The 576,716-nt window shown below is 36.7% G+C and overlaps 4 protein-coding genes across 9 annotated transcripts; all 4 read left to right on the top strand.

Moving 5' to 3' along the window:
- The first annotated feature begins 299,812 nt into the window (after window positions 1-299,812).
- CENPE (centromere protein E) lies at window positions 299,813-384,743 on the top strand. Of its 2 annotated transcripts, XM_063108307.1 has the most exons (49): window positions 299,813-299,868; window positions 301,331-301,422; window positions 303,530-303,619; window positions 303,740-303,858; window positions 304,552-304,671; window positions 305,133-305,214; window positions 305,387-305,454; window positions 305,544-305,609; window positions 308,739-308,790; window positions 311,041-311,128; window positions 311,470-311,599; window positions 313,192-313,311; window positions 314,175-314,333; window positions 316,708-316,855; window positions 317,548-317,636; window positions 318,820-318,987; window positions 324,870-324,944; window positions 325,160-325,279; window positions 326,705-326,827; window positions 326,911-327,076; window positions 327,365-327,519; window positions 328,953-329,267; window positions 329,475-329,747; window positions 329,958-330,116; window positions 334,722-334,925; window positions 337,392-337,550; window positions 339,057-339,347; window positions 339,460-339,618; window positions 340,537-340,827; window positions 342,076-342,360; window positions 342,511-342,669; window positions 342,862-343,149; window positions 343,588-343,875; window positions 344,400-344,558; window positions 345,674-345,832; window positions 346,495-346,785; window positions 347,404-347,562; window positions 347,747-348,037; window positions 351,970-352,056; window positions 354,516-354,734; window positions 356,790-356,987; window positions 357,659-357,862; window positions 365,622-365,840; window positions 367,816-368,001; window positions 376,980-377,092; window positions 378,536-378,633; window positions 380,180-380,363; window positions 381,997-382,283; window positions 384,649-384,743. In XM_063108307.1, the coding sequence occupies exons 1-49, from the start codon at window positions 299,813-299,815 to the stop codon at window positions 384,741-384,743; spliced, it is 8,106 nt and encodes a 2,701-aa protein (XP_062964377.1). The 2 variants fall into 2 exon arrangements, with proteins under 2 accessions (XP_062964377.1, XP_062964378.1); XM_063108308.1 differs by lacking the exons at window positions 324,870-324,944; window positions 347,747-348,037 and having other exon boundaries at window positions 351,967-352,056.
- A 4,603-nt stretch (window positions 384,744-389,346) lies between these two features.
- Window positions 389,347-416,744, top strand: BDH2 (3-hydroxybutyrate dehydrogenase 2). Of its 3 annotated transcripts, XM_063108314.1 has the most exons (11): window positions 389,352-389,389; window positions 391,560-391,901; window positions 399,073-399,152; window positions 399,993-400,071; window positions 402,926-403,022; window positions 404,121-404,229; window positions 409,139-409,199; window positions 410,209-410,322; window positions 413,368-413,426; window positions 413,988-414,080; window positions 416,465-416,744. In XM_063108314.1, exons 3-11 carry the CDS (start codon window positions 399,081-399,083, stop codon window positions 416,516-416,518), a joined length of 738 nt encoding a protein of 245 aa, XP_062964384.1. In that variant the 5' UTR covers window positions 389,352-389,389; window positions 391,560-391,901; window positions 399,073-399,080; the 3' UTR covers window positions 416,519-416,744. The 3 variants fall into 3 exon arrangements, with proteins under 3 accessions (XP_062964383.1, XP_062964384.1, XP_062964385.1); XM_063108313.1 differs by lacking the exon at window positions 391,560-391,901 and having other exon boundaries at window positions 389,347-389,391; window positions 399,063-399,152; XM_063108315.1 differs by lacking the exon at window positions 391,560-391,901 and having other exon boundaries at window positions 389,371-389,389.
- A 2,425-nt stretch (window positions 416,745-419,169) lies between these two features.
- SLC9B2 (solute carrier family 9 member B2) lies at window positions 419,170-476,250 on the top strand. 3 transcript variants are annotated; one of them, XM_063108214.1, is made up of 13 exons: window positions 419,170-419,631; window positions 425,472-425,603; window positions 426,282-426,462; window positions 432,918-433,088; window positions 447,219-447,361; window positions 449,146-449,273; window positions 450,475-450,650; window positions 453,089-453,195; window positions 455,198-455,347; window positions 464,238-464,346; window positions 468,638-468,774; window positions 471,631-471,854; window positions 476,165-476,250. In XM_063108214.1, the coding sequence occupies exons 2-12, from the start codon at window positions 425,514-425,516 to the stop codon at window positions 471,850-471,852; spliced, it is 1,614 nt and encodes a 537-aa protein (XP_062964284.1). In that variant the 5' UTR covers window positions 419,170-419,631; window positions 425,472-425,513; the 3' UTR covers window positions 471,853-471,854; window positions 476,165-476,250. The 3 variants fall into 3 exon arrangements, with proteins under 3 accessions (XP_062964284.1, XP_062964285.1, XP_062964286.1); XM_063108215.1 differs by lacking the exon at window positions 476,165-476,250 and adding an exon at window positions 473,937-474,097; XM_063108216.1 differs by lacking the exons at window positions 464,238-464,346; window positions 468,638-468,774; window positions 471,631-471,854; window positions 476,165-476,250 and adding an exon at window positions 460,369-460,452.
- Window positions 476,251-476,909: 659 nt separating this feature from the next.
- On the top strand, window positions 476,910-575,223 carry SLC9B1 (solute carrier family 9 member B1). The gene is made up of 12 exons (XM_063108107.1): window positions 476,910-476,990; window positions 501,266-501,335; window positions 503,086-503,227; window positions 528,023-528,193; window positions 529,388-529,530; window positions 530,643-530,770; window positions 545,844-546,019; window positions 567,206-567,312; window positions 568,199-568,348; window positions 571,105-571,213; window positions 571,786-571,922; window positions 575,008-575,223. Exons 2-12 carry the CDS (start codon window positions 501,267-501,269, stop codon window positions 575,221-575,223), a joined length of 1,548 nt encoding a protein of 515 aa, XP_062964177.1. The 5' UTR covers window positions 476,910-476,990; window position 501,266.
- Window positions 575,224-576,716: the final 1,493 nt, after the last annotated feature.

Here is a 576,716-nt window from a genome sequence, read left to right as displayed (position 1 = left end):
CCTGGATTTGGTTGTTGTAATTTTCTGTTGACTTAATCACAGGGCATGGGAGTACTAAAAGACGTCCTAAGGGATCTCCTGTATTCCACATATAATCTTCCTTATCTCCATTGTGAAGGAGTGTTCCAACTTCTCCTTGGTAGTCCGGGTCAATCAGAGATTAGTAGGAAAGAAGGGATTACTATAATAGAGTATTGAATAATGGCATTTCTGAAAATGAGACAGTTGAGAATACCCTGCCCAAGTTCAGGCAGGAAGTAAATGAAAGCATCAAATTAGAATCCAAGTTGGTTTGACCATAATGCTTATGTTTGTCCTCACTGCTCCAGGTTACCTACCAGAGTTCATTCTCTAAAGAGAAAATTTTAAAGTCTACCTTTAAATTGTTACATTATATTCTATTTATACCTAAAACACATTGGCATTTTAATAAAAAGTATATTTTTTTCTACAAAATAAAAAATAAAGAGTATACAAATTCCTTTTATGTCCTTGTATTTGCTGCCTAATCAGTGACCTGTCAAGAAAATGGCACCATCTAGCGGCAGGATGGTACCTCGTAAATATTTACAGGTCATTTCCTAGTTCAAGTCAACAAACAGATTCATAAAATGAAAACACTAATGACCACAGCAATATCACTTTAATAATTGTTCTAGAAAAAGTTACCAAGTTAACCAAACACAAAATGACTGAATTTATGTGTATGGTCAAAAATGACCAAACACAAAATGACTGAATTTACGTTGTATAGAGAATATTTGGAAATAAGATGCATTTCATAAAATGGATGCTTTCATTATTAATGGAGATTATCATGGCATCATATGGTAAAATTTAAAAGTAATAGTGAATAATTTCTTGATATTTCAGACTTTAAGTCAAATGAATTATTCAGCATTTGAGGAAATTATATTTGAATAAAAGATTAAAATAAAACGATACTTAAAACAGCTTATAATCAAAAATTTGTGCCATTAGACCTTCAGGAGCTATATTTTATTAGTCATCCTGGCATGATATTTCTACTCTGTTATCCAGATCTGTTCTTTCCATCTAAATGCCAAAGTCCACTTGACAAAACTCTATTAGCATGATGTTACTGTTCCTGAAGGTGAGAACTTCAGTACATCTTCCCAATCTTCCCCAAATTAGCAGGTATTCTTTTTCAAAAAAAATCTTAAAATTAATTAGGAGAAAAGGCAAACTAATTTAGTAATTTTCTTTAATCATTTAAACAAATGTAATAAACAAATACAGTGTCCTGAGCAGGGTAATTGAGAGGAAAATAACTTAAATAAGTAAAGATTAAGGACACAGTTCTGATAAGAGAGTTGAAGAGAACTGTGGTTATTAGCACGAAGAATAAAAAGATCATATTGGGAAAGAACCACTGAGGGAAAAACAGAAATCATGTAATTAAACTTTTTTTCCAAGTATTCACAAGAAAATCACAAGCAATATAATTTTAATAAAAGGTTTTTTTAAAAAAAGTAAATTTGATATAAAAATACAGAACTGACTTACAAAATAAAGTTTCTGAAATAAGCATTTTCAGAAATTCAAACATATTTATACATTCTATCTATCTATCCATCTATCTATTCTGGAATGTCTATAAAACAAGAAAGGGGAGGCAGAACACTCATCCTCAAATAGTTTGGAGTTAAAAACCAGACAGTATAAGCAATGACTTTTTAAAGATAAAATTTAATTCACTTTTTTAGTATTTTCTGGAGGTATTTTAACCCTACTTTGTGTTAGCAATTAAAATACATTAACCCAAAAACCCAATTTCACAAAAATTAAAATGGAAAGATCCAATTCTTCACAATCCTAAAAAAGGAACAAAGCAGTTCATCCAAAACAAGTTTATAGAGTTGTTTACTTATAATCCAGTGTTGCTAATGAGAGTAGATTGAAATTCTTCCAGACACAGAGTGAGTTTTAAAAGAATTTTAAAAAGCAACTACCTCTGGAAATTTTGTCAAAGATTTCTGCTTAGGTTCCTAACATAGAAACATGTTCATAGCAAGTTCCTGGTAAAAAATATTTTTCTTCTTTCTAAGGCCACTTCTGTTGAGTTCATCTTTGCCAATATTTCATTGAATAACAAAAGAAAGGAATTCAAAAAGAGTCAATAAAAGAAAAAAACAAACTATTAAACCACATTGATTCGAGTTAATTATATTTTATTCACATGCATCTACTTTCTGTCCAACTATTCCAAAGTTTTGAGAATATCAAAATGAATTGGTTTAAAAAGCAAGCTTTCAAACTATTCAAAAATGTTTTATCAAACATAAAATACTAACAGCTATATGGCTTTGTAAAAGAATTCTTTATAAAGATGGACACTATCAAGCCCTTATTTTTATTTTATGTTAAATGTGTTCTATGTAAAACACAGTACTTTATGTTCAGATTTTAACAATCTCAGAGTTGGACTATCCCAAGCGACACAGGTATTTGCTCAATGGCATTCAAGAAAACTCCTACTGACTCTCAAATCAGCCCCAACTTTTTTCCATAGGATCATGAAGGATCTTCCCAATTCCTGCATGTTTTTACTGATTAGCTTGACCCTTCTGGTTTTGGCACAGGAAGCCAGAAAGATATATTATAACTCTCTGTTAAAAACAAGGGAACCGCACATATATCCCTTCAAGCTTATTTGGGGACATACAAGTTAAAGAACTACTCGCCCCATCGTCCAGCTAAAGTCGTAAGGATGAGCATTGCTAGTGTACCCCATCAACACACCTCTGTGAATCAAAGAAAAAGAAAATAGACCCACTTTAGTGTTTTTATGTATATCTTCCCAAAGTTAAATTTTTAATTTTTCCCATGAGAATAACAGCACACAATAAATAGATTATGATATGTTTCAGAGAAGAGCAAAGTTCTGAATGACAAACGGCTCTGGGCTTTGTTGGTGATAATTAAGCTTTATCTTCTGTTCCTTAGTTTTCTCATCTGCAAATGGCGATAATTATACCTGCATTAAGTATTTTCCAAAAAATTAAGCACAATGTACATAAAGCACTTAATACAATATGAAGTAACAGCTCACTTGTAGACATAGTGATGGAAAATATCATTAAAATTTCAGAGTATTGCAAACAGCTTATTATGCTAGAGCCACTGAAAAAGAATCAAGGTGAAATCCTGAAAGAGTGTGTAAATATTTTAGCTTTATTTTTCCTGAAGAAAATGGGGGTAAAGATTTAAATATGAAAGTAAAATAATTATATATATGCTTTAGAAGTATCACTTTAGAGGTTTTATGAATTAGGGAGGGGAGTGAGAAGGTAGGAATGATACTTGCGATTGGAAGACTGGCAGAGGCATTACCCATCACTCCAGGAGGGATGAGTGAAGCTGAAAAAAAGATATAGCAGTAGAGGAAGAAGGATAAGAGGAGCAAAATGTTAAGAATTTTTTTAAATAATATTTTATATTATCCCTGTAACACATCTTTATAAAGCAAGTGGTCTCTAGAACAATATTCATGAAGCAAAATAACTGCTTGTAGTCCGTTAGTTACAAAATCTATCATTACATCATTATACTTATGTCATATTCCCCTACCTTTACAGGGCAATATAAGTCTCACAGGTTAGTTTTGTTTACTTTTGCAGGTGTGTATTTTACTGTTTGAAGCTGTTTTGAGACCCCAGCAAACATTAAATCTAGATAAAGAGAGGGGGCACAGAATGTGAATAGCAAATTATAATCAGATATTCACTCCAGCTTACTTAAGTGAAGTCAATCTTATTAACTAATATGATGATTATTAGTTAATACGATTTCATTTCAAGGAAAATGAAAAATACTGGGGAATAAAAAAGAAGCTGAGGGGCAAATGGAGAAAGGATTGCCACTAATTTATTTTGCAATAAATACTTTTATCTGACAGAAAAACTAAACAGTGAAAAGGTTTTGTGATCTCCATGTAAAAACGGTGTGGGGGGAGAGGAAGAGAAGAGGAAAAGAGATGAATAGACAAATGATGGCAAATTAATAAAAATTGATCTACAGCCAACATCAAAACTCTGTGTAAGCCTTTTTCTATGGTTGTGTATTAAAAGATTTGGGAGAGGATGTGGTAGTAGATTGTGACGATTTAGTGATATAGTATTATAATCATGCCTAAATGATTAGAAAAAGAAAACACATTGAGTAAAAGAATACATCATAAATATATGTTTTGCGTGCAATTGGATATGATGCAGAAGAAATGTTATAGGAAACAAATGATTAGATGTGAATCTGACCTCTCAATTTCCCTGATGCCATATTGGGTCCCATCTGTCTGGTTTATGCAGCCTCCTGTGGGAAAAGAAGTGATCACAATAAAACAGATAATCTTCCAAACTCCGTCTAGGTGATGGTGCTCTATCTAATCTTCCACTTGTAAGCCTATATTCCCACATTTCTAAAGTTGAAAGAATTGTGTTCAGACATTTCAATTAACCTTCCATAACTACAGCTAATGTAAATTTTTATTTCAAGGGTGAAATACTAGACATCCCAACTGTATGCGTTTTCTAAAGAAACCAATATACTTTTAAATTGTAAAATGCTTAAGGCTCTTTCCAAATATAACTTTGCAAGACAATATTGGATATGTCGACCTGGAAAAAGAGCCTGAGGCACTGATAAAGTACCAGAGAGTTTATTTGAGCCAATATGTGTAGCTAGATAAAATCTATTTGCCATACCTCAAAATGTCCTGGGGGCAAAGGAAAATGTCCAGGTGGAGCACATCTTTGTTTCCCAGGTTGTGTTTAAGACAAACCTTCCTGGCTACTGTAGGGTAAGGCTTCCAGCAATACTGTTTACCCCAAGCAATCACTTTCTTTGGCCCCCAATGTGTTAACTCATGGATATATTGTAAAAATGGAAACTGAAGCCCTGTTGGCAGAATAGGCTTATCATTGCGTCCATACCATAACTGGGTTTCAGGAGAAAATATTCACCCTTTTGTTTTTCATACGGCTTGTTCACTTTGAGGTGCTCTCCTTTGAACTTCATTTAATAGGGAAGGAGTTAGCTTGAAAACTTGTAAAGAAAGCTCTTGCTTAATCATTGATTTCTTTAGGGCAGCCACAACATCTGCAAGATAATTGCCCTATTTTCTGGAATGTCTAATTTAGAATGCCCAGGAATTTTTATAATAGCTAGTGGTTTAGGCTTCTGAATGGCCTCTCTCTCAGAGGTCTGAAACTTGTCCATTTTTAATAGATTGTCCAGAGGAGGTAAGAAATCCTCTCTGTTTCCAAAGGCATATCTGTTGTCATTATAGATGTTGGTGCTTTTGTTTTCAGACAGTTGACAAGCTATGGTCAAGGCAATCAATTCTACTCTTGGGGCAGAAGTCATGCTTAGCAACAAATTATCTTCAATGACTTCAGTTGAAGACATTATTTCTTATCCAGCACAATATTTTCCAGACTCATTTTTTCAAAGGAATTTATTTATTTCTCAGTTGAAACATATTGATTGTGCATATTTATGGGGTGCAGAGTTATATTTCAATACGTGTATATAATGTGTAATGATCAAATCAGGGTAATTAGCATATTCGTTATCACAAAACTTTATCATTTCTTTGTAATGAGAACATTCGATCTCTTCTAGCCATCTGAAAGCATACAATAAATTACTGTTAATTATAGGTGCCTAGCACTACTGTACATAACTAGAACTTATTTTTTCCTATCTAACTGTAATTTTGTGTCCATTAACCAACCTCTCCCTATATCCCCTCTCCCTCCCATTCCCAGCCTCTAGTAACCACAATTCTACTCTCTACTTCTAAAAGTTCAAAATTTTTTTTCAGCTCCCACATATGAATGCAAAAGTGTGGTATTTATCTTTCTGTGCCTGACTTATTTCACTTGATGTAACGTTTTCCAGGCTCATCCATGTAGCTGCTGATGACAGGATTTCATTATTTACATGGCTGAATAGTATTCCATTGTTTATATATACCACATTTTCTTTCTCCATTCATCTGTCAATTGACACATGGGTTGATTCAAATTCTTGCCTATTGTAAATAGTGCTTCAGTAAACATGGGAGCACAGATATCTCTTCAGTATGCAAATTTCCTTTCCTCTGAATAAATACCCAGCAGTGGGATTGCTGGATATATGATAGTTCTATTTTTAGTTTTTTGAGGAATCTCTGTACTGTTTTCCATAATGGCTGTACTAATTGATAGTCCCACCAACAGCATATCAGGGTTCCCTTTTCACTTCATTCTTTCCAGTATCTGCTATTTTTTTGTCTTTTTAGTAATAGCCATTCTAACTGGGATGAGATGATATCTCATTGTGGTTTTGATTTTCATTTCTCTGATGATTAGTGACATTGAGTATTTTTTTATATACCTGTTGACCTTTATATGTCTTCTTTTGAGAAATGTCCATTCAGGACATTTACCCATTTTTTAATTGGGTTATTTGTTCTTTTGCTGTCCAGTTAAGTTCCTTGTATATTTTGGATATTAACCCCTTATCAGATATACAGCTTGCAAATATTTTCTCTCATTCTGTTGGTTGCCTCTTTACTCTGTTGCTTGTTTCCTTTGCTGCACAGAAGCTTTTTAGAACGACGTAATCTCATTTGTCTATTTTGTTTTGGTTGCCTGTGCTTTAGAAGATTTCTCCATAAAATTTTTACCCAGGCCAATACCTTGGAGTATTTCCCCTGTGTTTTCTTACAGTAATTTTATAGTTTCAGATCTTATTCTTAAGTCTTTAATCCATTTTGAGTTGATTTTGGTATATGGTGAGAGCTAGGGGTCTAGTTTTTTCTTCTGTATGTAGATATCCAGTTTTCCCAGCACCATTTGTTGAAGATGCTGCCCTTTTCCTAATGTGTGTTCTTGGAGTCTTTGTCTAAATCAGTTGGCTGTACTTATTTCTGGGTTCTCTACAGTGTTCCTGTTTTGTCTTTTTCTGACTGAAATTGGGTAATTTGTCAAGAAACAATATTAATTACTTACAGTTCCAGAGGTTGGGAAGTCCAAAGTCCAGGGAACACATCTGGTGAGGACCTTCTTTGGTGGTGACTTCAGTGATACAGGATATCACACTGAGAGAAAGGCAGAAGCAAGAGAAAGAGAGCTTCTCACATGCTCTCCTTTTAAAGCCATCAGAACCATGTCCATAACCACCATTAAACCATCAAATGGATTAAACCATTCTCTAGGGCATGGTCCTCTTCAAGCTAATCACCTCTTCAAGTCCCCACCTCTCAATTACAAGAATAGGGTTTCCCACTACCAAAGAAGACTCTCACCAGATGTGTTCTCTGGACTTTTGACTTCCCAGCCTCTGGAACTGTAAGCAATAAATATTATTTCTTTACAAATTACTTTTGTTACAAGCAACAGAAATGGACTAATACAGAAAATTGGTACTAGAGAAGTGGAGTGTTGCTTGTAAAGAATATTTGAAAATATGGAAGTGGATTTGGAACTGGGTATTGGACAGAGGTTGCAAGAATTTGGAGGAACATGCTAGGAAAGCCTAGATTCTGGTGAAAGTTTAGAAGACAAGAAAACCAGGGATAGTTTTGGAACATCTTAGAGATTGGATAAATGGTGATAGAATGTACTATAAAGACCAACCATAGAAGGAGCTTTTTGCAATCTGGGGCAAAGATCACTCTTGGTATGATCATGCAAGGAACTTGACTGCATTCTATGCATACACAAAAGCCTTATAGAATGTTGAACTTAAAGGTGCTGACCCATGATATTTGGCAGAAGAAATTTCTAAGCAGCAAAGTATTCAGGAAGCTGCTTGGATACTTGTAACAGCCCACAGTCAGTTAAGGCAGAAAAGGTATCAGTTAGGGAAGGTTTTATCACTAAAAAGGAAACAGAATGTAAAGATTCAGAAAATTCACAGCAGCCTGGCCCTGTGGTAGTGAATGAGAGAGCATTTTCAAAAGAAAACTTCAAGGGTGTAGTGGAAGGACTGGTTGCTAAAGACATTAACATAGCTATGAGACAGCCATGTGATAATAGCCAGGACAAGGATAGAAAGACTCTGAAGGCATTTCAGAAGTCTTCCAGTCTGGCCTTCACATCTTGGACATGAGTGGTAACAAACAGCTCTGTATCTCATGAATATTGATGACCAACTTAAAAAAAAGGAAGTCTTCCAGGCCAACCCTCCCATCACAGGCCCAGAGGCCTAGTGAGAGAAAATGGTTTCGGGGAGCAGGCCTGACTACTCATCATGGATGGGTTCACTGCCCAAGGCCTCAGGATGCTGCTTTCTGCACCACAGCTGCTCTAGCCACAGCTAAATTGGTCCCAGGTATATCTGGACCTGCAACTTTGGAATATACAAGCCAGAGCCTTGGCAGTGTCCATGTGATGTTAAGTTTCTAGGTTCCCAAAGTGCCAGAGCTGTGGAGGCTTGGGAGCCTCCACTTTGATTTCAAAGGATGTATGGAAAAGCCTGGGGACCCAAGAGGAGATCTTTCTCAGGGGCAGAGTCACCACATAGAGCCTTCACTAAAGCAATGCTGAGCATAAATGTGGGGTTGGAGTTGCAGCAGAATATCCCACCAGGGCCATGCCTAGTGGAGTCATGAGAGTGGGACTACCATGAAGATTCCAGATTGACAGAGATATCAGCATGCAATGCCAACCTGGGAGAGTTAAAGCATAGCCAGAGACCAGAAAAGCAATAGGAGTAGGGCTTTTCTCATGCTATTTTTATAATTTTCTCCTTGTCTTTGACTTTTGACAATCTGACTACAATGTGTCTCAGAGAGGACCTTTTTGGGTTAAATTCATTTGGTGATCTTTGAGCTCGTTAAGTCTGGAAGTCCATATCTTTCCCAATACTTTGAAAGTTTTCAGCTAATATTTTGTTAAATAAGCTTTCAATGACTATTCCTTTCTTTTCCCTTTCTGGATGTCTGAATGCTTAAAGTTGTCCCACAGATCTTATAGGCTTTCTTCATTATTTTTTATTCTCTCTCTCTCTCTCTCTCTCCCCCCCCAACTCTGTGTTACTTCTAAAGACCTGCCTTCAAGTTTTAAAATTAAGTCTTCTGCTTAATCTAGCCTATTAATTAAGCTCTCAGTTTTATTTTTATTTCATTTAATGAATTCTTAATTTCATTTAATGAATTCTTAATCATTAAATTCTTAATGATTTCTATCTCTTTGTTGAATTTCTTCTTTAAATTATAAATCATTTTTTGACTTTGTTGTGTTGTCCGTCTGTATTCTCTTGCATCTCATTGCATTTCATTAAGATTATTGTTTGGAATTCCTTTTCAGGCATTTTTTAGATTTCCTTTTCTTTGAGGTCTAGTACTGGAGAATTATTGTATTCCTTTGTGGTGTCATGTTTCCTCATTTTTCATTGTTGTTTTGGTTTGGTTTTGTTTTTGGTTTTTTAAGTTATTGTATCCCTACATTGATGTCTGGGCACCTTGTGAACAGTCATTTTTTCTAATTATCTGGAATAGCTTTTGTTGAGAGATACTCTTTCCTGTAGATGTGTTTTATACTGTCAGTTGGGCAGGGTATTTTAGGTCAGGTTTTGAGTAAGCAAGCACAGTAGCGTAGTCTTTGGGTGATTTCTTTGACTGTTTTTAATGTCAGCATTTTCTGTAAGTGCCACCATGGCCTAGGCACTAGAGTGCTCAACAGCTCTTTTCTGTAGTGAGTGACACTGGACGGGGTTTCTGGGGTTACAGGCAGGACCTTGAGCTCTGGTCTACTGGTGTACTCAATGCTTCCTCAGCTGAAGTGGGAAACCCTAGACAGGGTCACTGGGGTTACCATTAGGACTTTGGGGTTCCAGGAGAGGTGCTGTGGCAATGAGTTATCCCTCTGCTAAAGTGGGGAATTGCTGGGGTAATGGCTGGGACTGTGGACCCCTGGCAGAAGCACTGGGGAATTCTGCAGCTTCTCAGAGGGAGTGGCCAACCCCAGGGGAAGGTTGCTGGCTGTGGCTAGGACCTCTAACTCCCAGGAGAGGTGCTGCGGTGTTCTGAGGCTCTACATCCAGAATAGGCAAGACTGAATGGAGTCACTAGGGTTGTGGAATAGATCTTGAGTTCCTGAGAAAAGAGATGGGTGCTCTGTAGCTCCTCAGCTAAACTAGGTGACCCTGGGTGGAGTCACTGGTGTCATGGCCAGGATCCTGGTCCCTGAGAGAGGCACTGAGGGGCTCTTCAGCTTCTCAATTTAAATGGATGACTCTGGGTGGATTTACTGGGGCTGTAGCCAGAACCCTAGACTTTGAGAGAGACACTGAGGCACTCAGCAGCTTATCTGCTGAAATGGGCAACTCTGGATGGGATCACCGGTGCTTTGGGTGAGACCCTGTACCCCCAGGAGAGGTGCTGAGCAACTCTGGAGTTCCTCAGCTCGAGCCGGCAACCCAAAGTGGGGTTGCTGAGACCAAAACCAGGACTTTGGATTTCCAAGAGAGATGTTGGGGCTCTTTGCAGCTTCTTATCTGAAGTGGGCAGCACTGGGCAAGATCACTGAAGCCTTGGATGGGATTCTGAACCCCCAGGAGAGATGCTGGGGCACTCTGAAACACCTCAGCTAGAATAGGTGACTTTGGGCAAAGACTCAGGGGCCACGGGTAAAACCCTGAACCTACAGAAGAAATATTGGGTGCTTGGCGGATCCTCAGTTGGAGTGGATCACTCTGTATGAGGCCACTAGGCAGACTCATCCTTTAAATATGAACCAACCGTCAGTGAACCAAATTAAATGAGCATTACTCATCAATGTTTCTTATAGATCTTATCTAGAAAGAAGAAGTTGATTAGTCAGGTTAATGCAGTCATGAGGCATCTTATCTGAAAGAAGAGCCAGAAGAGTAGCTGGGTTGAGGTTGTTGCAACGAGAGATAGTAACATTAGAAGACAATAGCAGAGGAACTTCAAAACAGGCAGGTCAACTTACAGAATAATGTTGAGTATGATGAGAGCTCAGAAGAACCTCTACAGAGTGTGGCATATATATAGTAGGTGGAAAACTCATCACAATTTTCTCAAAAAGCAGCATAGTCTTAAAAAGCAGTACAGCTGCCAAGATCACTCTCATACAAGGCAACAAGCCTTTAGCTACTGTGTCTAGCTGTTGGCTGTACATTCCAGGGTCAATTTTGGTCTGTGTGTTGAGGTAGGACCCCCAAGGCATTTCCCTAACTTCATGTACAAAGAGCCAAAAAAGCAAGTTATAATTGGGATGTCCTAACACTGCTGCAGAAACAAGATATTCTTTTATTGCCTGTAAAGCTGATAATTCTTCTGCAGTCCAAACAAAGGGATCTGGTTTTTCTACTTAAAGAAGAGTGTACAAGTGTTGTCTATTTATGAAAAATTGAGTATCCAATTTCAACAACATCCAATCAGCCCAGAAACAACATCCAGATGTTTCTTAGTAGAGGGTTTTGCAAAAGCTAGGATGCCCTTAATTCCATCAGGGTCTATTAACAGTCACTCTTTTGAAATTAAATGTCCCAAATATTTTACTTGAGTGTGGAAAAATTGAAGATTTTCTTTGGAAACATTATATCCTCTTAGAGAACATTTTCTCAGGAGATAAATGCTATTACATTTAGAGGCTTGTAGATTTGGGAAATAAAGGAGAAGGCCACCCACATAATTAGTTCAGAGTATGAGATAAGATGTTTAGAGATGTTAAAGAATCTAGCTGATTTTTAAAAGTCAGATGAAAAATGCTAAAACAGTTTCATATATGATTAAGTTACCATAAAAGGATAAATTAGGCCATACTGATACCAATAACATAATATTGTTATCATTTGTGACATCCCAGGGAACACCTAACAAAGGTTTTGTATGTATGGCAAAGGTGAAATTTTGGTGTTAATAGACATTATATTTTTTAGTAGAATTAATGAGTGTTTCATTATAGAATGATATTGGTAATAGTTTATTGGTTGTGATGGAAGTGTCGTGAGTGCTGATGTCTATGCTTCTGTCTGCAGTGTTTCCTTCCTCATAATAATCATCATAATTTATATCTATATAGTCTTTTTTTACTAAGGGCCAATTGTGAAGCCATTGCCACATTGCTAAGTGGCACATGTCTTTAGAGGAGAGTTCAAGGTACCATTGACATGATCTATGGAGTATCAGGTTCGGGTTCAATGGAAGTAAGAGGCATTACCATTTTATTTCTGACTAGTAAGCAGGAGGTAGTTAAAGAACATCTTTTAATAGTGAAGCATTGTTGCATAACATCGAAATAATCTGCTGGGTCAGTTAGGAGTGAACATGTAATCTCTTATTTTTATATACTTAAAATATCTGGTGTGATCCCACCACTGAGGTATATGGAAGATTCTTCTAGCCATATATTTCATTCTTTCGTAACAGGGGAGGTTAAAGTGATGATCATATAGATCTTTGCATACCAACATAAAAGCTGCTTCAATTATAGCAGGGTTTAAAATATCTATATGGAATCTCACTAATATTGTCTAACCATTCCTGGTCAATAGCCAAAGCTAAATCTTTTTCTTTATATTTCAGCAATCAAGCAAAGGGGTTAGGAGTAAAAGGGATAGTAGGGGAAGCAGTTTTGCTTTCATTTGTACCAGTATTACTGTGACTGCTAGTACCATAATCCATTTTCAACAGAAGTATAAAGAGCAAGAGCTTTGTATGTCATTACTGTAGATGGGTATTTATGGCAATGTTTAGGAATTCCTAAAGGATGCAATCTAATCCCTAGGCATCCAACTGAGCAAATGCAACAAGCGGTTACGTGATGTAAATAGCGGCAGGAGTTGGTATGACATTTGGTTGAGGAAACCCTAGAGCTCATTCTGCATAAAATGAGGCAGCTGTTTTACAATAGTGCAATACAACACAACAATTCAGGGATAAAATCAGTGTGAAATTCACATAAGCCTTGAATGGTATCCAAAGCTGCATTTATTCCACAAAGCTAAGTTTTAGGAAAGATAGGTTAGGCAGTACCTGGTGCTGGTGCAACATCAGGTGGATTATACCAGGAAACGGCTGAGAGGTCTAATGTAGGCTAGATCTAGCACCATCTCCTTCCAGATGGCCATGTTCTATTCTTTCTGAGATAGACACTATTTGAGTGGCCCACTCAGCTTCTTGTAGAGCTCTGTCTCTCCATTGGTGAAAAGTTTCCCACCTCGGTAATGGAGGGGCAGAAAGCTAGTATGAGTAGCTGGTTTATGCGGTCAAAATATGAAGTCAACTACTCTTCCAATGGTAGTGCTGTATTCTCTACAGAGTTGCATTTCAGTTTGGAAAAAAGTATTTAAAATGTTATAAAAATTCTCAGTGTTGGTACTTGTCTAATGTTAAGCATGCATCTAAAATTCTGAATATCTCTATCAGTATTGGTTTCTTTAAAAGGTAAAAGGCATCATTGCTTTTAAGGGCATTTTATGGTAATTTTCAAGATGAGTGTGGCTTTCATCTTGTGTCTTTAACTTGATGTAAGATACCTTTACTTGTAGTCACCCAATAAGTTTTATTAGTAGCAGAGGCAATAATATCACCTGTAGAAAAAGTATTGTCATGTTTTCTAATTAAGGTTTTTCCCTTTAGGTGCTTATGATTATCAGCTGTAATCTTATGAATAGTAATATTCGTTGGTGCTGGTAGTATTTCCAAGGGAGTGTAGCCATTAGATTTATGTCTACTGTTTAACGATTTAGTAGCCTGCCATAGAACTTTGGTCCCTGCCTTCATTCCAGGGTTGTTAGTAAGCAATCTAAGCTTTTGTTTAAGCAAGCTACAGAAAGCATTCACAAGAGCAGGATGGTAAAGAATGTGAACCTTTCTTGAAATACCTTGTTCATTAGCCCATGATAGTGTAAGTTTTCCTGTGAAGTGAATGCCTTGATCAAACTCAATTGCTACTGGGTCTTCATAACAGGCAGACAATAATTCTAATGTCTTAATGGTAGGTTGTTGATCATTTTTGTTACAAGGATAAGGCAATCCTAATCCTGACCAAGTATCAACTATAGTGCACATGTAAGTCTTGTTCTTGGATAGAGGGAGAGGTACTATATAATCTGTCTGTATAATTTCAAATGGTCTGTCTGCCTCAACTTATTAGGTATAGTAAGTACAGTTTTCCATGCTTTAAATCCTCTGTGGTTTTTTCATCTTTTCATTTGCTGTTTTACACATCTAAGTAGAATAAAGAAGTTCTTTTTTATTAAACATAACCTTATGTCATAAATTCCTGCATGACCAGTATGTTTGCATGACCACATTATGATTTTCTCAGCTGGCATTTTTAAAGGGTCCTGATTGGTGATGTGCCATATGTGACAGTGTTTTTCTAATATGATTTTTGGTATTGGGTTTTGTCTGATCCAAGAATTGTGTTTTCTAATGCTCATTTTTGGAAGCCTCACTGGATTTTCTGGCAAGTTTGTCTACCATGTTATTATATTTAGTTGTAGAGGGGGAGTCTGTTTAATGAGCTGAGACATGAGTAATAAAAATTTCAATGTCTGAGCTTATAATTTCCTAACAAATTTCTTTTCCCCAGATATCTCTTTTTCTAGTTTTCCAATCATTCTTTCTCCATGTTCCAGACAAAATGGTGCTTGTTTACAAATGTAGCTGGAACCATAGATGTTAAACCTTCTGTCAATAGTTTGGCACTTGTCTATGGGTTTACATCATTCTCTCATTATCAATTAGCTGCCTTCATTGCTTGGTCTATGTGACTTTCAGTTACTCTTGGGCTTTATGTCATAAAATTGAAGCTTGTAGAGAAAGCCTGTCCCCTTCATCCCATCTCAGACTTCTAGGAAGTGCCATGTTGGTCCACTCCTGGACAGTTAACTCTAGGCAGCTGCTGGAAGAATAGGGGCCAGAGTGTCATATCGCCAAAGGACAGGCCCTAAGTCAGGTGGTATGTCTCCCCTTCTACAGTGATTGAGGAGGTGGTCTCTGGGACTTTGGATTTCCTGGGACTGGTTTGCCTTGAGATTGCTGAGTTCATGTCATGACTGGGTTGGGGTTGACCACAGAGACATAGAAGCAGAGCTGAGAAACATCATAGATAACCAGGCCCTGCAGCTAGACAGTGTAACTGTGATCATTGGGGAGGAGGATGCACTGGACGGTGCAGGTGTGGGCATTGGGAATGAGAACATAGCTGGAGAGTGCAGGCATGGGCGTTAGGATGAGGACACAGCTGGACAATGCAGGTGTAGGCATTGGGGATGAGGACACAGCTGGACAGTGCAGGTGTGGGCATTGGATGAGGACACAGCTGGAGAGTGCAGGCATGGGCATTAGGATGAGGACACAGCTGGACAGTGCTGGTGTGGGCATTGGGGATGAGGACACAGCTGGATAGTGCAGGTGTGGGCATTGGGGACAAGGACACAGCTGAACAGTGTAGGTGTGAGCACTGGGGACAAAGATGCAGGTGGATAGTGCAGGTGTGGGCATTGGATGAGGACACAGCTGGAGAATGCAGGCATGGGCATTAGGATGAGGACACAGCTGGACAGTGCAGGTGTGGGCATTGGGGATGAAGATACAGCTGAATAGTGCAGGTGTGGTCACTGGAGATAAACATACATCTGCATAGTGCAGGCATGGGCATTAGGATGAGGACTCACCAATGAGCGATAAATAGATGCTGTTCTTGGCTGTCTTCTACAAGCTCTGCTCCAGCCATCCCCACCAAGGGAAAATCATTTTCCTACCAAAGGTGAGAATGCCACTGCCTCCCACCTCTGACCCCTGACCCTGTGTTTTATACAGCATCTCTTCATTCATTAATTGTAGTGGTGAAGATGGATAATAAACAAGGAAGTCTGTAGCAAAATAACTTCAGAGAGTTACCCTTCTATGAAAAAGAGTTACCGCCTTTTATAAAACGGGGGTTGCCATAGGGAAGAGCTGGGAGTACTGGTGATCTGCAGTGCATCTGGAGGCTGGCATGACCTTGACACTGAGAAAATATCCTCCAAGGGCAACCGTTTGTCCAGTGTGAGGGTGAGTTTCTCCCACCTACTTCATTGGATCATGACAGTGATGACACAAGAGAGGTACAAAGTCAAGAAGTGGGTATGCCGTGTACTGTGCTAAGAGCTTCACCTCTACTTCATATAGTGCTCACCGAGACTGACTGCCCAGAGACTGTAGCTTCCCAATGTGGAGCTGAGGAAGAGGGGGATGAGGAACATTATACTCTCACAGCTGTAATTACTGACTCTGGGACTCAGGCTTGGACCAGACCTGGCCAAGGTCTTAACCTCCAGGCCACTTGGCTTTGACCGCTTGGCTTTGACTACAAGGTCTGAACTTCATGATCTTACCCACTTGGATATACCCACACAGCCTTGTCCACCCACCTTACCATACGGCCTTGCCCTTCCTTTCCTTCCTTGTCTTAACCTCCTAATCTTGTATACCTCATCTTACCCACGTGGTCTTACCACCTGGCTTTAATAAACTGGCCTTACCCACATGACAATAATCACTGGCCTTACCCACTGGCCTTACCCACCTGGCTTAACTTACTGACCTTAACTAACCTGGCTTACCCACCTCACCTTACCCACCTGCCTTTAGCCACCTGGCCTTAGCCATCTGGTCTTAATCTCCCAGCCTTAACCTCCTGGCCTTAACCACATGCCCTTACCAATGAGGTTACCCATCCGGTTTTATCCACCTGTCCTAAAACTCCTTGCCTTAAAGTCTTCACTTTCACCTTTTGGCCTTACTTACCTGATTACTCACCAGGCCTTACCTACCAGGGCTAAACCTTCTGGTGTTACCCCCCTGGGCCCACCTGTTACCCACCCACCTCTTGACATTACACAACTGACCTTAACCTATTGGCCTTACCCACTTGGTGTTCACCACCTGGCTTTATTCAGCTGGCATTAATCTCCTGGCCTTAACCTCCTTGTCTTAACTACCTGGACTTACCCATTTGGCCTCATTCTCCTAGCTATACTTGCTAGCCTTAACCTCCTGGCCCTACACACCTGGCTTTTTCCATCAGCCACCCATCTGGCATTACTTACCTTGCCTTACCCACTGAGCATTGATGACCTGGCTTTAACATCTTGGCTTTATTCAATAGCCTTGCCCTTCCTGGCCTTATTTACTTGGACTTATCTACCCAGCCTTACCCCACCTGGCCTTACCCCATTTAGTATTACCTACCTAGCCTTACCCACCTGGCCTTAACCTCCTGGTCTTATCCACCTGACTCTACCAAACTTGCATTACCCACTGCTATAGTTTGAATGTGCCCCCAAAACCCATATTAAAGCTTGATCCCCATTGTAATTGTGTTAAGAGGGTGGGAAATTTGACTACGGTATTTGAAAGGTGCAGCCTTTGGGAGGTGATTGGATCATGAGTGGATAATCCTCATGAATGGATAATCCATTCATTTATTAATGGGTAATGGATAAGTGGGTTATCACAGGAGTAGACTGGTGGCTTCGTAAGAAGAGGAAGAAAGCACATTAATATGCTCTCACTCCCTCGCCATGCAGTGCATGCCCTGTGCTGCCTCAGGACACTGCAGAGTTCCTATCAAGAACGCTCTAACCAGATGTGCCCCTTGACCTTAGACTTCCTAGCCTCCAAAGCTATAAGAAATAGATGTCTTTTCTTTGTAAATCACGTGGTTTCAGATATTCTGCTATAAGCAATAGAAAACAAAGACACTCACCTTATGTTAAAACTAAGACACTTACCTTATGTTAATCTCCCAGCCTTGTGCACCCAGCCTTGTCTACTGACCTTAATGTCCTGGCCTTACACATCCAGCATTAAACACATGGACTTACCCACTGGGTCTTAACTCCGGGCCTTACTGATTTGTCCTTAACTTCCTAGCAATTTTCATCTGGTCTTAGCTACCAACACTCATTAACCTCCTGTTCTTATCTATTTGGCCTTGACCAATTGGCCTTAACCTACTGGCCTTACTCACTGGCCTTAACACCTTGGCTTTATTCTTCTAGTATTTTCTACCAGGCCTCACAAACCTCCTGGCATTACCTACCTGGTGTTTACCATTTGACCTTATCCTACTGGCCTCATCCTGCTTGTATTAATTTCCTTATCTTATTCACCTGGCTTGACCCACCTGCCTGACTCTACTGGCCACAAACCCCTGGCCTTACCTACCTGGTATAACCATCTGGCATTAAATTAACTCAGCCAGCCATGAGCCCCTGGTCTTGCCACCTGCCTTAATCTCTTGGCCTTAATATCCTGGGTTTACCTACCTGGCCATAACCTCCTAGATTTACCAACCCAGTTTTAACCACCTGGCCTTAGCCTCCTGGACTTACCTGCTTGGGTTTGCAAAACCGGTCTTACCTGCTTTGTGTTAATTTCCTGGCCTTACCTACCCGGCCTTATAAACTTCCTGACCTTGCTCATCTGGTCTTAACATGACGGCCTTACCCACTGACTTGCCCACCTGGCCTTGCCTACCTGGCCTTAACCACCAGGTCATACTAACTGGGCCTCTTGGCCTTACTCAATGTCCTTACTTACCTAGCCATAACTTTCTGGCCTTTATATCCTGGCTTTACTCATCTGACCTAACTTCTTGTAGTTAACTTCCTTGCCTTCACCTTGTGGTCCTATCTGCCTGGCCTTATCACCCAGCATTGCCATTACTGCTACACCCACCTAGCCATACCCACCTGGCTTTACACACCTGCCTTAACCTGACTTTACACATCTGGCCTTGCTCACCTGGCCTTACCGTGTTGAATTAAACTCCTGGCTTTACCTTCCTGGTCTTAACCTCTAGCCTTACTACCTGGCCTTATCTATCTGCCTTTACTCACCTGGTCTTGAACACATTGCCTCACCCTCCTGGCCTTATCCATCTGGTTTTACCCACCTTGCTCAGATCTCACGTGCTCTCCTGATGACCAGTAAATCTTGGATACCTGGAACACATTAAAGGATCCCATCACACAGTCCTGCATGTTGGCCTCTGGGGCTCCCACAGTTGGCGACTGGTTGCATAGGTCCTCACCATGGTATCTTTGCACCAAAGTGCCCTTTTACCAGCTCTCTCTACGTGCTAGTGGTATGCCAGATGACCAGTAATTCTTGGTTCTTATCATACCCAAAACACATAATATTATAAGGCACCTTCCAGGTATGACCTAGGTCTTCTCTCTCCAGTTATCCTTGAAGTTGCATCACAGGCTCCTGGCATTGCAGAGCAATAACATAGCTGAGGCCAGTGTGATGGAGACTTTTTAGCAGGCACCTGGACCTGGTCTCTCAAAGCCCAGAGGTGGAAGCTGCAGGGCCCTCGTGGGAGCCCTGCATTCCTCCCTTGCTCGGCATGCTGGCTCGCCTTTGAGCTGCATGGCCTAAAGGGTCAGAATGATGTTGACCTTCACCCACTTCCTGTCAGGTCTCATAGGCGGGGCTGGGGTGGTTCCTGTAGCACAGTGGGGCTCAGAAAAGGGAGGTTTGAACTGATTTAAATGTGTTAGATCCCTCATTGATGGTCTTTCTAGCCAAACCTGGATATAATCCTGCGATTGTTCAAGAGCTCACGGGCAGCTCTCGCTTTCCTCATGTTCTATAGGAAAGTGAGTTTTGATGAAGTCCAGGAAATTGCCCCAGTGCCCTTGCCAAGCTTGGAGTCTTGGCCATCTGACTTTTAGCCAGTGTCCCTCACCCCTCATGACCTCTAACTTCCATCTGGGGTCATCCACCATGGGGTCAGAATTTGTTGCCATGACTTCTTTTATGGAAGGGTACATTTGAGTGTAATTTTTTACTTTTATACAAAATGAAATGAATAAACCCCAGTCCTCCTGCTGGAATTAGTGGCCTTACACAGTTGACCTTGTATATTTAAGTGTACTGTACATGCCTGAACTCTATGGGCTTCAAGCTGTCATGCATGTGCTATAAACACACACAACCAGAGGCTCTGCCTCTGAGTCTTCCTCCTGGGTTGGGGTTCTGGCTGCAGAGCCCTGCCCCTAGGAACTGACATTTTCCTGAGAATAGGAAGAGAATAAAAAGTTTTTACTGGCTTTCCTGGAGAAGCAGTATGAGGTTGACAATTCTGGTAAGATTCCTTCTTAACATGTTTGCCTAGGTGTTTATACTCTCTGTGTCAAATACATGCAACCTTTTATTTAACACTCTAACATGAGCATTTTCCTTTGTCATGAAAATCTTCTTAATTTTGAATGATCTTCAGATTCTGTAAGTCATAACCATGTCCCAGTAGACTGTGCCATTTGGGTCACTGGCAGTAACCACAGCACTGGCATTGTTCCTAAGACCTGGGTGCTCTCTTGGTTGTTGCTAGAGTTGTTTGCATAACTGTGACTTTGCTGTCTTTTTATCATGTTATTTTACAGAATCTTTTGGTAAGGATGGTTGGTTAACAACTTCGGCTTTGTAGCTCTTTTAGATATTATATTTATTAGTAGTATTGTTATTTTCTGTGAGCCAGTCATTAATTGAAGCTGACAGAGAACTAAAAATCTTTCTGGACCAGAACCTTAATCCTGAAAAAGGTAAAGGAGACTGTTTTGGAAATATGAGTCTATTGATAAATGTATTAAGCTTGATGTATTTATGAATTTGTTGATATGAGAGCCTCTTGTTAACTCTGGAAAGTCCTACTGTAGAAACTTTCTTCATAGGTGGACTTGGAGCCTCATAAGATTTAGAACACACCTGCACATACTCCAGTAGCTTTGTTTATTTTGATTTCTGTTATATACACTATTTGCAAAAGTTTGGAAAATGTAGAAAATATAAAAATCACTTGTATTCCTTCACCCAAAGATAATGTACACCTCACCAATGGTGTGGGGTATTCTGGGTGTTTCCTCTGTAGCCAGCCACACAAATGCTGTTTAAGAGGAAAGAAGGGTCTGCAACAGGACCATGGTGCACACCTCACAGGAAGTAGGCATCTTCCCATGTCGATAAGTTTTATGCATATATTTTAACAGCTCTTGAGGAATCTCTACTTTTCTCTTCCTTGAGGAATCCAGGAGAAGAAGTAAGGTGGAAAGGTCAAAACCACTTCTCTTCCATGATCCCACAATCTGCAGAGTTTCAGTTTTAGTCCTTAAAGTGACGTAGTGATGAGCATCTGTGTACGTGTGTATTTGTGCTCACCTGGTTACCTTCTCAGATTAACTCCTAGGAAGAATTGCTGGATCAAAAGGATACAAAACTTTTAAGTATTGATGTGGAGTTTTGATAGTTTGTGGTAGGCAATTTTACGGCAGTTTGTTATAATATTGCTCAAAGACAAATTTGTGGAAAAGCCCACTTTGTCTTTGAAAGTATTTGCTTGCAGATGGCCAGGTGTGGTCATTGTGGGTGCTCTGACCAATTCCCCATTTATTCTTCTACTGCATCTCTGCCCATGCTGGCCCATTTGTTTTTGGCTTTTCTGGCCAGCACTAGTCCCTTTGTTATCTTCCTTGGTGCAGGACCGAGGGGACCAGAGGACTTGACTTCATGACCTGAGCAAGCCCACGTTCTCCCTCAAGCCTCCTAGGTCCCTGTTGGGCTTCAGGCCCTCTGTCCTCAGTGCTTACATGGCCCCAGCCCCTGCCCCTCTCACAGCACTGGTCTTGCTGGACATCGCCTCCTTCTGAACCTAGAGACACAGGCTGTCATGGCCCTCCCTATGTGCTCCTTGCAGGAGGGAGGTGGGGCAGGTGTGCTGGACCCTCTGCTGAGGCTGGTTCTTCCCTGCTTTTCTCCCAAGGATGGAGATCTCACTTACACAGCCCTCTCAGGATTAAGTATTGAGAGTTTTTATCTTGGTGATTTGTAGCATTCACGGATTGCTTGAGAGAAATATTGTCTCAGTGCTACTAACTGAAGATTTAAATTTTTCAGAAATTTCAGGGAGGATATTTTCTATTCAAGTAATGAAGCAGAAATAATATGAAAAAGTTTGCAACTTAGTTTCCTTGGAAATGATGAAATCTCTCATTATGGTGTTTATTTTGAATTCCTCTGCTGTTTGGATACACCCAAATAAGCTTTATTATTATCACTGGTTGTCTCCTTTTCCATTCCTGCTAACAAATCTATGCTTAAATCTATGCTGAGTTTAATTGTGAGCAAAGAGTTAATTGGAGGGATCAGGAAATAGAATATTCTGGCATTGATTCCGTTTTGGACCTGGTCTGGCTGGTCCTCCACGTTTCCCCTTTGGCTTATCCTGGGTGTTTCCCCAGCCTGAGTTGGTGGCAGTGGCCATGTGCTCCTGTGTGAGCCTTGGGACAGGTCAGTTCTGCTCCCAGGGTCAGTGGGCAGCAGGTTGCACCACCTCTGAGAATTCACCTCACAGTGCCCTCCTGCCTCCTTCCAGGGACCAGCACCCTCTGCCCGGACACTTGGTGAGGCTTCTGCCTCACAAGTAGTTATTTTAAACTTACTTTGGAATGGGCGACATATTCATGTTTTAAAATGTTGGCATTTGAAAAGGTGCTCAGTGAAGTCTCCCCTCAGCTCTGTTCCATTCTCCTCCCCTGCCCAAGCAGGTGAGCACCATTGTTAGTTTCTCATAGTCATTCCAGAGAATTCTTTTGAACTAATAGAACTGTTTGTCCATTTGTTAAGGGTACAGTCCTCGCTTCCCTGACAAACTCTGTTCTGGGCAGTGGAGACTTGGGTGTCAGAGGGAGCATCTCAACCCCTAGGAGCCACGATGCGTGGACACAATCTTGTCGTGAAGACGCTGCACACACAGCACTGAGTGGCTGTTCTCAGCAGAGCCACTAGCAGCCATGAGACTCAGAAACCAACGTGTTTCCTGATCAGAAATTAGAGCCTCCCCACATTTTTTTGGCCCATATGCCACCCACCCTGTGTGCTCTTCTGCCCATCTCCCTTGTCCTCAGGTACCATTTGCATGGGCTCATTTGCCACTCCTGTGCACTAGCAGATTCCTTTTTCAGGAATCAAGAGTTTTGAGGATGATTTTAGGCAGTGTCTTAGCTCATCTGAGCTGCTCACTTTGGGTTATTTGTTAGTATTTCATTAGATGGAAAAGCCCAGTGAACTCCCACTGGTTGTCAACACTGGAATGTCTTTTGATTAAACCATTGCTCACAGGTCTTTCCTGAGCAGTGCTCGGCAATGCTTGGGGTGCACAGGGAGCAGGACCTGAGCACTCCTCAGCATGTGCTCTGGGAGCCCAGGAGTGGTCAGCAACATTTCAAAGGCTGGAGAGACATCTCTCAAGTCAGAGCTTTCTAAGTTTAATGCCCAGATCTCTCAGAAAAGAAAAACAGAAATGGTTGTGAATCAGTTATGATGCATTCATCTTTGAGTAACAGAGAACCTGATTAGTAGCGTCTGAAAGCATAAAGACCATTTTGAGTCTCTTTACTCAGAAGCCCACGTATAGGTGATCTGAAAGTTGGTTAAAAGGTACAACATTGTCATCAAGGATCCAGTTTCTTTTCTCTCTTTATGGTTCTATCCCCAGCTGTTAGTTTTAATCCTTAGGCTTGTCACCTTTGGTTGATAGGTGGTGGAGTCAGCTTGGGTTCTGTTTCTCCTCTTTTATAATGAAGGGGGAAAAAATCTTGACCAGATGCTCTATAGCAGACTTTTCCTTATGTATCTTGGCCGAAACTGGTCATGCAACCACTGGTACTTGCAAAAGAGGATGCAACAGAAAGTATATGACTTTTTCAATATTTTGATGGAAATGAGCAGTTACAACAGGGTTGGGAATGGTTGTAGGGTAGCAAGTCAAAACCGTGGCCATACTAGTGAAAAGACAGATATAATAATATGGAGGAAATAGTATCAGACAAGATGACATTAGCATGGTGGAAGACTATAAAGCAGTTTAGTAAATAAAGAGGAAAGTACTTATTTTTACATCACATTTCTGTTACAGGAAGAAAAGGAATGTGTTTCATAAGGTGTTATTCTATCTAATTATCAGGTAGTTAATGCACATATAAATTATACTTTCAGTATAGTTTTTATCAACTTGCACTTGTAATTTCCTTTCAAATGACTTCATTCCAGAGCTTATAACAAGAAATATAGCAAACTATGGTGAATTTATAACACAAGCAGGAAAAAACAATATTTGATGATGTTGATAACATACTACCTGTACATCAAGTACCTCGATCAATTATTTTCTTTTCCATAACAGCATCATACATTATAGGTGTGGCTTCTAAAATTACTTAGCTCTCTTGATAATTTTGTCATACTTTTTCCTTTCTGTGCAAGTATGTACCATGACAAATTACTTTTTTAAAAAACTGGTTATTAAAGCCAGCTTCTTCTTAAGTTGTTTAAGCAGAGTAATGAAGAAATATATGACTAATAAAATGAACAGATCATCATCCCAGGTTTGTATCTGAAATATGTATTAGTCTTAGTCTAGGTTCTCTAGAGACAGAACCAGCAGGGTATTTATTATAAGGAATTATGGAGGATGAGATGTCCCAGAATCTGACCCACAAAAAGAAAATAAGACTTTTCTGTTGTTTCCCTAAATATCAGCTTTTCAAAAGCAGCCTATTTCCTAGCCAATGACAGGGTAAAAGTGACAGGTATTTGAAAAATGACTTCAAATAGCCTAGGACATTTGATCATTCAGAGAAAAGTTTCCAAGCCTGCTAAAATTTCTGGAAGCTGTTTTCACAGAAAAAGGAGATAAGTATGTACACAAGGATTTTTACTTTCCTGGGCTTATAAGGATGCTACAGAATATTTACAAAGTCAAAAGCAGCAGAAGTTTGCCTTTGAACTACCAGTACTGGCCTCTCACCTTTCAATGCGTCACGCCATGATTAAACCTTCCACCAAGTGGGGCCCTAAGAACTTACGTTGTGTCTGCCAGAGGGCACCACTCAGGATGCATTATTTCCTCTGAAAGTCACCCACACTTTTATGCTTTTCCATAAATGACAAATCAGGCTTTTAGCCAATGCTCGACCATGACAGTCTTTATCCTATTTACAAAGTGTGCTCACTGGAGACTGAAGATGGTCATTAAGAAGCTTCTGATTGGACACGTTGATTCAGAACACATGCTTGAAATGTTGATTTAGGTATTTTATAGACCATAACTGCTGAGACAATCTTTAAAACAGACATTAATTTTTTTCCCAAATGTTTGCTTCTGTGCTAGTCCATTTAATGTTACTGTAATAGAGTACCTGAAGCTGGCTAATTCATAAAGAAAAATGATTAATTTGGCTCACAATTCTGGTGGTGGAAAAGTCCAAGAACACAGTGTTGGCACCTGTTTAGCTTCTGGTGAGACCCTGTGCTGCATCAGATCGTGGTGGAGAAGCAGGAATGCGAGCAGGCATGTGCAAAGAGGGCAACCATGTGAGGCGGCCTCACGTTGTAACAACTAGATCTCATGGTAACTAATTTAATCCTGCAAGAGCAAGAACTCACTCCCTTGAGACAGCATTAATCTATTTATGAGGGATCCACCCCACGATCCAAACATCTCCCGTGAGGTCCCATCACCCAACACTTCTACAATGGCAATCAAATTTCAACATGAATTTCATAAGAGACAAACCATACTGAAACCATAGCAACTTCCATTGAAATAATGCAAGATATTAGTTTGAAAAAATAATTTAATCATCAAATATTTGTGAACATGTGAGTAGATACTATTGTACTGATATGAACCCTGTTCTTAAAGAAATAATAATAGTAACAATAATAATATTACTCGTAGAAGAGTAACTGTGATAACTACATGTTGTGTTGTGCTAAGTGTTTTACATATATTATTTAATTTGCACAACATCCATATACTTAATTATATATACAGTATATAATGTTATGTATTGTATTCATATTTTGTAAATGAGTAAGCTGAAGTTTAAAGAGGTCATATAACCCACCTAAGTTAGGTAAATAGTAAGGGAAAGATGAAAACTCAGGTGTTGATAGAGTTTGTGTGTGTTGTCCCCCCAAAACTTATGCAGAAATCTGATCCCCAATGTGGCAGTGTTGGAAGCTATTTGAGTCATGGGGGTGGATCCCTCATGAATGGATTAATGGTCTCCCTAGGTAGGGGGATTAATGAATGAGTTCTCAGTCTATTAGTTCCCACAAGAGTTGATTGTTTAAAAGACCCTGGCACCTCCCTTCTCTCTCTTGCTTCCTCTCACCATGTGATCTGCTTGTACCTGCCATTTTCCAACACGAGTAGAAGCAGCCTGAGGCCTGTGCCAGATTCAGCTGTCCCCGAATTGTGAGCCAAATAAACCTCTGTTCTTTATAAATTACCCAGTCTCAGGTATTCTGTTACAGCAACACAAAATGGACTAATACAGGTGTGTTTGAAGAAAAAGCTTGAGTTCTAATTCGCTACATAATGCTGCCTCCCTGGGGTTTCTATTTGTGGCACAGTGAAAGGATAGAGGTAAATAAGTAATTATTATGCTATTTTAGAAGTATGTGTTTTTGATTTCTCAAAGGACGCCAACTTTGGGCTCATCACCCAGACACCACACCACCATCAGCCAGCATCAAGTGGGAGCCCTGGAGTTCAGGGTGAAAAGTTGATCTTTAGGAAAGTGACAGAAAAGACTTATTATAAGCTACTGTCAAAACACAAGTTGCACCAAACAAGCTAAACAGTCTAATGCAATAGGGGAGAGAGGCCAAAAATCAGTCTGTGCTCAAGACCACTGAAACAAAGGGTGGGAGGACTTTTAATCACTGGAATGAGAGAAAGAACACAGGTGATGGGTGTTTGTTAATTGGTCTCACACAAAGAAAAAGCAAATTTTCTCTTATTTTCTTGACAGAAGCTAGTTTTACAACTTGGAGAAAGGTGCCCGCTAAAGTTAGGATCCTAGCTTCTCACAGAGACTGGGAGATAGGGGCACTCTCTTTTATGAGGATTATATTTCAAAGGGATGGCTCCTACACCCTTGAGAAAGACAGTCCTGGATTGTAAGGCTGGCAAGAGATGCTTAAAAAGATCTGCATCTCAAAGGGCAGAGGAAGAGTTTATAATTACAAGTTTTCTAAAGTAAATGCTCTAAGAAAAGGGAGAGTTGGAAGGACATGAAAATCAACTACATTGTATATTGATTAAATAAATAAATAAATTAATTAAATAAAGAAAGAAAGAAAGAAAGAAAAGGGAAAGGAGGGACCTCTGTGGTTAGGCCATCTGGATTCTGTAGGGGCAGGAGGTAAGAGGGAGGCCAGGGGCCTAAAGGCAAGTAGAAGCCTGTCTAAAGGTTGGTCAAGCTGAGGAGAAACTTAAGGTTGTCTTGGTCACTACCAAGTCAATGAGTAACACAGAAGGTATGTTTATAAAATAAAGAGGTTGTACTATTTTTCTCACTGTTTTCCTCAAAATTCCCATGCCCTTTTAAAATTTATTGCAGTTAGATAAATTTCAATTTGTATTTTTTCTCACTCTCATAGCCCTAAATATTATTTTGCAATTCATTCCTGTTCTTCAGCTTCCCCAGAATGCTTGGATCTGAGTTTCAGCAGCAACAAAACAACTTGCCCACAAAGCCCCAGCTGGAACCCTGAGGCTACTTAGTTCCTGTCACGTACTTCCCCTCTTCCTCTGTATTCCTTGCCTCTCTAGTGCCCTTGATCTGTACTCCACATTGCAAACCCTTCTACCTAATTTATATCTCCTCCTTCCCAGAGCTATTATTCTCTTGCTGATTCTACTTCTACCTCTTTTTACTATAACTGCATTGAATCGCATCCTATTTCAAAAAACTTGTCTACAATACTCAACAGCTTGGATTATTCGCCCATCTCTTGGCCCTACCTATAACCTTGTTCTTCTCTAATGATACCATTTTGCTCAAAAAGCCCTCAAAAGAAGCCATTAATTCTCTCTGTATTCTATAGTGAGGAGGTATGTTCATCTTCCGCTTGTTTACCCACTGCAGTTTCGTTCTCATTATATGTGATACTCATCCAAAAATTCCTCATTTAAGCCCCTAAAAATTGAACTTTACTACACGCTTCTCAATCTTCATTACTGTCATCAACTAACCCCTACTTCTTTATACCACATTTAAGGAGGACATTGGTATCTATATTGTAATCTTTCTTTCCACCAATTCTTGTCATTATTCTGAAAAACAATGTCCATGTGTCCAGCCATCTAACAACTTTCTCCCATTCCCCTCTAATAAAACCCACTTAAGATCTATATTCCTGGCCTTGTCATCACCCAAAATTCATTTTCTGATCTGAGATCTGAAAAATATAATTTTCACATCACAATCTCCTATCTTTACACTTTTACCACTATCTCTTCCTAAGCTTCTATGCAACCTTATACGTTCTTTACACAAACTGACCCTAGGAACCCGAACTTCAAGGACATTATCACAGCACTGTTAATTTCCTGTCACACTGACACCTCTGCAAAGCTTGCTTTGCCAATCTCTATATTTTGAAGTTTGACAAACTTGGATACAAATCAGAGCTTCTCTAATTGCTAATTGTGCATCCTTATGCCATTTGCTTACACTTTCTTACCTTTAGTTTTTTCATCTATAAAATAAGAAAGGGGTTAAAAATATCCCATGAAAAACTGCATGTCAAATGCTAAGCTCATACCAGAATCAATAGCCATTGTTAACCATTATCTCCAAAATACATTTTCCCTGAAATTAAATGATACTAGAGAAAATCATAATGGTTAGTTACCACTACAAAGCTATGGTTTTCAACCACAATTAAATATTCAACATTGTTGGACAATGATTTTTCATTTTCTCTTCCCTTTCTCTTCATCATTTTTCTTTGTATCTATGCAAAATTATATCAATCTTCTCAAGTTATTTTTTTCTACAACCACCTACCCTATTTTTGCTGGTGTCCTTCATGGAGAAAACCTGACAAAGGTTCTATTCTTGACCAAACTTTAGTCAGGCTCCTGAACCTTCTCCTAGGTCCATCTGTGCTCTTCCTTGCAAAGTCCAGTTTTAGCAAGATCCCTGCTAGATCAGAGTGGCAACAACCCCCTGCCCTCAATATATGATTACCTTCAATATCTGATCAGGTTCTTCTTCTTCTACCAACCCCCAGGTAATGTCTGATCACCCTGGCTGGTCTTCAGCTAGAATTCTTCTAAGTCAATTTAGCCAGAATCCCCTTTAGCCCTGATGTTTCCTCTTAGTAATTTTCTACCCACTGACCCCTACCCTGCTTCTTGGCCAGAAATACCTACTTGCCCGTGCTGTGTTCTGAGTTGAGTACAACCTCTCTCCCACACTGCAAAATTCCATTGCAGCGGTCCTGATACTTGTGGCAATGGTTTAAAATAAAGTCTTCCTTATCGTGCTTTAACAAGAGTCACTGAATAATTTTTTCTTTAACAAACTAAAGGCTTCAGACTGGGGTTATATAAGCTTATTTCCCATTCATCTCTATATTTACCTATATTTGCACTGATCTAGCCATCCATTCATCCATCTACATATGCATTCGAGAAATATTTACTAAGCATCTGCTATGTGTCAGATACTGGGTATACCGTGGAGAATAAGACAGAGTTTCTCTACTACTGAATCTTACAGTCTAGCATGACAATCATTGAACAAATTATTACAAGTTTTCCAAGTGTTACAAAAGATACAACTTTCACAGAAACATAAAACATTCTTAGTTCTGCATTATAATTGTCAGCTGGGGATGGAGGGCACATAAGCAGAGAGAATGGCAAGTACAAAGTCCCAGGGAAGGAAAGAGCACTCAACGACTAAAGCCGAGTGAGTCTGGAAACAAAGACTAAGAAGGAAAGAACAACAAATGGTGCTCAGACTGCCATTGATTCAACAGTTATTGTCCCCATCTTCCATAGTTACTGAAAATATGGGTGCCCAACTGCATTACATTTCCCAGAATTTTCTGCAATGAAATGTAGCATGTAACTAACTAAAGTCTTTCATTTCCTTGCCTTACACATAAAACACCCCATGCATGCTTCTTTATGCTCTTTATTCCCCTTTCAGGATGACTGCCCTGCAATGCTCAGAACAATCTTGGAAGCTAAGTACCAGAGATTGCAGAGCTCATCAGCCTTGGTCCCAATGTGCAGCTGGGCACTTGCTCACCTGAAACATCTACCCTGGACTTTTATAAGATTGAGAAATAAATTTATACTGTTTAAACCCCTGCTTTTTGGGGGGGAGGTCTGTTTGTTATAGTGGCTTAATCTAACTGGAAAAGTGAGAAAGGGATATTCTATGCAGAGCCTTGTAAGTCATAATAAGAATTGGAAGCAATTGATGGATGTAATGAAAAGGGAAAAGTCAGTGATATCTCACATGTTTCCAGTTGGAGCAACTGAATGGAAATAGTCATGTAATTTGCTAAGAGGTAACACCGGAGGAGCAAGTCTAAAGAGCAAGATCATCAGTTCAGTTTTACACAGATTGAATTTAAGATGCCTGTGAATAGTTTAGGTAGAGATGTCTAGTAGATGCACAGTTATGCAGACATAGAGCTCAGAAAAGAGAATTCAGCTGGAAAGAAAAACTTGAGTGTAGTAGATATAAAAGAAAATTGAAATCATAGGATGTAGGAGATCAGATCTTACAGTAAAATATTTCTTTTGCTGGGTGTTAAATAGACATTTCTATTTCCATGCACAGGCTATTTCTATTAATGGATATCTCTGAAGCAACGTAAGTTATAGTTGAAGTAACTTTTTGTCCCAATTACCTCCTCAAAAATAGATGCTGTGACAAATCAAGTCATTTGTATAACTATACAAATATCTACTACAAATTTATTAATTAAAGCATAGTATCCTTCCACTTTAATACATAAATAACAACATAAAGTACTTTACTTCCAACTCCTAATTGATGATTGTACCAAACTATTCTCATATATTCAGTTGCTGCCTCAAACCCATCAATAAGAGATCTCTTTCATTTTATCTTTGAAGCCAAGCTTTTAGCGTCTCTGATATTTTTCATCATATTCATAATATTGATCTAAAATACATTGTGCTGCTCTTTTCCACATGCACAACTGGTCTTCAGATCTTGAGGGCACACTGTTGCATCTGTGGAGAAGGAGAAAGAAACACCATTTAGTGAGTGTCTGCTATGTGCCAAGCATAGCACTAAGTGCTTTCCAGTTACTTTCTCTTTATTTGTCAGAGCATATCTCACTGGGGTTGAAAGAATTTTAATCCAAAGGCACCTGGCCTGTTTGACTGGGCGTCTTTCCACTTTTGTCCCTTCACCAGCAGATGAAGCTGCAAAACTTCAAAGATTTATGGTTCTGGGTTAAACACGTTACAGTATCTGGAGGCTTTGCTCTTATTCCATGCTTTGAATAGGTCAACTTTTATCAACCAGCCAGTGATTCTCCATCACAGACTAAGCACCAAAGTAGGACTCAGATGTGATGGACTCTAACCTACACATACTTTGAAGACTCTCATAAGTAACAAGCAACTCCTGAAATATAAAAGGCAGTTAGAACTTTGTCTTGATATATATTGTGGGGGAAGAGGAGGGAGGTGAAGAAGGATGAAATTCAAGGTGCTAGTGAAATTATAAACCAGACTGCTGAGCTTCCTGATGCTACTGGTATATGGAAATCTGAGAATTAGACCCTTCTCTGTCAAACTATCTACTTAACATAACCTCATGTTTGTCAAATAGGGTCCTTAAATATAGCATGTCCACATGTAAACTCTTGTTTCCTACCTCCAACACCAAAACTGTTTTTCTCTCAGTCGTCCCCATCTTAGTAGATGTTATCATTATGTACCTAGTTGCTCAAGTCAAAAGTTTACAAGTCTATGCCTTACACAAAAATTAACTCAAAATGGATCACACATTTAAACATTAAGTGTAAAACTATAAAACTTCCAGAAAACGGAGTAGAAAATCTACATGACCTTGGGCTTGATGGTAAGTTTTTACAGACACCCAAAAAATGATCCACGAGAAAAAAAAATTGTAAGTTGGACTTTATTAAATTTAATGTCTTCTCTGCAAAATACACTGTTAAGAGAATAAGAAAACTCATCACAGACTGGGAAAATACGAGTATTTGCAAAATACATATCGGATAAAGGACTTACATCCAAAATATTCAAAAAACTCTTGTATTAAAAATATACAAAAGAAAACCCTCTTAAAACTCAACAATAAAGAAACAACTGAATTTTAAAATGGGCAAAAGATCTGAGCATACACATGTGACAAATAAGCCTATGAAAAACTGCTATCATTTGTCATCAAGACGTGCAATCTAAAACAGTAATGAGATGCTGCTATGCACCTGACCATGCACCATGACTATGATCCAAAAAACTGATAATATCAATTGCTGATGAAGAGGTGGAGCGACAGAACTCTCACTCATTGTTGGTGGGAATGCTTACATTTTAAAAGAAAAACCTAATTCATTTCTCATATCACAGACTGTTTTTAAGACTCTGTCTTAAATATCACTATAACAACTAATACATTGAAGTCAGATTTTAAATTACTATGTACTCTAATATCTGGGTCAGAACAATACTACAAAATAAAATTGAACTCCAGGAGCAGATATTTCAAAACATTTATTTTTCTGGATATTTCTATAAGAAATTGTGACCTATACTGAAACAGTTTTTCCTTTCTTATATTTACACTCTTATAGTTCATGACAAACAAACAGTAGCCAAAATTTGTTAAGAAATAAATTTAAATTTAGTTGTCTTTCTGCCTTCCCCTTTATACAGGTGAATTTAATAGAGGTAATTATTTTTTCTCTAAGAAGTTCAGTTTTTCTTATTCATCCCCGAGGTATTTTTTCCTTGTTTTATAGTAAAAGCAAAAACAAACAAAAAGTAAAAAAGTTAAAATTTTTTTAAAAGTAAAAACATTACCCCTACCTTAATACTTTCTTTTTTTCCTATGATATGATCTTGCCCTTGTCCATATGCATTCATATTTTAAATAGCTGGAAACATAAAACCCATCTGACAAATTTCCATCTCTATTCATATTTGCAATTTGTTTCAGCCAGTATCTGGATATACTTTTCAGTTCAATACAAAACTCACATCCCAGCACTTTTCTGATTTTGGGAAGGAATATGGAGACTGCTAGGTTAAGCAGTCCCTGAAGTTCTACTTAAGAGATGAGAAAATTCAAATGGCTGGGAGAGGAAGGTACTATCTCCCAGGCTGTGAGAGAGAAGGCAATGTGGTGAATACTTCTCAGCCCTCTTTTCTATATCATCTCCCCTTCAAAGGTCCTTCTCCTGTAAATTCATGGTACTCCTCAGCTATTCTTAGTCCCCATGAAAGAAGTCAGCGATGCTAAAATTCCAGTGAAGATGTTGGTGACTTAATATGTTTATTTAAAAGAGACCTACTCCTGCCTCCTGGACAGAGCAAGTCTTCATTCCAAGTGGAGCAACTACCCATCAGTGAAATTCTAGGTATTGTACTAGCTGGGTGGTGGAGATATTTTGCAGTGGAGTTTCTGGCACCGTCCAATTGCTTTCCCCCAAAAAAATGCAAAGCCAGCTGCAAGTGCATATTCCCAAAGATATAACATAGAATTAACCCTGTGATGTAATTGTAGAAACATGTAGTTGAGTTAATGCTCTCTTTCTATCATTAATTGCTCCTAAGTGGATGATAAATTGGGACTGCCACTTATCTGCATATTTGTTTGTTTGATAATTTATACATGTGACCCATTAAGCATTCTTACAGATCAAAATGTTTCTTCTATTGTTCACCAGAGTCTCTCTTTCTTCTTAAGTTTTGCAAGTTACATTGGCAGAAAATATTTTTCTACTTTGCCTTTCATATCCTCTGCTCTGCAATTTAGTACATATTGGAACTTAGTTTTAATAAGAATTCCAAACTCCCACACCTGTTCCTAAATTGCAATCTCTTCTCCTGTATATGTGAAATAAAGAGGATGTTTTTCCTTGATAGCAGGCTTCATCTGAGGTTACTTGCCGTTTTTAATGGACCCTTTAAGTGGGCTGATTGTACATCTCACAGAGAGAAAATGTTCCTGGAATCCTAAAAAAAAGAGGCACAACTATTACCTATAATAGATATAATAATTTTAATATATTGCAATTTTCAAGGTCTGGGGCCTAATATGAGTAATGCCCTCTCCAATAAGTATTCATTTATATAAATGGATAAAATGAAATGAGGAGTTCAAAGATAGTAAAATTAACACATTCCAGAATGGTGTTCATTGGACTATGAATTAGTAACCTTTGTAATAGAATATTTCAACTGGACATTTCCCATAATCTAGAATTTCCTCTGTGGTAGGCAGAATAATGCCCCCCCCCCCCCCACCAAGATGTCCACTCCCTAATCATCGAAACCTGTGAAAGAGATGTGACTATATTATGGACTAACTTGTGTCCCACTAAAATTCTTACTTTGAAGACCTAACCATCAATGGGACCATATCTGGTCGCATTTAAGGAGGTAATTAAGGTTAAATGAGGTCTTAAGGGTGGGACCCTAATCTGACAGGACTAATATCCTTATTTTTTTTAAAAAAAGAAGAGATAGCAGAGAACTCTCTCTCCCCCCACACCCTCCTTTCTGTGTGCACAAAGAAGTGGCCTTTAGAGGACGTAGCATAGAAGGTGGCTGTCTACAAGCCAGGAAGAGAGGCCCCACCAGAAACCAACCTTGATGGCAATTTGATCTTGAATTTCTAGCCTCCAGAAGTATAAGAAAATAAATTTATATTATTTAAGCCATCCAGTCTGTGATAACTGTCATGACAGCCCAAGCAGACTAATATGCAGTGGACAAATGGTCAGAGAGAAGCAGCAGTTTTGTCTTTGAAGATGGAGGAAGGGGGCCCAAAGAATGAGCCAAAAAATGTGGGCAGCAAAGAGACAAGGAAATGTATTCTCCCTTAGAACCTCTGGAAAAGAACTCAATCCCACAGGATCTTAGCCTTGATCTTAGCCCAGTGAGTTACACATCAGATTTCTGACTTATAGAACTGTAAGATAAGAAATGCATGCTGTTTTAAACCACCAAGTTCATGGTAATTTGTTACAGGCACAACAGAAAATTAACATATTTTCTAAGACTGAAAAAGAAACTAGTTATGCGGGAGTTGCTAAAAAGAAAGCTCTGGGAAGTTTCTGGCCTTACCTCCTCATCACCTCTGCCAGCTTCTGTTTATATGTGACAACTGCAATGTGGAGGTATTTTCGGAAAAGAGTTGTAGACCTAGTAGAAATAAAGTAGTATCCCTTTCCATCCTGTCCTCAAGGGAAGGAAGAGGTGCCTTCCACGCCAGGAAAGGGGAATAAGAGAACTCCTAGATACAGTGAGATGCTTGCCACTGGAGAGACTGGCTTCTCATCCCCAAACCGGATGTTTGCTGAGTGCAAAAGGTAGCGGATGTGGGTTCTGCTGCTACTGAGGGGATAATATGAAAGAGTCCTTAAAGAAAATTTAGGAATGAGGTACAAAGACTAGAGCTTGACTTTTGCCTGGAAGACTTGAAAAGCAAGAAGTTGGCAAGAATTGCTCCTGATTGCTGAACAAGAAAGAGATAGGCTGCAGAAGGTGGGGCTTGAACTATGAAAATGCATAGTTCCCATAAACCCAAGTGGGCACTCTGAGAAGTAAGCTAAACGTGATCTGTTTTTAAAGGACTCCTTCCTGAATACTAATGTGCTGTGGTAAGGAGACCGAAGCAGACAGAAGCAGCACAGCATATGCCACTAGAACATCTGTTGAACAAGAGCCATGGGAAGCTAGTGGAAGTTGACGTGTCAGGAAATGGAGTATGAAAGGTCCCAGCTGGGGTGGATGGCGCTCTCCAAAACCCACAAAAGGATCCCATAAATAAAAGCTAGTATTTATGCATCTGCCAGAGGGCCCAAAGCCAAAGATCAACAGTACCTTTTCCTCTTACGCCTCCTTCCAGCCCTGACACTGGAAAAGCAGTGCAGTGAGGTGGAGAGGGTGTGGAAGAACAAGAGGAAAAGGGGATAGGACAAACCACACCCTCTTTCTCCTTTTCCATTGTACTTCCAGGTCTGGCTGAGCTGGGATGGGGTCACAGTGGAGACTTGAAATTAAAGAGAGATTCAAGTTTTGATTTAGATAGGACTTGTCTTTTAAAAACCTAAAAATGCGGACTATTGGTTAATACTTGAAGAGCGATTTGCAAACAACCTGCCCTACTCTTTTTTTTTTTTTTTTTTTTTGTCTTTTTTCGTGACCGGTAAGGGGATCGCAACCCTTGGCTTGGTGTCGCCCACACCACGCTCAGCCAGTGAGCGCACCGGCCATCCCTATATAGGATCCGAACCCACGGCGGGAGCCCCGCTGCGCCCCCAAGCACCGCACTCTCCTGAGTGCACCACCGGCCGGCCCACTACTCAAAAGTCTAATCTCTACATATTTACCCAAGGCAATGTTACAGACTTACTAATAGTATATCACTTTCTAAGAATCCAACAATAAATCAAACTTTTGAATTTCTATATTCCTTCTTGTGTTCTTTAATTTACTCTTCTATATTTATAGCACCTGTGTGGTTTCTTTCCTATTTACTTTTCATCTTTCTGTCTTTGAACAGGGCCTGCTCTATTAGCTATTTCCACAAAGATGGACCTAGCCCAGGTAGAGTGACCTGGCTGGAAAGGTTCACAACTACAAAGCCAGTTTTATAGGCAGGAATGTCCTACCACCAAACCTCTTACATCTTCTACCTAGGGGCATGGCTTACTTTGCTTTTCAGTATTTAGGAGGTCAAATTCAGAGAAGGTCCTTCAATCACACCCTCTTCATGTTAAATCTAGTGATGCCCTTTTCCTCTCTTTCAGCAGAAGGCAGTGTTATAGATGACAGCAACAGCGTGTCAGTACCATGGTCCTACCCTCTCACCTCCCCAATCATGCAGTGGTTTCTGTGGTGTAGAAATGAATCTCTTTAGAAACATCACCATGGCCCAGAGCCCTTTCATGCCTCAGACCTTGTTGCTTTAAAATAAGCAAAAGAGTATTAAAGATTGCAGAGGGTTAGAAATGTTGGTTCTCATTTGATTTTTAGAATAAGGTTTTTAGGTAAATACATATATGGAGCAAAGCCCTTGTGTAGGGGGCCACAGCCCACAGATAGCCAGGCAACAGCCCATCTAATCAACTCTAATCACTGTTCAGGTATGGGATTGTATACTTTAATGATTTTAGAACTAACAGGTGGCTGTCATACTGACCCTGTTAAGAGATTTTAAGAATTGCTGAAGGCAAAGATGTGAAAAAAATGTTTGCTAGGGGCAAGCTGTCTGTTGGGGAAAACTTTAGAGATAATCATACTTAGATTTGATCATAAGAATGTAACTTTTGCTTAAGTAAAGGTTATTCTTTAGATAATGAGCCAGTCTGACCAACTCAGCTTTCCACGAATGGTACTTTGGAACGTCACATTGTTAATTTTACTGATTTTACTAGTTTCCATTGTTTAAGCTATACTTAGCCATAGATAACTTTTGTAACACTGCCCATGTCCTTGTGTCCCTTTCTAATGACTGAATCAACTGAATTTTCTTATGAAACTTCCTTGTCTTTACAATAAAAAACAGAAGCTAACTTTGAATCAGGGCTGTACCCAGTTTTCTCCTTCTACCAGGGGAGTTACTGGGGTACAGACCCTTTGGGTTTCTCATCACATTCATGGTGCTCTGAGTAATCCTTTTTGTCTCCATTACACAAAAGGTATCTTTCAGAAGCATGGCATTTATTTTTAAAGATGTCACCATATTGAAGCTCTAAAAAAGTATGAATCATCTCTTAGCATCTTCTCTCATATAGGTCCACATTTCACTAATACTAAAAATATTAGTGCATATTTAGTAAACATTGGCTTACTCTATCTGTAACATTTTAATTATTTTCACAATGTTTGGCTGATGGCCAATGGTTTGGAACTGAGACTGTCTTTGTTGTTGTTATTGTTAATTTTTTTGAATATTAAGGATTATTACTATTTTATTAAATAATAAAGATTATTTTTCTTTTTTTGTCCTTTTATGGGGAAGAATAAAAGAATATACAGCCTTGTGCTCTAACACTAAATTGTATGAACATTTTGCTCTCATCATACATAGTATTTTCAATTATTTGAACTGGGCATACATAGTTCATGATCCAGGCCTTGGACTGTGCTTCTCCTTCTACCTCCTAAACCTCGACTTCTTCATGACATTTCAAGAGTTTCCTCTTTGTGATGGCTTCTCTGATTTCCCTGGCATTAATCAGCCAAATCATCCTCTATGTTCCCACAACACTTTCTTCATGCCTTTGTTCTAATATCTGAAATTTAAAAGTGAAGCTGCTCTTTCCCACACCTGTGGATCCCAAGTTTTTGAATCCCATGTATCTAAACAGCACCTTGCACACAACAGGCGCTTGATTGTACTGAATAAAATTTATAATGATAAATATCAAATAATCAAGAAAATGGCTAGCATAACGTAATATATTCAATAACATTTTTACACGGTATGGCCAAATAGACAAAGTTATGTAAAATCCTCACAAAATGCTAAATATATATAAAAAAATTAGTACTTAAAGGGAATATAATTCATTTTTCTGGAAAATTTAATAAAGTGGAATATGGATTTTGGAAAAATTAGCATCATTAAAACATACTCAGTCATTTATTTTGTTTTCATAGTTTTAATAGTATTCCAAAAGCATCTTCAGACACAGTTCTACAAAAACTTTGGTCATGAATTTAAATTCAGATCAGTAAGAATAATGTTTTTATTTTTCTCCAAGTTTCAGCTGAAGTAGTTCAGGCTTGGAGTAGGGAAAGACTTGGATTTAACTAGGATGTGATTTTTGCAAACAATTATTAAGTAACAAAAAAGGGGCATGGCAGCTGAAGGTGCATGTGTCTGTGTGATCCTGCCCTACAAGCCTTTTGACAGTTGACCCCTTGCTGCCCCTCTGACCTCCTTTCCTGTCACTTTCTGCCCACCCATTCCTTTCCTGCCGTCTTGTCCACCATGCACATTTCAATCCCTGAGTCTTTGGAACTTCTGTGCCTTCTTCTCTGAACACTCTTACCCCAAATATTCATATGACTGGCTCCTTTACTTCGCCTATACCTCTACTCAAAAGGCACATTTCGGAAAGCACTTCCCTCATTAATTTATCTGAAATAGCACATCTCATCACTCCAACCTGATGGTACTCTCCAGTATCACTCCAAAGCCTGTCAGTCAATATATTTCATATTAGTCCCCCCAGTTATATTATCTTAGAGAAAATTGCCTGGGTATTCCAGAAGTCTGGCAAATCACACATTAACAAGGTAAGGTTAGAAGAGAGTCTGGACACTTCAGTGTTAGACAAATTGGGAAGTTTCTGCAGAGCTTGTTTTTCTCACATATAAAATGGGTCTCCATTTTATGACAATACAGTAATGCCTGCTTTATAAAGTTTTGAGATTTTAACAATTTTTTACACAGACCAGATGTTGAATACATGTTGAATAATTGACTAAGATATTATTATTTAAAACATTTTGCATAAACCCTGGGCCATAGCAAGCTCTCAAAACACAGTAGAAGTAGTAATAGTGCTGAGGCTGAGAGGCTGTTACCCCAAAATATGGTGCTTTGACATGCTGTAATAAAGAAGCAGCCTGAAGTTCTCTCTGACAGCCCCTCTCCCACCCCCGGTCACTCTCCAAAGTACAGAATGAAGCTATTCCCTTACCTGCCTAAAGTCTAGCCTGACAAAGAAGAAGACAATTAGCTGTGGTCCTTTCCCTGATTTTTCATTAACTCAACTCATATCATGCATGGCAAGAAAAACTAAAGTCTGTCAACACAGCTGGACAAACTTTTGTCACATACCATCATCTTCTATTTTGGTTCCATTAGTATTTCAAAGAGAATTATTTACCAGTCCTTGCCTGCTCTGCAGGCCAAATGGACTTTGCCCCAGGCCATTGCATTGTATGTGCTCTAGGCCCCCTGAGTCTCCCTAAAAATCATTTACTCCTACACCCCCCCCACCTTCCCTTTCCCTGTGAAGAGGTGTATATAAGTTTTGTATCCCATGGAAATTGGGGAATTACTCTCTTGTCACTCCCCCATGCATAGCCCCATCCTAGAACATTGAAATAATACAATTTGTTATGCCCTTTTTACATATTAATCTGTTTATCAGTTAATTTTTCAGAGAACCTTCAGGGTGTTGAAGGGGAAGTCTTCCCTTGTCCCCTATAAGAGCAATTATAGTGATATAAGTACTTATTATAGTTGTAATATAATATTAATATTGATTAATTCATTGCATTGCTAGATCGTTTGTCCAAATGCTGTAAGTAACAATAATGATGGTCCAATAAGTCAAGTTTCTACACTCGATATGGTCTATGCTTTCCCTGTTCAGTTCTTTATCCATCTTTTCTGTGTACAGATTTATAAAACAAACTTTACATGTATTCCTCTTCTAATTTCCCTGTCTCTTCACTGCTACCCTAAGCATCCTAACATCCTGAACAGTGTCAGCTTTATGATATTTAACAAGTAACTACATCATGGTGGTACTTGAGTAATATCGAAAAGTCTATATGCCTTAAATACCTATCTCAACAAGAAAACAGGATAGAATTTTTAAAATTAATTAGCTATGGGATCAGATAAGCCAAGATTTAAATCCTGACTCTACAATGCATAGAATCCTCAGAAAATTATTTATTCTCTCTGAATCCCAATTTCCTCTTTTATAAAGTGTTGATAACAACCTACATTGTTAGCTTATAATGAAGATCAAACAAGATAAAATGTGGATAAATATCACTGTTGTGCTGGTAATTATTCAATAAAAAGCTTTATGGAAATAAAAAGCATGATGTGTAGCATTTGCCAGTTTTTATGTTGTAAACACTCCCACCATGGCTGATCTTATGTCACCAATATAATGTCACTGAGCACAGAGTGGCAAAGAGATGCACAAAATCAGTTCCATTACAAGTTGGTTCCAGCAAAACACTAACTGATAAAACTTTGTCCAATAACTACAAACAATTTCTGTTTCTCCTTGGCAGCATAAACCTAGTTAGTAAATCAGAGTACAATGGGGCAAAACTCTTGCAACTGAACCAAATGTTTCATAACTAAAACCCTGCTTTCGTGAAAGACTAATCCATAGCCAATTAAAAATTATAAATGGGTCTCTTTCAGAACATAATACCAACATTTTCTCCTAAGCCTTTGAGCACTAACTGCAGAGACCTCTCTTGTCACCTGTATTAATTGTAAATTAATTTAGTGTTACTAAATATATTAATGTTTTATTAAACTTTATTAAGGTTTCAGGCATTTTTGAAAACTAAAAACGTGATCTAATAAAGGTTCTTGGATCTTATAAAAAAGAAATGATCATTTTAATTTATTTTATTTTATCTTTCAATTGCTATGTGGAATATTATAAATTAGAAGCAGTTTAGATTCTAAAGCAATATATATTCCAGCATATTTGTTTATGATTAACCAAGTGATCATCTAACACAACACTTTCTTGCCAACTATACCATTGTCTCACTAAAATATTGTTTGTTATTTAGGGTGAAATTTGATAGCACATTGAATTATGTCAAAAATTGGATGCTTTAATTTCTTTAGAAGAAATATTTTATTATTAAAATTTTAATATAAGAAAGCCAAGTATTCAATATCACTTATTGTGTTCATAAACATCTATTTAATCACCAGACCCTTAGAGTACAATTTCTGTTTTTTTCTCCTTTAATAAAAAAAATCTAAAATGATTTGTAGTGTAAGGTACCAGAAAGTAATAGGAAGAGCTAATAATAAGTAACACTAAAAATGCATAGACTTTATTTTTTATTTTTTTATTAATTTATTTGGTGGCTGTCTGGTATGGGGACTGAAATTCTTGATCTTGGTGTTATCAGCACCATGCTCTAACCAGGTGAACTAACCCAGCCAGCCCTAAAAAGCAGAGACTTTAGAAAAAAATTTATATTAGGTTTTTCATTAAAAGCCAACTGGAATCAAATAATCAGAGTATGGAATTCTTGTGAAACATAGGACCAAAGCCAGAATAGACAAAAAGAAAGGCATTTTCCCAATCAACAGATCTTGATCTCATGCATTCTGGAGCACTTGGGGAATGGCTGAAGTCACCCAGAAACATTAGTTCCAATCCCTAAGAACTATTTAGGCCTAGGTGAAGAAAATGCAGGGTGATTATAACTGTGATTTTAGTGTAGAAAGCTTAAAGTGGCATTTGAGCAATCTAGTGTGAAGTGGTTACCTGGAAATGCAATGCTAGGAGTCAATCATGATGTAAAGTGATATTACTATCTTTTAAGATCTCTGTGCCAACTTCATGCAGAAACACAACAATCTAGAACTTTAATATTAGGTTGAATATAGACTTCTAAAAAAAAATCCAACTCTCCCTCAAGTGTGCTGTTGAAATTGATTGCAAATAAAAATAAATTAACAATAGCACCAATACATAGCACATAGATTAAAGAGCCATTCTAACCTCTTGGAGTACCCTTTAACAAATGTTGATTTCAACAAAAAAATAATATGAAAGGAATGGAAGAAGTATGTGGAAAGAAAATTATTTTTAAAAATTCTGAAACCTCCAAGTTCCTCTAACAACGTCCATACTAAAAAAATTTTTTTTAATTATGCTTAAGTTAATTTCCAATTTCATTTTTAAGACTTTAACTAGAGTCATTAAAACACCTTGTATAAGAATTTTTAAATGTCATTGACATTTATTTTAATAACATTTTAGCTTAATAAAATACTTCAGAAGTTTCAGCAAACTGCTTTTTAAATTTTGATTAATGTATTAATTTCCAATGGATTTGGCAAAAAAGAAAAATAACTTTTACTGACTTTTAACTAAGTCATAAAAAATCAAACTATAAAATTTAACAGTAAAAACAAAAAATATAAATGTGAAAATTATATTTAATGTGCAGTATCTTAGGGAAGAAAAGTATAAAACTTTATTGAGAAACATTAAGGAAGTTCTAAATAAATAAAAAGAAATAATAAATTTATTGTTGGGAAAACAAAAAAATTGGGAAATATCAATTTTTCTTAAAATGGTTAATAGAATTAACATAATTCCAATTAAAATGCCTATTATTTTACTTATCTTGACAAACAGATTCTACATTTTATACCAAAGAGGAAGGGGCCAAAAATAGAATGCATTTTCTTCCTAGATATCAAGACTTATAATAAAACTATGGTAATTAAGACATCCCTGTATTGGTGCAGAAAAAAAGAACAGAGAGCCTATAGACATACTAAAATCTTTGTAGAAAACTGATATTTGAAAGAATTGGCACTGCGAATCAGAGGATAAGGGATAGTCCATTAAATATATGATGCTGGGAATAGCTGTTATTTTAAAGAAAAAAATATATGTATATTTTCTCTCTTCCTCAAACTATATGCATAAATCAATTCAAGGTGGATTAAGAACTTAAATATGAAGGCTAAACTTCTAGAAGTTTAAAAGAAAATGCAGGACTATTACTTTAATTCTTAGGGGTCAAGAAAGATTTCTTATGTAAGACACAGGAATAGGTAGATTGATTCAATTTCATTAGACTTACAACTTCTTTACTTCCAAAAGTTACATGATGAAAGTCGGAGGGGAAAAAAAAGCCATAAACTGAGAGAAGACTATATACATAATAAACAAAAGAGTAGTTTCTAGAATACATAAAGAATTTTTGTATTGTGTTCATGAACACTATAGAAAATTATTAGGGTAACAACTCTATTGAAATGAAAATAGACTCAACTCCAGCTCAATAGCAAGAAAACTAATACCTGATTAAAAAATGGGCAAAGCACCTAAACAGACACTTCTCAAAAGAAAACATATAAATGGCCAATAGGTACATGAGATAATGCTCAGCATCACTAACCATTAGGAAAATGAAAATTGAAATCACAATGACTTATCACCTTCCACCTATTAGAATGGCTTTTATGAAAAAGATAAAAGATAAGTGGAGAGGATGCAGAGAAAAAGGAACTGTTACATATTGTTGGTGGTAATGTAAATTAGTACAGCCATTATGGAAAATGGTCTGGATGTTCCTCATAAAACTAAAAACACAACTACCTATGATCTAGTAATCCCATTTCTGAGTATATATCCAAAGGAACCGAAATCAATATGTCAGAATGATATCTGTGCTCCCCTGTTCATTGCTCATTATTTGCAATAGTCAAGATATGGAGTCAACCTAAGTGTTCATCAACAGATGAATGGATAAAGAAAATATATGAATATACAAGTATTTACAAAATGGAACACTATTCAGCCTTAAAAATGGTGTAAATCCTGTCATTTGCAATAACATGCATGAATCAAGTAGACCATATGCTAAGTAAAATAAGCCAGGCACCAGAAAAACAAATACTTCATGATCTCACTTATGTGTAGAATCTAGTAAAGTTGAACTCAGAAATAGAGAGCAGAATGATGGTTACCACAGGATGAGGATGAGGGTGAAGTGGGGGCGGAGAGGGAGGAAAGTTGTTGTTCAAAGGGTCAGATGGGAAGTTGTGGATCAAAGGGTTCAAAGTTTCAGATAAATTGGAGGAATGGGGTTTGAGATCTATTGCACAGCAGGGTACCATATTCAATAATAATGTATTGTATATTTCAAAATAATTAAGAGAGTAAATTTCATATGTCTCACCATAAAAAATGATAAATAAACAAGGTGATGGATATATTAGGTAGCTTGATGTAATAATTTCACATTGCATGCATGTATCAAAACATCTTATTGGACCCCATAAATGTATAAAATTATGGTTTGTCAATCAAAGCCAATGTTAATAATAATTTTTTTAAAAAATAAATCAAATGACAAAAGTAAAAAATGGGAATAGACTTGAGCAGACACTTTAAAATAAGGATAACTACAGGTCAATATGCATATGAAATGATGCCCAACATCATTAGTCATAAGGAAAACACTTGTTAAAACCACCATGACATACTTCTGTACTACATAGTCATCAGAATGGCTACAATTAAGATGACTGAAATTCTTGGTGTTGGCAAGTGTGCAACAGAAACTCTCATATACACTGATAATGGTGTAAATTGTACACTCTTTGGAAACTATGACAGTTTCTTGTGTAATATACTAAAAAGCATATGTACTTCATAGGGCCTGATTTTCCAAAGCCTTGCAGTTTCAAATATTGACCTTGCGGAGGACTGGAAATTTTCCTCAGGCTATAAGTCTTTGTTGCAAGATAAGAATTGTGGCACAGCAAGGTTGCTGGCTCAAAGACAGATTAGTTACTGATTGATATCTAAGTTGCTGGAAAACTGCTAGAGGGAGAAGGAATGTTTGCTAAGATCAAGCTTTTGTTAATTGCCTTACTGGAATGTCATCTGGCTTGTTTCACTGAAAGTTACCAGCCTATATTGTTAAACTATAACCCCACCTATGTTCTCTTCCTGTAACATCCTGGTCTGGAAAATAAATGCGGGAAGAGAACCCCAATTCGGTGTTAATTTCCTGAGGAAGGAATCCCTCTTGCTGGAGGGTCCCAGGGAAGTTAACCACTTCGGGGCCTCTCACTGCTCAGAAGAGATGGGCTTTGAGTAATCCTTTGCATCTCCATCACCCAGGGGAAGTGGGGTGACAAATCCATGGGGGACAAAGCAACACAAAGCAAGAGTTTCTATTAAAGCTAAATAAGTTATTGTAACTACCAAAAAAAAAATACTGAACATGTGCCTAAACATCCATAAGTAAAGCTATTATAAACATTCTTGTACAGGTCTTTTGGTGGACATTATCATGCATTAGTCATGGGTATACACCTGTATGTACCTGTGCATCCTTATGAATATCCACACCTGAGTACACATGCTATGCTCACCTAGATACTTGTGTAAGAATGTTTATGGCAGCTTTATTCATAATAGCATGAAACTGGAATCAATCCAAATGCTAAGCTAGTAGAATGGCTAAATAGATATAGTATATTCATACATGCATGGCAACAAAAATTATCACTGTATTACTCTATGTAACCACCTAAATAAATCACATTTACTGAAAGAAGTCAGACACAAATGAGTTTATACTGTATAAAATAACTTATTTGAAGTTCAAGGCCACAATGATAAAAGTCAGAAAAGTGGTTTTCTTGTGCTGGTAATCTTATTGATTTGAAGGTGTCATGAGGAAGTCTCTGAGGTGCCAGAAACCTTTCATATCTTGACCTGGTTAGTGATTATATTAAATACATATTTCTTAAATTCATTGGCCTATACACAATATATATTCAATTTACATCTTTTTAAAAAATCCCCTGAGCTATGCACCAAGGTATGTGCACTTTATATGTGCTATATCTCAGTAAAAAAAATCTTTAGTCCTCTAAATTGCCAGTTCATTATCAGTTTAGTACTGGTTCTGAGTAATTTTGCAACTAGTACTGACAAATGTGCACTGATTCAACCTTTTATTCAAAGATAAAATAAAATTAGAAAATAGGTACAGGACACGTAAAAAGTAAAAATTAACTATGTTTAATTAGCAGATTTAATTAATAATGAATATTTATGCTTAGCTCATAAGATTGTGGATGTGGCTACTCTTTCAGGGAAATGTAGCAACTTACCTAACCTACCATATCTTCTGATAGAAGCCTTCAGGCTTTCTGGTTTTCTTTCTACGTAATTAGCATAAAAACAATATTTTTGTTAAAGTAATTAATGTGTTATCTTGAAAAGCAGTTCAGGAAAGTCATAAGTTTTTTGCTCTAAGCAAATACTGTTTCAATTATCACCTAGAAGACCTTTGCTTCGGGTTCATTTTCTACCTTGTCATTCCAGACATTGTCTGAAAATGGGGATGACTGAAATGTGTAATAATTTTAATAGAGATGCACTGTGTTTGATTAAGCAGCTATTTAGGGTGAAAAGTTAACAACGGCAGTTCACAACTACACCTACAGTCATCCCCTTAAGTCATACACCTTATCAGCCATGTGCATAACATGAAAGCAAATAGTGGACTCCACTGCCAAGAGTAGAAACAAAAGAACATCTGAAGAGTTAACAGGCAAAAGGAACTGAGATTCCATCCAGGGGTTAAAGATTAATGATGAGAAGGTCCTAACAAGAAACTGGAAGATTCTGAATCAAGTGAAAAACATTCATATACATTCATATACATAACATTAGCAATCTCCTTGTGATAACAGTAATGACAGCCCCAATGGTGTGCCTAGCCCACACAGAGGAATGAGTTCTTCAAGGGACCATGGAAAGTCTCTATGAGCAAATCCAAGAGCAGAGTCAAACACTGAGGTGGGAAAATAGACCAGTTTGGGAAAAGCCTTTTTGTCTTTCAGAAAAAAAAAAGGTTTGAAACTAAACTGGTAAAATTCTTAGAAAAGTTGTCAGGGAGTAATTATACATCATGCTTACTTAAATGAAGCTTTATTATCAAATTCTGTGAATGTACAATCTGTAAGAATGTCATTTTCTATCTCCTAAAAAAGAAAAACCTACATAGAGTTGTCTTCTCCAAGAGGCAAACTCAGGAAAATTGTGAAAATTCCACTGAGAAAAATAGCTGGAAGATAGAAAACACATTTTACTGAAAAAATGTGAACTCCATAAGTCATTTCAAAAAGAGGAAGAAGGGAGTTGTATATTCTCTTATAGAAATAATTCATTCAAATCTTCTAAAGACTTTGAGGGGTGAATTATAATGCATTACCTAAGACTTAATCCTGTCTGTGAACTGTTTACTTCTTAAATTTGGTATTTTACCTAGGGAAAGAGTCTGGTTTTTTGGCTTTTTTAAAATACTATTTTCTTTCTTTATTGAAAAGTCTTCCTGACTCAAAACAGGGGCAGTGGACTGAAAAGAGGAGCAGAACTAGGGCAAAATAAGTATGATGAAGACATTATCTGAAAATTTAATCAGTCATTGTCCCAGCAGAAAGCAGCTCACAGCAGCTGAGTAATAAAGGACTGCTTTCAATGGTGTACAGTGTAGAGAAATAGTGCAGTGTAGAGAAATCAGACGAGATGATGCTGTACCTCCAGGGGTGCTAACAGCAGAGAGCCATTACCACCCTTAGCCCTAAGGGGCAAGAGGGAGAGCAGAGAAGAGGAGAGTGTAGGCATCTGTCTGCCTGACAGGAGCCTATGGTGGAGGGAGGCAGCCAACCCACTACGGCCCAGCAAGGAGTGTCCCGAACCAACATCTCACCCGCCCTCCAACTCCCTTTCTAATCTTGTACTCAAGGCCTCTATTGGAGGCCAGAGAGCAAGAGAATCCATAGAAGCAGTTTATACAAGTCAGCTGCCTGGGACACAAAGCAGGGTGGAGAAGGGAGGAGAGTGGATCTGGAGAAGAGAAATGAAGAAAACGAGCCCAGGGTGTATTAAACAACACTATGGGGTGTGGCAGTATATAAGCACCTATTGAAATAAAGCGCACTGCTGGAGTTGCACAGAAAGGAAGAAATCTCTTCTGATTGGGATAATCATGGAACTTGCCAAAGAGGAGGCAGTGCTGTAGAGACAGAAAATAGAATGGTGGTTGTCAGGGGCTGGGAGAAGATGAGAACGGGAAGCTGTTGTTTAAGGGGTATAGCGTTTAAATTTTGCAAGATGAAAAGAGTTCCAGTGATTATACAACACTGTAAATGTACTTAAAGTATGAATTGTATACTTTAAAATGGCTAAGATGGCAAATTGTAAGTTATGTATATTTTATCTCAGCTAAAACTTCTTTTAAAAGGAGGCAGTACATTTGAGTTAGATTTTGGTAATACAACAAAAGCTTTGATAAGTAGAAATGGAGGTATGAGGGGGGTGATGGAATACAGAGCAATCAAAACGGAAGACTTTAAGTTCAAAACTGAAAGAAAAAGTATAAGAATGCCAGACTCAATTTCAAAGGAATTGAGAAGAAAGTAAAATGCCTTCTTTAATAATTTTTTTAAAAGAATGGGACAGATAGTGCAGATTTCTGTAATACAAGCAGCATTTAAGATTAATGCAGACAGCAGAAATACTGGGCTTACGTACCCCAAAAATATGGATTTTATCAGGATTTCAGGTATAAATAATTTATGTTGTTTAGTCAAGAATTAAACCAAGTGTCTTAAGTAAGTGTATTCATTTCCTATTGCTGTTGTAATAAATTACCACAAATTTAATGGCTTAAAACAACACAAATTTATGATCTTAAAGTTCTAGATGTCAAAAATAAAAAATTGAACTCATGGGCTAAAATCAGGGTGTTGGCAGGGCTGCATTTCTTCTGCAGGCTCTAGAGGAGAATTTGTTTCCTTGCCTTTTCCAACTTCTATGGATTGCCTGCGTTTCTTGGTTTATGAAGCCTGCCCTTCTTCAAACCCAGAAATGATAGGGTGTCTTCTCATAGTACATAACTCTGACTCTTCTGCCTCCCTCTTTCTCACATCATATAACTCTGACTCTTCTGCCTTCCTCTTCCACACTTAAAGGACCATTGTGATTACATTGGGCCTGGCTGGATAATCCAGGATAATCTCTTTATTTTAAGGTCAGTTGATTAGGAACCATAATTCCACCTACAACCTTAATTCCCTTTTGCCACGTAATGTAACATCCATAGGTTCCAGAGATTAGTATATGAACACGGGGGGGGGGGGGGCACTGCAGGGTGGCATTACTCTGCCTACCACAAGCATAGATAAAAAAGGACAGATAAGAAAGTTTTGTTAGTTTTATTAGTGAGGTGTTTATCTAATACATTTACAATTTCAGTATCTACTTGAATTGTTCTGTTGTGACAATTTAATTGAAATTATTTAATTTAGTTGAAAATTATTTAATTTAGTTGAAATTTAATCAGAAATCAAGCTCCATCAGTTTTTTAATTTTAAGAAAACTCTTAAAATTGTTTTGTTTGGTTTTTTTTCATATATCAACATGAGCAAAAAGAAAAGAAAATAGCATATTTCATTGTGGTTGTTAGACAATTAAATCTCTGAAAGTTAGAAAAATATGACTGTACTTACCTACCAGATGGGCCCCTGTGTCATTCCACCACTGTCTTATAATTAGAGTTTGCAGATAACATCAGCTTTTGTGTGCATTTTTTCAATTAATTCTACAAATCAGGTAACTTGGCAACACTAAGAAGAATTTTTAAAAAACAGGAGAAAAGTTTGCCTCCTTATATATTTTTCCCTTTGAAATTATTGTCATGTTATTACTAAAATAAGGATTTAAGATTTAATCATTTGGAATAAAATAGGAAAAAGTGTATTCATCAGAATTCTCAGAAAGAATATGTTTTGGGTTAGAAGGAGTCCTTTAACAAGTCCTTTGGGATGGGTTGGTGACACCCCCAAGTTTCATGACTGGGTAACAATACCAGGGGAAATTTCTAATCTCATAAATTCTATACAGCTCACTACTGCTTTTTGAACAAATGGATTATCTGACTGAAACCAAAATAGGTGAAGATGAGAGCAGTGTCATCACAAGATGGAGGGATAGGAAGCCCTGGAAACTCCCCCAGGGACCAATGCTGATTCAACAACAATGCAAGGACAAATTTCATTTATGAAAAATCCCGAATTTAGTTGAGAGACTCCTGCACCCTGGGTAGGCAAAAAACCAATCACATCAAAGCCAGTAGAATAATTTGAGACACGCTTTTGCTCTAATACCTGACAAACTGACATATAATCAGGAAGAAATCCCCAGATGCCAGCTTTTCCCTGGGAAGAGAAAGAGTTAGACTACCGATCCAACATTCCTACTGTTACACAAGCTGCCTAAGAGACTGGCTGTCTCAAACCACTAACAGGAACTGGCATGTTCTAGAAATCTAGTATCTAGGGCCACTGAGAACATGTGCTGTAGTTTGAACTAGCACTCAAGCACGCACCATAGCCCCTACTCCAGCCCAGTGCAGAACAAGTGGGCAAAAAATATCCAGATCTCAGCTTCTCCTAGGATGGAAAAAAGTTTGGCCATGTATCTAACATTCCAACTTTTCCAGGGACTGCCAGAGGTACTGGTTTCTGTCTCACCTGTCTCACATTGCTGATGGGACCTGGCATATACTAAATGACTCTGGGCCACTGATTTGAAAAAAAGAAAGCAATAGTTTAAATTAGTACAAAGTTTTGAGAAAATTCCAGGATTTCTGGCCAGGCTAATTGCTGAGGGTCTTCTCCGGCTTGATGCCAGTCCATGAAGACTCAGAGATGTGTTTGTTTTTACTAAAGCTCAGATATCAATACAAAGAGTCAAGGAAAATGAGGAAATTGATAAATACTAGGGATCTTCAGAGAGTTCATGAAAAATGCATATTATGAGAAAACTATGCATGGATTGCAAAAAATTCTTTTGCACTTAAATAAACTCATAGTAACTTGTTATGACATGTCTGAACAGGATCCAGTTTGAGGTACTAAGAAGGATAAGTGTATTAGTTTGTTTTTGTTGCTTATACCAAAATACAAAGAACTGGGTAATTTGTAAGAAAATGAAATTTATTGCTTACAGTTTTGGAGACTAGGAAGTCCAAAGTCCAGGGAACACATCTGGTGAGGGTTTTGGTGGTGGTGACAGTGACCCAGGGGTCTCACATGGCAGAAAATGTAAGAGTAGAGAGAAAGATAGACTCTTTATGCTCCCCTTTTAGAGCCCACAGAACCATACCTGATGACCATTACTAATCCATTCACTATGACTTGGTCCTAGAATCTAATCATCTCTTCAATTTCCCACCTTCCAATTACCATAATAGGATTTCCCACCCTCAACAGTTAACAGTAGGGATTAAGCCTTAATGAGGTTGGGGGAGTGTCCGATCTACAGAAATAAGATATTCATTTGAAAAGAGCCCCTATCAGAGCAACATGAATTCTGCTAAAGTTGAAGCAAGAACAAACATCAAATTTATGGTGAAGCTTGGGTGGAAGAATGGTGAAATAATTGATACTTTATGAGAATATTATGGGTACAATGTCCCAATGAAATCAGCAGTTTACACATGGTTGACTTATTTTAAGAAGGAACAACATGATGTTGAAGATGGAGCTCATAGCAACAGACCATCCACATTAATTTGTGAGGAAAAAATTAATCTTTTTTGTGCCCTAATTGAAGAGGACTGATGGTTAACAGCAAAAATAATAGCCAACACCATAGACATCTCAATTGATTCAGCTTAAACCATTCTGACCAAAATTAAATGTGAGAAAACTTCCTACTCAATGGGTGCCAAAACTGTTGAGCCCAGATCAGCTGCAGACAACAGCAGAGTTTTCAATGAAAATTTTAAGTAAGTGGGGTCAAGAACATGAAGCATTTCTTTGAAGAATTGTAACAGGAGATGAAACATGGTTTTACCAGTACAAAACAAAGCACAATCAAAGCAACTGCTACCAAGAGGTGGAAGTGTTCCAGTCAAAGTAAAAGCAGATCAGACAAAGTTAATGGTAACAGTTTTTTGGAGATGCTCAAGGCATTTTACTTCTTGACTTTCTGGAGTGCCAAAGAACAATAACATCTGTTTATTATGAGAGTGTTTTCAGAAAGCTAGCCAAAGATTTACTAGAAAAATGTCTGGGAAAGCTTCCCCAGAGAGTTCTTCTCCACCATGACAATGCTCCTGCTCATGCCTCTCATCCAACAAGGACAATTTGGTGGGAGTTTTGATGGGAAATTATTAGGCATCCACCTCACAATCTTAATTTGGCTTTTTCTGACTTCTTTTTGTTTCCTAAGCTTGAAAAATAGTTAAATGGCATCCATTTTTCTACAGTTAAAGTTAAAAAAAAAAAAGACTGCATTGACATGATTAAATTTCCAGAACCTTCAGTTCTTTAAGGATGAACTAAATGGCTGATATCATTGCTTACAAAAGTGTCTTGAACTTAATGGAGCATATTTTGAGAAATAAAGTTTATATTTTTATGTTTATCTTTTAAATTAATTATTCCATGAACTTTTTGAAGTCTCCTTATATGTCCCAAACAGAAGAAAAACATAAATCTCCAGAAAAAAATGAGATAAAATGATAAAATGGAGATATGATTTACCTAACAGAGAATTCATTATAACTATCATAAAGATGCTGAATAAAATCAGGAAAACAATGCATGCACAAAATGAAAATAACAACAAAGACAATAAGTATTTTAAAAGTACTAAAAAGAAATCCTGGAGCTGAATACAACTAAACAGACAAATTTACTAAAGGGGCTTAACAGTAGACTAAATCAAGCAGAAGAATTGGTGAATTCAAAGACAGATCATTGGAAATTATCTTGTCATAGGAGCAAAAAGAAAAAAATAATTATAAAGAAAGCTTAAGGGGCTAATGAGACACCATCAAGCAGATCTATATACACCTTATGGGAGCCCTAATGAAAGAGAGAGGAGGGGGACAGAAAGCTATTCAAAAAAATAATGGCTGAAAACTTCCCAAATCTAGGTAAGAAAATGGACATCCATATCCAGGAAGTCAAACAGGTCCCAAATAAGATTAACTCAATGAAATTCACACCAACACATGTTATAATCAAATTGTCAACAGGAATACAAACAGAAAATTTTGAGAGCATCAAGAGAAAAGAAACTTGTCAAATACAAGGAAATATCTATAAGACTATGAGTGGATTTCTCAGCAGAAACCTTATAGGCCAGAAAGGATTGAATAGGTATATTCAACATGCTTAAAGGGAAAAAAAAAAAAAAAACTGACAAACAAGAATACCTGAAAAAAAAAACCCTTCAAGAAAAGAAGGAAAGATAAAGACTTTGCCTAGCAAACAAAAGCTAAGGGAGTTTATCACCCTTAGACCCACCTTACAAGACATGCTAAAGGGAGTTCTTTACAGTGAAATGAAAGGATGCTAAACAGCAATACAAAAGCATATGAAAGTATAAAACTCACTGGTAAAGGTAAAAATATAGACAAATATAGAATATTGGAATACTGTAAGGGTGGTATATAAATCACTTTTAATTTTACTATTAAATTTTTAAAAACAAGAGATTTTTAAATAACTATAAAAATATGTTAATGGATACACAATATAAAAAGATGTAAATTGTCATATCAAAAACATAAAATGGGATGGGGGTAAAATGTAGAATTTCTGAAGGCCAAGTGAGGTTGTTTTCATCTTTAAATAGACTGTTATAACTGCAAGATGTATTATATAAACCCTATAATCACCACAAAGAAAATACTTAAAATGATACACAAAAGAAAAAAAGAAATCAACACACATCAACACAAAAACCTCAGTGAAACACAAAGGAAGACAGAAAGAAAGGGGAAAAGGGACAAAGGAAATATAAGATAGACAGAAAATAATTATCAAATAGCAATAGGAAGTTATTTCTTACCAATAATTTCTTTAAATGTAAATTAATTAACTCTACAATTAAAAAAAGAGTGGCTAAATGGATTTTTTAAAAAGAATACTTAACTATATGCTATCTGTAAAAGACTCACTTTATGTTTAAGCACACAAATAGGCTGAAAGTAGAGATGGAAAAAGATATTTTAAGCAAATGCTAACCAAAAGAGAGTAGGGTAGCTACATTTATATCACAAAATATAAATTTTGCATCAAGAATTGTAACAAGAGACAAAGGATGGTATATAATGATAAAAGTGTCAATTTACCAGGTAGATATAACTATTATAAATATATATAAATCCAATATCATAGCACTAAATATACACACACATTGACAGAATTGAAGAGAGAAATAGACAGCAATACAATTATAGTAGGAGATTTCAGTACCCCACTTTCAATAATGGATAGAACATCGAGACAGAAAATGAATAGGAAACAGCAGAACTGAAAACACTGCAGAGTGAGTGGACCTAACAGACATATGCAGGACAGTCCACCCTACAGGAGGAGAACACACATTCTCTTCAAGGACATGCAAAACATTCTACAGGATAGATCATGTGTTAGATCACAAAACAAGTCTTAACAAATTAAAACAAGTTATCACCTCATACCTGTCAGGATGTTACTATTAAAAAGATGAAATTCGACAAATGTTGGCAAAGATGTCAAGAAAAGAGAATCCTTGCATATTTTTGGTGGAAATGTACATTAGTACAGCCATTATGTAAAACATTATGGTGGTTCCTTAAAAAGTTAAAAATAGAACTGCCATATGATTCAGCAATACCACTACTAGGTATATATCCAAAGGATATTAAATCAATATGTCAGAGATATCTGCATTCCCATGTTTATTGCAATATTACTAACAATAACCAAGATATAGAGTCAGCATAAGTGTCTATCAATGGATAAATTGATATAGAAAATGTGATATATTTACACAATGGAATACTATTCAGCCTTAAAAAAGAGGAAAGTCTTATCATTTGCAATATGGATGAACCCAGACATTATGTTAAGTAAAACAAACCAGGCACAGAAAGACAAATACCACTGATCTAACATGTATGTGGAGTCTAAAAAAGTCAAACTCATAGAAACAGAAAGTATAATTATGGATACCAGAGGTTGGAGAGTGGGGGAAATGGGAAAATGGTCCTCAGAGGACACAAAAGTGCAGTTAGGAAAAATAAGTTCAGAAGATCTATATACTAAAGCAGTCTTCAAAAAGTTAATGGAAAGATTTTTGTTAATTTTTTTAATTGAAACATAATTGATTGCACATATCCATAAGGTATAGCATTGAATATCAATATCTGTGTGCGATATGTGATGATCAAATCAGGATAATTAGTATATTCAACATTACACAATGTAATCATTTTTTGTGGCCCTCTAGTAATTTCTCACTAGCCCTCTCTGCCTCCCCCTTTCCTACTTCCAGTGCCCTCAGTTTTGTTCTCTCCTTTTGAAAGAACAATGAGTTATTTTGATTGTTGTGTCTGTCTTTCCTTTTTCATGTATTTGTTTATTTTTTTAGCTCCCGTTTATGAGTGAGGACATGTAATATTTCTCTTTCTGTGCCTGGCTTATTTCACTTACCATAATTTCCTCTAAGTTCACACATGTTGCTGTGAATGGCAGAATTTCACTCTTTTTTATAGCTGACTAGTATTCCGTTGTGTATATATACCACATTTTCCTTATCCAGTCATCCATCAATGGACATTTAAGTTGGTTCCATATCATGGCTATTGTAAATAGAGTTATGATAAACATGAGAGTGCAGGTTTCCCTTCATCATGATTATTTCCATTCCTTTGGGTGTAAAACCAGTAGTGGGATTGCTGGGTCATATGGTAGTTCTATCTGTAGTTGTTTAAGGAACTTCTATACTGTTTTCCATAATGGCTGCACTAATTTCCAATCTCACCAACAGTGCAGGAAGTTTCTGCTTTCTTCCCTCCTCATCAGCATGTGTTATTCTCTGTCTTTTTGATAATGGCCAGTCTAACTGGCATGAGATGATATCTCAATGCAGTTTTGATTTGCATTTTCCTCACGCTTAGTGATGTTGAGCGCTTTTCCATGTGTCTATTGGCCATTTGTATATCTTCCTTTGAGATATACCTATTTAGCTCCCTTGCCCATTTTTTAATCAGATTACTTGCTTTTTTACTGTCTAATTGTTTAAATTCCTAGTATATTCTGGATATTAATCCCTTGTCACATGCATAGTTTGAAAATATTTTCTCCCATTCTGTAGGTTTTCTTTTCACTCTGTTAATTGTTTCTTTTGCTGTATAGAAGTATTTTAGTTTGATAAAATCCCATTTATTTTTTCTTTTGTTGCTTGTGCTTTCAGGGTCTTATTCACGAAGCCTTTGCCCAGTCTTACTTACTGAAGTGTTTCCCCTATGTTTTCATTTAGGAGATTTAGAGTTTCAGGTCTTATATTTAAGTATTTTATCAATTTTGAGTTGATTTTGGCATATGGTGAGAGGTACAGGTCTAGTTTTGTGCTTCTGTATATGGATGTCCAGGTTTCCCAGCACCATTTATTGAAGACGCTGTCCATTTCCCAGTTTATGTTCTTGGAGCATTTGTCAAAGATGAATTGGCTGTAAGTATGTGTGTTGGTTGCTGGGTTCTCCATTATGTTCCATTGGTCCGTATGTCTGTTTTTATGCTGGTACCATGCTGTTTTGGTTCGTATGGCTTTGTAGTATAATTTGAGGTCAGCTAGCATTATGTTTCTGGCTTTATTTATTTATTAATTTCATTTTTACTCAGGATTGCTTTGGCTTTGGGGGGTCTTTTGTTGTTCCATATAAATTTTAGGATTTTTTTCTTTTTATATTCATTGATTATGCATATTCATGCAGTACAAAGCTGACCATCACCACTTATGTCTAAGATGTGAATGATCAGATCAATACTATCAGTATGCCCATTACCATAAATTGCAGTTATTCCCCATGTCCTCCACCCAACTTCTCTATTTCTGTGAAGAATGACATTGGTATTTTGATGGGAATTGCATTGAATTTGTAAATTGCTTTGGGTAGTATGGACATTTTCACATTGTTAATTCTTCCAATCCAAGAGCATGGAATGTCTTTACATCTTTTTGTGTCCTCTTTCATTTCTTTCAGTGGTGATTTATAGTTCTCATTGTAGAGATCTTTCACTTCCTTGGTTAAATTGAGTCGTAGGTATTTTTGGGGGGGGGTGACTATTGTAAATGGGCTTACATTCTTGATTTCTTTTTCTCCTAGTTTGCTGTTGGAGTATAAAAACACTACTGAATTTTGCATGTTGATTTGTATCCTGCAATATTACTGAAGTAGTTTATCAGCTCTAAGAGTTTTTTTGTAGAGTCTTTAGAGTTGTTTTAAAGACATTCTTCTTTATCCTGTCATTTGCAAACATGGGCAGTTTGACTTCATCTTTTCCAATCTAAATGCCCTTTATTTCTTTATCTTGCCTCACTGCTCTGGCTAGTATCTTTCAATTCTATTTTTCCACACACTTGAAGTACCCTCATACGTCATGGTGAGTACAGTTAATAACAATATATTATATATTTGAAAATTGTTTAAGAGAGTGGATGTATGTAATGCATATGTTAAATAACCTGACAGCCATTCTACAATGTGTGTATATATATACACATATACATATATCTCAAAACATCATGTCATACACCATAAATATATACAATTTTTACTTATCAATTAAGAAAGTACAATTAGATGTCACTTCATGCCTATTAAGATGAACCCAATCAAAAAAAAAAAAAACAGAAATTAACAAGTTTTGGTGAGAATGTGGAGAAACTGAAACCTTTCTACACTGTTACATTGTTGGTGGGAATGTAAAATGGTACAGCCACTATGGAAACCAGTATGAAGGATACTCAAAAAAATAAAAGTACAGCTTCCATATGATCCAGGAATCCCACTTTGGAGTATTTATCCAAAAAAATTGAAATTAGGATTTCAAGACTTATTTGCACTTTCATGTTCTTTGCAGCATCATTCACAATATCCAAGATGTAGAAACCATCTAAATGTGCATCAACAGATAAATGGATAAAGAAAATGCAATATATGCATGAGATGAAATAGTAGTAAGCCTTTTAAAAAGAGGAAATCCTAACATATATGACAACATATATAAACCTTGAGGACATTATGCTACGTGGTATAAGCCCGTCATGAAAAAACAAATTCTTCTCAATTCGACTTACATGAAGGATCTAAAATAGTCCAACTCATAGAAGCAGAGTATAGAATAGTGGTTGCCAGGGGCTGGGGAGAGTAGGAAATGGGGAGTTGCTATTCAACAAGTATAAAGTTTCAATATACAAAATGAATAAGTTGTAGACCTCTGCTATACAACATTGTGCCTATAATTAACAGTATTGTACTGTACACTTAAAATTTTAACAAGGCAGATCTCATGTTAACTGTTCTTATCACAGTAAAAAATAGATACTTAAATATTTATTGATTTAGGTGCAGATGCTTCGGTTTAAGTTTTATTTAGAATAAAAAACAAATACTAGATTTAGGGACAAAAGAAGAGGACACTAATTGTATTAGTACATTTTGTGTTGCTATAACAGAAGAACTGAAACTGGGTAATATATAAAGAAAAGAGGTTTGTTTGGCTCACAATTCCAGGACAGCTGCTTCTGGCATGGGCCTCAGGCTGCTTCTACTCACTGTGGAATATGACAGGCAGCTGATGGGTACAAGAAGATCACATGGTGAAAGGAAGCAAGAGAGAGAGAGGGGAGGTGCCAGGGTCTTTTTAAACAACCAACTCTGGAGGGAACTTACTCACAACCCCCACCCCCACCCCCGGGGAGAGCATTAAACCATTCATGAGGGATGAATCCACCCCCATGATTCAAACAGCTCCCTACACTGCCACATTTGGATCAGGTTGCCACATGAGTTTTGGGGGGACAATACATCCAAACTCTTTAATCTTTAGTAGTTTAATAGTCAGGGGACTACTTTTGGATGACAGTTCCAAGAACCAGCCAACTAATCTAAGAAAAAAAATGTTAAACACCTTTCTTAGAAAAAAAAAATGTTAAACACCCTACAGAATCATTATTCTTATCTTTCCTTTACTTTTATTCTCTTTAAATACTTTGACCTTATGATATATACTATATAAGAAAATGCTACACACACACTTGACTGCCGTGAGCTGGTATTCTTATTCTTTTTTTTTAAACTGAATTTTTCAATGATTTTCTTTTCTTTTTTAAATTTATTTATTTATTTATATTTTGTCTGTTTCGTGACCGGCACTCAGCCAGTGAGTGCACCAGCCATTCCCATATAGGATCCGAACCCGCAGCGGGAGCGTCGCAGCACTCCCAGCGCCGCACTCTCCCGAGTGCGCCACGGGCTCGGCCCTGGTATTCTTATTCTTAATCCTTCCTTCTTCCCTTCCTTGCTATTGTATGTCTTTCCGTTTCCACTCTCAATGGTTCCTACATTTCTGGGTCCAGCTATGCCTTCACCTATTATCCTGTCTTCCCAGGTCATTATTTGTGATTAGCTCAATCCAGAAGGTAAAAGGGTATCACTCAGTTCTTGTTACAGCTTTTTCTCAAAACTCACTTATCTCTCAAAACTGCTCCACACTCTCGCATTCCTCTTCTCACTGAATAATTTCTTCTAAAACATTGTGGTATTTCTCCTGTGAGAGAAATAATATCAGTTCATCATTATGAAGCAGTATTATTTCATTTACTGAGTTTGCTCTTCTAGAGTCATAAAATTAATCAACAAGGACAGGATTAAAATAAAGCTCCAGTTATAAACACCCTGATACTTTCATCATTGCCTGTATGAGTCCCTTGTTTTGTAACACGTAACTATGCCAACCATCTCCAGCACTTGATTATGGCCTGAACGCATTCCTATAAGTCTCATAGACAAAATCCCTTTAATCCATTTTATTTAAGCCATCTCTGCAGGCTTAAATACACTTGGCAGTGCAGAAAGAAACAGCATGGTATGTTCAAAGCAAAGAAAGATTTGAGTGTAGAAACAGGGTAGAGGGTAGGGAGGCAGGAGAAGCAGCCTGAAAGAGAGGTTTATTCATTCATTCATCAAAAATTCATTGAGTTCCTTATATACACTAGGCACTAGGTGCTAGAGATCCATCAGCAATGAAAGTTGGAGACATTTATTAAAAGCTTTAGACTTTTTCTTCTAGCTACTAAAAACCCATTTAATGTTATTCAAGGAAGAATTGACATGATGCCATCTTTTTAAATGACTATATTGTGGAGCAAGGAATGGAGCAGGAAAGACTGTAGGAAGAGAAAGCAGTAAAGTTACAATTCAAATGGTCATGGTAAAAGACAAATGAGAATACCAAACAATGATGGTGGCAGTGGGATTAGAGTTATGAAATGTCAAAAAAAAACATAATAAACAAAACTGTATGATTAAATGATAGGGTTTAAGAATATTGGTACATTTTTTCAATTCCCAACATGAAACTAATAACATGACTTTTTAATCCCATGAAATTAAGACATGTTTTTATTAAATATTTTATAATCATATGCCAGTAACATAATTTTTAAAATATTTTAAATTAAAACAAAATGAAAATCATATTAATAGAGTCAGTGGGAGTTTTAGTTTTATCTACTTTACCTATGCAATTCATGATCTATGGAAATAGTGCGTAAATAAAACGAGTGGAATAAAGGTGCTATTAGAAAGAGACAGTTACTGGGGGAGAACTGATAATATAATCACTAATGCTAATATGATATCCTCATTTTAATTATTCCATATCATCAGCAAGTCTTACATTTTATTTTACTTTTTAAATAATTTATTAGAAACCATTTCTAAATGTCTTTAATAAATTTAACATTAAGTAAATAACTTTGTCCATATTAGTTTAAGAAACACCTAAAATATAATTACTCTGTTTTAGCTAATTTAAGTAACTTTGTTTTAAAGTTTCAATTATACATAATAATTCACACTTGGGACCCTTTGTTTTATCAAACATAAGTATGTTTTCACCCTTTCATCTTTAAATATCAAATAATCAATAATAAGGCAGCTATGAACATAGATGTTCTATGGACTTAGAGAATTACTGTAACCTAACATTGGCTTTCTGATTCTACACTGATTTGATGCTTTTTGCCAGATACATTCACACGTTTGTTTAATCTTCACAACTATCTCAAGGAGGATTTTACAAATGAAAAAACTAAACTTTCTATAAATAAGCTATTTCCAAGATTACATGACTCATATATGATAGAAATAATTTCAAAGTCAGTGCTATTCTATATTGCTATCATTGCAAGTATGCACATTATCATGTACAACGATATGTTAGCAGCAAAAATTCAATACAAAAAGGAGTTCCAGATGAAAAATGTAACAAATTATATGGAAGGCAAAATGGTCTCCCTTTTAGAGAGTGAAAAATATTCCACTTTCCTAATATCTAACATGCAGTTAATATGAGGGCCTAAACTGGGTTATTTTTATTGCAAGTTTTACGGTCATCTGACTTATTACTATGGCCCTCCAGAACCACTTAGAGCAGGAGTTTCCAGACTATCATTCAGCAAGATAATAGAAATATTCTCAGGAAAACATTTCTTTCTATGCTGTAGAGATGTCTCTGAGCATGTAGCTACTCTATGGCTCAGCTCCAGATTCTGCTTTGCAGTTTAAACTACTCTTTATAGAATTAATCATCAATATTATTAAAACTGCAGATGGGACCCTGTGGAGGAAGCTAAGTAGAGCAGAAAAGTTAATAAGCTAGAAAAATATGTGCTAATATTAGTGTCCTGGAATACTTGCAAGGCAAGGTTTCGTTGAGTAATATGATATGGGGGCAACTGAACTATCAAATCCTCCTGAAGGTTATATATTTCACAAATAAAATATCAAAAAATATAAGAAAGAGATTAAATACCTTCTCTTTTCATGATAAAAACAAGGCTGGACAAGGAAAAATGAAAAGAATCTCCATCCAGCACCTGTATTAAGAGTAAAAAATCTTTTATTATTCTATTTCACCAAAGACAATTCCTCCCAAATGACTAATGTAAAGAAACAAAAAACACATGGTAAGTGTACTTCCATAATAATAACTTACAGAATATTTTTTTAAATATGGTTTCTTTTAACAATGTTATACATTTTGATATTATCAACCAACAGGGAAACAATTATAAAGAGAGTGAAACGGAGCTGAAAGTCCCCATGACTAAATATAGAGAAAATAAAAGAGACTTCCCTTTACTCCATGGATTCTTCCCTGCCATTGTATACAATTCCAAGTCAACTTGTTGAGCTAAATGGAATTTAATGGTCAGCGACAAATCCTCTGCATCAGAAAAAAAACTTTGGACAGAAATCACCATAAAACATGTTAAAAAAGACATTTTGGCCATTCCCATTCTATTAGCTGATTTATTAATTACATTAAGTAAACATGCATTAACTCTGCATTCTTCAACAAATGTTAGCTATTATTATCATTAACATAGACATACCAAAGGCAGGGCAGTAGAATAAGAAAGTGCTGTGCCTGTGGAAAACTTAAAAGCAGTGATTAAATTGACTTAAAATTAATCTGCTTTTTATTATTAAAGTATTCCAGCAATTCTAAACAATAACAGTGATAAATACTCCTCTCCCCAAAAAACTTCTAAGTTCTAAATAATTGCACAGATTACTGTTGAATCTTAATAATGTATATGCAAGTTACAAATTAGCACATTTTTATTACTTATTCTTTAATAAAAGTTGTATTCTATATAAAATTTAATTCAAAGAATTCTCAGTGATCCAGTCAGCTATACATGTTCATTTTGGAAGTAATTTCATAATGACTTTGAATCATTCAAGCTCTCTGTAGGTGCTGTTTCCAGCTCCTGTAGAGCTACATATTCCTGAGTTAAACATTAGATACAAAATACATGATGACAGCCCAGTGATGGAAAGGATAAAAAACAGCACTTGAGTTACTTCAATTCTGTCATTAATCTATAGGATTACTTGAAGTTTTCATTTCTGTTTAAAATTTCGAGCTTATACAGTACAATAGGATTTTTACTATTGTTCCTATCATTATAACCCTCATAATCAACTTTGTAAGACACAAGTTGTATCTTAAAATTCTAAGAAAGATTTGTCACTTAGGAAAAAATAGATAGTTTCTCTGAAACTCAGGTTTCTACTTCATAAAATGATGCATGTGCCTTATGGGGGAGAGAGAGAACAGAAAGTAGGAAATCATAATTTCCTAAAGTGTATTCCTTGGAAGATTAGTTTTATAATAATATATATGGTCTTCCTTACACTGTATAATTTATTTTACATTATGTTTATTGCTTATTGTTTCTCTCACTCACTAGGAATATAAACTTTAGAAGTTAGAGAATTATACTTGTTTTACTCTTTGATGTATCTCAAGCATCTAGATTAATTCTTGGCACATAACAGGTGCTCAATAAATGTTAGTTAAATGAATGAGTGTATAAATTAATGAAGCTATAATGTGCTACTGTGCATATGAATTCCCCCCCCCCACCAAAAAAAGTAATATATACAAAAATATCTTAAATGTATTCGGCCTTAGAAAATTTTTGTTTTCAGAACTTCCTGCAATACTAATGTGCTATTCTGAGTAAAGAGTAAAGAAGCCTTCACTGAGGAAGTGATAGATTCAAAGGAGATAAGATTCAAAGGAAAATAAGCCATCATGCAAAAACCGAGAGAAAGCGTATTCCAAATGTTGGGAATATCATATGAAAAAGTTGTGAAGTGGAAAAGAGTTTGGCTTATTCAGGCAACAGGAAGGAAAACCTCATGGCTAGAATGGAATAAACTAGGGGAGAACAATGGGAGATGATCTTAAAGTGATATCCAGGGGCCACATCATGCAGAACCTTGGTAGAAAAGATCCTGGACTTTATTCTAAATAAAATGGGAAACCATCTAAGGGTTTTAAACAAGGGAGTGACATGATCTTATGTATGTTTTAGAAAAGATTACTCTGGCTACTATGTGGGCAGGAATAAGAAAGGAAGAAAAGATAGCAATTAAGAAACTACCACAATTCTCCTGGCAAGGTATAATTGTGCCTTAGACCAAAGTAGTAGCAGTGAAGATGGGAAGAAGTAGAGAGATTCAAAATATATTTTGAACACACAGATGGATTATGTATGGCAGGGGGAAAGAGGGAGAATGATAAAAATGGAGAAATAATATATGACTTCTAGGTTTGGGGTTTGCATAATACTCCCAAGTGGTAGAGTAAGATGCTTACAGACAGGGTTTATTAAATTTGGCAATGTGCTTGTTATTGGTATCCTTAGCAAAATAAATACATAAAGGAAGGAAGCGAGGAGGTAAAGAGGAGAGAAGGAAAGTGGGGGAGGTTTCCACAAAGTGGCAGAGATGGAAGCAAGATTGCAGTGAGTTGATGAGTAAGTGGTGCGTGAAGAATGGAGAGAGCGAGTTAAGACAACAATTTGATGAAAAACGGGCTGGAGGGTTAGCTCAGTTGGTTTAGAGCATGGTGCTGGTCAAAACCAAGGTCACAGGTTTGGACCTCCATACCAGCCAGCTGCCAAAAACAAAATGAAGCAAAAGAAAAAGCTCATGGAAAGATTTGTAAGGGCTGGCCAGTTAGCTGAGTTGGTGAGAGCCTGGCGCTGACAAGATCCAGGGCTCTATCCCTGTGGCAGGCAGCAAAGAAGAAGGAGAAAGAAAGAAAAATGGAGTAATATGTAGAATCAAGGAATCAATTTTTAAAATGAATGACATAAGAGCATAATAATCCCCCAGAAAGAAAGAAACATGACACAATTACTGCAAAAGCAAGAGTCTTGAAAAATTGAGAGAAGCTAGGACCTGAAGCATGAGCGGAAGTACTGGCCATTGGTAGCCTTTCAAAGAAGATAAAGAATATGATACATATTCTTTTATCGAGATAAGTCGTGTGGTTGTTTCTATTTATAGAAATTAGAAGATGAAAACATCCCTGTGTGCTGTGTGGTTGCTTCTATTTTCTCTGTGAACTATGAGCAGTTCTTTGGCTAAAAACCAGAATGGAAGCTGAGGAGATATTACTCAGGTTATAAGGAAGTAAACAGGGTTGGAGAACAGACAGTAGCCAGAATGTGAGTAAAATCATAAGGCAGGCGATGGGGTTATAAAAGGGTTATAATCAGAGGAATGCAATGATTAATTCTGTGTTTTAGAAGGATAACTGTGGCAATATAGATGATGGAGTTGAGACCAGTTAAGATACAATAATCCATGGTTGAAAATAGGCCACCACAGGGAACTGGTAGGAAAGATTTTATTGAAGGGTTAAAGGAGAGTAGATTGGGAGAGCTTCGAAATAGAGCAGTTAGGAAGTGAGTGTGTGTGTGTGTGCGCGAGCGTGCGTGCGTGCATGCGTGCGTGTGTGTGTTTGCGTATTTATCTGACTTCTCCACTAAAATGTAAGTTCCATACAGGCAGGAACATTATATATTTTGCTTATTATTTAGTACCAGGAGATTATCAAAACATATTTGTGGAACAAATAAGCACATAAATAGTAGGCTTCTGATAAATGTTTATTTAATTCAATTTCCCTAGGCTCAAAGTATTTTTCCTATGAATAACAAAATTGTATTTTTGTTTTTACTGGTCCTTTCCAGTGCACTGTAATGTTTTCTACTGACAGCACTGATTTTTAATACCCTTTCAGTTCCTATTCCAGATTTTCCACTCTTACCTCTAAACAATTATTCATGATGGTAATGATCTGAGATAAATCATAATGGCATCCTTAACAAAACACAATAGTAAAATAAAAATCATAATATCCCACTAGAGTAAATTGTGTATTTCTTTGTGAGTTTGTCTCTTCCCACTAAAAGTACCCTGAAGACAGATATTCTTTTTGTTGCTTTTGTTGATTTCTTTGCACTGATGTGTTCCTACTTCCCAGAACAGTGTCTGACACTTAGTAGGCTAAATTAATGAATTAAGGCAGAGAGTGAGTAAAAGAGTGAAGTTGGATAGAATACAGAGATTTATGACCTTGAAAAGTGGATGAATAGTAATAATATTAAATCAGTAACAAAGGGACAATTTTGGGGGAGAAAATAATGAATAGGTTTTGGGATATATGTTTGAGATAAATGTGTGTAACATTAGCACATGCTTTATAAGATAAAAAGTACCTGTAGAAACGACTTCAAAACTAGATTGTCTAACTCTCCCTAGCCCTAGCCCACCAGCATGGCCCAACCCAGTTTATACCCTTCAAGCTGAGTACATTGCTTACAGTGCATTTTAAAAAGAAAAAGAAGTGGGGTAAATTACCCCTCTATTCTTTCATCTTTGACCCCAAGAGAAGACATGATCACAACCCTCTGAGCATTCTTCCTTGGGATGGAAATGACTACACATGTTTATAATGTTAATGCCATCTTTGGACCATGAGTGACTCTTGTTGGGCTTCCATCTGATTCTCATAGAAGCCATCAACATCAAGCTAGGTCTCAAAGCACAAAGATGCTGTGTACTGCAGAAGACCCAGCGCTGACCAGAGCTCAGCTTATATTGCGCCCCCACACTCCCGACCCATGTCCATCAGGAGCAGGCCCTTTCTGACTAGTCCACCAGTCTTGCTCGGCTGCAACAAACATAGGAACTCTTACTGGCTACTTTTTATCTAAGACCTAGTTATGAGAGTAGCAGAGAATTAGAACAGTCCCAACTACTTCACCTCATTTAAGAAGCAGAGTTCAATATAACAGTTATTACTTAGATATTAAAGCATTCTTCTAACCATCTTACGCTGAGCAATACAAGGTTTTCTCTGATTTATTGTACATTAATGTTAAATATAATCATAGGCAGTGAGAATCTTTGTATCTTTTTTTCAAGGGGACATTATGTAATACTACTCTGTAGAAAATCCCCTTTGCAGTTATACAGTCCATATTCTTTTTTCTAATGTTTCTCAAATTATCAAAAAACAATAACAAAACAAATAATTCTATAGTATTTACTGGGTTCCAGGCACTGTTCTGGAACTATTTAATATATGACATCACCTTAAATATATTAAATCATATAATCCTCATAACAAAATTGTGAGGTAGGTAATATTATTAACCTCACTTTACAACATGAAACAGGTTCAGGAGAGGTTAAGCAACATTCCCAAGACATATCACACCAGTAAGGGAGCTCAGATTCTAAGCTAGGCATTGTGGATCCAAATATAGCACTATGTAAATATAAGCTAATATTATGAATTTTAAAATTAGAAATATTTTGAATAAAATATTTCTCAATAAAAATTTATGTATAGACACCAAAGAATAAGGTAATTTTTTAAATAGCTAACATACAGATTTGGGAATATTTATCATTGTTTAAATATTATACATCAATATTGTAGTCATAACTTGAAAGTGCTAGGTATGCCCTTAAGGATAGCACTTCCTAGGGAAGTTAAAATCTGTAGACCAAAATATTCACATTTACTTATATTTTGATTTTTCTGAACAACATACATAACTTGTGTTAAAGAATTGCACACAGCATAAGAATGGGAAATTTTTTAAAAAACTAAAATTTTATATTCTTTTGGGTACTTTTGTTAAGCTTTCAGAAGATAATAAAAAATACAGTAACATGTACATAGAAATATAAATCACACCATTGAACTATATCAGCTAGCTTAATCCAATAAATTTATTTCAGACATGATTCCCTATAAAATTCAGGCTTGAAAACCACAGTGATCTAATACACATACACAATAGGAAAACCAAAATAGAAATTCTACATTCCAAAGAAAAACATAGATTTTGCACAAAATTAAATAATTTTAAAATTTTACCCACAGCAAATTAGACCTCAAAATATATTAATACTAAAGATTAGCAAGGTAGATGTTATAAAGAACTACAAAATTAAATCCAAAATGTCCAATGCTTGATATTACAGTTTTAGGTTCTCCTGTGACATTTTAAAATATTAAACATTTTTTTATTTACTATAAAAACGTCTATTTTAATTTTTTATTTAATATCAAACAATGTGTATAATATTTGCCAGCTTATAATGTAATTTAAACACTTTTGAATAGTCAAACCACCTAAGAAAGCAATTCTGTACCTTGATGATATCATCATTGGTAATTCAGAAACAACAGAATCTCAAATGCACTCATAATAACTAAAAAAAAATGGAATTTACATATTATTTCTGCATCGACACTCTACTAAAACTGTTTAATTAGTATTACCTAATTTAGACTATTTACCATTACTATTTTATATAGAACATAAAGTTTACTAGTTGCTCAGTACAAAAACCCTAAGAAATAAAGCACTGTGAATCCATCTGAGTGAAATGTTTGCTCTTTACTTAAATTTAGGTTAAAAATAACCCTTAGGAGCAGATTTATCATCCAGATCAGCTTCAAGTACAACTAAAGAAGTTTGCTGGAAATGAGGTCCCAGCAGTGCTGGTGACACTGATTGAAACAACAGCATGGAAAGAGGATACTCAGCGCCATGTGGAGGCAGAGCAGAGATTGTGAATTACCCCCAAGTCAAGAAGAGGCAAGTATGTGCCCCTGGAAATCATCTCTTAGCTTCCCACAGGCAAACGTAGCCTTTAAAACAATGTATAATTATTGTAGGTTCATTGGTAATCTAATCTTGTCAATTTTCCCATTTATCTTCTTCATCCTAACTACTTCTGCCCAGGGCGTGTTTTATTGAAACTATCACAGTAGCCTTCTAAAATCTTCTTGCCATCTCTAATCCATCCTCTACGCTGCTGCCAGAAGGTGAATCTGAACCTGTCACTCCCCTACTGAAAACACTGTGATCATCACGGTAATGTGCAAAATCTTCAGTGAAGCCATTTTTTTCTAACCATGCCACTAAATACCACCATGTCATTTCATGCTGCTGTCCTTTTGTTACCCTTTTTCTCTTTCTCCACTCCACTATCCACTCTACCCAACCACCTGGAGAACACATAACTGAGGCTTAAACATTTTTCTTTTATGGAGCCTTTCAATGACTCAGTTAGAATTAGCCTTCCAATGTCTCCCTTTTCATAACATATTTAGATAAATAGGGTTAAGGACAGAATATTTGTGTTCCCCCATAATTCATATGTTGAAACCCTAAACCTCAATGTATTAGGAGGTGAGGACTTTAAGAGGTAATTAGATTCAGATGAGTTCATGAGGATGGAGCCTCCAAAATGGGATTAGTCCCTTATAATAAGAGGAAAAGACACCAGAGCTTCCTCTCTCTACCATATGTAAGAAGGTAGATATGTGTAAGACGGCAGCTGTCTGCAAGACAGGAAGAGAGCCCTCACCAAGAACCTAACCATGCTGGTACACTGATCTTGGACTTCCAGCCTCCAGAACTATGAGAAATAAATTTTTGTTATTTAAGCCATTAATCAGTGGTATTTTGTTATAGCATCCTGAGCTGACTAGATAGATAGATAAATGGATAGATAGACAGACAGACAGATAGTGTTCACAGTGCCTAGGATAGTCTGAAACATAGTTGTTAAGTAGTAAGTGCTGGTAGAAAGGAACAGAAAATGGAAGTAGTGAAGGAGGAAAGGAGGGAAGTAAAAGAGAGAAACTGAGGGAAGTAGAGAGGGAGGAGAGATGGGAAAAGAAAGGAAGAAGAGAATAAAGAATGTTAGCTAAGGCTTTGCTATGGTTTGAATGCGTCCACCCAAAAGCACGTGTTGTAAACTTAATCCTCAATGCCAGTGCTGGGAGGTGGAGCCCAATGAAAGATGATTGGGCCATGAAGTCTCCACCCTCATGAATGGATTAATGTGATTATTGCAGAAGTGAGTTCATCATAAAAGGGTGAGTTTGGTCTCCTTCTCTCTCTCTCTCTCTCTCTCTCTCTCTCTCTCTCTCTCTCTCTCTCTCTCTCTCTCTCTCTCTCTCTCTCTCTCTCTCTCTCTCTCTCTCTCTCTCTCGCCCTCTCTTTGCCCTTCCTCTGCGGGATGGTGCTGGAAGAAGGCCCCCATCCGATACCAGCCCCTCAATCTTAAACTTCTCAGCCTCCAGAACTGTGAAGAAATAAATTTCTGTTCTTTATAAATTACCCAGTCTCAGGTATTTTGTTACAGCCGCACAAAATGGACTAAGACAGGCTTGCTCACTACATGATCTTGGAAACCCTAATGAAAAAATACATTCATTTGACAGCATTATATGCAAAGATGCATCCAATGAATATATGAGTATGTGAGTTCACCAGAAAAAAATTTGTAAATCTCATAGAACATCATAATCCTCTGATTCATAACTTCTATAACAATAAAAACAATATTATCCTTATTATGTGCCAGGTACTGTCTTATGTATTTTATAAAGTACCTCTTTAATCTTCACAACAAACCTAGGCACTGCTATTCCTACCAAGTTGATTAAGAAATCAAAACAAGAGAAGTTTTCACATAGCCAGTGCATTGTTAGCAAGTGATAAAAGAGAGTACAAACTCAGGTATTCTGATTCCAAAGCTTATGTTCTTAAATTACACTCTAAATCCATCCACTTGATAACTTTGATATATAATCTTCCCTAGACTTTGCTGCTAACAGTGGTCTACTTTCTTTTTTTTTTTTATCTTCAGTAAGCCAGGCTGCTGTTTGTCCAGCTTTCTCTGCTACCAAGTGACAAATTACTGACAGTACTTCAAGTTGTGCTTTGCAGCACTTATTCACTTTGAGCATGCTCTTCTATTCAAATATGCCAGATTTGGGAGCATCTAGCTAATACACATTTTTCACAAAAGCTTAGGCCAGAAAAGTCACATTTTTTCAAGCACCTTAATAAACTAAAGAATTAGAGCATGTGTCCATTTAACAGAAAAAACTATAGCAATCCTATACACTAACAATATGATTATTAAAAATCTTTTACATATTCAATGGGAATAAACGGAGTTGGAGAGAGAAGTGAAGAACTTGTTTGAAGAATGGCATACATTCATTCATTGATTCATTGATTCAACAAACATTATTTGAGAATCTTTGATAGCTAGTGCCAGGTGTTATGGATCATTAATGGGAAGAGGGAAAAATAAAAGTACAAGAAAACCACACTAGAAAGGAAGAAACTGAGATATCTAACCTATTCTCCCACTCTTCCAGGTTTCCCAGTATTTTACACAGAAAGTTCATGCTTGAGGCTACTGATGAATTGTTTGCCGCACAATATTTATGTGGTGATAAAAGCCACTTCTGAACTGAGTGTGTCTGTACTCTGAATGACCTGGTATGTTTTACTACACTGCTCAGTCTAGTTTTCTGAAAATCCTTGTATGTTTGGCTGAAAACATCTTCAGTATTCCAGAGTATTAGAAAAGGTTTATACAAGCTAATACCATGTTTTTTTCTAGCTATGTATAATATTTTCTTTTTTAAAATTTTTATTATTCATTATTAGCTATTCATTATTACGAATCATGACTTTTCTTTATGCCCTTTACCCGAACCTATAACTCCCCAAATCCTGTCCCTCCCTCTCCTCCATCTCTAGTATCCTTAGGTTTGTTCTTCTTCTGAATGTTCTATGTATTGTTCTGGTCTTTTCTGTTCTTTCTTCCTTTCTTTCTTTCTTCAAACACTTTATGAGAATATGGACTGATGGTTACTTAGAATCTCTTAGCAAGATGGTATAATACAACCACTAAAAAGTCATAATAATTCACAAAATAATTACAAATCAAAACTCAAACTCAGAGATAGTTAAAACAATCATTATAAACAATATAATAGAATATACAAGGGTGGGCAATAACTGCTTTATATTAAAATATGATAAACTTCATACAAAAGAATAAGAAAAATTGTAGCCTTGAAGCTAAAAGACTTGTAAAGAAAGTTGGTAGGTAAACTATGAAAATAATTACAGTTTTGAAAATCCTATATCTGGGGAAAGATTATGTGAGGTGAAATTTTTAAACCTAAAGAAAAAAAGGTTGAAAAATAATTAAAGCTTTAAAGTATGTCAATTCTGTATTCTGTTCCATCAGTCTATGGGCCTGTTTTTATGCTCGTACCATGCTGTTTTGGTTACTACAGCTTTGTAGTAGAATTTGAGGTCAGGTAGTCTAATGTCTCCAGTTTTATCAGATTTATTTATTTATTTGTTTGTTTGTTTATTTATTTATTTATTCTGCTCAGGATTGCTTTGGCTAGATATCAAACCACATACTTACAGCCATCTAATCTTAGACAAAGGCACCAAGAACATACATTTGGGAAAGGACATCCTTTTTAACAAGTGGTGTGAGAAAACTGGATATCCATGTGTAGAATAATGAAACTAGACATGTACATATCACCATACGAAAATCAACTAAAAATGGATTAAAGATGCAAAGATAAAACCTAAAACTATAAAACTCCTAGAAGAAAACATAGGAGAAACACTACAGGAACTACAAGGAACTAAACAACTTAACAGTAAAAAACAAGTAACCTGATTAAGAAATGGGCAAAGGAGCTGAATAGACATTTCTCAAAGGAAAACATATGAATGGCCAATGGATTCATGAAAAAATGCTCAACATCACTAAGTATCAGAGAAATGCAAATCAAAACCACACTGAGATACCATCTCACCCCAGTTAGACCAGCTATTATCAAAAAGACAGAAAATAACAAATGCTGGTGAGGATGCAGAGAAAGGGGACCCCTTCTACACTGTTGGTGGGACTGTAAATTAGTGCATCCATTATGGAAAATGGTATGGAGGTTTCTCAAACAACCACAGATAGAGCTACCATATGATCCAGTAATCCCACTACTAGGTAAGTACCCAAAGGAATGGAAATCATCATGTCAGAGGGATACCTGCCCTCCTATGCTTATCACAGTTATATTTACAATAGCCAAGATATGGAATCAACCTAAATGCCTATCTGTGAATGACTGGATAAGGAAAATGTGGTATACATACACAATGGAATACTATTATGCCATAAAAAAAGAATGAAATTCTACCATTTGCAACAGTGTGGATGAGCTTGGAGAAAATTATGTTAAGTGAAACAAGCCAGGCACAGAAAGAGAAATACTGCATGTCCTCACACATAAGTAGAAGCAAATAGGAAGGAAGGAAGAAAGAAAAGAAGGAAGGAAGGAAGGAAGGAAGGAAAGAAGGAAGAAGGAAGGAAGGAAGGAAGGAAAGGCATACACAATAGTAAGTTGAACTTTCAGAAGAAGAGAACAGAACTGTAGTTATTAGATGGGGGAGAGAGGTTAGAGAGAAATTGGTTAATGGTCACCAAGAATGAATACCTTCTGTAACGACAAATATGCCAACTATCCTGATTTGATTATCACATATTGTACACAAATATTCATAGTCAACTCTGTATGCCACAAATATGTATAATCAGTTATGTTTCAATAAAAATAAAATAAAGTATGTACAGTCTTTAAACAAAGGATGGCAGCAACCATTTTCTAATATCCTAAAGGACAGAGTCAGCAGATGCATAAGTACATCAGCAGCATTGGCATCTTTCTCTTTTTATCATCATAGAATATACTGAGTACTTGGTATATGCCAGCACTAGGGTGAATGCTTTACATATCTTACCTCATTTGAGTTCGGAACAACCCTAGGTTCTAATAACTTCCTTTGAGAAATTAAGAAACTAAGACTCATAGATATTTTATGACTTGCCCTGGGTCACACAGCTGGTTAGGGGAGGAGCTAGGATGGAATATTTCACTCCAAAGACAGTGATGTGAACCATTACAATAAGATTATTCTGTGAGTGAACAAATTGAAATATTTTAATGTTTAACCCCAATTCTGTCCCTCACCATCCACAGGACCTTGACAAGTCACTTAAATGAGAATTTAATTTCCTCATTTATATAGTGATCAATTAAACTAATAGTCTCTAAGATTTCTTTTCACCCTATAATTCAGAGACTTTAAGTCTTAAAGAGACTACTTGGCCTTTTTCTGGACACTGAGAATGTGTAAAAAGACTGTGAGATATTCCACAAAATTCAAAATTGTTTATGTTGTCTCTGTCTTCTAGAAATTTATATTGTGGTTAGAATAATGGCAACTATGTGAAAAGTTGACACAGAAGTTACATAACTGTTCAGGATGGTAAACATACCATTGGGAACATCAGTTCTACAGGAGTTCATGGGAAAGAGGAAGGAGTGGCTTGACAGAGAAAATCTTAAATTAGGTAAGATTTGAGCAATTTACTTAAAAAATGAGAGCTTGGATTTATGCGGGCAGGCAGCATATTTCATTACATACATATTATATGTCAAGCACTATGTTAGGTATTTCATTACAGTATTTGGCTGAGACTTCAAAATACCAATTCTATTGTACAGGTTAGGAGTCTGAGATACAGAGGGGCAAAGTACATAGCTACAAATGCACAACTAGTATGTGACTGAGTGTGGGGAAAACAGGAAAATTTAGTCAGGCTCCCTGGACACTTCTTTGTAAACAAGTTGTGTGAGTGGAGTTAGTACGCACATGCAGTGTGAGTGGAGTTAGTGCACACGTTCACCAATGTATCTTTCTAGTTAGTTGCTGTTGTGTGTTCTTGACTTTGTGAAGCAGAGCTGGCTGGCAGAGCTCACGTCTAAAAATAGAGCATGTTTACTCTGCTGGCAACTGCTCAGTTTCAGTTTTTCTTTGGACTTTGCTGGTAGCAGTTGAGTTTCTGAGTTTCTCTGTGGACTGCTTGGCTCATAGTGTTGTGTGTGCTGAATAAAGACTATTCCTACTTCAGCCAAGGCTCCAAGGACCTTTTTGCCAGTTACCTAGGTCATAGACCTGCATGTGAAGGGTTTGTGAATGGGCTCGAGGGGTCTGTGAGCACCAGAGACGCAGCCCTAACTCTACACTGAGCTAGGATGAAAACACAGACTTGTGCTAATACAAACCCAACCTGCACTATATGATGAATTCATAGACACTTCATGAGCATAACAGTGGAGGCAAAATAATGCTGAAGCTGTTCAGTGGACTGCAAGAAGCTGCTCTGTCCAGAGTAGCAGAATTGAAGCTGAAATGGCAGAGGGAGGCCAGGTCATAGAGGGCTTTTCAGAGGTGAGACGCCCAGATGTGAGCAACAAATATGGTTGTGTAAATAAGAGAATCCAGGGGTTGAAAGAGGACCATGTACTGAACCATTTCTTTCCACAGTTGTAGCTATAAAAAACCACCATTTTATGGTGGTTGCAAAGTGGCATCACCAGCTGACTCTGGACTTGCAATGGGTTAAATTTAACTGATAAGGTACTTTTTGAAATTTACATAGTTACCAAAATCTAGAAATCAGAAACAAAGAAATTAGAAATAAATGTCTGTCTTTTCTTTCAAAAATTAGACCACTTGATAAAATGGGCCATCCACTTGTTGCCATCCCCAGAAGACAGCAAGCATCTGTCTTTTATAAATTGGGCATGAACTAAATCTAGGCAGAGTCCCCACTCTGACAGGGTGGCTCTCTAATCTCTCCTGCCTGGCACTGGAGGGCATTTGAGTTTGTAACCTATGTTTAAACTCTATCATATTAGCTTTAGGTATTAGAAAGAACAGTTCTAAAACTGGTATTTTAAAATCATTTGTTGGATGGGCAGAGGGAGATTATTATTGACATGATCAAATGAAAACCTGATAGGGCTGAGAAGAACATGCAGTGCAGGTATCCCTTCAACGTGATGATTTCCATTCATGTATGGATCCATATATGGATCTCTATTTACAATAGCCAAGATATGGAACCAACATAAATATCTATCAACAGATGACTGGACAAGGAAAATGTGGTATATTTACACAATGGAATACTACTCAGCCATAAAAAAGAATGAAATTTTGCCATTCACAGCAACATGGACGAGCTTGGAGAAATTTGTAAAATGAAATAAGCCAGGCATAGAAAGAGAAATACCACATGTGCTCACTTATAAGTGGGAGGTAAGAAACAAGGAAAGAAAGACCATAATAAAAAGTTGAAGTTTTAGGGGGAGAGAACATACCTCTAGTTACTAGAGGTGGGAAAGGGGGATGGAATGGGATAGGGAGTAACTGGGTAAAGGGCACAAAAAGTAATTATGATTTGTAATGATGAACATGTTAATAATATTGATTTCATCATCACATACTCTACATAAATACTGACAGTCAACTCTATACCCCATAAATATGTATAAATAAAAAATATATAAATAAATAAAGATTCATTTAGCCAAAAAAACCTGATAGGACTATGGATGACTTTGCTGTTTTTCCTTTCCTCAATAAGAAAAAGAGAATGTTTAAAAAAAAACACTTTGAATAATGGTCATCTGTGGAGAGAAGGGAAGGGGAAAAGGATAAAGGTTAAAGTTTAAGCTGTATTCTACTATATGAATTATTTTTTAAAAAGTCAAGCACATGTGAGAGAATTTTTTATCTAAGTAATTTGCTGATCTGGTACACAAACATATTATTACATTTCTGATTTTTAAAAATACTGAAAATTGTTATAGAGAGAGAGATAAGAATAGATAGAATTCTGAAACAATACATTGCTTGATAGTGGGGACAACAACTCAGCTGGAATTAGTGAAGTCATCATGTACTTTATCTTCAATTAAACATTGAAAGTATTTAGAAAGGTTGTCACTTGATTTTTTACAATTTAAAAATGGGAGTATCATCTTAAATTTGTAGAAAGTTACCAGATTTATTTTTCTACAATTAATTAAAATAAAAAGTAACGCAGCATTATGTTTTAATATATTTTTATTAAATACTTGGTTCCAGTCAAGATAGCAAAGTAGTCAGTTCCTGGTGTCGCTTTCTCCCACAGAATGAACAATTTGCAACTGCTAAGGAGCAACAAGAGAAGACCCAAGATCTGCGCTGTAGCAGACAGGAACCACGTGCCGTGGGACCCTAGTTCAGGTTACTCCCCTCTGTGTAGAGAGACTTTAGAGTGTCTAGTCCCACATGCCCTGAGCCTGCCAGGCCAGAGAAGGCAGGCAGGGCAGGACTTCCATCCCAGGCCAGTTCTCACCACCAGGAGAGACTTAAGAGGCTCGGGGCCCCCACAGCCCAAGCCAGCCTTGCCAGAGAAGACAGACAGGGCTGGACCTCTGGACCAGGCTGACCCCCACCACTGGGAGAGTCTTAAAAGCCTGAGGGCTCCCACACCCCAAGCCAGCCGTCCTGGAGAAGGCAGGCAGAGTGAGATTTCTGGCCCAGGCCAGTCCCTGTCACTGGGAGAAAATTAAGAGGCTTAGGGCCGACACACCCTGAGCCAGCCATGCTGGAGAAGGCAATCAAGGCAGGACCTCTGGCCCAGGCCAATCCCTACCCCCAGGGAAGACTTAAGTGCCTCAGGGCCCCCACACCACAAGTCAGCTGTCCCTGAACAGGCAGGTGTAGTGGGAAGCCCAGCCCAGGCTAGTTCCTGCTGATCAGAAGTGGCAGTCCCTTAAGGATATAAGCCAGACATCAGGGTGAAACAAGTGGACTGTGATACCCCCAGACACAACGACAAAACATCAAAGGAAAGACACCAGAAATATGAAAAATCAAGAAAGTATAAGGCCACCAAAGGAAAATAATAACTCTCAAGCACTAGATCCTATAGAACAGGAAGTCTTTGAAATGACAGACAAGGAATTTAGAGTAACAATTCTAAGGAAACTAAATGAGATACAAGAAAACTCAGTTAGACAACACAATGAAATGAGAAAAAATATAATGGATCTGAAAGAAGAAATGTACAAAGAAGTCAATGCCTAGAAAAAGGATGTATCTGAGCTTGTGGAGCTGAAGGATTTATTCAACAAAATAAAAAATAAAACAGAGAGTCTAACCAGCAGAATCTTAAAAGCTGTAAGAGAGAAGCAGCAAGTCACCTATAAGGAAGCCCCAATCAGGATAACATCAGACTTTTCATCAGACACCCTAAAAGACAGAAAAGAATAGGATGATATATTCAAAACAATAAGGGACAAAAATTGCCAGCCAAGAATACTTTACCCAGCAAGGCTATCCTTCCAAAATGAAGGACAAATAGTATATTTCTCAGACAAACAAAAACCACGGGAGTTCACTACCACACAATCAACACTACAAGAAATTCTAAAGGAAGCGCTGGGTTTGATACCACAAAAACAACCATCACTGTCATGAATACTCAAGAAAGAACAATACCTACCAGCAAAATAAAAATGCTAACAAAAAAGAAAGAAATAGTTTATCACCCCAAGAAACCAACAAATACAGAAGACAAACAGAAAATTAGAAAGAAAAGAACAAAAGATACTTAAGACATCTAAACAAAAATCAGTATAATGCTAGGTGTAAGTCAACAACTTTCAATAATAACTCTAAATGTAAAGGGATTAAATTCCCCATTCAAAAAACACAGATTGAGTGACTGGATTAAAAAGATGGACCCAACAATAAGCTGTCTTCAAGAGACTCACTTGACCTGTAAAGACACACAAAGACTAAGAATGAAAGGATGGAAAAGGATATATCATGCAAATAGAAATGAAAAATGAGCTGGAGTAGCTATTCTTATATCAGATGAGATGGACTTTAAAGCTAAAACCATAAAAAAGAGATAAAGAAGGCCACTATATAATGATAAAAGTATCTACCCATCAAGAAGACATAACAATCATAAATATATATGCACCCAATGTTAGAGCAGCCATATTTACACAGTGAATACTCTTAGATCTAAAGAAAGAGATAGACATTGACACCATAATAGCGGGGGACCTGAGCACCGCACTCTCATCATTGGACATATCATCTAAGCAAAAAATCCATAGAGAAGCACAAGATCTAAACAACACTTTAGATAAGTTAGACTTGGCAGATATCTACAGAACATTCCATCCAACAACCTCAGAATATTCATTCTTCTCATCAGCACATGGAACATTCTCCAGGATAGACCAAATGTTAGGTCACAAAGCAAGTTGTAACAAATTCAAAAAAATTAGAATTTTTCCATGTATTTTTTCTGATCACAATGGATCAAAATAAGAAATCAATAACAAATGAAACTCTAGAAACTATACAAACACATGGAAATTAAACAACATTCTACTTAATGACATAGGTTCCAAGAAGAAATTAAACAGGAAATCAAAAAATTTCTTGAAACTAATGAAAATAATGACACATCATACCAGAACCTGTGGGATACTACAAAAGCAGTAGTACTAAGGGGGAAATTTATCACATTAAATGCTTACTTCAGAAGAGTAGAAAGATGCCAAGTAAACAACCTAACACTACACCTCAAAGATCTAGAAACACAAGAAGAATCCAAGCCTAAATTAGTAGATGGAAAGAAATAATTAAGATCAAAGCAGAATTAAATGAGATAGAAACCCAAAAAATAATACCAAGATTAATGAAAAAAAAGTTGGCTTTTTGAAAAGACAAATAAAATTGACAAACCTTTAGGAAGATTAACTAAGAAAAGAAGGAAGAAGACCCAAATAACAAAAATTAGAAATGAAAAATGTGATATCACAACTGAATACCTCAGAAATATAAAGAATTATTAGAGCTACTATGAACAACCGCATGCTAACGAATTTGAAAATCTGGAGGAAACTGATAAATGTTTGGATGCATACAAACTACCAAAACTGAGCCAAGAAGATATAGAAAATCTGGACAGACCAATAACAATAAAAGAGGTTGAAGCTGTTATCAGAAGGCTACCAACAAATAAAAGCCCAGGACCAGATGGGTTCACTGCAGAGTTCTACCAGAACTTCAAAGAGGAACTGATACCAATTCTCTACAAACTAAAATACAAAAGATTGAAACAGAGGCCATTCTCCCAAACTCATTCTATGAGGCAAACATCACCCTGATACCAAAGCCAGATAAAGATGCATCAAAAATAGAAAACTACAGGCCAATATCCTTGATGAATATAGATGCAAAAACCCTCCATGAAACACTAGCTAACAGAATATAGCAACACATACAAAAAATTATACACCACGATTAAGTGGGATTCACCGCAGGGATGCAAGGTTGTTTCAACATACAAAAATCAATAAATGTGACACACCACATCAATAAAAGCAAAGACGAAAACCATATGATCATCTCTATAGACGATGAAAAAGCATTTGGCACAGGTCAACATTCTTTCATGATAAAGACACTCTGTAAGTTAGGCATAGATGGAAAGTATCTCAACTTAATTAAAGCCCTATATGATAAGTCCACTGCCAATATCATCCTGAACAGGGAAAAGCTGAAAGCTTTCCCTTCAAAACAGGAACTAGACAAGGATGCCTACTCTCACCACTGCTATTCAACATAGTGTTGGAAGTAGTAGCCAGAGCAATTAGAGAAGAGAAGGAAATAAAGGGCATCCAGATTGGAAAGGATGAAGTCAAGCTGTCCTTGTTTGCAGATGATATGATCTTATATATTGAACAGCTTAAAGCCTCTATAAAAAAACTCCTAGAGTTGATAAATGATTTCAGAAAGTTGCAGGATACAATATCAACACACAAAAATCAGTAGCATTTCTCTATTCCAACAGTGAACATGCAGAAAAAGAAATCAAGAAAGTTGGACCATTTACAATAGCCACCAAAAAAGTAAAATATCTAGGAATAAAGCTGACCAAGCATGTGAAAAATCTCTATGAAGAGAACTACAAACCACTGTTGAGAGAAATTAAAGAGGACACAAGAAGATGGAAATATATCCCTTGCTCTTGGATTGGAAGAATTAACATTATGAAAATGTCTGTATTACCCAAAGTGATCTACAGATTCAATGCAATCCCCATCAAAATTCCAATGACATTTTTCTCTGAGATGGAAAAAATTCCAGACATTTATATGGAATAACAAAAGACCATGCATAGCCAAAGTAATCCTGAGCAAAAAACAAATAAAGCTGGAGTTATAACACTGCCTGACCTTAAACTATATTACAAAGATATAATAACCAAAACAGCATGGTACTGGCATAAAAATAGACACACGGATCCATGGAATAGAATAGAGAACCCAGTAATCAATCCATATGCCTACAGCCATCTGATCTTTGACAAAGGCAGCAAATCTACATACTGGGGAAGAGACTGCCTTTTCAACAAGTGGTGCTGGGAAAATTGGATACCTATATGTAGGAGAATGAAACTAGACCCGTACCTTTCACCATAGACCAAAATCAACTGAAAATGGATTAAAGAATTAAATATACATACATCCTGAAGCAATAAAAATCCTTAAAGAAAACATAGGGGAAACACTCCATGAAGTAGGAGTGGGTACAGACTTCATGAATAGGACCCAAAAGGCACAGGCATCTACAGGAAAAAAAACAAATGGGATTATAACAAACTAAAAAGCTTCTGCACAGCAAAAGAAACAATTAACAGAGTTAAAAGACAACCAACAGAGTGGGAGAAAATATTTGCAAAATATACATCTGACAAAGAATTAATATCCAGAATATATAAGGAACTCAAACAACTTTACAGAAAATAAAAATAACCCAATTAAAAAATGGGCAAAGGAGCTCAATAGGCACTTCTCAAAGGAAGATATACAAATGGCCAAAAGACACATGAAAAAATGCTCAACAGCACTCAGCATCCAGGAAATGCAAATCAAGACCACTTTGAGATACCATCTCACTCCAGTTAAGATGGCCAACATGAAAAAAGACTGAGAATGATAAGTGCTGGAGAGGTTGCAGTAAAAAAGGAACTCTCTTACATTGTTGGTGGTACTCTAAAATGGTGCAGCCTTTATGGAAAATGGTATGGAGGTTCCCCATATAATTACAGATAGATCTACCATATGACCCAGCTATTCCACTGCTGGGAATATATCCAGAAGAATGGAAATCATCATACTGAAGGGATACCTATACTCCAATGTTTATTGCAGCTCTATTTACAATAGCCAAGAGTTGGAACCAGGCCAAATGTCCGTCGTCAGATGGCTGGATAAAGAAACTGTGGTATATTTACACAATGGAATACTGTTCTGCTATAAAAAAAAGAACAAAATACTACCATTTGCAACAACGAGGATGGACTTAGAGAAAATTATATTAAGTGAAACAAGTCAGACACAGAAAGAGAAATACCACACGTTCTCACTTATTTGTGGGAGCTAAAAATAAATAAATAAATAAACACACAAACAAATCAAGGGTGCGGGGGAGAAGACATAATAACCAGAAAAATTCCTAGAACTGTTTAAGTCAAATGAACAGATATGATGTGGGAGGAGGGGAAGAGGTGGAGAGGAATGGGTAAAGGAGCATGAAAATCAACTACAATGTATACTGAAAAGTAAAATAAAATATTGTATAAAAAATACTAAGTAGCTAAAAATCATTTATATAAAATATGAATACTGTCTTTAAAAAGAAGATACAGTGAGTACCAGTAAATTCACAACTCAATATCAAGAAGAAAACATTACTGTCATCTTTGAAGATCTCACTACCCCTTCTTCATCAATTTTCCCCGACTTCCCAATCTTGAAAATGTGTATTTTCCATTCCCCTTTATTTCCCCATGGCTTTGTCACATATTTTTGCATCCCTACTATACAATAATTCCATATATGTATAATTCCATATATAGCATGTATATATATGTGGAATTATAGCATGTATAATTTTCTGCAATCTGTTTTTTTACTCCCCACTATATTTGTGAGATTTGTCTGTGTTATTGTACATAACTATAATACATTAATGGGCTCTTTGTATCTCATCATACAAATAAATGTACCACAAAGTATTATCCTATTGTATTCTAGTGGACATTTGAGTTGTGTACACTTTTTTTGTTTTGTCTGTTTGCTTTTTAATTTAGTAATGAAATTGAACACTGGTACAAATGAGAAAGAATCTCTTTAGGATATACACATAAAAGATGAAATTTCTGGGTTATAGTACATATGCATCTTCAATCTTACTAGAAAATGCTAAATTATTTTCCAAAGTAGTTCTATCAATTTACCTTACCACTAGCAATGCATAAGTGTTCTCTTTGTACCATACACTTACCAACATTTGGAACAGGCAGGTTTTAATTGTTGTCAGTATGATGAGTATGAAATAGTACCTCATGGTGGTTTTTGCATTCATGATTATTAATGAAGTTAAGTACCTGCATATACATTTATTAGCTCAGTTTTCCTCTTTTCTGAATGGCCTCTTAAAACGTTTTTTTTTTTCCTAATTAGCTTTTTGTACTTTAAAAAATTGCATTTAGAAGTTCTTTATATATTCTAGAATACTGATATTTTGTAAGTTGTTAATTATAAATTTTATTTCCAATTTATGACCTGTTCTGTTACTTTCTTTACAGTATATTTTTATGAACAAAAGTTCTTAATTATTATATTGTAGTCAAACATACCAACTTTTTCTTTATGATTTTCACACTTTGTGTCGTGTTATGAAATTCCTACATCAAGGTAATTAGAATGTTTTCCTACACTGTCTTCCAAAGTTTTGCCCTTTACATTAAAATATGTTTATTGTTCATGGTTCTATAGGTCTGGGCTTGTAGCAGGGCTCAGAAGTGATGGTTTGTCTTTGCTCCACAAGATGTTACCTGACTCACTCAGGAAGCTGCACACACTGGCTGGTGGCTGGACAGGTTGGAAGGTCCATGGTGGCCTCAATCAAGCAATAGGACATTGGTACTGGCTGTTGACTGTGGTGCCTTAGGTGGTTTTCATTTATTTCTTTCTCTCTCCCTCCAGATGGCATCTTCCCCTTACCTCTTACTTTTAAACCACGAATTCACATATCAGGGGATTATCTATTTTTAAATTCTCTTCCATTTAAAGTATATGCTGTGTTTTTGTTTGTTTGCTTTTGTTTTGTTCTCTTTTTCTTAAAAAGCTGAATCGTTTTGTTACATCAAATTAACTCATAGCAGTATGTCATAGACATCTTTTATATATAGGTTCATCCCGTATTATGTTGGTTTCAGTTTTGTTTCTCTCTATCAATACACACAGGTAATATATACTTAAATCTGGAGTCAGAAAATATATTTGTTTATGAGATAACTGATAATATTACCCTAACTACCTGATTCTTATAATTATGCCAGCTTAATGACTTAATTCACCTTAAGTCAGTGATATAAAACCAACCACTCCTTCTTTTCTGACCCTCCCATTCCATACTAAGTGTCCTGTATTCTCAGTAAGAAACAGAGATAGAGAACCAGCTGACTTAAAACAGGAATTCAGTCTTGACATAATTTCACTTGACTGACCCTGGTAATTTTTCAAAAATCATATCTTGACTGTTTTGCATAAGGTACTATGTTAAGGTATTTCATATGTCATTTCATTATATCCTCATTCATTAGTTCCTTATTATACACTTATTTCAAAGACAAGGAAATTAAGACTCAAAGTTTAAATTATTTGTACATTATCAAGCAGCTAAGTGGCAGAGAAGAAATTCATAATATGATCAGAGTCCAAAGCCCACACATCTTCCATAATGCAAAAATATATCCATTTTAAAGTAAATAACTACAGTGATGATATGATGATGGGCTTAGCAAAAAATAGCCCATGAAAGGAAAAACACTAAGGATAGAGAAACTGCATTGCTAGGGCAATTGTTGGAATCCTACCAATGTAGCCAATTGTATTATTGGGCTTAGGGCTCAGAGACACTTCAAACCTGTTGTACAGACTGGGTCACAGACCATTCACATGCCAGGCTGGGTCACCAGACCCCTCCTCTGTCCAGCTGGGTCACCAGACCCCTCACAAGCAGGTCCACGAGTGCAGTAATTGGAAAAGATCCCAGGAGCCACTGGCAGATGACACAAGCTCAGTCCTTAGCTTCCTCCACAGCAGCAGCAGCAGTAGCAGCAGTGGCAGTAGTTGTGGCTTCCAGAGGGTCCCGGGGGTCCTGGCAGCAACAACCTGCAGCGATAGCAGCAGCAATGGCAGCCTCCCCATAGCCCCCCAGGGGAGTCCCAGGGACAGGGGGCCCTGTGGATCAGAGCCATTCATCCTTTATACTTAAGGCTGATAACGCAGGAACACCTGGGTGCACATCACAATTATATTCGACAATAACCAAGGATCACCTGGGTGCACATGTAGATTTACATCAAATGCTTGGCAAGATTCTAAACATCTGAGGGGCCCTGACCATTTTCCTATATTTTCCCTGCAGAAACCCATCAGGAGGCATTTAAAAGAGTCAAGGAAAGCAAAACTAAGGACATGAACTAAGGCAAAGGTATAGGGAATAGTAAGAAAGCAATTAACAATTTTAAAGGAAAAAGTCAAACAGTTGAATGATGGGGTTAAATGCTACACACTTAATGAGGGGAAAAGATCATGTCCATTACAGTAGATTATTACAGTAATGGCCTTCAATGAATCACACCTCCTGTATCCATGTTCTTGTGTAGTCCTGTCCCACATTAACTCTGAATTTGGCTATTGGCAAAGTGACATTCTTTGGCTGATAAAACATTAGCAAGTACAATACAAGCAGGGGCTTTTAAAAGAGCTTTTCCATTCTCTAGCTTGGCTGTCTTGCTGCTCACCAGCAATTTTTCTGCCACCATGTGAAAAAGCCAGACTAGCCTCTTTGACCATATGATCATGTGGAGAAGAGACAAGCTATCACAGCTGAGCCCAACCAGTTCCCAGCTGACCACCTGCTGACTGCAGCTACATGAATAACCCCAGGTGAAACCAACAAAACAACCACTCAGTTGAGCCCAGCTCCCCAGCCCAAACTGCTGACCTGCAGAATCATCAGCGAATAAAGTGGCTGTTAAGCCACTGAGTTTTAGGACGGTTTGTTACTGAGCAATAGATAAATAATACATCCATTCTGTTCTTCATTGTATCTTCAACAATTAACACAGTGCTAATAAATAGATGTCATTCAATAAATATTTTTAAATGAAAAATTGAATTAATAAATTGCTGATAAAGAGGTTTCTAGTGGGGTCTCCTTGAAGAATGATAATGTTATTAAAACCTAGATGTCAAATGAGATTGACCATCCTTATAAGATCTATAAGATCTATAATAAACTTTATATACTAGAAACCATACATCCTATGGAGGTCCAAATCTTACCAAGAATGTATGTAGATTCCTGGGGTGCAAGTTCTCATGGTTATGCTTTTGCTGTCTTTGGTCTTTGTATTAGTCCATTTCTGTTGCTTATAACAAAATACATGGAACTGGGTAATTTATAAAGAAAATGAAATTTATTTCTTATAGTTTCTGAGGCTAAGAAGTCCAAAGTCCAGAGAACACATCTGGTGAGAGCCTTGGTGGTGATGACAGTGATGGCAGGATATCACATTGTGAAATGGCAGAGCAGAGAGAGCAGGGAGAGAGAAAGACAGACTCTCCTCTTCTTTTAAAGCCCTCAGAACCAGGCCCATGACCACCATTGTTAATCCATTCATTACAGCATGGTCCTCACAATCTAACCTTTTCAAGGACCCACCTTTCAATTACCATAGTAGGATTTTTCACCCTCAGTAGTTATAGTGGGAATGAGTTGGGGGGGGGCATTCAAGCTACAGCATTTATATTATTTTCATGTTACTATTATGTCTTTTACTACTAACATTGAATAATTAACAGATATTATCAGCACTGGTTTCTCAGTGCTGAATTACAAGCATTTCAAAATCTAAAAAGGCACCCAAGCCAAGTTCTTGGTTTCTAAATACCATTCTCTAGTAAAAAGAACCAGTACTTCTTGGAGAAATGGCTGATTCTAGAGTTAGGGCAAGGAATACATAAAATAAGTCCTGAGCATCTTGTGCCAGAAAGCAAAGAAGTCTTTAAAAAACAAAAGGATGGGGCAGGTCAAAAAGGCACAGAAGTAGCTTCTGGTCAAGATGGCAGAACAGAAGGTCCCCAGCATCACTCTGTCCCACAAATCAACCAATTTACAACTATTAAAAAGCAAAGACATCGAAGCTGGGGCCACTAGAGCTCAGGGGAAGAGGAGGAGAGACCTACAGAGTGCATGAAAGGGAGAGAAGTCACAATGAGAGAAAGAAAGAACTGCCCCAACCATTTTGCACCCCACCTCTTCAGTGCTGGAGCCGGAGTGAGGAGCCACAACAACAGGGGGAAAAAGGAGTCTCTCAGAGGTAGTGAGTCACTGCAAGGGACTGATACATGGCCCACCCCATGGGAAGTGTTATAGAGGGTGGACAGTGGGGGACATGAGCCCACTGGGGAACACTGGGACACAGCATGGACAGCTGATCTGCCCCCCAATCAGTGCAGAACCACTCAGTGAAGGCTGGTCAGGAATATAGAACTGCAGAGGGTGCAGTTTGCTGAGAAGACTCAGGCCCAGATAAGAGTTTCCACACAACCTGGGTGCGCCAGGTCTCATGAGACCTGGAAGTACCTATAAAGTCAACCATTAAAACCTGAGCTGCACAAAAAACCTTCCCCAGGGAATCAGCAGCAAAGCAGCAATTTAGCTCAACCACAGAGCTCACGTACTGGTCCCCACAGGAAGTTCCCCATTTTAGAAGTAAACAAAGGACAACAAATTAGTTCCAGTGCAGAGTTAAAGTGGTAGGAACAGCAAATAATGCAACACAGAACTGGAAGAAAAAACAAAATACCCACAGACCACAGACAAAGTTTAATATTAACTAGTAAAGGTCTCACATCACCAAAGAACACCTATAAAACCTAGAAGGACCAGAATTCCCCTGGGCTCCCAAGCCAGGGAGGAGGGAGGGCTGGGTGCCTAAGCCATGCCCTGCAACACCCACAACCAGCCCAGTGATGACCACTGAGTCACCAAAGATAGCACCATGGGCTCTCCTTGGCTGGGGTGGTGAGGGGCTGTGAGGAAAATAGAGTAGTTTAGTCAGGCCCCCTTGCTTCAGGTCTGGCTGGGTGTGGTGCAGCGCATCCTTTGTAAACAAGTTGTGTAGGGGTAGAGTTAGTGTGCATGTGTGCCTGTGTATCCTTTGACTTATTGCTATTTTTGTGTGTTCTTCAGTGTGTGAGGCAGTGGCTCCGAACTGCTGGTTGGCAGAGCTCACATCTAAAATAAAGCCTATTATTTTTTCACCCATGGCTCCAAGGATCTTTTCCTGTTACCTAGCTCATAGGCCTGTGAGGGGTTTATGACTCAGTCTGGACAATGGGCTTGAGGGATCTATGAGCTCCAGCCCTAGTGTTACAATTGGTGTACTCTGCAGCAGGATTCTGAGCAGGTAAGGGAGCCAAAAGCACTTGGGAGAAGGAGGAAATGTGGCTACTTTTGAATATGTTGTGTCCTATGGCCACTTTCCTGTTGACCGGGATCTGGTTGCTGCTCACTATACTGCAAGTCAGCATAGACCAGGCACTACAGTGGAGAACCCCTTGGGAGGGGGAGGAAAATGAGGCTATCCTTGAGCGTGTGGTGCCCAGTGGCCACTTTTCAGCTGACCAGAGCCTGGCTACTGCTCACTATACTGCAAGCTGATCGAGATTTGAAGTGGAAAGCAGAGTTGTTGGAGGTGCAGATAAATGCCCTAGAGGATGATGTGCAGTGACTGGCCAGCCCTGCTTCTCACACCAGGGAGGATGACAAACCCAGTAGTGAGTTGGTGGAGACCATGTTTCTCCAGGCATGACCTGTTGTGCATCAGAAAATGAAGCATGAGCAGCCTATGGGACCAGGGAGACAAATGGTGAGCGATCCACAAGAGACCCAGTTGATCACCTATTGCTGGAGACCAGCTCCAGTCGACTTGGGGGTTCTTGAAAAAGGGATGGGGAGCCAGCAAAAATAACAAACACAGGCAGAGACCTCGGTTCCTTTGAAGCACGTTCTCACCCTGCGGGCTGTCAGTGCTGTCGCAGCCAGAGCAGCTAAAGCAGCTGAAGCAGCCTTCAGACTGAAAACAGCATTTTTATTTGTTACACAACACGGGGGGGGGGTTAATGTGGGCATTTTAACTACATAAACCTTTAAAATTATTAAACCAATAGTTAAATGGAAACTTTTCTTAAAATTACATCAATTCTCATAAAATTAATAATCCACAAAGTTAAATAAAACTCGGTGGTCAGCCAATTCTTTCTGGTGATTATATCTGTTGTGGTTAATTAGTCCATGACTCGCTGTTCTTGACGTTTTTCACCATTGTGTTTCTTTTTTTTTCTTGCCCTCGTATTAACCTTAAACTTATTACTACCAGCAAGCATAAATTATATGTCTGACTCAAAACTGAGACGGCAGCGATTGTGGTTTCAAAGTGTTAAGCAAACCTTATATATATTTTAAACTTTGATTTAATGATTCTCATATTTCTATAGGCATGAACTTATTGTTTATTTGGAAAAGGAATAAAGGATATTTGAACAGCTTTATCATACATGTACTTAATATAGCGGCTGTGTGGCCCAATGTAAAGTGTCAAAGGGCACAGCACCATCCCTGACAAAACCAGGTGCATTCTAAATTCCATCTATAATCTTTATTTTTAGGAGGGAAAGTTGTGCATCATATGTTTTTGTCCCAATATCTTACTAAGATGTTTTTATTTAACTTAGGACACCAATGAGTAACAGGGTTTCTATGCATTCTTTCTCATAAACTTAATTCTTTCTATAATATCTTTTCCCACTAATTCCAACCATTCTCTTACCGTCAATATAATCCCCTGTAAATGACGTTTGCCAACTTAAGTCATATTTAGGACGTCCCCTAGGAGGGTACCAAATTTTTTCCTTTTCCCGTTTTACAATCCATGTAACCATTTACACAGATGGTGGGAAGAGGATGGGGATTTCTATCGTTTACTAATTTCTTTGCTAAAAACAATTGCTCATGGCTACTCATAAGGTGTTTTTAAAACATCCATTGGTGTAATAAATTGACTCAAAAGGGACAATTTGGAATTGTTCAGTCTTCCCGGATCTTTTGTGGGATAATCTAATTTTATGACAACAACTGTTTGCGTGTCATTTTTTGCATCTTTTGGAAACTCAGGAAACTGCCACGCTGACCAAAATATCAAAAGAGAAAGCAAAAGCAGCACCACTATGCCAAGGCAGAGATCTTTACAGTGAAAGCAAGTGCTGGTAGCTGGGGCCCTGCCAGCAGCTCTCCCTCTGGGGCCTTGCCAACTCGGAAAGGGCAGCCCAAGCTATTCTTTTCAAGACCCCACCATGGCGTGGACCACACCAACCTATGGCCCACATACACAGCTTGAATTGGTTGACTTGGGGAGACAGTTCCAGCAGAAATAGGGGGAGCCCCTGGCTGCTTGGCTGCTGCAGTTATGGGACCTAGGGTTGGATAGTGTGGTATGCTCTGTTGAGGAGATGGAAAAACTGGCCTCCATTACCATATACCCATCCCTGAGGCAACCACTGCAGAATAGCCAGAGATATGCACAAGGGCCATGTAAACACTCCTTAATGGAATGGGTGAATGCAGCTGCCTGAACCGTGTGGGTGAATGCTGAAGAACTGCCCAAGATTGTTAGTAAATGGCAAACATATGCTGAATGGGTTCAAATAATTCAGGAGCTGGGGATGTGACAATCCATGTTTAATGTGAATACCCATGGCCCAGATGATGAAAATTTTACAAGCAGCATGAAAGACATAGTGCTGCAAAGTGCCCTGTCAATGTTCTTTGGGTCACTGATGGCCATACTGGCCCCATACACTGGTCATCCTATACATGAGGTAATGACCATGATAGCCAGCTTTGGTGAAGTAGGGGATAGGAGACAAGCAAAAGGGTTCCAAAAGGTGGCTAAGACCAAACTCTGAAGAAATACTCGGGATTTTATCCCCAAAGGGACCAAGCAAGACATAAGCAGATGTGGCTTGACTTGCTTGCAGTAGGGGTTGATAGCAAGAAAATTGACCGACAGCCAAATGCAGTCCTGCTTGCCTTGTGGCAGCAATTGCGCCCTGAACAGCATTTCACTAAATGTCTGGAAACAGGTAGCAAGGTATGCTCAGTAGATTTAAAGGATTTTTTTAGTTGCTCCCGAGGAGGTGGATGAAATGTTCAATTTCAATTAGGGAGCAGGCCAAGGTGTTCATCTTTTGGGGTCAGGTGAAGACTGGAGGCCTCATACTGAATTGGCAATATATTGGTCAAGGACAAATGTGCAACATGTTTTGGCATTGGTGGATACAGGTGCAGAATGTATGTATGGCAATCCAGATAAGTTTCCAGGGGCCACAGTTCATACAGATGGCTATAGAGGACATACAATTGAAGTCAAAGCTGTGTCATTGCCATTGGGCATAAAATGATTGCCCCCTCATGTATATACTGTATATATATTCCCAGTAGCTGAATACGTCTTGGGTATGGATGTACTTTGTGGTTTGCACCTGCAAACAACAGTTGGAGAGTTTCAACTGTGAATATGGACAGTAAAGCCTGTGTTATGACCCACAGGTGTTACCTAAGGCAAGACGTGTCATTAATGTAAAGCAGTATCGCCTACAGGGAGGACACACAGAGATATGTGCCACTATATTGGAGTTAGAGAAAGTTGGCATTATTCATCCAGCTCCCAGCTCATTTAATGCTCTGGTATGGCCAGTGAAAAAGCTTGATGGTACCTGGAGAATGACTGTAGACTACTGAGAACTAAACAAAGTAGTACCTCCTTTGCATGCAGCTGTGCCTTCAGTTCATGACTTGATGGAAATGCTTTTTTCTCTATTCTAATCTTGGCTAACAGCCAAGATCAGTTTGCCTTCACCTGGGAAGGGAGGCAGTGGACCTTTTAAGTATTGCCCCAAGGTTATCTGCATAGCCCAACCATCTGTCATGGGTTAGTGGCTGGGGACCTAGCCAAGTGGACTAGGACCAGCACAGTTACAATGTTTCACTACATTGATGACATGTTACTATCCTCTGATTCTCTTGCAGATTTAACCCAGGCAGCTCCAATGCTGCAGAGTCATTTTGAATAATGTGGATGGGCCATGAACACATCCAAAGTGCAAGGACCTGGGCTGCCAGTGAAATTCTTCGGAGTGGTCTGATTGGGTAAGATGAGAGTCATCCCAGAAGCTAATATAGACAAGATACAGGCATACGCTCAACCTACAACTGTAGCTCAGCTATAGAGATATTTTGGACTTCTGGGATATTGGAGAGTTTTGTACCCCATATGGCCCAAGTGGCATGCCCACTGTATGCATTATCAAAGAAAGGAGCCCTCTGGGGTTGGACTGAGGAAGTAGAGCAGGCTTACCAAGCTACAAAAAGGTCAATACAGCAAGTATGCACTTTACAAGTGGCTGATCCCACTAAGCCTTTTGAATTAGATATACATATAACCCAAGAAGGGTTAGGATGGTGTTAGTGGCAGACAAGACCAATTCCGAACCCCTGTACAATTCTGGTCTCAGTTCTGGAAGGGTGCTGAAGTGTGCTATTCTCTAATAGAAAAACAGCAGCTGTGTATTCTGCCTTGATGGCCACTGAAGCTATCACAGGAACTGCCAAAGTCCTAGTAAGGATGATGTACCCCATACTAGGTTGGCTGCACACATGGGCAACCAACCCTAAAATGGGCATAGTTCAGACTCCCACTCTGTCTAAACAGGAGCATATATAGAACAAAGGAGCACTGTGTCAATGAGTCTTCTGTTCAAAGAGTTGCAGAATGTGCTAGGCCCAGCAGAGATTGTAGAGGAAACTTTGACACGACCCTTACCCATGGAGGTGGAGGCTACACCACCTCCTATCAGAGAGAAAGCTTGGTATACAGATGGCTCTAGCATGGGACCCTCAGCATCATGGACAGCTGTTGCTGTCCAGCCCTTAACAGATACCATGTGGTATGAAAATGGCACAAGGCAAAGCAGTCAATAGGCCGAATTGAGAGCAGTATGGATGGTGATAAAAAAAAAAAAAAGGAGCCTGCAACATTAACCATCTGTACTGACATCTGGGCTGTGTACAAAGGTTTAACACTTTGGATCTCTACCTGGAAGTATCAGTGGTGGATGGTAGGCCACCAACCCCTGTGGGGACAAGCCATGTGGCAAGAGTTATGAGAATTGGGACATGAAAAAGAAGTAACTCTTTTCCACATCACAGGATACTTCCCCTTAGCCAGCCCTAGAAATGATGAAGCTGATGCCTTGGCTAAGGTAAGATGGCTGGAGAGAGCCCCAGGTGCTGATGTAGCCCAATGGTTACATTGACGAATGCAGCAAGCTGGCAGCAAAAACATGTGAATGGTGGCTCAAAGATGGCCCTTGCCTATAAAATGGGAAGATGTAGTGAATGCCTGTCATCTGTGTCCGGTATGTGATCAAGAGAGTCCACCCTCCTGGCAGGTGCCCCATACAGATGGGCAAATAACTTGAGGAAGGGTGCCCCTGACTTGATGGCAAGTGGACTTTGTTGGACCACAGCCAAGGTCAGAGAATTTCAGAGACATCTTCACTGCTGTTGATACAGCTACTGGTCTTTTTGTATGGCCTTGTAGGGCCCCAGACCAGGTAAACACTGTGAAGGCATTGAATAGCCTTACAGCCACGTATGGCCAGCCTGTAGTCATAGACATTGATAATGGTACCCCCTTTACTAGACATGGGGTTCAGAGGTGGGCCTCTGAGGTGTCTATTCAGTGGAAGTTACATGTGCTATATCATCCCCAGGCAGCCGGAATTACTGAATGGTACAATGGTCTTTTAAAAAAGGGACTAAGGCTAGCTGCCCAGCCCCCATCTCCGAAGGGGTGGGCATGGCTGTTATGGCCGACAGTCAGGATTCAAAATGAGAGACAATGCAAGGGTGGACCCTCTCCACTGGAAGCTCTGTTGCATAGGGCTGCAGCACGTATACAGCTGCAAGTCACTACTAAAGATAGCTTTTGAAGCCAGGGTATGGCAAGAATGGAAATATTCTCTTACTGGCTCCAACTTGTTTGCAACAGGGACAGACAGTACAATGGGAACGGCTTTGGAGAATAAAAGCCCTCCACATATGCTGGGTAGGCTTAATAGGACCTTGGGGGAAAGGATTAGAAGAAAACTTGCAAGTTTCACCTTGGGTGACAGGTACCTGGCCTCCTCAAGTAAAGGTAACATGGCCTGGAACAGATAAGCACTCTATTCCAAAGGGCACATTTGTTTTATCATTATGGGAATTATGAGTTCCCCTCTACTGTTACATGTAGAACCTACAGATCCAACAGTGTTAGCAGATAAAGTATAGTATCATAAACCAGGTAAGATACCTATTCCTGCAACCATCCTTTCTCAGGATGGCAAACAGGCATGTATTTTACCAGATGGATGAGAACTTCCCCTATTGGTACCAATAACCCTTCAGTCTTTTCACCCAGTGTTCTGGCTGCAGGAACCACACCAGTGTTGCACGATTGATGTGTCGGCCTACTGAATATGCATTGAACTTCCCATCAGTATGACTATAGGATTCCCATGGAAAATCACACCAATGATGACTACTAACCAGACATGAGTGGCTGATAGCTGGAAGGACAGAACTACAGGACAAGCCTTAAGGCATATTGAACAGATAATAGGTTATATGAATGTAAGCGTCATTGATCCTCGCTAAGGGAACATCACAGAAGATTCTGAACTCGTAGATTGTACAGTGAGGGACCCTGAAGGGGTGGATTGTGAGGAAAATAGAGTAGTTTAGTCAGGCCCCCTCACCTCGGGTCCAGCTGGGTGTGATGCAGTACATCCTTTGTAAACAAGTTGTGTGGGAGTAGAGTTAGTGTGAATGCATGCCTGTTTATCCTTTGGCTTGTTGCTATTTTTGTATGTTCTTTGGTGTGTGAGGCAGTGGCTCTGAACTGCTGGTTGGCAGAGCTTGCATCTAAAATAAAGCATATTGTTTCTTCACCCATGTCTCCAAGGATCTTTTCCTGTTACCTAGTTCATAGGCCTGCATGTGAAGGGTTTGTGACCCAATCTGGACAATGGGCTCGAGAGGTCTGTGAGCTCCAGCCCTAGCTTTACAGGGGCCAAGGGACTTGGCCACCTGCAACCAGTGCAGGAAGCTCCCCGGGCTCTCCTGAGCTGGGGAGGGGGGTGATGAGGGCTTCAGCCTCACCCCCCTGACATCTGCACCCAGCCCAGCAATGACCAAGATGCCACTGGAAGCCTCCTAGTCTCCCCTGCAGGAATGAGGGGGCTGCCACAGTCCTCAACCCTGCCCCTCCTCCTTCTTCCTTCTCCCACCCTATTTCCTTTACCCTTCCCCTCTACCCCTCCCCCACAACTGCTCCACAACATTGTAAAAAAATAATATAAATAAATAAACTTAAAAATAATAAAAAGGCATAGAAGCCCATCTGAGAGAACTTCCAATGGCTAAAGCTGAAACAAGTGTATCAATAAATAACATAATACTGAATTATAACCCAAAGTATAACATACTTTATCCATTGGTGTATTTTGGCCAAAAACAGATCCCTGGGTGCCCCCCAAGGATTTGTATTGGATCTGTGGCACAAAAGCCTACTGGCTATTACCCACAAACTGGACAGGAATTCAATACGCTGGCAAACTAATGCCCATTTTCAAGATTGTCTCTCACATCACCTAGGGACCATTTTGACCCAACTATTTGTCCTCTAGGAAAAAGAAATCAGTATGTAACTCAACTCAAGGAGGAGAAATGCCAGCCCTGATTCAAGAATTAAAATGATAACTATGCTAGGGGACCTCTAGATTTCTTCTCTTCTTAGCCCTCTTCATGTTGTTTTACAAGAGACTTGGAAAATAGGATGAGTCCTACTTTCCATGGTTGAAAGACTAGTAGGTGATTTAGACAATGCTTCTAAGGACAGAGAATTCCTCAACCAAGAAGCTTGTGGCACTGGACATTGGTGGCTCAAAATAAAGTTGCATAGATGTAATATTGGCCTCTTGAGAAGCATCATGTGCAATTTTGGGGAAAGAAGTTTGTACTGACCTTCCTCAGACCTCTCTGAAATATTTAATATTAATAGGAAGATCTGGGAATTAAATAAAGAACAATAACTCTCTGTTTATAAGTGTGCAGGAAAACAGGACTTCTCACCTTTAGTGGACTGCCTTGAATATACCTAATACTTCATTTGACAATTCCGAACTGCTAAGTTGGTGCTCCCTAGTGCTTAGTAACTACTACAAATAAAATTGATAAAAGAATCAGTATGTAAAAAGATTGCATATTCTGCTATTACTTACTGTCAGCCTGGTTTATTATATTAATTTCTCCCAGGATATTAACAACACTGAAGAGAATTTTCAGCCCCAAATACGTATTGTTTAAAACCTGAGTGCAACTTTACAATTAAATTCTAAAGCTGGACTTATAAAGCTTGAGCCCACCAAGTGTGGGAAACTTTGGTTGACTCTCTGTTGAAGTAGCTAAGGAAATTATCTTAGTGAACTATCTCAGCTAAGGAAATTGCCCACTCGGCTTTATAATTGTTTGACTTGTCTGATAAAAATGGAATTTTCGAAATATGTCTGGGTCAGGAGTCACATTTCAGTTTTCTATTCACCAATATTAAAGGGTTAATTATAGAATGTGACTGTACACCATGTGTCTGATGTCACAAAATCAATAATATGGTTGCTGCTGTGAACAATGATGCAGCGGCAATAAAATCTCAAATCATCCAGATGATTTACTAGTTGGACTGAAAAATTTTAATATTAGCCTAATGTGTTAACCATTCTGTGCATCAGTTACTAATTATAAAGAAGTAAATTGTGTCAGAGAGTTAAGAAAAGCCACTGTAATTAACAAATGTATAATTTCTATAAAGAAAAAATTAAAAGACATATTCTAGAATTTCTTTTGCAATTTACCCGGTCATAAGAATCACCTGGGACCTTCACTAAAAATGGAGATTCACCTAGAAAATCTGCTCTGACTGGTTGGGTTGGGCTCAGGATTCTATATTTTTAACAAGTGTCTCAGTAGATCATATGGTCAAGGAAGTTTGGAAAATACTTCCTAGAGTATGTTGTATATTTTCCTATGAAAATCTCCAACTGCTAATTTTCCATTTCTCTGCCTCCTCATGTTGCTCACACTACCCTGGTCTGCTAGGCTGAACACCAGGACCTCCACTGTAGCTTGTGCCCACAGCTCTTGAAATTTTGAAAGGCTAAAATCTCCAAACTAATAATCCTCTCTCTATGCTCTCATGAAGATGCCAGACTAATCTTCCAAAAACACTCCCGTAATTATGTTAATCCCCTGATAAAGAAAATATTTGAGAGCACAGTCAGTAAGAGTGCAGGCTCTGGTGTAGACTTCCTGGGTTTGAATCTTAGTTTCACCATCGACTTCCTAGCTCTATAAGCTTAGCAAGATATTTAACTTCTCAGAATTCTACTAACTTTACCTGTAAAATGCAAACAGTACATATTCCTTAAAACTGTATTGATGATTAAATGAGCAATCCGTGACTACTGTCGCAGGTTTTGGCACAAAGTGGTCAATAAATATAAATTATTATTATTACACTGTGAGATAATAGTGTGAAATATTTCTCTTTTTATTTCCTTACATGTGATTCCCCAGTCAATCAGAGGTATCTACTTTGCCTTAATGAGATTAGAATTGCGAAGCAGGAATACAAATTAAAAGAAACTGTCCAATTTTCGTTCTCATTGCTGTTTATTTAACTTAAAATAGTCTTTTGAACCCATATCAAGAACAATATTTTAATTTGCAGGAACCATGATTGTTGAGGAAAGAAAAGACTCTTGAGAACCAGAAAGAAGCAGAGCATAGAGTTCATGCCATAAAAATAGATTCAAAAAATACTAGCGGGAAACCCTGACTATCCTACTCAGGCAAGGATGAGAATCAACTGGAGTGGGGAGAAAGGAGAATTCAGTGGGATAGGAATTTGAAGGGTATCTGTGGAGCCTGGAATGAGATGCTGAATACTAGACCTGGGGACTCCAGGGAGAAGAGTAGAATTGCATCTAGACCCTGCCTAGCATTGTCCAGACCAGCAAAAGGGTCAGGTGAGAAGGGACCAAGGCAAGTCCACTGTCCCTCCCTGTGATGAGGAGCCCTGTCAAGTGTGTCTTTGTAGCTGCCTGGTGGGGGCCTTCCATCAACAGCAGTTCACATGTCTCCCATGGAACTATCAGCAGAAGCAACATCTCCCCATAGCTAGGAATTTGCTGAGCATCATCCAGACTCTCCCATGTGGACTAACCTTCTTCAACAATCTAGAATATTCATAACCTTCCCAAAACAAAAGGTTGAATTATCAGAGAAGCGGTGAAATAGAAGAGAAACCCTCAACAATTGTGCTTGGGCTGACAATAGTAAAACCTATGTTAATTACATCTTATTATTACAATAATTTCTTACTGCCTTTTATGCCATGTCTAAACCCAGAGCTTCCCTCTGTGCTTTGCTTATTTCATTCAACATAATTTTCTCCAAGCTGATCCATATTGTTGCAAATGGGAGAATTCCACTCTCTTTTATGGCAAAGTAGTATTCATTGTGTATATATACCACAGTTTCCTTATCCAGTCCATCGATGAACAATTAGGCTGGTTCCATATCTTGGCTCTCATAAACAGAGCTGTGAAGAACATGGGAGTGCAGGTATACCACATGTACTCACTCATAAGTGGGAGCTAAGAGAGGAAGAAGGAAGGAAAGAAAGACCACAGCGGTGTGTTGGACTTGTGGAGGGAGAGAGCATATCCAGGGATATAAAGTGGAGTGGGGGAAAGGGGAGTGGGGAGGGAGGTTGGGGATAATTGGGTGGGGGGCACAGGATTTAATCGCAATTTTTGGTAATGGGCATGCTGCCAGTAGGGATCTGGCCATCACATCTTGGGCAAAAATAATGACAATCAGCTTTGTATCTCATGAATATCTAAAACTAATAAAAAAAATTTTAAATAATAGTATTAATAATAATAATAATATAGACTGGAAAAAACTTTTTTAATTAATAAATAAATAAATAAACTTAGAGCTTCCATAATTTGGATTCAACAGTCAAATTACTTCATATTACTTCTTCTCCTCTCCCAGCATAAGTCAACCAACCAGATCAGATCAGTCTCTTAATGTCTGTATACCACAATGATGCCAATTGATGTCTCTAATTATGCTTATGCAATTTCTGCTATTTCTCCTTTGTCTATTCATAACCCACACATTTTTCAATATCTGGCTTAAATCCAACCTTCTTGACAAGTTTAAACAACCCCTACCAACTCTGTTACATTTCTCACTGTGTAATGGAGATGAAAAAAAGATTACTCAAAGCAACATGAATGCAATGAGAAGCCCAAAGGGACTGCACCTCAGCAACTCCTCTGTTAGAAGGAGAAACTGGGTACAGCCCCAATTCAAAGTTAGCTTCTGTTTTTTATTGTAAAGACAAGGAAGTTTCACAAGAAAAATCAGTTGATTCAATAATTTGAAAAGGACACAAAGACATGGGCAATGTGACAAAAGTTATCTATCTATATGAAGAGGAAAACGAGTATTGGGGCTACAGATTACTCTGTGGCCTGGCATTTGATTCCAGGATGCCCCTTCCCTGCCCTCTCCAGGTCATCCCCATCTACCTAGTCCTGACTGTAAGAACTGTTGCCATTGGCCAGGAGTATGGGACATCTCAGTAGTGTAAATCTCTTTAATTGGCCCAAATCAAGCGAATTAATTGTAATTTTTCCAAGGAAAATGAGGGATGCTTATATAATTTGTTTATATGTGCTGTAATGTCAGAATATATTGCAGACTCTAAATGATAGAGGACTTTCTTGTTTCAACTCTAATTTGAGCATAGTAGTGTATACACACACACACACACACACACACACACACACGCTGTGGCAGCCATGGAGATGTGCGACTCAGATCTACCCTCAAGAAAGAACTTGCCACTGAGCTTCAAGAAGCACAGTTACCTACAGTGCCCACTATTAGTGCCTTCAGTATCTACCTCAGCTTTTGAGCAGAGGCAATGTGCTTCCCTGACAGCCCCCAGACAACAATTGGGTGTGTTGGTGGTACTAGGACCTGGTCATTTCTGCCTAACACCATACTCCTCTATTAGGTATCTTTGATCTAGAACTCTCTGTTCGATTTTCCATGACTTAGTCACATCTGCATCACAGTCTGAAGCTCTCTCTGCCCCAACCTGCTCCCCCATCCCCACTTTTCTTTTGTAGGTGTCAAATCTGCTTCCTCTTCCCTTTATCTTTTGCAAGCATTACCTGCAAATAAACTTCTTGGACTGTTAATTTCTTCTCAGCATCTTCTCCTTAGAGTCTCCCCAACTGATATTCACACCAATATTTTATATTTTACCTTGTAATATTTGAGCTATAATAATGTGTGTGCAATACCTATGTATACACACAGACATAAATACATTTATACATAATTATCTCATGCACAGCATGAAGCAGAATGGGTGCTTTTCAATTTTTAGGACCACCTAGCTCATCTCAGTCTTTACATAAGTCACTCCTAAATTTATTACTCCTTTTTGTTAGAAGAGAAATTATGTCACTTTGACAAAAACTAGATCATAGTGTTCAGGTGTAGATAAAGAGAGCACAATAAGAAAATTCCTTGCATTACACAGAAGAAAGTCTGCAGAGTATTATTTCTTGTAATCACTAGCTATTTGTAAAAGGTTTTGTTGTTTTTTTCATGTGAGTGGGAATAAACGCAGTGCAGTAGATTTTCATTAGTCTCCTAGTAAAAGAACCCAACATTTTTCCCATAGGTCCCTATTGGGAAAAGTGCACATTTTGTTCTGAGCCATACTCACCATTCTTATGAGAAAACTAAATTACGTAATATTAAGGCAGGTCTGTTCTCCATAAATAGCAATTACTAAAAATGGCACAGGGGGAGGTATGTGCTGAACAAAGATCAACAAAGATCTTGATTTAAAATAGCTATTGTAAATAGAGTGATCAAAGTAGGTATTTTAAATAGGATGATCAGGGTAGGTGATCAGGAGAAACAGAGCCAAAGGAATGTTGTTCTTCAGTGAAGTCATTTGGAGAAAGTACAATTTCTTCCAGCGAAGCTATTTTTCATCAGACAGTTTTGTACTTCACTTTGGGAATTATCTTAACTTTCAGCTTATAAAACATAAGTCACTTTACTATATATTCACACATTTTTTAATCTTCACATATCTAGCTTATTCATAGCACTTCTGAGTACATTCTAAGTATTTACAAAAATGAAATATATCCTCAAAGAATAAAGATATGCCACATTCAAAAATATGCTTAAAATAAATATTTTCTAAAACTATTCTTAGAAAAAGAAATTCAGAAGTTTCAAACGACAGCAGAATTACTTGAATGAGCTAATAGCTCATGACTATCAAATTTGAAAGGACAACATATATGTTTTTTTCTCTGTTCGTTAAAATTTAGTTTTTTTAATCTCTTACTAACATGCCATTTATCGTTAGACTCGGCTTAAAATATTTAGAGCCCAGTTTTCCCAAAATAATGTTACTCAGAAGATGTTTGAACCCCTGGATTTACAAACAACAGTCTATAAACCTGTGATAAATTTGGTCTTTCTTTGAAGTAATATTTTTTGAAGATTCCCTCACTATCATTGAGCTAACACAGGATTAGCTTGTCAAACAAGAGTAACATGAATCAGAGCTTTTAACCAGTATCATACTCTGATAAATAACTTCAATTAAAAGGATCAGACAAACAGAGAAAGGACTGGGATGTCAAAGGTAACTGAAGTCTGTCCTTGCTGGGTCAGGCATACCTTTCTGGCCAAGAATGGATGAGGTCTCTGAGGGAGATTCTGAAATTCCATGGCTTAGGAAACATTCTCCAAGGATCCAATCTCATAATCTTAGTTTTGTTTTCTATGTAATGTTTAGTCTGACATAATGCTGAGGGTATTTTAGAAATAAGGCTTTTCCTCCTACTAAGTGTCTAGTTCTTTTGCCCTAGGGTTTCTTTACACGAAGATTAAAGCTGCCTTACATGCTTACCCGTAATCATCTAGCACAATTTTAAGGGCAGGATGAAAGAAAATAGAAAAAATACAACTCTTGAAATCCAATCTTCTCATGGTGTTACCAGATCTTGAGGTATATGGTGGCTAAAAAACAAACAAACAAAAGTTGATTCACAACAATTAGCCAAAGATGGTAGGGAGAAACTCTGTGAATCACCCTCTAAGTAGGTAAAGCAATAAGCTTCTAATAGGGGACTCTGTGACAGACTATTTATTGTTCATCAACAAAAATGTCAACATAACATGTCTGGATGTGTACATCTGTCAATAAAGAATTTTTATAGAGAAGTCTGTACTTATAGCTACACTGGATGTTAAGAAGGAATATGAAGTTATTTAAAAGTCTTATTGCAATCTTGTCAATTTCTTGCAGCTGTTTTCAAGTTCCTGTCAGGCTTGAAAACAACACCCTGAACTGTTCTCTCTAACATTATCTCACTTATTCTGCTCTGTCTTCATGGACCTCAGGGCCCTTGCACTGCCTACTTCCCTCCACATAAGATGCTATTCCTCTGGACATGTGCCTCAAGCTTTTCTCGGATGGACTGTTCTCAGTGGACTTATTCTTACTGCTACTGAACTCAGGTCCGGCTGCCCACCCCCTTGAGAAGGAAAGAAAAAGAAGCCTCAGAAGTCGAATGGTTGGTGCTAGAAAAGCAGATGTTTTCAGGTGAAGGAGATGGTAGGCTATCCCATTGTAAAGCTACACCACTACGCCAGTTGTCGGGTTAGGCAAATCATATCTAAGGCCAAAATGTTTCATTATTTTAGTTATACTAAGTTCACTAAGTTTCCATTTGTATTGTCAGGGCTAGGGCTCAAACCCTTCAAACCCATTGTACAGACTGGGTCTCCAGACCCCTCACACACAGGTCCACAAGCTAAGTAATTGGGAAAGGTCCTGCAAGCCACTGGCAGATGACACGAGCTCAGTCTTCAGCGATGGCGGCAGCAGCTTACAGGTCCAGCGGTGGCCTCTTGGAGGGTCCTGGGGGCCCCGGCAGCAACAACCTCCAGCAGCAGTAGTGGCCTCCCCATGGCCCCCTCTGGGGGTGGGGGGCACCCGTGGATCAGAACCACTCATCCTATATACTTAAGTCCATAACCCAGGACAAGTGGGTGCACATGCGCAATTACATTAGACAATAACCAAGGAACACCTGGGTGCACATGCAGGGAAGATTCTGAACATCTGAGGGGCCCTGACCATTTTCCTATATTTTCCCAACACCTGTCTCAAAGACTGATTTACTGAGGAGTTTTTAAAGGAGGGGTTGAAGGAATGGAACATGGGAGATGAAAAGTAGGAGAGAAGGAGATGTGAGTTACAAGGGGTCCATGTCTACGGGTCAGGTACAAAGTCTCACCAAGGCCTTATCTGGTTTCTGTTCTCATCTATGCTGTTATCTCAGGACTCTGCAAGATTTTGATTTGTTCTGGAGTAGAATCGACTCTTCTGCAAAGTCTTCTGCGTAGTTTCGCTTTGCAGAGCTCTGGTTGACTTCGCTGGTGCCCAAGGTCAGCTTCCAGTCATTTGGCTTTGATCATTTCTCAAAACTCTACAAGTGTCAAAGAAAGAACTGTTAGCTTTGAAAAGTACTGCTTAACTTCTCAGCCTTGTTTTCCTATTTAGCAAGCAGGATAAGAAAGTCTGGTGATGAGAAGAAAGAGTGCAGAGAAAAATCCCCTCCCCCACCCCCACCCCCTGCAACCCAAGTGGTTTTAGATCCCAACAAGACTTCAGTCCTGCTCACTCCAACATTACCACATTACCATATTTCTTAAAATAGCAAACCATTACCATTCCCAATTCCACTTAACTCTGCCTTACATTTTTGTGCATTGCAATTAATACCTTTTACTATATCTTACAATTTACACACTCATTTTGTTTGTTTTTTGTCTCCAGCAGTAGAAGGTAAGTTCTAAAGGGATAAGGATTATTGTCATTTTTATTTGTTGATTTATATTCCAGACACTTGATACAGTTCCTAGCATATAATGGGAAGTCAATAAATACTTACTGAATGAATGGATATGTCTACAGTAAAAATGAAAGAAACATAGACATGGAAAAATCAAGAAGAAAACACTAAAGAATTTTGAATCTAGCTGAGAAATACAAGCATATGAAAACTTCAGTAATTAACCAAATCTAAATAGTGCTTTAAAATCACATAGAAGAGAGTTTAGAAGTCAAGGATCCAATGCATTGATCTCAATCTATTTGTGATAAGATAAAACAGCTTAGAATAAAAGATAATTTGTAAGCCATGTGGGTCTTTTAATCTGGTCTGAATCCAAGCTCTGTCACTTAACATCTAGATTAACTTCAATTTCTCTTACCTTGGCTAATATACCTATGAAATAGGATAATAATGCCTATTTTGTAGGTTTCTTGGGTATGTTCAGATTAGAGAGTTTATATGAAGTATTAATCTCAGGGGATGATTTGATAAGATTAAGACATTATTAAGATTTGGGGGGAGAAATACAGAGGTAAAGGACTTCTGCCCTCTATCATCAAATACATAGTGATTTATATGCAGCAAGGAAAGACACATAATTCATAGTACAACTTATATTTGTTGAGATATGACTCCTTTATTTTGTATATAACTAAACTGTCCACAAAATAGCAACTTAACTACATTAGTATGTAGTTTGAATTTAGTCCTACACTATAACTTAAAAGACCACAAAATATCTATCAATATTTTTATTAATAAAAAATCTTTAATCTTCCATATAGCCACCCCATCCCCTGTTTCTCTCTCTAAATTGACATCCTGGAACATAAGGGGAGGAATGTATGGCTCACATGTTCTTGAGGCACAAAAAGCAAAGACACCCCTCATTTCATGCAGACACTGTCTCTTGGGGCAATGCCCTTTGTGTTCTGATTACCACATCTCTAATGGCCTCTGATAATCCAGGCTCCATCTGGAAACCGCATGGTTGGCACTTTGGCTTGTGCTCTCTTTATAGGCCACTGACCCTTACGTGTTAACCATTTACTCCATCCAGACTGCTGGTGTAGAATATTCTACCTGTCTCTGCTCTGGGGACCACCTAGTTTCACTGAAAGCTTCCTGACACCAGGCCAGCTGGCATGACACACTAGAAGGACAACTGGACACTCTATCAGACTATACACCACTATCCTCTGCAGTGGATTGGTTATACCTTCTTGCTACAGACTAGGTTAACCATATATATTAGTTAGCCAAAAATATCCTGGTTTTTGCCAATTGGCACAGTGTGATTTCTTTCACTTTTAGAAAAGTTGCACTCTGGACAATGAATTGGATTGTCACCTGAAAAAGAAGGGAGCAGATTAAGAGGACTTGCTCTTGCCATCCCTCTTATTTATCCAAGATGTCTGTGCCCTGTCCCACCCCTTGGAAACCAAAAGACCAGAGAAAAAGTCAGGGTGCAAAAGCCCAACAGCTTTAACGTCCTCCTGGAGTCTCTCCTTTCCTTTCTCCTTTCTCCATTCCTTCTTTCAGACTCAAATCTTTGGCTGAGCTTTTATGACAAACAAAAGTATCTCTTCTACATATGGGGAGACATCTATGAGCTGAGTCCTCCAGGCTGGATTGCTGATATAATAATGAGGTAGATAAACAGATTCTGCTTAATTCCTTCTTAAAGTCTAAGCCTATACTATTGCAAAGTCTATACTGTTGCATAATACTGTTTTTTGCATGTGAGAAGCTAAACATTTGGCTTGTATGCCCAGCTTTGCCAGAGTTTACTCTGCCTATTGGGTCATATTGCAAGAGCTAAGATTATAATACCTGTATTACCCACCCTGAAGAGTTTTCTTTTATTAATTTTCTCTTAATGACTTTTTCAATCTTACACCAATCCAACTGAGATCTCCTTCAAAGAGATTAACTTCAATTACCTGAATACCAATGGCAAGAAAGAGTGCTTCTTACCTTATAAAGTGAGTATGTCTTAATCGAAAGATGAAACCAGAGATAACGGGAATAAAATTGTAAAGAAAATAACAGTTTGCCTCCATTGCTTCCACACTTCTAGTCTGCATCTTCCTCCCCACTAAAGCACTTTCATTTCAAGTATCTTTCCTGCCATTCCTCGACCAGATTATTCTTCTCCCCAAACCAGAAATTTTGTTCTTGAAAAAATATTCTTAGTGTATCATTTTATCTTTTATCAATATCTGCTCCCAAAAAGATAAACACCTGGGAAAATCTAACAAAACAATGAAGACTATGCATATTAAATGTCAGAAGAAATATATAATTTTCATGAAAGACAACACAGATATTTTAGAAATTTGTTTTAACAAATTTGTATGCTTTAGAAAATTGTTTTTACAAATATAATCCATTTGAATATTTTTTCTCAAAGAAGCAGGAATCCTGGGGCCTAGAACATTTCCCTGAAAAGATTCTAGCTGCACCTCACCTTCACAAATCACATGAAGATAACACACACACACACACACACACACCACTACATGTATCATTTATGCACAAAGAGCTGGAAAAGAATTCTTAGCTGAGCTCCTTCTGTATGCCAAGCACTGTGATTACATACATTGGTAAGATCTACGAATACTCAAAAAAATAACAAATTAGTAATAATAACAATTAGCATTTTTCAAGCACTTTTGCTTAGCATGAACTAAGTGCTTTTATGGAATTATGTCATTTAATTTTTACAGCAACTCTACGGAATAGGTACCACTATTGTTCACACTTGACCACTGAGGATATAAAGCCTCACAGAAGTTATATAACTAGCTCAAGATCACCCAGCTAGTAAGTAGGCCAGATGGGATTTAACCCAAGCTCTCTGCTTCCAGAGCCTATGGTCCTCACCTCTAAAGCACACTGCTTCCCAGAAAGGGAAAAGGAATTGAAGCAGTCAATAGGAAACAAATATCACATGCAGGGCAAGAATGAGTAGCAAGTAATACAGAAGAAAGATTCTGAAGGAACTCCCAGGTAGGAAGCCCAACATGCAAGTTAAGCTGCCTTTTCTGTAGTTAAGCTTCCAGCTCTCTTGTTCTTAAAGAGTCCAAACCCCAGGGTCACTAGAAATGAAAGAAGGTTGTGGCAGATACTGTTCTTTGGCCAACTCAAAAGTCATTTCCCAACTGTCCTTTTTATTGCTGCTGACTATAGAATCCAGAAAGCTAGATACTCATTTGCCTAGACTCACAGTAACAGGTAGGCATGTGACAGTTCTGGTCAAAGAGCCATTAGTTAAAAAGTGAACACTACTAGAGAGTTTCTGGGAAAGATTTTATTTACTGACATTAAAAATAAAATAAAAGGCAATAGGAAATGCTGCCTCCCCCCGCCCCCACCTCAAACATGCATAAAGCCAGGAATTGCAGCAGCTACCTTGAGCCTATGAGATGATATATGTGAAATCAAAAAACAGGCTGAAGATGGTGAAACAGACATATAGAGAGGATGTGGACTCTGGAAGACACCAGAGAGAAGCTGATTCAACACCAGCCTTCACCTACCTAGAGACTTGTCATGTGAGCAGAATTTTGTTTAAGCCTCTGTTTGCAGATGAATGTACTCATATTCCTAACAGGCATAAGGCCTTAACAAACTGGATCAATCTGTATTTCATTTGTCAGAGTAGGATCAGTGGAGTTTCAACTAAATGATTAATGAATTATTTATTACATCTGCTGTCCTCCCTTTTCCAGTGGGTAGAGAATTCTGTGAGATTAAAGGTATGTCAGTGAGACATACCTTTAGACAGAATTTTTGGTAGATTACGGATTCTCTTCATGTTTTACAAGTCAGTCTTAAACGTGTTTTAGGACCTACTTGTATTTCTCCTCCCACAAGGCCTTTCGATGTTTTATTTTTCATTGTTTTAAAATTGTGAAAAACAAACTGGTGTATGCTATATTTCCAAAAATAAGAAGTAAAGAGTGGCTTCTTTTTTGAAACAAAAAATAATTAAAGATATTGCTTTAAAAATTCCAAATACTTAGTTCGCCATGGTGACTCAATATTCTAGTACATAAAATATCTAATTAATTGCTCACAAATATTAAGCAGCTACTACAGGTTCATCCATAGGAAAAGCTATGAATGTACTAAAAAGATTTACAATCTTAAAAATGGTTTCATTAATTTTATTAGCTTTTTTGGCTTGTTTATGTATGTTAAGTCATTGCTCATGTTAGATAGCGTAGATTTCTAGAGCAAACGTTCTCAAACATAAGGGAAGGTAAGAATTGTCTAAAGTCATTTATTAAAGATGTGGATTTCTAGTCTCAAGTTCCAAATTCTGTTTCAGTGGTTCTGTGGTAGAATACAGTAATCTGCTTATTTAATAAGCATCCTAAAAAATTGCTATGAAATCAGAATCAATGAAACTGCATTTGAATAACTGTTCTGAAGGGCAGGAACAATTGTTCTAGTTTTCTTTGTCCAGGAAGTTTTGATTACTTGATTTACAAGTTGCTGATGAAAGGTGCTATAGGATTTATACATATAATTTTGAATAAATGAAAGTATAATATATATAAGTAAAAAGTGTAAAGAGTTTTTGTTTGTTTTTGCTGTAAGGATATTTATTGACATTTATGGTCCTCACTGATATTTGTGTGTAATGCTAGTTATATTAAATTGACTTTATTATAAGCAAAATCTCAGTTTTAATCCTTCCCATTTAATTAAAGTTCTAATTTTATTTATGTCTCTCCAGCATTAATTTACATAAGATTATTGTACAAAAAAAAAGTTTGTAATTTAAAATTCACAGCTAGAATTACCATGACAGCAGTGGATTACAGACTTCTTCAACCCTCTTTGATCTTCTTCCAAGAGGTAACATTTTTAAGAATAGATCGTTTTGCTTTTCTTCTTTTATTCAGTTACTCTTGTTCCTTTCCATTTCTTTTATGTAGTCTAATGTGCTCTATCACTGAGTCTAAAATATTTATTTATGATTGGAATGTATTGCACATCATAAAAAATAATGGGGTAAATTTTTTTTTTCATGTGATGAAGAATGAATGTTCCAACATGCAGTGTTACTAAATGTTAAAAACACGACGAACAAAAAAGAGGGATTGGAAAAAAAATTACTGGCATTCAGTGAAATATATGCTAATGGATACATCAGAAACATGCCTTATTGGCCTATGAAACTAAATATTTCTACTTAACTCTTTATCTTCTCCTTTAGATAAACACACCTTCCCAATTTTCCTCACCTATCTCACCCGTGGCTCTTCGGACCTCGCAATTGCATTTACTTTTCTTCCCACTTTGTCTCCTACGTTCAATTGCCCCCTCCCTGTCTGCCTCGGGTGGCCTCTCCCTCTCCTCTTTCTCAGTCGCTGCCTCCAGCCAAGTGTCCTTCACCTTACAAGCCTCTGGCTGTCATGGCTTCTTCCAGGTGGCTGCTCTCTCTGCCTGAATTGTTTTCCCACTTCCCACTCACAGTTGATCATGTTCCAAAGTGCTGATATAAACTTCCTTAAAACTAATTTTTGCAATATCACTTTCCTGCTTAAGAATCTGTAGTCTAATCTCTATTGCTCAGTTTCGACATCTTTCTTGGCCTCCTACATGCATTTGTTTGTATCAGCCATGGTACCCAAAGAGAGGTGTGTGGGGGTCATCTTAGCCAAGAGAGGCAGAGAATAGGAGATAGAGATCAGAAGACACAGGAACAGGGGGCAGTGACAAATCTCTATAAATCACATGAGTTCCAACTGTGTCACAAAACTGCATTTGGCATGCTTATTTGTTAAAATTCCACAGAGGATTTTTAGGGCAGCAACTCTATTCTGAATGATACTGTAATGGTTAGTACATGACATGCATTAGGCAAAAACCATAATATAAAATTGTACAATACAAAGAGGGAAAACTAATATAAAATTCATACTCTAAATCAGTCTGTTTCAATAAGCAATCCTAATTTGCTAGAAAGTAATAGTTTCATTTTAAGGTTAATGACAGGTAGTTAGGGAAAATTTGGTCAGAGTTTGAGACTCTAAAAGTGAATTCAGTCCAAGGAGATTAGTCATCTAAACAAGAAATCTTGATGATAAAATAGCTAATTAGGCATAGGAGAAAAGCAAAAACAATGTAGCAGCATATAAAACATTCCAATATATTCAGATTTGAAGTCTTTTATATCAAAGATATAAAAATAAACAGTATACATATCAAAGGATAAATGTTAAAGTCTGATATCATACTGTAAAAATGGTGACAGAGAAAAAGCCATTATGAGCTGATTAGAAAGACAGCTCAAAGACACAAAAACAAAGCTTTTTAACATGCTCAGAAACAGCTAAAGAACAAGAGAAGAATAGGTCTGCTTTGAGGACAGATAATGTCCTGCTGATGGGTGGCAGTGGGAAAGCAAAACGTCTTAGCTTTATCCTTCTTTCTCTGTCAATAAGATCACAAAACAGAGGTTATAAAATCTACTAGGATGCAGACATCAAAGCCAAGAATAAAAATGCAAGAGAGCATTTAGCTCCCTAAAATCAGTGCTCCTGATCAGGCAAATTTCATTTTAGGACAGAAATTGATATCATATCTTTCTATCTTAGCTATTTGGTCACGTACCTTCTATACAACTTAGGAGAAACAGATTGTTCACAGATTTATTGGGATTGCCAAGACAAAAGAAAGCACTGAATGAAATTTAGAATATAATGGTAAATCAAGTATAGTTGTCAGATAAAATATATCTGCCAGTTTTTCTCATTACTCCTCTGGGGGAGATAGTGATAAAACGTGTTTCTGAAAAGAGAAAAGGTGGAGTAGAGCTACAGCATCCATCCTAAACTCGATCAGAACTCATATGGATGGAAACCATGCCATGACTAGTGACCATTAATGAGAAAAGGCACATCGCCCCCTTGTCAACTTCTGCTGTGAGGCAGGCCTGCAGAGAGATGCTCAGATAAGGAAGGATGCGTTGTCCCCCATAAAACAAAGCAAGAAGGGGCTTAAGCAACCAGTATACTGATTCTTAACTCTTTGAAATATAAAAATAAAAATACTTTTTTCCAGTTTCTGATAAAACATTCTTTGACAAGTCTCTCTTCTCTATTTTTAACTACATTTTAAATATTTCACACTTGTCCAGAAACTTTTGGTTATCCAGACTTAGTTCAATCCATTTTAAAACTAATAATTCATACATGAATATAAGCTCTTCCTTTTCCTTTGTAAGGATAAATCTTGTGGTCATAGGAACTATATAGAAAGAAGGGCGAAGTCTATTCTTTTTATTTATTTTTTTTTAATTTTAACATTGTACATATTTGTGGGGCTCAGTGTGTTGTTTCAATATATGCATATACTGCACAATGATTCACTTAGGGTAGATGGCAAAGTTTAGTTCCCATTAGTCCACCACTTTTCTCCCTATCCCCTCCCTCCCCTCTCAGCCTCTAGTAACCATTATTCTACTCTCTAGTTCTATGAGAACCACTTTTTTAAAAAATTATTCTTAATATATCTCACCCTCACATTCATTTCTAGGTTCTAATGCACTCATTATTGGGGCAGGTAAAAAAAATCCTGGGAAATTTCAAGCATCCTGTACTTATCTGGATGAGGTCATATAACAACACTGCTTGTAAGTTAACAGTGCTCTGGGCTGAAACTGACAGCTGTTGTTATTCCTCCCTGTATGACAGGCGTCCACACCCTGACTCTCACAGGGGCTGCATGTGAGCCTACTTCAGAGTTCCCTGAAGTGAGAGATCTGGTTCTGGAGCAACTTTGTCCAACATCTCTCAGTCCAGCACCCAGCCATCCACCTACAGCCTGGAATTCTGCCCTCTTTGGTGTACTTCCGGTAAGTGATCTTAAACCCAATTATCATCTGCACTGTTTGTTAGATTATAGGAAACACACACATCTTTGCCAATTCACCTCTGCCCCTTCCCTTTTCTCTTTAATACTCTTTTCTCTTGATCAGATCAGGGCAGATCAACCAAGCCACTTCCCAAGCATATGAGAAACAGCCAGGATATGATCTACCAGATTCTTCTTCTTGCAAGAACCCCCAATCATGACCAGCAATTTCTCTTGAACCCTCAGTTTATTCTCTGTTTTGAAAGGGAAAGGAACAACCTCTCACCACAAGCACTGCACTCCTTCCTGAAGTCCATCTAGCATCTTCCCTCTCTCCTCCACAGACCTTTCTATATGAATCTTGGAGGTTAAAGAGGGTAAAGGTGCAGGGTGGTTAATCAGGGAGAAGGTAGTCCTGGTCTCAATTTCTATTGACTTAATGGCAGCTTTTATCAAAATATGGGTATTTAGTGCCTCTTATCCTCACTTTGGGCATTAGCTGCATTTTAAGAACAGAAAAAAATTCCACTCAGCATCCTGTTAACTTATACCAGTAATAGTGGCTTTAGAGATGGAGTGAGTTTTTACAGATCATATCTTGCAAATATTATTTTTAGGACAAAGGTGATATTCTTCCGTAAGAGAGGCTCAGTGATTTGCCCAACTCACACTTATGTGAGTAACAAAATAAGACCTATCCTCTTTGCTATTTTCTTCCCTGTCTGCTATTTCAAGATTCTAAATTGTCAATAGACACCTCTGTCTTTAATCATGGTACTCCTAAGACCCTTATTCTTGACAGTCACCAGATTTAAGACTATATCTTCAGATAAAGGCAAAATCAAAAAATCAATATCTAAATTAAAGGGGAAAGCTACTTGCTTATAAAAGGAAGATCCAAATAAATTATGAGACATGTTTTTATGATCTGTATTTGTAAGTATATAATCAGGGCTTTATAGTGCTTCACAAACTCTAGCAGGAATCTTTGTCTTAGTGTTTGTTTTGGTGCAGTAGGAAAGTGCTTCTTAAATGCTGCTGTGCAGCCATTGACAGATGACCATTCTAACAAAAAGACCAAGAAACCTTGCCCTGACACTATTAGATATCAAAATGACTCACATCCATTGAATAGCAGTACAGATCCAGGTCAATCACATATCCAGAGATAATGGTTTTTCCTTCAGTGTAAGCTAAATAATGACCAGAAGTGGGAGAGAGGCACTGAGAAATAAACAAAAAAGCACAGAAACCACAGATAGTAAAACATCATTATGGGCCTACTCATGACATGCAACATAGACGATATAAGCTCACTTTTAACAGTTTTAGCAAAAACTCATAATAGACTCATGTGTTTCAACAATAGAAACAATGTCCCAGCAACTCACCTAGTTTGCAAATTCATTAAGCAATCCCTGCCCAGACCACCTCATAAGTAATCTTTTCAAACTTTTCCCTTTTAAGACACTACTGAGACTCTGTCAAGGTGGTGTTCTCCCTTGCCCAGAAAGTGTGTACAACAAACCGGTTTTCCCATCATTATTTGCGTGGGGACTTCAAAGGCTTACAAACACATGGATGGAATCAGGGGCCAAACATTATGGTCCATTGTTATGGGCTGAACTGTGTTTCCCAAACTTCATATGTTGAAATCCTAACTCCCAGTACCTCAGAATGTGACTGTATTTGGACATAGAGTCATTAAAGAGGTAAGTTAAAATGAGATGATTAGGGTGGGCCCTAATCCAATATGACTGGTGTTTTCATAAAAAGCAGATATTAGGATACAGACACACACAGAGAGAAAACACAGGGAGAAGGTAACCCTCTGCAAACCGAGGAGAGAGGCTCAGAACAACCCAACTCTGCCAACACCTGATCGCAAACTTTTAGCCTCCAGAATCCTGAGAAAATAAATGTCCGTTGCTTAAGCCACGCAATCTGTGGTACTTTGTTATGGCACTCCTAGCTAACAAACATAGCCAAGTCAAGAATTTTGGTCTCTATCCAAATTGCAACTGGAAAAACTCTGAAGAGTTTCAGCCTGGAAGAAAAGTGAGTAATAATCTGACCTAATTGATATTTTGAAAACATTGCTTAGACTGCTGTGTGGAAAACAAATTAAAGAAGCCTAGACTGGATTGTGTAGACCAGTCAGGAAATCATTGAAATAGTCTAGATTATCAGTAAGCATGGCTGGGTAAAGGTAATGGTGGTAGTCGTAATGGTGAGGAAGACGAGAGGAAAGAGAAAAGAATAGATTTAGGAGATATAGGAAGAAAATAGAGTTTGGTGTTGGTCTCCTACAGTATTGGTTAAGATTTAGATTCAGGTTTACATGGCAGAAAACCCAAAATGGCTTAAACAAGAGAGACGTTTATTTCTATTTCATATAGTTGAATCCATAGATAGGTAATACGGAGCTCTATATTCCTTCTATGGGTCCTTTGATATTCTTAGCTTGTTACTCTTCACCCAAGATGGGAGTTTGAATTCCAACCACATTAGAGATATCAGAAAAGAGGCTAAGAGGAAAGAAAAATATGGAACCTCTTATTTAAGACTTCTGAGAATCCTATACAACACTTCTACTTATGTTTCATGGGCTGAAACAATCATACGGCCACATCTAGCTGCAAACAACCTGGGAAATTTTGAGCTACTTCATTGGCATCATTAGTTTATTTGCAATACCTAAAAATGCCAAGCTAAAATGGAAATCACCTTTTTATTATTTTTCTTCAAACTTAATTTACTGCTGAAAAGAGAGAATATGGCATTAATTTTTCATCTGCATGGAGAACAGCTTACTCCCTTGGAGTACATTTATTTTGATCTATATGAACACACAAAAAAATCCTCACATATGCTGTGCATATTTATAGCTTTTTGATTTTTTAAGCAAGTGTTCTCTTCCTGGAAGCTTCTATCCCTTCTGTGAGATACTTCATCTCCTCCCACTACCTCAGACAGAACTGATATTGTCTTCCTTGATGCTTCCACATCACTCTGGGCCTCTATTATAAGCACATTCCACTTTGTAACATAATTAATGTATGTATGTTCTTCTAATGAGATCTAAGTTCCTTAGGAGTGAGAGCATGTCTTATGTATCTTCATAGGCAGAACCTGCCACAGGATCTGACATATAGGAGGAGCTCAACAAAAGCATTTCAAAGTCATGGATGTGAACCCCTAGCAGTAGACACTAAATTTTTCTGAATCAAGATTTCTTCAGTTGTGAAAAGACAGCAGAAGAGGGTATTGCTTAGGATTTTGTCACCTGCAGGTAACATAAAACTGAAATAAAACTGGTTGAAATTTAAAACACAGGAATGAAATGGCTCCCATGGCAGCCCTCAGGAAAAATTTGATCAGAGACTGGCTACACTTGTCTTTGCACTGCCTTCTTCTCTGTATCAGCTTAAGCCCCAATTATGTAGAAAATGGTTTCAGGAATTCCAGGTAGCATATCTGTACATCCCAACTTCCAGAAGAAATGCAAGCTTAACTTTTCCCAACCAACTTAGCTAATAAGCCACCACTGAGCAAGGAAGATAGGGTTAAGTTGGCTGGTTTAGGGCACTTAGGCAAAATTGTGTTATTTACAGCAAATCCTCTTGGCTGAGAAATTCAGTGTGCTGTTTAAAGTGGGGAGTGAGAAAAGAACTAGTGGAAAATAACCAAAAATGTTTACTACAACTAGACAACTAATGTCCCTTTCAACTCTCAGTGCTTATGTTCCTATTAATCTCATTGATATCATTATTTCATTTATGAATTATTAAAAAGTCTGTATATTTTACTGAACTCATTTTAAAGAAAAAGAAAATACTTGAAAATTATAGTACTCACAACTCTAATATATAACTGATACTTGAGAAAAAGAAAGTAATTGAATATTTCTTAAAGAAGTGATTTTTTTCAACAGTCATTTCACAAGAAAATACGTGTACATTCTAAAAATTTCTTCCTTGTTAATTTCATTCTACTAGTTCCAATTTCTCTTCACCTAAACTTAAAGACAAAGGTCATTCACCTATAGCAGTGTGCCTTTACTAAGAAAAAAGCCTTTTACCCAGACAAAATTAAATTGCTATTAATTATATCAATAGCAGATCTGGCTTTTAGGCAAATCACCCAGGACAATGACCCATGTGTTTATCTGATAAAATAAAAGTTATAAATTAATCAAGTACAACTTGACAGAGAAGAGTTCTTTTAAAAGACCTGTAGAACCATTTCTGTTCTATCCTGTGACTGAAGCAGAATTTTTCTAAGAATGCATGAAATGAAATGCTTGTTCACTTTTTCTGTGTCCTGATGTGAAAAGATTCAGGCCCAAGTGACATGAGTCAGGGAGGAGGAGTGAGAATCCAGAGGGGATATGAAAATTGACACAAATATACTGGGTGACCTTGAAGAATAAAACCAGGACATCTAAAACAGAGTGTACAAAGGTCATGTGATATTCCTTGGTTCTAAGCAGGTGGGAGCAGCAGTAGTGGAAGACCTAGTGACCTCTGGTTTCAGGAAGTCTGCCCATTTCTAGCCATACCTTAGTCAATGAGTGGCTAAACCCATTAAATGGAGTTCAGCTTCTGAAGAAAGAAAGAAAAAAAAGAGGGACAAGGAAATAAAAGAAAGGTAGGACTGAGGAAAAGGGTGAGGAACAGAAGAAAAGAGAAAAGGAAAGAAATTAAGACAAAAACTCAAGGTTATAGGCAAGATCTAAATGAAGGTCATGAATGCATACTTTAACTCCTTGACTTTGGAAGATACATTATAGAAGTATGCTGGTAAATATTTAACAACCAGCCAAGACCCGCAGTGACCATGCGTCCCAAGGCAAAAGCACAACTGAGAAGGTAGCTGCCACCTGACCCAACCCCCACCCCAGGTGAGTGTGCACCAACCAAAGAGGTGCCCCAAGAGAGGCCAAGACCTGCAGCGACCACAAACCCTCAGGCAAAAGTGTGACTGAGCAGGTAGGCACAACCACCTCCAGACCTCACCCCCAGCCCAGGCAAGTGCATGCCAGCCAGAGAAGTCCCCCAGAAGAGGCCCGAGAGCCATGGTGACCACACATCCCGAGGCGCCTGCATGGGAACAGGTAGGTGCCGCTGCTGGACTCCCAGCCCAATCCAATATCCATGGCCCAGAGAGGCCTGAATCTTCTGCCCACAGGCACTGAGGCAGCCCTGCCAAATTGGCAGTCCCAGCAGGAAACTAGTCAGTCAATAGTGTCAAGTGAGCGGACCATGAAATCCCTTGCCACAATGACTAAACATCAAAGGAAAGATACCAGAAATGTGAAAAATCCAGAAAGTACACCACCAAAGGGTAATAACTCTCAAGCTCTAGATCCAATACAACAAGAAGCCCTTGAAATGACTGACAAGGAAGTTAGAGTAATAATTCTAAGGAAACAAAATGAGATACAAGAAAACTCAGCTAGACATCATAATGAAATGAGGAAAAGTAAACAGGATCTGAAAGAAGAAATGTACAAGGAAATCAATGCCTGAAAAAGAATGTAGCACAGCTTGCTGAGCTGAAGAATTCATTCAATGAAATAAAAAACACAACAGAGAGTTTAATCAGCAGGTTTGCAGAAGCAGAAGATAGAACTTCTGGTCTTGAAGATGGGCTGTTTGAAATAACACAGGCAGACAAAAAAAAAAAAGAATTTAAAACACTGAAGAAAATCTGAGATATCAGACAACCTTAAGTGCTCAAACATCCAAGTCATGGGTATTCCAGAAGGGGATGAAAAAGGAGATTGCATTGAAAACTTATTCAACAAAATAGTGGCAGAAAACTTCCCAGATATAGGAAAGGACACAGATCTTCAGATTCAGGAAGCTCAAAGATCCCCAAATGTATTCAACCCAAAAAGGTCTTCTCCAAGACATGTTATAGTCAAATTGGCAAAACTCAAAGACAAAGAGAGAATCTTAAAAGCTGCAACAGAGAAATGCCAAGTTACCTATAAGGTAGCCCCAATCAGACTAGCATCAGACTTTTCATCACAAACCCTAAAAGCCAGAAAGGACTAGGATAATATATTCAAAATACTAAAAGACAGAGATTGCCGCCCAAGAATACTTTACCCCTGAGGCTATCCCTCTGAAATGAAGGGGAAATAGCATATTTCTCAGACAAACAAAAACTGCAGGAGTTCACTACCACATGTCTACCCTTACAAGAAATTCTCAAGGGAGTACTGGGTTTGGTACCTGGAAAATAACTACCACTGCCATAAAAACTCAAGAGAAATCAAAACCCACTAGTAAAATTAAAATGCTAACAATGAAGAGAAAATAAAGTTTATCTACCACCCAAGAAACCAACAAATACAAAAGACAAACAGTAAATCAGAAAGAAAGGAACAAAAGACACTTAAGACATCTAAACAAAAATCAATAAAATGCTAGGAGTAAATCAACACTTTTCAATAACAACTCTTAATGTAAAAGGATTAAATTCCCCAATCAAATGACACAGACTGGCTGACTGGATTAAAAAGGAGGACTCAACTATATGCTGACTTCAAGAGACTCACCTCACCTATAAAGACTCACATAGACTAAGAGAGAAAGGATGGAAAAAGATATACCATGCAAATAGAAATGAAAACCAAAGTAGCTATTCTTATATCTGAATAGACTGATATCTGAATGAAAATAGACTTTAAACTAAAAACCACAAAAAGAGATAAAGAGGGCCACTACATAAGGATGAAAGTATTTATCCATCAAGAAGACATAACAATCATAAATATATGTACACCCAATGTTGGAGCAGCCAGATTTATAAAGCGAACTCCATTAGACCTATAAAAGGAGATAGACACTAATACCATAATAGCAGGAGACCTAAACACCCCACTATCAATATTGGACAGATCATCTACACAAAGAATCAGCAGAGAAACACAAGATCTGAACAACACTCTAGACCAATTGTACTTGGCAGATATCTACAGAACATTCCATCCAACAAACTCAGAATATTTATTCTTCTCATCAGCACGTGGATATTTCTGCAGGATAGATCACATGTTAGACCACAAATCAAGTCTCAACAAATTCAAAATAATTGGAATTATCCCATGTATTTTTTCAGATCACAATGGATGAAAATTAGAAATTAATAACAAATGAAATTCTGGAAACTATACAAACACACGGATATTAAACAGCATTCTTCTGAATGACATATGGGTCCAAAAAGAAATCAAACAGGAAATTAAAAAAATTATTGAAACTAATGAAAGCAATGATACATCATACCAAAACCTGTGGGATACTGCAAAAGCAGTAGTACTAAGGGGGAAATTTATTGCATTAAATGCTTGCTTCAGAAGAATGGAAAGATGCCAAGTAAACAACCTAATGCTTCACCTTAAAAAACTAGAAAAACAAGAAAAATCCAAACCCAAAATTAACAGATGGAAAGAAATCATTAAGATCAGAGCAGAACTTAATGAAATTGAAACCCAAAAAATGATACAAAAGATCAATGAATTAAAAACTTGGTTTTTTGAAAAGATAAACAAAATTGACAAACCATTAGCATGGCTAACTGTAAAAAGAAGAGAGAAGACCCAAATAACAAAAATTACAAATGAAAAAGGTGATATTGCAACTGATACCTCTGAAATACAAGAAATCATTAGTGGCTACTATAAACAACAACACGCCAACAAATTTGAAAATCTGGAGGAAATGGGTAAATTTCTGGACACACACAAACTACCCAAACTGAGCCAAGACAATGTAAAAAATCTGAACAGACCAGTAACAATAAAAAAGATTGAAGATGTTATGAGAAGGCTCCCAACAAAGAAAAGCCCAGGACCAGATGGGTTCACAGCAGAATTCTACTAAACATTCAAAGTGGAATTGATACCAATTCTCTATAAACTATTCCAAAAGATTGAAATAGAGGCAATTCTTAAAAACTCTTTCTGTGAAGCAAACATCAAAACCACATAAAGATACAACAAAAAAAGAAAACTACAAGCCAATATCCTTGATGAATAGAGACATACAAATCCTCAATATAATACTAGCTAACAGAATACAGCAAAACATTTGCAAAATTATACACTATTATCAAGTTGGATTCATCCCAGGGATGCAAGGTTGGTTCAACATAAACAAATCAATAAATGTGATACACCATATCAATAAAATCAAGCACAAGGACCAAATGATCATCTCTATAGATGCTGAAAAAGCATTTGATAAAATTCAACACTCATTCATGATAAAAACTCTCTACAAGTTAGGTATAGCTGGAAAGTATATCAACATAATTAAAGCCCTATATGATAAACCCACTGCCAATATCGTCCTGAACGGGGAAAAGCTGAAATCTTTTCCTTTAACAACAGGAACTAGACAAGGATGTCCACTCTCACCACTCCTATTCAACATAATATTGGTAGTACTAGCCAGAGCAATCAGAGAATAGAAGGAAATAAAGGGCATCCAGATTGGAAAAGATGAAGTTAAACTGGCCCTGTTTGCAGATGACATGATCCTATATATCAAACAACCTAAAGCCTCTACAAAAAAACTGTTGGAGTTGATACATGATTTCAGCAAAGTTGCAGGATACAAAATCAACACACAAAAATCAGTAGCATTTCTATTCTCCAATAGCGAACATGCAGAAAGAGAAATCAAGAAAGCTTGCCCATTTATAATAGCCACCAAAAAAAGAAAATACTTAGGAACAGAGTTAATCAAGGATGTGAAAAATCTCTATAATGTGAACTACAAACCACTGCTGAGAGAAATTAAAGGGGACACAGAAGATGGAAAGATGTCCCATGCTCTTGGATTGGAAGAATCAACATTGTGAAAATGTCCACACTACCCAAAGTGATATACAAATTCAATGCAATCACCATCAAACTATCCAGACATTTATATGGAATAACAAAAGACTATGCATAGCCAAAGCAATGCTGAGCAAAAAAAATAAAGCTGGAGGCATAACACTACCTAACTTTAAACTATACTACAAGGCTATAATAACTGAAACAGCATTATACTGGCATAAAAACAGAAACACTGATCAATGGAATAGAATAGAGAATCCAGAAATTAACCCACACACCTACAGCCATCTGACCTTTGACAAAGGCACCAAGCCTATACACTGGGGAAGAGACTGCCTCTTCAGCTAATGGTGCTGGGATAACTGGATATCCATATGCAGGAGAATGAAATTAGACCCATACTTCTCACCATATACCAAAATCAACTCAAAATGGATTATAGTATTAAATATGCACCCTAAAACAAGAAAACTTCTTTAAGAAATCATGGGAGAAACACTGCAGGCAGTAGGACTGGGCACAGACTTCATAAATATGACCCCAAAGCACTGGCAACCAAAGGAAAAATAAACAAATGGGATTAAAACAAACTAAAAAGCTTCTGCACAGCAAAAGAAAAAATTAACAAAGTTAAAAGACAACCAACAGATTGGGAGAAAACACGTGCAAAATATACATCTGACAAAGGGTTAATATCCAGAATATACAAAGAACTGAAACAACTTTACAACAAAAAAACAAGTATCCCAATTAAAAAATGGGCAAAGGAGCTAAATAGACATTTCTCAAAGGAAGATATACGAATGGCCAACAGACACATGAAAAATGCTCAACATCACTCAACATTCGGGTAATGCAAATCAAAACTGCACTGGGATACCATCTCACTCCAGTTAGGATGACTAATATCCAAAAGACTGTGAATGATAAATTCCGGTGAGGTTGTGGAGAAAAAGGAACTTTCATACACTGTTCATGGGACTGCAAAATGTTGCAGCCTCTATGGAAAATGGTATGGAGTTTCCTCAAACAGTTGCAGATATATCTACCATACGACCCAGCTATCCCACTGCTGGCAATATACCCTGAGGAATTGAAATCATCAAGGTGATGGTATACCTGTATTCCAATGTTCATTGCAGCACTATTTACAATAGCTAAGAGTTGGAACCAGCCCTAAAGTCCATCATCAGATGAGTGGGTATATCTACACAATGGAATACTACTCTGCTATAAAAAAGAATGAAATACTGCCATTTGCAACAACATGGATGGACCTAGAGAAAATTGTATTAAGTGAAACAAGTCAGGCACAGAAAGAGAAATACCACATGTTTTCACTTATTTGTGGGAGCTAAAAATAAACAAATAAATACACAAATAAACTGGGGGGGAGGGAAGAAGACACAACAATCACAATTCCTTGAAGTTGATAGCACAAGCAAACAGATATGAGGTTGTTGGGAGGGAGAGGGTAGAGGATGGGGGAGAGAGGTTTTGGTAATGGGCCACAATAATCAACCACATTGTATATTGATAAAATAAAATAAAATTTTTAAAAAATTTAATAACCAGGTTTCAGGGGAAAGAAAAATATTTTGACTTTTTTAGTATTTGCCAATTCCTGTGACATAAACACTCCCATTATGGCCTATTTACAAGCCATCAATGTAATACCGCTGTGCAGAGATACACAGTAGTACACTATTATGTGATATTTCTACTTTATAGACATTATAGATGCAAATAACCTCAAGAACATAAATAATAGTAAAATAATGAGGAAGCGATGAAATTTGAGTCTTTATTAACTTTGTTTTAAATATATTTAATGATAAGGCCATATAATATAAATGTTAATAATGGTTGTGTATACAACTGGGTTCACAAAACTCAGCATTAACAATTTAATTAATAATCAGTTTTTGCAAGCTAGTTTCTGCAAACCACATATGACATGGTTATCCTTGGCATCCAGAGGCAGAATCTATTAATAGCAACACATATTTCCAAACTACCTAAATATGAGAGCAAAGCTATTAGTTGGTCAAAGTAAAAATTAGGCAAGATATTGAAGCAGAAAAGGTCCACTTAAACATGGTGGAATAAAAACACATTTTTTTTCTATCTGTTTTCCCAAATCAACTAAAATGTTCATAAAGGAAATTTAAAAAAAACAAAATCCATAAGAACAAAGAGATAGGAGAGGACAACATACCAGACAAATATGTCACTGATACGTCATTGAGTCAAATGATCTCCTCTCCCCAATGACTTGCCAGAAACAAAAGCTTATATGTAAGAAGAAGGAGTGTGTGTGTGTGTGTGTGTGTGTGTGTGTGTGTCTGTTCACATGTGTACAAAAAATATGAGAAAATGCCTAGTCCTGTTTTAAAATTACACAGAGAAAAATCAGAGGCTGTCCTTTAGAGCCATGTCATGTTTGAATTACATGAGTGTGTACTTGGAATATCGTAGTTTTTCCACTAACTGGACATCCTCCAAGCAGCTGCAGCTGGGTCTGCTCATCTTCGCTTGCCCCATGAATTCAACAAATACATATTTTTTGTGTGACTGCTTTGAGCTTGGCAATTTGCCCTAGACTTACAATGAAGAATAACAGGCACTTACTTTCAAAACACACTCAAAGATAAATACAGACGATATGCAAGTAAAGAAGCAATTGTCATACTGTAAGATAATTCTTTTTTATGTATTTTTATTTTTTTAGTTGCAACATAGTTAATTGTACATATCTGTGGGTTACAGCATTGAATATCAATACCTGTGTGCAAAATGTAATGCTCAAATCAGGATAATTAGTATATTCGGTATTATACAATGTAATCAATTTTTATGACACATTAACAAATCCTCCCTTACCTCCCTCCCCCTTTTCTACCTCTGGTAACTTCAGTTCTGTTCTCTCCTTTCGAAGCAAAGTTTACAAATGTTTTCTCCCACTCCGTAGATTGTCCTTTCACTCTGCTAATTGTTTCTTTTACTGTGTAGAAGCTTTTTAGTTTGATATAACCCCGTTTGTTTATTTTATATTGTGTTGCCTGTGCTTTTCACAGTCTTTGCCCAGTCCTACTTCCTGAAGAGTTTCTCATATATTTCCTTTTAAGAATTTTATAGTTTCAGGTCATAAATTTAAGTCTTTAACCCATTGTGAGTTGATTTCAGTATACAGCAAAAGGTATGGGTCTAGTTTCATTCTTGTACATATGGATGTCCAACTTTCTTAGCACCATTTATTGAAGAGGCAGTCTTTACCCCAATGTATGTTCTTGATGCCTTTGTCAAAGATCAGTTGGACATAAGTATGTGGGTTGGTTTCTGGGTTCTCTATTGTTCTGTGTGCTTATTTTTATGCCAGTATCATGCTGTTTTTGTTACTATAGCTTTGCAGTATAATTTAAAGTCAGGTAGTTTTATGCCTCTGGCTTATTTTGTTGTTGTTCAGGATTGCTTTGGCTCTTCATGGTCTTTTGTTGTTCCTTATGAATGTTAGGATTGTTTTTTCTATTTTTGTGAAGAATATCATTGGTATTTTGATGAGGGTTGCATTGAATCTGTAGACTGTTTTGGGTAGTATAGACATTTTCACAATGTTAATTCTTCCAATCCAAGAGCATGGAACGTCTTTCCATCTTTTTGTGTCCTCTTTAATTTACTGCAACAGTGATTTGTAATTCTCACTGTAGAGATTTTTTGCCCCTTGGTTAACTTTATTCCTAGGTTGTTTTGTTTTGTTTTGTTTTGTCTTTTTTGTAACTATTGTAAATGGGCTTGCTTTCTTGATTTCTTTTTCTGGAAGTTTGTTGCTAGAGTAAAAAATGCTACTGACTTTTGCATGTTGATTTTGTATCCTCCAAGTTTACTGAAATAGTTTAACAGCTCTAATAGTTTTTTTGTAGAGTCTTAGGCTTTTCTATGTATACAATCATGTCATCTGCAAAGAGGGACAATGCAACTTCATCTTTTCTAATCTTGATGTCCTTTATTTCTTTCTCTTGCCTGATTGCTTCGGCTAGTACATCTAAACTATGTTGCATAGGAGTGGTGAGAGGGGGCATCCTTGTCATGTTCCCATTCTTAAGAGAAAAGCTTTCAACTTTTCCCTACTTCCATTGGTAGTGGTTTTGTCATATATGGCTTTTATTGTGTTGAGATACTTTCCTTCTATACCCTATTTGCTGAGTCTTTATCATGAAGGGATGTCGAATTTTATCAAATGCTTTTTCTGCCTGTCTTGAGATAATCATATGATTTTGATTATTGATTCTGTTGATCATTTATTTTGTTGATGTGGTCTATCACATTTATTGAATTGCGTATGTTGAACCATCCTTACATCTCTGGGATAAATCCCACCTGATCATGGTGTATAATTTTTTGATGTGTTGCTGTATTCTGTTTGTTAATATTTTGCTTAGGATTTTTGCATCTATGTTCATCAGAGATATTGCCCTGTCACTTTCTTTTTTTGTTGTATCTCTGTCTTGTTATGGTAACAGGATGATGCTGGCCTTATAGAATGAGTTTGGAAGAATGGCCTCTGTTTCAACTTTTTGGAATAAGTTGAAGAGAATTAATATTATTTCCTCTTTAAATATTTGTTAGAATTCATCAGTAAGACCATGCAGTCCTGGGCTTTCCTTTACTGGAAGACTGTTTATTAGTGTTTCTATCTTGTTGCTTGTCATTGGTCTGTCCAGGGTTTCTGTTTCTTGGTTCAGTCTTCGTAGTTTGTATGTGTCCAAAAATGTATCTATTTCTTCCAGGTTTTTTAATTTGTTGTCATATAGTTGTTTATAATCATCACTTGTGATGCTTTGTATTTCTGTGGTATCATTGTAAAGTCTCCTTTTTCATTTCTGATTTTTATTATTTAGGTCTCTCTCTCTCTCTCTCTCTCTCTCTCTCTCTCTCTCTCTCTTTCTCTCTCTCTCATTTTCTTTTTTTTTTTTTCTTTTGGTTAGGCTAGCTAATTATTGTCTTTTTATTTATCTTCTAAAAAGACTAACCTTTTATTCCATCAATCTTCTGTATCACTTCTTAGGTCTCTATTTCATTTAGTTCTGTTTTGATCATAAGTATTTCTTTCCATCTACTAATTCTGGTGTTGCCTTGTTCTTCTTTAGTTCTTTGAGGTGTAGCATTAGGTTATTTACTTGAAATCTTTCTATTTTTTTGATGTAAGCATTTATTGCAATAAATTTCCCTCTAAGTACTGCTTTTGCAGTATTCCATGGGCTTTCAGATGATGTGTATTTATTTTCATTAGTTTCAAAAAAATTTTTTTTTTTTTTTGTCTTTTTCATGACCGGCACTCAGCCAGTGAGTGCACTGGCCATTCCCATATAGGGTCCGAACCTGTGGCAGGAGCGTCGCTGCACTCCCAGCGCCGCACTCTCCTGAGTGCGCCACGGGCTCTGCCCTCAAAAATGTTTTTGATTTCCTGTTTAATTTCTTCTTGGACCCATAGGTCATTCAGGAGCATGTTGTTTAATTTCCATGTATTTGTATAGTTTTCAGAGTTTAGTTTGTTATTGATTTCTACTTTTAATCTGTGCTGTCTGAAAAGATACTTGAAATGATATTAATATTTTTTAATTTGCTGAGAATTCATTTGCAATTGAACATCTGGTCTCTCCTCGAGAATGTTCCATGTGCTGATGAGAAGAATGTATACTCCGTAGCTGTTGAATGAAATGTTCTGTGAATATCTGCCAAGTCCAGTAGGTCTAAAGTGTAGTATAAATCTATGTTTTTCTGTTAACTTATTGCCTAGATGATATGTCCGTTGCTGACAGAGGGATGTTCAGGTCCCCAACTATTTTTGTGTTGGGTTCTGTCTCTTTCTTTAGGTTAAATAGTGTTTTCTTTATATATCTGGGTGTTCTGGAGTTGGGTGCATATATATTTACGATGGTTATGTCTTCTTGCTGGATAGATCCCTTTATCATTATATAATGTCTGGGTAGATCCTTTTATCATTATAATATAAGTGTTCCACTATTATGTCATTGAATAGGCTTTCAGTTCTTTTCTCCTCCCCTTCTGGAACACCCATGATTCAGATTTTTGTGCACTTCAGTTTGTCTGCTAGCTCTCTTAGGTTTTCCTCTTCTTCATTTGTTGTTGTTGTTGTTGTTGTTGTCGTCCACCTGGGTTGTATGAAAAAAGACTATCTTCCAGATCAGAAATTCTTCCTTCTGCTTGCTCTAGCCTGCTGCTTAAGCTCTTGGTTGTGTTTTTTTTTTTTATTTCATTGAATGAATCCTTCAGCTCCAGGAGTTCTGCTACATTCTTTTTTAAGGAATTAATTTCTCTGTACATTCCTCCTTCAGGTCCTAGATACTTCTCCTCATTTCATTATTATTTTGTTAGTCATCTAACTGAGTCTTCTTGTATCTCATTGCATTTCCTTAAGATTGTTGCTCAGAATTCCTTTTCCATCATTTCAAGGGCTTACAGCTCTATAGGGTCTGATACTTGAAAATCACTATATTCCTTTGATGGTACCATATTTTCTTGGGTTTCTTTTTTCATATTTCTTTCATCTCCACATTGATATCTAGTCATCTGGTAGAGCAGTTATTTTTTCTATCACTCTGGAGTGGGCTTTTGAGGAGTGGGCTTTTGAGGAGTGGGCTTTTCTCTTGTGGATGTTTTATACAGACCATTGAGTGGGATGTTTTACTATTGGTTACAGGTAGACACAATAGTGTAGTCTCCATGTGGGTACTTCAGCCAAATCCATTGTTGGAGTTGTGTGTGACTGCCTCCATAGCCTAGTCACTGGGGCACTTAGTGATTCCTTGCTGAGGTGTTGACACTATGTTGGTTCTTCCAGGACATAGACAAGCTCTCCAGTCCTTGGAAGAAGTATCTGGGTACTCTGTTGCTCTTTGGCTGTGTTGAGTGACCCTGTGTCAGCATGTTGGCATCCCAGTTAGTGCCACATGACCCTGATGGGTGCACTAAGGTATACTGGTCCTCCTCAGTTTGAATGGGTGACCCTGGGTGGGTTTTCTCTTTCCTCTTTCCTACAGGCAGAGGCTCTTCCTGGGACCATGCTTCCCTCAGTTGCAGGATGGGTTGGTGGTGACTGGGAATTTTCTTTCTTACTCTATTTGGGTATCCTGCATTTCTGTACTGTTGGGGGATCTACGTGTGTTTCTCCATGGATGAAGGCAGTCCCATGGGCTGCACACATACCTCCCACCCCCAAGTGTGCTACCACATATTCCCACTGTGGGTTGGGCCAATGGGTCATGGGTCTGCACTTGCTCACCCCTTTCCCCAGGCTCCACTGGTAACTCTCCTTTGGTTTATGCCAATGAGTGATCAGCAGACCACCTGTAAGGTGGCTGTGGCTGCTGATGTGTCCAAATATATTTGAATTTTAAACAATTCAAATGTGACTATATTTTTATTCACTATATGTGTCAACCTTAACTCAATGGCATTTTAATACATCTCCATAGCTACATTCAAAACTCATCTAACCTCTCTTTTAAATGTGCAGGCTTGAGTATCAAAACTACACATGAATAATAATATGGCTGCCTTATAAAATAAACAAATATAGGGAAACATATGATTAAGCAATCTTGCTTAATATATGACAGAGTCAGAGAGATAGGTATGAATCTCATTTCCACTTTAGCAGAGTGACCTTGGGTAATTCACAAAAGTTGCCTCAGAGTTCAACATTTGTACAATGAGAATGATTACAGTATATATTTTATAGGACTGTTAGGAGGATTTAATAATACTATATTTTTGAAGGAGTTGGCACAGAACATGATCCCTAGTAGTAGTCAATAAATACTTTTTACTAATTAATTCAATTTATATCTGTGTTCAGGAGTGAATCAATTGTATATAACAAAACATATAAGTTATTAACTACTTCCTTTTTTTTTTTTCCGACCAGTAAGGGGATCGCAACCTTCAGCACAGTGTGGTCCGCACCATGCTCAGCCAGTGAGTGCACTGGCCATCCCTATACAGGATCTGAACCTGTGGCCTCGGCGCTACCAGCACTGCACTCTCCCAAGTGAGCCACAGGGCCAGCTCTAGGTATTAACTACTTCTAAACAAAGGTTATAAGTGTTTCTATTCCTACTGAGTACCTCTGGAATTTTGGAATATCCTACTAAACATTCCACTGTTCAAAAAAGTTTTTCCAGTAAGGTTACCTCAATAGATTTGAAAAGCAAGATATAAAGCACGCCGTCCGTGTGACCCAGCTAGCTCAGTGGGTAGAGCATGAGACTCTGAAAAACAAGATATAAGTTCTTGATTTCTGGTACTTTGCTACACTTGGGATGAACTCTCCTCTCCCAAATTAGTCACTAATCAGATCTCTCTGCTTCTTTTATCCTACAATTTATGCAGTGACATTTTCTAATGATAATTGCTTTGTAAGGAGTGAATTGCTCAGTGCTAAAACCTGTTTGCCAAAACAGGACAAAGAGAAGATGCCTAGCAATGTCTTGAGCAGCCAAGCCCTCAATAAACAGAATTTTGTATAGGTAAGATGCTTTGTCCAGTGTTCTCATAGCCAAAATTACTTCTGACATTTCCTAATGTCAAAGTTAATCCACTCTTAACAGCAATACTTTCCAGTGTGCTAGAAGGAAGGCTTACAAAAGCTATAAGCTAGAGGAAGCATAGTGGTTTTAGCTCAGAGTCTCTCAAAAAAAATAGTTATTTAGACATGCATTCTGAGAGTTCATTATTAATACTTAGAATATTCGCAAGGTTCAAAAGAGAAAATGTTTAGTATTATTGAGTGAAAACCTGGAGCTAATGGTTTTATGGGTTTGATCTCAACATGGCTAACCTAGCTTTACAGTGTTCTCTGACTACAGACTACCAGCCATGACATCCCACTGTAATTCTAACCACAGTAGCACATGCTGCAGGCCTGGTCTGACAAAGCATCTCAACTCCTTGACCACATAATTGGCCTGAATATTGTCAAGTGACCCAGTCCAGGCCAATGAGCATCTTTCTGTGAAATTGTATGCATGAATGCCATTTCTCTCCTCAGTCGTAAGTCAGAAAACTGTGATGATATAACTCTGAAGCTCTCTGTGGCTGTGCTATCATATCCCTCACCACATGGAGAAAGCCTGTCCGTTGTAGGAAGCAAACACACCAATGGAAATAGAACAAAGTGTATTGGTCCATTTTTGTTTTGTTTAATAACCAAGTGCATTAGTCCATTTTGCTACTATAAGAGAATACCTGAGACTGGGTAATTTATAAAGAACAGAGATTTATTTGGCTTATGATTCCAGGACAGCTGCATCTGGTGCCAGCCTCAGGCTGCTTCTACCCACAGCAGAAAGCAGAATGCAGCCAGCAGGTACAAGCAGATCTCATAGCGAGAGGAAGGAAGAGAGAGAGAGGGAGGTGCTAGGGTCCTATAAACAACCAGCTCTCACGGGAACTAATAGAGTGAGAACTCTCTCACTACCTGTCCCCCAGGGAGAGCATTAGTCCATATGTGAGGGATCCAACCCCATGACTTAAACAGCTCCGGACACTGTTGCATTGGGGATCTGATTTCCACATGAGTTTGGAGGTATAATACATCCAAACTGGAGAGATGAAGCAAGAAAAAATATTCTTTGAATGTACTGTGTTTCTAAAAACAATCCACCCTGTTGGACTTCTGAGTTACATGCATAATTCAATAAACTCCCTTTTAAAAACTAGTTTATTTGGGTTTCTGTTATTTGCAATAAAACAATATCTTGATCAGAAAATTTAGCTCACCTAAGCAAAAAACACAATTTACATTTTTATTGCATGTCTTGAAGATTGTTTTGAAGATTAAATCACTATTGCAAAACAATGTTCTTAACAGCGTAAATAGATTTAATCTCTCTACAGCACAGTAGAGTTCAACTGGAAAGTTCTATTGTAGTAATCATAAGCACACATTTTCTCACTGCCAGGATCTATCCAAACATCCCTTGCCTTTGCTCATGAATAATATGACAAGATGTATGGTTAGGGCAATTGTCAGAATCCTGTCAATGTAGCTAAGTATACTGCTAGGGCTAGGGCCCACAGACCCTTCAACCCATTGTACAGACTGGGTCACAGACCCCTCATATACAGACTGGGTCACCAGACCCCTCACATGAGGTCCATGAGCTAGGTAATTAGGAAAGATCATGGGAGCCATTGGCAGATGACACAAGCTTCCTCAGCAGCAGCAGCATACAGCAATAGTCTCCAGCAGCAGTGGCAGTAGTGGTAGCAGCCTCCTAGAACATCCCAGGGGCTTTGGCAGCAGCAGCAACAGCCTCCAGCAGCAGTAGCGACCTCCCCGTGGCAATACCCCCCCCCCCCGGGATATCCTGGAGTCAGGGGGCACAGTAGATCAGAGCCACTCATCCTTTATACTTAAGTCTGATAACTCAGGACACCTGGGTGCGAGTCAGACAACCCAGGATCACCTGGGTGCACGTGTGCAACTACATTAGACAATAACCAAGGAACACTTGGGTGCATGTGCATATTTGCATCAAATGCTTGGCAAGATTTTGAACATCTGAAGGGCCTTGACCATTTTCCTATATTTTCCCTACACAAGATTTTTAAACTTTACAGGAGAGGAATGTTACGTTATTTCACTTTCACATACTTCTTGAGTTTGCCAATTTATGGGAATAATTTCTGAGTTTTGCAATAACAAAACATTTGTCCTCTCTTCCAGAGGTGAGACAACCCAATGTTTAGAAAAATCTTTAATCAGTGGTATAGTGTAGTGCATTGAATAAGGTATACTCACATGGAACTTCAGGATGTGACCTTATTTGGAATAAGGGTCTTTGTAGATGCAATTAAGGTAAGGATCTGAAGATGAAATCATCCCAATTAAGGTGGTCCCTAAATTCAATGACAGGTGTCCTTATAAGAGACAGAAAAAGGGAAGAAGAGAGACACAAAGAAGAAAGCCATATGAAGACAGAGTCAGAGACTGGAGTGATGCAGCTACAAGCCAAGGATTGCCAGCAATTGCTGGCAGCCACCAGAAGCCAGCAAGAGGCAAGGAAAGATTCTTCCCTAAAGTCTTCAGAGGGTGCATGGCCCTGCCAACACCTTGATTTCAAACTTCTAGCCTCCAGAAGTGTGAACAAAAACATGTCTGTTGTTTTAAGCCAACAAGATTGTGATTTGTTACAACAGCCCAAGGAAACTAATGCATATGAAACTGTGTATTTCCTGTAATCAACTTGAATGTTCTTTCTGTTGGTTTCCTGGTGGCTATCAAGGTTAGGTTTTTAACACTATTCTTAGAAAATCTACCATAACACATTTGCCATGTGTGAAAGTTTCTGGCAGTTTTGACCTATTTTTCCCTGGATGATTATTTTTTATTAAATCATTTTCCTGTGATAACATGGACTCATCTATATTCTGCTGCTAAACTGTATTTCTCAACTGTACTGTTATAACTGACTTTCTGAACCTTTATATTTGAACAATATATCTGCTAAATACTAATTTGCCATTCAGAAAATATCTGTTCATCTTTATCGTTAGCAATTCCATAAACAACTTCTTCTACTGCTTTAGATCACATTCGTTTGGGGGTCTCTGTGGTTTTATAAATCCTCATTCCTGTATGAAAGTCTCATGGCACCTTTATTCACTGTGATCTTCATTGGCTTCAGTTTTCCAGCATGAAGGTAAAAATAAAAATAGCATTGGAAGAATGTTTTACAATCTATAAGGCATTTCTGCATATAGCATGCCATTCAGAATAAATAAAGTTAACTAATATGTCTTTTTAATATTTTGAATCTCTGGCTTCCAAGTAAACTTATAATGTGAATAATGCTTCTGTGCTGCTTCTTGCAGTTTGATTACCTTATGTAAGGAAAGTAAAATCAATGTAAAATAAAGAGCAGCTTAGTCAGGCTCATTTGCCTCACATCTGTTACAAATGGGCAAGATTCAGCACATTCACTAGAAACAAGTTATAAAAGTAGTATAACAGCACATGTGTGCCCATTTACTGATTTAGCATGTCTGTTGTAGTTACATTATGCATTTGGCTTGTGACCACTAATGTGTACTTGTGATGTAAAAATAACTGCCCTGAACCGCTGGACGGCAGAGCACGGAAGGTCAGCAGAGCTTCATGTCTGAGAATAAAGCATGTCTATGAAGCTCACATCTGAAGAATAAGCCTACTTTGCATAAAGCTGCCAGAATCTTCTTTCGATTACCTGATTCATGACCTGTACAAGAAGGGGCAGAAAGATAAGAGATTACAGCTCGACACCTTTTTACGTATCTTTTGTCCCCCAGTGCCTACAAAAGTGCTTTCTATATAATAACTACCTAATAAATGTTTGTTTAATGTATGGATAAATAAATGAATGATTTTCTATTCTTACTCCAGAGAGAAAGACAGATTCAAACCCAATACTTTCCTCCCACAACCTCATTGTTTGCTATAGATGGCACTAAGAGGAATGTTCTGGGGTGGAGTTAGGCAATATTGAAGGTTCTAGTTTCCCCAAACTTTCCAAAAAGCAACAAGATAAACCGTGATAGACAGTGAAGTTTCCTAACTCCTAGTTTCTTCCAAAAGCATAAAAGAAAACCAAGATGACTGAGAATAGAGTTTCCTAATTTGGAGTCTGTAAACTGGCTTCCGGAGTAGGGTTTACAAGAAATTTTCTATAATAATCTATTCATATTCCTGGGGAGAAACTGCCTAACTTTCATCAGATTCTCAAAAGGGTTCTTGATCAAAAAACAAGTTTAGAACTACTAATTCATAGGCTTTAGTAATACAAATAAGAGAAAAATACACAAATATATGTATTAAAGACATTTTTCATTGCTGCAAGAAAAACTATAAAACTATGAAACTGGTATCTGTGTAGCTTGTGGAAAAATTCTTAGCATTCTAATCATACTCTGTAACATTATTTTGTTAATAGATGGGTACCCAATTGTAAAACTACTGTCAGGATCAGAGTTACCTGTCTTATATGTTCCCAGTCTCATGATGAGAAATGAGATACATTCCCACCATCCTGCACATTTTTCTCATGTCTGGATTTCTTCCTATTACTTGTAATGAATCTTCTTTTCTGATTTTTGGAGTTTAGGTTTAGGTCCAAGACCCTCTCAATCTCCCCCAGATAGCAGAACAAACACAGTTCCCTCAGAAGAAATGAAACAGGAGATTGGGGGCATATTCTAATCACACTTTCAAGGTCTCTTGCATTCTTCCACAAAAAACATAATAAATATATTAGATCATTTCCAGTTTCAGCTGCACTCTGTGATGCAGAATAAACCACAAAGGACAATGTCCATGCTGACCAGTACTAAGAAAAACAAAATTTGCCTACTCCCTGCCAAAGTGTAAACTGACTCCTAGTATCACTAAATGGGTTATACCTTTTTGTGTGTTAATAATAAAAATAAACTGTTTTAAAGATGAGAAGCCGCACGAAGAGGGAGAATCAAGAACACATTTTTTTAAAATCCTAAAGCAAGAGAATTCTTCCACACCTGCAACTTTTCATTTAAATGCTAATTTGCCCATTATGATTTTTCACACTCGGTTTCTTTCCTTCTTCACCACCCCACGTATAATAGTGTGCATTCTGTGTGAAAATTTAGGAGAATACACGTCATAAGCTTCTATGTTACCCTCCACTGTGGTAAGTATTTAATGGACATTAGATATTTTTTAAACTGACATGAAGACTTTATTGAATCAAGTGTGAGCTTTCTCTCTAGGAAGCTTAGAAACAAAGGATTTAAGAATGTGCCCTGCTCACTGCCCAGAAGCAGCTGGATGGGTCACTTCACTGCAGGCCTGCCTAGCAGTCCTGCCTACCACCCAAGAAAGGGCTGGATGGACCACTTAACTGCAGGCCTACCTAGCAGCCCTGTTCACTGCCCAGAAACAGCTAGATGGGCCACCTTACTACCATACCAGCCTGCTAGTGGCTATGCCCACTACCAAGGAAGCATCTGAACACATCCCCTCACTGCAGGTTTGTCTGGCAGCCCCACTAACCAGCTTCAAAGTGACTGGTCAGGTCCCCTTGCTGCAGGCCTGCCTTGTGCCCTTACCAACAGTTCAAGAAGCAGCTTGATGGGCACCCTCACTGTGGGCCTGCCTAGTGGTTCTGCCCACCACCTGAGAAGTGGCTGCAGCTCCACCAAGTGGCCTCACCCATTTCCTGAGAAGCAGCTCAGCAGTTCAACTCTTGGCAATACAGCTCATGAACCACAGAGGGAAGTATGACCTCTACTCAGGCCCCAAGAACTGGCACAGCAGAATGACCACGGGGAGACTCACACTCAGCTAGCCAAGACAAAGCACTTCTACACCCCTGGCTTGGAGAAACACCTCAGCTACCATGCCCCCTGGAACACCCACCTACGAGCCTTTGATCCGTCACACACATGTGCATCCAAGTGAGAAATAGCTTACCTGATGTGCCCCTGGCAGACTGAATCCTGGTCAGAGAAGCAGCAGAGCCCCTGCCACTTGCAAACCACATCCAGAGACCCTGACACACCATAGGCACACACCTTCAGCCTGAGAATAAATCTAGCAACCACATCCCCAGTGAGTCATCTCCTGAGATGACTGACCCACCGGGAGCATGTACACAACCCCAGCCTGTGAAACAATCCAGCAATACCTTCCCCAGGAAAGCTGTGCTACCAATGCCACAAACCTCCAAAGCATAGGCTGCTGAGTCACTCGCAGACACAGCAAAAGTAGATTACAGCTGAAGAAACTACACAGAGTAGAGAATACTGCATCCATCTGGAACAAAGCCATTGCACTTTACCCAACCCTGGGATGCACTTGCAGGTGAAAGTCTTTTCCCACAAAAGCCACTCTACAAAGCTCAAAAATGTGACTGTCCCACCAGATACACAGAAATCAATGCAGAAAAATAAGAAACATAGAAAAAAAAACAAGGTAATATGACACCACCAAAAAAATAAAATAATGTTCCATTAACCGATCCCAAAGAATCAGAAATTGCTGACTTGTCACAAAATAAATTCAAATTAATAATTGTCCTAAGGAAACTCACTTAGATACAAGGGAGTACAGATAAACAGTTCAACAAAATCAGAAAAACTATTCACAATCTGAATGAAAAATTCAACAAAAACTTAGATATCATTTTAAAAAATAAGGCAGAAATCTTGGAATTGAAGAATTCATTGAATGAAATCAAAGACACATCTGATAGTCTCAACAACAGACTAGAAAAAGCAGAAGAAAGAATTTCTGATCTTGAAAATACTAGTTTTACAATATGTATCTTTACCTTATCACAATCTATCTTCTAGTCCTATTATACCAATTTTCATGTAGTGTCAGCAGTGCCTAATATGCTCTTAAATCTATATAATGTATTTTTCATTTTAGATATAATTTTCAGTTCTAAACATTCCACCTGAGATAAAGATATAGCCACTTTTTCCACATATATTTCATGTTTTCCTTAAGCCCTTGAATAATTTATAATAACTGTTTTTAAATCCTTGTCTGCTAATTTCATCATCCCCACATCTGTTACTACTGACTGATTATTTATTTGTCATATCTTGCACTTCTTTACATATCTAGTAATATGGACATGATTTTACATTGCTGAGTTCAGGCTATTGTTAGTTATTTTTAAATAATGTGAGACTTTGTTCTAGCTAGTGGCTAATTTAGTTGTTGATCAGATTGGTTCTTTAGAAACTTGTTTTCAAGCTTTGTTATAATTGTTGTAAGGCCAACTTTATTCTAGAGTTAGTTAGACATTTTATGAAACAAAATAATGAGGACCTCTTAATATTTTTAGAGTTCTTTTAGCATAGCTCTTTTCTCTCTAATACTCTGCTCCACCAAACTCAGCTGATTTAGGCTATCTCAACAATGTCCTCTGATGCTATAGACCAGCAGGATCACCATGCTGTGCTTAGGGTCACTCTTACCACATCTCAGTCTGGATCATGCCTTCAGATCTTAGAACTCAGTCTTTTAATGTCCCTTCTGGTCATGTACCAAGTCAGGCTGTATAACTGGTTATGCCAGGTAAAAATTAAAAGAAAAAAAGAATGGATCTGAGTGTTGCTGAGAGAGGATTTCAGACTTTAAGTAACTTTTTTTATAAAACACATTGCCCATATTTTGACCAAAAGATCCTCAGAAGTGATCATACACCAGTTCCAATCCAGCTGTAAAATAACTTTACACAATATCTGTAGAATACATTTAAAGAAGTTACCAAAGGATAATAGTAATCCTTAAAGAATAAAAATGAATGAATTACATTCTCAATTTAATAATCTAGAAAAATATTAACCTAGTAAATCAAAAGAAAGCATGTGGAAGAAAATTGAAAAAGATAAAAGGAGAAAATAATAAGGTTAAGAAAAGATAAATTCACTTCTGTAACTTTTTCTGAAAAAAATGTTAGATTTTAATGAGTGATCAAAATTACAGAGAGTTTGGAACTCCCCAGTGTGCCATGACATTTCAGTTAATAGGCACTGCCCAAAAGCACAAACAACCTTTGATTCTCTCAACTCTCATGTTCCCTCTTACTTTAAGAACTGCGGGCTGCTGTCTGTGCAACACACTTCTCCTCACCTCCTCATGTACATAACTCTTATCTGCTATTTGGCTATTAGCTTCGATGTCATTTAGATATCACACTCGACTTAGGCATCACTTAGAAAGCACACCCTAACACCCTTATTTAATCCTGGAACACTTGATAATTTTCCCCACCATGGCAATCATCATACCATTACATTAGACAGTAAACACTTTAGTATAAAATACTAAAATGTGGGCTCTAAGAGGGCAAAGGTTGGCATGTTCAAGGTTGGATAATTTAGTGTCTATTATAGTGCCTGGCATATAGCAAGTGCTTCATAAGTGTTTGATGAGGTGAATAAGAAAAAAATCGATCCCAAAATGTTTTCCACAGAGGGAACATACTCATGGAATGTTTTACCCAAAGACGTTATACAGATTAAAATAAAATTCACTTGAAGAAAGTGTAAATAATGCATAAATAATAGACAGAAATTCGACAGCCATGATAGTTTTCTGAATAAATCCTAAACATTTGAAGGTCAACATGAAGCACTTGGCCTCTAACAGAGGGGTTGGCAAACTATTGCTTATTGGCAAAAATCCAGTCCAATACCTATTTTTTGTTGTTGTTGCTGAGATTTTTATTTTTATTTATTTATTTTTTTATTTTGTCAATATACAATGTGGTTGATTATTGTGGCCCATTACTGAAACCGGCCTCCCTCCTCCCTCTCCCCCCTCCCTCCCAACAACCTCATATCTGTTCACTTGTTGTATCAACTTAAAGGAATTGTAATTATTGTGTCTTCTCCCCCCCCCATTTATTTGTGTATTTATTTATTTTTAGCTCCCACCAATAAGTGAGAACATGTGGTATTTCTCTTTCTGTGCCTGACTTGTTTTACTTAATATAATTCTCTCAAGGTCCATCCATGTTGTTGCAAATGGCAGTATTTCATTCGTTTTTATAGCTGAGTAGTATTCCATTGTGTAGATGTACCACATTTTCCGTATCCACTCATCCGATGATGGGCATTTGGGCTGGTTCCCACTCTTGGCTATTGTAAAGAGGGCTGCGATGAACATTGGGGAACAGGTATACCTTCGACTTGATGATTTCCATTCTTCTGGGTATATTCCCAGCAGTGGGATAGCCAGGTAATACAGTAGATCTATCTGCAATTGTTTGAGGAACCTCCATACCATTTTCCATAGAGGCTGCACCATTTTGCAGTCCCACCAACAATGGATGAGAGTTCCTTTTCCTCCGCAACCTCCAATACCTATTTTTGTAAATAAAGATTTATTGGAACGCAGCCCATTAGTTTACAGATTCTCTATGGCTGCTTTTGTGCTACAATGGCAGAGTTGTGTAATTGCAGCAGAGACCATATGGCCCGAAAAGTGTAAAATATTTATTATCTGATCCTTTCAGAAAAGAAAAGTTTGCCACCCATACTCTGACAAAAGTTTCCTTATTGCCAAAGACCAAATCCTGCCTGAACTCTTAATCCCATCTAATATTCCATATTTAATGTCCCTATGTCATTTTGCTCCCTAAACTTTATTTTTACCTTTGCCAAATAAGAGGTGTCAGAGCTATCAAAAAGGGAATTAAACAGAAAACAATGACTTTTTTAGTATAAATAGAACTAGTAAAGAGAGTCTTGGAAAACAAATTTTAAAATGCAAATCACATGCAAATTTGAGAATGCTAATGAAGTAAGTAATTCTGATTGTCAAACTAGAATTTAATTAGGGCTGAAAGATAACTTTTAAAAGTTTATGGATAACTTGAAGTTGATACGACAAGCAAACAGAAAGGACATTGTTGGGGGGGGAGGGAGAAGGGAGGGAGGTTTTGGTGATGGGGAGCAATAATCAGCCACAATGTATATCGACAAAATAAAACTTAAAAAAAAAATAAAAATAAATAAAAAAATAAAAGTTTATGGATACATAATTAGGACTTTTGAAAATTTTTATATTTTTAATAAATTCTCTCCTTTCTCATTCCTGTATGGAGCAATCATAATTTTTTTTTTTTTTTTTTTTTGTGGCTGGTCAGTATGGCAATCATAAATTTGAATGAACTGTAACATTTTTTACCCAAGTTTTCACCTGATTACAAAGGTAATCATTTTTTATTTTTATGTCAACCACAGAACATTTGTTTCTACTTAAAAGCCCTGGGCTAGTCTTTTGTTGTCCCCTTGGCACAGTCTACAAGTCAAATTATACCAATAAGCAAGTTGTGAGAAGACAGCTGAATGTTGCAAGACTTTCTATAGGCCTGGATAACAGAGGACCATATCATGGTATATGATTCAATCATTCTATTTTTCCAAAAAATAGAGAAATTCAAGTAACGTAAAAATGATTAACATAACACCAAGGTCAAGGGTTTGGATCCCTGTACCAGCCAGCTGCCAAAATATATAGAGAGAGAAATATATACACACATATATACACACACACACAAATTATTAATATGCATTCACATACTTAAATGTGGACAGGCTTTAAAGAAACCAAACATCTAAGTAGAATTAAATAACTTTAACTCATCAAAATTTAGAATAAGTGTTAAAAATATAAAAAAGTGGCAATACTAGGAAAGAGTCTTAAGATTTTACTAGTAGTGGTACTAATTAGATTAGACGATTACTACTAATTGGAAGTAATAGATTATTACTGTGTGGGTGTGTTTCATGCAAACTAATACCATGGTAAATAGAATGAAATAAAAGACTTACATAATCAGTATTCATGACTCACTCCAGTTCACAAAGCCATCACGAGGTGATATATGCTGTATACACAACAAGTTGAAATATGACAAATTGAAGACTAACAAAAGTAATAAACTTCACTCTCTATATACTAGCCATACTGCAAGATCTTCACATAGCATAGAACAGCAGCAGAGAGCTCCATCGAATATCAAACAGGCATCTCAAATTTATCATGTCCAGAACTGAGCTTCTATTTCGCTCCCTCAACTGCTCTTCCCACGCTGCTTCTCAGTCAGTGAAAACATCAACGTTCAGGCTGCTCAGGCCAAACGCCTTTGTGTAATCCTTGACTCTGTTCTCCATCCCTTAGCCAATTGAAACCTGGCAGCTTTTTCTACAGAACATATCCAGGACTGACCACCTCTTACCACCTCCAGCACCAGAACCCTAGCACAAGCCAACATCACCTCTCTCTTTGGCTATCGCACTAGCCTTCTAAATGGTCTTCTTATTGTCATGCTTTCATGCTGCAGTTTTTTTCTTCACATAGATTTTAGAGATCGTTTTAAAGTAAAGTCAAAGTATGTTACTCTTTTGTATAAATTCTTTCAATGCTTTTCCATCTCATTCAGAGTAAAAATAAAAGTCCTTCACATTGGCCTACCCTCTCCTCAATTTCACTGCTCTTATCTCCTGCCACTCTCCTCCTATTCACTCTGTTCCAGCCACACTGGCATGCTCCTCACTGCCTCGTTCCTCAAACACACTGTGCATGTTCTATGGTGCACAAGGCTGTGCCCTTGCTACTCCCTCCCAGGGACAATCTTCCATCAGATAGCCACACAGCTCACTCTGTCACTTTGTTCAAGTCTTTGCTCAAATGATTCTTGTTATTCCCAGAAGTAATTTTTTATTTGTTAATGTTCTGTAGAGCCTGTAATACTGCCTGGAACATAGAAGGAATTCAAAACATAATTGTCAAATTAATGAATGATGTTGGTCAGGAGGGAGGAGGCAGCCTTCTTTCAACTCTTCAGAAGCAGAAGATGTAATTAAGAAAGTTTGCAAGCCAGTGTAGACTGAGTCGGGAATCCTTGGAAACTAGGTACTATCTCCCATGGAGAACTCTTAAAGAGGAGCTAAGGAAAGAATCTCTAAGATTAATTATATCTTATCACTAAAAAGAACAATTTTTATTATCAGACAATGTATCCAAAGGGAATAAAAGGGTTTCCATGATCTGCCCCCACACATCCAGATACTTCCATGCAGGGCCAGGGAAGGGAAACTGAGGATATCCCGTAAAGTAACAACCTCCCTTTATTTCCTGATTCTTACAGTCCATAAGAGCAGTCTGGGCAAGAGTAGAGAGAGAAGATCTCTAAAACATCCAGTGTAAAGCACAAGACAATGAGCTCAATTTGTAAAACTCAAGGAACAAAATATTGTTTTCCTTAAATCTGCATGTACTACCCAACTTCCTTTATGCTGCCTGAAACCTGTTTTCTGACAAGCATTCCAGAAATTCTACCTTCTCAGAATTGTTACATTCATGACAACTGTACAGCACATTTGAGGCTTTTGAGGAGGTTTAGGCTAGGAAAGACTTGGATTCAGGTGCAGAGGAAGAGGTTAGAAATACTGTATTTCTTCTATGCTGTAAAACACATTTACTCTGAAATATAGATGCATCCTAGGGTCGTAAGACACTAGAGTCTTCACTTTATGTCATCTTTTTTTTCTCTTATTCATTAAATAATGGTCTGTCTTAGAATCACTGCCGTCATAGATTCAATTATATATGTTTAAGTCCAGTTTGGAAGTATCAGGAACGGTCAGCTGGATGAGTTGTGCTTTTGTCAGATACTCACCAAGGCCCTGACTAGAGTATCTGGTCTAAATGGAAGCAGAGGCTGTTTTCTTCAGGCCAAGAGTTTTTCATATCTGTCTGAAGAAGGAGCCACCTCTTTTGGTGTGGAACGCTGGCAAAATTCCCCGAGTCCTCTACTTAATGGCAACCTGAAACCAGAATCAGGGTTCTGGTAGTAGGTCTTTTGACAGAGGCTCTGCTACGTACAATAACTTCCAAATACCCTATGTTTGTTAACAATTAACACTTAGCAACTAGAGCTCCTTAGCATATGGCTATCATCTTGTTTCCTTGTCAACTTTCAAACACACATTACAGAGATGATTTAATCATTATTTCATATATTACTTCATTAACATTTTAAACTGCTTTCCTTGTTGAAGTATTTTAAAGACTACAGAAATGCATCCGGAGGTGTTCAAGTGACGTCAGCAAGATGGCAAAATAGGACTGTTCAGTGCTCATCCCCTTGCTGAAACATCAATTTGAACAACTATTCACATACTAAAATACCTTCTCAAGAGCTAGGGAAACCAGGTGAGGGACTACAGTACCTGAGTATAGCACAAAAATAAGAAATGCATCCAGGGGAAGGAGAAGATGACTATCTTCCATACATGGCATCTTTCATATTTATCTTCCATAGTTAGAATATTCTGAGCTGTGAATTTTACTTTTAGTTTACAATCCTCTCAAATTTAGTAGAAAGGTACCACCTATTGAAAGCAAAGGGTTTATACAACCTTTTGCTTTTAATAAGATGTTGAAATAATATCTTACACAAACTAGTATCTGTTTTCAGAAAGCATCGTTTTTATGAGATCTTAATTCTGTTACCTCTCGATATTTTCATGACTGCTTCAGAAGGAGGACTCAGAGGGAAAGCAGCTGCAAACGATACAACCCTGAGAGCTCATGAGCCTGGGCAAACTGTGTTCTCCCAGCCCAATGCTGCCTTCCTGTATTTTGGCAGAGTATTCAGGGAGAGCAGCAATTAAGAGATGATTCAAGAAGCTGGATACAGCACTTGAAATCCTGGGAACTGAATGTAGGTACAGCTGTTGCCACTGCAGTGAAGAGAGTCAGGAAACAGCTGAAACAGGGGGTCCTACAGAATATTCAGGGGGCACTTATACTCAATTTGCTTTCAAAAAAAAGATACCCATTTCACCTTTCCAACAAATGGTCTAAGTGGTAATGAAGGTTATCATTACAAACGAATCTTGCCATTATAACTCCTTGGAGTTATCTTGCGTTGTTCAACGGATAAGCAGTTAAGAGGCATTTTTTTGATCCTAGGTTGGATGGTACAATCATAGCAGAGGCTCGAGGACGGATCAAAGAGTCACCGAGGTAATTAGGAAAAAAGTGCCTCATGAATAAACAAAAGTCTCCAAACTAAAAAATGTTTTTATTTGGTGGTTATTTTACAATGTTTTTAAAACAGGTCATCCACCACCATATACCAATTTAATCCATTTAAAAATAAATAAAGATAAATTTTCTGGGGTGATTTAAAAATAAATGTTGATAAACAAAAATGAGGATCACTAATGTTTCTCTTTCTTATCCCCTTCCTACAGTCTCTCCTACCCTCTATGGAGAGACTAATGTCTTGTGTGTGGTGGGGTTTTTTTGTTTGTTTTTGTTGTTGTTGTTGACATTGTTGTTGTTGTTTTATCAGACCATTTGCCCTTTATTTGATGACACACTTCTTTCCTCTATTTCATTCCTTTTGAAATTGTTATAAGAAAGCAATTTCTTACTATTCACTGAGGAAATTTGTTTTGGATCAAAACAGTTCTAAGTTCTGACAGTGTAGTTCAGGTTTCTTCTCGTGGCCTTTCAAGATAATTTTCATTTAAGTCTAGCCAACTAATTAGCCACAGTCTTATCCCTCTTATTTGTTTTTCAGTAAAAGACAAGATTGCTGACTCACTACTTATATAATTTTCTTTTGAATTTCAGTGATGCAAAAAAGCCTACAGTACTTAATATGACACTTCTATTAACATAGTCATAATGCATGCCGTTTCTAAATTTCATATTCAGAAAAATAAGACCATCTTCTCCTAAAGAAATTCTCTCTCCAAGCCTTTAACATTCTTATCTAATTAACAAATAATGTAGTGGAATATCCCTACAACACTCATGTCCAACACTTCATTTTTCTTCCCACCTCCTTACCCTTCCCCTCCCATTTTTAAACTGACTAGTAGTCTGCTTTCAAGTTAGGGTACTTAGCTTGATAACATGCAGAACAGGCTTTCTCTTCCTAGAGATCATTTAGAAAGTTTATCATAAACATATGGACATGTAAGCTGTATGTTTACGTATGTGTGTGGGTTTGTGCTTTGTTAAAATGTAACATTTAAATTCTATTTTTGATTAACTACCATTTGATTTGTTGTTTTTAGGAAATAAAAATTAATTGGCTTTTGTGTAAGGGATTATATTTCATAGCACTATTAATTTAATCTTCAAACTGATTAATCCTGACAAAAGCTGACTATGGTCATAAGTAATTATATACCCTGTTTAACAGTCACAGTTTTGTTTATCATCAGTTCTATGGCCCTCGTGCCAAGAAAACCTGTTTGTAGATATACAAATAGGCCAACCAGGAGACGTACATAAGTAGATATTTTCACAAAATTTCAGCCCCCAGAGCTACTTCTAACTGTCCATCTGTAAACAAATACAGCCCTTCAAGCAATGACATTGTAGCTCCCAGCTAGCACCTCACAGAACCGAATAATGTCATTCCGTTGCTATAAGCATTTTCTCAGCAAGTTAGCTTCTAAAGCCAAACTGGGTTTTGAAAGGCATTTTTTTTTTATGCATTTGCATTTTTGAGCTCCTAAGCTCCTAATTGTTTTGAGTGCAATCGACTTGGAGTTGTACAAGTTCTTCAGGCAAATGCACAAGCAGTAGAAAATAATGTCTTTACCTTCAAGCACAAAAGATAATTCTAGCCTAAAGGAGCAAAGCAGTCCAAAATAAAAATAAAATAAAATAAAAATAACCCTAAGAAATAAGACATGAAATATTGCCTAGATGACTTTAATGTTTCTTTACTTAATAAGGTTGGAAAGACAATTGATCAACCCTCTATTTTACTTTGCTTGAATTGATATAGCTTGTACATTCATTAAGGAAAATTATCATAACCTTTCAAATTATGATTAAGTGATTTGTTACCTAGTTAGAAGTTCATGTCTTCTATCCTTTATAAATCCTGGTGTCTCCATTTATTCAGTGTGCCTCCTGGAGCTTCTGAAAACTATCACCTCATGTAAAAAAAAAAAAAAAAAAAAAAAAAAATCCTTAACTCTTTTCATTGCCTCTCGATGAGGAGCTGAAAAACCAAACTTCTGTTCATGCTCTGCTGCCTGAAGCCTGGAAGAACTTACAGTTATTAAATCTTTATAAGCCATTGTGTTCTCATCTGTGCAATGGGGATAATTTTGCCTTTTCACAGAGTTTGGTGAATAGAAAATGAAATAATGAATGAGGATCATTGAAAAGAAATACAAAGTGCTATATCAATGTAAATTATAATTATTTTTCATAATTATATGCCATGAATAAATCACATACAACACTTCAAACATATGCTTAAATGTTATTCAAATCCATTATTATCTAAAGCAAATGTCAAATTTTGTCACACCCACAAGAGTTAAATAGATACTTTCTGGGTCTCCTACCTAAAGTTTTGCTAGTCAAAAGAAGAAGAGAAATACCTTAGAAAACTCCACCAGCCTCACAATGTTAATCACTGGCACTTCTAGTACACCTCTTACCACTCTTGCCCGCTGCTTCTGGAGAGTGGATGCAGAAGTGGCTACTGCTTCTCCTTCACCAGAATGTATTTTGAGTGGCCTTCCTTTACCTGGGAGTATGTATCTGCTTGTCAGAACTGGGTCAAGGGCCATGCCTAGATACAAGAGAGGCTGGGAAGGGAAGTTCTCTAGTGAGAAATAGATGTGATCTCATGAGGCAGAAGAAGTTTCAAATACTGGGGGTGGGAGTGGGGCAAAAAGGAGAAATGTCTACTATACCCCCATACAAGTACTTCAAGAGTTGGGATGAATAAACAGAGCAAAACTCCTATCTTATTGTTCCGTAGTATCTCTCCAAGTACCCATAGCAATGTATTACTTACAGTACAACATAAATTATTGATATTCTATCATAGTGACAGACTTTCAGGAAAAAATAGCAAATAAACTCGTATCAAACAGTGCCACAAATAGACGCTCCATAAACCTCAGTTGAAAGTAGAGTCCAAATTTCACCACAGTTCATGTGACCTTCTTATTTTTGCCATGCCATCTGCAACATTACAAAAAAATCTAGGCCTATTTAAATGTAGTGCAAAATATGTGAAGCAAATTCTTTCAACAGCAAGCCGGTGCTTTACTGCTCAGCAATATGAAATAATGAAGTGATTAAGGGACTCCATGAGAATGTTGTAGACTTACACAGCATTAGGAAGAAGACGTGGCATGCAGAAGCCACCCTCAATAACAGATTCTCAGACAGCTGGTTACCAGCACCATTCAGAGAAATGACTGGCAGACAGAACTCTAAAATTGGACTCATTTATCTCTGAAATACAAATATTCCACCAATAAAGCAATGACAGATCAAAAACAGATTGTATATAAATCCATAGTCTTTGAGTAATAAAACAGTTGTCTCTTTCTACTAAAGCAATTATTTGAATTAGAGAATACTTAGATTTTAAAACTTCATTTCACAAAGCCAGAATTAATAAAGATACATTGGAATGGTATCATGTATGTGAACAAAGGGGAAAGATTTTATTTTCTGCCAGAAATATTGAAGTGCCCATATTAGAATGAGTGTCCTGCAGTAGGCTATGACCTGGCCAGACAAGGAACAATTATATTACTAGCTTGCTTTTTATTTCTAAGCTTGGATATAAAATTTAATCTGTTCAGAAGCAATTTCAAAAAAAATACACATAAAAGAGATTACTATGACTTTTCTTTTCACATACAAATCTGTTCAATAAAATCTTAATATCCGATGTCTAGTAATCTTCAAAAAGAATAAAGAAAGAAAAGTTTAAAACAGAAAAAAAAAAACAAAAAAAAACAAACTTCTCCATGCAATAGTTTTCACCGCAGTGACAGGATTTTACACACAGCTTTTAAAAAGTAATAGACCTGAATAGTGTTGACTAAGACCTTTGAGAAATCTTTCAGTCCTTCTTACCATATCTTTTTGGAAATAATTAAGATTTCAAGCCATGCCCAAAAGGATAACTTCCAAACATTTTCATTAAAATGTCTTCAATAGAAAAATCCAGTGTCATTCAGTAATATTTTCTTTAGTCCTGACCAAAACACTAGATTGAAAAATATTTAGGCATAAATTGAATAAATGAAAGGTGTGACTGCCCACAACTCTCACATGCCTTACCCTAAAAAGATTCCCTTCAATAAGAAGAAGATACAAATAAATATGTTCAGGATGATGTTACTTTTACAGCAATGATAATATTGAATATTCCTTTATGCCCATGCATGGTACAGACTAATAGCAGCCCCTGGTATCTATCTTACTTTCTGTGTTTAGGTCTTTTATTCTAACAGGCACTAGTTTTTACCTACATATCATAAAAGGGGCATTTCTCAGGCTCCCTCAGAGCAGGATGTGGCCGTATGACTAAGGATCAGACAATGGAATAGAAGCAGAATGTTTCCAAGCAGTTTCAAGGAACCTTACTTAAGTGACAGCCAGTGTGTGCCCTTTTCAACTTTGTCCTTTTCTCATCCTACTACTTGGAGTATAGATGTGCTAGTCATCATTTTGAACCATGGGATGAGGCCCAGTCTCTAAGAATGTCAAAAGAGAAATCTGGAAGGAACCTGACTCCTCATACTACCTGCTCTGAACTTTTACAGGAAAAAAATAAATTTCTCTCCTGTCTAAATGAGAGTTATTATGCGTTTGCATTACTTACAGGCAAACCTAACCCTTTACACACACATCGTATCAATGCGTGTGGCAGCTGCTGTTCAAGGGCCCTTCTCCCCTTGTTTCTTAAAAAGAATCACAATTCTGTTCTAGAAACAACTTTCCTAGACCCCAGAAGTAATCGTAATTGGTCAACTGTATTTGTGTCAATACTATTACCTTCTATCAGATAGATTATCTCTTTCTCAGCCTCCTTTTCACAAATGTACCAAATGGTCTGGTTATGATCAAGGGTAGGGGAGATTGTGGGATTATTTTTCTCCCTGATGAAAGGAACAACCCTTCTTCCATTCAGTCTTTTCCACCTTCCTGTAATGTCCTTGTATAAACACGTGGCATTGGAGGTCGTGGCAGCCATCTTATAACTGTGAGACAAGAAGCCTCTGGAGAAAATAGCCAAGGAGTAGGGAAGAGCAGGAAGAAGGGGCTGGGTCACCAACCCCAGGATCACTTATCTTCAGGCTTCTAGATTATGTGCAATAATTAAATATCTTAACTGATGAAGTCACTGTTGATCAGGTATTCAATTACAGCAGAAAACTTCCTCTACTGATACAGGTTAGTACATCTGTAGGAAAAAAAAATCTGTTAATAAGGCAATCTTCAGACATTAGATTAACAGGTGAACTTATCTTTATACTCTTTGTATTTGCAATGGGTGAATTTGTTGACAACAAATATAAATTACTATAATAAAAAATACAATTTTATTTAAAGAATGGATAGAAACATAGCACATCTAAATGTTTGTTTAAATATTGCTGGTCTGTTGCTTGAAATACAGTGTTTATATTATGTTTATAATTAAAAATAAGCATTTTTTAAATGTGTTATTACAATAAATACTTAATCTTACAATCATTTTGCTAACAGTAAAGATCTACTTAATAAATGAGTCACTTTCTTTGATATTTTAATACTTACAAGTTTTGAAATAAAACCTATTTTACAGAGAGAGTATGCTGTCTGACTACCAAGTAAGAAAACACACATCAGCAACAACAACAAAAAATTACAGGATTTAGACATAGAAGGATGAAATCAGAAAATCCAAGTTCATGACTCAAAGAAAGTAAGAAAGTGTCTGAAACAGTCTTTTTAGGACACATTATCACCATACAAAAGTAAGATAAAACTGTATCTTAGAGTTTATGAGGGAGAGATGGGGAGCAGAGCATAGGCAAGAATGGAAAAGGGAGCAGAGGACAGTCTATACCTGGTTATAAGTACCTGATTTAAGCCAGGAGAAGATAAACTAGTCCATAACTGATTAAAATATTGGGAAAAATAAGAGCCAAAAATAGATTAGTGTGCCAAGATATAGGAGAGGAACTAGACAGGTGCTGAGAAATAGATATGAGATAGCCCAAGGTAAGGCAATGTGCAGGGGCCTCTAACGGCAGAACAGGAACTAATTGTGCAAACCTAAGTAATATCTCATTCATATTTGTACATCTTATTGCACCTGGAGAAACTGGGAGCAAATTTTTAGTAAATTTATTTTTTAATTAACTCGTGCATGTACAGTGTAAAAAAACCAAATGGTGCAAAAGAGTAGCAAGCAAGATATATATCCTCCTTTCCATCTGTTTCTTAGCCACTAGGTTTTTTCTCAGCAACAACAATTGTTACCCTTTCCTTGTACATACTGGAAATACTCTTCAGGACACAATCAAAAAACTGAACATTTTTTAATTAGATTTGGGAATAAGATTTAAATGAATCAAAAATCATTTGTTGTCCATGGATTGGAAGACAGTGTTAAAATGACCATACTGTCCAAATTGATTTACAAATTTAATGCAATCCCCATCACAATCTCAGCTGCTTTTTTTTTTTTTCAAAACATGAGCAAGTAATCCTAATATTCATATGTAACTGCAAGGGGCACAGAATAGCCAAAACAATCTTGAAAATGAAGAATGTAGTTGGAGAACTCACACTTCCTGATTTCAAAGCTTACTACAAAGCTATTGTAATCAAGACATGTGCCACTGGCCTGAGGATAGATACACAGATCAGTGAAATAAAATTGGGAGTTGAAAAATAAACCCTTACATTTATGTTCATCTGATTTTCTACAAGGATGCCAAGACAATACAAATAGTTGTGGGGGATTTTGGGGGGTAATAAAAATATAGATGCTCCCTGACTTACAGTGGGGTTACAACCCAATAAACCCCCCATAAGTTAAAAATATCCTGAATTGAAAACGCGCTTAAAATACCTAACCTACTGAACATCATAGCTTAGCCTACCCTACCTTCAACATGCTCAGAACACTTACATTAGCCTACAGTTGGGCAAAATCATCTAACACAAAGCCCATTTTGTAAAAAAGTGTTGAGTAGCTCATGTAGTTTATTAAATACTGTACTAAAAGTGAAAAACAAACTGGATGTGTGGATACTCAAAGTACAGTTTCTACTGAATGCATATCACTTTCCCACCATCATAAAATCAAAAATTCATGCTGAACCATTGTAAGTTTGGGGCCACCTGTACTCTAAAATTGTGGGGATGGTTGCATAGCTCTGTAACATTACTAAAATTTGTTGAATTGCACACTTAAAATGGGTGAATATTTTAGCATGCCAATTGTACTTCAATAAAGCTCTTTTAAAAACAAAAAAATTGCTTATATTTAAGTATTAGTCATTAAACTACGTTTTAATTTTATGTTTAATTTTTTAATTTAAATGGTGCTTGCTTAATGATATTGTTTATATTCACCTGTAATAATAAGGATCTATTTTTTTAGAGACAGAGAGGGAAAAGATTATCAGATACTTAACTGAAGCCATTTGGGTAAAATTTCTTATGACTAAAATCTATTTATTTTTACTAAAAAATTAAAACAACTGCTATCATCCAGTATTGCATGAGTAAAAACATTACTGAAGTTAGGAAAAGAATCCAAAGTTATAGTGCAGTAGAAAATAATAGAGGCAAAAATGGGGATTCTACAGGCGAGGTAACAGACTTCAATGAAAGGCAACTTTCCCCTTTCACTGGTTTGGACTGCTCCCAGACTCCAGATGTGTAGACATTTTCAACCGTACTTCCAATCACGGACATCCATGGAGATAAGCCAGGAGCCTGCCAGAGGGTCACCCAGAAGCTAGTCCAGGAAGTCGCACTTTAGCTACAAGAAAGATACTGTCAGATTTTATGAGAACGGTTTCACCCATAGGTTCTAAGAGTAGCCACATTAAGTTCCTTACCTTTCTGAGTCTTTGGTGTCTGAAGAATAAAGCATGTCCACTTTGCCAGTGGCTACTCAGTTTTTCTTTCAACTGCCTGGCTCAGGACCTGCACAGGATGGGGTAGATCAGTTGGCTATAAGTATGTGGGTTGATTTCTGGGTTCTCCATTCATTCCATTTGTCTGAATATCTGTTTTATGCCAGTACCATGCTGATTTGGTTACTATAGCATTGTAGTGTAATTTTAAATAAGGTAGTGCTATGCCTTTGGCTTTATTATTTGTTTGTTTGTTTGTTTGTTTGTTGCTCAGGATTGCTTTGGCTATTTGGGGTCTCTTGTTCCAGATGAGTGTTAGAATTGTTTTTTCCATTTCTGTGAAGAATGCCATTGGTATTTTGATGGGAATTGCATTGAATCTGTAGATCACTTTGTAGTATGGACATTTTCACGTTAATTCTTCCAATCCAAGAGCATGGAATGTGTTTCTGTCTTTTTGTATCTTCTTTAATTTCTTTCAGCAGTGATTTGTCATTCTCATTGTAAAGATTTTTCACCACCTTGGCTAAAATTGATTCCTAGGTATTTTAATTTTTGGTAACTATTGTAAATGGACTAGCTTTCCTGATTTCTTTTTCTGCTAGTTGGTTATTGGAGTATGAAAATGCTCCTGATTGATGCATTTTGATTTTGTTTCCCGCAACTTTACCAATACCAATTAACAGCTCTGAGAGTTTTTTGGTAGAATCTTTTGTTGTTGTTGTTTGTTTAAAAAATAAAACTTTATTGAAGTATGATATACATGTAGAAAATGCACAAATTAAGTGTACAGCTCAAAGAATTATCACAAAATGAACACATTTTGTAGTCACGAGCAAGGTGAAAATATAGAGAAATAGCAAATGCCACTTCTGTCCTCTACTCTCCTAATCACTGTTCTCCTCCCATTCTTCTGATTAGGTTTGAACATCTGAAAATGGGTAGATCGGATCCCCTAAAGACTCTGGAGGGCTTTCAAAAGATAGTTCTTCAGCAGACCAATTCTAAATTTATGTTCTTTCCCTTAAGATATTGTGGTTACTTTCTTTCTTTTCTTTTCTTTTTTCTGGGTTTTTTTTTTTTTTTTTTTTTCAGTTTGAGGAAAGAGAATTAGCTTTACAGTTAAATCGCCTTGGATTCAATTTTTTTTTTAAAGAAAATGTAATTTTATTAATACTATTTTTTACATTCTAGGATGTTGTTGCAGAGCAGTTGGGAGGGAGGGGGAGAGGAGAAAGGGGAAGGAAATGGGATGGAAGAAGGAGGAAGGAGGAGGGGTGGAACTGAAGCCAGTGGCACCCCCCTTGTTCCCACAGGGGAGACTGGCAAGCTTCCAGGGGTGGCTTGGTCACTGCCAGACTGGATGCAGATGTCAGGGGGGTGTGGCAAAAATCCTCACCCCCTACCACCCCAGTTCAGGAACCCAGTGCTCTTCTTGCTGAGGCTTTGTGGTTGTCACCGGGCTGGTTCTTGTGTTGGGGAGGGCATGACTGAGGCCCTTGGCCTCCCACCTCCCCAACTTGGGAGAGCCCAGGACGCTTCCCATGGTGGCTTGGTGGTTACTGCTGGGCTGGTTGCGTGTGTCATGGGGTGTGGCCGAGGCCTAAGGCCCTCCACTGCCCCAGCTCAGGGGAACCCAGGGCAATTCCTGCAGTGGCTCAGTGGTCACCACTGAGCTGGCTGCATGTTTTGGGAATTGTGGCTGAGGCCCCTTGTCCCCCACTCTCAGGACTGGTTGCAGGTGTCAGTGGCTATTGCTGAGGCCACTGGTCCTCCCCCCTTTCTTATTTGGTAGCCCAGGGATTTCCATTCCTTCTAGGTGTTATAGGTGTTCTTTGGTGAAATGAGACTTTTACTTGTTAATATCAAACATTGTCTCTGGTTGCGGGTGTTTTATTTTTTCTTTCAGTTCTGTGTTGTATTATTTGCTGTTCCCACCACTTAAACTCTGCCCTGGAGCTAATTTGTTGTCCTTTGCTTACTTCTAAAATGGAGGGACTTCCTGTGGGTACCAGTAGTTGAGCTTGATTGCTGCTTTGCTGCTGATTCCCTAGGGGAAGCTTTTTGTGCAACTCGGATTTTAATGGTTGACTTTATAGGTACTGCCAGGTCTAGTGAAATCAAGTGCACCTGGGTTGCGTAGAAACTCTGGCCTGGGCCTCAGTCTTTTCATCAAATTGCACCCCATGCAATTCTATATTCCTGACCAGTCTCCTCTGAGTGGTCCTACAATGATTGGGGGGCAAATCTGCTGTCCTTGCTGTAACACAGTGTTCTCCTGGTAGGCCTGTCTCCCCTACCACCCATGCTGCAAACACTTCCCTTGGGATGGGCTGTGCACCGGTCCCTTGTGATGACTCACTGGCATCTGAATGGCTCTTTTTTTTCAGTTGTTGTGGCTCCTCACTCATACGTGGGTCCATGGGAACACCATTAGAGGTCGTGCTGGCCTGGGGGCCACCATGGCCCTCTTCTCCCTTGCCACCTCCAAGTAACTTCATCTGAAGGGCACAGCTATAGCTTTTGCCAGCTCCTGCTCCATGCACTCCGCAGCTCCTGCCTGGAAGTGGCCAGGGCTCGAAATGGTCAGAGCAGTTTTTCCTTTTTCTCGTCATGGCTTCTCCCACCTTTATGCACTCTATAGGTCTCTCCTCATCTTCACCTGAGCTCTAGTGGCCCCAGCTTGGCTGTCATTGCTTTTTTATAGTTGTAAATTGGTTGATTTGTGGGAGAGAGTGATGATGGGGACCGTCTATCTTGGTAGAATCTTTAGGCTCTTCTATATATAAGATCATGTCATCTGCAAACAGGAACAGTAATAGTTAGACTTTGTCTTTTCCAGTCTGAATGCCCTTTATTTCTTTATCTTTCCTGATTCCTCTGGCTAGTACTTCCAATACTATGTTAAACAGGAGTGGTGAAAGTGGACATCCTGTCTTGTTCCTATTCATAAGCTTTTCCCCATTCAGGATGATATTGGTGGTGAGGTTGTCATACATTGCTCATATTATGTTGAGATTTTTTTTTCTATATCTAATTGCTGAGAGTCCTTACCATGTAGCGATGTTCAATTTTGTCAAATGCTTTTTCTGCATCTATTGAGATAATCATATGGATTTTTTCCTTGATTTTGTTGATGTGGTGTATCACATTTATTGACTTGCATATGTTGAACCCTCCTTTTCTCCCTGGGAAGAATTCCACTTGATTGTGGTGTATAATTTTTTTGATGTGTTACTGCATTCTGATTGCCATTATATTGTTGAGGATTTTTGCATCAATGTTCATCAGAGATATTGGCCTGTATTTTTCTTATTTTGTTCTATCTTTGTCTGGTTTTGGTATCAGGGCGTTGATAGCCTCATAAAATGAGTTTGGGAGAATGTGCTCTATTTCATTTTTTAGAATAGATTGAAGAGAATTGGTCTTAAGCCCTCTTTAAAAGTTTGGTAGAATTCAGCAGTAAAGCCATGCAGTCCTAGGCATTTCTTTATCAGGAGACTGTTCATTACTGCTTCAATCTCATTGCTTGCTATTGGTCTGTTAAGGCCTTCTATGGCTTCTTGGTTCAGTCTTGGTAGTTTGTATGTGTACAGAAATTTATTCATTTCCTCCATGTTTTCAAATTTATTGGCATGTAGTTGTTTATAACAGCCTCTAATGATTCTCTGTATTTCTGTAGTATCAATTGTAAAGTCTTCTTTTTCATTTCTGATTTTTATTATTTGGGCCATTTTTCTTCATTTTTTAGTTGGCCTAGCTAATAGTTTGTCTATCATGTTTATCTTCTCAAAAAAACACAACTTTTCATTTTATTATTCTTTTGTATTGTTTTTTGAGTCTCTATTTCACTTAGTTCTGCTCTGATCTTAATTATTTCTGTCCATCTACTAATTTTGAGATTGGATTTTTCTTGTTTCTCTAGTTCTTTTAGGTGTAGCATTATGTTGTTTATTTGAAATCTTTCTATTCTTTTCATATAAGTATTTATTGCAATAAAGTTCCCTCTTAGTGCTACTTTTTCAGTGTCCCATAGGTTTTGGCATGATGTGTTCTTAATTACTTTCAAGAAATTTTTTGATTTCCCGTTTGAGTTCTTCTTGGACCCATAGGTTGTTCAGGAGAATTTAATTTCCATGTATTTGTACAGTTTCCAGTTTCACTTGTTATTGATTTCTAGTTTTAATCCATTGTGGTCTGAAAAGATACTTGAAATGATTTCAACTTTTTTAAATTTTTGAGTTGATTTGTGACTAATGTGGTCTATCTTGAAGAATGTTCCATGTGCTGATGAGAGGAATACATATTCTGTAGTTGTTAGATGAAAAGTTCTGTAGATATCTGCCAGATCCAATTGTTCTAAAGTGTAGTTTAAATCCTGCGTTTCTCTGTTGATTTGTCCCCTACATTATCTGTCCAATGCTGAGAGAGTTGTGCTCAGGCTCCCAACTATTATTGTATTGTCTATCTCTTTCTTTAGGTCTAATAGTGTTTGCTCTCTGTATCTGGGTACTCTAGTGTTGGGTGCATATTTATTTATGATTGTTATGTCTTCCTGCTGGATAGATCCTTTTATTGTTACATAATGGCCTTCCTTGTTTCTTTTTATGGGTTTTTGTTTTAAGGTTTATTTTACTCAATATAAGAATAGCTACTCCTGCTCATTTTTGGTTTCCATATGTGTGGTATATCTTTTTCTAGCCCTTCACAATTAGTTTGTGTGTCTTTACAGGTGAGGTGAGTCTCTTGTAGACAGTGTATAGTTGGGTCTAGCCTCTTCATCCAATCAGTCAGTCTGTGTCTTTTAAATGGGGAGTTTAATCCATTTACATTTAGGGTTGTTATTGAAAGGTATTGTGTTACTCATGGTACTTTATTGATTTTCATTTGGATTTTTTAAACATCTTTTGTTCCTTTCCCTTTTATTTCACTGATGTTTGTTGGGGGTTTTTTGTGTGTTTTTTTGTTTTCGAGGTAATAAGATATGGTTTCTTTATCTTTCCCATTTGTATTTTTGTTCTACCAATGGGTTTTGTTCTATCTTGTGTATTCATGGTAGTGACTATCATTTTTTGGGTTTCAGATGTAGGACTGGTCATGTGGTGGTGAACTCCCACAGTATCTGTTTTTCTGGGAAAAACAGTTTCTCCTTCATTTCTGATGGACAGCCTTCCTGGGTATATATTCTGATTGGCAGGGGGGTTTTTCTAAATATATCATCCCATTCTCTTTTGGAGAGAAGTCTGCTATTAGTTTGATGGTGATCCTTTATCAGTGATTTGATGCTTTTCTCTTTCTGTTTTTAAGATTCTCTCTTTGTCTTGGAGTTTTGCCAGTTTGACTATAATATGTCTCAGAGAGGATCTTTTTGGATTGAATCTGTTTGGGGATCTTTAAGCCTCCTGAATCTGAAGGTTTTTGTCTCTCCCTGTATCTGGAAAGTTTTGTGCTACTATTTTGTTGAATAGGTTTTCAATGCTGTTTCCTTTCTCTTCCCCTTTCAAAATACTACTGATTCAAATGTTTTCAAATGTTTATGCACTTAAAGTTGTCTGCTAGCTCTCTTAGATTTTCCTCTTTTGGGGGGTGTGGGGATGTGGTTCTCTCTTTTTTTTAAATTTGCCTGGGTTATTTTTTTTAAAAAATCATCTTCAAGGCCAGAAATTCTTTCTTCTGCTAGCTCTAACCTGCTGCTTAAGCTATCAATTTTTTTCTTTATTTTATTGAATAAATCCTTCAGATCCAGGGGTCTGAAGGATCCAGGGGTTCTACTACATTCTTTTTTAAGGTGTTAATCTCTTTGTAAATTTCTTTCTTCATATCCTGGATACTTTTTCTCATTTTGTTGTGATGTCTAACTCAGTTATCTTGTATCTCATTGAGTTTCCTTAACATTGTTGCTCAGAATTCTTCTTCAGACATTTCAAGGGTTTCCTGCTCAATGGGGTCTTGTACTTGAGAATTATTGGTGTCATATATTTTTGATTTTTATATTTCTAGTATCCCCATGTTGATGTTTGGCCATCTGGTTAGGTAGTTGCTTCTTCTATTATTCTGGAGTGGGCTTTGAGGAAAGAAGCTTCCTCCCATAAATGTGTTTTGTATTGACCAATTAGTAAGGTGTTTTAATACTAGCCTAGGTAAACACAGTAGTGTAGTCTCCCTGTGGGTACTTCAGCCATATGCAGTGTTGTAGTTGTGTGTGAGTGCCTCTGTGGCCTAGTCACTGGGGCACTTAGTGCTTCCTTGCTGCGATTAGTAACACCATGTTGGTTTTTCACAGATGTGGGTGAGCTCTCAAGTTCTTAGGAGAAGTGCCTGGGTGCCCTGTCACTCTTTGACTGGGGTGGGTGACCCCAGGAAGGCTTGTTGACACTCTGGCTGGTACGCTGATGGGTGCACTGAGGTATACCAGAGCTCCTCAGTTTGAATGGGTGACCCTATAGGCAGAGGCTTCTCCTGGGTCCTTGCTTCCCCTGGCTGGGGATGGGTTGGTGGTGACTGAAAATTTTCTTCCTTACTCTGTTTGGGTATCCCAGTTTTTGCACTCTTGGGGGTTCCATGTGTGTCTCTTCCCAGAGCAAGGCAGTTGTATGGGCCATGCATGTACCTCCCACCCCCAGGTGTGCTACTGTGTGTGGCAACATAATTCCCCTTGTGGATTGGGCTTCTGGGCCTTAGGTCTGTGCTCACTCACCTCTTTCCCAGGCTCTGCTGGTGACTCTCCTTGTGTCAGTGCAGTCAAGTGGTTGGTGGGCTACCTGCATGATGGCAGAAGATGCTGCTGTGACAGCAAGCCACCCTCTCAGTGAAAGTGTCTGTGGTGGGGCTGTGGCAGACCCATGTGGCAGCAGTGTGCCACCCATGTGGCAGCAGTGTCAGCAACAGCAGCAGGAGCTGCCTGTGGCTGCTGAGGTCCCTGGGTGCACTTCCTGCCATCCTCTAAACAACTTTTGAACACAATGTTTTATTCTATGTCTTCAAATGAAAGTAAAAAAGCAAAACTATTGTATTCTAGTTGGTAGATTTGTCTCTCATGGTCCTGTGGATCAGAAATTTCTAAATTAGTTTCTTTGAGGGAAAGGAGGAGTTTAACAGCCAGTCTACAATCAATTTATCTGTCATTACCAGGAAAGAAAGGAAGAAGAAAGATGACCCAGTCATCTTTGCAAACATATTGCTAACAGACTTATGATTTGTCTATGGAAGCTATGAAATGATTTTAGCAGGTAGTCCCTGGTTAATGATTGCTTATAGTAAATAAATATAGAATCAATAAATTAATGAGGCAATAGTTCCTCAAAAATATTATATAATCTATGTAAATATCTGAGTATAAATGGGAATGTTTGCTGAAATGATCCCTGCTGTGTAAGTTAGTTGATTATTCAGAGCTCATCCTAATAAATTATATATTTTTTCAATAATGGATGTTAAATTGATACATGAAAAGGGAAAAAATTCAGTGGATTCTCAATGTAATTAAAACACTGAATCATAAATAGATTTCCTGACTATGACTTATGCCAAAACTTGAGAAGCACAGTTTTGCTGTTTTATATTCAGTAATGTTGATATTTTACCTGTTTTCCTTATAGTAGATTTTCTAAATAATACAGCTTTGATGCATCATAGGCCTCTGTAATTATAAAGCCATTAACCAGAATTGAAATGGTGTCTGAGATGTGGATTACCAACTCACAGTTAGGTATTTTAGAGAAAAATTAGAGGCTTGGATCCTCAACCTGTTACCTATTAGAATCACCTGAAGCATAGTGGAAGCTATATTGATAATCAAGTTTTCAAATGATCTATTTCTGCACTAAAAAATCACTCCAACACTTGTTGGCTTAAAACAATAACCAATTTATTATACCTTATAATTTTATGGGTATAGAATTCAGGCAAGGATTGGCTGGGCATCTTCACTTGGCAGGGCTAGGCTGAAGTTCAGGGACGGCTCCTCTCACATTTCTGGTACCTCAATGAGGACATCTGGAAAACTGGGTTCAGCAGGGCCTCCCTCTATCACTATGTATTTTCAGGAGGCTTTTGTGATTGAGCCTGTTCAGCAGGTTAATGAGACCTCTCAAATGTAGGCTCAGGGCTCCAAAGGCTAGTGTTCCAAGAATCCTGGAAGAAAGTGCAAGTCTTCCTATGACCTAGCCACAGAAGTACCATAAAGTCACCCTGCCACATTCTTTCATTCAAACAAGTCACTAAGATTGGTTCAGATTCAAGAGGAGGAGAGTCAGACTTTACCTCACTAAAGGATTAGCAAAGATTTTGCAACATCTTTAATCAGCTATGGTAGGCCTCACCTGAAACCAATTAAATCATAATCTCTGGGGATGTGGCCTGGCATGAGTATTATTTTAAAGCTCCCTAAGTGATTATAATTTGCACCTAAGGTTGACAATCACTGAATCAAAGTAAATGGCATTGGTAATTTCCAAGTCATTTGCTCCATTTGTTAAGTCTTTTTAAATGAACTTCTAAAAATATTTTACTTCCTATTTTTGCAAAACAACCACTTGATTAAAACAAGCATCGATGTGTGAAATATTTGAGCTATATATATTAATTTTTATATACAGAAAATAATGTTGCTACTCTGTCCTCAGGAGACAGGGATATTTAAGATGATTTTCCAGCATTTATGAAGGTTTTGATTTATGCCTTCTTTGCTTTCCAGGTGTTTCTTATAAACAATTTCACACATTAGCAGTTGTGTAATCAGTTAAGATGTTTACAAAAATATTTATCTGATCTGTAACTCCCCTCCTTGAAGAACATGACTAACCCCTTGTTGCCAAATTCCATAGTTTCAAAATCCATACCACTTACCTTTCCAGTTCCATCCGCCTTACCACTACATCGAGCACTTTTCACTCCAGCCACACTGAACTCTCCACTCTCTCCTTGCAAGGTTCAAATGTCTCTGTATGTCTTTTCCCAATCTTGAATGTCCTCCACATCCAACTCCTTTGATACCCGCATCTATACCTACCATCTTCTGATGCATGCTTTAAAAGCCAACTCCAATGCTCTCTCCTTTGTGAAGCCTTCTCAATCCCCCAGCCCCCTCACAAACTGCCAGAAAGAATTGCTTCTTTTTTTGTGCTCCCACAAGTAAGTATGAAGAGTTACTCTGTTATACTTGCCCCACATATTCTAATAATCTTTTTACACATCTGTCTTTCCTACGGTGAACTCCAAAAGAAAAGAATTGAGCCATTAATTTCTATACGAGTGTTACTTATATAACAGGTGTCGAATAAATGTTTTATTTCCCAGAACTTTTAAAAATATGTCAAAATGTTAAAGAATAGCAAATTATATTTGTAGCCAGTGATAAAATTTAATAAGTAGTTACTGTGACAGAAAGTTGACTTTGGATATTTTAAGCACCTGCTCCAATGGGTATCCCGCTTTCAGCATTCACTTCACTTTAGTCTGTTCTGTGTTGTTCCAAATGAGAATAGAAATACCTGTAGGCTCCCATATAATTCTTTAAACCATCGTAGCAATTAGACTGTATGTCAAGATCCCTCACTCAAAATCCAACAGGGTTTGGAAACAATTGTCACTACTCCATGCTCCATGCACTTTAGTAACAGTTTCAAGCATAAGACCACATAAGTCTCAGAGAAATAGCTGTTTATCAACTCTTGTTTGCATATTCTTGGATTCCTTTAGTGCCCAGTGATTCTCTGTCCTGCCAATCAGAGCAGTAAGTTGGAGCCAAACTCTGCCCTATACTTCAGCCGTGCACCAAATAACACAGTTTGCTTTCTGTATTATTCCTATCAAAACATGTACACATGAGGCTAGACTCTGCCTATGATTTAATTTGCCTAGTTCCCAGGTAGAATTACTGAAATGGCTTGGCACTAATTGATGCACATACCTTCTGCTGTCTGCTTCCCCAAGTTGTGATGCTCTTCCACTCCCCCACACACCTACAGCTCTCTCTCCCCTTCTTATTCAGTCCATCTCCTCTTAGAACTCAGATGCCTGACCCAACTTTCTCCTCTTCAGTCCCATCCTCTGATTTCTCTGCCTATGTTTTCCAGTTGGTAAGTGCACTCGTTTTCTGGTCATTCCTTTCAACTCAACCAATATTTTATATCCAGTGATATATTTGGAGCCAACCAAGACACAAACCAATCGCTAGTCAGATTTAGGATACAGAGCATAAACCTTAATTTATTCATTAAGGTATTGATCCTTTTCCCTTATGTAGGAGAACCATTCTATTTCTGGCCACCGTACTATATGGCTGTCTACTTTGCCTGCAAGATCCATCCTTCTTCTATGCTCTATCCCTGGCTGACTCCTATTAGCCATTTAATAACTAGTAAAGAGGTGTCCTCTCCTGGAAGCATTCCTAGACTCCCACAACACTATACCCCGACCTCCCTCATCTCACAAAATTATTTTAGGTGTCTCTCTCGGGAACCTTCATAATATCTTTAAACTACTTCTATCATTGGATTGCAGCATTGTTTTATAATTTTTTTATGTGTCCTCTACCCACTGCTCACACTTGATTGGACGAAAATCTAATGTTTTAGTCATGCTATGTTGTTGCTGCAATAGTAGAGATTCAAAAATGCAATCAGTTTTCATCAAGTATTTGATGAACAAATGAATAAATTAATTAATGAATGCTCTGTATCCATTCTATTATTTTCATTTAAGTTCCTTGCATAAATTATTAATTTTAAATTTAAGACGTGGAATTTAAATCATTTGGCTCTATCCCTCAAACAAGTTCAGCATAATAATTCCAAAACATCTTTTTTGTTGTTTAAATAACAAAATGAACAAAATTGATTTCAAAATTAACATTAACATGTTTTAAATTTCTTTGTGTAGCACTTATAGGCCTCTTAAGGATTCAAATCTATGACTCATGAATGCATGTATTATTTGATATATATCTGAATATTAATCATAAGAAGTTAGCAGAATAACAAAGACTGTAATCCTTGGTTCTCTTCACAGTTTTTTTTTTTTTTTCTTATGCAATTGTCTTTTATTTATTTTTTGTATTTGGAGTATTTATTTATTTATTTATTTTAATTGGTTATGAATATTCATGAGATACAAAGCTGATTGTCACCCCTCGAGCCCTTGATGTGAGAGCCAGATTCATACTGGCAGCATGCCTGTTACTACAAATTGCATTTGCACCCACCCAATTATACCCAACCTCCCTCTCCCTCCTTCTTTCCTCCCAACTCCACTTTGTAGCCCAAGGAATGTTCTCTCCTGCTGCAAGTCCAACGCACTACTGTGGTCTTTCTTTCCTTCCTTCTTTCTCTCTTAGCTCCCACTTATGAGTGAGGACATGAGATATTTATCCCTCTGTGCTTTGCTTATTTCACCCAATGTAAGTTTCTCCAGGATCATCCATGTTGTTGCAAATGGGAGTATTTCATTCTTTTTTATGGCAGAGTAGTATTCCACGGTGTTTATATACCACAGTTTCCTTATCCAATCATCCATCAGTGGACATTTAGGTTGGTTCCATGTCTTAGCTATTATAAACAGAGCTGCAATGAATATGGGAGTACAGGTATCCCTTTAACATGATGATTTCCATCCTTCTGAGTATATACCCAGAAGTGGGATTGCTGGATCATATGGAAGATCTATCTGTAGTTGTTTGAGAAATCTCCATTCTATTTTCCATAGTGGTTGTACTAGTCTATGGTCCCACCAACAGTGTAGGAGCATTCCCTTCTCTCCACACCCTCACCAGCATTTGTTATTCACCGTCTTTTTGATTATAGCCAGTCTAACTGGGATGAGGTGGTATCTCAATGTAGTTTTAATTTGCATTTCCCTGATGACTAGTGATGTTGAGCATCTTTTCATGTACCTGTTGGCCATTTGTATGTCTTTCTTTGAAAAATGTCTATTCAGCTCCTTTGCTCATTTTTTAACTGGGTTATTTGTTTTTTTTACTGTATAATTGCCTGAGTTCCTTGCATATTATGGATATTAATACCTTGTCAGATGCATAGTTAGCAAAAATTTTCTCCCACTCTGCAGGCTATCATTTCACTCTGTTGATTGTTTTCTTTGCTGTGCAGAAGCTTTTGAGTTTGATATAGTCCCATTTGTTTATTTTTTTCTTTTGCTGCTTGTGCTCTTGGGCTCATGTTCATAAAGTCTGTGCCCAGACCTAATTGCTGAAGTGTTTCACCTATATTTTCCCTTAGTAATTTTACACTTTCAGGTCTCATACTTAAGTCTTTAATCCATTTTGAGTTTATTTTAGTGTATGGTGAGAGGTGCATATCTAGTTTCATTCTTCTGCATATGGATATTCAGTTTTCCCAGCACCACTTGTTGAAGAGGAAGTCTTTTCCCCAATGCAGATTTTTATTGCCTTTTTCCAATATCAGAAGGCTGTAAGCCTGAGGGGTGATTTCTGGGTTCTCAATTCTACTCCACTGGTCTGAATGTCTATTTTTATACCAGTACCACACTGTTTTGGTTACAATAGCTTTGTAGTATAATTTAAAGTCAGGTCGTGTTATGCCTCTGCCTTTTTTTTTTTTTTTTTTGCTCAAGATTGCTTTGGCTATTTGGGGTTTTTTGTTGTTCCATATGAAGGGTCAAATTGTTTTTTCCATTTCTGTGAAGAATGTCATTGGTATTTTGATGGGGGTTGCATTGAATCTGTAGATCGCTTTGGGTAGTATAGACATTTTCACAATGTTAATTCTTCCAATCCAAGAGTATGGAATGTCTTTCCATCTTTTTGTGTCCTCTTTAATTTGTTGCAACAGTGATTTGTAATTCTCACTGTAGAGCTATTTTACCTCCTTGGTTAACTCTATTCCTAGGTTGTTTTGTTTGTTTGTTTGTTTTCTTTTTTGTAAATATTGTAAATGGGCTTGCTTTCTTGATTTCTTTTTCTGGAAGTTTGTTGCTAGAGTAAAAAATGCTACTGATTTTTGCATGTTGATTTTGTATCCTCCAGGTTTACTGAAAAGTTTATCAGCTCTAAGAGCTTTTTTGTAGTCTTTAGGCTTTTCTAAGTATACAATCATGTCATTTGCAAACAGGGACAATTCAACTTCATATTTTCTAATCTCAATGCCTTTCCCTCAACCAGGATCTACTAGCCAGCAGCAAAAGCCCCTAAACTCCCAAACTCAGCCTCCTTTTTTTGTACATTAAACCTGAGACCTACTAATCCTACCTCACTCCTTCCCTCCCATGCTCTCCCCTGCCCTTATTGGCCTAGTCTTAGATTTGATGAACCTCAACTACAACATACATACTACATTAGTGAATAAGAAACACTTAGTTCCTCCCTCATAGAACTTGTAAATTAACAGTGAACAAAAAATAAAAGTGTGATGAGATATGCAAGGTAGTAGAGTGCCCTAAGAAGAAACCAAACTAGTTTTTGAAGTCAGAGCATACTTTCTCAGTAATTGGTATTTAAGGTGAGATCTGAGAGACAAGTGATGATTTACATAAGCCATATAGAGTCGCAGAGCAGGTAAGGTTTGACTATAATGAAGGCCAAAATAACAGCACCTTAAGATAAAAGTTTACTTCCTAGTCACATAGCAGTCTAAGCATAAGCAATCCTATACTGATCTGTTGGCTTCCTGGAATTGGGAACACAGGCTTCTTCTCTCTTGTTGTTTTGCCTTGTTCGACAAGGAACTTCCATCTCATTGTCTAAGATGACTCTCCTGATTCCCAAGTCTAGTTTCCAGCAGAAGCAAAGAGAGGAGAAATGAAGGGCATACTCTTTATGAACACCTCCTGGAAATTTCACACATCACTTCTACTCACATCCTATTGTCTAGAACCTGGTTGCAAGGCCATGCCCAGCTACAAGGGGTGCTGAGAAATAAACTTATTTAGCTGTGCATTCAGGTGCCTTGTTGAAACTCTAGTATTCTATTTAACAAAGGAAGAACCAACAGAATGTGAAAAGTTCCTGACAAAAGAAAAAGTATAGTGAATCCTGGGAACTGAGAAATGTCCAATAAGAGATAAATCACAGGTGTGATGACAACAGAGCAAACAGACCAACAATGGAAAAAGTCTCATAGAACTGATTCCAGCTCTTGGCTTCTAAACTCTAAGTTCTCTGGTTTGAAATTTTAATTGCTCCCTAGTCCTGAAGGCCACACCTGAATCCCACTCCAAAATAGATATCTTCTCCATGATAAATATCTTGCCCAACTGTGGTCTGGCAACTAAGCTTCACTTTATTGATAAATCATCAGTTATTACCCAATTGTTCATCACACATCCCTGGACATCACTTTTTTTACCTGGTCCTCCAACACTACCTAATACACCTGATTAAGAAAATTTTCAGAGAAGGAGTTGTGGCCTGGGAAGATACCCCAAAAGTTGCTATTAACATATTACTTCATGGGAGTTACACTGGTTACCTATAATTCAGGGGAATGGATTTAGAGTTGTAAATAAGCTAGTTATCATCCACATTTTAACACCCCATTACATGAGATCAGTAATCACTACAGAGAATCCTATCTCCAGGCTCACATCTCTCTCCTAAATATGTGTGCTAGTTCTTGCTCACTCAACTTTTATAACTAAAGCTGGGTAAGTCTAAGAAAACAAAATAATTACAGAAAGATCTTCCAGATGATCCAGATCAAAAGAATTAGAAACAACATTCAGGATTGACAATATTTTGAAGAAAATTATCCATGATTCCTTGACATAGAAATAACCAGTATTAACCTTATGGTGTATTTTCTTTGAACTTTTTTCTAGGCATACTTTTTTTACATAAGTAAAATCATGCCTTATATAGATTTTTGTATCCTGATTTTTGCAAGTATTTTCTCATATCTTTAAAATATTCAGATGATATCTTTGAAGTGTACATAATAATCTCTTTAATGTACCATAATACATTATTCTATTTCCTGATGACTGGATATCAATGAAGTTTTGGGGCTTTTATTGAAATTCATATTCTAATAGTTTACCATCTTTGGATAGAATTCTGTATATTTCTGATTATTTTCTTTGCTGGAATTGTTGGGCCTAATATGTAATAAATTCTATTTTTAAAGGTCTTATGAGTTTGTACCCAACCTTATAATTGTAAATGTACATGAGCAGTGAGAAAATATTATTGCCTCAAAATCATGGAACTAGGTAAGCTACACTTTGAAAACAATGACACAAGCCAAAGAAGAAACAAGTAACTTGTAGACTTCTCAGGGAGGCTTGGCCATCACTGAAAGGAGGCAAACCACTGTTTGGGGCTGCTGTTCTCGGGGCTTTTTAATCCAGGCCCTGAAGGACATTATGCTAAGTGAAATAAGCCAGACACAGAAACCCAAGTACTGCATGACCTCAATTATATGTGGAATCTAAAAAAGTCTAATTCGTAGAAGGAGAGAGTAGAATGGTAGTTACCAAGGGCTGGGGGTGGGCGGAAATGGGGACATGATGGTCAAAGGGTACAAAGTTTTGTTATGTAGGAAAAATAAGTTTTAGAGATGTAATGTACAGCATGGTGACTATAGTTAATAACACTGCATTGTATATTTGAAATTTGCTAAGAAAGTAGAAAAGTGTTCTCACCACACATACACACACACAAATCGTAAATATGTGAGGAGAAGGTTGCGTTAATTAGCTTGACTGTAGTAATCATTTCATTATGTATATGTATATAAACAATCACATTTTGCACCTTAAAATATATAATTTTTATTTTAAAAAAAATTAAAATCAGTAAATAAATCCAGGTATTCCCCAAGGGAATCACAAAGCATAGAGCAGTTTTACATGAAAACTACATATTCTATTAATTTGAACTATTTTAGGTGTAGGAGTCTGAACTGTATCATGATGTTGCTTCAATTTTCTAATTTACTTAGTGTGCAGAGACACAGCCTCAAAACATGGCTTTTAAAACAATCTTTTAAGTGGCTTATCCTAGTGGCATGACAAGGTAAAGCTGATCTTTTATTGCAATTCCTTCCAGACGTGGTTTTACAACAACAATAATAAAGGGAATAAAAATCAAAAAGAAATAAAAAGTCTTATTCTCATGCCCTATAAAAATCACACATGGTGTAAATTGAATGTCTAAAATATACTCTGGGAAGAAACCATAAGAGTAATTCTTAACCCAGAAAGAAAGAAAACTGTCAATAAAGGCAAGTATTCCCTTATTTTTAACCTTTGTTACTTTGTGATAATGACCTCAAAATTCCAGTTTTGTCTTTGTTGGATTGAAAGAACAGCAGGTCTTAGGTCAAGTTTAGGAGCAGAGCCTCAAAAAGAGATTGTTTTAAAAGTAATTTTTTGATGGAGGTCAGAAGGGGACTGAGGGAATGAGGTCAGGGCAGGGTAGAAAAGGTAGGCCAAGAAGTGGTCTCAGCTAGAGACCAGCTTCAGTCTGAACCCACAGGGAGTTCAGGAGCATGAATTTCACCACAGAGCTGCTAGCACCCTGAGACGGGGGAGCCAGTGTTCTGTTCCACTGACATAGTCAGTCATTGGCTGTGGAATAGGTGGCAGCTGTAAACCTTTTATCAGTCTCCTACATGTGTAGGAGCCACACAAAGTGGATGGACTACAGCACCCCACTGCCACCACCACACCTACTTAGCCACATTCACTTTTCCCTGGAAAGTCCTCCCTGCCCAAACTCCAAAGTTACCATCAAAGCGAAGTCTTCTCCAACCTCCCACATGCATTTTCAACCACTTGCTCTTTTTGTGTGTGATCTCACTGCACTCTTTCCTCTGTGGTAATATTTATCACATCATGTTGCAATAAGCTGTCTCCGTGTCTTTTCTTTCCTCCTGGGAACTCTTCAAAGAAAGCTATTGAGACATTCATTTTTGTATGCCCACTGCTTGGCAGAGTGTCTAATACATAAGTGGTGTTCAATAAATATTAGTAATCCAAAATGTCTAAATATGAAACTAAAGGTTAAATTATGATTCTGCATAATTGGGTATCCAAAGATAAAATTTAGGCAGCAGCAAATGCAGCAGAATTTCCTTTGGGTGCCTAAAGTACCTGAATGTCAGTGGTGGTCAGACTCCAGTGCTTACTGTGTCTTAGTTCTTTCTCTGTCATTAAATCCATAACTCACTTATCTGTAAGGATTCTCAACTGTCTCCTTAAACCAATGGAGCAGCTGCATTTTATACCCAAGATCAAATCTCTTATTGACAAACCAGCAAGTGTTAGAAAATATTGCTGCTGTTCCATACCCCATGACTCAATTCCCCATGCTCTTCATCTAAAAATTTCATGAGAAATTCAGGATACCAATTTATATCAGTTAAGCACTGCTATAAAATAAGTCATCTCAAGACTCAGTGTCTTAAAACAAAAGTCATTCATTTCATGATCATATGTATAGGTGAGCTGCAGGTCAGCTGAGCTGGGCCTGTCTTGGCCAGGAAGCTTTGCTTCCAGCAGCTGATGTAGCTAGTCTCAGCTCCTTGTTGTGGATTGAGCTCATTTTTTTCACCATTTATGTTCCTCATTTACTTTGCAAATTCTCATAAAACAAAACTTACAACATGATGAGTGTCCAAGGAAAAAAAAATCAGCCAGTTTGGGGAGTCAGAGAATACTTTCTCAACGAATTGGTGTTTAAGCTGAGGCCTGAGAGTCACCCTCAGCAAGACAAAAAGAAAGGAAAGAAATCTTATATTATTTAGAATATGGCTTAACCACTGAAACAAACAACGGTGGCTTAAATAAGATTAAAGTTCATTTCTAAATCATGTAACAGTTTGGGTAAAACAGTTCAAAACTGTTACGGTGGCTGCACGGTGTCAGGGATTTAAGCTTTTTCTTTCTGCTCAGACATCCTCATCATGCAGCTGCCATTCCATGGGTTAAGATGGCTGCTTCGGTTGTGTCCACATTCCACAGGGCTACACCCATCCTCGTAACACTGGTCAATGCTGCGTGTCAGAGATGATGTCCTGCCTAAAGAAAATCCTTTATCTTATTGTTTCATGTTACTCAATGTTAAACTTCAAAGTACAGAAACTTGTTGCTTCAACTACACAGACTTCATGCAGAAACCTATTGTATATTTTCTCTCCTTCCAATATTTCTATTCTTATTTAAAATGTAGAAAGGGGGGAATATTGGAGAGATGTAGTTCTCCAGGAAAATAAACATATTCCTAACTTCTAAGTTCTCTCATTTGAAATTCTTGGAGACTCAAAATGGCTGCTTGCACCATCTGTCTACCTCTAGTACAATTTATTGTACTGGGCACACTTAAAATAACCCTTTTCCCCCCAGGCAACCTCTATGCCATTATCCTGGTTCACTGCCTTCATTGCACTCATCCCTATTTGAAATGATCATGTTTATTCATTTTATTTATTAGATGCCAGAAGGTAAGTTCAATGAAGCACGAATCTTGATTACCCTATTCACCACTGTATGCCAAATGCCTTGGATTGTGCCAGGCATAAAATGCACATTTAACAATCACATATTTGTTAAATGAATTAATGAATGGAATCATGTGCTTATCCATATGGAGTGCAATTCCTCAAAGAATGAGTTATGAACTGGCAAGATGCTCCAACATGTATCTAATTAGTACATTTGAGTTATACTAAGTAGGTTTTCCAAAATTCAGAGCAAGTGATAGGATAAATAAATGAAGTCCCACCTACATCTTGCATTTAATTCCTTAAGGTCAAGGACAATTAAAGAAAATTTCATCTCCATTCTTGTATCTCTGTCCTAAAGAAATGTACTTGATCTGTCCCAGCTTAGAGCTTAAACCGGGTGATTCAGGAAAACAAGAAATAATTACAAAAAAGACCTTCAGCATGACCCTGTTGGAAAAGCAAAAATAACATTCAGGTTTGCGGAGAAAAAAGCAGGAAAATGTTATATTCTTACCTTTGATATTTCAAACCCCAAAAGCATCTAAAAGCTTCTAAAAACATTTTTGATCATTTAAAATCATTATAGTTTATTGATTTCTTATTTTACCAGCATTTCATTAGTATCCTACAGGAACCTCATTAGCATATTATTTTGACCCAGGTCAAGAAATAGAATTTGGGGGAGACCGTGCGCCCTGCGGCACCAGTGCACAACGGAGCACATAGGCCTCACCACTGCCCGACCCCATCCCGAGCCTGGCCAAGAGTGTGCCAACCAGAGAGGTGCCCCGCCAGAGAGGCCCGAGTCCCACAGAGATGACATGCCCCTCAGCACCAGCGTGCAACAGAGCAGGGAAGCCTCGCCGCCAGACCCCATCCCCGGCCAGGCTGAGTGCAGGCCAAACAGAGAGGTACGCCACCAGAGAGGCCCGAGATCTGCAGAGACCACGCGCCCTGCGGTGCCAGCACACGACTAAGCAAGTAGGCCTTGCCACCGCCAGACCCCATCCCAGGAGGTCGAGTGCATGCCAACCGAAGAGGCCCGAGATCTGTGGAGACCACATGCCCTGAGGTGCCGGAGCACAACTGAGCAGGTAGGATTCGCTGCGGCCAGACCCCATCCCCAGCCCAATCAAGTGCACGTGGACCAGAGAGGAGCTCCCTGGAGAAGCCCAAGACCCGAGGCGACCATGGGCCTGAGGTGCCAGCAGGCGAAGGAGCAGGCACTGAGGCAGCCATACCAAATTGGTAGCCCCAGCAGCATCCTAGCCAGACAATACTGTCAATCACTGAACTGTGAAATCCCTTGCCACAATGACTAAACATCAAAGGAAAGATACCAGAATTATGAAAAATCAAGAAAGTACACCACTAAAGAGTAATAACTCTCAAGCTCTAGATCCTATACAAGAAGCCCTTGAAATGTATGACAAGGAATTTCGAGTGATAATTCTAAGGACACTAAATGAGATGCAAGAAAACTCAGGTAGACAAAATGATGAAATGAGGAAAAGTATACACAACCTGAAAGAAGAAATGTACAAGGAAATCAATGCCCTGAAAAAGAATGTAGCAGAGCTTGCCCAGCTAAAGAATTCATTCAAAGAAATAAAAAACACAACAAAGAGTTTAACCAACAGGCTTGCAGAAGCAGAAGAGAGAAATTCTGACCTTGAAGATGGGCTGTTTGAAATAACACAGACAGACAAAAAAAAAGAAAAAGAAAAAAGAATCAAAAACATTGAAGAAAATCTAAGAGAGATATCAGACAACCTTAAGCACTCAAACATCAGACTCATAGGTATTCCAGAAGGGGAGGAAAAAGGAGATTGCATTGAAAACATATTCAACAAAATAGTGGCAGAAAACTTCCCAGGTATTGGAAAAGACACAGTTCCTCAGATTCAGGAAGTTAAAAGATCCCCAACTGTATTCCACCCAAAAAGGTCTTCTCCAAGATATGTTATACTCAAATTGGCAAAACTCAAAGATAAACAGAGAATCTTAAAAGCTGCAAGTAAGAAGCATCAAATCACCTATAAGGGAGCCCCAATCAGAGTAACATCAAACTTTTCATCACCAACCCTAAAAGCCAGAAAGGAATAGGATGATATATTCAAAATACTAAAAGACAGAGATCACCAGCCAAGAATACTCTACCCCACAAGGCTCTCCTTCCAAAGTGAAGGACAAATAGTATATTTCTCAGACAAACAAAAACTGCAGGAGTTCACTACCACATGTCTACCCTTACAAGAAATTCTCAAGGGAGTACTGGGTTTGGTACCTGAAAAATAACTACCACTGCCATAAAGACTCAAGAAAAATCAAAACCCACTAGTAAAATAAAAATGCCAACAATGAACAGAAAAAAAAAAAGTTTATCTACAACCCAAGAAACCAACAAATACAGAAGACAAACAGTAAATCAGAAAGAAAGGAACGAAAGACACTTAAGACATCCAAACAAAAATCAATAAAATGCTAGCAGTAAACCAACACTTTTCAATAACAACTCTTAATGTAAAAAGATTAAATTCCCCAATCAAAAGACACAGACTGGCTGAATGGATTAAAAAGGAGGACCCAACTATATGTTGCCTTCAAGAGACCCACCTCACCTATAAAGACTCACATAGACTAAGAGGGAAAGGATAGATAAAGATTTGCCATGCAAACAGAAATGACAAACGAGCTGGAGTAGCTACTCTGATATCTGATAAAATAGACTTTAAACTAAAAACCATAAAAAGAGATAATGAGGGCCACTATTTAATGATAAAAGGATTCATCCATCAAGAAGACATAATAATCATAAATATATACATACCCAATGTTGGAGCAGCCAGATTTATAAAACAAACTCTGTTAGACCTAAAGAAGGAAATAGACACTAATACCATAATAGCAGGGGACCTGAACACCCCACTATCAATATTGGACAGATCATCTACACAAAGAATCAGCAGAGAAACACAAGATCTAAACAACACTCTAGACCAATTGGACTTGGCAGATATCTACAGAACATTCCATCCAACAAACTCAGAATATTAATTCTTCTCATCAGCACATGGATCATTCTCCAGGACAGATCACATGATAGGTCACAAATCAAGTCTCAACAAATTCAAAAAAATTGGCATTATCTCATGTATTTTTTCAATCACAATGGATTAAAATTAGAAATCAATAACAAATGAAATTCTGGAAACTATACAAACACATAAAAATTAAACAGCATTCTACTTAATGCCATATGAATCCAAGAGGAAATCAAACAGGAAATAAAAAAAATTTTTTGAAACTAATGAAAACCATGATACATCATACCAAAACCTGTGGGATACTGCAAAAGCAGTAGTACTAAGGGAGAACTTCATTGCATTAACTGCTTACTTCAGAAGAATGGAAAGATGCCAAGTAAACAACCTAATGCTTCACCTTAAAGAACTAGAAAAACAAGAACAATCCAAACCCAAAGTTAACAGATGGAAAGAAATCATTAAGATCAGAGCAGAACTTAATGAAATTGAAACCCAAAAAACAATACAGAAGATCAAAGGATACACACAAATTACCAGAACTGAGCCAAGACAATGTAGAAAATCTGAACAGACCAATAACATAAAAAAGATTGCGGCTGTTATCAGAAGGCTCCTAACAAAGAAAAGTCCAGGACCAGATGGGATCACAGCAGAATTCTACCAAACATTCAAAGAGGAATTGACACCAATTCTCTACAAACTATTCCAAAAGATTGAAACAGAGGCAATTCTCCCAAACTCATTCTATGAGGCAAACATCACTCTGGTAACAAAACCAGGTAAAGATACAACTAAAAACAAAAACTACAGGCCAATATCCTTGATGAATATAGACATACAAATCCTCAATTAAATACTAGCTAACAGAATAGAGCAACACATATGCAAAATTATACACCATGATCAAATGGGATTCATCCCAGGGATGCAAGGTTGGTTCAACATACGCAAATCAATAAATGTGATACACCATATTAATAAAATCAAACACAAGAACCATATGATCATCTCTATAGATGCTGAAAAAGCGTTTGATAAAATTCAATTCTCGTTCATGATAAAAGCTCTCTGCAAGTTACGTATAGATGGAAAGGATCTGAACATAATTAAAGCCATATATGCCAAACCCACTGCCAATATCATCCTGAATGGGGAAAAGATGAAAGCTTTTCCCTTAAGAACAGGAACTAGACAAGGATGCCCACTCTCACCACTCCTATTCAACATAGTGTTGGAAGTACTAGCCAGAGCAATCAGAGAAGAGAAGGAAATAAAGGGCATCCAGATTGGAAAGGATGAAGTCATACTGTCTCTGTTTGCAGATGACATGATCCTATATATTGAGCAGCCTAAATCCTCTACAAAAAATCTCTTTGAGTTGATCAATGATTTCAGCAAAGTTGCAGGATACAAAATCAACACACAAAAATCAGTAGCATTTCTATTCTCCAATAGTGAACATGCAGAAAGAGAAATACCATCTCACCCCAGTTAGGATGGCTAATATCCAAAAGACTGTAAATGATAAATGCTGGCGAGGTTGCAGAGAAAAAGGAACTCTCATACATTGTTGGTGGGACTGCAAAATGGTGCAGCCTCTCTGGAAAATGCTATGGAGGTTCCTCAAACAATTGCAGATAGATCTACCATATGACCCAGCTATCCCACTGCTGGGAATATACCCAGAGGAATGGAAATCATCAAGTCGAATGTATACCTGTTCTCCAATGTTCATTGCAGCACTCTTTACAATAGCTAAGAGTTGGAAGCAGCCCAAATGTCCATCATCAGATGAGTGGATATGGAAAAGGTGGTATATCTACACAATGGAATACTACTCAGCTATAATAAAGAATGAAATACTGCCTTTTGCAGCAACATGGATGCATCTAGAAAGAATTATATTAAGTGAAACAAGTCAGGCACAGAAAGAGAAATATCACATGTTCTCACTTATTTGTGGGAGCCAAGAATAAATAAATAAATACACAAATAAACTGCGGGGGGTGGGAGGGAAGAAAACACAACAATCACAATTCCTTGAAGTTGATATGACAGGTGAATGTATATGAGGTTGTTGGGAGGGAGGGGGGAGAGGGAGGAGGGAGGGAGGTTTCAGTAATGGGCACAATAATCAACCACATTGTATATTGACAAAATAAATTTAATTTTAAAAAATGAAAAAGAAATAGAACTTTGGCAGCCATGCAGAAGCCATTCCATGTCCTCTGTCCCAGTCACTCCTACCAAAAAGTAATCAATATCCTTTGGATATCTAGTGCCTAACTATGTCATGCCCTACAGAAACTGCCTGCTCCCTGGCTAAAAGTTGAACAAATATACCAGAGATTGTACAGTGTTGAGAGATGTTGGGTTATCAGCCCAGCCACCACGAAGAGACCACACTGAGTACCTTGTACATTCAGTTGAGACCACAGAAAGATCACTCCTTATGAGTCAAAATTATGATCTGGAGTAAGAATCATGTACCAAGACTAAATGAAAAAATATCCTCAACCCTAACAAAAAAATGAAATACCAAGCCAAACAGAACAAAAGAATATGTCAAAATTTAACTGATCACCAGAACATAAGTAAATGACCCTTTAAAAGAGAGTACAGGCTTCCAGTGAAGATGATGGAATAGACGGTCTTCAGTGTCACTCTCTCCCACAAATCAACCAATTTACAACTATAAAAAAGCAACGACAGATGTCTATTCAGCTCCTTTGCCTATCTTTTAATTGGGTTTTTTGTTTTTTTACTGTATAATTGCTTGAGTTCTATATATATTCTGGATATTAATCCCTTGTTGGATGCATAGTTAGCAAAAATTTTCTCCCACTCTGTAGGTTGTCTTTTCACTCTGTTGATTGTTTCTTTTGCTGTGCAGAAACTTTTTAGTTTGATGTAGTCCCATTTGTTTATTTTTTCTTTTGCTGTTTGTGCTTTTGGGCTCATGTTCATAAAACCTGTGCCCTCACCTAATGATGGATGATTGAATAAGGAAACTGTGGTATATATACACATGGAATACTACTCTGCCATAAAAAAGAATGAAATACTCCCATTTGCAACAACATTGATGAACCTGGAGAAACTTATGTTGAGGGAAATAAGCAAAGCACAGAGGGATAAATACTGCATGTACCCACTCATATGTGGGAGCTCAGAGAGAAAGGAAGGAAGGAAAGAAAGACCACAGTAGTGCCATGATCCAACAGAGGGAGGGAACATTCCTAGGGCTACAAATTGAAGTTGAGGGGAGAGGGGGAGGGGGAGGAAGGTTGGGGGATAATTGGGTGGGGTCGAGAGGTGCAAAAACAATTTCTGGTAATGGGTATGTCCCAAGTATGAATCTGGCCCTCACATCATGGGCAAGAGGGGTGACAATTAGCTTTGTATCTCATGAATATTCTTAATAAATTTTTAAAAATAAATAATAAATTGGTGATTTACAATTTTAAAAACTAATTAATTAATTAATTAATGAAAGATATCTAAAATCTAAAAACAAAAAAAGCAATGACAGCCAAGCTGGGGCCACTAGAGCTCAGGGAAAGAGGAGCAGAGACCTATGGAGTGCATGAAGGCAGAAGAAGCCACAGTGAGAAAAAGAAAAAACTGCTCCGACAGTTTCAAGCCCCAGCCACATTCAGGCTAAAGCTGGTGAGTGCACGGAGCAGATGCTGGCAAAAGTCACAGCTGTGTCCTTCGGATGAAGTTACTTAGAGGTGGCAGGGGAGAAGAGGGCCTTGCTGGCCCCCAGGCTAGCAAGACCACTAATAGGGTTCCCATGGACCCACAGAGAAGTGAGGAGCCACAACGACTGAAAAAAGGAGCCACTCAGAGGCTGGTGAGTCATCACAAGAGACCAGCACACAGCCCATCCTATGGGAAGTGAATGCAGCACAGGCGGTGGGGGAGATAGGCCCACCAGCAGAACATTGGAACACAGCAAGGACAGCTGATCTGCACCCCAGTCAGCAAAGGACCACTCAGAGAAGACTCATCAGGAATATAGAATTGTATGGGGTGCAGTTTGATGAAAAGACTCAGGCCCAGAACAGAGTTTCTACACAACCCAGGTGCACTGGATCTCTCGAGAGCTGGAAGTACTATAAAGTCAACCATTAAAACCTGAGCTGCACAAAAAGCCTTCCATAGGGAATCAGCAGCAAAGCAGCAATTGTGCTCAACCACAGAGCTCAAGTACTGATCCCCACAGGAAGATCCCCCATTTTAGAAATAAGCAAAGGATAACAAATTAGTTCCAGTGCAGAGTTTAAGTGGTGGGAACAGCAAATAACCAACACATAAATGAAAGAAAAAAGTGCCCACAACCAGACACAAAGTCTCATATTAACTAGTAAAGGTCTCATTTCACAAAGAACACCTATAACACCTAGAAGGACTGGAAGTTTGCTAGGCTACCAAGCCAGAAAGTGGGGAGGGCCAGGGGCCTCAGCAATGCCCCCCCAACACCCACAACCAATCCCAAAGGTGGCAGACAAGGGCCTTGGCCACGCCCCCCCAACACCCACAGCCAGCCCAGCAGTGACCACTGAGCCACCACAGGAAGTGCCCCAGGCTCTCCTGAGCCAGGACGGTGGGGAACTGAGGGTCTCAGCCATGACCCCCAACACCCACAGCCAGTCCAGTGACAACCACCAAGCCACAGCAAGAAGGGCCCCAAGTTCCTGAGCTGGGATGGTGGGGGGCAAGAGCTTTTGCTACACCTCCCTGACATCAGCACCTAGTCTGGCAATGACCAAGCCACTGCTGGAAGCCCCCTGCTCTCCACTGTGGGAATGAGAGGGTTGCCACAGGCCTCAATCCCACCCCTCCTGCTTTCTCCTTCTATCCCATTTCCTTCCCCTTTCCCCTCACCCCCTCCCTCCCAATTGCTCTGCAACAACATACTAGAATGTAAAAAATAATATTAATAAAATTACATTTTCTTTCAAAATATAAAAAAATTTTAAAAAGCTTAAAGAGTACATAATCTTTGTGCACAACAATGTATCATACACAATGAACAGTGTACGATCAAGAATTACTAGACTTACAAAGAAAAAGAAATATAATGTATAAGAAAGACCAGAAAAGGTCAAAAGAAAAGAACACAAATATGACCCAGGTATTGAAATTAGCAGAAAAGTAAATTAAATAAAGCATGTATTTTAAATATGTTCTGGGTCATAAAGGAAAACATGGTCATGCTGAAAAAACAGATAATCTCAGCAAAGAAAAGCAATTTATTTTTTTAAAAAAACCAAATGAAAATTCTGGAACGGAGAGTATAATATCTGAAATGAAAATTTCACAGGATGGGTTCAGCACTGAATGTAGCATAGAAAAAGAATGGTGAACTTGAAACTAGATCAATAAAAAGCAAACCAATATGAAGAAAAGATAGGAAATAAAAAAGAACAGAGCATCAATGACTATTGAGTCAATATCAAGCTCTCTAACATAATCTGTAGTTGATGTTTCAGAAGAGAAAAAAAAAAGAATAGTACCAAAAAATAATTTTGAAGGAACCATGCCCAAAATTTCCCCAATTTTTTAAACAACATAAGTAGAAATAAACATATCTGCTAACGTCAAGCAAAATAAATAGAAATAAAACACCTAGCTTCACATTTGAATTGTTTAAAATCAAAGATAAAAAGAATATTTTGAAAGTAGAGGATAGTGACAAATAATGATCATTTAAATTATTGGTATATCATTGACTTCTAGACAGAAACAATGGAGACCAGAAGACAATGGGCCAACATTTTAAAATGTATAAAGAAAAAAGTGAACTCAAAATTATAAATCCATGTAAAATATTTTTCAAAAATTAGAGTTTTCCTGGCTACAAGGGGGATGTGGAGGGAAGGATTCCTCCCCAAACTCTCCAGCAGTTCTATATGAAATATGGCAAAGGCTTGGAAGATTTTACCAGTATGGTGCACTAGGCTTATAGTACATAATCAGGCTTTCAGAAAGATTCTCCAAGCATTTGCAATAAATTAACAGAGAGACATAAAATAAGAATGCCCAAGCTAATCCAAACAATAAATAATCGTATATCTCTTTGTATATCTGCATTTGTATACTGTGATCCATATTTGCCTCATTTTTCTTTACTAGGTATTTCTTGATTTTATAGCATTGGTTTTTCTTAGTGTATAGTAGATAAACACACCAAAAAAATACTGTAGATGATTTCTTAAAGTATAAATCAATTTTTAAAATAAAATCACAATGTAAATGAACAAAAGAATTCGTTCACCAAGAAAATCACTAAATTAACTTTGGAATATAGACTACCAATTTTGCTTGAAGGAAGATGCAATCATGTTTCAATAATAAATCTTTTTTCTATTCTAGTAACATCTGGTAACATCTTGATTGCTGTCTGTAGATTTTCCCTAAATTTCACACATCACAGCTATGAAGAACAGAAATAAATGTATTATTTTAATGAGTGTCTTAGTCCATTCAGGCTGCTATAACAAAATACCTTAGACTGGGTAGTTTACAATCAACAGAATGTATTGCTCACAGTTGTAGAGGCTGGGAAGTCGAAGGTCAAGGCATCAGCAGATTCGGTGTCTGGTGAGGGCCCATTCCACATAGATTGCACCTTCTTTCTGTGTCTTCACATGGCAGAAGAGGCAAAGAGATAACAAGCTCCCTTAGGCCTCTTTTACAAAGGCACTAATCCTCTTCATGAGGGTGAAGCCTTCATGACCTATTCACCTTCCAAAGGCCCCATCCCTTAATACTATCACACTGGGAATTAAGTTTCAACATATAAATTTTGAAGGAACACGAACACTCATACTATAGCCATGAGCATCTGGTTGGTACTGAGTACAATAAGAAGTTTATCTCACATACCATATATTTTGACACTAAAAAGGAAAATGAAAGTCTGAGTTAAAATCTCATTTATCCATTTTGCTAATCAGATATATTTAAACATTTTTCCTACTCTTTTATATGCCTCAAAGAAAAACAGAATAAATATCTGACCTTATTTATTCTTCATAAAGATATTATGGCACAAATAAGTATTACCCAAGTTTTCCATCCTTGACCAGGCAGTGAGTGCAAGCAAGACCTGATAAATAGTAGAAACTTAGTCTTTATTTGCTCATTTCTCCCAACTGTATATAGAACTTTAGTCTCCACTTCCTTTAAATCCTCAAAATGTCCTAAATATGTTTATGAACTGACTTCTCATATTCTGCTCAGCCCTTTCCATTTTGTCCTCTACCTCAGAATGATTAGCTAGTATTGCCCCTGATGCTACAGCTGAATGTGGGGGGGGGGGGGAACAGACATACAAACATGCTACTGATCTAGCTTAAAATGACAGCCAATGTTGTATACAGGAATGGGTTATATTTTAACGTTCTCTCTTCCTCCATACAACAAAATTATGTTAAGTAGTAATTATGACTGTGAACAAATGTATTTTATGGATAAGCTAAAAATTGCATTCTCAAACAAAACTATATCAACTTGCAATTTTTTTTATTTTATTTTATTTTTTTTGTCTTTTTCGTGACCGGCACTCAGCCAGTGAGTGCACCGGCCATTCCTATATACGATCCGAACCCGCAGCGGGAGCGTCACCGCACTCCCAGCGCCGCACTCTCCCAAGTGCGCCATGGGCTCGGCCCTCAACTTGCGATTTGAACTCCACTCCACTGTTGTAAATTTTAAACACCACTAAAAACTACAAGTGGTCATGGAGAATGACAGAGTTGAAGTAATTCAAGTTCTGTTGTTTTTACAATCACTAGCTATCATTGTTTATTTCAAATCTACTGTTGAAATGCAGGGAGAGACATGAACTTGCCCGAAGCAAGTTCTAATGATTCTGAACCATTTTAAATTACTAAAGGAACTGGTGAAGTTGAGTCTGCATGTGTCAGGGCTCAGAAGCCAATTTTTAAAATAGGAGGTCTCCAAAATAACTTCCACATAAAATACAATATTTATTAAAGATTAAGTACATTTAGCAATTCAGCACATTTTCACATGCTAAACTGAACTTAAATGTGTACTAATAAAACTCAAGAGTAATCACAGCTATTGTTTAGAACTTAGATCAACAAAAGATTTTTTTCAGGGTGAAGTGTATTTTATCAATGATTTTGTTTAGAATGTCTACCTATGGTGACAATACAAAGTAGATCAACTTTTAATGGGTTTGATTATTTTTTAAAATTTTCCACAGAAAATTCATGCCTTATTCTCTGCACCCAGAGGGGACAGGTCCCACTATCCCAACTTTGTCCACAGATGACCACTAACTTTGAATGAGCTCTCAAACATTTCAAACAATTTTATACATTTCCTCACTTTTCAAACCTCCATCAACCCTTTTCTTAACTTTTAGCAGATTGCGGTACAGTGTGATTCCCTAAGAAAACAGAAACAAACAAGAGAGCTTTCTTGTCTTCCTACTACAAAATCAACCCACTCTCCATTGTCTGTACCCATACTCTTTAACTTCCTTCTAGTTGAAATGAATGAATGCCCAATTCCCCAACATGTATACTGTATCCTTCACCTCTCTCTTACTCAAGAATTTTGCTCTTGCAATTATCCATTTTTCTCTCCTACAACTAACTTTTTTCCTCTCAACTACATCTTACCACATCATTTACATTAGCAAATAAATTTGTCATATCTGACCTTCAAAGAAAAAACTAAAAACCTTAACTGCGTAGCTCTTTCTACTACTGCCCTATCTCCTTTCTCCAGTTTATTATGAAAAATCCTTGAAAAACTTATTTGTCTACATTTGCTGCCATATTCCCTATTCTTATGTGGACACACTCCAACCAGATGTTACTCCCATAACCCCAGAGCATCCAATCTTGTCAAGGTAATCAACAACTTCCACTTTATCAAATACAATAGTCAATTGTCAGTCTCCAAGTTACATGACCATTAAACAGCATTTGACATGGTTGATCATTCTTTCCTTTTTGAAACTTTTTTTCCTCACTTGGATTCCAGGATTCTAACCTCTCCTACTTTCCTCCTACCTCATAGGCTAATCATCTTTAATTATCTTGCAGACTTAACTGCTGTCCCCAACTTATAAATGTTGAGGTGCCTGATTCTTTCCGGCTTCCTTCAATCAGCCTCTTGGTGTTTCTTTAGCAGTAGTAGCAGCAGCCAAGCTTTACTCCATCCCCAGTGGTTTGAGCATCTCTGAGGGGTTTTTCCCCCAAACCCTAACTCTCCCTTTTGGTTTCCAGGTCCTATGAGTGGGCAGCTGCTTCTTGCAGTGATCATCCCTAAGGTATCTTGATGTTCCCATTTTGCTCTTCCAGCTACCAGCACTTGTGTAACTAGTTGCCTAAATTAAATCTCCTCTGTTGAAATACCTTGTTTCTGTTTTTCTGATTAGATACTTAATGTAGTGATATCAAGTTTCATTATTCTAAATAGTAAGTATCCACTATAATTCCGAAATTTATATCTCCAGATTCTTCATCTCTCCTGAGCTTCAGATTCATATATCCAATTGACTACTTTAGTATCTGTTATAAATCAAAAACTTAACATTTCTCACACATAACTTTGATTTTTCTCCCAAAGCTTACTTCTCTCCCAATCTTCCCCACCTCAGTAAATGATACTGCAATTCACCCAGTAGCTCAGGACAAAAACAGAATCACTTTTGATTTTTCTTTTTACCTCTTGCACATATCCAGTCCATGATTAAGGCTTGTGGGTCTACCATGAAAATATATTCCAAATCCCAATCGTCACCATATCATGGTTTCTGTTTAGCACAATCCACCATCATTGCTTGCCTAAAATTACTTCAATAATTTTATAATTCCATGAACAGAAACTAAATCCAAAATTCTTAGCATTTTCTATACTCTCAAATCATTTGACCCTTATTATGTCTCCAAATTTCTCTCCAGCTCCTATCTAACTTGCTCTCTCCACTTAAGCTTCACTAGCTCCATTATTGTTCTTTGAACACACCAATAAAATTCCACCCTCTCAGGACCTCTGTACTTACTAGTTTCTGGAATACTCTTTGGCCTGTTTCCCTCACTCCCTAATCTGATAGAATTTATAGGAAGAGAAACAGACACCAGAGATGTCCTTACAGGAAGAGAAACAGGCCCCAGATCTCTCTCTCTCTCTCTCTCTCTCTCTCATTTTTCTCCACTCACATAGAGAAGAGATAATGTGAGCGCACAGCAAGATGGTAGTCACCTACAAGGCAAGAGATGTGGCCTTAGAATGAAACCTACCTTGCCAGCACCTTGATTTTGAACTTCCTGGCTTCCAGAACTGTGTGGGGAAAAAAAATTTTGCTGTTTAAGCCACCCAACCTGGGGTATTTTGTTATAACATCCTAAGCTGAATAACACAGGCAGAGATGGGAAAACCTGACCTTCATTGTCCCTGACTTTCGATATTCACTAAGGTTTTTTTTTTTTACCAGATCACTCTTACCATCTCTGGCTTCTTCTTCCCTCAGAATGAACTTTCCAGCAGGCTCCTCGGTTTTCTTGCAAATGAAATTCTAATTTCCCCTCCCTGCTTATTAGCCACATATGGCCACACACATCTGAATCACATTCTGGCTAAGGCATGCACTATAATTAATAATGAATGTAAAGGTATATTGATATCTTTGATGAAGCAGAACTACTTATATACAAGTTAGTTGGTATTACTTGTCTCTCTTTTAGTCATTCTATCATTTTACTTATTATGTAAATAATAAATCTGTGTGATAGAAAAGGTGTAAGTAAATTTAGTACAGATTTTTTGCAGCTTTGTCAACCTGGTAAAAGAACCTAAAGCACTGACAAAGTATCAGAGAATTTATTTGAGCCAAATATGTGTAATCGCAGCCTGGGAAGAAATTTTTAGTATTTTTATAATCACAGAGAAAGCAAGAACAAAGGGGAAAAGAGGGGACAGCCCTTAGTACATCAGTTTTTCTATTTCTACATAGCATTACATAGGTTAGTGATTGGTTCTTGATTACATTCTAGGTACAGATTCATGAGTAAGCATCATAAGATACATTTCCAGCATTCCTAAGTTTATGTATAGCCCTTTCAGGTGCCAATAAGTCTAATTTTAGGTCAAAAATAGTCTTGTGGCAACAGTTCTAGGAGGTGAGAACGTGACTGTCACCCCATTCTAGACCTTCCATGGCTTTTAGGAATTTGGCTGACCTTTGTCAGAACAGATTTCAGGTTTATCAGCTGTTTTGAGATGTAATTATACAATTAACTACTCATGAAATGCACAATTTAAAGAGTTTTGATATGTTCATACACCTGTTAAACCACAATTAAGACAGTGAATGTATACATCAACACCAAAAGTTTCTTCTTGTCCCATTGTAATTCATCCCTTTCTCTTTGCTCCCAGTCCCCAGGCAAACACTAATCAGCTTCTTGTCACTATAGATTAGTTTACATTTAATAGAATTTTATATAAATAGAATCATTAAGTATGTGCCCCATTTAGCATATAATAGGCAAAGATGAATGCTGAGATTCATCCATTTTATTGCCTTTATCAATAATTCATTCCTTTTTATTACTGATACATATTGACACATACTATAATATTAATCAATTCCATTATATGGATAAAATACAGTTTGTCTCTCTTTTCACCTGTTGATAGACATGTGGGTTGTTTCCAATTTTCAGTTATTTTAAACAAAATGCTATGAATATTTACTTCAAAGTCTTCTTTTGCTTCCTTTTCTCTTGGGGAAATTCCCAGGAATAGAATGGCTAGTTCATATGGTAAATGATGTTTAATTTTTAAAAAGGACCACCAAACTATCTTCTAAAGTTATTATACCATTTTACCTTTCCAACAGCAGTGTTTGAGAGTTTTCTTTGTATCCTTTATATTTACCCACATATTTACCATTTCAGTTACTCTTTATTTCTGGTATTTTTTTTCCTTCTGCTTGTGAAGCTACATCTTAATGTTCCTTGCAGTGTGAGTCTAATGATGGTAATTCTTTAAGTTTTTGTAAATCTGAAAAAGTCTTTATTTTGCCTTGTTTTTAAAAGGTATTTTTGCTGGAGATATATATATATATACACACACACACATATAAATTGACAGGATTTTTCTTTCTTTTAGTACTTTAAAGATACCACTGCACTGTCTTCTACCTTGTGTTGTTTCTGAAGAGTCGCTGTCATTTTTTACTTCATTTCTCTGTACATAATGTATTACTCACCCCATGCTCCCAGCTGCCTTTCTTATTTTCATTTTAACACTGCTTTTAAGCATTTTGCTTATCATGTGCTGAGGTAAATATTCTTCATGTTTCTTATATTCACAGTTTGTTCTTGGATTTGTAGGTTAGTTTTATCAAATTTAATAGAAATTTTCAGTGATTATTTCTACAAATATTTTTTCTGTTCTGGTCTCTCTTCCTTCTCTTTTTGGAAAAGATTTTAATTTCCCACATATTAGGCCACCTGAAGTTGTTCTGCAGTTTACTGGCACTCTGTTCATTTTTTTTCCAGCCTTTTTTCTCCCTGTGTTACAATTTGGATAGTTTCTATTGCAATCTGTTCAAGTTCATTAATCTGTCTTTCTGTGATGTCTAATCTGCTGTTAATCCAATATATACATCTCAGGCCTTGTATTATTTTTATCTCTAGAAGTTATATTGGGGTCTTTTTTTACATCTTTTTATCTTCTTAACATGCTCAAGCTTTCCTCTACTTTTTTGAACATATAGAATAAAATTATAATAGGGTTTTAATATCCTTCTCTACTAATTTTGTTATCTGTGTCATTTCTAGGTCTGTTTCAATTGACTGATTTTTCTCTTCATCATGGGTCATATTTTTCTGCTTCTTTGCAAGCCAAACATTGTGAATTTTACCTTGGTGGGTGCTGGATATTTTTTATTTCTTTATATACTCTTGAGCTTTGTTCTATTATGTAGTTAACTTAGCTAGAAAGTTTTATCCCTTTGAAGTTTGATTTTAGGCTTTATTAGGCAAGAACAGTACATCCTTCAGGCCAGGGCTAATTTTACCCCACTACTGAGATGTTACCCTTCTGAGTACTCTGATACCCATATGTTTTTCCACTCTAGCTGATGGGACACAAACTATTTCCAACTCTCTGTAACTACTAAGGATTATTCTTCTAGCTCCTTTCCAGAGGTTTTTTTTTTTTTTTTCCCCCAGTTTGGGGTGGTTTTCCTCACCCATAAACACTGCTCAGTACTCAATTGAACACTCAAGGGGAATCCCTGGCATATCTCTAGAGTTATATATCTATGCAACTCTCTACCCTCTCATACTCTATTGTGTGAATCCTAGCTGCCTTGACATCCTGAAATTTCTCACCTATCATTTCCTCAACTCAGAGACCTCACCAGGTTTTGTATGGCTTTACCCCTCCTGCTCTGTAGCCTATAAACTCTTTGCAGGCAGTAAGCTGGGGAATCAAAGGCTCATCTCATTTATTCCCCTTCCTTCAGAGATTAGTTTCTTTTGTTACTTCCTTCCAGCGTAAAAATTGCTGTTCTTCATGTTTTGTTCATTTTTACAATTGTTTTAGGCAAGAGGGTAAATCTGGTCCCTCTTACTCTATCATGACCAAAAGCTACAAGTAGGGATACTGGTGTTTCACACTAAGACACAACCTTGAGTTTGTTCTGGAGAGGACTAGTTATCTTTCGGGATCTTTGTTGGAAAACAGAACAGGCCTAGAAGGTAGGAAGTAGAGCCCCTGCTACAGGCCAGGACCACAAGTGCCTGCATACTGCAGTACACATTGGAGCTTTAATGTAGCTTCATTAGCACATTTTATTATAAGTTGTGTTCTGAAGTCTTAAAACTTAAACTGAAAAATGCATTTTATTGTAGTAATTCAAGTGTTTTCAGTCACAATTCTTGTCAAAGAATATTATCCATAATGCAAAGAGAATATTTTAAATATCTTATAAGAAATACAAATATATTGTAAGAAACATCTTATAAATTTTGAAATGAACAGTTTCTTCCAGCTAAAAACACTTACCAACAAAGCAGAATTATTCACTGTTTCCCTAAAACTGATCACTGAATGACTCGATGAAAAAAAATATATGTATTTTTGTTGTTGAAAATAATAGCCCTGGTTGTTTTTTTTTTATTATTATTAAAAGTAGATCTAGATATACAGGGTACTTCAAAAAATTCATGGAAAAATAGAATTTAAAGATAATATGAATCTTTCCATGAACTTCTTGAAGTACTCTTGTATAATATACAATTATATAAATATATAATCACATGACACATTTCATATTCAGCTTTTTGATAAGCTGCAATAAACATAACTTTTAAAAGCATGGAATTTTGCATGCTAAGCTTGGGTAATTGGATTATGAAAAATATAAATGGATCCACTTTTAGGAATTTTTTCAGAAGCCGGATTTTTTAAGAGCTTGAAAAAGACTGCTTTTTATCAAAATAGGTATATACAACCACTCGGATTTGATCACTATACACTGTATACATGCATTGAAACAGAACTCTGTACTCCATAAATGTATATAATCGATGCAATTAAATAAAAGTAAGTAAATAAACAAAATAGCTATATAGTGACCTTTGTGAAAAAAAGACAGAAGTAAATAAACAGAAAATAAAGTTAAAACTTTCCTTGATATTTATATACTCAAAAATCTGATTATCAAACACAGCTCACGTATGCTACAGATTATTTACTTTTGAGCATTTTTATTAGTATTCAGTAAATGCATGTTACTTGAAAATTGAGGTCCCATACACAAGAATTCTAAAAGCCAAATGGAAAGCTGGGCATTGCCTGACGGTTCTGAATTCATTACACGGTGCACTTCTAAACAAGCATTCTTCTTTTTAATAAGTTGGGAAGGGCATATGTCACTTAGCAAGTTGAAATTATATTCTACAAGACACATGACAGGCATATTTAATATACTTCAGAGATTGTTTTGAGAACTCTGGCAGTTCTCTCACCCCAGATTCTCTTCATGGTATCTTTAATTAAGTTCCCTCACCTTCACACTCTCAAATCCAAAGCCATGAATATCACATTATGTGTTTTTATATATTTCTTCCAGAGAGCAAAGTGTGTCTTTCTTGCTTGGACACTGTCCCTTCTGACCTTATACCTCCCTTGTGAGATGAATCAAATTCAATTTAACCAATTTTCCTGAGTCCCTACTTCTGCACTGGGTGTTTAACAGAAATTAATATGCCTTATTCCCCTAGAGGATAATAATAGCAAAAATTTCTTCAGCATGCAGGCTGTGCCACACACTGAGTACTTTACTTACATTAATTCATTAAATTCTCACAACTATCTGTTTTACAGATAAAGAAAGTAAAGCATTTTAGAAATGCTTTAAAGTTATACAGCTGATGAAAAGTGGAACTGAGCCTTAAATCCAGGTTGACTCACTCCTATCCACTATGATATATTCCCCCTCCCCCAATACAAGTAGACCCATATATACAATCACTATACTATAAGGATATTTACTTATCCAAAACACAGTAAAAGAAGGTACCATGAAAACATCAAGGACTGTGTAATTCATTTCATCCAGGAAAACTGAGAATAGCTTTGCAAAAGTGATAGCATTTGAGCTGCATAATAAAGATGGGAGTATCAGCAACGCTGAAAGCAAAAGGCAGTCCAAGCCAGAGGTTCCTCCTGAGGTGATTGCCATGCTCTGTTTTTGGTGGTTCTTGGCCTCCAGGTTGCATAAAAATCACCCTTGAGATGCTTCACCGTCAAACAGATTCCTTGACATACACTCAAACACTCAGTGTAGAGAGTCTTAATATCTGCATTTTTAATAAGCCTTCAAGATGATCCAAATACAGGTGGTTTTAGGAGTATCCTGAGAAACACAAAACTCCAGCTTACAGCCTGTACAGGCTACAGTGCAGGACAGGTAAACCCATACAGAACCCGGAAAGGTCTCAGAGATGAGAAAATCAGAGTTGAGAAACTGCAAGATGTCAAGGCAGCTAGAAAGAGTTACACAGATATATAATTCGTTTTCAGCTCCAGCATATACCTTCACATCTCTTCCTTTCTGCAAGCTCAAACCTCTCACCAACCACCTTCACCCCAAGCAGAAAATTCTGAAATCATATCTAACCTCTAGCACGTAAAATGTAAGGAACACCAACCGAGTACTCAGGATTCAGTGTCCACTGTTCTCACTTCTGCTCCAGCCCCAATCTAGCATTTGAAGTTAAATAACTTGAGTATTTCTTTGTTCCTTTTTTTGTCCCTATACCTACTTTATACAGTCTTTTCACTGGTATTAAATACTGAAAAGGCTCACATTGTTTGTAAGGTCTACATATTAAGTGAATTGGAATCTTTAATTTTATAAAATACCCAGAACAAAACCACCTCCAAAACCAGGACCCTGAATACTGTACATATTCCTTCCAAAGCACTACCCATGGACAAGAGTTCAAATCCTGACCTCTGGCCCAGGGATTAGAATCAATAGCACCAAATGACTTCTTGACACTAAATGTCTCCTTGCCTGTATTTTCAAGTGTCACCCACTCCAAGATTGCCAAGCTGTGCTCCACCTGCCAGCTTAGGTACCATCATTCATCTATGTACTGTGTTCATAGCTATAACCTACAGCTGATTCTGTTCCCTATCATCTCCCCCAACCATGGGGAAATTTGAGATGCCGCTGTTAACTAGGGAAAAAGTATTATTTCTTTTGCATTTTTTAAAAACTGAGAAAGGTAATACACAAGAAGACAAAGATAACTCTAGACAGAAACAAACCAAGGGTTATATACATTTTAGAATTTTCAATAAACAAGGAAATACTTGCATTTACCTCCAATAATAAAAGCCATTATTATTTATGGATAATATAAAATTCCAGGCTTCCACTGGCTGTCTTTCAGATATTAAACTGACTTTTAAAAAACACATATCCACATAATTTTCCTAACCTTGGTATAATTTGGGGCAGCATTCAGAGATTGAAAAAGTAATAAGAACCAAGCTAGTTATAAAAGCAACTGATTCACTGACAGATTTATAAAGCCAAAACTATAAAACTATGTTCCTTTTTAATAATATTTTAAGTTATATAAGTGATATATTCACAGAAAAATGGTTAAATAGTTACAAGTTCAAAGGAAACATCCACAATCTCACCACCCCACCATAGTTACTGTTAGTATTTTGAGACATATCCTTCAGTTTTTTTAATATGTTTGCTAGAAGAATTCTAATCAAGACCAAAACCTGATTGGTCTTGCATACCAGAGGGACAGACCAGACTCAAATGTGTACTTATCAAAGAAAAAAAAAATGGAGAAGGGAAGATTGATAACTTTCTTCTAGGCGCTTAGAATTCTAAACCACATAGGAATACAAAGTGAAACCTAAACTGGAGAGGAAGACGACATTAAAGAGGGGATTTGGAGAGAGCTACTGAAATACTGCATGTCCACTTTCTAGGGGGAAGTAATGGGACTGTCTGCCCCCACACCTAAAGCTTGATGATGAAGGAAGGGGCCCCAGCTTCAATAGAACTACTAGGAGATATTAATCCGCGACCCCTGCAGTGGGGGTATGGTGGACTGGAGTCTGACATTCCCAGGAGAGATCTAGACGGTGTCATGGGCTAACTGCTCCAACGGTCAAGCCAGGCAAGTCACTGCTGCATGGAACTTGGCCTGAACTATCCAAGTCGCTTGGATCAAAAGATAAGTGAGTTTTCCATGCAAAAAAGTGGTGGGACTAGAACTGTCTTGGATCGCTAGGAGGGTAAAGAAACCCAGGCAACAAGAAATTAGAGGTCAACTCAAAATTCCTAGGGTTTGCAGAAAACCCACACAAAGACCACACAGAATAGTAATTCACATGCTGAGGCATGGCAGGTAAGAAGTCCCCAGATGTGAGGATCTGAGGACTCCAACAAGTGTGCCATGAGAGGAGTCACACATTAACCACATTCCATGCCCAGGAGCCAAAGCCACCTTGCAGCACTACCGAGTTCAAGAGAAAACTCTCATACCCTCCCACTTTTTTCTCCCACATGCACCAACCACAGAAGGGCCCACAGTCAGGGCTGGCAAGCTGCGGAGACAGAGAAGACATAGGAGCAGGAGTAGGAATCCATACCATCCCAGAAGCAGGTAGCCCATGTGAAAACTGTCCAAGCTGAAAGTGGGGAGAAGATTGAATTTTAAATAAAGTTTGAACTTTTGATTATTAAACTTCACATCCTATTTTCTAAATCAAGACTGTGTTTTGTAACTTAGACCGTTCATTCTTAAGTTTACATTCAGGGGAGAAAATTTCCCCACTAAGTTAATTTTAAAGGGTCTGTAGAAGACAGAAATAAAACTTTATTTGATTCCATTCCTACAACTTATGATTGTATCATCTTACTTTGTATATAAATATTATATATGTAAATATATGATACAGTGAAATGGTATGATAATTTATGCAATTTTGTAACCTGTTTTTTTTTTAATATATATAAGAATATGTTGGGAACATTTTTCCCTCTGTCAATAGATATTTTTCTATTACTTTGAAGCTCCAATTGCACCCAGAGCAGCAGCAGCAGCACCAGCAGTATGACCTATGAGTTTCTGAGATATGAAAATTCTTGGGCTTTATCCCAGACCTAGTGAATCAGAATCTGCATTTAAACAAGATCACAAGTGATTCATAATTCAGTAGCATGCTGGAGTTGGCTTGCATCTTAAGAGAACCAACAGTGCACAACCCAACGCTGCATTCAGTGGTATCATTTTGGTATCTTGAAATTAGCCATGGTGGAGCACTGACATCACAGAAATCATCAAACACTACAAAAGTTTTTTCAGTGATCCAGTTGTTAAACATTTATCAGCAAACCACTTACTCACATGTACATTAAAATTTGAGAAGCTTTGGTATACAGCATTGTTTTTCATGATGGCATAGTAGTATTGTAGTGAAAAAAATCCATTTTTAATTGATCTATGTTCTATTACTGAACTCAGAGTACTTCCATTTTTCCACTGCTAAAAGTGGCAGGGGCCATGGCAGCCCCCACCACCTGGCAGAACGCAAAAGCATGCCCAGAGTCTTAGGCAAGAGCCATGGGCAGCACCCACCAGCCAACAGAAGGCAGGAGCATGCTGAAAATACCACTTCCACACAGGTGATCCACTATAGCAACTGCCACTACAGGGTGGCTCACTGCCACAGTAGTAGCCACAGCCACTGTGCAGGTAGGTGGCCAGCCACCAACTCGACCACATTGACAAAAGGAGAGTCACCAGCAGAGACTGGAAAAAGAAGAGGAAGTCTCTCTCCTCAAAGTCCACTCCAGAGTAATAGGAAAAGCAACTGCTCTAAAATGTATCCAGAAATCAACATGCAGATACAAGAAATATGAAAAAGCAGGAAAATATGACACCACCAAAGGAATACAGTAATTCTCAAGAATCAGACCCTATAGAGTAGGAAACCCTTGAAATGACTAAAAAGGAATTCTGAGCAACAATCTTAAGGAAATTTAGTGAGATACAAGAACACTCAGACAACATAATGAAACAAGAAAAAACCCCAGGATATGAACAAGGAAATTAACAAGGAGATTAGTACCTTAAAAAAAGAATGTAGCACAACTCATGAAACTGAAGGATTCATTCAGTGAAATAAAAAACACAACTGAGGGCTTAAGCAGCTGGTTAGAGCAAGCAGACAAAAGAATTTCTTATCTCAAAGATAGTCTTTTTGAAATAGCTCGGGCAGACAAAAAAAAGAATTTTAAAAAATGAAGAAAATCTAAGCAAACTAGCAGATAACCTTAAGTACATAAACATTTAAATCATGGATGTTCCAGAAAGGGAGGAGAAAGGAAAAGAGATGGAAAATCTAGTCAACTAAATAATAATGGAAAACTTCCCAGGTATAAGGAAATACATGGACCTTCAGATCCAGGAGGCTCAAATTTCCCCAAACAGATTCAGTCCAAAAACATCTTCTCTCAGACACATAGTCAAACTGGCAAAGCTCAAACACAAAGAGAAAATTCTAAAAGTAGCAAGAGAAACATGTCACCTATAAGGAAGTCCCTTTCAGATTAACAGCAGACTTCTCAACAGAAATTCTACAGGCCAGAAGAAAATAGGAAGACATATTCAAAACACTTAAAGAAAAAAACTGTCAGCCAAGAATACTATACCCAGCAAGGTTATTCTTCAGAAAGGAGAAATAATGTATTTTCCAGAGAAACAAAAGCTGTGGGAGTCCACCACCACACGGTTAGCCCTACAAGAAATCTTCAAAGAAGTCCTGCATCTAGAATCAAAAAAAATGATAATCACTACCCCAAATAAACAAGAAAGAACAAAACCCACTAGTAGAACAAAAATGCAAATGAAAAAGAGAAAGAAACTAAATTTTACCACCACAAAAAAAATATAACAGCAATGTAATAATACCCCTGCTTTATTTCTGATTTTACTAATTTTGGTTTTCTCTCTTTTTTCCTTGGTCAATCTAGATAAAGTTTTGCAAATTTTGTTGTCTTTTTAAAGAATCAACTTTTGATTTTGTTGATTTTCTCAATTACTTTTTAATTCCCTATTTTGTGTATTTCTATTGTAATCTTTGTTATTTCCTACTTATATTTGCTTTTGGCTTAGTTTGCTCTTCTTTTTCTATTTACTTAAGGTAGATGCTTACATTACTGATTTCAGATTTTTCTTATTTTTAATAGAGGTGTTTACAAGTATAAATTTTCCTCTAAGCACTGCATGAGACCTGCATCCCATAAATTGTGATATGTTGGACTTTGATTTTTATTTCAAAATACTCTCTAATTTCCCTGTGATTTTTCTTTTTACCCATTGTTTCTTAGGAGAGCGTTGTTTGTGAATTTTCTAAATTTCCTTTTGTTATTGTGGCCAGAAAACATATTTTCTATCATCTTAGTCTTTCTAAACATATTTACTTGTTTTGTGGCCAAAAAAAAAAAAACTTGAAGAGGTGGTTGCTTTCTTAAATGCACAAATCCCATCAAAAAAAAAAGTAAATAACAAGGCATAAAGAAAAAAACAGGGAAACAAGTTCCATTCTAAGATCAAAGTAAATCTTTAGAAACTGACCTGATACACACTGAAACAATTCCCCCAAAATTTATATCTTGAAGTCCTAACATCCAATGTGATGGTATTTGGAGGTAGGGCCTATAAGAAGGTAATTAAGGTAAAATGAGGCCATAAAGATGGAACCTTAATCCAATAGGATTAGCATCTTTATAAAAAGAGACACCAGAAAGTTCATTCGCTCTCCACCATGTGAAAACACAGAAAGAAGCTGAACATCTGCAACAAGAAGAGGGCCCTCGACAGAAACTAAATTGGCTGGCACCTTGATGTTGGGTAGTCTAGCCTCCAGAATGTGAAAGATTTTATTTTTGTTGTTTAAGCCATATTATAGTATTTAGTTATGGCAGCCCAAGGAGACTAACACATGACCCTAAAGAAACAGAGATTTATTAATTACCTGACACAGAATTCAAAATAACCATCTTAAAGAAGCACAATAAGTTACAAGAAACACAGACAGGCAACTAAATGAAATCACAAAAGCAATGCATGAACAAAATGAGAATATCAAGAAAGAGAAACAATTTTAAAAAATCAAATAAAAATTGTGAACTTGACAAATGCAATAACTAAATTGAAAAAAATTACTAGAGGGATTCAATAACAAACTAGAGCTACCAGAAGAAAAAAGCAGTGAATATGAAGACAGGTCATTTGATATTATGAAGTCAGAGGAACAAAAAGAGAAAAGAATGAAGTGAACAAAGCCTGAAAGACTTATAGGAAAACATCAAATGAATCAATATAGTTGTCCCTTTGTATCTGTGGGGGACTGGTTATTAGACCCTTCATGTATACCAAAATCTGTGGATGATCAAGTCCCTTATTAAAGAGGCACAGTATTTGCATATAACCTATACGCATTCACCCATATACTTTAAATCATCTCTAGACTACTTATAATACCTAATAGCATGCCTACACAGCACCTTGCTAGTGTTCTCATGGTAACCACAAAGAAAATACCTATGGAAGATAAGTTTTATAAAATGAGAAAGAAATCAAAGTACAACACTACAAAAAAAATCAATGAAACACAAAAGAAGGCAGTAAGGGAGGGGAAAAAAGGATGAAATGACTATAAGATGTGTATAAAACAGTTAATAAAATGGTCATAGTAATTCCTTTCCTCTCAGTAATTACTTTAAACATGTATGGATTAAATTCCCCAATTAAAAGATATAGAAAGGCTAAATGGATTTTTTGAAAAAATGATCAAATTATGTGCTATCTACAAGAATTTCAGTTTAGATTTAAGGACAAACAAAAACTGAAAGTAAAAAAAAAAAATGGAAAAAGATATTCCATGCAAATGCTAAGCAAAAGAGAGCAGAAGTGGTTATACACATACACACACATATACATATATATGTATATCCACCTCACAACAAAGCACCCAAATGTATGAAGCAAACATTGACAGACTTAAGGCAAGAACTAGATAGTAAAACAATAACAGTAGGAGATTTCAACATCACACTATCAATGATGTATAGAACAATCAGACAGCAGATCAAAAAACAAATGGAGAACTTGAAAAAAACTATAGACAAATTGGAAGTAACAAACGTGCAGAACACTCCACCCAACAGCAGCAGAATACACATTCTTTTCAAGCACACACAGAATATTCTCCAGAACAGACAAAATACTAGATCACAAAACAAGTCTTAACAAATTTAAAAATATTGAAATCATATCACTTATCTTTTCTGACTATAATGGAAAGAAATTAAAAACCTGTAGCAAAAGAAAAACTAGAAAATTTACAAATGTGTGAATTACACAACATGCTTGAGCAAACAATGTGCCAAAGAAGAATCACTAGAGAAGTTAGAAAATACCTTGAGACAAATGAAAACAAAAACACAAAATGGGGCCAGCCTGTGGCTCACTTGGGAGAGTGTGGTGCTGATAACACCAAGGCCACGGGTTCAGATCCCTACAATGGGATGGCCAGTTAGCTTACTTGGGAGAGTGTGGTGCTGACAACACCAAGCCAAGGGTTAAGATCCCTTTACCAGTCATCTTTTAAGAAAGAAATATATATATATACCAAAACTAAGGGATGCAACAAAAGCAATACAAAGAAGAAAATTTATGGTGATAAATGCTTATGTTAAAAAAGAAGAGAACCACCCACCCCACCTGTGCAGAAGGCAGAAGGAGAACTGTCTCCACAATGGGGGGGCCCAAGGCAGGGAAAAGCTGCATGAACCCCTAACTCTCCCCTCCTGTGCAAAAGACAGGAGGAGCACCACTGCTATTACAGGAAGGCCCAAGGTAGAGAAAAGCCCTGGGTACCCCTAACCCCAAACTGCCCACACAGAAGGCAGGAGGAGCACCACTGCTGTTACCAAGAGGCACTAGGCATGGAAATGCCCCAGGCAGTCCTAACCTCTCCCCACCCACACAGAAGGCAGGAGGAGCACTGCCACTGTGACAAGGAGTTCCAAGGCAGAAAGCCTTGGGCAGCCCTAACCAACCTGCCCATGCAGAAGGCAGGAGGAACACCACCACCAGGACAGGGAGGCCCTGCACCACTTACATGGAAGTGGTCTACAACAGCAACCACCACAACTTCTAGTGCTGCAAAGATGGATTGCCACCACAGTAGCAACCATGACCACCATGCAAGTGGCCCACTATATATTTGACTGCATTGACACCATGAGAGTCTACAGATAAGCCTGGGGAAAAAAAGAGGAAGTCTTTCTCCTCAAATTCCACTCCAGAGTAATAAAAGAAGCAACTTATCTATAAGATGACAAGAAATCAATGCAGACACATTAGAAATATGACAAAAAGAAAAATAAAATATGATGCTGCTAAAGAAATATATTAATTCTCAAGTGCCAACCCTAAAGAACTGGAAACACTTAAGATGACTGAAAAGGAATTCAGAGTAAAATCTTAAGGAAACTCAATGAGATAATAGAAGATTCAGTTAGACAACACAACAAAATGAGGAAAAATATCCAGGATATGAAGGAGAAAATTTTCAAAGAGATTAATACCCCTGAAAAAATGTAGCAGAACTCATGGAACTGAAGGATTTATTCAGTGAAATAAAAAGCACAATCAAGAGCTTAAGCAGCAGGTTACAGCAAGCAGAAGAAAGAATTTCTGATCTTGAAGATGTCTCCACAAAATAACCCAGGTGGACAAAAAAAGGGAAAAAAATAATTTTTAAAAATGAAGAAAGTCTAAGAGAACTAGCAGACAACCTTAAACATACAAACATCCAAATCATGGGTGTTCTAGAAGAAAAGGAGAAAGGTAAAGGCACTGAAAATCTATTCAATAAAACAATGATGGAAAACTTCCTAAGTATAGGGACAGACATGGACCTTCAGATCCAGGAGGCTCAAAGATCCCCAAACAGATTCAATCCAAAGACATCTTCTCTGAGACACATTACAGTCAAATTGGTAAAGCTCAAAGACATAGAGAACACTTAAAGCACCAAAAGAAAAGCATCAAGTCATTTATTAGTCATCAGACTAACAGCAGACTTCTCAATTGAAATTCTACAGGTGAGAAGAAAATGGGATGAAATATTCAAAATACCAAAACAAAAAAAATTCCAGCCAAGAATACTACCCCACAAGGCTATACTTCAGAAATGAGGGAAAATAGCATATTTTCCAGACAAACAAAAACTGCAGAGTCCATCACCACACAACCAGCCATGTAAGAAATTCTCAAGAGAGTCCTACATCTGCAATCCTAAAAGTAATAATCACTGCCATGAACACAAAGGAAAGAACAAAACCCACTGGTAAAACACAAATGCAAAGGAGAAAGAAAAAAGAAACTAAATCTCACCACCTCAAAAAAATTAAACATTGAAGATGAATTTTAAAAAATGGAAAGAAAGAAACAAAAGATATTTAAAACATCTACACAAAAAACAATAAAATGCCAGTAGTATGACAATACCTCTAAGTAACAACCCTAAATATAAATGGATTAAAATCCCTAAGCAAAAGACGCAGACTGAGAGGATTAAAAAGCTAGACCCAACTATATGTTGTCTTCAAGAGACTCACCTCACCTGTAAAGACACACATAGACTAACAGAAAAGGGATGGGAAAAGATATACCATGTGAATGGAAACCAAAAACAAATAGGAGTAGCTATTCTTATATCAGGTAAAATTGACTTTAAGCTAGAAACCATAAAAAGAGACAAAGAAGGCCATTATATAACGATAAAGGGATCTATCCAGCAAGAAGATATAACAACCATAGATACATATGCAGTCAATGACCAGAGCATCCAAATATATAAAGCAAACACTATTAGACCTAAAGAAAGAGATAGGCCCTAATATTATATAAGTAGGGACCTAAACACCCCTGTCTCAGTACTGGACTGATCATCCAGGCAACAAATAAATAGATAAACACAGGATTTTAACTGCACCTTAGACCAACTGGACCTGTCAGATATCTACAAAACAATTTATTAAACAACTACAGAATACATATTCTTCTCATCAATACATGGAACATTCTCCAGGACAGACTACATGATAAGTCACAAGTCAAGTCTCAACAAATTTTAAAAAATCAAAATGATTTCAAGCATCTTTTCAGACAACAATGTATTAAAACTGCAATTAATAATGTGAAACTCAAGACACTATACAAATGCATGGAAATTAAGCAACAGGCTCCTGAACAACCTATGGGTCCAAGAAGAAATTAAACAGGAAATCAAAAAATTTCCTGAAACCAAGGAAAATAAAGACACAGCATATCAAAACATGAGGGATACTTGCAATAGCATTACTAAGAGGGAAGTTTATTGCAACAAACATTTTCATGAAAAGAATAGAAAGACAGCAAATAAACAACCTAATACTGTATCCCAAAGAGCTAGAAAGACAGAACAATCCAGTCTCAAAGTTAGTAGATGGAAAGAATTAAAATCAGATTAGAATTAGTGATATAGAGAGCCAAATAATAATACAAAAGTCAATTAAACAAAAAGTTGGTTTTTTGAGAAGATAAACAAAATAGACAAACCATTAGCTAGGTTAACAGAAAAAAAGAGAGGGAAAGAGAGACAGACAGACAGACAGACAGAGAGAAAAAAGACCCAAATAACAAAAAACAGAAATGAAAAAGGAGACATGAAAACCAATACCCCAGAAATACAAAGAATTGTTAGAGACTATTACAAACAACTATACACCAACAAATTTGAAAACCTGGAGGAAGTGGATAAATTTCTGGGCACATACAAACACAAACTACCAAGACTGAACCAAGAAAAAATAGAAAACCTGAACAAATTGGTAACAAGCAGTGAGATAGAAGCAGTAATTAGTGGTCTCTGAACAAAGAAAAGTCCAGGACCAGATGGCTTTATTGCTGAATTCAACCAAACCTTTAAAGAGGGAAGAACACCAATTCTCTTCAAACTATTCCAATGAATTGAAACAAAGGCCATTCTCCCAAGCTCATTCTATGAGGCCAGCATTGCCTTGATACCAAAACCAGAAAAAGATACAACAAAATAAAAAAAAATACAGGCCAATATCTCTGATGAACATAGATGTAAAAATTCTAAACAATATACTAGCAATAAGAATACAGCAACATATCAAAAAATATATACCATGATCAAGTGGGATTTTTCCAAGGGAAAAAAGGATGGTTCAACATATCCAATAAATGTGATTCACCACATCAACAAAATCAAGGACAAAATCCATATGACTATCTCAATAGATGCAGAAAAATGCATTTGACAAAAATCTACACCATTTCATGTCAAAACACTCAACAAACTAGTAATAAAATCATCCTGCCATAATAAAGGCCATATATAAAAAGCCCATCACTAACATCCTAACATTATATCAATAGTAAAAAACTAAGAACTTTTTCTTTACAAACAGGAACAATGTACTCACCACTCTCACCACTTCTATTCAACATATTACCAGAAGTCCTAGCCAAAGCCATTAGGCAAGATCAAGAAATAAAAGTCATCAAAATCACAAAGGAAGAAATATAATTATCCCTATTTTCAGACCTCATGAACCTATATGCAAAAATCCTTAAAGACTACACACATATACACCCTTAAAAAAAGAAAACTGTTAGAACTAATTAACAAATTCAGCAAAGTGGCAGGTTATAAAATCAATATGCAAAAATCAGTTGTGTTTCTGTACACTAAAATGATCAATCCAAAATGGAAATGAAGAAAATCATTCCATTAACAATAACATCAAAAAAATAAAATACTTAGAAATAAATTTAACCAAAGAGGCAAAACACATGTATACTAAAAAGTATGGAATATTGCTGAAGGAAATCAGAGACACAAATAAATAAAAAGACTTCTCATGTTCATAGACTAGAAAACTTAATTTTGTTAAAATGTCCACACTACCCAAAGCAAACTATAGATTCAATGCAATATGTACCAAAATCCCAATGACATTTTTTGTATCAATAGAAAAATATATCATAATATTCATATGGAATCTCTAAGTGCTCTGAATAGCTAAAACAATCCTGAGAAGGAAAAACAAAGCTGGAGGCTTCACACTTCCTGATTCCAAAACACATTATAAAGCTGCAGTATTCAAAACAGTGTGATAATGGCATAAAGACAGATATATAGACCAGTGAAACAGAATCTAGAGTCAGAAATAAACCCTCACATATGCAGTCAAATATTCTTAGACAAGGGTGCCGTGGCTGCACAATGGGGAAAGAATAGTCTATTCAACAAATGGTGGGGGGAAAACTAGATATCCACATGCAAAAGAATGAAGTTGGACCTTTATCTTACACCATATACAAAATGAACTCAAACTGTATTAAAGACATAAATTTAAGACCTGACAACTATAAAACTCCTAGAAAACAATATACGGGGGAAGCTTCATGACGCTGGATTTAACAATGATGTCTTAGATATGACACCAAAAACAAATACAACACAAATAAAAATAGACAGATGAGATTACATAAAACTTAAAAACTTCTGCAAAGCAAAGAAAACAAAAGAGTGAAAAGGCCACTTATGGAATAGGAGAAAATAATTGCAAATCATATATCTGATAAGGGGTTAATGTGCAGAATATATAAGGAACTCCTACAACTCAACAAGAGGAAAAATAAATAAATAACCTGACTTTAAAATCAGGCAAAGGACTTAAATAGACATTTCTCCAAAGAAAATATACAAATGGCCAGCAAGCATACGAAAAGATGGATGCTCAACATCACTAATCATGAGAGAAATGCAAATCAAGACAACAATAAGATATCACTTCACACCTGTTAGAATGCCATTTTTTATAAAAGGGCAGAAAATTACAAGTACTGTCAAGGATGTGGAGAAATTGCAATCCTTGTGCACTGTTAGTGGGAATGTAAGATGGTGCAGCTGTTATGGAAAACTGTGGAAGTGCCTCAAAAAACTAAATCTATAATTACTGCATGATCCAGAAATTCAACTTCTAAGTATATTTGCAAAAGAATTAAAAACAGGATCTCAACAAGACGTTTGCACACCCATGTTCATTGCAGCATTATTCACAATAGCCAAGTGGTGGAAGCAGCCCAAATGTCCATCAACACATGAATGAATAAAGAAAATGTGGTATATACATACAATGGGATATACCTTATTCAACCTTAAAGAAGGAAATTCTGTCATATTCTACAACATAAATGAACCTTGAGGACTTTATGCTAAGTGAAATAAGCCAATCACAAGAAGACAAATACTGCATGATTCCAATTATATGAGGTGTCTGGAGTAGTCAAACTCTTAGAAAGAGAAAGTAGGGGGGCCAACCCTGTGGCGCACTCGGGAGAGTTCGGCGCTGGGAGCGCGGCAGTACTCCCGACGCAGGTTGGGATCCTATATAAGGATGGCTGGTGCGCTCACTGGCTGAGCGCGGTGCAGCCGGTCACAAAAAAACAAAAAAAAAAAAAGAAAAAAGAAAGAGAAAGTTGGATAGTGGTTGCCAAGGGCTGGGGCAAGGAAGAAAATGGGGGTTGTCATTCAATTTGTATAGGGGTTCAGTTTTGCAAGATGGCAAGTTCCAAAGATCCACATAAAGTTGACATTACTGTACTGTATACTTAAAAGTGGTTAAAATTGTAAATTTTGTTATTTTTTTTTACCACAGTAAAAACAGCAGATGAAATGGGCACTTGTATTTTGCCATGCTGTGGGTTGAGCAGGCATCTTGCAAACCCAAGACAACCACAAAAATCACAGAGATTTTATCCCTGACTTCTTTGAATTTCAAAATTATTTCCGACAGCTATCTATACCTGGACTCTGTTATGTGGTGAAAAATAAAATCCTTATCTTGCATAGGCCTCTGTAATTTTATTTTTCTGTCCATATCTGGATAAAATCCTTAACTAATACAATTACTCTTTGCACACCATCCATCTTATCTTCCTTCCAAACATCCCCCCCAGACAAGCTCTCTTTTCTATCTAGTTTGAGCTTTCCCATTTTCTGTATCTTTTTTCATCTCTGTATATATATCTTCTTCTGCTTATGTAGGATCAGTTAGGCCTCCAATATTACATTTTACTTTTAGAACCTCATTCAACTCCCACTTAGGAAAAAAAAAATAGGTCTGTTCTTAGCATCTACCTTCCTTAGATATCATATAAATACTTACACCAAAACATAAAAATAACTGTTAACATTTAGTCAATGCTTACTGTATTCCAGAGACTGTTCTAGTGTTTCAAGCATTATTATGAGAAATTTATTGTATTTTCACATTAGTCTTCCAACAACACTGAGTTTATCCCCCATAAAGTACAAAGGTTAAATAACTTGACCACAATTACACAACTGGTCATGATGGAGCCAATATTTGAAGCCAGACTCTGTGTGTGTGTGTGAATACTTACACACAGAATGCTTAGATCCTCAGAATTCCTTTAAAAGTGTAAAGAGGTTACTCCTGTCACTATAGCTAAACCATGAATCTTTGTGCCCCCTGAACACAAATATGGCATAAAAGAGATCCTTCCCAGAAAAGAAGAGCAAACGGAAATCCCACCCAGTCCAGCCCAGAAATAAAAGGTCAGTTACTTGGGCCCCTATTTATACTTACTTTCAGGGCCACACCCTGGAGTAGAAAGCATAGAAACATATAAGCAAGCATGAGTGACTTTAAACACAGCCTAAGTTAATAAGCTATCCGATCTTGGCTTAGCCTTAGAGACTCTGCAGGTCTTCAGAACAGTATTTCTTAATTCTGGCTGGACTTTAGAAATGCCTAAAGAGGTTATTAAAATACTGATGCCCTGATCTACCCTCAGCATCTGCCCAGTATCATTTGATCACTAGTTCTAAATTATGCAATTCTATTGGATCCAGAACTACCCTGCTAGGAAAAGCCCTGCAGTCAGTTCAGCAGCTCCTCCAAATATTGTGCACTGGCAGATCAGGACATGGGGAAAGAGCCTAAGTCAGTGCTCCAGATACCCAGTGGTCTGTATATACCATATGTAGGGAACCAGAAATTCCCATGTAACCCTTTTCAGATGCAGAGGTACTGAAAAAATGGGAGCAGTAGAGAGCACAAAGAGCCATTTGGGACTCACACACACACACACACAAATCACACAGTGTAGACCACAGGACCGTAACAGGACCATAGGACCACAGTAGAGACTGTTCTTGGGGTTCCCCCTCCCATTTCCGCCCTGATGGAGGCTCATGAAGATTTATTTTTAAATAAATATTTTTTATGTTCTTTGCATATCTGAGTTATAGAGTGAAAATATCAGTCCCATCACAGATGTTCAAAAAATACCCACCAAATAATTTGGAGAGCTGGGTTTGGGTTTGAGGACATTTCTTTTTACCACTAAATCTTACCAGCACCTGCATCCTTACATCTGCCTTTCTTCATGTTAATGTAGATGAACCATCTAGGCTTTTTTCTTCAGTAATCCTACCACTTGTTATCCATCTTTTCTCACGTATTCAAATACATTTCTCCCCTTCTTTCTACTACATCAATAATTTTTCTTTCTATCCTGGATCATTCTTATCAGCATACAAACATGTTTTTATATCCTCTACCTTAAAAACAAACTTTTTTTTTAAAGTTCTTTTGTGCCCTCTTTTTTTAGCAACTGTATACTTCTCTATATTCCTTCACAACAAATCTTTTCAAAGTCGACTAAACTCAGTGTTTCCAATTCATCTCTTCCTATGTTCTATGAGACCCACTTCAATCAGACTATCACTCCACCAAAACTGCTTTTAAGTGACAAATGACATCCACGTTACTAAATCTGGTGGTCAATATTTAGGCTTCATGCCAACTGACCTGACAGTAGCATTTGCCTTAGGCCACTCCCTCCTCCTGAGAAACACTTTTTCTCTTGACTTTCAAAACACCATCACCCCTGGTTTTCCTTCTCCCTCACTGACCACTCCTTCGCAGTCTCTTTTGCTTGTTAGTTCTCTTCAACCTGTTCAATCTATTCCCAAACATAGGAATTCCTAGGGCTCAGTCCTTGGTCCTGTTCTCTTTTCAAACTACACTTCTTCCCATATCATGGCTTTAAATACAATGCCAGCTTTCTATCTCTAGCCTGCGACTCCTATATTCAACCAATACTCACTATCTCCATCTGAGTGTCTAATGGGCATCTCAAGCTGAAATTCATCTTTCCCCTAAAACCTGTTTGACTTGGTATCTTCAGTTAATGGCAGCTCCATCCATCCAGTTGCTCAGGCCAAAACGGTTGGAGTCATGCTTGACTCCTCACTTTCTCTCACAACCCACATCTAACCTATACACTGGTGCATTCAAAAGCCAGACACTTATCACCTTCACAGCCAACCCCCTGGTCCTGGCCACCAGCATCTTTCACCCAAGTTTTAGCAATAGCCTTCTAACCACTCTTTTCTCTTTCTCCCATGCTCCTTACACTCTATTTTCAACCTAAGTAACCAGAGTACTCCATCTAAAACATGTCACAACAAGTCACTTACCTGCTCAAAACTTCCAGTGGTTCTATGTTTCTCTCAGGGTAAAAAGTTTTGGTCTCTGTAAGGACCCCCAAAGCTTCCTCTCTCATCATTGCTTTCACTCCTCTACTTTCCCTTCTGTTCTCTCCCATTCAGTCCTCTTGAGCCACACTGACCCCCTCACAGTCCCTGCTGCATTTCCTACCAGCAGCTGCCTGCTCAGGTGCTTTGCACCTCTGCTCTTCTGTTTGACTATCTCTGCTCTTCTCTCTGATAGCCACATGATTCATCCTTTTATCTCCTTTAAATTTTTGTCCAAATGTCACTTCATCAATGGGATGAAATCTGACCATGTGGAATACACCATAAAGCAAATGCACTTCTCAGGGCCTGGTTTTCCAAAGCCTTGCAGTTTCAAATATTGACCTGGCAAGGACAGGAGATTTTCCCCAGGCTATTGAGTCTCTGTTGCAAGATAAGACTTGTAGCACAGCAAGGTTGCTGGCTCAAAGACAGATGAGTTACTGATTGATACCTAAGTTGCTGGAAAACTGTTAGAGGGAGAAGGAATGTTTGCTAAGGTCAAGCTTTTGTTGATAGCTTTACTGGAATGTCATCTGGCTTGTTTCACTTAAAGTTACCAGCCTATATTGTTAAACTATAACCTCACATATGTCTCTTCCTGTAACTTCCTGGTCTGGAAAATAAATGCAGGAAGAGAACCCCAATTTGGGGTTAATTTCCCGAGGAAGGGTTGCCTTTTGCTAAAGGGAGCGTTCCCAGGGAAGTTAACCACTTTGGGGCTTCTCACTGCTCAGAAGAGATGGGCTTTGAGTAATCCTTTGTGTCTCTGTCACCCAGGGGAAGTTGGGTGACAAATCCGTGGGGGGTGAAGCAACACAAAGCAACATGACCACCCCATTTAAGTTGTAACTTCCGATCTGCCTTTGCATTCCCATTCCCCTTAGCTTGTTCTATTTTTTCATAGCATTTATCACTCCAAATATCTTATATAATTTATTTACTATGTTATTGTTTATTATCTACCTCCTCCCATTATAATGTAAGCTTCATAAAGATAGATTTCTTTATTTATTTAAATTGACACATTGTAATTGTACATGCTTATGGGGGTACAATCTGATGTTTTGATAAATATATATGCTGTATGATAATCAGGTTAGGGTAGTTAATGTAACCATCACATCAGGCACTTATCATTTCTTTGTGGTGAAAACATTCAAAAGCCTCTCCTCTAACTATTACGTAATACACAAAACTCAACTGTTAACCATTGTCACCCTATCTGCATAGAACACTAGAACTTATTCCTCCTACCTAATTGTAATTTTTGTAATTTTGTACCTGTTAGCCAACCTCTCCCTATTTTCCTTTTCCTCTACCCCTTCCCAGTCTCTGGTAACAACTGCTCTACTCACTGTCTCTCACACAACTTTTTTCTTTTGTTTTAGATTCCACATATGAATGAGATCATGTGGGTATTTGTCTTTCTGTTCCTGGCTTACTTCACTTAACATTTTGACCTCCAAATCCAACCATGTTACCATAAGTGACAGAATTTCATTATATACCACCTTTTTTAAAAAATCTATTCATCTGTTGTTGGACATTTAGGTTGATCTGATATCTTGGCTATTGTAAATTGTGCTGCAATAAATATGGAAGTGCAGATATCTCCTCAGCATACTGACTTCATTCCCTTTGGGTATATACCCAGAAATGGGATTGTCAGATCACATGGCAGTTCTATTTAATTTTTTGAGGAACCTCCATACTCTTTTCCATAATGGTCATACTAGTTTACACTCCCACCAACAGTATGCAAGTGCTCCCTTTTCTCCACCTCCTCCACTTGTTTTCTTTTGTCTTTTTGATAATAGTCATGCTAACTGGAGTGAGGTGGCATCTCAGTGTTGTTTTAATTTGCGTTCCCCTGATGATTAGTGATGTTGAGCAATTTTTCATATGCCTCTTGGCCATTTGTATGTCTTCTTTTGAGAAATGTCTATTAAGATCCTTTGCCCGTTTCTCAGTTGGGTTAATTGGTTTTTGTTTTCTGGTTTTTTGTTTGTTTGTTTGTTTGTTTTGTTTGCTGTTGAGTTGTTTAAGTCCTTATATATTCTTCATATTAACCCTTTTTTAGATGTATAGTTTGAAAATATTTCCTCTCATTATGTAGGTTGTCTCTTCACTCTGTTAATGGCTTCCTTTGATGTACAAAAGCCTTTTAGTTTTATGTAATCCACTTGTCTGTCTTTGCTTTTATTGCTTGTGCTCTTAAAGGCATATTTAAAAAATTCTTGCCCAGTCCCACTTCGTGGATCATTTCCCCTATGTGCTCTTCTAGTGGTTTCATAGTTTTAGGTTTTACATTTAAATCTTTAGTCTATTTTGAGTTTATTTTTTATATGGTGAGAGATAGGGGTCTGTGAGGAAAATAGAATAATTTAGTCAGACTCCCTCCACATTTCTTGTAAATAAGTTGTGTGGGTGGAGTTAGTGCTCATGTGCACCTATGTATCTTTCTAGTTATTGCTATTGTGTGTTCTGCAGTTTTGTGAAGCAGGCTGGCTGGCAGAGCTTGCTTCTAACAATAGAGCATGTTTACTCTGCTGGCTGCTGCTCAGTTTCAGTTTATCTTTGGACTTTGCCTGTAGCAGTTGAGTTTCTGAATTTCTCTTTGTACTGCCTAGCTCTCAGACGTGTGTGTGCTGAATAAAGACTATTCCTACTTCAACCAAGGCTCCAAGGCCGTTTTTGCCAGGTACCTAGCTCATAGACCTGCATGTGAAGGGTTTGTGAATGGGCTCGAGGGGTCTGTGAGTACCAGACCCTAGCTCTAGCTCTACAGGGTCTAATCTCACTCTTCTGTAGGTGGATATCCACTTTTCCAGCACCATTTACTGAAGACTGTCTCTTCCCCAATATGTATTCTTGGCACCTTTGTCAAAGATCAGTTGACCTTTCAGGTGCATGAATTTATTTCTGGGCTCTCTATTCTAGTCCATTGGTCTATGTGTCTGTTATTATGCTAATACCATGAAGTTTTGCTTACTATAGCTATGTAGTATAATTTGAAGTCAGGTAGTGTGATGCTTGCATCTTTGTTCATTTTTCTGAGGATTGCTTTGATTATTTGGGGTCTTTTCTGGTTTCCTATGAACTTTAGGATTATTTTTTCTATATCAGTGAAGAATGTCCTTGGTATTTTGATAAGGATTGCACTAAATCTGTGGATTTCTTTGGGTAGAATAGCCATTTTAACAGTAGTAATTCTTCCAATGAATGAACATGGGATATCTTTCCATTTATTTGTGTCCTCTTCCATTTCTTTCTTCAAAGTTTTATAGTTTTCGTTTTAGAGGTCTTTCACATCCTTGGTTATGTTTATTCATAGTTATCTTTTCTGTGTGTGGTCATTGTAAAAGGAATTTTTTTAAAATTTCTTTTTCAGATAGTTCACTATTATTATATAGAAATGATACCGAGTTTTGTATATTGTTATTGTGTCCTTCAGCTTTACTGAATTTGTTTATTAATTCTAACAATTTTGTGGGTGGAGTCTTTAGAGTTTTCTATATGTAAGTTCATGTCATCTACAAACAGGGACAGTTTGACTTCCTTCTTTTTACTTTGGATGCCTTTTACATCTTTCTCTTGTCTAATTGCTCTGGCTAGGACTTCCAGTACTATGTTGAATAGAAGTGGTGAAAGTGGGCATACTTGTTCCTGATCTAAGGGGAAAAGTTTTCACCTTTTCTTCATTCAGTATGATGTTAGTTGTGGGTTTTTCACATATGGCCTTTATTGTATTGAGTTACATACCTTCAATACCTAGTTTTTAAGAGTTTTTATCATGAAGGAGTGTTGCATTTTGTCAAATATTTTTTCTGCATCAATTGAAATGATCACGTTTTTTGTCTTTCTGTTAATGTGGTATATCATATTTATTGATTAGTCTATGTTAAACCATGCTTGCATCCCTGGATAAATCCAAGATAGGAATTTTTTGGGTTGTATTTACTGATGTATCTGCAGCATGAAAACACTGCCTAAAATATAATAAGCAGTCAATAAATATTTGCTAAGTAAATGAACACTTTAAATTTACATACTCATATAGGTTGACTTACAAACATGTAATATTTTTGTAATATGTTTTGAACAAGACGTTTCACACCAAAATAGTTAAGCAACTGTTAGAAGATGGGTAATATTTTAGGCATAACACATATTTGTGATCCTTAGCAAGTCACTTTAAGCTCTCCCAGACTCAATTCCCTGTAAAGTGGGAATTATTATTCTTACTGTGTGCACTCTCAGCTAGAGACAGCATAAGAAAAGAAATACTTTTGTGTAATATGCACTACAAAGTTAGCTCAAATACTGTTGCAGTCTGACCTGGGAATAGGTTTACCACACTATGGATTTATGAGTCAAACATCTATTAAGTTTTGTGTGAATCCTAAGGCACTCTTTGGTCACTTTGCTACCTGAAGCTACTCTAAACTCATAACAAAAATAACAACAAAAAGAGTCTTTCTCAGATTTCTCAACAAATATTTCTTTCTGGAAAAATAACATACCTTTTCTAGTCTATTAAAAAAAACAAGACACAGCATATCAATTTGACACCCAAAAATTCAAATTGATGTCCCTATTTCACTCTATTGTAGCATCTAAATATGTAGTAGCCTTTCTTATTTTCAAAGAATTTTCCCAATCCTCAAAGATTCAAATTTCTCAAAGCTACAATTTTCGTATTTTTATTAATGACTGGTATTATTTCATCACAATCTTTATATTAACTTCTCTATAAAATTTTTATTGTCAAAATATCAAAAATATCTTTAAAGCTGCCATTCAGGGAAGTCTGAGGAATAATTTCTTGAGTTGACCCTCAAATGTAAATTCAACTCTGCAAGCAGGAATTAGCCATTTAAAGCAAAACAAAGGATAAATAGATATAGACATAGACAGATGATCATAGGCCAGTTTATTGTGTTTTTAACCACATAACACTATAAATACATAAATACCGTCACTAAATGAGAGTATTACCAGCTCTTTATATTAAATATTACTAGAGAAAATGTAAGTAAAATATTATTTAATTTGTCTTACATAACAAATGGGATAAAATAGAAAACTAAAATAAAACAATATGACAAAAAGGAAACAGAATCAGATTAAATAAGTTTATTTTATCTTCATCGGGGGCATTATATTCTGCACGGTGATATTTATAAACATATATCTCTCTATTAAATAAACTACTTTCCCAAAATGAAAACGGCTCTTAGCACATAATACTTAAGGCAAGAAATCTATTTGTTAAATGTATGCATAGTCAATAAATTTGATTCAGAACTATTCAACTATATTAACACAATTTCTCAATATATTTGAAATAAATATGCCACCTATAGAAATTTAAAGGCATTTTATTCTTTTTAATATCGCAACACATTTTCTAATACTAACGTTTCCAATCAAATGACCTTAAAAGGAGTGTTTGGGCAAAGAATAAAACGGTTTATTCAGGGTATATCTGGAAAAATAAAGACTTGGAAATCAAACAATAAAATCATTTGCTAATCTCAGTAAACCTTTGATAAACAACTGTGTTACTAAGGGGATGAAGGGATTAGAGGTTAATTTTTTAAAGAAACTTTATTCTGTGCTTTCAAAATCTTCTGAGCTCAATTTTATATACAAAAAGCATCCTAACACAATTAGAAGCTTAACTAGTTTCTTTTAACTAACATTTACGAGCTAGAATGAATTAAAAATGACCCTGATGCTACCCTGGAAAGAAATCCTTTCTCTGCACCAGATACCATGAAATCATCTGGTAACCTACGTCACATCAGTTCGAACAGTTTTTCTCCTGTTCAGAACGGCCCAAAGGCTTGCCATTCTATTTATAATACAAATCTAAGCTCCTTACTGTGGCTGGCCTGTAAGGCTCAACGTGAACTGTAGCCATCTGCTTCTCTGAACTCATCCTGCACCACCCACCATGTTACAGCCACAGAGACTTTTTGGTTTTTTTGTCCCCAAAACAAAGCAAGTGTGTTCCTGCCCAGGGTATTCACACTTGCTCTTCCTTCTGCCAGGTTATATCCTGGAATAGTTGTGTAGCTCGTTCCTTTTTCCATTTAAGTCTCAATAGAGGCTCATCAGAGGAAAGTTCCCTAAATATTCACTCATTCATAATGCTTCGGGGCACCTGTGTTGTTTCAGGCCCTGTTCCAGGTACTGGGACCCAGCAGTGAATGAGACAGATTAGGTACCTTCCCTGATGAAGCTGTAATGGGCCTGCCCCCGATGCATAATAGACCAAAAAAATACTGGGCAATGCCTGGGTTAAGTGTAAATATCCTAAGTCCCCTCCAACAAAATTAACACAAATGTCACTCTGGACCTAACAATGACGTTCCAGAGGAGACATACTCCAAGCATACCTGTTCAAATAAAAGATCAAACATGCCAGTAAGTTAGCTCTCTTTTCTATAACCAGTAATTTAAAGAATTGGGAATGATCTCTACTGCCTGGGTTCCAATTCCTTCTGTACCACTTACCTTGCGTGATCTTGGGCAAATTACTTTAACCTCTGTGTGCCTGTTTTCTCATATATAAGGAAGAAATTCTAATAGTGCATCCCATAGGTTGTTCTAAAAGAAAAATGAGTCGAATATTTCTAAGGCACTTTAGGTGATGTCTGGCACATAGGAAATACTGTGTGAGGCTCTGTTTAATAAATAAAACTTGTCCAAGTTCCATGTTTTGCTTGAAGCTTATCCACTAATTACTAGGACAGAGAAAACAACACACTAACAACAAAGCTGAGAAACCTGGGTTCTGAGAGCCAGACTGTCACCAGCCAGCTGGGTAATCTCGAGAAGTCATTTCATCCCTCTGGGCTCCGGTTTACTCATTTCTTCTCAATCCAATGCTCAGTTGTTTGGATTGGATTATCCTCTCATGATTATCCTCTCAGACTGCAAATGAGTTAACATTATAAAAGACTTGGAGAAGGTGAAAAGACTTAGAAGGAGGTTCCAACTGAATTGGAAAATGGTTTTTTAGGTTTCTCTGGGCTAAAAATACATGGTTAGATGCTATACCACAGATGAGCTAGATGAGAAGCAACAGGTCTTCTCACATGATCCAGGGAGAAATATAAATGGTTGCAACCTTTCCAGAAGGCAGTCAGGCAGCATTTAACAAAAGCCCTTAAATGTAATATTTCCTTTGACCAAGAAATTCCACTTTTGCAAATTATCCTGAGAAAATTTCTTGTGTACATGCTCATCCTGTAATTTTTAACAGGATAAAGTTCGAAAACTAAATGTTCAAAAGTAAGATAATAAACTGATTAATAAATTACAACAGTCAGAAAATGCCTTACTGTGCAATTGTGAAATTGCGCTGGAAAATAATATTTAATGACATATACAGGGACAAGATATAATGCCTAAGTTTTTGGGTTTTGGTTATGAATATTCATGAGATACAAAGCTGATTGTCCCCCCTTGTGCCGTAGATGTGATGGCCAGATCCATACTGGCAGCATGCCCATTACCACAAATTGCAATTGTATCCTGTGTCCCCCACCCAATTATCATCAACCCCCCTCTCACTCACCCTTTCCCCCACTCCACTTTGTATCCCTAGGAATGTTCTCTCCTTCTGCAAATATAACACACCATTGTGGTCTTTCTTTCTTTCCTTCTTTCTCTCTTAGCTCCCACTTATGAGTGAGTACATGTGGTATTTATCCCTCCGTGCTTTGCTTATTTCACCCAACATAAGTGTTTCCAAGCTCATCCACATTGTTGCAAATGGGAGAATTTCATTATTTTTTATGGCAGAGTAGTATTCCATGGTATATATACCACAGTTTCCTTATCCAATCATCCATTGATGGACATTTACATTGGTTCCATGTCTTGTGTGATGCCTAATTTTGATTGCTAAATAACATATACAATATGAATTTAATTTTTAATGATCTCCATGCTTAAAGATATTTACCAAAATACAAATGGTTGTCCACAGAAGATGGAATTATGGGTCATTTTTACTTTCTCTGACAGTTTTTGGTTTTTCTTTTGCTTGCCTTTTAGAAAGTTTTCATAATAAACATGTTTTATACTTGCAATCAAAAAAATAAATGTGGCAGTCATGTGGTGCTCCCCTCAGATCTCTCTCCAAGCGAGAACTTGCCAAGAGGAGTATACTCCATTGATAGCCTCCAGCTATAAAACTTCCAGGGTCCTTTGTAGCATTTGAGCCACATAGGCAGTTCCCAGCCAGTGCTAAGAATGGCAGGGATACCAGGGCCTGGCCCTTTGTGCCCAATGCCGGCCTCCTCTGCTGCTAATCTGTGCACTGGAGCTCCCAGGTGGGCTGGCTGAGATCTTCTGAGGCTCTTGCTCTCCTCCTTCCTCACCTTCTCCTTCCACAGTCCCAGAACAGCAGCATCTTCTGAAGGTTTTCACTGCCCACTCCTGCTTGCTCTGTCCCTTTTTCCCTCAGGCTATATTTCTAATAAATTTCTTACACTTCTAACTTCATCTTCCTACAGGACCTGAACTGATACAATGACAGTCCAAAAATGCTGAAGTTATTATTCATCAAAGGTTATCTGACTCTGGAAATCTGCGCATGTGAACAACGCCTCCTTTCCCAGCTGCAAATTCTGGATTACTTCTTGCCCCTGTGTCCAAAGTCTTAACATCTCTCCTGAAACTTGGAATAAACTCAGATGGAATAAAGTGGTATATTTTACTGTTGATGTCAACCACAAGTCCAGCTTACTTATACTGCTTCTAATATGTAAAGAAGTTACAATAGAGAAATTTGCAATTACCAGGCCCACCCCTAACATAAGTGGACCCTGGGATAGAAGTACAAACAGAAGCCCACAAAACATAATTAAATACTTAAAGGTTATAAATCGAGCTTATAAACCTCTAAGTAAAATATATTCTCTCCTACTACCTTTACCAAAATCTGGAAGGATAGGTTCAAATTTCAAATTCTCGTATTCCTCAGAGTTCCACCTTAAAACATAGAGGCACTAAGAGCATTGTCCCCCCCCCACCTCCTTCCCACCCACAGCCCACCACACTTCTTTTTTCACCCCAGCCCATTCCTCCCCCATAAAGGGCCTTGCACATTGGTGTGTGGACACCCCAGCCCACAAGCTCTGCCCACACTCCTCCACCCACTGGCAGACAGATCTGTCCTCACCAGGACTGACCACAAGAAGAGGCCCACTCAAGCCCTGAATGTGAACTCACGGTCCAGATCCACAGAGCATAGTTTAGAGGTAGGTATAGGCACCAGATGAGCCCATCTCTCAAGTGGGCATGTCCCCTTGGTCCTACAGACTCCTAGTCCCTTTCAGAGATGAACAGCAGGAGGAGGGTCAGAATGGGACCCTCTGAGGCATGATACCTGTTTATGTTTGCTAGGGCTGCCATAACAAAAGATCACAGACTGGGTGGTTTAAACAACAGAAATTTATTTTCTCACGATTCTGGAGGCTGGAAGTCCAAGATCAAGGTGTCAGCAAGGTTGGTTTCTTCTGAGGGCTCTCTTCTTGGCTTGGAGATGGCCACCTTCTCACTGTATCCACACATGATCATCTGTCTCTGTTCTCAGTGTCCTAATCTCTTCTTACAAGGACAACAGTCATACTGGATTAGGATCTGCCCTAATGATCCTATTTTACGTTAGTGACCTTTTAAAAATGCTTATCTCCAAATACAGTTACATTTCTGAGTTGCTGGGGGTTAGGGTTTCAACATATGACTTTGTGGGGGACACAATTCAGCTCACAGCAATATACACAGAGGGGACTCCACTTGCCAGGGTTTAAGGGTGGTACTACAGGTTACTGTATGAGCTGGGGATCTCACATAGTTCATGATCAAAATGCAACATCAGCTTTGTGTGAGACATCCATAGACACTATACATGGAGACTAGTGCCCACGCAGTACTCTTAAACTTTCACAAAATAATGAGGTTGTAGGAAGTTGGGAGTTCAGGTGGGGTGGAAAAACTTCCATCAGTCATGTAAGCCTGCTCTGAGTACCCAGGGTAAGTATATCTACCCCTAAGCACCAATGCCTGCATTTAGCAAAATACAAATTGCATCCAACCCAAAAGAACCTTCTGCATGACCATGTTCAATACATATGTGTTGCTTTGGTTTAATTACAGAAAACATGATTTTAGTAAAATAAACTTGCAGCTAAATTGTTAAAAAGATGAATCATAAAATTGATTAACCAAGATCTTAAAATACAGTTTGCTATTCAATCTCTCTCAAATATCCTCCTTGAATTTCCAGACTCTAATCTAAACTTTTTTCAAACTATCTTATTGTGACAGCTCCTCCAAAAATCATAGAATATAATTTCCTAATCCCCATTTTTACCACCTCCCTCCCTACCTCACCCAAAGAAAAGCAGAATTCCTTTCTAATATTTAACAACTTCTATTGTGAAGAAATTTTTCTCAAAATTAATTTCAATCTTTCATGTGCAGTTCAATATCAACTCCTTTTGTCATTCTTCAGCAGGAAATTAACAATAAACTAACACCATGCCTAAAAGAATTTCTTATACTTAAAACATTATAAACATGTCTTCAGTTTGGTAAGAAAAAATGTAGTTTCCAATAATGGTATATATCACAAGGTGGAATCATTAATAGGTATTAAGTACACCTATTCAACTGCATTTTAGTGTCCTTAATGAAAGCACAGCCTTCCTGGCTTATCATATCAAGGTAATTGCTTACAAAAATCAACTAATCAGGTCCATGATCCAAATTTAGAACACACACACACAACACCACCACCACCACAAATGAAGGAGCAAAATATAACCTTTACATGCACACATTTTTTTTTCTTCATGCTAAATACCTTGGGTGTTATAGTTAAAATACTCTAAAAATAAAACCTGGAATTTTATTGTTTTGAACTATTAAGGAAAACAAGATAATCAAATATTGAGGGGTAAAATTTAAAAAGAAGTAGCTAATTTTATGATGAGTAAGAGATAGTATGGTGGTATTATCAAACGAACTGATAATGGGTAAATAGACTCAAGAGAACACCCGTCTGCTAATGCTTGCTAGTATTGCTACAGGTCTGGGCTTTTGGGGCAATTGAAGTTTTATTCCTAACCCTGGAAAAAAGAATGTTATTAGTACACTTAAAAATCATCCAAATACAAGCTGAATAAACATAAAAAGAGAAGAATAAACACTACGAAAATAGCTAAATGCCACAGAAAACTCAGAAGGTAGGTGTGATATTATGATATGTATATTTTGGTTTTCATCCATGGTTCCCAGATTGTTCTTACCTTCTCCCCCCTTTCTGCCTTGGAGCTGGCCATAAAGAAATTCTGACCTACCTTATCTGATTGTAGGTCATAAGACCCTCATTTGAGAAGAGGTCCTGCTCCATAGCCAGGGGGGAGGAATGCTGCACAGATAGGCTAAGAAGAATCTGAACAAATAGACCTTGCTGGGTTTCCCTAGCTAGTCTGTTAGTGTTACATCATACCCTCTTTGTCCAATCACATTTATACACAATTGTCCATGCTTCAATCATGCCTATGTAATGAAGCTCCCATTAAAAAATCCCAGAGCAGGGTTGACCAGTTAGCTCAGTTGCTTAGGGTGCAGTATTATAACACTATTAAGGGTTTTGATCTTCATACCAGCCAGCTGCTAAAAAGGGCCACAAAGCTACTGGTAAAGGGCCACAAAAATCAATTGCATTGTTTAATGTTGAATATACTAATTATCCTGATTTGAACATCACACATTGCACACAGATATTCATATTCAGTGCTGTATCCCACAGATATGTACGATCAACTAGGTTCCAATAAAAAAACAAATAATTTTATAAAAAATAAAAATAATAAAATCAAAAATTAAAAAAAAAAAAAAATAACGAGAGCACAGTGTTCAGAGAGCTTCCAGATAGCCAACACGTGGAGGTTCCTGGATGGGTGGCATTATCAGGGAGGGCATAGAAGCTCCAGACCCCTTCCCCACACCTCACCCTGTGCATCTCTACATCTGTATCCATCTTAATATCCTTTATAATAAACCAGTAAATGTAAGTAAGTGTTTCCCTGAGTTCCATGTCAACAAATCAGTCAAAGCCAAGGAGAGGATTGTGGGAACCCCAATTTATATCCAGTTGGTCAGAAACACAAGTAAAATAACCTGGAGCTTGCATCTGGCATCTAAAGTGGGGGTACTCTCATGGGACTGAGCCCCACTGTGGGATCTGAAGCTACCTCCAGGTTGATAGCATCGGAATTGAATTGGAGGACACCCAGCTGGTGTCCGCTACAGAAATGATTGCTTGCTTTCTGGTAGGGAGAAATCCCCACACATTTGGTCACAGAAGTCTGTCTTCTTTGTTGATGGTTGTGGCTGAGTAAAGGCATGGGAAAAACACTACAGTTTGTGTTTGTTTTTTCCACTCAGCAGGTTAGAAGTGATTCTGCTTTTTGACTTTTACCACCCACAACCAGATCTTCCAGATAGAGGAGTTTGTTTTTAGTTTGGTCTTGCTTTTTAATTTTGATTTTGGCTTGGTTTATTGGTTTTCTCTATTTGTTTGTTTGTAAGGAGAGGGGATAATAAACAACATAGAACAAAACAAAGTCCAGTACTTGGGACCATTTATTATACTACAATATTTCAACCACCGGCAAAAGTCTTAAACAAATTATTAATAGAATATGTGAACATTTGTATTAACTACCAGCATCCAATCTGGCCTTGTGAAGAATAAATCATGCAAGAACCTAATATCCTTTTCTGATAGCCAGGTTGGCATAAAAGATTATCTTCAGGTTGTAACAAGGCATTTTAAGTTTTTAATGATGTACTTACTAATTAGATGGAGAAATGTGATTTGGATAATTTACAACTGAGTGAATTAATATCTAGATAAAATGAGAACCAACGCATGTTGCTTAATAGATTAAATTCAATCTTAAAAAATTATCTATGTTGATGTTTTTGGATGCAAAAATTTACTATATGCTTTAAAAAAATGTAGGTGAACAGACCTTGGAGAAATAATATGCTTAAGAGCATAAACAAGATCCAAAATATGCAATAGCCTATACTAATAAACCAAAGTTAGATTAAAAAAAAAAATTAAGGAAAATCTTAAATACTACTCACAGGTTCCAAAATTCAAATACACAAATGCAAAATTGGAAAATGAGCCTTAACTGAGCAATTTCTTTCCAATTCTGCTAAGATCTTTACCCACAACCTCAGGGCAACACCAACTTCCTAACAACCCAGGGCGGTAAAAAGAGAGTGCCACAAACCTTTAATAAATTGCATGTGAAGAACCAGGAGCAAATTCAGCTCTTCATGCTGAGAAAACAGCAAGGAACTTGGCTTTACTAGAGCAAGGAGCTTGTGGTAAAGAATTATGAGGAAAAGGAGTTCGACTGAAGAATGCAACAGATGATAATAGTCTGGGAGAAACTGCTAAGGCAGGAAGTAGGTAATAGCAGGAGACTTCAGAATAAGAAACACAATCATCCCAGTAACATTTCAGGTTTATGATTTACCTTGCTGCTCCATGGTTTAGAGACTGCATGGAAGAAGGGTGGCATAATCATGTTAAAAATGCTGTCCTTACCATCCAGGCAAAGACTGGACCATCTTAGCAACAGTGAAAACACAAGACAAGGACCTTTTATATTTGAAAAGGCATAGATCTTTCCCTGCTGCCCTGTGGCTGGCCACTTCAAAAAGAAAAAAAAATTTTTTAGTGGAAAAAATTTGGAATAAGGCATTATGCTAGGCATTTTGGAAGGATACAAACATAAGCAAGACACTAATTTTTTGGCCTTAGGAGAAAAATTTAATAGAGAGGTTTTTATACACATTGAATCCAAGGCAGTATCTGCTGTGTTGAGTAGGGAAAACAGTACTATAAAAGTCCAAAATAAAATGAGGCTAATTCTGTCTGTGCTTATGGGGAAGCCTTCTTGGAGGAAATGGCATTTAGCAGAGCTGAAGTTAGTAGCCTGGGCCTTCCCTGGATATAAGACTACCTACTATTTGGACCTCCCAAAATACAGAAAAATAATGTGACAGTAGCTTGATCTTTTCTGTGTACCCTCCAGATCCTCTTCCACCATTCTCTACCTCGTTCTCTATCCTGGGAGGCTTGTCTCTGTGGACTACAACAGACGTCTCTGGTTTCCAGCTGGATTCAGTTAACATGAGGCACCAGCAGACAGCAGAAAGCAGGAGGAGAATGAGACCAGAGTCTTTCTTGCCCCAACTTCCTCCCTGCCGTCTCATCCAGTTTGTCTGTGTCCTTCTTCAAAAAGTCAGCTCCTGGCATAGGACCCTCTCTGTGCAGCTCTCTCACCAGGATCAGGATCTACTGTGTCCCGTGTCCCTTTTAGCCTAAGAAGCCAAAGATTCCCATCTGATACTAGCCCTGGGGAGCTGTACTGTCCCTTGTAGCTTTCTCTAAACCCTTTCTACACATGCTTTATAAATAGTCCTTTTATTAAACTTTGCTGAGTTACGAGTTTGAGTGTGCCATCTCTTTCCTGGCAAGACCCTGGCACATACAAGGGGTCTCAAAAAGTCCATGGAAACATTTGTCTTGGGTTTTTTTTGTTTGTTTGTTTTGTTTTTGGTGGCTGCCTAGTATGGGGATCTTAAACGTTCACCTTGGTGAAGGCTGCACTCTAACCAACTGAGCTAACTGGCCAGCACCAATTTGTAATATGTCTTTTTTTTTTTTTTTTTTTGATGTCATACAGCTTTTTCTTTTTTTTTATTTATTTTTTTATTTTTTATTTTATTTATTTATTTATTTATTTTTTAATTTTATTTTGTCGATATACATTGTGGCTGATTATTGCTCCCCATCACCAAAACCTCCCTCCCTTCTCCCTCCCCCCCTCCCCCCCAACAATGTCCTTTCTGTTTGCTTGTCGTATCAACTTCAAATAATTGTGGTTGTTATATCTTCTTCCCCCCCCCCCGGTTTTTGGTTTTTTTTGTTTTTTTTTTTTTTTTTTTTGTGTGTGTGTGTGTGTGTGTGTGTGTGTGTGTGTGTGTGTGTGTGTGAATTTATATATTAATTTTTAGCTCCCACCAATAAGTGAGAACATGTGGTATTTCTCTTTCTGTGCCTGACTAGTTTCACTTAATATAATTCTCTCAAGGTCCATCCATGTTGTTGCAAATGGCAGTATTTCATTCGTTTTTATAGCTGAGTAGTATTCCATTGTGTAGATGTACCACATTTTCCATATCCACTCATCTGATGATGGGCATTTGGGCTGGTTCCAACTCTTGGCTATTGTAAAGAGTGCTGCGATAAACATTGGGAAACAGGTATACCTTCGACTTGATGATTTCCATTCCTCTGGGTATATTCCCAACAGTGGGATAGCTGGGTCGTATGGTAGATCTATCTGCAATTGTTTGAGGAACCTCCATACCATTTTCCATAGAGGCTGCACCATTTTGCAGTCCCACCAACAATGTATGAGAGTTCCTTTTTCTCCGCAGCCTCTCCAGCATTTATCGTTCATAGTCTTTTGGATTTTAGCCATCCTAACTGGGGTTAGATGGTATCTCAGTGTGGTTTTGATTTGCATTTCCCGGATGCTGAGTGATGTTGAGCATTTTTTCATATGTCTGTTGGCCATTTGGATATCTTCCTTAGAGAAATGCCTACTTACCTCTTTTGCCCATTTTTTAATTGGGTTGCTTGTTTTCTTCTTGTACAGTTGTTTGAGTTCCTTATATATTCTGGATATTAATCCTTTGTGAGATATATATTTTGCAAATATTTTCTCCCACTCTGTTGGTTGTCTTTTAACTCTTTTAATTGTTTCTTTTGCTGTGCAGAAGCTTTTTAGTTTTTTTTGTTTGTTTGTTTGTTTTTTTTTTTTTTTTTTTTTTTGTCGTTTTTTCGTGACCGGCACTCAGCCAGTGAGTACACCGGTCAGTCCTATATAGGATCCGAACCCGCGGCGGGAGCGTCGCCGCGCTGCCAACACAGCACTCTACCAAGTGCGCCACGGGCTCGGCCCAGAAGCTTTTTATTTTGATATAATCCCATTTGTTTATTTTTCCTTTGGTTGCCCGTGCTTTTGGGGTCGTATTCATGAAGTCTGTGCCCAGTCCTATTTCCTGAAGTGCTTCCCTATGTTTTCTTTAAGAAGTTTTATTGTTTCAGGGTGTATATTTAAATCCTTAATCCATTTTGAGTTGATTTTAGTATACGGCGAGAGATATGGATCTAGTTTCATTCTCCTGCATATGGATATCCAGTTATCCCAGCACCATTTGCAGAAGAGGCAGTCCCTTCGCCAGTGAATAGGCTTGGTGCCTTTCTCAAAGATCAGCTGACAGTAAGTGTGTGGGTTGATTTCTGGATTCTCTATTCTATTCCATTGGTCAGTGTGTCTGTTTTTATGCCAGTACCATACTGTTTTGGTTACTATAGCTTTGTAGTATAGCTTAAAGTCAGGTAGTGTTATGCCTCCAGCTTTATTTTTTTTGCTCAGCATTGCTTTGGCTATGCGTGGTCTTTTATTGTTCCATATAAATGTCTGGATAGTTTTTTCCATTTCTGAGAAAAATGTCTTTGGAATTTTGATGGGGATTGCATTGAATTTGTATATCACTTTGGGTAGTATGGACATTTTCACTATGTTGATTCTTCCAATCCAAGAGCATGGGATATCTTTCCATCTTCTTGTATCCTCTCTATTTTCTCTCAGCAGTGGTTTGTAGTTCTCATTATAGGGATTTTTCACCTCCTTAGTTAACTCAATTCCTAAGTATTTTATTTTTTTGGTGGCTATTGTAAATGGGCAGGCTTTCTTGATTTCTCGTTCTGCATGTTCACTATTGGAGAAAAGAAATGCTACTGATTTTTGTGTGTTGATTTTGTATCCTGCTACTGTGCTGAAATCATTTATCAATTCCAACAGTATTTTTGTAGAGGTTTTAGGCCGTTCGATATATAGGATCATGTCATCTGCAAACAGGGACAGTTTGACTTCATCTTTTCCAATCTGGATGCCCTTTATTTCCTTCTCTTCTCTGATTGCTCTGGCTAGTACTTCCAACACTATGTTGAATAGGAGTGGCGAGAGTGGGCATCCTTGTCTAGTTCCTGTTCTTAAAGGAAAAGCTTTCAGCTTTTCCCCATTCAGGATGATATTGGCAGTGGGTTTGGCATATATGGCTTTAATTATGTTGAGATACTTTCCCTCTATACCTAACTTATAGAGGGTCTTTGTCATGAATGAGTGCTGAACTTTATCAAATGCTTTTTCAGCATCTATAGATATGATCATATGGTCCTTGTGTTTGAGTTTATTAATATGATGTATCACATTTATTGATTTGCGTATGTTGAACCAACCTTGCATCCCTGGGATGAATCCCACTTGATCCTGAGTAATAATTTTACGTATGTGTTGCTGTATTCTGTTTGCTAGTATTTTAGTGAGGATTTTTGCATCTATATTCATTAAGGATATTGGCCTGTAGTTTTCTTTTTTGGTTATATCTTTACCTGGTTTTGGTATCAGGGTGATGTTTGCTTCATAGAATGAGTTTGGGAGATTTGCGTCCGTTTCAATCTTTTGGAATAGTTTGTAAAGAATCGGTGTCAATTCCTCTTTGAATGTTTGGTAAAATTCTGCTGTGAATCCATCTGGTCCTGGGCTTTTCTTTGTTGGGAGCCTTCTGATAACAGCTTCAATCTCCTTTATTGTTATTGGTCTGTTCAAATTTTCTACATCTTCATGGTTCAGTTTTGGGAGGTTGTGTGTGTCCAGAAATTTATCCATTTCCTCCAGATTTTCAAATTTGTTGCCATATAGGTGTTTATAGTAGTCTCGAATGATTCCTTGTATTTCAGATGAATCAGTTGTAATATCGCCTTTTTCATTTCTAATTTTTGTTATTTGAGTCTTCTCTCTTCTTTTTTTTTGTTAGCCATGCTAATGGTTTGTCAATTTTATTTATCTTTTCAAAAAACCAACTTTTTGATTCATTGATCTTTTGAATTGTTTTTTGGTTTTCAATTTCATTCAGTTCTGCTCTGATCTTAATGATTTCTTTCCGTCTGCTAACTTTAGGTTTGGATTGTTCTTGTTTTTCTAGTTCTTTAAGGTGAAGTGTTAGGTTGTTCACTTGCCATCTTTCTATTCTTCTGAAGTGAGCGTTTAATGCAATAAATTTTCCCCTCAATACTGCTTTTGCAGTATCCCACAGGTTTTGGTATGATGTATCATTGTTTTCATTAGTTTCAATAAATTTTTTGATTTCCTGCTTGATTTCTTCTTGGACCCATATGTCATTAAGTAGAATGCTGTTTAATTTCCATGTGTTTGTATAGTTTCCAGAGTTTCGTTTGTTATTAATTTCTAGTTTTAATCCATTGTGGTCTGAGAAGATACATGGGATAATTCCAATTTTTTTGAATTTATTGAGACTTGATTTGTGACCTAATATGTGATCTATCCTGGAGAATGATCCATGTGCTGATGAGAAGAATGAATATTCTGAGGTTGTTGGATGGAATGTTCTGTAGATATCTGCCAATTCCAATTGGTCTAGAGTCTTGTTTAGATCTTGTGTTTCTCTACTGATTCTTTGCCTAGATGATCTGTCGAATATTGACAGTGGGGTGTTCAGGTCCCCTGCTATTATGGTATTAGTGTCTATTTCCTTCTTTAGGTCTAATAGAGTTTGTTTTATAAATCTGGCTGCTCCAACATTGGGTGTGTACATATTTATGATTGTTATGTCTTCTTGATGGATCAGTCCTTTTATCATTAAGTAGTGTCCCTCATTGTCTCTTTTTATGGTTTTTAGTTTAAAGTCTATTTTGTCAGATATAAGAATAGCTACTCCAGCTCGTTTTTCTTTTCTGTTTGCATGGTAAATATTTTTCCATCCTTTCACTCTTAGTCTGTGTGAATCTTTATGGGTGAGGTGGGTCTCTTGTAGGCAGCATATAGTTGGGTCCTGCTTTTTGATCCAGTCAGCCAGTCTGTGTCTTTTAATTGGGGAATTTAAGCCTTTTACATTAAGAGTTGTTATTGAAAGGTGTTGATTTATTCCTAGCATTTTATTGGTTGTTTGGTTGTCTTAGGTGTCTTTTGTTCCTTGCTTTCTGATTTACTGTTTGGTTTCTGTGTTTGTTGGTTCCTTAGGTTGTAGATAGTGTTTTTGTTAGCTTGTTTTCTCTTCATGAATGCCATTTTTATTATACTAGTGGGTTTAGTTTTTTCTTGGGTTTTTATGGCAGTGGTCGTTATTTTTCAGGAACCAACCCAGTACTCCCTTGAGGATTTCTTGTAAGGGTGGTCATGTGGTAGTGAACTCCCGCAGTTTTTGTTTGTCTGAGAAATATACTATTTGCCCCTCATTTTGGAAGGATAGCCTTGCAAGGTAGAGTATTCTTGGCTGGCAATCTTTGTCTTTTAGTATTTTGAAAATATCATCCCATTCCTTTCTAGCTTTTAGGGTTTGTGATGAAAAGTCTGATGTTAGCCTGTTTGGGGCTCCCTCACAGGTGATTTGACGCTTCTCTCTTGCAGCTTTTAAGATTCTCTCTTTGTCTCTGAGTTTTGCCAATTTGACTATGACATGTCTTGGAGAAGTTCTTTTGGGGCTGAATACATTTGGAGATCGTTGAGCTTCCTGGATCTGATGATCTGTGATTTTTCCTATACCTGGGAAGTTTTCTGCCACTATTTTGTTGAATATGTTTTCAATGGAATCTCCATTTTCCTCCCCTTCTGGAATACCCATGACTCGGATATTTGATCGCTTAAGGTTGTCTGATATCTCTCTCAGATTTTCTTCCATGTCCTTGATTCTTTTTTCTTTCTTTTTGTCTGCTTGTGTTATTTCAAACAGCCCATCTTCAAGTTCAGAGGTTCTCTCTTCAACTTCGACAAGCCTGCTGGTTAAACTCTCCGTTGTGTTTTTTATTTCGCTGAATAACTTCTTCAGTTCAGCAAGTTCTGCTACATTTTTTTTCAGGACATTGATTTCCTTGTACATTTCCTCTTTCAGATCCTGTATACTTTTCCTCATTTCATCATGATGTCTAGCTGAGTTTTCTTGTAACTCATTCAGTTTCCTTAGAATTATCCCTCGAAATTCCTTGTCAGTTATTTCAAGGGCTTCTTGTTCTATAGGATCTAGAGTTTGAGATTTATTAACTTTTGGTGGTGTACTTTCTTGATTTTTTGTATTTCTGGTACCTTTTTTTTGGTCTTTATTCATTGTGGCAGGGGGTTTCACAGTCCACCGGTTTGAGACTAATGACTAACTAGGATGTTGCTGTGGTTGCCAATTTCGTATGGCTCCCTCCGTGACTGCTCAGTTGGCCTCTAGTGCCTTGTGTGTGTGGTTGCCTCGGGTCTTGGGTTTCTCCGGGGAGCCACCTTTCTGGTCAGCTTGGACTCTGCTGGGCTGGTGGATCACGTACCACAGGGTGTGTGATCTCTATTGAGCTTTCACTTCCTGTGCAGGACTTCTCCCTGTTCCGTGTGCTCTGGCCCCGGCTGTTAGATCGTGCAGTGGCAACCCCACCGGGTGTGTGGTTTCTGTCGAGTCTCTGCCTCCCTGGCCACACGTCTGCCCACTCTGTGCGCACTGTGCTGGGCTGGGGCGTGTCTTCTGCAACCCTCGTCTATCAGCTGGGCCTTCAAGACCCTGCTCGGCACCGCCTCGCCCAGGAAGTCTACCAGGTTTCTGCTAGGCACAGACGACCAGTCTCTCTGGGTGCCTTTGTAGCACTATGTAGATCTTTCTCGGGTCTTGTTCACCTTTGTATCCCCCCGGTATAAACCGAGTCTAGCGCCCATCTGCAGCCTGCTCTCCAGCAGGTTCAAGCGGACCTGGGGACTCTCCTACCACACTATTCCCAACCAGAAATTCGTTAGGCTTTTTTCCAAACTGGTGGCCGCAGAGATGGTGTCTGCCTCCCAGTGACAGGGGGTTTACCTGGGGCCGGAGTCCAGGGTGTGGTGGAGTGACAGTCGGCCCACCCGTACTTCCTTGCCCTCCCGACACTGGCCGGGGACGCCCCCCACCACCAGCCCCGCCAGAGAACCACGGAGGGAGTGGGAGGGGAGGCCGGCCCGCAGACTCCGGAAAGCCCCGCGTCGGGCCAAGCAAGTGGGAGGGCTCAGTAATGGCCAAGCCGGGCGGGGCTGCCCGCACCTGGGAAAATGGAGGCAGCACCGGGGCGGTGAGTGGCCCGGTGATGCAGGCGGGAGCCGGGTGGGCATCCGCCCCCCGAACAGAGCTGTGCCAGGGGTCACTCACAGTGCTGTGCCAGGTCGGGTGCTCGCTCTGTCTCTGGTTTGTTGTCTTCCCCGTTCTCGGCCGCTGCCGCCTCGGGCTGTTCAGTCGCGGCGCGGCTCGGGCGCTCCCAGGAATCTTCTTTAATGCCAGCCTGAAACCTCGAATCCTGAATAGGGCAGCTGGCCGCCTTCAGCGCGGCCCCGGCCTCTGGGATCCTGTCTGCATCCACAGCAGCCCTGGCGCCGTGTTCCCTGTTTCGAGACTCGCTTTTGCAGCTAAGAAACAGTTCTTTTCCTGCTCCACACTTCAAAGCTGTTGCCTGTAAGTGAGGCAGCCTTTCCTGCCGGGGGCAAAGTGGCAGTCACCCCCCACGACTGGCCAGCAGCAGCGGTCCTCCCTTAAGAGATGGCAAGAGGAAGGTCCACAAGTTTCCCGGCTGCCTGAGGCCCAGTGGTCGCCTTTCCACCTCAGCTACTCCGCGCCAGCCGCCGCAGCCACCGCCATCTTGAAAAAAACCTTGATTCAAAATTACAGTAAAATAAATGTGAAAAATAAGTGAAAGAATAATTTAATAAGCAAGATAAATGTGCTTAAATATTTCTCTAATATAATACTCTGGAAAAGTTGATCATAATGATTAGGATTAAAAAAGAAATTGAAGAAAATATTTGTGCAGAAATGAAATGAGCTAAAATAAGATGAATTATTTTTGTGTTAAAATATTATATGATTTCTGCCAATAAGGTAGTTTCAGGGAATAAAGCTGGGGATGGGGGAACCTATCTAACCAAAAATATGTTGTGAGGTAAGACCTCTCATAGCTGTAAGTGTTGCAGGAGGGGGCTAATCAGTGTAAGGGGTGTGAGAAAAGAAATTCTGGTGGTAAGTGGGAGGTTGTACTATTTGCTAACACCTAGACTGCAATAGTAGGGGAAATAAAATGCCACTGCAGAGTGTATTTGCACTGTCTCATAAGAGAAGGACAACAAACTGATAGTGGAATTCAAAGATTGCCTGCATTCTGTATGACTTTTTAACTCTGAATTCCTTGAGCTCTTTTCCTTCATTATGCAGCTAACCACATAGCTGAAGAAACAACATAATCAATTTAAGGTTGAATGTCAGGGAGCATGAAAAGGTGTATTGATATCAGAAAACAAGCCTGCTGCCTTGTAGCCCAAGCCAGCCAGAAAAGCAACTAAAATCCTGCATCAAGTCTAGAGAAAGTAAAAGGAAACAATACCTGTGCCCTGGCAAAGCATCTAATGGGCTGTCATTTCCAAATTGATGACTGTTCATTCTCAGAGACCTCTAACACCAACAGACAGGTTGTTCCTGGCTTTTTCCATCTTGAATGAAATATTTACTGCTGATTTTTAGTTTTAAGCTTCACTTTGAAAGATAGCTTATTCCAGAATGTTTTAAGATATATACTATAAACTATTAAGAAATAGAAGATATACTTGTTAAAGAAAATGAAATTTTTCCCCATAAAAATCTAAGTTCCTATAATAGTTTGAATATTTTTAGAGCAAAAATTTTTGGTCTTAATCACTAAATTCCCACACTAAAAAAGCAATTATTTTTATTTAAAAATAGTAAATTTGAAGATAAATGTTACATATCAGAGCCTGCTAAATGCCATATAGATTTTTTTTTTCTGTTTATTATTCTTTGGAAGTGGAAACATATTTGTTAGCAGACCAATTAATTGCTCTATTAAAATAAACTAACATTTATTGAGTCAGAAAATGTGCTAAGCACTTTACATGAGCTATCACATTTATTCTTCACAACAATCCTATGAAGTAGAAACCATTAGAAACTCCATTTTATTAATGAGAAAACTGGAACACAGAGCAATTAAGCAGTTTGCCCAGGTTTGCACACCAAATTAAGTGGTAGACCTAGGATTCTCCCCAGGAACATCTGATGCCAAAGCACATGCCCACTGTGGTGTTCCGCTTAATTCTCCCTATTCTTGGGGTTTGTTTTGTTTTGAGGATGCAAGTCACCTGTAGAGTTTTTAAGTAACCCTGAAGAGTAGGTTTGAGAGAAACCTCTCTTTCTGAGAGAGAAAGTACAGCGAACCCTTGAACAGCATGGGTTTGAACTGCACAGGTCACCACTACACATGGATTTTTTCAATAAATATATTGGAAAGTTTGGGGCTAGGTTTGTCAGGAATGCATGATATACCTAACCAAAAAGTTAAGTAGGGTACCTAACAGTAAGCTATTAGTAGGCTATAAAATTACTTAAGCAGAAATGCGCCACCCCCACCCCACCCCACCCCTTCCTCACCTCCCTGGGGCTCTGGGCTCACAGTGTAGTACAGCACCACCATGACCCTCGGGAAAGTACTGGACATACTTGAGTAATAGTTAAGTAGTCGTTTGAGAAGGCTCCATACTGTTTGCACTAGTTTACAGTCCCACCAGCAGTGTAGGAGGGTTCCTTTTCTCTGCATCCTTGCAAGCATTTGTTATTCTCTTTTTAATAATAGGCAGTCTAGCTGGGGTGCATGCAATGATATCTCAATGTGGTTTTGATTTGCATTTCTTTGAGATTTAGTGATGTTGAGCATTTTTTCATGTGTCTGTTGGCCGTTTCTGTATCTCCCTTTGAGAAATGACTATTCAGCTCCTTTGCCAATTTTTTAATCGGGTTATTTGTTTTTTTACTGTTAAGTTGTTTGAGTTCCTTATATATTCTGGATTAATCCCTTGTTGTATACATAGTTTGGAAATATTTTCTCCTGCATTGTAGGTTGTCTTTTTGGTCCATTGTTTCCTATGCTATGCAGAAGCATTTTAGTCTGATATAATCCCATTTACTTTTTTCTTTCGTTGCCTGTGCTTTTAGTGTCTTATTCATAAAATCTTTGCCCAGTCCTGCTTCCTGAAGTGTTTCCCCTATGCTTTCTTTTAGGAGTTTTATAGTTTTATAAATGGGAGCTTAAAAATAAAATAAAAAGGAAAGAAAGATGCAAAAATCACAATAATGCATTGAACTTTCAAAAGAAGAAAACAGAACTGAGGTTACCAGAAGTAGGAAAGGGGGAGAGATAGGGGGGTTAGAGAGAAATTAGTAAAGGACCAGAAAAACTTACTATACTGTGTAATGATATTCAGCGCCGTACCCCACAGATAAGCACAATCAATTATGTTTCAATAAAAAAATTAATAATAAATAAATAAATAAATACCCAGTAGTGAGGAGAAAACTAGTTAAGTAATCAAGTTTGGGGTTTTTTTTAATTGGTTATGAATATTCATGAGAAACAAACCTGATTGTCACCCCCCATGCCCAAGATGTGAAGGCCAGATCCATATTGGCAGCATGCCCATTACCACAAATTGCGATTGTACCTTGTGTCCTCTACCCAATTATCCCAACCTCCTTCCCCATTCCCGTTTCCCCCACTCTAATTAAGTTTTGGGGGAGTCAAAACTTATATTCAGATTTTCAACTGGGGAGGATGTCGCCCCTCCCTCCACATAGCTCAAGAGTCAAAATTGTTATAAATAAGTAATATACAGCCTAAAGATATGTACAGAATAGAAGTGGATAGTTTTATAGTATGAGATTCCCATCATTTTAGGATCAACTATACCATCTTTTCAGCCTTCCTCGTGTAGTGTCCACTGAGCCACAAGCATAGCACTCAGGCAGACATCTGCATTCAGTACACTCTAGAAACCACTGTTCCCCTTATTCTTTGGTGGGTCACGGTGATGTCACAAAGTTAAAGAAAAGCACCTCTCACTACTCTTACAACACCAGGGAAGTTCTCAGTGCCCTCCTCATTGCCCACCATCAACCTACATGACACCATTCAGTGACAATTAGTGATTCCCACTACTGCTGGACCACAATATCTATTTTTAATTCAAGATCGTGATTTGTGACAGCACTCAAAGTACCTCTGTATTTAGATTTCATATCATTCTTGAATTACGACTGAAACCTTTACTTATGTTTCTATCTTTAAGTGCTGCTTTCCACCCTATTCTCAATGGTCTTAAGGACCAATCTAAAAATCTACTCCAATATTACATTTACTTATGGATTTTTATGGTCTTGATGTGTTTAATTTTGTTTCTTCTGATTACCACTGAGGTTTTTTTTCCCCTCTTATTCTCCTTGACCCATCTTCATATTCCTTCTCTCACTGTATCCTAAAGCAAAGTCCCATGATGTATTCTGGTACTAATGAGATGGATGAACACATGTTTTTCCTACACAGATTTTCTAATAGAATCAACTCTCATAAACAAGCATGCAAAAAAACTAATAAGCAGTTGTACAAATTAAAATAAAAATTTCCAGAATAATCAGTCAGAGTGTGCCATAGAGAAACCCAAAATATCATTCTGAGAAAACAGCTAAAATCATTCCAAGTGAAAAATTGGTACCATCATTCACCCTAGACAGTAATATAGAAATAACATTTTACTGGACATGTTGAAAGATTACATGTGCTCATTTTTTAAAAAAAGAAGCTGTCAGCTTTTTCTCTTGGTTTGAAAGGTATATTTTAAGGAAAGAAAAACTTTGATAACCTAGGGTTAGTCTTGGATGTAGATTTAGACAGAAATATGGCAGTCAGAGACAAAAAGAGAAACAAAGAATAATGGGCCCAGTTAAGTAGTCACATAAAATTTTTCACACAATGTTGTAAAACCCAATTACAAATGACAGGCAATCTAAATCATCCTACCTTGAGTGTTTTGGGTGTCACTTATAATATTTAAATTCATATTCTGTCACTGATATGCCTTTCAAGCAGTAGCTAATAGTCACCCTGAACAAATTATGGGGTACCCCGGGCACATATGTGGTAGCAACTGGCAAGAAGGGAAAAGTAAATGTATTCATCAGGTCTACAAATCTGAGCCCAGGAGAAACAAGAACCATATGTTAAGCCTCATTGAACACAAAGACATTCTTCAACACCTGGGGAACTTTCAATCATGTATTTTATCTAATACAGTGTTATGTTTATCCAACTGCTCAGGCAAAAATTTTGGACTTAAATATTTTTATCTCTTTTTGTCACACCCACATCCAATTAAACAGTAAATCCTGTGGTCTCCACTTTCAAATTATATGCTGAATCCACTTTCCACCTGTATCACTACCCACCACTAAACTTTTCCCAATGTACTTCCATCTCTCATCTCTCCCACAAATTTTCATATGTTGTATTTTTACTTTCCCTCAGTTCAATGCATTTTTTTCCTCTGAGACTTCTTCTTTGACCCATAGATATTTTTAGAACTGTATTGTTTAGTTTCAAGGTGTTTGCAGGTTTTCTGGTTAATTTTCCTCTATTGATTTTGTTTGGTTCTCCTGTGGTTAAAGAACACACTTTGTATGATTTCAATATTTTAAATTTGTTGAGCTTTGTTTAATATCCCTAAATATGGTCTCTCTTGCTATGGGTACTTGAAATGAATATGTCTTCTGTTGTTCTATAAATGTCAGTTAGACATTTGGTGGTTGATGGTGCTATATGGTTATTTAATATTCTTGCTGATGTTATGTCAAATTGTTCTACAATTGTTGAGAAAGGGATATTGAAGTGTCCAACTATAATTGGTGGATTTGCCTATTTCAACTTTCAGTTCTATCCATTTTTCTTCAAATATTTTGCAGTTTTGTTGTTTGGCATATACACATTTACATTGCTATGTCTTCTTGGTGGATTCACTCATCATTCTGTGATGTCCCTCTCTGTCCCTGGCAATGTCTTTGCTCTAAAGTCTAATTAATCCAATATTAATATAGTCGCTCTTTTCTTTGTCTTAATGTTTACATATCATTTATATCCTTTTACTTAAACTTATGTGCATGGATATATTTGAAGTGAGTTTTCCCAGCTAGTTGGGCTATGTTTTCTATCCATTTCTCCAATCTCTATCTTTTAAGTGGTGTATTAGTGTAAATCCTCTAAATATACCAATTTAAAGTCAGAGAGGGATGTCATATAACATTGAAAGTAATCATTGCTATGTTAAGCCTTGTCTGCCATTTTACTTTTGGTTTTCTTTTTGTTCTTTCCATTTTTCATTTCTCTGGAGTTCTATTTTTTGTTTTTTGATTTTCTGTCTTCTCATAGGTTACTTGGATTACCTGAGCACTTTTTAGAATTCAACTTTGATTTATACTAGTGAAAAACACTAGGATTTAGTGTATTTCTTCTTAGAGCATTTTTAGCAGTTACTCTGAGAATTATCTCAGTCTACTGGTTTTAACAGTTTACTAGTTCAAGTACAGAAACTTTACCTCTCTCTATGTTCCTTTACCCTCCCCCATTTATAATTATCTTAAATATGTCCTCAGCATACATTGGCAACTGCATTAAACAGTGTTATAATTTTTGTTTGAACTATCAAACATAACTTAGAAAATTCAAGAGGAGAAATATAGTATATTGTACTTTCCCATATTTCTGCTCTTATTATTCTTTTTCTTTATAATATTTCAAGACTTCTTTCCCTTTATTATTTACCTTCTGTTTGGAGAACTTCTTTTACCCATTTTTTTAGGTAGGTCTGCTGGTGATAAATTCTCTTTATTTTGGTTCATCTCAGAATGTCTTGATTTTCCCTTCATTCCTGAAGGATAGTTTCACTGAATATGGAACTCTGGATTGACAGTCTTTTCTTTCAGCACTTGAAAAATATGGTGCTGCTTTCTTCTGACATGCATGGTTTCTGATGAGAAATCTGCTATCATTTGAATGGGTTTTCCTCTACAGGAAATGTGTTTTTTCTCACTGGATGCTTTCAAAATTTTTCCTTTAGAAATTTTAACTATAATGTATCTTTGTGTGGATTTCTTCAAGCTTATCCTGTTTAGAGATTGTCTCAGAATTGTAGGTTTACACCTTTTGTTAAATATGAAGGAGTTTTCAGCCATTATTTCTGCAAATACTTTTTCAGCTTCATCCTCTTTCTTCTCTCCTCCTGAAGCTGCAATGACTTGAATGTTAGATTTCGTGCTCTAGTTCCATATGTCCCTGATGATCTGTTCATTTTTGTTGTTGTTTCAGTCTATGTTTCTCTTTGTTGCTCAGACTGGACACTTTCTATTGTTTCATGTTCAAGTTCACTGACTTTTTCTCTCTCTCCTTGCCAATCCTCATTTAAGCCAACCCATTTATTTTTTATTTTAATTATTGTATTTTCTAGTTCTATAATTTCCATTTGCTTCTTCTGTACATCTTTTTTTTTTTTTTTTTTTTAATTTTATTTTGTCGATATACATTGTAGCTGATTAATGCTCCCCATCACCAAAACCTCCCTCCCTTCTCCCTCCCCCCCCTCCCCCCCAACAATGTCCTTTCTGTTTGCTTGTTGTATCAACTTCAAATAATTGTGGTTGTTATATCTTCTTCCTCCCCGCCCCCCGGTTTGTGTGTGTATGTGTGTATGTGTGTGTGTGAATTTATATATTAATTTTTTAGCTCCCTCCAATAAGTGAGAACATGTGGTATTTCTCTTTCTGTGCCTGACTTGTTTCACTTAATATAATTCTCTCAAGGTCCATCCATGTTGTTGCAAATGGCAGTATTTCATTCGTTTTTATAGCTGAGTAGTATTCCATTGTGTAGATGTACCACATTTTCCGTATCCACTCATCTGATGATGGGCATTTGGGCTGGTTCCAACTCTTGGCTATTGTAAAGAGTGCTGCGATGAACATTGGGGAACAGGTATACCTTCGACTTGATGATTTCCATTCCTCTGGGTATATTCCCAACAGTGGGATGGCTGGGTCGTATGGTAGATCTATTTGCAATTGTTTAAGGAACCTCCATACCATTTTCCATAGAGGCTGCACCATTTTGCAGTCCCACCAACAATGTATGAGAGTTCCTTTTTCTCCGCAGCCTCGCCAGCATTTATCGTTCATAGTCTTTTGGATTTTAGCCATCCTAACTGGGGTTAGATGGTATCTCAATGTGGTTTTGATTTGCATTTCCCGGGTGCTGAGTGATGTTGAGCATTTTTTCATATGTCTGTTGGCCATTTGTATATCTTCCTTAGAGAAATGCCTACTTAGCTCTTTTGCCCATTTTTTAATTGGGTTGCTTGTTTTCTTCTTGTACAGTTGATTGAGTTCCTTATATATTCTGGATATTAATCCTTTGTCAGATGTATATTTTGCAAATATTTTCTCCCACTCTGTTGGTTGTCTTTTCACTCTTTTAATTGTTTCTTTTGCTGTGCAGAAGCTTTTTAGTTTGATATAATCCCATTTGTTTATTTTTCCTTTGGTTGCCCGTGCTTTTGGGGTCGTATTCATGAAGTCTGTGCCCAGTCCTATTTCCTGAAGTGTTTCCCCTATGTTTTCTTTAAGAAGTTTTATTGTCTCAATCCATTTTGAGTTGATTTTAGTATACGGTGAGAGGTATGGATCTAGTTTCATTCTCCTGCATATCGATATCCAGTTATCCCAGCACCACTTGCTGAAGAGGCAGTCCCTTCCCCAGTGAATAGGTTTGGTGCCTTTGTCAAAGATCAGATGGCAGTAAGTGTGTGGGTTGATTTCTGGATTCTCTATTCTATTCCATTGGTCAGTGTGTCTGTTTTTATGCCAGTACCATACTGTTTTGGTTATTATAGCTTTGTAGTATAGCTTAAAGTCAGGTAGTGTTATGCCTCCAGCTTTATTTTTTTTGCTGAGCATTGCTTTGGCTATTCGTGGTCTTTTATTGTTCCATATAAATGTCTGAATAGTTTTTTCCATTTCTGAGAAAAATGTCTTTGGAATTTTGATGGGGATTGCATTGAATTTGTATATCACTTTGGGTAGTATGGACATTTTCACTATGTTGATTCTTCCAATCCAAGAGCATGGAATATCTTTCCATCTTCTTGTATCCTCTCTAATTTCTCTCAGCAGTGGTTTGTAGTTCTCATTATAGAGATTTTTCACCTCCTTGGTTAACTCAATTCCTAAGTATTTTATTTTTTTGGTGGCTATTGTAAATGGGCAGGCTTTCTTGATTTCTCCTTCTGCATGTTCACTATTGGAGAAAATAAATGCTACTGATTTTTGTGTGTTGATTTTGTATCCTGCTACTGTGCTGAAATCATTTATCAATTCCAAGAGTTTTTTTGTAGAGGTTTTAGGCTGTTCGATATATAGGATCATGTCATCTGCAAACAGGGACAGTTTGACTTCATCTTTTCCAATCTGGATGCCCTTTATTTCCTTCTCTTCTCTGATTGCTCTGGCTAGTACTTCCAACACTATGTTGAATAGGAGTGGTGAGAGTGGGCATCCTTGTCTAGTGCCTGTTCTTAAAGGAAAAGCTTTCAGCTTTTCCCCATTCAGGATGATATTGGCAGTGGGTTTGTCATATATGGCTTTAATTATGTTGAGATACTTTCCCTCTATACCTAACTTATAGAGGGTCTTTGTCATGAATGAGTGCTGAACTTTATCAAATGCTTTTTCAGCATCTATAGAGATGATCATATGGTCCTTGTGTTTGAGTTTATTAATATGGTGTATCACATTTATTGATTTGCGTATGTTGAACCAACCTTGCATCCCTGGGATGAATCCCACTTGATCGTGATGAATAATTTTTCGTATGTGTTGCTGTATTCTGTTTGCTAGTATTTTAGTGAGGATTTTTACATCTATATTCATCAAGGATATCGGCCTGTAGTTTTCTTTTTTGGTTATATCTTTACCTGGTTTTGGTATCAGGATGATGTTTGCTTCATAGAATGAGTTTGGGAGATTTGCGTCCGTTTCAATCTTTTGGAATAGTTTGTAAAGAATCGGTGTCAATTCCTCTTTGAATGTTTGGTAAAATTCTGCTGTGAATCCATCTGGTCCTGGGCTTTTCTTTGTTGGGAGCCTTCTGATAACAGCTTCAATCTCCTTTATTGTTATTGGTCTGTTCAGATTTTCTACGTCTTCACGGTTCAGTTTTGGGAGCTTGTGTGTGTCCAGAAATTTATCCATTTCCTCCAGATTTTCAAATTTGTTGGCATACAGTTGTTTATAGTAGTCTCGAATGATTCCTTGTATTTCAGATGAATCAGTTGTAATATCGCCTTTTTCATTTCTAATTTTTGTTATTTGAGTCTTCTCTCTTCTTTTTTTTGTTAGCCATGCTAATGGTTTGTCAATTTTATTTATCTTTTCAAAAAACCAACTTTTTGATTCATTGATCTTTTGAATTGTTTTTTGGTTTTCAATTTCATTCAGTTCTGCTCTGATCTTAATGATTTCTTTCCGTCTGCTAACTTTAGGATTGGATTGTTCTTGTTTTTCTAGTTCTTTAAGGTGAAGTGTTAGGTTGTTCACTTGCCATCTTTCCATTCTTCTGAAGTGAGCATTTAATGCAATAAATTTTCCCCTCAATACTGCTTTTGCAGTATCCCACAGGTTTTGGTATGATGTATCATTGTTTTCATTAGTTTCAATAAACTTTTTGATTTCCTGCTTGATTTCTTCTTGGACCCATATGTCATTAAGTAGAATGCTGTTTAATTTCCATGTGTTTGTGTAGTTTCCAGAGTTTCGTTTGTTATTAATTTCTAGTTTTAATCCATTGTGGTCTGAGAAGATACATGGGATAATTCCAATTTTTTTGAATTTATTGAGACTTGATTTGTGACCTAATATGTGATCTATCCTGGAGAATGATCCATGTGCTGCTGAGAAGAATGAATATTCTGAGGTTGTTGGGTGGAATGTTCTGTAGATATCTGCCAATTCCAATTGGTCTAGAGTCTTGTTTAGATCTTGTGTTTCTCTACTGATTCTTTGCCTAGATGATCTGTCTAATATTGACAGTGGAGTGTTCAGGTCCCCTGCTATTATGGTATTAGTGTCTATTTCCTTCTTTAGGTCTAATAGAGTTTGTTTTATAAATCTGGCTGCTCCAACATTGGGTGCGTACATATTTATGATTGTTATGTCTTCTTGATGCATCAGTCCTTTTATCATTAAGTAGTGTCCCTCATTGTCTCTTTTTATGGTTTTTAGTTTAAAGTCTATTTTGTCAGATATAAGAATAGCTACTCCAGCTCGTTTTCTTTTCTGTTTGCATGGTAAATCTTTTTCCATCCTTTCACTCTTAGTCTGTGTGAATCTTTATGGGTGAGGTGGGTCTCTTGTAGGCAGCATATAGTTGGGTCCTGCTTTTTGATCCAGTCAGCCAGTCTGTGTCTTTTAATTGGGGAATTTAAGCCTTTAACATTAAGAGTTGTTATTGAAAGGTGTTGATTTATTCCTAGCATTTTATTGGTTGTTTGGTTGTCTTAGGTGTCTTTTGTTCCTTGCTTTCTGATTTACTGTTTGGTTTCTTTGTTTGTTGGTTCCTTAGGTTGTAGATAGTGTTTTTGTTAGCTTGTTTTCTCTTCATGAATGCCATTTTTATTGTACTAGCGGGTTTAGATTTTTCTTAGGTTTTTATGGCAGTGGTAGTTATTTTTCAGGAACCAAACCCAGTACTCCCTTGAGGATTTCTTGTAAGGGTGGTCTTGTGGTAGTGAACTCCCGCAGTTTTTGTTTGTCTGAGAAATATACTATTTGCCCCTCATTTCGGAAGGATAGCCTTGCAGGGTAGAGTATACTTGGCTGGCAATCTTTGTCTTTTAGTATTTTGAAAATATCATCCCATTCCTTTCTAGCTTTTAGGGTTTGTGATGAAAAGTCTGATGTTAACCTGATTGGGGCTCCCTTATAGGTGATTTGACGCTTCTCTCTTGCAGCTTTTAAGATTCTCTCTTTGTCTCTGAGTTTTGCCAATTTGACTATGACATGTCTTGGAGAAGGCCTTTTTGGGTTGAATATGTTTGGAGATCGTTGAGCTTCCTGGATCTGAAGATCTGTGATTTTTCCTATACCTGGGAAGTTTTCTGCCACTATTTTTTTGAATATGTTTTCAATGGAATCTCCATTTTCCTCTCCTTCTGGAATACCCATGACTCGGATATTTGAGCGCTTGAGGTTGTCTGATATCTCTCTCAGATTTTCTTCCATGTCCTTGATTCTTTTTTCTTTCTTTTTGTCTGCTTGTGTTATTTCAAACAGCCCATCTTCAAGTTCAGAGGTTCTCTCTTCAACTTCGACAAGCCTGCTGGTTAAACTCTCCGTTGTGTTTTTTATTTCGCTGAATAACTTCTTCAGTTCAGCAAGTTCTGCTACATTTTTTTTCAGGACATTGATTTCCTTGTATATTTCCTCTTTCAGATCCTGTATACTTTTCCTCATTTCATCATGATGTCTAGCTGAGTTTTCTTGTATCTCATTCAGTTTCCTTAGAATTATCACTCGAAATTCCTTGTCAGTTATTTCAAGGGCTTCTTGTTCTATAGGATCTAGAGTATGAGATTTATTAACTTTTGGTGGTGTACTTTCTTGATTTTTTGTATTTCTGGTGTCTTTTTTTTGGTGTTTATTCATTGTGGCAGGGGGTTTCACAGTCCACCGGTTTAAGACTAATGGCTAACTAGGATGTTGCTGTGGTTGCCAATTTGGTATGGCTCCCGCTGTGACTGCTCAGTTGGCCTCTAGTGTCTTGTGTGTGTGGTTGCCTCGGGTCTTGGGCTTCTCCGGGGATCCACCTTTCTGGTCAGCTTGTACTCTGCTGGGCTGGTGGATCACGTACCACAGGGTGTGTGATCTCTGTTGAGCTTTCACTTTCTGTACAGGACTTCTCCCCGTTCCGTGTGCTCTGGCCCAGGCTGTTAGATCGTGCAGTGGCGACCCCACCGGGTGTGTGGTTTCTGTCGAGTCTCCGCCTCCCTGGCCGCACGTCTCCCCCCTCTGTGCACACTGTGCTGGGCTGGGGCGTGTCTTCTGCACCCCTCGTCTATCAGCTGGGCCTTCAAGACCCTGCTCAGCACCGCCTCGCCCAGGAAGTCTACCAGGTTTCTGCTAGGCACAGACGACCGGTCTCTCTGGGTGCCTTTGTAGCACTGTGTAGATCTTTCTCGGGTCTTGTTCACCTTTGTATCCCCCCGGTATAAACCGAGTCTAGTGCCCGCCTGCAGCCTGCTCTCCGGCAGGTTCAAGCGGACCTGGGAACTCTCCTACCACACACTATTCCCAACCAGAAATTCGTTAGGCTTTTTTCCAAACTGGTGGTCGCAGAGATGGTATCTGCCTCCCAGTAACAGGAAGTTTACCGGGGCCGGAGTCCAGGGTGTGGTGGAGTGACAGTCGGCCCGCCCGTACTTCCTAGCCCTCCCAAAACTGGTCGGGACGCCCCACACCCCCAGTCCTGCCAGAGAACCGTGGAGGGAGTGGGAGAGGAGGTCGGCCCGCAGGGTCCGGAAAGCCCCGCGCCAGGCCAAGCAAATGGGCTCAGTGATGGCCGAGCAGGGCGGAGCTGCCCGCACCTGGGAAAATGGAGGCAGCACCGGGGCAGTGAGTGGCCTGGTGGTGCAGGCGGAAGCCGCGTGGGCATTCACCCCCCGAACAGAGCTGTGCCAGGGATCACTCACAGTGCTGTGCCAGGTCGGCGCTCGCTCTGTCTCTGGTTTGTTGCCTTCCGTGTTCTCGGCGCTGCCGCCTCGGGCTGTTCAGTCGCGGCGCCGCTCGGGCGCTCCCAGGAATCTTCTTTAATGCCGGCCTGAAACCTCGAATCCTGAATAGGGCAGCTGGCCGCCTTCAGTGCGGCCCCAGCCTCCGGGATCCTGGCTGCATCCACAGCAGCCCTGGCGCCGTGTTCCCTGTTTCGAGACTCACTTTTGCAGCTAAGAATCAGTTCTTTTCCTGCTCCACACTTCAAAGCTGTTGCCTGTAAATGAGGCAGCCTCTCCTGCCGGGGGCAAAGTGGCGTTGAGCCCCCACGACCCGCCAGCAGCAGCAGTCCTCCCCCAAGAGATGGCCAGAGGAAGGTCCACAAGTTTCCCGGCTGCCCGAGGCCCAGTGGCCACCTTTTCCACCTCAGCTACTCCGCGCCAGCCGCCGCAGCCGCCGCCATCTTGAAACTCCCTTCTGTACATCTTTTATTTCTTTGCTAAGGCTTTCATTTTTGCTCAGACTTTCTATTTTTCATGGTCTCAAGAATATTTGTAATTGATTTTTGAAGCATTGTTATGGTGTTGTTTATATGATATAGTTTTGATATGTTTGTCCTCCCAAAGCTCATGTTGAAATCTGATTCTCAATGTGGCAGTGTTGGACGGTAGAGCCTAGTGGGAGGTGAGACTGATCCCTCACAAATAGATTAATGCCCTCCCTGGGGAATCAGTGAGCTCTCATGGAAATGGATTAGTTCCCCCAAGAGGGGGTGTTTAAAAAGAACATAGCACGTCCTCTTTCTCTTTGTCTTTCTCTTTCTCTCTCTCCACTCTCACCATAGGATCTCCTTGCACCTACCAGATGCTTTTCCCTTCCACTTTCCACCATGTGCAGAATCAGCTGAGGCCCACACCAGGTACAAGTGTCCCAGAATCATGAGCCAAATAAACCCCTTTTCTTTATAAATTACCCAGTCTTGGGTATTCTGTTATGGCAACAAAAAAGGACTAATACATTATAGTCATTGTCAAATAATTCTAATGTATGTGTCATCTTGATGGTGGTATCTATTGATTATCTTTTCTCCTTCAGTTTAAGTTCCTCCTAGTTCTTGGTATGAAGAGTGGTTTTTTCCTTTGTTTTGAAACCTAGACATTTGGGATATTATAAGACTCTGGATCTCATTTAAATCTTGTTTCTTGGTGACTCTCCTCTGACACCACTCCAGTGGGTGAAAGGAGGCACTGCTTCATTAATGCCAGGGGTGGGGGTGGATGTCCAGGCCTCCTACTTGGCCTCTGTTGAGACCTGAGGAGGTTAGGGACTCTTTGATAGTGCTGGGCAGAGTGGGAATTCCAGCCCCACACTATGCCCCCACTGATAACCACAATGGCTGGGAGAAGGAGAGTACCATGTTGTGGCCCCACTGACATGGAAGCAGGGGAAGAGGATTCATCAGTGCCCAGAAGGGATGAAAGCCCAGATCCTCGGTCAGCCTTCTCTGACACCATGCAGCATGGGGAGTGAGGCATCTCCTTACAGTCTGGCAAGGGTAGAAGTCTAGGCTCCCCAGTCAACCTTTGCTGGAAATGGTGGGAGCAGGGGGAGATACCACCTTTCTGTGTTTTTTCTATGGTATTGGCTGCAGTAGATAGGGTATTGTCTACATGTTTTCTGTCTTGCTAAGTTGCCTCTTTGCTCATCCTTTAGCTAGAAAGAACAGACTTTTCTTGGGGATTTAGGACTTTTTTTTTTTTTTCTGTGCCTGTTCACATTTTCAGGTTTCTAGCTTCTCTAGGATCCATTCTGAGACATGTGAGGAAAAAGAAAACCCAGGGTCTCTAGCCAGTTTGCCTTCTTCTCCCCATCTTTCAGAGTCTTCTTATGTTTGTTTTTTATTTAATGTCCAGAGTTTTTAGTTATACTGAGAGAGATAAAAAGGGATAATTACATCTACACTATTCTCCTGAAAGTGGAACCTCCTTAAAATTTTTACAGACAAATGAAAAATATTCCTCTATAGCCAAAATCAAATTACCTCTATTCACCTATTACTAAATTTAAGAAGTATTCAGTAATAGGCAAACTCAGTAATTACTGAATATTATTTTAATAAATAAAACTATTAAGTGATAATAAATATTTTAATGAGTATATAGCAAAACACCAGGTTTTAAAGGAAGTTATTAGCATATCAGACTTTTAAGATTATTGAGTTAATAGCCCAAATTATCTTTAGCCATTTCTGCACTAAATTAAATATTTCTAAAAATGAGATCTATAAGTTACATAAGATGTTAAATTTACAATTTTCTAAGCGTACAATAATGTCAGAGATCATATATGCCATGATTAAAATTATCCCAACATGATTACACAAAAGCTAGCACAGTGACTCTCATATTGCTATAAATTCTAATAAATTTGAGCTTTCAGCTCAATTTAAACCTCTCTACTGAAGATGGCCACTGAGACACAACTTCAGGATTGGAATAAACCTGAAATCTTAATCACTGATCTACCTTCTACTCACTTTCAAGTGTTTCCTCCATTAAAATCAGAAACTCGGCAAACACTAGAGATCACACTCCTCAACATAGCTTTAAAATATACCATTAAAATGGTCATTAAATCTGTTTCTTTACTTCCCTCATCTCCCACCATCTCCCTCTCCATTGAGAGGTTTGCCAATCCAAATTATAAAACAGGTCAGGAAATTTTCTCTACTATAGACCCAAGATGAGGGAGAGAAGACTAGGAGAGAGGGAAAGATTAACTGAGATAAATTCATTATTCACAAGACTGGAAGAGACAGATGGAAACATTTGCCTCATTTGTCCACGAACTAGAAATTGGGAAATACTGCCTTATTGTAAGCAAAAACTCTTCCTATCTCGAATAATTCTTGAAAATATGTTAAATATTTCTTTCTTATTCTATTGCCAAACCAGATACAGGAGATAGTAATGTGCATTTATTTTTTCTGTATGTGAAATAATCCTTCATACACTGTATTTCTCAAATTAGGCTATAAGTCCCTTAAAGGCAGAGATCATGTCCCACTTTCTTTGAGTCCCTAGGCTCCAGCCCAGTGCTGGGAATATGGTGATGTTCAATAAATACTCGTGAATAACTGAATAAGAGAATAAATGTACTCAAAGATCACACAATTACTACTCCCCTTACCAACATAGATTCCAAGTTCTATTTTTATAATGACTTCCTTAATGATACACACTTTCATAACACCAAGTCTAGTTAAATCCAACACTCTGCCTACCATGTTCGCCCCGTGCTGAACACAGATAGATAAAAAGCTGTACTTATGTGGGATCATCCTCAGAATCCTTCCCTTGCCTATCTACTCAGTGTCTTGGTAATCTTACTCAGCTTCCTAATGATGTATGTCTCCAACCCAGACCTTCCTCCTGACTCAGCATCTCAAACTTAACATATTCAAAACAGATATCCTGATCTTTCTCCCACAACTTGCTTCTTCCACATTCTTATTCATTTTAGTCAGAAGCAAATTTACCCTTCTCATGGCTCAGAACAAAAAGCCTTAGAGTCATTTCTTGATTCCTCCCTTTCTCTCACACCTACATTCAACGTGCTTTCATAGTCTCCCTGCTTTTACAGAGGATTCTCAACAGAGCAGCCAGGGTGACCAGTTAAAACACAGATTTTATTGTGGTATTCCTCTGCTTAAAATTCAAGTATGCCAGAGTAAATTTCATTCTTTACAGTAACCTACAAGGCTACAATTATCTGCACCCCAACGTACACCTCTGTGATCTCATCTCTTTCTCCTCTATTGCTCAATTTACTCTATCAAGGATCTGTTTGATGTTCTAATATACCCGATGGCTTCCTTTTCTGTAAAATTAAAATGATATTCTTCTTGGATGGATGATATAAGGACTACTGGTAATATATATAAACTGGCACAAAATAGACATAGCTCTTATTAACATGGAAATGAAATTTTATTATAAAAAGTTCAAAGGTGTCCTTATCTTGCCTGAAAATCTGTTTGCCCAGATGTCTACATCTGGTCACCTCCTACTCCTTGTCACCTCTTACAAATCTTTGATCAAAAATCCTCTTTGTAGCAAGACCTTGATGGATGACTGCATTTAAACTAGTAAACTCTATCCCCCCTCCATCCCTGCAGTCCTTATTACTATTCTCTATTTTTCTTCACAGCACTTATTCTATCTAATAGTCAATATGTTTTTGCCAATTTTTTTTGTTTGCTTTCTTTATCCACATACTAAGTAAGTTGCATGAGGACATGGATTTTTTTTTCTAATTTGTTTATTGTTATAACCCTAGCACCTAAAACAGAGCTTAGCACATAGTATATGTTCAATAAATATTTGTTGAATGAATAAAGATAATTTTGAGATTCCAAAGTCATATTTTTACTGCAGTTAAATAATCTCAAATCTTTTTCTATAAAGATTATCAAAGAGCCTATCTGAGTCATCAAAAATTACATAAACCAAACAGAAATATGACAGAAAGAAATGTCAGAATTAATGGTCTTATCATGACCCAGGAAGTGAAAAACATATTTCAAATACAAAGACCAAACATCGAAACACAACTAATCTAACAAGAGCAACTGCAATTTATAATGCAGTATTGCAGTCACATATCATTTTATATTCCAGGAAAGAGACACTAAGGAAATTTATAGTAAAAAGTCTCCAGTCTGTTGCCTTTTCCATCCTTTCATTGAATAGAAAAGATACATTACTGAGAGTAGGAAAGTTTTTTCTGAAAACTGTAACTGTCCATCATGACATGTTTCTGGGAATAAAATACATCTAGAGACAGACATTCCTTCATTCTGGTGTGTGCTTTGAGTTAGTCTAATGTACTAAAAAGAGTGTGCATTTTAGAATCAGACACATCTGTGTCTGAATCCTAACTCTCAACACTTGTGAGATGCTGGACAAGCCAGAGAACCTCTCAAATCTTTGGTATCCTCATTTATAAAATCAAGATATAACTTGTGCTTAGATATTATAAGGATTAAAGGTAAAATATGGGAACTTTTTGGTCCCCGCTAGGTACTCAATGAGGGTCTTTTTTACTACTGTGGAAATTAAATTTTATTATAACAATCTCTAAGGAGTGACCTTGTGCTATAGAGAATTTCTATTGCGTTAAATATTACTGACCATTATCGGTCATTCTCTATCATCTGATACAGACATGGGATACCCTCGTAAGTTAGCTTTCTTCCCAACTTTTCCAACAAAAGGGGAGAAAGTATTATTGGATAAAGATGGAAGCACATTGTCTTTAGATAATATGCTTTTCTACAGTATAACAGTAGGTAAGAGAAAAAATACTAGAGTAACCATAGCCGAAGTGAATACTGAGTCTATCTGAGTGACCCTGGACAACTCACTTAACCACTCTGCATAAGTTTCTTCTTTGTGAAATGGAGATATCTCATAGACTTCTTAAGATGGGTAAATGAAATAATAAATGCAGGCTGCCTATAACAGTGCCTGGAAGGGATTAAGCATTCAATAACTGTTAGGGTTTTGGGGGTTTTGGCGGGTGGGCGGTTGGCAGTGAGCCAGAACAGGGATGATACCCTGGACCTTAGTATTATCAGTACCATGTTCTAACCAACTGAGCTAACTGGCTATCCCTCATAAGACTCTCAAAACATTAACTTAGAAACAATTTTTAAAGTTTCAAACTTCAGATAAATTTTTATTACTTGCTTATTTAGGTCATATGTAGATTTATTTTAAAATCAAAAAAGGAGAAACTAACAAAAACAATTCCTTAGAAATATAATGCATAAATCTGTTATCCTTGTAATCATTATTTTTTCTGGGGTCAGGGAGATCAAAAAGTTTACATAAATTATTCAACATTGTGTACAACAGTATGCATATAATTAACAATATGCACTATACACTTAAAAATTTGTGGAGAGTAGATTTCATGTTATGTGTTTTTTACCACAATAAAAAAATTATTAAACAAGGTAGAAATTTTGGGTTTTAATTAATGCTGTATAGAATTGTTATACTGTCTGTAGTAGGTTGTTACAATTCCATATTACTTTATTTGAAATAATGTGCTTCAGAAAAGTGAGAAGCCCAATGTCAATTCCCAATAAAATTTAAAACTAAAATATCTATCACATGATGAAGAGATGATTTGAAAAATAAAAGGTGATTGCAAAGAGATGTGTTCACTAAGAACAAATAATGCCAAACTAATAAAATTTACTTTTTTAACAAAACATTTGAAAAAATATTACATATTACTATTATGGCTAAAAGGGAGAAATGTGACATAAGTGAAAACAACTACTTAAGTAAATTTGCATTAATTGAAAAATGGCATCCAAAGCTGGACCATTGCATACAAGGTGCATTGGAGTCTATGTGAATACATGCCTAGCTTTGCGCACTGAATTGTTACTTTCTTCATCTGTAAATTTAAAGGGATTTTACAGGTTTGATGTAAACCCAAAAGAAGTCTTCAATGAAACACAGCAGTTTTCAACCCTTGGTTCTTTCTTGTTTAATTTTGTAAAATCAATTACTTGAATGAAAACACAGAAAGCATTCTTAATGAATTTTCAGAAGGACGGCACTGGGAGAAGAGCTCATAAATCAAAAAAGAAAATCAAGATCCAAAAAAATCAGAATAGGCCAGATCATTTGGGGTGCAGCAATCAAGATAAAATTTAACAGTAATTGTGACATTTTGTTCCCTAGCTTTAAAAAAATCAGTTATAGTAGTGTCTTAAGGAGAAAACCCAGCTTGGCAGCAGTTCTTATGAAAAACACCTGAGGATTTTTAGTTGACTTTAAGTTCAATATGAAGTAAAAGCATAATGGACTTTGCAAAAGAGTTAATGCCATCATGGATGATATTCATGGAAGTAGCTGTACAGGAATAAATACCATAATATTCTTTATTGGTCAGACTCCTCATGAAGCATTGTGTCCAGTTCTGGGTATCAGATAGCAATACATACTAATTGTGAAGGAAAACACACAACCAGGGTAAAGCTAAATTGCAGTCAACTGCATCTTCACAGTTTGTGTTTGAACAATCCAAACAATTATTTCTTAAATTTTCATCTTTTAATGAACTAAATTACTATTTAACTTAAATGTATTTAAATGGAAACTCTATATCACTGTCATGAATGGAAATATAGCATCATTTCCCAAAACTAGAAAGTTATCATTAACAAAGGAATGAAAAATCTGGTGACATCAGAATCATAGCAGAGGAACAGGTTCCTGTCTCTAGTTTCTCTCACAGAAATACCAACTATTCACAGACAAGAACACTTTTGTGATAATCCCAGAACCCAGGGGTAAGGCTGAAGCACCCTCCTGGACCACTAAAATCAAGAAAGTTGAATTAGAAGGTTAAGAGAAGCAGTTTCACTTTGACTGTGCCACCCCTCTCCCAGGCTGGCACAGCACCACATGGAGAGGGTTTCCCTGGGTCTATGGTTTCTCCACTGGAAAAAGGAGAGTCAGAGGCAGATATCCAGATTCCCCAGTGTTCCCAGGCACTTTCTGGGAGGCCCATTCTGTCTTGCTTCACAGGAAACATTAGGAAAACTGTCAGATCTAGACCACCTGGGTTCAGCTAGAAATAAAGAAGGGGCTCAGGGCTCACAGTGACCAGCAAGCAGATCATGGTGGTTTGACCACATTCCTGGCAGTGGCAGCACCTGGTCAGGGAGAACAGCCAGCCGCACTGCGTGTCCAAGAGCTGAGCCAGTGGCCCCACCTGGCCAGAGGGCATGATCAACAGTTTTGCTTGGCTGGGGTCCCCAGATAGTGGTCCAACCAAGCTGTGAAGCACAGCCACTGTCCCTATCAGGGCAGGGGGCCAAGCCAGTAGCCCTCTCTAACTATGGAACATAGCCTCTAGCCTTGCCCAACCAGAAAGCCTAGACAATAAATCCTCCCAGCCATGGATCCCAGCCTGTAGCCATGCTCAACAGTGGTGAACAGCTTCAGCGTCCATCTGACCATGGAGCCCAGCCTGTGACCCTCCCTGAACTCAGAATCAAGCCAGTAGCACTACCCAGTCAGGAGCCCAGCCTGCAGCCACACCCAACTGCAGAGTCTAACCTGTGCACAGCCTGGCCATGGAGCACAGCCTGAAACCATATCCAACCAGAAGTGACCGAGAAGCCCAGCAGCAACCCCAGCAAACTGCAGAGTATAGCCTGCACCCCATGAACTAGGGAGCCTGAACAGTAATCCTGACAGCCACGGAGCCCAACCTACAGCCCCGTCTAATCACAGAACACAACTTGCAGTCCTGCCCAAGCAGAAAACCCAGCAAGAGATGCTGCCTAATTGCAGAGCATAACCTGGGGCACTGTCCAGCCACAGAGCTCAGAAAGTGACCCCACCCAACTGCAGAGGAAATCCTTCAGCCACTCCCACTCACACAGCCTAGAATCCAGCCCCACCCAACCAGGGAGTCTCAGCAGCAATCCAGCCAAGCCTGAGGCCCCTACTAAACACAACTTCAGCACCCCACCAGGGAGCACAGCCTGTGGCTCCACATGATCAGGGTTGTTTGAGGAGCCCAACCAGTGATCTTGCCTAAAGGAAGAGCCCAGCCAGCAGCCCCACCTTACAGCAGACCCAGTCAGCAAAACTACCCAAATGTAGAGCCCAGCCACTGGCCCCACCCACCATAAGAGCACAGGCAATGGTCCTACCTAGTTGAAGACCCCAACAGCAAGCCCCACCTGCCCCACCTGCCTGCAGACACTAACAGTCGGCCCATCCAGAACGCAGGGCTGGACTGACTGATGAAGGTCTTTCCCTACCAAAGCAAATATGTAAAGGCTGGAAGAGGTAACCATTTCCTCAAATTCCCAGTAAACAAAACTAGAACACAGGATCTTGAAGAATCAGAGAAACATGACATCACCAAATAAAAGTAATAAAGCTCCAATAACTGACCCCCAAAAAATAGAGATAAAAAAACTGACAACTAATTCAGAATAATCCTCTTAAAGAGTTTCATTGAACTATAAGAAAACACAGATAGACAACTAAATAAAATTAGGAAAACAAACAAAACGAGAAGTTCGACAAAGAAATATGAACCATAAAAAAAAAAAAACAGAAATTCTACAATTACAGAATACAATGACTTAGCTGAAAAACTCACTAGAAAGTTTCAATAGCAGAATTGATCAAACAGAAAAATCAGAGAACTCAAAAACAGGTCACTTGAAATTATCCATTAAAAGAAGCAAAAAGAAAAACAGAACGAAAAAGAGTAAATAAAGCCTATGGGGACCAGAGGGCAGAGCAAGATGACCAACTAGACTTTTGTCTGGCATGCCTCTACCCCATGAATAGGGATGAAAACAACAAATAAACAACTATATTTTGACTGGAATGACCGAAGAAACATGCTGCAGAGCACCAGGGTAGTGATGAATCCCCTGCAGAACATGGAAGTCCAAGACAGCACCACAGAGAGCAGAGCAAGGCGTCCTGCTCTGCCACACTGTCTCCCCACAGGAACTGGCTCAGAGTTAGGTGGGACATGTCCTTGTGAAGAAAAGGTAATCTGGAAAAACCCAGCTGTTTTCACTGCTGCCAAAAATGCCAGCAATCCCTGCCACAAGAGAGTCCTCAGTCCTCACAGGCCCCAAACCCAGTTTAAAGAGTAGCCAGGAGTTTGTGCAGCTGCATAGCCTCATAACAAAAGCCCAGGTAGAGCAACCACCACCCTCTCAAACTAAATGGCTATGGCACAGTAACATATAGAAAGTGAAACTGCTGCTAGAGTGTGCTCTGCCCTGGGGGCCAGAGGAAACTGACTCCCTCCATCCCTGAGGCCCCATCTTCATTCTACCATGTTCACATAGGTGCCTGCAGGGCCACAAGCCTGGCTGTCTGGAGCCTAGGCTGGATAGAATGATCAAGACCCCAGTGTCTGAACCCAAGTGGCACCTTCTCCCTTCCTAGGAGAACAGGCAGACCTGCCCAGTGGGAAAGCTGTCAATGAGCAGCTGGTCCATCACATTCATGTGCAACCACCTTGCACTGGGTGCAGGCATTGGCCAGCCCAACAGCCAGTCCAGTGGAACTCTGCCTCCTCCCAGCATCCCTTTAGAGGGATGCCAGATCCTGCTGCACCCTAGCATGCCTGCTCCCTCAGGCAGCAGTTCCACCTCACTTCTGCAGGCCACCACAGAGCTGCTGGACTCTCCTGCACCTTTGCAGGTTGGCTCCAGGATCAACAGCTGATCCAGTAGGCTTCCACAGAGCCATCAAACCCTACTGCACTCATGCATGCCTGCTCCCTCAGGCAGTAGTTCCACCTCTTCCTTGCTACCTCCACAGAACTGCTGGACCTTGCTGCACCCGTGCATGTCTGCTCCCTCAGGTGGCAGCTCCACCTCACTCCAGTAGGCTTCCATGGAGTTACTGGGCCCTGCTGAACTCTTTCAGGCTTGCTTCAGGCTCAACAGCTGATACAGTGGCCCTCCACAGAGCTGCTAGGCCCTGCTGCACGGGTGCATGCTTCGTCTCTGCTCAACAGCAGATCGGGTGGTGGTTCCACCTCCCCCCAGCACGCCTCCACAGAACTGCTCAACCCTGCTGCACCAATGCATAACTGCTCAAAAGCTTTTTGGGTGGTGACTCTGCCACTCCCAGCAAGCCTCGACAGAGCTGCCTTGCTCTGTTGCACTCATGCATGCCTGCTCTCCTGTTGATAGCAGATAGAGTGATGCCCCACCTCCCTCTGGTAGACCTCCACTGAGTTGCCCAACCCTGCTGCACCCATGTAGACTTGCTCCAGTCTCAAAGGCTGATCTGAGAGGCCCTCCACAGGTTTCCAGGCCCTGCTGCACTGTTCATGCCAGTCTTAACAGCTGAATTAGTGGCGGTTCCATCTCCCCCTGGCAGGCCTCCACAGAGTTTCTGGGCCTTGCTGCACTTGTGTATGCTTCCTCCCTGCTTGACAACAGATTGAGCAGTGGCTTCACCCCCTCCAGAAGGCATCCATAGAGCCACCTGGCCCTACTGCACCCATGAAGACCAGCTTCTAGCCAGGCAGCATCTGTACCTCCCCTGACAGGCCTTCATAGAGTCACTTGATGCCCCCTACCCCTGCATCCAGGCTAACCTGCTTCCAGCCCAAAAGCTGGTCAGACAGCACACCACCCACTGGGAGAGACAACTTCAGGGCTGTGCACTTATTCTGGACCTGACAGCTGGTCAGGCAGTGTCTATTCACCTCAGGAGACCACCAAACAACCTGGTGGCCCATTGTGTACCCACATGCCTGCCCCAACACCAGCCCAGAGTCTCCACCCCCCAGCAAAACAGTGTTAGTGCAGGCACAAACTTCCACAGTCTAGGCCAATGAGGCATTTTCAGACATCACTGAAGAGGATTACAAGTGAAGAAACTGCACATACTATGTGCACTGTACTCACTATGCTGCTGAGTCCACCCACAACCTAAGCCAATGCAATTCAACAGACACACTAAGACCCAACTACAGGAAAAACTCATTTCTACATAAACTACTCCATAAAATTAAGAAAAGCAACTACTCAATTAGTTGTGTAGATAGCAACATGAAACATGAAGAAGCAAGAAAACATGATGCCCCCCCAAAATACAATAAGTCTTCACAAACACCAAAAAAAAAAAAAAAAATTACAGTCACAAAGTACCTGTAAAGAAATTTCAAATAATGATCTTAAAGAACCTCAATGAGATCCAAGAGAAAACAAACAATTTAATAAAATCAGAAAAACAAGTCATGGTCTGAACAAAAAATTTAGCAAAGACATAGATACCATAAAAGAGAACCAAACAAATCTTGGAGCTGAAGAATTCAATGAACGAAATAAAATATACAGTTGAGAGCTTCAACAACAGAGTAGGTCAAGTAGAAGAAAAAATTTCTGAACTTGAAGAAGATCTTTTGATATAACCCAGTCAGAGAAAAATAAATAAATAAGAATGAAGAAAGCCTATGAGACTTATAGTATACCACTAAGTGATCAAATGTTTGAATAATGGATGTTCCAGAGGGAGAAGAGATGGAGAAAGGCACAGAAATCCTATTTAATGAAATAATAGTTGAAAACTTCCCAAGTATTGGAAGAGATATGGACATTCAGATTCAGGAAGCTCATAGGTCCCCAGTTAGTTTCAGTCCAAAAAAGTCTATACAAGAAATGTCATAATCAAACTGTCAAAAGTCAAAGATAAAGAGAAAATTCGAAAAACTGCAAGAGGAAAGAGCCAAATCGCTTAGAAGGGAGTCTCCACCAGATTAACAGCAGATTTCTTAGCAGAAACCTTACAGGTCAGGAGAGAGTGAGATGATATATTCAAGGTGCTAAAAGAAAGAATCTTTTGACCAAGAATATTTTATTCAGCAAAGCTATTCTTCAGAAATAAGGGAGAAATGAAGACCTTCTGAGACTAGCAAAAGCTGAGGGAATTCATCACCACTAGACAGGCTTAACAAAAAATGCTTAAGGGAGTGCTACAACTGAAAATGAAAAGATGATAATAACTATCATAAAAACACAAAAAAGTACAAAACTCAGTAGTAGAGCTAAATTAGTAATTCAAACTCAGAATACCCCAGTAAGGATATAGTGCCTAAAATCCTTCAATCATCTAATATGAATGTTTAAAGTCAAAAAGGTCTAAATAAATAAGTAAATAAACAAATAAATAAAAGCAACAACTAGTAGCTAAGGAACATACAATAGATACAAACATAAAATTAAAGCAACAAAAAAATAATTTGAGGATGGCGGGAGTCTAGATTATTTTCATGCAACCAAAGTTGAATTGCTATCAGCTTAAAATAGTCTATTATAATTACAAGACTCTTATGTTAGCCCCAAGATAACCACAAAACAAGAAATTATAACAGATACACAAATGAGAAAGAAAGAGAAAACAAAGCTTAGCACCCAGGAAATCAGTAATCCACAGAGGTAAATAACAAGAGAAAAACAAAGTAACTAGAGTCTACAAAACAATCAGAAAACAATTAGCAAAATTGCAGGAATAAATTCCCTCATATCAATAACAACCTCCAATGTAAATAGATTAAATTTTTCAATTAAAAGATATAGAGTGGCTGAATGGATTAAAAAAATAAGTCCCAACAATATGCTGCTGACAAAAGACTCATTTAATTATTAAAGACAAATATAGACTGAAAGTAGGGCTAGAAAAAGATATTCCATGCAAACAGAAACCAAATGTGAGTGGCAGTAGCCATACTTATATCAGATAAAATCAAAAACTATAAAAAGAGACAAAGAAGGTCATTACATAATGACAAAGGAATCAATTCAACAAGAGGATATAACAATCGTACATATGTATATATACCCAACACCCGAGCACCCAGATATATAAAGCAAATATTTATTATTAGACCTGAGGGGAGAGATAGACTGTAATTCAATAATAGTAGGGGACTTCAACAACCCACTTTTGTCAATGAACACATCATCAGACAGAATATAAACAAAGAAACATCTGACTTAAACTGCACCATAGACCAAATGGACTTTACAGACATTCACAGAATGTTCTATCCAACAGAAGTAGAACACACATTCTTCTTAACTGCACATGGAACATTCTCCAAGATAGACATGTAAGGCCACAATATAAGTCACACAAATTTAAAAAGATAGAGATCAACTACCTTTTCTGACAAAAAATAGCATAAAACTAGAAATCAACAAGAGAAACTTTGGAAACATTACAAATACATGGAAAGTAAACATCATGCTCCTAAACAACCAATGGGTCAAAGAATAAATTAAAGGGAAAATTTAAAAATTACTTGAGACACATGAAAATGGAAACACACCATACCAAAAATGTGTGTGGCAAAAGCAGTTCTGAAAGGAAAGTGTATAGCAATAAATGCCAACATCAAAAAAAGAAAAGTGGGGCCGAGCCCGTGGCGCAGTCGGGAGAGTGCGGCGCTGGGAGCGTGGCTACGCTCCCGCCGCGGGTTCAGATCCTATATAGGCATGGCCGGTGCACTCACTGGCTGAGTGCCGGTCACGAAAAAGACAAAAAAAAAAAAAAAGTGATTTCTAAGAAACAGCCTATCAAGTTAACCTGATAAACTAAAAAAACAACGAACTGAACACAAAATTAGCAAAAGAAAAGAAATAGTAAAGCTCAGAGCATAAATAAATGAAATAGAAGCTAAAAAAAAATTGAAGATTAGTAAAATGAAGAGTTGGTTTTTCAAAAAAATTAACAAAAGTGACAAACCTTTAGAGAGACTAACCAAGAAAAAAAGAGAGATGTCTCAAATAAATAAAATCAGATATGAAAAAGGAGACATTACAACTGATACCACAGAAATACAAAGGATCATAAGATACTATTATGAACAACTATAGGCAATAAACTTGATAACACAGAAGAAATGGATAAATTCCTGGATGCATAAAATCTACCAAGATTAAACTTGAAGAACTAGAAAATCTGAACAGACCAATAACAAGTAAGGAAACTGAATGAGTAATACAAAGTATTCCATCAAAGAAAAGCCCAGGACCTGAGGGCTTCACTGCTGAATTCTACCAAACATTTAAACAAGAAATAATACCAGTTCTTCTCATATCATTCCAGAAAACTGAAGGGGGGGGAATACTTCCAAACTCATTTTATGAGGCCAACATTACTGTGATTCCAAAACTGGACAAGGACACAACAAAAAGAAAATTACAGGCCAATATCCTAGATAAACATAGATGCAAAAATTTTAAACAAGATACTATCAAACTGAATCTGACAGCACATCAAAAAAAATTATACACTATGATCAAGTAAGATTTATCCCAGGGATGCAACGATGTTTTAAGCAAATTCATAAATGTAACACATCACAACAATAGGAAGAAAGACAAAAACCATATGATCATTTCAACCTATGCAGAAAAAGCATTTCATGAAATTCAACATTTCTTCATGATAAAAACTCTTAACAAACTAGGTATTGAAAGTATGTACCTCAACACAGTAAAAGCTATATATGACAAACCCACAGCTAACATCATATTGATGGGGAAAAGCTGAAATCATTTCCACTTAGATTAAGAACAAAACAAGGATGCCCACTTTTACCATTTCTATTCAACATACTACTGGAATATCTAGTCAGGGCAATCAGACAACAGGAAGAAATAAAAGGCACCAGTTTTGAAAAGGAGGAAAATAATCTGTCTCTGTTCGCAAATGACATGGTTTTATATACAGAAAATCCTACACCGATGATGGGACTGTAAATTAGTACAGCCATTATGGAAAACAATATGGAGGTTTCTCAAACAACTACAGATAAGACTACCATAAGATCCAGCAATCCTGCTATTGGGTATATACCCAAAGGAATGGAAATAATCATGTCAAAGGGATATCTGCACTTCCATGTTCATTGCAGCTCTATTTACAATAGCCAAGATATGGAACCAACCTAAATGTCCATCGATTGACAACTGGATAAGGAAAATATGGTATAATACATAAAGGAATACTACTTAGCCATTAAAAAAGAAAAAGAAATTCTGCCATTTTCAGCAGCATGGATGAGCTTGGAGAAAATTATGATAAGTGAAATAAGCCAGGCACAAAAAGAGAAACAACTTATGTCCTCACTCACGAATGGGAATTAAAAAATAAATAAGGCTAGCCAGTTAGCTCGATCAGTTAGAGCATGGTTTTATAACACCAAGGTCAAGGGTGTGGATCCACTTCCTGGCCAGCCACAAAAAAAATAAATAAATGAATAAATAATATAAATAAATAAATAAGACAAACAACAATCACAATAATACATCTAACTTTCAGAAGGAGAGAACAGAACTGTGGTTACTAGAGGTAGGAAAGTGGGAGTGGAGATAACAAAAAAATTGGTTAATGGACACAAAGAATGATTATATTGTGTAACGATAAATATGGTAAGTATCCTTGATCATCACACATTGTACACAAGTATTAATATTCAACTCTGTACCCCACAAATATGTATAACCAATTATGTTTCCTTTAAAAAAAAAAGAATATAGTAGGTGAAGAACCTGATGCTAAGTATTCACGAAAGGTTGGAGATTCACCCATGTCTTCTAATTCCAACCCCCAGACTTACACTGAATTCTCTATTTCATCCTCAAAATGCTTTTTTAAATGGTTTCTTTTGTGTCTGGGATCAGGACTGCCACCATTTGGTTGAAATTGTCCTGCCACCTTACCCTATGTCTCCTCAGACTCTGCCCACAAGAAATCATCCAGGTGTAGACTGTGCTATCTTTATTGAGACAAGCTACACGCAGTCCTTCACATGATCACAGTGCAAACTAGATTACATTTCTTTTACAACTTAATTTAGAACCTGTTTGTGCCCACCTGTGTGTATGGCTTTGAGCTGGAGTGCATCTCTTAGTGTCCAGCTCATTCCATTCTAAATGTAACCATCCTCTCAGGTGCCAATTGCCATGGGTGTGCTGCTTTAGAAGTGGTTTAGGCATCTGTCTCCAGAATGTCCAGAACACTGTTCTCTTTTCATCCCTAAGATCTCATTCCTAGGAGTCAGGCAATCTCTCCTTTTCAGACTTTTAAATAAAAAAAAAAAAAATTACATATCCCTTCTAGACAATAGAGCTTTCTGCCTGATACTACAAGAGCCCACCTCAGCAAAGAGTTATAATTAGCCTTTAGCTCAGTGACTAGTTATAGATAATTAGCATTAAAGGAGTTATTCAGTAAAGTGCAGCTTCAAGCAGAATGCTAGCTATAAAAAGTTTCTTTTTGAAATGTCAATGGGCAGCATAGCTCATGAAAAATGCTGCAGACTTTGGTGCTTAGAAGGAAAAAGATAATAAGAGTTAATCAGTAGCTTACAAAACTGACCATTTCTTCCCTTTGATATTACAGCTGTCTAGGAGGTAGACAACACCTATCCAGCTTGTGGGAGCAAGACAACACTCACACTTTGTAGTACAATTTGAAGTCGAGTAGTGTTATGCCTCCAGCTTTATTTTATTTTTTTATTTGTTTGTTTGTTTGTTTTGGCTCAGGATTGCTTTGGCTACTTGTAGTGTTTTGTTGTTGCATATGAATGTTAGGATTTTTTTTTTTCTATTTGTGTGAAGAATGTCATTGGTATTTTGATGCGGATTGAATTGAATCTGTAGATAGATTTGGGTATTATGGACATTTTCACAATGTTAACTCTTCCAATTCAAGAGCACAGAATGTCTTTCTACCTTTTTGTATCCTCTTAATTTCTTTCTTTCACCTCCTTGGTTAAATTGATTCCTAGGTATTTTATTATTTTGGTGATTATTATAAATGGGCTTGCTTTCTTGATTTCGTTTTCTGCTAGTTTGCTATTGAAGTATAAAAGTGCTCCTGATTTTTGAGTGTTGATTTTGTATCCTGCAACATTATTGATATTGTTCATCAGCTCTAAGAGTTTTTTGGTACGTAGTCTTTTGGTAGGTTTTTCTATATATAGGATCATGTCATCTGCAAACAGGGACAGATTGACTTCATCTTTTCCAATGTAAATATTCTGTATTTCTTTCTCTTGCCTGATTGCTCTGGCTAGTACCTCCAATACCACATTAAATAGGAGTCGTGACAGTGAGTATCCTTGTCTTGTTCCTGTTCTTAAGAGAAACATTCAGGATGATATTGGCAATTGGTTTGTCTTATATGGCTTTTATTGTGCTGTGATACTTTCCTTCTATACCTAATTGTCAGGAGTCCCTATCATGAAGGAATGTTGAATTTTCTCAAATGCTTTTTCTGCATCTATTGAGATGATCATATGGCTTTTGTCCTTGATTTTGTTGATGTTATATATCATATCTATTGACTTGCATATGTTGAACCATCCTTGCATCCTTGGGATGAATTCTACTTGATCATAGTGTATAACTTTTTTGATGTGTTGCTGTATTCTGATTGCTAATATTTTGTTGAGGATTTTTACATCTATGTTCATCAGAGATACTGGTCAGTAGTGTTTTGTTGTTTTTTTTGTATCTTAACCAAAACAGCACAGTACTGGCATAAAAACATACACTTGGACCAATGGAACAGAATAAAGAACCCAGAAACCAACTCATAGATTTACAGCCAACTAATCTTTGACAAAGGCAACAAGAAAAAACATTGGGGAAAGGACTGCCTCTTCAATAAATGGTACTGTGAAAATTGGACATCTATATGCAGAAGAATGAAACTAGACCTGTACCTCTCACCATATACCAAAATCAACTCAAAACTGATTAAAGACTTAACTACAAGACCTGAAACCGTAAAACTACTAAAAGAAAACGTAGAGGAAACATTCCACGAAGTAGGACTGGGCAAAGACTTTATGAATAAACCCCAACAGCACAAGCAACAAAAGAAAAAATAAATAAATGGGATTATACCAAACTAAAAAGCTTCTACACAGCAAAGAAAATAATCAACAGAGTGAAAAGACAACCTACAGCATGGGAGAAAATATTTGCAAACTACACATCCAACAAGGGATAAATATCCAGAGTATAAAAGAAACTCAAACAACTTCATAGTTTAATCATCATCATCATCATCATCATCATCCAATTAAAAAATGGGCAAAGGAGCTGAATAAACATTTTTCAAAGGAAGATAAACAAATGGCCAATAGGTACTTAAAAAAATGCTCAACATCACTAATCATCAGGGAAATGCAAATCAAAATCACATTGAAATATTATCTCACACCAATTAGACTGACCATTATTAAAAAGACTGAGAATAACGAATGCTGATAAGGATATGGAGAAAAGGGAACTCTTCTACACTGTTGGTGGGACTGTAAAATAGTACAGCCATTATAGAAAACAGTATGGAGACTTCTCAAATAAGTACAGATAAAACTGCCATATGATAGATCCAGCAATCCCACTTCTAGGTATATACCCAAAGGAATTGAAATATCATGTCAAATGGATACCTACACTCCCATGTTCATTGCAGCTCTATTTATGATAGCCAAGATATGGAACCAACTTAAATGTCCATCAACAGATGACTGAATAAGGAAAAAGTGGTATATATACACAATGGAATAATAGCCATAAAAAGAATCAAATTCTTCCATTCACAGCAATATGGATGAGCTGGGGAAAAACTATGTTAAGTGAAATAAGCCAAACAGAGTAAGAGAAATACCACATGCTCTCACTCATAAGTGGGTGCTAAGAGAGAAGGAAGGAAGGAAGGAAAGAAGACCACAATAACACACTGAATTTTCAGAAGGAGAGAATAAATTCATGGTTACTAGAAGTGAGAAAGGGAGAGGGAGAATGGGGTTAGGGAGAAATTGGGCAAGAGGCACAAAGAATAATTATGATTTGTAATAATGAATATGCTAACAATAATGATTTGATCATTGAAAGAAAGTGAGCCTAGATGCCTGGTACCGTTCAAGCTTTATTAAAGGAAAAGAATCTGCCAGGCTGTGCCCAAAGTGGGGGGCAACCCAGGGCTGCCCTCAAAATGGAGGACAGTACCAGGTGTGGGGGTGCTACAGCTTATATAGGGTGCCAAGGGCTGGCTGATGTAATCAAGGAGGGGCATTATGCTAATGTAGATCGGGGTGGAGAGCTGCATCCTTGCAGAAGCAAAAGTGGTTTCTGTTTAAGTCAGGAGGCTTCTTGTAAAAGGAAGGGGGAGGGGTTTGGTGCTGGAGTGGAAGACAAGGCTGGCAGCTATTTTGTGCTTATTGTGTGCACAATGGTGCTGGTCAAGTCCAAAATCTATCAATCACCACATATTGTACACAAATAACTATAGTCAACACTGTATCCCAAAAATATGTATAGTCAATTAAGCTTCAATAAAAATTAAAAGAATTCAAATGAAAGAGTTACAAAATGAGTGCCCAAGATTTTTAAAAATCCCAGAACCAGCAAGATCACATGTAGCAGCTTTCTGATGGGACTAAACTCCCCTTTTTGTTTCCCACACTATTCCCTTTAAAAACCCTTGCTGAGGCTCTCAAGTCTCTGAAACAGTTTGCCACTGAAACTGTCTTCCATGTTGTGCTTCTTGATAATAAAGCTTGGAAACCTTATATCAACATCAGGCTCTGGAGTCCTTTATTTCCAGACAAAGATGCAGCCATTATTTGTTGCCGGTTACAGTACTTCCCCTCTGAAAGTGGCTACCCTCAACTGCTTCAGAGACAGTGCTTTTACAGTGCACTCTCCTCAAATAACTTCAAAGCATTCTTTTAGGAAGATATAAGAGTTAGGGAGAAGTAAGAGTTAAGCTAATTCTGTTAGACTAACAAAAACAAAACACACACACACAACAAAATGATTAAAGCAAAAAAAGACATTTATTATCTTTAATAGCAAGAATCTAAACATAGGTAGCTCTGGAGTTGGTCATTTCAGTGATTCAATTAGGTCATCAAGGACTCAGATCATTTTCATCACAATTCTGTCATTTTAAGAATGTTGGCTTTATTCCCAAATTTTATGTATCAATGTACAGGATCATGAGAAGCCAAAGTATCAGGTTAAACATCATTTCTGGGTGTAGCAGCAAGGATATATCCAGAAGTAATTAGCATTTGAATCATTAGACTGAGTAAAACAGATTGCCCTTTCCAAAGTGGGTGGGAATCATCCAATCTATTGAGGGACTGAATAGAACAAAAAGGTGAAGGGATGGCGGATTTGCTTTCCCTGCTTGACTTCTGAACTGGGACATCAGTCTTCTGCTATCTGTGCTACTGGTTCTCAGGTCTTGAATTTATATGGAAAGCAATCCAGGAAACATGTGAGTGACTGGATTCTAAGGGTGTGGGATTATGGCAGAAGGAACATAAAGTTGAATCAGGCTGAATTTATTGATATTAGCTCACTAAGCAGAGATTCTGCATTTAATGTTGCAGTTTGAAGAAATAGAAAAGGTTCTAACAGTTTATTTGGTTGGAGAGCTGAAACATGGGCAAAAAGGTAGCCCACAGTGAATGATTTGGAAATGTCCAAGGTGCCTTTGTGTGACATAGAGGAAGAAATTCAAAGGCCTAGGGAGATTGAAATGTTAGAGAAGATCTGTCATTTAAGAACTATTCATTCATACTGAGAGGGTACAGAAGATATAACTTTCACAACTACTATAAGAAATAAATTTGTGAGAGGAACTTTGGCACTGGTCTGAAGAGTTTCATTATTGCTCTTCTCTGTAGGCCAACCTTACAGTGTGAACTGCAGTAACTAAATTGAAAAACATAAATGCAATGGAAGTAATTAGCCTTAGGGTGGCAGGGGCCAAGGAATAGTACTCAACCATCAAAGGCATGGTGGGCACAGTTGCTGTCATGAACAGCAGAGTCAAAGCAGCAATCAGAGTAGTCTGACTCAGCCATGCCTAAGGAGTTGGCTAGTTGATTATGGCATTCTACAAATGAAATAAATAGGAAACCACTAAATGCTTATTTGATCTGTATAAGCAGAAAAATTCCAAGTCAAGTGAACAAAAGTCTAATCTTAGTCATAAAAACAAAGTCACAGTACCTCAATCAATTCCCAGACTTAAGGCAGTTTACAAACTCAAAACTCTGTAAATGAGGAAGAGACAAGGTCCTCTTGAGGAAGAATCCAGGTACACAACCAAACGTTTATACATTAATCTTTCTCCCACCCTTCCCCAAAGGGAACTATGGCCTTTTACCAGGGTAACTGTTTATTGGGGAAGGGAAGTAATCAGACCTTTCAGGGACTACTGGGAACTGGCTCTAAATTGACACTAATTTTAGAAAACCTAAAACATCACTGTGGCCTTTTAAGCAGAGTAGGGACTTGTGGAGGTCAGATGATCCATGGAGTTTTAGCTCAGGTCCATCTCACTGTGGGCCCAGTGTGTCCCTGAATCCATCCTGTGGTTATTTCCCTAGTTCTGGAATGCATAACTGGAATACTCAGCTGGCTCCCTCATCTGTATAGCGAAGGATATTATGGTAGGAGAAGCCAAGTGGAAGTCACTAGAACTGCATCTACCTAGGAAAATAGTAAACCAAAAGCAATATCACATTCCTATAGGGATCACTGAGATTAGTGCCTGCCTTGGGTTGAATGTCTCCCCAAAATTAGTCCCATTGTGTCAGTGTAAAAGAAGGTGCAAAATCCTATTATGATAATTGAAACGTGGGACCTTGAAGAGGTGATTACATTGTAGGACCGTGCAGTACTGAAAGGATTAATAATGGTGGTTGGGGCCTGGTGCTGAGGGATTTAAAAGGAGAATAAATGAGGAGGTTGGTCTCTTGTTCTCTCTGCTCTCTCTGCTCTTCCATTTTTCTACCATGTGAGGTCCTAGCATTGCTGTAAAGCCACCACCAAAAAAGGCCCTCACCAAAAGTGTTCCCTGGACTTTGGACTTCCCAGCCACTGAAACTGTAAGCAATAAGTTTCATTTTCTTATAAATCACTCAGTTCCATGTATTTTGTTATAAACAACAGAAATAGACTAATACAGTGCCACTCTCAAGGACTTGAAAAATACAGGTGGTGATTCCCACCACATCACCTTTCAACTCTTGTTTTTGGCCTGTGCAGAAGACAGATGTATCTAAGAGAATGACCATGGATTATTGTGAGATTAACCACCTGCTGACTCCAATTGCAGCTGCTGAACCAGATGTGGTTTCATTGCTTAGGGAAATTAATACATGCCCTGGTACCTGACATACAGCTATTGATCTGGAAAATGCATTTTTTCTTAGTACCTGTTAGAAAAGATCACTAGAAATAGATTGCTTTCAACTGGCAAAACTAGCAATATACCTTCACTGTCCCACCTTAGGGATATATCAACTCTCCAGCTTCATGTCATAATTTAGTTCACAGGGATCTTGATTGCCTTTTACTTTCACAAGGTGGAGCTTTGGAGAAGTGATTAAGTCATAAGGACTCCACCCTCATGAATGGGAGTAGTGCCCTTATAAAGGAGGCTTCAGCAAGTTCCCTTGCCCTCTTCCACCATGTGAGGGCACAGCAAATAGGCACCATCCCTGAAGCAGAGAACAAGCCCTCACCAGACACCAAAGCTGCTGGTGCCTTGATCTTGGACTCCCCAGCCTCTATAACTATGAGTAATAAATTTTATTGTTCATAACTTACCCAGTCTAAGGTTTTGTTATAGCAGCTTTATCATACTAAGACAGAAGAGGCAGTACATTTTCAGTTGCACACAAGTCAGTTATGTCATATTAGGTGGGATTATGACTACTGTCTCTATTTAGAGATTAAACATGATTTCAAGAGATTCTTATGCGTGCCAAGTTGACAAGAAGTGGATTTGTGAGCCTTAATTTTATTTGTCGACTTGACTATATTGTGGGATGCCCACATATCTGGTTAAATGTTATTTCTGAGTATGTCTATAGGGGTGTATCTGGAAGGGATTAGTAAAGAAGACCATCCTTCCCAATGTAGGTGGATATCACTCAATCCATTGAAGTTCTAAATAAAACCAAAAGTTGGAGAAATGAAGGATTTGCTCTCTGTCTGTCTGTCTGTCTGTCTGAGTGCTGAGCTGAAACATCAATCTTCTGCCCTTACTCTCCTGGTTCTCAGGCCTTTGGACTCAGAAAAGAATCTATACCAACAGCTCCCCAGCTCTCAAGCCTTCAAACTACCCCTTTAGCCTCCTGGTTCTCCAGCTTTCAGAGGGCAGATTGTGGGACTTCTCAGCCTCCATAATCACATGAGCCAATACATTACGATAACTGTCTTTGTAGATATTCATTCCAAATATTACAGTCAGACAAAATAACATTCAACAGGATAAGATTAAATCTCTTCTTCTACATTTTTTTATGACAGCAAGAAACTTATTCCCACAGGCCTTCCAATAGATTTTCTTTCACCTTTCATTGGTCTAAATCAGTTTCTCAACCTCAGCAGTATGAGCATTTTGGACCCAATAATTTTTTATTGTGAAGGGATGTTCCATGCACTGAATACTATCTGTAATGGGCTGGAAAAAATATTAAAATAATTATATCAGTACTGTAATTACTCTTAACTTTCAGTATTTTCATAGAAATATTGAAGCAAGTAAAGAGAATATACAGTATAGTTAATAAGTGTGATGTGTTTATTGTAATTGTGAGTTTCTTGACTAACATATACCCACAAACCACATAAGATATTGAGTTTTTTAAATATTTCATAGAAATCAGAAGCTATATTGGGTAAATTATTTGGTTGGTAGAAAATTTTTTTTTTTTTTTTTTTTTTTTTGTGGGGTTTTTTTATTTATTTATTTATTTATTTTTTATTTTTTATTTTTTTTTAATTTATTTTTTTTATTTTTTAAATTTTATTTTGTCGATATACATTGTAGCTGATTAATGCTCCCCATCACCAAAACCTCCCTCCCTTCTCCCTCCACTCCCCCCCAACAATGTCCTTTCTGTTTGTTTGTTGTATCAACTTCAAATAATTGTGGTTGTTATATCTTCTTCCCCCCCCCTGGTTGGTAGAAAATTAAGAAGAACTCAGGTTGGGTAAAATACAGATTTTCTAAAAGATTAGTTTTTTCCATATAGTTTCTGAGACTGACATTACCTATCAGTAATAGGGTTCTAACAAGAAAAAAATGTGTAACATTTTTGTTGTAGACAAGAGTCAAAATCTGTAAACTACAAAGCAAGATATACAAATCTTAGCTCAGTTGGTTAGAGTGTGGTGCTGATAACACCAAGGTCCAGAGTTCAATCCCCATGCCTGCCAACTGACAAAATTAAAAATTTTTTTTAAAAAGGTATGTAAGTTTTTTGCCTGACAAGACATTTGACATAGCCAAGTATAGCAAAAGTACTAAACTCCTCAAAATAATTTCTGGACTTATGCTTTTATGATTTTATTATTTCTAGTATTATGTTTATAAAATATTTTAATGAGTCACCAAGGGTAATAAAAAAAGTTGCATGACACTATAATGGTTAATACATGACATTATGCATTAGAACATTATGCATAGAACAGTATAATACAAATTGGAAGCCCTAATATAAAATTAACAATAATACATCAATTAATACTATTAACGATACATCAATTGTACAAATGTCCCACACTAATCTAACATGTCAATAATAGGAGAAACTGTATATGTGGGTGGGAGGAGGGTATGGAAAGCATCTGTACTTTCCATCAATTTCTTTGTAATACTAAAACTGCTATAAAAATAAAGAAAAAAAATTTAAGGCTAAAATATCAACCTCAAGCTCAAGACAACATGCTTTATTCAAGAAACACTTTAAATGCTATTATTACAAGCAAAAAGCTAAAATGTAACCACATGTATAAAGAGACATATATATCTGAGTACAGACTTCATATTAAAAGTGTATGACTTTTTCTATATTTTGCTGAAATAAACCACCACAATTCAATCCAATAGAGATTTATTGAACATTTATTATGGGCCAGGCATTATGCCAGATATTGAGATAAAGAGATGAACTAGCAAATTAACATGGTGCTTCTAAATCCTCCAACATCAGTTTTCTTCCCATGATTTTCCGCACCCTCTTCCCATATCATTCCACCTAAGTTGCATTTAACCCAATAAAAATGAATCTAATAAAAAAAGTATTTGGAGATGCTTATCTCATTTTAGATTTGATCTGAGTATTTTCTAATTTCAGTGAAACAAGCAAAGTAACCCAAATACAAAATACAAAATAGACTATTGCATAATTATACTTCCATTTTGCATTTTACAGGAATGGTTATCCTTTTCAAGCTGTCTTCTTTTAATCTCTCCCCCTCCCCCTGAACGCACAACACACACACACACACACACACACACACACACACACACACACACACACACACACACACCTTTAATCTACAGTTAACTTCTTAGGCATCCATCATTCTGAGTTAATTATCTACTTGAATGATCATAATCTTAACATTTTCATTGGTCATGTAAATTATTTTAAAACTAAACTTGTGATACATAAAATAGAGTATTAGGGATAAATTGGAACAATCCATTGATTTTCCAGGTAAAAGGAGCCAAGTGATTTGTGCACATTCACACCGCCAGCTGCTGGCAGTCAAGGCTCCTACATAATTCTTATTGCCCATATTTCAATTCTCTTTCCATCAACTACAATGTCTGTCTGTACATAGCTCTTGGTGCACCCTCATCATGGCTTTTTCATTCTTAGAATCTTTTCTGAGAACAGTGGCACACTTGCTATAGGCCACATGAAACACTGCTTTATCAATTACTTTATAGTTACACTTCCTATATTACACCAAAAGATTAAAAATATCTATAGAGAAACCAAAAATATTATCAGACTTTAACCATATCTTGAATAACTTGTTTTTTCCAATGATAAAGCCTTTCATTTTGCAAACAGCTTTTAATATGAGTTTCTTTCTGTCAAATAGGCCAAAAGTAGTTATCACTACAATGTAGCACACTTTTCACTGAAGCTACCATCTTCAGTTCTTCCATTTCAGAAATCTTAACCCATAAAATTTTCTGAAATATTTGGTTGAAAATGATAGGGACAGATTAACCATTCAAAATAAAAGGCAAACCTAGTAAAACACTAGAAAACCCAAGTGTACTTTCTATGTAATATATTCAAATATTCTCCGATATACAAAAGAGAAAAATTCCATCCAGTAAGTATTTATTGAAGGCATACCTTTTGTGTGTCATGTCACAAATATTATAGTTAAGTCCATGCATGTATAGTCAACTTGCATATGCACTTTAAGTACCAATTCAGAATTGATGAGGTAGACAACACACAAAAACAAAAGAAAACACAAAAACAGTAGAACCAATATATAAACAAAAACCTGGTACTTGAACAACATTTTTTTAAGTACTAAATAACTTAATCAATAAAAAAAGAAGAGACACAAAATAAGAAATGGCAAAGGCCAAATAACCATGTAAATAAAATTTTTAAAGTCTTAAAGGACTGCTTCATATATTATAAACAAATAAGTGCTAAAACTTGGATGAAATGGAAAATTTTCTAGTAAATTACAATCTGACAATTGACAAAAGAAGGAAGAAATGTAAAACTTAAATGGACCAATTTCCACCACAGAAATAGAAAAAAAGGTAAAAGAGCTACCCAATAAAGAACATCAGAACCAAATGTTTCTGAGGAAATTTCTACTGAATATTTTTAGATCATAATTCAAATGCTATTTAAACTGTTTCAGAGCATATATAAAAGGAAGAAAAACCAAATTCAATTTAAAGATGCAGGAATAACATTGATACCTAAATTTACAGTCTACACAGGATGAAAAAACTATAAACTAATCTCACTTATGATTATCAATGTAAAAAATTTAAATAATGTATTAGGAAATGGTATTCAGTAGCACACTGAAAGAAAAGCACAAGATGACCAAGTGGATTTTATTCCAGCAATGCAAAAATTGTTCGGTATTACAAAATCCATGAATAGCTCAAAGGAGAAAAAAATCATACAATTATCTCCATAGGTGCAGAAAAGACATTTAGCAGAATTCAGCAGAAATTCTCAATTTTAAAAAAGAAAATAGTTAATAAAATAGGGCTCACTGGATGCTTCCTTAATATGATCTTATTCTTAATGGGGGAACATTAGATGAACTTTTGCACAAGTCAGGCAGAAAGTCATTTGCTTAATATTACATTACTATTTAACATTTCAGGGGGTGAAATGATCAGATATGTGTTGCAAAAAGCACCTACTGAGACCGAGCAGGTTAGCTTCTCTATTCATTCTTTTAAAAATGAAAAATCAAACTTTGGTCTGGCCTCTCCTCTAAAATGTGGCATGATTTGGAGTCCAGGAATTAAGCCTCCTAATTGGGGAGTTGAGATTTACAATTTGCCATTCAAAGAGAGAATAAAAGGAGGCAGCTGGGTAGAACAGGATGGGCAGGTGGGAATCATAAACCAGGACCTAACTTTCCTAACTATTGGAATGTGCTGATCAAATGCGGATAGTCTTTGTTTCATCCAGAGCTATCTTCTTTATTTAATCAAGGATCCCAGACTGATGAGAGTCAGAAGATTGCTGAGCAGAGTCCCAGAGTTCTTTCTTTTTTTCACCTGGAGCAACCAATTGGAATCATCCTTTGTGAACAGTCGCTCACAGTTTCAAACCCCTCTCTCTAGGGCTCCCTTTAAAAATCTTTTGGCTTGTAAGCAAGGGAGGAGAGTTCAGGCTTTTTCAGCACTGGCTGCCTGATCTCTAATTACTTGGCCTTGTAATTAAATGTCTAATTTTCTCACTACCACCCTCTGTCAGTGTTTTTTGGGGCTTGGCTGCAGGAATGAGAGGACCTAAGGTTTGGTTTTGCAGCACTACCAACACCAATGAGGAGAATGAATTGGAGGCAGGACAGAGAATCTATAGGCCAGAAGGAGAGTTACAAAGATGTTGCAGTAACTCAGACATAAAACAGCAAGTGCCTGAAGCCTGAACTAGGTTAGGGATAATAGGAATGAAAGCCACAAGCTTTAAAATTTTATAGGAGATCAACTCAATAAGACTTAATTGAATGAAATAAAAGAGATGAGTCCCAAAGTTCTGACTTCAGCTAGTTCACATCATAGGGATTTTGTTGACAGAGAACACAGATGAAATTTGTAAGAGAAAATTGCTTCAATTTTTGTATACATGAGTGTAGGGAAAATGAAAATAAGCTCCTTTGAGGGTTCAGAGTCTTGCTGAGCATTTGATGTAAATATGCACGTGCACCCAAAGTGTTCCTTGGTTATTGTCTAATGTAATTGCTCATGTGCACCCAGGTGTCCTGGGTTGTCTGACTCACACTCAGGTGTCTTGGTTTATCAGACTTAAGTATAAAGGACTAACGGCTCTGACCCACAGTTTCCTTGCCTAGGATGCAGGGTGGGGTGGGGCGGGGCACCCACAGGGAGGCCACTACTGCTGCTGGAGGCTGTTGCTGCCAGGGCCGCCAGGACCCTCTGGGAGGCCACTGCCACTGTTGCTGGAGGCTGCTGTAAGCTGCTGAGGACCAAGCTCATGTCATCTGCCAGCAGCTCCCAGGATCTTTCCGAATTACTTAGCTTGTGGACCTGTGTGTGAGGAGTCTGGTGACCCAGCCAGGCATGTGACAGGTCTGTGACCCAGACTATACAATGGGTTTGAAAGGTATTTGGACCCTAACTTTAGCCCTAACCTGACAATACATTGAGTTAGAGGAATAATGAAAATTAAAGAGGGACTATATACTACATAGTTGGATACACAGGTTTAGGAGAGATTCCAACACAAGAAATCTAGATTTCTTTATCATCTTTCTATTGAACTCTCACAACAACTTCATGAGATCAGTATTATCATCCAAACTCTACAAATGAGGAACCAATCGGTAAATTACAAAACAAAATGAAAATGCAGGGTCGTAAAACTCTCTCACCACCCTGGTTCATGGATGATATGCTCAAGAAAAAAAAAACTACTTGTATTAGTCCATTTTCTCTTGCTTACAATAAAATACCTGAAACTGGGTAATTTATAAAGAAATTAAATTTATCTCTTACAGTTTTGGAGGCTGGGAAGGCCAAGGTCCAGGGAATAAGAGCCTTCTCAATGGGGGCTCTCTACAGAGTCCTGTGGTGATGCAGGATATCACATAACAAGAGAGCAGGATGAGAGCATGTGTTAACGTGCTCACTTCCTTTCCTTATAAAGCCAACAGTCTACATCCACGATAACCCATTAAACCATTCACCCATTACTCTGTGAATGGAATAATTTACTCATGAAAGCATAGTCCCCACAATCCAGTCACCTCTCAAAGGCCCCACTTTTCAACACTGCCACGTTGGGAATCAAGCTCCCAAATGAGCATTGGAGGGGTCAGACATTCAGACCATAGCATTCCTAATGGAGGTGGTACTTAAGTGTATACAGAAGGAAACAACAAGAGAAAAGAACAGCAGCCAAAAAAAAAAACAAAAACACATGAACTCATGGGCTTATATGTCAATAGCAGTAACACTAACGTATAGTTACATGTGTACATAAAATGTCTGCAAAGTACTTTTGCATGTATTATTTCATTTGATATTTACAAAAATCCCAGGTATTATTATTTCTTCCATACAGCATTAGGAAAGTATGATGGTACACTAGTAAGTCACATTGCAATAAATCCTAGAGTCACAATGCCAGCAATTTATTTTTGATACCTATTTTGGTGTTCTTTCTACTGAAATATGCTTCCTCTCCTTAATACTGTATGGAATAAGCACCATTAAAATCTTTTAAATCAACTCAAAATTTTGACACAAGGAACTAGATGACTCCTATTAGATCACTGAGATATTACAGAATAAGACTCATGATGGGATACAATAATTATTTTCAAAACTCTGATAAGAGCTGAAATAGCTCTGCAGTGAGTCAGGCAAAATACATAACCCATATCGGATGTGGACTCGTTTCTGCTGATTACTGTGAGAAACAACATAGTCAGAACGTAATGGAATTTAACTTGAGCGACCTTGAAGCCCTACTTAGGAAACTTGGAGGGTTTGGGGGCACAGGTGGTGCCTCTCCTTCTGCCTCTGTTAAAGATTATGATTTTGGAAACAAAAACTCAATAGTGGCTGCATAGATGTCACACAAGAATAGGACTTATTGATTCATAAGCCCTACTGTGCCAGATAAGACAAAAAGAAAGGGGAGTGATGCCATTACAAATTCCCACATAGAAGACAAAATGAAATTTCCCTAACACAGGTGACAAATTCAGCACAACGGCAAGAGATAGTAGTGATGATGAGTTTCAATTATCTGAATATCTACAAAAGTCAAATGCTGCTTTAAAAAATGAAAAAGAAAACCAACTCTGCATCAGATAAATTTTAGTCTCTTTTTTTTTTTTTTGGTCTTTCTTCCTTTTTTGATAATATCCTCATGCACAAAACTGAAGAAACATGTTTAACTGCTGTTTTAACATACTATTTTGAATTAGTTTATAAGAAAAACATGATAGAAATTTAGGTAGAAAATGACCTCTTCATTTTGGAACAAATAATAGCAGAGGAAATACTGAACATAGTCAAACTTTAGACTTAAAATATATTGAGAATAAAAAGAAAAATATATAATGACCACAAATGTTTGAACACAAGCATTACAGAAATAACATAAAGCCTTAAAATAGTTATAGAAAGGCTTAAGCCCAGAATGTGCTGAAATTGTGAGAAACCTAAAAACAGGTGGGATGTTTTTATTTAATTTCAAGGAAACAATAAACAAGGAAAGTCTATTTTCCTGCTAAAGGCAGATAATGGAATGTTAATGAATGATAAAGTAAAGGCAGAATGATTCATTAAGCAATTTCACTTTTATTTTTGCCAAGAAGTAGAATCTTTATGAATATGTTACCCCTAAGGCTTGCCGGAGCTGTTTGGATACCAATTGCAAATTCTAAACAATTCTGGAGGGCAATGGAGCAGCACTACTCTCCAATGGGGAGAAAATACCAGATATGCCATTTTGCCCATAAATATTTCAGTGTATACATCTAAAAGATAAGGATTATTTTCTAATATTTTCAAATACCTAGTCAATATTCAAATGTCTTCAATTGTTTCATTAATGTTTTATTTAGAGTTGGTTTTCTCAATCAGGGACCAAGCTAGGTCTGTAAATGGCATTTGGTTAACAAGTTTCTTAAATCTCTTTTAATTTATACATTTCCTCTCCCTTTTTTTCCTTACAAATTTTCAATTGAAGAAACAAAATTGTTATTCCTGTGCAGTTTGCCACACATTCTGGACTTTGCTAATTATATCCCTATGGTGTTGTTAGCATATTATTCTGTCTCCTGAATTTCTAGATCCAGGTTGATATTTTGGCATTAATACCTTACAGTCGGTGTTGTGTACTTCTACTAGGAAGTTTAATGTCTAGTTGTCTCTCTTTTTGTGAGTTTAGGTGATTCTTGGCCTAATATTTCCTTAAAAAATGTTTTTAGCAATTATTATTGATTTTTGACTGAATCCATTCTCTGATTAATGATTAGAAAATGTTAATATTCTAATTATATGATTCCCTGTTTATTTAAAATATCTCCATATCATCTATATGGCTACCCTGAGGGCCTTCAAACAGGAAAGACAGGATAAATTCTTGATACTTTCACTCTGTTTACTAGGATTCAGAATAATAAGTTAGTTTTGTAACATTTTTCAAAGGTAATCAATGAGTTTTTTTTACCTAAGCATCATTATGAAGTCATGAAGTTTAACACATTTGATGTGTTTTAATTTATTGCAGTTATTATTCTTTGTCTCAGGAAGCTTCTTTAATTTGGTTCCTGTGTCCTTTTTGTCATAACCCATAGTAGTACTTGGTAATGTCCTTATTTTTTTGGTAAGATAAGATCGTTCGGGCTCTTCTTGTACATTTTTTGCTCTAAACCTAGAAACATTCATTTCTGCAAGTAGCTCTGGTTTCTTTCATAAGAAAATAAATATTGAGAGACCACAGCTCAGGTAGTACATGGAATTGTCTCAGGACTTTTTCGGCAGAAAGAACTAGGAAACACTTGTTGTAGGAGAAACCATGAGATCATGTTAATATTTCCAACCCAAATTTAGAATAAATTGTTTTTACCTAATTTTTTGTTGTATATGTCTCTTCTCTCATGCTGAAAATACTGGTTTCTAACAGTATTAACACAATTACTTATTTGCTTTAGTTTTTGAACAATAATATCAATACTATTACTAGCAACACTGATTACTGAAGGAAATTTAATATTTTTTGGCCATTCTTTTTCTCTTTAGGTTATATTCACTAGGTAGGTATAGTCAAATTATATTTTAAAGTCATTTGAAATATCTACTCTCTGTGTCATTAACCCACCAACTCAATTAGTTTCATTTTGCTCTCATTTTTTAGGAACTGCTTTTTATTTTGGATTAATGTATTATATAACACACTTACTTGGTTCCAAGATCAAATCTACAAAAAAGATAAATTCCAAAAAGTCCACCTTCCTCTTCTGCCTTTCCACTGTATGCCTACCACCTTCTATACAAGTTTTCAAATGGGGACAATAGTACCCCCTAGAGGACACTTTGCAATGCCTGGTTGTCACAACAGATGCTACTGCATCTATATGTGGAGGTCACAGATGCTGCTAACCATCCTACAATACGTAAGACAGTCCTGTAACAAAGAATTATCCAGTCCAAAACATTAATGTGCAGTAGTTGAGAAACCCTACTCCTTAAGTAACATTTCCTTTTAGTTTTGGGTTACCCTTTCATTTTCTTAATACAAGCCCCCAAAATTACTCTCTTATATAAACATTAAGCATAATATACACAGTTTTTCTCCTTAACTTTTTTACCTAATGATCTGCCCTAGAGACCATTTCAAAGCTGTATATAGAGATATTATGTATTCCGTCTTACATGGGCACAGTACCTCATAATGCGGATGCATCATAGTTTATTCAACTATACCTTATTCATGGATATTAGGCCTTTAGAGTATTTTTCTATTGAAAATAGCTCTGCAATGAATAGCACTGTGTATACCTTCTTTTGTGCTTTTGCAATGTACGTATATCTGAGATGAATTTTTGGAAGTGGGGTTGCTGGATCAAAGAGAAAATAAAAATATAACTTTGCTAGATATTACTAATTTCTCTCCATAGAAGTTGTAACTTTCTGCATTCCCACCCACCAACAGTGTGCATTATCAAATTTTTGGATTGTTGTGATTCTGATGGATGAGAAAATGTATGTCAGTGTATTTTTAATTTGCATTTCCTTTATACATGAGATTGAACACCTTTTTATTTTATTCAGGGCAATTAGCATTTTATTACTACTTTTATTTGTTAACTTCTTCCCAATTTTCTGCAGTGTGATTGGTCTCTTTCTATTGTGTTTTCAGAAGTTCTTTGTATATTAGTGATATTGACTCTGTGATATAATTTGCAAATACTTTATGCAGTTTATATATTTTTTATAATTTTCTTACAGTTTTTTCCATTAAAAAATTGTTTTTTACTTTTGTGCAAATTTATCTGTTAGCTCAGCGCTGCCAGACCCCATCCCCAGCCAGGCCAAGTGCGCACTAACCAGAGAGCCACCCCCACAGAAGGGCCCGAGACCCATGGTGAACAAGTCCCCATGGTGCCATCGCGTGACCGAGCAGGCACTGAGGTAGCCATGCCAAATTGGCAGCCTGGCAGGATCCTAGCCAGACAACACTGTCAAACCAGTGGGCCATGAAATCACTTGCCACAATGACTAAGCATCAAAGGAAAGATACCAGAAATATGAAAAATCAAGAAAGTACACCACCAAAGGATAATAACTCTCAAGCTCTAGATCCTACAGAACAAGAAGCCCTTGAAATGTCTGACAAGGAATTTTGAGTGATAATCCTAAGGAAACTAAATGAGATACAAGAAAACTCAAGTAGAAAGCATGATGAAATAAGGAGAAGTATACAGGACCTGAAAGAAGAAATGTACAAGGAAATCAATGCCCTGAAAAAGAATGTAGAAGAGCTTCCCGAACTGAAGAACTCATGCAATGAAATAAAAAACACAACAGAGAGTTTAACCAGCAGGCTTGCAGAAGCAGAAGAGAGAACTTCTGACCTTAAAGATGGGCTGTTTGAAATAACACAGGCAGACCAAAAAAAGGAAAAAACAATTTAAAACATTGAAGAAAATCTAAGAGAGATATCAGACAACCTTAAGCCCTCAAATATCCAAGTCATGGGTATTCCAGAAGGGGAGGAAAAAGGAGATTGCATTGGAAACATATTCAACAAAACAGTGGCAGAAAAATTCCCAGGTATAGGTAAAGACACAGTTCTTCAGATTCAGCAAGCTCAAAGATCTCCAAATGTATTCAACCCAAAAAGGTCTTCTCCAAGACATGTTATAATCAAATTGGCAAAACTCAAAGATAAAGAGAGAATCTTAACAGCCACAAGACAGAAGCATCAAGTTACCTATAGGGAAGCCCCAATCAGACTAACATAGGACTTTTCATCACAAACCCTAAAAGCCAGAAAGGAATGGGATAATATATTCAAAATACTAAAAGACAAAGATTGCCAGCCAACAATACTTTATCCCACAAGGCTATCCTTCCAAAATAAAGGGCAAATAGTATATTTCTCAGACAAACAAAAACTGCAAGAGTTCACTACCACACAACCACCCTTACAAGAAATTCTCAAGAGAGTACTGGGTTTGGTACCTGAAAAATAACTACTACTGCCATAAAGACTCAAGAAAAATCAAAACCTACTAGTAAAATGAAAACGGCAACAATGAAGAGAAAAAATTTATCTACAACCAAAGAAACCAACAAATACAGAAGACAAACAGTAAATAAGAAAGAAAGGAATAAAAGACACTTAAGACATCCAAACAAAAATCAATGAGTAAATCAACACTTTTCAATAACAACCCAATGTAAAAGGATTAAATTCCCCAATTAAAAGACATAGACTGACTGGATTAAAAAAGAGGACCCAACTATATGCTGCCTTCAAGAGACCCACCTCACCTATAAAGCCTCAAATAGACTAAGAGTGAAAGGATGGAAAAAGATTTACCATGCAAACAAAATGAAAAACGAGCTGCAGTAGCTATTCTTATATCTGATAAAATAGACTTTAAACTAAAAACCGTAAAAAGAGATAATGAGGGCCACTACATAATGATAAAAGGATAGATCCATCAAGAAGATATAACAATCATAAATATATATGCAACCAATGTCACAGCAGCCAGATTTATAAAGCAAAATCTATTATACCTAAAGAAGTAAATAGATACTAATACCATAATAGCAGGGGACATGAACACCCCACTATCAATATTGGATAGATCATCTATGCAAAGAATCAGCAGAGAAACACAAGATCTAAACAATACTCTAGACCAATTGGACTTGGCAGATATCTACAGAACATTCCATCCAACAATCTCAGAATATTCATTCTTCTCATCAGCACATGGATCATTCTCCAAGACAGATCACATGACAGGTCACAAATCAAGTCTCTACAAATTCAAAAAAATTGGAATTATCACATGTATTTCTTCAGACCAGAATTGTTTAAAATTAGAAATCAATAACAAATGAAACTCTGGAAACTATAAAAACACACAGAAATTAAATAGCATTCTACTTAGTGACATCTGGGTCCAAGAAGAAATCAAACAGAAAATCAAAATACATCATACCAAAACCTGTGGGATACTGCAAAAGCACTACTAAGGGGGAAATTTATTGCATTAAATGCTTACTTCAGAAGAATGGAAAGATGTCAACTGAACAACCTAATACTTCACCTGAAAGAACTAGAAAAACAAGAACAATCCAAACCCAAAGTTAGCAGACGGAAAGAAATCATTAAGTATCAGAGCAGAATTTAATGAAATTGAAACCCAATAAATGATACAAAAGATCAATGAATCAAAAAGTTGGTTTTTTGAAAAGATAAATAAAATTGACAAACCATTGGCATGGCTAACTAAAAAAAGAAGAGAGAAGACCCAAATAAAAAAAAATTAGAAATGAAAAAGGTGATATTACAACTGATACCTCTGAAATACAAGAAATCATTAGTGACTACTATAAACAACTATATGCCAAAAATTTGAAAATCTGGAGGAAATGCGTAAATTTTTGGACACACCCAAACTACCAAAACTGAGCCAAGATGATGTAGAAAATCTGAACAGACCAATAACAATAAAGGAGATTAAAGCTGTTATCAGAAGGCTCCCAACAAAGAAAAGCCCAAGACCAGATGGGTTCACAGAAGAATTCTACCAAACATTCAAAGAGGAATTGACACCAATTCTCTACAAAGTATTCCAAAAGATTGAGACGAGGCAATTCTCCCAAACTCATTCTATGAAGCAAACATCACCCTGATAACAAAACCAGGTAAAGATACAACAAAAAAAAGAAAACTACAGGACAATATCCTTGATGAATATAGACACAAAAATCCTCAATAAAATACTACCTAACAGAATACAGCAACACATATGCAAAATTATACACCATGATCAAGTGGGATTCATCCCAGGGATGCAAGGTTGGCTCAACATATGTAAATCAATAAATGTGATACAAAAGATCAATAAAATATCAATAAAATCAAGCACAAAGACCATATGATCATCTCTATAGATGCTGAAAAAGCATTTGATAAAATTCAACACTCATTCACGATAAAAGCTCTATGCAAGTTAGGTATAGATGGAAAGTATCTGAACATAATTAAAGCCAGATATGATAAACCCACTGCCAATATCATCCTGAATGGGGAAAAGCTGAAAGCTTTTCCTTTAAGAACAGGAACTAGACAAGGATACCCACTCTCACCACTCCTATTCAACATAGTCTTGGTAGCACTAGCCATAGCAATCAGAGAAGAGAAGGAAATAAAGGGCATCCAGATTGGAAAAGATGAAGTAAAACTGGCCCTGTTTGTAGATGACATGATTCTATATATCAAACAGCCTAAAGCCTCTACAAAAAATCTCTTGGAGTTGATAAATGATTTCAGCAAAGTTGCAGGATAAAAAATCAACACACAAAAATCAGTAGCATTTCTATTCTCCAATAGTGAACATGCAGAAAGAGAAATCAAGAAAGCTTGCCCATTTACAATGGCCACCAAAAAAAATAAAATACTTAGGAATAGAGTTAACCAAGGATATGAAAAATCTCTACAATGAGAACTACAAACCACTGTTGAGAGAAATTAAAGAGGACACAAGAAGATAGAAAGATATCCCATGCTCTTGGATTGGAAGAATCAACATTGCGAAAATGTCCATACTACCTAAAGTAATATACAAATGCAATGCAATCCCCATCAAAATTCCAATGACATTTTTCTCAGAAATGGAAAAAACTATCCAGACATTTATATGGAATAACAAAAGACTACGCATAGCCAAAACAATTCTGAGCAAAAAAAATAAAGCTGGAGGCATAACACTACCTGACTTTAAACTACAAAGCTATAATAACCAAAACAGCATGGTACTGACATAAAAACAGACACACTGATCAATGGAATAGAATGGAGAATCCAGAAATCAACCCACACACCTACAGCCATCTGATCTTTGACAAAGGCACCAAGCCTATACACTGGAGAAGAGACTGCCTCTTCAGCAAATAGTGCTAGGATAACTGGATATCCATATGCAGGAGAACGAAATTAGACCCATACCTCTCACCATATACTAAAATCAACTGAAAATGGATTAAAGAATTAAATATACACCCTGAAACAATAAAACTTCTTAAAGAAAACATAGGAGAAACACTTCCGGAAGTAGGACTGGGCACTGACTTCATGAATACGACCCCAAAAGTATGGGCAACCAAAGGAAAACTAAACAAATGGGATTATATCAAACTAAAAAGCTTCTTCACAGCAAAAGAAACAATTAACAGAGTTAAAAGACAACCAACAGAGTCAGAGGAAAATATTTGCAAAATTTACATCTGACAAAGGACTAATATGCAGAATATACAAGGAACTGAAACAACTTTACAACAAAAAAACAAGTATCCCAATTAAAAAATGGGCAAAAGAGCTAAATACGAATGGCCAAAAGACACATGAAAAAATGCTCAACATCACTCAGCATTCGGGAAATGCAAATCAAAACCACACTGAGATACCATCTCACCCCAGTTAGGATGGCTAATATCCAAAAGACTGTGAATGGTAAATGTTGGTGAGCTTGTGGAGAAAAAGGAACTCTATACATTGTTGGTGGGACTGCAAAATGGTCCAGCGTCTGTGGAAAATGCTATGGAGGTTCCTAGATGCGGATAGATCTACCATATGACCTAGCGATCCCACTGCTGGGAATATACCCAGAGGAATGGAAATCATCAAGTCGAAGATATACCTGTACTCCTATGTTCATTGCAGCACTATTTATAATAGCTAAGAGTTGGAACCAGCCCAAATGTCCATCATCAGATGAGTGGATACAGAAAATGTGGTATATCTACACAATAGAATACTACTCTGCTATAAAAAAGAATGAAATACTGCATGTGCAACAACGTGGATGGACCTAGAGAGAATTATATTAAGTGAAACGAGTCAGGCACAGAAAGAGAAATATCACATGTTCTCACTTATTTGTGGGAGCTAAAAATAATTAAATAAATACACAAATAAACTGCAGGGGAGGGAAGAAGACACAACAATCACAATTCCTTGAAGTTGATATGACAAGTGAACGGATATGAGGTTGTTGGGAGGGAGGGGGAGGAAGAGGAGGGAGGGAGGTTTCGGTAATGGGCCACAATAATCAACCACATTGTATATTGACAAAATAAAATTAAATTTAAAAAAAAAGAATAAGAAAAATAATTTATGTTATTTCCCTGTTTCTTCTAGATTTTAATCTTCATCAGGAAAGTCTTCCTCATTCACAAATTATAAAGGAATTTCATATTTTTTTCAACTAGTAGCATGACTTCATTTATTAACCTCTAAGTCTCTGATTCATTTGGAATAATATCTATGAAGACCAGCATCCCAATAATTTCTCTTCCTTTATAGGGTTTTCCTGGCTATTCTTGCCTAGTGTTTTTCCAAATAAAAATTTTATTCAACTGGTATATCTCAAGAAAAAAATCCGTCCTATTTTGATTTGGATAACAGTAAATTTATGAATTAACTTGTGAAGTGTTGTCATCTGTGTCATATTCAGTCTTTCTAGCCAAGAATATGGTGTGTCTTTCCATTTGTTCCAGCGTAATTTTGTGCATTTTGGAGGTGTTTCATAGTTTTCCTCGTACAGATTTTGAGCACTTCTTGTTAAATTCATCCTTAGATATTCTATTTCCATTTGTTCCATTTTTCTATCATAAACAGGGTCTTCTATTCCCATTATGTCTTCTAATTGTTTGTGTGTATAAATATGCATTCTATTGATTTTGTCTATGGATTATATAATCTACTATTTTACTAAATATCAGGTGAATTTGAAGCAAACTAGCATTCCTTTATAATGACTGGAAAAGGTCCAGAGAAACACTGCTCTATTAGGTTTGGGAGTTCCTATTTTTAGTTTGGGTTGATGTGGCCTAGGGAAAGATAATTATCATGAATCAAAAGAGTAAAACAAGTGTCATTAAGAAGAAATTGAAGCTCAGTCAGAGAAGGAGATAGTTAAAGAATACCTAGGGGAGGCAGTTTTCTGGGTTAATAGAAATACTCTGTCAATAGATTTATGTTTATTTTAGTGACATGCAGTCATCAAAAATTATGGAATTGTGCGCTTAAGATTTTTGTATGTCTCTGCATATAAATTTTAACCTGTAACAAAACAGTGTGCCTGAGCACCTTATTTTTTATTTTAAATAAATATATATGCACTATTATTTATACCATTATTTATTCTAAATAAATAATTACCCACTGAAAAACATCAAATCAACAGATATAGTCAGTTAAAATTTTGCACCCCCCTCCCCCGCAAGCCTACTCTTCAGAGGTAATCATTATCAAATTCAATGCCAATCCTCTCAGACTTTCTATAATATATAAATTTATTCTCTCTCTCTCTCCAGAAGCCAAGAGCCCGCACAATACAGACTCAGGGTAGACACTCTTAAAAGAACAAAATCCAGCAATCAAAAGCTAATATGAAGTTCTTTTGTTCCTGAAACACAGTGAATGGGATACACAGTTCACAGCAACATTTCGTACAATTTCCCCTTTCTCTTCCATCAGTTTCTAATACAAATGCAAGGGATCATCCAATTTCTGGAAAAGCTCCTTTGAAAGACCTCTTCTCCAATTCCTAGACTGCACTTTCTCTTTTACCTCATCCCCTCTCCCACTCAACAACACTGACACAAAGAGTATCTATCTGACTCCTTACACCCCTGTTGGGGTATTAGGGAGAAGAAAAACTGACAAAAGCAGAAGCCATCAGGTTGTGAGGAGAAAGCTGAGAACAATATTTTCTATAAGAGAATTATATGTGCATATATATACATATATACACATATACAAATTATAATCCTTACACAAATACCTGCAATATGACTTTCAACTTAATTAACTGTAAATTTAAAGTATTTAACTGCATTATAGACAGAAACTTCTAAAATTCTAAAATAGAATGGCAGACATTATCATGCAATGACTGTGGATGCTAGGCATAGGAGATAGACAAGTACCTCAATACTTTTTAAATGGATTCTGAGGATTGTTAACAAAGTATAATATACATGAATGGTAAGTCTTTAGAATGTGTTAGTAAACAGCTAATTTTGGAGCAATTAGAAAAGAAAATACCAATAATGTAAAGTTAAATAATTATAATTCATATCAATTGCTTACTAGACAACTAAATCAGGAAAGTGAGAGTACATATTGATTTTGAAAAGGGACTTGAGAAATTCTTAGTAGTCTGTATGTTATTCCGAGGTGTGTATTGGATAAAATAATGAGGTACGGTTATTGATTATTGAAAATAATAACTAGATTGCTGATTAATAAGTATCACTCTGCAGAGTATTCTCTAGCAATTTGCTACAGAACGCTATCCTTGACTCTACCCTGTTCAACTTTTGTTGATAGTTTAGATAAAGTCATAAAGGTCATGCTTCTCAAAATTGTGTTTGACACAAGAGTGAGATTACTAACATAATGGTTGACACAGGATTCAAACTATTCTTCATAAGTTGAAATAAGCTAAAAATCAACAAGACAAAATTTAAAAGTAAAATAATGAGTTTGAAACATAGAAACAAACTGAATAACAAAAGTACAAAACGAAAAAGATACAAACTAACAATGATTCCAATAAAAGCAACCAAATAAATTTTACATGACAAAAAGTGCAGCATTAAGTAACAATAACTCAAGATATCTAAAGTACCTAATACATTTTGCATTAAAAGAAGTTAACATCCAGATCAAAGACGGCTATAGTACCCAATACCCTACTGTGACCTGACAATGACCAACCACATTAATTGGTTTAGTTCTGGGTGCCAGACCTTAGGAACGACATTGATGAGCAATGGTGTTTTGAGAAGAGGACAAGGCTAACGAAGTACGTGGCAACTATTTTACATGAGGTGTTCATGTGAACTAAATAACTAAAGTGATTTACCTGTAGAAACCATAATTAAATATGTGAAGGGCTGACATGTGAAAGAGAGGGCAATACAATATGTATTATCCAGAAAGGAGGAACAAGATCAACCTACTGAAGTTAGTAAAAAAGGTGTGCTTATCAGAAATGGCCCTACACAACCTTTCACTATGCCACTCTTGTATATAAAAGAGAAAATATAGGACACTATACTTTAATTTTAGGGATAACACACATTTTATTTAATGTGTCTTTTTTCCTTGTTCATCTAAAGGTGAAAGAAACATTTCATATCTTTATGTGTTATTGCCAAGATATTTATTGTTGCAAACTCTATTTGTGTACAAGTCATCTATACAACAAACAACCTGACAAAGGTCCAGTGTGAGTAAGGCTGGTGACATAGAAGAATCGTATTTTTTAAACCAGTGTTTCAGACCAGGAGTGGTGATACCCTACCCTTAAGAGGCATTTGGAAGAGTGTAAAGACATTTGGGTTGTCACAATAGCTGTGGGATACTGTTGTCATTTAGTGGGTGGTTCCAGGGATGATAAACACCTGCAAAGCGTGTGAGGCTATTCATACAAAAAGAAATTACCCTGTCCAATGTCCCAATAGTAACCACGTTCAGAAACACTGATGATTTAGACCATGATTGTGTTCATGGCACACTTTGCACAGTGGAATTTTGGCTGCACATTCAAAAGAATGCAATTGTAGCCACATATTACTACAGTATACCCTTGAATGACCTTCAGCAGTATCTTACTGTTTGAGTAGAAGTGTTTACTGCCTTGACTTCAATCCCATAATCTCACCAGGCCAAATCCTCACTTGTTTCAGTAAACTCAAGCCTCTCCTTGGTAATATATGCTACCTCTCAAGTGCTCCTTGAAGCAAGTTCTGCCCCACTCTTAATCACATTTTTTTTGCCAGTGTTATTGAGGTAGGGTTGACTTCACCACATCTTATGACACTTGCGGCTGTGGGTTCAGTCTGCCAGACATTGTTAAAATAGTTTTTCTTTCTCAGCTGTAGCCAAAACCCAATGAGCAAAACCTTATTTGTGGGGGATAGATAGCACACATGCCCCAGGAAATGAACTGAGAATCAATGGCATTATAGACCATCAGACTGTGGTTTTACAAACTGACAGGTAACTTTCCCAGCTCTTTCTTTTCACATGCCATGCCTTCCTTTAATATTTTCACCAGAGTGAACATAAAAGTTCTTAAGAAGGATAGTAATATCAGGAATCTTTACATTACTACTAGTAGGAAGAGTAGTAGTAGCAGTATAGCACTGCTAAAGCCTCCATGGTACAGGGGTTCTGTAGGATAAAAATAAGTTCTTAATTTTTTTTAAGTGGCAATATGTGTACCTGCAAAGTAAATATATTCTTTATTTTGAGGAACAAAGTTCTATTAGAAACCAAGCTTGTTAACTGTTTTAACTACTGTGTAGGCTTACTAGTACCGTATTTTTTATCTGCGTGTGAATTTGTCAGTCTTTCCTCAAAATTTTATGAGTGTTTATTTTCTTTTGTTCAAGGCTATATTGCCTGAACATATGAATCCATGATTTTTATATCATTTATCGCTGTTTCTTTTAGGACCATAGAGGGCCTATACATAGTTTTGCCTTAAAGTCTATTTTGCTGGATATTAATATTGTCCCACTGTTCTCTATCAGCCACTATTAGCTTCATTATCTTTTCCCACCCTTTATTGTCAATCTTACTGTGTTGTTTTGTTTTAAATCACTTTTTTGTTTGTTTGGGTTTGTTTTGTTTTGTTTTGGGTGGGGGGAGGGTACAGGGATTGAAACCTGAAATTTGCTGTTATCAGCGTCATGGTCTAACAAACTGAGCTAAATAGCCAGCCCCTTAAATCAGTCTTTTATAAGCAATATTTAGCTGTCTTTTTTCTGTATCCAAAATGATAATCTCTTTTTTTATTAATAAATTTTATAGTAAATTTTTATATGTCAGGACTTATTTCTACTCTTATTTGGTATTTTCCCTCATTCTTTTTTCCTCTTTAGATTTGCTTTCTGTCAGATTGAGACAATTTTCTATACTCCTTCTCTCCCACAAATACACATATGCACACGCACACATACACACACACATGCACAATATTATTTTCTTTTGGTTGGGATTTATAGATTTCCTCTACTGGTTGGAAGCTATAGTCATTAGTAAGATCAGATTGGTAGAAATCCCAGACCATAGACACCACTTGGGTAAATCAGAGTTTACTAATATAAAGGATAGAAAAGGAAGTCAACAAAAATAGCATTCATGGAAAAAAGAACAGTAACATTGATAGCAGATCAAACTTTGAGATCCCAAAAGCTTCACCTGTGGGCACATTGGTATGGATGATAATGTCTGCCTAATTAAGGGGCATATCAGAAATTCAGTTAGCATAAATGTCTCCTTCCAAGTCCAGACACATGTATTCATACCAGTCCAGATATGTGCTAAGAACTACTTCACCTGGATCAGGTGCAGGTGAAGACAATCTGGAGTTATGTAACAAGCATCATGGCAGAGTATGGAACAACACAGTACACTCAGATGTGACCACAGCCCTGATTTATTATCACCCTCAGCCTTACCAAAGAAAGCCTCATCGAAGCACATTTCTGAATTCAGGCAGGGAAATTAAAACAAGGATATTTAGGTGCCATGGTAAAGGAGATTCTAAGTCATCTGTAGAGCCTAACTTGCACATACTTAACTTTAAATTTTTCTATCTAAATCTAAAGTTATTTCGGACCTTTAATCTCTTTCCAAACCAAACAAAAACTTTAACATGATTCAACTATCCTTTAAATACTACTCCTTCCCATCTTCCCTGTTATTTTTTGCTAGAGTCTTATTAAACAAACACAACCTAAAAGCCAAGTTATTTTATATTCTTCTTAAGTTAGTTAAATTTATCAATATATTTTGCCACTTCCTGCATTTATCATTATTTCTTCCATTCCACTTCTTTCTTCACGAACAAATGCTTTAGTTAAGTTCTCTTATTATTTCTATGTCTGTGAATGTCTGTCTTTTACCCTCACTCTTTTAATAGGTTAGCTAGATATAAAATTCTATGTGGCAGTTATTTTACTCCAGCACTTTGAAGACAACACAATATTATCTTCTGTTGTGTACTATTATTGGTGAGAAGTCTACTCTCATCTTAATTGTTAAACTCTTACGCAATTTTCTTTTCCTTTCTGGAAAATTAAAATTTTCTCTTTATTCTTGATGTTCCCCAGTTTCACAAATTTGTGACTAGGTATGGAGTTACCTTTAATGACCCTAAATACTCTTTGGAGTATACTTTCAATCTAAAAAATCAAACCTTTCTCTATTTTAAAAATTTCTCAGCAATTTTTGAATACTGTTTGTTTATTCTATTTGCTTCTTCTTGAATTTCTGTTAGATATAAGTATAGCAGTCTCTCTAGATAGCCTCCCTTTCTTTTAATTAATCTTTTATATATTTTTTAATTGTTCTGTCTACCCAGGCTGCATTCTGAACACATTTATCTAAAAATGCTTTTTGGATTGTGCTTTTATTTTCATTCATCTAGAACAAATTCATCTTCTACTTATTGATTTTGTTGGATGTGTTTCCCAAATTTAATTTTCCACATGCTTTGGATTTGGAGTTTTCATCTCTAGTTGGAAGTTCTTGTTGCTCTCTCTCTTTTCTCTGCTCACCTCTCTTTTCCCCAGTAGTTTGAAAGCTGAAAACCAAATTTCATGTTGGTTGTACAGAGCTCCCACCTCCTAATAATACTGAGCATACTGCAAATCAATTTACCACACCAAAAGGAAACTTGGCTCAAGACCTAGTCAAAATAAATCTCCACAGACTCAAGCTTTGCTTGAGCCACAGCCCCAGGCAATGATAGTAAACTTATCAGTCTCCTCTGCTAAATAGAGAAGTCCCATTGTAGTCCCTGAATTCAAAACCAAATCTGGCTAGGTTTTTGTTTGGTTTCTTTTTTTTTTTTTTTTTTTTTGCCCCCTTTCTTTACCTCACAGGAGCTGAACTCCCAGCAGATCCTTGGTTTCAGCCTTTTCACCACTTTATACTGCTGTATCATTTCTGGTTCATAGAAATTCCTACTTTATTTTAATTTCCTCTCATACTTTATCTATTATTGATAATAAGTTTAGATGCAGGAAGTGGGGTGACGTAAGAAAATGCCCAAAAGTGTTATTAAAGTTAATTTCACCTGTCTGTTTTAAATTTTTAAACATGGCTAACAGGTATCATGGTTCGCATTATATCTCCATTGAACATACAGTGTTTCAGGAAAGAAGTAATCATGAGTGACTGTTGAGAGATAATTCTCAAAGAGTCTCATGTTTCTGTAGGTCTTATAAGCAAAGTACTGAGTGCCCTTTGCTCAAAAATATCGTTTTAAGGATATTTGTATAAAGAACAAATAGCCTTGGATGATAAAGTTAATGTCTCATTGCAGGTCAAAGGGCAGGCATATTTACTGACCATTATAAAAGATTTAGATTTCCTAAACTCAGGTTTCCTCGCTTGTAAATTAATTCACTGGGTGTGCAGGCATCACCTGGCCCTCTTTACACTGACTTGTGGGAATTAGAGTTTGGAAAAACAGCATAAAATGCTGAATACTTTGGCTACTGCTATCACTATGAGTAATGAACTTTTTTTCATCCCTAGCCCAGAAGTCTTGGGTCTTCTACCAGGATCCATGAAACTGGAAGGCTAACTTATTAGCTTACAAGAAAGGTAAAACCTCAGCACATTCACAGTTATTGACAGTGACTGTGCCAGTTATATCTTGCAGTATAACAAACAACTACAAAATTTAGTGGCTTAAAACAATAACAATTAAAGATAGACGTATACACCAATGGAATTGAATACTGAATCCAGAAATAGACCCATATAAATAAGATCAAATGATTTTTTTTTTTTTTTTTACAAAAGTACAAAGACACAAAGGCAATTTAATGAAGTAAAGACAATCTTTTCAACAAATGGTGCTGGAACAAATGACTAACCATATGCCAGAAAATGAATATCAACCCATATCTCACACCTTACTTAAAAATTAACTCAAAAAGGACCAGAGATTTACTTTAAAATGTAAGCTTATAAAACTTTTAAAAGTAAACATAGGTGAAAATTCTTGTGACCCTGGATTAGGTCAAGAGTTCTTAGATATGATACCAAAAGTACAATCCATAAAAGAAAAAAATGATAATATGGGCTTCATAAAAATTACAAACATTTGATGTGTGAAAGACACTGTTAAGACAAACCATAAATTGGAAGCATATATATGCTGGTAAAGGACTTGTTTCTTTGAATCCCAAGACTCAAAAGAAAGAAAACAACCAAATTTTTTAAAGTGAGCAAAATATTTGAACAGATCCTTCACCAAGAAGACATATAAATGACAAATAAGCACATGAAAATATGCTCAACATCATTAATCATTAAAGAAATGCAAATTAAAACCACAAAGAGATACCACTATGCACCTGCTAGAATGGCTAGTTGTACTTTTTAAAATTGATAATTCCAAGTTTAGGTGAGTATGTGAAAGTAATTGGAACTCATCCTGATGGGAATATAAGGTACAAACCACTTTGGACAACAGTTTGGCAATTTCTTATAAAATTAAATTTTAAGTATTTTATCCAAGACAAATAAAAATTAATGTTCACAAAAAATCTTGTACAAAAAAAATGTTTGCAGTAGGTTTATTCAAAACTGCTAAATGCCTAAAACAAATGTCCCAAATGTCCTCCAACTGATGAATGAATAAGCAAATTGTGACACATCTAAAAACCAGAATCCTACTCAGCAATTAAAAGGTACAAAGTACTGATAGAACAACACAATGAATCTCAAATCCATTATTGTAAGTGAAAGAAATCAGGCTAAAAAACTATAAAGTGTATGATTCAATTTATGTCATTCTGGAAAAAGCAGAACTAAAGCACACAAGAACAAATCAATGGTTTCCAAACCTTAGGTGCAGGGAGAGTTGACTACAAAGGAATTTGGGGGGGATAATGAAACTGTTCTATATCTTGCTTCTGTTCATAGTTACACAATTACATGAATTTGTCAGTCCTCATTAGAACTGTACAACAAAAAGACTGAATTTTATTATTTTTCGCAATTTGGGGGTCAACTGAAATTAGTTGGGTTGTTCTTTGGTGCTGTGCAGCATTAGCCAGGTTAACTTACTAGGCTGCAGCTATTGGCAACTAGGCTACACTGGAAGGTCCAAGAGGCTTCACTTATATGTCTGGCATGCTGGTGCTCCTTCATGTGGCCTCTACCTACGGCTGGTTTGGGCTTGCGACATTAGTCTAATAGAATGTGATTGGAATGACCATGCCAGCTCTAGGCCTAAACTTTAAGAGGCCTGGAAGCTTCCATTTTAATCTGGGAAGCTAGCCATCATGTAAGAAGTCTGACTGTCTGAGACGACTGTGCTGTGAGAAAAGAAGACCAGATTAAAGGGGAGGGGAAATAGAATACACAGTTTGATGATGGAATAGTGGATGTACAACTAGAAGGGAAGGAAATCAAGCAGCCATCTTTGACTACCTACACCCAAACAAAGGCAGTAGAAAATGCCTCAAAGCACTGAAAAATGTCTATTTTATCTAGCAATTTCCTCACTGTGATCTCCATAAGAGAAATTTTATTAACATGATAGGATGCTAAGCCAAATTTTAAATATCTGAAGATTAGAAAACAAGGAAGTGAAGACAGTGAAAATAGATCACTTTGTAGATAAGGAAATGGGAGAAACTTCCAGACATATAGAGGGTAACACATGAGCTAGGAAAGGTTTTCAAATTATGGAAAAGACCTAAAATATTTATAAACTGAGGTGATCAAACCAGTAAAGAAAAACTATAAGGAAGAATTAAGTTTATAAATGTAAGAAACAAAATTACAAAAGTAAAAAAAAAAAAAAAAAAAAGTAATGTAACATTTTTAGAACTTACAAGTGGGGAAGGACTTCCCAAATGGACAAAAGTAAGGAAGCCAAAAAGAAACCACACGCATAAGTAACTTAAAAGAAAAATGAGTGACCAGATAACAATATATGCTAGATAAATAACCCGTAACACTTAAAGAATTCCAACACATCAGAAAGTAAAGATAAACAATCCACATGAAAAAATGAGGAAAAGAGCAAAAGACTATTCAATCCAAACAGACAATTCAAAAAATAAGATATAAACATTACTAATAAGCAATGAAGGGATGTTCAATCCTACTAGTAGTTAGGGAATTGCAAACTAAAGCAATAATAAAATATTTTTCCTGTAAAATTGACAAAAATTAGAAATATTGATAACATCCAGTAGTATAATTGGTACAAATTGGCTGTAGTATAATTGGTACAAATTATTTGGGAAATAATTTAGTAGTACTTGTTATAATTCAAAACAAGCACAATATTTGAGTCAGTATTTCAATTTCTAGCAATCTAGTCTATGAAAATAAAAGTACAGGGTGTAAAAATATATGCAAATGGATTTTTGTATTATAAGCAATATTGAAAAATTGGAAATAATCTTAAATCCATACGGGAACAATTGACTATGCTACAATGCCACCATAAAATTGAATATTATGCAACCAGTAAAAAAGGCAGTCTAAATATTGATTTGTTAGTGTAAAGTGCAACTTTTAGATCAATAACTACACAATGATTCCATTCTTGAAAATATAAAAGTATGTGGTTATTTATTGATACAGATTTCTTGCACACATTCAAAAAAAGGTCAGAAAGAAACTTAATTAACATAGGTCACCTTAGGGAAGATGAAATTTGATGAGTGGATGATAGAAGGAATGTTCACTTGACAACTTTAGATAATTTTTTTAGAGCAGTGGAATTATGGATGATTCTTTGTTGTTGCTGTTTTCTATCATTTTTCTGAAATAGAGAGTGAATAAGTTCTGGAGCCAAGTCCTAGAAGAGACTAAAGAGAAAAGAACCAAAGACATACATGGAAGGTTTCACCTAAGACATGACAGACAGCTCACTCTCTGGAAGTGCATGAAAAGTGGAAAGAATTGGTGGGGATATAGATCCTTTGGAGTGCAGGAGGTAGGGTGGGAGAGCTGGGAGTTGAGACATCTTGCCTGACGGCCCTGGTGTCACTATCCTCTCAGTGATGGAGATGCAAGGATTACTCAGAGCCTAACTTCATGAAAGAAATGAGACACCCAGAGGGACTACTCCAGGCTAACTCCCACAAGAAAGGAGAGAGTAGGTGCAGCCCTGCGCTCGGGCTTGTCTCATCTTTTATTATAATGTCAAGACCTTGGTTATGTAACAAGCCAAGTATAGTATCAAAATAAGTACAGAAAGGAGTGTGTGAACAAGACAAAAAATGATCTCAGTGTTCCCTACTATACAACCAGAACATTTTTGCTGTTTTCAGAATGTGCTGCTTTTAGCACGTATAGTTCTGATCCTGTGCACTTAAGGCTTTTGCCCTTTGTGCACTCCCTGTTCTAATCAGGCCCCTGTGTTCCCACACCCTGGTTTCTCAATAAGGATGAGTATGAAACCTGTGCTTGAGGAGAGTGATTGAGGTGCAAATAGTCATTGAAAGAAAAAAAGATGCTCACCAAGGACAAAGGAGGAAAAGTGCACCCATTTAGTTTTTATTATCTAGGCCTAGAAGGGGCACCCTAACTGCAAGATAGGCAAGGAATATAGTTTTGCTTTCTGACCAAAAAGGAGAGAATGGATTTCAGTAGACTGCCATTATCTCTGCCCCATTGTGACTACCTTAGATTTTCTCTGAAACAAAGATCACTTTCCCCACTCCTCACACACTCATATTCAATTTCTTTTTTCATTTTAACATTTATTTGTACATTTTTGTGGGCACAGTGTAGTGGATTGAATTGTGTCACCCAAAACCCCTGAAGCTTGAATTGTGTCCCCCAAGTTTTATGTATTAGAAACTTAGCCCCCACTGTGACTGTTAAGAAGGTGGGAGATCCTATTATGGTAAATGAAAGGTGGAGCCTTGAAGAGGTGATTGGGTTGTAGGACCCTGCAGCAGTGAATAGATTAATAATGGTAGTCAGTGGTGTGGTTCTGAGGGCTTTAAAAGAAGAGAGTATGTCTCTCTTGCTCTCTCTGCTCTCTCTGCTTCCACCATCTTGCAATTTGAGATCCTTGGGTCACTGTCACCACCACCAGATGGACTTTGGACTGTAAGAAATAAATTTTGTTTTTCTTTATAAATCACCCAGTTTCAGGCATTTTGTTATAAGCAACATAAGTGGACTAATACACAGTGTGTTGTTTCAATACATGCATATACTGCACAATGAGTCATTTAGGAAAGATAGCATAGCATCCATACACTCATCCATAATCAATTTGGATAAGTCTCTTTTTCAAATTTTTTACTGTTATTTATTTTTTAATTGACAAAAATTGCATAGTTTATGGTATATAGCATGATGAGTAGCTGAATCAAGCTAATTAACATGCATTTTTATGTGGTAAAGAATTTGGTATTAAAAATATACATCAATTCAAATAATTCACCTGTGCTCACTTACTTTTATGTGATAAGAACACTTAAAATCTACTCTCTTAGCAATTTGGGTTATTGGGGTTTTTTTTAATGAAGACATCATAGACTTATCAGAGCTGAAGAGGACGTTAGAAATTCTCTCGTCCAATTCCCTCATTTTGCAGATAAGAAAATGGTGACTCACAGAGATAAATGATTTTCCAGTGTGGCAAAGGTTATAAATGGTAGAGTTGAACTGACTCAGATCAGAGCAGTTCCCATGATGCCACACAAATTTTCTGTAATCATGATTAAAAGGAAAGAGTTACTCTGTCTATGATCATTACAAGTAAATGGCTCCAAACTAAAGACAAAAATTATGCTTTGGAAATTAAGCATTGTATCCATTAAACAAAAATTACTCCTATCAGAGGTGATGGAATGATTTAAACACATATTGCAATTAATTTTACATATAATGCATAAAATAAGTGAGCACAGGTGAGTAATTTGAATTGATGTATATTTTTAATACCAGATTCTAAAATTTGCATCATATTTAAATTCTTCAAAACTATCCAAGGCTGTGCTGTGCTTTTGGAAGGAGTACAGTGCCCTCTGCAGCTTCAGCATAAATAACACAGTTTGTGGGAGGGAAACAGTAATTGAAATATCAACATGGAAATGTGTGCAATAAAAATGCCTCAGAAATTCATGTTCCCTTCTTGAACTGAATGAAAATGTTTACTTAAAGATCACATTTGAAGCAAAGTACACTACAGCTTGTAAATAGGTACCTATTTATGTAAAAAGATATACAGTAAATAAAAATATACATATATGTGCATATCTGTAGATTATTTTGATGAGAACATTTTAGAAAATGGCACAATTGCCTACAGGGAAGCAAACTAGAACCTCAGGGGTCAAATGTGAGAAGAAGATTTATTTTCTTGTACTATTTGAATTTTTTGATCATATGCATGTGTTAAGCTTTTAGGTAAGAAAAAATTTAATCAATAAAAATTTCAGCTACTTATTAGAGAAATGGTATGCATCCAAATTCTAAGCATCTCTTTCCAGATGTTCCATAACTTCAGATAAGTCATTTAATCTTTATACCTTCCCTGACCATTCAATATAAATTAAAACATATTTTCCTTAACTCTGGATTATCTTATTAGATATAATGTAGTAACTTCATATTTTAGCCATTGGGAAAAAAAGGGTAGTCTATATTAGCTCACAGCTGGAAAACCAAAAAAATTTTCTGAATGAGTAGACTTTATTTTATATACTTTTTAAAATCTGTTAAATAATTTATTTAAGTTCAGAGAAACTAATTAATATTCACATGGTTAAAATATTAATAATTTTGAAATAGTATACATTGAAAGGTAAATCTGTTTTCCAATTCAGTCTTCCACCTCCAAAGGAAGGTAGCTATATCCCATGTATCTTTTCAGAAATTGTGCTATTAAGTATTTACAAGGTGACTGAATAAGCAGTTTTTTAATTGAATGTTTACTCTATGCCAAGCACCTTTCTAGGTATAGAAGATAAGAGTAAACAAAACTATGTCACTAACCTCACAGAGTTGACACTCTAGTGGTAGAAGTCAGATAATATATACATAAATTAATACATACATATTATGTCTGAAAGTTATAAGTAATATTGAAGAAGAAGAGTAAGGAAACATAAATAACAGATAAGGGAGTTGCTATTTTATACAGAGGGAGCTCTGAGAAGGTGACATTTGAGCAGATTGAACAGATACCGGGATCTAAGGGAAGGAGGGAAACATGGAGATCTGGGGTAAGAGCCAACCAGCCAGAAAGAACAGCCAGTGCAAAGGCCTTAAGAGAGAAAGAACAGACCTATAGTTACTATGGGTGGGAAAGGGGGAGGCGGGGGGAGGTAAAGGAGTAGGGACACAAAGAATAATTACAATTTGTAATGATGAACATGCTAATATTAATTTGATCATCATACACCATACACAAATTCTGATAGTCAACTCTGTACCCCATAACTATGTATAATCAATTACGTTTCAATAAAAATAAATGAATCACTTAATTTTTTTTTTTAAGAAACAAAGAGGGAGTCTGTCTAGGATTCAAGAAACTTCCAAGAGGCCAGTGTGGCTAGAGTGGAAAGAGCAAAGGGGAGAGTGGCAGGAGGTAAAGTCAGAGGGGTAACAAGGGGCCAGATCATGTGAGGCTTGGGAGACATGTTGCTGCAAATAACAGATTTTCATTCTTTTTATGGCTAGATAGTATTCCATTGTGTATGTATACCATATTTTCAATTGTTGATGTATAGTTAGGTTGACTCCACATCTTGGCTATTGCAAACAGTGCTATAATAATCATGAGAGTGCAGATATCTCTTTGACATACCGGATACATTTTTAAAGCGTCACTCAAATTGCTGGGTTGAGAATAGACTAGCAGTGGGGTGGGCAAGATTAAAAACACAGAGGTGAGTTCCATGAAAGATGATGGTATCTTGGACTGGGTGGATAGAGAAGTTTGACAAATGATCATGTTATGGGCTATTCTCAAGATAGCCCCAACAGAATTTTCAGGTACATTAAATGTAGACTTTGAGAGAAAAGAAGTTGAGCAGCATGACTCCATAGTTTGTGGCCAGCATAACTGGGAGGATGGACTTGCCATCAACTGAGCTGTGGAAAACTGCTCATCATGCAGATTTTGAGGGGAAGATCATGAATTTGGTATTAGACATTTTAAATGTGCAATATCTACTAGATATCCAATAGAGCAGAAATGAAGTTATATGTTTGCTGATGAGACTGTTTTGTCAGAGCAGGACAGAGAGACAGAAAGAGGGGACAGGATCTAGTGCACACATGGAGAGATTTTTCAGAGAGGAGAACAGACAGTTGTTCATCTAGTTACAATCTGGGTATGTGAGCACAGGTGCAAGTAGGTGGGCAGAGAGGTTGACAGGAGCTAGTGCAAAGTCTCTTCCAGAAGCTTCTGCTTCCATAGTGAAATAGTAAAGAAAGCCTTGTTTAAAGAAATTGATGAATTTCTTTTTATTCCTTGCTTAAAACCCTCCATAGGCTTCACTCACCATGAAAATAAAATCCAAACATTTTATCACAGCCCACAAGGCCCCATAGGACCTGGCCCCACCTACCTCTCTCCATTGGCCAAAATGCTCCAGCCACAGGAGCCTTTCTTCTGGATCTCAGACACATGACAAGCTTGACAAGCCTTGGGTTCTTTAACTTACTTGTCCCTCTGTCCAGGCTCTCTCACTTACCCTCCCAAGTCTGGCTAATTCTTATCATACAGGTTTCACCTCAAAGGTCACTTCCCTAAGCCTTTCTCGAACATGCCAACTAACGTGGCTCCTCGTCCAATCCCAAATTATTTTACTTATTTATTTAATTCTGTATTGTCCATTTCTTCTGACAAGTATTGTGCTTCATAAAAAACTAGCACCCCAACCCTCACCTTATCACTCCGTCTCTCTTCTGATCCAGCTTTATTTTTCTTCTTGGTACCCATCAACAAGTAAAAAATATACACACACACACACACACACACACACACACACACACACACACACACACATACATACAGGCAGAGGGAAAGACAGGGGGATGGGGGAGGGAGAGAGAGAGAGAGAAAGAGAGAAATGTATGCATTATTCCTCTCCTCTAAGAAAGTACTAGCTCTATGAGAGCAGGTGTTTTGTCTATTCTATTCACTGTTGTGCCACCCAAGCCTATAACCATATCCAGCACATAACATAAGAGGTGCTCAATGTATATTTCTTGATGAACAAATTTGCAATGTTAAATGAAAATAAATGTATATACAGCACATAATAGACAGGCTAGCATCTAGTAAATCTTCAGTAAATGTTACCTGCTATGATGATGACAACAAAGACAGCCATGGCAACAATAGTAAGCACAACTATAAAAGGCTATTGCCCCCTCTATGCACTGAACAAATCCTTTTTTGTCTCATCAGAGACTTTCCTTAATTACATGTCACTTCTTCCTCTTCACAGGCTCCTTCCCTTCATCTAAATATGTGCAATATTTACCCACCATTACAAAAATAAAAATAAACAGTTAAAACACACTGAGTGGGTAAAAACACAAATAGCCAAAGTGCTTTTCCCTATATTCTTACTCAGCAACAACACAGAAGACAGATTTTTGTGACCAAATGTGTGAGGATTTCTCCCCACCAGCAAGCAAGCAACCAGTTCCCCAGCAGACACCAGCTAGTGCCCTCCAATACAATTCCAACACTATCTTCCTGGAGATAATGTCAGATCCCACAGGTTGAGGGCTTAGTCCCCAAGACTGTTTCCCCAATTCAGATTCAAGTCACAAGCCCAGGCTTCTTTTATCTGTGCTTCTGACCAACTGGCTATAAATCAGGGTTCCCATACCCTCTCTTCTTTGAGTTCTATTGATTTGCTGAGCGGCTCACAGAACTCAGGGAAATACCCATTTATTATAAAGGATATGACAAAGGATACAGATGAAGAGATGCATAAGGTGAGGAATGGAGAATGGAGCATGGAGCTTCCATGCCCTCCCCAGGCACACCACCTTCCAGGAACCTCCACATGTTCAGCTATCCAGAAGCTCTTGGAACGCTGTGCTATTGGGTTTATACAAAAACATCATTATGTAGGCATGACTGAAGCATGGACAAGCGTGTAGAAACGTGATTGGACAAAAAGGGTATAATCTAATGCTAATAGACTGAGTGAAGAAACCCAGCAAGGCCTGTCTGTTCAGATTCTGTGCTGCATTCCTTTCTCCCAGGTATGGAGAAGGACCCATTTGTGAATGGGGGTCTTAGGTCCTACAATCAGATAAGGTAGGTCAGAGAATTTCTTTCTGGATAGCTCCAAGAGAGAAAGGCGGGGGGAAATTAGAGTCCTGCCTTGGGAAGCTTGAAACCATAGACAAAAACATATATATTACATATATAATATTTATGATATTATATGGTCAAAGGATATGTAATTACAATTAGATAGGAGAAGGAATAATTGCAAGAGATCTATAGCACAGTATAGTGACTGTATAGATGAGGGGTGTGTGTGTGTGTATATGTGTGTGTCCACAGTTCCAGGCTTCCCAAGGCAGGAATCTAATTTTCCCCCATCTTTCTGTCTTGGACCTGGCCATAAAGAAATTCTCTGACCTACCATATCTGATTGTAGGTCACGTATTTTCATAGTTTAGGAACAAAAAGAGAGTAGTCTATACTAGCTCACAACTGGTTACCCAAAACAAATAGACTCATTTTTATTTACTGTTCTTATCTATTAACTAGTTTCTTTAAATTGAAAGAAAATACTTAACATTTGCACAGTTGTTCCAAATGACAGGATTTCATTTTTTTTTTTTAATGGCTGAATAGAATTCCATTGTGTACATATAACACATTTTCTTTATCCATTCATTCATTAATGGACACTTAGGTTGATTCCATATCTTGGCTATTGTAAATAGTGCCACAATAAACATGGAAGTTCAGATATCTCTTTAATATACAATTCAATTTCTTTTGAAAATCTACCCAGTAGTGGGATTTGTCCTGGGGGACATTATGTTAAGTGAAAGAAACCAGGCCCAGAACGACAAATACTGCGTGATCTCACTCATATGTGGAATCTGAAAAAGATGATCTCATAGAAGTAGAGAATCGAATGGTGGTTACCAGAGGCTGGGGTTGTTAGAGGGGAGAAGGGACGGGAAAATGTTGTTCATAGGACATGTAATTACAATTAGACAGGAGGAATAAGTGCAAGAGATCTATTGCACAGCATGGTGGTAGTTAAAGACAACCTATTGTATTCTTGAAAAATAGATATTACTGTTCTCACCACAAAAAAATAACTATGCGAGATAATGCATTTGTTAATTAGCTAGCTATAAATGTTCCACAATGTATACACACTTCGAATCGCATTGTATATGATACATACATACAGTTGTATCTGTAAAAAAAAAGATAAAAATAAATATCAGCATGGTTAAAATATTAATAATTATAAAATAGCATACAGTGTAAGACAGATCTATGATGTCAGTCTTCACTCTGCAAGGAAATTAGGCATATTCTGTGCATCTTTCCAGAAATTATGTATCATATCAAGACATAAATATATCTTTTGAAAATACCAAGCGGAACCATTCTGTGCACACAGTTCTGTACCTTGGGTTTCTTTCAGTTAATGAAACATCTTGGATAATTTTCTAAAATACACATAAAAAGCTACTGTATTCTTTTCACTGGCTACATAGTATTCCATTGGATATAGATAGGTAATACCATTCATTTAACTAGTCCCCTATTTATTGGCATTTAATGTGGTTCCAGTCATTTGTTCTTGAAAACAATGCTGACATTAATAGCCTTGTACATAATATGTATATATATGAACACTTCTTCAAATATATGTAAACTCTTAAAAGTAGAATTGCTGGCATAAAGAGCTTATGTGTCTTCAATTCGATATTGCCAAATTACCTCCCAAAATAATTTTATTAAATCAATAGAGTTTTTGTCTTCTGTAAATAATGAACAATTATTACTAACTGCAGGTCGTGTTTTTGGTGATGGAAAACGAATAATTCTTGATGTGCCTTATATCAACGAATAACTGAAACCACTTCCACAGAAAATGTTAGTACATACTCTGATACATATTGAAGACCAAGGAAAAGCACTATTTTGGGGACAGAATTACTTAGAATCTCTTTCCCTTTCAGCCATTAAAAGTATCAACATATTACTAAATGAAATTTTCCAGTCTTCAGTAATTTTTCCCCTTCACTCAGCCTCTCAGGAACTCAGCCAATGGCAGAGAGCGGGAGTTAAAGAAATAAAAACAAAAAACCTAAACTCAGAGTTCCTAAGGAGCAAAATAGGCTTCTATCTGGACTGGGCAGTGAGTTTCAATTCTTGTCGTATGAGGGCTTTTTAAAACTGTCAGTGTTTTTTTTTTTTAAAGATCGTAATTCTTTTAAATACATCTCTAATGAAAAAATACATCTCTCTGCCTTGGTTCTTCTACAGATTGCAAACTCTAAGGGTGGGGTGCAGCATGGCGTTCAGTGACTTTTAGTAGATAACAATATTCTGCTGTTACCGGGACAACCGCCTTCCACCCACTCCCGGGACCGCTCTAGGAGCCGGCATCCCCGACTCCACCACACCCTTGAAATCCCCCTCCAACCTGCTAGCGGTGGACGCGCCGCCTGTCTCGCACCCCCCGCGCTGTGCCGCAGGTGGAATGGCCCATGACGTCACAAAGCTGCAGCTCAATCAGATGCGACGTTTGGGAAATTTTAAATTAAAGGCGGGGCGGCCCGTGCGCCCAGAAGCGCTGGTGGCGGCGGAGGGTCTCGGCGGTTTTCTAGGGACCCAAACTGACAGGATGGCGGAAGAAGGAGCCGTGGCCGTCTGCGTGCGAGTCCGGCCTCTCAACAGCAGGTAGGTGGATCAGAGCGTGGCCGGGTCCCCACTGCGGCCTCCGACCGGAGCCTAAGCTGCAGGGCTGAGCCGTTTGGCGTTTCCCAAAGCTGCTGCTGCTTCCCGGCTCCGCTGTGTAAGTAACTCGGCCACTCTTTGTGCCAAGGTTCAGGGATCGAAGATCTAGAAGATACTTGCCAACTGCGAGATTCACTTCAGTTTACTAATTCCGGCTCGCTGACGATAAAGACTTTCAACCCTGCGGGGCACTGCCTTTCCCGCATCTGCGCCTCCCTACCCCACTCCACGCCCTGGACAAGTCGTATAGGAGAGTGCCTTCCTCGCACTCATCACAGTTAGTCATTTTTACACTTAACTGGCTGTCTCTAAACTCCTTGAGGGCAAGGACTAGTCTTTCTTGTCGCACTGTATTCAGTAGGCACTCAAGATTTCATCCACTCATTCATTCAACAAATACCTATCAATATGGATTTTTTTTTTTAGTACAGTGTACTGTGCTAAAGAGGCACTGCCATCGTTGCCCTGTGTGTGTTCCATTCTAGTGGTTTAAAACGGAAAATAAAGTAAAATATATAGGATGTTAAGTGGTGATATGTAAATAATAAATGCTATAGAGAGAAAGCAGGAAGGGGAATAAATAAAGTCTATTTCGCTAGCCTTTGTCCCTAGACCCAAAATGCTAACACTTTCTGTGTTTGAGAAATTTTTATTGAACGTGGTGTTTAATAAATAAGAATATCAAGATAGAGAATTTTCTGCTTTTAAGAAGCCTATTGTTTAATGCATTAGAAGACAGCTACATAAAGAAACCATTACAATACATTATGAGAAGTGTTATGATGGGTAGGTAGAGAATGTTTGCTAGATGAGTCACTAGCCCATCAGAGGTGACAGTTTGGTTGGGGCGGGCTGGTTTCAGGAATGTTCTGACACTTTTCATGAGTGAATAAATAGATAAGTTACTTAACGGATAGAAAGATCAGAGCATTCCAGGCAGAGAGGTTAAATCTGTCATTTGAGGGAGACTTTCAGGTTGGTTCATTTGTATGGAGCTGGGAATATATATAGGAATTTAGAGGAAGATGAGGTTGAAGAAAGAAATGACAAATCTCATGTGCTATGCTAAGGATTTCATAAGTTTCTAAAAGGATCTTAATGGTTGTAAGCAAAAGGAGCATAATCAGAGTTGCATTTTGAATCTATCCCTTCAGCTATCAGTACTGGGTGATAGGGTGGGAGTGAAGATCTTCATAAGGAAACTCCCATGAGAGAGCAGGAGGTCACTGAAGCCCAGTTTAAGAGAGTTAAACCCGCAAAGGTGGACTTTCCATCTCTCTTACATGTGATACATTATTGCCATCTTTTAAAATATCCTTCAAAAAGTGAAATCTTTAAATTATCTTTCCAATAATGTGACTTCTGTAGCCAGCTGTACTAAAATGCAGTGTTTTTATTCTTTTAGAGAAGAAGCACTTGGAGAAGCTACCCAAATTTCATGGAAAACTGACAATAATGCTATTTATCAAGTTGATGGGAGTAAATCCTTCAATTTTGGTAAGCTTATAATAGCATAAAAGTTAGCTTGTTATCTTTTTATCATTAAGAGTATAAAAGGCTTATCAATAATAATAGATTTGTCACTGAAAATGAGACTAAGCTTTCTGTAAACTGCTTCACTGGAAACAAAAAATTATCCAGCATATGTGATAAGGAAGATAATAAATTGATATTTAAAACACAGCTATAGTACCTTGTGACTGAAACTAACATATTCTCCTCTATTCATTAGTGTATTTGTGGCCTGAAACTTCATAAACCCAAAATGTGAGAGTATTTCAAAAAGTCTGTAGAAAGATAGAATTAAAAAATAATTTGAATCTTTCCATGAACTTTCAAAGTACCCTTGTATGTTGCTTAATGTCGAGTCATCATTAAGATCTTTCAATTTAGTACACTCTTTACACAATTATTTTCAATAAAACTCTTTAAAGAATAGGTGGTGAAGATATTCTTTCTTTGCTAGAATACAGCAGGGACTCAGCCCTGCTTATTTGGAGCTTACTTCATGGTGGGAAGATAGGCATTAAACTTGTAACGACATAAGTTTTGTGGGAGTTTATAGTGGGGGATCTAACATAGTTTAGGTATCTACAGAGGTATCGCTTATACTGAGGCCTGAAGGATGAGTGAGAGCTAGGTAGGCCAAAAGGACCTGGAGGCCTTAAAGGTGACTAGATTGATTACTGTATTGATTTAACATGTACATAGTGCTGACTATGTGCCAGATACTGTACTAAGCATTTCATTTATGTTATTAACTCATTTAATCCTCCTAACAAGTCTATGTGGTAGGTACTATTGCCTTCTTTTTAATAAGGAACTGAACGGAGAGGCCCAGAGTCACACAGCCAGCAAGCGGAAGAATCTGGCTCTGATCTATGTTCTAGCCACACTACCATACTGCTGCTGAAGCAGCACTGAGCAACAGTGAGTTTCTCTCAACAACCTTAGGAACAAAACTGAGTAGGTTGTCATCTTAGTGTTAAACTAGAAAGCTAACATAAAAAGTTTTATAGTAGAGATGTATAGAAGATAAAACGATTTCTGGTAAAGGACTGTTTGATGGTATTAACATAATTTTTAAAAAGGTGAAACAATATATGCCAGAGATTATAAAACCAAGAGTAAGTGATGCCCATGCATTCAGATTCAGGCACTACAGGTTTTTGTATATGCCTATAGAGGATTTGAACTCATCCATCTACCTGAGGTGGATGGCACTAAGATTTGAACCCTCTAGTCAACTCCCCTTGCTCTGAAATAATAACCCCTGAGCAGCTTTTAGATAATGCTTTGATTTTCCATATAGTTCTGCCAACAGGGCATACGTGTGGTCATGATGCAAGTGGTGTGATCACTGAATTTCTCATTGCAAGTCGGTACATTTTCTTCCTGATTTTCAAATCCATTTCCTGTGAGCTTTTTAATGTGAGGCTACCCCTGAAAGAATGGTCACTTGTTAGTGTGCTAACAAAAGCAGAGAATCAGATCCTCAATTGCTGAATTCATCAGTGCGAGTGCTACCTTCAGCCCAGAATTTAGCAGGAAAGCATTGGTCATTCCCTATAACACTTTAACTTTGTTTGATGCTTTTCTTTCAGATGTCTGCATTCCTTGATTTAGTTTGAGCTAGGCCTTCTAGCTGGATATGTAAACATTACATTTCTCAAAGAATAGTAATAGTTGACATTTCCTAAGTATTAACCATATGCTCACAATAATTCTATGAGAAAGTTAATATATACCCATTTACAGATTAGGTACAGAGACAAGAACCACCTTGCTCAAGGTCTCGCAGCTTGTAAGTGACCAAACCAGGATTTGCATCCAGTCAAATTCCAAACCCCCATGTGTTCTACTACCTTTTGAAATCATATAGGATAGTTGACTTGTGTATTTTTTTATGTGTGAAACCAATACATATTACCTTAGGGAAGGGTATTTTCAGAGGACCAAAAAGTTGAAGTAAATACTGTATCTTAAAAATTTTATTGTACTAGATCCTGACAGTTTTATTTCTTTGGGTAATTACTTCATTTATTCAGAATGAAAACACAGTTGATTTGTTTGGTTTAACTTCTGGGTTGTTGTTGTTTTTTAGATCGTGTCTTTTATAGTGATGAAACTACTAAAAATGTGTATGAAGAAATAGCAGCGCCAATCATTGATTCTGCCATACAAGGCTACAATGGTTTGTATTCAGTCAGTACTGCAGAAACATTTTAGTCCTGGTATCTGTTCAACAGTGTTGACAGTTTTACCCACTGTAGATTCATTTTTAATCTTTGCATGTATTGTTTTGTTTTTACAGGCACTATATTTGCCTATGGGCAGACTGCTTCTGGAAAAACTTACACTATGATGGGTTCAGAAGATTCTTTGGGAGTTATACCCAGGGCAATTCATGACATTTTCCAAAAAATTAAGAAGGTAAATAACTTAGCTGAATTTCTAGTGCATACAGGTAAAAGTAGTAATAATTGGATAGAAATCTTAGTGTTTTTCTCTTATAATGATGAAAGGGAGTAGATTTATGGTTATCTCTTGATTATTCATGGGGAAATAAGAAAGCATAGCATAGATTCACTTGTATCCTCACAAACTTGCTTTATAGAGCTTAAAGTTCTTTTATTTTTTCCCTCAAATCCTGCAATAGTAATACTACCAACAAAAAGTAGGCATTAAGAAACAGGAAAATCCTGTTAGAATGGTGAATTCCACATTGCCTTTGTTTAGCTACTGGTGATTATTAAGGAACAGTAAAAAGTAGATGTAGGAAAAACAGAAAGGAAGCAGAAGGTCAGAATAGGCAACCTAGTTGGTTAAGAATTGGTTTTTAATTAGCATATTAAAAATAAGGACATCTGTTGGTAGGGTTTTATTTTGAGCGTAGAGAGTTGGACTTGGTGCTCTCTCTTCTAATTTTATACTTTTCATTATTTCTGAAACAGTGCTTTTTTATTTTTGAGTTTATTATTGTCGACATAGAACCATGGGTTTTGTTTATTTTGCAAAGATAATTTCCTTCTCTACCTCTTTAATATTAACATATAAGCATTTAATATTAGGTTTTCATAATTGGATGCTTTCTCATGTTTTTACATATTTTTTTTTTCCTTTTAGTTTCCTGATAGAGAATTTCTCCTACGTGTGTCTTACATGGAGATATACAATGAAACCCTTACAGATTTACTCTGTGGCACTCAAAAAATGAAACCTTTAATAATTCGAGAAGATGTCAATGTGAGTAGCAGAGTTAAGGTGGCTTTAAAATTAGACTTACTTACTGGAATTATTGTTCTTGAATATTTACCTTTAACTTTTGTATTTTTAAAAGTGTCTTCTGTTTCTATGGTTTTCTTTTTCTTTTTTTGTTGTTTTTTTTGTTTTAAGTGTTTATAGAGATCCATCATTTAAGTGATATGTATAGTTTTAAAATACAGCTCTAATATTTTGGTTTAAGTGTCTAAAATAGGAAGATGGAACTATCAGGTTAGAATTTGGTATGCTTTGATGCTTTGATATAGGAAATAAATTATGAGTATTCGTAGATTTGCTTGTTATTTTCCTACAGAATAATGGTTCCATAATCCACTTTTAATTTCCATAAATGAATTCTGTAATAGTTTCAACCTTTTTTTTGAAAAGCAAACTTTTAAGTGACTTCTGTTTCTCTAATATTTCCACAATTAAATTTGTTTCAGAGGAATGTGTATGTTGCTGATCTCACAGAAGAAGTGGTTTATACATCAGAAATGGCTTTGAAATGGATCACAAAGGGAGAAAGTAAGACTTTATGCTGTATTTCTTTAAAATACTTATTAAAACTGTCTTTTCAATCAAGTGTCTTTAGGCTTCAAAACAGACTAATTATTAACCTTAAATAAAAATTAATGAAATTAATGAGTTTTTTTGAATTTTAATATATATGCAACTGAACTATAACTCCTTTTTACAGAGAATAGACATTATGGGAAAACAAAAATGAATCAAAGAAGCAGTCGTTCCCATACCATTTTTAGGATGGTAGGTAATTCTCTCTCTGTCTCTCTCTCTCTTAGATCTTTCCAAGTCAGAATACACTAATTTTTCTACAAGTTGCCTTTTCTGCCTAGATTTTGGAAAGCAGAGAAAAGGGTGAACCTTCTAATTGTGAAGGATCTGTCAAGGTGTCCCATTTGGTGAGTATTAATGAACCATAATAATGTATGGGCCAAAATAAAATGTAATTCAGCTGCTGAATAAGAACTATTTAATGAGAACTGTTAACCAAATAGGGGGAAAAATCTATATATTGACAGTTTAGTCTTGTCATTAGCATCAGGTTACTAGCTGAGATGTCATGGGAAGAATTCAGAGGATCTTTCTTCCTGTTATGTCATAGCTGCCATCTCCTAAAATTTAGATGTAAGGACTATCAGATTTGAGGCTTTTCCTAACCATTAATGAAATAGCATTTTTTTTCTATACACACTTGAGAGTTTAAGTAATCTTAGAATTTGGGTTTGTTGTTTTTTTTTTTAATCTCAGCCAATGTAATTTAGGCTTGTGTGATCAACAAAAATCTAGGTGGGATGGTTAAAAAATAAATCACATTATTTGAGTTTTTTTCTTAAGAAGAATAATAAAATATGTTTTGTATTATAAACACAGTGTTTTTAACTGTAAATACCTTAAAGAGAAGAGTGATATTGCATTCATCATTGTAGCCTGAACACATGGTACATAGTGTATGTTCAATAAATCTTTGCTGAATAAGTGAATATAAGCATTATGCAAACATTCCTTTTTTCCACATTAGTAAACCTCTCATTTCCTTCTTGCCACACAATATCATTGCTGTCTTTTTCTTGATCCTTTACCATTATTGCTTTATTCTTCATATCCAAAGCCTAAATTCTATAGCTTAATGTGGGATATGATTTAAGATTACCCTGTTTGATTTTTCAGGGAAAAAAACAATCTATAATATGTTTATTCATTTCAGAATTTCTAAAATCAGATTCTTAATTACTTAATATCTAATCCTAATTTCACCTTAGTTGTTTTGCTGTAAAAGCATATAACTTATTTTAACAGACTTGAATCTCGCTTTAATTTAACAACAAAAAAAATCAAACCTAACCTCTATTTTGTTTTCCAACCCTGGCCTATGATATTTCACTATAATTTTAACTTAGCTTTAATACTCTTGACATATTCAGCAATCTATTTAGTGATTTTTCTCATATTTCTTAATGCCCTGTCATCTGTGGTCCTCAGACACCATCTGGTTCAAGTCTCCAGTCTACCCACTTACTGTAAGAATCTTCTTGGGAAGAAGTCTTCCCCAAAGAGTCATCCTCTTGTTCTTTAGAAGTGGCCCTTTTCTGATCATCTCCTGGCCTTGGTAGGATGATAATATCCATGTTCTCTTAGCACGGCTCCTTCTCAGTTCCCTATTTTATCTACAGTCTCCAAGTCCTAATTCACATCTTTCTAAGGATTGTTTTAATTATGTGTCCCACTGTTATTTCCGACTTCAGTATACCTAAGACCAAATTAATTTGTTAGTGAATACTACTTTTTCCCAGCATTATACTGGTCACCAAGGATGGAAACATAAGTCAATTTTGACTCATCTTTTTCTGCCTTCCCTATTGTCCAGTTGTCCCATTTCTTACTGATTCTACCTTTATACATTCCTCTGGGTGTTTTACTCATTTAGGGTCTCATCTGTCTTGAATTATTACAGCAGTCTCCTGGAACCTGGCCTCCATGACTCTGTCTTCCTTTCTTCCATCTGTCATACAGATTTCTAATATTATAAGCACTGCTTTTGTTATGTCACTGCCTTAGATAAGTCCTGGCCACTCTTGGCCAATCTAACTTGATTTCCTTCTATTCCACATGAGCCGCTCTCTTATAGATTAGACTTCTTAGTGTCTCTGAATACAAATGCTTGTTCCCATTTTTATACTTTCACTCATGCTGCCTTCATCACCATTTTGCCCTTTTATTATGTATCTAAGTCATCTGTAGTGGATATTATGCAAGAAAAATTAGACTTCTTTGAGTATTTTAGATAAAAGTGTCTGAGATAGAACTGTAAAACAAATACCTAATTACCTGCCTATTCCTGAAAACCTTTACAGAGAGAGAACTTAAAGCTCTGACTTTCTTTTAATGCATTCAGGATATTTACATGATTTATCATGGTCTCAACATAGTGCTGAGCTTTGAGATTAAAAGAATAAAGAAGACATCCCTTCACTACGTACAGGTAGTTTCCACTGCTACCTCCCTTTCCAAGACTGCCATCATATCTCACCCAGATTTCTGTACCAGCGTCCTAACTGGGCTGTCTGCTGCCACTTTTGCCCCTTTCCAATCCATTCCTCTCCCAGGAGCCACAAAGGGTTTTTTGACCCTTTGGAAAAAAGTTGAAGCAGGTTGTATTACTCTCTTGCATAAAACTGCCTAATGGCTTCCCATTGCATCTAGAAAATCCAGAATTCTTTCTCTTGCTTACAAAGTCCTGCATGATCTGGTCCCTCCCTTCTTCTCTTACCCTATCTTATTCCATCTTTACTTCACCGACTGTGCCACACTGCCTTTTATATTTTTTTGAGCACATTAAGCTAATTACTGCTTTGTGACCAGATGTGCTGGAAATCAGAGAGGTCCATGCTTTTAAAGATGCTACAGCATAGTCAGGGACACAAATGACTAGCCCAATAGATTAAGTCCTATAAAAATAAATCATATCTATAAATAAGTCAAATCTATAAATAGCTTTGAGTATACAGTTGAAGGAGCAGTTCAAGGAGTAGGAGAGGAAGGATAAAGTTGACAAAGCTACATTGAAGAGGTGACATTTGCCTTGTTTCTTGAATGAAGAGTAAGCGCAGACTGGAACATTAGAAGTAACTAAGCAAGAAACAGCAAAAAGCTGCTGCTTGGAGGTGTAGAAGTTCATGAGGTGTTTTGGGAATAGTGAGTAGTTCGGCTAGAGGAAAGAGTAAGTGATGGATAGATCTGAAGCTGAAGAAACACAGATGCCAGATTGTAAAGAATCACATTCACCATGGTAAAGCTTCGGACTTTGTGTAGGAAACAGAACCTATTCTGGCAGCATTATCGAGGCTATATTATAAAGAAAGAAGAAACAAGTTATAGAGAACAGTTTGACTCAGAGCAAAAGGGAAATGCCTGAACAGTGTAATGGAAACAAGGATACAGTTGTGCCATGTATTAAAAACATTTCAGTAGCTTGAAGTTTATTATTTCAAATTACCTTTCCTAAAGGTTGGTCTTCATCTGTCTTACAGAATTTGGTTGATCTTGCAGGCAGCGAAAGAGCTGCTCAAACAGGAGCTGAAGGTAATGAAAACTCATGAAACACATTAGCCTTAATGTCTTCCTGTTCTGTTATAGGATCAAAAGTGTTACCAGGCATTTTTAGAAACTGATTAATAATAATAATAACTTTTTGATGAAAGTCTTTAACATAAAAATCAGCATCCATTCCTGGCTAATTATTTACTTTGGGCTACTATAGCATCAATTAAAAAGCTAAAATTTTACAATCAATAGGATTGTATGGCTGGAAAACCCATGAGGGTACCATGAAAGCCATCTAAGCTTTCATAATTAGTAAGGAAATTAAGAAATGTAGTGAGATACAAAATTAATATACAGATATTAATAACTCACATAGTATAAACAAAAACCAGTTAGAATATTTAGTGGACAAAAAGACTCCATGTACAATAATAACTTAAACGATGAGATACCCAGGAAGAAACTCAACAAAGATTGCACAAGACTGATGTAAAGAAAACTTTAGACCTGAAGGATACAAACAAATACAGACTTGAAAAACTGGAAAAGCATACTTAGATGGGAAGATTTAAAATCACAAAGATGTTAAGCCTGTCTATGTTAAATTTCTAGATTTAACACAATCCTAACAAAAATGTTAAGAGTACATTTTTGGATTGTTTAAACTAGACAAGGTGATTTTAAAATCTGTATGGAAAAATAGAAATAGACAAGATTAGCCAGAGAAATTCTGAAAAAGAGCAGTGAGGGGGAATTTAGCCCTATAAGATAATAAAACATATTTTAATGCCATAGAAATTAAAACAGTGTGATACTGATGCATGAATTGGCAGCCCAATGGAACAGAATAGAAAGTCCAGCAAGAGTGTCAAATACGTACTTAGAATACAATAAAGATGGTCTCTCAAATTTGTTAGGAAAACATAGATAATTCATAAGTTGATAGCCATTTGAAAAAAAATTATTAGATCCATCCATGATATCATACAACAAGGAATGCATTATAAATGGCTCAAAGTATTCACTGTAAAAAAAGAACCATAAAAATTATTGGAAGTCAACATGCAGTGGGAAAGACCTTTTCTAACAGTGACACAAAATCCAGAAACCTTAAACAAAAGGCTAATAACCAATAGAAAACTGGGCAAAGGGTATAAATGAATAGTTCATAACTATTAAATGGTTTAATCATGCTTGCACTTTTGCCATGCCATGAGAAGAGCTGTTGGTACAAGAGCTGTTGTGCGGGAGACCTGAGCTCATCCCACAGCCTGACACAGAACCACTTAGCTGAGCCTGGTCTACATCCACCAAACCAGTTTATCCTCAAACCTGTGAGCAAGAAATAAATGCTTGTTGTTTTAGCTGGTTTATTAAAAAGCCACATTACTGCAATAGCTAACTAATACACCTGTGAAATAACATCTGTTCAAAATTATTTGTTCCAGTATTTTTTGTATAAGCAGTAGATTGAAAACCTACATGTCCCTCAGCAGAGACTGGGTTAACAAATTCAGATACATCCATACAGTGGAATACTGTGCTATAAAAAAAAGAATGGAAAAGATCAATATTTACCGATATGAAAAATTTTCGAAGATAAACTGCCAAGTGCAAAACAGCAAAGTACAAAATAGTGTATATTATCTGTTACTATTTGTATGAAAAAAGGAGAAAAACATATGAGAGTACTTCAAAAAGTTCGTGGAAAAATGGAATTAAATGAATCTTTCCATGAACCTTTTGAAGACCCCCTCATACATGTACTTGTATTTTTAAAAATCTCTGGAAGAATAAACAAACTAATGATAGTGGCTTCCTAGCAGAGGGACCGAAGCTAGTTGAAGGGAGATAAAAGTGGAAGGTAGCTTTTTTGGAGTGTACTTTTTTTTCTTTTTTTGAACCCTGTGAGCATATTAACAATTAAAAAGGTAAGAAATGAGGGGCTAATTTGGATTTAAGTCCATGGTTGCATATACCTGTATTTAGAGGTTGAAAAAATAGATGTGAACTGAGGGTTAGAGAAGCTTTAGGGAAACGGGCTTTTCCTCCCTCATTCTTAGTTATCTTTTTCTTTCTGCTGTTTCTCTCAGGTGATAACCTTTCTGATTCACTTAATAGGGGGGAGGAATAGGGAGAGCGCTCCTACCAATGATATTAAAAGTGGGCTCAGATCCAATCAAAAGCATAGAATTTACCATCTGACCCTTTAATTTCTAATTTCTTTCCTAAGTTCATCATGTAGAAGAGGGGTCAACTTTAGTTTTCATATTTGTTTAATAAATTCAGGTCTGAGGCTCAAGGAAGGCTGTAATATAAATCGAAGCTTATTTATTTTGGGACAAGTGATCAAGAAACTTAGTGATGGACAAGCTGGGTAAGTTTTCCCATTGTACACTTACTTTGATGTTTACATTTTTCATTAGGTTGAAATTGTAAGATTTCAGTGACAGTCAAGTAAGTGTACTGATTTCTTTCATATATTCAAAAGCTTCTGTGATTCTGTGAGCACGTATGGTTTCTTATACATATGACTATAACCTACTGAATTTGCTTTCTATTTTAGGTATTTTTTAGTTTGTAGTTTTAATCTGCTTCATATAACCTGTAAATTAATTTTAAAACTATGACTGATTTAAATGTTCTGCAGTAAAAACCAATTACTTTGTTATTTAAAAATTCTTAATCTTTTTCCTTCTAAACTTATTTCTTGCTAAGTGGTTTCATAAATTATCGAGATAGCAAATTAACACGAATTCTCCAGAATTCCTTGGGAGGAAATGCAAAAACACGTATCATCTGCACAATTACTCCAGTGTCTTTTGATGAAACCCTTACTACTCTTCAGGTGAGTTTGATTTTGACCTCAGCTTAATATGGCAGAAGATCAACTTTAAAAAGAAAAAATTACGTACTAAAATTAGGCGTAGTTTTTTAAATTGATTAACACACCTATTATAATAAAATTCATGTGTTGTATACCAAATAGTATTCCTTAATTTAATTTTCCCAGACTTTAATACATATGGAATTAGGTTAAAAAGAGAGACTATGTATAATTACTTAAAATTACCTTCTATATTTTCGTGTTACCCTGAATTACTCTCCTAATCCTATGATAACAATCTTATAACATAATCACTTGTTATCCTAGTTTGTTTGTTTTGACCATCATGTTCTCATATTTTATAAAAAATCTTACATGTTAGTTGTCTTTTAAAAAATGAACTAGTTTTTTAAATTGATTAACACACCTATTATAATAAAATTGATGCGTTGTGTACCAAATAGTATTCCTTAATTTTCCTAGACTTTAATCACTTATATCCCACCTCCACAATTTTTGCTAAATCTAACACTATTTTATTGAAATTGACTAGATATTTTTCTTTAAATAACTAACTTTTTTACTTAATGTATTATAAAAGGAAACTTTATATCACTCTTATCAATGAAAAACTAGTATTACTTGCCACAAATAGAAGGTAATGAAAAAAAATTGTGTGTGTGTATAACAAAATAATTCTTAAATTTCTGCTGTCTAACTTGTCTTTCTTTGCTCTGAACCTAAGGCCTTCATTTTCTGTTTTTAAAAAAAAGGAAAAGAAAGAAAAAATAAGAAATGTCAATAGACTAGCTTTCTCAATGAAGGATTCAATGTTATTTAATGGTCACCTTCATGTACCCACTTAAAGTTACTTACGGTACTTATATCCTGAGAAACATTACTTTAAATAGCTGTTGAGCACTGGATGGACATACTGTCAGGTATAAAGATAGGAAATACAGTCCTGGGCTTCAGAGAATTTATGAATTCTGTGAGAAGGCAGATAAGACCTGTCTTCCAACATGATTTCCTTGGATTAATAGTTAAGTGGTTAATAAGAGAGAGTTCAAAGGAAGGAGAGATACTTTTTGCTTGAAGCAAGACTTCGGAGTAGAGGAGGCATTCACACTGAACCTTGAGAGGTAAATGGATTCCAGTAAGCTGGTGTTTGTAAGGTTCTCTATTAGCATCTGTCTGCAGGATATTTTTCTTTTTTTTTTTTTTTTTTTGGTTTTTTTTTTTTTTTGTGACCGGTAAGGGGATCGCAACCCTTGGCTTGGTGTCGCCCGCACCATGCTCAGCCAGTGAGCGCACCGGCCATTCCTATATAGGATCCGAACCCACAGTGGGAGCACCACTGCGCTCCTAAGCGCTGCACTCTCCCGAGTGCGCCATGGGGCCGGCCCAGGATATTTTTCTTTTTGACTCTCCTGACAGCCAGGGTAAGTTACAGAGTATTGTTATAAGAAATAGAATGCTCCCTGTGTCCAAAAGTGTTAAGCCAACTGGGAAGAGTATTAAGTTTCTTTTTAAGAAACTTGATTACAAGAAACCTAAATATTTTAAATTAGAACTTTTTTAGTGTTTTAACACTACTGTGTGTTTTTTCCCAGTTTGCCAGCACTGCTAAATATATGAAGAATACTCCTTATGTTAATGAGGTATCAAGCGATGAAGCTCTCCTGAAAAGATACAGAAAAGAAATAATGGATCTTAAAAAACAATTAGAGGAGGTATGTATGAACTATTTATTTCAGTAATGATTAGGGACCAATTTAGAATGGAGATCTGCGCAAATGCTTAGAGATTCTTAATTCATGAATATATGAGTTGCTATAATTTAAGTTTAAAACAGTGTTTAAAAAGTCTACTCATAAAAATTTTAGTTTAATTTACTATAACATAAGATTTGGCTTTTGAAATTATTTTAGATTTTGTTTTTCATTTACAAAGGGCAAAATTTGAGATATTCAAATGGGCCAAATAGAAGTACTTTAAAAATATTTTCACAAATACATATGGAATTAGGTTAAAAAGAGAGACTATGTATAGTTACTTAAAATTACCTTCTATATTTTCGTGTTACCCTGAATTACTCTCCTAATCCTATGATAACAATCTTATAACGTAATCACTTGTTATTCTAGTTTGTTTGTTTTGACCATCATGTTCTCATATTTTGTAAAAAATCTTACATGTTAGTTGTCTTTTAAAAAATGAACTAAAATATCAAATGGTAGTCTTTTGAGAACATCTCTGACTTTACTGTCAGTATTCAAGTCTCTGCTTTTATGACTTCTCTGCCTATTACTCATATATTCTTAGGCAGTTGATGGAATTGTTTTACCAGCACTATTATCTTATATATGAGATATAGAATAGTGACATGAGAAGAAATGTATATTTTACTTCATTATAAGTTTGATTATGGTTACTGCATTTTGATGTTCTATAGGTAGGGTATTTATTATTTCAATAAAATTGAAATTCTCATAGTTCACATGCAAACTTAATATTCTGTTCTTTTAGGCTACTTTCAAGGTTTTAAAATGTAGCTACATTTATTATTAATATTACCAAATATTACATTCTATAGGTTTCTTTAGAGACTCGGGCCCAGGCAATGGAAAAAGACCAATTGGCCCAACTTTTGGAAGAAAAAGATTTGCTTCAAAAAGTACAGAATGAAAAAATTGAAAACTTAACACGGATGCTGGTAACCTCTTCTTCCCTCACATCACAACAGGAATTAAAGGTAAAATTTAAAAGATGACAGCTTAGATAGTATTGATCTGATTATCACATCTTGGGCACGGGTGCTGACGGTAGCTTTATACCCTGTGAATATGAATAATCAACAAAATAAATAAATTAAATAAAAGATGATGGGTTAAACTTGGCATATAGAGAATAGAAGTGGTATTTCTATATGTTTACTATACAGTTATGTACTTCTTATCCTTTGATGCAGTATATTCAAGAAACTCAGAATGTTTTGTGTGTTTACCTACCTATCTACACCTAAGAGGTCCATTAAAAATACCTTTAACTGTTACAGTTGGTACACACTTAAAAAAAATACCAATCCCGGATTCATACATGTAGAGATTCTAATTCAAGAAGTCTGTAATATAATTAATTATCTATTTGCAATATGTTCTTAATAAGTTCTAATGAGACTGATTGTGTGATTGGGAACCACAGGTCTCTAGGGTAAGTGGGAATATTGTCTACTTAATAATATTAATTTCAGGAAAATTGATCTAGAATATAAATCAATTTAGTGATCTGGCTTCCAGTTTGTGTGCTTTTTGTTTTTACTAGGGTGGGGGTTTATTTATTCAACAGAAATTTGGGGGGTATGATGGTGTCGTGGTTAAGAGGATGGCCTCTGAAGCTCAACTGCTTGGATTTGAATCCTGGTTCTATCAATTCCTAACTCTTAACTTTGGACAACACTTTTCACTAGCAAATTCTCGATAAATGTATGCTATTAATATTATTATGAATAGTTATTATGTACAAGTTACCATGCTAGGTATATAGAAGACACTCAAAACTACTGGTCGACTGAATGATGAGTAGGAGATAGCCCAATGGATGGCATAGGGAGGAGTGTTTCAGGAAAAGACCTACATGTGTAAAAGCTTGAAGCTGTGAAAAAACATGATACATTCCTTGGACTTAAAATGTTTTCTTTTTAAGAGCTGGGAGCTAAAAGGAGGAAAGTAGTGCAACAAGGCAATAGAGGTCCCTGTTAAGCTAAATACTAGCTATAATGGGATTAACTAAATAAATGACTTTGAAGGATAGCAACTATGGTAGTAGTAGGAGGTCTAGGTTTATGAGTTTCAGATAATGACAAGGTCCGGGTGTGGCTTTGGGAGCCCATGGAGTTGAGCTGAAGGTTATTAGAATAAAAGGATTTACATACGACTGGGCTTTTGCAGAGCATACTATAGAAAGGGCTGGCCATTTCAAGCAAAAGGGCAGCATGCAGAGAGGCATGAGAGCATGCAGTATATTCTGGGTACAATAGATAATCTTGAGAGGCAATATGGTAAAATGGTTGCATGGCTAGGCTCTGAAGTTATAGACGTGGGCTCATATGACCTTACACAACTTCTACAAATGTGTTTGATACCCAGCTCATCTATAGAAAGAATATAGTAATAGACTCTAACTCATAGTGTTAAGAGGATCAAATAAGATGAGACAATATTCATTCCTGGTAAAGGGACAGGAGAAGGATGGTGGCTGTGAAACCTGAAGCAACATGAACACTTAAGAGGCAGAAGAAGAAAAACTGGCAAAACAGAGTGAGTGGTAAGGATAAGTAGCTGGGTAGGATAAGAACGAGGAAACACAGGGGTCCCTGAATGGAAAGAGTAGATAGATGATGAGGAAGAGGACAAAATAGGAACAAAACGAATAAGGTAGCTAGAGGGAAGTAAGGAGTCAGGAATTTGATTTTTTTTAAAAAAACCACAAACAGGCTTGAGCATTTTTAAAGCTGAGAGGAGGGATCCAGTGGAGATGACAGATGGACAGGTAACTGAAGGAGCAAAGTCCCAAGGAAGAAAAGAAGGAATGAGACCAGGAGCGCTAGTAGAGACATTTGCTTTACCAAGCAAACTGGAAGAGAGTTGTTACTGTGAAGGACCATGTGAAAGATGTTTTTGCTGAAGAAAATTCAAGTGGGCTACTTGTGATATTACCTCCTGTTTGTTTCTTCCTTGTTAGAGTGTGGGGTATCCAAAGATATATCTGTGGGTAGCTATGGTGATGTCAGCAGCAGGCATTGCTTCTGTGTAATAACATTACTTGAAGGGTTGTAAATTAACAAATTCCTTTCAGATAAGTCCCAGAGAAGCTTGTAAGTAACACTTCAAATAAAAAAAATGAAATTTAAACAGTAGCTTTATCAAATTTGTTATGGAGTTAAGCACTGATTTGAAAAGTTTGAGCATGTTTTCTTATCTCAGGATGTCCTTAGACTAGTAAGATATTAAACTAGGCTTAGTGAGAATTCTACCAAGTCGATGGTTTTTAAAAACAGAAACTAGTTCCCTTTTTATTATGTTTGAGCCCAGGTCTGTGTAAGGTAATTCTGATTTCTTCTTTTTTAGATTAAAAAAAAACGAAGAGTTACTTGGTGCCTTGGCAAAATTAACAAAATGAAGGACTCAAACTATGCAAATGAATTTAATATGCCAAAGAATATAACAACAAAAACACACAAGGGTGCTGTAACTTTATTAGGAGAAATTGATGAATGTGAGTACTTTTTCAAGTGGAACTAACTTTTAATTATAAAAGCATCCCTATAAAGAGAGACTATATCTAAAACTCAGTTAATGTGATAAACATGCTTAAATAAAATGTGTGTATTTTAGATATGATTACAATGGATGTTATGATAAGAAGCCATTTTAAGAATGTAAACGTTCATGAAGTTCTCTATTAAGTCCAAATCTCTTAAGAATGATGCACTGTAGTTGAAATACATGAGAACAGGTGTTTTTGTTTATTTTTGTGCTAATCATTATCCAATAACATTAGTATTCATATAACATCTGCCTTAAACTTTACTAATCTTAAAAGAGGGTATTTACATAGGAATCTATTTCAAAATTATGTCTCCAAGATTATAATCTATTTTAGGAGCGTTTTAAAACGTACTTAGCATTATAAAATCTTAAATTCAAAATTTGTCCTTTTTGCCTATATTGTATTAAGGATCCTATGTTTTATCACTAGTTCCAATCAGTGATCTTAATTCACAGAGTAATATAAATGACCACATCTGTTGTCAATGTATTCTTGGCATTCATACTCTAAGTACATATTAGCTAACTTTAGCTTATTATTACCTCTGATCAGAATTGGGTTTTACTAATCTTTAATTTGACTTCTGGGAAATTTTATAAACATGTTTATGGATAAATTTCTTTTTCCCCTAATTATAGCTCTCTGTTCAGAGTCTGATATTTTCAGTCATACTCTTGATGCATTAACTGAGATAGAGTGGAATCCAGCAACCAAGCTGCTAAGTCAGGTAACAATGTATTTTACATAATATGATCTTTTTACTCTTTTTTAAATTCATTTTTTATTGGATTTTGTTGCCGTTGTAGCAAATTACTAGCTCTGATAATTTCTCTAACAGTTTTGGCTCCAGTGGAGGCTTCCCTCACTCTTCATAGTTCTAATTGGTCACTGTGAGGCATCTAGAGGAAGGCTAAAAGTTTTATCAAGCAGATGTGCTAATAGGCAAATCTTTTCTTATAGCTCTTTACCACTGGCAGATACTAAAGTGTCTGTTTGACTTGGGATGTCCCATGAGGGTAGAAAGACTGATTTTTAAAAGTGTCAACTTTCTCAGGCATATAGTAGAAGAATGATATAGGGGTAATTTTGCTAGATAATATTGAATAATAAAAGTAAATGTATTACATATAGTCTTATTAAAACTTTAAGAAATAAGGAATACTGTGGTGAATACTTCAGTAAATTTAGATTCCATGTTTACCTTCTAGATTGCTTATGTTCCAATATATAGTGTAGTTGTATAAATTTATTTATTAAAATTTAATTTTAATTTTGGAATACAGTTGCAGTGCTTCTTACTATCATTAGTTAATGCCTATAAAATATCATAGGCAAAGTGCCTTTGTGTCCCTAAGACATACTCTAGAAATTTATTATTTTTTTTAAATCCCTGATGTAATTTTTTTTTTCAACTCATACTTTATCTCTTTCTCATAATAGTATAGAAAGTAGAAATGGGCCTCTTTGAGTATGGTAAAACATAGCCCCCATTAGAATTTTAGAGGTCAATAAATAATGTCTCTGTTTCTCTTCCTGAATTTAGAGCCACCTGAGAAATAAAATAAGAGTCAGACATATAGAGAATTAAATTATCAGCTTTAGTACTGAGGAACTTAAGGATTTGTGGCCGTATGGGCTTTACAATATTCACACTACCTCCCCAGTTGAACTTTCCCTTTCAGACATAGGCAGATTTATAATTTATTTACATGAATTTTTTTTCTTCTACTCCTTTTAAGTTAGCTAGTTTACCAAAGTATAGGCCATTAGATATTGAGGAAGAGAATGGCCTAAACCATCAAATGATTCAAAGTTAAATTAATTATTCAACCAATCCAATTTTCATTAAGAAAGCAAAGAATATATGAATTCCCACTGACTGGAAAATCTGTGTTTTTTTTTAATAATAGGAAAACATAGAAAGTGAGTTGAACTCACTTCGTGCTAACTATGATAATCTGATATTAGACTATGAACAACTGAAAAGAGAAAATGAAGAAATGGCATTGAAATTAAAAGAAAAGAATGAATTAGATGAATTTGAGACTCTAGAAAGAAAAGCTAAAAATGATCAAGAGGTAAGAGAGATAGAAATAAACTAAACTAAAACCACACTTTTAAAAAAGGTATTCTCTTTTTTTAATAATGTAAACATATGTCTATGTATTCATTATACTTTATTTTAATTTTTAGGTTGACAGATAATATTATATGTTTTTATTGTGTACCACATGATGGTTTGAAGTATATATACATTGTGGAATATTTAAATCTAGCTAGTTAACAAAATGCATTACCTTACATAGTTTTCATTTTTGTGGTAATAGCACATAGATTCAGTCTTATTTACATTTCAAGAATACAATATGTCATCATTAATTATAGTCACCTTGCTCTGAAATAGATTTCTTAAAACTTATTCTTCGTAACTGTAATTATGTATCCTCTGATAAAGATCTCCCTATCACCTCTCCCCCCTGAACACCCCACCCTCTGATAACCATAATTATACTCTGCTTCCATGATGTCAGTTCTTTTAGATTCTACATATGGATAAGATTGTGAGTATTTATCTGCCTGTGCCTGGCTTATTTCACTTAACATGGATGAACCTGGAGGACATTATGTTTTCATAAATGGAAAGATTTTGTTCTTTTTTTAAGGCAAATAGTATTTTATGGTGCATATGTACCACATTTTCTCTATGCCTTTATCCATTGATGGACACTTAGGTTGTTGCCATATCTTGGCTGCAATGGTGCTGCAATAAACATGGGAGTGTAGATATCTCTTCAGCATAACTGATTTTATTTGCTTTGGATATATACCCAGTAGTGGGATTGCTGGATCATGTGGTAGGTCTTCTTTTGGGAGATATCTAGTTGGGTCTTTAGCCCATTTTTTAATCAGGTTATTTGTTTTCTTGCTATTGAGTTGTTTGAATTCCTTACGTATTTTGGATATTAACCCTTTGTCAGATGTATAGTTTGCAAATATTTTCTCCCATTCTGTAGGTTGTCTCTTCATTCTCTTATTTATTTCCTTTGCTGTGCAGAAGCCTTTTAGTTTAACATAATCTCATATGTCTATTTTTGCTTTTGTCGCCTGTGCTTTTGAGGTCTTCTCCACAAAGTCTTTGCCCAGACCAGTGTCCTGAAGCATTTCCCCTGTTTTTTTCTAGTAGTTTCATAGTTTGTGGTCTTACATTTAAGTCTTTAATCCACTTTGAGTTGATTTTTGTATACAGTTAAGATTCCTTTTCATTATCTATTATAGGTTTTTGCTTTATAATTACACTGAGGTTTACAAAAAAAATCTTAGTTATAACAGGCTATTTTAAACGAACAACTTAACTTTGATTGCTAAAAAAAATTTTTTGAACTCCATTCCCCTCCCACATTTTGAATTTTTGATGTCATTGCATTTTTTTATATTACATATCTCTTAACAAATTATGGTAGCTGTTATTATTTTTAACAGCTTAATTTTTATACTATAGGTATATGTGGTTTATCTACCACAATTGCAGTATTAGAGTGTTCTGAATTTGACTGTAAACTTACTTTTACCAATGAGTTTTATACCTTCAGGTGTTTTTGTGTTACTCATTAACATTTTTTTTTACTTTGTCTTGAAGAACTCCATTTAGCCTTTCTTATAAGGCAAGTCTGTTAGCAATGAACTTACTCAGCTTTTCTTTGTCTGGGAAAGTCTTTATCTCTCTTTAATATCATTATTTCCCTCCTGGCCTATAAGGTTTCCACTGCTGCTAGATGTACTGGCACTATCTTATGTGTTATTTGCTTTTTTTCTCTTGCTACTTTCACAATCCACTCTTTGTCTTTGATCTTTCCCAGTTTATATGATTGAGTATAATGTGTCTTGAGAGTAGTCTTATTTGCATTGAATCTGATTGGTAACCTTTGACCTTCCTGTACCTGGATATTATTTCTTTCTCCAGGTTTGGTTTCACCCAAGCAACAAATCAACAAAGAAACACAGGATTTAAACTACACTTTAGACCAATTGGATCTTCAAATAAGCTTTCTATCTCTTTGTCTTACTCTACTCCCTTTTGAACACCAATGACCTGAATCTTTGCTCTTTTGATGCTGTTTTATAAGTCCTGTAAGCTTTCTTCATTCCTTTTCGTTCTTTTTTTTCTCCTCTGACTGTATTTTCAAATAGCCTGTCTTCAAGCTCAGATATTTTTTCTTCTGCTTAATGAATTCTACTGTTCATGCTCCCTATTGTATTTTTTATTTTGTCTGTTATATTTCTCAGTTGCAGGATTTCTGTTTGTTTGTTTTTTCAGTGTCTCTTAAATTTCTCTGATAAATTTCTGAATTGTTTCTTTGTATTTTATTGAAGTTCACTGAGCTTTCTTAAGACAGCTATTTTAAATTCTTTGTCAGGAAGATCAGACAACTTTATCTCTTTAGGGTCAGTCACTGACACCTCATTTTGTCTATTTGGTAATATCACATTTTCCTGATTGTTCTTTATGCTTGTGGTAATGCACCAGTGTCCGCACTTTGAAGAATTAAGTATTCTGCCAGTCTTCACAGTCATTGTAGGGCCTATTCAAGATCCACAGTGTGACCAAGATCAGGGCATTAGCCTACAGAGGCATTACTGGATGTGTCTTCCTCCTGATCCCCAGGCAGGCAGAACTGCTCTTACTCCACAGATGAAAGGACTCAAGAACCAAGATCCAGGGTCATTTGAGGATCCACTGAGGAACAGTGTTTGGGAAGCTGCCACGGGGTTTTAAATGGCTGTGTCTCCCAGCAGGACTCTGGCTGGGTAAAACTGCTCTCAGACTATAGCTGGTTGGGCCTGAAACTGCGTTCTGGGGTTAATTCAGAATCTGTTGTCGTTCTGATGTTGGCAATCCCAAACCAGTGGCACCAGCAGACACAACTCCCAACAGTTCCCTATGCAAGGTGGATTCCTTGCATACTGCAGCTGAGACGGGCTGGGTTCTGAGGAACTTGCTGGAAAGTTCTTTCTGGTTCTTTCAAGATTCAAGGTTCTTTCTGGAACTGTTGTGGGATGGAGACCAGCAAACTGTGTAATTGTGTCTCCCAGGAGTTCCCTGCACAGGTGGGGTAACTTCAGGCCTATGGTAGAGAGGGGCTGGGACCAAGACAGAGCCCCTTTAGGATCTGCTGTGGAACACAGGCAGGTAAGCCTGTCCCAGTGGTTTAGACGGGTGCATCTCCCAGCAGTTCCTTGCACTGGCAGGATAGTTCCCTGGGTATGGCAGAGATGGGCTGAAGCTGAGATAGGACTTCATTAGGATCTGCTGTGGGATGGAGGCTGGCAAGCCTGTCCCAGTGGCTCAGATGGGTGTGTTTCCCAGCAGTTTTCTGCATAGATATAATTACCCATTGGCTTCGGCAGAGAAGGGCTAGAGCTAAGACAGGGCCCTTTCATAATCTGCTTTGGGACAGAGGCCAGCAAGCCTGCTCCAGCAGGGCATGCAGGCAAATTTTCCTCTGGGTCCTTGTACAAGCAGTACTAAGCTGGGACCACAGCTGAGAGAGGGCAGAGCTGAGATACAGAGTAACTTCCAGGTCTGCTACTGAGACTGATGTCAGCAGGCAAAAGAGCCTGTCTGCCACTAGTGTGCATGATTCCTTCTAGACCCCTTGGCAGATGGTTTTGGTTGCAGGTTCACGGCCATGCAGGGCTGTAGCCAAAGTCTTCAGGGAACAGGGCTATTTCCAGTTTTGAACCTGGTCTGCCATCTGGGTGTGAGTCTGCACTCTCAAAATGGCCCTCCTAGGTCTTGGGCTCCACGAGGGTTTCACAACCTCTTACCTGAATCTGAAGGCTCCTACAAAGAGACTTATCTGTGTATGGCCTCAGAATTCTTGTTGTGGGAGACATGAGCAGGTGACCTCCTATTTGGCCATCTTGCTAATGTCACTCTAAGTTTCATTCTCAAAGATATTTATTTCTAAGTTTGAGATATTGAGGATTTAACCATTTTTCATATGTACACACAAAAACCCTGTTCAAAAACAGTTTTGTAGTACCCATTCCATATTAAACTAAAAATATGTCTATGTGTGTGCAATAAAATATGTCCCAAAACCTACATTTTGGGGAAAGTTTAGCCGAAACGGAGTAAGAGTCAAATTATAGTCTTAGGATATGTGATCATTTTCCTGGTTTTCCTAAGGATTTTGTCAAAAACCACCAAAGCTGCAGATAATTTTCAACTGGGAATATAGTAATATAGGATGATAAAGTAGTAAGTTTTAAAGGGAAGAATAAAAAAGGTCAAGAGAACAGAAGAAATCTTAGGAGGAACAAGAGAAATCTTAACGCTCTACCTATTTGAACTTTATTTTTATAGTTGCCATAATTGGCGATTTTTTTCTTGAGAAGTTAAGTATTTCATTTCACCTGCTAAAAATTACAGTTAAAATGTGCAATATTTTCTTATGTAGGAGCAAATTAACTGCTGACCAGATTGTGTGTTTAAATTATTTTTGCTTTTTGCACACTTTCTCTTTATGTTCAGCATCTTAAACAACACACAATTCTATTTATGATAAGCAGTAATTAAAATGAAGTGCTGTTTCAAATGAGAAGTAGGAGAATTTTTCTTCCTAAATGGTTATTTTCTAAATGTTTTCAAAAGTTAAGATTGATTTTTTGGTTCTTCCTTATTGGTAAATGTAATTTTCTTACACAAAAGTTAGACATAGACAGGGAAGAAAAGGTAAAAGATGGAGCCAATTTAAATTATAACCAATACAAATGCCTAAGACTATGCTGTACAATAGGGTAGTCACTCACCATATGTGGCAATTGAGCGTGTGAAATGGGGTTAGTCTGAATTGACTTAGAAAAAAGAATAAAATATTTCATTTTTTCTTAATATTGATTACATGAAGAAATGATAGTATTTTAGATATATTAGATTAAATAAAATATATTATTAAAGTTAATTGTACCTGTTTCTTTTTATATTTTTTTAATGTACCTACTAAAAAATTTTAATTATTTGTATGACTCACATTATGTTTTTGTTGGTGAAAACTGATTTAAAATAGGAATATCGACACTAGCACTAGTCGGAAGTCCCTTACATTCTATTAGAATTTGCTCTTAAAGTGCTCATTTGAGTATGAAGATCAAATAATTCTAAGGGAAAATATGTTTATATTTGGTAACTTGTGGTTGTTTATTTTCAACACAAAATTTTCTGGTATTGAAATATTTAATGCTACACATATTTTGTTAGAAAGGAAATGTTAATAGAAATACTGTACCTTTTTACTTTTTGACAGTTGAACAATATAAAGCAATAGCATCATCTTTCCAGTGTTTCTTATAGAATAAGTCAACAAGATAATAGTTGATAATCCCATACCTCTGTAGCTCTGGTGAACAGCAATAACATTGTTAAGGCAGTGCATTAGATGACCTTAATCCAAACCTAAATTACAAATCACAACTCATTATAAGGTACATCAGTTTAGAGACAGATGGATAATTTATGGGAAGAAAAAAAAATCTTACAGGATGAATACACTAATATACTTAACTTACTCAAAACAAAGATGTATATAAGTGTATTTTTTTTAAGAGATTTGATCACCACTCACTATCTCCTCCAGGTGTTGTATACTAATTTGCTGTGACATTGTTGTAGCTTTATTAACAGATGATATAACTGTTATTGGGATCATGCTGAGATTTTATTTTTGTTTGCTTGTTTTGCGGGTTTTGGGTTTTCTTTGCTTGGTATTTCTTGTATTTTTAAATAATGAGGTGTTCTCTTGGGGTAGCTTGAACAATTGATCTTTCAGTTCCTTCTAACTAAGTTGGGTGATTCTAAAGCAGTGAATAAATGCTTTTTTTGCTTTTTTTTTTTTTTTTTTTTTTTTTTTGCTTTGTTAACTATTGGTTTGCTATGTTGCCTGTTCATATACTCTTACAGATGCAACTAATTCATGAAATTTCCAACTTAAAGAATTTAGTTAAGCATGCAGAAGTGTATAATCAGGATCTTGAGGTGAGCATTCATGTTGGTATTTCTGTTGATAAGTAACTAGAACTATAAAATGTGAAACATATGTAAATTGAACATGATTTCAAAAAAAAGAAATGATATTTTTAAAATATTAATAATTTTGAATTTTACTATCAATTTAAACTATTATACATAAGTTTTTTTAATCCTTTACAATTCATATTAAATTATGTTTCACTCTTTTTTGATTATTTTAGAATGAACTAAGTTCAAAAGTAGAGCTGCTTAGAGAAAGGGAAGACCAGATTAACAAGCTACAGGAATACATAGACTCTCAGAAGTCAGAAAATATAAAAATGGACTTGTCATACTCATCGGTAAAAATCAGGTTTATTTTGTTGTGTAATAGTGTTGGAATTTATAGTGTATCATCATCATCATAGCAGATGCTTATATTGGGCCTACCACATGCTGGATATTATTGTAACAATTTACATATATTTTATCTGTCAATAACCCTATGACAAAGACTATCATTGCCATTTTACAGATAAAGAAACACTCAGAGAGTTGAGCATGTCATTGTTTGACTAAATGTAATGAAATCAGAGACAAGCTTCCATTAAAAATCAGTAATTCAAAAAATTTTCAATTTTTTTATTTATTTTATACAAATGCATGCAGACGTGTAGTCAAGATTTTAAGGTGGGCACTTAAGCAATTCTGCTTGTCACTCTGAATGAACACTCCAGGAATGTATGAAAGTGCCTTCCTTCCCAGGGCCTCAGAATATTGTGACAAGAAATGAACCCTTTTATAAAGAACTATTTGTCTAGAACAGAAGGCAACAAATGAGTACTAATAGAAGGTAACAAAAACAACTCTGAAACACTCTAATGAAAACAAAAGAACAACAGAAACTAATTTAAAAATTCTGGCTAGAAACTGTTGCTTTAAAAAAAAAAGGTGTTAAAAACTAGAGCTAAACTCATACTTTTTAGGAAGAGATTAATGATTTCACCTTGAGATTCAATGTTATTTAATGCCAAGGTCTTATATCAACTAAAATTAGCTAGACCTATACATTTCTGAAAAAATACCAAACTGTTAAAATAGTTACTTAAATTATGAGAATGCATTAAGATATAAATGATATTAAGTGAATGAGATTTATGAAGTCATGCTCAATTACTTATGATATATATTTGTTTTTCCTTATTCATTCAATTCATTTATTCATTCATTCATATATTAATTTTTTACCAAGGACATATGGTTGAATTCATGTAAGCTAAAGGCATGTTAAAATGCTACTTCTCTAAAAATGAGGTTGTGGATCTCTTCCTGTATTTGTCATTTGCATTCTTTCTTCTATGAGTTGCCTAATTCATATTTTTTTCTATTTGTCTCTTGGATTGTTTGTCTTTTTCTTTTCAATTTGTGGCTTAATAGCCTTAATTTTAACTATTAATTACTCATCTGTCATTTATTAGAGAGTAACTAAAAACTATGTAAGCAACTTCAACAGCCTACCTGAACAACAATTGTGTTAACCTTTTATTAAATAGTAACAAATTTCTTAAAATATGATACTTCCATATATTGCTTGAATAATTTTAGAAAATACAGCCAGAATTTTTTTAAAAATATTTTTATTATGGAAAACATGATTTTTTTCATTTATTTGGAAATTAGCATATTTTTCCCTTCTTGATTAGTTAGGAATAACATCTATATATGTTCTCTATTTTCCAACTCTATGAAAATTAGATGTCACTGAATCCCTTTTGTTATTTGTTTAGGAAAACACTGAAGATCTAAAACAAATGAGACAGACTCTGTTTGATGCTGAAACAGTAGCCCTCGATGCCAAGAGAGAATCAGCCTTTCTTAGAAGTGAAAATCTGGAGCTGAAAGAGAAAATGGTAGGGAATTTTTGTAATATTTATAATAAAGCAATTGTAATGATCAATACGTTTTTGTGAACTTGCAATGTTTCCCTTAATAGAAAGAACTTGCACATACATACAAGCAAATGGAAAATGATATACAGTTACATCAAAGTCAATTGGAGGCAAAAAAGAAAATGCAAGTTGATCTGGAGAAAGAATTACAATCTGCTTTTAATGAAATAATGAAACTCACCTCCCTTATAGATGGCAAAGTTCCAAAAGGTATTTTATAATTTTAGACGTGTAATGTAGAAATGTACCTAAAGTATTTGACAACTATATTTTAATGATTAAAAATCTATTATACTCTGATTTTTTTAAATAACTTAATATTGTTTTAATATCATTTGGTATCAGTATTTATAAAGATTGCCATGGGCTTCAAATCAGTAGTGTTATTTTTTAAATAAACTGGACTTGGTCTTGAAAAAGATGATTCAAAAACTATCAAAAATTAGATTACCTGTTTGCCAACATTGGCTCTTTATTTAATTTACCAAAATTTCCTAGATTTGCTCTGTAATTTGGAATTGGAAAGAAAGGTTACTGATCTCCAGAAAGAACTGAATAAAGAAGTTGAAGAAAACAAAGCTTTGCAGAAAGAAGTTAATTTGCTCTCAAAATTGAAATCTTTACCACCTGAAGTAGAAATGATGAGGAAAGAGGTAAACACATTTTTAAGCAATTAACCCTTGTTTTGAAATAAAAACCTTTGCAGTAGTGCCTTAAATATTTTGATATAGCATATTTTAAAGTAGCAGGCAAGAGACACTGTAAATCTCTGACTCAACTTGTTAGCAATAGAAATATGCTTTATCTTCTAATTTGTTCTTATGCTACTGGGTGAAAAAAATATATTTTCAAAGTATATTTAAGGGCCAGCCCGTGGCTCACTCGGGCAAGTGTGGTGCTGATAACACCAAGGCCATGGGTTCGGATCCCTATATAGGGATGGCCGAAGCGTGTTCCTGACAACACCAACCCAAGGTTTAAGATCCCCTTACCGGTCATCTTTTTAATAAAAAAAAAGTATATTTAATAGTATACTTAGTAACATACTCTATGTAGCAGTCATTTCTAGTCCTCAAATGTTGCATTTAAACAGTTCTGTGGCTCACCCTTAGTATTTACCTTTTTTTCTTTTTTTTTTTTTTTTTTTTGGTACTAGTTCTATCACTATGTTGTACAAAAGAAACTAATGAGGTGAAGGAGGAGGTATTGATAAAGTTTTAGAGGCCAGGATAAATCTTGTAGGCTGAGTAATTCTGTAAATCCGTAGCCTGCCAGCCTTTCCTTTCTCTCTACCTTTCTGAAAGAAATAAAAAATGGCAAGAATTTGAGTACTTACATATGGCAAATGTCATGCTAAAGAACTTCAGAAATATTTTATTTAGTCATCCTATAAACTCTTTAAAAGTAGGTTTCTTTAGCCCAAACAACTAGTTATCAAACCAATAGTTGAGCCACACAGATCTGCCTCATAGGCCCATGAGTGTAACAACTGTGCATTATTACTTCTCTTTCCTCTGTCTCTTCCATAGCACTCCTCTCTTTTTCTCATCTCTCTCTACCCGCTTCTTTCATAGTGATTAGACTATTTATCAAATGGATCTGAATTATTTAAATTACTTAGTTATTTAAATAATTTAAAGGATGCTTTTTTAATAAAAATTTAAAGCAATTAAGCATTATTTAAATTATTCATGGATTAAGCATTTGGAAATCTAGCTGCATTTGAAGGCTTTAGGAGAAAAAGTAAGTCAAATTCTGAGAAAAACCATAAAACGCCTGCCACATGATAAAGTTAGAAAACACTGTAGAATTATAGATAAGGAAATAAAGACATCCTGATAGTGTTTCTACTGACTGTCCTTTTCCATGAAATCCTTGCTAGAAACCAGAGATTAGAAAACAGAACATTGAACGTAAAGTTAAACCTCCTAAGTTAGAGAAATGTGACAATAAGAATATTGCCTTTCCTCAGTCAAATCTCTGCTTAATTTTAAATGACGTTTTTTTTCAGGCAAAGATTTTTTCCCCGAAAATTGCTACAGTGGATTATACATTGCATATCCCTTAATCTTATTTTTTTCCACAGATACATGATAAATCTGAAGAGCTCTGTATAATAACATCAGAAAAAGACAAATTGTCTTCTGAAGTAGTTCATAAGGAGAGTAGAATTCAAGGTTTACTTGAAGAAATTAGGAAAACTAAAGATGACCTAGCAACTGCCCAATTGAGTTTTAAAAGCACTGATCAAGAATTCCAAGATTTCAAAACTCTTCATATGGAATGTGAGCAAAAGTATAACATGGTCCTTGAAGATAATGAGAGAATGAAACAGGAAATAGGAAATCTCTCTATGGAAGCAGAAAATTTTGGTTTAAGCGTGGATGCTTTGAAGACTGAGGTTGGTGCAACATGCTATCTAGAGAAATGATATTTAGTCTTCTGGGGTTTGTTTTTTATGTGTATGTATATATATATATATGTATACATATATATATATATATATATGTATATATATATATATATATATATACATATATATATATATATATATGCCATAGAATGCTCTGCTTTTACATAGTCACATTTAATTTTTCTTATTTTGAAGCTTTCTCAGAAGACCCAAGAACTTCAGCAGAAAACAACTGAGGGCCAAGAAATGTTAAATGAAATGGAACAACTGAAAGAACAATTAGAAAATAGAGATGCTAGGCTGCAAACTGTAGAAAGGGAGAAAACACTGATTACTGAGAGACTTCAGCAAGCCACAGAAGAAGTAAAAACCCTAACCCACGAAAAAGAAGACCTAAAACAACTCCAAGAGAGCCTGCAAAGTGAAAGGGACCAACTCAAAAATGATATTCAAGATACTGTAAACATGGTAAGGTTTTGATTGATTAACCTTTGAAAAATTGGAGCCTCTTTAAAAGCATTACAGGAGCCATCATTTATTATTTATGATCAAGTAGTAACTATAAAGTTATTTTAATTGTTTCACATTTTTTTCTTTAATATTTTATTTTATTTTGTCGATATACAGTGTGGTTGATTATTGTGGCTAATGAAAGTGTTTTATATTTCTCTGACAAAGAACGTAGACACTCAAGAGCAATTACGAAACGCTCTTGAGTCTTTGAAACAACACCAAGAAATGATTAATATGCTAAAAATGAGAATTTCTGAGGAAACTTCCAGGAATTTGCATGTAGAGGATCACATAGGAGAAACTGAAGGTGAATTTCAGCAAAAGGTAAAGGATGTTTATTTTCAAAATTTTCATATACTTTTACATAAGATTTTTCTTTAACCTCAAACACTTAATAATTTTACAAGCTTACTCCTAATGTCTTTGAAAGAGCTTTAAATATAATTGTAAAAAAGGAAAGGGCAAAAAAAGTATCAGTTTGAATTTTGAAGAGCTGATATTTTCTGAAACCTGGTGCATTTTAAATATCTTCAAAAACCCCTTTGAATTCTAACAAAGTAAGAAAATTGACTATTATTAAATATGGCTAAAATATTTATTTTATTTCAGCTATTCTATACTAAAATTTCTTAGAGTTCACAATTCAGTCCATTACAGGGGGGATTACCTATAATTTTATACAAGGGTTTTATTTCTTAATCCAGAGTATTTACTACTAGAATTTTAAAACGTTCTTCGATAGGAGACTGGTGAAATTATCTTTCCTACATCCATACCTTGGAATAGTGTACAGTCATACATATATATATATATATATATATATATATATATTTAATTTTTGGTAGTGTATATGTACTGTAAAATTTAACACCTTAGCCATTTTTAAGTGTATAGTTCAGTAGTGTTAAGTTTATTCACATTGTTGTACCACCAATCTACAGAACTCTTTTCATCTTTCAAAACTGAAACTCTAGAGCCATTAAACAACTTCCCATTTCCCCCTCCCCCAGGTCCTGGAAACCACCATTCTTTCTGTCTGTATAAATTTGACTACTCTAGATACTTCATATAAGTGGAATCATGCAATATTTGTCTTTTTGTGATTGGGTTTTTTTCAGTTATCGTAATGTTTTCATGGTTTGTCCATGTTGTAGCATTGGTATTTCTTTCCTTTTTGTGGCTGAATAATATTTCATAGTATGTATATACCACATTTTGCTCATCAGAAATTCTTTTGTCATGGATACTTGTGTTGCTTCTACATTTTGGCTATTGTGAATAATCCTGTTATGAACATTAGAGTTCATATCTCTTTGAGACCCTGTTTTCAATTCTTTTAGATATATATCCAGAAGTGAAATTGCTGGATCATACAGTAACTCTATTTTTAATTTTTTGAGGAAACATCATAACGTTTTTTATAGCAGCTGCACCATTTTACATTCCCACCGACAGTACACAGGAATTCTGATTTCTTCACATCCTTGCCAACACATTATTTTCTAGAGCTTTTGTTTGTTCGTTTGTTTTGTGTTTTTGATAGTAACTATCCTAATGGGTGTGAGGCAATATTTCATTGTGGTTTTGATTTGCATTTTCCTGATGATTAGTGATATTGAGCAACTTTTCATATGCTTGCTAGCCATTTGTGTATCTTTGCAGAAATGTCTGTTCAAGTCTTTTGCCCATTTTTAAATTGGGGTGCTTGATTTTTGTTGTTGAGTTGTGGGAGTTCTTTATATATTCTGGATATTATCCCTTTATGATTTGCAAGTATTTTCTCCCACTTTCATAGGTTGTCTTTTCATTCTGTTGATTGTGTTTTTTCATACACAGAAGTTTTTAATTTTGATGTTGTCTGTGCTTTGGTGTCATATCCAAGAAATCATTGCCAAGACCCGTGTCATGAAGCTTTTCCACTATGTTTTTTTCTAAGAGTTTTATAGTTTTGGCTCTTATGTTTGGTTTTTATTTAGTTTTTAGTTAATTTTTGTACATAATATAAGGTAAGGGTCCAGCTTCATTTTTTTGCACGTGGATATCCAGTTTTCCCATCACCATTTGTTGAAAAGACTGTCTTGGCATCCTTATTGAAGATCATTTGACCATGTATGCAAAGGTTTATTTCCAGACTTTCTATTCTGTTCTAGTACCACATTGTTCTGATGACTATAGCTTTATAGTAAATTTTGAATCAGGAAGTTGATACCTCCAACTTTGTCTTTTCAAGATTTTTTTTTTTTTTTTTTTTTTTTGTCTATTTGGGATCCCTTCAGATTCCATATGAATTTTAGGATAGATTTTTCACTTTCTGCAAAAAATATTACTGGGATTTTGAAAGGGAGAACATTAAATCTGTGGATTGCTTTGGGTAGTATTGACATTTAACAAAATTAAGTCTTCCAATCCATGAACATGGGATGTCTTTCCATTCGTGTCTTTAATTTCTTTCAGCAACATTTAAAATTTTCAGTGTACAGTTTTTTGTTTGGATTATTCATTGTAAGTATGTAGAAATGCAACTGATTTTTGTAGTTATACATTTTCTAAAAAGTGGACATTATGTACAAACAGAAAAGTCTACAGGATACATTATTAAATAAAAACAAATATATGTTTTAGAATCATTCAAAAAGATTCAATTGATGTAAATAAATCTCTGTGTATATTTGTATACTACTACTCTATGAAATATGTTGCTTTTTTCCCAATTACCCTGGGGCACAATCCTGCCTTGGAAAGGGAGTTTTCTTTATTTCTTCCTCCCTATGCTTCAGTTCTTCTCTCCTAGAAAAACATTTTCACTTGTTCTATATCTTGCATTCTCGCCTTTTCTATAATTTGGATCAGCTGTGGGCCAAAGGCACTTGACCTTGATTTGAAATTTATAACTTCCACTTTTATGATGGGAAGGTTTTTTGAGTAGATTTTTGAAAGTAAGATACAACAATCAATAGCTGCCTCTAAACAAATCCAAAATACAATTAGAGCACCCGTGAGAAAGGAATAATAGAGGAGGAAGGAAGTCAAAGGAGTTATACTCAGAATCAGCTAGATCTCGTGGTATCAAGTTATGCTGGAATCATTCATTCATACTGATAAAAGGATCTAGCTGGGGATCTCTGAGGCCATACTGTTCATCTCAGGGGTCCTAAAATCTGGGATGGAAGGCTGAAATCAACTTGGTCTTATGGTATGTTCATGCTGGAATTGGCCATGTGAGTAAAAGAGTGGGTCTAGGGATTCCCAGGGGCCCACTCTGTTCACCTGAGCACCAGAGGACTGTATTGGGAGGTCTATCATGAATCCCCTTGGAGTGCTTGTTTTCAATTCTGCTTGTTGTGTCTCTTTCTGGAAATGCAGTTTCTTTAGTGTATCTCAATAGAAGTTTTAAACTTTGTGATTAGTAAGTTTATGCTCATATAAAGGGCAAGATTTTTCCTTTTTAAAATAACTAGATCTATTAGATTTTACTTATAACTGTGGTAGCTGAAATACTTTCTAGGCAGAATTTAGATTTGAAATGTACCTTGGATATCATTACAGAAGACTTTGTCTCAATCTGCTTCGTATTTGCATATACTACTTTTTGGAGTAAAGATAAGAGATTCTGAATTATAATGTCTAACAGACTAGTCCCAAAAGACTGTGTTCTCCACCTTAATTTCTCATGTAGTTAGTTCTGCACTCGTCATTGTCAGAAGTTCATACATATTGCCAACAATAAAAGGATAGCTAAATAAACTATGGTTTATCCATATCTACTCTAGAGAATCAAGCAGCTACTAAAAGTTATGATTTGAAAATTACATAACAGCATAGGAAAATATATATGATCTAAGTGGAAAAGACAAGCTAAAAAAATCATACATATGTAAATTAATTATAATAGCTATGTTTAAAAAATCTTTTAATAGAAAAAACTGGAGGGAAATGTACTAAAATTCTAATACTGATTGTATAAAGTTGATGCATTGGATGATTTTTTTAATTTTCAATTTTTTTCCTAACATGATTATAGATTATTATAAAAACTTTTTAAAACATCTGACCAATATGGAGCTGAATGTGCTTACTGTGTTCTTGTAAGGTTATATAATAATACCCTAATTTTATACCAACAATTGTGATGTCGGTCTTTGTCTCCCTTTACCGATGGGTTCATATATTAAGTTAACTTTGGTTATGGCTTACTTATGGATAAAAGAATTTATATAACATGCTTCTTAAATAGAATATAAAATATATATATTAAGAAAAGATAAGCTGTGCTATTATAAGTCTCTACCAAAATTACTTTGCCCTCTACATAAAAATAAAACTCCCGCCCTTTGTGAATAGGCCTGCCTCTGAAAATTATAAAGATTTGCTGGGTGTGGGGCATATGGAATGATTCCCAGCCTTTGGGGGAAAATAGGTAAAGTAATAGAGTTCAATGTTACTTGCTCCTTCTTTAGTAGTAAGAAAACAAAATACTACTAGTGTAAAACTTAGAAAATATTTATGGAAGATGTAGGAAGGAAAGGCAAATATCTTGTATTTATTATGTAATTGGTATGAAGTAAATGAACATACATAAAGTCAGCTAAACCTATCACACATGAAGGTAATTATAAATATTTATAGCTGTCCAGGTAATTCTTACAGTGAACAGGCGTAAGTGCACAAACTCTAAAGCCAGACCACTTGGGTTCAAAGCCTGGCTATACCTCTCTCTGAGTGACCTTGGGCAGGTGACTTAATCTCTCTGGAGTTGTTTCCTCATCTGTCAAATGGGGATAATACCCACCTCACAAGGTTAGAGTGAAGATTAAATGTGTTAAGAGATGAAAGTAGTACCTGGTACATAATGTAAGTGTTGGCTATTTTTATTATTGTTAAAGTTATTAACTACTTAAGAAATTCTTCTTTAATGTATTTATATTTTAGATGTCTGGCACAGATAAAAATCAGAATTTGGAAGCCATAAAAACCCAAAAACTGATTGCAGATGTTATGGATGATGAGGTAATTGAGCAACAGAGGAAGATAATTTCTTTAACACAAGAGAAAAATGAACTCCAACAAATGTTAGAGAGTATTATAGCAGAAAAGGAACAATTGAAGACTGACCTGAAGGAAAATATTGAAATGGTAGGATTTAGCACTGCCAATACATGGCAGTACATTTTTGTCTTTGTTTTAGATTTTTATCAACTTTATTGAGGTACAATTTACATGCAATAAAAGTATCTGATGGAAGTGTACACCCTGATAACTGTTGACATACCTCTACCTGTGTACTCTCTACCAGAGTCATGATGGAATACATTTCCATCACCCACCAAAAATTCCCTTTTATCCCTATAAGCTGATCCTCATCTTCCCCTCTGCCCCAAATTATCTCTTTCCTGATGTGTACTTTTTACCTTAGATCGTTCTGTCTCTTCTAGAACTACATACAAGTAGAATCACAGAGTATGTAGTCTTTTGCATCTGACTTCTTTCTGTATTCCTTTTTATTGCCAAGTAGTATTCCATTATATAAATATGCCACAGTTTTTTTAATCCCTTCATCTGTAAATGAAAATTTCGGATATTTCCAGTACACTCAAGCGTCACTTGAAAATGGGGATACATTTTCGAGAAATACATCATTAGGCGATTTTGTCATTGTGCAAAAATGTATTATGAAAGGGATCAGCAATGTATTGTTCTATTATCTACACTAGCCAGTAGGTACATGAGTGTGGGCCCTCTAATTATGTTACTAAGTCTCTCTGTGCACCACTTTCTTCATGTGTTAAATGGAGGTTAGACTAATACCACCCCCCACAAAGTTATGAAAATTAAATTACAGGTAGGGATTGTGCCTGGCACTCAGCAGGCACTCAATGAGTATTGGCTAACTGTTATTAGCCATGATTTTGCTATGGGGCTGGTTGGAAGTTATTTGAAAATTCAAGAATTCTAAAGCTGACAACAACCCTTTCACCCGGGTGAGACCTGATGTATCAAATGTTTGGCTTTCTATCTTACCTTTGGGAGGGTCACCCCAGGGGTAACCTCTCCTCAACATATTTTGCAGTAGGTTTATTTACACCAACATCACCACAAACTCATGAGTAATGTAATACACTATAACCTTAAGATGGCTATGTCACTAGGTTGATAGCAGTTTTTCAGTTCTGTTAAAATCTTATGGGACCACCATTGTGCATGCAGTTTGTTACTGACTGAAACATTGTTATGCGGTGCATGACTGTATCTGGCTATTTTGAGTAAAACTGCTGTAAATGTTCTTGTACAATTCTTTATTTACATACGTTGTTTATTTCTCTAAGAAAAATACCTAAATAAAATTGCTAGGTCATAGGGAGGTGTATGTTTAACTTTGCAAGGCTGATTTCCAAAGTAGTTGTATCATTTTACATTCCCACCAACAAATTAAGAGACTTCTGGCAGCTCCACATCCTCCCTCACCAACGCTTTCTATTTATTAGTGATTTTAATTTTACTCATTCTAGTGGATGTGTACCTTGTTGTTTTAATTTGCCTATCTTTTTCTGTAATTTATCTGTTCTCTCAGTGATGTGTTGTTGATTTCCAGTGTACAGGTCATTTTATGTATTTTGTTAAATTTGTTTCTAAATGTTTCTCTTTTGTTTATGCTGTTGGATTTTTTAATTTCATTTTTAATTGTTTGTTATTGGTGTTTGCCAATATTTTGATACCTACTTTAGTTTTCATATCTATGGTTAAGGGCAATATAATGAAATTAATATTTTGAGAAGTTCACTATGAATCACAGTAGAACCTGGCCTTTTGTGTTGTTTTAATTTTCCTTGTTTCTTTGGATTGTCTGCTTAGTCAAAAGAACTGAATATAAGTAAACATACAAATAAAAATTATATTCTCTTCTCATTCGTGGCTTATTATATTTTTGTGGTCTTTAAATATGAGAATGTCACTGTGTGAACTTAATAACCAGTCATGCTAGCAAAGTGTGGCTGCGATTTTGAGCTCGCTGGTGATCAGTGCCCAAAACCAAAGCCATTCCAGCGTATGAGAAATCCATAATTTTAGTCTCATTATAAGTGAATGAAATCTTAGAAACAGTCTTTTCTGGCTTAGGGGCAGAAATGAGCTAAGCTTTCATGATAGAATGCTAAATCCAATTCTAATTCTCATTGATAGGAATGTAAATCAAGCAATTAAGAAAAAACAGCAATAAAAACAGATTTCTGGCATCCATATGATTAAATTAAGGACTCTTTTTTTTTTTTTTTTAAATTAGTCTTTTTCTATATAGTTTGCCGTGGTTTTTTAATTTGCAAGCTGAGGTAAATGCTGACCTTTAGTTGATTTTATAAATGTGAGCTAATATTATTATTATTTTTTTTTTTTTTTTCTAAAGATGACCGGTAAGGGGATCTCAACCCTTGGCTTGGTGTTGTCAGCACCACACTCAGCCAGTGAGCAAACCGGCCATCCCTATATAGGATCTGAACCCGTGGCCTTGGTGTTATCAGCACCGCACTCTACCGAGTGAGCCACAGGCCGGCCTAATAATATTATTTATTTTAACTCAACTCAATTTTTATTTTTTTTTAATTCTAGACCATTGAAAACCAGGAAGAATTAAGAATTCTTCGAGATGAACTTAAAAAGCAGCAAGAGATAGTCATACAAGAAAAGAACCATATAGTAAAGAAAGATGAAGAGCTTTCTAGGACCTGTGAGAAACTGGCAGAAGTTGAAGAAAAGCTGAAGGAAAAGGTGAATTCTTAAGCTTATCTATTTGGCTATTTTTCCTGACTAACCTTTTTTTTAGTAAAAAATTTGGCTTCATGTAGACCTAAATTCAGAAATAGCACATACCTCCCAAATGAACAGATCTTAATGCTAATATTTTAGACAGTTCAACTCATACTAAGATCTTAACTAACATTCCTTGTAAGGATTGTATTATTCTAAAGTCTTTAGGTAAGAGATGGCCTTGTATCACCTAAACTAATCATATGACATATTCATTCATCAAATATTTATTGAGTACTGCCATGGGCCAGGCACTGTTCTGGGCGCATGAGATACCTTAGTCAACAAAACAAAAGACATATATTAGTCATTCTCTAAAATGTAAGGTTTATCACTATCACCATCTCTCAGATGTTTGCAGTTTCCTGAATCATTTCTTTTATAGAAGTAAGATACTGCTGTAATATTTTTGTAAGTGTTAAGACCTCTGTGACAACTGTACTACCCAAATGATTCTAAAATGCACCCACAGAGATCTCTCTGTATAAGCTAAAGGGAGGGTGTCTCATGCTTTATAGATAATTTATTGTGGTTTCTATTGTTCACCTTTGGAGTGTTTTTTTCCTAATATGTGTTTTCATTTTATTCTGATCCCTTTCACTATCCTACCTAATAGAATTTACTAAAACCTTATGTCTATTTCATACTCCTCCTAAAGAAGTGAAATCAACCTGTGAAAGTTAATGTCTTAGTGTTTGTTTCAGCCACCCCTTAAGTATCTTATTGGAAGTGAAAATAAATTATCCAAAAAGTTTTTAAGAGGATAAGGAATTACAGTTCTTTCGTAGCTGTGTTTGTGTAATTAGTCTGATTTTTTTTTTTTTTTTGCTTTTTTTGATTTTCACCTTACCTCCTGACCAACCTATATCAGTTTCCTAGAGCTGCCATATCAAATTACCAGAAACTTGGTGGCTTACAACAAAAAAAAATTTACTTTGTCACAGTTCTAGATCCTAGAAGTCCAAAATCGAAGTGTCATCAGTACCATGTTCTAGGGAAGGTATCCTTTCTAGGGCTTTAGGGAAGAATCCTTCCCTCCTCCTTCCCAGCTTCTGGTATCTTCCAGCTACCCTTGGCCTTTCTTGGCTTAACTGCATCACTCAAGTCTCTGCTTCTGTCTTCATATGACCTTCTCCTCTGTCATTCTTCATCTTTTTCTTATGAATACACTCTTATTGGATTTAGGGCCCACCTTAATCCAGTAGGCTCTCTTCTCAATCCTTACCTCATTACTCTGCAAAGACCCTATTTCCAAATAAATTCACATTTTAAGGTTCTGGATAGACATGAATTTTAGGTGGAATACTATTTAACGTGCTACAGACGCTATGCCTGGAAGGTTAGTTTACTCTTACTGCTTCTTGTTTATTTATATTGGGATAGTAGGCAAGGCTGTGTTAATGATTTTACATAAGAATTTTGAGAGAATATATGCAAAATGGTAATGATAAAAATTGTACATCTTAGAGCCAACAAATCCAAGAAAAACAGCAACAATTTTTTAGTGTACAAGAAGAGATGAATGAGATGCAGAAAAAGATGAATGAAATGGAGAATTTAACAAATGAATTAAAGAACCAACAATTAACATTGGAATGTATGGAAACAGAGAGGCTTGAGTTGGCTCAGAAACTTCATGAAAATTATGAGGAAATGAAATCTATAACTAAAGAAAGAAATGATCTAAAGGAATTACAGGAATCATTTGAAATAGAGAGAGACCAATTTAAAGGATATATAAGAGAAATTGAAGCTACAGTAAGTTATACTCTTTTCCTTCACATGTTAAATATTTCTTTAAAAACTGGAAAGGGGGAAGCAATGTTGGGATGATGTTGTTATAACTTTTAAATTTCACATGTTAATTAAGGGCCTACAAACAAAAGAAGAACTGAAAATTGCTCGTATGCATTTAAAAGAACACCAAAAAACAATTGATGAACTAAGAAAAAGCGTTTCTGAAAAGACAGCTCAAATAATAAATATTCAAAAGCACTTAGAAAAATCCAGTACCAAATTACATGAAAAGGTATCTCTTTTCTTCCATCCGTCCTTTGTCATCTCATCCTTCCTTTCTCCTTCAAAGGAAAGATTAAGCAATATGTAGAGCTAAGGTATGGTTCATTCATTTATTGGGTAAGCATTTCTTTAACATCTAATGTGGCAGGCACAGTCCTGGAATATAGAAATACAGTGAGAACAAGGTAGACAAATTCCCTAAAATCCCTATAATCCATTTTAATGGAAGGAAGGAGGTAGCTGATAAATGAGCAACCAAATGAACAAGATAATGTCAGATAATGGTAGATACTATGGAGAAAATGAAACATTGAGATAATTGGACCAGTCTGTGTTAAAAACCTACTCTGTACCAGGAATTTAGGCTGTGGATATGAAGAAAACATTGTTCTTTCCCAACGATATAGGCATATGAAAAAAATCCCTCGTTTCTAGCATGATAAATGCAGAAATATGATATGCAAAATTACATGGTACCACCAGCAGTTATGGAAAGGGGAATCAATCTGTACACAAAAAAATTGAGAAGTAGCATTGTTGCCCATCTGAAAATGGGAACTGTGTATTTATTGGGATATAGTCTATTTGACTATGATTTTTTTTCTTGGTATTTAGAAACTAATAGAGAAATAAGTAGTGTTCAACTGACTGAATTAATAGTTCATTGGTTAAGTGTAAAGGATTGGTTCACTTTGGATCTAAGCTGGAAAGCAAAACTATGACAGAATATTTTTACTGGCAGAAAAGTCATTAATAGCTTTAGTGGAAATCAAGGGAAAATGGTATAAATAGGAGTTGCAGTCCAAGGTAGGCTCTAAGAGTTCAAGATCACTTTCATTGATGTGGAAAGTATCCTGATCCCTTCCCTTTTAAAAATTATGGTAATAATCTCCAGATAATAACGTTGGCATTTTATGAATATCATAAGATCCCAGTGCTTCATGAAGAACAGGAGCTACCTCCTAATGTGAAAGAAGTCAGTGAGACCCAAGAAACAATGAATGAACCAGAATTATCGAAAGAACAGTCCAAAACCAAGGATTCAGCAATGTCAGCAAGGATGGACATGGAAAGATTCCAGTTGACTGAGAAACTTCAAGAATGTCATGAAGAAATAAAATCTCTAACTAAGGAAAGAGACCACCTTAAAATGATAAAAGAAGCACTTCAAGTTGAATATGACCAGCTGAAAGAAGTCATTATAGAATCTTTGCCTAAAGTAAGTTTCATCTTTTCCTTCCATTTAATAAGTATTTTATAAGAATCAAGTTTTTGGAAAAGGGACATTTGTGTTATAGTTATTATGTTACTACCGATTTTCTTTAAATGTCTCTTAATCACAAAGAGATTGGAAACAGAGCAATTAAAAATTGCTCATGAATACTAAGGAATTATTGAAACCAAGAGAAAATGTTTCAGAAAAGACAACCATTTTCTTAAATGTTAAAAAATGATTTAGTAACAGCAGCACTAAATTACAGGAAAGGATAAAGCCAAAAGTGAATTCGTTTCTTCTTTAAACCTGTTCCTCCAGTGTCCCATAAGGCACTGTCGTCTTCCTCATTGCTTCAGTCGGAAATCTGGCAATCATCCCAGCTAGAGATCTGCTCATTTTATAATCCAATCACTGAATCTTGTTAATTTGTGTGTGTGTGTGTATTAAAATCTTCCCACTTTTCTCTCCACACTCTCACCCACCAAATCGTAGCCGCCATCATTTCTTTCCCTGACATTCTGCAATAGCCTCCTAACTGGGCTTCCCATGTTATTCTTACACTTCTCTAATTCATTCCCCATTCTGAGCCTAAGTAATCTTTTCTTTTTAAATTCCTTTAATATTTTATTGTTACTCTTGAGATAAAAACCAGAATCCTCCACATGGCCTGTGAGGCTCTGGATCCCAGAACTTGCTGGTCTCTAGCCTTATTTCAGCTCACTCTTCCTTTTGCTCATTGTGCTCTAGCAACCCTCATCTATTGCTCTTCCTCATCTCCTGGCTTTCAGGTGCTCTGGTCTCTCTAACAGCAGTACTTCCATACTCCTTTTGGCCTAACTAATGCTCTCATCCTTTAGATCTGAGCCAAAGCTTTCTATCCCCTAGGAAACACTTCCTAATTACTCACAACAGATTAGGTTTGATACTCATACCTTGGGAGAACCCACCAGCTCTATTTGGTAACACTTGGCATAATATCTATCTTTCCCCCTAAAGTGTAAGTCTCAAAAAGGCAGAAATCCCATCAGTCTTATTTACCATTTTATTACCAACCTCTAACAGGATACTGACAACACAATCAGCCCTCAGTAAAAAAGTATTATATGTCTGAATAGTGGAAGAGTGGAAAGATTGTTCTGTGAATGAGCAATTGAATCCTGCCTTAATTATTTTAGAAAGTATTCTGATATTTTTTCCCCTAAAATAAAATATCTCTGGATATCAACTGTATTGTTTTATGACTCTGTGAAGATCCAAGAGGCTCAAGATAAACAAGAACCGTCCTTCAATATGAAAGAAAATGACAAGATTACTAAAATGACGAGTGAGATGGAACAATTGAAGGAAAAATTCAAAGCTAAAGATTCAGCACTGCTAAGAATAGAACTGGAAAAGCTCAAGTTGACTGAGAGACTTCAAGAAAGTCATAATGAAAAGAAATCTATAGCTACAGGGAGAGATGACCTACAGAGGCTGCAATTTCTTCAATCTGAAAGTGACCAGCTCAAAGAAAACATAAGAGAAATCATAGCTAAAGTAGGTTTCATCTTTTCACCATATATATTTTTTAAATATTTTGTAAGCAAATATTTTCATAAGAACTAAACCTTTGGAAAAAGGAATTAGTTATAGTGTAATGTTTATAATGTTTCTATAAATTTCTTGTTATTTCCTCTAATAATAAAGCACCTGGAAACCAAAGAGGAACTTAAAGTTGCTCATTGTTGCCTGAAAGAACAAGAGAAAACTATTGATGAGCTGAGAGTGAATCTTTCAGAGAGGGAAACTGAAATATCAGTCATTCAAAAGGAATTAGAAACAACCAGTGATGAATTGCAGAAAAAGGTAAATTGGGGGTGAAGGAAGAGTATGGGAGGAAACCTGGCAGAGAAAGCTAACTGGATTATAGACTACTGTTTATGCACTAAATTGTCTTGGAAAACAACCTGGGTTGTTTTTTTCCCCCTTAAAATAAATAAATCATATATTTGTGTACATATATTTTTGGCTATAAACTTATTTTATTATATTTTTAAGATCCAAGAGCTTTATGAGAAACAAGAACAACTTGTTGGTATAAAAGAAATTAGTGAAACTCAGGAAAAAATGAGCGAACTGGAACAACTCAAGAAGTATCTCAAAGCCAAAGATTCAACACTACAAAATTTAGAAAGTGAAAGTTTCAAGTCGACTAAGAGACTTCAAGAAAGTCAAGAAGAAGTAAAAATTATAACTAAAGAAAGAGATGAACTGAAAAGGGTACAGGAGGCTCTTCAAATGGAGAGAGACCAATTGAAAGAAAACATTGAGGAAATTGTAGCTAAAGTAAGTTTCCCTCTTCTAATGTTTCTTGGATACAGAAATAGTGTTAAGGTGTTAGTGATGATATTCATTATTAAGTTTTATTAATTTTCCTCTAATCATGAAGAGACTTGAAACAAAAGAGGAACTCAAAACTGCTTATAATCATCTGAGTGAGTACGAAGAAGCTGTTAGTAGAAGGAATATTTCAGAGAAGACAGATCAAGTAGCAAATAGTTACTGGGATTTAGGAAATTCAGATATTGAATTACAGGAAAAATAGGTCTTGCTTTGATAAGATGGAAATCAACATCTGATTATTGTGTTTCTCATATTTCTTATGAAAGAAAACAGTTCGTACATTAGACTAAAATGTAGAAATGACTGCCTTAATTTAAGAAAGAGTATTACTTTTACTAAAAATCTCTGCCTATGCTTTAACTTATTTTATGATTTTCTTAGCTCCAAGAACTTCAGGAAAAAGAACATCCACTTCTTAAGATGAAAGCTGTCAGTGAGACTCAGGAAAAAATGTGTGAAATGGAACACTTGAAGGAGCAATTTGAGGCCCAGAAGTCAACTCTGAAAAATATAGAAATGGAGAATGTAAGGTTGACTCAGAGACTCCATGAAAACCTTGAAGAAATGAAATCTGTAACAAAAGAAAGAGATGAACTTAGGAGCATGGAGGAGACTCTCAAAGAAGAGAGAGACCAGCTCAAGGAAAACTTGAGAGAAATTGTAATTATGGTGAATTACCATCTTTCACCCCACTAGTAACTAAGACCTTGTGTCCTAAAACATCATGGGCCATAGGGTTGGTGGGAGTATAAAATCAGTCCAAAATTGGTCCTGGGAGATTGAAGGGGAATATTTGGTGATACCTTCCAAATCTTTCAATAGTTTATTCATTGGCCCAAAACATCCAGTTGTAGCTATGTATCCTGCACACATTTGCACAACTTTGCAAAGATATTTATAGGATATTTGAGCAAGTTGCAATAATGAAATAAAGCAAACAAAAAAGTGGGGGAGATTCTAACCATCCATCAATAGGGACTGGTTAAATAAATGCAGCACATTTAGATCATGGAATATTGTGCCACAGATAAAGAATATGGTAGAGATATAGTGCTGATATGGAAGTGCTAGGGAAAAGGGAAAGTTGCAGAGTAGTATATCTTACACTAAACCTTTCAATACTGTTTGAATTGTATTGCTCTCTTTATTATTATTTTATTAAAGGTATTATTTTTCTTTCTCTAATAATAAAGGAACTGGAAAAACAAAAGGAACTAAAAATTGCTCACATGCATCTGAAAGAGCACCAAGAAACTATTGATAAACTCAGAGAGATGGTTTCAGAGAAAACAAATGAAATGTCAGATATGCAAGTGGACTTAGAAAACTCAAATGCTGCCTTAAAAGCACAGGTATTTTTTTTTTTTTTAAGTTACCATCTGAGTAACTGAGAGTTTGAATTAGGTCTTTTTTGTAATGAAACAGGATATGAATTAACCTCAAATTGAAGACAAGTAAAGATTTGCCTATGCAATTTTGAAACTATTATTTAGCTTTTAATCTATTTCTATCAACATCCTAACTTACTATATGATTATCTCAAGATCCAAGAACTTCAGGAGAAAGAACATCAACTTCTTAAAGTAAAAAATGATCTCAGGGAAGCTATGCATCAAACAGAACAATTGAAGAAGCAATTAGAGTCCCAGAATTCAACTCTGGAAAGTAAAGAAATGGAGAAATTAAGGTTGACTCAGAAACTTCATGAAAACCTTGAAGAAATAAGATTTTTTACTAAGGAAAATGATGGCCTAAGAAGAATAGAGGAAACTCTCAAAACTGAGCGAGACCAACTTAGGGAAAGTCTTAGAGAAACAGAAGCTAAGGTAAGTTACACTCATTCCTTTCCCTAGCAGGTAAATGCGTTGCTTTCTTACAGCAGTGAACCCTTCTTTAAAAGGAATGGTATTGTTGGCAAAAGTGAAATGATAAAATCTTTTGAGCGAATAATTTGTCAGTGTTCTTAAAATTTTTTAATTCTATTACTAGCATTTTCTTTATGGACTTTATCCTACATATATACTGACTCAGTTGTTAAAATAAATACACATGCATACCGCACAAGGTTGTTTGTTGTTGTAGTTTGTAATGAAAAATAGGAAACACTCCAAATGTTCCTTAGAAGGAAACTGGGTAAATATGAGCAATATGTCAAAATACTGTGCAACACTTTAAAAAAGAGAGATTTGAATGTCCTGTTTGGAAGCTCAAGATAACTCTCAAGGAAAAACAAGCTGTAGAATGGTATGTGTATACAAGTTCGTTTGCCTCCGGAAAGTGTGTTTGCCTCTGGAGCAGAGTGTGGGGAGATGAGAACAGGGGAAAGCCTATAACTTTCTAACAACAAAGATACAGAGTAAGAAGTAAAAGTGTTATTTTTTTTACTAAGAAAATGTATCACTCTATTAAAAAATACTAATTAACATTAAGATATGTTGCTGTTCTTAAAATTTTTCTAATCATAAAGGATCTGAAAAAACAAGAGGAACTAAGTATTGCTCACATGCATCTGAAAGAGCACCAGGAAACTATTGATAAACTCAAAGGGATTGTTTCTGAGAAGACAAATAAAATATCAAATATGCAAATAGATTTAGAAAATTCAAATGCTAAATTACAAGAAAAGGTATTTTTTGGGGGGGGGCTTATTTGGATATCTGATTTATTGTGTCTAAAATTGGGGGTATCTAAAATGGTTCAGCCACATTGGAAAACAGCTTGGCAGTATTTACTAATGCCGAACATAGCCTGCCTTAAGGCCCAGCATTTCCACTACTTGCGGTTATATCTAATAGAAAAGATTGCATACTTCCACAAAAAGACATGTACTAGAATGTTCATAACTACTTTATTCAGAACAGTGAAAAACTGAAAACAATTCATATACCTATCAGCAGGAGTATGGATAAATACATTGTGATATATAAGTTCAAAAGCAGGCAAAACTGGTCTAGGATAATAAAGGTCAGAATACTGGTTTACCTCTAGGAAGGGGCACATAGGAACCTCATGGAGTGCGAGAAATGTTCTCAGTTTTAATCTGGGTTGTAGTGATGTAGATGTACACGTATGTCAAGAATAATTAAGCTGTACACTATGATCAGTGCCCTTTATGTACATTATCCCTCAAAAAAAATAAAATTCTTTGTGGAATTATGCAGGATATTCATAAGGGTAACATGGGAAGACTGTTGTCTTAATCAATTTAGAAACTATTGTTTATCCATTCCTAAAAAACCATCTGTATTCTAATATTTTATGATTATCTTATTTTATGATTATCTTAAGATTCAAGAACTTAAGGCGAATGAGCTTCAACATTTTAAGTTAAAAGAAGATGTCAGTGAGACACAGAAAAAAATGTCTGAAATTGAGCGACTGAAGAAACAATTGAAGGACCAAAGTTTAACTCTGGATGACAGAGAAATGGAGAACTTAAATTTGGCTCAGAAACTTCATGAGAGCCTTGAAGAAATGAAATCTGTAATGAAAGAAAGAGATAATCTCAGGATAATAGAAGAGACTCTCAAACTAGAGAGAGACCAACTCAAGGAAAACCTGCAGGAAACCATAGCTAGAGTGAGTTGTGCTCTCTCTTCCTATCCAGTAAACATGCTATTTTTAATACATAAAGCTCCCTTCTTTGAAAATCTATACTTGTGGTAAGAAGATAAATGTTATATAACCTTTTAGCAATACTATTTAACAGGATCTTTTAAAAAATGCATTAGCATATATATTTGGTACAGCAATTCCACTTCTAGGAATTTCGCCTCCTAGCATATTCACACATGGAAAAAATTACAATTTTCACTGCAACATTGTTTGTGGTGACCAAAATCTAGAAGCAATCCAAGTGTTCACCAATGAGGCACGGCTAATGGGGTTCTTCTGTATAATGGAATACTAAGCGTAAGAATGGGGCACTCTTTTTGTGAACTTAATTTAGAAATGTCCAACCTGGTATAAAAGGAAAAAAGCTAGTGGCAGAATTCATCGGGGATCAGGACTAAGATGGGGGAGTCTAGGGGATAGGAACTTTTCCTCCATATCCATCTGTACTATTCTACTTTGGGGAATAGTGTAGTGGTTATTTTTCACAGTGAACATGCACTTTTTTAATATTTTTTTTAATTATTTGTTAAAAGTAAAGTACCTTTATATCACTTCATTTCTCTATTTCTTCTAATAACAAAGGATCTGGAAACACAACAGGAACTAGAAATTGCTTGTATGCATTTGAAAGAGCACAAAGAAACTATTAATAAATTCAGAGAAAAAGTTTCAGAAAAGGCAACTCAAATTTCAAATATTCAGAAGGATTTAGATAAATCAAAAGATGAATTACAGAAAAAGGTATGTGTTGTCTTATTCTTCTTTTGGAAGTAACTATGTACAAAATTATTTTCTGACTGAGAAAAGATATAGATTTAGATATGTAGATATAGATATATAGATATACACACATAACAAGTAAGCACAATTTTCCTTCCTTGAGGAATTCTGTGTGCATTCTAACCTGTTTTATAATTATCTCAAGATGCGAGAACTTCAGAAAAAAGAGCTTCAACTTCTTAAAGTAAAAGAAGATATCAATAAAACTCGTAAAAATTTGAATGAAATGCAACAATTGAAGAAGGAATTTGAGGCCCAAAATTTATCTGTACAAAGTTTGGAAATGGATAACTTGCACTTGACTAAGAAACTTTATGGAAGCCTTGAAGAAATAAGAATTATAGCTAAGGAAAGAGATGAGCTAAGAAGGATTAAAGAGTCTCTCAAAATGGAAAGAGACCAATTCAGAGAAACCTTAAGAGAAATGATAGCTAGAGTGAGTTCAGAATCTTCCCCTATCTAGTAACTATTAATAAGAATTAAGCTTTTTTAAAAAGGTAACGATGTGGGGGTTTTTTTGGAAATTTCTATGAATAGTGAAGGGTAGTGGGGGAAATGTTACTATTATCACACAAATAAGAAACACAATTTTATTTTTTTGTTTTGTTTTTAAGTGATTTTTATTTTCTTTATTTTTTTTTTATTTTACTTCTCAATATATATTGTAGTTGATTTTCATGCCCCTTTACCCGTTCCTCTCTACCACCTGCCCTCCGTCCCCCCCACCACACACACACACACACATCATGTCTGTTCACTTAAATAGTTCAAGGAATTTTTGTGGTTATTCTGTCTTCTTCCCCCCCACCCAGCCTTTATTTGTTTGTGTGTTTATTTATTTATTTTTAGCTCCCACAAATAAGTGAGAACATGTGATATTTCTCTTCCTGTGCCTGACTTGTTTCACTTAATATAATTTTCTCAAAGTCCATCCATGTTGTTGTGATTGGTAGTATTCAGTTCTTTTTTATAGCAGAGAAATATTCCATTGTGTAGATATACCACAGTTTCCTTATCCACTCATCTGATGATGGATATTTGGGCTGGTTCCAGCTCTTGGCTATTGTAAATAGAGCTGCAGTAAACACTGGAGAACAGGTATCCCTTTGGCATGATGATTTCCATTCCTCTGGGTATATTCCAGCAGTGGAATCGCTGGGTTATATGGTAGATCTGTCTGTAACTGTTTGAGTAACCTCCATACCGTTTTCCATAAAGGCTGCACCATTTTGCAGCCCCACCAACAGTGAACGAAAGTTCCTTTTTCTCTGCAACCTCTCCAGCACTTATCATTCTCAGTCTTTTGGATGTTAACCATCGTAACTGGAGTAAAGTGGTATCTCAAAGTGGTCTTGATTCGCATTTCCTGGATGCTGAGTGATGTTGAGCATTTTTTCATGTGTCTGTGGGTCATTCATATATCTTCCTTTGAGAAATGCCCATTCAGCTCCTTTGCCCATTTTTTAATTGGGTTTTTGGGTTTTTTGGGGGGTTTTTTGCTGTAAAGTTGTTTGAGTTCCTTATATATTCTGGATATTAATCCTTTGTCAGATGTATATTTTGCAAATATTTTCTCCCACTCTGTTGGTTTTGCTTTTTACTCTGTTGATTGTTTCTTTTGCTGTGCAGAAGCTTTTTAGTTTGATATAATTCCATTTGTTTATTTTTCCTTTAGTTGCCTGTGCTTTTGGGGTCCTATTCATGAAGTCTGTACCCAGTCCTACTTCCTGGAGTGTTTCCCCTATGTTTTCTTTAAGGAGTTTTATTGTTTCAGGATGTATATTTAATTCTTTAATCCATTTTGAGTTGCTTTTGGTGTATGGTGAAAGGTACAGGTCTAGTTTCATTCTCCTACATGCGAGTATCCAGTTTTCCCAGCACCACTTGTTGAAAAGGCAGCCTCTTCCCCAGTATGTAGATTTGCTGCTTCTGTCAAAGATCAGATGGCTGTAGGCATATGGATTGATTTGTGGGTTCTCTATTCTATTTCATGGGATCCATGTGTCTATTTTTATGCCAGTACCATGCTGTTTTGGTTATTATAGCTTTGTAATATAGTTTAAAGTCAAGTAGTCTTATGCCTCCAGCTTTATTTTTTTTGCTCAGGATTGCTTTGGCTATGCGTGGTCTTTTGTTGTTCCATATAAATGTCTGGATAGCTTTTTCCATCTCAGAGGAAAATGTCATTGGAATTTTGATGGTGATTGCATTGAATCTGTAGATCATTTTGGGTAATATGGACATTTTCACAATGTTAATTTTTCCAATTCAAGAGCATGGGATATCTTTCCATCTTCTTGTGTCCTCTTTAATTTCTCTCAACAGTAGTTTGTAGTTTTCTTCACAGAGATTTTTCACATCCTTGGTCAGCTTTATTCCTAAGTATTTTATTTTTTTGGTGGCTATTGTAAATGGGCTAGCTTTCTTGATTTATTTTTCTGCATGTTCACTCTTGGTGTATAGAAATGCTACTGAATTTTGTGTGTTGATTTTGTGTCCTACAACTTTGCTGAAATCATTTATCAACTCTAGGAATTTTTTTTTTTTTTTTTTTTTTTTTTTTTTTGTCCTTTCTCCATGACCGGCAGGCACTCAGCCAGTGAGTGCACCGGCCAGTTCTATATAGGATCCGAACCCGCGGCGGGAGCGTCGCAGCGCTCCCAGCGCCGCACTCCACCAAGTGTGCCACGGGCTCGGCCCCTAGGAATTTTTTTATAGAGGCTTTAGGCTGTTCAAGTTATCTGCAAAAAGGGACAACTTGACTTCATCCTTTCCAATCTGGATGCCCTTTATTTCCTTCTCTTCTCTGATTGCTCTGGCTAGTATTTCCAACACTATGTTGAATAGGAGTAGTGAGAGAGGACATCCTTGTCTAATTCCTGTTTTAGGATGATATTGGCAGTGGGCTTATCATATATGGCTTTAATTATGTTGAGATACTTTCTGTCTATGCCTAACTTGTAGAGAGTCTTTATCATGAAAGCATGTTGAATTTTGTCAAATGCTTTTTCAGCATGTATAGAAATAATCATATGGTTTTTGTCTTTGCTTTTATTGATGGGGGGTGTATCACATTTATTGATTTGCATATGTTGGACCAACCTTGCATCCCTGGGATGAATCTTGCTTGATCATGGTGTATAATTTTGTGTATATGTTGCTGTATTCTGTTAGCTAGTATTTTATGGAGGATTTTTGCATGTATAGTCATCAAGGATATTGGCCTATAGTTTCCTTTTTTTGATGCATCTTTATCTGGTTTTGGTTTCAGGGTGATTTTTGCCTCATAGAATGAGTTTGGGAGAATGGGCTCTGAGAAACACAGTTTTAAAAGAAGCCAAAGTGTTTTTAAGAAAATGCCATTTACTTTTTTATTTTTAAAAAAAGATTTATTAAGTAAAGCAGACTATTTTCCTTATTATGATTTAAAAAAAATTTTTTTTAAACCCAAAAATAACATTATTCTAAATGGAGGAATATTTGAAGGTTTAGATCTGTAAAAGATTAAATACCCCATTTCTCTACCTCTGTAAGATAAAGTTCTAGAGATGAGCTCTTATTAATGAATTTAGAAGGAAAAAAGGCAAGATGAATATAAAAAGTTCTTCTAGTATGACTGTTTATAGATATTCCAAATCACATTTCTTTTAAAACCTAATTAAATCCTCTAAAAAGTAAACAGCAAGTTCAGACAAATGAGTTGTATGAAATAAATCTGTAAAAATCTTTTTTATTCTCATATTTCAGCAATAAAGAATAAAGTAGAAAATATCATGTGCAATCTCAGCAGAAACACTAGACACTTAGAAATCATATTTATATAGGCCCTAACTAAATTTATAAAGAGATTTGATTCATTATGCATTGAACATTAGTCATTCTTCTAGGCATTATAATGAACAAAATAAACAAGTGGAAGAAATGCAAAATGTAAGCAGAATACAAATTTTCTGTTCTAAGGTGCTGGGAAGAGTATATATGAATAGAGCTTGGAACACCACAGTACAGGTGTTTCTGCTAGTGTATGTAGTTGGCATCAATAATTCTAATGTAGAGATTTGGAAGGGTAGAGCCAGAAATAAATCTAAAACCTAACTTGTAATTATGAAGAACAAATCCTATCTCCAAAATATATGTAGTACTCCCATTGTTTTTTCCCCAGGAGTTGAGGTCACTCACTATAAGACTTAGTGGTACAATTATTCATTTTCTGACCATGTTAACATTGTTTTTGTGTTACAAGTGTAATGTTTCATTCCATTATTGAAACTTGATGTAAAATATGTCATTTAAAAAAATGTGCGATTAGACATTATATGTGAATGCAGTTATAGATGAAGCCCTGTTTAATTCTTTGTGCCAAAGCAGGACCAACAGAATCATGAAGAGGTAATAAAATATGAAAAAAAGTTACTAAGTGATGAAAGCCTGAGAGAAAAGTGCTTTAGAATAAAAGTAAGTACCCCCTGTTAAAACTACACATGAATATTGGCACCCTTCCAAAGGCTTCCTGAAGCCTAAAATGTAATCATAGGAACCTTCTGTGGAGTGGATAGGTAGTGCTCAGTATTTTTATAAATGTTATAATCTAATACAGGTATGTATTTGTGTGTATATGTGCATACATAATACAAACAAAACAATGGGGGGTTGTAATTTTATGGTCTCACTACAAAGGTGATATTTGAGACAATACCTGAAAGAGGTAAAAGGTTGAGCTGTATAGGTAGGTATCTGGGGCAAGAGCATTGTAGGCAGAGGGAACAGCCAGTACAAAGCTCTTGAGGCAGAAGCCTACCTGATGGGATCAAGAAACATCAGGAAAGGCTAAAGCTACTAAGAAATGCAGTCAGAGAGAGAATGGGAAAGAGGCAGGCTGTGGGGCATCAAAAGGATTTGGGGTTTTATTTAGAGTGAAATGGAATCCACTGGAGAGTTTTGGCCACAATAGAGACATGATCTGACTTACATTGTAAATGGATAACTGTTGTATTGAAAATAGAGCGGAAGTAGGAAGACCATTGGAAATACGAATTTCAGTAATCGAGGCAGAGATGATAGTGACATGGCCCACAGAGGGAGCAGTGAGAAGTGTTTAGATTCTGAATATATATATTTAAGGTAAAGCCAACAGGATTTACTGTCACCCCCGTTAGATTGCAAGATCCCTCAGGACTTCTTGTTGTTGTTTATGGATATATCATTTGGCACATTCCTGGCAGAAGTCAGTATTCAAAATGCTGCCCCATGCTATAATGTGATCCATCCTAAAACGAAAGGCAGGAATATCCCCTCCAACATCCCAGATTAATGAACATGTAGCTTTTCTTCAATTATTAAAAGCAGAAGAGTCATTATTGTGAGAATCCTCTTATTCTATTGTTTAGCACCCTGTGCTTTAGAATAAAAGTAAGTGCCCCCTGTTAAAACTACAAATGAATATTGATACACTTCCAAAGTCTTCCTGAAGTGCTTATTACATGATTGTAACAAACAACTTGAACATTAACAGGTTTTGCTACCTGTTCTCTGACCAGTGTGTCACCTGCCTGGCCTCTAGTCATTTGAGTTTATGGGCCCAGGTTTATTGCTTGTCTACCATATGCCAGGTACTGTACTAGGAATTTTGCTTCGTGAGATAGATTTTATTGCTTCATTTATAAACAAAGAAACTGAAGCTCAGTGACGAAGTTTATCAGTTGCCCAATGTTACACAGCTAATAAATTGGTAGAACCAGAATTTGAACTCAGGTCTGACTATGTTTAAAACATGGGTATTGAAACATTTTTACAAATATGATTTTATTTCCTTCAAGCTTAATGTATGTATCTATTTTATAGGTTTTATACATATATATACACACACATATATACATACACACATATAAATTTTTTTTCACTCTATCCCCTTGAAAACTTTGTGTGGCAATTAATCTTCATGTTGTAGTTGATAAAATGGTTCAGTGACTTCCCCAGTCAAGAGGTGGCAGTGCTAGAGTTCTAGCTCTGATAAAGGGTTAGAAAACAGATTCTAGGCAGGTAATAGAAATGTGTGAGTGGCTATACCAAGCTGACTAATAGGCAGTTTTATTCTTAGTCACTTGCTTACCTGCTGACTCATACTGCCTAGTATAAACATAAGCCACCATTCAGCCTTGAGTTACAATACATACTAGAATGAATTCACTCCAATTTCTTGTCAGACTATCAATGCTTATTCAAATTATGGATGTTCAAAAGTCTAAAAGAAAATACATCAAAATGATGGTTGTTTTTGGTTTTCATTGCTGTACAATTGACCTTTGAACAATGCTGGGGCTAGGGGTGCTGACACCCCTGCTGCCAGTCAAAAATCACATGCAACTTTTGACTCCCCAGAAACTTAACTACTTAACTATTATTTAAGTATGTAGAGGCCCAGGAGGAGCCGTGTCATTACTTAAGTAGTGATTAAGTATTTAACTAGTTAACTGCTAAGAGCCTACTGTTAGGTAGACTACTTAACACAATTATGACATACCTAACAAAAATTTTTCCAGTATATTGAAAAAAAATCTGTGTATAAGTGGACCCACACGGTTCAAACCCATGTTGTTCAAGGGTTTTCTGTGCAAGGGTAGTTCTGAAAGTTCATGGAAAAACAGAATTAAAAGATAATATGAATCTTTCAATAAACTTTTGGAAGTACCCTCATATTTGCCTAAATTTTTTAAATTTCCACAATAATTATGTATTTTGATAATCCAAAATTGATAGTAATAGTTTCCTTTTGCTTTTTAAACACAAAAGTTTTAATTAATTTGTCTTCTACAGAAAGTTTTAAAGCATAAGTTTTGTTACAATTCTAGGGTTGGCATTACTTTTTGTTAAATTAGAATGAATTATTAAATTGAATGAATTCTAATTTCCTTTAGGAGCTTCTGAAGAGATACTCAGAAATGGATAATCATTATGAGGATTTGAATATACTGTCTCTTGACTTGGAGAAGGAAATTGGAGCACAAAAAGAGCTTACAATTAGAATAAAAGCAAACCTCTCACTTCCGTATCAGCAAACCAAACAGATTCAAAAATTTCTTACTGCAAATCAGAGATGTTCTATGGAATTCCATAGAATCATGAAGAAACTTAAGGTACCACGTTTTTTAGTAATATCCTTTTAAATATTGTTGTAAATTTCAGTTACAGACTTCAGTGTACTTAAATTATTTAAGTCCTGCTTTGAGAGTTGGCATATTTGTATTTTTCTTTTTTTGCGAAATTATTTATAATATCAAAAGTGGAAACAAGCTAAATTCCAAAAAGTGTCAAAATTTGGTGGCACATTAGCTATTTGGTACACTTACTACCAAATTAAAGATTATGTGGTTCTGAGAATAGTTATGTTCTGAATCGTTAATACACCTAGCACCTGTTCATTCAACAAAACCCTAGCTCTGCCTGTGGGTCTAGACACTAACAGTGTGCTCAGGATATGAGTAACATTTCAAAGATCTCATAGTCTAGTGTGTAAGGCAGACATTTAAACAGGTAATAAGTGCAGTGATAGAAGTATGTAGAGGTTATATGACATACTGGATGAAAAGTCACAGATGAGACTATAGTGGAAGCCACATTCAAGTAATAAAACTTGGACTTCGTTTTGTAGATAATGAGGAACCCTCGGACAGTTATTTTAAGTGGTGGCAGTAACAGGATCAGATTACCATTTAAGTACTTCACTACAGAATAAAGAAGAAATGAGTTTGAGGGAGATAAGTCTGGTAGCAGAGAGAAGAGACAAGAGGCAGTTACAGTGGTCCAGATAAGATATGGTGTGACTGTATTACTAGGGAAGGTTTCATATGGATGAAGAGGACAAAAGGAATTAAGGAAATATTTAGCAGCTTAAAATGGTAGGTCCACATGATTGGTAGTGGAGGTAAGCAAGAGAAATTTAGATGGAGTTCCAGGATCGGGCTTAGCCGGGTTTGTGGATGGGGGTACTACTAACTGAGATAAAAAAGGAAGAACCAAGATGGATGAGGTAGAAGAGATTAGGTGTTTAGTCTGAGATATTTTGAGGTTTATATACCTATGATAGAATATCCAAGAAGGAAAACCAAGTAGGCATTTAGTTGTGAGTCTGAGGTTTGGCAGGAGAGAAATTGGGACTAAGATTTGCAATTCATCAGCATGTAGGTAATAGATAATAACAACATGTGTGAGTAAGATCCTCCAGAAAGCATAATGAAGAATAAAAGCCTTTGGATAAAAAGAGAACTCTGGATAACATAAATGTCCGGGAACTAATAGCAGAAAAGGGAGTAACACGTTGCTTCGTGGATAGAAAAATCAGAGACAAGAGAAAACCAAGCAAAAGTGCTATTGTTCAAGTCAGTGGAGAAAAAGGTGTCAAAGATGGAGTAGTCAAGAGTGGCAAATATTTCTGAGAGCCAGAATGTAGACTAAAGATATCCTCTCAATTTGGTGATAATAGAGCTCATTCAGTGACCATTGTCAGAGCAGTTTTAATTGGGTGATTAGAGAAAAGGCCAGATTATAAAAGGTTGAGGAATGGTGGAAGTTGAGGAATTGGGGAGTGGGTATCTTCCCCATGTAGGTAGATTGCCCCTAAGGTTCTGATAATTCTTCCACAAATCCTGGCAATCAGAAATCCAGAACTTATAGCATTCAAATTTTTGTCACCTTGAAGTCAAACATCTAAACGTGCTTCACAAGGAAGTCTTGAGGTATGTAACACCATCTTATTGATTACACAATCAAGGTGGGCAAGAGAGGATGTTAAAAATGAATCTCGGGTATCTAACTAGGAATTCTGGGTAATTGGCAGTATAATTAACCAAAAAGGGAGCAATAGAATAAAGGGTTTATAGGGAAAGGGATCATATTACATTTTAAATATATTGAATTTGAGTTACTTGTAGGACATCCATGAAGTATATCACTAGGAAACCAGAAATATGGAAGTAAAGGTCTGGAAGTTGTTCTCCCAAGATGCTGAAAGGAAAAAATTGAATATAGAAAGAAGCTCCTTCCTTCTTCTTTACTTTCTTTACTTTCTTTACTTTTCAAAGGATATAGATAAACAAGAGATGCCATCCCACCTCATAGTCTCAAGTGATTAAAACTTCCTCTATATGTGATAAAAGTTTCATTTTCCAATTTGTTTAATTTTTTTCTACAAGTATGTGTTAAGCTATATTACCAAGATAAAAGAAGAACAACATGAATCCATCAATAAGTTTGAAATGGCTTTTATTGATGAAGTGGAAAAGCAAAATGAATTACTAATTAAAATACGTTATCTTCAACAAGATGATGGTGAACCATCCAAAGAATTAAGGGACCTCAAATTGAACCAGAAAATGGATCTACATATTGAGGTATAACTTATTTTAAATGGTAGAATGGTACCTTTTCATGTACTTACGACCATTTTCATTTACCAGAAATTAAATTGATCTGAAAAGTGAAAACTGACCAGACATAAACACTGCCAAATAATGGACTAGTCTCCCTTCAGACCTCCACAGATACAGGAAAATAGACTTAACGTTAGTGAGTAGAAATTCGTAGAACCCCAGACTAAGTTTCCAAATGCCTTCCAAAACCTCTTATGTTTGTGAGTAGGAGTCAGAAACCTTTTCATTACGGTAGCTCCACACGGAATGTCTTGCTTTCACCCAGGAATATGAGGCTGGTATACAATTCATAACATGCATGGAAGGCCTGCTGTATATATACAAAAGCCACATCCAGCAGCGCTTCATGTACTGTAATAATTACTGACCAATTTATCATTTTGACAGGTTTTAATTCTAACAAGTGGAATTTCTAGACATACCTCTCTGTTGCATAGCATATATTGCCAAAATGTTATTATGCAAATAACTAGAATAAAGGTTTAAATTAGAATTATATTTCTTAGTTTACTTTAAAATATTAAGAAGAATGAAAGTCTAGTAGGTATTTTCCTCTTTTTATGATATTCATATAATATTGGGATAAAAACTTTCCTAATATTGAAGTGAATCAATGCTTATTTTTCACACAGGAAATTATTAGAGATTTCTCAGAAAGTGACTTCCCCAGCATAAAGACTGAATTTCAACAAATCCTAAATAATAGAAAAGAAATGACACAGTTTTTGGAAGAGTGGTTGAATTCTCATTTTGATATAGAAAAGTTTAAAAATGGCATCCAGAAAGAAAACGATAGGATTTGTCAAGTGAATAACTTCTATAATAACAAAATAATTGTAAGTATTAATTTTTATTGTACTACTTTATTCTTCTTGTTTGCTTTAATTTTTCTACCTCATTCTTAAAAGGACTTAGAGCAACTTAATTTAAATTATATTTTCTTTAATTTATTTGTATATGCTTTATGTAAAAATTGATTTCGTAAAACATGTTCTTCCTCTAAAGTATTATGCTTCCTTAAGATAATAAAGTATATTGATTTATACTTACAAAGGTAACAAAATCTTGGTGTATAATATTCTGTTTCTGTGTGTGAAATCTTATTTTTTATTAAATTGACACATAATAGTTGTACATATTTATGGGGTATTATATGACATTCTGATAAATGTATAAAATGTGTAATGGTCAAATCATGTTATTAACATATCCATCATCTCTTACATTTATTATTTCTTTGTGTTGGAAGCATTCAAAATCTTCTCTTCTAGCTAATTGGAAGTATACAATAAATTGTTAATTATAGTCACCCTACAGTGCTATAAAACACTAGATCTTATTTCTACTATCTAAGCTGTACTTTTGAATCTGTTACCAATCTCTCACTATCCCTCTCTCCCCCACCTTTCCAGCCCCTGGGAATGACTATTCTCTCTACCTCTATGCAATCAACTTTCTTAGCTTGCACATATGAGTGACAACAATTTTTGTCCCTGGTTTATTTCACTTAACATAATGTCCTCCAAGCTCATTTATGTTACTGCAAATGACAGGATTTCATTCTTTCTTATGGGTGGAATGGTATTTCATTGTGTTTATATACCACATTTTCTTTATCCATTCATCCATTGATGGATACTTGGGTTGATTCCATATCTTGGATATTGTGAATAGTGCTGCAGTTAACATGGGAGTGCAGGTATCCCTTTGACATGCTGATTTCCTTTTCTTTGGATATATACTCAGCAGTTGGATTGCTAGATTTAAGTTTTTGTTTTGTTTTTGTTTTTGTTTTTTTGACCGGTAAGGGGATCGCAACCCTTGGCTTGGTGTCATCCGCACCACAATCACCCAGTGAGCACACCAGCCATCCCTATATGGGATCCGAACCCACGGCCTCAGTGCTACCAGCACTGCACTCTCCTGAGTGAGCCACGGGGCTGGCCCTAGATTTAAGCTTTTTGAGAAACCTCCATGCCATTTTCCATAATGGCTGCACTAATTTGCATTCCTACCAACTGTGTGTAAGAGTTCCCCTTTTTCCACATCCTCAGCACAGTTTGTTATTTTTTGTCTTTTTGATAATAGCCATTCTAGCTGCGGTGAGACAATAGCTTATTGTGGCTTTGATTTGCATTTCCCTGATGATTAGTGATGATTAGTGAGCATTTTTTTCATTTACCTGTTGGCCATTTTTAGGTCTTCTAAGAAATGTTTGTTCAGCTCATGTGCCCATTTTTTAATCAGATTATTTGGTTTTTTGATGTTGAGTTGTTTGAGTTCCTTGTATATCCTGAGTATTAATCCCTTGTCAGATGAATAGTTTGCACATACTTTCTCCCATTCTGCATGTTGTCTCTTCCCTCTGTTGAGTACTTTCTTTGCTTGCAGAGCTTTTTAGTTTGATATAAACCCATTTGTCTGTTTTTGCTTTTGTTGCCTGTGCTTTTGAGGTCTTCGTAAAGTCTTTGCCCAGACCAATGTCCTGAAGCATTTCCGCTATGTTTTCTTCCAATACTTTCATAGTTTCGGATCTTACATTTAAGTCTTTAATTCATTTTTTTTTTTTAATTTTATTTTGTCGATATACATTGTGGCTGATTATTGCTCCCCATCACCAAAACCTCCCTCCCTTCTCCCTAAGTCTTTAATTCATTTTGAGTTGATTTTTGAATGTGAGAGATGGGATCTAGTTTTATTCTTCTGCATATGGATATCCAGATTTCCCAGCACCATTTACTGAAGATACCATCCTTTCTCCAATGAATAATCTTGGCACCTTTGTCAAAAATCAGTTGGCTGTAAATATGTGGCTTTGTTTCTGGGTTCTGTATTCTTTCTATTGGTCTGTGTGTCTGTTTTTATCCCAGTACTGTGCTGTTCTAATTACTGTATCTTTGTAGTATATTTTGAAGTCAGGTATTATGATGCTTCCAGCTTTGTTCTTTTTGCTCAGAATTGCTTTGGCTATTCAAGGTCTTTTGTGGCTACATAAGAATTTGGGGATTGTTTTACTATTTTTGTGAAGAATATCATTGGCATTTTGATACGGATTGCATTGAATTTGTAGATAACTTTTGGTAGTATGGTCATTTTTGCAGTATTAAATCTTCCAATCCGTAAACATGGGATGTCTTTCCATTTAATCATGTCCTTTTTAATTTCTTTTATCAGTGTTTTATAGTTTTCTCTGTAGGGATCTTTCACCTCCTTGGTTAAATTTATTCCTAGGTATTTTGGTTGCTATTTTAAATGGGATTGCCTTCTTGATTCCTTTTACAGCTAGATCATTATTGGTGTACAGAAACACTACTGATTTTTGTATGTGGATTTTATATCCTGCAATGTTACCAAATTCACTTATCATTCATTTATCAGTTCTAAGAGTTTTTTGGTAGAGCTTTTAGGGTCCTCTAAATATATAAGATCATGCCATCTACAAACAGGGACAATTTAATTTCTCCTTTCCAATTTGGATACCCTTTCTTTATTTTTCTTGCCTAATTGCTCTACCTAAAACTTCAGTACTGTGTTGAATAAGAGAGACAAGAGTGGGCATTCTTGTCTTGTTCCAGTTCTTAGAGGAAAAGCTTTCAACTTTTCCCCATTCAGTATGATACATATTAATTGTGAGTTTGTCATATATGGCCTTTATTGTGTTAAGGTACGTTATTTCTATCCCTAATTTGTGTGAGTTTTTATCGTGAAAGGTGTTGAATTTTATTAAATGCTTTTACACCTATTGAGATCATAATATGGTTTTTGTCCTTCATTCTGTTGATAAGACGTATTTATTGATTTGCATTGAACCAACCTTGCATCCCTGTGATAGATCCCACTTGTTCATGGTCAATGACCTTTTCAATGTGCTGCTGGATTCAGTTTGCTCATATATTGTTGAGGATTTTCGCATCTGTTTTCATCAGGGATATTGGCCTGCAGGGTTTTTAGTTTTTGTTTTTTTATATCTTGTCTGGTTTTGGTTTCAAGATAGTGATGGCCTCATAAAATGAGTTTGGAAGAATTCCCTTCTCTTCAATTTTATGGAAAAGTTTGAGAAGAATTGATATTAATTCTTCTTGAAATGTTTGATAGAATTCAGTGAAGCCATCAGGTTCTGGACTTTTCTTTGATGGGAAACTTTTTATTACTGACTCAATCTCATTACTCGTAATTGTCCTATTCAGGTTTTCTATTTCTTCTTGGTTCAATCTTGGTAGGTTGTGTGTGTCCAAGAATTTATCCATTTCTTCTAGGTTTTTCGATTTGTTGGAGTATATTTGTTTATAATAATCTCAATGATTCGTTGTATTTCTGTGGTATAAGTTGTAATGTCTCCTTTTTCGTTTCTGATTTTATTTAGTCTTTTTTTTTCTTGGTTAATCTAGCTAATGGTTTGTCAATTTTGTTTATTTTTTCAAATAAAACAGCATTTTGTTTTGTTGATCATATGTGTTTGGATTTTTTTTCAGTCTTAATAGTATTTATTTCTCCTCTGAACTTTTATTATTTCTTTTCTTCTGCTAATTTTGGGTTTGGTCTGCTTTTGCTTTTCTAGTTCCTTGAGATGCATCATTGTTTATTTGAAATCTTTTTATTCTTTTGATGTAGACATTTATTTTTTTAAAAAAATATATAGAGATACAAATTTCTGAACCATATCATTTTTCTTTCCTCTGAAGAACTTCTTCTTAACATTTCTTGCAAGGCAGGTCTACTGGCAACAAATTTCCTTAATTTTTGTTTGTCTAAGAAAGTTTTTGTCTCCCTCAATTTTGAAGGATAATTTCACAAGGTCTAGAATTCTAGTTTAGTGGGTTGGTTTTTTGTTTATTTGTTTGTTTTTTCTCTTAACACTTTAATTATTCCACTCCACTCTCTTCTTGCTTGCATGGTTTCCAAGAAGTCAGACGTAATTTTTATCTTTGCTCCTATATAGGAAAGGTGTTTTTCTCCTCTGGCTTCTTTCAAGATTATTTTTCTTTATCTTTGATTTTTCTGAAGTTTGATTATGATATGCCTAGATGTAGTTTTTTTGGCATTTGTCCTGTTTGGCATTCTCTGAGCTTCCTGGATCTGTGGTTTGGTGTCTAACATTAGTGTAAGGGAAATTCTTTTTTTTTTTTTTTTTTTTTTTAAACAGATGACCGGTAAGGGGATCTTAACCCTCGACTTGGTGTTGTCAGCACCACGCTCAGCCAGTGAGCGAACCGGCCATCCGTATATGGGATCCGAACCCGGGGCCTTGGTGTTATCAGCACCGCACTCTACCGAGTGAGCCACGGGCCGGCCCAAGGGAAATTCTTAGTCATTATTTTTCTGCTCCTTTTTCCTTTCTCCTTGTGATATTCTTATTATATGTACATTATACCTTTTATTGTTGACCCACAGTTCTTGGATATTCCATTGTCTTTTTTTCAATCTTTCATCTCTTTGCTCTTTAGTTTTGGAAATTTCTGTTGACCTATCCTCAAGCTCAGAGTTTCTTTCCTCAGGCAAATGAGTTCATCAAAGGCATTCTTTATTTCTATCAACAGTGTTTTTGATCTCTAGCATTTCTTTTTTATTTTTTCTCAGAATTTTCATTTTTCTGCTTACATTATCCATCTCATCATGCATAGTGACTATTCTTTCCATTAAAGGACCTAGCATATTAATTATAGTTTCTTTAAAATTCCCGGTCTGATAATTCTAACATCCCTCCCCTTTCCAACTCTGGTTCTGATGCTTGTTCAGTCTCTTTAAACTGTATTTTTTACCTTTTAGAATGCCTTGTAATTTTTTGTTTTGAAAGGTAGGAATGATTCATTGGGTAAAAACAATTTGGGTAAATAGGCCTTTAGTAATGTAGTGGCAAGATATGCAGGAAAGAGAAGCTTTCTATCACCCAGTGACTAGGTCTAAGTCTTTTGGTAAACCTGTGTTCCCTGGGTTGTGAATTTTACCATTGCTTCCCAGTCTCCCCTCCTTAGGTGGAACAAGATAGCTGGAGGGGGCTGAAGTTGTATATTTGTCTACCCCCATGTGGAAGGTTAGATGGAGCTAGAATTGGATATTTCCCTTCCTCTACATGGAAGGTGAGAGCTTGCTGAAATTGGGTATTTCCCTTCCGCCATATATATTAGGCTCTGATAAAACCCCAGCATATTAGGCTGTGGTAAAATAGTTTCTCCTGAGCACAGGCCTTAAGAAAAACAGAATACTTTGTTTTATTTCATAATGGTTCCTTTTTGCTTTCCCTGCTGGAATTAGGAAGGGATTTCTCCACTATTCACTGTGAGAACTGGTAGAGCTCTTGGGGGTAAAATTCACAAAAGTGTGGGGGCTTACAAATAATTTGGTTCCCCTATAGTTTTTAACTCTCAGAGTTGTCCATACTGAGCCTCCAGTAGTTCATCAATTACAGTTCAGGTTTTCCTACCCCATGACTGGTTTCTGCAAATATTTCTGCTCAAGAATTTCTGCTCTTTTGAGTTCCGATTCTCTGTATCCACCTCTCTGTCTTTCCAATTTTGTGGACAGCCCTTTGCACTGTGACCTCACTTCCCTGATGGTCTAAGCAAAGTTGTTGATTTTTTAGTTTGTTCCACTTTATACATCTTATTAGGATGGACTAGCAACTTCTAAGCTCCTGACATGCTGGACCAAAAACTGCAAAATTGTGATTTTTTTTTTATCATTGTCACCAAGGTGATCAGCCCTAATGTACTGATTCATAGGAACCAACATTGCTTAACATCAGTTTGTTAACTTGTTTGACTTTTCAGTGATTGGTATTTTCATTCTGCATTCTGACATAATCCCTTCCCCATATAATTGGTAAAATATGTAGTAATCTAGAGGTTGCTTAGTTATATGAAATTGGAATAAAAGGAGCTAGATTAGTATTGTAGTTTCTAAGATTCATTTTATATTTTATATGTTTGGGTAGTTCTTTTCTAATACATGAATTTCATCAGGGAACTATATCTAAATCACATTGAAATAAAAGGTAATATATAAGAAAAAAAAAGTTTTCTGATGGGTTGTTCATCCCATTTGTAGAACAGCCAGACTTAGCAAGTAGTGATTGACAATTTTTTTAAAAAAATAGTTTTTTCCACAATCAATAGAGAAAGGCACAAAACAATGTTTGGATAAGATAATCTTTATATAATTTATTGTTTTTCTTTGAGTAATATTGAGTGCTCGGTTGTGATTAGAAAGTAGGGATTTCTGGGCCAACCCCGTGGCTCACTCTGGAGAGTGCGGTGCTGGGAGCGCAGCAGCGTTCCCGCCGCAGGTTCGGATCCTATATAGGGATGGCCGGTTCGCTCACTGGCTGAGCGCGGTCACACACACACACACACACACACACACACACACACACACACACTAATAATAATAATAAAATAAAATTATAAAATTAAATTAAATTAAATTAAATTAAATTAAATTTTTTTTTAAAAGTAGGGATTTCTACTTTATGAACCAGCATAGATACGTGGCTTTTCTGAATCCCTGAAAGTAGGAATTGATAATATTCTATGGTGTGAGGTCAGTAGTCCAGAGCCAAGGAGAGTCCAAGGTGCCAGCAGAAACACAGCTAACTTAAAATCCAAGCCTGGTAGAATGACCAGAAAGCCACAAAGAAGCTATAGATAAGACCAATAAGGCATTTGTGATAAGAGCAAAAAGTACGTTCCATAGGAATTAGGAAGTAAAAAAGATGATATGAGTAATTTCAGAGTTCTTTAGCTTTCCGTGTAAAAGAGAACATAGATTGACTTACTCCCTGCATAGAAATACAAGATTTCCAGGTTAATTACCAAACATCAGTGAGTTATTTCCCCTGTAAACACTGGGATTAATAATGAAGCAGGAAAATGGATATGTACACTTAGGTGTCACTTAAAGATGGGGATACATTCTGAAAAATGTGTCCTTAGGTGATTTCATCATTATTCAAACATCATAGAGTTCATCTAGGTTATATAAACTTAGTACAGGCTGCTACACACCTCCAGCTCTATTATAATCTTATGGGACTTCCATTGTATATGAGGTCCATCATTGACCAAAATGTCCTTATGCAGTGCATGACTGTAATTATTACATTTACTAGGTGTGCTCTGCTATTAGATATTAGTTAATGTTTCATTTTCAGCCATAGCATTTATACTGATTTTAACCTGTACAATTCTTCAGTTCCTCTTCATATGTTAGTACAAATCTAATAAAGTCAGATTATCATCTTGCAGATCAATATGAATCTCTCCAGTCCTTATTCTTTTTATTCCCATTTTCAACATTCAACATCTGAAATTTCAGAAACTGGTGCAAACCACAAAGAATGTTTACATTTTTTCTTTTCTTTTCTTTTCTTTTTTTTTGGCAGCTGGCTGCTATGGGGATCCAAACACTTGACCTTGGTGTTATAACACCACACTCTAACCAACTGAGCTAACCTGTTTACGTTCTTTTAAAGCACTGTCCTATGATGTTCTAAAGAATGAATTTCAGCATATACATCGTCCTAGAATTCTAATATTTTTCTTTGTTTTTTTTATATGTAAGTCATTTTAGAGCTATAATAGTGTTATAACTGCTCAACAGGCCATAATGAATGAATCAACAGAGTTTGAGGAAAGAAGTGCTACTATATCCAAAGAATGGGAACATGACCTAAAATCATTGAAAGAGAAAAATGGAAAACTACTTAAAAACTACCAAACTTTGAAGATCTCCCTAGCATCTGGTACCCAGGTTAATCCTTCTACACAAGACAATAAGAATCCCCATGCTACATTAAGAACTACAGAATTAACCACAAAGGTATGTAATTTTTTATAAGGTATTCTTAAATTTGCAGCTTCATCATAGAGTTCAGAGCAAAATTATACTATGGAATGTGAACACATTTATTTTGTGTATGATGAGCTTATTTTTTATATATAGTTTTACTGAGGCTTTCACTCAGCAAAACTACTTATAAAGCTAGACATCATATAAGATCTTTCCTTTGGATTATAAAGTAAGTAAATCGTACCTTCATTCTATTACTAAATTCATACAATATAGCTTGTTATTACCAATTAAGGTAATATTACCATATACTATAAATTTCCTAAATCCTGTGACTTTCTATTAAACTAAAATCTGTGTCCATATGCAGAAGAAACATTAGCTTGGAGAGAAATAGCAATTTAGATTTTCTCTAATTATCATCAGTGTCTTTAATATTGCTTAATATTATAATCACAATAAAAATGTAAGATGCTAAATAATATAACAAAATTGTTATTCAGGTTAACTTGTGTCTAAGAATCAGTACATTATTTGAATAATCCAACTACTTTATTAACTACCCTTACTTAGGAGTCTATAAACATGAGCAAACATGCTACTTTATTTTGTTAACACACAAAATGATTTAGTGGGGAACCCAAAAATAAGTTATAATTTATCATTTTTACCAAAATAAATACTTGTAATAAAACATCAACCACTGGTTTTATAATTAGTTACCAGTGAAATATAGACTATCACTAATATAGTTTTTTGATTTGCTGATCATTATAGAACTCAGTCAGGTAGTAGAAGATAAAATAGAGGAAATATAAAACTCATCTACCAAAGCAGTAATTTAAAAAAACAAGAAGAAATTCCATCTTCAGTGACCCAGGAAAATTCCCTAAAAAAAACAAAATATATGCTACTGTAATTAGACTAGTTTGGTAATGATGCAATAATAGACAAGTGGAACAGTAGAACAGAACAGAGTTTAGAAGTCCATTCAATTAATTATGAGAATTTAGTATATGATAATGGTAACATTTAACTCAGTGGGAAGAAGATGATTTACTTAATGCATGATTTGAATCAACAGGCTAAGCATATGGAAAAAAATAAGGCTGGATTCCTAACTCATTAAACAAAAATAGAAATATATGCATGTGAATAATCTTATAAACATGAAAAAATTCAGATATTTAAGTTTGTCTTAAGTTAATTTATACTAGAAACTAAAAACTAGAAACAACATCAACATTCATTAGTAGGCTATAGGTTAAATACTTTACTATACCTCCATAAAATGAGATGCTGTGTATCCATAAAAACAAAAAAGCTGAGAGATCTGTGTGTTGATAATGGAAACATCTGGAAAATACATTGTCAATTTTTTAAAAAGCAGAATATTTAGTATATTATGTGTATGACTGTTTTTATAAACTGTACATTTGCATATACCTAAGTATACAAACAATATTTCTGAAAAGGTACACTTGAGAAAGTTTAGTCATTTCTTCAGGTTCAACCAGGGCTCTGAGGATGGAGAGACTTACTCTTCATTATATGCCTTTGAACTTTTTCCACATATTTGTATTTTTCAATTTAAAAACTAATTAATGAAAATAAAGGGAAAGATACGTTATGTGCATTACCTTAGAGAGTCAGATAACAAATATACTTTCTTTCAGTTGTGTTCATTTAAAATGAATGCCTATTTAATATGCTTAGCACTGTGCTAACCAGTAAATAACATAACCTCTGTGCTGTTTTCATCTGCATGGTTTAGGAATTTGCTGACAGATTATACTGTAAAATTTTGGTATTTTTCTAAATCCAAAAATCATCATCTTCTAAATGAAAGGAATAATATGTCTATAGATCATGTGATATTTGAAATCTCTTCTATCCTTTGTTAATGCAATCTGTGATCATCTAAATATGATTATCTTTGTCTCAGATCTAATACTGTGATTCTGTCTTCTTGATAGACCTTATTAATGTGTGCTTTTTCTAATAGAAAATTCAAGAGCTGGAAATTTCACTACGTGAAGCTAAAGAAAGTGCTATACATAAGGAAGTCAAGATTATACAGATGCAGAAAGAACTTGAGGTGACTAATGACATAATAGCAAACCTTGAGGCCAAAGCTAATGAAACAAATAAATGCTTTGAAGACGCAAAAGAAACTATCCAAGAACTTCGGGTAACTTAAGCTCATTTTATTTTATTTTATTTTATTTTATTTTATTTTATTTATTTATTTATTTATTTATTTATTTATTTATTCATTTATTTATTTTAAATTATATTTTCTCGATATGCATTGTGGCTGATTATTGCTCCCCATCACCAAAACCTCCCTCCCTTCTCCCTCCCCCCTCCCCCCCAACAATGTCCTTTCTGTTTGCTTGTCGTATCAACTTCAAGTAATTGTGGTTGTTATATCTTCTTCCCCCCCCCCCCGTTTTTTTTGTTTGTTTGTTTGTTAGTTTTGTGTGTGTGTGTGTGTGTGTGTGTGTGTGTGTGTGTGTGTGTGACAATTTATATATTAATTTTTAGCTCCCACCAATAAGTGAGAACATGTGGTATTTCTCTTTCTGTGCCTGACTTGTTTCACTTAATATAATTCTCTCAAGGTCCATCCATGTTGTTGCAAATGGCAGTATTTCATTCGTTTTTATAGCTGAGTAGTATTCCATTGTGTAGATGTACCACATTTTCCGTATCCACTCATCCCATGATGGACATTTGGGCTGGTTCCAACTCTTGGCTATTGTAAAGAGTGCTGCGATGAACATTGGGGAACAGGTATACCTTCGACTTGATGATTTCCATTCCTCTGGGTATATTCCCAACAGTGGGATAGCTGGGTCGTATGGTAGATCTATCTGCAGTTGTTTGAGGAACCTCCATACCATTTTCCATAGAGGCTGCACCATTTTGCAGTCCCACCAACAATGTATGAGAGTTCCTTTATCTCCGCAACCTCGCCAGCATTTATCGTTCAGAGTCTTTTGGATTTTAGCCGTCCTAACTGGGGTTAGATGGTATCTCAATGTGGTTTTGATTTGTATTTCCTGGATGCTGAGTGATGTTGAGCATTTTTTCATATGTCTGTTGGCCATTTGTATATCTTCTTTAGAGAAATGCCTACTTAGCTCTTTTGCCCATTTTTTAATTGGGTTGCTTGTTTTCTTCTTGTAAAGTTGTTTGAGTTCCTTATATATTCTGGATATTAATCCTTTGTCAGATGTATATTTTGCAAATATTTTCTCCCACTCTGTTGGTTGTCTTTTAACTCTGCTAATTTTTTTTTTTGCTGTGCAGAAGCTTTTTAGTTTGATATAATCCCATTTGTTTATTTTTCCTTTGTTTGCCCGTGCTTTTGGGATCGTATTCATGAAGTCTGTGCCCAGTCCTATTTCCTGAAGTGTTTCTCCTATGTTTTCTTGAAGAAGTTTTATTGTTTCAGGGTGTATATTTAAATCCTTAATCCATTTTGAGTTGATTTTAGTATAGGGTGAGAGGTATGGATCTAGTTTCATTCTCCTGCATATGGATATCCAGTTATCCCAGCACCATTTGCTGAAGAGGCAGTCCCTTCCCCCGTGAATAGGCTTGGTGCCTTTGTCAAAGATCAGATGGCAGTAAGTGTGTGGGTTGATTTCTGGATTCTCTATTCTATTCCATTGGTCAGTGTGTCTGTTTTTATGCCAGTACCATACTGTTTTGGTTATTATAGCTTTGTAGTATAGCTTAAAGTCAGGTAGTGTTATGCCTCCAGCTTTATTTTTTTTTTGCTCAGCATTGCTTTGGCTATGCGTGGTCTTTTATTGTTCCATATAATTGTCTGAATAGTTTTTTCCATTTCTGAGAAAAATGTCTTTGGAATTTTGATGGGGATTGCATTGAATTTGTATATCACTTTGGGTAGTATGGACATTTTCACTATGTTGATTCTTCCAATCCAAGAGCATGGGATATCTTTCCATCTTCTTGTATCCTCTCTAATTTCTCTCAGCAGTGGTTTGTAGTTCTCATTATAGAGATTTTTCACCTCCTTGGTTAACTCAATTCCTAAGTATTTTATTTTTTTGGTGGCTATTGTAAATGGGCAGGCTTTCTTGATTTCTCGTTCTGCATGTTCACTATTGGAGAAAAGAAATGCTACTGATTTTTGTGTGTTGATTTTGTATCCTGCTACTGTGCTGAAATCATTTATCAATTCCAACAGTTTTTTTGTAGAGGTTTTAGGCCGTTCGATATATAGGATCATGTCATCTGCAAACAGGGACAGTTTGACTTCCTCTTTTCCAATCTGGATGCCCTTTATTTCCTTCTCTTCTCTGATTGCTCTGGCTAGTACTTCCAACACTAGGTTGAATAGGAGTGGTGAGAGTGGGCATCCTTGTCTAGTGCCTGTTCTTAAAGGAAAAGCTTTCAGCTTTTGCCCATTCAGGATGATATTGGCAGTGGGTTTGGCATATATGGCTTTAATTATGTTGTGATACTTTCCCTCTATACCTAACTTATAGAGGGTCTTTGTCATGAATGAGTGCTGAACTTTATCAAATGCTTTTTCAGCATCTATAGAGATGATCCTTGTGTTTGAGTTTATTAATATGGTGTATCACATTTATTGATTTGCGTATGTTGAACCAACCTTGCATCCCTGGGATGAATCCCACTTGATCGTGATGAATAATTTTTCGTATGTGTTGCTGTATTCTGTTTGCTAGTATTTTAGTGAGGATTTTTGCATCTATATTCATCAAGGATATCGGCCTGTAGTTTTCTTTTTTGGTTATATCTTTACCTCGTTTTGGTATCAGGATGATGTTTGCTTCATAGAATGAGTTTGGGAGATTTGCGTCCGTTTCAATCTTTTGGAATAGTTTGTAAAGAATCGGTGTCAATTCCTCTTTGAATGTTTGGTAAAATTCTGCTGTGAATCCATCTGGTCCTGGGCTTTTCTTTGTTGGGAGCCTTCTGATAACAGCTTCAATCTCCTTTATTGTTATTGGTCTGTTCAAATTTTCTACGTCTTCATGGTTCAGTTTTGGGAGCTTGTGTGTGTCCAGAAATTTATCCATTTCCTCCAGATTTTCAAATTTGTTGGCGTATAGTTGTTTATAGTAGTCTCGAATGATTCCTTGTATTTCAGATGAATCAGTTGTAATATCGCCTTTTTCATTTCTAATTTTTGTTCTTTGAGTCTTCTCTCTTCTTTTTTTTGTTAGCCATGCTAATGGTTTGTCAATTTTATTTATCTTTTCAAAAAACCAAGTTTTTGATTTGTGGATCTTTTGAATTGTTTTTTGGTTTTCAATTTCATTCAGTTCTGCTCTGATCTTAATGATTTCTTTCCGTCTGCTAACTTTAGGTTTGGATTGTTCTTGTTTTTCTAGTTCTTTAAGGTGAAGTGTTAGGTTGTTCACTTGCCATCTTTCCATTCTTCTGAAGTGAGCGTGTAATGCAATAAATTTTCCCCTCAATACTGCTTTTGCAGTATCCCACAGGTTTCGGTATGATGTATCATTGTTTTCATTAGTTTCAATAAATTTTTTGATTTCCTGCTTGATTTCTTCTTGGACCCATATGTCATTAAGTAGAATGCTGTTTAACTTCCATGTGTTTGTATAGTTTCCAGAGTTTCGTTTGTTATTAATTTCTAGTTTTAATCCATTGTGGTCTGAGAAGATACATGGGATAATACCAATTTTTTTGAATTTATTGAGACTTGATTTGTGACCTGATTTGTGATCTATCCTGGAGAATGATCCATGTGCTGATGAGAAGAATGAATATTCTGAGGTTGTTGGGTGGAATGTTCTGTAGATATCTGCCAATTCCAATTGGTCTAGAGTCTTGTTTAGATCTTGTGTTTCTCTACTGATTCTTTGCCTAGATGATCTGTCTAATATTGACAGTGGGGTGTTCAGGTCCCCTGCTATTATGGTATTAGTGTCTATTTCCTTCTTTAGGTCTAATAGAGTTTGTTTTATAAATCTGGCTGCTCCAACATTGGGTGCGTACATATTTATGAGTGTTATGTCTTCTTGATGGATCAGTCCTTTTATCATTAAGTAGTGTCCCTCATTGTCTCTTTTTATGGTTTTTAGTTTAAAGTCTATTTTGTCAGATATAAGAATAGCTACTCCAGCTCGTTTTTCTTTTCTGTTTGCATGGTAAATCTTTTTCCATCCTTTCACTCTTAGTCTGTGTGAATCTTTATGGGTGAGGTGGGTCTCTTGTAGGCAGCATATAGTTGGGTCCTGCTTTTTGATCCAGTCAGCCAGTCTGTGTCTTTTGATTGGGGAATTTAAGCCTTTTACATTAAGAGTTGTTATTGAAAGGTGTTGATTTATTCCTAGCATTTTATTGGTTGTTTGGTTGTCTTAGGTGTCTTTTGTTCCTTGCTTTCTGATTTACTGTTTGGTTTCAGTGTTTGTTGGTTCCTTAGGTTGTAGATAGCGTTTTTGTTTGCTTGTTTTCTCTTCATGAATGTCATTTTTATTATACTAGTGGGTATTGATTTTTCTTGGGTTTTTTATGGCAGTGTTAGTTATTTTTCAGGAACCAAACCCAGTACTCCCTTGAGCATTTCTTGTAAGGGTGGTCGTGTGGTAGTGAACTCCCGCAGTTTTTGTTTGTCTGAGAAATATACTATTTGCCCTTCATTTCGGAAGGATAGCCTTGCAGGGTAGAGTATTCTTGGCTGGCAATCTTTGTCTTTTAGTATTTTGAAAATATCATCCCATTCCTTTCTAGCTTTTAGGGTTTGTGATGAAAAGTCTGATGTTAGCCTGATTGGGGTTCCCTTACAAGTGATTTGACGCTTCTCTCTTGCAGCTTTTAAGATTCTCTCTTTGTCTCTGAGTTTTGCCAATTTGACTATGACATGTCTTGGAGAAGGCCTTTTTGGGTTGAATACGTTTGGAGATCGTTGAGCTTCCTGGATCTTAAGATCTGTGATTTTTCCTATACATGGGAAGTTTTCTGCCACTATTTTTTTGAATATGTTTTCAATGGAATCTCCATTTTCCTCCCCTTCTGGAATACCCATGACTCGGATATTTGACTGCTTAAGGTTGTCTGATATTTCTCTCAGATTTTGTTCAATGTCCTTGATTCTTTTTTCTTTCTTTTTGTGTGCTTGTGTTATTTCAAACAGCCCATCTTCAAGTTCAGAGGTTCTCTCTTCAACTTCGACAAGCCTGCTGGTTAAACTCTCCGTTGTGTTTTTTATTTCGTTGAATAACTTCTTCAGTTCAGCAATTTCTGCTACATTTTTTTTCAGGACATTGATTTCCTTGTACATTTCCTCTTTCAGATCCTGTATACTTTTCCTCATTTCATCATGATGTCTAGCTGAGTTTTCTTGTATCTCATTCAGTTTCCTTAGAATTATCACTCAAAATTCCTTGTCAGTTATTTCAAGGGCTTCTTGTTCTATAGGATCTAGAGTATGAGATTTATTAACTTTTGGTGGTGTACTTTCTTGATTTTTTGTATTTCTGGTATCTTTTTTTTGGTGTTTATTCATTGTGGCAGGGGGTTTCACAGTCCACCGGTTTGAGACTAATGACTAACTATGATGTTGCTGTGGTTGCCAATTTCATATGGCTCCCTCCATGACTGCTCAGTTGGCCTCTAGTGCCTTGTGTGTGTGGTTGCCTCGGTTCTTGGGCTTCTCTGGGGAGCCACCTTTCTGGTCAGCTTGGACTCTGCTGGGCTGGTGGATCACGTACCACAGGGTGTGTGATCTCTGTTGAGCTTTCACTTCCTGTGCAGGACTTCTCCCTGTTCCATGTGCTCTGGCCCAGGCTGTTGGATTGTGCAGTGGCGACCCCACCGGGTGTGTGGTTTCTATCGAGTCTCCGCGTCCCTGGCCGCACGTCTCCCCACTCTGTGCACACTGTGCTGGGCTGGGGCGTGTCTTCTGCACCCCTCGTCTATCAGCTGGGCCTTCAAGACCCTGCTCGGCACCGCCTCGCCCAGGAAGTCTACCAGGTTTCTGGTAGGCACAGACGACCAGTCGCTCTGGGTGCCTTTGTAGCACTATGTAGATCTTTCTCGGGACTTGTTCACCTTTGTATCCCCCCAGCATAGACCGAATCTAGCGCCCACCTGCAGCCTGCTCTCCAGCAGGTTCAAGCGGACCTGGGAACTCTCCTACCACACTATTCCCAACCAGAAATTGGTTAGGCTTTTTTCCAAACTGGTGGCCACAGAGATGGTAACTGCCTCCCAGTAACAGGAAGTTTACCGGGGGCGGAGTCCAGGGTGTGGTGGAGTGACAGTCAGCCCGCCCGTACTTCCTTGCCTTCCCTACACTGGCCGGGGACGCCCCCCACCAGCAGCCCCGCCAGAGTACCGCAGAGGGAGCGGGAGGGGAGGCCGGCCCGCAGGCTCCGGAAAGCCCCACGCCGGGCCAAGCAAGTGGGCAGGCTTAGTGACGGCCGAGCTGGGCGGAGCTGCCCGCACCTGGGAAAATGGAGGCAGCCCCGGGGTGGTGAGTGGCCTGGTGATGCAGGCGGGAGCCGGGTGGGCGTCAGCCCCCCAAACAGGGCTGGGCCAGGGGTCACTCACAGGGCTGTGCCAGGTCGGGCGCTCACACTCTGCCTCTGGTTTGTCACCTTCCCTGTTCTCGGCCGCTGCCGCCTCGGGCTGTTCAGTCGCGACGCGGCTCAGGCGCTCCCAGGAATCTTCTTTAATGCCGGCCTGAAACCTCAAATCCTGAATAGGGCAGCTGGCCGCCTTCAGCACGGCCCCGGCCTCCGGGATCCTGTCTGCATCCACAGCAGCCCTGGTGCCGTGTTCCCTGTTTCGAGACTTGCTTTTGCAGCTAAGAAACAGTTCTTTTCCTGCTCCACACTTCAAAGCTGTTGCCTGTAAATGAGGCAGCCTCTCCTGCCGGGGGCAAAGTGGCGGTCACCCCCACGACCGGCCACCAGCTGCGGTCCTCCCTTAAGAGATGGCGAGAGGAAGGTCCACAAGTTTCCCAGCTGCCTGAGGCCCAGTGGCTGCCTTTTCCACCTCAGCTACTCCGCACCAACCGCCGCAGCCACCGCCATCTTGAAAACCCGACTTAAGCTCATTTTATAAACAAAAGTTGTTTTTTCTTAACCCGTCGAATTGGGAAATAATTTGGTACTCTTCCGTTTTACCACAACTACTATTTACATCTGAAGTTCAGTACTCAAGCTTAAAAAGAAGGAGCAGTTTAACTTTGAAATGAAATTCAGGAATATATTTTCATGCAAAATATTGATTATTTTTATTATGCAAGAAAAATAATTTTTAGAATACATAAATAGTCTTTATAGTTTAAAATGTATATTTTTTAGTATTCAAAAAATTGCTTCTCATCTAAATATATAGCACTATTAGATAAGTACATTTTTTTAATTTGCTTTTCTCCTATTTGCCCTATTATACTGAGTCCCACCTGATGTCCTGTGGGCTGAATCTGACCTTTTTTTTTTTTTGAAAAGAACAGTAGTTTAAATGATTTTGACCTTGAATATCAACAGGATATACAGGTGGCAAATAAGCATGTGAAAAAATGGATGTTCCACATCATATGTTGTTGGGGAATTGCAAATTAAAACAGTGAGGGACCATTACACAACCTACTAAAATAGCCAACATCCAAAACACTGACAGTACCGAACGCTGGAGAGGATGTGGAACAACAGAAACTGTCGTTCATTGCTTATGGTAATGCAGGATGGTACAGCCATTTTGGAACAAAGTTTGGCAGTTTTTTACAAAACTGAACATACTCTTACCATGTGACCAAGCAATTGTGCTTCTTCGTATTTACTCAAATGAGTTGAAAGTGTACGTCCAAACAAAAAACCATCACGTCTATGTTTATAGCAGCTATATTCATAATTGCCAAAACTTAGAAACAACCAAGATGCCTTTTAGTAGGTGAATGGATAAATGGTAATATATGCGTACAATGGAATAGTTATTCAGCAATTAAAAGAAATGAACTACAGGGCTGAGCCCGTGGCGCACTCGGGAGAGTGCTGTGCTGGGAGCGCAACGACGCTCCCGCCACAGGTTCGGATCCTATATAGGAATGGCCGGTGCGCTCACTAGCTGAGTACCGGTCACGAAAAAGACAAAAAGAAAAAGAAAAAAAGTAATGAACTACGGAGCCAGGAAAAGACATGGGAGAAATTTAAATGCATATTGTTAAGTGAAAGAAGCCAATCTGAAAAAGGCTAAATACTGTATGGTTCCAAGTTCATGACATTTTGAGAAAGGCAAAACTGGAGACAGTAAAAAGATTAACAGTTGTTAGGGATTGGGGGAGGTGGGGAGGGGCAAATAGGTAGAGCATAGGGGATTTTTAGGGCAGTGACACTATTCTGTGTGATACTGTAATGATGGACACGTCATTATACATTTGTCAAAACCCACAAAATGTGCAATATGAATAAGAAATCTTAATGTAAACTGTGGACTTTAATTAATTAATAATAATGTATCATTATTAGTTTATAAGTTGTAACAAATGTACCATACATACTAATAATGCATGATATAAATGACAGGGAGAAGGGGGTGGGGACAGGAGGTCTGTAGAAGCTCTATCTTCTTCCAGTCGTTTTTTCTGTAAAGCTAAAACTGCTGTAAAATATAAAGTCTGTTAATTTTTAAAAAATTTATATACACACACAAACACACACATATATATTCTGTGAGTGGAAAGTACATATATGACTGGATTGAACCCTCAGAACAAAATATTCTCAGTAATGCTTTGTAGCTTGAATTTAGTTCTAATTTGATGTTTACACTGTTGCTTTGACATCTTTTTGTTTCATTTTCTTGATTTACCCACCCATTTCATTATTTTCAACCCTTCTATTTCATTTTGTAGTTATATCACTTTTTAACTGGAAAAAAATTTTTATTTTAGAAAATCATGTGTCTAATTACGTATTAGCTTCATATAACTTCAAATATACTTCAAATATACTTCTCATCAAATATCTTATTATTTAGTTAAAACTATTGCTTTTCCTGTTTTTATATATTTAGAGTTGTTTGCTGTTTTAAAATGTTCTTACTAAAGCAAAGGCAGCTAACCACTCTTTAAAACTGGAGAAATTGAAACTGCTCTAATAATTATTTTATTTTTATTTTCTCTAAAAAATGTAGGACAAAGTTGCTTTAGGAGCTAAGCCCTATAAAGAAGAAATTGAAGATCTGAAAACAAAGCTGGTGGAGATAGAACTAGAGAAAATGAAAAATGCCAAAGAATTTGAAAAGGAGTATGTCTTTGCCTTAATTGAACATGGCTTTAATAGCTTAAATTTCTTTCTAAACTACATAAGTTTCTTTGCACTGGTTAACTTTTTAAAGTATAATTTATGAAAATATTGTTATTATTTTTTTTAAGAAAATACAAGCATCCATAAATTTTAAATTTATTAAATTCTCATTACATATGCAAAATTTTTTTAAAAACACAAGTCTGATCAGTTAACACACTATGTCTTTGAGTGCTTCTTCCTCAATCATATTTAAACGACTTAAAAATGGCTTTTTTATGCTCCAGAGTGAACATTAAGAATCTTTGGGGGGGGTATTTAGAAGTTTGATGAAGGTTTCTGTTGTTTCTCTTAAATTCATTTGTTCTTCCTATTGTGATTTTGTGAAAAGATTATATTTCCTTTATAAGTACCTAGGGCCCAAGAACATATCCTCTTTTTATTGATTTATTTATATGTAGTATTATACTTAATAGCATGCCTAAAGTTCTTTGTGGTATACCATAATGAAAAGAACATTACATTAAACAGAGTCAAAGGAACTAAGTTAGAGATATGTACCCACTTATTAGTGCATCACCTTAAGCAAGCTGTTTAATCTCTCTGATCTTCACATTCTTAATCAACAAAAAGAGAGGTTTATATTAGAGCATTTCTTAAGATGTCGTATGGCTCCTAACATTTTTCATTCTTTCTGTAAATCTTGAATAAATCTTTAATGATGATGTCTAATTCTGCCCAGAAAGTAGCACTCTATGAGTCTTCATGCTATCTAAGCAGGCTTTGATGGATAAGACCTATTGGTTTTACTGAAATGTATACCTATTAGGTTCTTAATTATGAAAAGCAATTTTTCTTATAATATAGAGTTAACAGATACTTTCATAGTCTTTAAGAAAGGCATAAAGTCCTACAATTTATCATTGCTGATTAATGCCTAAACCAACAATTCATTAAATGTCTCTTTCTCCTGAGTAGTAATGATCAGAATTTGACCTTTGACTGTATTTCCTTAGACCAGGATCAGCAGTCAGGGTTTGTTTTCCTGACAGTATAGAAATGAAGCTGCTTTTCCTCTTTCATGAGAACACCATTAACAGCCCTTTTTTTTTTTTTTTTTTTTTTTTTTTTAATGGTACCTACCTCTAAAGATAATTTTGTTCAATATCCAATTAATAGATAATGGACCTTCAGAAATTTTAAAAGAACTAATTTCTCAATATTAAGAATTTTGGGCTGTTCCTGCAACCAAACAATACTTCCAATTTGATGTTGTTATAGCCATAATGGACATGATACCACAGAGGTATCATGAGGGCTTATCTGCTGCTACTTATAGATATTATGTCAGTGTGCTGTGTTAAAGAATTCTTAACAGCAGTTCTAACTATTCTTTCATAAAAAATTAGTTGCTGGGCTTTTACTTATTTTTATTCTTGTTAGAATTACTTCTACAAAAGCCACTGTGGAATATCAAAAAGAAGCTATAAGGCTTTTGAGAGAAAATCTTAGAAGAAATCAACAGGCCCAAGATACCTCAAGTAAGTAGAAAATGCAGATATTTTCAGATCTTTTTCATTTTGCTTCTCAATACAGTTACAGACTTTGACGATCAAGAGTAAACCTAAGTTAACCATTAATCTATTTTAAAATGAATTCATTGGATCATATTATCCTCTGACATCTCCTTAGTTTACTATGATCTCAAGTGTTTATCCATTGTAGATTTTTTAAAAATATGAATTTTATGCATTATCAGATCTTTACATATAAGTGAAGATACCTTCAGGGCTATAAAATAATGTCTACTATCAGGACTATAAAATAATGATAACTATTGAAGAAGAAGTACCCTTCCCAATAAAAATCAAACACGTCTTAATAGACTTCAGTTGTATGCAACTGATAAATTTAACTGGTGCACAGTAAAAATAAACAAATATTATTTTATTTGCTCTTAAAACAGAAGATACTGAGTTAATGTTTACTTGCAAAAAAGAGAGAATGCTGAACAGTACTTGGGGTAGCTTTGCATAGTAAAACAAGCACTGAACTGAAAGTTAGGAACAGGTTAACGGCTATGTGAAATCATGGGGACAGCACCTGACCTTCTAGCTTATAAACATGTGTATGGGTGTGTGAAATCACAAGTTGAATCAAACCAAAAGTCATGTGCAAAAAGGCATTGAAAATTCTAAATAGCAAGCCAAATATGAGATGATACCCACATGTAGTTTTGCTCACTCTTTTTCTTAAAAAAAATTAGAGGTAGTGTTAGAGATGTTGCCTAGTACCTATTATAGCTTGAACTTCCCTAGTGTCTATTGCAAGATAATCACTGTTCCTACCAGGAAAACTTCAAGGGATAAAAACAGAAGTGAGGGTTCTTTGTTACAGAGGGATTTGTATAATAACTTTTGATTTGTGGGTAGCTTTCAGGTATATATTGTACCTGAATTCAAAATAAAATGGACATCAAGAATCACACACACAGTACCCCTCTTTTGTGAATTGCTGGTGACCCAACAGGTTATGCCACTTTATGAGCACCTCACCATTTTATGCAACTATGCCTACAATTTATAAAACACAGTCTCTTTCACTACTTCTGCACACTTAATATAGAATACTTAATATATGCTTCAATATGATTCTAACGTATATATAGTTGACAAGTATGTGTTTCATACTTATAATGCCTGGATGACTGGGAGTGGACCACACACATACACACCATGTTGTAACAAGCCCTCCAACTGAGCACTGTTGTAGAAGATAGACCAATGAAGGACAACTCTAACTGGGGCAGGATTGCTATTCCTGCAGTCAAGGTGGAAGATCTTAATGAGCCGGATATGGTAGTGGAATTGGTTGAGATGGAATCTAGACATACATTTAGATTGATGATCCAATGGGCAGGGGAGGTGAGGCAGAAAGAGAAAGTCAAGGATGACTTCCCAGGAAATGATGGTTGAAGTGTTTTGGTTTTTCTAGTGGCTTATTGCACTTGGTAATATTTCCTTTATGAGCATTTTGAACTTTGGAAATAATTAAATTTTCACCTATTTGTATATTTGCTTTCCGCAGTGATATCAGGATGTATTGATTCTCAGCCTTCAAATAAACCCTTAACCTGTGGCGGTGGCAGTGGCATTGTACAAAGCACAAAAGCTCTTATTATAAAAAGTGAATATATAAGGTTGGAAAAGGAAATGTTTAAGATAAAGCAGCAAAATGAACAGCTAATAAAGCAAAATAATGAACTGTTAAGGTAAGATCTGCTTACATGGTACAGATATTATGCTTATGGCTATCACGTGTGTAGGGGAGTGCTACATGCACATATTTTTTGCAGTTAGCAACCCTTTTCATATTATGGGGAAAGTAATTTTTAGAGCTCATGTAATAAGTGTCTTTTTTAAAAGAAATAAGAATGTGGTAGCACTATTCCCGATGTTTGCTATCTATCACCTGACCTATTTTTAAGCCAAGAACCAGGAAGTAAACAAAGACTTGAGGTGGCAGCTGAAATACACCACACAAGTTCATAAGTCCATTTACCCAAGTCAATGAGGCTTTACTCAGAGGAGAACCCCTTAAGTCCATTATCTTAGCTTATTTACTTTTACTTTATAAACTGATTTTAAAAATTTAATTATTGGCATCTACATCTGTGGAAGATTAGAATCTTTGTGCTAAGCACTCTTCTGATGATACAGTAGAAGATAAATAAACATTAAGTGAATTTACAGATAGCTAATTCTTTGCAATGAGTACCGTTAAACAAGAAAGAAAAGCCCAAAAGGACATCATGAAAGGATTCAATTAGAAAAGAGGGATCTAACCTTATCTGCGTTTTGGGGTGAGGAATAGTGATCAAGAAACTAATATGTAGATCAGATCGAAAAAAGGAGTAGGAATTAAGCTAGATGAAAGGAGAAGAGGGGTAAACCTTCTAGGCCAAGGGAACAGCATGTACACAGGCTTTGAGTCAGGAAGAATAACTAATCGATGGGACTGAAAGACATCTAGTGTGGCCAGGATATAGAGAATGAGACAGAGTAGGGTGGAAGATGAAGTGCCAGAGATAACTGGATCCTGATTACACAGGCCTTTATAGATCATTCTGAGGAATTTGGGGTGGTATCCTAAATGTGATGGGAGAATTACCTGCAACTGGAGGATTTTAAACCAGGTCATATAGCATCTTTGGCTGCTAGAGCATCATAGGGGAACCCAATTGCAGAATCTGTTGATGGTAGTCCAGGCAAAAAATAATTTTGGCATGGACTAGAATGGCACCAATAGGGATAAAAATAAGGAGATGAATTTGAGAGATAGGTATGAGATTGTATCAGCACACTTGGCTGACTGATAAGCTAAAGGAGAACAGGGCCTCTAGGATTACTTTCCAGGTTTCTCTCTGCCCAAACTGGATAAGTGCTGGTGGCATTTCCTATAAGAAGCAAAACTGTAACTATGAAATCTAGAAAAGCATAGTGTAATATTTCTTTTAAAACTACCAAGTTGCATCAAAGATTCATCTAACCAAAAGACTAGTTTATCAAATCACTGTGGCAAAGTATCAATAGTTAAACCACTCTGGATGACATCATTGATTCATGTGAAAACCTAATGTCTTACTTTGAGCTTTATTATCAAGACTCCAAGTGATCATGGAAATTTACTACCATTATTCACTTTATATAGATTCATTTCATTTTCTGAACTGTGGAAATAGTCCAAACAGGAAGCATTAAGTTGAAGTTAAAATGTGATAAAATGGTAAATTTTATGTTATATATATTTCATCACAATTTTAAAAAAATTTTTAATATAAATGTGAATACATTTCAAGAATTGGGAAGTCTTACAGTCTCCCTTTTTTTCCCCCCACATTTAAGCAATAATCATCACCTTTCCAAAGAGGTCAAAACTTGGAAAGAAAGAACCCTTAAAAGAGAGGCCCACAAAGAAGCAACTTGTGAGAATTCTCCAAAGTCTCCTAAAGTGACTGGAACAGCTTCTAAAAAGAGACAGAATACATCTTCTCAGTGCAAAGAATGGAATTTACAAGATCCTGTGCCAAAGGAATCACCAAAATCTTGGTTTTTTGATAGCCGATCAAAGTCTTTACCAGCACCCCATCCAGTTCGCTATTTTGATAACTCAGGTTTAGGCCTTTGCCCAGGTAGGTAAATGTACTGGTTACTTGGAAATCAGGGATAATGGTTGGAACTTATCTTTAATATTTGTCCCCAAAGGGCAAGTTTAAACAAGAAGATTTAGTTGAAAAAGCTAAAGTACACAGGCTTCATTTGCTAAGCCTGTGTAAGAAAGTTTGTTTCTCCAAGTCACAGCACTGAAGTGCAATAACTTTTTACCCCAAATGAAATCTTTATTTTGTCTCTTAAACCCTCAGTTCTCTCCAAAAATAGACAAGCAACTCTCTCGAGGACATGAAAACACTACCCTAAAAACAAAACTTTGACTGAAGAAGTCTTTCTTACCAATTCAATGGGCCAGTATATACAATAGCATTATATTCATTTTACACAAGCCAGATCATAGACTTACATCACTTACTTATTCATTCATTCAATCAACAAAATTTTTTGAGCCCCTACTATGTGTCATGTATTATATTAGACCCTGATGATACATTGATAAGCAAAACCAGATGTGGTTCCTGCCCTCATAGAGCTTACAGGTAGTAATCAAGAGAGATACAGGTAGTAATCAAGTAGTCAAAAAAAAGTGAAATTCTAGCGGTGCAAAAGGCTATAAGGCATATAATAGGTATTTGATTTAGGAATATTAAGTCTTTCTTGAGGAAGAAAACTGAGATCTAAAAGGTTAATGTGAGTCAGCTTAACAAACAAGGGAGGGAAAAACTTCTCAGGCAAAAGGAACAGAGACAGCCCCAGGGTAGGAAAAGCTTTGAAAGAAATAAGGTGCAGTCAGAGCACAGTTGGTGCAGGCTTCTGTAGGTGAAGTCAGTGAGGCTAAAGAAAGAGACAAGAACATGTAGAGGAAGCCATCAAAACATGCTAAGCAGTGACAGCAGAATATAATCAGTTAAAATTTTGAAAATATCACCTCATCTGTAATAAGCAAGAGTTTATGACAGTTGTCTAAACAAAACATGATAGTAGTGTGGACTTGCAGGAGAGATGGAGAGAAGTGTACAGATTGGAGAGATTTCGGAGTAAAAGCAGTAATGTGAGGCACCTGATTGAACAAAGGAGTGGGAGATATTAAGGATCTCCCCCAGATTTTCAGGGGGCCTGTCCACAGCGTTGCAGGAGAAGCTCTTTAAGACTGCATTTCTTATAGTCTTTCTTACCAGATAGCATCTATTATTTGCCCACATATGCACAACCAGAGCCATTAGTGACAGTGTATCTACCTGTCAGAAGTACCCTGTTACGCGACTGCACAAATCTAAAGCAACAAAATCATACACTAAGAAGAGCAATTGCCAAATCACTTAAAGCCCTCAGTAAAGTTCTAGGGGTTTATGAGACTTGTACTTAGTGGCTAAAAAGAAATCCATCCATTCTCATCAGATCAAGTTGGCAGTCTGAAAAGTGCTCTTAAGAATACAGTTAGGCAAAAAACCATTTGGAAAAAATGTTTGGACTTGTCTCCATTGAATTGTATTTAAGAAACATTTAAGGATCTTTCATTGTCTAGAACTTACATGGAACTTTTGCTGTACATGCTATTTTAGAAGAGTCTTTTGAAAAACTGAGAACTTTTACAATCACCTTTTGATTTTATCCAGCAGAGCCAGAGGCACACGTATAATATGAATTCATCCCACTAGAAACAAAAACATTTGTGTCTTTTTATCAATATATGGATCTCTCTGGTACTATTTGTAGGTGAAGTAAATAATACTAGATTAGAGGAATACATAACTCAACCAAAAACCTACCAATTCAGAGTTAAAGGAGATAGTCCCAGCTTGAATTAGTAATATCAGTCTAAGAAAAGTTAATGTCAGTTTTTACTTTTAATTATAAAAGGTAATCTAAATTACCTCAACAAATTAAGATAACTGTCAAGATCAGTTATGATAGATTTACTTTTATGAATACAGTAATTTTTAAATGAATATTGTTTATAAACAAATAGGTGCAGTTAAAGTGCTTTTTTATAGACTCAAAGTTTTCCAAAGATGACCCTAAGTATTCTCTAAAATACATACTATCTGTTTAGCACACTATTATTTTTCTAAAAATAAGACAAAGTCAAATTCAATTAGTTCATGTTTGATTCCTTTTGTATCTTAGATTAACTAATTCCAAATAAAATGTTATTATTTCTTAGTTGTATGTACAATATGGTTTTTCTAACAGTTCGTTTTATGACAAAATAGGGAATAAACTTCTCCAATTCTTATGAGGTGAAATACATCTTTTTAATGTCCGAACACAATCAACCACACTACCGTTTTTCATTCTTCATGTTTTTCCTGTCTTAACATCCTTCCCACTTCCAGTTATGCTTGGTTTTCGTGTTTTTTAATAGAATTTCATTTTTTTTCTCAGAGGAACAAACTATGGGAGCAGAGAGTGTGGATCCTCGGCCAGGTCCTTGGCACACCTCCTCAGGAAAAGATGTGCCTGAGTGCAAAACGCAGTAGACTCCTCTTCTGTCATTTTTCTGGGGCCCAGTGTTCCTATTTGGAAATGACTTTGTTTTTTTATGTATTTATCCCTGGCAGTGATGTCACGCTTCAACTTAATTTCAATTCAGTTTTTACTTTGCCGCTAGAATTGGAAGAAGAAAGAACAGGAAATTAATGTATTCTAGTAATTTAGAATGGTTGTAGCAATACCTTCTTTGTGCCTGTGGTAATACTTTTAAAAGTTTAATTATTTTTATTTATATATTTTGTAAAGAATAAAGTGATTGAAAGAAATTTCCAGTCTTTCAATGTATATATAAAATATTTACTTTTTTATTGATATAAAGTCATCCATATGTGACTTAGAAAATTCAAAAACATAATACATAAATTATTTTAAAACATCATTTATTAATAAAATTATAAACTTTTTTAGTATGTTGAACACTTAATAAATATTTAATTAGAAGTTCTGAATCACAACTCCATGTAATATTAATGGTTCCTTGGTGGCATACTCTCCTCTCTTGTTGCCTTTCAGGATTTTGCTGTGAAAATATACACATGTTTTCTGGATTTAAATTCTTAATGGCTGTGTCCTCTTAACTTTCTAGTCCTTCTCTTCCTTTTGCTATAATAACTAAAGTTCTTTCTCACTTTTCTGTTAACCCATCCACCCCATTTCCTATGCCAGCACTCTAAATTGATTTGTTCATTATTAGACTTTGTTTTCCATTGCACCTCACTCCCAACTGGAACAACCTTATAGATTGCTTATTCTACCTCTTCATTTTAAACATGAGGAAACAGTCCCAGAGTTTCTTTCAAAGCAAAGTTTTCTAAACTTGAGGTCCCCACAAATACATAAAACATGTATGGATGGACATCATGCAATCTGTAAAACTTCTGAAATTTTATGTGTACTTTTGTATGTGGATTTATTTTCCAAATAGGCCCACTAGGCATTGTGCCTCTTTCTTGGTTGTAGGAGGGACCAGATGCAACAACTTATCCTTCAACACCCAGAAGGGATGTCTCAACAGAAATGTCACTGAGGTGGAAGGCCTCTGAATTTTAGTTGGATTTATTTCCCAGCCGCTGACATGCAAATGTCTTACTAACAAGTCTGAAGTAGTTGCCGCTGCTTGCTCACTAGGTCCAATCAGCATAATGTCATCAGTGCAATGGACCAGTGTGACACCTTGTGGAAGAGAAAGGCCATCAAGTTCCCTGCAAACTAAATTATGACAGGGCTGGAGAGTTAATATATTCCTGAAGTAGGACAGTGAAAGTGTACTGCTGGCCTTGCCAGCTGAAAACAAACTGCTCTAGTGGGCCTATGAACAGGTGTGAAGAAAAAGGGATTTGCAGACCAATAGCTGCCTATCAGTTACCAGGAAATGTGTTAATTTTTTCAAGCCATAAAACCACATGGGACACAGCAACTGCCATTGAAATCAGCACTTTGTTAAGTTTATGATAACGTGCTGTCATTCTTCCATACAGGCAAAATAGAAGAGTTGAATGGGTGTGCTGTGGGAATTACGACCAGACCCCTGCATCTTTTTAAGTCCTTGATGGTGGGACTGTTCTCTGAAATCCCCCCAGGGTTGCAGTATTGCTTCTAATTTACTATTTTCCTAGGTAGAGGCAGCTCTAATGGCTTCTATTTGGCCTTTCCCACTATAATAGCCCTCACCCCACAGGTTAGGGAACTAATGTGGGGATTCTGCCAGCTGTTAAGTATGCCTATTCCAATTATGCATTCTGAAACTGGGAAAATAAACACAGGATGGGTTCAGGGACCCACCGTAAGCCTGACCTGAGCTAAAACACCATTGATAACCTGAACTCCATAAGCCCCTGTTCTGACTGCAGAGACACAGTAATGTTTTGGGTCTCCTAAAATTAGTGTCCATTCAGAACCAGGGCCCAGTAGTCCCTGAAGTTCTGATTATTTACTTTTCTCCAGTGCACAGTTACCCTGATAAAAGGCCATGGGCCTCTTTGGGGAATGCTGGGGGAAAGATTAACAGTATAAATTTTTAGCAGCATACTGGGGTCCTTCCTGGAGAGAATCCAGCCTTTCCTTTATTCTAGGGTTTCTGAATCTATAAACTGGCTCAAGTGAGGGACCGTGATTTTATTTTTATGATTTAGAAGATGGGAATGCTAGAGTGTATTTGTCACTTAAAACCTACTAATTCATAATAAGATAGCCCCCAAAAAAAACATATCTTTAAGAGAGATTTGTAAGGAAAGCCCCCTAGCGTCCTTAAAGAGCTCCATGGTTGCTCTTCTCTGTAGGCCAGACCTTACAGTGGAAACTACAGCACTCAATTGAAAAACCGCAATAAAATGGAAATAATTGGAACCTGGGGTGTCACGGGCTAAATGGCAGCACTCAATCACCAAAGGTAAGGTAGGCGTAGTTACTGTAATGGACAGTAGGGTCAAAGCAACAATCAGAATAGTCTGGTTCATTCACAAACAGACCCATAGCATTTTGCTACTTAATCATGGTGTGTATAGGTATCACTTAATCTGGTCAAGTTGACACCTAAAATTTACCGTCACAAAGATTTATATATCTGCATTCCAGGCAAAAAGAAAGTCAGTCAGAGCATCCTCACCTTTCCATTCAAGAAGGAAACCCTTTTACCGAAAATTCAGTCTGCATTTCATGGATTAGGTCTGTCCTACTTGGCCACTCCTGGCAGCAAAGGAGGCTAGGAATTTGAGAATTTTGTTTTCTAGGCCTTATAATGTGAAAGGCAGGGTTTAGATGGGTGTTGAATAAACCAATTTATATGAGTATAGTACAGTAATACACTGCATAACAATGTTTTGGTGAACGACGGACCCAATTTACAATGTGCACTTATAATCCATAAGATTATAAAATAGCTAAAAAGTTCCCACTGCCTAGTCACATCATAACATCATAGTGCAATTTCTTTATCTTTTTATAAATGTAGTGCAGGCTAAGTGTACAATGTTTATAAGGCCTACAGTAGTACACAATAATGTCCTAGGCCTTCACATTCATTCACCACTCACTGACTCACCCAGAGCAGATTGCAGTCCTGCAAGCTTTATTCATGGTAAGTGCCCTCTACAGGTTGCATTAGTCCATTTTCTGTCACTTATAGCAGGATACCTGAAACTGGGAAATTTATAAAGCAATGAAATTTATTTTTTACAGTTTTTGAGGCTGGGAAATCCAAGGTCCAGGGTACACATCTGGTGAGAGCCTTTTAGTGGGTTCTGTACAGGGTCCCACAGTGACGTAGGCAATCACATGGTGAGAATAGCAAGAGACACTCAACGTGCTCACTTGCTCCCCTCATAAAGCCACCAATGCTCCTCCTGTAACAACCCACTAAACCATTAACCCATTACTCCACAAATGGATTAATACAGTCATGAGAGCATGGTCCTCATCTCTTAAAGACCCCACCTTTCAAATATCATAATCAGATCTCCCACCCTCTTAACACTCTTAAAATGGAGATCAAGTTTCCAACACATGAACATTCAACCCATAGCATGGGTGTACCTTTTTTTTTTTTAATCTTTTATGTTGTATTTTTACTGTACTTTTTCTATGTTCAGATATGTTTAAATACACAAATACCATCATGCTGTAATTGCCTACAGTGTTCAGTACAGTAACATGCTGTACAGGTTTGTAACCTAGGAGCAATAGGCTATGTCATATAGCCTAGGTGTGTAGTAAGCTACACCATCTAGGCTTGTGTAAGTACATTCTGTGATGTTTGCACAATGATGAAATTGCCTCACATGCATTTCTCAGAACCTATCCCCGTTGTTATTAGACACATGACTACATATACAAATAACCTATACAATCACTCTCCTCAATTGCACTAAATAGATAAAGTACAGGGTGCTAGTCTAGCCAAGAGGACTCACAGGATCTAGTCCTTTCTTTTTGGCCTTATATCTCTGTTCTCTTCAACTAAACTTGGTTTTTTCCTCTTATCCAGCATATTCTTCCCTTTTAAGCCACCACACTTTCATTCAAGCTCCACATACGCCAGCTCCAGTGTAGGCAGGCTACCTGCATTCAGCCACTAAATGTGTATTAGTGTTAGAATATACTGAGCATGACAAAATAACCGTCAAAACTATACCTTAAAACCAAGGGAATTTTTATTTCCCTCCCTCAAAACAATATAGGTCAAAGGCCAGGAAGGCTCCAGAATCTTCAGTGACCTGGGTTTCTTCTATTTTGTTGCTCTGCTATCTTCCACAAGCAGTCTCCAACCCATTCAATCTTGACTTCCCAAGAACAACACATAGTTCTTGACATGGCAGAGAACTAGAGAGTCCAAAGTAAAAGAAATGATTTCGGCATCCTAAGTAAGCTGCAAGGTGCTTTTTCACTTTTCATCTTCCACTTGGAGTTAACAGGTCTACCTGTACTCCACTAGATGGCAGCACGTACACATATAGAGTGTGTGGACGGTGAGACTTCTTTTTAAAAACTGAAGGAAGCTGAATTAGCAAGCGTAGAAGGGAGCCGAACTACATATCCCAGCATGCCTTAAAAAGCACTTAACTTGCTCCTGCACAAAGGTCTCAAGTTTGTTACTCCTGCAAAGACCGGGAGGAGGCCATCCACTCGCCGCTTTAAAGTAAGATTTCCTAATAGTTTTTAAGTGAACTTTTGGACTGGGGAGAGGGGAGGTTCTTCACATTGCCTATTTCAAGACTAGTCTTAGCAAATAGATCAGGATAAGGGTGGGTTTTTGACGAATCCCTGGCATATTTGTAAGTTTTTCAAAGTAGCCAAAGAAAAGGATTTTTACCGTGTCTGTCTTAAGTGAACATTTTCCTTCCTGTATCCTGAAAACATTTAGAATGCCTGAAAATGGCTCTGTTTGTTTCTTTGCTGATAAAAAAAAAAAAAAAATTAACATTTTGATTCCTGTGTTTAGAGAAAGAAAACCAACATGCCCAGTTTTCACAAAAGAGTCATTGAGAGTTGCTTTGTTTTACCATTTCTGGCTACGTTTGCATTCATTTTCCCAAAGAAATCCACTTTAGCTTGAGAATGCAGTTTATCTGTATTAAGGCTTTGGCGTCGAAATCTGGCCCCAGAAAGGCAAGGTGGCTAGCTAGGGGAAGGTTTTCAGAGTAAGCAAAAAGGCTGCTCTGTGGTTCACTAAGTGCTTCTGGGGCATCAGACATTACTAAAGAAGCCTCTGACCTGTGCCTTCACAGTGCCATGCACTGACGTCACTAATAACAGTGCTGTGAAATAGTTGTTTTTTATTTAATACATCGTGCTCAGGATTGGGGGAGGTTACTATGATGGCAGTCTCTAAAGTATGTATTGAATTTCTCTTAACTCTTTCCATATTTAAAATGCAGTTTTATCTCTCATGTAAGAAGAAAAAAAACAGTAAAAATTCCTTGCATCGGAGTAGGTTAGGCACTGTGATAGCCTAGCTTCTCCATCACCTAACATGCAGACATAATCAGAGAACATCAGCGAGTTATGAGCTGGTCCCTGGGGCCTGTTCTTACAACATGGTTGTGTTAGTCTGGTCCTTCGAGAAGCAGACTCCAAGAGAGAGTTAAATATGCACAGATTGTATTTGGGTTAATGCTGGTATGAGTGAAAATGAGGAGGGATCTAGGGAAGGCTGAGAGAGACAGCAGACCACAATGCAAGTCCACCCACAAGGGAAGAAGAGAGGGAAGCCAGGTGGGGGAAGCTCCTAGGCTGCAGTGCAGGTGCAGGCAAGCTGCAACAGGGCCTTTCAGGGGCATGTCCAGCCAAAGTTGGCTATGGGGGAGGAGCTCTGTGTCTCCCAGAAATGGGCCTGCCTTAGTCACTGTGCCCACCCAGGCACTGGCTTGGAATGGCCCTGGGAAGGTGACCTCAGCACAAATTCAGAGATGCAGCAGCTGCTGTGCCTCCAGGTCAATTACCTCAGTAGCCCAGGGGCTACAAGGCCCGGGGGATTTAGAGAGGTCTGCTAGGCATTAGAGAACCGAGATAAAGCTGTGAGCCAAGAAGTCTTCTCTTGGACCTGCAGTCAGAAGGCCTAAGCTTGAATTCGTAGCTGTGAAACAGCGATCAAACCACTCATCTATGAAATTAGCCCACTGGTGACCAGGCCCTGCCTGTTCTTTTGTAAACCCTTCTCTAATCCTCCCGGTCTCCCTGACCCTGCTAGTTCACCAACACCTCTCTAGAGAACGCAGCAACCTCCTAGCTGAGCTCCCGTGCCTGCCCAGGTCTGCTGTCTACACACAGTGATCTTTCTAAAATATGTGTCTGGTCATGTCACTCCCTGTACATAAATCCTTCAATGCCCATTGCTATAGGAGTAACTAGCCATTCAGTATGTGGAGTTTGGCCCAAGGTGTCGAGGCTTGACAGGGAAGAGCACACTGAGTACAGGAAAAAAAAAAAAGTTTGGCTGACAAGAATGGAGATAAGTTCACAAAGAAAGGACACGATAATGTGAGCCTTCTAGGCAAAGTTAGTAACCTGTACTTTATCAGTCAGGTAACTGACCAGAGTGATTGTGCCAGTTAGTTGTGCATGTCCTAGAAGTTGGTTCACTAATACTCATCCAGCTCACACACACCCCTCCCCCGCTTTTCACTTTATAAAGGCTGGACAATAAAGTTCTCACATCCCTAGCCTCCTTTGATACTAGGGGCAGCCAAGTAGCACAGATCTGGCCAGTGCAATGTAGGGAATTTCTGAGGAGGGCTCCCTTCTTCAATGGAAAGGTGAGGCTTCTTTGAAAGGCTTTTGGTGTTTGCTCCTCCTTTCTTTTTGCCTAGAATGGGAACATGAAGACTTGGGACATAGCAGCTACTTTGTGATCTGGTTTGAGGCCAGAGTCACACATCAAGGACAGAGCAGTTAGCTGCAAAAGTGAGTCTTGAAACAGGGAACACGGCGCCAGGGCTGCTGTGGATGCAGCCAGGATCCCGGAGACCGGGGCCGCGCTGAAGAAGGCGGCCAGCGGCCCTATTCAGGATTCGAGGTTTCAGGCCGGCATTAAAGAAGATTCCTGGGAGCGCCCGAGCGGCGCCGCGACTGAACAGCCCGAGGCGGCAGCGCCGAGAACACGGAAGGCAACAAACCAGAGACAGAGCGAGCGCCCGACCTGGCACACCACTGTGAGTGATCCCTGGCACAGCTCTGTTCGGGGGGGTGGATGCCCACGCGGCTTCCGCCTGCACCACCAGGCCACTCATTGCCCCGGTGCTGCCTCCATTTTCCCAGGTGCGGGCAGCTCCGCCCTGCTCGGCCATCACTGAGCCCATTTGCTTGGCCTGGCGCGGGGCTTTCCGGACCCTGCGGGCCGACCTCCTCTCCCACTCCCTCCGCGGTTCTCTGGCAGGGCTGTGGGTGTGGGGCGTCCCGACCAGTTTTGGGAGGGCTAGGAAGTACGGGCGGGCCGACTGTCACTCCACCACACCCTGGACTCCGCCCCGGTAAACTTCCTGTTACTGGGAGGCAGATACCATCTCTGCGACCACCAGTTTGGAAAAAAGCCTAACGAATTTCTGGTTGGGAATAGTGTGGTAGGAGAGTTCCCAGGTCCGCTTGAACCTGCCGGAGAGCAGGCTGCAGGCGGGCACTAGACTCGGTTTATACCGGGGGGATACAAAGGTGAACAAGACCCGAAAAAGATCTACACAGTGCTACAAAGGCACCCAGAGAGACCGGTCGTCTGTGCCTAGCAGAAACCTGGTAGACTTCCTGGGCGAGGCGGTGCTGAGCAGGGTCTCGAAGGCCCAGCTGATAGACGAGGGGTGCAGAACACACGCCCCAGCCCAGCACAGTGTGCACAGAGGGGGGAGACGTGCGGCCAGGGAGGCGGAGACTCGACAGGAACCACACACCCGGTGGGGTCGCCACTGCACGATCTAACAGCCTGGGCCAGAGCACACGGAACGGGGAGAAGTCCTGTACAGAAAGTGAAAGCTCAACAGAGATCACACACCCTGTGGTACGTGATCCACCAGCCCAGCAGAGTACAAGCTGACCAGAAAGGTGGCTCCCCGGAGAAGCCCAAGACCCGAGGCAACCACACACACAAGACACTAGAGGCCAACTGAGCAGTCACGGCGGGAGCCATACCAAATTGGCAACCACAGCAACATCCTAGTTAGTCATTAGTCTTAAACCGGTGGACTGTGAAACCCCCTGCCACAATGAATAAACACCAAAAAAAAGACACCAGAAATACAAAAAATCAAGAAAGTACACCACCAAGAGTTAATAAATCTCATACTCTAGATCCTATAGAACAAGAAGCCCTTGAAATAACTGACAAGGAATTTCGAGTGATAATTCTAAGGAAACTGAATGAGATACAAGAAAACTCAGCTAGACATCATGATGAAATGAGGAAAAGTATACAGGATCTGAAAGAGGAAATATACAAGGAAATCAATTTCCTGAAAAAAAATGTAGCAGAACTTGCTGAACTGAAGAAATTATTCAGCGAAATAAAAAACACAACGGAGAGTTTAACCAGCAGGCTTGTCGAAGTTGAAGAGAGAACCTCTGAACTTGAAGATGGGCTGTTTGAAATAACACAAGCAGACAAAAAGAAAGAGAAAAGAATCAAGGACATGGAAGAAAATCTGAGAGAGATATCAGACAACCTCAAGCGCTCAAATATCCGAGTCATGGGTATTCCAGAAGGGGAGGAAAATGGAGATTCCATTGAAAACATATTCAACAAAATAGTGGCAGAAAACTTCCCAGGTATAGGAAAAATCACTGATCTTCAGATCCAGGAAGCTCAACGATCTCCAAACGTATTCAACCCAAAAAGGCCTTCTCCAAGACATGTCATAGTCAAATTGGCAAAACTCAGAGACAAAGAGAGAATCTTAAAAGCTGCAAGAGAGAAGCGTCAAATCACCTATAAGGGAGCCCCAATCAGGTTAACATCAGACTTTTCATCACAAACCCTAAAAGCTAGAAAGGAATGGGATGATATTTTCAAAATACTAAAAGACAAAGATTGCCAGCCAAGAATACTCTACCCTGCAAGGCTATCCTTCCGAAATGAGGGGCAAATAGTATATTTCTCAGACAAACAAAAACTGCGGGAGTTCACTACCACAAGACCACCCTTACAAGAAATCCTCAAGGGAGTACTGGGTTTGGTTCCTGAAAAATAACTACCACTGCCATAAAAACCCAAGAAAAATCAAAACCCGCTAGTACAATAAAAATGGCATTCATGAAGAGAAAACAAGCTAACAAAAACACTATCTACAACCTAAGGAACCAACAAACAAAGAAACCAAACAGTAAATCAGAAAGCAAGGAACAAAAGACACCTAAGACAACCAAACAACCAATAAAATGCTAGGAATAAATCAACACCTTTCAATAACAACTCTTAATGTTAAAGGCTTAAATTCCCCAATTAAAAGACACAGACTGGCTGACTGGATCAAAAAGCAGGACCCAACTATATGCTGCCTACAAGAGACCCACCTCACCCATAAAGATTCACACAGACTAAGAGTGAAAGGATGGAAAAAGATTTACCATGCAAACAGAAAAGAAAAACGAGCTGGAGTGGCTATTCTTATATCTGACAAAATAGACTTTAAACTAAAAACCATAAAAAGAGACAATGAGGGACACTACTTAATGATAAAAGGACTGATCCATCAAGAAGACATAACAATCATAAATATGTACGCACCCAATGTTGGAGCAGCCAGATTTATAAAACAAACTCTATTAGACCTAAAGAAGGAAATAGACACTAATACCATAATAGCAGGGGACCTGAACACTCCACTGTCAATATTAGACAGATCATCTAGGCAAAGAATCAGTAGAGAAACACAAGATCTAAACAAGACTCTAGACCAATTGGAATTGGCAGATATCTACAGAACATTCCACCCAACAACCTCAGAATATTCATTCTTCTCATCAGCACATGGATCATTCTCCAGGATAGATCACATATTAGGTCACAAATCAAGTCTCAATAAATTCAAAAAAATTGCAATTATCCCATGTATCTTCTCAGACCACAATGGATTAAAACTAGAAATTAATAACAAACAAAACTCTGTAAACTATACAAACACATGGAAATTAAACAGCATTCTACTTAATGACATATGGGTCCAAGAAGAAATCAAGCAGGAAATCAAAAAGTTTATTGAAACTAATGAAAACAATGATACATCATACCAAAACCTGTGGGATACTGCAAAAGCAGTATTGAGGGGAAAATTTATTGCATTAAATGCTCACTTCAGAAGAATGGAAAGATGGCAAGTGAACAACCTAACACTTCACCTTAAAGAACTAGAAAAACAAGAACAATCCAATCCTAAAGTTAGCAGACGGAAAGAAATCATTAAGATCAGAGCAGAACTGAATGAAATTGAAAACCAAAAAACAATTCAAAAGATCAACGAATCAAAAAGTTGGTTTTTTGAAAAGATAAATAAAATTGACAAACCATTAGCTTGGCTAACAAAAAAAAGAAGAGAGAAGACTCAAATAACAAAAATTAGAAATGAAAAAGGCGATATTACAACTGATTCATCTGAAATACAAGGAATCATTCGAGACTACTATAAACAACTATACGCCAACAAATTTGAAAATCTGGAGGAAATGGATAAATTTCTGGACACACACAAGCTCCCAAAACTGAACCGTGAAGACGTAGAAAATTTGAACAGACCAATAACAATAAAGGAGATTGAAGCTGTTATCAGAAGGCTCCCAACAAAGAAAAGCCCAGGACCAGATGGATTCACAGCAGAATTTTACCAAACATTCAAAGAGGAATTGACACCGATTCTTTACAAACTATTCCAAAAGATTGAAACGGACGCAAATCTCCCAAACTCATTCTATGAAGCAAACATCATCCTGATACCAAAACCAGGTAAAGATATAACCAAAAAAGAAAACTACAGGCCGATATCCTTGATGAATATAGATGCAAAAATCCTCACTAAAATACTAGCAAACAGAATACAGCAACACATACGAAAAATTATTCATCACGATCAAGTGGGATTCATCCCAGGGATGCAAGGTTGGTTCAACATACGCAAATCAATAAATGTGATACACCATATTAATAAACTCAAACACAAGGACCATATGATCATCTCTATAGACGCTGAAAAAGCATTTGATAAAGTTCAGCACTCATTCATGACAAAGACCCTCTATAAGTTAGGTATAGAGGGAAAGTATCTCAACATAATTAAAGCCATATATGCCAAACCCACTGCCAATATCATCCTGAATGGGGAAAAGCTGAAAGCTTTTCCTTTAAGAACAGGCACTAGACAAGGATGCCCACTCTCACCACTCCTATTCAACATAGTGTTGGAAGTACTAGCCAGAGCAATCAGAGAAGAGAAGGAAATAAAGGGCATCCAGATTGGAAAAGATGAAGTCAAACTGTCCCTGTTTGCAGATGACATGATCCTATATATCGAACAGCCTAAAACCTCTACAAAAAAACTGTTGGAATTGATAAATGATTTCAGCACAGTAGCAGGGTACAAAATCAACACACAAAAATCAGTAGCATTTATTTTCTCCAATAGTGAACATGCAGAAGGAGAAATCAAGAAAGCCTGCCCATTTACAATAGCCACCAAAAAAATAAAATACTTAGGAATTGAGTTAACCAAGGAGGTGAAAAATCTCTATAATGAGAACTACAAACCACTGCTGAGAGAAATTAGAGAGGATACAAGAAGATGGAAAGATATTCCATGCTCTTGGATTGGAAGAATCAACATAGTGAAAATGTCCATACTACCCAAAGTGATATACAAATTCAATGCAATCCCCATCAAAATTCCAAAGACATTTTTCTCAGAAATGGAAAAAACTATTCAGACATTTATATGGAACAATAAAAGACCACGAATAGCCAAAGCAATGCTCAGCAAAAAAAATAAAGCTGGAGGCATAACACTACCTGACTTTAAGCTATACTACAAAGCTATAATAACCAAAACAGTATGGTACTGGCATAAAAACAGACACACTGACCAATGGAATAGAATAGAGAATCCAGAAATCAACCCACACACTTACTGCCATCTGATCTTTGACAAAGGCACCAAGCCTATTCACTGGGGAAGGGACTGCCTCTTCAGCAAGTGGTGCTGGGAAAACTGGATATCGATATGCAGGAGAATGAAACTAGATCCATACCTCTCACCGTATACTAAAATCAACTCAAAATGGATTAAGGATTTAAATATACACCCTGAGACAATAAAACTTCTTAAAGAAAACATAGGGGAAACACTTCAGGAAATAGGACTGGGCACAGACTTCATGAATACGACCCCAAAAGCACGGGCAACCAAAGGAAAAATAAACAAATGGGATTATATCAAACTAAAAAGCTTCTGCACAGCAAAAGAAACAATTAAAAGAGTTAAAAGACAACCAACAGAGTGGGAGAAAATATTTGCAAAATATACATCTGACAAAGGATTAATATCCAGAATATATAAGGAACTCAAACAACTTTACAAGAAGAAAACAAGCAACCCAATTAAAAAATGGGCAAAAGAGCTAAGTAGGCATTTCTCTAAGGAAGATATCCAAATGGCCAACAGACATATGAAAAGATGCTCAACATCACTCAGCATCCGGGAAATGCAAATAAAAACCACATTGAGATACCATCTAACCCCAGTTAGGATGGCTAAAATCCAAAAGACTATGAACGATAAATGCTGGCGAGGCTGCGGAGAAAAAGGAACTCTCATACATTGTTGGTGGGACTGCAAAATGGTGCAGCCTCTATGGAAAATGGTATGGAGGTTCCTTAAACAATTGCAAATAGATCTACCATACGACCCAGCCATCCCACTGCTGGGAATATACCCAGAGGAATGGAAATCATCAAGTCGAAGGTATACCTGTTCCCCAATGTTCATCGCAGCACTCTTTACAATAGCCAAGAGTTGGAACCAGCCCAAATGCCCATCATCAGATGAGTGGATACGGAAAATGTGGTACATCTACACAATGGAATACTACTCAGCTATAAAAACGAATGAAATACTGCCATTTGCAACAACATGGATGGACCTTGAGAGAATTATATTAAGTGAAACAAGTCAGGCACAGAAAGAGAAATACCACATGTTCTCACTTATTGGAGGGAGCTAAAAATTAATATATAAATTCACACACACACACATACACACACACACACACAAACCGGGGGGGGGGGGAAGAAGATATAACAACAACAATTATTTGAAGTTGATACAACAAGCAAACAGAAAGGACATTGTTGGGGGGGAGGGGGGAGGGAGAAGGGAGGGAGGTTTTGGTGATGGGGAGCATTAATCAGCTACAATGTATATCGACAAAATAAAATTTAAAAAAAAAAAAAAAAGGACAGAGCAGAGTAAGAGAGGGAAGCTGGTTCCTTGGAGACAGCCTCATTTGATGTCATATGATTCCACCACCCCCAGCCTCATGGCCAGCCAGTTCTCTCACCCTGCAAACCACAATCCAAGCCTTGGCCAAATATCTCATGCCATCTTATTTCCCTGTATCAGAGTTTCTCAATCCACCCTTTTAGAAATACTGATTATATCTGTTAAAGTGTTACCACTGCATGCTTAAACTTTAAAAGACGATCAGCAGTATTGTGAGTTGAAATGTTCACATAGCAAAAGAGTCCAGAAGCCTAAGTTTAGTTCTGGCTCTGCCATTGACTGGCTCTGTGACCTTGGACAGGTCTGATCAGTTTATCTGTAAAATAGGGATATTGGACATAATTTGATTTTCCAGTCCTTTTTTCATTGTCTCTCTGAGAGCAACTATGAAATCTTTTCAAGGGAAAAGGAAAAACCGTAAGCAGTTGACAGCGCAATGCACAACAGAAGTTTATGAAAGAGAAATCGGGAAGCAGCCCCGAGTAGTGAGGACACAATGCCATAGCGCTGTGTGCAGGGACAATGGGGAGGATGGTGGCAAGGACTCCGCACTTGCTGTCTCTGCCACAGAGGCTGTCCTCTCCAGGTACTGAAGGAAGAGAGTGGTGGGCTAAAGTTCAGTGTCTGTCCCAGTCACCGGTTCAGTGGGTTGTATTAAATGTTTTTGATCCACAAAGCTACGTAGCTAGAGTAAGCATTCTTAGAGAATTCAGATGGTGGAACTATTTGTACAGAGGTGCTGTCTTCAGGTCTCAGAGGAGCACACTGAACCACTCATTCTAAATATTACTGTCTGCACAAGACTGTGTGCTACAGTGTAAGCTATTAATATACCTGTCTTTCGGTTACACTGCAGGTTCCACGATGGGTCGACTTGATGGGAAAGTCATCGTTCTGACGGCCGCTGCTCAGGGGATTGGCCGGGCAGCTGCCTTGGCAAGTTATTATCCTTTGTTGTTTACTTACTAACTTTTGAGGTATTGAAGTATGTAGGCTGATGCCATGATTATTTAATTCTGCTCTACTTTTTTTTTTAATTGACTTTTGTGCTTCTGTTTTCTTAAGTTACCAAAAAAAAAAAAAAAAAAGTACTACTGACGCCAAGCAGATGAAGGAATGAATACCTCCTATGTTTATCATGTGACATCACTGGTAACCTTTGACTCTGAGAAACTTATTTCTCTGTTTCTCTGTACCATAGTAAATTTACTGCAGGGGCCCTACAGGAGTATATAGGTTTTTGAAATTATGTCAATTCAGATTTAGGACTCTGGAGGTATGACTGTCAGGTTAACTTTGTCTTCTGATTTATATCAGCTTCTCCCACATTATACCCCCCACCTCAGCTAATAGTGCACCTTAAGTATAATGGTAGGGTACAGTTTGGCATTTATGAAAGCACTAGTATATTTTTTTTCTCTTATCATTTGGAGTTTAGTCACCTGCTACATTTAGTCACCTGTTTTGCAGTATTTTGAGAGATGTTAAAAACAATTGTAAGTTTTTAAAAGCACTATTTTGTTTAATATTACTTAAAGGGCAAAGTCAAATGACAAGCACAATGTATTCACATTGTTCTAATGAATGATAAAAAATAAATAAAATAATAACAATGGGGGCACTGAGGTGAGACTAGATAATTTGAAATTCCACCTATTTAAAAGGAAAGACAACAATAAAAATAAAATAAAGGGAAAAAAGGCCAAATGACTTTCCATTGATGAGAGCAGTTTAATCAAGTAAACAAAGGATTTACTTGTACTTTGTGTCTACCAGGCTTTTGCAAGAGAAGGTGCTAAAGTCATAGCCACAGATATTAATGAGTCCAAACTTCAGGAACTGGAAAAGTACCCAGGTAAGCAACTGAGCAGCTTGAATCCAGGCTTCAAAGTCTGCAAGGTATTATAAAGCAATGACACTCATATGTTGAAAGAACATTCCTTGCTGCTCAGCTCCACTGGCCTTCTTTGTAGATTCAGATTCGCTGATATATCTATATTCTGTGAACTTACAGACAAAACTCTGTATACTTAAATGTATAAAGAAATTTGAAGGTGTATACTTAAAATTTCTTATTTACCCAATATATTGAGAGATTGAGTCCCTAGTCACCAAGTTACGTGTGAATTTTTTTTTCTTTTGGCGGCTGGCAGGTAAGGAGATCCAAATCCTTCATGTTATAAGGCTGTGCTCTAACCAACTGAGCTAACCGGCCAGCCCCACTATATGTGAAATTTTAACATTGTTATGTTAACTTTTGACGACAACTTTTCACTTCTGTGTCCCCCTCCTTTAGGCTAGCACTGTCCAATAGTAACATGATGTGAGCCACATGTGTAATTTTAAATTTTCCAGTAGCCGTATTAAAAAAGTCAAGAGAAACAGTGGAAAATTAATTTTAAAATATATTTTATTTAGCCCAATTTATCTAAAATATTATCATTGCAACATGTACTCTAAAACATTATTAATGGAATATTTTACATTCTTTTTTCATACTAAATTTTTTTTACTTAAACTATTAAACCTTATTACAAACTTCAATCATTTTCTTTTTTCAGCTTTATTGAGGTATAATAGACAAATAAAAGTCGTATATAATCAAGATGTTCAACATTATGTTTTGAAATACATTGTGAAATGATCACCATAGTTGAGCTAATGAACATGTCCATTACCTCATATAATTACCTTCACATGCAGGCATGCGTGTGTGTGTGTGTGTGTGTGTGTGTGTGTGTGTGTGTGTGTGGTAAGAATACTTAAGATCTTAGCAAATTACAAGTATACAACACATTATTATTAACTGTATTATTAACTGTGCTGTGTACATCAGTTCTTCAGAACTTAATCGTCTTATAACAGCAAGATTGGACCCTTTGACCAACATCTCAACATTTTCATACTAAATCTTTGAAATCCACGTGTATGTACACTTACAGCTCATTTTAGCCCAGACTAACTGTATTTCAAGTGCTCAATAGCCACATCTGGCTAGTGGAGACATCTCAGCCCTAAAATTATATATCCTGATGAGAAACCCTAAGAGATTACTGTATTTGTCTGTTTCTGTTGCTTATAACAAAATACATAGAACTGGGTGATTTATAAAGAAAATGAAATTTATTGCTTACAGTTTCAGAGGCTAGAAGTTCAAAGTCCAGGGATCACAATTGGTGAAGGCTTTCTTTGGTGGTGACTTCAGTGACAGCAGGGTATCACATTGTGAAATGGCGGAACAGAGAGAGCAGAGACTAACCTCCTCATTCACTTTCTTTTTAATGCCCTCCAAATCATACACATGACCACCATTTTTAATCCATTCATTATGGCATGGTCCTACAATCTAATCACCTCTTCCAGGCCCCACCTTTCCGTTACCGTAATAGGATTTTCCAACCTCAACAATTACAGTGGGAATTAAGTTTTGGGGAGACATTTGACCCAAAGCAATTACCCAGACTATTTAGGTGTGCACCACCACTTTCTGCACCACACTGAACCTAACTCCAGCATCAAAGGACTTCAATTACAGTTCCCCTGAAAGAGGTCAAAACAGAGAACTCATGCGAAAGTTAATTCCTCTGGGGCTGTCCAGTTAGCTCAGTTGGTTAGAGCACAGCCTTATAACAACAAGGTCATGGGTTTGGATCCCCATACCGCCCTGCCACCAAAAAAAACCAAAGCTTTTTCAGCAAAATAGAACAGATTACATAATCAGACATTCGTTACAGTAGTTCCTCAAATTGGTTAACTGGAAGAAAATGTCGAATTATAGTTCTAAGTCAAAGTAAACCTGCTGTAATGGAACAGCACAAAGGAAAAAAGTCTTTCTGAAACAAAATTTCACTCTTTTCTTTCTTTGTTTATTAATGTTTTCTTTCTATACCCAAAAAATAATAATAAAATAAACCATATTTTAAAAAAAAAACATAAATGCTGCTTTTATTAGAGGATGTTCAGGGTTTTTTTAGTAACTTAGTACAGTGTGTCTGTCTTAGACCCCATGCTAGATTTCTCACGTCTAGCCTTCAAGTGTTTCATCCCTTTCTGTGACCCCCTCATTCTTTCTCTTTGCAATTTAGTATAGAAATAAGTGATGATACCCTTGACTAACAGTTACTTCTAATAAAAAAATGGAAATGACATAAAGGTGAAGCTCACAAATACAGTCTCTTGTGCTATAACTCCTGCCCTTCCCCACCCCTCACTCAGACAGGATACAGCATTTCTGTACCAGCAGCTCACTCTCTGGGTCAAAGAATGGGCTAAAAAAAGCCCACTTTTAGTTATTACCACTGACTTACTGAGACACACTTAATGTAGATCAGTCATACTTCACTGTAAAGTCATTACTCTGAAAGAACCCTGATTATTCAATTTAGAAAATGGAGAAAGAAGGACTGGCTGGTTAGCTCACTTGGTAACGCCAAGGTCATGGGTTCAGATCCCCATACAGGCCAGCCGCCAAAAAACAAACAAAAAGAAAATGGAGAAAGACGGAGGGAGTGGGATGTGGGATCAAGATGGGACTTTAAATGTTTGCTAATGAGATTCTTAAAGCCCTAGTAATGGTCAGTGATCCTCTGAAGCATCTAGTTAGATAGATGTCGCAGTCCTCACACTTCACACTTCAATACAGCTAAATCTTCAAGGCTAGACATTTTGTATGATTATAGGTAAATTGTGTCTTTTGTTTTATTTTTCAGGTATTCAAACTCGTGTCCTTGATGTGACAAAGAAGAAACAAATTGATCAGTTTGCCGATGAAGTTGAGAGACTTGATGTTCTCTTTAATGTTGCTGGGTAATTCATAACTTTTTCATTTCACTTTCCTTAAAGAAAGTTTTCTATGACTTTACTAAAAGAATTTTGATAATATGGAAAAATTGTTCATTGTGAATCATGATATATTCCTTGGGAAGTATGGCTAGATTTCAGACACCATTGTCGTTACACATAAGATTCATCAAGTAAGACAGCCATAGAGGTTGACCTGGACTTAACCTAAAGGCAGTTAAAGTCTACTCAAGATAACTGGTAATGATACAAAGCTGTATCGTGTGTACAGTATATGAAAATTAAGGTAATAATTTCTGATGATCTATTTTATATATAATCTCATCCTCACATAAGAATATGCCCAGAGACTTGAAAAAAAGTTAGCAAAGTTAGTTTTTGAGCATCTGTTAAATTTTCAGCAATATAGGGAATGTAGAGATATAGTATGTGGTCCTGTCGAGAAACTGATATTCCTATCAAGCTGGAAGTACTGTGGTAAATGGGAATCACAGCCAACCATATTTTATAATTAGTTACATAATTTTGCTCCAGAGGACCAAATCAGTAAGGACTGCGGGAAGTGTGACTTGAAAAAGAGTGAAGGTTATTTTAAGGGCTTTGTTTTCTTCTGCCTTATTTACTTAGTATGTTGGAATTATACAGTAGCAATACTACCTTAGTACCCTGAGATGTTGAGACACTTGTTTTCCTTGCAATTTTGATTTCCCTTGAGAATGCTAAATCTGTGCCACCTGTGGGCACTGTCGCTCTTGAAACAGGAGTCAAGTAGGACAGATGTCCTGTTCTTATTTATTTGTTTGTTGTGAATGGCATTGATGTTTCCAGTGCAGTTGGTATAGAGCTTCTTATGTTTAGTGTTCCCAAACTCTTGCTTTCTTCTTTTAGAAGAAGGGTGTTGTTTTCAGATGAATATTCTAGCTTAAGTTGCTGGCATTCTTATTGATCTAATGTACTAAGTGATACTATGTTTGAATAGTCTGAAGTCTTGAAGAGAGAAAGAAACATGGTCTAAGTAAATAAGTGACAATAGAAATGACCAGCAAACAGAATAAAAATTTTTTAATGGCAGTTTTTTTCCCCACTGTTTAATTACTCTTCCAGTTTTGTTCATCATGGAACTGTCCTGGACTGTGAGGAGAAAGACTGGGACTTCTCAATGAACCTCAATGTCCGCAGCATGTACCTGATGATCAAGGCCTTCCTTCCTAAAGTAAGATGACCACCACTGCCAGGATAAGCACCACATTAGGCCTCCATCCTGGGCACCCAGAAAGGATCCTCACATGTGCTGAAGAGTAATGGTAGCTAACATAAAATGACTAACATGCACTGAACATTTTATCAAGGCATTTAATATAAATTAATTCATCCAACCTTCCAGTTCATCCATTCAAGGAGTGCTTATTGAACACTTTCTACATGCCAGGTTCCATTCTTGACACAGAAAACACATCAGTGAACTAAACTAAGTCCCTTCTGTAAGGTAGATCCCATTATTGAGGGGTGAGACAGGATAATCAGTAATCAAATAGACATATAATATGCAGGGTAACCTGCATATTATAAGTACTGAAGAAAAAGAAACTAGGATATCAGTGAAGCCCTGCTGCACCTCACTGATGAGGTGAACTTCTCATAGAGGTTCAAGTGAAGTGAGGAGCTAGCCATTTGGATACCTGGGGTGAGGGTTCCAGGCAGAGGGACCAGCAAGGAAGCAAACAGGACTGGAACAGTCCTGAGGTAGCTACTATTTTATCACATCCACTGTACACAGGATGAAACTGAGAAGTTAGATAACTTGCCCAAGTTCACACAACTAGCAAGTGGTTAGAACCAAGATTCGAAACCTGGAAGTTTAGCCCCTTCTCGAATCTCTCAAAATCCATGTTCCCCATTGCTTTTCTCTACCTTGGGTATTCTCCTTTCACTCCTGTTTTTAGCCCAAACACAGAGGTACTGGACAGATGAGAGACCATGTGTGCTAAAGAGAGCTTTCCTCCTAGGTCTAAGCCTTCACACAACTCATTGATGTTTTTAATCGTATTATACAAATAAGCATTCAGCACCTTTTGGTATGAAGCACTATCCGAAGTGCACTGGGGGGTATAAATATGTGAAACATATAGCCCTGACTTGAAATTAGCTTATAAGCCAGTACAGCAGACGGCACAGGCTCAGACAATAGAAAGGGTTGACTGAGTACAGGACCACCTCAGCTCAAGGCTGTAAATTGAACTGTAGTGAAATGCAAAGAGCCCTTTTCCCTTCCATTAAACCTGGATTGGGTGGCCCACGGTACTGAATGCTGTACAACCCAGGGCAGGGGGAGGGCTTTGTTCATGGCACAGAAGGGCTGATACTTTGCTCTGAATATTCAACCTCATGTCAAGACGTATCCAGAGGAAATGTAAAAGGAAAAATTAGAGACATTGACTTAGTAATAAAGGAAGGTTTTCAAATCTGCTTGTCTAGTGCCTAGAAAGCATCTTTGGGTGGGCTCATGGAACGTTGAACTAGCAAATTTTCTTAAAATGTAAGTTGCCTTTTTTATCTATTTGAAGTTTATGAGAATCTGTGTCACTTGAAACCTGAATGTATTTTTTGAAAACAAATCCTTAGCATAGAATGTGGGAGTGGAGCAGAGGCTGCAGTAAAAGGTAAAGCTTAGGTCACAATGGGTAAGACTGCTGCATTTGTATGAGACTCATTTGCAAAAGCAGCCTACTTCATGTCTTTACAGATATTAGTTAAGGAAGTAGATGTGGGGTACGGTGGAGCTGAAATTTAAGCTTGTAAATAATGCTAACTTTTTAAATATGCAAATGCTAATTTGCAAATTAGTGATCTGCCAGTAGTTTAAAGCCTCTTAACAATGGTCCATATGAGCCAATAGCACATATGTAAAAAATCCCGAGAGGTATTAATGACTGAGATGTGGGATCAGAAAGATTCAGTGTCACTTGTTTAGTGAACTACACTGACCAACTTGACTTCTGGTGTTGGACCCTGACATCAGAGGTCTTTAGTCACAGTCTGAGCTCTGCTTCTAACTGGCCATGTGCCCGGAGAGATGGCACTTGCACCCTCTCAGTGTCTGTTTCTGCTATCTGCAGAGCAAATAAGGGTGACAGATTGCACAATCACTTCCAGCCCTAATTGTCTAGGATCCTCTGTATCATTAAGTGTGACACACATTAACCAGGTTAGAACTTTCCAGAGGAAGCCAGGATTTGTATTCTAGTCAGATCTGGAAGGTCAAGTGGTCAAAACACAGGAACACTAGTAGGAAATTTTTATTCATGGATAGAAACAAAGAAAACCATTCCAAGACAAAGATCAGCCAAAAGGCAGAAAGCAAGTTAAAAATATCTAAGAAGAAGTCAATGCAGGATCCAAGGTTTACTAGAAGAGAAGATTCATTAGGGCAAAGACTTGGGAATATTTTTGTTATTTGGGATTGTTTGTTTGTTTGCTTTTTCCCCTTGCTGTATCTTGGAAGAATCCCTAGCACATAGTAGTGCTCAGCAAATATTTGTTGAATGGATAAAGAAATCAAGGTTATCAATCCAGGCAGAAGTCAGGCATTGAACCACCAGAGACCCAAGTGGCCAAGGTCTGCCAAGGTTAGGAGCTAAGCTCTGGCCAGTCAGGACAGAAGGTCTGGGTCTGAGTAAAATTAACTAGAAACAGCTAGAGGGACTCTTCAAGGATCTTTCTAGCCTCCACTTGAGTTTCTGGGAGATCAATCCTATATAGCATTCCTATTTACCAGGCACTTCACTTGATAGTCATACTTGCCAGAGAGGACTTGTTGCATGGGGAGCCAAGAAGAGCATAGAGCATGATATGTCATTATACGATGACAGCAGGCACTGAGCTGGTGTTGGGAAGGCAGTGGGAAGAAGGCAAGGACTATGGGTGCTAGAATCAGCAGAAGGACCTGGGTTGAATGGATAGTACGAGTGTTAGGGGACAGCATCTCCTAGGTGACTATATTCTAAGGTTTTGCTTGAGGAATTATTGAATTTCAGAGGACTGCAGACTGAACCTACTGAACAGTCCATCTTTATCTATTAAATTGGGTGATATGTATTCTATATGTATTAAAAATGGGTTATGTTATTTCCTAAGCTGAATGATAAAGAAAAACGACAAGCCTTAGTTTTCAACACCGTTTTACTTTACTAACATTCTGGTATCTTTTATGAGGACCCCGTTTCATTTATGGCCTTTATTATGTAGAAAAAGACAGTTGAGTTAAATATTATTTTTCCCCTGCTGTCTTCCTTGGCTTGGTTGGGTCTCAGCCTCTCCTTATATCCTTTCAGTCCATTCAACACAATGCCTTGGGGTTATTTTAGACTCTGCTCTTAGATATAATGAGTGGCTAAGTATCAAAATAAAAAGTAAGTAGAATACCATAAAGAAACATGTCGTCTTTGCCACCCCAGCTCTGGACCCATCTGATCACTCACCTTCCCCTGTCCTATACCTCCTTTTCTGGAAGCTGCTGAAGACACTCATCCCAACAGCAGTGATTTTTTTCTCTAGACACTTTACAGTGCCGATTGAGACTCCTTCCTTTTAGAAACCCTTTCTTTACTTCATGTTCATGACATGACATATCTGGGGCTTCCTTCTTCTGTTCTCTAGTTTGTGTTCTTCCGTTTCCTCCAGCAGTTATTTTAACTCTTCACTGGGCCCTTGTACTCCCCGTCCCGCGCCCTGAGAATTTAGTGCCCCGTAGCCAGGAGTTCTCTCCACTTCCTGCTTTCCCCAAAACATTCGGGGTGCCCATGCCCTTGCACATACTTATATTATCTTAAAAACATATGTACATGTTATAATTAATAAAATATCAGTTCATTTGAAAATGTTTTTTAATTCATAGCCGCTTTTTTCATCACATATTCACGTAGGTCTGGGGCAGGACCCAGCAATCTGCATTTTGAAGTAGCATGTCAGGAGATTCTGACTCATCAGAATTTATGACTGCCTGCTGTCTACACTGTTTAGGAGGACAAAACAGCTGAAGACTCTCCTATTAATAAATTCACAGTTCAGTGGGGGAATGCTGAGGGAGGTGTCCTGAGGAAACACGCTCTTAAAATGGATGAGACTCTTCCTCCCTGCAAGTAACCATTTACCAAGTCTTGCCCATCCTTCCTCAGCAGTCTCTACACTTATCCACAGACATTTCTGTGGCTCCTAAATCACTGCATCAGCTCCTTGCTGGTCTCCTTTGTATAGCATCAGAGTAATCCTTGTAATCTCCAAATCTGACCATGCCACTCCTCTTCTGCATTAAACCCTTCAGTGTCACCACACTGCCTTCAGGGTAAAACCCAAGTTCCTTAATTGAGCCCCTGCTGACCTCTGTAGCCTCATTCCTGCCATGCCCTTCATTCCAGACAGACCCATCCCTTCCTCCTAGCCCCCCATGGAGCCTTTATACATGTGGCATTCTCTCCTGGAAACACCCTTTTCTTTTATTTTTCTGACGAACTGTAGCTTTCAAAATTCAGCCCGCATGCTTTCTCCTCAGGAGCTCCCTCTGAGTGTCTTGAAGTCTGGATTGCTCTCTTCCTGCCCCTGCCCTCCCGTTACATCTCTGTGCAGCTTTCGGCTGTCACTTGATGCTGGTTATGTCAGCTACTCCAATCAGACCAACTGCTCCCCTCAGGCAGGGATTGTGACCTTTAATGTTGAATCTCCTGGACCTAGCACAATACCTGACCACAGCAGTATTCAACAAATATACGTGGAGTGGAGTAATATTTTCCCAAGGGCAGGAACACACAGTAATGAGTAACATTCATTCTCATTCCATTTAGCTCAGAATTCATTTCCGTGGTCTTGCTGATGTTCTTGTCCCACGGGAGGGTGGCAATACCCCTGGGAAATGCCAGTGACTGTGTATACATGCCGTCAATTCCCAGCAACACTGGGTGAGATCTTGTGGGTTCACTGTTAAGACTGCTTGGCAGTGCTTAACGTTAATAGCTAATAATATGACCAAATTAGTTCTGCAAACCATAAGTAAATGCAAATCTTCTAAAGAGATAGTATTTCTAGCCTACAGAGTGGAAATGTTTTTGAATTTGGATTTGTTTTGGCAGATGCTTGCTCAGAAATCTGGCAACATTATCAACATGTCCTCCGTGGCTTCCAGCATCAAAGGTAGGTTTAGCTCCCTCTGGGGATCATAATACTCAAGGCACACTCCCTCAAGAGCTATGGGTTTGGGGAACAAGCATAGCAGAGCTCATAAAACCCACACATAATTTCAAAACTGTATTTTTCTAAAAAAATTGGTAGTGAGTTTCTTAGCCATCAGAACTTTTGCAGTCAATGTGAGCCAGTAGTAAAATTAAATAAAAAATTGTTTTCTTTGCCTTTCTTTTTATTCTTTCTAATGGGTATGGAAATGAATATTGAGCTAGAGAAGAAAAGATTTGTCGTTTAGTCAAGAATGATGTGCTGAGCACCGACTGTGTGCCCCTGTGCACAAAAGAATTCACAGTCCCAAGGGGGAGCGAGGCAGACACACATGCATCTTCTACAATGTGAGTGTATTATGACAGAGGCATGTACAAAGTGCTGTCACAGCACGGGCAGTAACTGCTTGTGGGTTTGGGGAATGCTTCACAAAGACAATTGACCTGGGCCATGAATGAGAAGTCAAGATGAAGGTCTAGGATAGCAGTGCAACATGTAGATAAGGTCATGATCTGGCACAGATGGATTTGTGAGTTTAAAATGAAATAGCTACTGCTGAGATAACATTCCTTCTCTTTGCAAGGATACACACAGTAAGCACAAACAAGAGAGGAATATGAAGTGCCTAGGCCTCTTGTTTTATTGTTTGTTTTTTGTTTTGTTTCTTTACCCTTATTTTCTTTTGGAAGCTGCCGAAAGGTTATACCTACTAATGATGAGCAACTTAAGACTACTACTGCTAAATAAGTGCAGCATCTCAACACCTAAGTCTCAACTAAGTTGTGCCTTTATTGATATTATTTTTCTAGATTCTGACACTTGCCCTATTAAAGGAGAAAACCTGATATTAATTTTTTTTAAAAGGGGAGGAAGCATGAAAGTGGCTACTGGGGAAACACATTTGTGGTCCCTTTCTAAGGAAACTATGTTTCTGAGTCCTTTGATTTTTAAACCTTGCCTTTACCCTCAGGAGTTGTGAACAGATGTGTCTACAGCACAACCAAGGCAGCTGTGATTGGCCTCACGAAGTCTGTGGCTGCAGACTTCATTCAGCAGGGGATCAGGTGCAACTGTGTGTGTCCGGGTAAGTTAGGCATTATAAGGCTATAAATTTGTCCTTCAGAGATCACGTTTGTCACTGTGAAAGATTTCTTTATATAAGCTTTTTTTTTTTTTTTTTTAACCACACATAATATTACATTCTGTCATTGGGAAAAGTTCAAAGGAAAAAGGGTCTGGGCTTATTAAGATAGCAGTCCAGTTGTAAGTTGGGAAAAATCCTAAGTCATTAGGAATGAGCCACAGATACAAAGGGTTTAAATGCTACTCGTGTGTGGGACAATTTAGAATCAAGTGGCTAAGAGACATAACTGGCCAGGGCTTTGTGTTTTAGAAGCAGACCAGGGATGGCCTTGTTAGGGGAAATACATCAGGGGAATGATGAAAGTAGACCATACACACAGGACAGCAGGCAGAAAGTAAGAAGAGTCTCCCAGAACACAAGGATCTACTAGAGTCATATAAATCACCAGGGGTGGCCCATAAATAAAAAGTAGGCATTATCCTTTCTTTATTCTATTAAAAGTGAGCCAGCAAACTATGGCCTGCAGCCAAATCTGGCTCACTTCCTGTTTTGTAAGTAAAGTTTTATTGAAACACACCCATACCCAATTTGCCTATGTGTTGGCTATGGGCTGTTTTCATGCTGAATAGAGTCGACTAGTTGCAACACAGCAAATGGCTCTCAAAGCCAAAAAATATTTACAATCTGACTCTTTATCAAAAAAGTATGCTGACCCTTCACATAAAGGAAAGAAGAAAAACAGAACTTTCCTTTTCTTAATAACTGTAGGTATGTCTCATTTTTTCATAGCTGTGGGTATATCTATTAAATAGGTATGCCCTTTCACCTGGTTCCACCAGCCCAAAATGAATACAAGGTTCCTAATAAAGATTATTATTATTATTATTATGAAAAGAAATTAAAGATTACATATCCGGGATCAAGATTTCTCTTAGTAGTTCACAACTGATGTCATGGGGTTGTGGAGGGGAAGAATTTCACAATTACCTGTGGGACCTTCCTAAACATGAAGGGCATGCCAGAATTGGGGGAAGAGGTTGACAGGAAGAACTGTGTGTCATTTGGAAAATCCCACAGGAGATGCTTATTGAATTTCAGGTGGGAAGCAACTGGCTTAAAGAGGGAAAACTACTGAATACCCTTCAAGCTACAGAATTTCAGTGATGAAGATGTTTTGTTTTATTTTTCTTGGAATAGAAATGTAAACATAGGTAACACTAAGAAAACAGAATACAGGAAAGATAGTTTCTCTTGGTTTTGATGCACACGCTGGCGATACTTCAGTCTAGCTATTATTGGTGCCATTTATGCAGTGGAATAAATGGCAAAATGATTTGGAAAATATGGTTGTTTTAGCAGCTGGACTTTTCAGAAGATTGGAAAATATGTTATCAAACTCTCTGGAACAAGGAACTAGCCGTGACTCACTGAGCCAGTCACAGAAGAAAACCTGAGGAGGACTGAGTGTGTCTGGGACGGTGCTGATGGTTGTATAGTCACAAAGCTCCAGCTGGACTTGTGTAGACTGTGGCACGGTGTGTGAATCTGTGCCATGGACACAGTAGAGTCCAATGACAATGGAATTAATCTGAAGGCATGGGCTTGCTCTACAGATTTCATTTAGTAGCCATTTGTACCAGCCATATGTATAATATATTGCTTATTGACTTCAGTGGGAGAAGCTGTTAAAGCTGTTAGGATTTTGAGAAGAGTGTTAGTGGAAGCTTAAAGTACACATGATTGGTAAAATTGTGGACTTTGAGGAGGCTGTTGATAAGGGAAGGAAAATATTATTAGAAACTGGCTGAAAGGGAATCTTTGTTACGTAGTTTCAGAAAGTTTGTCAACATTGTTGCCTACAGTAATGTGAAGACAGAAAGTGCTTCAAACAGGTCAAGGGACACGAAAATCAACTGTAATGTATATTGAGAAGTTAAAACAAAAAAATAATAATAATAAAATTTTTTAAAAAAGAACGTGCTTCAAATTAGCTGGGTGATGTAGCTTAGGTGATTTCCATCCAGAGTGTTGAAAGTTCTGCCTGCTTATAGTAAAATGTCAGAAGAGAGAGATAAAGAAAAAGCTTCAAAAAGAAGCTGGGATTTCTGATTGTGAAGATTACCAACCTCCCCGCAAAACGGCAGATGATGCTAAAATTAAGAAATGGTTTCTAAGCAGAGATGAAATCTATGACACTCTCAGGAGCCCAGTCTAAAGATGAACCTCAGGGTTTGACTATACAATTATTTGTAACATCCTCAGAAAGATCACATAGTTTCCCCAAAGTGCTGTTCAGACTGAAAAACAAAAGGCCCTTTAAAGAGAATTTACAGATTATATGAACTAACAAAAAAGTCTGGGGAACTTGCTCTACAGGAAAGTGAACTAAATGGGATTTAAGAATTTTTTAGTATTGTTCTATTTTTCTTGTTTAAAGTAAAATATTCAGTAATAGTTTTTATTAAAAACTTGAAACAGTGGTTAAAAATAGAAATTTGAAACCAATAAAAATGCACAAGATGATAAAGAAAATTTAGAGCCACTTAAATTGCTGAGGACTATGGCAACCGTGGAGTTGTCCCTGAGGATCTCCACAGTGAACTTGACGGCAAAGAATGTTTTTTTGATCACTGAGGCAAACTGGATCCTGGTACTAACAAAGTGCTTGCATGATTTTATCTACATCTCAGGGCTATTGTGAGGATTAGCTGCCATAATACATGTAAAAGTGCTTAAAATCCATAAAGCATCATATAAATGCAATGTGACTAAATATTGATGAGAATACTGAGTGATTCACCCACAGTCCCTGCCTAGTGTCATGAAGAATCATAGCCCGTGTTTGTAAAAATCATAGAAATGTTACTAAAGAAGTTAGAAGCATACTAAATAAGAGGTCAGGCAGGCAGAGAGGAAATTGTTTTAAGTTAAGGAGAAGGATTTCACTGATTGTTGTATCAAATGGAAAGGAAATTTAAAATTTAATTATCAATTTCTTTTTCAGTTTAAGTAAGTAACCAAGTTGAATGTCCCCCTTTGATTTAGGCACAGTTGATACCCCATCTCTGCAAGAAAGAATCCAAGCCAGACAAAATCCTGATGAGGTATGTCCAGCATTTTAAATGTGTTTAAACTTTTTGGTTAAAAAAAAAAGTCTTGTTTTTACCAAGAGTAGACACATTCACAGAGACAGAAAGTAAATGGTGGTTGCCAGAGGCTGGGGGGCAGGCGGTGAGGTGAGAAATTGTTGCTTAATGTATAGAGAGTTTTCCTCTTGCAAGATGAAAGAGCTCTGGAGATGGACGACGCTGATGGTGGTACAACAATGTGAATGCCCTTAATGCTACTGAGCTGTACACTTGAAATGTTGAGGATAAATTTCCTTCTGTGTTTTTTACCACAGTTTTAAAAATGAAAAAAATGAAATGCTCTCATCTTTAATATCAGCTTTCTAACCTGTTACAGCGTCTGTGGGTTTGAGCATAACACAAATAGTATGCGTAGCCTAGGTGAGAGAGCCACCATAACCCTGGTTGATGATGCATCAGTACAGTGAGCCAGTGCTTCCTCCATAGATTCCTCCTGCCTCTGATCCCTTGCAGGATTACAGGTGAGCACATATGTCAGCTCACATCACTGATGTCTAGTGTGGTCTGTGGTTACAGGCACTGAAAGATTTCCTGAAGAGACAGAAGACAGGAAGATTTGCAACTGCAGAAGAAATAGCCCTTCTCTGCGTGTATTTGGCTTCTGATGAAGTAAGCACTGTTCTCCCAGAAAGTTCATTATCCTCAGTCCCATTTGGTCATGACTTGCTCATCAAAATAATGTCATTTAAAAGAGTTTATAGCATATATATGTTAAGATTCTGCATTTATGAGATAGAGATAAGTTCTGATTTAATTTGCTCATAGAAAGGCCCATTTGATCTCAGCCACTGACTCTCCTTCATTCAGCTTTACATGTCACAAAATCTTGTAGCAAATGAAATGGAAGATTGAAAACAATTAAAGCCCTCAATTTTCTGGGAGACAATTGCTTTTAAAAATTACCATGGGGTGTGCTGGCCAGTTACCTCAGTTGGTTAGAACATGGTGCTGACAACACCAAGGTCCAGGGTTTGACCACTGTACCGGCCAGCTGCCCAAAAAAAAAAAAAAAAAAAAAAAAATTTACAGTTTGGGAAACTCTGATTAAACGTAAGCCAAATAAATGAAACTTCAGGATTATGAGAGCTTCAGGTGAAATAGGGAGAGGGTTAACCAAATTTAATTGTGTTTAGGGGATGAAGAATTGGCACATGATGTTTTTAAGTTTTAGTAGTGACTTGTTTGGGAGGATTCCACTGGCTCCTTTTTCCTATTAATTCTTACTTGTTTGTCATCACATTTGAAAATTCCTAATTCTGTCTCCTCCACTTTGCATCTGTTTAGTAACCAGTTTCTTCCTTAAATAGCTTTTGTGTATTTTTAAATGGCATACCACTGAGAAAGCAAAAACTATGTATATAAGGGTTAGAGCACAAGAACATCCTCCTCCGTGTTAAATATTACATAAACAGGGCACTGCAATGCATGAGAAGAGGGAAGGAAAGGGGAGTAGGTAGGAGTGAGAATGTATGTTACTGATCAGCTAGCTCCTAACTTGATGCACACCAGGTGGTTGGTGATGTGACACATACAGCAGTTGAAATGTTTTAGTGACAGAGCAGTTACCACTTCTCAGAACTATTAACAACAGTTGTTCATAGTTGGGGAAAATGTTACAAGCACATTAGTCCTTGTGATTTCTTTGAATCCATATCTTCAGAAGAGCTCATTTAATTTAAGAATGCTGCTGATAAGCTAAATTATCCTTGTTTAGCCAGAGCTTTGGTTACCAAATTTGTAAATGTTCTGGCTTGAAATGTGAAACAAAAGGACCTTTGGCTTTTTAGAAGGGCCCAGAGGAGTCCGTATGTATAGCAGAGAGCTTGCCTTTTAAAAAAACCTGGAATTGTTTCTTTGGTAGAGTGACTAATAACTTCCTAGTTTATCTACTTTATATTATCAGTTTTCATACATGGAGCTTTTAAAATTTCTGTGCTCATATTGTAATGTCTTTCCTTCCTGCCTCCTCCGTTGTTCCCAACTTTAGATGAATTTAAAACTGAGAACACAAGGGCCTGCCCGTGGCTCACTTGGGAGAGTGTGGTGCTGATAACGCCAAGGCCATGGGTGCGATGCCCTATATAGGGATGGCTCTCACTTGGAGAGCTTGGTGCTATCAACACCAAGTCAAGGGTTAAGATCCCCTTACCGGTCATCTTTAGATAGATAGATAGATAGATAGATAGATAGATAGATAGATAGATAGATAGATAGATAGATAAAATAAAACTGAGAACACAAATTGAATCCTTATTATCCATTGTAAGTTAAAAGGTTTTTAAACCTCTACCAAAAGGATCACTTCAGCTTTAATTCTTTAGAAAATGAAAAATTTGTGGAAATAAACCAATAATTATTGTTTTAAAATTCTTTAGTTTTACACAGATTTGAATGTCTAAAACTAGTATATTTTTTCATAGCTTAACAGATTATAATTATTATTATTATTTATGTAAATTTTAAAAACATGTTTAGTACACTTCAGTTCCTGGAATTACCTATGTATATTGATCAACTAAATATACGATACCTTTTTTAAAAAATTCTATTTCGTCATTAACATGACCACTTTATTACTGACATACTTATGTTCAAAAATTTATTAGTGGTGTATAAAACTCAGCTAGTTTTAAATAGTTCTGAGTTTCAAAATGAAAATGTGTTGCCTACACTTTACCCTAATCTGGGGAATGGCTATACATCACCACTCCTTAATTTTGTGATCTGGGGACCAAACACCTAATAGACTCTGCTTAGAATGTTCCAAGTGCTCAGATGCCAGCCAGAGGCCATTTAACCCTGGATCACAAAAATACTAAGCAGTTCTAAATTATTCAAACTTTAATTTGGATTTTCCTAAATTCAGTTTTTAAGCGAGGTTTTCTATTAGCACAAGAGTAAATTGTTTAGTTATCGAAGTCATAGAAAAAATTTTAAAAGCAGCCTGTGTCAAACCTGGCTAATTTTTCTGTCTCCTGTGTTTATCACTGCAGTCTGCCTATGTAACAGGTAACCCTGTCATCATTGATGGAGGCTGGAGCTTGTGATTTCAGGATCTCCTTGGTGGGAAGGAAGGCGGGCTCTTCCTCTCTACAGTGAACCTAGCTGTGAAGAAAACTCACGGATCATCTCTTTCCTATTCATGACATCTTAATGAAAACAACCCCTTTTTAATAATCACATTGCTCATGAGAGTCTGATTCTTTAAATATATTAATCTTTTTCTGATCTCTTCTGAAATCATTGTAAGTAAATGAAATAAAAAATATTAAACTCATTGCAAGCAAATAGTTTTAAAAATAAACTTCAATTTGTAAGCATCGAAGTCAGTTTGGGCTGCTATAGTAAATTACTATAGACTGGGTGGCTTAAACAACAAACATTTATTTCTCACAGTCTGGACTCTGGGAAGTGCAAGACCAAGGTTCTAACAGATCAGTGCCTGGTGAGGGCCCACTTCCTGGTTTGCAGGTAGTCATCTTCTTACTGTGTCCTCACATAGTAAGAGCAGAAAGAGAGAAAGCAAGCTCTCCTGTGTCTTTTTATAAGGGCACTAATCCATTCATGAGGGCTTCATTATTATGACCTAATTATCTCCCAAAGGCCTCACATCCTAATACTACTACACTGGGGATTAGGGTTTCAACATATGAGTTTTGGGGGGATAAAAACATTCAATCCATAGCAGCATATAAAATTAAAATGTACATATGAAGAAAAAAAAGTTTTTTTAAGGAAAAAGATAATTTCTATTTTATTCTATTTTCCAATATTCAAATATTATTGTACAATTCTGTCTTATTTCATATGCAGGTCCAAATTTTAAAATTTTATACCATCATAAATTAACACTAAAAGTAGGAAGAAGTTTGGCTTCAATAATTTACAGTAAAAGGAGTTTAGGTTCAGAACTATATTGTTGATCTGTTAGGTTAAAGAAAAGATAATCCAGCATTTATACTTAATGGATATCATCACTTGTTAATTAAGTACTATTAACTAATTAACAATATTGTCAGTTTGAGGGATTTTTTTTTTTAGGTTAAGTGCAGATTTCTTCACCAAATTCCAGGGTAACAGACAAGAGGGCATGAAATTTGGAAATAGTCTATGGATAAATGTAAATGAATTACATAGCAGAAAACAAAGTTTAAGAAATTTTTTTCGAGAAAAAGTTTAAGTAAATTTATGGACAGTAATTCCATAACATTGTTAGGGAGAAGTTTTTTCTTTTTATGTTAATTTTAGGGTTTTATGTTTGTTTTTTATTCGTTGTTACCTCAAAAGACCAAGTGGTATGATGCACATAGAGATACTCAATAAATGAGCAGTTATTCCTAGTCTTTTTTCCTAGAAACTTAATATTAACAAGGGAAATTTTGAAATGGACAATGAAAGGATAACATTTTATGTATGACTAAGAATACTATGCAGTTGATGGAGGTGAAATAAAATTCACAGCAAAGTAGATTTTGATTCACATTCCAAAAAAGTCCATTGATTCTAAGATTTGCTCTAGGGTTCTGGACCAGGTATTCCATCACTGGATCATGGATGGCTTGGTTTGTGACCCAGACCATATCACCTAACTTATCTTGGATTTTAGCTTTCTGCTTTATGAAATTAGGGAGTTAGGCTAAATGACTTGGGCTTCTTTTGGTGTATCATAATCAAAATTCTGAAGTTCTTATCTAGTGAATTAATGAAACATGAAATACTTAATGCCGTAAGCAGGTATACATGTTTATGTATAGCCATGAACAAATGAACTCTAAATAAACACATCATAAAGAATTGTACAAAATGGATTCTAACATTAACAAATGCTGAGTTAGTTCTCTTGGAGCTAACGATAAACTATAAAACGTTATAAACATTGTAAGCAATAAAAACAGTAAAATCTAACCAAAAATATAATGTTCTCCAAAGTCATGTTAGTCAAATTGGGTGACATATCAATAAAGATCATATGACTGAAAGAAAAGGAAAAATATATTTCATTCTTGTGGTAAGAGGAAGCTGGATATCACTAGGAATTTTTGCAAGCTTTGGAAGAGGAAGCGTTCGTTTTAAAGGATATTGGATGGAACTTAGGTTCTTCAGAAGGGAGGACCCGAGAGACAAGAATGAGTGTTTTCTGTGATGGAGAAATTTATCTGAAGATAGTCCCTCTTGTCTGAAAAGCAGAGATTAAAATTGGCACTTAAAGGAGAAACAGGTAAGGAACGCGCGCGGGCACACACACACACACACGCACACACACACAGTTGGAGGGGGTAAATATAAAGGGAAAGAAGACACGAAAATAGAAGTGAGAAATGAAAAAGAAGTAAACTTGACGAAAGGGTTAAAATCTAAATACAGCAAGAAGGGCACGTGTTAAAGAAGCGATAAACGGGGAATGACAAGTCTTTCATCGTGCCATTTAATCGGTCATCTGAAGAAAGAATCCTGTCTTCCCACTGCTCCTGAGAAGACACTTCTTAAAAGTACAACCAAAAGGTGGAGTAAAAATAACAGAATTTAGAGGCAGCCTTAGAGAATGATAAAGCAAGCAACTGGCTGCTCGGCCTGCACTCCCGGCTCTCCAAGAGCCAGCGCCGCCGCCTCGCGCGGGGTCTGGTCATCGCCGGGAAGACTGGGCGCCCTCTCCAGGGAGCTTCGCCGGGGGAACGCGCTCGTCCTGTCACCAGGAGCCGGCAGCCGCCCAGAGAGAACAAGCGACTGAAGGGCCGCGGGGGGCATGCTCTGAGTTCCCGGGAAGTGGGCCCGTGGTCAGCCTGGCGCCGCCTGCCCCGGGGGAGCCACGCGGCCCGATGCTAACAGCGCCTCCGGACTCGAAACCCGGCGGCGGGCGTGCAGGGCAGCCGCTGCGGGGCCCAGACCCACCCAGACTTGCTCCCGAGGCCTCCCCGGCGCCGTGGGGTCAGACCTGCCGCGGCGGCACCGCCCAGCAGGGGTGTGGAGAAGGCGGGGCGTCTCAGCGTGCACCCAGTTATCTACAATAATTGTAGCCTCGGGCTCCTCCTGGCACGATGCGCGGACCGGGAAACCCAGCGCGCCGCGGCTAGAACAGGCTCCAGCGCCTCCCCGGCAGGCCTTTTACCCCATTTCCTAATAGATCGGGAGGAGACGGGTCTCCTGCGCGGGAGACCGCCAGGTGAGTGGCCCCGGGAGAACGCTGGGGCGCCCGCGGCGGGAACCTTGCAGGCCTTGCAGGGCCCTCGCTCCCGGGAGCGAGGGCCCCGCCCTTTCTGGTGGCACACCCAGTGGCGTGCGTGTGTTTACTGTTGTCAGGTGGTGTTGGAGTGGGTTTTTCTTGTTTCTTTTGTAGTAATTCTCAAATCAACCGAAGTGTGTTGATTTGTGGACTGGGTTAGCACCCGGTCAGACCCCACTGACTGGAGAATATAACCACCTGCTGAAAGCGCACGTTGAGGCTGTGGCTTTTTTACTTACCAGGCATTAGCTTATCTCACCCTTGTTATTTCTCCCTAAACTCTGATGTCATTTGGTGGCCCAAAAGATTAATAGCAGGAAGCCACCCTTTCCGTAAATCTCTCAGCAAGAAATTGATACGACCACTGAATAGAGACAGAGCAGATATCTTAGTCAGGTCACCTTCTGTTTTAACCGACTAAAACCCTTTTCCCCACCCCCTCTGTAACGGGGCCTGCACTTGACAGTTATTGTTGCTACACAGCACTCTCACGACATTCTGGTTTACTGTTTCTCTCAAAGTCGAGAACGAAACGTTTAAATTCAGCAAATACCTGTGTGTCTTCTTTGTGCCAAGCAGGCATGGGAACAGAAGATACAAATATGAATGAAATACACTTTCTACCATACAGGGTTTAAAATTCGGTGGCTCAGAATGTAACCTAAACGAGTAATTAGGAAATGGGATTCATGCTATACTAACGATGTGAGCAAAGGGACTGATTCACATGGTATATTTTCTAGCATACAAAGGTCTTTAGAATTATAACGCTATTGACTACATTTTTGCTATTTTTTAGGACTTCCATAGAAGGCATTATAAAAATAAGTGCACAAGAGTTGGTGACCTAGGTCTAAGTCCTGGGCATATACACAAAGTTCATGTGCTGGAGGTGGAAGTTGGCACTCACGTCCCTTCCTACCTGCATTCCCACCTGGCTTCTTAGCTATACCTTCCTATGCAGCAGAAACTAGAAAGCTAAAAACATTTCCGAGACTCCCTTCTAGCTAGAGCTCTGGATGTAAAATTAGGGTCCAGCAAGTAGATGACTTGCCTGAGATTTTGAAAGCACAGGGAGGCAGAGGCCATCTTCTTGCTATTTTTGGCTGTTTTCTGCTGGCCAGGAAGGTCCAGGAAATGCCAGTGTCCAATCTCCAGGAGCATGGGTGTTGAGAGGCACTTATAACAGCAGGGACAGCTAGACTCAGCATTACCATTTTCAATCACGAGCTCTGTGGCTGTCAAGAGACAGCCAAGGGAGGTGGTGAATATATTCTGTGTTCCCTGTCCAGATAACTTCTAGATTCCAGCTTCTCAGGGTCATAGCTATAGTAGTGTTCTTCAACTCTATAGGCCCTGTAGAGCCTCCTGATTGTGACAAAAATAGTACATTCCTTGATAGTTCAAGTTACTAAGTGTTCTAGAAGTCATCTGTGGGGACTCAGCCTAGACCGTGCAGTTCTAACCCTTCAACAATCTCGTGAACATTTAATTTTCTATATAAAGTCTCTCTGCTGAAAATACCTGGAGTGGTTTCTGTTTTCAGCATTGACTCCGATTGATATGCTTGCTATGTAGCCTCTAAGAGTCATCTAAACCTAATCTCTCAGTTTCTTTAGATAGGAAGTGCAACCATGAGATTGGACCCAGGGGCCTGTGGTGATTTGAGAGCCTTCAGTTGGGTTAGGCTCTCTCCAGTTGCTATAGACATTGCTACATTACCATATTAACTATGACCTGCCTGACCCCAAAAGCATTTATTTGTTACCCATTGACTAGATTTCTTTCTTTTTTTTTTTTTTTGTTTGTTTTTTTAAAAAAGATGACGGGTAAGGGGATCTTAACAATTGACTTGGTGTTATCAGCACCACACTCTCCTGAGTGAGCCACGGGCTGGCCCTAGACTAGATTTCTGAAGTCTCTTGCTCTACAAATATAATGGGAGATGTTTTTTCATTTAAAAACATTTACAGAATATTTTCTGTAACAAGAGATTATTGAATATCTGGTTCATGACCAATTATGTATTAGTCCCATTGATAATTTGTATACTGCTGACTCTTGGTTGGTATACAAACCCCAGTGATAGAACAGATTTTCCTCTTGGGAAAAAGAATTTACAGGCCGGGCCTGTGGCTCACTTGGGAGAGTTCAGCGCTTGTAGCACCGAGGCCACAGGTTCGGATCCTATATAGGGAAGGCCGGTGTGCTCACTGGCTGAGCGTGGATGCAGACGACACCGTGCCGAGGGTTGCAATCCCCTTACCGGTTGGAAAAAAAAAAAGAAGAATTTGCATCTTCTTCACACAAACCCTGGAAACAGCATGTAGGACAATGGAGCTGTCTGTATATGCACTTGTGTAATGAGGAAGTATTCTCAAGAGTTTATAGTCACATGTCATACATGCTAAGGAAACTGCAATTATGATAAGTTCAGAGAATTTTTAACAATCTTATAAAGTTATTAAATATGCCTTGTCAACATAATAAAAGCTGTTTGTCTTTTTAAAAATTAATTCTTTTATTTTTTATGTGTCTATATGGAGGACTAAAAGGTTTGAATTTACCAGTGTCCTTTATCTGTGCTCTTCAGTGTAGCACAAGCATGGCTTCTTTCTCAAAGAATATCTCATAAAAGGAAGATAAAGGAGGGGGGTGCTATGTTGGGACCCCGTGATGTACCCCCAGGTAAGCACTATTTTAGGATTTTGAGAACACAGGCATTGTCACCTTCTACAGATGAAAAAAAATGTCCAGACTGGTTAAGTAACTTGCCCAAAATGTCCCAACTAGGAGGCAACAGCTCAAGGATTTACACTCAGGGTTTTCATCTCCATTTTCCTCCAACTTCTCCACACATTGTACATTATACTCTAGTTAATACAGATGTGCATAGAATTTCCTGTATGGGCCTTCCTTTTATACCTCACCCTTTGCTCCTGTGGTTTCTCTGCCTAGAATGTTCTCTAGTTTCTTTACAAGACTAAGTCATCTTTCAAGAATTGATTCCAGCATCAGCAGACCCCAGCCAAGCAGGGAAATACCTCCTTTCCCCTGCTTAACTATGTCTGCACTTCTTAAATCATAATTAAACTACTTTAAGGCAAGCTAGCTTCAATAATAGAAAAAAACTCCAAAATCTCAGTACTAAACACAGTACAAGCTCATTTCTCACTCGTGTAAAGTCCAATCAGGTGTTCAACTGGTGGCTTCCTACTCAATGATTCAGGAATCCAAATTCTATCCTCTAAGACCTTAAAGTCCTTAGTTTCCAGCAATGGACAGAAAAAGAGAGGCGTATGTGGAGGATTGCATGAGAGGTTTCTTATGGGTGAGTACTAGAAATAGCATACGTTACTTACGCCCATATATTGGCCAGACCTCAGTCACATGCCACAAGGACCTGCAAGGGAGACAGGGAAATGTCAACTATCTGTGTGCCCAGCCAGTAATTTGGTGAACACAAAAAAGTCGCTGTCTTTCCCTTAAAGGATAGAGACTGAATCTTAATCATGTTATCTCTTTTGCCACACATACCACAGAAACCCATAAAAGTCCTATAAACTTCACTGATTGTTAAGAGATGGGGTTGCTATCTCACGGGCTTAAAATTAAAACTTACCATACTTTATTATGCTTGTTTAAGAATTCTCTATCATTCTCTGACTAGATTGCAAGCTCTGAGTATAGGAAATATGTAAGACCGTTCACTTTGAATTCCCAGAACAAGGACTAGAACACAGCAAGAGCTTAATAGATGTTTGTTAAATGAGTGAATGATTTCTCAGAGAGAAAAAAAGGGGAGTTAGTCTACGTGGAGTTATGAAATACTAATTGAGAAGGGGACATCTGAGTTAAATTTTGAATGACTTCTAGAATCTTACCAAGTAGAAAAAGCAAGAAATGAAACTCCAGGCTGCAGTGGTAGTGGTGTTTTGTTGCTGCTGCTGCGTTGTTTGATTCATGCCTTTAAGACAAGTGTTCTCTGAGCCCAGCATTTTCCGGTCATAATGACTTTCTTTCTTATTATCAGTCTAAGTTTTAGAGTAAGATTTTAAAGTTAAAAAAGTATACATATATATACATACACATATCTCATTATATAAACATACATTTATTGTATATAATATACAATAAAAATCAAACTGAAGGTTTTTTAAGATGCTACTCTGGTTATCATTGTGTTTTGTAAGAAAAAAATGGTGGTGGTGGTGGAGGAAAGATTATGAGGTTCTTTGAAATTTTAAATGCAAACATCTTGGCACTTTCTTAAGCTGAGAAAATGATTCCTTGAGGCAAGTGTCCTATCTAATTCATCCTTGTCTTTATGGCCTTTGTTCATCCTTGTCTTTATAGCATAGTGCCTGGCCCATATTAGGCACTCAAATATGGGTTACATTAGATTTTCCCTTCTCTCACATAATTTTCTCTTCAGTTCTATCAAAGTTTGTAGTTTGTACCTACCTCTATGATAATATACATGGTACTTGTTGCATTAGGAATGTTTGGTTACTACTAAAAAGAAAACTTGTCCAATAGTGGTTTAAACAATTATCTCAAAGCTTATCAGTCCAAGACAGATACAGCAACTCAAGGAGTCATCAAAGAAACAGCCCCTCCTGTCTTACTTATCTACTGTCCTAAGTGTAGAGCTTTTATTCTCATGGTTGAAAATGGCTGCTGCTCCTTCAGGCATTGTATCTCCATTCTAGTAAGGAAAAAGGGAAACATTAGAGGGCAAAGAGTAAAAAGTATGGGCCGGCCCTGTGGCACACTCGGGAGAGTGCGGCACTTGGGAGCGCAGCAGCGCTCCCACCGTGGGTTTGGATCCCATATAGGACTGGCCCATGTGCTCACTGGCTGAACGCGGTGCGGGTGACACCATGCCAAGGGTTGCGATCCCCTTACTGGTCACAAAAAGACAAAAAAAAAAAAAAAGTAAAAAGTATGATCTTGGAAAGGTTCCCCAGGGATTCCCACTTATGTCTCATATATAGAACTGTGACAAATGGCCACCTTTAGCTGCAAAAGTGGCTAAGAATTGAAGTATTTGGCTTTTCAGTCTGTAGTATGGGAAGCCAAGGGAGAATGGGTTGAAGTGGGTATTTATTGAGCCAACCTATAGTTTGCCTGACAGGTTTTTCAGTTACTTGGTATAAGTTTCTCTTTCCTAGTATACTGTAGGCCTATGGAGAACAAAAATGTTTTGGTAATCTGTGAATTGCCCACAATGACTAGCAGGTGGCTACCACAGCACTTATCACAGTGTCTAAGTCATTGTGGCTACTCAATCAATGGTGGTGTATTTTTTTTAACTTTAATTTAGAAGAAAAACCAGGAGGGAATTAGTGACACTGGTTTCTCTGAAAATGATGGAATCCAGAGATTTCCCTTTGGTGACTCATTCCTCATATGAACATTGGAAAGTTACCTGGAGCTTTCCTGCTTCATCGAGTTGGCCTATTAGAAAGGACAACTTAATAGTGATATTGCTCCACATTTTCTGAAGTATAACTCAAAAAACAGGGTGGGAAAGAAATCATAAAACTGTGATTTGTTAACAAGGGCTTCTTCAAGAGAAGTAAAAAGGTAGATAAGAATGAGGATAATGTATTGGAATTGAACAAAAGATCAGCAATTGAAAGTTAAGAATAGTCTAGTTTAAAATATTTTCTTCATTCCGAGTTTTAAGAGAAGAAATAAGAACAATCCAAAATCTTTGAAATCCAAAGAGTTTTAAATTGCTGCTCTATATCTGTACTATTTCTCTTTCAAAACAGATATTGTTCCTCTTCCCTCTACCATCTTCTTAATTATAAATCATGGGGAATGAAGATGAAACAATTGAATGTCAAGATTCAGAAGCATCTACAGGGATGAATCACCCACCTCCTGTGCATCAAGAAACGCAGGTAAATCTATGATCAGATACAGACCATCCAGCCATTGCTTTAAGGAGGGGACTGTGTTATTTCCAGCTGTGACAGATTTGTGTTCTCTTCATTCTCTACCACTCTGTTAACAATTTCCCCCATTCTTAATCCCCAAACTCATACAGTCCAGGGCAGGTGTGTGACTACCAGTTTTCCCAGCTAGAGTCATTAGCAACCGACCCTACCTGAGGACGGGAAAATGGAGAGCCTGTGAAATGCTTTGTGTTTCTGGCATAATCCCTAAAATGGTTTAGGTTTTTTCCCTCTCTCTTTTTATTGCTTAAATTCAAGTAGATGAATGAATGTGAATTTGTTTTCACCACAGATAGTGATCTTTTCCTGAACTACTTTGTTATATGTACCAACTATTGCCCTGAGTTATATCTTAAATATGCATATTTTTAAATCCAGTATTGCAAAATATACTGAAAGTTTATGTGATTTGAACATTTATAATAGTAAAAATAGAGACTGTGCTAAATACTCCTGTTCCAAACATTGGCTGATTAGCTAGTAATAAAGTTGTGCATTTTCCTTACAAAGCGTTATCTTTGTTTCCAGCAATGGAAATTTAATTTGTAATGTGATGACTCAGTAACTATGCAAATGTGTAGAAAATACAATTTTAAAGATTTCTAAAAATTGCTCTAAATACAGGAGGAGACAGTTATCAACCTCAAAGGTGTAAATGGAAATGAACCAACAGAAGGAAGTAACCTTTTGAATAGCAGTGAAAAAAAACTACAAGAAACTCCAGCTGAATCAAATCACTTACAAAGACTGAGACAAACATTGGCTTGCCCTCCACATGGTTTACTGGACAGAGTAATAACAAATGGTATGTAAATGGCAAGGATTAATTCAGAAAGAGAAGGTAGAAGATACAATTGTTATAATGAGAGATTCCAAAATAATATGGTTTAAAGGACAAAAAGTTTACTTCTCTCTCACATAAAAACTATTAGGTGACCAATTCATAAAAAAAAAAAAAAAAATTTCATTCATAAAAACTATTAGGTGAACAGTGGTAGGTGGCTTTGCTACACAGTCATTTAAGGGTCTAGGCTGACAGGGCTCCACCATTTCCTACCCGAGCTTCCAAGATCAGTGTAATCACCATTTAAGCCAGGAGGAAGGGAAAAGAATAGAGATCAAGGACCTTTTCCTTCTTTATCTGAGTAATTTCACAGGATTACTTTAGGGCTACATAGGAGCATTGCATAAATGTTGGTTGTTACTACTGTTAAGTGATGCAACTAATATTCGAGCAAACACAGTCCAATTTATCCTTCCAAATGAATGAATCCTGTCATTTTATAAGTGAGGATTTTGGTTTGAAATTCAATTTATTCCAGTAGAGCTGCCATTACTTAAAACATTTTGAGGGGCCGAGCCCCTGGCGCACCCGGGAGAGTGCAGCGCTGGGAGCGCAGCAACGCTCCTGCCGTGGGTTCGGATCCTGTATAGGAATGGTCGGTGCACTCACTGGTTGAGTGCCGGTCACGAAAAAGACAAAAAAAAAAAAAAAAAAAACATTTTGGGGATTTTTCTTTTGGAGTGTATCTCTATTTTGAATATTTTTAGTGTTGGGATATATGAGGGTACTTCAAAAAGTTCATGGAAAGACTTGTATTATCTTTTAATTCTATTTTTCCACAAACTTCTCGTATTTGTCTTTTAGGAATGGATTTGATTTGGGGAGGCATCCAAAGGTTATTCTTTGGATATCAATTTGACAAATAGATGGATGTTCAGATTCAATAATGGCCATTTTTGTTAAAAAAGGAAGTGTGTGTGTTGTGTATGTTGGGAAGGAGATGTACAATATAGTAGGAAAAAGAAGAGTTTTGAAGTGTCTGTAAAGGCAGATTTTTTTAAGAAGATACTTTATTTTTTTAGAGATTTAAAAATTTTATTTTATTTTATTTTTTACATTATCAGATAAAATTGTGTGCATTTACCATATACAACATGGTGTTTTGAAGTATATATACATTGTGGAATGACTAGTTCTTGTTAATTAACATATGCATTACCTCACATAGTCATCATTTCTGTGGGGAGAACACATTACATCTACTATTTTAGCATTTTTCAAGATTACACTATATTATTAACTATAGTCACCATCTTATACGATAAATCTCTTGAATTTATTCTTCCTCTCTAACTGAAATCTTGTATCCTTTGACCAACATTGCCCTGCCCCCCATCCCCCCTGCACAATCACCCCATCCCCTGGTAACCACCATTCTACTCCCTACTTCTATGATATCAACTTTTTTAGATTCTACATATGGGTAAGATCATGCAGTATCTTGTCTTTCTGTTCCTGGCTTATTTCACTTAAGGTAATGTCCTCAGGATTCATCCATGTTGTCACAAATGACAGGATTTCATTCTTTTTTATGGCTGAATAATATTCCATTGTGTGTATGTACCACATTTTCTTTATCCATTTATCCATGATGGACACAGGTTGATTCCGTATCATGGCTATTGTAAATAATGCTCTAATAAACATTGGAGTACAGATATATCTTTAACATATTGATTTCTTTTCCTCTGGATATAAACCCAGTAGTGGGATTGCTGGATCATATAGGATACTTCTATTTTTAAGTTTTTGAGTAACCATCATACTGTTTTCCATAATGACTAGTTTACATTATTATCAACAGTGTATGAGGGTTCCCTTTTCTCCACATCCTTGCCAACACTTGTTATCTTTTTTGTCTTTTTGATAAATAGCCATTCTAACTGGTGTCAGTTGATATCTCATTGTGGTTTTAATCTGCATTTCCCTTATGATTCGTGATGTTGAGCATATATCTGTTGGCCATTTGTGTGTCTTCTTTTGATGTCTATTTAAGTCCTGTGCTCATTTTCCTTTTTTCTTTGCCCATTTTTAAATTAAGTTGTTTTCTTGCTATTGAGTTATTTGTGTTCCTTATATATTTTGGATACTAACCCCCTATCAGATGTACAGTTTGAAAATATTTTTCCCATTCTGTAGGTTGTCTCTTCACTCTGTTCATTGTTTCCTTTGCTGTGCAGAAGCTTTTCAGTTTGATATAATCTCATTTGTTTATTTTTGCTTTTGTTGCCTGCACTTTTGTGGTCATATCCAAAAAGTCATTGCCCAGACTGATGTAATGGAGCTATTTTCTATATTGTCTTCTAGTGGTTTTATAGATTTGAGTCTTACAATAGAGGTGAATTTAAAGACAATTTCAAAAATTGTGTAGCAGAATGACAGCATCATCAAAGTAAATATATGGCCTCCCATATATATTATGTTTACTGAAAGGTGAGACTCAATTCTTTATAGTTATGCTCCATTTGTGAGCTCTGAAAGACATTTATACCATTTTCATCTGGGAAAATGAAAGCCAAATATAATATGTTATACGTTAGGCTCTGGATATGTTTTTAATGAAATCAAGTAAGGTTCGAATTAGCATGGAAGGAAATCTCAAACTTTAGAGCACACAGAGAAAACCAGGTTCCAAAATATACACTAGCTGATAAGGCAACAGATAATTTAATACCTTTTCTGTCCTTATTATTACTTTTTTTTAACTTTTACCACTCAAATTATGGTACATTTCTAGTTAAAACATTTACAATAAAGCAGATAGGGATTGACCTATTAAAAGGGTAAAAATTAATGATGTGATTTTGAGGCTCATTTTTTAAAAATTTATAATCATTGTCCATAAAGCTGCCTGAAAAATGAGGCTCATAATAGGAAAACACCTCACTACTTGTTTTCCTGTACTTCTGTTCCTGAAGTTTACAAGACTACTTTTGTCCTATATTCTTTCCTGTACCCATTCAGTATGTAAGTATTCTTAAGAAGTAAATCTTACATGTGAAAATATGATTTTCCAAAATCATAAATGAGAAGTAAATTATTAACTGTTTTAAATGTGATTTAGAGAAAACCTTGTAAATGTACATTTACTATGTATTTACAGCTGTATTTCGAGTATGGGAAAGGAAAGGAGAGTTGGAATTTTTTTTTTTTTAAAGTGGTCTTGAAGTGGAAAAGTGAAGACTCAATTCTGTCTTGCTGGATTTAGTATGAAGTTCGGTTTATGCTATGATAAAGTAGAATTTCATAACTGGCAAATCCAGCTTTCCCATTCTACCTTTAATATTACATAGAAATTCTAGCCCTAACAGCCCCTTACAGTCAACTGGAAAATATTGAAGACCTCTTATTTAATTCATTGCAATAGTATCATAAGCCTAGAAAATCTGGAACAATTCTGTGAGGGTTTTAAAAAGGGACATTGAATTCAGTCTCTACCAATATGGTGGACAAGACTCCATGAACAATCCTGTCACTTAAAATAACAAAAACATCTCAGAAAATTTTGCATCTTTTTAAGTGTTCCTTTCATTTGTCAAGAAAGCAGAAAATCATCAGACACCAAAAGCAAAGTATAAGTAGGAGAGGTAAATAAGCACTCAGGTTAGCTTTCACCCTGGAAGTTTCTGCCAAACATAATGAACTTGAGATTGATTTTGAGAACCCTGAGAGCACAGGACGCTAAGCTAGAACCTGCGCAGGATGGGAGAAATAAAATAGGAAAAATCGTTCTTCTTCACCTACATAAAGATGACCCAATTTGAAGGTCAACTTGAGGTAAATCTGGCCTGCAGCTAAACCTGTCTATATCAACTGTGGTTGCTGGCCAGTGCATGTGGGGAGTCTCCGTTACACAAAATGTGTAACTTCCTCCTGATTTGTGCACCAAATTCACAGGAAAAAAACCAAAAAAACTCAATCTGAAAATGTTAGATACATTTTCAGATGATCTCCAATCATAAGCTTCTAAGTACATAGTAGAAGCAAATCAAATCCTATCTGGGAAAACTCACATTCAATCTAAGGCTCCAACAAACCCGCAGGTAAAGTTCCACGGAAGAACTCACTGTTGTAAAAAAACAAACTAAAAAATGACAACATGCAAAAGGAAGCAGAAAACAGATTTCAAAAATCTGTGTCATCAAAAAATAGAACACAAAATATTGTTGATATTTAAAGAATAAAGAAGTTAAAGAGGAGATAGCTAGCAAATATGAGTGCAAAACACGTAACTATAAAAATGCACAGATCTGAGTAAGAACATGAACTTCTAGAAATGAAAGCTATAGTAGAGTTATTGAACTTAAAACTCAGTGGATAGATTAGGCAGCAGATTAAGTGAAAAGAGAATTGGTGAATTGGCAAATAGAGATGAAGAGATTATCTAGAATACAGTACACACACACACGACAAACATGAAAACTAGGGTTAGCAACACGGGAACAGCGTGACTCTCTAAACATAGTTACACAAAAAAGAGAATAGGAGAATGGAAAAGAAGATATATTTGAAGAAATAAAGACTGAGAATTTTCCAGAAATGATAAAACAAACATAATCAAACCAAAAGGGAGCCGCACCTCAATATATCATACTGAAATTGCAAAAAAAAAAAAAACAAGGAAAAGATAAGATCTTTAAAACAGCTGAATAAAAAGTATTCCTTAAAAGAATTGAAATTAGACTTCTCTTACTTACCTGGCAGGGGAGATACCATGATCACGAAATTAGACTTCTCAATATGCACAATGAAAGCCAGAAAACCAAGGAATATTTTCAAGAATCCAAGAGAAAATAACTTTCAACCTAAAATTTGAGATAAACGTGAGGTATACCTAGAAAAACTATCTTTATAGAATGAGAATAAAGGGACTGGCCAGTTAGTTCTTTTGGTATAGAGCATGATGTTGCTAACACCAAGGTCCAGGGACTGATCCCTGTACCAGCCAGCTGCTGCAAAAACAAAACAAAAACAAAAAAGAATGAGAATAAAGATATTTCCAGACAATAAAACTAAGAATTACTACCAACAGATCCTTGTGATATATATAGTATGCTCTGATATAGAGTGCTTCTATACCATGAATGAGTTCATATGCAATGGTGAATAGGGAATTATGTCAGTGTGATGTGGAATTTGCATTTTTGTGCATAATTTTTCCTGGCGCATTAATGTTTTGCATCATACAGCAAGTGAAGGCAAAGTGAATTGAAAACTAAAAAAAAAAAAAAAAAAAAAAAGTCAGGTATATGCTTTCTTACAATTAAAAATAAAGCCTTTCTCAAATAACAACCTTTTAAAAGCTGAAGTCCCTGTGGAAGTGCCTTCTGTACAGGCCGTGAGTAACTGGTTTAGGGGCTTCAAGGACTTTTAAACATTCTACATTATGATATCTAATGAAACTACACAGGTGGATGAAGCAGCTGAGAGTACAGATGAAGAAGTGTCAACACTTCTCCCTTAGTTAAAAAAAATGTTTGGATTGATGGAGAAGGATATAATCTGGATCAAATTTTGATGGAAATGCCCCCTATTTGAACCAAATGCCCTCAAGAACATACATCTTTAAGTAGGAAATGTTGTTCCTACTAGGTTTAAGTCTGCAAAGAACAAACTGTCTGTGCGGGATACCAATGTCAGCGAGATTCAACTGTGCTAGTACTTTATTAGGATTGTTTATGGTTTAGTCAGTGCTTGGGCCACAAGTTTTCAGTAATGAGTGGTCTGCCCCAACTCTATTTTTCCCATGAAGCTTTCTATTTTTTAGTGTACAATTTTGCAGAACATAAGGTTTTCAAATAGAGAAACATCTCACATTCTAATAGAAATGCCTCTACTAAAGGAAATACTTGAGACAGCAGGATAATTGTCCCAGATGAAAGGTTTGAGATGCCATAATAAATGATGATCAAAAAAAAAGTGAGTATGTGGGTAATTATAAACAAACATTGGCTGTGAAAAAGAAACAATAATGTTTAATTCAACACAGAACTGAAATACTGGAGTGTGATTGGAGTTCAAGTATTCTCGTGTCCCTATGAAGAGGGTAGAGATAGTGATTGTTTTTCTTTATAATGTTAACTACTAATATATTTGTGGTAAAATTATAAAGAAAAATAAGGGAATGGTAAAAGAAAGAAATTCAAGATAGTGGTTCCTTCTGGCAGTGGGAAGAGAGATGGGGGATGGGATTGGGGAGGTGCACATAGGCAGATTGAAAGGTACTGGTAATATCCTATTTCTTAAAATGGTTGGCAATTACTCAGTTTATATTGGTAATGTTCTCTATAATTTACACATGGTTAGAAACATTTGTATGTTTGTACAATATTTACTTTAAAAAATTATTTTAGGTTATATCAAAACCTGCATATGACAATTTGTTGATAGAAACTAGTGTCTCTGGTTTATTTCAGTTACCATGGTTGTTCTTCTATGGGCTGTGGTTTGGTCAGTTACCGGTAGTGAATGTCTTCCTGGAGGAAACCTATTTGGAATCATAATTCTATTCTACTGTGCTGTCATTGGAGGTAAACTTCTGCAGCTCATTAAGTTTTCTACATTGCCTCCACTGCCTCCTCTTCTTGGTAAGTGCTAAACACTTCCTGTTTTCTTCATATTAAATCATATTCTTAAAATAGTAGTTTGGAAAGCTTTGGGAAATAAAGGAATAAAATATTTCTGTATTTGCTGTGCTGGAACCAAAAGCTGATTGTTACGTTTTAAGGAGTTTTGTGAGCCCGTTGTTTAATTGTTACTTAGAAACAATTAAATTATATAAACTTACGATTAAATAACTTACATCAAAAACAACAGCAATCAATACTCGAAACTGAGCACTTCCTAATTATTTTACTTCTATTCTCCGTATCGATGCTTTCGAGATCATGGAAATACTATATAATGATGTGCCACTCACTGCCCATTTCTTCCCAGCTCCACGTTCACTGACATTGTGTTCGTGGCTTAAAATTAGCCATGGCGGAAGTATCTATAACACAGAAATCAGCAAATGCTACAAATCAGTGCTTGTTATATTGTAAGTCGCTCACATCATTGACATAAAATGATGTTTTGACGTATTTTCATTGTTTCATTTTCATCTTATTAAAATAAACAAAAATATCAACCAACATTCATGGTGGCACTACACTCCCTCATCAGTGATGTGAGTGACTTATTTGCTGAGTCAGATAGTAGACAAGCATTTATTTGTAGTCTGATGTCAAATCTTGGTTCAACTGCAATTATAGCTGGTTATGGATACAGGAGTTTGGCAAACAGCAATAAAATAATTCTGTGAGAATCAATTGGCTATATAGAATGCACAGTGAGGATTGTTGTATATTTATAAACGGTGCTGCACGTCCTTTATATCAGTAAATTTACAATAAATGTTTGTACATATATAAAATGCATACTCTTTTTTTGGAGAGCCACTTGTTAAGCATTTACCAGCATACCACTGAGTATATTTAAAACATAATATCGTGGTTGTAAAAAACTTGGCCGAAAATATTCTTCCAGAGGCAGTGAGAACTGCCCAAACAAAACACATGCAAATTAGTTTTTAAACTAAGCATTATACCTTTAATGTTGCTTTAAAGAATTCCATATTACAAAATTTCAGTTTACCACAAAGGCATTTTGTATCCATGTCCAACAAATTTATTAGCCACTCAGTTTAATTCAAAAACCACCTACCTTTTACACCTGCATATATATTTTGCTCACATTTCCTGAACAACAACAACAAAAAACTTGTTAGCTTGTATGAGTGAGGACAATCAGGATTGTTTAACACAGACCAAAATTATTTGCTTTTGAATATGTGGTCAGCAGTTGAAGTTAAATATAAAAAGAAGTAGAATTATTTGCATCTTACTATGCACTATTTCTCAATATATTTTTAATTTTAAGCAAAATTAAAGGTATTTCACTTAGCTCATATTATTTCTTATGGATGTTTTTTGTTCTCTGAAGTTATTTATTGAATTAATGTTAAAATGAGTTGTTTCTAAATATGCCTGTATGCTATGATAAAGGGTTAGCAAACAACTCTTTTTTAAATAAAATGTTATTGGAATCCACCCATGTTCATTCGTGTACATACTGTCTATGGCTGCTTCACACTACACCAGCAGAGTTGAGCAGCTGTAACAGAGACCATATGGCCCACAAAGCCTTAAAATATCCATATTTAAAAATATTTTAGGCCCTTTACAGAAACTGTTTGCTGACTCCTGCATCTGAATCAGTGCCTCTCAAACTTCATTGTGCAGAGGATGACCTTGCTATCTTCTTAAAATGCAAATTATAATTAAGTAGGTCTGGAATGGGGCCTGAGATTCTGCATTTCTAAGTGCCAAAACCACACTTTAAGTAGCAAGATCATTACTTCTAGAACCTGGCTGCACATAGGAATCACATGGGCAATTTTTTAAAAAGGCTGCTACCTGGGTCCCACCCCAGAGATTGTGAGTTAATTGGTATAGAGTATGGCCTGGGCATCAGAATTTTTAAAAGCTCCCCGAGTGATTCTGATATGCAACCTAAGTTGAAGACTGTTGTTCTAGACTCTGTGAAAATGCCATTACACCTCATCCTTCTTTTTTCCATTCCATGCCTATTATTGTAAAAACAAAATATACTGTGTTGCAAAAAGACATAAAGTGTTGGGTTTTGTGATCACATGAAGTCTCCTGAGGTAACTGAAGTTATCTGAAAGCTCACATACATTATGTATGTTACCATCCCTTTCTATAGTTTTATACTTGCAATAGAGAAAACAGTTTACTCGTTCTTATTGTATGAGGCCAGTATCCAAAATCAAAACACTATCTGAATCCATAAAGAAAACTTATTATAGCAAAATATGTGTGATGATTGCCTGTTCTATATTTTTAAGAGTTTATTGAAATAATTGCCAAAAATAGGGGATGAGGTAGCATTTTTTATTCCTAAAATAAATGTGAAAACAATTTCCCTAGCACACCTTTGTCAGTGGTCTCGGTTTGCTTCAAAAATAACTTGGGAAAAGATGAAGTAAGATTGGCCATGTGTTGGTAATTTCCATGATATAAATTAAGGGGGAAAAAAAAGAGTAATACTACTCTGTCAAGAAAGATATTCTTTCCTCCACAACCAGGGGAGAAGCCCCTTTTGAGCTTAAAGGCAAGAAAATTTTGCCAAATCAAAATCAGGTGCTCACATCACAACAACCCAGACCAGGACAGTGTCCCAGGGAAATTGTTTTCATATTCTTTTCAGGAACAAAAAATCCTCCCTCATTCTGCCTAAAACAAAACAAAACAAAAAAAACCCTTATAGTTTTGATTTCTTATTATATTATTATTCCTTTTGACTTCAGGTAGTTATACACTATAATCAATTTAGAACAGGTTTAGATTCCCATTTTATTTATTTTTTTTTTTAAATTTTATTTTGTCGATATACATTGTAGCTGATTATTGCTCCCCATCACGAAAACTTCCCTCCCTTCTCCCTCCCCCCCTCCCCCCCAACAATGTCCTTTCTGTTTGCTTGTTGCATCAACTTCAAATAATTGTGGTTGTTATATCTTCTTCCCCCCCCCCCCGGTTTGTGTGTGTGTGTGTGAATTTATATATTAATTTTTAGCTCCCTCCAATAAGTGAGAACATGTGGTATTTCTCTTTCTGTGCCTGACTTGTTTCACTTAATATAATTCTCTCAAGGTCCATCCATGTTGTTGCAAATGGCAGTATTTCATTCATTTTTATAGCTGAGTAGTATTCCATTGTGTAGATGTACCACATTTTCCGTATCCACTCATCTGATGATGGGCATTTGGGCTGGTTCCAACTCTTGGCTATTGTAAAGAGTGCTGCGATGAACATTGGGGAACAGGTATACCTTGGACTTGATGATTTCCATTCCTCTGGGTATATTCCCAACAGTGGGATGGCTGGGTCGTATGGTAGATCTATTTGCAATTGTTTAAGGAACGTCCATACCCTTTTCCATAGAGGCTGCACCATTTTGCAGTCCCACCAACAATGTATGAGAGTTCCTTTTTCTCCGCAGCCTCGCCAGCATTTATCGTTCATAGTCTTTTGGATTTTAGCCATCCTAACTGGGGTTAGATGGTATCTCAATGTGGTTTTGATTTGCATTTCCCGGATGCTGAGTGATGTTGAGCATTTTTTCATATGTCTGTTGGCCATTTGGATATCTTCCTTAGAGAAATGCCTACTTAGCTCTTTTGCCCATTTTTTAATTGGGTTGCTTGTTTTCTTCTTGTAAAGTTGTTTGAGTTCCTTATATATTCTGGATATTAATCCTTTGTCAGATGTATATTTTGCAAATATTTTCTCCCACTCTGTTGGTTGTCTTTTAACTCTTTTAATTGTTTCTTTTGCTGTGAAGAAGCTTTTTAGTTTGATATAATCCCATTTGTTTATTTTTCCTTTGGTTGCCCGTGCTTTTGGGGTCGTATTCATGAAGTCTGTGCCCAGTCCTATTTCCTGAAGTGTTTCTCCTATGTTTTCTTTAAGAAGTTTTATTGTCTCAGGGTGTATATTTAAATCCTTAATCCATTTTGAGTTGATTTTAGTATACGGTGAGAGGTATGGATCTAGTTTCATTCTCCTGCATATCGATATCCAGTTATCCCAGCACCACTTGCTGAAGAGGCAGTCCCTTCCCCAGTGAATAGGCTTGGTGCCTTTGTCAAAGATCAGATGGCAGTAAGTGTGTGGGTTGATTTCTGGATTCTCTATTCTATTCCATTGGTCAGTGTGTCTGTTTTTATGCCAGTACCATACTGTTTTGGTTATTATAGCTTTGTAGTATAGCTTAAAGTCAGGTAGTGTTATGCCTCCAGCTTTATTTTTTTTGCTGAGCATTGCTTTGGCTATTCGTGGTCTTTTATTGTTCCATATAAATGTCTGGATAGTTTTTTCCATTTCTGAGAAAAATGTCTTTGGAATTTTGATGGGGATTGCATTGAATTTGTATATCACTTTGGGTAGTATGGACATTTTCACTATGTTGATTCTTCCAATCCAAGAGCATGGGATATCTTTCCATCTTCTTGTATCCTCTCTAATTTCTCTCAGCAGTGGTTTGTAGTTCTCATTATAGAGATTTTTCACCTCCTTGGTTAACTCAATTCCTAAGTATTTTATTTTTTTGGTGGCTATTGTAAATGGGCAGGCTTTCTTGATTTCTCCTTCTGCATGTTCACTATTGGAGAAAAGAAATGCTACTGATTTTTGTGTGTTGATTTTGTATCCTGCACAGTAGTGCTGAAATCATTTATCAATTCCAACAGTTTTTTTGTAGAGGTTTTAGGCTGTTCGATATATAGGATCATGTCATCTGCAAACAGGGACAGTTTGACATCTTCTTTTCCAATCTGGATGCTCTTTATTTCCTTCTCTTCTCTGATTGCTCTGGCTAGTACTTCCAACACTATGTTGAATAGGAGTGGTGAGAGTGGGCATCCTTGTCTAGTTCCTGTTCTTAAAGGAAAAGCTTTCAGCTTTTCCCCATTCAGGATGATATTGGCAGTGGGTTTGTCATATATGGCTTTAATTATGTTGAGATACTTTCCCTTTATACCTAACTTATAGAGGGTCTTTGTCATGAATGAGTGCTGAACTTTATCAAATGCTTTTTCAGCATCTATAGAGATGATCATATGGTCCTTGTGTTTGAGTTTATTAATATGGTGTATCACATTTATTGATTTGCGTATGTTGAACCAACCTTGCATCCCTGGGATGAATCCCACTTGATCGTGATGAATAATTTTTCGTATGTGTTGCTGTATTCTGTTTGCTAGTATTTTAGTGAGGATTTTTGCATCTATATTCATCAAGGATATCGGCCTGTAGTTTTTTTTTTTGGTTATATCTTTACCTGGTTTTGGTATCAGGATGATGTTTGCTTCATAGAATGAGTTTGGGATATTTGCGTCCGTTTCAATCTTTTGGAATAGTTTGTAAAGAATCGGTATCAATTCCTGTTTGAATGTTTGGTAAAATTCTGCTGTGAATCCATCTGGTCCTGGGCTTTTCTTTGTTGGGAGCCTTCTGATAACAGCTTCAATCTCCTTTATTGTTATTGGTCTGTTCAAATTTTCTACGTCTTCACGGTTCAGTTTTGGGAGCTTGTGTGTGTCCAGAAATTTATCCATTTCCTCCAGATTTTCAAATTTGTTGGCATATAGTTGTTTGTAGTAGTCTCGAATGATTCCTTGTATTTCAGATGAATCAGTTGTAATATCGCCTTTTTCATTTCTAATTTTTGTTATTTGAGTCTTCTCTCTTCTTTTTTTTGTTAGCCATGCTAATGGTTTGTCAATTTTATTTATCTTTTCAAAAAACCAACTTTTTGATTCGTTGATCTTTTGAATTGTTTTTTGGTTTTCAATTTCATTCAGTTCTGCTCTGATCTTAATGATTTCTTTCCGTCTGCTAACTTTAGGATTGGATTGTTCTTGTTTTTCTAGTTCTTTAAGGTGAAGTGTTAGGTTGTTCACTTGCCATCTTTCTATTCTTCTGAAGTGAGCGTTTAATGCAATAAATTTTCCCCTCAATACTGCTTTTGCAGTATCCCACAGGTTTTGGTATGATGTATCATTGTTTTCATTAGTTTCAATAAATTTTTTGATTTCCTGCTTGATTTCTTCTTGGACCCATATGTCATTAAGTAGAATGCTGTTTAATTTCCATGTGTTTGTATAGTTTCCAGAGTTTTGTTTGTTATTAATTTCTAGTTTTAATCCATTGTGGTCTGAGAAGATACATGGGATAATTCCAATTTTTTGAATTTATTGAGACTTGATTTGTGACCTAATATGTGATCTATTCTGGAGAATGATCCATGTGCTGATGAGAAGAATGAATATTCTGAGGTTGTTGGGTGGAATGTTCTGTAGATATCTGCCAATTCCAATTGGTCTAGAGTCTTGTTTAGATCTTGTGTTTCTCTACTGATTCTTTGCCTAGATGATCTGTCTAATATTGACAGTGGGGTGTTCAGGTCCCCTGCTATTATGGTATTAGTGTCTATTTCCTTCTTTAGGTCTAATAGAGTTTGTTTTATAAATCTGGCTGCTCCAACATTGGGTGCGTACATATTTATGATTGTTATGTCTTCTTGATGGATCAGTCCTTTTATCATTAAGTAGTGTCCCTCATTGTCTCTTTTTATGGTTTTTAGTTTAAAGTCTATTTTGTCAGATATAAGAATAGCCACTCCAGCTCGTTTTTCTTTTCTGTTTGCATGGTAAATCTTTTTCCATCCTTTCACTCTTAGTCTGTGTGAATCTTTATGGGTGAGGTGGGTCTCTTGTAGGCAGCATATAGTTGGGTCCTGCTTTTTGATCCAGTCAGCCAGTCTGTGTCTTTTAAATGGGGAATTTAAGCCTTTAACATTAAGAGTTGTTATTGAAAGGTGTTGATTTATTCCTAGCATTTTATTGGTTGTTTGGTTGTCTTAGGTGTCTTTTGTTCCTTGCTTTCTGATTTACTGTTTGGTTTCTTTGTTTGTTGGTTCCTTGGGTTGTAGATAGTGTTTTTGTTAGCTTGTTTTCTCTTCATGAATGCCATTTTTATTGTACTAGCGGGTTTAGATTTTTCTTAGGTTTTTATGGCAGTGGTAGTTATTTTTCAGGAACCAAACCCAGTACTCCCTTGAGGATTTCTTGTAAGGGTGGTCTTGTGGTAGTGAACTCCCGCAGTTTTTGTTTGTCTGAGAAATATACTATTTGCCCCTCATTTCGGAAGGATAGCCTTGCAGGGTAGAGTATTCTTGGCTGGCAATCTTTGTCTTTTAGTATTTTGAAAATATCATCCCATTCCTTTCTAGCTTTTAGGGTTTGTGATGAAAAGTCTGATGTTAACCTGATTGCGGCTCCCTTATAGGTGATTTGACGCTTCTCTCTTGCAGCTTTTAAGATTCTCTCTTTGTCTCTGAGTTTTGCCAATTTGACTATGACATGTCTTGGAGAAGGCCTTTTTGGGTTGAATACATTTGGAGATCGTTGAGCTTCCTGGATCTGAAGATCTGTGATTTTTCCTATACCTGGGAAGTTTTCTGCCAGTATTTTGTTGAATATGTTTTCAATGGAATCTCCATTTTCCTCCCCTTCTGGAATACCCATGACTCGGATATTTGAGCGCTTGAGGTTGTCTGATATCTCTCTCAGATTTTCTTCAATGTCCTTGATTATTTTTTCTTTCTTTTTGTCTGCTTGTGTTATTTCAAACAGCCCATCTTCAAGTTCAGAGGTTCTCTCTTCAACTTCGACAAGCCTGCTGGTTAAACTCTCCGTTGTGTTTTTTATTTCGCTGAATAACTTCTTCAGTTCAGCAAGTTCTGCTACATTTTTTTTCAGGACATTGATTTCCTTGTACATTTCCTCTTTCAGATCCTGTATACTTTTCCTCATTTCATCATGATGTCTAGCTGAGTTTTCTTGTATCTCATTCAGTTTCCTTAGAATTATCACTCGAAATTCCTTGTCAGTTATTTCAAGGGCTTCTTGTTCTATATGATCTAGAGTATGAGATTTATTAACTTTTGGTGGCATACTTTCTTGATTTTTTGTATTTCTGGTGTCTTTTTTTTGGTGTTTATTCATTGTGGCAGGGGGTTTCACAGTCCACCGGTTTGAGACTAATGACTAACTAGGATGTTGCTGTGGTTGCCAATTTGGTATGGCTCCCGCCGTGACTGCTCAGTTGGCCTCTAGTGTCTTGTGTGTGTGGTTGCCTCGGGTCTTGGGCTTCTCCGGGGATCCACCTTTCTGGTCAGCTTGTACTCTGCTGGGCTGGTGGATCATGTACCACAGGGTGTGTGATCTCTGTTGAGCTTTCACTTTCTGTACAGGACTTCTCCCCGTTCTGTGTGCTCTGGCCCAGGCTGTTAGATCGTGCAGTGGCGACCCCACCGGGTGTGTGGTTTCTGTCGAGTCTCCGCCTCCCTGGCCGCACGTCTCCCCCCTCTGTGCACACTGTGCCGGGCTGGGGTGTGTCTTCTGCACCCCTCGTCTATCAGCTGGGCCTTCAAGACCCTGCTCAGCACCGCCTCGCCCAGGAAGTCTACCAGGTTTCTGCTAGGCACAGACGACCGGTCTCTCTGGGTGCCTTTGTAGCACTGTGTAGATCTTTCTCGGGTCTTGTTCACCTTTGTATCCCCCCGGTATAAACCGAGTCTAGTGCCCGCCTGCAGCCTGCTCTCTGGCAGTTTCAAGCGGACCTGGGAACTCTCCTACCACACTATCCCCAACCAGAAATTCGTTAGGCTTTTTTCCAAACTGTGGTCGCAGAGATGGTATCTGCCTCCCAGTAACAGGAAGTTTACCGGGGCCGGAGTCCAGGGTGTGGTGGAGTGACAGTCGGCCCGCCCGTACTTGCTAGCCCTCCCAACACTGGTCGGGACGCCCCACACCCCCAGCCCCGCCAGAGAACCGCGGAGGGAGTGGGAGAGGAGTCCGGCCCGCAGGGTCCGGAAAGCCCCGCGCCAGGCCAAGCAAATGGGCTCAGTGATGGCCGAGCAGGGCGGAGCTGCCCGCACCTGGGAAAATGGAGGCAGCACCGGGGCAGTGAGTGGCCTGGTGGTGCAGGCGGGAGCCGCGTGGGCATCCACCCCCTGAACAGAGCTGTGCCAGGGATCACTCACAGTGCTGTGCCAGGTCGGGCGCTCGCTCTGTCTCTGGTTTGTTGCCTTCCATGTTCTCGGCGCTGCCGCCTCGGGCTGTTCAGTCGCGGCGCCGCTCGGGCGCTCCCAGGAAGCTTCTTTAATGCCAGCCTGAAACCTCGAATCCTGAATAGGGCAGCTGGCCGCCTTCAGTGCGGCCCCAGCCTCCGGGATCCTGGCTGCATCCACAGCAGCCCTGGCGCCGTGTTCCCTGTTTCAAGACTCGCTTTTGCAGCTAAGAATCAGTTCTTTTCCTGCTCCACACTTCAAAGCTGTTGCCTGTAAATGAGGCAGCCTCTCCTGCCGGGGGCAAAGTGGCGTTGAGCCCCCACGACTGGCCAGCAGCAGCGGTCCTCCCTTAAGAGATGGCCAGAGGAAGGTCCACAAGTTTCCCGGCTGCCTGAGGCCCAGTGGCCACCTTTTCCACCTCAGCTACTCCGCGCCAGCCGCCGCAGCCGCCGCCATCTTGAAAACCTAGATTCCCATTTTAAATGTCAGTAAAAAGCTTTTACATACTCACCACTCCTATTCAACATAGTGTTGGAAGTACTAGCCAGAGCAATCAGAGAAGAGAAAGAAATAAAGGGCATCCAGATTGGAAAAGATGAAGTCAAACTGTCCCTGTTTGCAGATGACATGATCCTATATATCGAACAGCCTAAAACCTCTACAAAAAAACTGTTGGAATTGATAAATGATTTCAGCACAGTAGCAGGATACAAAATCAACACACAAAAATCAGTAGCATTTCTTTTCTCCAATAGTGAACATGCAGAAAGAGAAATCAAGAAAGCCTGCCTATTTACAATAGCCATCAAAAAAATAAAATACTTAGGAATTGAGTTAACCAAGGAGGTGAAAAATCTCTATCATGAGAACTACAAACCACTGCTGAGAGAAATTAGAGAGGATACAAGAAGATGGAAAGATATCCCATGCTCTTGGATTGGAAGAATCAACATAGTGAAAATGTCCATACTACCCAAAGTGATATACAAATTCAATGCAATCCCCATCAAAATTCCAAAGACATTTTTCTCAGAAATGGAAAGAACTATCCAGACATTTATATGGAACAATAAAAGACCACGCATAGCCAAAGCAATGCTGAGCAAAAAAAATAAATAAATAAAAATAAAAAAATAAATAAAGCTGGAGGCATAACACTACCTGACTTTAAGCTATACTACAAAGCTATAATAACCAAAACAGTATGGTACTGGCATAAAAACAGACACACTGACCAATGGAATAGAATAGAGAATCCAGAAATCAACCCACACACTTACTGCCATCTGATCTTTGACAAAGGCACCAAGCCTATTCACTGGGGAAGGGACTGCCTCTTCAGCAAATGGTGCTGGGATAACTGGATATCCATATGCAGGAGAATGAAAGTAGATCCATACCTCTCACCGTATACTAAAATCAACTCAAAATGGATTAAGGATTTAAATATACACCCTGAAACAATAAAACTTCTTAAAGAAAACATAGGAGAAACACTTCAGGAAACAGGACTGGGCACAGACTTCATGAATATGACCCCAAAAGCATGGGCAACCAAAGGAAAAATAAACAAATGGGATTATATCAAACTAAAAAGCTTCTGCACAGCAAAAGAAACAATTAACAGAGTTAAAAGACAACCAACAGAGTGGGAGAAAATATTTGCAAAATATACATCTGACAAAGGATGAATATCCAGAATATATAAGGAACTCAAACAACTTTACAAGAAGAAAACAAGCAACCCAATTAAAAAATGGGCAAAAGAGCTAAGTAGGCATTTCTCTAAGGAAGATATACAAATGGCCAACAGACATATGAAAAAATGCTCAACATCACTCAGCATCCGGGAAATGCAAATCAAAACCACATTGAGATACCATCTAACCCCAGTTAGGATGGCTAAAATCCAAAAGACTCTGAACGATAAATGCTGGCGAGGTTGCGGAGAAAAAGGAACTCTCATACATTGTTGGTGGGACTGCAAAATGGTGCAGCCTCTATGGAAAATGGTATGGAGGTTCCTCCAACAATTGCAGATAGATCTACCATATGACCCAGCTATCCCACTGTTGGGAATATACCCAGAGGAATGGAAATCATCAAGTCGAAGGTATACCTGTTCCCCAATGTTCATCGCAGCACTCTTTACAATAGCCAAGATTGAAACCAGCCCAAATGTCCATCATCGGATGAGTGGATACGGAAAATGTGGTACATCTACACAATGGAATACTACTCAGCTATAAAAACGAATGAAATACTGCCATTTGCAACAACATGGATGGACCTTGAGAGAATTATATTAAGTGAAACAAGTCAGGCACAGAAAGAGAAATACCACGTTCTCACTTATTGGTGGGAGCTAAAAATTAATATATAAATTCACACACACACACACACACACACACAAAACCGGGGGGGGGGAGAAGATATAACAACCACAATTACTTGAAGTTGATACGACAAGCAAACAGAAAGGACATTTGTTGGGGGGGAGGGGGGGAGGGAGAAGGGAGGGAGGTTTTGGTGATGGGGAGCAATAATCAGCCACAATGTATATCGACAAAATAAAATTTAAAAAAAAAAAAAAAGCTTTTACATATTAACAGAATGTAAGTTTAGTGCAGCATTTTTAGCTGGTAACTTGTCAACATCTATAAAAATGATATACACCTGTATCTTAGGGCCTAACATTTCCACTGCTAGGAATTATCATATGGATATACTTATACAAACCTAAAAATGTATAAGCTCCATATGCACAAGAATCTTGTTGGTCTAGCTCACCTCTGTGTTACCAGGATCTTGTATGGGGCTGGCACGTAGTAGACAATAAATATCTCACATGTGAATTGTGCTCATTTCAGCTCTACTTACAATGAAAAATCTGAAGTTACTTAAAATCCATTAATTAATTGGTTAATGGTTCAAAAATTATAGTACTTCCAAACTGAGATACTGTTACGGCTATTAAAAGAGAATATGGAAAATACATATGTGCTTCAGAAATGGTAAAATATCCAGGATATATTAAGTAAAAAAGAACCACAAGTTGTACAACAATAGATAAGTATGCTCCCATTTGTGTCCTGCACAAAAGAGCACATACACACATACACACAGAGGCAAGCTTGAATGGGTATAGAAGCTTTCTGGAAGGGCATAGAAAACCCTTAACAGTGGAAACCTTTGGAGAATGAAGATGGAAAGTTGCACTTGGGGTACGGCATGTACTTGTTACTTTACATTTGTCTTTAATGTTTTAATTTTACCATATGCATATGTTACTCATCATTATTTCTTTTTAAAGTGGCCATTGTAGGCCTGTTCTTATGTTTCTAGAATAAACATTTTAGAAAGACCATGACTGCAGAATTCAGAACTTGGAGACTTTCTTCTAGACTAAATGGCAATATATTAGTCAGTTTTCTGTTGCTTATAACAGAATACCTGAATGTGGGTAATTTATAAGAAAATGAAATGTATTTCTTACAGCTTTGGCAGTTGGGAATCCCAAGGTCAAGGGATACATCTGGTGAGGGGCTTCAATTTGGTGGGAACTCTCTACAGTTTCATGGTGCCACAGGGTATCACATGGCAAGTGCTAAGCAATAGCTTGTCCACATGCTTTCTTCCTCTCCTTATAAAGCCCCTAGTCTACTCCCAGACAACCCATTAAACCATTAACCCATTAATGGATTAATCCATTCATGAGAGCATAAACCTTATGATCTGATAACCTCTTAAAGGCCCCACTCTTCAAATATTATATTGGGAATTTAGTTCCAGCTTGAGTTTTGGAGGGAGGAGACAGACATTCAAACCACAGCATGCAGTGATGAGAGACACCTGGAAGTGATGCTTTCATGCCTTAACAATGTCTGTAGCAAGTCACAAAAAGCTGTACTTGTAATTCGTCTCTATTCTCATAGATTGCATCACAAAAATATCCCAACTTTAGTAAGTTTATTTAGTCATTTGATGTGTGGTTTTTATAAGGACATGGTGAGAAGAGGGTACTGCTGGAGAAGACTGGAGGGTAGAAGCCTCACAGTGTCTGACAAAGAAATCTTCCCCCTTTGCGTGGGCATGTGGTATCAATGAGAACAGAATTCCCTCACAAATTACTCAACTTCCTCAGTTACACTCAACCACTCGCAGTTCCCAGAATATCACTTTTTCTTATACCTACTGTCTCTTCCAGAAACTTCTCAACACCTCCAGCCCCCTCTTCTCTTTTTCCCCTTCTCTGGACCCCCCTTACTCACTCTTTCTGTCTCAGCTCATACAACACCCCCTCATGCTTTCATAAAATTGGGGTTGTCAGTTTGTCTTGTTTCTCTAGGGGCTGAATCCTTGTTGAGATATAGTCTTTGTCTATTATTACATCCCTGCTAGGTAGTCTTTGTCCATTATTACATCTCTAATACCTATTGCAGTGTTTGAGATACTGAAGGTATTCAGTAAACGTTGAATGACTTAATGAAAGAAGCTGATATGACAGGGCTGTATTTATTTTATCACAACATTTATAAAGCCTTTGCAAAGTAGGTTATATGTTTCTTATTCAATTATCTGGTTTGAAGATAAAATAGAACCCATTTAAGTATTTATTGATATTTCAGGTAATCTGACATAGCAAATAATTTTAGGAGCTATTTGCTGCTGGCACACAAAAGGATGACTGAACTGGCATTGTATTAAAACATTTTATATTTAGAATTTGATCATACTCTCTGTTCAAATGCTGCATCTTGTTTCTCCCTTATAGGTTCAGTTTTTGGAGAATATTACTCTAATCTATCTTTTTGTCTGTACACTAAAGTCTTTTCTTAGCTCCTCTAATTTATTATTTTAATTTTCTAAATTAAATGTTTAACTTAATTTCATCTAAGGGCTAAGTATAAGGGAAGTGGTTGCTGAGATTATATAGTAGTCTCTTTCACATCTAAAGTGCTGAAAAATATTTTCTGTATTTGAAAACTAACTTGACTTATCTGACTTCTTCATTCAAGGCATGCTGCTTGCTGGGTTTCTCATCAGAAATATCCCCGTCATCAGTGATAATGTACAGATCAAGCACAAGTGGTCTTCCTCTTTGAGAAGCATAGCCCTGTCCATCATATTGGTTCGTGCTGGCCTTGGGCTGGATTCAAAGGTATGAAGTGTAAATTTCTAATTATTGAATAGGAATTTCATTCCTTCTATATTCCAATTACTTAGAATCACTGAGCTTTAGGAAATGGATGTGGACGCTTTGCAAGACATTCTCAAGTAGGGAATAGAATTTATTTCATGCGGGACTGTTTTGGAAGCAGAACCTTATGCTTCACAAGAACCCCCAAAATGTTCCCATACTCTTTCTTGGAGAAAGGTGGAGATACTATATGTGGCGACAGCACCAAGAATAAAGGCTCCCTTTTCTCTGACAGAAGTATAGATCATAGTTATAAATAATGTAGTTTTAGGAGAGAAAACAACATATATTTGTTGTGCAAAGCCCTGAACAGGTGTTTAGGGCTAAGTGTACTGACCTAGGAAACTGCCTAGTATACAGAATGAGTCTCAAGTATGCTTTTTTTAATGTATGTTTTTGAATGCAGCAATGAATATTCTTGACATTCTTAGGGGATGAGGCTTTTCACCCTAGCCTCATTCTGGGGCCACAAGTTATTAATAAAACTAATACTAAGAGGGTTAAATCAGGTAGTATGGGGATTCTGAGCACAGACCCTGGAAGCAGACTGTCTGGGTTCAAACCTGGCTCCACCACTTACCAGTGTCATGACCTTAGGCAAATGACTTTAACTTGTGCCTTTCTAGATGAGGACATCTAAAAAGTAGAGATAACAATATTACTTATTTCATACACTTCCTATGAAGACTAACTAAGCTGTCTCTAAAATATTTAGAATGCTGAAATGTTTGTTAACTAAAACTTATTACCTAGAAAAGTCATGATGACCCGGACATGAATACTGAAGAGAAGGCATTTAGTGTCATCTTCTTTGCATGTCTTAAGAGGACTATATGAGTATGGCTCTTGTTGGGAGAAGAAAAGCACAGGCTGTGTTTTTCCTATATTCTTACTCAGCAACAATCATCAATACAGAAGACTGACTTCTGTGGCCAGATGTGTAGAGTTTTCTCCCCACCACCAAGCAAGCCAGCAATCAATTCAGCAGTGAATACCAGCTGGGTGTCCTCCAATTCAATTCAATTCTGACACTGTCTACCTGGAGATAGTGTCAGATCCCATGGGTTGAGGGCTCAGTCCCCAAAACTCCACCCCCCACCACTTCGGATGCTAATAGCAAGCTCCAGGTTGTTTTACCTAGCTTTTGACCAACAGCTAAACATCAGGGTCCCCACAACTCCCTCCTCTGGTTTGATTGATTTGCTGAGCAGCTCACAAAACTCAGGGAATCACTTACTTTTATCCTTTTTTTATAAAGGATATTACAAAGGATACAGATGAAAAGATGCATAGAGCAGGGTATTGGGGAAGGGTTGCAGAGCTTCCCTGCCCTTCCCAGGCATACCACCTTCCAGGAACCCCCACATGTTCAGCTCTCTGGAAGTTCTCCAAACCTTGTGCTCTTGCATTTTTATGGAAGCTGCATTACGTAGGCATAATTGAAGCATAAACAAGCGTGTAGAAATGGGATTGAAAAAAAAGAGTATGATCTAACATTGACAGACTGGGTGGGGAAACCGGCAGGGTCTGTCTGTTCAGATCCTTCTTGGCGTCTCTGTGCAGTATTGCATCCTCCTGGGTATGGGACAGGACCTTCCTGAATGGAGGTCTTATGACTATAATCAGACAAGGTAAATCAGAGAAGGACAGGGTAAGATTAGAGTCCCGCCTTAGGATGAAAACCCGTATTTATATCATGATATATATTACGATATCATAATATCACATCTTTTTTTATATTTCAGGCCCTGAAGAAGTTGAAGAGTGTCTGTGTCAGACTCTCTTTGGGTCCCTGTCTTGTGGAGGCGTGTGCATCTGCTCTTCTTGCCCACTTTCTAATGGGTTTACCATGGCAATGGGGATTTATACTGGGGTGATAATTTTTTTTGTTGTTATATGAAAATATGCAGGAATGTTTAGGACTTTCCCTGATTCCATACAAGAGAATGCATCATGGCAGTTTCTTAAAGACACCAGAAAACACAGCATAGATATTTCAGCATAATCTAAATAATCTAACTTCAAAATATAGTCTATGTATGTGCTAACTTTTACAGTAATTATAATAATCCAAACTATTGAAGAAGTCATGGTCTTTTGCCAGCACCTAATTCCATATCTATAAGAGATATGCCTCAGAAGTCTGCATAAAGGGTGTTAAACGCAGCAACAGTGGTCAGCACCTGCCACTGCTTTCCTTCTGTCACTAGACTGTTGGGACTCGGTGGTTCCACTATCTCTTTCTTCCACTGTCAGTTTTTTACTTCCAGTGGCTAAGAGCCATGAGAATTAAATAAATAAGAAAGTATGTAGTAAGAATTTATTGCTAATAAGTAGGCAAAAAGTAAGAAATTCTTACTTCTCATGGTAAAGACTCTGGAGCTCTACTGCCTGGATTCAATTCCAGCTCTGTGATTTGCCAGGATATGATCTTTGACCAGTTATTATTATTTTTTTCTTTGACAAGTTAGTTTTCATTTCTCATTTGTAAACTAAAGGTAGATTGTATCTATCTCATAGGCTTGTTGTAAGGATTAAATTAGTTTAATATATGTAAAGTGCTCAATTTGGTGTTTGGCACATAGTAAGCACTATTTCTGCTCTTAAGACTGCTGCTGTTATTAATATCACTGTCACTTGTCATTATGGCCTTTCCTTCTAATCTGTTGCCTTATTTTACATACCATACCCTCAAAGAAGGCCCAGCATCACTGGGTTCTAATCCAAAAAGCCCATGGCAGTGTTTATCAAACCTCATAACATGAATGTTTTGTTTTAAAAATGTCAGCTTCCTGAGGCCTAACCCCATTAGGTCTTTTATACCACTCATAAACACACATTTTTAGGTAATCTCTGTAGTTCCAAAGCAGGTTGTCCATGGTCACACTTTGAAAACCATGTTCTGTGGAATTTTTGTGTGTATATGTGTTTTTGTTTTAGTGTTCTTCTGCCATTTGAGAAACTGTAGTTGTCCAAAGTCTAACCTGTAAAAGAGTAGAGGTTATTATAACTTCAAAAAAATAATAATATTGAGTGAGATACTATCATAAATGGTTAAAGTACTACCTACTTAGTTTTGTTTTAGGCGCTGTATCTCCAGCTGTTGTGGTGCCTTCGATGCTCCTTTTGCAGGGAGGAGGCTATGGTGTTGAAAAGGGTGTCCCAACCTTACTCATGGCTGCTGGCAGCTTCGATGACATTCTGGCCATCACTGGCTTCAACACATGCTTGGGCATAGCCTTTTCCACAGGTAATCACTTCACAACATGCTCTCCTCCTGTGCTCTGGGGACATAGGTTGCAATGTTCTAAGCATGGTATATTTGCTTGATAATTGATTGAGACAACTTAAAAATAGGGAAAATAACATCAAGAGTTCTATACCTTAGAAGGGACTACCTATCTTTACTCCTTTCCTCCCTCTAGATAGAGACTGCTCAGGTTGCATGCTTTAAGTGCCATAATGAGAGATACAAGGTAGTAAGGTTTAAAGGAGGAAAAGAACAGCTTCTGCTTGGATTGATCTGGAGACTTCACACAAAGGATGAGTAGGTTTTTCATTAAGCACAAATGACGGAAAGCAGCCCAAGTGGAAGGAACAGCCTTCTAAAATAGGAACAATGTTCTTTCATCTTTAACATTTATGGGTAATAATAGCAATGATTTTAATGAGTGTCTTGCTAATACTTTATAAGTGTCTGAATGGACATTTTTTTTTTCAAATAGTAATAAAAGAGGACCTTAAGGAATTTTTTCCCCCACTATTACTCGACACCTTTATTAAACTGATGTAAACAGATACTATATCTTAGCCAAAGGGCTGAGAAGCAGTTGAACACTTTTATTATCCTTTGGCACAGCACAAGTTTAAGTTCATTCCTTAGTCTTATGTCCAAAATTGGGAAATGAAATTTGCAACTCCATATTATTGGCAAAGTGTAATTATAGCCTACTTTAGCTTAGATTTTTTAGTGGGGACACACTCTCTTGGAAGGTCATATATTCTCATTCTCCCCAGCCCCTGTAGTTATCTTCCCATTTTATGGTTCTATATGATTTATACTTATTACCTAGAATCTCACCCCTTCCCATTGCCCTAGAGTCTGCCTTCCATTCAGACCCTGGTAAATTAAGCTTCCCAAAACACTGTTTTAATAATGTTACTTTTTTGTTCAAGAACCAATGAAGATTCCCTATTACCTATTAGGTCAAATCTATACTCTTGTCTTTAACTCTACTGTACCTATCCAAATTTATATTTTCACCACTTTCCTGAAAACAATGGTTTTCTGCCTTAGCAGCACACTAGAATTACTTTAGGAGTTCTTTAATATACTCTTATTAAGCCCTGCCTTAGACTGGTTAAATCAGAACCTTTGGGAATAGAAACCAGTGCAGCCTGGATTAGGAACCACAGTTTGAGAGCAACGTAGTTTGCATTAGAATCACAAGGGGACGGGGAAAGGGTCAGGGCCAAGAGGCCAGTTGGGAGAGGCTGGGCAGGGGTTTTCATAATGGGGGGAGGAAAGAGGGTGGGAGTGTGGGTATCTCGAAGAACCTTCCTAGTTGACTCTGCTGTGTTCCCTCTGCTCTGCCTCACTAAGAGTGGGCCTTAGAGCTTCTGGATCTGGGCCCTGACAAACTTACTGAATCAGAATTTTCAGGGGAGGAGCCCCAGAATTTTTTTTAAAACAACCTTACTAATCCAGAGACTGAAACAAATTGGCTTCTTTTTACACATTTATAGTAAATGTACTATAATAGCTTGAAAATAATGCTACTGTCACAGCTAGATGCTTTTAACAGTCACACCATTACCTAGCAGAGAGCTATCCTAGCTAAATAAAATGACTTCAGGGGTAATTTTTTTTTTTTTAAGTAAGGGAGATGACAACTATAGTAAGAAACCGCAGTAACTAGTTAGTACATTTTTTTGTTAGAACAGTCTGTTAAGAAACTGTGTGGAACAATCTTAATATGATTTTCTGTGTAATGTGCTAACAAGGGCTTTTTAAATTAAAAGTTTCCAAAATCCTGTAGGATCTGAGGGAAAACGCAGGTCAACTTAACTTTATATTACAATAGTTCAAAGAAGCTAAATAACGAATACAGATTCTTCTAAGAACAATATCAAAAATAATTTTGTTTTTAGATTTATTTTTAGAATAAACATTTAGCAGGAGTATGTCCCTTGCACTCATTGTAGTAAGAAGATTCTTCATTTTAATTGCCAAATTCTTAAATTATTGTATTCTGTATATATCAGAGCTACTAAAATCAATGTACATTTATTGTTAAAAAATCAGGCTGTTAAGTGGTAATTTGAAAACTAAATCTATCTACTCATCTGACCTATACATATAATATAGTAGAACAAATTAGCTCTGGATTATGAATTTTGTCTTTCATAATATTTTAGGCCCCTTAAGGAGAATTTTATTGAATTAAACATATGAAAAATTACATAAATCATACCTTATGCCTGTGTTGAAATTTGTCTCCAATAATATGCATGCCTTTCTTATGAGATGGGCCCATTTTATTAGACATTTTAAGCCACATGTATTTAAGAATGTGAAGAGCAGGAAAGGTCTCTTTATATGCTTTATTTTGATGATTATAGAGTCAAGCTCGTATATTTACGAATTTAGAATTCTGTCTGAAGTTTTTCTTTTTATGTGTTTTCCAGGCTCTACAGTTTTTAATGTCCTCAAAGGACTTTTGGAGGTGGCGATTGGTGTGGCAACTGGATCTCTTCTTGGATTTTTTATTCAGTACTTTCCAAGCAGTGACCAGGTAAAAGAAATAATCTGTGGAAAGTCATGCTCTAAAATGTCATTGGAAAAACATTCTAGAACACTTTCCTCAAAACCGGATATGAAGAACACATTCGAGAAAATGGTCTCCCATTTTAAAATTGCTTACTGCTATATTAGTGCTGTCCATGAGATTTATGAAGAGGGTTAAATATATAAGATTTCAATGTAGTCCTGGAATTTTTTTCTCTAATTTATATTCTGTACATTTCAAATTTCACTGTAAAACATATAGAAATCTTTTATTTCTACAAATTGGCATTATTTTGAAATTTCAGAGCATTGAAGGGAATAAGAAACTTAACTAAAAAGGAACTGTAATTAAGAAAATTAATATTTTTATGATCAGAGTGTACGTTGATTTGAATTTTTATTATGTTCAAAAAACTCCAAGTAAAATCATCTGTAAAAGAGTTTATTAATGCATAAAAGAAAATTATAGGATTATTCTAATTATACAACAAAACAAAGAGAAAGATGATAGCTTACATTCTGTTTCTTACTGTTTATCAAATGATGTGGTAAGTACTATAAAGTCATCATCTAGTACCGCTCTGTTCAGTACAGCAGGCACTAGGTACAGGTGGCTATAGCAGATACAGAACAATTCCATAGATGGTGCAGACATAGAATGTCTCCATCATCACCAAATATTCTATTGGGAAGTGCTGGTCTAGTGCAATCCATACAGCAATCCATAAAGAGAGTACTATTAACATGACCATTTTGCTGATGAGGAAATTGAGACTTAGGCAAGATAAGTGACTTGAACTAGGTCACAAAACTTGAAAGCAGTGAAGGTGAGAATGAACTCAGGTGATCCACTTCCAGAACTTTTATTTTTACTTTTTTAAAAAATTTTTAACAGCTTTAATGTATATTTTTACATATCAAAATTAATCAATTTCAAGTGTACAACAACTTAATTTTTACTAATCACTCATGTTGTGACCATCACCATAAATCAATTTTAGAACATTTTCATTCCTCATGCCCATTTATAGTTAATGTTCCCAACCTTGGCCCCAGGCAACCACTAATCTACTTTCTGTCTGTATAAATTTGCCTTTTCTGGACATTTTGATAATGTGATAATATAATATGTCATGTTTTGTAACTACCCTTTTTCACCTAGCATAATGATTTTGAGGGCCATCGATGATGTGTCATGTGTCAGAACTTTCTTTTTTATTGCCAAATAATATCCATTGTACAGATATGTCACATTTTGTTTATCCATTCAGCAGCTGATGTACGTTTAGGTTGTTTCCTGTTTTTTGCTATTATCAATAATGCTTCTATAAACATTCATGTACAAGTCTTTGTAGAAATGTGTTTTCCAGGACTCAATTTTAAAGACCTACTTTCTAAAGTGCTCAAAAAGTTTAAAAGGCTGAACAGGCAAAAATAAAGGGAGACAAGTATACAATTCTTCGACTTTAAAACAACAACAGCAAAAACTACTCAGTCTATAGCCTCTTACAGCTTCTTGGTATTGAAGAATTTAGAAAGACAAACTAAGGGAGCATCAAATCAAATTAAAGAGCAAACAGCCTGAAAATGATAGAGATATGATATTTTTAACTGTCACAAAATCCTTATGATGTAAATGCTTTCAATGAGGAAACAAAGCTTGGAGAGGTTAAATAATGTAGCCACTACATATGCCAATGATGTAAAAAATATAGAATTTTAACCCTGGTCTATCTGGCTCCAAAGTCCGTGCACTTTTTTCTGCTACTCCATTAAGCCCTGTGAAATTCTGCATTGATAACTGCAGAGTAAGAGAACTTGTGTTCCTGAAAAATGAACCTACAATCGTACATATACTAACTCTGCTTTTGTTAAGGAAAAGAAAGTAAATGTTATTTCATGCATTCCAACATTTATATTTTCCTCTAAATCCTGGGAATGGAAAAATGAATCATTAAAAATCAGTTATTTGACATAATTAAGCTAATCAACTTTTTTTCTTCCTAAAGAGAAAACTTGTGTGGAAGAGAGCATTCCTTGTTTTGGGGTTCTCTGTGCTAGCTGTGTTCAGCAGCGTGTATTTTGGTTTCCCTGGATCAGGAGGACTGTGCACATTGGTCATGGCTTTCCTTGCAGGCATGGGATGGAGCAGCAAAAAGGTGAATTTCATTTTAAGTTCTTCTGCTCATGACTTTTTTCTAATCAGATTAATTTTTCTTTCTAGATACTTTCTTAACATCAAGATAATAAAATATTTTAATCACAAGAGCTATTTTCTATGCATCTAAAAATGTACACTCAATGCACATAGGCATATCCTTTTTTCCCCTTACATACCAATCTAAAACTTGATGTCTTTACTTAAAATATATTAAGGTCATACCACCACAGTGCCTTCCTTATTCTTTGTAATGGATGTAGAGTTTTGCTTTGCATTGTATACCATACTTTATTTTACCAGTCTCTTACTAATAAACATTTAGTTGTTTTCTGCTAAGACAAACAGTGCTTCAGTAAAATATGCTTACCTATACCATATTTTATAAACTCTTAAGACATTTTCAATTCTAAAAAACACCATTATTTTATATACCACCAAGAAGGAAAAAAATATCTTTGAGTTTATCTATAGGATAAATTTCTAGAAATAGGATTCCTCCAGGAAAGAGTATGCATATTTATACTTTTGATAGTATAAGTTTGCCCTTTTAAAAAGCTGTACCAGTTTACATTTCCACCGATAGTATGTGAGAGGATCTGTTTTCTTGATCTGAGTATTTTCAGTCTTCAAATATTTTGCTAATCTGATAGATGAAAAATGTATCTCGTTATGGTTTGCATTTCTTTACTAGTAAAGCTAATCATTTGTTCATATGATTACTAGCCAGTTTATTCAAAAGCCTTTGCCCACTTTTATAAGGCTGTTTTGATTTCTCTTACTGATTTTCAAAAACAAGCATTCATTTTTTAGTGTGTATTATAGAAATTAGCTGGTTGCCATTTATTTTAATTTCCAGATTTATTTTTATAGATTTGAACTTGACAGGATCATATTCTATTCTGCTTAATGAAGTTTAGGTTGGTGACCTAAACTAAATGTTGCTATGTCATTTTGGAATAATCTTATAAAACTTGGAAGACAACCATCATAGAAGTAGAGAGTATAATGATGGTTACCAGAGACCAGAAGGGGAAAGAGGATTAGGGGGAGATGGTAAAGGAAGTGGTGGATTAATGGGTGCAAAGCTATGCTATCTATTCTAGGTGAATCAACATTCAGTATACTCATATATTGAAACAACACACTGTACCTCACAAATATGTACAAATAAATCTTAAAATTAAAAAAAAACTTGAAGACAACTGTTCAAAATAATTGAACTTAAATAACTAAAATAATTAAATAAATAATTAAAATAATGCCACATGGGAAAATAGGTGAAGGTTATAAATCGTGCAGTTAGATACATAATCACACTTCTGTGGCCATCTATTAGAGACAGAATTTCATTGTGGGTAAATAGCATTCAAATAGAAAGCTATCACTTTATAAGATGTAATTATAACATTAGGACAAGTATGATTGTGAATCATCTCACTTTAAAAGAGGGATGGGTTGGTAGAGCTGCCTGGAGCTTCATGTCCAGAAGGGTATTGAGCCCATAGGAACGTGGTCTGAGATGGATTGGGCTTGGGGTAAAGGGGAGAATTTCTTTTAATCCCTGCTCTAGGTACTAGATGGGCAGGCACCTAGGTTTGCTGCCTGTTTTCCTGGAGGCTTAGCTTAGTTCAGGTCTTTTCTTTTTTTTGGTCTTTTTTTGTTTGTTTTTTTTTTAGGAGCACCTATATTATCATATCAACTTTTATTTTCTGATTTCAAGTAACTCAACGTTCAACAAGAGCAAAGGAAAAAGGGAAACTTCCTAGAATAAATCGGGCACTCTTATCATCCCTCATATCTCATAAATACTTGCTGTTATCAAAACATTTGTTTTCCCGTGGCTTCACTTTCCTTGTGGGCTCTGGCAAGGCTCTCACCCACCACTGGTCAGTCTTCTGTCTAACCTCAGCTCAAGACAAAGGAATGTGCTGCCCCCCTTGCTTCTCTCTAAGGACTTAGAGCTGCCTGTCTTCCTTCCCAGCCTGGGCTGCTGACTAATGTACCCAGCTCTTTGAAGCCCTCTAATCTACTTTTTTGCCCCAGGACAAAGAGGCCACTTAGTGAAGGGATGCTACTGTATTTGCATTGAGACCCCTTGTCCAAAGATCTGGGAAGTTTGACGGACATTAGCATTTTACACACTGCCCCTTCTTTTTTTTTTTAATCTTTTTTTTATTATTGAAATATAATTGATAGTACATATTTGTGGGATACAGAATTGACTATCAATATTTGTGTACAATATGTGATAATCAATCAGTATAATTAGCATATTCATCATTACAATACGTAATCATTCATTGTGTCCATTAACCAATTTCTCACTGACCCCCCTCCCCTCCTCCTTTCCCATCTCTAGAACCATAGTTCTGTTCTCTCCTTCTGAAAGTTCAGAGTATTATTGTGATTGTTTCTTTCTTTCTTTCTATCTATCTTTCTTTCTTTCTTTCAGCTCCCATTTATGAGTAAGGACACATGGAATTTCTCTTTCTGTGCTTGGCTTATTTCACTTAACGTGATTTTCTCCAGGTTCATCCATGTTGCAGTGAATGTCAGAATTTCATTCTTTTTTATGGCTAAGTAGTATTCCATTGTGTATATATGCCATATTTTCCTCACCACAACATTACCTTAACTTCTTAACGGTAACCTTCTTTCAGCATTAAAAAAATATTTAATAAAGAGAATATTTTTAAAAATAAAGTTTATTTCTGAGTATGAAAGCCATATATGCTCACTGTTGAACTTTGGAAGCTTTTTTTTTAAAGACAGAGAAAAATCATCTATAATTCTATCACCTAAAACCAACAGCTCTGTAACTATTTAAATATTTTGGTTTATTTCATTTATGCAAAAAGAAAGTTCTCAAATATGCTTGTAGTAAATTTCTTCAAATAGAATTTTTACAGGTAAATGCTTTCTGTTGTCACTTCTTAAAATTTTTCAAAAATTAAAACCAGCTCATTATATTATACTGTCATGGATAAAAAGAGGGAAGGGATCTAATAAATTTTTGTTGTTACTCTGTATGGCTCTGTGCTAGGCACTAAGTGGATATTCTCTCACAAAAAAAATCTTTGAAAAAGTATTATAGCAGTTTCTACTTAAAAGAGACTGTAAGTCAGAAAGACTTAAATAACATGTCCAGGGTCACAAAATTAGAAAGTGGCACTGAGCTTAAATCCAACTAGTACTATCCTATAATACAACTGCAGCATTATTGTGCAGGGCACATTTTTATATTTTGATATCTATTTTAGTAACCCATACCAAGTATATTAAAAATATTATAATTCTAAACTTTGCAATTTAAAATTGTCTCTAAATTCATAAATTATAGGATAAAAAGAATAAACAATAAGAACTATATCATTCAGAATAGAGCATAATAGACTAGTTTTAGCAACAGAGAAATCAAAGGGAGACTGATGCCTACTGTAAGTGAGCATTGACTATGGACATAGAAAGAAGAGGGGAAGGGATACTTTGATAATTTCTAATTACACTGTTCTTCAGAAAAACTATAATGTGAGTTATGCAGAAAAGACATTATAAAGCATTGTTCTCTTTGTCTGCATTTGCCATGACTTTGCCTGAATTGCCCCCAGCCCGGCTGATTACAAAAAAGATTAATCCCACACCCAGGAAGAGAACTATTAACATTTTTTTCATATTTATTATCTTGCTAATTACTATATGTCTCTCTTTATACACACTCACACACACACACACACACACACACACACACACACACACACACACACACACACACAGATGTACCAGAACTCCAATGTACCATAGGTTTTTTTCCCACCATTCCTTTATAGCTTTAGATTTATTTTCCAGTCTCTCCTATTTTACAGTATGCTGAAATACAATTTATGATCATTTCCTTAGGGCAGATTCCAACAGTAAAATTTGGGAGTCAAATAATATGAACATTTTGAGGTTTTTGGCACATATTGCCAAACTGCTTTCTAGAGTTGTAGCCATTTATTTTTCCACCAGTAATACATCATTTACGTATCTCATTACAACTTCATCAGCTTAGAATAGTGTTTCTCAAACATTAGCATGCATCAAATATGCATAACTGGAAAATATGATGTTGATGGGGTGGAAAGGGGGAGAGGGAGGTCAGTAAGGGGGGAATTGGTAAAGGGCCACAAAAATCAACTACATTGTGTAACAATAAATAAAATAATAAATTTAAAAATAAATACATAAAATAAAATACATAGCGACTAAAAGGGAAAAAAAATAATTACCTAGAAGGCTTGTTAAATTAGAGTGCTGCCAAGAGTTGGAACCAGCCCAAATGTCCATCATCGGATGAGTGGATACGGAAAATGTGGTACATCTACACAATGGAATACTACTCAGCTATAAAAAAGAATGAAATACTGCCATTTGCAACAACATGGATGGACCTTGAGAGAATTATATTAAGTGAGACAAGTCAGGCACAGAAAGAGAAATACCACATGTTCTCACTTATTGGTGGGAGATAAAAATAAATAAATAAATTCACACACACACACACACACAAAAACCAGGGGAGAGAAGAAGACATAACAATTACAATTCCTCGAAGTTGACAGGACAAGCGAACAGAAAGGAAATTGTTGGGTGGGAGCGGGGAGAGGGAGGAGGGAGGGAGGTTTCGGTAATGGGCCACAATAATCAAGCACATTGTAAATCGACAAAATAAATAAATAAATAAAAATAAAGATATACGAAGTAAAAAAAAAAAAAAATTAGAGTGCTGGGCCCTACCCTCAAATTTCTGATTTAGGCAGATTATGGTGGGGCTTAATAATTTGTACTTCTAACAAAAGTCCAGGTGAGTCTGAGGATCACACTGTAAACTACTGACTTAAAATATTATTGTTTTTATTGTTTAGCCATACGGATAGGTAAAAAATGGTATCTTGTTTTCTTTTATGTTTCTTTGATTAACAATGAAATTGAACAGTTTTTCATGTTTAGCCTCTTGTATTTTTTCTTTTTCCTTGATAGGTCTTTTGTCCATTATCTTCTGAAGCATGATGTGTTCATTATCTGTAAGATACACACACACACCCCTCCATATATAATATTAGCCCTTCGTGACTTTTTATATTGTTCATTTTTAACACTTAGATATCTTATATTTTCACATAGTCAGATGTCTTATTATGAGCTTTCCTCTGTAGTTTTATTGTTTCTCAAAGATCTCTGTCTCAGTGAAATCTTGCATATGTTATCTCATTTATTCTTAACAATAACCTTGAAAAGTGGATATGAGGCCCATTATACAAATGAAGACACCTAGGTTTACAGATATAAATAAATTACCTAGGGTCAAAAAGCTAGTAAGTGGCAGAGCCAGGATGAGAATACATCATTTGAGTATATCAAAATGGCTCCCTAAAAAAAGGAAAGAGAACTAGTAATGTTCATTGAATCCGTTACGTGGCAAGCATTCTTCATATCTTTCCTCATTTAACATTCAGGAAAATTCTTAGTTCTGGAGACACCAAATCAATGAGTTCAGAGTTTGAATTCCTTTTCTTCCTTTGTTCTGTAGTAATGACACAGGGTCTAAGAGCTCAGACTACTCGGGTTAATCTTAACTCTACAATTTAATAGGTGTATGACCATGTACAAGTTATCTAACTTCTCAGTCTTCATTTCCTTTTCTCTAAAATTGGAAATGATAATAGCAACTTGATAGAGTGGAGGATTAAGCTATATAAAGCACTTAGCTAAGTGCTTAGTCACAGAATACACTCAGTAAATATTAGCCTTTATTATTTTTATACCTACTTCCTGAGCAGCATGATATACTAAAAAGAGCATAAGATTTTTAAAATGGAGTTTGGGATTCCAATCTCAATTCTACCATTTTCTAGCTGTGTAATCTCAAACAAGTCATTTGCCTTCTCTAATACTGTTTTCTCAATAAAATGAAGACAATCATATCTTTAAAAATTGTTGTGACTATTATGTGGGGAAATGGAAATGACACTCTTGTAAACTCTACAGTACTATAGCAGTTTTCTTGTTGAGTTGTTATACTTTGAAAAGCTGAAATATTTTATAAAATTCGTTTATATCTGTAGTTTTCTGATATTTCTTATTTTTCTGCTTGGTGTTCTTTATGATCATTAATCTTATCATTTGTTGTATTTAAATGCACTCACCTTTTAAAAGCCTCTTTCATCTATTTTTCCATTTTTCAGTCCAGTGCTTCTTCAAATGACCTTTATAGTTATGGGATTTTTTTCCTGATATATTTTGGATTTTCTGGATCTTGAAATGTTCTCTCTAAGAAGAGAAGTATCAACTTAAGTAGATAATTAACTCATGATAAAACCTATTTCTCTTAACTTTCTCCTTTCGTCCATCCTTGAAAGTGATTTATATTTTTGAAGATAATGGTGCATGCAGATGTGTAAAGTGACCTTAATTTTCAAAGGACAACACAGTCTTCCTTACCCTGGGCTCTTCTTTTTTTATACTTAGCCTATTGAATGACTCCATTTTCTTTATAAACAAATTGATTTTAGTTTTGACATTATGAAAAAGCCATAAGAAGACACATTGTGACTCTTCTCCCATTTTTAAGTTTTGTAATGTATAAACCCATGTCTGATATTCAACTAGTCTAAAGTGTTGTAATTAAAAAACGAACTGTGGCTTTTGTCTACAGTTTAGAAATAAAAATAATTTGAAAGAGAAAACTCACTTGTAATTAGTGGGTGGCAGATTTGAACCTAAATCATTATCTGATTCCTTATAATGTGAAACGTAATTTTTTGTATGCTATAGGAAAAGAAATATTATATAAATCAACGAATTCTCTCACATATGCTCTCTCTCTTTCAACATTTATAAGCTAAATGGAAATAGAATCTTCATCCTAATAGACATACCAGAAATAATAAAAATGAAGAAAATAGAGAAATGTAATCCTCCTTTGTCAAACTGCTGAATATATATGGAATTTCAGGTTCCTAAAGATGTGTAATTGTAAGCATAAAAATGTCATCCAAAAATATAGATTCTTTTTAGTCAATTGAAAAAAAAAATTATTCAATGTAAATACTTAGACACTGTAAGGGTACCGCTAAATTACCCTCCAAAAAAACTATTAGTGATTTGCTCTCCTATCAATTAGTGAGAGTTTTCCTTACAATCTCACAAATTACTGGATATTAAAACAGTTTAGAATTTTTCCCTTGTGGTGGGCCTCCCAAAAAAAGGTTTATCATTCTAATTTGTGTTTCTCTGATTACTAAATTTGAGCATCTAAAGTATTTTGGCCACTGGCATTTCTTTATCTGTGAATTACTTGTGCATATACGTTGCCTATTTTTCTGTTAGGGTCTATGTCTTTTTCTTACTGATTGGCTAACACTACTTACTCTGTTATACATGGTACAAATATTTTCTTCTAATGCATCACTTTTTTTATTGGTTTATGGTTTCTTTTGCCACAAACATTTTAATTTTACTGTAGTCAATTGTGTCAGTATTTTCCTAAGATCTTTGCATTATATGCTATAAAGTTAGTACTTGTATCACTTAGTGTCCTATCAGGAAAACGAAATCACACAGTAACTAGTATAGGAAAGATTCATTATTAACCATATCAGGGATCAGAGTAACAGGGTATAGGCTAATAATAACTAAGAGATCACTAAAGAATATAGGAATAGCAGCTGTCAACACCTAAGGCTGTTACATAGAGCACCACCTTTCCACCTCTCCTCTACCCAATCCTGCCTGCAGAGCTGAGATCCAGACCTCGTTAGAACCTTGGTTCACCGAATGGTAGAGAAGTCACTGTGGTGCTGTGCCTGCCGAATTTGCTGGAAATCCACCCTCCAAATTGCAGAAAATCCGCCCTCTAGGATGCAAGGGGAGGTATCTTGCCCAAGAGAGTCTAATGTGAAACCGACCCAGGGGTATGCTGGGGAAAGCTGCTGGCCTCTAGATGCCAACCGCCTGCACTGTTGGAGAAGCCACCTGGGCTGCCAGAACCTGGTGCTGAAGGAACCAGTGCATGCTGTAGGATCCCGCTCAGAGGAGCCACAGAAACCTGGAAGAAAAGCACCTTCCGCTTGTATTACCTCTTCAGCGCCCTCTACTGACAAAGTTTAACATGGTGCTAGCTGGCAAAGGAGGAATGTATAAGAAGCCAAGCTCCATTTTCTCCTAAGCAGCGATGAAAGAGGAATTGGAGCTGAGGGGCAGTAATCTGATACCTGGCACAGCGCTTTACTATACCTGACTTTATTTTTGTACATGATTTGAGATAACATTAAACAGTATTTTTTTGTAAAGATAAAGTAAAATTGGAAACAATGTAAAGGTTCATCAATAATTATTGAATAAACTATGGTACTTCCATACCATAGATTACTATGCAGCAATAATGAGATGCATATCTAGATAAATGAACTAATATTATAAGTTCTCTAAATCGTATTGTTTAGTGAAAGTTAACATAAAATTTTAAACTATAAAATATTACTATATATTATAATATGTACAAACACATGCACACACGCACATGCATACATGCAACGTGTTCAGACGTAGGAGTCCTAAGATTACTTTATGAGAATCTTTATAATTGACATCCATTTACAAACCAATACTTAGTATGCTAAAGCAGCTCATATATCTCAACTGTGTTAGAAATGTCTTCATGCAATTTTTTTGCTCTGTTCTAGTTAACTTCCTATTTATAGATGCCAAAGAAATAAAGCCTATCTCAGGTCAAATGACTCAAATTTCAAATTGGTAAAATTCTTGGTATTTGTAACTTCACATAATAAAAATGTGTGTGTGTGTGTGTGTGTGTGTGTGTGTGTGTGTGATGTTTGTTTTTCTTTTAGGCTGAGGTTGAAAAGATAATTGCAGTTGCCTGGGACATTTTTCAGCCCCTTCTTTTTGGACTGATTGGAGCAGAGGTATCTATTGCATCTCTCAGACCAGAAACTGTTGGTAAGACTTTCAAAGTGGTACTCTTGCTGATATCAACTCTTTTTATATTCAGTTGAACTATCTTCAGTAGGTAAGTGTTCAGTGGTTCCCATTGTCACAATTACATAAAAAGTTAATTATGATCTAAGTTTTTTAGAATAGTTGGTTAGAAAATAATGTTTGTCCACCTAAGACAGTAAACTTTATACCTTTAATATTGATTGAAATAGAAAAGTGACACTGCTGACCACCATCCAAAAAATTCAGGCCTTGGGCCGACCCCGTGGCTCACTCGGAAGAGTGCGGAGCTGGGAGCACAGCAGCGCTGCTACCATGGGTTCGGATCCTATATAGGGATGGCCGGTGCGCTCACTGGCTGAGTGCAGTGCATACGACACCAAGCCAAGGGTTGCAATCTCCTTACCGGTCACGAAAAAAAAAAAAATTCAGGCCTTAAAATTTTTTTCCAAGGACAAGAATGTTCATCTAGCCTTGTTCTGATCAAGGGCCAGAATTTTAAAGATAACTAGTTAGTTCTTTGTTATGTACCCATGGAATAGAAATGTTTGTTCATTCATTATTTTATTCATTCACATATTTAAAATTCGTTATATTAAAACTCTTGATTTATAGCACTGTACTTAAAAATTAATTTGCATACATATACTCATTATTTCCTCCTTTCCTCCTATCACTATATTCTTCCGTCTGTACTAGGAATCTCATCCCCTGCTACCACCTTCTAAATTCACATATAGATTCCTCTCCTTTTCTCATACATCTTCATATATTCTAGTCATAGCTTTTTCCTCTTCAGAATTTAAAGTCTTTAATCTCTCAAAAAAAAAAAAAAAAAAAGCCTTCCATTCTGACACATGCTACAACATGGGTGAACTTTGAGGATGTTATGCTAAGTGAAATAAGCTAGTCACAAAAAGACTAATACATTATGATTCTAGGTAATGGGTAGTTGTTGTTCAATGAATACAGAGTTTAATTTTTGCAAGATGAAAAAGTTCTGGAAATTGGTTGCATAATAGTGTGAATGTACTTAATGCTACTGAACTGTCCACTTAAAAATGATTTAGATGGCAAATGTTATGTGTATTTTAACTACAATTAAAAATAATATATAGTAAAATTAATGTTAAAAATAATATATGTACATAATACATATTATATACACAATACGTATCTCCTATCCCTTCTCCATTTCACTTCCCTAACACCTATTATGCCAACTCTCTCTTCCTCTTTTCAAATTTTTCAAAAGAATTGACTACATTCTCCTTTTACACTTCAGTTCCTATTACCTTCCTTAATACATTTTGGTCCAGTTTGTGCCTGATCACATAAACAACCATGCTGTCACCCAGGTTATATTGCTAAATCCAGTCTTTGTATTACTTGATCTCTCCACAGCGTTTGGTGCTATTGACCTTTTAAATCACCCTTTTACATTGAGTTCTGAAACTTCATATTTTCCAAAGCCTTTTGAGTCCTTCTTTAAACCATATCAAGATTAAATGCCACTCTTCATCAAAGTTCTTTCCACGGCCTTCTATGCTTCTCATTCTATATCACTTCTCTGACTTTGTCTACACCAGTTATGTCAATTATAAACTATATAATTCGAAAATATTTATCACTAAGTCAGTATATCCACTCGCTGATTGGATATCACCTCTTGTATGTCCTAAAAAACTTCAGATTCAGTATGTTTAAAACTTCCTCATCATACTCTCCCCAAACCTTCAATGTTTCCTTCTGAGAATGGTATCAACTCTTTGTATCTTGTACTTCAGGTAACAGATACTTTTGAGTACCTACCAACCTGGGAGAAATACCCTTCCACAAAGAGCCACAAACCTTTTCCATATAGAAAAAATGTTGCAGATTCACAACAGAACCTCCTGTTAAGGTTTATCTGTTGTTTTACCAGCCCTCTGAACTTGAGAAAGTTATTTACCCCTTCTGAACTTCAGTTTTTGCAACTGTAAGATGGGACTAATCAGCCCACAGCTTGTAAGGATTAAGTAAAATAATGCACTTAAAATTCAGTGTAGCACCTGGCACAGGATAAACACTCAACAAATGTTGCTTTCCAAAAATCACCCTAATACTCAGAAGTCACCTTGGCCCATGCCATTCTCAGGTCCAGTAGCTTGCAGCAGCCCTAGTCACAATCCCTTATTTTGCACACCAAGATGAACTTGTCTTTATCAGCAAGGACTGAATGACGTAGCTGTGTATTATGTTAATATATATCAATACGTGTTGTAGATTGCCAGTGTCAATTCTAATTGGTCAGTGCCCAGCCAGCTCTGTCTGATTGGCTGATTCCCTCTGTACTAACTGATAAATATTCTGAATATTACCTCTGGTCTTATACTCTGTAAAGAATTCTCAACTACTTTGATGAAAATATTATTTTTTCCTTTTCCTACACCCTCTTACCAGTTTGTTTATAGTTTTCACTTACCATATAGTATATGAATTAGTTGTTTATGTTTTTCTTCCTCTGACTTTGGGCTCATAGACAAAGTCTGTACATTATACATTTTTGTGTACCCAGTACCTAGTTTAAAGCTTATTATGCATTATATCATTTAATAAATTCTTACTAAATAAACACATGGAAGAAAGTGTTGTTCTTCCTACGAAGCATAAGAGATGTAACATTCTGATCTCCTTTATAAGAATTCAAATATGTTTAATTAATTTCTGGTTTTTGGCGCAGTCCACGCCATGGCAGGATCCTAAAGGAGTCAGCTTGGGCTGCCCTCTCCAAGTTGGCAGGACTGCCGGAGGGAGAGCTGTTGGCAGGGCTGCAGCTACGAGCACTTGCTACAACCATAAGGATCTCTGCCTTGGCATAGTGGTACTGCTTTTACTTTTTCTCTTTTGATATTTTGGTTAGTGTGGCAGTTCTCTGAATTCCCAAAAGATTATAAAAATAACACAAATGATTATGCAGTCATTGAACTAAACATTCCCACAGAGGATACAAGTAAATTGGACAATTTAAAATTATCCCCTTATGATAAATTGACCACACCAACACACGTTCCAAAAGCACCGCTCATGACTAAATATGAGCTGCAGCCTAATGTAAGTTGGCAAACATCATTTACTGGAGATTATATTAATGGCAAGAGAATGGTTGGCATTAATTAGAAATTATATGATTGGGACAAATTAAGTATATGGGAACAAAACTGTAGAACCCCTTTACTTGGTGGTATCCAGTTTTAAATAAATCATTAAGAATTAGATATTGGAATAAAAATATATGCTGTAAAATTATTAAACCTGCAAAATTAGACCTAAGAGGTAAATGTAACCGGTTTTGTGAGGGATAGTGCTGTGCACAATGACACTTTAACATTTAGATCAAGATTACAGGGCCACAGTCAATGCATAACCTTAAAATGTGCATGATAATGCTGCTCAAATATCCACTGTTCTTTTTACATTTGGTTCCCACCCTGTTAACAGGGTGGATATTAACCACAGCTTGCTAACAGAAAAAGGTCACAAGATAACTTCAAGACAATGAAGGGATGGTTTGCATCTGATAACCTGATTCTAGGAAGAAGCAGCTCGAGTTGATCACCTAAGATGTGCTGACCTCTAAAAAAGTTTCCTCCCTGCTTTTTTTTTTTTTTTTTTTTTTTTTTTTTTTTTTAAAAGATGACCGGTAAGGGGATCTTAACCCTTGACTTGGTGTTGTCAGCACCACGCTCAACCAGTGAGCGAACCGGCCATCCGTATATGGGATCCGAACCCGGGGCCTTGGTGTTATCAGCACCGCACTCTCCCGAGTGAGCCACGGGCCGGCCCCCCTCCCTGCTTTTTGGACTATTGATTTAAGCTTGCTGGTACAATAAAAATAGTACCCAAAACCCCCCTGCAGAGAAAAATCTAAATAAAAGGCATTGTCTCATGCTCTACTGGGCTCCAGCTGCAACATGCTGACAGCCCACAGAGAGAGAACGTGCATATTGATGCATTGAGTTCTCCGTCTGTGTTTGTTATTTTCACTGACTCCCTCTCCCTTTTCGGGTACCCACAACTTGACTGGAGCTGGTCTCTGGCAGGTTTTAATCTAGGGGAAACACCTTATTTTAAACAAATGGTCTGGTTGATCCTTAATATTAATTTTTTTATATATTATGCCTAACCATTTTTGTATTTTTAATTTTTAATATTTTAAAATTATTTCTGTTGATAGTATTTTGAATTAGTAACCGTGAAGTGAAATTGCTCCCCTAGCATTTCATTACTTCTAAAAATTGAATATTTCTTACAGGACTTTGTGTTGCCACCCTGGGCATTGCAGTATTGATACGAATTTTGACTACATTTCTGATGGTGTGTTTTGCTGGTTTTAACATGAAAGAGAAGATATTTATTTCTTTTGCATGGCTTCCAAAGGCCACAGTCCAGGTAATGATGGGTAGGATGGCTTAGTATTTTAACCGCTATTTTTACATGATACCTTGAAATATTGAATGAGAGCTTATTTAATTTTGGTGAAAACAAATAAAGTTGGACTTATGAAAAGAGTTTATACTAATCTACTCTTTACAAGTTTTATTTTTGGTATATTGATTCCTTAAATGTGACAGCTCATTTAAATTTCTTTAGATCAACAAAGTGCAAGAAAAAATCTAATAAATCCCTTCACCACAAGAAAGCAATAATAGCAGGAAGGAAGGGTTTGAATTTTTATCAGAGTTCTCTATATCGCCCAAAGTGAGAGTTGTTAACTCTTCATTTCAGTATCTTCCAGGAAGAGAGTGAAACAAGTAGCATGGCCCATCTTAATGTTTGAAAATACTTCAATGTCAACATGATTGATGACTAATTATGCTTAATCAAAGTCTTTATATACAATGTAGAAAAATAAAAAAGAAGATATATTGAAGGAATGAAAAAGAAGATATATTGAAAAACAACTCGGGGCTGGCCCATGGCTCACTCAGGAGAGCGTGGTGATGGTAACACCAAGGCCATGGGTTCGGATCCCATATAGGGATGGCCGGTTAGCTCACTGGGTGAGTGTGATGCTGACAACACCAAGTCAAGGGTTAAGATCCCCTTATCGGTCATCTTTAAAAAAGAAAAGAAAAGAAAAGAAAAACAACTCAGAAAATGCTTTATTGATTTCCTAGATTATTACTTGATATTAATTATGCAAAACTAACTGAACGTCCTCACAAATGTCTAACTTGCTTCACTCAAAATTTGTGCTCTCCAATGAACAAGTGATAAATAAAGCACTTATAGATAGGTGCTTGAAATTGTTGACAATGCAATTGGTAGAATACCTACAATTGCTAATTAAATTAGAAGTGTATGAATTATGTTTTGTCGCAAATTTAATATATCCCTTATTGTATTGTATATTTTCTGAAAAATTATATGAAACAAGATATAACTGTTCCATTCCTGATTATTTTGCAGTTACTTAAATATGCAAATTTCTATTTTTGTGGAATGAAAATCAGGTATTCTTAATTTAGGAGGCTTTGGGGGATGCGTATGCTCTGTAATTATATTCCAGATTTTATGTGGCTGTGGGCTTGCACATTATTCCAGAAAAGATGTCTGAGGCATAATAGCTAAGAATACTGTGAGAATAATGTACTACAATAAATGGAATTATTTTTCCCTAAAAGTATCTCTACTTCCACACTACTTCTGGTAACTTCTGTAGGTAAATTTCAAAATAATGACTCTAATAGTTTAGGTATGAAAGATTTGTTTCTAAACATTAAAATTTGAAAGATGGCACTTTCCTACCATCAAAGCAAATTTTAAAATAAAGAGAAATTATCTAGGACGTGTTGGATAATGTATGGCCTGTGGAAGCAAGTATTATATAGAATTTTCTTTTTTCTTTTGGCACTGCACAAAAAACAAGACTTTCTTATGTGTATATTTTCTGTATTAGTGTTTTTTAAACTTTTTTGGTCCATGGCCTACTATAAGAAATATATTTTAAACCACGACCCCAAAACATACATACATATACAATAGAGAACTGAAAGAGAAAGATACGTCATAATGTAATATGTGCAGTTCTTGTCAAGAATTCATTAAATGTCAAGTTTGTTATGGCACGGGGTAATCTGCAATAGTAAAGAGCCTCCAAATACAGAGCCTAAATGAGATAGAGTTTTATTTCTCTCCCACCAACAGTCCAGGATGGGCATCCCAGCGCTGGTAGAGTGACTACCATACTCAGCATGTGCCTCCCATCCATGGGTTCAACTTTCACCATTTCTCATCCAGTGGGAAGGGAGAAAAGAACAAGATATGTATGCCTGTTCCTTTTCAGGGAACAATCTACACATAGCTTTTATTACTTCCACTCACTTCTCTTAGATACACAGCTACATGTAGTTGCAAAAGAAGCTGAAAAAACAAAAGGTCTCTATTTGGAGAGACCAGCTAAAACTCAGGAGTTCTCTTATAGAAGAAAAAAAGGACAGTGAGATATTTGTGGACAACTAGTAGTCTCTGCCATTGTGTGTGATGCACATTGATATTTTCTCTTCTGTTTCACTATCTAGAGACTAACATTGTTCTGCTCTGTGGAATAAGGAGATAACCAGATTGATCAATATATTTTTTCCCCATGTGCACTGATAATATTGCATTTTGTCTTAAAAGAAAATGAGAATTTATATTATACTTTCTAATACATACATTTTAAATAAAACATTTCACCAACTCCTGAGACAAAGAGTTAGCCAAATACCTAATAAGATTAACTTCAGGTTTTAAAGGTACCTACCACTTTTATGTTTCATGATGTCTGTATTAGTTTAGACTATAAAGCAATACATATTTATTTAAAACTTCACCATCTTCAGTAAGTATCACTGCATTGTTTCCATCTTGTTCTTTCTTAATTCCAAATCCCTGAAGATAAAAGAATAAGACAACCAGTAACTTTCACCTTTACTTAGAAGAAATTTAGTACATAGAACTTTGCGTTATATTGAAGTAATATTTTGAGTCTATATTTGCCTCGTGTTTTGAAATGTATTTGCCTGATATTTATGTAACCCTACCTTATGCAGATAGGTACATATGAATCATCAGTCTGTCCTCATGCAAGGGCAAGGAGATTTTAGATAATCAAAACCAACTGCAGTACACTTTGAAAGAAGACGAATAGAACTTTTTTAATTGAGCAAAAGAGCAAGAATTTCTTTTTGCAAATGATACAACAATTCACTTTTTTATATGTGCTTGTCTTATGTTTCCAATTTTACCCTTAAACTTTTATAGGCTGCAATAGGATCTGTGGCTTTGGACACAGCAAGAGCACATGAAGAGAAACAGTTAGAAGCATATGGAATGGATGTTTTAACAGTGGCATTTTTGGCCATCCTCATCACGGCCCCAATTGGAAGCCTACTTATTGGTCTGCTGGGCCCCAGGCTTCTCCAGAAAGCTCAACATCAAAATAAAGAGGAAGAAGTTCAAGGAGAGACTTCTATACAAGTTTAGAGGTGAAAAGAGAGAATGCTGAACATAATGATTAGAAAGCTCCTACAAGAGGCTACTTTTATCAAAATGGATATTTAAATTTGTAATGTTTAAGCTGGAAACGTACTAGAACCAAAAGCCTGGCTGTTTCTTTAAACAGCATTTTTAGCCCTTTCCCTTTCCATGTGGGTGGTGATGTTCCAAGCCTTGAATTGTTTCTCTTCCCTTTTTGTTTTTAAACATCATAATGTAGTCCCTCAATTTCTACCTTACTTTGTCTGCTAATCTGCCTCTTCTCCATTTCTACCTCTTTTACTACCTTTCTGTGAATTATTGTAACTGATTGGTCCCACCAGAATTTTAAAGTACACTAAGTATCTTCATTGGTTCTTCCTTTTGCCCCATCTGGATGTCAAAAGACTTCATCCTATCCCCCAGCTGACCACCCGAGTCCTTCGTTCCAGCAGCCCATCTGAGTCTTTCTTCCCCTAGAAAGTGTTCTGATCTAGCCCTTTCTTATTTGTTTCTTGTGACCCACATCTTCAGGCTCTTCCAGTTCACTAGTTTAGAGATAGCTAATTTTCCAATATATGCTGGCTTCATAAATAGTATATTAATTGGGGTAATATAAGCTGCTCTCATGAAGAAACAAAAGATACAATGGTTGAAAGAAAATCAATTTTTATTTCCTTCTCCTGAATCTGGCTGTTTGGTTGATGCTGGCAGGATTTCTCTCCTCATGAGGTCTGTTCAGACACCCATATCCTTCTATCATGAAGCTCTGCTGTGCGCTAGCTTAGTACATGGGTTAAAGAGGATCTCTCCCATGTCTCCTTTCTAGCCCTCAGGAAGAAGGAAAAAAGAAAGTGCAAGTAATGCATCTCTCCTCTTACATTCTCTTGGTGATGACCATATCCAGCTGTGAGGAGGCTGAGCAGTGTTGTATCTAGCTAAGCATATGTATTCCTGGGTGGAATGAAAGATCTCGATGACAAAAGATACAATGGTTGAAAGAAAATCAATTTTTATTTCCTTCTCCTGAAACTGGCTGTTTGGTTGATGCTAGCAGGATTTCTCTCCTCATGAGGTCTGTTCAGACACCCATATCCTTCTATCATGAAGCTCTGCTGTGCCCTAGCTTAGCACATGGGTTAAAGAGGATCTCTCCCATGTCTCCTTTCTAGCCCTCAGGAAGAAGGAAAAAAGAAAGTGCAAGTAATGCATCTCTCCTCTTACATTCTCTTGGTGATGACCATATCCAGCTGTGAGGAAGCTGAGCAGTGTTGTATCTAGCTAAGCATATGTATTCCTGGGTGGAATGAAAGATCACATTTGGGGGCCAGAACTACCATTGTGTTGGGTGTTACCATCACTTAGTAGCATATTCTTGCATGTTAACAAATGTTTTTGAAAGACAGTACCTTAAACTAGAAGAGTGACTTCTATGGCAGGAATTTCATACATTGTGACATGCCAGCGAGAAAATACATAAGAAAGGCTTATCTGAAAGTCTTATTTGCATAGGTCACATTTTATCCCACTTAGCAACAGTCCATCTCTGTTTTTGTGTCTCACCCATAAGTTCCTTTTCACTCTAGGTCATCTCCTGCCTAGTTGCTAAAATAATCATGTTCAAATACAGTTTACAGCTTTTTATACACATATATATGTATACTTGAAGTGTTTATTACTTCTTGTCATATCTCATCTAAATTCTTTAATCTAGAATTCAAAGTTCAATGTAACCTTGACGTATATGTTAAATATGTATTGAATGAATTGTGAATATTCTAATACCACCAAGCCAATCTGCATAAAACCTGTCCATTCCTCTCTTCATACTGGTCCAGCCCTTTCTACCATGGCTTTCACCTCTATTCAAAACTAGTTTAATATTCACCTCTTCTAACTAGGCTTCAATTTTATGTTAGCCTACTCTGGTTGCTCTATGGTACTGTATTTCTTTAGTGTTTATGTTCTTAATTTGCACTGGATTAATTTAGATCAAAGAGCAGATGGGTATTTCAAACTGAACTTCATTGGTTAGGTAAAATTTGGTGGGGGTACCATAAACTTAATACTCCTCTGGTCCTCTACTTTTGCAGGTTCTGAAACTAGATACATTCAACAAACACTTATTGAAAGCCTTCTTGATCCAGGGACATCATCAAGACTAAACAAACGCTGTAAACACTTGTTCTTCAATGCCCTTTTTTTTCCCCTAGGGTCAGTGCTATACAGCTCCTTTCTGAGAAGTATTTTTTTTTTCCAGGCAGACTGATTAGGTTTCAGCTCTTTAAGTTATTGTCACATACCAGTATTTTTCTCTTTGGTATTAATCCCAAATAACCTTGATTGAACTTGGATTTCCCAAGTCCTCTGAATTTCCTCAGTCATACATTTGCAAATGATCTCATATATTAAATTCTTTAAAAATAGTGTTGATTATCTTTTATGATTATGAAATAATACATTTTTATTGCACAAAATTTGGAACACAGAATACAAGGAAGAAGACTAAAACTATTCTTACTATAAACACCCATTTCATTTTCATTCTTTTAAATTTTATTCCTGCACTTCTGGGGAATGCCTTATGTTCAGAAAATTATATCAGTTACTCAGTTAGGTGGGCAAAAGGCAACATAAGTACTTTACATTTGACTTTTGTGAAGATATTTAAATTGAAGAATTTTTGTTGTCTATAATGAATGCTAAGCCTTCAAGAACTATTTATTCATCTGGCAGTATTCAAATATTCATTTTGCTGCAATGAGTAAAACAGAGAAATCCAGCCTTCATGGAGTTTATGTTTTAAAATCCATTCATTCCCTCACTCAAAGTACACTTATGACTTGCCTCCTATGTGCCAGGCATTGTGCTAAGTACGAGGGAATACAGTGATAAAAATGATATTCAAAGGCTCCGTTTTCAATGGAACTTGAATTCTAGTGGAAGATTGGCAGTGTGGAAAATACAAATATGAATGAGACGTGATACTTGCCTTCAAGAAAATGATATAGGTACAAATATGAATAAGACATGATACTTGCCTTATAAGGAAATGACAAACAGCTGTAATACAAATGAACAATTCTAAAGTTTTGAGTGGGGAAATTGAGGAAAATTTCTTAGAGGATGTGATACTTAAATTGGACCTTCATGAGTGGAAAGGATTTGGATGAGTGGGTTAATACTAGGGAGTAAGGTGAAGACAGGAGCAACTAGGTGGAAGGCTGGCATATTAGCGAAGTTTGAAAACAAAGCATGGAGCATAGTAAGTGATTAGCACTTGAGACTGATAAAGAGAACTGGTGAGAGATAAGAAAAGAAAATAAAGTTGGCACTAGATTGTTGGACAAATTTTGATTTACTTGAAGTGCTTTCAGAAGTATGAAACCACTGTGTAAGATATAAAACTGTTTTATCCTGTCAAATTTAGTTTAAAATGCTGTCATGAGTAAGGTTCTTGTTGCTCAAAAGTTTTTGTTTTCTATGGCATCATTGGAAATATAGTCAAATTAATTATTTTTAAATTACTATTAATTTTTTACAAGAAAAGGTATCATGTTTGTTTAAATTTTTTTTAAACCATTGTCTTTAAATAAGTGAAGGACTTTTTAAAAAAGGTTTCAGAACATTACATTTCTACATGAATCATTTATGTAGTTCTAACAGATGGGAATTGCTTCATGCCATTTTTGGAGCGAGTAATATCACATTTTTTAGTTGATTAACTCAAATTAAATTTAGCCTGAGCCCTTTGACCTGTTGGAATAGAGAATTCCAAAACTCTATTTGTTGATGTGCCTCCATCCTCTCTAGACGGATCTTAAAGCACTTAACTCTCCAGAAGTCCATTGCTTCTGGAGCACAGAGCAGTGCCTGGGGGCCATCAGACTCCTAGCAAAGGTCCTCCTTCCCAGGTCTACCATTTGTCCCTCCTCCCAGTATCCTGGAAGATCTATCCGCTTTTTCCAGGAGAACAAAGTATTTCCTTAACCCCATAATTACAAATACCCATTCTACTCTCCTAAAACAAGGGCGAAAATAACTTTGAATCCTGCTGCAATGTCTTCGCCACACTTAAGTTTCGGAGGATGTTACAATAAGATAATTTCTTATTTAGTCACCCAAGAAAGAGTCATAATTTGAATCGAATCTTCAATGATGAATAAGAAAAGGAGGAGAACACTTCTAGTAGACGAAATACAACACCTGGTGTTCAGGAGTAAAAGTTTTGAGTGTCAAGAGAAAATGTAGGTAGGAAAAGGCAGTTTTTCTTTCTAAGTTTGGACTTTCCCCATTAACAGTTGTTTTTCGTCTGTTTTAGGAAGCTTGGGAATTCCGTTAGAGGAACTTGATGGACCACTTTGCAGACCGAAAACCCAAAACTTCTAGGCCCCCTTTAACCAGAGCATCTCTGCTTTCGTTTGTTTCATACAAAAGTTTTCACATGATTTCATCTGTAAAAAAAAAAAAAAAGTTTTTATATTGATAACAGTATATTGAGTGTTTACTGTGTCCCCAGCCCTGTTCCAGACACTTGCCATGTCTCGTTTGTTCTCACACCAACACCACAACATCCTCTACAGATGAGAAAACCAGCTCCGGGAGATTATGTATTTGCCTAGATCCCATAGCTAGAAAGTGGCAGAGCTGAACTTTGAGTTCAGCTCCAGAGACTATGCTCTCTTACCACTGCAGAATATTTAAGCTAACTTCAAGAGAACGTGATCTGAGTTTTGACAAGTTACTTATGGCAGGTACAGTCCCTGAAGCTGATGCTTGGCTAAAATGCCCAGTGATGTCAACTCTGTCCCTGGACTTTTACAACCCGATAGGTCGATATTCAGAAGAGACGACGAAAGCAAAGGATTGAATAGACCAAAAACACACCCCGTGCTCCCGGGAGTCCCAGAATCCTCGCTTCCTCCAGTGCGGGCGGCCACAACGTAGCTTAACGGGCTGCGGCCACTAGCCCAGCCCCGCCGCCGTCAGCCCCGCCCACTGCCACTAGCCCCGCCCCTGTCGTCAGTCCCGCCCCCTGCCGTCGGCCCCGCCACGGAGGTCGGGTCCTGGCTGCAGCACCGCGGGGCCGCGCGTGGCATGTGAGACGGTTGCAGGGCGCCTGGCGAGGGTTGCCAAAGGAGTTTTAGGTATGGCCCATTTTCCTGACTCTCCCGTCCCAGACCCTTCCATCTAGTCCCTCGTCTCCCACGGTCATTTCCCTTTCGGTAGCCCGCAGGAACGCTTTCCCTTCCCATTCGGTTCAAGGGGGCATACATCGGCATACATTCTTTTCCAGACCCCGGGAAACAGCCACAGACCTTTTCTCGTCTCCCAGACTCGTTTCTTTACTCCTTCATCCCGCGTGTCTCTTCTTTGTTCTCTCCCTTCTTCCTCTGTTTCTTTCTCTCATTTTACAGTTAACCGCAAGTAAGAAAGGAGGGTCTGTCGGTCAAGATAAGATGCAAAATTAATTTTATTAAGCTCAGGCTGTTATACAAATGGTTAATTTCTACCAATGAATCTTCACACGCTCCTGTGATTGGAGATGTATTCCAGGATTTGTGGCTGATCTGAGAAGCCACGCTTCCCTGCCCCCAAACCCCTCACCCTGGTTTGTTCCTGTTGGCTTTATCACAGTGTACAAGCACTGCAGATGAATGCTTTTTTAAGGATTAGGGATAATTGTTGCACACATACGATGTGCCAGACACATCATTCTGGAGTCTTATAAGAGCTGTGCAGGACCATACCAGGTCTCTGTCTGCTCTTTATGAGTGTCCTAGAGTCTATGAAAAATCACATCGGGCGATGGGGAGGGACGATTGGCCTGGTTGGCACCGAAGGAGGCCACACTCCACTACCTGATTTTCCACAGGAGTAAATAGAATTGTTATTTGTGCAACAGAACTGCGAAAAATTAATACTTATTACTCTCACAACCTAAAAAAGTCATGCCTCAAACACTTTAGTCATTATGTGCCTTTGAAAAGAGAAGTGGAGTGACTTACTTAGGGACTGGCATTCATCAGATATTTATAGAGAATCTCTTATTTTGCCAGGCATTGTTTTAGGCATTGTGAATACAATGGTAAGAAGGACTAGCAAGATAACTGCCCTCATGAAGTTTACCTTCCAGTGAGGGGAGATAGAAAATAAACAGGTAAATAATATATAATAAGGAATTTTGGATGATGGTAAGTGCAGTAAAGTAAAACAGTATAAAATGAGACTGGGAGAGGGATTACTTTAGACTGATCGGTTAGGGAAGGCCTCTCTGAAAGATATCATTTATATAAAAACCAACCATGGAAATATTTGGGATCAGAGCATTACAGGTAAAGGCAACTCCAATTGCAAAAGCCCTAAGGAAGAAAGAGCTTGGCTCTTCTGAGGAATATCATAAAGACTGCTGTGGCTGGAATGTAGAGAAAGTGGTACAAGGTGAACTTGGAGAGATAGATAGGGGTCAAATCATGTTAGGATTTGAAAAGAGCATGGAGAGCTACTCATAAATAAGTTTGGAATTTATTTAAAGTGGGATATGACCTGATTTACATTGTAAAAAGTTTCACTCTGCCTATTATGTGGTGAAATGATGAGGAGCAAGATTAGTAGAAGAAGGCAACTGCAGAAATCCAAGAAGGAAAAACAGATGCTTGGGATGAAGTGGCAGACAAGTGAATGTGTGTGAGCTATATTTTGGAAGGACAGCCTACAGATTTTGTGACATTTTTAATATAGGGGTGAGGAAAAAGGAATCATCACTCAGCTCTTAGGTTTTTATCTTGAGTTTGAGTGGATGGTTATGCCATCTACCAAACAGAAAAGACTAGGGAAGAAAAAGTGGGGAGGGAAGGGGTTTTTTTGCTTACTTTAATCTTTATATGTCTATTAGAAACCTAAAGTAAGTTCTCTGTCTTGAGTTCTGTACAGAGAGCAAGGCACCAAAGATACAAATTTGGAAGTCACAAGCATGTAGAAAAACTCCTAGGGCAAGTGTGCTCATAGAAAACATTCCAGTGATTAGAGATAAAGCAGAGGAAAAGCAGCAGCAAAGGAAATAGGAGGAATAGTAAGTGAAGTGGGAAGAGAACCTGAAGTGTGGTGGCATAAAAGCAAGGACAACAAAACACAGCCAATGATATTGACATATGCTTAGAGATCAAGTAAAATAAAGAGATCTGTGCATTGGATTTTGGCAATGTATATAGCAATGTGCCTTGACAATGAAAATGAAGTGAAAATATAATATGAAGAATTAGACACAGCACTATAGACATCTCAAGATAATTTGCTATGAAAGAGAGCCAAGAAATGGAAGTAATAAAGGAATATCTGGGGTTCTTAAAGAGGGGGATACTTCAGCATGTTTTTAGACTAATGGAATGATCCAACAGAGAGGAAAAAATGATGGTGTAAGAGAGTATGTATATATTTTAGGACTGAAGTTTTTGAGAAACAGAGGGAATGGGATCCAGAGAATATCTAGAAGTCTTGGCCTTGAGTGGGAACATGAATACGTAATTTCTGTTAATTAAAAAAAGGCAGTGAGAATGGGTAGAGATGCAGACAGTTTATAGACTCACTGATCAGAGGTGAAGGAGTTTCTGCCTGAAATGGATTCTCTTTTTCTCAATGAAATATAAGCTATCAGGCAAATCAGTCAGAAAGGAGGAGGAATGTATAGGTAGGAGGTTTAAGGGAAGAAGAGATGATGTATAGTATTCATGTTGGACGATGGAAAGCAATCAGACTAGAGAAGCATCGTAGCACAGCTGGGCAAAGCTGAGTGGCCATTTGAGACTTGTGGCCATTTGAGTGAGTGGCTAAGATAGAGTGGAAGAAAAAGACCATAGAAGCCAAGGAGATCAAGGAACTGAAAGACCAGAGTGTTGGGTGGGTAGGACTGCCTGGGTATTAGTGGTTAAGTTAGTAGCTAAACTAGTCCATGAGCCCAGATATCCTGACTTTTTAGCTCAGTGAGTTACCTTTTTACAGAGAAATGGTTCGGAGAATTACTCTTTTGTGCCACCTACCCTCGCAGTCCAAAAAAAAATGTGGGCTGATTTCTTTTTTTCGGGGGGGAGGCATCCATACATACAAATTCTGAACTTTCATAGGCTGATTCTCTGTCTTGCTTCTTTAGTACTTTAATAATACTTATTAATTTTTTGGCTTGGTTTTCCTTGTGTATTAAAGTACAAAAGTCTACCTACTAAATGGTAAAGGGGAGATGAAGGATAAAATTTGGAAATCCTGTTGCTTTATAAAGTTAGAGAGACCTGATCTGTATTGACTCTGATAGCAATAACAATAATATACAGCATTTTGGATAGCCCTTTACATTTTGTGCTATGCTTTTATTTTCCGCTTACCTCATTTGATTTTTGTAACTGCCTTTTTCAGATGAGGAAATTGAGGCTTGGAGAGGTTAAGGGTCTTGACCAAGGATACATACCTAGTAAGTGGCAGAATTACTAACCACAGTGTTCTGACTCTAAGTCACACATTTTTCACTGTAGTAGTTTGCCTCTTTGCTTCTTGCACTCCATTATATACAAAGTGATATCAAAGAAAAACTCTGCTGGGTAGAAAGTAATGACTGGATGGTGATCTCTTACAATGCAAAAAATATTTTGTATGTGTTTAAAAACCCAACAGTTAATGAGATTAAATATTTATCTACCATATCTACCATCTACTGTGTTAATAAATTCAAAAACCCCAGAAACAATTATGAAATTGGCTCTGATTTAATTTAGTAGGGAAATAGATGGGAACACAAGGCATTAAGAAGCATTTCTTAGACCTCTTTCACATCCCAAATGTGCTTCTGCAATACACCCTGTATTGACTAAATTCTATTTACAGAGGAGAATCCAGTATTTGTTATATTATGGGCTCTCAATGAGTATTTGGCAAATAAAAGAATGATGATAATTAAACAAGCAATTACAATAGTGGGGTGGGTACTATGATAAGTATGCAAATTGAAGGAGTGTCAGGGAAAGCTTCTTGAAGGAATAACTTCTAAACTGATGAAGAGTTAGCTGGGCAGGGTTGTTGGTGTTGGGAGGCAGTATACAGATTGCATAAAGTTTTGGAGATGTGAGGCATGGCAAGTTTGAATAACTTAAAATTTAATATGGCTAAAGTTTAGAGTATCAAGTAAGAATAAGAAGATAGGCAGAGAGATTAAGGCCTTATTCAAAGCTGAATTTAAGGAGTTTTGATGTTTTTCTTCTATGGAAAGCCATAGAAGAATATTTAGCAGAGAGTTTCTATTATCAAGCTTACATTTAAGAAGATTATTCTGCATTGTGGAAATTACATTAGTGAAGAACAAGACTGAAGGTGGGGAGAATATTTGGAAGGCCATTACAATATTTAGGGAAAAAAATGATTATGGCCTGGACTGGAAGTGTTGTAATTTATCTGGGGAGAAGTGGACAAACTTTTTAAATATTTAGGAGCTTGTATTAACATGATTTAGTAATTCATTGAATGTTGACAGGGTAAGAGACGGGGAGAAAGAATGACTTCTCAGTTTCTAATTGTAGTGGATTGAATTATGACCTCCCAAAACTCATTGAAGCTTGAATTGTGTAACCTAGTTTCATGTATTAGAAACTTAGCCCCCACTCTGACTGTTAAGAGGGTGGGAAATCCTATTATGGTAATTGGAAGGTGGAGCCTTGAGGAGGTGATTGAACTGTAGGACTGTGCAGTAGTGAATGGATTAAAAATGGTGGTCAGGGGTGTGGTTCTGGGGGCTTTAAAAGAAGAGGAGAGTCTATCTCGTTCTCTTTGCTCTCTCTGCTTCCACCATCTTGCAATGTGAGGAATCGCTGCTGCCACCACCAGATGTGTTTCTTGGACTGTGGATTTCCAAGCCTCAGAAACTGTAAGCAATAAATTTCATTTTCTTTATAAATCACTCAGTTCTGTGTATTTTGTTATAAGCAACAGAAATGGACTAATACATTAATTTAGCAACTAGGTAGACGGTGGCTTCATTCTCAGAGAGAGGAAATTCTCTAAAGAAGGAACTCATTTGGTGGGGAATGATCTTAAATTTGGTTGTGCATATACTAAGCTTAAGATGTTTATAAGCCGGGCCGAGCCCGTGGCGCACTCGGGAGAGTGCGGCACTGGGAGCGCAGCAACACCCCCACCGCGGGTTCGGATCCTATATAGGAATGGCCGGTGCACTCACTGGCTGAGTGCCAGTCACGAAAAAGACAAAAAAAAAAAAAAAAAAATGTTTATAAGCCAAGTAGAGATACTCAGTAAGTAGTTATACTAGTTACAATCTCAAGAGAGCTTTTCTAGGCCAAACTCCTCAACGTATAAGTCATTACTGGAGCCATGGGAATAGAATAGATATTTTTAAGAAATGTGTATAGAATGAGAGAGAAATAGAGCATAGGGCAGAATTCTGAGGAACCTCAACATTTAAGGAATGAGTAGCGGAAAGAAGCCAGTAAAGAATACAAAGAAAGGACAACGAGAGAGGTAAAAGAAGGTAAAGCAAATCATAAAATGACATGAGAATTCAAAAGGGGAAGAAGACATCTAGTTTGTGGTATGCATTGCAGGAAGCTTTATTCGGAATGACTCTTAAGCAATGGATGTCATTTATAAAACAAAACAACATATACTGGGAAGGTATTCCAACCAAATAACAGAGAACAAATAAAAGCATGGGAGAAAAATTAACAGTTTTATTTGATTGAAATGTAGGATCGAGAGAAAAACCTAAAGAGAAATGACAAGATAGTTTGATGCCATGTGTGGCAAAACCTTGGATTCTGGGTAAGTTGTTGGTAACTTTAATTTCTATAATTGAGAAAAATCATTGCAATTGGTGCTAAGTGAAAAACAAGAATATGAAACGTGCTCTGAACCCTGCCATGCCTTATGCTATGGTTTGACTATTTATGTCTCCTCCAAAATTCATGTTGGAACTTAATCCCCAATGCAGCAGTATTAAGAGGTGGGACCTTTAGGAGGTGATTAGGCAATGAGGGTCTGCCCTCATCAGTTTTTATAAAAGGACTAGAGGGAACTAGCTAGGCCCCTTTTGCCTTTCCATCCCTTCTGCCATGTGTGGACACAGTGTTCATTTCCCCCGGAGGATGCAGCATTCAAGGTGCCATTTTGGAAGCAGAGACCGGGCCCTCACCAGACATTGAACCTGCTGGCACCTTGATGTTGTACTTCCCAATCTCCAGAACTGTAAGAAAATAAATTATGGTTCTTTATAAATTAGCCAGTCTTAGGTATTTTATTATAGCAGCAGGAACAGACTAAGAATTTGGTACCAAGAAGTAGAGTGTTGATATAACAAATAACTGCAAATGTAGAAGTGGCTTTGGAACTGGGTAATGGATACAGGCTGGAGCAGTTTTGAAGTGCCTGCTAGAGAAAAGCCTAGATTGCTGTGAACAAAGTGTTAATGGTGGTTCTGGTGAGGGCTCAGAAGAGGAGAGCTATAGAGAGAGCCTCAGTCTTTTTAGAGATTATCTAAGTGGTCGTGCTCAGAACTCTGGTAGAAATGTGGACAATAGAGGCCATTCTGATGAGGTCCTAGTTGGAAATGAGGAATATCTTATAGAAAACTGGAGGAAAGGCCATCTTGTTATAAAGTGGCAAAGGAACTTGGCTGAATTGTGTCAATGTCCCAGTGCTTTATGGAAGGCAGAAGTTGAAAACAATGAACTAGGATATTTAGCAGAAGAAACATCTAAGCAAAGTGTTGAGGATGCTACATGACTTCTCTTGACTGCTTTTAGTAAAATGTGAGAAAACACGAATTAAAGGCAGAATTTATAATCTAAAAGGAAGCAGAACTTAGTTGGAAAATTCTTAGGCTGGCCAGGTTACAAAGAATAAAAAGGCATATTCAGGAGATAATAACAATGGTGTGGCCAAGCGAAATGTTTGATAAGGAGATTAGGATGAATAGAAGGAAGCCAGATGCTATTCATCAAGACAGTGAGAATGACCTCAAAGGCATTTCAGAGATCTTCAAGGCTGCCATACCCATCACAGGCTCAGAGTCCTGGGGCCTTGAGAGCAGAACAGTTTCAAGGGAGGGGCCCAGGGTGCCCACGGGGCCTTGGGGCATGCTGCCCATGGCTGCCTCAAGTTTCTGCTTCACACACTGTGGCACAGTGCTCCTTAACTGACCCAGCTGTGGCTCAGGTGGGTCCAGGTGTGGCTCCAGAGGCCAGAAGCGATAAATCTTGGTGGCATCCATGGGGCGCTAGCTATGCAGGTGTGCAGAGTGCACAAGATATGGAGGCATTGCTACCTTCACCTAGATTTCAAAGGAGGCCTCAGAGAGCGTTGGGGCCAGGCAGAGAACTGCCACAGGGGTGAGGCCACCACAGAGAGTTTCAACAAGGGCAATGCCTAGTGAAGCCATGAGAGCAGGGTTACCCCCAATCCTAAACTAATAGAACCACCAGTGTGCAACTCCAGCCTGGGAGAGCCACAAGCATGCTACTCCAACATGTGAGAGCCACTGCATGGGCTGCGCCTAGCAAAGCCACAGGGTTGAAGCTGCCAGGAGACTTGGAGGCCCAACCCCTGACCTAATGAATCCAGAAGACAAGACATGGAGTCAAAGAGGTTATTTTCAAGCCTCAAGATTTAATATTATTTGCCTTGTTGGGTTTTGGACTTTCTTAGGACCTATTACCCCTGTCTTCTTTCCTATTTCTCCCTTTTGGAATAGGAATTTTTATCTTCTGCTTGTCCCACCATTGTATTTTGAAAGTGCAAAACTTGTTTGATTTCACAGGCTCATTAGCTAGAGAGCAATTTGCTTCAGGATGAATCATGCCTTGAGTCTCACTCATATCTGATTTAGATGAGACTCTAGACTTTGAGTTGATGCTGGAATGACTTATGACTTTTGGATCTATTGGGATAGAATAAATGTATTTTATATGTGAGAGGATATGAATTTGGGGGGGCCAGGGGCAGAATGCTATGGTTTGAAAGTTTCCTTCCATTCCGAGGTTTATGTTGAAACTGAATCCCCAACACAGAACTGTGAGAAAATTTATTGTAGCAGCACAAAGACACTCCGATGGTTTGAATGTTTATCCCCTCCAAAACTCATATTGAAATTTAACTGCCATTGTATCAGTATTAAGAGGTGGGACCTTTAAGAGGTTATTAGGTTATGAGGGCTCCATCCTCATGAGTAGGATTGGTGCCATTAAGAAAGGGCAAAAATTCAGCTCCCTCCCTCTTGCCTATCTTGCCTTTATACCTTCTGCCATGTGAGGACCTGGTGTTTTCTCCCTCCAGAGGACTCAGTTACAAGGTCCTTGCCAAATGCCATCACCTTGATCTTGCATTTCCCAGCCTCCAGAACTGAGAAATAAATTTCTGTTCATTATAAATTACCCAGTCTGTTGTATTCTCTTATAGACACACAAAACGGACTAAAACAGACACCTTACCATTTATTTTGGAAATATGATCTAGGCTGCTGAAAAGAATAAAAATGTAAGATAATATCTGATTAATAAGAACAAACCCTAAATACTACAGGAATTTTAACAGTGGAAGAAAATTTGAATTACAGTAGTAGTTTAGCTCAGTTTTTTTATTGTCCTGATTAAATAATAATACCAGCTATTCATTATCTTTTTTAAAAAATGATCTTGCTCAAATGCTTTCATAAAGAATATTCTCTTTATGGATGTAGCTCTCAAATTCAGTAGTTTAGAAAGACTTACACTATAATTGTTTTTATCTGATGATTTTTGATATAGCCTCAAGAAGAGTTATTTGTCTGAAAGGTAGCAATAGTTCTAAAGATACTAAAGCAGTACATACTCACAAACATGGATATTGACCCATACGCTTTACCTAACATTAACTGAATAAATGTAAGTTAAATGCCTGTTATGTGTCAGTAATGCATAGTGGCTAAGGGCATGGACTACATTTTGAAACACCCGAATTCAAATCCTAGTTCTGCCACTCTCAATGAAGAGAAAAAAGTTGCAGTATCATTTAGAATAATTTATACAGAACTCTGTGTTTTGATTTTTTAAGGAAATTTCAGTTCTTATGTACCCAATTATTAAACCTACTGTCAAATGTAATTGGCATTGCTTAAATCGACAGAGGGGAAAAGTAGAGAATGATTTTAAACTATTTAGCTAAGCCACAAGTGAATCATTCACATTTATAAGTCAGAGTTGGTCATAAATTTTTGCTGGATGATCTGTGGTGTAGTCATTAGATGTCACTATTGCACAGCATTGCTCCAAGAGGATAAAACCATATTGTACAGGAACACACCAGGGAAAGAAAAAAAGTAGAGGATAAAACCATATTGTACAGGAACACACCAGGGAAAGAAAAAAAGTTATTTATGTTAAGTGATACATCTATATAATTTAAAATGTTTATTTAAGAAGTGTACTTCCCAAGCAGCATGTGTTGGTATTCTTTCACCCTGTTACTTAGTAGGTCCATCAAAGAATAGAATCATAGACTTAAAACTGATAAGGTCCTTAGATCACCTAAGATCCTTCCTCCCTATCCCATTTTATAGGTTTGGAATTGAGGTGCAGAGAGGGGAAGTGACAAGAAGTTTATTCAATATTGTCTAGCAGACAAAAAGCACAGAGCTTAGACAGCCCAATTCTTTTACAATACTGCACTGTGTCCATTACTAATATATATGTAATCAAACAGATATTCTAATAAAACAAGGTGAAAAGGGAACCTTTAAACCCTTCAAAGTGATCTACTACTTTAAAAGCAAAGCCTTGGGCTGGCCGAGTTGGCTCAGTTGCTTAGAACATGGTGCTATAACACCAAGGTCAAGGGTTTGGATTCCCATACTGGCCAACCTCCAAAAAAAGTAAAAATAAAAGCAAAGCCTAGCAATTTAATGATAACAGTATATTATATACTTTTAATAAAGAAATTTGAATACCATAGCTTTTGCTATATGTTGTACAAACATCTCACTTAATCCCCATAATGGGAAGGTATGTGTATATGTATGTATGTATTTATGCTCTGCCTCATTCCAAAAAGGATTTTAAGAAGCTTATTGAAATTAATATACCATAAAATTGTTAAAAACTGAGGTGATTATAAATGTAAGATACTTGACTATAAACCAGTCTGAAACCTGGTTTTTGCTAGTAAACAAAAAGCATGTCATGATTCTAGTAACTTACTCAGTAAACATATTTGATTGTTCTCAAATTTGATTCTGCTTTTCTTATCTGTGAGTGCAAAGTAAGAACAATAGATAGTGTACTGTGCCCATTAAAGAGGGGCTAGCTGGTCAGCTCAGTTGGGTAGAGCACAGCCTTGTAACACCAGGGTCAATGGTATGGATCCCCATACCAGCAAGCTGCCAAAACAAAAAAAAAAGAGGACAAGAGATTGTAGTTTACCCAAGATCATACAACTAGTGTATTTCTGATTTCAAAGCCCTCATTCTTTGCATTATGCCAGCTATCCAGACATACAATGAGAGAATTCCTAACAGGATGCAGTCACTATAACCCTTGGGCACCAGGGTTTTACCACAGTTACTTCTGAATTATACAGGTAGGCTTTTGTTTATATCAAATTTATTTCAAGCAGTTGCACAGAGCTGTTGGCAAGATATATTTCTGTCAGGAGAGTGACTCCTAAAAAAAAACCCCACCTATTAAAAATATGGCATTTATGAGTTTGATTTATCTACATTTTAAATTACAAAATTTATATGAAGGAAAAGCCATTTAAAAAATTGGTTAGAGAAGAGAGAAAGAGATGTCCAGTGGAAGAGATAAATCCAAAGAAAGATAGATATAAGGAGATATCTAGAGCAAAGAAAAAAGGGGACAGGCACTGTATTAAAAAAGAAGAAAAGGGATAATTGGGATAAAACTAAGGCTCACACGTCCTACCTAGCCTGCTTCTAATCTTTACATTGCTCTATTATCTGTTTTTTCCTCTTGGCTTCCTCCATTTAAAGTTGTACCAGAAATCCGTCCTATCCAAGGTCCTGGTTCTTCAAAACTTTTGCTCTTTAGGTTTTGGTTCTATAGAAGCAGAATCATTTTCTAAAGATTCTGTCGATGTTGTCCTTTTCATTCTTTGCTTTTGCAACATGATCGTTAAGGATCTTACTCATTTTATAATTTTCTTCCTTTTCCTTAATGTATTTGAAAAACCTATTGTTAGTTTTGGAATCTCTTACTCTTCTACTAAATATGCCTTTCTTCTTAACGATGCAGAAATGATTTTTTTATTTTGAGTATCTGGCATTTTAAAATTCTCAGTTCATTCAATGTTTATTCCACAAATATTTACTGAGTGCCTACTATGTGCCAGGCAATATGTAGATCAAGAGTAATACTAGATATAGTCCCTCTTTTCATGGAGCCCGTAGGCTTACAGGTTTCATCCGAGATGGAATAGGCCTACTACAATCTATCTTTTCTGTTGCTTACAACCAGAAACTCTAGATAAAATGAAAAGAGTAACTACCTGAGGACTCTGAAAAGTAAACAAAAGCAAGTGGATTGTGAAGAGGAATCAATCCACAGCAATAAATTTCTCTTGCACTTTGGCTTTGACCTGAAGGAAAGCCCCAGTCATGCAGTTGTGCAACTACAGCACAAGAGACCAAAACTGCAATAGAAAACCAGTTTTTATGGCCTGAAATTCTGGGAAATGGACCCTAATAATCCAAAGAGAGTGTGAGGAATCTCTGTTGGTGGTGGTTTTGTTTTTGATTTTTTCCTCCTATGGATTTTCCCCAAGAGTATGCCCTATTTGTGGCATGATGGGCAGCTAAAACTCAGAGGAAACCCCATCTTCTGGCCAGAGGAACCAGGAAAGGAGGCCTGAAAAGGTATTGGGGGTGGGGGGATTCAGGAAAGGAGAAGCTGGAGAAAAGGGTTCCTTAATTCTGTGTATGAACCCAACCAATTGTTTTGGGTCACCTTGAATTGTACATGCATGAGATAGGCCTGAAACAGCATAGCAAAGATTTTAAGAACAGAAGTAAGATAAAAAACCACTGCCTAAGTCACAGACTAACCCCTAAGTGGCTCATCCATGGGATATATCAAAGGCAACATAGCAAAGGCTTTGAAAGCAACTGAGATTGGAACTGATACCCATAGAAAGTAAGAGAGAGCTTATGATCTTCACCTAACCAAGTTGACTACCTGCTAAAACAAACACAAAATGTTTAATTATTCTTCAGAGAATTTTAATAGGACCCAGAGTCTACATGACAAAATGTCCAGCATATGCTCCAAACATATAAAGAATAAGGAAATGACTGTCTTAGGGAAAAGTAAATCAAAAGGTGATGTAAATCAAAACCCAAGATGACACAGATTTTAGAATTTTCAAAGATTTTAAAGCAGCCATTATAACTATGTTCCATTTGGTAAAGATGAGCATAATTGTAATGAATGGGAAGATACAAATTCACAGCAGAAAAATAGAAACTGTAAAAAAGAAGCAAGTAAAAAAATTTAACTAAAAAATTCAATATCTAAAATTAAAAATTCTCCGATAGTCTGAGTGGCAGAATGGAAATAAATGAGAAAAGAATCAGTGAACTTGATGATAAATAAATAGAAATTGTCCACTCTGAAAAACAGAGTGAAAAAAAAAATGGATAGGGAATGGTGTGAAATTAGTTTAGAGAGGGAACCACTGGGCAGAATCCTGTAGGTCATGTTAAATATTTCTGTTTTTATCTTAAAGCCAGTGAGGAGTATTAGGGAACCCAACCAGTGAACTGGTGGAGGATTGAGGAAAGATTGAGGGACTTTCAGGCTCCCCAACTTTTAGCAGTTAAATATAGAAAGATGAGTGTGTAAAAGTAACATGAAAAGAATAATAAGTAAGATGCGGGGAAGTGAGAGATTAGTTTTACAAGAACCAAAAGAAAAATGTTTCATTATGCCATGTGTTCCATATGGAGGTTAATTTTTACCTTAGATGGAATTACTTTGTGGAGTGAAAGGAATAGAACCTCAGCTGGAGAATACTGATGAATGAGTGCTTGGTGGGGAAAAGGAGACTGGGAGAATTGCCAACTCTCCAAAAGGTTTATGGTGAAGGAATGGAGACTGATGAGGCAATAAGTGACTAGGGATGTGGGTTTCTGGGAAACTTTTTTAAAAATGAGCTCATTTAAAAGTTGTTGGGGAGGTTCTGGTTGAAAGGAAGTCGGAGAGCAGGGATAGTTGATCGGGCAGAGAAGGATCGTTGATAGTATAAAATTCTTGAGAATACAGGAAGAGACATGGTCCAAAATACAAGTGCTCTGATTGCCGTAGATAGGAGGAAGGACACTTCTTTTAATGAAGAAGAGGGAAGAAGGAGAGGAGAAGAGGATAAGTTTGTAGACGGAAGACGGAGGTAGAGTTAGCTATCTACTGAGAATGAAGGGGAATATGTGGAAGATCAGTGGTTTGAGAAGAGTGAAAAAGGTTTGGAATAGTCGCTGGGGAAAGTGAGTTGACAGAAAATGTATACATTTTAAAGTAAATGTTAATGGTACATTTTAAAGGCCCACTTGAGTTTGTTATGCATTTATGGTGATGCCACGTACTCTAAGGTAGCTTTCTATAGCAGTATTCAGTTTTCAATTAAGTGAATGGAGAAATAGGGTAATAGAATGGTTACAGGACTGAGGTATTTCTAGAAAGGTGCAGCAACAAAACAAAAATAAACTTATTCAAGAAAGTTTAGGATATTAATAACAATATTTTGGGAGTGATGGATCACAGATGTTGAATACAAAAAGAAGATGAGGAAGGTAAAGGGCTGAAGGATTGAGCTAAAGGGGTCATTGTACTGCACATCCAATGAGATTGATGAATAATTGGAGATGATGAAGTAAATGTAATTCAACAAGAAAACTGAGAGAAGATGAAGTACTATTCAAAGAAGTAGACACCTGAATTAGTGGTTATTGATAATAGAGCATTTTGGATGATGAAATGGTTCAGTGTGGGCTTTCCTATATTGAAAAGGAAGCAAATAACTGAGGAACCAAGGTAGTAGATGAATTACCCAAGTGTATGGTTAAGACACTCACAGAGATTATAAATGTTGGTGTCAGATGCTAATGTCTTTGGTGAATAATGGAAAGGGACAAAAATTAGGACAGTAAATGACAGTGAAGGAGGGAGAAGGTGATATTGTCAAGTTATACAAGCAGGAGTTTTTTTGTTTTGTTTTGTTTCCTATATAAGAGGGCTTAGAAGTAGCAGTGGGATGTCAGAAGGAATGTTAATGAATAAATAGCTATTATGTAAGAGGACTATAGGGGAATCAGTGACCTTAGAGGAAAGTGTTGGTTTCAGATATGGCACAAAATTTGAGAGAATGCTTTAAAAAGAGGTTGAGAATATAAAAGTTTAATAATTGTATAGCAGAAGGTCAAGAGTGCTCAGTGAAAGTACTTGGCAGGTGAGGAGCATGTAAAGGTCTGGTCAGAGGCAATGGGAAGCATTATAGACATGATAGTGAGGGGTCTTAACACCTTTATAATTGACTTACAATGAGCTATTTCTAAGTAATTTTAGCCTTTTATGACTTATTCATCTATTATATTCTGTTTTTCAAGTTTTTCTTAAGGCTTTTATTTTATTTCCTAAGGATTTTTAATAGTTCCCTTTTCTAAAATGGAAAAGTCAAAAAATTAGATAGTTGTTTAACCGATTTATTTCTCTTTTCTCAGTAGACCATTGGCCATTTCCTAAACATTATCATCTAAAACCTTGTGATAGCTTTAGTCTAGGTCTGGCACAGTGTCTGTCACATTATAGGAACTTTAGTTTTAAGAGTATGGGCTCTGGAGTCAGACTGCCTGATTTTGGCCCCAGCTTCTTTACTTATATCTATGTAACCTTGGAGAATTTAATGTAGCTATCCCAGGATAGGCAAGCATGGATAATAGGAGTTATCCAAGTTGGGAAATGGTAAGGTATCCCTGATGTGGGAGAAGCAAGTGATGCTACCATAATTCGAGGACATCTCAGGCAAAATCCCTAGAGGATTATGCCTGAGGAATCAGGACAAATTTAAGGAAAAACTGAGTGTTACAAACCTGTATTCTCTGAGTTCAGTCTCTGATTATCTTAAAGTGATTATCACTCCCACATTCCATATTTTCTCTCTGGAGGAAAATATCACCTGGAGACTGTGCAATTTTTTTATACACAAGTCAAGCTTTCAATAAAAATTATTAACCATGCTAACTGTAAGACAATGCTATATGATTCTAAATCCAGATAGAAAATTGAAACAGACTCAAAGGTCACCCAGATTTTTTAGTTAGAGACATTAAAATACCTATGATTGTAAGCACTAAAAATATAAAAAACTTTTCAAAGAATATTTAAGGGAAGAATTGATAAAGGGCCATGAAAAATAACATCATATAATATTGAATATACTAATCATCCTGATTTGAGTATCACATATTGCACATAGGTATTGGTATGCAACTCTGTGCCCCATGGACATGTATAATCAATTATGTTTCAATAAAAATACTGGATTTGGCAATGATTTCTTGGATATGACACCAAAAGTACATGCAACAAAAGAAAAAATAGGTAAATTGGACTACACCAAAATTAAAAACTTTTATGCAGTAAAGGACACTATCAACAAAATCACAAGGCAACCCACAGAATGGAAGAGAATATTTGCAAATTATGTGTCAGGTAAGATTTTTATATCTAAATATATAAAGAACTCCTATAACTCAACAACAAAGAACCAAACAATGCAACTAAAAAATAAGCAGAGGACTTCAACAGACATTTCTCCAAAGAAGATATATACAAATGGCTAATAAGCACATGAAAAGATGCTCAACATTACTAATCATTAGGGAAGTACAAATCAAAACTACAAGATACCATCTCTTACCCATTAGAATGGCTATTATCAAGAAGCAGAAAGTAACAAGTGTTGGTGTACACATGGAGTAACTGGAACCCTTGTGCATTGCTATTGTGAATGTAAAATGGTATAGCCTCTGTGGAAAACACTATGATGGTTCTTAAAAAAATCAAACAGAATTACCTATGATCCAACAATTTCACTTCTAGTATATACCCAAAAGAATTGAAAATAGGGACTCAGATACTTGTACACCCATGTCCATAGCAGCATTATTCGCAATAGCCAAAACATGGAAGCAACCCAAGTGTGTATCAGTGGATGAATAGATGAACAAAATGTGGTATATACATAAAATGGATATTTTTCAGCCTTAAGAAGGAAGGCAATTCTGATACATGCTACAACATGGATGACGTTTGAAGGCATTATGCTGAGTAAAATAAGCCAGACACAAAAAGACAAATATTGTATGATTCCACTTATATGAGGTACCTAGAATAGTTAAATCCATAGAGACAGAAAGTAGAATGGTGGTTACCAGGGGCTTTGGGGAGGGGAGAATGGAGAGTTATTGTTGCATGCATACACAGTTTCAGTTTGGGATGATGAAAAAGTTCTGGAGACGTACAATGGTGATGGTTACTTTACAATGTAAATGTAATTAATGCCACTGAACTGTACACTTTAAAATGGTTATAATGTTAAATTTTATGCATATTTTACCACAATAAAAAAGTTAATAAGTAATTTTAATAACTATGATTTATATCAGCTTAAGTGTGTGTGTGTGCGTGTGTGTGTGTATTTTATATATATATATATATATATATATATATATATATATATATATATATATATATATATATATATATATATATATATATATATATATAAAATCTTTAAAGGAGCCATGGCAAGATGACAGTTAAATTTTCAACAGAAACTATGGGATCCTGAATACATCTTTAAAGTGCTTAAAGAAAATAAATTCTAGCCTAGAATTCTGTGTCCAGTGAGAATGACTTTCAAAAGCAAAGGGAAAATAAAGGCATTTTCAGGCAAAGAAATAATGAAGGAATTTATTTCCAACAGATCTACTAAAAGAAATGCTGAAGACAGACAAGACCAAAGTTGGCAAGAATGTAGAGCAACCATAAAGACAAATTATAGACAGAGCAATGAAAAAAATAAAAAGAAAGAAAATGCATAAAGTTTAAAAAGGAAGAAATAAAACATATTTGCTGACCACATACCTATATACTTAGAAAATCCAAAAGAATCTACAGACTATTAGAATTAGGTGAATTTATCAAGACCTGGATATTAAGTAAAATGAAAAAAAATTACCAGTATGCTGTATGCCAACAAAAACCAAATAGTGAATTTTTAAAATTGTATTAGGCCATTTTCTTTTGCTTGTAACAGAATACATCATGCTGGGTAATTTATAAAGAAATGAACTTTGTTTCTTACAGTTTGGGAGGCTAGGATGTCCAAGATCAGGGGAAACATCTGGTGAGGGCCTTCTTCTTGGTGAGAACTCTCCACAAAATCCTGGGGCAACATAGGATATCACATAATGAGGGTTGGGTAAGAGTATTTATTAACATGCTCACCTGTTCTCCTTATAAAGCCCCCAGTCTACTCCCTGATATTCCATTAAACCATTAACCCATTACTCCATGAGTGGATTAATCCATTCACAAGGGCATAGTCCTCACAATCCAATCACCTCTTAAAGACCCACATTTCAAATATCATAAATGGATTTCCCACCCTCTTAACACTGTTACAATGGGGATCAAGTTTCCAATACATAAATTTTTGAGAGACACATTCAACCCAGAGCATTCCACCCCTGTCCCCCAAAATTTATGTCCTCTCCCCATGTAAATATATTCATTCCATCCCCATAGCCCCAAGGTCTTAACGCATCCCAGTGCCAACTCCAAAGTTCAAAGTCTCAGCTGTGAAATCAAAAGAAGTTATCTGCTTCCAAGATACAATGATGGGACAGTCATAAGACAGACATTCCCCTTGCAAAAGGGAGAAATGAGCCAAAAGGAAGGGGTAACAGGTCTTAAGCATGTTCAGAACCCAAGAAGGCAGGCATTAAATCTCAAAGCAGGAGAAAAATGTCCCTTGATTCCATGTCCAGCATCCTCTACACAGTGGTGCAGATATTGGGCCCCCAAGGGCTTGGGCACCCCTACCCATATGACTTTTCTGGACTTAGCCCATGCTTCAGCTCTCCCAGGCTGATGTTGCACACTGGAAATTCCACAGTTCTGGAGTCTCAATGGTTGCCCCATTCACGTAGCTTCACTAAGTTTGGTCCTGGTGGGAGTCCTCTGCTTCAACTCCAACCCCCATTTCCACTTGGAATTGCTCTAGGAAGTCTGTGGTGACTCTGCCCCTGGAACAGATTTCTTCCTGGGCCCCCAGGCTTTTCCATACACCTTTGAAATTTGGGTGGAAGCTGCCATTCTTCCACAGCTCCTACAGTCTGCAAGCTTGAAGACAATGCCATGTGGATCCTGCTAGGGATTTCTGCTTGAATCTTCTGAAGCAGCTGGTCCAGCAGCACCTGGGGCCAATTTAGCTACAGCTGGGGCTGCCAAGGAGTGCTGTACTGGAATGCTTGGAACAGAGACCCAAGGCAGCCCTGAGCAGTGAGCTTATGCAGGGTACCCTGAGCCTGTTCCCCAAAGCCATCTGACTTCCCAGGCATCTGGGCCTGTGATGGGAGGACCAGCATTGAAGATCTCTGAAAAGCCTTTAGGGTCTTTCTTCCATTCTGTTAGTGATCCCTTCTCTTCATACTAATCTCCTTAGCAAACAGTTGCTGTGCTACACCCTTCGTTTCCTCTCCCAAATACACTTTTTCACTCTTTATGTGGCCATGCTGAGAGTTTTCCAACTTTTTACATTCTGCTTCTCTTTTAATTATAAATTCTATCTTTAAGTCATCTCTTTTTTCTCTCACTTCACTGTATGCAGTTAAAAGTAGCCATGCAGTGGCCTGAATGTTTTGCTGCTTAGGTATTTCTTCTTCTAAATACCCTGGTTCATTGCTCTTAAGTTTCACTTTCCATAAAGCCCTTGGGCATGAACACGATTCAGCCAATTTCTTTGCCAGTTCATAACAATGATGAGCTTTGCTCCAGTGTCCAATAAACTCCTCATTTACATATGAGACCTCCTCAGAATGGTCTTTACAGTCCATATTTCTATCATCATTCTAATCACTACCATTTGACTAATATCTAAGAAGTTCCAAACCTTCTTGTGTCTTCCTACATTCTAAGCCCTCACCAGAACCTAGGGTTGTTCTAGCCTGCTCCTCCGAATTCTTCCAGCCTCTGCCCATTACCCAGTTCTAAAGCTGCTCCCACATTTTCAGGTATTTTTTATGAACAACACTCCACTTCTCAGTAGCAGTATTCTGTATTAGTCCATTTTCTGTTGCTTATAAAAGAATACCAGATGCTAGGTAATTTATAAAGAACTGAAATTTATTTCTTACAGTTTTGGAGGCTGGGACATCCAAGGTCCAGAGGACACATATGTTGAGGGCCTTCTACTTTTGGGAACTCTTCACAGAGTCCTGTTTCAACATAGGGTATCACATAACAAGGGCTGGACAAGAGTGTTTATTAATATGCTCACTTGCTCTCCTTGTAAAGCCCCTAATCTACTCACTGATAGCCCATTAACCCATTACTCCATAAATGGATTAAACCATTCATGAGTGCATAGTCCTCACAATCCAATCATCTCATAAAGGCACACATTTCAAATATCATAAATGGATTTTCCATCCTCTTAACACTGTTAAAATGGGGATCAAGTTTCCAACACATGAACTTTTGGAGGACACATTCAACCCAGAACAAAGATGATAATATTTTTGTGGGCATCCAAAAAATATCAAATACCTAAAATAAGCCTAAGTGAGATCTCTACACTGAAAACTACAAAACATTATTAAGGTAAATCAAAGAAAATCTAAATAAATGGAGGGATATACAATGTTCAAGGATTGAAAACCTCAATACTAAGATGTCAGTTCTCCCCAATTGATGTATATAGATCAATAGAGAGAGAGAGAGAGAGAGATTCAACGTAATTTTATTCAAAATTCCAGCAGTGTGTGTTTGTGTGCATGTGTGTGTGTAAACTGACAACTTGATTCTAAAATTTTTGTGGAAATACAAAGAGTCAATCCTACACTGAAGAACAAAACTGGAGAATGTAGTACACCAGATATCAATACAAACACTAGTGTAATGTTGGCATAAGGACAGACAAATGGGCCAATGGAACAGACTAGAATCCAAAAATAAATTCACATATATGTGGTCACCTGACTTACAATAAAGGTGACAGTGCAATGCAATGGGTAAGAGATGATCTTTTTAGTGGTGCTGGGTCAATTAAATATTAATATGAGAAAAAATGAATTTTGATCTCTGCCTCACATCCCATACATGAAAATCAATTCCAGATGGACCATAGGCCTAAATGTGAAAGTTAAAACAATAATGATTCTAGAAGAATATATAGAATACTTTTATGACCTCAGGGTTGGCAAAGATTTCTGAAACAATAAAAGTTTCAGAGCTTCCATAGAGGAAGAAAAGGATAAACTGGGCCAAATTAAGATATATTTTTAATAAGATATCATCAGAGTGAAAAGGCAGTCCACAGAATAGGAAATAATATTGGCTATTTATATATCCAATAAAAGATTTATGTCTAGAATACATAAAGAACTCCAACAAATCAATATGAAAATGGCATCCAATAAGATTTTTAAATTGGCAACAGATTTGAATAGACATTTTATTAAATAAGATATTGAAATGGCCAATAATATATTAAAAAGTTCATTAACTGTCAAGAAAATGCAATTTAAATTCACAACACAGTGTCACCAGAATAGCTAAAAGGAAAAAGACAACACCATCAATAACAAGGATTTGAGTAATATCAAAAAGTACTTGGTTCAAATTCCAGTTCTGCCAATTGCTAGTTGTATGACTTTGAGAAAGTTACTTGACCTTCCTGGGTCTCAGTTTCAACATCTGTAAAATGGTGATAATAATCGTAAATATCTCATAGAGTTGTTGTGATAATTGAATAAGATGATTCACAGTACGTGCATTACAGTTCAGCTTGTGTCGGCTATTTCTATGCCATTTAATCCTTATGATATCCAATAAGTTAAGCATTATCATATCAGTATTTTTCAGATAAGGAAATTAAGGCCTATGGATATAAATCACATTCTACAGTTATTAAAAGTTAAAAGGGAGAGTGGAATACATTTCTATCACAGCTCCAAAGTGCTTGCCTTCAGTTACTAGGATAACACCAATTCCACTTTGGGCAGATATGTAAAGAGTATTTACCACTTGCCAGTCAACATATTGCTTGATTCAGTGTCATGCTTCTCTTAGAGCTGCTAATCTGTACATTTATTATTCAGACTCCTTACCTACGTTTTGAGCTTTAATGCATAGTCTTCTTGCCTGGATTCCAAACCCTGCCATCCTAATCATTACATCCTTGCAGATCTTAAAATATGCTGCCTGATTTCTTGATATCTCTACTTGTATGATTCTTGGTGTTAGGTTTGCCTGCTCCTTGTCCGTCTGTCTAGTTATGACTCAGCTTCTCCTCATTTAGGTCACCGTTCAAATGTCACCTTGATCACTGTACTATCATCCTCGTTTATTTTCTTCAGTACTTATCACAATCTGAAAATTTCATTTATTGTCTTCCCCTTTCCCCCAGCAAGAATATAAGCTCCATGAAAGCAGAAACCTGTATTTATTTCTATTTTGTTTTGCTGCTTTACCTTCAGAACCCAGAATAGTAGCCATTCAAACATTAAGTGAGTGAATTACTTTGTGTCCTGACCTTAAAACTCATGTGCATTCTAAACCAAACTTTTTAATGGTTCTAATCTTCAACATATCCCTCCAGAATTTGACACAATTTAGGTAATTCACTCACCTTCCTTGTTCTTAGAGGTTACAACAACTGAGCTCCTGCTCAAGTGATATAGGAGGTGCTCAGTTTCCCTGGGCTCAGGTTTCAGGACATGCCTCTGTGTTTTCAGCCACTCCCTGAGGTCTCAGGCCCCCTGCTCTGGGTTCTTCCCTGAAGGAAAGTTACTGTTGCCAGTTAGACCTATTTTCAGCACCAACATGGGAAGATGAGACAAGGGACTGGCTTATGCAAATCCAGTGGCTGGGCATGCTCAGTAGAGAGCACAATATTCTTGAATATGCCTGGTGCATGTGGTAGGGTCTCACTGGTGAACATGCTCCGGGAAGAGACTGATTGAGCATGTACAAGACGAAATGTTACATGACTGGGAACCATCCCCTTAAGTGAACATTCATTAGATAGAGAAACTATAAAAGCTGAATTCCTAGCTGAAAGCAGGGTTTGTTGCTCACTTTCCTGGAGGCAACCTGCACTTTGCTGGCTAAGGTGCATATACTTTATTTTGTATCAAACTTACTTTCAGTGAGCAGCTGCTTATTCTCTGGAGCCAGCCTGCACTTTGTACTGAACTTTAAGTATGTGTTTCTTGCTTTTGTGTTAGACTTGATGTCTGTACTGAACTTACTTTTGTGTTAAATTTGGTGTGGGCCCTGCTCAGTCTCTGGAGCTATGCTATACTCTCTCTGTGGAACCTGTATTTCTTATCTGTTATATTAAACCTATTCTCGCATTCTACTGTGACTCTGCCCTTGAATTCTATCCTGTGGCTGAGTTAAGAACCTGGTAATGTTATGGAAAGATCTCAAACTTAGCTAGGAAACAATGCCAGTCACTCAGAAAGGTAGAGAGTCAGAGAGTTTATTACGCTAGCAGGACCCAGGTGAACTCACGTTCCAAAGCCTGGGACCCTGAGTACAGGGAGGGCTGTGATTGTATACTTTTCTTGAACAGGCATACAAGCTTTTTATTGGCCCTGCCCGAATCCAGGCAGAGTTACAGAAACTAGGGTCTTATTCAAGCAACTTTACAGAAGCAGGAAGTGTGGTTAGGTGAGTTCTGTAAGTTTTAATTTCTAAACATATATCTAGGACAAGCAGTTTCTCCACATTCAGGTGGCTTAACCAAGCAAGCAACATGGTTACAGAAGCCAAAGATGCAAACTGTTTAACTGCTAAACCAACTCTCAGGGGTCTTCTGCAAACAAGCACATTCCAGCTGTAAGGTTACATAAACAAAGAGCCTTAGCTAAAAGTCTACCTTTTGGTGGCCTCAATAGTAAGAGGACTGGGTGGGTTGAGGCTGACTATCGGGCCCCCCAGACCGTACCTCAGACATCACTAACAGCTAATGACCAAGTAGTCATTCTAATGGCAAGGTAGTAATTTTGACAATCACTTTAATTAAAATGGAATTACATTTTTAAAAGACTTAGATCTAATTTTTAACAATTTTTAAAAATAAATATTTTCTGCTTTAATAAAGTCATAAATTCAGTTATAATTTCATATAGGCTTTTACACAGTAATATCTTACTTCATTAAATTGAGACAATATCAAGGTCAAGGGTTCGAATTCCCATATGGGCCAGCCACCAAAGAAATATTTTTTTGAAGCAATAGCTGTAAAGCACCTAGCCTATGGTAGATACTCAAATGTTAATGTTCCTTTCCACTCCCTTTTCATTAAAACATTTCATTATTAAAATTGCTTGCCTTTTTAAAAAGTATAGTAACTTTTTTAAAAAATGTCTATAGTATACCATGGGGTATGGTAATATACTAAAAATTAAAACTTGAAATTTAAAATTTTGTCCTCAACAGTTAACTCCCAAATTGAAAGATATTTTTAAGACAAAAGGTACTCTCCCTACACTCAAAACCCGCAAAGATCACAAAGAAGGTAGAGATAACAGATATTTTAAAATAAAAGCTCCCAGACGTAATTTGTCTTTTGATGTGCTTCTAGTTCATTCTCATTCAAAATAAAACTTTACAGATATGTTTAAATGTTGGAATAGACGACATAAAAAGATGGCATGTACCAGTAACTTATAGATGCAAGTATTAATGTAGTAGGTCAGAGTTCAAGTTTCCCTGGAGTCTGTTATGCAGGAGTGTGACTGAAAATAGAGTAAACGAACGGTGGAAATTATCTCAAACATACTAGTTCAGTGCATAAAATAAAGAACTGAATTTTCCTATATATGCATTTAAGATATGGCCCAACATTATGAACTATTGAGAAGGGTTACATATCTGTATGGTAATGGTTTTTAAAACTTATGCACATGGCTTTGGTTAATAACTTTAAAAATGAATATTTGGAGCTGATTTTTCACTATAAAGACACCTGACTTGACTATGATAAACTTGATGATTAAAAAATCATCAAAACATTAATCGCATTTAAACATGTTTGTTTTCATTATGGATTTATAGTCCTGTTTTTTCTTTCAAGTTATTTTTCTTTTAAATCTTAGCATGCACAGCACAGAATCAAAAAATGAACATTTGGAGGAAAAAAACTTCCAAACATCTACAACTCCTCAGGTAAAAGCTTAACACTCTATTGTAACATATCATCTAAAAATTAATCTGATCTTCAAATTTATTTCTAAAGTTTACCAATTAGTTAGGTTTCTTTTATATGCTGGTTAAAAAATGAAAAGTAGACTGTTTGAAATATCTGGTTTTAATGGATCTTAGAAAACGAGCAGAAAGAATGGAATAGATGGAAAGGTGTGACTAAAGGGTATTTGGACCTAGAGAGGGAAGATTTGGGGAATAAGGAGAAATGTGGCTTATTATTTCTTGCCATGCCCAGGAAAAACTCATTAATTTAAACTAATAGAGGTAAAGATAAGTCTAATTTAATTAAAATGTTGTGCTCTGTATTTTTAAGAGACCCAAGTTTAATTTTCATAGGCATATAGAGTAAGTCATTAGACCTTTTGTTGATCTAGTTTTACTAAATAGTAATTGCTCATAATTAGAATTATAAATAGCTTATTTTTTAAAATAGCAATTTCTATCATTCTTAAGGGTCATAAAGTTATTTTAAAAAATATTATAAGTATTCACCTTTGATTCTAATCACTTTATCTATCTGTGAAGAATTTATACTAGTCGATGTCAATTTATTATAAATTCTGAAATAATAAAACTTAAAATGATATGGTTTTACTTTATATGACCTTTCACCCACCCTAATAAAAATTCGCCATTTTGTCTTTAGCCCTTTTATACAGTGACTGGATTTCCGGAAAAAGTTTCTACATCGGAACCCCAACATGTTAATCATAATCAGGTTTGAAGAACTTTGATCTTAAAGAGCTACGTAATTCATTTTTAGCCATCAGCTGCTGTGGATCTCTGTTTCCCTAGTTATTAAATGTTAACTCTCTCCTTTCTCAATCTGTCCATGCACTCCAGCTTTTGTTGCTATTTTCTGTGGCGATTGGATGTTTTCTCTACCACTGCACTCAAAATGTTATCAGCACACTCAAAGTGCTGGCGTGTATGTTTGTGTGCATGTAGAGGATAAAAACTTCCAAACACACATACACATGCACACATACTCACATACACATAATGACCATAAGGCAAATATTGCAATCTCTATTCCACAGTTAACTCTACTTGGCTTTTTTTGTGGTTGTTTTGGTTTGTTGTTTGCATCGAGAGAAGCTTCTCAGTCTTCTCACAAACCAAAATTCCTTTTTTCTAAATCAGCAGTTTTATAATTAGACTACCTGAAAGGAAGATTGAGGTATACCCAGTAACTAACTAAATATGTTATCTATAAATATTAGTGGAAGCATGCTTGAATTTCTGAAAGCTTGACCTATTTTATTCTTATTTTTCTTTCAGTTATATAGTTTTTCAAATGAGAGGAACCCAAGTAAAATTATATTACGCCTCCTTTCTAATTTAGTCATGTTTTCATTCCACAAAAATTTTGGTTAATAAACTGAAGTAGACTCAGGAGGGACACTCTTAATGATTATTCCCACACTGTAGGCTCACTTATTCAGTGCACACAAATTGTAAATGAGAATGGTGGGGACTGAAGGATATAAAAGATTAGATCAAGATGTCACAAAATGCACTATTGTGACAACCTCAAATACCTATTGATGTAAAATATGAATCTTTTGTATATGTCATTCAAGTCCCTATGTTGACAGTAATAATATAACTTTAATTATGAAATTAAAGTAAATTAATTAAGGCGGTTTAGTACATTCATAAAATTGTATGTAAAGTGTAGTTCTCAAAAGATTTCCTTGTTTTACTTCAGATCCTCAATGATCCTAATAGTAATGCATGTGGAGAAAGTAAAGAAACTGCCCTGTCAGAAACAGAGGAAACAAAACCACAGACGAAAAAGATACATATTTCTTGTCCTCCAGAGGGAATATTGAATAGAATTATTACAAATGGTATGTGAGTAAGTAATGTAAATGGAAAGAAAATGAGAAATACAGTTGATTAATATTAAAACAGGAGACAACAAAGCCATTGTTTGTGTATTCCAGATCAGATGATCAGCTCTGTTAAAAAGCAGTATATGGACAAAGAGGAAATATTTCCTTGAATCATTCAAAAACAAAAAGAAAATATTGCTTAAGAGAGCTATATTTTAATCTTTTCATGCCTCTTTATGTTAAATTTTGGGGATTAGAAGCAGGGTTGATTAAAGATTTTTATTTAAAACCTACTTTTGACATTTAGTTTTAAGTTAGCTAGAAAGAACATTATACCCCTGACAGTAATAAGGGTCTTATTAAAATTAGGCCCCAATTTTAAAGCAGCTGCAAACCCGAGTTGTATAAAATTTGCTTTCACACTAACATTTAAAGCGTCTCATTGTCGCCAAATATTTATAAAGAGGTTTTCTTGTTTTCTTTATAAGTATTCTGTATGATTAAACTTGAAAGGTTTTGACCTCCTATAGAGAACAAAAATTAGATTAAAATATGATGGAGAAGTAATTGAAGTTTTAAATTTTTACTTTCTTATTCACTGCTTGCTAACTTTAAACTTCTGAAAGCAAATTCTATTCATTGATATTTCATTAGGAAAGGTTGCTTTTTAGTTAATGTCAGTATTTTGATGGCTCTGAAACAAGCTTTTCTCTGAACTTGAACCATCCTCATCTGCCCGTGTAAGTTCTTGGACTCCTTTGTAAACATACTTTCTGTGCATTTGTCTTACATGCATGTTCCTATGACTCCATCTATTTAGTGCACAATTTCTTTAGACTAGTTGTTAGGAGGAGGGCCAGAGCCTATAGAAGAGAGGTAAATGTATTGGTCACCAAAGATTATCCACTGAGGTTACACTGCAGTTTGCTCAAGAACTAATTGAGGTTATTCTATTTTTTAAACCACATTTTATAATTTATTAATGCCTTTGAGAATGAAACTGCATAAAATATATCCTAACTTGCATTTCATTTTTATCATTCTTTTAAGCACAGAATTTGTTTTATTTCAACAAGAGTAGAAGCACACACATAGACGAACCTATAGTAGCACTCACTAAAATAGAATATGCCCCAGTCAGAACCTTGTTTTTTATCGTAAAGAAAGTGATAGTTCCAATTTTTTTTAATTTGTTGAGACTTGATTTGTGGCCTAACATGTGATCTATCCTGGAGAATGATCCATGTGCTGATGAGAAGAATGAATATTCTGAGGTTGTTGGATGGAATATTCTGTAGATATCTGCCAAGTCCAATTGGTCTAGAGTGTTGTTTAGATCTTGTGTTTCTCTGCTGATTCTTTGCCTAGATAATCTGTCCAATATTGATAGTGGGGTGTTCAGGTCCCTTGCTATTATGATATTAGTCTCTATTTCCTTCTTTAGGTCTAATAGAGTTTGCTTTATAAATCTGGCTGCTCCAACATTGGGTGCATATATGTTTATGATTGTTATGTCTTCTTGATGGATCAATCCTTTTATCATTATGTAGTGGCCCTCATTATCTCTTTTATGGTTTTAAGTTTAAAGTCTATTTTATCAGATATAAGAATAGCTACTCCAGCTCATTTTTCATTTCTGTTTGCATGGTAAATCTTTTTCCATCCTTTCACTCTTAGTCTATGTGAGTCTTTACAGGTGAGGTGGGTCTCTTGAAGGCAGCATAAAAAGGGTTCTCCTTTTTAATCCAGTCAGCCAGTCTGTATCTTTTGATTGGGGAATTTAATCCTTTTACATTAAGAGTTGTTATTGAAAAGTGTTGATTTACTCCTAGCATTTTGTTTAGATGTCTTAAGTGTCTTTTGTTCCTTTCTTTCTGATTTACTGTTTGTCTTCCGTATTTGTTGGTTTCTTGGGTTGTAGATAAACTTTTTTTTTTTTCATTGTTGCCATTTTTATTTTACTAGTGGGTTTTGATTTTCTTGAGTTTTTATGGCAGTGGTAGTTATTTTCAGGTACCAAACCCAATACTCCCTTGAGAATTTCTTGTAAGGGTAGACATCTGGTAGTGAACTCCTGCAGCTTTTGTTTGTCTGAGAAATATACTATTTGCCCTTTATTTTGGAAAGATAGCATTGCGGGGTAGAGTATTCTTGACTGGCAATCTCTGTCTTTCACTATTTTGAATATATCATCCCATTCCTTTCTGGCTTTTAGGGATTGTCAAGAAAAGTCTGATGTTAGTCTGATTGGGGCTCCCTTATAGGTGATTTGACGCTTCTCTCTTGCAGCTTCTAAGATTCTCTCTTTGTCTTTGAGACATTTATACGGAATAACAAAAGACCACACATAGTCAAAGCAGTTCTGAGCAAAAAAAATAAAGCTGGAGGCATAACACTACCTGACTTTAAACTATACTACAAAGCTATAATAACCAAAACAGCATGGTACCGGCATAAAAACAGACACACTGATCAATAGAATAGAATAGAGAATCCAGAAATCATCCCACACACCTACAACCATCTGATCTTTGACAAAGGCACCAAGCCTAGACACTGGGCTAGAGATTTCCTCTTCTGCAAACAGTGCTGGGAAAACTGGATATCCATATGCAGGAGAATGAAACTCAACCCATACCTCTCACTATATACTAAAATCAACTTAAAATGGATTAAAGAATTAAATTTATACCCTGAAACAATAAAACTTCTCAAAGAAAACATAGGAGAAACACTTCAGGAAGTAGGACTGGGTGCAGACTTCATGAACACGACCCCCAAAGCACGGGCAACCAAAGGAAAAATAAACAAGTGGGATTATATCAAACTAAAAGGCTTCGGCACAGTAAAAGAAACAATTAACAGAGTTAAAAGACAACCAACAGAGTGGGAGAAAATATTTGCAAAATATACATCTGACAAAGGATTAATATCCAGAATATATAAGGAACTCAAACAACTTTACAAGAAGAAAACAAGCAACCCAATTAAAAAATGGGCAAAAGAGCTAAGTAGGCATTTCTCTAAGGAAGATATACAAATGGCCAACAGATATATGAAAAAATGCTCAGTATCACTCAGCATTCAGGAAATGTAAATCAAAACCACACTGAGATACCATCTCACCCCAGTTAGGATGGCTAATATCCAAAAGACTGTATATGATAAAAGCTGGTGAGGTAGCAGAGAAAAAAGAACTCACATACATTGTTTTGGGGACTGCAAAATGGTGCAGCCTCCATGTAAAATGGTATGGAGGTTCCTCAAACAATTGCAGATAGATATACCATATGACCCAGCGATCCCACTGCTGGGAGTATACCCCGAGGAATGGAAATTATCAAGCTGAAGGTATACCTGTTCTCCAGTGTTCATTGCAGCACTCTTTACAATAGCTAAGAGTTGGAACCAGCCCAAATGTCCATCATCAGATGAGTGGATATGGAAAATGGGGTGTGTCTACACAATGGAATACTACTCTGCTCTAGAAAAGAATGAAATACTGCCATTTGCAACAACATGGATGGACCTAGAAGGAATTATATTAAGTGAAACAAGTCAGGCACAGAAAGAGATATATCACATGTTCTCCCTTATTTGTGGGAGCCAAGAATAAATAAATAAATACACAAACAACCTGGGGGGTGGGGGGAGGGAAGAAGGCATAACAATTACAATTTCTTGAATTTGATACAACAAGCAAACAGGAAGGAGATTGTTGGGAGGGAGGGGGGAAAGGAAGGTGGGAGGGAGGTTTCAGTAATGGGCCACAATAATAAACCACAATGTATATTGACCAAAGAAAATAAAATTTTTTTTTTATAAACGTGATAGAAATGGTTGAAGACACTTAGTTTCCCATTCTCAGTACTATGTATTTTTTAAGATACTTACAAAATATTTATGTGCTGTGTTTGATGGACCATATCAAGGAGTGCTTAATGGAAAACAACTTTTACTCTAAAGCATAGGTTGTTGCTCTTAAATCTGCTGGAATGAAACAACTTTAAAATAGTATAAACAAATATATATAAAATTTTAATTTTTTGAAATTTTTTCTTTTTTTATTTTTCAGTTTTGTTTTTGTTTTGTATTGCCCCAAGTATTGTATCATCTTTCAAGAACTTAACTAAAAATCCTGGAAACACCATAATTGTAGGCTGCTTTTAGCTTTCAATAAACACATTTGAGAATTTATAAATTTTTATTTCTGCTCATATGGCAAAGAGGAAAAATGACAGAAATGTTTCACATCACTACTAAATTACCAGATTCATGCAAAGAGAAAAATAGGAGCGCTCTTTTTTTTCTTGATAAGTTAGCTAATAATGATTTGTTGATTTTGTTTATTCTTTCAATGAACCAGCATTTCATTTCATTAATCTATTGCATTATGTTTAGTCTCAATTTTTTAAAAAATTTTTGTTCTCATTTTTATTATTTCTTTTCTTCTGTTTATTTTTGGTTTGGTTTATTTTTACTTTTCTAGTTCCTTGAGGTGCATCTTTAGGTTGTTTATTTGAAATCTTTCTATGCTTTCGAGGTAGACTTTAATGGCTATAAAGTTCCATCTTAATACTGCTTTTGCTGTATTGTGTAAGTTTTGATATGTTGTGTTTCTATCTTCATTTGTTTAAAGACATTTCTTAATTTTCTTCTTAATATCTTCATTAACCTGTTGGTTGTTCAAGAGCATGTTCAATTACCATGTATTTGTGTAGTTTCCAAAGTTGTTCTTTTTTATTTCTATTTTGATTTCATTGTGGTATGAAAAGATACTTGATGTGATTTCAGTTTTTTAAAACTTGTTGAGACTTGGTTTATGGCCTAGCATACATGGGCAATCCTGAAGAATGTTTCATGTGCTGATGAAAAGAATGCAGCTACTGGATAAAATGTTCCATAAGTGTCTCTTAGGTCCATTTGGCCTATAGTGCTGTTTAAACCTAATGTTTCTCTGTCAATTTAGTGTCTGGATGATCTGCCCAGTGCTGAGAGTGGGGTGTTGAAACCTCCATCTATTGTTGTGTTGGTGTCTATCTTTCCCTTTATATCTTATAATATTTGCCTTATTTATCTGTGTGCTCCAGTGTCAGGTACATATATATTTATAATCGTTATATCCTCTTGCAGAAATGAACCCTTTATCATCATATAATGTCCTTCTTTGTCTCTTTTTACAGGTTTTGATTAAAGTCTGTTTTATCTGATATAAGTATGGCTATTCCTGCTTGCTTTTAGTTTTCTTTTATATGGAATCTCTTTTTTTAATCCCTTCACTTTTAGTCTATTAAGTCTATTTCTGTCCTATAGATGAAGCAGGCAGCATATATTTGTTTTGATTTGTTTTTTAATCTTTTCAGCCAGTATATGGCTTTTAGTGGGGGCATTTAATTCATTTACATTCAAGGTTATTACTGATAGGTGAGGTCTTAGTCCTGTCATTTTGTTAATTGTTTTCTAATTGTCTTAAATACCTTTTGTTCCTTTCTTCCTCTCTTATTGTTTATCTTCATGGTTTGGTGATTTTCTCTAGTGATAAGGTTTGATACCTTTCTCTTTCCTATTTGTGTATCACTCTACCAGTGAGCTTTAAGCTTTCGTATGTTTTCATGATGGTAGTTATCATTCTTTTGCTTTCAAATGTAGGACTCCTCTAAGCATTTTTTTGTAAAGCCAGTCTAATGGTGATGAATGTCTTTAGATTTTGTATGTCTCGGAAAGACTTTATTTCTCCTTCATTTCTGAAGAATAGCTTTTGGGGGGATAGTATTCTTGGCTGGCAGGTTTTTTTGTTTTTTTGTTTTATGTTTTCTTTCAGCACTTTGAATATATCATCCCATTCTCTCCTGGCCTTTAAGTTTTCTGCAGAGAAACCTGCTGTTAGTCTAATGGGGATCCCCTTACATGTGACTTTATGCTTTTCTCTTGCCATTTTTAAAATTCTCTTTTCGTATTTGACTTTTGACAGTTTCATTAGAACGTGTCTCAGAGAACCTTTTTGAGTTTAATCCTTTTGGGGACCGTTGAACTTCCTGCATCTGGATGCCTATATTACTCCTAAGACTTAGAAAGTTTTCAGCTGTTATTTCTATGCCTTTTCCCATTTCTTTTCCTTCTGGAATGCCCATAATGTGAATATTTGATTATTTAATAGTGTACTATAAGTCTTGAAGGCTTTCTTTATTCTTCTTTTCTTTTTGTATGTCTAACTAGGTTATTTCAAAAGACTTGTCTTCAAGTTAAGAAATTCTTGCTTCTCCTTTATATAGTCTTTTATTTAAGTTTCTGAATGTATTTTTCATTCCATTCATTGAATTCTTCAGCACAAGATTTCTGTTTGGTTCTTTTTTATGATATCTATCTCTTTGTTGAATTTCTCATTCAGATCATGAATTGTTTTTCTAATTTCATTGAATTGTTTCTCTGTATTCTCTTGTATCTGTCTCAGATTCTTAAGGTCATTATTTTGAATTCCTTTTCAGGGATTTTGTCAGTATTCTTTTCTTTGGGGTCTGTTGCTGGGGACTTAATGTGGTCTTTAGGGGGTGTCATGTTTCTTTCCTTTTTCATGTTTCTTGTGTTTCTACATTGATACCTGCATATCTAGTAGAGCAATTGCTTTTCTCAATTTTGTGAAGCAGCTTTTATATGGATAGATTATTTCCAATAGGTGGGTCTTAGGGAGTTGATTGTGTATGATGTGTTGGCTCTGGGTGGGATCTGGTGCATGGTTTCTGTGCTGTTTCTTCAGCTATAAACCTCACCAGCTATGTCTGAAATTACCTCAATTGTGTGGGCTGAGGTGGTTTGTGATGGTGGTGGTGTGGTGTTGCTGGTGATGGGGGCACTTCACAGGTTTGGGGGCTGAGTATATTTGGATGTGGCAGTCCAGCCAGCTGTTCATCAGTGTCTCCCAGAAAATGGGGTTTTCAGTGGGGCAGCTATCAGAGGAAGGAACAGGCACTAATGGCTGGCCTGCTGTTTGGCAGTGGTTCCTGAAGGACAGGGCTGCCATTAGGCAGCTGTTGGGACTGAGTATGGCCACTTGTGAGGCAAGCTGCACTACTTTGTGGAAGTTTTTCCCAGGAGGTGGGGTATCCACCATACTTGCTTTTGGAACAAGGCACAGGCACTGCTAGCAGCAGGCACTACTGGCTGGGGGGCTGTGCTACAGTGTCTCCAGGTAAGTGGGCTGCTGCTGAGTCTGCTGTCAGGAAGAAGCACTGTTGCAGTGAGCTGGCCAGATGTGTAGCAGCACTTCCCAAAATGGGGGACACTGCTGCACCCTCAGTAAGGCTTAGAACAGATTTCCCCAGGTGCAGCAGATTGGCTGACCACTCAGCAACCTCCCCACTGCACTGGTCCAGTTTTCCCAGGGGGGGAGAGGTTGTGACACACCAGGTGGATTTGACACTGGGTTCTGATCACTCCATTGGGCCTAGGCTTAATGCAGCTGAAGTCATGATGCTGAAGGCACCCCCATGGATATGGTGAAATGATGGCAGGGCCTCAAGGAGAAAGATAGGCAGTAGTCATTGGATGCTAAGGTGGAACATACTCCTATAGTGGGTTCAGTTTCAAGATGGCTCCCTGCCACAGTAGCTTTGGGTGCAAATGTGGGGAGTGGACTACATGAGCTCCTACTCTGGGTTAGCACAGTCATGTGGAATCCTGGAAGTTTTCCAAACTGGATTCTGGGCCTGTGGGGACAGGGGGGCTCTTATTTTGCAAAGACTGCTACATCTCTGGTGGCAATGGAGGCCACTGCAGAGCTCTAGTTTACCTCTTCCCTGTAAGAAGAAATTCCCCTTGACACCCAGCTGAACCTGGCTGAGTAGACAGTGTGGTGAAGGGAGGTTGCCTTGCTTCCCTCTCTATCTTGGTATCCTAGGCTGAGCTGTGGAGGTGTTTTTCTGATCTCCTGGTGCTCGCTAGCATATTTCCTCTGGCACTCCCATAGAGATATGCTTGTTTATTCATTATTTAGGTCCTTTTTGTGGGGAAGACAAGCTCCAGATGACTCTATTTGGCCATCTCACCCCATTCTAAATTCAATTGAGGAATTAATTTTAGAACACCAATATTGAACTTTAAACATAGATCTCTAATTCATTTCTCATTTGTTATGTTTCATTGATTTATAGTTTTATAGGCATTTATAGGAAAATGGCTTTTTCATAGATTCCATGTTTCTATTTTGGGGGTGAATATTTTTGTACTGTCCTCTTCAAAATCAGTCTCTCTCTTTCTCTCTCTCTCTCTCTCTCTCTCTCTCCCCCCCCTCTCACAATGCACCCCTTATGTTCACACTGGCTCCTTTGTACACGAGGTATGAAATCCCACTCTCTGGGTGTGCTTAGAAGATGGCATTGTTAGGAGTCCCATTCTGCCATATCATGGATGTATATAATTGAACATGTAGAATCAAACATGTGGAATTAAACAACCAAAGAAATCCTTTAAACAGCATATGCTCTGGATAATAAAAGGAAGTAGAACTGTAGTTTTCTACAAATAATAGTTAATTCACCAATCCCACAATGTATGCAAGTTAATTTAAATAAGAAATCTAAACTCAACTGCACACAGAAATTAGTCTCATTACGTTTAGTCACACTGTTTATATACCTTATTTGGGGAATGGCTTTTCCAGTCCCAAAGAAATAGATTTCTATGGCAGTAGGTTTAGATTTTAAGCTATTATTCCTTTTTTGTTTCTTCATAGCTTACTTTCAATAAAAGTACTAACATATTTTCATGAAGTTGTCTTTCCTTTTAAGTAAATGAAATAAAAGCTTTGTTATCATCCAACTATGATTTTCAAATAATCTTGGGGCCAGAATTTCTACATTAAAAACTTATCATTAGTTTTATGAAGTCAGCAGTCTTGGAAGTTTAGGGTTCAAAAATAATATCCCAAAGACTTCTGGTTTTCCAGCTCCACATGTAAGGAGCTTAACTATCTCCTAACAACAAATATAAAGCTGAACAAACTGAAAAATCAACTTTTCTTAGGTCCTTCATTGAAGTGAGTCACAGGGCAAACCACTGCCCAAGGTATTGGAGATACAGGCAGATTAATATAGAGAATCATAATTTACAGGAGCAGAAACTTCTGTGGGAACCAGTAGCAGAGTAGGAAAACCTGAATTGTAATTGACAAATTAGCTGAAGCTTTGTGTGGGAGAGTCTGAGAGTTAAAAACTCCAGGGGTGGCCCATCCAGTCAGGAGATGGAAGATGCCCACACTTTTGTTTTGCCTCTGGGAGCCTACCAACAGGCGGAGAGGGAAAGTACTGGAGGTGGGGGAAAGAAACCACTGTGAAAAACAACATAGCATTTTTCTTCTTAACAAGGCCTGCCCTCAAGAGAAACTATTTTACCAGAACCTAATGTACAGGGGTTTTATTAGAGTCTAACCAGCATAGGAGAAGGAAATATGTAGCTCCAGATGCCTTTAGTTTTCCACCTAGGAAAAGGAAAAGGGAAATACCCAATTCCATCCTCTTCTAACCATTCAGTACCAACTAAGGGAATGGAAAAAAACTGAGAAGTACTTGTGAAGTTCACAGCCCAGGGGCACAGGCTCACTAAAAACTGAGACATGCTGAATTAAAACCATAAATGGCAGAAAAAGAGTGGAAGACAAAAATAAGAACAAAGAAGACAGGCAATGAATAGCAAACAGGAATAAACATGGTAGATATTAATCCAACTATTTCAGCAATCACTTTAAATGTCAATGCACTAGGTAAAATGCAGAGATTGTCAGACTGTACCCAAAAATAAGACCCAACTATATATTATTTACAAGACACATATTAAGTAAAGGGATGGAGAAAGATATAGCATGCTAACACTAATCCAAAAAAAGATGGGCCAAGCCTGTGGCACACTCGGGAGAGTGCAGCGCTGGGAGCGCGGCGACGCTCCCGCCACGGGTTCGGATCCTATATAGGAATGGCTGGTGCACTCACTGGCTGAGTGCCGGTCATGAAAAAGACCAAAAAAAAAGATGAACTAGCTGTATTAAATTCAGAAGGACCAGACTTCTGAGCAATGAAAGTTATCAGGTATAAAGAGAAGCATTATGTAATGATAAAAGGCTCAACTCTCCAAGAAGACATGACAATTTTTAATGTGTATATGCCTAACAAATGAGTATCAAAATACAAGAGTCAAAAGCTGATAAAATCATAAGGAGAAATGGATGACTCCACTTTTCTAGCTGGAGACTTCAACACCCCTGTAACAAAAATGGTCAGATTCAGCAAGCCGAAATTCAGTAAAGACATAGTTGAACTCAACCGCACCATCAATCAGCTGATATAATTGGCATCTATAGACTACTTTATCCAGCAACTACAGAATAAAAATTCTTCTCAAGCTCACATGGAATATTCACCCAGATAAAACATATTCTGACCCATAAAACACACCTTAACAAATTTTAAAAATTAGAAATTATACAATGCATGCTGTCAGACCACAATGGATTTAAACCAGAAATCAGTAACAGAAAGGGAGCTAGAAATTCCAAAATACTTGGAGATTAAACAACACACTTCTAAATAACACTGTATCAAAGAAGAAATTTCAAGAGAAATGAAGAAATACTTTGAACTAAATTAAAATGAAAATACGCCTTATCAAAATTTGTGGGACGCAGCAAAAGCAGTGACTAAAGGGAAATGTATAGCATTTAATGTATATATTAGAAAAGAAGAAAGATCTAAAATAAATAAACTTAAGTTTCCACCTAGGGAAGCTAGAAAAAAAGAGCAAATTAAATCCAAAGCGAGCAGAAAAAGAAATAATAAAAATTAGGAGAAAAATCAATGAAATTAAAAATAGGAAATCAATAGAGAAATTCAATAAAATGTAAAGTTGGGTTCTTTGAAAAGATCAATAAGATTGATAAGCCTATAGCCAGGCTAAGTAAGAAAAAGAGAGAAGACACAAATTACTTACATCAGAAGTAAGTAAGGTAACAACACTATAGATCCCATGGGCATTAAAAGGATAATAAAGGAATGCTATGAACAACTCTATGCTCACAAATTCAATAACCTAGATGAAATGGACCAATTCCTCAAAAGACACACAACATTCCAAAACTCACACAAGAAGAAATAGACAATATGAACAGGCCTATAGCTATTAAAGAAATTGAGTCAATAATTAAGAAATTTCCAAAACAGAAAATCCCAGGCCCAGATAGATTCACTGGTGAATTCTTCCAAACATTTAAAGATTAAATAATACCAATTCTCTACAGTCTCTTCTAGGACATAGAAGCAGAGGGAATACTTCCTAACTCATTCTATAAGGTCATAATTACCAGTATCAAAACCTGACAAACATTTCAGGACCAATATCTACAGACCAATATCTCTCATGAACATAGATGCAAAAATCCTCAATAAAATATGAGCAAATTGAATTTAAAAATGTATAAAAAGGATTATACACCATGGCCAAATGGGATTTATCCCAGATATATGCAAGGTTGGTTCAACATTTGAAAAGCAAGCAATTAATGTAAACCACCACATCAAAAGGCTAAAGAAGAAAAATTACACGATTATATCTATAGATGCAGAAAAAGTGTTTAAATAAATTCAACACCAATTTATGATTTTAAAACACTCAGCAAACTAGGAATAGAGGAGGAGCTTCCTTAGCTTTAAAAATAACATCTACCAAAAAACACAGCTAGTGTCATACTTAATAGTGAAAAACCAGAAGCTTTCCATCGAAGATCAAGAGCAAGGTAAGGATGCCTCCTCTTACCACTCCTTTTCAACATTGTCCTGGAAGTCCGGCTAATGCAATAAAGCAAGGAGAGGAAACAAAAAGTATACAGGTTAGAAAAGAAGAAATAAAATTGTCTTTGCTCACAGATGACATGATCATTTTTGGTAGAAAATATGAAAGAATAAAAAACTCCTAGAGTAACTAATAAGTGATTATAGTAAGGGTGTAGGATATAAAATTAATATATACAATTCAATCGCTTTCCTATGTACCACACTGAACAAGTGAAATTTGAAATTAAAACACAATGCCATTTAAATTAGCACCACAAAAAATAAAATTCTTAGATATAAATCTAACAAAATATGTACAAGATCTATATGTGGAAAACTATAAAACTCTGATGAAAGAAATCAAAGAAGAACTAAATAAATGGAGAGAAGATTCCATGTTCATGAAAGACTCAATATTGTCAGATGTCAGTTCTTCCTAATCTGGTAGATAGATTCAATGCAACCCCAATCAAAATCTTATCAAGTTTTGTGGATATCAAAAGAACGGATTTTAAAGTTTGTATGGGCAGGCAAAAGACCCAGAATAGCTAAGTAAATATTGAGGGAGAAGAGCAGAGCAGAGAACTGACATTACCCAACTTCAAGACTTACTATAAAGCTACAGTAATCAAAACAGTGTGGTGCTGGTGAAAACTAGAAACACAGATCAGTGGAATAGAATAGAGAGCCCAGAAATAGACCTTCATAAATGTAGTCAACTGATCTTTGACAAAGGAATAAAGGCAATACAATGGAGAAAAGATAGTTTTTTCAACAGATTGTGCTGGAACAAATGGATAATCACATGCCAAAAAAATTAAGGTAGACACAGACCTTTTGCACTTCACCAAAATTGACTCAAAAGGAATTACAGGCCTGAATGTAAAACACAAAACTATAAAACTCCTAGAAGGTAACATAGTAGAAAATCTAGATGATCTTGATATGGCAATGACTTTTTAGAGACAACACAAAAGGCAAACTCCAAACTTCTGCTCTGTGGAATACACTTTCAAGAAAATGAAAGGCAAACCACAGAGTAGGAGAAAATACTTGCAAAAAACATATGTGATAAAGACTTTTATCAAAGATGTATAAAGAACACATAAAACTCACCATTAAGAAAACAAACAATTCGATTTAAAAATGGGCAAAACACTGGAATGGACATCTCACAAAGTAAGATACACAAGTAAGCATATAAAAAGATGCTAAACATATGTCATTAGGGAATTGCATATTAAAACAACGAGAGACAAATCCATACCTACTAGAATAGTCAAAATCCAAAACACTGACACCAAATCCTGACGAGAATGTGAAGTAACAGGAATTCTCATTTACTGCTGATGGGAATGCGAAATGGTATAGCTCCTTTGGAAGATAGTTTGGCAGTTTTTTACAAAAATAAGCATACTCTTATCATACAATCCAGTAACTGCACTTCTTGATACCCAAATGAGCTGAAAATTTATGTCCACACAAAAATGTGCACAGAAATTTTTTTAACAGCCTTATTCATAATTACCAAAACTTAGCAGCAATCAAAATGTTCATTAGGTGAATGGATAAATAAACTGTGGTACATCCAAATAGTGAAATATTATTCAGTGCTAAAAAGAAATAAGCTATCAAGCCATGAAACAACATAGAGGAAACTTAAATGCATATTACTAAGTGAAAGAAGCTGATCTGAAAAGGCTACATTCTGTGTGATTCCAACTAAATGACATTCTGGAAAGGGCTAAACTATGGACACAGTAAACAGATCAGTGGTTGTCAGGGGTTGGGGGGAGGGAGGAATGAATAGGCAGATCACAGAGGAGTTTTAGGGCAGTGAAACTATTCTATGTGATTCTATCACGGTGGGTAAATGTCATTATGTATTTGTTGAAGCCCATGGAATGTACGAAAACAAGAGCAAACCCTAATGTAAACTATGCACTTTGGATGATTATGTTGTATTAACGTAAGTTAATTAATTTTAACAGCAAATTTACCGCTCTGGTGCAGGAAACTGATAGTAGTGGAAGTGTGCATGTATGGGATCAGGGATATATGGGATCTCACTGTTTCTGCTCAGTTTTGTTGTGAACCTATAACTGCTCTAAACAATAAAGTCTATTTAAAAAAATCTCCATTCCTTTTGGATTATGGTCAGTAGAAAACAGACACTAGGAGCCAAATGGTGATGTTCATAGTTTCATTCATGGAGGCCCAGTACTTCTCCCTAAGTAAAGCCCTCCTTAGCAAACTGGAGTAAAGACAGGGAGGGGTTCTTCATAGACCATGTCCCTTTCCTATTTAGAAAGTTGGCTCTTCAGGGAAGACTTTGAGTACCCAGTTAAGTATAAGGAAGGACTTGCCTCACAAAAAATCATTAGCAGACTGGAGTTCACCAGAGAGTGGAGGAGAGAAATGGATTGCCTGCTCTTGACTTTTAGAGGAGTTTTTACCCATATGTGTTTGCCACTAGGAATAAGAAAAAGAGAAGAGTTTACTGATCCATGTAATGTAAAATGGACAAAAGAATGGATTTCTCACTTTTGAGGCAGATGAATCCTACCTACCTACTGGCTCACGGTTTATGGTTCAATTGCTTTGAGGTTCTCACCAATCAGGTTAGCTACCAACTGTTCCAATCTTGGCAAAGAGCAAGTAGGTTATGGAAAGAGAGTTTAGAAATTTTGCCTCTGGGCTGGCCATTTAGTTCAGTTTGCTAAAGCATGGTACTTTAGTGTCCAGAGTTTGATCCCAGACACCAAAAAGAAGGAAAGACATTTTGCCTCATACACTGGGGAGGCAAAGTTTCACATTATAATGCTTTTTTTTTTCCTTAGGAAATGCATTCAATTAAGTGTGTTTGCTCGGCAGTTTTACCCTGTCACAAGTAAGAACTATGTAATTGCTCTTAATAATGTCTTTCAGGATATCATGTTTAAAAAGCTTTTGAGGGCTGGCTGGTTAGCTCATCTGGTTAGAGCATGGTGTTATAACTCCAAGGTCAAAGGTTCAGATCCTTGTACTGGCCTGCCACCAAAACAAATAAAAATATATTTTAAAAGCTTTTGAGAATGAGTATAATAGTGTGCTTAAAACTGAGAAACTAGAAAGCTTATCATATCAATTACTAAAGAAAAAGTAAAAGTTTTAGAGCATTTGTTTTAGAAAAATTTGTAGTATTATCCTAAAAATAAAAATATGTTTTTAAAAATTTGTAACTTCAAAAAAAAATCTAGCTGTCCCATATATATTGCCTAGCCATATTATGTGCTCAGCTGGGGCTCTGAGAAGGGCGCATTGGAAAGAATTAGAGACAAGAAATCTTTCTGATTGTTAGAAACACATCATATTAGCGTTCTAAAAGTTCATAATTGAATTGATCTCCAAAAAGCTCTGAACATTGGTGTTTAGGTGCTCTCCTGGAGTAACATTAATTTGGATATGTCAAAATTCAATTTATTCAGCAACCATTTGATGAATACTTATGGTCCTAGTTGCTGGGAGCCAAAACTAAATATCTGCCCTCAACTACAAGCATTATAGTAAATTTTTAAACCAGAGTCCTCTTTGTAATTCTCTTGTTAAGATACCTTAGACTCAGATTAGTCAAAAGTATATTCATCTTCTCACCAGAAAACTTTGCTCCTCTTATTTTTCTTTTCCTTTTTTAAAAAAAGTTATATTAATGTCTCAGTTATACGATAGATATCTCATAATCATCTTCAACTTGGTCTTTATCCTCCTGCTGCCACTCAGTTTGTTTACAGGCCCTATCAATTCTACTTTTATAATATTTCCTTTATTTATTTTACTCCTAAATTTTAGCACAGCATTCAAGGCACTTATGTTTCAGTTCCTAATTTTCTTTCCACTCTCGTCTCCCAAAAGATCTTACTCTATCCAGACAAATTTACTTACCTTTCAGTGCGTTCTTGACTTCACATTGCTATGTCTGTGTTCATCCTGTCCCTCAATTTAGCATGCCCTTATTCTTCGCCTATTAAAATCTCATCTTTCAAGGAACCATGAATTCTTTGCAGATTCTACAGTTTTACCTTAGCACTCATGACATTTCAGTTTGTACTTATTTCTTGATGTTTTTTGATTAAATTAATTGTAAGCGCCTTCAAAGCAGTATTCAACTTTTTCTGTCTGCCTAGGACTTAGCTCAAAGCCTCCCACATAAATAGTCACTCAAAAACAATGTATTAAATTGTCTGATGCAATATAAGTCATAGCTTAAAATGAGATGGTGTGAAAAATTTTGGTGACTGTTAGGAAGTGACAATATCTCTGAATTTCAGAAGATGCTTCATTTTTTTATTTTAAAGTAAAAGTCCAAAGTAAATCAATATTAAGTACATTCAAGGCTCAGAATATTATGTAGGCTAGTAAATATCATTGTTTATCTCTGGAATATGAAAAGGATCATAACTGCTGAGTTTGCTCTGTTTTTACCTAAGTGTATTAACCAAATCCAGTGGACATTTCTGTCTGCATCCTATTCAAGATCTTTGCACTTTTGACACCAATGACCACTCCTTCCTTCTTAAAACACTCTCCTTTTTTGACTTCTGAGGCACCACTTACTCCTGGTTTTCTTCTTCCCTGACTGCTTCTTCCTCCCTTGTCTCCTTTATTCCATTCCTCTCTTTCTAAGTTCTAAATATGGCTCAGGACTCAGCCCTGGACCCTTCTCTTTTTTCCTTTTACACATCGTCTATGCGATCTCATCAATGTCCAAACTATTCACGGCCATTGTTCATAATATTATATTTATGTCCATGACCTCCAAATTTAAACATATCCAAAATAGATCTCTAAATTATTCCCCCTCCAACTTAGTCTTTGATGCCCCCTCTGTAGCAAACTATGCTCAATCTTCCTTATCTGAGTAAATGGCAACTGTATCCACCCACTAATTCAAGCCAGAAATCTAAGAAGTATCCTTAATTTCTTTTTCCCCTCTTCGCATGTTCAATCCATCAGTAAGTCTTGTTTATTTTATCTCCAAAATATATCTCATATCTGTCCTCTTCCCTCTGTCTCCATTGCTTAGTATAGGCAACCATCACATCTTATCTGGATTAGTAAAACAGCTTTTTAACATGTCTGCTGTTTCTACTCTTGCCAACCTTCAAGAGGTCTATATATAACAGAAAAAGTTATCTTTCATAATACATAAATAGTATGTGTCATTTCCTTCCTTAAAATCTTTTGGAGGCTTCCTACATCATTTGGAATAAAATCTAAATTCCTAAATATAGCTATACAATTGTTCTCTATCTATCTAACCTCAATCTTTTGCACCTCTCCCTGACTTCTATTATACTTCAGCCACACTGTTCTGCCTTAAGCTCCTTGAATGTACCAAACTCTCTCATGCTCTTTGTTCATATTTGCTCTCTTCTTGCCCCCAAACTACTACTTTTCACATGCTTATGCCTTTCTTACCTTTTGAAGTTTGAGTGAAACGGCATCTTCTTCCTTAATCATCCTGCCAAAGAATGAGCACAGCTTTGTTGTGTTTTAGACTTTGAAACTGTCAGATGCACTTTGATTTTTTTAACTTGATATTTTTCAATCTTCTACAGAAGAGATATATGTTCATTCTTCATTATGTCAAAAACTTAAAACTATTCTGAACCTTTATAGTTTTGAGAAGGAGGTGTAAAAAATAAAGAAACATGGAGTTCAGTTGTGGCTAAAATGATTAATAGTAAGAACAATTTATGAATCATATCCTACCTAGCAATGTTTTATGACATTCCTCCAGATCTAAAACATCTTTTATAATAATTTATAAATATAAAGAATTATATTTTAAGTAGGTAATAAAACAATTTGACAAGAGTTCTTATTTCTTTATATTGAATTGTTAAACAATAGCAAAAACAGAGGAAATCTGTGGTTTTATGATTAGATAGCAGAGCATACTTAAGTTTAATCTTATTTAAAACTTTATCTCAATTTAGTAAGTTAGCAAAGAGGGTCTTTACTTAGCTTCTTGGAACATACTGTATATATTTTGAATCATCTGGCTTCTTCTATTAGTTAATAGAAAGGATTCAGAACAAAGTGCCCTAAAGGATTTTCTTAGAGCAACCACACAGTTCTGATTTCATATATTTTCTTTCTCATAAAGGGGCTTATGCTAATCAGTTTCCACAATCCTATCTTAAATTAGTCCTGCCCCTTTATTCTCTCTCTTGTTCCTTCATAGCTTTTAATGCATCTTATAGATACTAAGTGTTCTTATAAAATTTTAGTCTGTCCTCCCTAGAATTTAAACTTCATAAGGGCAAACCCGTTTTATCTTGTTTATTCTATTTATGTTTGGCACAGACTAGATGGTTAATATTTATTAAATGGATGAATGAATAAACAAGCATTTTGGTAAAAATATACAATACCACCTGTTTTGTAAAGTTCTATTGTGCTACAATGGCAGAGTTGACCAGTTGTGACAGAGACCGTATGGCTCACAATGCCAAAAAATATTTATTATCTTGCTCTTTACTAAAAAAATTTGCTGGCATCTCTTCTAGAAACATTCCTGTTCCATGACCCCTCTTTATTTCTTCTCTCAGGAGTTGAGCGTCAATTTCATAATAACCTTAGGGCCCAGATTTTTCTGTCACCCCAAATATAACCTGGAGGACATCAGATCAGAGAATCTTTGGATCTTAAATTAACCATCTTAAGTCAACTGAACTCCATGTTATTCCACTTCCTCCACCAAGAACAGAGTAACTAAGCTTGCTCCATATGCTCCCATTTTTTCAGTAATAAATACTGCTTTATTACAGAACATTTCCAAGCATTTTCTCTCTATGATTAAAAGAGCAATATTCCATATTTTCAAATATAATAAATTATTTCTGTTTTCCTTGATGAAATGAAGTTTTTGTTGGATCTACTGAAAAGCAATACTACTCTGAAAGTAAATAAATCTTTCTTTTAACACAATAGAAAATGCAGGAGCAAACTATCTCAGTGAAATTCTTGCTTCATACAGCAGCTGTTAACATGTTATAAACTCTCATTTTTAATGAAATATTTTAAGTATAAAAATATAGAGAGAATAATATAGTGAAAAGTTGTACAACCATCCAGCCTTTACCAAATTTCTACATTTTACCGTGTTTGCTTTAGACCTGTCTTTTGTTTTTTATGAAGACATAATCATTGTAGATATAATTGAAGCCTCCTGTATACTCTTTCCCAATCCCATTCCCCTCCTTTCCCTGAAGGTAACCACTATGAAGACAAAAGCAGAAATCAATGAAAGTCTTAACATACATAGGTATCAGCAGCAGTGTGTAGGTCATGTGTCTATACCCCCATTATAAGGGAAGCTGGAAAACTAGGTTCCTGGCTTCTACCTTGGGAAATGAAATTAATAATGTTAGAAATTCTTCAAACATGGGATGGTTATTTAAAAGGTGCTTGGGCAAACTACCAAACCTGATAAATGTCTACTTCTATTCCTGGAATACCCAGCTGGGTCATGAAATATTCTTTTAGAATACACTACTAGATTTACTTTATCATTATTTTATTTAAAATTTTTATATCTAAGCTCAGTTTGACTTCCAACTTTCTTGGGTTATAATGGCCTTAAGTTTTTATATCGCTGTTATGCTAGCCTCATAAACGAATTGAAGGGGTTCTCCCTTTTTTCATTCTCTGGAAAATAGTTTGTATATGATAGGCTTATTTATATGTTCTTTGAATGTTGGGTAGAATTTCCATATTAAACTGTCCTATATTTGTGAGTTTTTTTAATATGAGAAGATATTTAACTACTGATTGAATTTTTTAAATAGATACAATAGGAATATTCAGGTGTCTTATTTCTTCTTGAGTGTTTGTAAGTTATATTAGCTGAGGAAGTTATCTATTTTGTTTATGTTTTTAGACTATTGGCATAAAGTCACTTACAGTATTTGCTTTATGATTTTTTTCACTCCTATATCTGACATTCTGTCTTACTTGTTAGTCCTACTATTGCTTATTTGTGCCTTCTCTTTTTTATTAATTAGTGTTACCAGAAGCATGTCTATTTTATTATACTTCTCATGAAGTCAGCATTTGTTTTTGCAAATCTAGCCTATTGTTTCTTTGTTTTATATTTTATTAATGTCTATTTCTACTTTTTGCCTCATTTCCTTGCACCTGTTTTATTTAAGATTACCCTTTTGTTCTCTTTCTAAACTTCTTAAGGTGAACACTTACCTAATTAATTTTTAGTCTTTCTGATTTTCCAATATAAACATGTAAAACTATAAATTTCCCTTTTAGTATTGGGTCAGCTCTATCCCACAAGTTTTGTTATGTACTATTTTTATTTCCAAATATTTTGTGATTTTTGTTTTGATTTCTCCTTTGACCCAAAAATTATTTAAAGGTATGCTTTTAGTTTCAAAATGAATTGCATTTATTTTTTCCTTATTGATTTCTAACTTACTTGCATTTTGATTACAGATTATAAAGTATATATTATAATTTTTATATCCTGAGATTTGATTTATAAACTAGTATGTGTTTTTCTAAGTTTTTCTTAGTTTTTCTAAGTTTCATGTACAGGCTTCAAAATATATATATATTCTCTAATTTGAGGGTATAGAAGTCTACATATGTTCTTTAAATCAAGCTTTTGTTAACAGAGTTGTTCAAATCTTATACCAGCCTTACTAAATTTTGATTATTTATAATTGACTCAGAGGTTTATTTTAATATTTATTCATCATTTACTTAAGAAGTTTCTTTACTTTGGCAACTTTTCTTTGTAATTCAGTCAATTTGTGCTTTATATATTTCAAGGTTGAATTATCAGGCAAATACATGTCTTTATGTAATAACCTTCTTTATCCCTCAGAATGTTTTTTGTTTTAAACTCTGTATTTCTGAGACCAAAATAGCTCTATCAGCCATATTTTGGTTAATATTTGTCTTATCATTTATCATTCTCATACCTTCAGATTTTTGTGCATTCATGTTTTCAGCTATCACAGAGTACACTTGGATTTTATTTATATTCAATTTGCATTTGTTAAGATGATCATATGGTCTTGTCCTTTATTTTATTAAAATATTGCATTGTTTGATTGTTGGATTTTAAATCAACCTTGAGTTCCTAGGATAAACCTCACTTGATTATGGTTTACAATCCTTTCTGTATGCTGCTGAATTTGATTTGCTAACATTTGATTAAGAATTTTTGTGTCTAGGTTCACAAGGGATATTGGTATGTAGTTTTCTTTTCTTGTAGTGTCTGTCTGGCTTTGATATTAGATACTGACATCAAATGAAATAAAATGAGTTGAGAAATTTCCCTCTTCCTCTACTTGGTGGAAAAGCTTATATAACATTGTTATTATTTCCTCCTTAATAGTTTGATAGAATTCACCAGTGACATATGTTTTTGCTCTATGGGAAAATTTTTAATTACTGATGCAATTTTTAAGCTTAATATTTAGTCTATTTGGATTTTTCTCTTTCTTTTTGAGTCAATTTTGGTAATTTGTGTCTTCTTTCTCTCTTTCTTGGTCAGTCTAGCTAAAGATTCATCCATTTGCTGACCTTCTCATATAGCAATTTTTGGTTTCATTAGTTTTCCCTTTTGTTGTACTGTTTTCCACTCTAATCATTTTTATTTCACACATCCTACTTACTTTTGGTTTGTCTTACTCATCTTTTTCTAGCTTTTTAAGGTGGAAGTTTTGATTGTCAAATTAAGATTATTCTTTCTAATATGTTTTTAAAGCTCTGTATTTCCCTCTACACCCTACTTTAATTGCATCTCATTAATAATGGTTGGTTGTGTTTTTATTTTTATTCACTTTAAGATATGTTACAATTGCTGCTGTGTTTTCTTCTTTAACCATGATTACCACTTGCATATTATATCTTTATCATTCTTTTCCATTCATCCTATCTGTTCATTGTATCTAAATTGTGTTTCTTGCAGACAAAATATAGTTGGATCTTGCTTTTTTTTAATTCAGTATGACAGTCTTTGCTTTTTGCTTTTAGTCCATTCACATTTAACATAATCATTGATGCAGTCGGACTTAAATGTACTATTTTGTTATTTTCTTTCTATACGTGTCATATCTTTTGTTTTTCTGTTTTTACATAACTGTTCCTTTTGTGTTAACCAAATATTTTCAGTGCACTATTTAAATTTCTCTGTTTATTTTTTATCTATATTTTTGAGATTTTTGTTTTAGTTGTTTATCTGGGATTATAATAATCATCTTCAACTTTTCACAAATTACTTCAGTTTAATACTAACTCAATGCCAGCATTATAAAAGCAACTTTAAGCCAATGTGCCATTTTATGCTGTAAACTCAACTGTATTATGTTACAGTTATTGCCCTTAATAACTTTATGCAGTTTTATAGGTGAGGTGTTTTGTTGTTGTTGTTTCTTTTTTGGTGTGGAAATAAATTGCTAACCTCTTTATGTCACCGTTATTGTAAGTCCTCTCCCGATCTTATTTTTATATCCCCTGGTTAGCAATTTTCACTAGTAATATGTTATACAATCAACACTTGTTTAGACCAACCTACGTGTTTACAAATTTCTTTGACCATCATTTCTTCCTTTTTGGTTCTATGTCATTTCTAAAGCATATCTTTAAGGGTTTGTTTTTTTTTTTTTTTCCTAGTAAAAATAGCATATGTATTTATTTATTTATTTATTTGGTGTCTTTTTTTTTTTTTTTTAAAGATGACTGGTAAGGGGATCCTAACTCTCCCGAGTGAGCCACGGGCCAGTACCTATTTATTTGGTATCTGGCTGGTACGGGAGATCCTAACCTTTGACCTCGGTGTTATCAGCACCAATTGAGCTAACCAGTCAGCCTATTTTTAGATGTATTTGTTTAATAAATACATTCAAATGAATGACAGTTCTGGCAGCAGAATTCAACATTGGATATTTATTTCATCTGTACTTTTAAGACTTCATTTCATTATCTTTCAGCTTTTATTGTCATTGTTGAAAACTGAAAATCTGCTCTGATATTTATTTCTTTAGGGATAATCTATCTTTCTCTCAGGATTAAGATCTTATTTTTGTCTTTGATAGTCTGTAGTTTCTCAACGTTGTGTCTAAGTATCTATTTTTATTTAATCCTGATGAGGAGTAATTTTGCCTCCTCTGTCCAAATTAATACAGAATTGATTATGTTTTGAATCAATATTGTACATTTTGAAGCCTATTATCTTCTTAAATATTGTCTCTTCTTCACTCTTTCAATTCTGTTTCTGGAATCACTATTAGATGTATTTTAGACCTTTTCCATAATCTAAATTTCTCATTTTTACATCTCTTCATTATGCTACACTCTAGGTAATTTTCTTATATCTACCACTTTGCTATGTTTCCCTCTTCAGCTGTGTCTATCCTGCTATTTAAGGTATTTAATACATTTTTAATTTCAGTAATATTTAATGTTTTTTTCTATATGTTCTTTTGGATTCTTTTACAATACTGTCAAGTAATTTTTTCTCATGTCTCCAATTTTTCAAAATTACCTTTAGTCTCTTTGAAAATGCATATCTTATAGTGTCTACCTAGAGGTTTTATTGGCTGAGGTTTTTGGGTATTTAATCCCATTTTTTATTGTGTCTACTAACTTTTGCTCCTGGGGGATTGCTTATTATTTTAAGTTCAAAATCAGTGGGGCTTTACCTTTGAGATTTTATGTAGTCCAGAATTAGGAGCATCTCTTACAGATGTTTTGAATTAGCATTTACTAAGTGCCCTAGGTATAGCTCCATTGGGGTGACACTTTTTAAACTAGGTTTAGGACTTTGGGGGTTCTAACCCAATAATGTAAATTTGAGTCCTAAATATAAGTTAGATGAGGCCTATTTTGTATATAAATTCTCAAACAAGCTTTTGTCACCCAGAGACCAGCTAAGACAAACTGCTTGTCTTCTCAATTTATCAGTAGAATGATATTTTCTGGTTCATTCTTTTAGTAAGATTTCAGCTCTGCATATGTTCCAGTTTTCAGAATGGCAGTAATCAGGGGGAGGGGACAAGAATCTTAGTTCTAACTTCCTGCCTTGAGTGAGTCAAAATCTACCTCTTTTACCTGGCATATCTATATAGCCAAAAAGGCGTAAAAGCTTAAAATTAACTTTAGCTGTTTTAAGAATCTGAAAAGCATTAGAAATTATGATGCATAGCAAATGACATTAGCCATTTAATTGGCAGATGGAAATTTATAGTGTAACTATCTCTCCTTTACAGAAACCTATGGCTTCTCCTGTGAGTAGGGCCTTTCTCTTAGAATCTAGTTGCCAGAAACAAGATGTCTACTACCTTATCCTTAATGACCCTGTTTACCTCTGCTTCCCGCACATCATCTGTGATACTTTATACTTAATCCCACAATTACCAGGTTGCTTTTTTTCCAGCCTTTACCCTGTCTAATACATTTATACCAAATATTAACTGAATTACCCTTTCAATACAAGGATTTAGTCTGCTACTATTAAAAAATTTGGCACCCTGCCACTGTGATTTTCAGTAAAGTTGAGATTTCTTATCACAGACAATTATCCTCTTAACTTGATGGAAAATTTATTTCTAAATATAAAATGAAGTAAATTTCATCATATGGTTATGACATTTTAAAATGTCTGATATTGTAAGAAATGTTTAGCACTTTAAAGAATTTGCATATAGTTTTTAAATATTTTTAAATAAAAATACTTTGTTTAAATCTTGTCCCATAAATTGACAGGGTCATTGGAATATGTGTTAAGCAGATACCTCTTCAACCACACTCATAAGCAATGTTAGTCTACACTATGTATTATTATATAGGACTGGCTATTAATATAGTTGATAAAATAGAATTTTTAATACATTCTAAATTTAATAGAATTTTATTTTTTATAAAATAGATAACAGAATTTATCTTTTGTTTGTATACATCTATGTTTATGTATGCTTTTTTTATATTTTAGGAGTTGTACTCTTTATGGTATGGTGTGTAATCTGGTCATTCACAGGCCCTGAAGCTCTCCCTGGTGGAAATTTTTTTGGACTGTTAATTATTTTTTATAGTGCCATTATTGGGGGGAATCTTTTACAACTCATTAGAATTCCTTCAGTGCCTCCACTTCCACCTCTTCTTGGTGAGTACATAATTAACTTTCTTTTCTTTGTTATTGACTCTATGTAAATTTTGAGCATTTTCTGGTTGACTAAATATAATTCAGAAGTATTTCAATGAAATATGATCTATATAGTTTCTTTATATGTGTATTTACTGTATATATGATTATATTTATAGTTCCTTTGTAAATGTACTAGTATTTATTCTCTTTACACACACACACACATATTTATTCCCAAATCTATTTTTTAAATAATTTTAATTTCCTCAATATATAATTCTTGTTGCTTTGTCATTCAATAGGATTTTTTTACTTAATTTTGAATTTTATTATAGAAAAAGACAAATTTAGAAAAGACTGAATTTTTCTTTAGATAATCTGACTTGAATATAATTACAAGATTTAAATATGGGGAACCAGAAGGTCCTGTGGTTTTTGAATAAGCTGTTTGGGCATCTCCACGATGTATATTCGTGGATGACTCATCTGCCTTATCAGTATTATACCCTATTTCTTCATCAACATTGTTTTATAACGCTTCAGCTACACAGAGGAAAATTAGTGAGGGAACCTTTGTCAAAGGTGTCTCATATCTTCTAAATATTCAGTACTTCTAAATATTAAGTACATTGTCACAGAGATAATATCTAACACCCTTTCTCTAACACTTTTTCTATGTCCATAATAGCCTTGGAGCACCTTCCAACTGTTCCCTAAAGATTTTCCCTCCTCTCCAAAACTTCCACTTTTGCTGTAGCTTAGGCTATTTGTTTGCAACTTTTGCATGGACTATGGCAGAGCCTTCTAACTGGTCTCTCGTCTCCACTTTTATCCCTATCTAATTCACCAGGACCATCACATGGAAAGTACAAGATTCATTTTATCACTTCCTGCCTCAAACCTTCCCATAGTGACTTACTCATCCAAAGGGGAGGGGGAGATTTCTGTGATCTGGCCCCTCCAGCTCACTCTTCCCACTCCCATCTTTGCCTTTTATGTTTCAGAAACAGTGAATTACTTGTTGCACTCATTTTAGAGATATAGTTTCTTATCTCCATTCCTTTTGTATTCATGCTGCCTCCTCTACTTTCACCAAAGTACTGAGAGACATAGTGTGTTTGAAGAGGGGAAATTATACATTTCTGTTTTCTCTCTTGGAAGAATGAAGTGAATCAGATATTCTTTTTTTTTTTTTTTTTTTTTTCTATTAAGGGATGTTACTGGCTGGTTTTATCATCAGAAATATTCCATTCATCAGTAAGCATGTCCAAGTTCATAACATGTGGTCTTCAGTTTTAAGAAGCATTGCCCTTACCATTATCCTAATACGAGCTGGGCTTGGACTTGATCCAAAGGTAGATTTTCAATTATTACTTAAGTAAAGTTATTTCAAATATTAGACGCTGTTGGAAAAGAAAAAGAGGCAGAATTTTTGTTATAACTGTTCCAGGTGGAGTCTGTAAGCAACACTAAGATAAAGAACAAAGACTTTGCCAGAATTTTGGCACCTTAAATTCTATTTCTAGCCATTCTTATTACTAATATCAAGAGAAATTCCTGTGATGTAAAGTATCTTAATTATTTGCATAAAGATAAATGTGCCTTATGCAGCACCTGTATTATTTGGGAGGCTCTTTGAGGGAGAACTATTTACTTTTCAGTTAACAGAGGATAAGGTCACTCTAAAAAAGTCTTTTCTATTTCTTTTTGTTTTGTTGTTGTTGTTGTTGTTTGTTTGTTTTAGGGAGATCAAGAATTTCAATAATATTTTGTTTCATGACTTTTTCTCCACAGAAGTATGTTCCTGATTATCTTTATAAATATTTCTTAAAATATTACAGTATATGAATTATAAATCTGTTTGGGTTTTAAGAATATGACTGTTCATGAACATAACAGCTAATCAAATCAGTGTGGCAAATGTAGGGGTTTAATGGAAATATCTCAAAAACATAATTATAGCCAGTGATAACTTATTATATTCTCCAGTAGAAAATTTGAACCAATGAGAAAATTCAAATTTCTTCCTTTTTAAATTAATTATACAGTTTTCAAATGATTTTATTTTTTGGCATGTTGGTGTTTTTAATTTATAATTATTAAGTTAATCAAACAGTTCATCTCTAAAAGTTAACTGATGAGAAAAACGTATAGCATACTCTCATTATACTATTTATTAGGAAAAGTAAGGAAGGTACAGTTATTAAATCTCAGAGAAATTGATCTTTTTAATAATTAAAACAGAACAATATTTCATAAAATGTGAAATTGTTTGTATTCCAACCTATGAAGACATATAAAATAAGCTGTATTAAAGTTTCAAGCACAGTGAGACAATTTGGCCAAATGAGATTTAGTTTAGTGAAAGCTTATCACTCAAAAGAGAATATTTACTTCAATATTTGCTTAAATAATTTTTTGTTGGCCATTGTAAGTGGATCTAAATGTGACTATTTTTATATTTCAGGCTTTGAAGCGTTTAAAAATAGTTTGTATAAGATTGGCTATGATTCCATGCATCATGGAGGCATGTTCAGCTGCTGTATTTTCCCACTTCCTTTTGAAATTTCCCTGGCAATGGGGATTTCTATTAGGGTAATTTTTTCTCATTTTTCCCTTTAAAAATATTCAGTTAAGGATGCTTTATTTAAAATTACTAACATATTTAGAATATTATATAGACAACCTCCTCATTAAAATTCTTTTCACAGTGGTGGGAAACCTTGGAAATCAGGTGGTCACAAGCAGAGCCATGTCCCAAATTTACCCTATTCTTAGCAAACACTCATATTCCCTAAATGTATAGAACCAAATTAATTCACTTCATCAATTTATTCTTTCTCTTCTGTATTGTTATGTATCTGTATGTTTTTACCTATCTAATGGTGTCTTCCTCATATTCTACATGTGTGTATACGAGGGATGTTCAAAAGTTCATGGAAATATTTGTATTATCTTTTAATTCTATTTTTCCATGAATTTTTTGAAATACCCTTGTGTATGTATATATATGAGAGAGATTTTATATAGATAGAGATACAGCGATACAGAAACTCCTGTTTTTAAAAACAAGCAAACAAAAACTCTTTCTTAGATCCAGTGCCACACTCGTCTTTGTTCATCACCCATTTCCCTTATGTCCAAATTCCTCAAAATAAGCCTGTAATCACTGCCTCTACATTCTAACTTCTTCTTTTTTCAATTTATTAACTTTTGCCTTCGCTTATCCATTTCAATGGAATTTGTAGCAAAGTTCACCCATTACACACTTACTGCCAACTCCAATGGATTTTTAAAATTAACTTTACTATAAAATACTCAAATTAATTTTCCTTTTGAAACATTAGAACTTTACAGATGAGAAGTAAGTTGCCCTTTTACCATGCCTTTAAGTCTTAGTGCCCAAACCCCTACCCAAAATGACAACTCTTATGAGTTTTATGTTATCATAACTAGACCTTTAAAAAAGAGTATTATTTTGTACACTTTTATACATGTCGTATCAAAGAATGTTTCACCTTATAATTTTCTCTTTTCACTCGACAATATTTTTGATATTTATCCACATTGAAGCATGAATTATGTTCCTTTAATTGCATAGTATTATATTGTATGGCAAGACCAGCTTTTATTAACAGTGGTACAAAAAATAGCATTATATTTGTCTCATTTTGCACAAATGTGACTTTATCTAGTAGTTACCTGGTCTACGTGCATTTTTAGTTTTGATGGGTACTGCCAAAATGCCTGTAACATGGCCACATTAATTTGCCCTATTGCCAGCAGGGTATGAGAGTAGCTGATGTTCTTTCAAATACTTGCAAATCCTTGATATTATAAAACTATCTTTTATATATGTGTTGTCCTTTTAGTTTTATTTATCTGTGGCTAGCCTGTTCATGTCCTTCTTTTATTTTTCCACTGAGTTATTCTTCTCTTCCTTAATGACTGTATACGTTATATGTATTTATATGTTATATGTATTGCAAATATCTTGTTCCAGCACATCACTTGATATTTAGCTTTGTTTATGGTGTTTTTAAATCTAAAAAGGGTATTTTTATTATTTCTAACAGATGGAAGGGCCATCATGTAAAACCATTAACTTGACCTTGAAAATAAAAATAAAAATAAAAAAGAGGCAGAATATAGCTGCTTTTGATGTACTAAATTTTTAAAAAATTTTGATATATAAATTTTGATATATCTTGAATTTATAAAAAAATTTCTTTACATGTAATGCCTTTCCATGTGTCATTGAAAAGGTCCTTTGTACTCCATGTTCACAAATTTGTTCTTCTATATTTTATTCTTATTACTTTTAAGTTCAGTTTCTAAAATTTAAGTCTTATTAAAGACAGCTAGAATTTATTATGTATGCAGATTTATCTATATTCTTTTGCACATGGATAGGTAGTTGTCTCAGCACCATTTATGGAAGATTTTTGCCTTTCCTCCATTGATTGAAATGCCAATTTTATCATGTAACAAATCATATAGATTTTTTTTCTACACTTTGTATTCTGTTTTCTTCCAACCTATTTTGTCTATTTCTGTCACTATTACAGATTTTAAACTATTTTACCTTTTTAAAACTAGTATCTTATTTTTTTAAGTTGACTTTGTCTTTCATTCTAAGCTCTTGGCCTAGCAAATGAATTTTAGAATCAGCTAGTCAAGTTCTACAAAAAAATCCTAAGATTTTATTTGGTATAACATTAACTTATAATTTAATTTGGGGAAGAGATGACATCTTTATAATATTGAGGTTTTAAATCCATGAATGTGAAATGTCTATAATTATACAGGTGCTATCTTAAGGATGACAACATAATTTTCACAGAGGAGTAGTATATCTTCATAGTTTTGTTCTCAGGTATTTTGTGCTTTTTTATAGATGTTGTGGATGGAAGTTTTTCATAACATTTTCTTTTTTTTTTTTTTTTTTTTTTTTTACCGGTAAGGGGATCGCAACCCCTGGCTTGGTGCGTCTGCACCCTGCTCAGCCAGCGAGCGCACCGGCCATCCCTATATAGGATCCAAACCCGTGGCCTCGGCGCTACTAGCGCCACACTCTCCCGAGTAAGCCACCAGGCCAGCCCTTTTCATAACATTTTCTAATTGGTTTCAGATGTATAAGATAGCCGTTGATTTTTTTAAATCACCTTTATTGAGGTGTAGTTTATATACAATAAAATAAGCACCCATTCTTAGTGAACATTTCAGTGAGTTTTGACAGACTTGTATACTCATGTAACTATCAACGCAATTGAGATACAGAATATTTTTATTACCCCCCAAAATTCTCTTGTGTCCCATCCCACTTAATTCCATGCTGGCACCAGGCAACCCATGATATTTTCTGTTACAAAAAATTAAAATTTTCTAGAGTTTTAAGTAAATATAACAATATGTCATGCAGTCTTTTGTTTCTGGATTCTTTTTGTCAGCAAGATGCTTTTGAGATGCATCCATATCATGACTAATAGTTTATTCCATTTTATTGCTGAGTAGCATTTTGTTGTGTGGATAACCTATTCATTCACCTATTGATGGACTCTTGGGTTGTTTCCCGTTTGGAGCTATTATAAATAAAACTGCAATGAACATTTACATTCAAGTCTTTGTGAAAAAATCAGGTAATTTAAGTCCTTCAAATTTGTTCTTTTTCAAGATTGTTTTTTTCTAATTCCTTGGTATTTCTAAATACATTTTAGATAAACTTTTTTTTAGATAAATTTTTACCAAAAAAAATGCTTTTTAGATTTTGATTGTGACTGGGTCATATCTATAGATCAATTTGGAGATAATTGACTTTCACAATATTGAGTTTTACAGTCCATGACTATGGATCTGTCCATCTACTTGATGTTTCTCTCATTGATTGATTATTTCCCTCATCAATGCTTTGTAGTTTTCAGATTTCTTTGTCAAGTCTTACACATATTTTGTTAAATTTTTCTAAATATTTTATGTCTTTAGGAAATCTTGTAAATTGTATTGTTTTTTATTTTAACTTCCCATTATTTATAGCTATTACATAGAAAAGTTATTTTTATTTCTGTATTTAAAGTGGGATTCTTAGAGGTAGTACACAATTGGATTTTCTTATTAAGTCTGACAAGCTCTGTCTTTTAATTGGAGTATTTAGACCATTTATATTTAATGTAATTATCAATATAGTTGGGTTAAATCTACCATTTTATTGTTTGTTTTCTATTTGCCTCATCTTTTTGTTTCTTTATTCCCCCACAGATTTTTCAATAAACTGATTGTTTTTCATGATTCATTACCTGTGCCTTTAGGGTTTGGTTTTTGGGTTTTTTTGTGGTTTTGGGGTTTTTTTGTTTTTTGTTTTTTGTTTTGGTTCATTGGGTTTTTTGATTTTAGCTTTTTATGAGTTTTTATGAGACATGAATGCTGCTTTGTTTTAGAAAATCAAGATATCTCACATGCTAACTTATGTGGAAAGGGCATTTTATAGAAAAATTTTAAAACACAAAATGCAAAGGGAGAGAACTGCTTTGAAAAGACAAACAGTACAGAAGCTAAACAGGCAAATTATACAGGATATTAGAAGTTGGTAAGTGCTATAGAGAGGGATAGTAAAAGAAGGGGAAGAAACTAATACAGGTAGTATTTAAATATGCTTCTTTTTAAAATTTTCAACAGTTGTCTTATGGTTTATAAAATGCATCTTTAACCTATTCTGGCCTACCTTCAAGTAATGTTTTACCACTTCATATAGAATGTTACAAAGTATGCTTCTGTTTTCCCTTCCCATCTTTTGTGTTCTTGTTATACATTTTACTTCTACATGTATGGTGATTGCTGTAATACATTATTATTTATATTATTATTATTACTTTAACAATTATCTTTTAAATGCATTTAAAAATGAGAAAAATGTTTATGTATTTACCAATGTTATACTGTTTGTGGAACTTTTTATTCATTCATGCAGTTCCAAATTTTTATCTAGTATTATTTTCCTCATCCCTGTAGGACTTCCTCTAACTTTTCTTATAATGCAGGTTTGTTAGCAGTGAATTTTCTCAGCTTCTGTTTATCTGAAAAAGCTTTCATTTTCCTTTTAAAAAAAGGATAGTTCTGTTGGATATAGAATTCTAAGTTGATGGGAATTTTTTTATTTTATTATTTTAAGATGTTTTACATTGTCTTCTGGTTTGCATAGTTTCTGTCATAACTATGTAATAACCATAGAAGGCTATAGTTATTATCTTTGTTTCTCTATGTGAAATGTGTTTTTCTTCTCTGGCAGCTCTTAAGATTATCTCTTTAGCAGTGCTTCTCAATAATCTGATAATGTTGTGCCATATTGTGGTTATCATTGTGTTTATCCTGCTTGAGCTTTATTGAGCTTCTTACATCTGTGGTTTTATAGTTTTTAAGCAAATTTGGAAATTTTCAGCCGTCATTTCTTAAATATATTGCTGCCTTTCTTTTTCTTCTTCTTCTGGAACTACAACATGTTAGACTGCTTGATATTATTTCATAGGTTTCTAACACTGTTAATTTTTTTCAGTTATATTGTTCTCTGTACTTTATTTTGGATATATTCTAATGCTATGTCTTCAAGTTCACTTATCTTTTATTCTGCAGAGTTTAATCTTCAATTAATACTATCCAGCGAAATTTTCAATTTAGATATTTTATTTTCTATCTCCAAAAGTTCCATTTGTTTTTTTTATTATTTCTTCCATTTTTTTCCTTGTTATGTTCACATTTTCTTTTAAATCCTTAAGCATATGGAGCATATTTATAACAACTTTTCACTAACATTTATCTGCCATTTTCATCATTGCTGTTGTTTCTGGGTCTGTTTATATTGACTAATTTTACCCTCTGGTTATGGTTACATTATTCTGCCACTTTATTTGGCCAGTGATCAGTGATTAGATGCTGGACTTCATGGGTTTTACATTGTCAAATTCTGGATTTTATTGTTTTCCTTTGTTGGACTTTGTTGTGGAAGGCAGTTTTAAACTATTTGTGAATTAATTGATCCTTTCAAGGTTTGTTTTTAAGATCCTTTAGGGATTATCTACAGTAGCTTTGCTATAGGGCTAATTTAGCCCCCTTCTAAGGTGTGACCCTTCTGAGTCTCTACTGAGAGCTCCATGCATTTGATGAGGTTTCTGAACTCTAGCTGGTGGGCACTCAAAGGTTTCCCAGCCTTCTGTGAGCTCTGAAAATTATTTATCTTACTGCTCCTCAATAATCTCTCTTCAGGAGATGTTCTTGTCCAGCCTTGTGGGTTTTCTTCTACGCTTGCACTCATTTGTATTCAGCCAAAGATGTATGGGGCCCCAGAAACATATTTCTGGAACACTATTCTTTTTGTAATTCCCTCTCTCAGGTACTCTACCCTGAAAAGTCTAGCTGCCTTGGCTTCCCTAAACTCTGTTCTCTGTATTCTCAACTCAGCAAGATGACTAGGCTCTGGTTTCCTCCCACCACAGCCTTAAAATTGCTCCCATCCTACACCACAGCCTTAAAATTGCTCCCAAGAAGAAAGACTGAGCAATGGTGAGGTTTACTTCATTTGTTTTGTTTCCTTGTTCTCATTTGTAACAGTTCTGTGCTGTCTGTTGCCCAGTGTCTGAAAATAATTTTTTCTTGTATTTTGTCTGGTTTTTTCTAGGTGCTTTGAGCATGAAGGTAGTTCCAAAACTATATTCCCTCATGGCAGTAAGCAAATGTCCAATCTCTGATTTTTAAAAGTTGATCTTGTATATGACTACCTTGCTGAATATTCATATTAGTGCTCATATTAGTTGTTAAATGAATATCCTGTCTTCAAATAATTAAACTTCTGTGTCTTTCTTTATCAGCATTTGTACTGCTTACCTCTATCTTGTGTTGGCTAGAACTCACAGGTCAATGTTGAAAATTAGTGGTAGAAAGAAAAGATATTTCTTTTTTACTGGTTTTAATGAGAATGCTTCTAATAATCTATCATTGATTTAATGTTTACTGTAAGATGGTGGTAGATGCCTTTTATTAGGTTTAGAAAAGTTTTCTGTATTTCTTGTTTGCCAAGAGGTTCTCTTTTAATAATTTGGTATCATTTCTTTCTTTCAATCTGATAGTGTAATGGATTTATATTGGCAAATTTTCATAATGTAGAACCATCTATGCATTCACCTACTCAGTCTGCTTTCTAATTCTTTCAATACATAGATTCAATTTCGTCATACTTACTTAGGATTTTACCCCTAAGATCATAAATGAGATTGAATTTTGGTTTCTTTTCTTATGCTGTCTTGGCCCTGTGTAGTATTATTGTGCTATCAGTGCCTCAAACCCCTTCAGGTTTATACCATCTAGCATTTTAATACACATTTAATAATCAATATCAACTTTCTTTTCTTTCATCTTAGCTTTATTTCTTTTTTACTTTTAAAATAAATATAGATATTACCAGATATTCAAATACCTTTAATTTGTATCCCCCTTGCAGCAACTTCTGGATTTATTTTACTGCTTATTTTGTGTACTTTTGCCAAAATTATTATCAGTGCAGGTCTTTGTGTGACAAATCTTTTTGAGCCTTATATGTTTGCAAATATTTTAATGGAATACTTTAAAAATTATTAAATTATAAACTAATTATTATATAGTTATGTAAATAAAATAATTTAAGTAAATCCTCATATTGGAATAAATATTTGGATGATTTAAAAATTCTATGTTCATAGTTATTTTCCCTCAACATTTAAAAATTATTCCTCTTTTTTCCTTGTATCTAGCCTTGCTTTCGAAAAATCTGATGTCAGTCTAATTCTTATTCTTTTGTAGATAATCTTTCTCTCTGGAAGGCTTTTAGAATTTTCTCTGTCTTTGACATTCTTTTTCTTTTTTTTTATTGGTTATGAATATTCATGAGGTACAAAGCTGACCATCACCACTTATGCCCAAGATGTGATGGCCACAACAATACTGGCAGCATGTCCATTACCACAAATTGCGATTATTCCCCACATCCCCCACCAATTAATCCCTGACCTCCCTCCCCCTCCCCCTTTCCCCTACCCCATTCTGCAACCTTAGGTCTACTCTCTCCCTCTGCAAGTTCAACACACCACTGCTGTGGTCTTTCTCTCCTTCCTTCTTTCTCTCTTAGCTCCCACTTATGAGTATTTTTCCTTCTGTGATTTGCTTATTTCAATTAACATAAGTTTCTCCAGGTTCATCCATGTTGTTGTGAATGGCATAATCCATTCTTTTATATGGCAGAGTAGTATTCCATGGTGTACATATACCACATTTTCCTTATCCAGTCAGCTATCAGTGGACATTTAGGTTGGTTCCATATCTTGGCTATTGTAAATAGAGCTGTGATGATATTCTTAAATATTATTGTAAACTATTTAGATATGGGTTATTCCTTACATCTCCTGTTTCAGCCTTTCTAAGATCTTTTGTCTTTAAGTAAGGGAAATGTATTTTCATTATTTCTTCAAGTCTACCATCTTCTCTAATTTTATGTATTTATTGTTCTGGGGCTCTTATCTTCCATATATTGATGCATTGGCTGCTCTTCCCGTATGTTTTATCTTTTTATTTTACATTTTCCAATTTTTATTCTTTCCTGCTTTTGTTGGGGGGGGGGAGGCTTCTTGATCTTATCTGTCAACTCACTACTCCACTCCTCAGCTACATTCATTCTTCAGTTTACCCCAACTATTTTGATCTTTATTTCAATGACATTTCTACACCAAATATTTTAACTTGTTATTTTTCAATATTTTCTTGTTTATTATACTATTATCTTTACTTATCTTGGTTAGTATGTTTATTAAGATTATTGTAAATTCTTGGTCCATCTCTTCTAATACTTTAGCATAAAATCTGTCTAATATGCTGTATATATTTCAACTCTAAGTTATTATTTGTCAAGATCCATGATTACTAACTATTACGGATAATTTTGGTTGTACAATTTTATCAAATAATTGTTTTGCTTCTATTGAGATGATGATCTGAATTTTCTACTTTGTTCTATTGTAGTGAATTACATTGCTTAATTTTCTAATATAAGCCAAACTTTCATTAATGAAATAAGTCAATTTAGTCATCTTCCTTATAATTTTCACCTTTTTATGTACCATTTTGTTTATCTTACTAAGAACTCAGAGCTATTTTTTTTTTTTAATCCAGTGGGAAGCTCTGTCTTAAAACAGTATCCGACCTATTCATTATAGGTCAATTTGGAAATACATTCTTGTGAATTTCATTCTTTTTTACTTTTTTCTACCCTTTGTTGGGTCACCAGCATTATCTTTGTTCCACTTTTCTTTATTCCCTTAATATTTAGAAACTAGAAACTAATTCTCCTAATGATTACCCATAATTTTGAAAAACACATACTTAAATTTAAAGCATGTTTTCACTTTTCTTTACTGTCTCATATATTCCCCCACCAGTTGATAGAATCTAGAATTTTAGTCCAAGATTATTTTTAAGTTTTCTTTACAATTAATACTTCTAATAGATTTAGCAATGAGTTTTGCTACTCATCGTTGTTTCTTGTAATGGTAATCATAATAGTTATAATAGTAGCAAATATTTATATAGTGGCTGCCATATGCCATGAACTTGGTGAAGTACTTGATGATTATTAGCTTATTTAATGCTCACAACAGCCCTGTAAATTAGAAACGATTATTGTTCTTATTTTTGCATATAAACATAGGCAAGGAGATGTTACATGGTTTTCCTAAGGTCAGATAACTAGTAAATGATAGAACTGAAATTTGAACCCAGAACTCTGACTCAGCCTAGAGCCTCTATTCTTAATGTCTACACTATGCTGCCTATATCCTTTTCTTTTGAATATCCTTTCTTTTGTACTAAATTTTCCTCCAGATGAGTTATCCCCTAATTCTTTTAAAACTGATCAATGGATGGTAAACATTGTTCTTGAATGTCTGAAAATGGCTTTTGTGTGGGTCAATATTAAATTGTACATTCAAAATTATTTTTCCTCAATACTTTGAAGATACCATGATTATCTCTTTGCATTAATTTTGCCCATGAGAAATCTGTTATCAAAATATTTTTTTTCTCTTCAACATATTCCTTACCTAGGAACAAATTAATTTTTAATTTCTTTTTCAGCTAATCTATTTCTTTCTCTTTGGAAGCCTGGATTTCCAAATTTTTCTAATAAAGTGTTTCTTGCTATACAGTGTTCTAGGTGTCTTCAAAAAGTTCATGGAAGGATTCATATTATTTTTTAACTACAGTTTTTAAGAAACTTTTTGAAGTATCCTCATATGTCCCTTGGACAGCAACATTAGTATTACTTAAAAGTTTGTTGGAAATACAGATCTTGGGCCCCACTCCAGATCTTTTGAATCAGAATCTGCATTTTAACAAAATCCATATGTAATGTGTTTACACATTAAAGTTTGAAGAGAACAGTCTTTTTTCTTACTGAAAATTTTCAAACATGTAGAAGAGTAGAGGGAATAATATAATGAATATCAAAATTTCCTTAACTTACCCTTAACAGTTCCTAAAGAATCTTCAAGTAAAGTACAGACATGATAATATTTTACCCCTACATTCTTCAATATGCATCTCTAAAAGATACGGGCATTTTCTGGCTAAATTAACAATAATTTCTTAATATCCTCAGGTGGATCTGTTAGTTTGTTCTGCTTAATATTTGGAGGGATCTGTTAATCAGAGGATAGTTAAAGCTATTTTTCCAGCTCTTGGATATATCGTTCAGTATATTTTCTCTCCTCAGTTCTCTGTTATTACACCCTTCTTAACTTCCTCCTTTATGCCTAAGGTTTTCCTCATACTTTTTATTTGCTTGTTCTTTTGCAGAACATACTGGAAAATTCTCTCTGCTCAATCCTCCAGCTTAACTCACTTCTCAGCTATATCCATCTCACCTATTTATTTTTTCTTAATTTTGGCAATTGATTGTTAATTTCTGAGAACTATAGTTAAAAATTTATGGATAGATGCAATATACTTTCATGATTCTGAGGTTATTTACAGTTATTCTAAGGTCATGTTCTGGTTGTGCTCTTTCTGATGTACCTGGTCCTTCGATTCAAAGTTCTGGCTTTCCCCAAATAATTGATGATACTTTATTAGGTGCTCATTTTTGTATTTGAGACTCCCTAGTAACTTGTGATTACTATCTGTGCTATTGCCTTCTTGTAGGAAATAGGCCAGTTCTGCTACCAAGCAAGGTACCTTAGGTTCTCTGGAAGCAAAGGCTGAGATTAGGATTCTTATACAAGTAATTTGTTGAGGGCACTCTCAATAGAAACCTCTGAATGAAGGAAGCCAGATAGAACTGGGGGAAAAACTAATGGTCCCCAAACTTTGCTACACATTAAAATCACCTGGGGAGCTTTTAAAAGTCCCAGCACTTAGAGGAGTGACGTCAACTACATGGCACAATAGGAAGCCCTAGGCTCTCCTTCACCCACAGAGACACCAACTTAACAATAAAGAGACCACATTGCCTTTGTGACAACTCCAGAAACCACTTGAGAGGTTACAACATCCCAGGTAAGCAAAAAGGAACACTTAGGAAATTCCAGTGCACTAAACCACCATACCCCATTCACCTCCCTGCATAGCTCAGAACAATTGGAAGAAAACTCTTAACTCCCAGTTTCTCCCTCAGGAGAGAAAAAGAAGGGTGGAACATGTGACCTGTGTTCTGGATTTTAGGGGGATGCCCAAGGGACTATTTCCTATAACAGTGACTAGGATCACTGATGGGAAAGGAAGTGGCACATTTTAGATGTCTGGGGCCCACTAAGAACAAACCTGAGTTTGGCAGGTTACTACAGCACCAGAGAGATTGCAGTACTACAGACAGACACCAGGGGGAACTCCTGAGTAGAAAAAGATGAACCTCTTCAGCTGAGCGATACAAGACCAGAGACACATATCCAGAAAGGTGTAAAAGACTCTCAGAATTTCACTGGACTGATTGGTGAAGATCTTCCTCTGCACAAAGACAATCCATAGACACTGAGAGAGGTGGCTGTTTTTCAAAATGACCAAATTTCAAAAAAAGATAACAAGGCATGGATTTCCTCTACCAGCCAGCCACCAAAATAAATAAATAAAATAAAAAGTCATACAAAAAAAAGGGATTCTTGGTTCCATCAAAACAACAAAATAAATATTCAGAAACCAACTGGAAACAAATGAAAATATATGAATTAACCAACAAGGAATTTAAAGTTATCATCATAAAAGTACTCAATGAGCTAAAAGATGATACACACAGACAACTAAATAAAATTATGAAAAAGATGAACAAAATGAGAATATCAACAAAGAGTTAGAAACTATAAAGAAATACAGAACCTCTGGAGCTGAAGAATAAATGAATTGAAAATTTTACTAGAAGTCATCAACAGCAGACTGCATCAAGCAGGAGAAAGAATAAGTGAACTTAAAGACAGATTAGTTGAAATTATCAAGTCAGAGGAGCAAAAAGAAAAATGGATATAGAAAAATACAAGAGCCTAAGGGACTTATGCGGATGTCATAAAAACATATTAGAAAACTGCAGTAATCAAAACAGTGTGGTACTGGCCTTAAGAAAGACACAAAGACCAATGGAACAGAATAGAGAGCCCACGAACAACCCTTACATATTTGGTCAAATAATCTTTGACAAGGGTGCCAAGATCACACAATGGAGAAACGACAGTTTCTTCTGCAAATAGTCATGGGGAAACTGGATATCCACATGCAAAAGAATGAAGTTGGGGGAAAGCATCATGTCATTGAATTTGGCAACCATTTCTTGGATATGACACCAAAAGCACAAGCAACAAAACCAAATATAGATGAATGGGATCACATCAAACTTAAAGACTTCAGCACAGCAAAGGAAAGAAACAGTAAACAGGCAATGCTTGGAATGGGAGAAAATCATTGCAAACCATATATCTGATAAATGGTTAATATCTAGAATATATGAAGAACTCTTACAACTCAATAACAACAACAACAAAAATCCCAAATGAAAAAATAGGCAAAGGGCTTGAATAGACATTTCTCCAAAGAAAATATACAAATGGCCTACAAGTGTATAAAAAGATGCTCAACATCTATAATTGTTAGAGAAATGCAAATCAAAACCATAATGAGATATCACTACACACCCATTAGAATGGCCAATATATATATTTAAAAACAGAAGATAGCAAGTGTTGGGGAGGATGTGAAGAAATTGGAACTCTTGTTTACTGCTGGTGGGAATGTAAAATAGTGCAGGCACTATGGAAAATACTTTGGAGATTCCTCAAAACTAAAAGTAGAATTACCTCTGATCCACCAATCCCACTTCTGGATATATATCCAAAATAATTGGAAGCAGGATCTTGAAGAGATATTTGCATACTCATGTTCTTTGTCACATTATTTTCAATAGCCAAGGGATGGAAGCAGTCCAAATGTCCATCAACATATGAATGCATAAAGAAAATATGGTATAGACATACAATAGAAATTTACTCAGCCATAAAAAAGAGGTCCTTTCACATGCTACAACCTGATGAACCTTGAGGACATTATGCTGATTGCAATAAGCCAGTTACAAAAGGTCAAATATTGTATGATTTCACTTGTATGATATATCTAAAGTACTCAAAAACATGGCAACAGAAAGTAGAACGGTGGTTGCTCGGGACTGGGGGGAGGGGGCAAAAAGTGAGTGGTGTGATGAATATGGAGTTTCAGTTTTTCAGAATAAAAATGTTCAGAATAAAAATCTGTTACACAACAATGTAATTATAGTTAATATTACTGAACTGTATGCTTAAAAATAAGCATACAGTTATTTAAATATGTAAAAATGGTAAATTTTATATTAAGTATTTTTTAACCACAATTTTTTAAAAACTTTTTAAAAAATGCACCAGCACTCAGGTCACACTTCATACTAATTAAATCAGAATACTTCATTCTGGGAGCCAGGCACCAGTATTCTTTAAAGGTCCCCAAGTACACAGCAGGCAACCTCTAAGATCACTTCTAGTGATCCCTGCTTTCTGATATTTACACCTTTGTATAATATCCTCTTCTCGAGTGTGGGCTGGACTTAATGACTTGTTTCTAATGAACAGAATATAGCAGAAGTGATGGGATGTCACTTCCAAGATTATGTTATAAGAAAATTATGGCTTCTGTCTTGCATGTTCTCTTTTACATTCTCTTTGATTGCTTGTCATGGGGAAAACCAGCAGCTATGCTCTGAGGCAGGCTTTGGATAGGCCCCATGGCAAGAGACCAAAGCCTGCCAACAGACATGTGGGTAAACTTGGAAGCAGATTTTCTCCCACCCACCTCATGAAAAACCTTGAGACACAGGCATAGAGCTAAGCCATACCCAGATTCCTGACTCACAGAAGTCATAAGCTAATAATGTTTGTTGTTTTCAGCTGCTATGTTTGGGGATGATTTAAGCAAAAAGAGATCAATTAAACACCAGGTGATTCCAATGTGTAGCAATGTTTAGGAACAACTGAAGTAGGCAAATATGTGGTTTCAGAGAAGTCTAGTCTCTTCACGAATCCACAGGGAAATCTGGAGCATAAACTGCACTGTAGAGGTTGTACTGCCAGAGGCAAAGGAGCTAAATGATTAGACACTCACATCAGTCATTGATAGCAACTGTCTGGAGGGAGGGCAGACCAGGTCAAAACCTCCCTAGCTTGCCCAGGTAGGCTCTTGTCAGCAAGGCAACGCTCCAGGAAACCTCCAGGTATTGGTAGTTAGCAGCCAACAAGCAGCAGCCGAGGGATGTGTATAGATACACAGGGTATATACTTCAGCCTTTAGAAAGTGAATGTGAAAGACATGAGGCAAAATTTTTGATGAGATATGCTCACAGAAGGTGCTCTGACAGGAGTTTCCCCATTCCTCATGGATCTCATCAACCACTCCAGGAATTTTCTCACCTGCCTTTGTAACTTAGGTGCCCGCACTCATTGTTCCTTCTTTTGGGCAGATGCCTGTGTTCCTTACTGACTTACTGAAGAGGTAGCAATGGTATGGAAGGTAGATTTGTCTGGCCATTCTTACAGTGGTATTCTAAATAATTACCCATTTGGGTTTTCCAGAGGTCTCTCTTCCAGCAGCAGCCATGTCTGGGCCAAGAGCACCTTTGGAATTACACCATATCTTTTGTAGCAATCTTTACTTATACACGTTTTGGCTTATGGTTTCCTTTTTCAATCCTGAACTGTCTCAGTTTCCTGAGATGCACTTAGTTTCTTGTCTATCGAGTGTTCCCTTTTTGTTTCCTAGTCAGGTTATGGATTTTTCTATTTTTACATCTTCATTTCAATATATCTTCATTTATATCCTCCTTTAGGAATAGAGAGAGACTGTAGTTTGTGCTCAGTCCAACATCTCGAATAACATTTATATAAAATTTTAGCCAGCACTAAAGAATGCATAAAGTTTTATCACCATTAAATAGTATACACTCAAAAGCAGGTTTTTTGCATTTGAAAATGTTATAAAGATTAATATAATTGTTATAAAATTTACAATAAAACTCTGTTTGCTTAAAAGGATGTTTTTAAATTGGTTTTCAAAAAATAAAAAAAATTGTAAAAATTGATTTTCAAAGTCTTTCTTTCAGTTTTGTACTAGGTGCTGTCTCTCCTGCTGTTGTTGTCCCTGCCATGCTGCTTTTGCAGGAAAGTGGATATGGGAGAGTAAAAGGCATTCCAAGCTTACTAATAGCTGCCAGCAGTTTGGATGACATCATAGCTCTCACTGGCTTCCATACATGCTTGAGCATAGTCTTCTCCTCAGGTAACTAGAAAATACAAGAAGCACCATATCATTCATTACCTTTTTGTTAGTTCTTTAAACAAGGTTTCTGGCTTTATTTCTTTATTTATTGGCCAACACTTTTCAACTTAATATCTTTTTATTCTTCATAGAAAGCTCACTTTAGGCCAGAGAAGAAATTTCAGTGGGTTAAGAAACCACTATTTAACACAAATGATTTCACTTTAATAACCACATGTTTCAATTAATTTCATAACCCATATTATTACTATTTATATGCTTATATTGCTTTGAAATTTTATCATCGTTTTCACTAGAAAATTTTAAGTAGCAGTATTATTAGTACTACTAATATTTTAATAAGTATTTTTGAAATATACATTTTGACCATCCCAATAAATAACTGGTTGCTCTATTATTAAGTAAATTTTAATGTATAGAGTTGGAACAACCATGTGCCTTTTTAGTAGCAGTGGGACAAGATCCTACAACAGTTCTGACTACCAAGGTGAAATCTGGTCTTGCATATCACTGCAGAAATTATGACACTAAACATTTCCACATTTAGTAATGATTTAATTATTTGCAGCGTTTGAAATAAAGTCTTTTGTATTATTGAAGCACCAAAATATTTTTAAGTTGTAAAGTAATAGTTTCTCTTAATATCAGAAAATATAAATAAGAAAAAAAAGGGGGGGAAATAAAAATAAAATCTGCAGTCGTCCCACCCAGAAGGAAAGACTCTTTTCCTTTTGAACCTTTTGATGTAAATCTACCCAGACTTCACTTCTCTTTTCTTTTATCTTCACTTCTCTTGCCATCTCTTGCCATCTCTTCCCTTCTCTCTCTTTCTCTCCCCTCCTGATATTCTTATAAACATTATTGAACATTAAATATACTTTATTGTAATCTTAGTTGTTTTGCTTTAACTGTATATCGAAAATATATTTCAGTAAATACATTTTTATGTCGTTTTTAATGGTTGCATAGTATTCAATGGACTGCATCACAATTACTTAATCTGTTCAAAATTGAAGTTGATATCAGTAAAATAATGCTTGGTTAAACATAGAGAAATGTGTGTAAATAATCTTAATATTTTCTTAATATTAAAGATGGAATTGTTGATCTAAAAAGTATAAACAATTATAAGCATTTTGAAGCATATTGCAACAATATTATGTCCTACCAGAGAATATAACTTGCCATTTTTTCCTCACCCCCTTGAAAACTAGCTATTACTTATCTTCATTACCTTTGTTAATTTGATAGGTGAAAGTACAGTCTCCTTATTCATAATTATTATTTTTAATTGACACATAATAATTGTACATATTTATGTGGTACAGTGTGATATTTAGATACATGCACACAATGTGCAATGATCAAATCAGGGCAATTAACCTATTCATCACTTCAAACATTTATTTTTTCTTTGTGTTGGGAACTTCTAGAATCCTTCCAGCTATTTGAAATTCTGAGTACAATAAATTATTATTAACTGTAATCACTCTGTAGTGCTATAGAACACTAGAACTTATTCTTCCTATCCAGCTGTAACTTTTATCTGATGGTCAGCCTCTTCCTACTCCCCCCCTCTCCCACATCATGCAGCCGCTGGTAACAACTATTTTAATCTCTACCTGGGAGATCAACTTTTTAGCTTCCAGATAGATATGAGTAAGAAGAATGTGTTATTTATCTTTCTGTCTCTATCTATTTTACTTAATGCAATGCATTCCAGGCTCATCTTAAATTAGTTTTCAAAGTCTTTCAGTTTTGTACTAGGTGACAGAATTTCATTCTTATTTTATGGCTGAATAGTATTGCATTGTGTATGTATACCATATTTTCTTTATTCAGTTATCTGTTGATGAACACTTAGGTGCATTCCATATCTTGGCTATTGTGAATAATGCTAAAACAAACATGACAATACAGTTATCTCTTTGACATACTGATTTCCTTTCCTTTGAATATATATACCTGGTAGTGGGATTCCTAAATCATATGGTAGTTCTTTTTGTAGTTTTTTGAGAAACTGTCTGCCATAATGGCTGTACTAATTTATATTCCCACCAATAATGTGTAAGAGTTCCCTTTCTCTGCATCCTCACCAGCATGTTATTTTTTGACTTTTTGGTAATAATCATTCTGACTGGGGTAAGGTGATATGTCATTGTGGTTTTGATTTGCATTTCCCTGATGATTAGTGATGCTGAGCATTTATTTTCATATACTTGTTGGCCATTTCTTCTTTCAAGAAATGTCTATTCAGCTTATTTGCTCTTTTTTTTTTTTTTTTTTGTGACCAGTAAGGGGATCATAACCCTTGGCTTGGTGTCGCCTGCACCGCGCTCAGCCAGTGAGTGCACCAGCCATCCCTATATAGCATCTGAACCCGCAGCCTCAGCGCTCCCAGCGCCACTGCGCTCCCAGCGCTGCACTCTCCCGAGGGAGCCACTGGGCCGACCCTGCTCATTTTTTCATTGAATTATTTGTGGGTTTTTTGTTGTTTGATTGTTTGATTTCCTTGTGTATTTTGGATCTTAATTGCTTGTCAGCTGTATAGTTTGCAAATGTTTTCTCCCATTCTGCAGATTGTCTCTTTGTTCTGTTGATTGTTTCCTTTACTGTGCAGAAGGTTTTAGTTTGATATAGTCTCATTTGTCTTATTTTTCTTTTGTTGCCCGTGCTCTTGAGTCTTTGTAAAAACTGATGTCCTTAAGTGTTTCCCTATGTTTACTCTTAAAGATTTAAATGTCAGACCCGTAGTTTGGGGTCTGACATTTAAGTCTTTACTCCATTTTGAGTTAATTTTTTTATATGGTGAGCAATAGGGGTCTAATTTCATTCTTCTGCTTATTTATGTTCAGTTTTCCCAGCACCATTTATTGAAAAGACTGTCCTTCACCCAATGTAAGTTCTTGGAGCCATATCAAAAATCTTTTGGCTGTAAATATGTAGGCTTATTTCTGAGTTTTCTAATCTGTTCCATTGTTCTGTGTCTGTCTTTATGCCGGTACCATGCTGTTTTGATTACTATAGCTTAGTAGTATAGTTTGAAGTCAGGTAGTGTGATGCCTCCAGCTTTGTTCTTCTCGCTCTGAATTGCTTTGCCTATTTGAAGTCTTTTGTGGTTTCATATGAATTATATGATTTTTTTCCTATCTCTGTGAAGAATGTCATTGGTAGTTTGGTAGGGGTTGCATTGAATCTGGAGATTGTATTGAGCATATGGTCATTTTAACAATATTGATTCTTTCAATCCATGAACATAGGATGTCTTTCCAACTTTTTGTATCCTTTTTAATTTCTTTCATCGGTGTTTTATAGTTTTCCTTGTAGAGATCGTTTACCTCCTTGGTTAAATTTATTCTTAGGTTTGTTGGTTGGTTGGTTGGTTGGTAGCTATTGTATTTGGATTGCTTTCTTAATTTCTTTTTCAGCTTGTTCATAGTTGGTGTATAGAAATGCTACTGATTTTTGTGTGTTGGTTTTGTATCCTGAAACATTACTGAATTTGTTTATCAGATCTAAGAGGGTTTTATTTGTGGTGTCTTTAGGTTTCTCTATATAAAATCACGTCATCTGCAAACAGGGAAAATTTGATTTCCTCCTTCCCAATTTGGATGCCCTATATTTCTTTCTCTTGCCTAAATGCTGTAAGTAGGACTTACAGCACTATGTTGAATAAAAGTGGTGAGAGTGGGCATTCTTGTCTTGTTCCAATTGTTAGGGGAAAAGCTGAAAGCTCAGAATGTTGCTTTTGCTTTGTCATATATGACCTTTATTTTGTTGAGATATCTTCCTTCTATACCTAGTTTCTTGAGAGTTTTTATCATGAGAGGATGTTAAATTTTAGCAAATGTTTTTTCTGCATCTATCAAGATGATTATATGATTTTTGTTCTTCATTCTGTTGATGTGATATATCACATTTATTGGTATGTGTATGTTGAACCATCCTTACCAATCCCAGTTGATCATGGTATATAATCTTCTTGATGTACTGTTGGATTTTTTTTTTGCTAATATTTTGTTTAGGATTTTTGCATGTGTGTTCATCAGGATATCAGTCTGTAGTTTTCTTTTTTTATTGTGTCCTTGTCTGGTTTTGGTATCAGAGTTATGCTGGTCCATAGAATAAATTTGTAAGAATTCCCTCCACTTCAGTTTTTTAAAATAGTTTGAAAATAATTGGTATTAGTTTTTCTTCAGAAATTTGGTAGAATTCAGCAATGAAGCAATCTGGTTCTGGGCTTTTCTTTGTTGAGAATCTTTTTATTACTGATTCAGTCTCATTGCTTATTATTGGTTTGTTCAGGTTTTCTATTTCCTTCTCCTTCACTTCTGAAGGATAGCTCCGCTGAGAATAGTATTCTTGGATGGCAGATTTTATCTTTCAACACTTTAACTATATCATCTCATTCTCTCCTGGCCTTTAAGATTTCTGCTGAGAAACCTGCTGTTAGTCTAATGTGATTTCTATTATGTGTGACTTGATACTTTTTCTTGCTGTTTTAGAATTTTCTCTTTGACTCTGACTTTTGATAGTTTGACCGTAATGTGTCTCAGAAAGAACCTTTTTGGATTGAATATATCTGGGGACCTTTGAGTTTCCTGGATCTGGATGTCCATATTTCTTTAAAAGACTTGGGAAATTTTCAGCTATTATTTCATTAAATAGGTTTTCAATGCCTTTTTCAAGTTTCTTCTTCTCAAAATCCCATTTGTTCATTTAATGGTGTCACATAATTTTTCTAGGCTTTCTTCATTCTTTTAAATTTTTTTCTTTCTTTATGTATTGTTTATTTCAAAAGACCTGTCTTCAAGTCCAGAAATTCTTTCTTCTACTTAATCTAGTCAGTCATTGAAGTTTTCTATTAAATTTTATTCATTGATTCTTTAGTTCAAGGTTTTCTGGGTTTTTTGTTTGGTTTTTGGTTTTTTTAATGATTATCTCTATGTTGACATTCTCATTCACATTGTGAATAGCTTTCCTGATTTTCTTGAACTGTTTATATTCTCTTCTATCTCAGTGAGTTTCATTAAGGTTAATATTTTGATTTTTTTTTCAGGAATTTCATCAATTTATTTTTCTTTGTGTCTATTGCTGGGGATTTTTGTGGTCTTTCAGGGGTGTCATGCTTCCTTGCTTTTTCATGTTTCTTGTGTCTCTGCATTGATACATGCAAATCTAGTAGAACAGTCACTTTTCTGATTTTGTGGAGTGGGCTTTTATGTGGATAGACTTTTTCCTGTAGAAATGATGGGTCCTAGGGTATTGATTGGGTATGTTTTGGCTGGCTTGCCATGTGGTGGTGGCTCCTGGGCTGGGGGGCTGCCCTGGGCCCAGTGTGGGCATGTTCACACATGGAGGGTCCTCCCACTATGTGGCAATGACTTCTGAGGCTTGGGGTTGCTGCCTGGACAGCTGCAAAGGCTGAGCAAGGGCAGAGGGCTGGCCCCTTGGATGGCAGTGACTCCTGGGGAGCAGGCTGCCTTTGAATCAGCTGTCAGGGCCAGGAATGGGACTTCATAGGAGCAGAGGGTCAGCCTATGTGGTGATGGTTTTGATTGGATGATCCCACAGCCTGGACAGCTGACAGTGCAGGGGATGGGTGCAGCACAGGCGTGGAGAGCCTTCCCACTGTGTGGCAGTGGTTCCTGGGGGTGGGACCACAGGGTCACAGTTGGGGCAGGTGTCAGGGCCAGGTTTGAATCCATGAAAGCACAGCGGACTGGTGTGGGTTGTGCCAGTGATTCCCAGGGGGTAGAGCAGCTGCCAGGGCCAGGCATGGATGCTACTGGTGCAGAAGGAAGGCTATGCTGTGGTGGTTCCTATGGGGTGTGGCCACCATAAGGGCAGGTATTAGATCCCAGAGTGGATGCTGGTGGCTAGGAGAGCAGCTTGCTATGTGGCTGTGACTCATGGGGGGCAGGCTGCTGCCTGAGCACATGTCAGGGCTGGATGTGGGTGCCCACAGGCAAGGACAACCCACTTGCTACCTTGCAATAGCTTCTGGGAAGCAGGGCCACTGCTGGTGCAGCTGTCAGGGCCAGGAGGAGGTCTTGGTAGGGGGAGGCCTGTAGTGATGTTGTCAGGAAGGTGGGGCTGCCACCGAGCCTAATGTCAGACAAAGCCTGGGTACAGTGGGCAGGCTGGAAGTGCAGCTGTTTCTCCAGGTGTCGGGGCCACCATTGGGCTAGCTGTCAGGGAGGGTGAAGGCACTTTGGGCTGGTGGGCTGTACTTTAATGTCTTTAGGGATATAGGGCCACCACCCAGCCTGCTATGGGACAGGGCTCCAATGCAGTAGGCAGACTGGAAGTGCAGCAGTGTCTTTGAGAGGTGAAGATGGTGCTGTGTCTACTGTCAGGGATCTTGGGGTGGGGGGGGCAATAGGGGGCAGCATGGCAGGGGATTGTCTGGGCACTCAGCAACTTCCCAACTTTACTGGGTGGCCTTTTTCCCTGGGAGGAGGAGGGGTGGTTTTGGATGCAGGATCCTGGTGGATCTGTCAGGTGCAGGCTCTGTGCAGCTGGGCCTCCAGTGCTGTAGGCACCCCAGCAGACACATTGAAACAAAAGGGGGAACTCAAGGATAAAGAGAGGCAGTGGCCGTCAGCGCTCAGGGCCAGATGCACTCCTGCAGTGGGTCCAGTTTCAAGACTGCATCCTGCCACAGCAGTTTAAGATGAGGGTGTGGGGGTGTACTACATGAGCTCCTACTCTGAGGCAGTACTGTCATTTGGACTCCAGCTGTGTTCTAACCTGGATCTGGGGCTTGTGGAGACTGGGGGACTCTTTTATACCAAAAACCGTTGGTGTCTGTGGCAGCTATGGGGACCACTGGGGATTTCCAGCTTACCTTTTTCCCATAAGAGGTATTCCCTGACTCCTAGCCAATCCCCCCAATCTGGGCAGGGGAGATAGTGTGGCAGAGGGTGGATGCCTGACTTCCCTCTCTATATGGGTATCTTAGGCTTCAGTGCTCCAGAGGAGTTTTGCCTCTCTCTTGATCTTCTACAGCATATTTCCTCAGGCACTCCTGTGGAAATATGGTTGTTTATTCATTATTTAGATTTCTCTTTGTGAAGCAGATGATTGACAGGTGACTCTAGTCGACCATGATGCTTCCCCCAAACAAAACTATAATCTCTTCAAATGAAGTACTTTGAGTACTAGTGATGTTAAATGAATGTTCGTGTATATTGGCCATTAGCATTTTGGAATGTTTTGTAAATTGCTTTTCTTGAAAGTCTTTTGCCTATTTCTTATACAAGTGTTCATCTTTTCTTTTTGATTTGTCAGTATCCTGCATAAAATTAGGAATGATTACCCTTTGTTTTATATATGGGGGAACTTCAAAAAGTTCATGAAAAGATTCGTATTATCTTTTAATTGTATTTTTCCACAAACTTTTTCAAGTCCCCTCATAGTCAGTAGAAAAAAGACACTAGGAGCCAAATGAGGATGAACATAGTTTTAATTTTTCCAATTGGTAATTTGCCTTTTAATTTTATCTCTACTTGTGCCTTTTAGAAGTTATAAATTTTTATTGTCAACTCTGGCAATTATTTTCTTCATGGTTGGTATCAATCATGCTTTCAAAAAACATTTTTTGTGCTTCTCTTCCATTGTGCCAGCTTCTCTGACAAACAGGATAAACAGCAACAATGTTAGCTTTTGTTGAGTACTTGCTTGCTACTTGCTCTGAGTTCTATACATGTTTCCACTTATTTACAGGTAAGGAAACTGAGGAATAGAAGTTAAGTAACTTCTTCAAAGTGACAGATCCAGTAAGTAAGGGAGCCACGATGTAAATCGGGCAGTCTGACCTTAGACCCGCACGTTTAAACTACTATTCTATACTGTCTTCCCACGTAGCAAACAGGCAAGACCAAGTGGCCCATGTTCTCAAGGAGCTTATATTAAACAAATAATTACAAATGTGATGAATATTACATAGTATAGAGTGCTATGGGAACATGTTACAAGAGACCAAACCTAATTTGTGGAAGACCAAAGAAAGTGAAAAACCAAGTAGGTACATGCTTAGAAAATCATCTTACCTGATGATCATGTAAACAGTCACTTAAAATTTTAAGCACTTTAAGGTTTTATTTTGTACATTACATCTTCAGCATGTCTATATTTTGGATAATGGTAGATATCAAGATCTAACTATTTTAGCCAATTAAACAGTTGTTTCAACTCTGTTTTTGAATATTTCATCTTTCTTAACATATGGAAATGCCACATGTATCATATTCAAATTTTCAAAAATACTAAGTTGGCTTGTGTTTATGTTTTTACAATTTTTTTTAAATTGTGGTAAAAACACATAAAATTTACCTTTTAAACATTTTTAAGCATACAATTCAGTAGTATTAACTATATTCACATTGTTGTGTAACAGATCTCTAGAAGTTTTTTATTTTACAAAACTGAAACTATATATTCATCAAACCACTCACTTTTGCCCCCTCCCCTGGTCCCTGGCAACCACCATTCTAATTTCTGCTGTCATGATTCTGAGTACTCTAGATATCTCTTTTTTTTTTTTTTTTTTTTTTTTTTTGTCTTTTTGTGACCAGCCGCACTGCGCTCAGCCAGTGAGCAGCGCACCGGCCATCCTTATATAGGATCCGAACCCGCGGGCGGAGCACTGCTGCGCTCCCAGCGCTGCACTCTCCCAAGTGTGCCACGGGGTCGGCCCTAGATATCTCATACAAGTGAAATCATATAGTATTTGTCATACACTAACTGGCTTATTGCAATCAGTATAATGTCCTCAAGGGTCATCTATGCTGTAGCATGTGACAGGATTTCTTCTTGTTGTTGTAGCTGAGTAATATTTCATTGTATGTTTATACCATATGTTCTTTATCCATTTATCTGTCAATGAACATTTGGGGTACTTCCACTTCTTGCTATTGTAAATAATGCTGCAAAGAATATAAGTTGGCAAATATCTCTTCAAGATCCTGTTTTCAATTCTTTTGGACATATACCCAGAAGTGGGATTGCTGGATCATATAATAATGCTACTTTTAGTTTTCTAAGAATCTCCAAACTGTTTTCCATAGTGGCTGCACCGTTTTATCTTCTGATCAGCAGTATTCAAGGGTTCCAGTTTCTTCATATCCTCTCCAACACTTGTTAGTTTGGTTTTTTTTTTAATAGTGGCCATCCTAATGGGTATGTGTTGATATCTCTTTGTGGTTTTGATTTTCTTTTCTCTAATAATTACATATGTTGAACATGTTTTCATATATATGTTGCCATTTATATGTCTTTGTTGAAAAAACGTCTCTTTAAGTCTGTCACAGTTCTTCCCTGCTGCTATAACAAAATACATGAGACTGAGTAATTTATAAAGAGCATAAATTTATTTCCCACAATTCTGGAGACTTGGGAAGCCCAAGATCAAGGAGCCAACAGACTTGATGTCTGTTAAGGGTCTCTTTCTCATAGATGGCACCTTCTCTGCATCATCACATGGGGAAAGGGGGAAAACAGACTCCCTTAAGCCTGTTTTTTTTTTTTTTATTTTACCTTCTCAATATACATTGTAGTTGATTTTTGTGACCATTTACCCATTCCTCTTCCCCCCCTCCCCTCTCCCATGATGTCATATCTGTTCACTTCTCTTAACAAGTTGAAGGAATTATTGTGATTGTTGTGTCTTCCTCCACCCCCAACCTTTATTTGTTTGTTTATTTTTTTATTTATTCTTAGCTCCCACAAATAAGTGAAAACATGTGGTATTTCTCTTTCTGTGCCTGACTTGTTTCACTTAATATAATTTTCTCTAAGCCCATCCATGTTGTTGCAAATGGCAGTATTTCATTCTTTTTTATAGCAGAGTAGTATTCCATTGTGTAAATACACCACAGTTTCCTTATCCACTCATCTGATGATGGACATTTGGGCTGGTTCCAACTCTTGGCTATTGTAAATAGTGCTGCAATAAACATCAGGAGCACAGGTATTCAGCATGATGATTTCCATTCCTCTGGGTATATTCTCAGCAGTGGAATAGCTGGGTCATATGGTGGATCTATCTGTAATTGTTTGAGGAACCTCCATACCATTTTCCATAAAGGCTGCACCATTTTGCAGTCCCACCAACAGTGTATGAGAGTTCCTTTTTCTCCACAACCTCTCCAGCACTTATCATTCTCAGTCTTTTGGATATTACCCATCCTGACTGGTATGAGATGGTATCTCAAAGTGGTCTTGCTTTGCATTGCCTGGATGCTGAGTGATGTTGAGCATTTTTTAATTTGTCTGTTGCACATTCATATATCTTCCCTTGAAAAATGCTTATTCAGCTCCTTTGCCCATTTTTTAATGGTGTTACTTGGTTTTTTGCTATAAAGTTAATTTGAGTCCCTTGTATATTCTGGATATTAATCTTTTGTCAGATGTATATTTTGCAAACATTTTCTCTCACTCTGTTGGTTGTCTTTTCACTCTGTTGATTGTTTCTTTTGTGGTGCAGAAGCTATTTAGTTTGATATAATCCCATTTGTTTATATTTCCTTTAGTTGCCTGTGCTTATGGGGTCATATTCATGAAGTCTGTACCCACTCCTACTTCCTGGAGTGTTTCCCCTATGTTTTCTTTAAGGAGTTTTATTGTTTCAGGACATATATTTAATTATTCAACCCATTTTGAATTGATTTTGGCGTATGGTGAGAGGTACGGGTCTAGCTTTGTTCTCCTACATATGACTATCCAGTTTTCCCAGCACCGTTTGATGAAGAAGCAGTCTCTTCCTCAGTGTGTCAACTTGGTGCCTTTGTCAAAGATCAGATGGCTGTAGGTGTATGAGTTGATTTCTGGGTTCCCTATTCTATTCCATTGATCCATGTGTCTGTTTTTATGCCAGTACCATGCTGCTTTGGTTATTATAGCTTTGTAATATAGTTTAAAGTCAGGTTGTTGTGCCTCCAGCTTTATTTTTTTTGCTCAGGATTGCTTTGGCTATGTGTGGTCTTTTGTTACTCCATATAAATGTCTGGATAGTTTTTTCCATTTCTGAGAAAAATGTCATTGAATTTTGATGGGGATTGCATTGAATCTGTAGATCACTTTGGGTAATATGGACATTTTCAAAATGTTAATTCTTCTAATCCAAGAGCATGAGATATCTTTCCATCTTCTTGTGTCCTCTTTAATTTCTCTCAACAGTGCTTTGTAGTTCTCTTTGTACAGATTTTTCACATCCTTGGTTAACTTTATTCCTAAGTATTTTATTTTTCTTGTGGCTTTTATAACTGGACTAACTTTCTTGATTTCTTTTTCTGCATGTACATTGTTGGGGTATAGAAATACTACTGATTTTTGTGTTTTGATTTTGTATCCTGCAACTTTTCTGAAATCATTTATCAACTCTAAGAGTTTTTTTGTAGAGGCTTTAGGCTGTTCAATATATAGGATCATATCATCTGCAAACAGGGACAGTTTGACTTCATCTTTTCCAATCTGGATGCCCTTTATTTCCTTCTCATCTCTAATTGCTCTGGCTAGTACTTCCAACACTATGTTGAATAGGAGTGGTGAGAGTGGGCATCCTTGTTTAGTTCCTGTTCTTAAGGGAAAGGTTTTCAGCTTTTCCCCATTCAAAATGATACCAGCAGTGGGCTTATCATATATGGCTTTAATTGTGTTGAAATACTTTCCATCTGTACCTAACTTGTAGAGAGTCTTTATCATGAACAAATGTTGAATTTTGTCAAATGCTTTTTCAGCATCTATAGAAATAATCATATGGTTTTTGTCTTTGCTTTTATTGATGTCATGTATCACATTTATTGATTTGTTTATGTTGAACCGACCTTGCATCCCTGGGATGAATCCTCCTTGATCATGCTGTATAATTTTGTGTTGTGTTGCTATATCCTATTAGCTAGTATTTTATCGAGGATTTTTGCATCTATATTCATCAAGGATATTGGCCTGTAGTTTTCTAATTTTGAAGTATCTTTGTCTGCTTTTGGTATCAGGGTGATGTTTGCCTCATAGAATGAGTTTGGGAGAATGGCCTGTGTTTTGGTCTTTTGGAATAGTTTGTAGAGAATTGGTATCAGTTCCTCTTTGAAGGTTTGGTCTGCAGTGAACCCATCCAGTCATGGCCTTTTCCTTGTTGGGAGCCTTCTGGTAACAGCTTCAATCTCTTTTATTGTTATTTGTTTGTTCAGATTTTTTGTATCCTCTTGGCTCAGTTTTGGTAGTTTGTATGTGTCCAGAAATTTATCCATTTCCTCCAAATCTTTAAATTTGTTGGCATATAGTTATTTATAGTAGTCTCTAATGATTCTTATTACTGAGGTATCAATTGTAATATCACCTTTTTCATTTCTAATTTTTGTTATTTGGGTCTTCTCTCTTCTTTTCTTAGTTAGCCTTGCTAAAGGTTTGTCAATTTTATTTATCTTTTTAAAAAAACCAACTTTTTGTTTCATTAATCTTTTGTTTCATTTTTCGGGCTTCTATTTCATTTAGTCCTCTGATCTTAATTGTTTCTTTCCTTCTACTGACTTTGTATTTGGATTTTCTTGTTTTTCTAGATCTTTAAGGTCAAGTGTTAGGTTGTTTATTTGCCATCTTTCCATTCTTCTGAAGTAAGCATTTAATGCAATAAATTCCCCGCTTAGTACTGCTTTTGCAGTATCCCACAGGTTTTGGTATGATGTGTCATTTTTTTCATTAGTTTCAAGAAATTTTTTGATTTCCTGCTTAATTTCTTCATGGACCCATATGTCATTAAGAAGAATGTTGTTTAATTTCCATGTGTTTGTATAGTTTCCAGAGTTTCACTTGTTATTGATTTCTAATTTTAATCCACTGTGATTGGAAAAAATACATGAAATAATTCCAATTATTTTGAATTTGTCTAGACTTGTTTTGTGGCTTAACATTTGGTCTATCCTGGAGAATGTTCCACATGCTGATGAGAAGAATGAATATTCTGAGGTTGTTGGAGGGAATGTTCTGTAGATATCTGCCAAGTCCAATTGTTCTAAAGTGTTGTTTAGATCTTGTGTTTCTCTGCTGATTCTTTGCCTAGATGATCTGTCCAATATTGATAGTGGGGTGTTCAGGTCCCCAGCTATTATGGTGTTAGTATCTATCTCATTCTAGAGATCTAATAGTGTTTGCTTTATAACTCTGGCTGCTCCGACATTGGATGTGTATATATTTATGATTGTTATATCTTCTTGATGGATAGATCCTTTTATCATTATATAGTGGCCTTCTTTATCTCTTTTTATGGTTTTTGCTTTAAAATCTATTTTATCTGATATAAAAAAAGCTACTCCAGCTTGTTTTTCTTTTGTATTTGCATGACATATCTTTTTCCATCCTTTCACTCTTAGTCTGTGTGTGTCTTTACAGGTGAGGTGAATCTCTTGAAAACAGCATATTGTTGGATCCATCTTTTAAATCAAGTCATCAGTCTGTGTCTTTTGAGTGGGGAGTTTAATCCCTTCACATGTAGAGTTATTATTGAAAGGTGTTGATTTACTCCTAGCATTTTACTGATTTTTTTTAGATGTCTTCAGTATCTTTTGTTCCTTTCTTTTTGATTTTCTGTTTGTCTTCTGTATTTGTTGGTTTCTTGGGGTGTAGATAAAGTTTTTTTTCTTTATTGTTAGGATTTTTGTTTTACTGGTAGCTTTTGTTCTTTCTTGAGTATTCATGGCAGTGATAGTTGTTTTTCATGTATCAAACCCAGTACTTCCTTGAGAATTTCTTGTAAGGCTGCTCGTGTGGTAGTGAACTTCCACAATTTTTGTTTGTCTGAGAAACATACTATTTGTCCTTCATTTTGGAAGGATAGCCTTGCTAGGTTAAGTATTCTTGGCTGGCAATTTTTGTATTTTGAATATATCATCCCATTCTTTTTTGGCGTATAGGGTTTCTGATGAAAAGTCTGATGTTATTCTGATTGGGGCTCCCTTATAGGTGACTTGCTGCTTCTCTCTTGCAGCCTTTAAGATTCTCTTTCTATCTTTGAATTTTGCCAGTTGGACTATATATAACATGTCTTGGAGAGGACCTTTTTGGCTTGAATATGTTTGGGGATCTTTGGGCCTCCCAAATTTGAAGATCTGTGACTTTCCCTATACCTAGGAAGTTTCCTGGTATTATTTCATTGAATATGTTTTCAATGCCATTTCCTTTTTCCTCCCCTTCTGGAATACCCATGATTCAGATATATGAGTACTTAATATCTCATAGTTATCTCTTGTAGATTTTCTTCAATTTTTAAAATTCTCTTTTCTTTTTTCTGGTCTGCCTGTGTTAATTCAAACAGCCTGTCTTCAAGGTCAGAAATTCTCTCTTCTGCTTGTTCTAGCCTGCTGGTTGGACTCTCTGTTGTATTTTTTATTTTGAATACAATAATGAATTGTATGAATGAATCCTTCAGCTCTGCAAGCTCTGCTACATTCTTTTTCAGGGCTTTGATTTCTTTGTACGTATCTTCTTTCAGATTCTGTATGTTTTTTCTCATTTCACTGTGTTGTCTAACTGAGTTTTCTAGTATCTCATTTAGTTTCCTTAGAATTGTTGCTCTAAATTCCTTGCCAGTCATTACAAGGACTTCCTGTTCTATAGGATCTAGAGCTTGAGAATTATTTTCCTTTGGTGGTGATGTACTTTCTTGATTTTTCATATTTCTGGTTTCTTTCCTTTGGCTTTTAGTCATTGTGGCAGGGGATATCATGGTCCACTTGTTCCACCGTGATATCTGGCCTGGATCCTGAAGAGACTGCCAATTTCGGGCAGTGGGAACTAGCCTGGGTGGGGGTCCTACGGTGCCTGCCTTGTCTGGCATGGCTGACTTGAGGCGTGTTGGCCCTGGGGCTCTCAGGCTGCTCTGGGCAGCAGGCACTGACCTGGAATGGGGGTCCTGCATCACCTGCCATTTCCAGTGCTGCTGACTTGGGGTGTGTGGGCCTGGCAGCTCTCAGGGCTCCCAAAGCAGCAGGGACCAACCTGGGCTGGAGGTCCCACAGTGCCTGCCTTTCTGGCACCGCTGACTTGGGGCTTGTGGGCCTGGTGGCTCTCAGGCCTCTCTGGGCAGCACCCATTGGCCTGGACTAGAGTCCTGCGGCACATGGCTCCTGCCTGTTCCATCCCAGATCTGGGGCCTCCTGTTGTTGCTTTTTAATAGTTGCAAATTGGTTGATTTGTGGGAGAGATCAATACTAGGAACTGTCTACTCCGCCATCTTAAGGGAGCCTATATAAAATAGGCTCCCTTAAGCCTATTTTATGAAGACCCTAATCTCATTTATGAAAGCAGTGCCCTTGTGACCTAATCACCTCCTAAAGGCCCCGCCTCTTAATATTATCATATTGGATATTAGGTTTCATCATGTGAATTTTGGGGGATCCTAAACACTTAGACCATAGCAAAGTCCTTTGCCCATTTTCTATTTGGGTTGTTTGGTTTTTAGTTTCTAAGTTATAGGAGTTCTTTATATATTCTAAATATTAACCCCTTATTAGATATATGGTTTGTAGTTATTTCTTCCCATTTTGAAGGCTGCCTTTTCACTCTGTTAGTTGTTTACTTTGCTACATAGAAGTTGTTAAGATTGATGTAGTCCCATATGTCGATATTTGCTTCTGTTGCCTGTGCTTTTGGTGTCATATTCAAGAAATCATTGCCAAATTTAATGTCATGAAGCTTTGCCCCAACTTTATTCTTTTGCATGTGGATATCCAGTTTCCCCACCACTGTTTGCAGAAGAGACTGTCCTTTCTTCATTGTGTCTTGGCACCCTTGTGAAAAATCATTTATGTTTGAGGGTTTATTTCTGGGTTCTCTATTCTTTTCCCTTGGTCTTTGTGTCTGTCTTTATGCCAGTGCCACACTGTTTTTATAACTGCCATTTTCTAATATGTTCTGAAATCAGGAAATGTCAGGTCTCCAACTTTATTTTTCTTTCTCAAAATTGTTTTGGCTATTTGGGATCCTTTGGGATTCTATATGAATGCTACTAAGCTTTCTTTTCTATTTCTACAAAACAAAAATGCCACTAGGATTTTGATAGATCACTTTGAGTAGTATGGATATCTTAACAATATTACATCTTCAAATCTATAAATGTGTGTCTTTCTATACTTGTGCCTTCTTTAATTTCTTTTAGCAATGTTTTATAGTGTTCAGTGTACAAGTCTTTCACCTCATGATTACATTTATTCTTATTTTATTCTTTTTGACGCTATTGAAAATGGGATAGTTGATTTAATTTCCTTTTCTGATTTTTCATTGTTAGTATATAAAACACAACTGATTTTTGAGTGTTGATTTGGTATCCTGCAATTTTGCTGAATTTTTTAATTAGTTCTAACAGATTTTTATTGAAATTTTAAGATTTTAGGCATATAAGATTATGCCATCTGTGAAGAGAGATAATTTTACTTCTTACTTTCCAATTTGGATGCCTTTTATTTCTTTTTCTTGCCCATTTTCTCTGGCTAAGACTTAAAGTACTATGAGAATAGAAGCAGAGAGAGTGGGAAACCTTGCCTTGTTCCTGATCTTACAAAAAAAGCTTTCTGTTTTTCACCCCTGAGTATGATGTTGGCTGTAGGCTTTTCATATATGGCCTTTCCTCTATTGAGGTAATTTTCTTCTATGCTTAGTTTGTTGAGTGTTTTTATCATGAAAGAATGTTGGATTTGCTAAATGCTTTTTCTGCATCAAATGAGATAGATTATCATGTAGTTTTTGTCCCTCATTCTGTTAATGTGCTATGTTACACTGAATGATTTTTGTATGTTATGCACCCCTTTGCATTCCCGTGATAAATCCCACTTGGTCATGATGTATAATCCTTTTAATGTGCTATTGAACTCAGTTTGCTAGTATTATGTTGAGGATTTTTGCATATTCATCAGGGATGTTGTTCTGTAGTTTTCTATTCTTGTAGCATCTTTGTCTGCCTTTTGTATCAGGGTAATGGCCTCATAAAATGAGTTTCAAAGTGTTCCCTCCTCTTAATTTTTTAGAAGAGGTTGAGAAGGATTGTTATTAATTCTTTTTAAAATATTTGATAGAGTTCTGCAGCCAAGTCATCTATCTGGTTTTAGGCTCTCTCTTGTTGAGATGTTTTTGAGTTTTGATTCAATTACTATTTATAGATCTATTCATATTTTTTATTTAATGATTTAGTTGGTGAGTTGTATGTTACTGGGAATTTGTCCATTTCTCCCAGTTATCAAATTTGTCAGTGTCTAATGTTCCTAGCAGACTTTTGTAATCCTTTTTATTTCTGTGGCATTAGTTTTGATGCCTCCTCTTTCATTCCTGACTTTTGTTACTTGAGTCTTCACTCTTTTTTTCCTTAGGTAATCTGGCTAAGGTTTGTCAATTTTGTTGAACTTTCAAATAACTCTTAGTTTCATTTTTTTTTCTCTTTTTTTCTATTCTGTATTTTATTTCTGCTGTAACCTTTATTATTTCTTTGCTTCTGCTAACATTGGGTTTATTTTGTTCTTTTTGTAGTTCCTTAAGGTATAAAGTTTGGTTGTTCATTTGACATATTTCTTCTTTTTTACTTTTTTAATTTTTTTATTTTTATTTCTTCTTTTTTAATGTAGGTGTTGACCTCTATGAACTTTCCTCTTAGTACTGTTTTTGCTGCGTCCCATAAGTTTTGGAGTGTTGTATTTTCATTTTTATTTGTCTCAAGACATTATCTAATATCTCTTGTGAATTCATTTTTGACCCATTGTTTGTGTAGGGGTGTATTGTTTAATTTCCACATATTTATTACTTTTCCTGTTTTTCTTCCACTATGGATTTCTAGTTTTATTCCATTGTGGTCAAAAGAGATACTGGGTATGATTTCCATTTTCTTAAATTTGTTAAGGCTTGTTTTGTGGCCTAACATGTCATCCTGGAGGTTTTATGTGTGCTTGAGGAGAATGTGTATTTTGCTGTTGTTGGGTGAATGAAGTGTTCTGTATTTGTCAGTTAGGTCCAATTGGTCTATAATGTTGTTCAGTCCTCTCTTCCATCTGGATGTTCTATCCATTATTGAAAGTGGGGCATTGAAGTTATGATGTTGCTGTCTATTTCTCCCTTCAATTCTGTCAATGTTTGCTTTGTATATTTGGGTGTTCTGCTATTAGCTACATATATATTTATAATTGTTATATTTGCCTGGTGATTGGCTCTTTTATCATTATATAATGTCCTTGGCTCTCATACAGTATTTGACTTGCAGTCTATTTTGTCTGTTATAAATATGAACATCCGTGATCTCTTTTCATTACCATTTGCATGGAATATCTTTTACTGTCCTTTTACTTTCAGCCTGTGTATGTCATTAGATCTAAAGTGAGTCTCTTGTAGACAGCATATATTTGGATCTTATTTTTTTATTCTGCCAATCTTTTTGTTGAGGAATTTATTTATTTACAAAGTAATTACCAGTAGAGAAGGACTTACTATTGTCATTTTGTTAATTGTCTTCTGTGTACCTTATAGCTATTTTGCCCCTTGTGTTTCATTGATTTTTTTGTAGTAACATGTTTTGATTCCTTTCTCATTTTCATTTTTGTATTTTCTATAAATTTTTTCTTTGTGGTTAACATAGATTGTTATAACTATATTTTATGTAATTCTATTTTAAAATGGTAAACTTCAATCTCATACAAAAATGCTGCTCCTTTACAGCTCCCTCTCCCCACTTGATTATTGACATGACACATTCACCTTTTTATATAGTATATTCATTCACATACTTTAATAAAGTTAATTTTAGTGCTTTATCTTTTAAATTCTATACTTGAATTAAAAGTGATACTTACCACCATTACGAGTATTACAGAATTCTGCATTCATCTATATTTTACCTCTACCAGAAGAGCTTAAATTTTGCCAGCTTTTGTTTTGCTATCTAATGCTCTTTCATTTCCACTTGAAGGACTCCCTTTAACATTTCCCATAAGGCAGGTCTAGTGGTAAACTCCCTGAACTATTATTTATTTGGGGTAGTCTTTGTTTCCCTTCATTATTGAAGTGCAGTTTTGCTGAATATACTATTCTTGGCTGGCAGCTTTGTTTTTGTTTTTTTATTTCAGCACTTTGAATGTATTATCCCACCTTCTGTTCTGCAGAATTTCTGCTGAATCTTGCAGCAGCTCCATTGTATATAACAACTTGCTTTTTTTTCTCTTGCTGCTTTCAAGATTCTTTCTTTGTCTTTGACATTTAACAGTTTGATTAAAATGTGTCTCATTGTAAGTCTCTTTCGGTTTATCATAGTTGGGGATTTTTAAGCTTTTTTAATTTGTCCATTTTCTTTCTCAAATTTGAGAAGTTTTTGGACATTCTTTCTTCAACTGGCTCTCTGCCCCTTTATCTTTCTCTTCTCTTTCCTGTACTTCCATAAAGTATAAGTTGGTTCACTTAATGGCATTCTATAAGTCCCTTGGGCTCTCTTTTATTTTTCTACATTTTTTTTCTCATCAACTCAGTAATTTCAAATGACCTGTCTTCAATTTCACTCATTCTTTTTTCTGAAGTCTGCTGTTGATCCCCTGTATGAATTTTTCAATTCAGTTATTGTATTCTTCAGATCCAGACTTTATGTAAGGTTCTTTTTTATAGTTTCTATCTCTTTGTTGATATTTTCATTTTGTTCAATGCATCCTTCTGATTTTGTTTAGTTGTCTATCCATGCTCTCACTGATTTTCCATAAGGCAGTTATTTTTAATTATTTGTCAGGTAATTAATAGATATCCATTTATTTAAGGTCAGTTTCTAGAGATTTATTTTGCTTTTTTGATTTGGTCATGTTTCCCTGTTTCTTCATATGTTTTGTTATGTTCTTGTGAGGTGTTAGGCATTTGAAAAAACTGCCACTTCTCCCAGTCTTTATCAACTGACTTCATACAGAAAATCTTCACCAGTCAGCCTGGCTATAGATTTTGGGGGCCTCTCACACCTTTTCTGGGAATGCATCTACTCTGGTCTTATGCATGCAATATCCCAATTAGATTTACCTGTTTCTTTTTCTGGAGCTCTTGCTCCATCTGGTGTCTGCCTGTAGTACTGCAGGTTCTCTGGTGCTGCTCATGTCTCTGACCTCGCTTTTGTTCTCAGTGGCCCCCAGGCACCCAAACTATGAAGGGTGGAAGTCAGGTGAAAGAGATCCATTCCTCAGGCAACCTCTCCAAAATGCTCCACTCTTCTCACCCCAACAGAGAAGCTGTAAGTTGGGTGTTTTCTCCCAGTCATGCCAACCTGTGCCAGCCTGGAGAAGGGCTATCACAAGTATAATGCAACAGTTTTTCTTACTTGTTTCCATGCCACAGTTCTTGGCTTTGTGCTTGTCTGGGGTACTGCAAATTTTTAATTGGTTTATGGAGTTCTGTAAAGGCTTTGGAACATATATTGTTGTTCAGTTGGTGTCTCTGTGGTGGATTAAGGTTTGGGGCTTCCCATTTTGCCATCTTGCTGATGTCAGTCTGTTTCTATTGCTTTTAATGAAAAACAATTTGTAAAATATATACTTACATACCTTAGCAAGTCCAATACCCAGAGCATAATTGAACTTTTTTTGTAACTTGGGATCAGTTTTTTGCTTTTGTTTTGGTTTTTACTTATTACAGTGAACTACAAATATGGATATATAATATCAATGGATATAAAATACATTGGAAACCCAATTGGACGTTAGATATTTCAGTATTGACACTGGAATAAAATTTTTTATATTGTTGTTAATTTTTTTATTGAATCATTTGTTTCTTTTTCATAATGGTATGTCAGAGAAGAATCATTAATATAGCCCTTACCAGCCATATGCTAAGTGCCACAGGTGCTCCCTTGTCAGTCTCTCTTCATTCTTCTATCTCACCCAGTCTTTCTGGTTCGATGTGCAAGGAGAGCAGTTTGTGGCTTATTACTTCTTTGGTTTCTGGCCTATTTATACAAAGGACATCTCTGAGTTATAAGTGTATACTAAATTATTTGACAGTACTTATTTAATTTATCAAAGAGATCTATATATGTTTTTATGTTTGTCACTATTAAAGGCCCATTTTCATATATTTTTTCTATAAAATGCTTATCTTTCTTCATGAACCACCAAGATTTGATTTTCTCATGTGTAGTATATGTGAAAATATTTCTCTGTGAAATGTTTTTATCATGTGTCCTTACAGGTGGTATAATTGACAATCTCCTATCCTCTTTACGGGACATGGTTATTGGTGTGCTGGCAGGAACAATTTTGGGGTTTTTTGTTCGATATTTTCCAAGTGGAGATCAGGTAATTAAAAAATGAATCTATTTTGTAGAAGTGTAGTATTATGCATTTCTTTCAAAAATTTGAACTTTGGGAAGATTCATGAAATATTAAATTTAATACTTAACTCTCTTTCCCCAAAAGTACCCTCTGATGCCTACTCTGTGCTTAAAATTGAACACAGTAATGATTGATAAAGGTCAATGGTCTGGACTGAAGTCTCTGCTTCTTGATTTGGCAAATACAGAATACCAGAAAAATGTATTCAACTCGGAATATCCCTTTTCATTCTGCCTCACCCCTTTCTCCACTAAATTGCCTATTGATGTTTGACAATTTTTTATAATCTTTTTTTTTCCTCCAAAGTTTTCACTAAACATTTTTTGGGGAAATCAGTTCCCATTTATCTCTGTATTTTCTGACTTAAATTTGATGCCACTTTCCTTTGACAAAGGCAACACTATTAAACTTAACCATTTCCTGCCCTAAAGGATGTGCTTTTACTCCTGTATTTCTATAACTTCCATTCTAATTTACCTGTAACAATTATGTTGACTAAAAGAGATATTCAAAATTTATTTCCAAGAGTTTATTGGTTATGCTATATGAAACCGATGGTTCTATAGGTCTCTCCTTTCTTCTCCACCTACAGTTAAAGTAGTGTAACCACTCTACTGACATTAATGTCAGAGATGTGGCTGAAAATGAAACTTCAATAACTGCAAATTTTGTTGCTTGGTAGCAAGTCTGCTGAAATATTTGGTGAGTAAGAAAATCAAAATTTTAGACACTTTTTAATATAACATTTCCAGACATGGTATCAAAGGGTCAAAAATAAATAGTAGATAATGTCAAATCTTGCATTATATATTTAACATAGATTAATATTTAAATATCAATCTAATTCTAGACAAAACTTCCACTGAAGAGAGCCTGCCTTGTTTTGAGTATGTGTGTTTTTGCTGTCTTAGGCAGCCATCGTATTGGTTTACATGCATCTGGAGGATTGTGCACAATAGTGTTGACTTTCATTGCCGGGACAAAGTGGGCCGCAGAAAAGGTGAATATTTTTAATACATCATTTTTTTAAAAAGAAAAAGATAAAATAACTGAGTTTTTTTACATCTATAGTGGACATTTAGGAAAATCCTTCTGCCTAGTTGGTAGATGTCCCAAAAGTTTTTGTGTCCTCACAGAAGTATATCAATCAATGAAGGAAATAAAATATTTAGGAAAACCACCTGGAAATACACTAACATGCAATCAGAAGTTATCACATCTGGCTTCTATATTTTATCAAGTTTTATGTAATATGATTATATAATTTTTATTAGCTTAATTATTTTATTCATTAAAATTTCAGTCATACAATTAAACCATGAAAATATGCTCATAAAAGATTAAAACATATGGAATAAAATGTGAAAGATTCTTTTATCCCTCATCACTACCAAATATCAAACCCCCTTCCCAAAGTTACTAATTTCTTCTAACCAGTTCTGTATTTGTAGACGTTTAGATATTTTCCATTTTTTGTTGTTAAATACATTACTGCATGAACAGTCTTGTTCATATGTCTTTTTGCATATATGCAGGTACTTTTGTAGGGATAGACTCCTAGAAAAGGAATTACTGGGTTAAGAAATGGTCTATTTTTATTTTGATGGGTACTGCCAAATTATCCCTTCAAAATATTTTAGTTATTTACACTCCTGCCAACAGTGTAAGACTGGGCCTAATACCTCAACCCATCAACAACACTGGATATGTTTTCACTAATTATATTTTTATTTACACTCAGATGAGTAAGAAACTATACGACATTTTTATCTTTACATTTCTCTGACTAGTGGTTGTTAAGCTTCTCTTCATATATTCCTTTTTAACTACCTATTGCATTTTTGTTTCTAATAAAACATACAGAGTTTCTTTATATGTTAGGGCTATCGATCCTTTGGTGTGTGTGTATATATATATATATAGCATACAATTTCTGCTTATTTTCAATTTTGCTTACAGTGTCTTTTGTATGTCTTTTGTTTCTTTTTGCCAAACCTATCAGTTTTCTTTTTTGGTTTTGGATTTTGCATCATGTTTAAGAAAGACTTCCTGTTTTCTATACTGTCATCTAATACTTTGGTAGTTTTTGTTTGTTTTTGCATTTAATTCTTTAATCCATCTGGAATTTATCTTTGTGAATGCTTTAAGGTAAGGATATATATATACACATATGTGTGTGTATGTGTTCATGGACACACATATATACTTACATATAATAAATATTTACATATATATGCATATGAATTGGATAGTCAATTTTCACCAAATCATTTATTGACTAATCCATTAATTATTCAGTTATTTTAAATGCTTCTTTTAACAAGAACTAAATCTCACATACATATGTAAGTTCTGGAATCTATTTAATCCTACTTATCTATTTATATGCAATACCTACTCTGTTTTAAATTACTGCAGTTTTATTTCAAAATCTAATTTAGAAGTTACCCCCTCACTGTACTCCTTTTTAAAGTATTTCTTAGCTTATCCTGCTTAGGAAATATTCTTTCTTAGATAAATTTTAGAATCAGTTTGAGAAGTTCCCTACCCAAAAATCATATTGGAATTTTGTTTAATATTCCAATGTAATCATAATTATAAAAGAAATTAAATGGTTAAAAATGAATGAAATTCAATTAAATAAATAAAATGAAAACTACTGCAATTATTTTTATATGATAAAATAAATAAAACAAAAAGAATAAATAGGTTTTAAAGATTAAAAGTAATAAGCAAGATAATATGCTATAAAGATGAAATAGTAATACTGCTTTTTTCTTTTTTTTTTTTTTAACTTTACTTTTGTAAATGGCAATCAGAAAACCCAGTCATAAGGGGAATAGTTATGAAGATAATTTTTGCCTCAAGCAAGGGACATTAAAGTTCTTCTGTATTTTCTGTAAAAAAAGATAAATAAACCCAGACTGAGACTGAAATCTCTTCATCCAAATTCCTGGAGAAGAATCAGAGTATCGTTATGCCAGTAGGGGCCATTCCTGTAACCTTTCCGGGTTTTTTGGTTTTGGGGTTTTTAGGGTTTTTTTGTTGTTGTTTGTTTGTTTGTTTGTTTTTTGGCGGCTGGCACGGGGATCCAAACCCTTGCCCTTGGTATTATAACACCATGCTCTATCCTGTTAACTTTTAATTGGGGAAGTGTCACTGCGAACGATTTGCTCCCGGAAAGTGGAACTGGGCAGGCAACCAAATAAGAATCTAATACACGTATTTAGTTTGTTTCTAAGGAAAAATAACTTTGAGGTGTTCAACATGGGTCCTAAGAGACTACCAGAATTTTTTTCCTAGTAACCTATGGCATATCAAGATTCACTTTCATGGAATTAGATTCCAGGATACTTGTTAGTGGAAGTCTTCCCAGCTCCCTTCTGAGAGCCTACGTATTTGCGGGAGATGGGTACGTGCTCATCAAACATGATGTAGTTCTATCTCTGCTCAGTTACCTTATAAACAAAAGCTAGAACTCATAGTGAAGACTCCTGAAACTCCAAAAAACTCACTTATTCTGTGACAAAACGACCAAATAATCTTGTTTATTTTATAGCTTTGTAGGTTTATTTTCATCAAATTCTACCTAAATGTTTGAGTCAATGAATTAACCAATTTTTATTAGGTTTTAACATTTCTCCTAAAAATAAAATATTTTAAGTTTATTAAATGTTAAGAATGACTTTAAATTTCTGAAATGCAATTATTTTTATGTACCACAATAAATTATAAATGTATTTCTCTCTTCCACAGATTACAGTCCAAAAAATTATGGCAACTGCATGGAATATTTTTCAACCTCTTCTTTTTGGTTTAGTTGGAGCAGAAGTATCTGTTTCTTCTCTTAAATCAAATACGATTGGTAAGAATCATTAGCGCACAAAAAATATAAGATTCAGAAATATTTAAGAAAACTAGGAATACTGTTTATTTTTATATACAATTTTTCTTTGAATGGCTACAAGAATAAGAACCTTTTTTAAAAAACTCATGTTGATACGGTGACATATTTGCTCCTCCTTGATACTGTGTGCTCTTTTATTATCAAAGACAGCTCTGAATGCCTTCCCTGAGTAATCTGAGGAAATGGAGATAAGATTTCTTTTTGAAAGGGGAAATATTAAATACCAGCAACACCTTTTCAATACTTTCTTTTAAATGTATTTAAAAATAATCTATGAGTTCAGAATTGAATGAATGTCATCTGTCCTATTTTTCACGGTACCTCCTCTGTGAGATAATCTATTGCACTTTACGTAGAAGCTTCAATCATATTTGATTTTTTATAATTATTATTTTTACTGAAAAAAATAAAGACACAAAGAGGCAACAGCCTTAAAATGCATTCAAACGTTTTAGAAATAATATCTCTAGACATCAAAAACCACTTCTTCCCCAATATTCTGTTACTGTATTTGTGTTTTTCTGTTGTAGGCGTTTGTGTTGTTATCCTGAGTTTGGCACTGTGTGTTCGAATTTTAACTACTTATCTGTTGATGTGTTGTGCTGGTTTTAGTTGTAAGGAGAAAATATTTATTGCTTTATCATGGATTCCCAAAGCTACAGTCCAGGTAAGAACATATTAAGTCATTCCAATAATTTTAGTTTTAATGATTTTTTAAAATCCTGAATGAAAAAATGTTACTCTAATCACAAAATGTGGGCTATTAGCCTTACTTTAAAAATGTTTGGCTGATCATAGCAATTCATTAACATTAATGTAACCATTTAAAATATGTTTTAAAAGCAATTTTTCTGAAATCAAGAAGTGTACTTTTAATGACAAATACTTCCTAAATTTATGAAAATATTTTTTTGTTTTTCTAAAATAGAAAATAAAAGTATATCTGAAATCAGAATTGTTATATTTTGCTGAATATTATAGAACTAAATGTTATGATTTTAAAGTAGAGACATATTGGTTTTTTAAAAATATATGTTTTCTATCCCTGTCACTCACTCTACCACACAAATGCAAGTATATTATTTTTAATTACACATTTATTTGTATGACTATTTAATTAATGACTGAATCCCTCCAATATACTATATAGGGAGAACAGAGACAGTATCTGTGTTGTTTTTTTCCAAATATTTTTCCCTAGCAGTTAACATAGAGCCTGTCATGCACGAGGTAAATATGCATTGCATGCCTACAGGAATGAATGAATGAAAAGGGAGACCTTATAGTCTTGCCCTCTGATTCAGTGATATTCCCCTCTTACTGAAAAATATTACTACTTATTATTAGTCAGTTTAACCTGGCAGCATAATACTTTAATTTCCTAGGATTCTTTCTCCATTGTTATTCCAAAACAGAAGCTTGTAAGATTCCGTGCAACAAAATTCTCTATCATCATATCATGGTTAAAAAAGCAGGCCCATAGGACCAGACTGCCTGTTTTGAATATCACGTTACTTGCCTATAACCTTAAACAAATTACTTCCTTATCTCTCAGTACCTCGATTTCCTCATTTGACTGTGAGTTCTATGATTTTATCTTTCATAGTGGTATTGTTGAAGATTAAATGAGATAATCCATATAAAGTGCTTAGCACACTGTCTGGCACATGGTGGTGCTCATTAACAATGTTGTTGTTACTTTATCCTACCTTAAAGTAATAAAAATAATAACTTTTTTGTTTTTAATCTCTGCTATAGGGAATAACACATCTACAAAAGGAGTATCTATCCATCCCTTTGTTCACTTTCCTTCCAACAGTACACTTGCAATTTTGTTTTATTATTTCATAATTTTCATAAAACATGGGGCGGGGGTGGGGTGGGTGGAGAAGCAGGTATGAGGGAAGAGACGACCTTGTCAAGTCCTGCAGTATTATTCTGCTTCTGCCTGCTCCTTTCTACGGAGTTCAGGCTGTCTTTTCACAAAGAATATCAAGTTAGTTCCCAGGACTGGTAGCACATATAAAATTAATTACTTATGCAAGTAGAGAGTCACAACGGCAGCAACAGATGATAATAATGCTACAAATGAATTGGAACAACAAATATTTTAAATTTTAAATTTAAGTTTTTTCAACTTTATCCTCTTCCTCCATTCTCTAATGCTGAAACAAAATTGGCTAAGCTTCAGTCTTTTCTCTTATTCATCTGTTTAGAGATATTGATGAAAATTAGAGCGGAAAATGGAAGATATTAAGAGGGCTAATAAAAAACTTAGTTCACAAATGTAAGATCAGTTTGCTAATTATACTCTAAAAAATAATATTAAATCTCAGTCACTAGGTAGAAATCATTCAGCATCTAATAGTAGTCCCCATGTAATAGGGTTAAGGATTAAGTGTCATGAGGATTAAGTGAGTTAATAAAGGTAGCTTTAAAAATGATACCTGCCATATGACAAATGCAATATATCTGTATAAATATTATTGTTATTAGTTTTATCATTATCATCATCATCTCTTAAAAGCCAATGATTTTTGACAGTTCTTTCATGTTTTTATCCTCTTTCTAAACTGTGAGATTCTTTAGAGTTGGTTTTCTGTCTGGTTTATCTTTTTCTCCCTCACATCTAACAAAAGCACACTGGCTTTTGTTAAGTAAACAAAAAGTTATCATTTAAAAACTATACCACATTTAATCATTGATTTGGGATATGGAAACCGATCTTAAATTGAGGGGTTCTTTTGCCATAATGTCCCAGAGGTAATGTTTCTGCTATTATGCTGTTACTCTGCAAATCCATAGAAAATATATCATGTATATGTATTTGTCTTTAATCCCTAAACATTTTAAGGCAATTTTATGCCTAGATGAGTAAATACAAAGAAGAGGATTAGCAGGAAATTTACTTATGTCATTTAAAATAAATATGATAGAAGATACCTGGGGAAAAAAATTTGTGACCCAGTAGGTTCATTCTACAGCAAAGAATTCAAAGGAATTTATCCCTGACAGCCAGGGATGAGGAGTGAGTGTGGAGGGAGAGAACCTTACTATTAACTGAATAACTGCTGTGCACCAGGTGTTCTTTTCATTCTTATATTTAATCCTCATAACCATCCAGTGAGGTAAGTATTATGTTGTTCATTTTATAACTAAGTAATGAGAGGTTTAGAGAGTTTGAGTCACCTTTGAGTACAAGATCACTCACCTGGTTGCAGCAAAAACAGCACCCAAACCCAGTCTGCTGGATCTCAAACCTCTTGTCAGCACTACTTTATCACACTGCCTCCCAAGTGGGAAAAGCAATGAGACGAAGAGCAACAAATTCTAGAGAACCATAAGAAACCTTAGTGTTTTGTGTTGTCATGTTTCAGCCAAGAACCTAGAGGTACATGGTACAGGCAACTAAGCAAAACCCTGGCTCAGTTAGAACTCCTGAGGTTCTGAGGGTAATATAAGCACTCAGAAGAGATAAACAGGGGAAAGCTGAGAGGACAAGAGTGAAAAATCAGCCCCCAAATTTCTGCATGCTCATTTGTCACTGTTGCACTCTTCCTCCAGATATATTTGCTAGGAAGATCATAAAATTGATGAGCAATTTATGAAAATTACTCAGCATTTTTAGTCATCTTGCTTTCTAATAGTCCAGTAATAGGTTTTCTTGTTTATTTTAACAGAGCCATTGATTTTTATTATATGTTAACTCTTTGACATTTTTCTTTATGTCCCATTTTTCCTCTTAAATGCAGGCTGTATTAGGTCCTCTGGCTCTAGAAACAGCAAAAGTCTACGCACCCCACTTGGAATCGTATTCAAAGGATGTACTGACAGTAGCATTTTTAGCCATCTTAATCACAGCTCCAAATGGAGCTCTAATTATTGGCATACTGGGGCCCAAAGTACTTACACGCCATCATGAACCAAGTAAAATAAAATTGGAATTGTCAGGATTCGAACATCATTAAAAAGCTTATTTGCCATCACCTGCCTGCTTCTTTTAATGGATTATCTCACATGACGGAAAAATTTTAAAGCACAGATATGTGTGGACTATATATAGAACCCAGGATTTAGTAAATATGTGGTATCACTACAGGGCTCGCCTCTGATTTTTTATTCCAAGGTCAATTTAATAAAAACAATATTAAATGGAATGTTCTCTTAGTATTTACATATTTCAAGAACAAAGTAAATCTGTAAATACTCTAAGAACATTTAAAGCAATCCATCAGAATTTGATATTATCATACAAACTAAGCATAATAAAAAATTAAATGAACCTAATGACAAAAAGAAAAAACCTTGAATATCAAACATGGTAAGATAGCCTGTTTCCAAACAGGAAGAGTAGAACTCTTCATCGCTTGAGTAATTCAATTAAAAAGATCACCAGAGCCCCACCCACTGCCTACCACAACCAGGCCAGCCACAAGCCCCTGTGGCCCTCAGACAGGAGGCCATGGGCCTAGGCCTGCCTACCACCAACTGCAACCAGGCCAGAGCTGGAACCAGAAGCCCCTGTGGTCCTGAGGCAGGGGGCTGTGGTGGAGCCACAACCAGGCCAGTGATGGAGCCAGCCATGGGCCAGCCCTAATCCCCCTCTAGTCTCCCCCCCAACAACATCTTCAAATGTACTTATTATAAAAATAATAATTTTTTTAAAAAAATCACCAAAAACAGAACAAAAAATATATGATGAGACTAAAACACATCAACTTTGGATCAACTAAATAGATTTTAAATTCTAGTTGACTACCTGAATAAATAATGTTAAATGAAAGAACCAAAGGTAATCTTGTATTACTTCTGCAATACCCTTAAAATGAAAGTCTGGTATAGCAGTTTTTAGGTCAAACAATTTCTGTAGTTTTTGTTAAGAGAACTAAAATTAAATAACAAATGTAAATAAACTATATATTTTTTCAATTAATATTTAAAATGTTAGGCATTCAAGGCAACCTACAAAAATGAAAGATTAATAGACTATTGTCTATATGAGATTTTCTTTTCCTTAGTAATATAGAACTACTTTTCAATTCCAGCTGTTGAAATCTGCTGTGCTAATGTAGAACCTGTCACAAGCAAAGTGCAGTTTCAGTTGATTTCTGATTTTAAAGGTAGAAGGGTCATGTAAAAGCTTCTTAAAAGGCCTTATTAAGGGCTGAGCCCGTGGTGCACTCGGTAGAGTGCTGCGCTGGGAGCGCGGCGACGCTCCCGCTGCGGGTTCGGATCCCATATAGGAATGACCGGTGCACTCACTGGCTGAGTGCCAGTCACGAAAAAACGACAAAAAAAAAAAAAAAAAAAAAAAGGCCTTATTGAATGGCTTCTTAGAAATTGTTCAGACTTCTTTGGCAAAAACCCAGTGCAAGAACTGAACAGTACTTTGGTTTCTCTTTTCCCCCTTCTATGCAAGCAAGGTATTGAAATAAGCGCAGAATGTGAAATTTACACATAA

Source organism: Cynocephalus volans, chromosome 9 (assembly GCF_027409185.1).
Source record: "Cynocephalus volans isolate mCynVol1 chromosome 9, mCynVol1.pri, whole genome shotgun sequence".
Classification (NCBI taxonomy): Eukaryota; Metazoa; Chordata; class Mammalia; order Dermoptera; family Cynocephalidae; genus Cynocephalus; species Cynocephalus volans.
Note: the sequence above shows the minus strand (reverse complement) of the source record. Positions and strands in the feature narration are given on the sequence as shown.

Coding starts and splice junctions, on each gene's coding strand:
- CENPE (XM_063108307.1), top strand. CDS start 299,813: ATGGCGGAAGAAGGAGCCGTGGCCGTCTGCGTGCGAGTCCGGCCTCTC. Junction 304,672..305,132: donor TAATTCGAGAAGATGTCAAT/GTGAGTAGCAGA, acceptor AATTTGTTTCAG/AGGAATGTGTATGTTGCTGA. Junction 339,619..340,536: donor GTACCAAATTACATGAAAAG/GTATCTCTTTTC, acceptor GAATATCATAAG/ATCCCAGTGCTTCATGAAGA.
- BDH2 (XM_063108313.1), top strand. CDS start 399,081: ATGGGTCGACTTGATGGGAAAGTCATCGTTCTGACGGCCGCTGCTCAG. Junction 399,153..399,992: donor TTGGCCGGGCAGCTGCCTTG/GCAAGTTATTAT, acceptor TGTGTCTACCAG/GCTTTTGCAAGAGAAGGTGC. Junction 400,072..402,925: donor GGAACTGGAAAAGTACCCAG/GTAAGCAACTGA, acceptor TTTATTTTTCAG/GTATTCAAACTCGTGTCCTT.
- SLC9B2 (XM_063108214.1), top strand. CDS start 425,514: ATGGGGAATGAAGATGAAACAATTGAATGTCAAGATTCAGAAGCATCT. Junction 450,651..453,088: donor GGGCATAGCCTTTTCCACAG/GTAATCACTTCA, acceptor TGTGTTTTCCAG/GCTCTACAGTTTTTAATGTC. Junction 455,348..464,237: donor TGGGATGGAGCAGCAAAAAG/GTGAATTTCATT, acceptor TTTTTCTTTTAG/GCTGAGGTTGAAAAGATAAT.
- SLC9B1 (XM_063108107.1), top strand. CDS start 501,267: ATGCACAGCACAGAATCAAAAAATGAACATTTGGAGGAAAAAAACTTC. Junction 501,336..503,085: donor AAACATCTACAACTCCTCAG/GTAAAAGCTTAA, acceptor GTTTTACTTCAG/ATCCTCAATGATCCTAATAG. Junction 568,349..571,104: donor CAAAGTGGGCCGCAGAAAAG/GTGAATATTTTT, acceptor TCTCTTCCACAG/ATTACAGTCCAAAAAATTAT.